Source organism: Manacus candei, unplaced genomic scaffold, assembly GCF_025592945.1.
Source record: "Manacus candei isolate 608988 ecotype Guabito, Panama unplaced genomic scaffold, ASM2559294v1 h1tg000123l, whole genome shotgun sequence".
Lineage (NCBI taxonomy): Eukaryota > Metazoa > Chordata > Aves > Passeriformes > Pipridae > Manacus > Manacus candei.
The window spans coordinates 1-512977 of NW_026138171.1; the positions used below are offsets into that span (position 1 = coordinate 1).

Sequence of the window (512977 nt, forward strand, 5' to 3'; positions counted from 1 at the left end):
ACGCTGGGATCTGATAATTCCTGTTGGTGCATTCCCAGCACTACCATGGACAATCCATTCCACTTCCCTCAGGGAAAACCCTGGGATCATTGTTCAGGTTGCTGGACAATGAAATGATTCACAGAGGGGGAGTGAGGGCGTTGCTTTGTCGCTCGCGGGGTCGAATTCCCGATTCTGCCTCGTTTCACGTGCCGGGTTTGTAAAGTTTTCAAGGCTGGTCAAAAGATTGGGGGATTTATCTTCTTTAGGACTGACTCCTTCATTCATACACAGAAAACATGCCCCTGACAGTTTCTTGGTGGGTCTTGGAGTCCCAGCTTTGAAATCCTCTGTTTCCATCCCACGTGTTCGTGGTAAAAACGTTGTATTTCTCTATATGTTGGTGGGACTTGTTGATCTCAGAGGTCTTTTCCCACCTCAGTGAGTCTGTGGCTGCTTCTTCGAGGAATCCAAACAATGTTTTACATTTTTTATCTCATTCTTTCTCCTCCCAGACCCATAAGAGGGGCTTTGGCAAAGCTGTCCCACCTCAGGAGCTTTGTCCGTCCTCACACCACGAGCCTTTGGTCTCCCCAAGATGTGTCTTGCTGGAACTCCCTGTGGCCTTTAGAGAGCTGGAGAGGGAATTTGGATGAGGGGCTGGAGGGAGAGGACAGGAGGGAGTGGCTTTAAACTGATGGAAGGCAGGTTTAGATAGGATATTGGGAAGAAATTCTTCCCTGTGAGGGTGGGAAGGCCCTCAGAGCCTGAGGTGGGAGACCTTGAGAGCCCCTTGCAGGGCCTAAAGCAGCTCCAGGAGCCCTTGGGACAAGGGATAGAGGGACAGGACACAGGGAATGGCTTCCCAGTGCCAGAGGGCAGGGTTTGATGGGATGTTGGGAAGGAATTGCTGGCTGGGAAGGTGGGGAGGGGCTGGAATGGATTTCCCAGAGAAGCTGTGGCTGCCCCTGGATCCCTGGAAGTGTCCAAGGCCAGGTTGGAGCAACCTGGGCTAGTGGAAGGTGTCCCTGCCCATGGCAGGGGGATGGAACAGGATGATCTTTCATGTCCCTTTAACCCAAACCATCCTCTGATTCCATGATTCTACCAATTCCTTTGTCCAAAATGGCCTTAAACTTTTAAGTACCAAAAAAGAAGGTGAAACACAGGAGGCTTTAGAGTTAAACAGCTCATAGGAGTATAAACCAACAAATGACACCATGTCAAGAAATATCTTACCTTATTTCCCTTGCTTTTTGTTTGCTCACTATGTTGTTTTTTTGTTGTTTTTTTTTTTCCTTCTGACATTAAAACCCAATAGAAAACATGTCAGGGATATAAAAAATTCAGGTAGGAGCCATTTGCTGCTGCAGGAGATAAGATAAAGAGAGAAGAAAACAGTTGAGAAGTGAATCCAGCCTGTGAGTAATCACAGTTCATTAGCTCCGGCTTGTTTCCTGGCTCTGGATAAGGACTCAAGCTTTGGAAGAGCTTCTATCTGTACGTGGTGGTTTTTAGGGAAACCACAAAATATGCAAGTTGACAAATCCATTAATCAAAGTTCCTGTTGCCCGGGGAGGAAAAAAAAACAACAAAACAACAGGGAAAAGAGGAGAAACATGCATTTTAAACAATTTTCTGTAGCTGCAAGGAGGCTTTTTTTTTTTTGCATGTGTGGCTGCCACAGTGATCAGATGATAAAGGAGGGTCGGGTCGAACCCCAACCCCTCGCGGGGGCTGCGAGAGCCGAGGCTCGCGACGGGTTTTTTTCGAGGCAGATGGAGTGTGAGCAACTAATAAATCAGGTTTCGAAACATTAAAGGGCAACTTATTTAAATGCAGATGGTGTTGGATCTCAGACAAGGCAGGAGAGGAGAGGAGGGAAGGATTGGGCACAACAGTCAGCGCGGGGCTCCGCGGCCGCATCCAAAATCGGCCCCGGGATGTGGCACGGGAAAGGGAGAGACAGTTGGAAAAGCTGTTTGGGCAGTGAGTGGGATTGTGGTCAGTCATTTTGGTACATTGGACTCGTGTTCTGGAAAGCTGAAGTCTAAATGTGATTTTCAAGAGGAGGGAATAAAAGGTTGGGTCGTTTTTTTTGTCCGCGGCGTTTCCCAAAGCGGCTTTGCCGGGAGGGAAAGTCGGAGCCTCGGGTTCAATTCCCCTTTTGGGAAACTGAAACTCAGGAACCTGAGCGAGGTCAGAGAGGCCACATCAGAGCCAGGGCTCGAGTCCGGATCTGCCTCTCCTGCTTTGGGAATTCAGTTTTCCTTCAACCTGGTTTGAAGCAAAGTGTGATCTGCAAACCTGAGCATGGGCCGAGCTCCCGCTCAGAATCATGGAATGGTTTGGGTGGGAAGGGACCTTAAAGATCATCCAGTCCCACCCCTGCCATGGGCAGGGACACCTTCCACTAGCCCAGGTTGCCCCAAGCCCTGTCCAACCTGGCCTTGGACACTTCCAGGAGCAGCCACAGCTTCTCTGGGAAATCTGTTCCAGCCCCTTCCCACCCTCCCAACCAGCAGTTCCTTCCCAATATCCCACCCATCCCTGTCCTCTGGCACTGGGAAGCCATTCCCTGTGTCCTGTCCCTCCATCCCTTGTCCCCAGTCCCTCTCCAGCTCTCCTGGAGCCCCTTTAGGCCCTGCAAGGGGCTCTCAGCTCTCCCTGGAGCCTTCTCTTCTCCAGGGGAACATTCCCAGCTCTCCCAGCCTGGCTCTAGAGCAGAGGGACTTCAGCCCTCAGAGCATCTTATCCCAATCCCTTTCCACTCCTCCTTTCCCAGTTTTATACCTGTAAGAGATTTGTGAAAGTCCAACCATCAGACTTGGCTTGACTTCATCCCTGCAAGTGTCCAAGGCCAGGTTGGATGGGGCTTGGAGCAACCTGGGATAGCGGAAGGTGTCCCTGCCCATGGCAGGGGGGTGGAATGAGGTGGATCTTTAAGGTCCCTTCCAACCCAAACCATCCTGTGATCCTGTGACCTCAGCTTGGATTTTTAGGTCATTGTGGTGACTGGCACAATCCCAAAGTCAAAGCCAACAGGGGTTGGGTTTATTTTGGAAGCTCTGGACTTCTCTGCCCTCTCCTAGCCCCTCACCACAACAACCCCACTGCTCCATCAGGCAAACTGGGAACCAGCCAGGAGCTCTGCCTTCATTTCTGTACAATATTTGTGGTTTTCCAGTGAAGATTGAAACCTTCTCTGCACCCCATGTTGGGATCCATCACCCCAAACGCTGCTTTTGGGAGAGTGGCTGAGCCTTTATGACTTAAAGAGACACTTTTGAAATTAAATGTGCTGAACTTTATAAACTCCAGGATGAAATTCCTTGGTTTTTTCCCCCCACTTCACATCCTTTTTGTCTTAATTCCCACCCTACTTCTCTGTTAAAGAAGAAAAGTCTTTCCAAACTGACCGAAGCGATCCAAGCCCAGAATCCCTGGGGATCTGGGGTGTTGTTGTCCTTGCCTGTGGCAGTGTTGGTGTCTCCCTTGCTGAGTTCAGTGCTGGTGACAGGTGATGGACACCCTGGGAGCTGGGAACAGACTGATGCCCTTGGAGACAGTTAATCATCTCCCAGCTCCTTTCCTGCCTGTGCAGAGCCCTCGCCCCGGGTCTGACAGCCAGTGTTTTACAAGTGTTTAACCACCTAATTCCCATCGATCTGGGGGCTTTTGCAGTTCCATCATCTCCCTGATCTCTGCTGATTTTGGGAAAAGGCGGGTGCCTGTGTGTTTTTCAACCATCACTCCCTTGCTCCTGCTGGTCTGATCTTATAAATTCCCAGTTGTGATGAATAAAAAGAGACCGGGGGGTGATTAAGAGAAGCAAACAAGAAACTCAGCCTTTCCTCTGTCAGAAACTTTTGCTGAACTGCTTCTCCCCTCCAGCAAGGAGGTAATCAAGTGTTGGCTGGAGCTTATTCTTGTCTGTCTTGATAACAGGTGGGTTTCTTTATCTGGTGCATCTCAGCTCCCTCATTCCTTTTGGAGAGGGAACAGGAGCCGGGTCAGAGGGCAGGTCAGTCACTGCCAGTTTGTGAGTGAAGAGCACAAGGAACATCCTTATTATGTGGGAATAGACAGAAGAATCTGCCTCAGATAATCCACTAGATGCCTCTAGAAGAAGAGCAGATCCTTCTCCAGGCCTTCCTCCTTCCCTGCTGAGTTCTGGCGGTGTAGGGCAGCAAGTGCCAGGACACCCGGATGGGGAGCCCTTAATTCCAGCATGGATTGCACCCCCTGTGGGCTCTGCTAAAGCAGCTACCCCAGGGCAGTTGGGAAAACAATGTCCCACCCCTGGATGTGTCCAAGGCCAGCTTGGATGGAGCTCTGAGCACCCTGGGCTAGTGGAAGGTGTCCCTGCCCATGGCAGGGGGTGGCACTGACTGAGCTTTAAGGTCCCTTCCAACCCAAGCCATTATGGGATTCTGTAAATGCAGTGAAGTTTGAGGGTTCAGGACACGCAACAGAGGAATTTTAGAGGTGAGAAATTGTGTTTGGTTTCTGAGGAAGAGAGTTTAGAAGTGTGTGCTGATGTGTTGAATCCCTGCTGGGGGTCAGTGCAGGGACAACAGGACTCGATGTTTGTGTCAGGGGTGGTTTATGGAGCCAGGCTGGGAGAGCTGGGAATGTTCACTTGGAGAAGGGAAGGCTCCAGGGAGAGCTGAGAGCCCCTTGCAGGGCCTAAAAGGGGCTCCAGGAGAGCTGGAGAGGGACTGGGGACAAGGCCTGGAGGGACAGGACACAGGGAATGGCTTCCCAGTGCCAGAGGGCAGGGCTAGATGGGATATTGAGAAGGAATTGCTGGCTGGGAGGGTGGGGAGGGGCTGGAATGGATTTCCCAGAGAAGCTGTGGCTGCCCCTGGATCCCTGGGAGTGTCCAAGGCCAAGATTGGAGCAACCTGGGATAGTGGGAGGTGTCCCTGCCCATGGCAGGGGGTGGAATTAGATGATTTTTCATGTCCCTTCCCACCCAAACCATTCCAGGCTTCTTTGACATTCTCTGCAAACGTGGCGTGTCCATATTGAGATTTTAACATCCCGAGCAAGATGGAAAACTCAGAGCAGTCCTAATGTTTGCTCAAACTTTAAATGCCTGCAGAAAATTCCAGCTTTGTTGCTCATCTAATTCCCTCCCATTTTGCAGCCTGACATTTCAGGCTCCATTTGGGAGACGTTGAGCTGTGTCACTAATGGCCCTGTCTCAGACACCCACGTGCAGTGGCATTCAGGTGGGCACAACCCATTGCTGGCACAGCATGAGGGCATCATTAGCTCTGTGACAAATATCCCTTTGTTGCCAAGTTATCCTTATTTTTCTTTGTTTTTTGTTTTTTTTTTCTTTTTGTTCCCCCCTCTCCCCCCCATAATTTATTGCTGAGCAGATTTAAATCAGCCAACTCTGCTCCTGAGAAAGAAACTGCTACAACAAAAAACACTCGCTGAGAGAGCTGTGAAAGTTTGGGTTATTTTTCTGGTGCTAATAAATGTGGAATTAGACTTTCTTGACTTATATAATTAAAAAAAAAACAAAACAACAACCAAATCCTTGAACCCAGTGAAGGATTTCTTGCATTGTGACATCACCAGAGTGACTGTCCAGATGGTGCCTGGAGTGTGGAATGTGCTGGGAAGTTGTGGATCAGTGAGCAGGGATGGTTGGTCCTGTACTCAGTGGTCAGTTCAATAATGTTGTGGGCACTTCCACACACTTGGAAATCCTCAGGGCTCTCTGGGAATGAGGATTTACAGCTCATTCTCTCTGATGGGGTGGAGAGTTTTCTTCTCTCCGAGTCTGCTCGTGTGGATTCGCAAGTTCAGCTCTTCTTGGAGAGGTTCTGCAAACTGCAGCTCTGGGAATCATAAGGAGGGGGGAAAAAAAAGGCATTATTTCCACTTTTTGTGGAATTATGGGAAGGTTTGGGTTGGAAAGGACATGAAAGATCATCTTGTTCCAACCCCAGCACCTTCCATAATCCCAGGTTGCTCCGACATGGCCTTGGACACTTCCAGGGATCCAGGGGCAGCCACAGCTTCTCTGGGAAATCCATTCCAGCTCCTCCCCATCCTCCCAGACAGGAATTCTTTCCCAATAGCCCATCTAACCCTACGCTCTGGCAGTGGGAAGCCATTCCCTGTGTCCTGTCCCTCCAGGCCTTGTCCCCAGTCCCTCTCCAGCTCTCCTGGAGCCCCTTTAGGCCTTGGAAGGGGCTCTCAGCTCTCCCTGGAGCCTTCTCTTCTCCAGGGGAACATTCCCAGCTCTCCCAGCCTGGCTCCAGAGCAGAAGGAATCCAGCCCTGGGAGCATCTCCATGTTTTTTTCTGGTCTCCCTCCAGCAGGTTCATGTCCTTCCTTCATTTGCAACCTGGGATAGTGGAAGGTGTCCCTGCCCACGGGAGAGGATGGAACAAGATGAGCTTCCCTTCCAACCCAAACCATTCCATGATTCTCTGCTCCCTGTTTCCTGCAGAGCTGCCTGGTCTTGGATTGTTTGGAGGAACGATCGTTCCCCTCCCCGTGGGAGATACCCTTGATAGACTCAAGAAAGGCAAAGGGATATTCCTGGTGTATTTTTATGGACATTCCTGGTGGTTCTCCAGCACAGGGAATTGCCTTTGGTGGATGAATCCAGTCCCATTGGCTACTCCATTTAAATACACATTTCAGACCTTGTGGGAGAGTCCCCAGGGGGGATTTGCTCCCAGATATACAGACAGAGGGATCGTGTCCTCTCTCCTGCTCCAGCTGAGGCTTTTCTCCGGTGTCAGCCACCACAAAGCTCCAGCATGGAGAGAGGAGAAGGTGAGAGGAGCAGTGGAGCCTGCTGGAATCCTCAGGATTGGTTGATGTGTAGGAGCCATCACCAGGAACAAGATTTACATCTCAACATGTTTTTCAAGGCGAAACCCTTCGATATTTTAAAAGACTGAAAAACAAAACTGCTTTTCCTCGTGCCTCCCACCTTCCCCCGGAGCTTCCGTGGCGATTAATTGAAAACCCAGAGCCAGGAAGGTGTAAAATCACCTTTTTTTCTCCCTGTTCCAGCATTCTGTTCTACTCCAGTCCCTCAGAGCGGGGCCGAGCGGATCAGGTGGATCGTTTCCTTCCTGGCTGTGGAGGAATAAAACACAGAGGGCCCAGTCAATAATATCGATTAGTGCAGGGTGACTTGGTGTAACAAGAATCACAGCCCTTCCTCAATTCCAGCCTGCATTTCCTCCTTTCATGCCTCAGCAGCTCGTGCTCGGATAAATCCTCCAATAAGTCTGTAAAGACACAGAGACCCCACTGGAAATTGCAGGATCTGACATTAACAGGGGAAATGAATAATTTTCTTTTCCTTGAACTCACACCTCTTTTTTTATTTATTTTCTTTTTTTTAAGCTGTCACATCGTGTGAGTTCGATTCAGGAAATTCACGGTGTTTTTTTTTTTTTTTTAAGAGCTTCCTCTTTCTAAATACAGGCAGTAAAGCTGAATTAACTCTGCCTTCAGCTGCTCTGTGCTTCCTGATTTCCTTGTGTTGGTGTAGGATTTACCAGGAGGCTTCCACATCCCAGCACCGCGTTGGAGGAGCTGACTCAGCTGTGGAAATGCTGTGACTGCAGATATCCCGAGTTTCCCTGGATTTCTTAAATCCACATCTTAAATCCACTGCTGGGATGGGAATTCTTGTAGAAAACACTGCTGGGATGGGAATTCCTGTAAGAAACACTCCTGACCTGGAGGGACCTTTTGGGATATGGAGGAGCTGGTGCTGTGACCTGCTCAGTCCTTGGGTTTTGCTGTGAGGTTGCTACAGGAGGGGCACATAAATCCAATAAATCCAGCCATCAAAGAGCTTATTTTTTTGCAGGTGATGTCCTAAGGCAGATAAACTTCCCTTTGGAAAGAAGGTTGGAGGCACTTTCTTCCCCTCACACCCTTTCCAGTTTGGAGACTTTCTTCTTGTTTCAAGGCAGACACACGTCAGGGTCAAAAACTTCCATAACCTGCTGGTGGAGCTTGGATTTTCAAGGACTTTGTCGTTTCCCTGCACCTCTAAAGCTGCCCCAGTAATGTGATGAGCTCCTGTATTTATTATTATCAATCCCTGAGGAAGAGTTCACATGAAAAACGGGAAGGGCTTCGTGATCTTTGGGATGTACAAACTTTGCCCGAGTTCGTTTTTTGGGGTTCTTTGAGTTTTTCTGCCAAAACCCCACAGTTGATGGGGTTGTTTGTGGGAGGGTGGCAGCACATGATGATGATCCCCCTGCAGAGCTGCCTCCAGCCCTGGGGAACAACAGCAGGAGGATGTGGAGCTGCTGGAGAGAGTCCAGAGGAGGCCCCAGAGCTGCTCCCAGGGCTGGATTCCCTCTGCTCTGGAGCCAGGCTGGGAGAGCTGGGAATGTTCCCCTGGAGAAGAGAAGGCTGCAGGGAGAGCTGAGAGCCCCTTGCAGGGCCTAAAGGGGCTCCAGGAGAGCTGGAGAGGGACTGGAGACAAGGGATGGAGGGACAGGACACAGGGAATGGCTTCAGACTGGGTTTGACTGGATATTGGGAAGGAATTGCTGGCTGGGAGGGTGGGGAGGGGCTGGAATGGATTTCCCAGAGAAGCTGTGGCTGCCCCTGGATCCCTGGAAGTGTCCAAGGTCAGGTTGGAGCAACCTGGGCTAGTGGAAGGTGTCCCTGCCCATGGCAGGGAGATGGAACTGGATGATCTTTCAGGTCCATTCCCACCCAAACCATTCCATGGTGCAGCATCTGGCCTGTCGTCCTAAAAATGTTTTCTTCTGCAGTCGTTTTACAAGTGGATTTTGTTGCTCTCAGGACATTCAAAAGTTTCAGGAAGTTGGTATTTCCCCCCACACACCCTCTTTTCTCTTTCAATATCCAAATTTAACATCCTTTGGGAGCTGCCTCTGGAAGTACCTTTGGTTTGGCTGCCGCAGAGGTTGATGTTTTCCTGCCACTCCAAATCCTGCTCTGTGGGGCTGTGGTGCACAAATAACATTGTCTTGAGTTGTGTTTCACTGCAAAGGAGCTGCCAAACTCACAAATGGGTTTTTTCTGTAGCTGGGACCCTGTTTGTACCCAGGTGGAACTCGGGGAATTGTGTCTCCTGCTCGGGAATCCCAAATTCAGCGCAGGAAATGAACCCCTGAGAGACCTGGAAATGTTAAATATAATTAATGAGTTAAAATTCCAGGTCACTGGCAATCAAAACCAAGCGTCTTCCAGGTGGAATTGTGGAATCCTCAGACGTGCAGGACCTGGAAGCAGCAAGATTCAGGGAAGGGCTTTCCAAGCCCTGTGGGCTTCAAAACACATCTGAGCCACGTGGACAAGACATTGGGGGTTTATTGCACAAGATGCAGGACCTGGACTTCGTGGTCCTCCTGCAATACTTCCACTAATTTTGGGGATTAGAAATAATGTTTAAAAACATCTCAGCCCCACCTGTATTGTCCCCACTGCTTCAGCAGCGCTTGCTGTGAGCAAGGAGGGGGTACAGGGGAGCGCGTCTTCACGTTAATTACTGATCTTTCATCAGGAAAGAAGCCTCTAATTCATGTTTAATTATCACTTGCTAAGCGTTTAATTATCACTTGCTATCTAAAAACCACGGGCTGCTGAGATCTGTTAGCCAACTTTGTTTGCTGTTATTTTCCAGGAGGACCGGATGATAACTTAATTGAAGGTGGCGGATCCAAGTTTGTCTGCAAACCGGGAGCCAGGAACATCACCGTCATCTTTCATCCCCTCCTCAGGTAAAATTCAGGTTTTCCACGTGCTCCTACAGGTGCAAACCATTAGAATGAAGTAGGATTAACCCTCTGGAATTAACCTTCTCCGCGGGGATGGTGCCGCTTCCGAGCCGCGTCCCGGAGCAGCGGCCTCGCTCTGAAGTTGTTGGTGTGCAGATGTTTAAAAAAAGTCATCATTAATTCAGCTTCTTGCCAATGTTTTTAAACCTTTTTTGAAGTGAACTCTGATGCCAGGTGGGATTCCCTGCCTGGCTGAGCCCGTTTCACTTCCCAGTGTCGTTTATTACCGATGAGGTAAAATTTATTTGCGACCTGCCACGAGTTGTTTGTCTCTTCCTGGCCTTTGTGCTTCTTCAAAAAACTCAGAGGATGCTCTGATGAACTGCAAGGCGAGTCCAGGCTTTGATAAAACAAGTGTGATCTGGCAAATCAATGCCTGATCCCAGGTGATTCCCAAAATCCTCACAGCTGGAACCTTAAACAGAGCAGGTCTTTAATGAGCTTTTTCTCACCGCGTCGTTCTCCTCTGGTTGCTTGAGTTTTGCTCTTTTTTTGGCTTTGCAGTCAAACAGTCCCTGGGGTTGGTTTTGTTGGAATTAAACACTGCAATGTTTGCCTCGGTTCGTGTCGATCTCCCACCTCTGCTTTTCCCTGCCAGGGTTTTCCTTCCTCATCAGGGATGTCCTTTCCCACTCAGCACCAGCAGCTTTAGAGCATTTCCCCCCTTGGCTCTGCTTTTATTGCTCGCTGTCACGAGCCACTGAACAACCAGGGGATTGTCTCCCATCATAAAACAGCAATAAAAAATAATTCAGTCTTATCCCCAAGGGGAAGGAATGTCCGACTGACCTCAGTTCTCAGCCCTCAAAAAGGTGGTTTTTAAAGTTCTTTGTGACTTCTCAGCACTTAAAAAATACAGATGGAGAATCCATAAACTCCTCCAGATCTAGATTTCTGGTTTCATGACACCAAATATTGGAATAATGTTGAGAAAACACTAAAATTTGGTATGGTCTTTAAGGGCTTTCCTTGGAAAAAGGGTTGTGTCCGTGGTACCCTCTGTTTATTGCTGGATGTCCATAAATGAAATGGAGAATTCCCCAAGCAGATTTCATTTCAACCTCTGTCTCTTCCCAACTAAAGAAACGCCCTAAAAATGAAATTTGCTGCAGTATAAATTTATAGTTTTCAGCCATTTTACTGTGGGAAAAGATGGGCAATGGTTGAGATGCTCTTCAACTGATATTTCTTCAATTTCTCATTTTTTTAAATGAATTTACAGGTGCCTTCCAAGCACAGAGGGGGGTGATGCTCTTAGTTTTATTGATGACATATTTCCCATTGATTTAGATTCTTTCCCTTTGCCTTCCCGCTTCATTTCCCCCCCTTTTCTTCTCCTCAAACCTGAGTGCTCTGCTTTAAAATAACACCTCTCACAAACACTTCACTCTTCATTACCAAGCCTGCAAGAGGGGCAGGAGGAATAATTTGCCTCCTAAAAAAAAAATAATTGCAGCATCCTCACTTCCCTGTGCCCAGTTTTCCATCGGCAGCCACAGGAGGAGAAGGAAAACAGGCCGTGACCCAGCCTGGCCTTTTCCCCCTGCAGGATGGGGGGGATTTGGGGTTGGGATGAGGGCTGTGGGAACTGTTTTAATGTGATTTTACCAGTTTTAATCACTGACACAGTGAGAGCTGAGTCCTTGTTGTCTTAGATTTGGTTTTGGCTCCTCAGCTTTGGCTCCTCAACTCTGGCTAAAATATTCCGATGGTGCAATATTTCCCAGCCCTTGGAATATTAGAATCCTCGTCCTACCTGTGCATCCCTCGTTGGTTAAATCTTTGCTTGGCCCTTTTCTGAACGTTCCTGTCTGAATTCCCAACTCTTCCTGGAGGGAATTCCTGCAAAGGTGTGAAGTTTTGCTGCCGGGGTCGTCTTTCATCCCTGTCCCTTGTACCTGCTTCAGATGAGTCTGCTTTGAATTCAAAATGATCAATATTTTATTCACAAGTGAGGGGTTTTTTTCCTTATTTTTACCAAGTTCCCATAAATCTGTTGCCAGGTGGACTGATTTTTCTTAGGAACCTCAGTGCTCTTGGAAGCACTGAGCAAACTGGATTTCTGGGAAACCAGACCCCCGGTGGGATGATTTAAAGCCTGGCTTTTAAAATAGAATTCAGCCCCAAAATGTGGAGAGTTGTAACCAGAACATTCATATCCATCAGTCTGAGTTCCCCTCTCTTGTCCTCCTGATATGAGAAGTGTCACTGTCCATCACATCAGAGGGGCACAAGCACAGGGGGTAAATTTGCTGCTTAAAAAGTCTTTTTTTGATCCTTTTTTTTTTATTTACAAGCTCAGCTCCAGATCCTTTTGAAAACACAGGTTCAAGAGGGTTTTGGGGGGGGGGGGGAGGGCCTGTAAATTAACCCCCTTACTCCCCCATGACCAACGTTTGTTCAGAGAAATTAGAATTTACAGCCACGGAGAGCGTAAAGGGAAATACTCACCAATGGTTTTCAAAGCTTCCCTTCCCTTGGAATTCATTTAGAGCAGCAAACCAGAGGTGGGAAGTGAGGTTTTGGGATGTGGGTCCCCTGACTTCCACCAGAACAACTGAGACCCACCAAGGCCCAGATTAATTACCAGGATTTAACGACGCTCCACACACATAAGAAACAGAAACGAGGAGTGAATTTCTGAAAGACAAGGGGGAGGTGATTCCTGGGAAATAGATTTTCCTAATGGAAAATTCCAAATTGGAGCAGGATACGTGTCTGATTTCCCTTAATTACTTTTCATGGGAGGTGTTGAAGTATAAAAGTTACCAAAATTGGAGTCCAGTTCATCCTTTGCTGTTAACCAGCATTTCCTTGGCTTGGGAAAGCACTGGTGTTGCTGGTCTGAGGAATAACATCTCCCACTGGAGGAAGGAATCGTGCAGGACCAAATCCTGGAATCTGGAGCAGCCTGAGCGATGTCTGGTGTGACATTTGTTTGGTGGGGATTTTTTTTTCCTTCCCTCTCTCTCTCTCTGTTTTATCGTTAATGTTTATTTGTTTCAGCTGGCATTTGAAAGGCACTTGGCTCCTGAGGGTAATAATCCTTTTACATATGCTTTATAGAGTGTGTTTATTACCAGACAATTGAAGAACAGATGTCTGCAGTCTTGGGGAGGGAGGGATGGAGGGGATGGAGGGCGATGGGAACTCAGCGGAACGTGGTTTGGATGCTGGATATCGAGGCCGCCAGGGCTTCCATTTATTACCATCAGCCACACCTCATTAAGATCAAACAGCAATTAAAAGGGCTTGGAGGATGATTTGGAAAAATCTGGGCGAGATTGTGACCTTGGGAAGGAGGATGGAGGAACTGAATTGGCTCGGCAGCCTCTCCCTCTCCGCGGGGCTGTTTTTGGGGGAATCTCCCTTTTGGCGATGTCCAAATCACCGCCCTGGATTTCAGAGCCTGGAGAGCAAGGGGAAAAACAAAGAGTTGGTGTGTTGGGGCAGGGGGAAAAAAGCAAAAAAAAAAGAAAAAAAAGAAGGAAAAGCCAAATCCCTGCTTTACCTCTGCTGGTGTTGTTTGGGATGCAAAATTTAACACTCCGGTTTGCTGCTGCTTGGATTTTGGATTGATGGCAGTGGAGGGAAAAGAGAAGGTAATAATTTGACATTTTAATTTCAAATGGAATGCTTTTGTCTGTTGCTACAAGTCTCCATCATTGAAAGCAGAAGGCTTTTCACTCTGGAATTAACCTGTTTCTTCCAGTTGTGTTAATTCCAAAAAAAAAAAAAAAAAAAAAGAGCGATTGCTCTTTTAATAAATAAAATAAATGATTTGGGGATTAATTGAAGAGGAAGGTGTTGGCTTTTGTTGCCTGTTGATATGTCACCAAGTGGTGGCAATCAGCTCTGAGCTGCTGAAGGTCCAGTTGCAGATTCCAGGGATTCCCTGTCCTTGGGAAGGAGGTGGCCAACGTGCAGAACACGTGCACACACCCAGGTGCACAAATATTGGCAGTTTTATGGGAATAATTCTATTTATTTCAGGTTGTGTCGAGATGAAAGGTGATGTGTGTAGAATCTAAACCCTCTGCTGCTTTTGGAAATCCTGGGGAGGGAACAGCAAAGTTGGGACATCAAAGTCTTGGAGCATCAGCTGCTGCTGCAGCTGAGCAGGTTCCAAAACCTCATGACTCTTAATTGATATAAAACTCTGTGTTTAACCTCACTGAAACCCCCTTTTATTAGTATATCTGTACAGCTAGAATAATAAACAGCTAATTTTATTTTAACTACAATGTCTTGTAGTTGCACACCACAGAATTAATATTTGACCATATGGGGAGTGTGTTACTTGAGAAGCAAAAGGAGTGGTAAAATTAGTTTGTGAGTTACATCTAGATGTATTAAATGGCACCAAATAGGTTAAGAAAAAGATGTGGTATTTTATCAGTCTAAGGGTTCCACATTATTATTGAAGGAGGTGGAAAATGTCAAAGCCTCCTACGGCACAAATAGTGCTAAATAATGAGAGCTGATGCCTTCAGCTTTTTGAATCAAACCCAAAATACTTGATTTTAGAGAAATCAATAAAACTGACTCAAGCTGGGAGAGGGAACTTGTAATATTGACTGCTGCAAGTTTGAGTTTGAGTTTGAGTAATGAGCAGAGGGTCAGGGGTTCAGGCAAAGAAAATATCTGACGTGCTGGTTTTGTGCACAGGAAACGTCGTTTGCAAACTTTTAAATGCAGTGTGACTCCTTAAAAATAGAAGCCTCCAGATTTCATGGAGTCTTACATTCAGACTTATCTTTAAAGAGGGGGAAAAATATCACAGTTAATCCAAATCTGGCTCCTACAAAGTAGGGTTGGTCCTCCCTTGGAGAGGAGGCTCCAGGACAGGGAGATGGTGCCTCTCTGCTGGTTCTGTGATGTGGTGGGACAGGTGAGGGCCAGATCAGGAGATTAGGAAATTGTTGAATCTTTTAGGTTGGAAGAGACCTCCAGGGTCTTTGAGCCCACCCTGTGCCCGATGCCCACCTTGTCCCCCAGCCCAGAGCACTGAGTGCCACGGCCAGGCCTTCCTTGGACACCTCCAGGGATGGACACTCCAAACCTCCCTGGGCAGCCCCTCCAAGGCCTGACCACCCTTTCCATGGAGAAATTCCTTCTGATGTCCAACCTGACCCTCCCCTGGCACAGCTTGAGGCCATTCCCTCTCCTCCTGTCCCTTGTTCCCTGGGAGCAGAGCCTGACCCCTCCCCAGCTCCCCCCCTCCTGGCAGGGACTTGCAGAGCCAGAAGGTCCCCCCTGAGCCTCCTTTGCTCCAGGCTGAGCCCCCCCAGCTCCCTCAGGAGTTCTCCAGCCCCTTCCCAGCTCCCTTCCCTTCCCTGCACATGCTCCAGCCCCTGCATGTCTTGTGATGAGCCCAGAACTGCCCCCAGGACTTGAGGTGAGGCCTCCCCAGGTCCCAGCACAGAGGGATCTCAAATCCCAATTCTCGTCACCTGATGCTTCCTGTTATTACAGAATCCCAGAATGGTTTGGGCTGGAAGGGACCTTAAAGACCATCCCTTTCCAACCCCCTGCCATGGGCAGGGACACCTTCCAGTAGCAGAACCTTCCTCTAGAAACTACCACCATTATTTTGGTTACTTCTCCTCCCTGAGCATGGCAACTGCTCCACTCAACTTTCCATCCTTTCCATCCACTCGCCGCCGTTTTCCCTTCAATTGCCCCAAACCCGGAATCTCAAGGGAGCAATTCCACTCCCACCTATGTAATTCTTTTTCCTCCCCATGGTTTAATGAGTGTTTTTAGGAGGCATTTGGTTGACAAGTGCCTCATGCTGTCACCGGCAGGGATGGATGTTCCTCGAGGGTGAATCCCGACCCTTTTCTCCCTGACAGGCCCCTCGTGGAGCCACTGCCACTGCTGAATTCTAAAGACACGTTTTCAGCAGAGCCTTGTTGTTGTGACACTGCCAAGGAAAAGGTTTTTCCTTGTGAGTGAGGCCACTGCAGAAGTAGGAGAAGGGATGGGGAAGCAGCTTCACGTTCCGTGCTTTTTTTTTTTAATTTCCCCCTCCCTCCCCACCCCGACGCTTTATGAGAGCTGACAGTCCTCCCGCGTGCGTCTGATTAGAGATGACAGTTTATAAAAACCTTAATGTGGGGCTGTTCATTTTCCATGACAGGAAATAAAGTGATCCCCTTCTCCCCCCCTCCAGTCACCGCCACCACCTCCCACACAAACAAAAACTCTTACATGCCAAAAAAAAACCCCCACCCCTCCTCCTCCTCCTCCTCCTCTTAATCTGTGATGCGTTGATTTTATATTGTCTGTCAGGGAACGCGCTTCAGCAGATCAGTCAAGTTGGGAGTTTTCAAACATGCTTCATCCGAAGGGGCAAATCAACAGCCTGTCAGAAATTTCACATGTCTGCAGCTCCTCCTTCCCTCTGGATGAAACACGAGCTGAAGGAACAGAGGAATTTTGACATTTGCAAGAGCTCGGGCTGAGTAGCTGGGAACGGTGTTAATGCGATTCCGTGAATTACTTCTAACCTGGATCGTGTTCGTCGAGCCAACAAAGCAGTGTGGGCTCGTTCCTTCTTGGAATTACAGAATCACTGAATGGTTTGGGTTGAAAGGGACCTTTCCATGGGCAGGGACACCTTCCACTAGCCCAGGTTGCTCCAAGCTGGCCTTGGACACTTCCAGGGATGAGGCAGCCACAGCTTCTCTGGGAAACCTGTTGCGCTGCTCAAGTTTAATTCCAGCGTTTTCCTCCTGTTCTCATGGATCAGGATCAAAGTTCCCCATATTGCTGAACACTGGTATTGTTCTTATTTTGCTTATTTGTCCTTATTAAGAAGGATTTATGATGCCACTGGAGTTTTCAGGGATTGATTTATCCCTTGAACGCTCCATCACACGGCCTGAGCCGTGTCTTGGGATAGTTCAGTCGGAAGGGACCTAAAACAATCCCATTGTCCCCCTGCCTGGCTAATTCAGGGCTGCCATGGGGCCAGAGGAGGGTTTGGCAAAGCTGGCAGGGAAGAATGGATTAATTTATTCCATTTAACCATCCTGAAGACAAAAGTCTGAGTCAGAAGCCCAAATTACACACGGAGATCCACATTTAATCCCAGAATCATTAAAGGTTGGAAAAGCCCCCTGAGATCATCGAGCCCAACCATTCCCCCAACACTGCCAAGGCCACCACAAACCATGTCCCCAAGTACCACAATGGGTTATCAGACACCATAAATCCCCTCAATCATGAGGTGAGATCCTGGAGCTGGTGCCTTTCCGGTGGGGAATGAACTTCCATGGCACCTAAAACTCGCTTTGATACCCCTCAGCTTTCCTTTCAAATATAGCAAATATTACTCTGCTGTTGCTAAAAAAAGAAAAAAGAAAAATCTGTAAAGAATTCACAGAGGAGAACCAGAAAAGCATCTTTCACTTTCATGGTGAAAAAAAAACAACCACTCAAACCCTGACAAATTCTAAATTTGTGATCTGTCTGTGGAACCCTCACAGAGCAGGACCAGAAAATAATCTTTCACTTTCATGGTGAAAAAAAAAACCACCCAAACCCTGACAAATTCTAAATTTGTGATCTGTCTGTGGAACCCTCACAGAAAATACTTTGCTGAGGGTTTTCCCTTGATAGGGGAAATCCAAGGATGAAACCACGGCGTGATTTAAATCCGTGCTATGGTGTCATGACCCTAAAAAGTTTCACCCAGTGCCTGTGGTTGCTTTTATCAAGCTTTGTGAGTTTTTGATTGAAGGCAGGAGAGAGAGCTGGTGCTCCATGAGAAAAAAAAGAGGTGATTCCTGGTTTTGGGATTTGCTGGTGAAAGCAAAGATCTAAAGCCCAAAACTGAGAGGCCTTTTTGGACCCCACACCTCCCCTCATCACAGGAGCATGAGGATGAAAGGAAAGAGTTTTAATTTTTTTTATCATTAGTGTATTTTACATCAATTCATGGTGTTTATCCAAAGGGTTTTCTGGGAACAGATTTTTCTGGAGTTCCCTTGGTGTTGGACCCCTCCTGTTGGATCTCCTGGCTTCATGTTTGAGCTGGATAATCCTCCCTGGGTTTTTGCAAAGCTGTTTAAAACCTTATGGACAGTTTAAAACGTTGGAATTGGGGGGAAACTGTGGCTTTTAGAGCGCAGAAGGGAATTCCTGTCTCCTCCAGAGAGACTGAAAGGGGAAGGAAAAAAAAAAAGGAGATTTTCAAAGTATTTAATTTTCATTTATGACAATCTGAAATATTTGTTTCAGCTTTTTAATTACCCTCTTTTCAGTTGCCTGAGCTGAGCTAAAAATAATGGGTTTAAAGCTGCATTTTTCCATCCTGCTGAATTCATGGATATTACAGTGCAAGACCCTCATGTATTCCTATTTTATAAACCAGATTATTTGGTTCAGCCACATAATCTGATGTGTCTCTACAACCATTTCCAGGAGGTTTTCTTTTTGCTGCCCTAAAGGCACGTGGCAAAATTAAAGTCCTGGCACCACCCTGGGAGATGTGAGCCCATGGAAAAAACCTGGTTTGGGGTCACACAAAAGAACTTTTTAGTGGGATATTCCTGGGGAATTTAATTTTAAATCCTGCTGACTTTTAGAGATTGGCAGAATGGCCACAAATAAACTTTGAAGGAAATAAAGTAGCCTTTAATTTGGTTATTTTGGGTGCCAGGCATCTCGAGTAACAGACAGATGAGCAGGAATTGTGGGATACCACCGAGAAGCATTTCCATAGCTCCTTTCCTCTGGTAACTTCCAAGCTTTTCCGAGTCAGAATTCCTGAACACCTAAGCATGGAATTGCTCTGGATGTGGAAATCCTGGGGATGGAGCTCTTCGGGGTGAAGTGTTGACTTCAACGGTCATAAATTCTGTGCAGACTTGGAATAGGTGGAAAAACTGAAGGTTATAAATTCCCACTGTTATTAACCAAGGCCCATATTTTCCATTTTATTGTGACTTTGTCTCTCAGGGTTGTGTTTTTACAAATGGATTTGCTGTGAGGGTGCAGCAGGTCTGGGGCAGCTCCAAGTCCTGCTGGAGCCTGAGGGCTCAACCTTTCCTTGAGTGACTTGATGTCCCAAAGGCTGGATCCCTCTGCTCTGGAGCCAGGATGGGAGAGCTGGGAATGTTCCCCTGGAGAAGGGAAGGCTCCAGGGAGAGCTGAGAGCCCCTTGCAGGGCCTAAAGGGGCTCCAGGAGAGCTGGAGAGGGTCTGGGGACAAGGGATGGAGGGACAGGACACAGGGAATGGCTTCCTAATGCCAGAGGGCAGGGATAGGTGGGATATTGGGAAGGAATTGCTGGCTGGGAGGGTGGGGAGGCCCTGGCACAGGTTGTCCCCTGGATCCCTGGAAGTGTCCAAGGCCAGGTTGGAGCAACCTGGGCTAGTGGAAGGTGTTGGGGTTGGAACTGGATGGCCTTTAAGTTCCCTTCCAACCCAAACCATTCTAGAGTTGTGTGAACAGCAGTAAACAGTTTTATTCCTGGAGAAAATCCAGCCAGTGACCCAGCAGCTAGAATTTAATGTTTGGAATGGACCTTTTAGATCAAGTTGCTACTCGTGGCAACTCGAGGTTTCCGGAGCCCAGCAGGACCAGGCAAAGCCATCGCCTCAGTTCCCTCTCTACCCTCAGATGGGTTGGTTTCCAGTTGTGGTTTTTTTGGCTGTAAAATGCTCAAACAGATGTGATAAAATAGCACAAGATCACAGCATCCCTTTCTTCCAGTCTTTGTTGTGAGTTAAGAACCAATCCTTGCAGTTAACACTTCCAAATGATGGAGTGCTGGTGCCCGGGATGCCAAGCAATGGGATGACACCTCAGAACACAAACCCACTTTGTTCATGGAGGTTTTATTTCAGGTTTTATTTCAGGTTTATAATCAGCCCTGGCTGATTTCTGGCAGGATAAAAAGGCCAGAGAGAAGGCAGTGGAAAATGGGATGATGAGCAGGTTCTTTGTGGCTTTAATAATTTCTGGTGGCTCTTGGCAAGCTCATTATCTCTGCAGTGACAGTCTGAGAGTGTTTTTCAAAGCTAAAAGAGAAATAATTAAAGCTTTAGACACTCCATAAGGTGAAATAATATTGCTAAATAAGCGCAGACCCCTCAAAAATTGTCTATTCCTTGGTTTTGGGGTCTCCAAGTTGATAATTTTTAGCCCTGAGCCAGGAATTCCTTCAGGGGACAGCAGATGTAATTGTTCCTCATGCAAAGAAAAATTGGAGACCTTTGAGAAACAACACTAAAGACAACAGGGAGGGAGAAAATATGGGGAAGTGTCAGATTTGGTTCTCCAAAACTCTCCAAACTGCAGTTTGTCCCTCTTTGAGAAAGCAAGTCATCCCTCTTGATGCACACAGTATAATTGATTTGAGTGGGAATGGGCCTTGAATTCACTCTGAAAATCAGGCTGGACCTGCATCACAGTCATTCACCTGAAATGAAAGCAAATGGTCATTAAAAATTCATAGAAGTGCATTAATTGCTTGGAATTTCTACTTTGCTAGTTCCTGTCTTAACTTTAACTTAAATACCAATCTAATGTTGGTATTTTGCTCCCTCTCCTTTGTCTGGCTCCTAAATTATTGTTTCATTCCCTTCCCAGGCAGAATTATTCCAAGTTCTTTATGGAACGAGGTATTTGGGAGTAAAACAGAATCATGGGATGGTTTGGGTTGGAAGGGAGCTTAAAGATCATCCAGTTCCAACCCCCTGACACTTTCCACTATCCTAGGTTGCTCCAAGCCCCTTCCTGGCCTTGGACACTTCCAGGCATGGGCCATCCACAATTTTTCCATGTTTTTTGCTTCCCATTCATCCAGGTCAGTCATTCCTCCATGTAAAAGGTGCAAAATTTTGCACTTGTATCATCTGCTGATAGAAAAGTTCACCCAAACTCTGCTCAGGTGCCTTTTCTCCCCGAGTCCCCGCCGCTGGCACGTGTCCCAGGTTTGGTTCACCCATTCCAGCCACCCAAAATCCCCCTTTTTCCAGTGTCTGACAGGTGGAGATCTGCCATCTGCATCCCTCAGGAGCCTCCTAGAGAAAATTTTGGCACCTCTTCCCTATTAAAACCAAACAGAAGTTGTCAGGGATGGAGAACCATTGTTGGAGCGAAGAGAACGGGTGCTTATTATGAGTTTTAGCTACGCCCAGGTCAGTAGTTAAGTGGGTTTTTTTCTGGTTAGTTGGATGAAAGGCAGTAATGGGTTTAATTGCTGGTTGTCATTTGTAACGGAGTCGATGAAGTATTAGAATTATTCAGATAATTTGTTGTAATTACCCACCGTCAGGCGCTTTGCGACATTAAAAACACAATCTCTGAGGTAACAGAGCCGGGTTCTTTGGACTGAAGGCAAGAGCTTGGAGGGGACAATATCACTTTGAAACATCAGGTGACTCAGAGAGGTAAACAACCCTGAGGTTGGAAAAGCCCTCCAGGGTCATCAAGTCCAACCAACCTTTGACCAACACCACCTTGTCCCCCAGCCCAGAGCACTGAGTGCCACAGCCACTCCTTCCTTGGGCACCTCCAGGAGTGGGGATTCCAAACCTCCCTGGGCAGCCCCTGCCAAGGCCTGACCACCCTTTCCAGAAGGAATTTCCCCAATATCCAACCTGACCTTCCCCTGGCACAGCCTGAGGCCGTTCCCTCTCCTCCTGGCCCTTGTTCCCTGGGAGCAGAGCCCAACCCCTCCTCTGACTCCCCCCTCCTGTCTGGGAGTTGCAGAGCCAGAAGGTCCCCCCTGATCTCTCTTTTCTCCAGGCTGAGCCCCCCCAACTCCCTCAGGAGTTCTCCAGATCCTTCCCAGCTCCCTTCCCTTCCCTACACACGCTCCAGCCCCTCCATATCTCTCTTGTCCTGAGTGTCCCAGAACTGGACACGTCATGGAAGACACAACATGTCCAGAGTCATCCAGAAATGCCAGAAATCCAGTCGAGTCAGATAGGTAAACAAAACGAAGGTGAGGGGGTTTTCTTCCTTAATTCCATAAATTCTTCCTTAAACCTTCCCAAAATCTTGGCGGAACGCGCGACGTTTCTGGAGGGCTGATAAATCCAAGCTGCTTCGGAGCTCCCTGGTTTGAAAAGTGCCTTGGGTGAAGTGTTACCCACCAAAACCTCCTTGTGTCAATCCCCAGGGAATTACTATTCTCTTTGGCTGTGCTGCAGCAGGAGAGAAAAAGCTCTTTTTTAGGCGGCGTTGCCCCTAATTCCGCGGGAGAGGCGGTGGTGAGAAACGGGAGACGGGAGGAGGAGACAGAGGCTTCGATTTGCATCGACCTCCTCTCCTCACCCAAACGAATCAACAGATGCAAACGAAGCAGAGGGGAGGCTGAACCACCAAATTTGTATTCTCGGGGCTCCGGTCCCGGCAAAAACAAAAAAGGGGGAGGGAGAGAGGTAAAAAAAAAAAAAGTCTAATGAATAGAAGTGTGGGCTCCCCCTGACCTTTACCTGCTGTTCTAAATTTGATGTAGAGCGACCGAATTCCTGGAGATGTTTAATCGGCAAAGCCAAATTTTGCTGAAACCGCGTGTCACGACCCGGTTGCTGCTGAGGGGATTCGTTGTGATTCGTGGCAATAGTCTTGATTCGTGAGGTTTAACAGCAGTGAACTGTCACCTCTCCACGTTCCTCCTGTCCTTGGTGTCCCAGAGCTTTCGTGGAAGGTGGGAGCAGCGTGTACTGCATCCCGGAAACCCCCCGTGCCCTGGGTTGATCCCACAGCGAGGGAAGGGGGAATTCTGCCCCTCTGCCCCCTCAGGGGAGATCCCACTGGGAATTCAGCTCAGGAGAACAATAGCAAGAGGACGTGGAGCTGCTGGAGAGAGTCCAGAGGAGGCCCTGGAACTGCTCCAAGGGCTGGAGCCCCTCTGCTCTGGAGCCAGGCTGGGAGAGCTGGGAATGTTCCCCTGGAGAAGAGAAGGCTCCAGGGAGAGCTGAGAGCCCCTTGCAGAGCCTAAAGGGGCTCCAGGAGAGCTGGAGAGGGACTGGGGACAAGGAATGGACGGACAGGACACAGGGAATGGCTTTCCAGTGCCAGAGGGCAGGGATGGGTGGGATATTGGGAAGGAATTCCTGCTGGGAGGGTGGGAAGGGGCTGGAATGGATTTTCCAGAGAAACTGTGGCTGCCCCTGGATCCCTGGAAGTGTCCAGGACCAGGCTGGATGGAACTTGGAGCAACCTGGGCTAGTGGAAGGTGTCCCCACCCGTGGCAGGGGTTGGAACTGGATAGTCTTTAAGGTCCCTTCCAACCAAACCATTCTATAATTCCATGATAATTATCCAGCACTGGGACATCAAACTCCACACCCATTTCAATAAGAAATTTATTTGGGTTACAAAGCACAGGATGAAAGAAGAATTAAAACATCATGTATATATTATATATTCTGTATTTTTAGCCCAGGTTTTTGGCCTAGATTTTGGATTAAGAGGTTTAAATTGCTTGCATTTTTTTTTGTCTGCAGGGAAGCACATGTACAAGTGTGTTCTCATTGTCATTGCAAACCCTCTAAAATCACAACCCAGAATTTCCTTTAATCCATTTAAGAAATTCTTGTTCCTCTAATCCAACGTATCTTCCCAAAAAATGAAGATGAAAATCTCACGGTGTGACAATAATGACGTTTTTCTTCCTCCAGAAAGAAGATGAAATAAAATCTTCCTCAGAATCCTTTCCAATTCTTCAAGCTCAGGTAGATCCTGTCAGAGACTTGTCTTACCTTCAGGTGTCCTGAATTTTAAAGGCAGTTTAAAATATGTTGGTTTCCTCTCCTTTTTCATACAAAATCCTGGGATAACAGGGACTGACAGGGTGTTTTTATGGAGTTTAACAGGCATGAATCTCTCTGTGGATGGAACCAGCCTCAGGCTCGGGGGGGGGTGATCGTGTCAGTCCCTCCCAGGCTCTTTCCAAGAGCTCCCTGGGTTTGGTGGCAAGTCCCAGCAGCTCCACACGAGGGGGAAAAACAAAAGGAGTCAAATTGTCAGAAGTCATTAGTGGTTGTCACTTCAGAGACCTTCACACTGGAGTTCCCCCTTTGGAATTTCAGTGGAATCATTTGCTTGCTTCTTCAAGTAAGTAGGACAGTCAGATGTTGGATAGAGGTGCTGGGGGTTTAACCCGTGCGTGGCTTTTTGGTTATGGCTGCAAGAAATCCAGGGAATGTCAGACTTTAAAGTTCAGTTCTGTGCTCTGCCCGAAGTTTTTCTGCTTTACTAAGTCCTTTTACACCCAAATCCCCCCAATTCTGCTCAAGGTCCTTGTGGGAGCGATGCCACAGTAACTCTCTAATTCCATCCCTCCAGGATTTTTGCCGCTCCAACGAAATCACTGAGCCACAAGTCTGAGAGGGAGGGGGGTGTTTAACTAAATTCCTTTTCCTTTGACTATAAAAAGTGGAAATTTTGGGAGCTTTATTTAGGCATCTTTTTTCCCAGATTTCTCAAAGTGGTGCTGCTGCTGCCCAAGGGTGTTGGAACTGTGGTTCGTGGGGAGTTATTTTCGCAGAGCAATTTTTTTGCACAAAGTCACCCAGAAATAGAAAGGTCCCTCTTGAGTTTATATGCCTCGAATTCCCAAATTTTAAAGCCTAATTATATTTAGCTGTTTTTAGGGGGGGGGGGGTTTGCCACTTCCTCGTGGCTTTTTACTGTGCTGCTTGTGACATTTCAAAACATATGTTTGACTTCTCCCATCTCCTGTGCCTTGTCATTTCGTTGCTCTTTTGAGGGACCGATGTGCAACTTTTGCCAAGCAGTTCTTGCACGATAAGAAATCCAGGAAGATGCAGAACATGTAGGTATTCCCTCAGGGAAGTGAAAGAGGGAACTGTGGTGCTTCAGGTGGGCTGAGAACAAGGAACCAACTGGTGTTGTGAGTGTAAATAAGGGTCTTTTATGTGGAGTTTTACCTCGGTGTGTGGAAAATCCCCTTTTAGGAGCAAAATATATTAAGGGGAGCAAAAAAAAAAAAAAAGCAAAACAACAGCATGGAAGTCACCTCAAACTTGGCCTGGAGGTGCTTTTTGCAGTACATCTTTTGACAGTTTTGAGATCCCTGTCAGCACAGAGCTGGGAGGGGGGGAAAACTCCCACCTCGTGTGACAAGCGGCCCCAGCGAGAGAATCGTGTCACAGGCCATTAATTGTTCATCATCCCGGGGCACAGAGTGGTTTCCCTTTGTTCAGCTCCACCAGTGGTGCCCAGAGGTGGCCAAAGAGGAGGGAGAAGAAGGGAAGTTTTCCAGCTCCGGGGTCGTGTCTCTGCCGTGGAGCAGCTGGAAAACTCTGCCGGCCCAGAAGGCCCGATCCGCGGTGCGTGACTCAGGCGACTCCGGTGTCACTTTGGGTTTGGAGAGAGGGTGGTTTATGGACAGGGATGAAGCCTGTGTGCTCCAGGGGGGGTCTTCCAGGTCAGGAATTAGGGCTGGCTCGTGCCAGAGCGGGGATGGACACGTGGATGTGGTGCCCTCAGGCCTTGGCGTTAGCAAAGCTCCGTGGAGGTGCCGACAGAGATGGGTGGCTGGAAAATCACTGCCTTTCCCTCCTTCCCGTACTTCAACTTCCATCCTTAGGGGTTTATTTTTTATTCCCTTTGTTCAGCTGTTTCCTGGGGAACAAACAGCACAGCAGCACACGGGCAACCCCTCTTTTCACGTGTTATTGTTCCTTTTTTTTGAGGGTGTTTGCGTAGAAAATCCTCTCGCTGGCACTGAGGGCATTGTTGGGTTTTTGAAGCGCGACACGAGGATTATCAGAGTCTTTCTATTGTCCCACGAGTCACGGCAGCAACTCGGCACTGATTAATTCTGGCCTATTTTTGTGAACTCCGGAGCGGGATGAATTAAAAAGATGAAGATCTGTGGGTTGCTGGGGGGGTGCTGAGGTTTGGTAGAGTGAGAGTAAAACCATCTTTTCCCTTTTGTAGAATCACAGGATGGTTTGGGTTGGGAGGGACCTTAAAACTCATCCAGTTCCATGGGCAGGGACACCTCCCACTATCCCAGATTGCTCCAACCTGGACTTGGACACTTCCAGGGATCCAGGGGCAGCCACAGCTTCTCTGGGAAATCCATTCCAGCCCCTCCCCACCCTCCCAGACAGCAATTCCTTCCCAATATCCCACCTATCCCTGTCCTCTGGCACTGGGAAGCCACTCCCTGTGTCCTATGATGTTACCTGTGTTCTCAATATTACAGGTTACAAGACACAGATCTTAAAATCTTGATCTGTAGCCTGTAAGACCTGATTGTGGATGCTTTGACAGTTTGTTTCCCCAGTCTCCATAATTTTTAGGGCCAGGGAGCCTTTCCTGTTAATTCCAGGGCACATCAGCAGGAAAAACCCCGTTGGCACACGTTGTTCCTTAAGAAGGTGGACAAAGTGCCAGGTCCTGAGCAAGGGCATCAATGTCCCCCAAATTAAATATTAAAAATTAAAAATTAAATATCCCCAAATGAAGTATCAAAAAAAAAAAAGCAAGCCTTTTTCTACCTAAGGACACAGGTGACTAAAAAAATTGAACTGCTGCTTTAATTGAGGGGTTTTTAGACAACTTCTTTCCCACTGAACTCCTTCACACCTCATTGTGTCTCCTCCTGTCTCGAAGATGAAAGTCCAGAGTGTGAAGTGAAGCCCAGGTAGGCAGGAGAGCAGGTCTGGGTAGGTCTGAGCCTTAGGAAGGACTCATCAGGCTCATCCTCATCTCGAGCTCAAGGGCAAAGCTCAGCTGATAACGAAACCTGCACATTTTCCTCGAGGATATTTATAACCACAGGGAGGAATTTGCTCTTGCTTTGCATGTCAAATAGGTGGGAATACGTATTCCCACAGTTAAATTCCAGCCTCAGAGTGAATAGACTTGTTCACCTCCTGAATTGCATTTAAGAGAGAGCACAGTCCCATCCTCTGCTCACCAAAATAAATGTCAGAGAGGACATGACCTAATTACCTCCCTTCCCCTTTTCCATCCACATCAACCCTTCCAGCTTTGGGGGTGTTGTTTAAAACCACTGATTTTTTGCCATTGATCCTGGAATTTCCACCTTTCCAGGCGATGAAGTGCGTTATGTGTGTTATAATTATGTGATGACATGCAAATGATGTCTCTTAGGTAAAGAATCCAAGATTTTTTAGATTGATAAACCCTAAAAAACACCCATTTGGTTAAACTCAGCCTGTGTCAGTCCCAGGGTAACGATTTTCCTTGCTTTACTTCCCAAGTGAAACATAAATAACTTGAATACCATCTACCTAAACTTCTTAATCTTGTTTTTCACTCCTTTGTTGCCTCAACGCTGAGTTGATCGTCGTGTAGCTCCAAGGGCAAAAATCAAAGGATTTTTTTGAGCCAGACTGCAAAGGGCTGGACTTTATAAACTGAAATGTTAACTGGATGCAAAAGAGCTTTGAGAAATGTGTAGGAACTTGGAGGAGGCTGGAAATTTAATGGATCTGAGAACGTTTTTGTTACCTTGAGGTTGCGAGTACCTGGTTGCTCCAAGCCCACTTGGCCTTGGACATTTCCAGGGATGGAGCAGCCACAGCTTCTGGGGTTTGCTGATTCACAGCTGTTCCTTGGACTTCTCTAGTTCCCAAGTGACCCTGTTTACTCAAATTATGGGGATAATTTGCTATGAGAATCATCATTATAATTAATTTTATTTATGTTTTAAGCCACTGTGAGGGTGGACAGTTTTTACTCCTCTTGGCCGCGTTTCACAACCGTTAATTAAAACAAGGGAGTGACTCTTCTGTTATTCTAAATCTGGATGATTTTCATCCTCATTTTGCTCTTTTCCCCTCTGTTTGAATCTTCCATGGAAAAGCTTCCAAAGGAAGATGGGGGTGGGGCAGAAGCAAAGGGTTTGAAGTTCGAGATCGAGGCTGGGAGGACGTTTGAGGAAACAGCCTCGAGTTGTGCAAAGGGAGGTTTAGATTGGATATTGGGGAAAATTTCTTCATGGAAAAGGGTTGTCAAGGCCTGGAATGGGCTGCCCAGGGCAGTGGTGGAGTCCCCATCCCTGCAAGGATTTAGAATTCCTGTGGATGTGGCATTTGGGGACGTGGTTTAGTGATGAACACGGGGATGGTGCCTCGTTGGACTTGGTGATCTTGGAGGGCTTTTCCAAACCTTGACAATTCCATGATTCCTTGATTTGCTTGGAAGAGATGAACCCGTTAAAATCAGCTGAAATGGCAACACCAACTCTGCTTCCCCCCCTCCCCTAATGAACTTTATAATAATTACTCCATTCCTTCACTGCCATCATCCATCAGCAGAAACCACTGGAATTTCACACCACTGCCATCTTTCCTTTCTTTTTTAAGGACTCTTCAGCTCTTCTGACAAATCAGCATCATTTCTCTAAATAGTAATAATATTTAATAATCCGCTTTTTTGTGATATTCTCTACTTTTTTGGTGGCCAAATTAAGATTAAAGGGAAACCTTCTGGAGGTTGTGGTTCGTTCTTGGTCTGTTTGGAGTTTCTGGATTGTTGTAGTCCTTGGGTTTTCCTGGACTGGCCAACTTCTGGTGGAGGGTTTAGGATGGTCCTGCCCATCTGCACCCAGGACAAGGCATCCCAGGAATGTCCTGGTTGTGTTTTGGCTCCAAGGTGGGATTCTCTTCCACAGGAGTACCACAGAATAATTTCACTTCTAAATTTCACTTCTTGCCACCTCTCCTGAATTTAATTAGGAAACCAAACCAAGTCTGAAGGGGAGGAGGTGGTTGCTCTCCATAAATATATCCCATGACTAAATGCAAATAAAAGGCAAATAAATATTTGGGCAGTGTTGGGTAAAGAATAAATGGATTTAACTTTTCTTTTAACACACAATTTGTTGCCTTATTCTTCTCCTCAGATATCTGCTGCTTACACTCTTGGCACCTGTGTAATAATTTTTTGGTTTCAAAATTGGCTTTAATATCACAAGTTGCAGGAGAAAAAGCATCAAGGTGCTGCCAGCACTGAAGGGCAGCTCCGAAATGCACCCGTGGGGTGGATGTTTGGAGGTCAACAATAAAATCAGGATGAAATGAAATGTCAGTTTTATGGCCTAAATATGGTATATTCCCTGGAGTGAATGGGGAAGGGGAGTGGAAGGTTCTCTTCCCATGGCAGGGGTTGGAATGAGATGATCTTTGGGGTCCCTTCCAACCCAAACCATTCTCCGATTCTCTGGTCCTCATCCTTAATTCTTAGAAGACCAACATTTGTGAATATTTGCTTTAAAGGAGAATAACTTGTGTGATGTCTTCATGCTTTAAACAGTCCACTTGAGGTACAAATTTGACCCTGGTGACTTGTGGAATTCGGGAGGGTCAAAGGAGACCTCAGTTCTGCTAATGCAGCAGAAGGACCAAGACGTTGCTCTCACTGCATTTATTGCTTTGGGTCAGTTTGGGGAAACTTTAAATAATTTTTCATTCATAATGAGAAATTTCAAAGGAGGTGCACACTGGATATCAGTCATAAAACCATGGAATGGTTTGGGTTGGAAGGGACATCAAAGATGATCCATTTCCAACCCACCTTCCACTCTCCCAGTTGCTCCAAGCCCCTGGTTTTCACCACGCTCACGTTCCCTCCCCGTGTAGGATTTTCCGAGCCCATCCCTCCAGCAACCAAGCACTCACTGCTTAATGTGCATCCTCTTATAATGACTGAACTTAATTTCTTAGCAATGACACTGTAATAATTAATACAGCCCTCTTGGGCTGCCTGGGATGAAATTGGGGATATTAAAGTGTCTCCGTCCCCCCCTCCACAGATGCGAAATGTCATCATCACTTGGTGCAATCTGGTTTTATTAGAGCCATATTAAAATGAATGTTTGGCACATCTTTGCTGCAGGCCTGTTAACAGCCTTTCCTTGATTTAAGAAATGGCTCCAGGATGCAAATACAGGCCATTTCCCCGAATAAATTCAGCACTTTTAACTCTATTTATTTACTCCACGCTGGAAAATGTAATAAGATAAATAATGGGTCCCACAGGGGGGTTGTGGGGTGAGTTGGTGATCAGTGTCTCAGCAGGTCTGTGAACATGGAAGAAATAATGATCAAAATTCATGGTGCTCCCTGGGAAGCCATTTATAGACCTGAGTCTAATAAAGGAAGAATTACAATGCTTTAACAACGTGCTTAGCAAGGGGATCTGACTGGGATGAGCCTGGAGTGAGGAATGTGCAGCTGGATTACCTAAATCTGTGTCCTGGGCTGTGGGAATACCTGGGATTTCTTCTTTACTGCCTGAAAAAATCCAGTCCAGGACAGGTTTTCTACTCTTGTCTCTAAAGTATTCTGCTGAAGGCAACTTGGAGGTTTGGATTTTGAAACCTCTGGGAGCGTGTTTGGATTTGCCATCCAAACAATGGGGCAGAGCTGTGGCAGCTGTGAGTGTGTGTGGAGGTTGTAGAGCTGGTCAAGAATTAAATAATAAAATGGCACAAGGCTGGCAGGTTATTTCTTTATGTGTTTTCAAGAAAATTGATTCTGTGCCTGTGATTATCCAGGTCTGAAGCATGGTGGGAATGACAAAAGATGGCTTAGTTAGAAAGTCTGGGCCTTGTTCTGGTGCAAGGCTGGGAGAGCTGGGAATGTTCCCCTGGAGAAGAGAAGGCTCCAGGGAGAGCTGAGAGCCCCTTGCAGGGCCTAAAGGGGCTCCAGGAGAGCTGGAGAGGGACTGGGGACAAGGCAGGGAGGGACAGGACACAGGGAATGGCTTCCCAGTGCCAGAGGGCAGGGATGGATGGGATATTGGGAAGGAATTGGTAGCTGGGAGGGTGGGGAGGCCCTGGCCCAGGTTTTCCAGAGAAGCTGTGGCTGCCCCTGGATCCCTGGAAATGTCCAAGGCCAGGCTGGATGGGGCTTGGAGCAACCTGGAATAGTGGAAGGTGTCCCTGCCCATGGAGCTGGATGATCTTTCAGGTCCCTTCCAACCCAAACCATTCCATAATTTAATGAACAAATTTGGGATATAGAGGATTGGGAAGGGTGTGTTGTCTCACTTTTCCAAAACACTCAAAAAACCAGAAGAAGGGGATAGAAGTAATAATGCAGAGGAAAATGCAGACCTGAACTTCAGGCAGGCCTCCTGTGCTGGGAAGAAATTGCAGTTTCTCTTCTGACCCAGTAGAGAATACTCTTGGTGGTTTTTTTATTTTATTTTTAATATTATTGATTTTTCCAGTAACAATGTTGCTCTTTAAGCTGGGAAATCCAGCTATTCCATCTCTGTGTTTCCATCCCTGGATGGGAGCCCTGTGTGACACCCAGAAACACAAACCAGCACATCTTTGGTGGCACCTCCCACGTGATGCTGAAGATCCCTCGACGCTGCTAATTAACCTTCTTCCTCATTTAAAACCCGAGTTTTGATGTCCAGGGTTGCCTTTGGCTACTGTTTGAATGGATTAATATTCCAACAGCGCCTCGTATTTACTCACTCACAGCAGAATGAACTCGGAGTCAGATCCTCATTTAGTTAAAATAAATGTACTTCCGTGGGTTTTAAACAAATTTAAACCAGGGGACGGTTTGCCCGGGGCGAGAGCGTTGGATCAGGGTCTGAGTTGCATTGTAATGAGGGAGAAACGTCGAGTTTTAGGAGAAAAAGGTTTATCCCAGGCTACCTTTGTACTTCATGCCTGGTTTTCCTAACACAGAACAAATTGGAGCAGCAAAAAAATGGATGCGCCGCCAAATCCGAGGCTCCAGGAGGAGAAACAACCAGGACAACCTTGGAATTCACATTCCTTCATTTTCAGAGGGGAAATGCAGCTTCCCCTTCATGTTGTTTTTTTTTTGCTGTTTGGGCCTTGTGAAGGAAACATTACAATGAAGGCAAATAGATCAAGGCATGTTTTCAAAGCCAAACCTTTCAATCTCCGGGCTCGTTTTCCGTGACCCTCTTGAACGTCGCGTCTCTCCCGGCTCTAAAGCCTTTCCTTCTCCCCTCCTTTCCCTTCTGGATCCTCTCTCTTCTGAGCTGGCCTTTCTTCCTTTGTGAGCCTTCCCTCCTTCTCCTCCTCCTCCTCCAGCTGACACATTTTCAGGGTGTTATCAGAAACGGTCCAAATTCTTCTGCGTCAACAGGTTTGTTCCTGATGATCCTTTGATTTCTCAGGACGAGGGATTGTTGATCCCTATCAAATCCGTGGCCAAGCCCAGGTTTCAATGAGTGTGGGTTTAACTGGCTGAGGTTTTCTGAGGGCAACGGTGATTTGGAGGGAAGGAGAGAGAAGAGTTGGTGGTTAGGTTTGTGACTCTTCCCCTCTCGGACTTTGCATCTCTTGGGTTTTTAATAGATGGTCTTTCTGGGAAAAACAGGGTGAAAAAAATCATTAGGATGGTCAAGGGAGATGCTTGGAATTTTGGCAGCGGAGCTCTGGGTCAAGCTTGGCTTGTGATTCTTTCTCACTCTTCCAGGTAGCTGCTCCCAGTCCATCAGAGGTCCAGCCCCACACCTGGGAGATGCCACTGGGTTGTTCCCACCTTGTCATTTTGAATAATTACTGCATTTCCCTCTTTAAACTCTCAGTGTGTCTTTACTGCATGAACATCCCTCAGCTTCACATGAAAGGCCAAGAACTTGCCTTTAGATCATGGAATCATGGAATGGTTTGGGTTGGAAAGGACCTGGAAGACCATCTCATTCCACCCTCAGCCATGGGCAGGGACACCTTCCACCATCCCAAGTTGATCCAATCCCCATCCACCCTGGCCTTGGACACTTTCAGGGATGGGGAGTCCACAACCTGATAACTAAATCGTAATTTTTTGTGTTAAACTTTTGGTTGAAAGTTGAAACCAGCTCTGCTGTTCATCCTCAGTGGAATAAACATCATCAAATGTCTGTGCCTAATATTTTAGTGCAAAACAGGCATTTCAGCTGGGTCTTGGCTGTTCAAAGCAAGATGATCTTGGCTGTTCAGAGCAAAATAATCTTTGCTGTGGGTATTTTATGGGTTAAATTCAAATTTCTGAAATCCACCTCATTAGAGAAACAAAGAATCCCATCTGTCTGTTTTCTCACTTGCACCTTAAAACCATAAGGTTGCAGGATATGGTTTATTTTTTGCCCTATTAACAAATGTTTGGGGGGTGGTAAAAACCATTCCCACTCCATTCACGTTTTCATGGCTTGGAATTCAGTCTGGAATCGACCCATGGGATGTGGCAACCGTGGAATTTAATACCAGCCCTCACCAAAGTGGGTTTGCTTTAGGTCTTCACCAGAGGGTTTGCAGAGAAATCAGCTGTTTATCTCCCTCAGTCCTTTGATGTTTTGGTGTCTTGGGTTTAATCATGTCCAGGGAACTCCTGGAGGAGGGAGATGGGTTTGAAAAGGGACAAAAGAAAGAACAGGCAGCAGCAAAAACAATCTCCCTGGGTATCTTCCTGGGAATCCCAGTGGATTAGGGACATAGTTTGCATCAGTGCAGAGCTGATCCCTCTTCCCCAGGGACTGGCAGGGGTAGGGATGGTTCCCATTAAGTTGCTATTTAGGATTCTCCCTATTAAACCTCCCAGGGAGCCAAAGGGCAGAGCTGAGCAGGGGTTTTAAGCTCCTGAAGTTGTCTGAGCAGGAGATGGGATGGTTAAAATGAAAGGATATTCCCAAGGTGCCTGAAAGTTCCTTTGTACTTCTGGAAATGTTTATTCTTTGTGTTGGCTTTTGTGTTGGCTTTGCTCAGTTCCGTGGAAGGTTGTTTATTTTTCCTCCTACTGAAATTTTATATAAATTGTGTTAAATGACATTTTCCTCCCCAGATGAGGTTCCTGGTTCTCTCCCACTGAAGTGCTGGAGAAAGGGACAGTTTGAGGATGGGCTTCTTTAGGAAAACTCATCCTCCTCTTTCCTTCTTCCCACCTTCTTCCCACCTCTTGAGAAACACTTCCTGGACACTCATCTTTCCTTTCCCCTCTTTGCATAGAAAGCAGGTTCCACGGTCTTAATTCCATCCCTCTCCCCCCATATCATTGTACAAATGTGTTGCTTGATGATCCTCTCTGTGGTTTATTAGTAATTTAATTGATCTGTTGATTTATTGTTGCGAAACTTTATAACTACAAAAAATAACATCTCACTGGCTTTTTTTTTTGTTTTTTTTTTTTGGTAAGTAGATTTTTGTTGAGTTAAATTGACACAAAATGACCAAATCATGACATGAACTGTCAAAACAAAATTGGTGAGCAATGAATTTTCACCTCTTGGTGGGAAATCTCTGAATTTTCAGGTAATCTGAGTTGATTTGTGAAATATTTACTGACAGAGGGGGGTCACTAAAATATGTTTTCTCATATATTTGTATCTACCTGGAAGTGTCGTAGTTCCCATGGTGGTGATGCTCATCATCCACCTCCCAGAAACCCCAAAAGGGCAGGTCTCCTTGTGCTGGTCACTGCTGGGTCACGTCGAGCTTGGCTTCAAAAATGTAGGAATTAAATTGCTGTGATTAAATAGGAGCTTAAACTCTGATAAAGTCAAAGCTCCAGAAACTCAGCTTGAGATATGAAACTGTGACATCTGCAGTTCGTGCTCAGGCTGATGAAAGAAAAAATAAAGAGAGAGAAAAAAAGGAGAGAGAGAGTTGGCACATCTTTAAGGTGTTCCCAGGTAATTTATGAACTGATTTAAAAATTAATTAATGTGTTTTCTCCCCGCTGTTAGATATTCCCCTGCCCTCTGAATGTTAAAGGCTCTCTGGTCCCTCTAAATGGGAAAGAAGTTTAAGTTCTGTGCTTCAAAATCCATGAATATTCACTCAAGAGTTAAGGAGGATTTAGGGCAGAGGAACTGTTGTTCTCTCTAGATCTTCCCAACCTCTTCAGAGGTGGAGAATCCATGGCCACATTCCCAATCCCATCAGAGGAGCCCAATGAAGGGGCAGGAGCTGATTGCTTTTCTGGGTCTTTTGAGGTCCGTGGCATCAACCAACCATCAAAAAGCTGTGAAGGAGCCTGGTGGAGCTCTGCCAGCTCCTCTTGCCCCAAATTTGGGGGATGAGCTGCCAACAGCTCGCAGGGACCTGCCGGGATATGGATAACGAGACGGAATTCTGAGTGTCCTGGGTGTGTGCTTGGGCTCGGCCCCCAAGTGTGTTCTCATGGTGAATTATGGTTTTTTTAAGACCTTCAGAAGTGTCAAATCTCAACAAGCACGAGGGGGGGGGGTCAGGTCGCAGGTCCCAGAGCAGGGTTTTGGTTTCACCAGGACAAAACGAGTCTTCCACCTCTAAAGGAAAAAAAAGCAACCCCCTCAGGCATTTGTAGATACCCAAACGATGCAGTTTGTCAGGGCTGTGATGTCTCAGCGATTATGAGAAATAAAAATACAATTTTTACATAAATAGGCGTATCATGAAGTTGTAAGATATCCAAGTTCCAAGACCTGAACTTGGGTATCAGAGTCTCTTTTGGGCGGGATAAGGGAAATGAGAAAATTCTTAAAAATTAAACCTTTTAGGGCCGTTTTGTGCACGAAGTTCCTTTTCTCTTTGGGCTAAGAACAAAAAAGAGCCATCACCTTTGACAGGGGATAGTTTGCAGCCAATTGGGAAAAAGGGAAAGCCCCTTTTCAGAGGTAAAATTTACCTTTTTAGGTAAAGATGAATGCATTAAAACTTATCTGAAAAGGGTGAAACTGTAAAATGTATGGAATTTAAACCAAAGGTGTCTTTTTCCCCCGGAAACTCGGTGAGAGAAAGACCCGACATGTTGAATAAATTCTTCCATGTTTCTTTGTTCCCTAAGTTTATTAAGTCTTTCTAAATTTAAAGAGAGGGGTATTTCCCACAGCGATGTCACCCTGGAAGGCAGCCTGGCTTCGTCTCCAAACTTCTGCAGAGTCGAGAATTTAATTGCTATTAAGACATAAAAAATGGGAAAAGCTTACAAATTGTCTCTCTCAAATGATATTCTGCAGCGTCCCGGCCCGGGAAAGTGAAATGGAATTTGAGTTTGTGTTTAGACAGTGACTGGGAGTTTTTTGCTTTCCGTCCTAACAAGTGCTTAAAGGGAATTATCGCCCCCTTAAATCTTGTTAACTCTCCAAATTTATCCCTCGCTCGCCGCAGGTAAGGGAATATCTCGTTGGGTTTAAAACATTTTTGGGATGTAGTTCATGCCAAGCTACATCACCGAGGAATAAAAGCACAGGGGGGTCAGGTCACAGATCCCAGAGCAGAGTTTTGGTTTCACCAGGATAAACCGAGTCTCCCGTCTCTAAAGGCAAAAAAACCCAACCCCCTCCTGCATTTTTAGAGACCCAAAGGATGCAGTTTGTCAGGGCTGATGTCCCGGTGATGTCACCCTGGAAGGCAGCCTGGCTTCGTCTCCAAACTTCTGCAGAGTCGAGAATTTAATTGCTATTAAGAGATAAAAAATGGGAAAAGCTTACAAATTCTCTCTCTCAAATGATATTCTGCAGCCTCCCGGCCCGGGAAAGTGAAATGGAATTTGAGTTTGTGTTTAGACAGTGACTGGGGGTTATGAATGAGCACTCGGGGTTTTTTTTCTGTCCTAACAGGTGCATAAAGGGAATTATCGCCCCCTTAAATCTTGTTAACTCTCCAAATTTATCCCTTGCTCGCCGCAGGTAAGGGAATATCTCGTTGGGTTTAAAACATTTTTGGGCTGTAGTTCATGCCAAGCTACATCACCGAGGAATAAAAACACTTGTGATCTGAGTCTTTTACACGGTGAAGAGCCTGTTGTGTTGTTAAATGCTCTCATCTTTATTCATGTCCTGGCTGGATTCAGCCAATTCCCTGTGAATTACTGGATCAGGAGCACTTGAAAACCCGGTAGTAGTTTAGGCTGGCATCTAAAATAAACAGGAGGGGTGTTTTTAAGGTCCATATAATATGATTTTGCTTGTTCTCTAGGCTCGAGCTGAGCATTGGGTCGTTATTGGCTGGGATAATAATTGGTAAACTTACTTTAGTGACTCCCCTCTGTCAGCAAATATTTCACAAATCAACTCAGATTACCTGAAAATTCAGAGATTTCCCACCAAGAGGCAAAAAATTCATTGCTCACCAATTTTGTTTTGGCAATTCATCTCATGTTTTGGGTCTCTCCAGTTGATGCTGTTCGATGAGAGATGCATTAATCGCTGCCATTAATATAAATTCCCTGCCTGGAATCCTTAAATCCTGGAGAAAAGCAGACCTGGGTGGGATTAGCAGCTCCCTAGGGCCGGTAACTCAACCTCTCCGAGCTGTGCTAACAGGAATTACTGCCCGGAGTTCCCTCTGTTTGTTGGTTCTCACTGTAAATTAGGAAGTGAAGATTTGGGACTTGTCTAAACAGGGAACTTGATGGACTTTGCAAATAGAGACGAGTCTTCAAAGAGTCATTCAGAGCAATTATTTGAGAGCAGTTCTTTGCTGATGGAGACAAAACAGCCTATTAGGAGTAAAAATAAAAAAATAAAAAAATAAAATAAGACCAGAGCAGCAGTTATTTCCTAATGTGCTCCAGTTTATGGCTTTTTAGTGTAGAATCACAGAAATCCCTTCTTGGAACTGTTTTTTTTTTCTGCATTAACGGGGATTTTGAATTGCTGCACCCTTTGCTCTGCTCCCAGGAAACCTTCCAGTGAAGGGACATGATATCCCACTATATTTAGATATTTTTCTGGCTGTAGTTGCCTCACTTGGGATCTTGTAATCCTCCCGAGTGTATTTTTATTCCTGGAAAGGCCTTTTTTTCAAGGAAAAGTGTGTTTCCACATGGCAAACGTGGGGTTGGGCTGCAGCTGCTCGGTGTGAGGGGCAGCTGCAGTGGGACAGATGGATCCTCCTGGCACTCTTGGATCACCAGTTGGAGTCTTGCTGCAGGTTGGGATGGGAAGGATTCAAACCCCAACACGTAGTAAGGCCAAAATTAATGTGATTCCCAGAAAAAATGGATCTCAGTGAATCTTTACAGAGAGACAACAACAATTTATTTTCATGTCAGCTGAGACAGAAATATAAATTCTGGTTTATTTGGTTCTCTTACTGGGGGGAGATTTTCCACTTGCCTTTAATTCAGTCGGGTGATATCCCCAAGATCAGCTCCTTTCAAACTCCCAAAACAATCCTGTGCTGCTCCAGGGGTAAGAAGTCATCACTCTTTGAGGTCTGCACAAATCCACAGTGGATTCCTGATCTTCCAACAATCCCTCTTTGCCCACAGCTCCAACATAAGTGGTGACTCCAACATAAGTGGTGACTTATTGCCCTCCCAGGGAGACATTAAATCCTATCTGCAGAGCTAGGAAGCTGCTGCCTTCCTTTTTTGAGGCGTTTTCTGTGTCCAGACACGGTGAAAACTCAAATTCTGGCTTAGCTTTTCTCATTCCCGGGCTGAATTAGTCTCAGTGTGCTTAAATTTCCCATTCTAACCTCCATTCCCTTTTCCAGCCCCTCCTTATTCTTGTTCATGCTCCACATTCATAGGATTGTCACAGAGGGATTTGGGTTGGAAGGACCTTCAGGATCATTCTTTTCCAAGCCCCTGCCAAAGGGCAGGACATGGACACTGATTTTACCCTAAAAACTGGTTGATTTTAGCTAAAATCCTGAATTTTAAAGCCTCTCAGAGCGTGTTTTCCCAGTGCAAACATCCCTAAGCTCAGCTTTCCATGCCATTCCTTGCTCAGGATTGGGAGCAGGGACACAGACACTGGTTTTCCTGTCTCCATGCCTTTTTTTCCTCAAGCACCACCTCATCCCTCCTCCTGCATTCCAACAGTCTGTCCCAATCCAGCAACTCCCTGGAATTTGGAAATAATGGAAAGTTCATCCAACAACCCCCACCTTCCAGAGGGGAGGACAAATCCCCCCCCCTGGGGTTAAACTCCTCTAAACTGGGCCAGGAATGCAGATTTTTCCTACCAAAAGCATTAAGACAAATGGCAAATATTTCTTTTTAAGGGAGTAACACTCCCAAAAAAATCACTTCAAGCCACACAGTGCAAACCCTTTCCCATTAATCCTCCCCGCCTAGACAATCCCAAAGGATAGATTTCATACTGGGGGAGGGGTGGGGGTTTTTTGTAGCAGTTATCCCAAAGGGAAAAAAAAAAACAACTTCTGGAAAGCAGCATTTGACCCTCTGGAAATGCTCCCAAATGGGTCCATCCCTTCCTCAGGCTGAGTCTCCCATAGATATCTGGGCTCTCCATCACCTCCTGACTCCGGATCAGGCAGGACACACATCCCTGGCTCTGGAATTCCCAGCCTAAAAGGGACTGGAGTTGCCAGGCAATGATTTGAACACCCCCCCCCCCCCCATTCCAAGAAAATGCCCTGGGAGAGGGATCTGGTTGTCTTGGAAGAGCTGGATCCATCTGCTCCAGGGAATAAGTCACGTGGTCTCAGACTCAAGGGGAGCCCTTGGGAAGCTGCAAAATAAATCAGTGTCAGATCCACCACATTAATTTCCCTCCCAAAGATTTACACACAACAGCTTTAATATTAAAAGCCAGTTTTCCTCCTCGTGTGTCTGTTGTTCCCCCTCTGTTAGAAACTCGGATTGATGTGGTTTTGGGGCCAAACCAGAAACGTGGGTTGATGTGTTTTTGGGGCCAAACCAGAAACGTGGGTTGATGTGTTTTCAGCATGGATGTGTGTCCACGTCCCTTCTGAGCTGAACAGCTGTTGCTGTCCAGGGTTATCCATGCCCCATCCAAAATTTAGCATCCCAAAGTCTTGGGAAGTGATGGAAGAAACCCTGGAGGGATGAAATCAGGAGGGAACTCAAAGTCTCAGGACTTTGCACTTGGCCTCGCTGAACTTGACATCGAGTTCATGTTGGACCAACTTCTCCAGCTGGATAAAAACCAAACCCTTCTTCAGTTCACCTGCTGTGACAGGAATTTGAGAGCTCAGGGATTTGGGAACTGCCCTCTTGCTCTGGCTGTGGTGCTTTTTACCCTTCCCGTGAGCGCTGCAAGGTGGTGTTTCTCTTTCCAAAACCCCCCAAAATTAACCCCACGTCTTGTCACAGGATGTTGTTGGTGACTCTTGAGGATGGAAGAGTCATCAGTGTGACAACCTGAGGTCAGAGAAGGGGATGAGAAGAAAACCAGGAGCTCTGTTGTTGCTGAAACAAAGGGAGATGGGGGAGCTGCCACGAGTGTATTGAGCGAGAATGAGCTCTGTTATTTCTCACTCCCTCCTTCTGTCAGTGATTGAGGCATTTTCAGAGCACAGCCAGGAAAATAATAGGTTGCTTTCACGAAGGGAGAAGTTGAACAAGTGCTAAATCATTCATCAGACAGTCAGGGAGAGCTTTAGGGTGGGCTGTTGGTGCCTGGCTCTGTTCTGATTCCGTCTCCCCTGCAGCGGAGGCCGGAACGTTCCGTTTGCTGCCTGGAGGGTTGTGTTGAAATGCTGGGGTTAAAATGAGAGTGGTGCTTTGGGGTGAGGCTTTGTGGAAGGTGTCCCCACACACAGACCCTCTGACAAGCCCTGAATTCACCAGCACACGGCTCCTGGAGGGACACAAAGCCAGAGGGTGGTGTTTGTGAGGGGAATATTCTCCCTGGGGCATTGATAAGAGCTTTGGAATTGTGTGGATGTCTAAATCCATGTTCACCTGGTGTTTCCTTTCAGCTGGAAAGTTTGATTTCGTGGCTTCTGTGCTCCCAGAACTTTTATTTTGAGGCTTGGAAGGTTTGAAATGAGAGTTGTTCATTCAGTGACTGTCACTTGTATTCACTTGGTTCATCCTAAAGGTAGAAATGCAGCGGGTCCTCTTATCACTGAGTAATAATCATGGAATCATGGAATGGTTTGGGTGGGAAGGGACCCTAAAGATCATCCAGGTCCAACCCCTGCCACAGTCAAGGACACCTTCCACTAGCCCAGGTTGCTCCAACCTGGCCTTGGACACTTCCAGGGATCCAGGGGCAGCCACAGCTTCTCTGGGAAATCCATTCCAGCCCCTCCCCACCCTCCCAGACAGCAATTCCTTCCCAATATCCCACCTAACCCTAACTCTCTGGCACTGGGAAGCCATTCCCTGTGTCCTGTCCTTCCATGCCTTGTTCCCAATCCCTCCCCAGCTCTCCTGGAGCCCCTTTAGGCCCTGCAAGGGGCTCTCAGCTCTCCCTGGAGCCTTCTCTTCTAATTCTGAGCATTTGCATCTCATCTGCTTGGTTTACTGGCACTTCAGTGTGGACAGCCAGTTTCTGAGTTGGCTTCTACCTGAAGATTATGAAACCCCTGGCAGGCTGTGTGTGTTTTTGGACTCATTGTCCCTGTTTTTACAGATGGAAAAGCAGAAGTGTGAGAGAAACAGCGAATAATCCGGCACAGCAAGAGGCAAAACTCTCATCCCTGGGTACCCTCTCCTCCACCTGCCCTCTGTGGACCTTCTCCATTGCTATGTCTCTGAAGGCTCCTCGAGCCTTTGGAAACAATCCCAGCAATCAGAGGAAGAATTGGTTGGTCCATAGGAGGGAACAGAGTCCATCACCTCGTTCTTTGCCCAAGAGGAGACCTTTATACCTAACTTGGAGTGTAAAGCCACCCCCAAAAACCTTCTGTGCCCTCTGGGCTTTGCCTCCTGGTTCCACGTGCACTTGTAGGAACCCAGAAAGGAGTTTTCTTCCAAAATGTGACTGTTTAACCCAGAGAATAGGACGAATTGGAGCTGTTTTGCCTGCTCTCCCTGGGATGATGTCCAGGGGCCCCGAGGCAGGACGTTGCTCCAAGGGCAGCAGGAACAGGCAAGAGGCGAAGAAATGGGATTTTTTTTCAGTTGCCTCTGCTCTGCCCATCAGGCACAAGCTCTGCCTGCCTTCAGAAAAGCAGAAATGTGTGTCAGTGGAGCAGAACCGGTGGTGACACAATTCCCCCAGGTATTCCAGGAATGCAGGGCCAGATTTTAGCCTAAAATGGGCTAAAAATAGCTCAGTGGCCATATCACAGCTCCTTTCAGCTGCTAATGCTTTCACTTCCCTTGGGTTTGGATCCAGTCCAGGGGCCTGGAGATTAAAGGCTTGGTCTGTTAAGAGCCCATTCATTATCCTTCCAGGCCTGAGTCTTAATCACCAGCAGCTAATTTGGCCCATTAGAAGCAGTAAATATCCGAGTTAACGTGTGCAGTCCTCTTCAGGCTTCGCTTCTGCTTCAAAATTTCATCCATTAGTTTAAAAAAAAAAAAAAAAAAAAAAAATCATTCTTGCTTGTATTTGTCTGGAAACTAAGAACAGATCATTCCCTCCTGGAACAGAAGTTCCTTCTGCCTTGATCTCTGTGGAGCCCTGAGGGGAATATATGAAATGGTTAGAAACGTTTTCTCCTTTCTTTCTGGGTGTGTTTTTTTTTTCTTCTTTTTTTTTTTTTATTTTTTTGGTTTTCTTTTTCTCCTCATTTATTTCATATTCCTGTGGTTCGCTGTACAAATCAATATAATGCCTCTTTGGTTCTGGTTTAACGTTCTCAGCTCTGAATGGAGCATTAAGTTATCTCAGAGAAGCTGTTTTGCTCTCAGTGCTTGTTAATATTTAGCAATTTGTGCAATTTGGGCATAGTTGCTTTATCCTCTTTCACTCACTGTCTCACCCTGTGTGTTTTTGCACCTCAATAATGTGGTTTTTGAGACTCTCTCCCAGGATTTTAACTCATCCAGGAGCCCCTGAGCCTTTCTTTGTGTAGAAACAGAACATCCTGGCTCTGAAGGGACCCACAAGGATCATCAGGTCCAACTCCTGGCTCTGCACAGGACACCCCAAGAGCTGTCTAGAGGTCTCAGAGGAATAATCCCATTAATTGGGGCCCAAATTTGGCAAACCTGAGCCAAAGCTGCTCCTTCCAGAGCCCTCTCAGCTGATTTAGGGAAGCAGAAAAAGACCGTGACAAAGCCAAGCTGAACAAGAGCAACAAAAACTGTGATAACCTTTTGTTTCCTGTCCCATCAAACACGGTGGAATGGAATAATCCTGCCAGCTGAAGGAGACAAATCGTGGAGTTTCCACTGATAAATGACCTGGAGATCTCCTGCCTCGTTTATTCTCAGTCAATATTTTGCCCACTTGCCGTGGAAGCCTCGCAGAACGCGGCCGCTCGATCCCGGAGCGGTTTCCATTGGCATTTCTTTAATAAACTCATAATTTATAGACTGTGTTTTACATCTCCTCCTCGTGCCCCCGGAGTTGGTTCCAGCCAGCTCTGGAGAAATGAGCTATTGAGTTGTTACTGCCCCTTGATTAAGTCAATAAAAAATCCATCTGTCTCGTTAAGCGAGCGGCTCCGTTCGGCGAGTGGCGCAATCCCAGATCCCGCATTTTTGGGGTGAAAAACGATAGCCAAGGCAGTGATAAATCACCCAAAAGTCAGAAGTGACCAGGCAGTGCCTGGGCTGGGCCTCTCCTGGGTTGTCCTGAGCCCGAGGCAGCTGCAGATTCAGGGGGATGGTCTGCAGTTATCAGATGGTGACAGGGATTGCCCTGAACACTCAAGAACATTTTCTTATTTTTAGATGACATAACTTGATGTTTTGGGTTGGGATTTTTTGTGAAATGGTTCATTAAGTGTCTTTCCTAAGAAGCAGATGGAGTTTTGCTTCTTCACCTCAACTGCTGACATGTCTCAGAGTCCCCCTCTTGTTCTGATGGGAAGGACTTGAATTTTAGTGGGTCAGAGCTTGGTTTGGAAGGGAAGGAGGTGACTGAGCTGTACTTAAAGGACTTGGGTGATCAAAAGAGGCGTCATGGCCTTGGAATGATCCATGAGGGAATCTGGAGATGCCCCATCCCAGAACCCCCCATGCCCTGGGCTAATCCCACAGAGGGGGCAGCAGGGGAGGAGGGGATTCTGCCCCTCTGTCCCTCAGGGGATACCCCCCTGCAGAGCTGCCTCCAGCCCTGGGAACAACATTCCTGAAGGATGTGGAGCTGCTGGAGAGAGTCCAGAGCAGGCCCCAGAGATGCTCCCAGGGCTGGAGCCCTTATGCTCTGGAGCCAGGCTGGGAGAGCTGGGAATGTTCCCCTGGAGAAGAGAAGGCTCCAGGGAGAGCTGAGAGCCCCTTGCAGGGCCTAAAGGGGCTCCAGGAGAGCTGGAGAGGGACTGGGGACAAGGGATGGAGAGACAGGACACAGGGAATGGCTTCCCAGTGCCAGAGGGCAGGGCTAGATGGGATATTGGGAAGGAATTGCTGTCTGGGAGGGTGGGGAGGGGCTGGAATGGATTTCCCAGAGAAGCTGTGGCTGCCTCTGGATCCCTGGAAGTGTCCAAGTCCAGGTTGGAGCAACCAGGGATAGTGGAAGGTGTCTGTGCCTGTTGGAAACTCCCTGGTGTGCAAAGGGAGCAGTGGGAAGGAGGATGTGGAGGGATTGGAATGATTTCTCTTTATTACTCTGTAGCAGCAGATTCCTGCCAGTCTCAGGAAGACCCCTTTGCTAAGGGAACAGTGCCATAAAAACTTTATTAAATAGTTTTTATCCAGCTTTGAGCACTACAGACATCACACAGGGCTGGCAGGAGCAGCAAAGATCTACCTCCTCTGGAGTTATTGTTTTTTTATCTCCTGTACCTGCTCTTGAGTGTCTATTCTGTGCTACAACCAGCACAGGGAGACCTGCTTTTAGTTGCATCCCACCAACAAAAAGCCCAGTTTTAACTGTTTCATGTGATAATTTGCCACAAGCCAGCACTGACACTTGGAAACAGGAAGAGACAAACGTCCTCAAAAAGAAAAAAAAAAACAAAACCAAAAAAACTTTTAACTTTAAAATGTCTCCTTCGGTGCTTTACAGCTGTAAACTCCCAGATCCCTGCTGGATTAGAGTCGCTTCCGAGCTGCCTGTGGTGTTTTGCTTGTTTTGCCAAGTGCTGATTCACAGAGCAATAAACCCCCAGGACTTCTTGATTGTAATCTCTGAAAACAAAGGGGCAGAGGAGGGATGGATTTCACTTTGCCAGGATGAGTTTTCCGAAGGCATTTAGAGTCAGGCCTCGTTGGTGGAGACGATTCATCTCCCTCTCCCTCGGAACTGCTGTGCTGAAATTCCACTGTGAGTCAATAAAAAGTGAATATTTTCATTTAAGTCGTGGGGGTTTTAGGTTTTGAGAGCTCTGTTGGAATATTTATCTCCTGGTTGCACCGTCACTGTGGTGTTGAGCCTGTTTGAGCAGTGGTGGGGGGCACAGCAGCAGCTGTTAAATGGGGCTAATTCAGTGTTTTCTGTGATTGGGGAACTGCAAAAGCCAGAGGTGAAGAAACCATTTTAGATTATCCAAGTGGTGCAGTACCTCTGGATTTTATGTGGGTTATGGTGATGAATTGGTCCTTCAGCCTCAGCTGAGGGAGCCAGTGGGGCACAGACAGGTTAAAAGAGGCTGTGATTGTATTAAAGTGGGCAAAGAAGGGATGAGAGAATAGAAGGATAATTATTCCCACTTTGCAGGTGGGGAATGAACACCTGGGAAAATTAAGGGATTGAACTGTCAAGGTTGGAAGAGACCTCCAGGATTTTTTAGTCAAACCATCGACCAGCCCCACTAAACCACGTCCTCCAGTGCCACATCCACACATTTCTTGAACACTTCCAGGCGTGGTGATTCCACCAGTTCCCTGGGCAGCCTTTTCCAATGCTTTTCCCAGCACCTGTTCCAGTCCTTGTGACCTGCTCCATCACGTCGAGCTCTGCCCTCTTCCAACCTTGAGCTGACAAACAGCTGGAGCAACCTCCGACCTTTAATTCCAGGAGCAGCCCTGGTGCTGAACCAAAGTTTCCCCAACTCCCTGTGGTGTGTTTTAAGCACCATCCCATCCACCAGCTCAAAGAATGGCTTTTCTCCCATTTCCCAGCTTTGCTGATGTGTTTGGAGGCAGCAGGTGAATGTATTTTGGGGGGGGAAAGAAGAGATGCTTGTTTTAAAAGGGAGAAAGCACCGTCGTTAAAAGGTGTATTTAAGTAGTTATCTGTTCTTTTTGCTGCTCTGCCTTTTAAGAAGCTTCTCTCCAATTTGGCTTTCGCTGATAATGAACCCGGAGTGATGAGCAGAGGAGGTGGTTGCTGGGCTATTCAACCCATTTCGGGATTCTGGAGTCAGAAAGAAAGGGGGGGATCTATGAACCATCAAAATGTTGTTGCCTTTTGATTTTCCAGATCGATGTAGGATCTCTGAGCACATCACAACAGCGAAATGGTGCATAATATCACAGCCCTAAATTGGCCCAAATTGGCACCTCTTTAAGGCAAAGGCAGCTTTGTTTAAATAATGGCTTTGCCATGGAGACTCGGGGCATTGATTGGATACATCGGGGTGGCAGAGCGATAGAAAGGAGTTTGTGTCAGGCTCAATTACAGGTTTCCTTGTGTTATTTAAGTGTTGCTCTTTCCCTCTCCCTCTGTCAATCATCGTTCCCTTGCAGATTGCTCTGCTTTTAATCCTTCTCAAAGTGGAAGGTTACTTTCTTCTCCAGCAGCAGCTTCAAGCCGAGCGTTATTTTAGTGATGACATTGATGGTAATTATTAATTAAGGTATTTATGAATGCGTGTGTTGCCATCCCCCCCCCTCTGCCCCACTCTGGTGAGGCCCCACCTCCAGAGCTGCATCCAGCCCTGGGAACAACATTCCTGAAGGATGTGGAGCTGCTGGAGAGAGTCCAGAGGAGGCCCCAGAGATGCTCCCAGGGCTGGATCCCTCTGCCCTGGAGCCAGGCTGGGAGAGCTGGGAATGTTCCCCTGGAGAAGAGAAGGCTCCAGGGAGAGCTGAGAGCCCCTTGCAGGGCCTAAAGGGGCTCCAGGAGAGCTGGAGAGGGACTGGGGACAAGGGATGGAGGGACAGGACACAGGGAATGGCTTCCCAGTGCCAGAGGGCAGGGCTAGATGGGATATTGGGAAGGAATTGCTGGCTGGGAGGGTGGGGAGGGGCTGGAAAGGATTTCCCAGAGAAGCTGTGGCTGCCCCTGGATCCCTGGAAGTGTCCAAGGCCAGTTTGGAGCAACCTGGGCTAGTGGAAGGTGTCCCTGCCCATGGCAGGGGGTGGGAACAACATGATCTTTATGTTCTCTTCCAACTCAAACCATTCCATGATTCATTCCACGAAAATTCCCTGTTTTAACTAACAGAACCCTTGAGCAGGAGCAGTGTGTGAGCAGTGCCCGAGTTCCACTGTCAGTACGTTCTTCCCTGTAGATTTGCTTTCCAGGAAGTTGTGTTTTCTCCCACAACACAATTTATGGTGTTTTGCAGTGAGTTGTGGCACAACCACAGCGCTCCATTTTACCACAAATTCTTTCTGTTGAGTTGGGTAGAAGTGCTGAGGATTTGGGGGTTTTTTTTGCCTGTCCACTTCCCCTCTCAGGTTTCACTTAAAAGGAAAGAAAGAAAAAAAGAGTTACATTTAATTTTAACTTGGTTTTATAACCAGAAGGAGCAGGTCAATATTTAGTGAAACAGAGGGGGGAAATTCTGCTTGGAAGAATTTTCTTTATCTTATAAATGAGTTTGGGTTTGAAGCTTTATTACTTAAAGTTGAATTTAGTGAAAAGTTCTAAGTGCTGGCAACCCATCCCATCCCATCCCATCCCATCCCATCCCATCCCATCCCATCCCATCCCATCCCATCCTATGCCCTGTGTTTAATAACTCTGACTGATCCTGTTGCAGACAGACATTTTTTAACAGACATTATTTAAAATATCTGTTATTATTTAATAGACAGCTTTTAACACAACCACATTGGCAATCTAGGAGATAAAACCCTCATCTCCACTGGACAAGGATGTTGCTCCCAAGCCCATCTGTGGCACACTCTGGAACACACTACCTGTATCTTTTTATTTCCTTCCAGGCTTTCCTTTTCCTTCTTCTCTTCCTTTTTTTTTTTGTTTTGTTTTGGGTTTTTGTTGTGTTTTTTTTTTACCCACAAGTGTTCAACAGGATATTGGGTCACTTAATTGCGTTTTGTTTTTCCTCTCTGCCTGCTGTTCTTATCTCTGCAGCAGCACCAGGCTGAGGGCTCAGTCAATACTTCGTGAATTCACGGGAGGCGATCGATAAAAAAAGCAAAATTACAAAGGACTCGCGGTAACGAGGCTGAAGCTGCCGCTTATGATTTTGGCAATAATTACTTCAGCTTCCCCCCTTTCCTCAAGAAAGTGATGGGTGATTGAAGGAGGGGGGTCTTGCTCAGCTGAGGACGTGTCAAAATCCAGCAAAGCTCAAATTAGAGCTTTTTGTTTCAGCACGTGAAGGGACTTCGCAGGGAGGCAGGGGAAGAATAGTGCTGATTTTTGGGTGGTGCCAAGCAGCAGCTGTGCCATTCTCCCTGCTACCTGTTTGTCCTGATTTCCGTGCCCTGCAACCTCCCATTCCCTGGCAGCGACCCAGGAGGTCTTGGGAGGTGTCTGGGGAGATGAACCAGGTGGAGGAAGGCGAAGTTTTGAGGGATGTGTTGCTCGTTCCTCCTCGGCTTTATCACAGCCATGAATTTCCTACAGTCACGTTCTGAGATCCTCAAGTGGAGGGGGAGTTTTTGGCTTGTCCACAGTGGGGTTTTTTGACATAAACCCACGTGTTTCAGTGCTGGATGAACCATCTCTCCATTCAAAATGTGTCTTGGTATTTTCCATCCCTGCTGGTCACTCCCTTCACTCAGCCAGACTGGAATCCACGGGATGGGCAAGGAATGGGGTCTTTCTCACTTGTCAGCAGAGGTTTTCTAATTACTTCAGCTTCCCCCCTTTCCTCAAGAAAGTGGTGGGTGATTGAAGGAGGGGGGATCTCGCTCGGCTGAGGACGTGTCAAAATCCAACAAAGCTCAAATTGGAGCTTTTTGTTTCAGCACGTGAAGGGGCTTCACAGGGAGGCAGGGGAAGAATAGTGCTGATTTTTTGGATGGTGCCAAGCAGCAGCTGTACCATTCTCCCTGCTACCTGTTTGTCCTGATTTCCGTGCCCTGCGACCTCCCATTCCCTGGCAGGGACCCAGGAGGTCTCAGGAGGTGTCTGGGGAGATGAACCAGGTGGAGGAAGGCGAAGTTTTGAGGGATGTGTTGCTCGTTCCTCCTCGGCCTTGTCACAGCCATGAATTTCCTACAGCCACATTCTGAGATCCACAAGTGGAGAGGAAGTTTTTGGCTTGTCCACAGTGGGGTTTTTTTATATAAACCCACGTGTTTCAGTGCTGGATGAACCATCTCTCCATTCAAAATGTGCCTTGGCATCTTCTGTCCCTGCTGGTCACTCCCTTCGCTCAGCCAGGCTGGAATCCACGGGATGGGCAAGGAATGGGATCTTCCTCACTTGTCAGCAGAGGTTTTTCTGAGGGAGTGGAGAGCAGGACTGGGATCAGACAAGAATTGGGGTGCCCTGTGATAGATGTCAAAACCTCAAGTGTAGCTGAGGGTTGGATGAGGCAGCCACAGCTTCTCTGGGCAACCTGGGCCAGGGCCTCCCCACCCTCCCAGCCAGGAATTCCTTCCCAATATCCCATCCATCCCTGCCCTCTGGCACTGGGACTCATGTCCTTGAATCTCATTTTCCAAACAAGCTATAAGAGTAACATCTGCTGGAGAGGAGCAGGCTGAGCTAATTCCAAAGAGATGCAGAGCCCCTTTTTTTGCTTTTCTCCATCATTCCAAAGCCATGGAAATGGAGCTTGTGTCTCTGTATTCTTCCTGCATCCAGAGGATCCGGAACGAGTCCCACACAACTCTGGTTTGGCCCATTCTACCCCCCAGAGATCTTCCCACAGCCACTAAAAAGGGAGAAGGGGTGGTTTGTTGTTTGGATTTTTGTTGGGTTTTTTTAAAATAGCTGAATCTGTCACACTTTCTTTTACCCCCATCTCCAAAATTTCTTCTTTTCACGTGGGAAGTGCTGGAATTCAGTCGGAAGCATTGCTGAGGAATCCTGGTAGACCCAGCTATGAAAGCACCAGGACCTGCAAACCCTCCCCTCCCTGAGAGCTGTCAGAGCTTGGCTCTGGGTGCTGATGGTGGGAAAATCTAAAATTTAACTTATTTTTTCCCTTTTTTTTCCAAGCTTTTTGTCGTTTCTCAAGATTGGAGGCTGCTTTTTAAAATCTCCCTTTTCCCACGTCCTGTTCCTGCTGTGCTGTCATATGGTGGTGACCTGGTGGCTCTGCTCACTGCCAGTCGAATCTGGAATCTGGAAACCTTAATAATCAGGTGTAGATGCTTTTTAATGAAGGGGAAAAGATGGTCCCTTCTCCCTCTCCTGATAAATTAATTATATATATATAATATATATATATATATATATATATATATATATATATATATATATTCTGGTGTAAAAGTTAAATACTTGGCTGTTGTTGGCCTCCAAAGAAATATTGGGTCAGTATTTTTTCAGCATTTTGGCCACTGATCTTGGGATCCCAAAAGTTTCTCCCACTTCCCTTCAGGATCATCTTTGACCATAAGGCCTGAGTTTAAAGGTTGTTCTCTCTAAAAGCCACTCGTGCCCCATTGTTGGCCCCAAGACTGGTTTTGAGAATTGAAGAAAAAGGCTTTTGTGCCAAGAAGGAGAAGTTTCTGGGAAATAAAGTTGCATTCTGAGCCATTGTTAAAGATCTTGGGACTGGAAGGGATGTTTAAGGTCATCTCATTCCAACCCCAGCACCTTCCACTATCCCAGGTTGCTCCAAGCCCCGTCCAGCCTGGCCTTGAACACTTCCAGGGGTGGATTAACTCTTCCAGGGATGGGAAACTCAGTCCCTGCTGTTTTCCTCAGCCACAAGAGTTTCTTGGGTGCAAATCTCAGTTGGATTTCTCCCAAAAGGAGCCTTTTTTGTGCCCACCCAGCCAGGTCCCTGAGCAGGACCCAGAGGGGGAAGGGGGGCAGTGGGGGATTCACTTCCAAACAGGGCAATGCTAATGGAGGTGCTTTGTCTTTATTAGAGCTTTCCAGCAGTTTCCCTCCCTCTGGAGTGGCTATTTGATGCAAATGAGGCTTCAAAGCCCCCTCAACGTCCTGCCATTTCCCTCTTCATTTAGTGGCCAGGCTGGAGCTCAGCTTTGTTGTGCTCTTTGCATTAGGGAGGACAGGGATGAAGCCCTTTCAAGCTCCTCTCCAGTGATTCCCCTTTGATGTGGAAAGGAGTTCCTGTTGTTCACTTGTCCTGTTTACCTTTAAATCAAGGCTATAAATTTCCATTAGAACAGTTTTGCAAATTTGCACAAAGCAAAGGCCTTTTCCTGGAGTTGGAAAACAGCAAAGCCTGGGATTTGAGAAGGTATTTACCAAGTGAACTTCTCCCCTCTGCACACCTTTGTCATGTTCACCCAGGGAGGCAAAGGAGTCATGGAATGCTTTGGGATGGAAGGGACCATCCTGTTCCACTCCCTGCCGCAGCCAGGGACACCTTCCACTATCCCAGGTTGCTCCAAGCCCTGTCCCCAAAATCACCCTAAAATACCCCAAAAATCATCCCAAAAGTACCACCAAAATACCTTGAAAATACTTTAAAAACACCCATCAAAATCACCCCAAAGATACCCCCCAAAACACCCCAAAAGTACCAAAAATCCTCCCCAAAAATACCCCAGAAATACCCAGAAATATTTGGGGTAAAATCTGTGCCCCTAAATTCTCCATCAGGGGTGGAGGGGGAATGCAGAGCAGAAATGTGGAAATTCAGCTTAAAAATCATGGAAATCATAAAATTCCAGAATGGTTTGGGTTGGGAGGGACCTTAAAAATCATCTCATTCCACCCCCTGCCATGGGCAGGGACACCTCCCACTGTCCCAGGTTACTCCAAGCCCCATCCAACCTGGCCTTGGACACTTCCAGGGATCCAGGGGCAGCCACAGCTTCTCTGGGCAACCTGGGTCAGGGCCTCCCCACCCTCCCAGGGAAAAATTTCTTCTTTATATCCAACCGAAATTCCCCCTCTTTCAGTTTGTATCCCTCGGTCCTCGTCCCATCCCTGCAGTTCCCAACAAAGGAGTGATTTACAAACCACTTTCCCTCCTGATGGAACAGCCCCCTCACCCCTCAGCGGGTTCCCCCTTGTCCTGCCTTGAGCCAGAGGCTCCCACACATCCCGTTTTTCACAGAATCCAAGGACAGGTCACTGTTGAAGGGCCCACAGCGGATCATCCGCTCCAGCTTCCCAAACTCCACATCTCCCGTGTCCTGAGGAGCCCAGACCTGGCCCCAACACTCCAGATGTGAGCAGAGGGGCAGGATCACCCCAGACCCTGGCAACGCTCTTCCTCATGGATCTCTTGGCCTCCTGGATCTCTTGGTCTCCAGCATCCCGTTGGCCTCTTGACCCCCAGGACACACTGCTGGTCACGGACACCTTGGTTTCCACCAGGCCCTGCTTCCCATAAAAAGGCCATAAAAAGGAGCTGTCTTCTGGCCCTGTATAAAATCCCATGTCCTTAGGAAATCCTGGGCAGACTTTGTTCAGCAAGACTATTGATAGTGAGGTACCACAAAGTTAAGGTATTTATATTTTTTATATATATATATTTTATATATATTTATAAATATAAATATATTTATTTATATATATAAATAAATATACATATTATATATAAATATACATTATATTTATTTTTATATATATAATAATATATTATATATATTATATATATAAAATAATATATTATATTTATTTTTATATATAAAAATAAATATACATTTTATATATATTTTTATATATATCTATATAGAAATATATTTATTTTTATATATATAAATAAATATACATATAATATATATATACATTATATTTATTTTTATATATAAAATAATATATTATATATTATATATAATATATTATATTTATATATATACATTATATATAAATATATATGTTATATATTTTTATATAAATATATATTATATATTTTTCTATAAAATATTTTTATATAAAAATATTATATATAAATATATGTAATATTTATATATTTATATTATATATATTTATATATTATGTTATATTTATATATAATATGTATAGTATGTATTTTAAATATAGAAATATATAACATAAATATATATAGTATATATAATATATTATATATTTTTATATATTTATACAATTATGCAATTAATTCACATATACTAATATATAATGTATATTACATATTATATAGTGTAATTGCTCATTATGTATTATTTATATTCTATATAAACAATAATATATAGTATATCTAATTTTTATATAGAATTAATTTATATTTTTTATATTTTTATATATAGATATATGTCTAATGCCACTGCAGCATTTACTCCTAATGTCTCTCCCTGCTGCCCTTCCAAACTCCTGTGCAAGATGAACAAAAAAACCAGTTTATAATTCCTCAAGGTTTTACCCAAATCCTATCTCACCGCATTTCCTCTTATCCCACATATCCCATCGCTCCAGAAACCCTTCTTTATCCGGAGAAAAAGCCTTTTATCCCTCTCTGTGATCATCAATTTGCTTACAACGTTCAAAACAGAAGGCTGGAAGCATTCCCAAAAATCCTTTGTGCATTAAATTTGCCTACCAGAGACTTTTCCTGGGATAAGCAAGAGGGAACATCCCTCCTTAGCTTGGTTTTCCTCCTGGTATATTGTGCCTTGCAGGGAAGGTGGTGGATCCTGCCTCTGGAATTAGATGATTTCCAAGGAAAATATTTTATTCCACTGGACATAATAACCTTTTTTTATTGCTCTTTTGAAGGGGCTCAGAATTCCCTGAGGTGGAATTCCTTTGAGGGCAGGAAAATGGGAGGGAAAGGGGATGTTGTGGCTGAGTGGAAACCACGGAGCGGGAGGAAGGCACGTGTGGGATGAGGTGCTGAGGGGCACAGCTGGGAATGGGATCTGGGAAGGGTTTTCATTAGGGAATTAATGAATTATTAATGACTGGACCCGTCTGGAACTTTCCCTGGGATAACTGTGGCTGATCCTGGTTGTTCATCTGCCGGAAAGGTGCGAAGGAGAAGCTGGTGGAAGGTGTAGGAACCTCTCCAGGTGCAGGAGCAGAGTTAAATAAAAAGATGGAGCGGCTTCTGTTGGGAAGAGGGAGGCTGGAACAGAGGGGGCTGGATCTGTGCAAGCTCCAAACTCCAGCCAGGAAGTGGAGAGGACAATTCCAGGTCAGGAACCAGATGGAGACACCCCTCTGCACACGGGTTGCCCTAAAAAATGTGCAGTTTTTCCCCCAGAGTTGGGGAATGTGTCCCTATTTTCCAAAGTCAGGAAAATTGAAATTAAGGCCCATCTGAAGCTGTGCCCGGGCCACAGTGTTTGATTTTGAGGAGTGATTTAGTTGGAATTCAACCTGTGGAATAATCTGAAGCTCCGCTTTGGCTTTTTTTACAGGGTAGGATTAAGGTGGTGGGGGGAAGGAAAACATCTTCCAAAGGTTTTCTTTCCATCAGGTTGGAATCCTGGCCTGGTGTTGATGCTCAGTAGCCCACTTGGGCTTTCTGGGATCATGTTTTGTGGAGATGAAAAGAGATAAAGGAGTTTTATATCCTGTTTCTCCTGCTGTTTAATTGGAGAAGATTCCTCATAAAACAGCTGCACCTGGGTTTGTGTGATCAAACCTATTCCTGCTACCAAGAGAGTCTCCAGGCATCATATAAATTCTCTATATTTTGTTTTATTTATTTATTTATATTTGTATTTTAGTATGGTTAATTTATTTATTTTATTTATTGCATTTTATATATCATTTCTTTAGGAGGTTTTATCTCATTTCTTTAAGACCAAGTTCCTTTGAGCTTCCCCTTCATCCTGTGGGTTTGGATGGGGCTCTGGGCAACCCGATCTGGTGGAAGATGTCCCTGCCTGTGGCAAAAGGGGTGGATTAAAAGGTCCTTTCCAACCTTTCCAATCTGTGATCCCAGGAATTAGAATCACGGAACATTAAAGCTGAAAAACACCTCCAAATATTCATCATTACTGGGTTCGAACACCTCAAGATAAAATTCTTTGGGATCGATGTGGTTTTCTGGTGATGAATTAAGACCCAGACAGAAATGAAATAAAAAAAATAAAAGGAGAGAGAAAAGCCCAGCACCAGATCAGTGTAATTCAAAAGCCTGCAGGCACTACAACAGTACAAATATCAAATTAAGGAATAACAAAGTGCAGAACAGTGGTGCTGAGCTTCAGGCTGAGAACAGGGTTGATAAGCAGGGAGTTTAACACCAAGGAAAAAAAAAACCCTCTGGGGCTTCAACTGGTTGTGGAGCACCAGGAAAGAAATCAGCATTTTTGTTGTTGTTGTTTACCTCAGAAATTTAGGAAGAGACAGGGAGAGAAGAAAAAGATGCTTCAAGGAGCCCTCCTGGAAAAAGACCAAGCGTTGCAAAGTTACACAGATTAACTGATTTAATTAGGCTGGATCATGACACTGCTCTGTGGCTTTAGGAACAGACTGTAAAATATATTAGGAACAGACTATAAAATATATAAACTATAAAATATATATAAAATATATATAGTGCAGTCTGGGTGTTGCATATTCTTGGTCAGAAAGAGCTTTGCAAAACATAGAGTTTCCTCATCTGCTTTTTCCTCTCTTTTTGACTGATTGAAAAATGTGTGTGTTGTGGTTGGAAATACTCAAGCAGAGACAAAAACGAGGCAAAAATCCTCATTTCTGTGAGGTATAAATTATTGAGGAGCCAGTAAATTATTAGGAGCAAAACAAGCTGTGAACCACCCAGTAAAAAAACTGATGGAGAAAATAGGATTTTACTATCCAAGGGATTTGTTCTGCCTCGTGGAGGGTCTGTGTTGATGTCCATCCACATATTAGTGAGTGTTTGGGGTGGAAAGTGTTTCCTTCCTTCTTGGTGACCTACCAGGGATGAATTCACTGGAATTCCAGCTTTTTTGGGGAGTGTGCTGATCAATTTTGGAAGCAAAGTTTCCTCATCTTCTTTTTCCTCTCTTTTTACTGATAATAAGTCTCTGTAATGTGGCTGGAAATACTCAAGCAGAGATAAAAACAAGGCAAAAATCCTCATTCCTATGGTTTATAAATTAGGAGCAAATCACAACAAGCTGTGAACCACCCAGTAAAAAAACTGAAGATGAAACTGTTGGAGAAAATGGGATTTTATTGCCCAAGGGGTTTGTTCTCCTTTGTGGAGGATCTGTGTTGATGTCCATCCAAATCTTAGTGAGTTTTTGGGGTGGGAGGTCTTTTTCCTTCAGGCTCTTGGTGACCTACCAGGGATTCTGAATTCCCTGGAGTTCATTCCACAGCGAAGACAACTTTTTTTTGGGAATTTGCTGATCTATTTTGAAGCATCATCTCCCTCTTCTCAAACACAGTGATGGTTGTGCTGAAAACCCTGGATTTGGGGAGAGCAGGTGAGCTGGAAGTTGGGCAGTTGTAGGTACTTCCAAGCCTTGGTCTAAAGACAAACCTCGTCTTGACTCCAGGGATTTGTGGAAGAATCATCCAGAGAAATCCAGGGGTTCATGGAAAAATAATCCAGAGGAATTAGAGGTGGGTTTTGAAAAGGGTTGGGTTTTTTTTCTGGAATAAACCACTTCCAGTTAATCACGGCTTGTCTTTGTGAGGAAACTGTTGAGGGATTTTGGGGTGGTTGGAGACCCTTTTTGGTGAAGCTCTAAGAGTACCTTGGAGGAAGGTTTGTAGAATCCTTTTTCAGGCTTGTTTGACTGGCAGAGGGAAAACACTGGGAAAATCTAAGTTCTCCATGCATGGACTTTGTGTGTGCAGGCCTGGAGGGATGAGGGATGGAAGAGCAGGACATTCCACTTCCACATAAGGAAGTTCCACCTGAACATGAGGAAGAACATCTTCCCTGTGCAGTGACCCAGCACTGGAACCAATTTCCCAGAGGGGGTTTGGAGTCTCCCTCCCTAGGGATATTCCAGAGCTATGTGGACACAATCCTGTGCCAAGTGCTCTGGGATGACCCCGAGGCTGGAGCAGTGACCCTCCCAACCTGACCCATCCTGGGATTCTGTGAACATAAGGAAACACTTCTTTCCTGTGAGGGTGTCAAACACCTGGAGCAGGTTGTCCAGAGAGGTTGTGGAGTCTCCATCCTTGAAGATTCCCAAAACCCAACTGGACATGATCTTAGGCAGCCTCCTGTGGCTGAACTGGATGAACCTCAGCCCTTCCTTGATATCGCTTGGCATCTCCCAGAATGAGATAAAAGGTTAGTGATGACAAATCTGGCTTTTATATTTCAATAATTTAGGGAAACAGGAACTTTCCTTTATAATCCTGAAAGCTGGGACTGTCAAAAAGTTTTTGTGTCTTGTTTTTCCCATGTGATAAAAAAACAGAGTGATGGAACGACTCAGGGAATTCCACAGCCAGTGAAATCATTCCTGGTGTGCTTTTTGGGGGTCTCTGTCTTTCACAGCCTGTTTTGCTGCTCCTGGACCCAAAATTGCTTCATATAATCACTGTGCAAAAAACATCCACAAAGCAAAGCCCACGTTGCCAAGACAGAGCAAAATGACTTTGTTCTGCGTTTTGTTATGTAGGCATATTTGTTTAATTAAATTCCTCGCTAATTAGAGCTGTATGTACTCGTGTTAATTATTATTTGCTTAACACAATCAGCAGTGTAATTCTTTGCTGAGGAGCCTGCCCACTTTCCAGTTAAACTAAATTACTGATTCTGGGGGCTCTTTCTGAAAGAATAGTCGCTCTGTTTTCGTCAAATGAGAGGTTACATTTTTCAGTGGGAATGAAATTCAATTTGGATGAACTAAAACTTACCCTGATGTATTGTATTTTTAATTGGTGGTTAAGCAAAGAAAGAAGGAACTGGTTTGAATTTGTGCCTCAGCACGAGGATGGATATTTTTTCTGACTGGATTACAAAACTGGATGGGTCTGTTATTTATCACCCAGCGAGACCTTTTTCTTTGACGAAGAAAAAGTCCATTTGTCTGCAGGTTTTGGAAGGAAGCCGCTTTCTCATGCCAGAAAAAAATGTAACCCAGTGGAACTTCTGACCTTTTACCAAGCTCTTAATTACTTTTTAAAAATGCAGAGTGCTGCAAACCTATTACACCACCAGAGACCTGTCGGGGGTTTAATTCTGTGCCCGTCAGCTCTGATTTTGGTGGGTGAATTGCTGTTTAATCCCTAAAATAGCAAAGGAAGTGATAACATAAATATCTTAAATCATGTTCCAGGAGGGAATTAATAACCCAAGTATTGTCCCTGAGAGGAACTGATGCTGCACAACACGAGGAGGGTTTGTGTGGGTACAAACACCCACGTCCATATGGATCATCCCCCTCTCTGTCTGGGGAATTCTCTGCTCTGCCTTTGCAGCTTTGACTTCTGCAGGTTGTCACTTATTTGAGCTGCTGATCCAAACTGCAAAATCTGGTATTTGGGGATGGAGGAACCACAGTGGGTGTGTTTGAGTTGGGAATCTCAGGAAAGCGGGAAGGAAGAGTCAGCAGCAGATGGAGGAGGCAATTCTCCTGAAGGGAAATATAAACATGAGCAGGATTATGGAGGGAGATGGAGAGGATTTGTCCTCATCCCAGGAAGGGGCAGGAAGGTTTCTTTGCATTTTGCAAGGGGAAAAGTGCCCTGGAATGAGAACTTTTATGGTGGGGGAGCAGAATATTCATGAGCAGGGAGATGTCTTTGTAATCCCTGCCATGAAATGGGAAATGCCATGAAATGCAAACACCCCTGGAGTTTGCACAGGAATATCCATCCTCCTTCAATCTCCACCATTTGTAGTTAGTTTTGACTTTGCCACAAAATCAACAGGAAGATTTTATTTAAGAAGACAAAAGTTGAGAACTTGGCTCACATCTAATCGTAGCATTTTAATCTTTTATTTGAATTCTCCTCTGTCACTGAGACACCTTGGGAACAGAGTGGTAAAACCTGCAAGAATTGCAAAGTGTTTCCATGCCATGTCCTTAAATGCTTTGCTGAGCAGTGATATAGTTTTTCTTCCAAAATGCCTCTTTCTTGTTAATAATGGACTGGGAAACAAGCTTTTTACAGCAGTGAGTGATTTACTCCTCCACAGAGAATGAAGGGCACAAGTCCACTGGTAGATATTGTAATTGAAAAATCACAGGGAAAAAAAAATACCAAAAAAACAAAAAGAAAATTGAAGAATCACAGGAGAAAATGTAGAGAAGTGGAAGAATAAATAATATTAATGAGAACTGCTGGAAATGCCTCTGAGTGGGAATTTCAGGAATCATTTCCAATCATAAGGCAGTTCCTTTGCCTTCCCACATGAGGAGCATCTCAGGGATATGAACTCAGTTCCCCAAGAGCAGCATCAGAGGTTGATGTGCTGGAAGGCAGGAGGGCTCTGCAGAGGGCCCTGGCCAGGCTGGATCCATGGGCTGATTGCAAGGGGCTGAGGTTCCCCAAGGCCAAGGGCCGGGTCCTGCCCTTGGGCCACAAGAAGCCCCTGCAGCTGCAGGCTGGGCCAGAGGGGCTGGAGAGCAGCCAGGCAGGAAGGGAGCTGGGAGCTGGGCTGGGCAGGGAGCTGAAGAGGAGCCCGAGGGTGGCCAGGGGGGCAAGAGGGCCAAGGGCTGCTGGGCTGGCTGAGGAAGAGTGTGGCAGCAGGAGCAGGGCAGGGCTTGTGCCCCTGGGCTGGGCGCTGGGGAGGCCACCCCTGGAGTGCTGTGTCCAGCTCTGGGCCCTGAGCTCAGGAAGGCCCTGGAGGGGCTGGAGCAGGGGCAGAGAAGAGCAGCCAGGCTGGGGAAGGGACTGGAGCACAAGTGCTGGGAGGAGAGGCTGAGGGAGCTGGGGGGGCTCAGCCTGGAGAGGAGGAGGCTCAGGGGAGACCTCCTCACTCTCTGCAACTCCCTGCCAGGAGGGGGGAGCCGGGGGGGTTGGGCTCTTTTCCCAGGCAGGGATCAGCAAGACAAGAGGGCTCAGTCTCAAGTTGTGCCAGGGGAGGTTTAGGTTGGACATCAGGAAGAATTTCTTTGCAGAGAGGGTGCTCAGCCCTTGGAATGGGCTGCCCAGGGAAGTGGGGGATTCTTCATCCCTGGAAGTGTTAAAGGACAGACTGGATGTGGCATCAGTGCCATGGGCTGGGAACCACGGCGGGGTTGGATCAAGGGTTGGACTGGATGATCTCAGAGGTCCCTTCCAACCCGGCTGATTCTGAGATTCTGTGATTTTATGTTTCTATGACTCTATGAATTCCAGGGCAGGTGGGAACCAGGTCAGAGCTTCTCACAGGGATCACAAGTGTCTACACCAGTAGAATGAACTGCTGAACACGACATCACAGAATCATGGAATGGTTTGGGTTGGAAAGGACCACAAAGATCATCCAATTCCACCCCCTGCTGGGGGCAGGGATACTTTCCACTATCCCAGGTTGCTCCAAGCCGCATCCAACCTGGCTTTTGACACTTCTAGGGATCCAGGGGCAGCCACAGCTTCTCTGGGCAACCTGTGCCAGGGCCTCCCCACCTTGTGAGTGAATAATTAACTGTGTCCCTTCCCTTTTACCCTCCTAAATTCACGCCAGTCTCCATGAGACTTATCTTATTTTGGGTGACTTTATCCAGCAAAGGGGTGGATGTCACCTGGAATTCCATGGAGAGCTTTCCCTCCAGCTCCTCCGCTGTGCTCCCCCACGCATGTAACGCTGGCAGAAACAGAGCTGGGTTAATTGGTGCTGGCTCTAATTAATACAAATAAGCGAGAAATAAGGTCTGACTGTGCAGGCTCTGCAGCAGGACTAAACTCCACACGAGTTGTCGTGGCTGGTTAGATATAATTGTTTCATCAGTCACCTCGTGGTTGTGCAGACAGCTCCTGCTTTCATGTCCTGTTTGGGCTCTAATCCTTCTCCTTGAGGCTGCCTGCAGCAAGGGGGAAGAAATGCTTGAATTCCATCGTTTATTCCAAATCCTGAGCGCCGAAGAGGAGGGTTTGGAAGTTGGAGGCGGAGTAAGGGATGTTTGGTAAGATAACAGAATTCATTCGTGGGGATTTTTAATATTCTGGAGCTAAATTAGACGGCAGATCCAGCGCAGGCCCGGGGCTCTGACACGTGTTTGCTAATGACAGTTAATTGGGGGCTGTCTGCAGCAATCATGGGCTGTCAGTCCTAATACACAGCCGGGAAAGGGAAGGACAGAGGAGCTCCCTCCCCCCTCCCGGCCCTAATTGAAATCGGAATTAGCTGGGAATGTCTGAGGTGGTGGTTTGGATTGGGGATACTGATGCCTTAAAGTGGGAGCAATAATTCCCTGGGCTGGTTTTGAGCGTTAAGAGGCAAAAAGCCTTTAAGAATATTTTGCACACTGAGTTGCCTGAGCTTGACAACTTTATCCTCTCATCTAATTACAATATTTAATTCTAACTGAGATATTTTGGCATCCCCTCATCTGCTCCACCCACTTCCAAAACCGTCCCTCCCACAGCACCACCCTGACACACCTCCCGAATTTGACTGGGAGCTCCCAAAAATACCCTCTCTTCATCTTCTCTTTCTCATCTCCTCTGACCCTTTATCACCCTCTCTGGATTTTCCATGAATTTCCAGGGGGTTGAATATCCAGGGTTCCTCCTGGACACTTTGTGTGAGGAGTCACTGTGAGAACTCAATGCCCCAAAGTGGGAGCAATAATTCCCTGGGCTGGTTTTGAGCGTTAAGAGGCAAAAAGCCTTTAAGAATATTTTGCACACTGAGTTGCCTGAGCTTGATAACTTTGTCCTCTCATCTAATTACAATATTGAATTCTAACTGAAATATTTTAGCATCACCTCATCTGCTCCAGCCACTTCCAAACCCATCCCTCCCGCAGCACCAAGTGCTGAGAAGTCGGTTTTAAGTTTTTCAGGAGAGAAGAATTATTCGTGTGACCACTTCTTGTTCAGAGGGTGGAACACTGGAAGGAAGCATCTTTATTTTTTCCTGAGGGTGCCTTTTCTTCCATGACTTCAACCATCCTTCTTTCTCATCAGCTCCATTTTGAGATCCTCACTTCTTTAAGGTGATGGGAAAAGGAGGTGAAAGGAGAGAGGAACAGGAGGGATAAAATATGAGGAACGTTATTATTATTTTTTAATTAACTTTTCTTGCTTTGTTCAGACACAAATTCAGTGCATATAGGGAGTGAGGAGGATATTTTTGGATTTGAGATCCAGTTGTCAGTCCATTTTTAATGCTGAGTTCATCTTCTGTTGATATAAATCCATTAGCTTTCCATATTCCATACTGGGATCCTAAGGTAGGGATGATTTAAGTGGTTAAAGAAACACAGAAGGTTTTCTTTTCTGTTGCTTTAATTAAAACCTCTGACCAAATCCAGGGTTTTTTTTTCCTTTAGGAAGCTGAGAAGTCCTCCAGGGGTCGGGAACTCACAGTTTAGGCTGATTTCCTTACCTGGATCTTAAATTTTTGCGGTTATTTTTTTCTTTATCAGCTCTGCGTGTCCTCAAATTTTATCTAGTTCTGCTAAATACTGTTAAGCACTTTTGGAATTTGCTTCTCCCAGCACTGTTCTCTTGCTTTATATATCCTGTATTTTGTATTTTATCTCCTCATTCCCCTTCTCAGGGGTCCAACATCACATTCCATGAATATCTCCACCGGTTTCTCTTTAATACTCTCCCTGAAAACTGCACTGCTTTTAAAGATAAGCTGATCTTTAGCTGCTTAGGCAGAGCCTATCTCAAATAATGTGCATTTGTGATGTGAAAAAAAAATATTTATAAATCAGTGGATTCCTAGAATTGGCAGAATCTTGGGTTTATTTAACGTTTTCCACAGGCCCATCTGCTGTTGCACTTTTGCTGCTCTTGCTATCAGTGCAATTATGATTTTATTGATAAGTGTCTGGGTGTGAAAATATATATATATATATAAAGAGAGAACTGAGAAGAGACTAATCTTAAGGTATTATTTCACTGGGGCTGGGTGCTGCATGCTGATGTTAAAGGGGAAAAATCCAAGGAGAACTGAGCTTGGATTCCTCTTCCCACTTGCCTTCTGTCTGAGCAACCCTAAATTCTCTAATTCAATGACATCACAGAGGCTTAAATTCATCCTCTGGAAAAGTCAGAAGGGAAAACATCCCATTAAAAGGAAGGGACCCTTAAAAATCGTCCAGTTCCACTCCAGCAGATCCTCCCAGGACACTCCGTGGTGGCTCAGCCGCAAAGCACAAAATTTCAGCCCCTTCCCAACTCCACTGCCAACATCTGGAGGACTTCTGGACTCTTTCCTGTGTCCTCTGAGCCTAAAGGAGTCTCCATCATCTGCCAACAGCCCTGGCTCACTGGGGAGGTCCCAGATGATTGGAAGTTGGGGAATGTCACACTGATCAACTAAAAGGGCCGGAAGGAGGACCTGGGAAACTCCAGGCCTGTCAGCCTGACCTCAGTGCCTGGCAAGGTTCTGGAGCAGATCATCCTGAGTGCAGTCCCACAGCACCTACAGGATGGACAAGGGATCAGACCCAGCTAGCATGGATTTAGGAAGGGCAGGTCCTGTCTGACCAACTGATCTCCTTTTATGACCAGCTGACCCATCTGGTGGGTGAGGGGAAGGTGTGGATGTATCTGCCTGGACTTCAGCAAAGCCTTGGACACCGTCTCCCATGGGACACTCCTGGAAAAGGCTTGGCCAGGGGCACTCTGGGCTGGGTGAGGAACTGGCTGAGGGCCGAGAGAGTGGTGGGGATGGAGCTGCATCCAGCTGGGATCCATCCCCAGGGGTGTCCCCAGGGATCAGTGCTGGGCCCAGTCCTGTTTAATGTCTTTATTGATGATTTAGATGAGGGGATGGAGGGAACCATCAGCACATTCCAGGTGACCCCAAGCTGGGGGAGTGTTGATGTGCTGGAAGGCAGGAGGGCTCTGCAGAGGGCCCTGGCCAGGCTGGATCCATGGGCTGATTGCAAGGGGCTGAGGTTCCCCAAGGCCAAGGTCCGGGTCCTGCCCTTGGGCCACAAGAAGCCCCTGCAGCTGCAGGCTGGGCCAGAGGGGCTGGAGAGCAGCCAGGCAGGAAGGGAGCTGGGAGTTGGGCTGGGCAGGGAGCTGAAGAGGAGCCCGAGTGTGGCCAGGGGGGCAAGAGGGCCAAGGGCTGCTGGGCTGGCTGAGGAAGAGTGTGGCAGCAGGAGCAGGGCAGGGCTTGTGCCCCTGGGCTGGGCGCTGGGGAGGCCACCCCTGGAGTGCTGTGTCCAGCTCTGGGCCCTGAGCTCAGGAAGGCCCTGGAGGGGCTGGAGCAGGGGCAGAGAAGAGCAGCCAGGCTGGGGAAGGGACTGGAGCCCAAGTGCTGGGAGGAGAGGCTGAGGGAGCTGGGGGGGCTCAGCCTGGAGAGGAGGAGGCTCAGGGGAGACCTCCTCACTCTCTGCAACTCCCTGACAGGAGGGGGGAGCCGGGGGGGGTTGGGATCTTTTCCCAGGCAACCATCAGCAAGACAAGAGGGCTCGGTCTTCAGCTGGGCCAGGGGAGGTTTAGGTTGGACATCAGGAAGAATTTCTTTGCAGAGAGGGTGCTCAGCCATTGGAATGGGCTGCCCAGGGAAGTGGGGGATTCTCCATCCCTGGTGGTGCTTAAGGACAGACTGGATGTGGCATCAGTGCCATGGGCTGGGAACCACGGCGGGGTTGGATCAAGGGTTGGACTGGATGATCTTGGGGGGCTTTTCCAATCTGGTTGATTCCATAATTCTGTGAAAATCACTGGAAGCCAAAGCCCGGCTCTATTTTCACTTATATTGCAGCCCAGGATTATTTCCCCTGACTGGACACACCCACTGACTCAAACTGGGCTGAAAGTCGCTGTGGGAAACTAACGGAGACACAAAAGTTATCTAAACTGGAATAATTTGGGACAGAACTGTTTACCCCCGGAGGGGAAGGAAAGCAGCTCTTCAGAAGGATTAATTTGTGAGACCCACGACTGCAAAAAAATACATTTGATTTTTCAAACGTGGCATGGGCTGGATCATTGATGGCAGAAAAAAAGGCACATAAAAATAGAAGTACAAATCACTCATTGTCCTTTTACCACTTTATTCTCTTATTCATGTTTGCACTTTTCAAATGCTTGAACAAGAAAACAGGAGAAGACTCTCCAGACTTTTATGCCCGAAGTCTGACTGGTCAGACCACACCAACAGTGTCTGAACTGGGATTTTAAAGAGTGATTTGCAAGGTCTTTTATAGCTGTATTTTTTTTCTTAAGGCTTCCTGAGTGTTCAACCAAAATAGAGTGTAAAATTCATAAATATGCCACTTTAATAGAAATCTATTCTGAAAAGCAAGTGGAGAACCAGCAGGTGATGAAGGGGCAGCTGGTATTCCGTGCCATTCATAAAATCATGGAATGCTTTGGGCTGGAAGGGACCTTAAAGATCATCTCATTCCAACAGCCTGCCATGGGCAGAGACACCTTCCACTAGCCCAGGTTGCTCCAAGCCCTATCCAGCCTCGAACACTAAAATCAATATATTCTAAAAATGTATTTCTTTACAAGAAAGAAAAAAAAAAAGGAGCATAATAACAAATCTGGCGTAGAAATAAATTATTCCCAGCATTCAAGCACTGTTAGTTAGAGGACAGAGATGAAAAGCTGAGGCCTGAAAAATGATGTCACGGAGTCTGGCTGAGTTAGGACAGGCATTTAGGAGCCTGATTCCTGGTGCAGGTTTTGCAATGCAGGACAATAAAAATTCATGGCAAAAATCCAAAATAAAACTGCTGCAGCATCCGTCATATCCATGAAGCTGCACTGTACACATATTTTTTCCTATTTTAGGTAATGAAAAGGAATTGGGAGTTGTAAGAAGAGAATGTGAGGAACCCGAGCACAATTTACAGTGCTGGTGGCCACAAAGGAAGGGGGTTTTATGTCAGAAAAAAAATACTCATGTTTTCTGAGATTGCTGCTGAATATCTTCGTGGTTCTCAGGATTTATTCCAGCTTTCCAAGCTCTGAGGTGTGTCATGCCCTGGAGGAACAGAAACACGAACACGAGGCTTTATTTGCAGGGAGAATCCAGGTTGGAAAAACACCCACATTTGTTGCTGTGAGAATCATCCTGGGAAGCCAAAAAATGTGGGGGGTTTGCCATCCCTCCAGAAAGGCTCTGCCCTTGTCTTTGTGGGATTGTGACTGGATTAGGAAGAACTCCTTGCCGGGGTTTGATGGACAGTTGTGAGTTAATCAGGCCAACAGGTTTCCTTGGGGTGTGTCCCTTTGGAAAACAGGAAGGTTTGGAGTGTGACAGCACAGCCCATCAGCGAACAGGGAGCTGGGAAGAGGAGCTGCCATCCCATTTCAGCAGGAGTGGTGCTGGCTGGCAGGGCAGGGTGGGATCACCAGGGATGAAAGCCTGTTAAATCAGCCCATCTGTCACAGAGCCTTAATTAGTGTGATTCCTGTGGAGTTCCCCCATCCTTGATGTAATTACAGACATGGTTTAGAGGAGGTTCCTCTTTCAATACATAACAACCACCTGAGAGCCCCTTGCAGGGCCTGAAGGGGCTCCAGGAGAGCTGGAGAGGGACTGGGGACAAGACCTGGAGGGACAGGACACAGGGAATGGCTTCCCAGTGCCAGAGGGCAGGGTTAGGTGGGATATTGGGAAGGAATTCCTGCTGGGAGGGTGGGGAGGGACTGGAATGGATTTCCCAGAGAAACTGTGCCTGCCCCTGGATCCCTGGAAGTGTCCAAGGCCAGGTTGGAGCAACCTGGGCTAGTGGAAGGTGTCCCTTCCTTCCCCCTTCCAGGGTGTGGAACTGGATGATTTTTAAGGTCTCTTCCCACTCAAACCATTCCATGATGACTCTGCAGTAGAATCCCAGGAGACCTCACAGGGAAGCACAGCCCCCATGACCACAGGCCGTGGAAAATGATGTAACCTGTTGTTTTCCAAGCACTGATTTGTGGCAAGGGGAGAACAAGGGGCAGAGTCACCATGAGCAGCACCAGGCACTTTGTGCCCAACTCTGTGGGATGGAAAGGCCCTACAACCTCAGGAATGTCTTCCTGACCTCTTCCAGCCTGGACTGTGAGCTTGTTAAGGAGTGTTTGTGGTCAGTGTGGCGCAGTCAGGGCTGTCCTGTGCCTGTGTGTGAAGATCATTTTCCCTCACGCTAAAACACGGTCCTTTGATGTGATGCTCTGTAATGAGGACTCAGAGTCTGGTCTTCCAGCCCCATTTTATACAATGTCTACCTTTGATACGATCTCATGTTTATAGGGCTGCTCCTAATGGACCCCAGATCATCTGTGCAATGCAATTATGGGATAATAAACCTGACACGCACGTGAACATCAAAATGACTTTTGCCAGGGGCGGGAAATGCAGCCCTTGGATGTTTGGGCTGTGTTTTACAGCAGTTCCACTCTCTTTATTTTAAACTAATGAATTCAGTGTGGTTTGGAAGGATCACTCTGTGGACAAAAAGCTTCAGCTGTCAGGAATTCCTCATTTCAGGCCTGAAGAGCAGGGGTTGGGAGAAAAAAAAAGAAAGTCAGACACAAATGGAACTACTCAGGGAACGAGTTAAATGAGTTTGGTTTGGAAGAATGTAACTCCTGGTGTGGGAAACTGTTGAAGCCTTCTAAGAAAATGTCCTCACTCTTTTGAGAAGAGGAATGAGATCCTTCATGGAGGCACAGCATCCAATTTGTCCAGATTTGCTGCCTCCAGGAGCACGGAGTTGTTGCAAATCCCTTTTCCTCATTAGCCTGGCCCAGCCCCTGGATGCCAAATGAGGTGGGTGATCCCAGGCAGCTCAGACAACCTACTTTTCATCCCTGTTGACTCTGGAGGCTCTTCCTGTTTCCCCCAAACACACTCTGCAAACATCCCTCCTTGTAAAACCGGCCGGCCCACTGAGCCTTCCCTCAAACCCTTCCCAGAAACAGTGGTGGCTCCTGAAATCCTGGGGGTATTTCCCTGCTGGAAATATCTCCAAGGGCAGGTGGGAAACTTCCCATTGTTTCTTTTTGTGAAGCTCTGGCTCTGTAGCCAAGGTGTGAGCTAATTAATGACCAGAGCCTGGTTCTTTGATCACTGTTTCTTGCCTTTCTAAATACCAATATTAGCGGGCCCAAATTAAACTCAGCTTTTCTGCCCACTTACTAATGAATGTGATTAGATTGGGACTAATAAGTGTAGCTTAAGGCCACCTGGCTTGATTTGTAATCAATAATTTGAGATCCCCCTGTGCTGGGAGTTGGGGAGGTTCCCTCTGGAATGCTGGGGGTGGTTCTGGGCCCCTCAGACAGGAGAGACTTGGAGGGGCTGGAGCGTGTGCAGGGAAGGGAAGGGAGCTGGGAAGGGGTTGGAGAATTCCTGAGGAAGCTGGGGGGGCTCATCCTGGAGCAAAGGAGGCTCAGGGGGGACCTTCTGGCTCTGCAAGTCCCTGACAGGAGGGGGGAGCTGGGGGGGGTCAGGCTCTGCTCCCAGGGAACAAGGGCCAGGAGGAGAGGACATGGCCTCCAGCTGTTCCAGGGGAGGGTCAGGTTGGATATTGGGAAAATTCCTTCCTGGAAAGGGCTGTCCAGCCCTGGCACAGCTGCCCAGGGCAGGGATGGAGTCGCCATCCCTGGAGGGATTTCAAATCCCTGTGGATGTGGCACTTGGGGACATGGGTCAGTGGTGGCCTTGGCAGGGCTGGGGGAACAATTGGACTTGATCTTTGAGGTGTTTTCCAGCCTCAGGGATTCTGTGATTGTCCCATCCAGGTTCTCAAGTCGGGCAATAAGGTGGATGAAAAGGATTTGGGATCCATGTTCTTCTACTCCATCCAGTGTTTCTCAGGGTCATATCTTCGACAGCTTTGGGTACAGGACCAAAACAGGGAAGGAAGGGTTACAGGATGGACCTGGTGTTGACTTGCATAGAGGGGCTTTAAGCTCTGCCACAGGTTCCTAAAGTGTCTGATTTCCTGCTGCTAAATGCAAGTGGTCTGGGCCTGTGGAGAGAGCAGGGCTGTCCATGGAACTCTGCTTCCCAAATCCTTCAGGGACACAGGTCTGTGGAATGTTGCCATCCTAAAAACAGTGGTTCAGCTGGTCCTCCTGCCCTTTTTGTCCACGTTGGGTGACAGAAAATCCAACTGCTGCAGAGAGGAACAGCCGGAATCACTTCAGTGCTGGTGCCACAGGCTCGAGGTGCCTGAGTTGGGTGTCCCCAGCAGGACACCTGAACGTGGTCCTGCGTGCTCCTGGAGGCAGTGGCTCCACCAATCCCTGGGATCCAGGCCATCCCCAGACAGATGGAGTTACATATTCTTAGTCTGGGGCTTTTTATTTGGGCTTTTTCTTTACCCCAGTGTGTTCCCCCTCTGCACTCCAGAGACTGGTGAATCTGTGGGATGATAATGAAGGATTGTGCTACCTGCCCACTTATTTCCTGGAGTGTCAGCACACAGCAAACGTAAATAACTGGACTGACAGACACAGAGACTGGGGTTAGGCTGTTTGCTGCCTGACTGGGAGGAGCACAGAGGTGCAGCCAAGCTAACCTGGGAGCACCTGTCATCAGCTCACACCCCAAATCCCGGGGCTTGGAAACCACTGGTTTCTCCAAGTTGTTCCTCCAAAGCCATCCTTGCCTTCCTATTACGAATCATTAGAATGCAGTCTAATAAAACCCCGTTTGCATAAAGCTGGGGCCCATTTGTAAAGCTGTCACTGCAGCCACTCTGTTAGCACAGAGCCATTTGAAAGATTTATTGTTGGCATATGTTGCTTTTTACGGGGGCCGGGCTGAGAGCTGGGGGGGTTGGAGCAGGAAGATTTAAAAAAAATCATATGAATAATAAGCCCATTTTTTTACGAAGCTGTTGTGCTCAGGAGCAAATGTGAAGTCGTGGGGGGTATCATTACATTGCAGTGCTGGTCAACAAACTGAGTGTAATAGGACATTAAAGGAAAATGGGATTTAATAATAGGACCAGCTGAAGTTGGTGAGCTTCCTATTTGTGTAACAGGATGAGTTTACATGATGGTTCTTTTAACATCGTTGTCGATGCCTGAGTGTTTTACAGGCATTTAATGGAACCCCCCCGAATTTTCCGTGCAATGGGCAGGGATTCACTTAGAATTTCAATGCTTTAAAAGTACATTGGTTAAAAGTTTTTAAATTATAATGCTTTTTGAGCGAGGCTGGGTGTGTTTTCTGCCTTCCACGGTACCTTGCAAAATAGGAGAGAAATGGTGTAGCACGGTGGGAAATGAAGCTTTTGCAGCAACCTGGGGGCAGAATAAGTGGTGGGATCCTACAAGTTTGGCTTCATCCCATGGGCAGAACGTGCCTTGAAGTGTTCCACGTGCCCTGGGTTCACATAAAATATCTCAGAACTTCTCCAGAGACAGGGATTGATTGGCTGTGGTCGGCGCTTTTATCTCCGGTAGGATTGGATTTAAATCGCGGATGGATCCACAGAGGGTAATTTAGGTCGCCGGTCATTTTGGGTTATTATCATCATCACGAAGCAATCTTGGCACTTTGAGGCAGCTGATAGGCTTGGCTTGACGTTGGTCTAATTTTGGGCTAGAAACTTAAAGGTTTTAGGGATGGGGAGAGGAGGGATTCGGTGGCGCGGCTTCGGAAGAGCAAAGAGGTGGCTGGAAGAGGAGCCGTGTTTGCTCAGTTCTGTGTAAATCAAGGCACATAAAATCATCAATGTGTTTTCTTTTCAGTGCCAGAGGATGAAGTGGTAGCTCAGCAAAACAGTGTTTGAGGCTGCAGGTGAAGCCTACTGGGCTGCACATCACAGCTCTGCTCTCCCCAGCCGCTGGAGGAGCAGCATTTTGCATTTTCCTCTTCCCTGGATGTTCACAGTTGGGGGTTTTTGGTGATGATCCCGTCCCCTTTTGCGGTTTTGAACATCTCTTGCCTCTGCAAACGTTCATTTCTCGTTGCAGCAGTGGGGGAACTCGGTCTCTGTGTTCCTGAACGACCCCAAAAAGGTCCTCAACGAATTGGGAAGAGACAAAACCGTTCGCCCACCGTTTTCCTGCTTCCAAGGTTCACGTTGTGAAGAACCTGTGACTGCTCTGAAGGATGAAAAGGAGGTTCAGGGCACATGGGGAATGAAGCTGCTTTATATTTGTTCTCAGAATGAACTCAGAGGCCTTGTAGTGTAGTTTGGAGTCTGTAGGGGGTGAGCAGAATGAAAGTGGAACTCGGCTCTCAAAAGCCTCCGCATAGATCGGGCTCACAGGAGGCTTTTCCACACTGGTGGATTTAATTCCATGGGCTCAGACGCACAGAGAGGGTTTTTTTGGGGTGAAAACCCGCAGTGGAGGGGCTTTAGGGTCTGAACAAAGCTCGAGTTTTATGGGGTTTGATCTAAAATACAGAGGTGTGGAGCCAATTGAATTGTAGGGGATGAGAGGCCAACCCCAATCCCAGGATGGTTTGGGTTGGAAGGGACCTTAAAATCATCCAGGGCCAATCCCAGGGACACCTTCCACTAGCCCAGGTTGCTCCAACCCGGCTTTGGACACTTCCAGGGATCCAGAGGCAGCCACAGCTTCTCTGGGCAACCTGTGCCAGGGCCTCCCCACCCTCCCAGCCAGCAATTCCTTCCCAATATCCCATCTAAATCTACCCTCTTTCAACCTAAACCCATTTCTGAAGTTAATTAGTCCCATTCCAGTGGCCTGTACAATATATTTTCCAGACTGTGATCCTGGTGCCCCTTTCACCCCCTTCATTTCACAGCAGCGACTCCCAAGTTCTGCCCTTCTGGTCCTTTCGAAACTCCTTTTCTCCAAGAGGGTCCCAAAATTCCAGGCTGCTCCTCGTTCAGACCTGCCACCTTTGGAAAAAATCACTCCTGGCTACGGGCTGAGGTTTGGCAGCGGATGGAAACGCTGCTGATTCCTGAAATTTGCTGTTGGGAAGAGCGAGAGAGGAGAGGAGGAAGACCATGAGATCCAACCACGCCAGAAGCTTCCTTGGGTGGTCTCGTGCTGATATTTGGGAATCACGTGGGAGGAATCTGATCTACAGGGCGTGAGATGCACTTTTATATATGTTAGGAACCCCCAGATTCCATTAATTCTGGCTTTACATCTCGTGGTCCAAATATGAGCCAATATTCCCCTCTGGAGACACCAGAAGAAACTGCACCTGAGACACTTCCTTTATGTCCCGTGGCCTTCAGGTGACAGGTGAGCATTAAAGGAGGGATGTTTTTAGCACCAGCTGATGGCTAAATTATAATTTAATTTTTTTTCAGAGGGTCTGTGGTGTTTGCAGCACCTCAGAGACAACAAAACACTGATTTTTACATCATTTCTTCCCTCAGTCTCATGGCTGAGCAGCTGCAACACAGGAATCGATGCCTTAAAAACCTTAATATTTGAGTGAAAAATGCCCCAAATTTGGGGTTTTCTGCTAACAGCAGTCATTTTCCTATAGATACTGCCTTCCTGCATGTTTTCTGGGCTATATAATATTTCAAAACAGCAGAAAACAAATGCTTTTTCTCTGAGATTTGCTGATTTTTTTTGGTCTGGTTTTGCTAAGATTTAAAAGTGAAATGTCCACTGAGTCTCCCAGACCCGTTTACACTGGGTTTTTTTGGTGATAATTATAATTTTAATCACATTTTGGGTCACTTAGAGAGATGATCTCAAACCTTTCTTCCTCCTTTTGGGCTGACTTTGTATAGCATCAGCTCTACTGACTTGCATTTGACCACAACATTTATCAGCATCAATCCTGGGGTACCAAAATAATTCTCTGTAGTCCAGTTTTTATGCAAAATAAGGTGGGTTTTGTTACTTTAGTACCTATTTGATGGTTCTTCAGTAACAAGCAAGTGATTTTTTTTTAATGTCTTTAATTGTGTTTTATTGTATTCAGCACATGGGTAATGGTCAGGATCTTTTTGGAGCATCTCTAGGTCTCACTTTGACAGAGGAGAGAGGAGTCCTAGGATGGACCAGGCTGTGGAATGGATGGAAATTAGGGTTTTATTCCAGTTAGATCATTATTTGAACTGAATATAACAAAATATACTCAGTTTGGTTGCACACTGTTGGTGGAGAAGCCTCTTTGCTTGCCCACATTCTCATGAGGGTGGGAAATTTGGAATCAGAGTTGTCCCTTTGGAGCAAATCCAGAGGAGGCCCCGGAGCTGCTCCAAGAGCTGGAGCTCCTGTGCTCTGGAGCCAGGCTGGGAGAGCTGGGAATGTTCCCCTGGAGAAGAGAAGGCTCCAGGGAGAGCTGAGAGCCCCTGGCAGGGCCTAAAGGGGCTCCAGGAGAGCTGGAGAGGGACTGGAGACAAGGCAGGGAGGGACAGGACACAGGGAATGGCTTCCCAGTGCCAGAGGGCAGGGATAGATGGGATATTGGGAAGGAATTTCTGTCTGGGAGGGTGGGGAGGGGCTGGAATGGATTTCCCAGAGAAGCTGTGGCTGCCCCTGGATCCCTGGAAGTGTCCAAGGCCGGGTTGGAGCAACCTGGGCTAGTGGAAAGTGTCAAGATTGGAACCAGATGATCTTTGTGTTCCCTCCCAACCCAAACCATTCCATGATTCTCTGATTCTGTTGAACCTCTCCCCAAATTCCCACTGTTGAGGTGGGAAAGCTTTCTAGATGGAAAATGGACAATGTGGGATCTTCCACGTGTCTCTCTCCCTTCCAGAACCTGTAGCCTCAGGTATTTTATCCCTGATTTCCTTGAGTCCCAACAACCAGTTTGGAATTTTTCCATTCTGGCAGTAACCAGGATCCATTTCAAAGGATTTCTGATGCTTCCTTAATATTTCTTTCCTCACCAAAAGGTCACTTGGTTGTTTTATGCCTAAGACAGAGGGAAGGGAACCCTTCAGGATCACACAAAACTGAAATGTAAATTTGGGCCGAACATCAGAAAAAAAAGTTCCCTTAATAAGGCTTTGGAATATTCTTTTTTATTTTATTTTCCTGTCATTCACTCGTTGGAAGAGGGAATTTCAGATAAAATTATCATCATCATTAAGGAGAGGGAGTGGTTGATGTCCTGCACCTTCAGCGACACGTCTTCAGTGCCTTTTAATGATGTTTTAGAAGGCATCTGATAACGAGGAGACAGAAGAAAGCAAGACTTGGAGGTTTCTAAATCAATCCATTCAGCTTTTCTTTTTTTTTTTTTTTTTAAGGTTTTATGCTTTTTATTCCCCACTTCCAGCCTAGGTAAGACAGTCCTCACAGCCAATTAAGTTGTGAGTTGGAATGAATTAAATTTTCTGCAATGATGGGCTTGTTTGGGGTTTTTTTTCCCCCCTTTTTTCATCCAAATGACTGTCATTTACCCAAAGACACTTCATTTTCCTGGAATTGTCTGAGGAGAATGCTTAATTGCAGCCACAAATCACCTCCAATGCTTTTCTAGGAGGAGAAAACAAGTTCAAAATGGTGCCTCCTTTTGGAAAATGCAGGTTCTGAATTCAGGATAAGATGCAGATTTCCATATTTTTATATTTTTTCCCCCCCTGGCTGCTCTTTTCAAGAATTCCTCCCTCATGTGACATCTCTGTGTCCTTCACAGTGGTGCCATTCCTGGAGGCTTTTTGAGGATTCCAGGTGATTCCCAGGGTTATCTCCAGCAACCATGATCCAAAATCTTCCTCTGCAAGGGATATTTGTGCATTTTTCGGGTGTGACAGATTTGGTGGTTCTGAAAACAGGCTGGGAGAGCTGGGAATGTTCCCCTGGAGAAGAGAAGGCTCCAGGGAGAGCTGAGAGCCCCTTGCATGGAGCTCAAGAAGTTTCCTGGAGGTTGAGGCACAGTTTTTAGGAGGGATCTGAAATGGGGATTAATGCCAGGTACAAACAAAAAGCCCCGATTACACCTTTTTTTAGCACTGACCTTTCCTATATCTTTGCACAGGCAATTTAGTCTGAGGTCCAGGAAACCCTTGGAAGCACCCTCAGGCTCTTGTGGGATGAGGAGCTGCTGCAGTTCAGCACTTCTGAGCTCTCAGAGTTGATGCCTGCTCATTCTCCCTCTGAAAGTTTTTTATTTTTGCGTGGTTTAGCCGTTTTTAAGCGTGTATTGGATTTTAAAAAGCGTTCAAAAGCTTTTCCTTCACTCCACTGAATGATTCTCCTTTCCAAATCCAACCCCTTGTGCCTCTCCTTCCCCAGCTTGAAATGGTAAAATTCACATTTTTTTCTGTGGGTTTTCTGTGTCACAAGCACTGTGTAAATAAACTCAGGAAGAAAGAGTGGCAAATTCATTGGCAGTCGTGGTAAATTAATTTATTGTGTCCATCAAGCTTGGCATTGTTCCCTGAAGGACATGAGTGGTTGTCACTCCACGTGGTGCCATCAGGTCTGTGATTTCAGGGATCCAGATTCCAGGATTCAGCTCTGCTCTCTTCCCAGGTGACTCCACTGCTTCCCTGTTTTATATTGAGGAACATATTTATATTTATACTTCATTTATATATGACAATTCCCATTCTCGATCTGTGAAATCCTGGGAATAAAGCTGCCAGAACTTTGTGTTCCCTTCTCTTTGGAGAAACCATCTTCCAGCTGAGCTGCAGGTGGATCCCCCCGTGGAATCAAATGTCATTCCAGACTGTTGGAGTCACCAGGGCAGAGGATTTAGGGAGCAAAGGGCTCGGATTTGAAGGAAATCATGCCATGAAAACTGGCAGGAGCTCCTCAGTCAGGGCTCTGAGGGGAAGCTGCCTCCTCTGGAGCATGGGAAGGGGAGGGAGAAAATCACGGACAATTAAGGAAATCTCCTTGAAATATCTGGGGAAATGGTCCCCAAGTGCCACATCCATGTGGTTTTTAGCACCTTCAGGGACTGTGACTCCACCACTTCACCTTCCACTGAAGGAATTTTTCCTGCTATCCAACCTAAACCTCCCCTGGCACAACTTTGGGCAGCGAGTCTCGATCCGTCCTGGCTCCCAACGCTCAATCCCTAATTATTTTGATGCATAAAACTTAAAAAGGAAGGTTATTTCTTTGCCTCAGATGCAGTTGAAGAAACTAAAGAGGTAATTTCTGGAAGTGTTAAGCAGATGGCACCGCAGAAATCGAGAGGTTTTTGCGGGAGATGGCAAACATTTGGTGTTAAAATATTCCTGGGATCGTCTGTGTGAGCGGGAATGGGATCCTTGGATGAAACAATGGAGGATGATAAAAATACACCATAATACAGACATGCATAATGCAGCTTGAGAACAGGATAATCCATATGCATTGCTTTTTTTTTCCCCCCATGTGATTTCCAGCTGGAATGTTCTGTTGTTCAGTTTAGAGATGAGGAACCCGCCTGTGGGAATGGAGTGACCAACCCCGGGAGGAAATTTGCCTTTTCCAAGGGATTCCTGGCATCCTAAATTGTTTCTTTGGGGGTTTTAATTTTAGAAAAACATCATTCCAGTAGGTGTCAAACAGAGCAGTCCATGGTTTTTGAAGAAATAATCACAAATGGTGCCTGGGGTGTGGATTTTCCCTTGTTTTATCTGTTCTCCTCCAGCAGTTGAGTCACGTTTTTTGAACAAATCATCGCAAATTGTGCTCGGGATGTTGATTTTCCCTCATTTTATCTGTTCTCCTCCAGCAGTTGAGTCTTTGTCTCACCTTGTGGGCTTTTTTTCCTCATGTTGGCACGGCCCACAGTCATTCCCTCCCAGCTGGTGCTTGGATTTGAGGTGCAGGAGTGGCGGAGGCCCCGCTGACACGTTTAAAGCCCCTCCGTGGTTTAGTCACCATTCACCGTTCCCCTTCTCTTTTCCAGGTTTATCCAGGAGATCGAGTTTGCCATGGAGCTTGGCCCAGCCAAGCAGTGCCCCCTCAGGGAGTTCCTCACCATGTACATCAAGAACATCTTCCTCAACCAGGTCCTGGCTGAGATCAACAAGGAGATCGAAGGCGTCACCAAGGCGTCGGACCCGCTCAAGATCTTGGCCAACGCGGACACCATGAAGGTCCTGGGGGTGCAGAGGCCTCTGCTGCAGGTAAGGGCTGAGGGACCTGTCAGCACATCCCTGACTGGCCATGTCTAGCCAGGACCTGGCTCTGTGTCCACTGAGGAGGACGTGGAGCTGCTGGAGAGAGTCCAGAGGAGACCACGGAGCTGCTCCAAGGGCTGGATTCCCTCTGCTCTGGAGCCAGGCTGGGAGAGCTGGGAATGTTCCCCTGGAGAAGAGAAGGCTCCAGGGAGAGCTGAGAGCCCCTTGCAGGGCCTGAAGGGGCTCCAGGAGAGCTGGAGAGGGACTGGAGACAAGGCCTGGAGGGACAGGACACAGGGAATGGCTTCCCAGTGCCAGAGGGCAGGGTTAGGTGGGATATTGGGAAGGAATTCCTGGCTGGGAGGGCAGGGAGAGGCTGGAATGGATTTCCCAGAGAAGCTGTGGCTACCCCTGGATCCCTGGAAGTGTCCAAGGGCAGGTTGGAGCAACCTGGGCTAGTGAAAGGTGCCCCTGCCCATGGCAGAGGTGGAACTGGAGGTTTTTAAGGTCCCTTCCCACTCAAGAAATCCTGGGATTCCATGATTCTGGAGCCAGGCTGGGAGAGCTGGGAGGGTTCACCTGGAGAAGAGAAGGCTGCAGGGAGACCTGAGAGCCCCTTGCAGGGCCTAAAGGGGCTCCAGGAGAGCTGGAGAGGGACTGGGGACAAGGGATGGAGGGATAGGTCAATGGGAAATCACTTCCCACTGCCCAGGACAGGTGGGATATTGGGGAGAAAGATTTCCATGTTCCTCCCTTAGAAGTTCTGGGGACTCCTGCCAGTCACAGAGCTGTGTAATGGGACTAAACACACATTCCCAGCTCCCAGGAGGGGCAGAGGTGGGATCTGCTGCCTCCTGAGTGCGGGGTGTTGGTGGCTGATGTGACACCGGGGCAGCTCCGGGGCTCCCTCCCATACGAGGAATGGGAGGGGTCTGGCTCTGAGGGTCAAGGATTTATACAAGAAGTGTCTTTTGAAACAGCTTTTTTGGGCTCTGGTGTGGAGCAGTGCTAACAGCAACAACCACAGTTCTCATCCCAGCTCCAGACATAACAGGACAGTGTGGAATCCCACCCCAGAATTCGGGATTTTACGTGTTGCCTGGAACTGAAACGAAAGAAGTGACTCTTGCTGTTGTTTGTTTCAAGCTCTTTTAACCCTTAATTATTATTATTTAGTAATATCAATATTAATTATTATTATTATAATCCTTAATTATTCCCTCTGATCTGTAAAGTCATCTCTTCAGGCATGGATAAAACCTGCAGAGTTCTAAGGAAGCAGCTCACAGCTCCCAAGGTTTATCTGATCACTTTTAAGGTTTATCCCAGTTTATAACTGTAAAAAACAGGTATCTTATAACTACATAGAATAATAGTAATAACTGTTCTTGCTGTTATTATTTTTGGGAGTTTCCAGGATTTTTCATGGATTAATAGTCACTAAATCTGTGACCTGTCTGGGCACAGCAGGTTTGGGATGGACCGTGGAAGTTGTAAACCTCAGAAATTTGTTCGGGATCCTTAATGCCATAATATGGATTCTGGCCTCATTTGTAGCCAGGAAAATGTATCCTATAATCTCAATATATATCCTTAAAGTTCATTAGGGGTTGAAGAGTGAGAATGGCTTGGAATTTTCTCCTCCAGTTCCTAGAATTTGTTCCTCGTGGTGGACGGAGATCGCTTTGAACTGGAATTATTTTTGGTCACAACAAGCAAGTTCTGCTTGTTCCCCACATTGCAGAAGGGTAATTTTGTGAAAGAGAAGAAAAAAATGCTGCCTCTTTGCACCAAATCATCCCAAATAGCTCCCTACACTAATTTTGTGGAGGCAAGAATTAAAAAGGCTGTTTCTGCAGTGACAGAAGGAGCCTGAAATCTTTGGCCTCGTCACCCCCTGGGTGGGATGGAAGTGTGGGGAGCAGGGAGTGAGGGAACCTGGCACTTCTCTCCCGGCTTTTCCCTGCCTTGTGTCATTCCTGGAGGGGTTTGTGGTTCAACCATCCCACTCTTTGCTATCCTGAGGATCTTTCTGAAGCTCCTCCAGCCCGGAGCCGCCGCTGTGATTTGAACACGACTCGAGAATTTATCAGCCCCCGCTGCACAGGCTGATAAAGCTGCTTGGGGATGACTATCAGCACATGTTTGGAACTGAATTAGTTTGGAGATAAGAGGTTTTGTAGCACCCTCTGCCATCATGTCCTCAGCCTGTTCCTGTAAAGATTATCCTTTAGAAAAATCACCCTCTGGAAATATTGCATTTTGCTGGGCTCATTTTCCATTCTGCCATCCTTGAATGTAAAATTGGGTAAACCTGTTTGCAGAGTGACTGAAAAACCATGAAACTAATTTGTCTTTGAATTATTCTGCATTCAATTCCAGGCTGTAAGTGTTTGACTCAATCCTAAATTAGGCTACAAGGACCCTCTTCCAGCCTATTCTTGTACGGTTCGTGTCGAGGTGATAAATCTTTCCAGTGGTCACTGCCAACGCTGGCCTTAAAACTCCACTGCCCTGTCTCCAAAATTATGCAAATTACTTCAGTCTTCCCCCTCTGAGTGGGATTTTCCCTCTCAAACATCCCTGTGATGTTGTTCCTTTTCTCAGTGTGGTGTAGATGACGCACGTGAGGGTTTTCTGGCCAAGCTCCAACGGCCTAAAATCCATCAAAAAACCTCCTTAGAAAGTCAGAGTTTTCAGAGTGACTGAAAAACCAGAAAACTAATTTGTCTCTGAATTATTCTGCATTCAATTCCAGGCTGTAATTGTTTGACTCAATCCTAAATTAAGCTACAAGGACCCTCTTCCAGCCTGTTCTTGTACGGTTCACATCGAGGTGATAAATCTTCCCACCTGAGTGGTCACTGGCAACACTGGCCTTAAAACTCCACTGCCCTGTCTCCAAAATTATGCAAATTGCTTCAGTCTTCCCCCTCTGAGTGGGATTTTCCCTCTCAAGCATCCCTGTCATGTTGTTCCTTATCTCAGTGTGGAGTAGATGACACACGTGAGGGTTTTCTGGCCAAACTCCAACCACTGAAAATCCATGAAAAAAACTCCTTCAAAAGTCAGAGTGTGCAGCTGTTTTGCAGGATAATGACTTGCTGGAGCTGATTTTCCCAGGTATCCCACACATAAAGTTGAAATCACTGGATTGTGACTTTCCAAGGAGTCATCCCTGGAAGCTTTGGTATGTTTTCTTCCTGTCAAATTAGCATTTATTAAGAAGAAGGATGGTCTCAGAATCTGAGTGTTTCCCCAGTGGTGATGGCTCCATGCTTTGATGGCCACTGGATGTTGTTATTAATTAGTGTAAACCAATTAGTTGTCATTCCAAGCTGGCTCCCAGCCCTCACAATCCATTAAGGAGTGAACAGGGCTGATCCAATTGGGTTTTTTCCCATTCAAGGAGAATTTTAAGGAACCACCCGTGGTTCTGATCCTCATATTTCAATTTTTTTTTTTGCTGTCTATAACCAAGGGCTTTGTAGATGTTTTTATCTCTTGTTTATGTTTCCATTGTACACCCAACATGTCGTTTTCAGTTATTTTTTGTCTCTTGGGAGGTGGAAAAGCAAAGTCAGGTTTCACAAACCATCCCACGGACGTGGCTCAGGTTTGACCTGAAGGAAACTCTCCCGTGTTTGAGGTCTCTGTGTCCTGTTCATCCCTGCAGTCAGTGGTGGTTCTTCTGGGGCCAGAGGGGCTGGAGAGCAGCCAGGCAGGAAGGGAGCTGGGAGTTGGGCTGGGCAGGGAGCTGAAGAGGAGCCCGAGGGTGGCCAGGGGGGCAAGAGGGCCAAGGGCTGCTGGGCTGGCTGAGGAAGAGTGTGGCAGCAGGAGCAGGGCAGGGCTTGTGCCCCTGGGCTGGGCGCTGGGGAGGCCACCCCTGGAGTGCTGTGTCCAGCTCTGGGCCCTGAGCTCAGGAAGGCCCTGGAGGGGCTGGAGCAGGGGCAGAGAAGAGCAGCAAGGCAGTAGGACAAGAGGGCAGGGCCTCAAGCTGGGCCAGGGCAGGGGCAGGTTGGACATCAGGAAGGAATGTTTTCCATGGAGAGTGCTCAGCCATTGGAATGGGCTGCCCAGGGATGGGGTGGAGTCCCCGTCCCTGGAGGTGTTTAAGGACAGACTGGATGTGGCATCAGTGCCATGGGCTGGGAACCACGGTGGGGTTGGATCAAGGGTTGGACTGGATGATCTCAGAGGGCTTTTCCAACTCGGCTGATTCCATGATTTTGTGATTCCTTGGGCGGGTGAATCTTGTGTTGGAGTTGCCCAAAATCTGTGTAACCCTCATTTGTTCAGCGCTGAATCATTGAATCATAAACCAGTTTGGGTTGGAAGGGACCTTAAAGGCCATTTAGTCCAACCCCCTGCAACGAGCAGGGACATCTTCCACTAGATCAGGTTGCTCAGAAACTGGCCTTGAACACTTCCAGTGAGAGTTGGGTGCAGAATGTCTTGGGTGATGGTCCTACCTGGGCCCACCAACTTTTATTTACCTCAACAGGTGTCTGTGAGGGTGGTGGAGCCCTGGCACAGGTTGCCCAGAGAAGCTGTGGCTGCCCCTGGATCCCTGGAAGTGTCCAAGGCCAGATTGGAGCAACCTGGGCTAGTGGAAAATGTTCCTGCCCACAGCAGGGGGTAGAACTAAATGATCTTTAAGGTCCCTTCCGACCCAAACTATCCTGTGATTCCATGAAGGGGCCTTTGCTGTCATGGTATTTCCTGTGTTCACCCTCACCCTGGGCTGTGCAGCTGCTTTCCAGTGACAGATCACTAAAATCACTAAAACTTCCCCATGGTTAATTTTATTTTTATCTTTTTCTTCTTGCTGTTGTTTTTTTTTCCCCAGAAACTGGGAGTAAACCACATGTGTGTGCCCCCAGCCTCAATCACAGGCCTTGACTGATTCTTTTAATCACCCAAACAGCCCAGACAGGCTCCCTCAGCAGTGACACTGGGCTCATTTTGCCTCACAGGGCTGGTGTCACACCCAGCCCCTCTTATCTCTCTGTCCACAGAAGCCACTTAGCCTGGTCACCTTCCTGTTTGTTTAAAGCTGGAGCTGCACATTCCTCATTTGCAACCTCTTAAACATCCCTGGCAGAAGAGCAGATCCTTGGGATGAGAGGACAGAGCAGCTTTTCCCAAAATTAAGTGTAGATCCAGCTACCACAGAAGTGTCACTTCCCCCAGGTTTCCTCTTTCCCTCCAGCTCCTTTTCTTTCCAAGGTGTTCCTGAAGTTTTAAACCAGCATTTAAAACAGGTTTAAAACCCTAATCCTAACCCTTCCCTGTTATTCCTGTGGTGGATGACCTGGGGTGTCCAGGAGCCCTGAACATCCACAGCCTGCAAAGGCAAAGCCCAATAAACTTCATTTAAAGGAGATTTGTATCAATCCCATCCCCAGCATTCCTTCAGGAATTTTTTTCATAAATCATGGGATGTTTTGGGTCAGAAGGGACCTTAAAGCCCATCCTGTCCCACCCCCTGGGACACCTCCCACTATCCCTGGTTGCTCCAACCTGGCCTTGGACACTTCCAGAGATCCAGGGGCAGCCAAAACTTCCAGCAATGACCCATCCACACCTTCTCTGGGAAACCCAGTTCTTCCATAGCTGTCTTTTCCCTAGGAAAGTCGAATTCCTTGCTTTTTCCCAACACAGCAGTGGTAGAGTTTGTGGTGTTGGTTGGGCTGGTTTGGACCCTCTGCACCTTTCACCTGCAGTTTTTGTCTCTCTATCACAACAGCTCAGATATTTTTCCCTTCCCTTGGCTTGTTTTGCTCCATGAATCCCAAATCCATCCCACAGTCTCACATCCCATGCCACAGATGGCTTCAAGAGCAGAAAACTTCCCTATGTTCTCACCAGGCTCCTTCCCATTCCCACTATTTCCCTTATTTTTATTATTTGAAGCCTGGGCCCGTTCGGTCGAGGGAGAAAAACTCTTTAATTCCTACTTTTCGAAACTAATTTTAGAAATTAGGAATTTTTCCTCATCACAAGTGCTGGATGAGAAGAGCCATCCCATTATAAATTAGTGATGGCCACGTTATCGAGTTGTCAGAGCTAATCCATCCTCTTTTTGAAGCTGTTCAAAGGACTAATCCTTATAAAACGTGCTCATTTTTCCACGCAAAGTTCATTTTTATAATTACTCCCTCCCCATACACACAAGCTGTGTGTGCTGAGGGGGAGGGATGAGGCACTTCCAGCTCGAAAATACCTTTTATTCCTCTTTTTCTTGCTGCTTTTTCTGCCTCCCTCCCCTCTCAGAGGTTTAATTACACCCGTTTTAAAAGTGCATTTTTAAAAGTCATGGCGAACAAAAGGGACATTAATCTATTGTTAAAAAGAAAGGTGTAAAGCTCTTTATTTTTTTTAATCTGTGTGTGTCAGGGGCTGCCCCTCCCTGCAGAGGAGTAGTGGAATTTTGGAGGCAGGGACTTGTCAACAGGAGAATTCAAACCTCACCAGCAGAGACGTTGCAATTGGAATATAGTGAGTTTTTCCCTGGAAGAGAAGTTTCTTCCCAAAGTGTATAAACTCTGCAGTTGGAAGGTTCATAGCACCTTAATTTACATCTGAAAGAACATCTGAAAGAGCAGGAAAGGCAAAGTTTCCCCTCTTGCTTCTAATCTGTAAATAGACCCTTTCCATTTGAAAAAATAAAATCCAATAAAATTACAGTTTTGCTCCTGCACACACAAAGCTGCCAGAAAAGTGATTTTTTTTGCAAATTACCTGCTTTTGTGGTGTGTTTTTTTGCTTTCTGGGAACTTCCCTGTGCAGGAGGGGAAAGTTTTTCCCTCACACTCTGAAGCTGTTGAGGAGTCCCAGATTCTGGCCATTGTGGGGCTGATCCAGGGAATTTCAACCACTGGGATGGGCTCTTTAATTAAACTATTCAAAGAAATTTGAAAAATAAAATCCAATAAAATTACAGTTTTGCTCCTGCACACACAAAGCTGCCAGAATACTGATTTTTTTTGCAAATTTCCTACTTTTATGCTTTATTTTTTTGCTTTCTGTGAACTTCCCTGTGCAGGAGGGGAAAGATTTCCCCTCATGTTGTGAAGCTTTGGGGGATTCCAGATTCTGGTCATCGTGGGGCTGATCCAGTGAATTTCAACCACTGGTATGGGCTCTTTAATTAAACTATTCAGGGAAATTTGATAAATAAAATCAAATAAAATTACAGTTTTGCTCCTGCACACACAAAGCTACCAGAAAAGTGATTTTTTTGCAAATTACCTGCTTTTTTGGTGTGATTTTTTGCTTTCTGGGAACTTCCCTGTGCAGGAGAAGAAAGTTTTTCCCTCACATGGTGAAGCTTTGAGGGGTCCCAGATTCTGGTCATGGTGGGGCTGATCCGGGGAATTTGAATCATTGGGATGGGCCCTTTAATTAAAATATTCAGGGAAATTTGAAAAAAAAAATCAAATAAAATTACAGTTTTGTTTCTGCACACACAAAGCTGCCAGAACAGTGATTTTTTTTGCCAATTACCTGCTTTTGTGGAGTGATTTTTTGAAAAAATTACCTGCTTTTGTGCTTTATTTTTTTGCTTTCTATGAACTTCCCTGTGTAGGAGGGGAAAGTTTTTCCCTCACACTCTGAAGCTTTGGAACAGGAAAGGATAATCTGGGCATTCATCTGCATCCCAGCCCTGGTGACATGAACAGCAGCAGCCTCAGCAGCAGCTCCCCTCGAGTTCCCTGGGCTGGGAAAAAAAACCACATGTTTTTTGACAGATTTGGGGCTTTTCTTCTGCTTTTCTTGTGTTATTAATATTATGTATTTATTTTATATTTTTATTATTTATATTACATAATATGTATTATAAATATATATTTTACATATTATATATATTATATATTATATATTATGTATATATTATAATATATACTATATATTATATACTATATATTTATATTATATATATTATATATATAATATATACATAACATATAATACATATATAATATATATAAAATATATAATATATATAATACATAGTATGTATATTATATATATTATATATAAAGTATATAATATATATTATATATATTATTTGTACATAATATATGTAATATATATCATATATTATATATAATATATATTATATATTATATATTTTTATATATTATATATAATATAATATATATTATATATATTATATATTTTATATATATATTGTATATTTTAAATATATAAAATATATTAAAATAACATTATTATTAAAATTATTAAAATTATATATTATATATTATATATAATTATATATTATATATTATAATGACATATATAAAAATTATGATTAAATTATAATTATATAGGAATTATAATTTTATGTAATATATACAATATTTTATATATATAATTATAATATATAATATATTTCAAAATTATATTATTAAAATATAATTAATATTGTTAAAACAGAGCATATATTATATTTTATATTATATTTTTATTATTTATCTATTTATTTTCTAATATTATATATTTATAATATATATTTATAACTGTAATTTAAGGTTATTTCTGGATTCTTCCTCACTTGCCTCCTTTAGTTGAGTCGTGGTAGCACGAGGCTTCAGGAGAGGTTTGGGTGAAGGTGGGAGTGACCTGGCTGGCCAGAGGAGGATTTTCCATCCATTAAAAATCATAAAAAAAACCCCAAAATAATGAGACTGGAGATCAACAAATGACACATTGAGGATTGGTGTTGATACACAAGGAGGACACAACCCAAAATCAGGCCAGGAGGGAGCAGAACATCAGTTCCCATCCCTACACTGATTTATTTTGCAGATTCAACTTCTTGAAGGGGTTCCTTAAAACTCACCTCCAGGTCCAGCTTGTGAGAGAACCCTTTCCCTTTTTGTCCTGGACTCCGGAGGGATGGATGGGAATTTGGGAAGCAGCCAGTTGGGAAGTTCATGGCAGCACAAAGGGTGGGTTTGTTGTGCAACTTGGGCCCGGATCAACCTCTCTGGACTTGGTTTTCTTTTCCATCTGAGCTTGCTCCCAAAAAAATTCCCTCATCCTACTTTGTGCTGTGGAGTGGGAGATGCATAAATATGGATTGACCCTGTGTTGCATCTCCCCTTTTAACCACTTAATGTTTAAAATTACTCTTTTCTTCTGTGCTGGTTTAAAAGTTAACCAGCAGGGGGAATGAACCCAACTCAAAGGAGAGATTATAAGTCAGAATAACAATTTATTAAAATAATACAGTAAGTACAATAATACAAACAAACAATTGGTCTCAACCCACAAAAACCCAAATGTATAACCCAGTACCCTGGGGCCTGAACAAAGTGGTGTTCCTTGGGCCCTGTTTGAGTCCAAAGTAAAGGGAGAGGGGAAGAACCTGCTGGTGGGAGAGCTGCTGCAGTCTGGCCAGAACTGGTGATCGCAATCCAGTGGTGGTCTAAGTCTGGTTGAGAGCGATGAGATGCAGCCGTCCTCTGGATCCCACGAGTGGGTTGAAAAATGTTCCAAAACTCCAAGATTATATATCCTCCAGTTCAGGCAGGAATGCTTGGTACTCCCCTCAGGGCGGGGAGTTCACAAAGGGTGTGAGGACAGAAACATCCTCCTATCTCACAGGCCTCTTAACACCTAGTTTATAGCCTGAGGAGTCAGGCTCTATGGGCAGAGGGTGCGAATAGTCTATTGACAACAATAGTCTAGTTTCTGGGAAATGACATGGAAGGCTATAGAATACAGTTTTGGGTTACACCCACCATGCTCTATGGGCAGAGGGTGCGAATAGTCTATTGACAACAATAGTCTAGTTTCTGGGAAATGACATGGAAGGCTATAGAATACAGTTTTGGGTTACACCCACCATGATGAATTGATCTCAGCTGTCCTAACTAGGACATTATCCACCCCTTATTCTATGCCATCCATGTCATGCCCAAATTAACCCCCTTTAAAAACTATATCCCTTTAAAACTATATACATCTATCTATCTATCTATCTATCTATATATATACAATGAAACATTACAGACCATTCTCACTCAAAATTAGGTCCCCTTGTGGTACACAACGTGTCTCCCCATCTTTTTGCATTACCCACCACGTGGAACCAGGTCCCTGAGCAAAAACAATCCCTCGGATGGGTTTGCCTTTGCTTGAGGTGGGACTAATCCAAACAGTCTTCCCTAACATTCCTCTCATATGTACCACGGGGACTTTATCTCCATCTACAGTATGCAAAAGTTCTGATTGGGCAGGGCCAGCTCGATTGATGGAACCTCGGGTGTTGACCAACCAGGTGGCCTTTGCTAAATGCAGCTCCCAGTGTTTGAGAGTCTCCCCACACAGTGCCTTCAGAGTGGTTTTCAGCAGTCCGTTGCACCGCTCAACTTTTCCAGCAGCTGGTGCATGGTAGGGGATATGATACACCCACTCAATGCCGTGCTCTTTGGCCCAGGTGTCTACAAGGCCATTCTTGAAATGGGTCCCATTATCAGACTCAATTCTCTCCGGGGTGCCGTGTCGCCACAGGACTTGTTTTTTCAAGGCCCAGGATGGTATTCCGGGCAGTGGCATGAGGCACGGGGTATGTCTCCAACCATCCAGTGCTTCCTTCTACCATGGTCAGTACGTAGTGCTTGCCTTGGCGGGTTTTGGGGAGCGTGATGTAGTCAACTTGCCAGGCTTCCCCATACCTGTACTTTGACCACCGTCCACCATACCATAGAGGCTTCACCCGCTTGGCCTGCTTGATGGCAGCACATGTCTCACAGTCATGGATGACCTGTGAGACAATGTCCTTGGTTAAGTCCACCCCTCGGTCACGAGCCCATCTGTATGTTGCATCTCTCCCCTGGTGACCGGAGGCGTCATGGGCCCATCGAGCCAGAAATAATTCTCCTTTGTGCTGCCAATCCAGATCTACCTGAGAGACTTTAATCCTGGCAGCTCGGTCCGCCTGCTCGTTGTTATGATGCTCCTCATTAGCCCGTTTCTTGCCTACATGAGCGTCCACGTGACGGACCTTCACACTCAGCTTCTCTACCCGGCCAGCGATGTCCTGCCACATCTCCGCCGCCCAGATGGGTTTCCCTTGGCGCTGCCAGTTGGCCTTTTTCCATCGCTCCAGCCATCCCCACAGAGCATTGGCCACCATCCATGAGTCAGTGTAGAGATAGAGTCTTGGCCACTTCTCTCGTTCAGCTATATCCAAAGCCAACTGAACGGCTTTAAGCTCTGCAAACTGACTTGACCCACCTTGTCCTTCGGTCGCTTCTGCAACTCGCCGTGTGGGACTCCATACAGCTGCCTTCCATTTTCGGTTTGTCCCTACAATGCGGCAGGAGCCATCCGTGAAGAGCACATATCGCCTTTCATCTGCTGGTAGCTTGTCATATGGTGGGGCCTCCTCAGCCCGTGTCACCTTCTCCTCCTCTTCTTCAGAGGATAGTCCGAAACTCTCACCTTCGGGCCAATTGGTGATAATTTCCAGAATCCCAGGGCGATTAGGATTCCCTATCCGGGTTCGCTGCGTGATCAGAGCGATCCACTTACTCCACGTGGCATCGGTGGCATGATGTGTGGAAGGAACTCTTCCCTTGAACATCCAGCCCAGCACTGGTAGTCGGGGTGCCAGGAGGAGCTGCGCTTCGGTGCCGATTACTTCTGAGGCAGCTCGAACTCCTTCATAGGCAGCCAGGATCTCTTTCTCAGTTGGTGTATAGCTGGCTTCAGATCCTTTGTATCCCCGACTCCAGAATCCCAGCGGTCGTCCTCGGGTCTCCCCAGGCACTTTCTGCCAGAGGCTCCAAGAAGGGCCATTCTCCCCGGCTGCGGTGTAGAGCATGTTCTTCACGTCCTGTCCTGTCCTTACTGGCCCAAGGGCTACCGCATGGGCAATCTCCTGTTTAATTTGTTCAAAGGCTTGTTGTTGTTCGGGGCCCCACTGGAAATCATTTTTCTTCCGTGTCACAAGGTAGAGAGGGCTTACAATCTGACTATACTCGGGGATATGCATCCTCCAAAAGCCCACAGCGCCTAGGAAAGCCTGTGTTTCCTTCTTGCTGGTTGGTGGGGACATGGCTGCTATTTTGTTAATCACCTCCATTGGAATTAGGCGGCGTCCATCTTGCCACTTCACTCCTAGGAACTGAATTTCCTGAGCAGGTCCCTTGACCTTACTCCGTTTAATGGCAAAACCGGCTCTTAGGAGAATCTGGATTATCTTCTCTCCTTTCTCGAAGACTTCGCCCGCTGTGTTCCCCCATACAATGATGTCATCAATGTACTGTAGGTGCTCTGGAGCCTCACCCTTTTCCAGTGCAGTCTGGATCAGTCCATGGCAAATGCTGGGACTGTGTTTCCACCCCTGAGGCAGTCGATTCCAGGTGTACTGCACACCTCTCCAAGTGAAAGCAAATTGTGGCCTGCACTCCGCTGCCAAAGGAATGGAGAAAAAAGCATTGGCTATGTCAATGGTGGCATACCACTTGGCTTCCTTGGACTCCAGCTCGTACTGGAGCTCCAACATGTCCGGCACAGCAGCACTCAGGGGTGGTGTGACTTCATTGAGTCCACGGTAATCCACCGTCAGCCTCCACTCTCCGCTGGACTTACGCACTGGCCATATAGGGCTATTAAAGGGTGAGCGAGTCTTGCTGACCACCCCCTGGGTCTCCAGTTCACGGATCATCTTTTGTATAGGGGTCACAGAGTCTCGGTCGGTGCGGTATTGCCGACGGTGCACTGTTGCTGTGGCTATCGGTACCAATTGTTCTTCAACCTTCAGCAGTCCCACAGCAGAGGGGTCCTCTGAGAGACCAGGCAAGGTGTTCAACTGTCTAATTTCCTCCGTCTCCACAGCAGCTATGCCAAAAGCCCAACGAAGTCCTTTTGGGTCTTTGAAATACCCACTCCTCAGGTAATCTATGCCAAGGATACACGGGGCCTCTGGACCAGTCACAATGGGGTGTCTGTGCCATTCCTTCCCAGTCAGGCTCACTTCAGCTTCCAGTACAGTCAGCTGTTGGGATCCCCCTGTCACCCCAGAAATGGAGATGGATTCTGCCCCTACGTATCTTGATGGCATTAATGTACATTGTGCACCAGTGTCCACTAAAGCCTTATATCTTTGTGGCTCTGATGTGCCAGGCCACCAAATCCACACAGTCCAATAGACTCGATTGTCCCTCTCCTCTACCTGGCTAGAGGCAGGGCACCCCTAGTCCTGGTCATGGTACTCACTGTGCTCTTCTTGTGGGTATGACCTGGAGGTCCCTTCAAGAGGATCATTCCTGTACCGTCTGGAGTCTTGCCCACGAGAGACTGGAGCAACGTTTACCCTTGAAGAGTTCTTTATGGTATTTGTTCCTTTTTTCAGTTCACGTACCCGGGCTGCTAAGGAAGAGGTGGGTTTCCCATCCCACTTCCTCATATCTTCTCCATGCTCACGGAGGTAAAACCATAGATCGCTACGTGGAGTGTACCTTCTCTCCTTAGCTTGGGGACGCTGGCTCCTGATAGCAGAGACTCTTGTTTGTCTTGGCGAGATATGGGAAATCCCTTCCTTAATTTCTTCTCTTAGCTTCTGGTGTCCCTCTTCAATTTTCTCTTCCAGGTTTCGGACGTGTTCAGCCAGTTTGGTTTCCACAGATGAGACGTGGGCTCGTAATGGGGCGGTGACAGTGTCTTCATAAATCCTGAGTTTGCTAACCAATGCTCCCACCTTGTCCTCTCCCTCCCTCCATTGCAGCGTTGCTAAGTAGCGGGAATACATTTCTGGCCCGAGTCGTGCAAACTTTAACCACATTTGGGAGGTGCACTGTACGGCATCTGGACTCTTAGGGAATCTTTCATCCTCTGAAAAGATTATCTCCAGTACAGCTAACTCCCTTAAGCACCGGATACCTTGTTCCATCGTGTTCCACTGTCCTTGCTGTACGTGGAGGTCCTCCTTGCAAAGGTATCTCTCCCTCACACTGGACAACAGTCGCCGCCAGAGGCTGAGAGTTTCCTGCCTCCTTCCAATCCCCTGATCAATGACTACATCTCGAGACAGGGATCCCAGCTGTCTGGCTTCACTCCCATCTAGGATCGTATCGTTAGCTGCGGCATCCCAGATTCGGAGCAGCCAGGTCAGAATGGACTCGTTCGCCTGTCGTGTGAACTCTCTCCGGAGCTCACGTAGCTCACCCAGGGATAGGGACCGAGTGATTATTTCTGGCTCTGTCTCCTCCGGTGGATGTGAAGGTCCCGCCTCTTCGTCATCATTTGCTATGCGAACTGATTTAGTCTTTGATTTCCTTTTCTGGACAGGGGCGACTGCTATTGGTTTTGCTTGTTCTTCTGGCTCCTCGATGGTTTGTGTGGACACGGTGCTGGTTGGTTCATTTCTTTCTCCCTCTGACTCAGCTGTGGTTTGGGTGGACGTGGTGTCTGCGGATTTGCTCCTTCTCTCCTCGCCCTGACAGTGCTGTATCATGTCAAGCAGTGCCCGGTAGGCAGTGGCCAGGGCCCAGCAGGTTGCTGTGAGCTGGCCATCTCTGGAGCTGCCAGAGCATTTTTCCTTCACCAGTCTTATCATGCTAACAGGATCCTGCAGTTGTTCAGGGGTGAATTTCCAGGTCATTGGAGGAGAAAACTTTTCCAAATACTGGCTGATGGCCTCCCACTTCCCGTGCCATTCAGCATTATCTGCTCCCAGGGCAGGTGTCCAACCAACCTCCCTAAAAGGCACTTTTCTGACCCTAAACATGGTGTACACAGTACAGAGCAGACAGAGCAACACTAACAATAACATTATGCTGTCCTTAACATCAAAAGGGAACTCAATATTTTCAAAAACTGTTGTAGCAGGTCTGAAGGGGAAGAAGGAGGTGGGAGGCTGGAAACCATCCACCCCTGTTCCCCCAAAAAGCTGGGTACGATTTTTAATGAGGCCCCAGAGGTAGCAACCCAAACCAGGACAGGCAAACAGGACTGAATACACATTTACAATGAAACTCATTGCTTCTGATGTTAGAATGACATAAACATAATATATTAATAAAACAATTTGGATCCCTCTCCCTGGTCTTAAAGAGAGCATCAAAACAGGCAAATAATACGCCATCTGTGGAAATATGAACAGGCTCAAATACAACATCCATGTGAGTGCATCAAACAACATGGTGATCAGGGAGTTTCTATATTCAAATAGACAAATGCTTCAAATGAAATTGTGATTCTGACTTCTCTCTCTCTGCCCGACGTTTGGGCGCCAAAATGTGCTGGTTTAAAAGTTAACCAGCAGGGGGAATGAACCCAACTCAAAGGAGAGATTATAAGTCAGAATAACAATTTATTAAAATAATACAGTAAGTACAATAATACAAACAAACAATTGGTCTCAACCCACAAAAACCCAAATGTATAACCCAGTACCCTGGGGCCTGAACAAAGTGGTGTTCCTTGGGCCCTGTTTGAGTCCAAAGTAAAGGGAGAGGGGAAGAACCTGCTGGTGGGAGAGCTGCTGCAGTCTGGCCAGAACTGGTGATCGCAATCCAGTGGTGGTCTAAGTCTGGTTGAGAGCGATGAGATGCAGCCGTCCTCTGGATCCCACGAGTGGGTTGAAAAATGTTCCAAAACTCCAAGATTATATATCCTCCAGTTCAGGCAGGAATGCTTGGTACTCCCCTCAGGGCGGGGAGTTCACAAAGGGTGTGAGGACAGAAACATCCTCCTATCTCACAGGCCTCTTAACACCTAGTTTATAGCCTGAGGAGTCAGGCTCTATGGGCAGAGGGTGCGAATAGTCTATTGACAACAATAGTCTAGTTTCTGGGAAATGACATGGAAGGCTATAGAATACAGTTTTGGGTTACACCCACCATGCTCTATGGGCAGAGGGTGCGAATAGTCTATTGACAACAATAGTCTAGTTTCTGGGAAATGACATGGAAGGCTATAGAATACAGTTTTGGGTTACACCCACCATGATGAATTGATCTCAGCTGTCCTAACTAGGACATCTTCCAAAAAAATTCCTTATTTTTTACTCAGTAGCCATCCCAAAATGTCCAGCTGCTTCCTGCCCTGTGCAAACCCCAGATGGGATGATGGTCCTGTTTCTTCACTGTTTGATGCCTGTTCCCCATCGTGCCTGGCCCTGCTTTTTCTGGATGAGAAGGGAAATGTTTCTCCTACCTAGGAATAAACCAAAAATCCAAGGAAGCATTAACTGAGTGAACAAATTCCTCCAGCTGGAGGTGTGTTGGGGAGGGAGGTGGCTCGTGGGTGAGTGGGACACGGAGTGAAAATGTCCTCCCTTTTTCAGACAGGGTGTTCTGTGCAACAGAGATCCTGCTCAGAGACAAGAGTTTGGCCAAAAAGAAATGAAATTTCTCAAGGGTGTTCTGTTGTCTCTTCACCTGGAGGGGAGTGGAGGAAATTCCTTTTGGAATGCAGCCACATCCTCAGCCTGCTTTGTGCTGCTGGAGTGGGAGATGCATAAATACACATTGACCCTGTGTTGCAGTAAAACATCTCCCCTTTTAACCACTTAATGTTTAAAATTCCTTTTTTCTCCCAAAAAAATTCCCCTATTTTTTACTCAGTAGCCATCCCAAAATGTCCAGCTGCTTCCTGCCCTGTGCAAACCCCAGATGGGATGATAGTCCTGTTTCTTCACTGTTTGATGCCTGTTCCCCATCGTGCCTGGCCCTGTTTTTTCTGTTTTTTCCCTGTTTGTCCTACGTAGGAATAAACCAAAAATCCAAGGAAGCATTAACTGAGTGGTAACCTGGTGGTAACTGAGCTACTTCTGTGAGGAACTGAGTGAAATTTGCTGCCATTAATTGCAGCATCTTGACGTTGGAGATTAATTTCTTCTCCGCTCTCTCTGGCGTTTCCAAGCGCTCTGCCAGAGGCAAGGGGACAACGGGAGGGATCTCGAGTGCCACCTGCCTTCCAAAAAAGCTTGGAATTCATCCCCATCACTGGCTGGCAGTGTCCCTCCTCCGAGCAGGGGGGATCTCACAGATATGACAACATCCAGGAGACAAATGATCTCCATTCGGAGCTAATTTCTGTTTCCCAGCAGGGCTTTGCCGTGACCCCGCTGGGTTTGGAAGTGCTGCTGTTTGGTTAATAGAGGAATGTTTTGTGGATGGCTCTATCCCTGCTCTGCTGGTGCCAAGTTTGGCTTCCTCTGCTCCCTAAATGGGTTTATTCACAGGACGACGACTCCGCTGTCGCTAGTGCAGGGAAATAACGGGTGGAACAACAGGCTCATTCCCGGCCATCCAGAACTGCCTGGGAGGCCTCTGGGAGATGGGCTGCAGGGAGCCATCTGCCTGGGAAGGGGAGATGGGGCTGTCAGGAAACCATGTCCCAGTTCCACACAGGAAGGGAAGATCTATGGATGCATTTGCGGAGCGGGAGCCGCTCGTTCCGGCGCTGCCCGGGGGTTGAGGGGTGGCTGTTACTGCTCATCCCTCAGCATGAGCTCACCCAGTGGGGGTTTCATTCCCTGATTTGTGCACAGACACCCTGAGCTGCCCTTAAATTGGTCAGTTTGAACCCTGCTCGTGCCACAAGAGTAACTGCAAAAAAAAGCAAACCATCAAAATTAATGAAATGAGAGATTTTTTTAACCCTCTGCTTCCTGTGGCAGGACAAGAGACCAAATTGGGAAGTTCTGCATAATGACAAGGGTTTCCTAAAAATTACAATTTTTGGGGGTTTTTTTTGCCTGCTAGAGTGGGATTTGGGGAGGAAAAGGCAACAACTGCCTGTGCTGTGTTTTGGAAAGGTGGTTTTGCCATCACTCAGGGCTTGGCTCTGCCACAAATCCCGAGTTCCCTCCAGGTGGTTGTTAAACTGCTGAGGGGCTCATGGAATTGCTTGTCCTCCTTGCCAGGAGCTCAGAGGAGTGGAAATGCTCATCCTGGGGAACTGGGAAGTGCAACGGACTCATCTGTTGCTTCTTTGAGTTTAATTTGGTTTTTTGGATGGATGTTCAGGTGTTTGGGAAAGCCCTGATGAAATCCCACGGCAGCAAAGTTGGGGTGGGAATGCAGGAAAGGTGCCCTTGACATGTGGAATTCAGGCTTTACCTTTGCACTGCAAGGGCCTGGAGGGACAGGGCAAGGGGTGGGGGTTTCATTTCCTAGTTTGTGCAGAAACATTAAATTGGTCAGTTTGAACCCTGCTCGTGCCACAAGAGTAACTGCAAAAAAAAGCAAACCATCAGAATTAATGAAATGAGAGATGTTTTTAACCCTCTGCTTCCTGTGGCAGGACAAGAGACAATTCTCTTTTCTTAATTTCTGGCTTGGGAAGTTCTGCATAATGCCAAGAGCTTCCTAAAATTAAAATTTTGGGGGTCTTTTTTGCCTCCTAGAATGGGATTTGGGGGGAAAAGGCAACAACTGCCTGTGCTGTGTTTTGGAAAGGTGGTTTTGCCGTCGCTCAGGGCTTGGCTCTGCCACAAATCCCGAGTTCCTTCCAGCTGGTTGTTAAACTGCTGAGGGGCTCATGGACAAACAACTGTTTGTCCTCCTTGCCAGGAGCTCAGAGGACTGGAAATGCTCATCCTGGGGAACTGGGAAGTGCAACGGGGTCACTTGTTTTGTGGTGATCTCTTAGATTTACCAGAGTTCCAGCTGAACTCAGCCCATCATGTGGTGAATTTAGACATCAGAGTCTTTGCCCTGATGTCCACAGCACAAATCCAGGGGCACAACATCATCATCATCTTCAGGGCCTCAGCCCCACCAAGCTTTTCTCCATCTATTTTTTTTTCCCAAATCCTTTTGGTTTTTCCTCACTCAGCTGCTCTTTTCGTGGTCCCTGTGCCTTCCCCTCCTGGGGCTGCCCCCTCTCTGGATGATCTCAGAGGTCCTTTCCAACCCAGCTGATTCTATGATTCTATGATGTTCCAGAGCCAGGACTACAAAGGATTGGGAAAACCTGCTGCTTGCCACACACAAAACAAATTATCACCTTGCCAGGAGCTTCCCTCTAGTCAGGAGAGCCCTGGAAAACCTGGAGAAGAGCCACTTGTAGGAATATTCTGGGCAGGAGAAGGGGGAGAAATGTCAAGGCCGAGCTCTCATGGTACAAACTATGCTGGCAACGAATGGCTGTGCCTCCTTTTCCTTGCACAAATGTCCATGGATTAATAAAGGGAGAGTGTTTGGCACTTTGAAGTGATAAACTGTTGTGGAGAGAGTGGATTAAAGGGGAAGAGCTAATGACTTTCCCTGTGTATGGAACACATTAAAAGCAGCAGGGAAGCTCCAGCTATTTTATCACCTCCCTAATGTCCCTGACAACATTCACTGGTGGGGGGGGAGTGAATCCATTTAGAGGAGTAAATTAAAATCCCTTAAAAAATGCCTTTAATAACAGCCCCAGAACTCAGCAGGATCAGAGATCCAGAAGAGCTGCTAAATTATCCAGTCCATCTCCCTGCCAAGGCGCTGATATTCCTTATTATGCTGTTACTGCTGCATCATTCCAGGAGAATTTAAATGTCTCAAGTGCCAGAGCCTGGGATGGGAGAGGAAGATAAGGGCTGGAAGGTGGGACTGGCACAAACTTTCCCCCCTGTGGGCAACCAGATTTTTCCTTCCCTGCTCATCTGCACTGCACTGGGAATAAATCCTTATCCAAGTGATAACTTGTCTATTCCCTGCTTTTTGAGCTTGTAACCGGGGTCAGCTTGGGATCAGGGATGTGTGTTTGGTGGTTTGAAGACTATGGAATGGTGTCTCCTCCAGCAGATACTTCCAGGCTGTGATTTCCAGCATGTTTTTGGAGGTGGGACCACCTTGGCAGAGGGATTCTTGGTGGTTTTAGGGTTGTGAAACGTCAGGAATGGGCTGCCCAGGGTAGTGGTGGAATCTCCATCCCTGGACGTGTTCAGAAACCACGTGGATGTGGCACCTGAGGACGTGGTTTAGCGGTGGGTTGATGGTTGCACTCAATGATCTGAGGGGTCCTTTCCAACCTTCACCTTAATTGAATCCATTGAATCCTTCCCATTGAATCCAACCCTTTTTGTCCTGCTGGGAATCTCCTGGGCATGCTGGCTGAGGGTTGGTGTGCTGGGAATTCCCATTTTGCTGTGGGGAATTCAGGAGCTTGGAATAGTTTGGGTGTGTTTTGAGTGGACATTTTCGCTTTGCTGGCTCTGGAGAATCAAAATTCCACTGCTTTGAGACATTCCTGGGCCAGAGCTCCAGGGGTGGGAAGGTGCTTTTTTGTTGGCTGGGGTTTTTTTTAAGCATAACTTGGGCATGAAGTTGTTTGGAGCTCAAAATCAGAATAAATACATGTGAGATGTGCAGCACAATCAGCCCTGGAAGTTCACCCAGTAATTTCTTCACCCAGCAATTCCTTCATCAAATCCCTGACTCCGGAATCTTTCAGGGAGGCACCTGTGCCTGATTTGGAGCCTCTCAGGGATGGAGGATCCAGCACCCCAAACTGTTAATGTGGGTAATTACACTGTTAAAAAACACAGAGCTCATTTATGCTCTGCTCTGACCCAGCTTCAGCTCCCATCTGCTTTGGAGCTCTGCCTTGGAAGGCTGGGATAAAGGAAATCAGGAGCTTGGAAAGTATTCCAAAGCCATAGGTATTCAGGAGGTCACAAAGAAATTATTTTTTTCCCTTTTTCTGGGCTGATTTCTGAAGAGAAGTGTCACAACCATCAAGTCCAGTTGCTCTGTAGGGCAGATCATGGAGTGGAGAATTTCTCCTTGGAAAAAGTTTTCCATGTGGAGTTACCTCCACATTATTCTGTCTTGATGGTGGCAAAATTAGTTTCTGCTGGGACAAATCAGCTGCTGTGAGTAAAAATCAGCCCCTGGTGGTCACTCAGGACAGGGAAGAAGAGCTGAGTTGCAGCCCAGAGTTAAATCCATGTCCTGCCCGGTGTGGGAAAACACAGAGGGAGAGGTTGGCTGGTTCTGACCTGAGAGGCTGGAAAAGGGGGCTCAGTTTAATTGGAAATTGGGGGAATGAGCCAGGCTGGGACAGCTGGGGGGATTCCTCTGGAGAAGAGAAGGCTCCAGGGAGAGCTGAGAGCCCCTTGCAGGGCCTAAAGGGGCTCCAGGAGAGCTGGAGAGGGACTGGGGACAAGGGATGGAGGGACAGGACACAGGGAATGGCTTCTCAGTACCAGAGGGCAGGGTTAGGTGGGATATTGGGAAGGAATTGCTGGCTGGGAGGGTGGGGGAGGGGCTGGAATGGATTTCCCAGAGAATCTGTGGCTGCCCTTGGATCCCTGGGAGTGTCCAAGGCCAGGTTGGACGGGGCTTGGAACAACCTGGGCTAGTGGAAGGTGTCCCTGCCCATGGCAGGGAGTGGAAAGAGATGATCTTTCAAGTCCCTTCCAACCCAAACCATTCCATGAAAACCTGGAAGTTTGTGTATCCTTGACCCATTGTTTTGAACTTCCACGTGTCGAGGATGGTTGGGAACGAACTTCCTTGTCCTGAAACTGCATTTTAAGGGATCTTTACAAACTCCCCTCCAGCTGGACTCTTTTGCCTGGAGTGCTCTCCTGCTGTAAATGAATTCTGTGGGTTTGTTGGGTTTTTTTAAAAGCCTCCATTGAAGTGTCTCACCACGAAATTATCCTTTGATCACATCCATTTGCTCTTAATGAACCCGGATGGGTCAGAGGCAACTGGGTTGTAACTCTGGGATAACACAAGAGCGCTGCCTTTCATTTCCCGGCGCCGGCTTTCAGAGGATTCCCCCGGCCCTGCTAACGAATCCAGCTGTCCTGGCAACACAGAGTGTCCCCAGAGGCTCGGGCAGATGTGTCAGGATTGCTTTGGAAGAGGCTAAGATGTCCCACAAAAAAAGCCCTTAACGTGTCTGGCAGTGCCTCCTTTCATATGGTAATTTCCCTTTTTCGCCCCTCCCGGTTTTTTTTTTTTTAATCATCCCCGGTGGCTTTGTGTTTCCCTGAAATCCAAAGGGTTTATTCCAAAATCCAAAGGTTTCATTGTGACATCCAGGCATTGGCAGGCTTCTCATGTTGCAGGGAGCAGAAATAAGTAGGAGAAACCACGTAGAAACCAGCAATGCCTTGTCTTTTAATGCGAAGTTGTAGATTTTTAAGTTGTTATGTGAAGTTGTGGATTTATAAGTTGTTTTTTTTTTTTTTTCAAATGTTGAGTTCCATAAAGAAACTGAGATGAGCTGGATCGAGACCAGGTTTGATTCCTCCTTGTGTGGTTGCACATCCAACCCAAGGGGTTTGTTGTCACCTGAGGGTCCTGGAAGATCCTTCTGGATCTTCCTGAGGATCCTGGAAGTCACCTGAGGATCCTGGAAGATCCTGGACAGATCCTTCTCCTGATAAGCTACAAGAGGTCAGTTGATATCACAGATCTGCTGGAAACCCCACCTGCCCCTGACCAGTGAAATCCCAGTGGAAAAGGAAAAATCTGATTGTTCACACAAAGAGGAGAGAAATTGCTTTTGTCTTCCATGTTTTACACGAGCTAGGAGGGATTTTTCTATTTTTCTTTTATTCCCTGTGTATAAATGTGAACTTTAACTCCTCGGGAATATTCCCCAGTAGGAGACTTGGATTGAGGCCACGCAGCAACTCCAGTATTTTCCATTTGAGCACTTGGAGGTGTTCTCCTGGCTCAGGTCAGCAGGTGAGAGAGTCACCTTTTCCTCTGCTGACAGAAACAGTGTCCATGGAGGCATCTTTGACCCATCTGGGTGCTGATTAAGGGTTGAAGGGGAGCAGCTCCTCCACCAGCCCAAATGCAGGGAAGGCCTGACTGTGTCCAGTGGATCTGATGGATCTGATGGATCTGATTCTCCCGAATTACTGTGTCATTTCCACACATTTATCAGCTCAACATTCATGGACTTTACTCTCCAGCCAGATCAGTCTCCTCCTGTGCCCCCTGAGGTGAGACCCCCCTGCAGAGCTGCCTCCAGCCCTGGGAACAACAGCAGGAGGACGTGGAGCTGCTGGACAGAGTCCAGAGGAGACCATGGAGCTGCTCCAAGGGCTGGAGCCCCTCTGCTCTGGAGCCAGGCTGGGAGAGCTGGGAATGTTCCCCTGGAGAAGAGAAGGCTCCAGGGAGAGCTGAGAGCCCCTTGCAGGGCCTAAAGGGGCTCCAGGAGAGCTGGAGAGGGACTGGGGACAAGGGATGGAGGGACAGGACACAGGGAATGGCTTCCCACTGCCAGAGGGCAGGGATAGATGGGATATTGGGAAGGAATTGGTGTCTGGGAGGGTGGGGAGGGGCTGGAATGGATTTCCCAGAGAAGCTGTGGCTGCCCCTGGATCCCTGGAAGTGTCCAAGGCCAGGATGGAGCAACCTGGGCTAGTGGAAGGTGTCCCTGCTCGGAACGAGATGATCTTTCAGGTCCCTTCCAACCCAAACCATTCCATGGTTCCACGATTTTAGTGGGATTTGGGTGGACTCTTAAAAACACTGCTTTTGCCCTCTCTGGGCACAGCAGGCAGGGACAGCAGTGAGCCTGGGAGACGTTGGAATCCTGGAGTTAATGATCCGTGCTCAGAGCCCCTGGGTGTGAAATCGGCCCCGTGGCTGCCACGGCCCCTCCACGCTGCCCTGGGCTCCATTTCCTGGGGACATCTCCAGGTGACAAGTCCTTTAGGGTTGGTTGTTCTGCCTCTGTGCACATCAAGCCCGGGGTGGGATTGAATATTTATTAAAAATTTATTGAATGTTTGTTTATTATTTAGTAACAGGAGAAGCTTCGTAAACAGGAGCATCCGAGCAGCAGCTGCTTCAGGCTGGGACAAATAATTTGGGACAGAATAATCCTAAATTATTGCTAATTACAGGATGAAAGATGGGTTAATTCCTGTGATTTGCTTAATAAGATAACAGGAGGAACCAAAGAGAAGTGAGGTTTTTCCTCCAAGTGCTGTTGTGAGCCAAGGACAGATCAGGAGCAGCTTAGGCGAGGCCTAAACCTTCCCTAAACCCCACTTTGCTGAGGAGTGGGGTGTGCCCTGACTGAGGAGGAGGGTCAGGAATAACCCTTCACTCTATCATAAAGACTATTAATAATTCAATTTATATCAACCTGGGACTTTGATAACCTTCCCCTTGTCTTGTTTGCGGCAACCAAATTAAACACAACCCGCGACATTATAAACACAAACTGGGACAGGTCACCTTGGGGTGCCTCAAAAATCCCAGAATTCCTATGGAGCTGTTGAAATCTTGGACATTATTGGATATATGGCACCTCCTTCTGTCCAGGGTCTTAGTGGCACTCAGTGCTCTGCTCTGGCTGACAAGGTGGTGATCAGAGCTTGGATTCCCTGATCTCATGGAGGTCTTTTCCAACCTCAGTGATTCTGGGATCTGTGGGATGTGGAGCAGCAATTCGGGCTCTGGGCACCTCATCCCTCTAAAAAATCGCAGTTTTTCACTTTGAGGTTCCCTCTGGTGAAGGAAAGGCCTGGTGAACTTTGCTGGGCCTCAGCAACCGGCTCAGAAATCCAAACCTTCAAACCTGACATTCAAACCCTTCTTCTGCGCCCTGAAATGCCCCTTCGGGAATTGGGTTTGGGGTCTTCAGGACTCTTCTTCTTCATCTTCATCTTCTCTGCAGCACATCCAGTCCTTGGAGTTCCTCCAAAGTTCTGTGCAGAGGTCAATAAATGAACATGATCCCAATGGAGGCAGAAAACTGGAATAGTTTATTTGGACTCACGAGTTCATATTTAAAGGGTTTAGAGTTTACTTATTTAACAGGGGGTTTACATATTCATGTTATTAAAATCGGGGAGTTTCAGAAGGGTGACATAAGGGGAAAGCCCAGGTGAACACATCTTGGGGTCTTAGGAATTACCTCACGGGCAAAACCCTACTTTATCTCGGGGATTTTACAGAGGGGAACAGGCGACACAAAGGGAGAGATAAAACACAAAAGGTTTTCTGCACAGGCTTGATGAGATCAGGGCATGGTTTCTCTGGGCTTGGGCAGGACATTCCAAACCCCAGACATCAATGGATCCTTGTCTGGACTCCAGATGGGGGTTTTCCCCCAGTCTCTGTCAGCCCAAGGCTTTGTTTAAACTCAGCAGTTTTCCTTTTTCTCATATCCAGTTTTTGGAATCCAACAGTTCTGGGCTTGAAGGTCACTGTGTCTGTGGGATATCTTCTAGTCCAGGCCTTAGGGTGTTTTTCTACAATTCTACCTTGACAAGAAGACTAAACATGCTGAGGGAATTCAGAGGGATTGATCTGGGGTGGGGTAACAGAGTTGGGGATGTGTAACTGCTGTGTTAAGGGTAAGGGATGTAATACAGCGACATTAAAATATACATTTGCTACACAACTACTTCTAAAATCTACAAAACAAAAAATAAAACCCAGAAAGCTCTGAGGCATCAATCCCTTGGCTTCTGTTCCCTCTCCCAGAGCACAGTGATCGTGGAGAAGACGGTGCAGGACCTGATGAACCTGATGCACGACCTGAGCGCGTACTCGGATCAGTTCCTCAACATGGTGTGCGTGAAGCTCCAGGAGTACAAGGACACCTGCACCCTGGCCTACAGGTACCAAGGCTTGCAGACCAGTTCACCTGCTCTTTGGGGGGGTTGGGATTTTGCCCTGGGAAGGCAGGAGTCGTTTCTGGAATCGCCTCGGTCGGGATGGTCACGGAGGTTTCTTTCCAGGCAGGGGAAAAAAGCTGAAATAAGGATCCTGTGGAGGGTCTTGGCTTTATCCACATCACACCGTGGTTTAGGCTCTTGGAGTGCAGATGACAGTGGTGGTAGAGCTTGGAAACTAGTCCAGCTCTTGCCTTAAGCAGCTTCCAGGGCCTAAAAGGGCTCCCGGAGAGCTGGAGAGAGACTTGGGACAAGGGATGGAGGGACAGGACACAGGGAATGGCTTCAAACTGACAGAGAGTAGTAAGATTAGAGATTGAGAAGAAATCCTTGACTGAGGGTGGGGAGGCCCTGGCACAGATTGCCCAGAGAAGCTGTGGCTGCCCCTGGATCCCTGGAAGTGTCCAAGGCCGGGTTGGAGCAACCTGGGATAGTGGGAGGTGTCGGGGTTGGAACTGGGTGGTCTTGAAGGTCCTTTCCAACCCAAACCACTCTGTGACTCTGTGATAAAAGGTCACCTCAGGTTGAAAACTGAGAGTATGAAGTCCCATCTTTAAACTAAACAGCTGTTTGTGGCTGTTGCTTTCTTGTGAAGCAAATCAGGTTCTTCACTGGAGCATTTGCAAGGGCTTCAGCTCAATTTGAATTAATTAAGTTGAGATCTGGGTACTCGGGTCTCATAGCACTGTAGGAATTTCAGTGTGGGAAGGAAATGGTTCTGAGTTACACCAGGGAAGGTTTATATTGGATAATCAGGGGAAATTTCTTCCCTGAAAGGGTGGTCAGGCATTGGAAGGGGCTGCCCAGGGCAGGAGTGGGGTCCCCATCCCTAGAGGGATTTAAAATCCATGTGGATGTGGCATTTGGGAATGTGGGTCATTGGTGGCCTTGGCAGTGCTGGGGGAGTGGGAGGACTCCATGATCTCAGAGGACTTTTCCAACTGTAACATTTCTAGGATTCTCTGATTCTGGGGATTAATAACCCTGTAAATCCACACACACTGGGTTTTGTGAGCCCCTCCCAACACAATTCTGTAAATTTACTCTTTCAGGGGGGCCATCAAATGCTCCCTCCTTGCTCATCAGCATTTTTGGGATGATCCATCTCTAACTTCTTCCCTGGCCACGGTGTGGGAGCCGAAGGCAGCGTGATCCCACTGGACATGGGGTTGTTCCCTTGAAGCCCTTTGGGTATTTGATTTATCACAGTTTTCCTGTGTCACTGTCAATAAATACCTTCTTCTCTGTCCATCCCAGTATTCCAGCTGTAAAATGGCCCTCTCCCTGGAGAGGAGCACCAGGATCATGCAGGGATAAATAGTGCCATTGAAAGCCACTAAATGTGGGCAGTAATTGCTGCTCTCCATAATCCCCTTAATGGCTAATTGGGGCTTGCTGGTGGCAGGGGGAAGCTGAAAAAGCCCCTTGTGTTTCCTGAGCAAGGAATTCTTTCCCATTGCCTGGTTTCATTGAGGAAAAGCTTCATCTGCTGAGCAGCTCGTTATTATTATTAATAATAAACTTCGCCTGAGCTCTCACAGGAATTGCTCCCTGCCCGTGGGCCATTGTCCAAAATGTTCCTTTTTTATAGGAAAACTTCACTGCCTGGAGCCAGACAATAGATGTGATTTGTTTGGCTTGAACTCCAAGGTCCTTCCTTCCTTCCTGGTGTGTTTTTTTTTTTTTGCTGGTGCCATTCCTGGCTTTGGCACCTGCTGAGGGAGTAATTAGGCCGGGCCTAATTTGGTGATCTCCTGATTACAAGCGGGAGGAGGAGGAGGAGGAGGAGGAGGAGAAACAGGAAATGTTCTCGTTTTTGCTGCTGGCAAATGAGCGAGTGAAAATAGAAATAGAAATCCATATCCATTTCAAATGATGTGGAGGAGCAGAGCAAGCTCCCAGGTTTTCCTGGGCGGTTCCATCCGCAGGGATGTTGTGCCCTCTGCAGGGATCTCGGATCCCTACGGCTCCAGGCAACCTCACCCTTTGCTCCAGGGTTTTTCCTTGGAGCTGAGCTGGGCAAATCTCGAAATTTAGTGGAGGGAGGGTTATTTTTAGCTGCTTAAAATCCGGATAAATTGATTTATCGGAGCTGGGAATTGATCTCCCGGAGCAAGGGAGCGTCTCTTCTTGGGATGTCAAGGCAGTGGGAATTTGGGAAGCCAGGGGATGTAGGATTTGCACATGGCATTGGTTCCTTCCCCCTGTGTTTCCTCAAGGGGAATATGGACAAAAATGAGTGAAACGTGCTCAAGGAGAGGCTCCTCCAAGGGAGATTTTCTTTGTGGAGAAGCTCAGGAAGGACTGGAAGGAACAACAGCAGGAAAGGCACAGCTGGGATTCTCTGTGTCCGAGTCCCATTTGGCTCTTATTCCTTAGGGATTATGAAAAGGGAAACCCAGCAGGGCTGGATATGAATGGCTTGGACATTTATCTAAGTAGCAACCCCGGGATTTCATGTTTTAATGGATGAGGAATTCCAGAAGTTTTATATTTAATGGAGGTGAGGTTTCCCCTGCAAGTTACACATCCATCCAAATTCCAATTTCAACGTGACACAAACAAATGTTTTCCAGCTAATCCATAAGAGGGGTTGGGGATGAAAATGTCAATTAAAATGGGAGATAGAGCCCCAGAACCTCCTGCTGTGCTTTCAGTGCTTTTCTTCAGCCTCGTCCAGCCCCCACCCTTCAGCAGATTCCTGTGGAAGTGGCTCTCCTTGTGGGATAAAACCAGTCTTATGAGGCTTTGGAAGGCACTAAAAGGCCATACAAGGTGTCACAGGGACAGGGAGAACCCTGACCAGTTCACAGTTGCTTCTTCACTTTTTCCAACACCCTTCTCAGACAACCTTGAGTGCTAAAACTAATCTTTTCCCGTGTCTTTCTGCAGGAATTGGCCAATATTTAGTTATTTCATGTGGCAAAATTCATTGTCAGCTTTAGGCTCCACCCTGTGTGTCCACCCTCATCTTCATCCTCTCTCCCTTGAGCAACCATCATCTTGCACATTTTTCAGCCTGTTTGAAGGCTCTGAGTAAAGGCATCACTCACCCAAACAAGCCTTTTTTTAGTCTCTGAAAAGAGGTGGATGCCCCCAAAAAGTGGTTCATCCTACTAAAAAGTGACTTAAACCCTCTGGAGGTGCTCAGCTCTCTCCATCAGCTTGTGGTGACCAAGCTGGACTCGGCCTAAATTTGTGCAGTGGGAAATAACTGGGCTTGGATCTCTCAAAAGAGGGAAATAATAAAAAACAAAACCTGACTGGAAATGTTACCAAATCTAAACCCCTCTTTTTTTTTTTAATTGATAAGGAAAGGAGGAGCAGATTAATTCATCCAAAAACGTGGGGTCTGTGGGCAGACAGGATTTCTTGATTCCCCCAGGGAATGATGCTTCTCATTGGCATCTTCCCCTTCTTGCTTTAAATTCTGGGGGGTTTAAGTTGTGGGTTTTTGGGCTCTTTTTGGGACAGGATTTGTGTCCCTCAGGCTGGAGGTACCTGGGATTTTAAATCTGGGATTTTTAACTGAGCAGAGCTCAGCGTGGAAACATCACCTTGACCATGGGAAGAGAAAGGAATCATTCCAAATTATGGCATTTTCCTTGGCCCAGAGAGCTGGGGATGAATGAGGTGACCATTACACTGGTTAAGCAGATGACCCTGCACTGGATCTGGCTGGGATGGAGTTAATTTTCTCCATGGATGGAGTTAATTTTTTCCATTTGGAGCTGGAAAAGTGCTGGTCACACACCAGTGTTTCGGCCACAAGCATCTCTCCAACATTCCCCCCTCACCAGCAGGCAGGATTTTGGGAAGGGGACACAGCTGGCCCAAGCTGATATTCCAAAATATATGTCTGTCCCACAATTAAAAGCTCGAGCCATGAGGGTTTTTTCCCATCTTATTTTCCCCCTCCTCTGTCCTGCTGAGTGATGGAGCCCCTGGATCCAGCCCAGGATAACCCAGCATTCCTCATTGGAACAGCAGGAATAATGACTGAGGAGTTTGGGAGGAGGAGGTGGGAGTTGGAAAGGAAGCATTTTGAGCTGTAGCAAAACCTCTCATCCTGCCTTGGGATGATTTACTCCAGGACCTGATTTAGGACTGACATGGATGGAAGTTCTGGAGGTCAAAAACTGGCTGGAAGATGCTGGAAGGAAAAGGTGTGGGAAAAGGAGGCTGGAATTGCTGGGGAAAACTGGGTGTCTGATGGAGGTTGGGGATGTCCCACCTTATTTAACATCTCCTTAATTAAAGGGGGGGGGTTGGAGGAAAACCAGCCTGCCAATAAAAACTAGGAGGTGTTGCAGCCATGGGAGAGAAGGGGGATATAATTCCCAGGGGATACACGTGGAGATATAATTCCCAGGGACATGTTAATTGTCCCAGCTTGGATTACTTTTTGAAGCTCCCTATTGATTTCAATGGAGAATTTGGCTGTGAGGGCTTCAGAGAGGATTCCCCATCCCTGGAAGTGTCCAAGGCCAGGTTGGATGGGGCTTGGAGTGACCTGGGATAGGGGAAGGTGTCCCTGCCCATGGCAGGGGGTGGGACTGGATGAGCTTTAATGTCCTTTCCACCACAAACCATTCCATGATTCTGTGGACCCATGAGAATCACATCACCAGAAGGTGAGAAAAGTGGGGAATCACATGGATTAGACCCTTGGAAAACTCTCTTGGAAAAGCAAGGAGTCCAAGCTGAGTTTGCAGCTTGTTGCAGCAGCCAAACATCCTCCCCTCTGCCCTCCCCCAGCACTGACTCCACAAAGCAACAGGAATTTAGAGGATGGGGGATAATGAGGATCCTAAAACACAGAGAGGGAGCTCTGTCCTCCCTATAAATCCATCAGGAGACTCCCCAAAATGTCTTGGAGTCACGGACAACCGAAGGGCTACAGGAAGGCTGTAAATAATTGAGGAGAGCAAACAGTGGGAGTGGTGAGAGCTGAGGCCATAAAGGGAAATCTCAGGGAGCAGTGGGATGGAACTGAGTCAAATAAAACACAATAAAGCACAGTATCAGGAGGGTTTTGTTGTGTTTTTTTTTAATCCAAGAGTTAGGTCTGTTCAACTGTGAAATAGCCTCCCAAGGGAAGGGAACTGTTCCTTCAGTCATTTAAATGTGGAGAGGACAAAGCACTGATACATCCAATGGAACAGTTGTCTTGCCTTGGCAGAGAAATGGCCAGATATCATCAAATTCAGATTTTTTTGCATCTCAGATGTCAGAGATGCTGGTAAGGAGCTTTTCTCCCCTTCCTCTGTTATCAAAAAAAAAAAAAAAGAGAGACCTTTATTTTTTTTCCCTAAGTGGAAAAATACCAAGTTCCTGAAAGGAGCAGAAGGCCAAGAGCAAATGTTGCCACCGAGGTCTTGTGTGGCTGGAAACAAAATTCCCTCTTTTGTCTGTGGCAGATTGAACGTGGAACTTGAAGAGAAGGAGAATTTATGTGTAAGTGCATGTGACAAATTCATTGTCACCAGCCCTGTGTGGTTCCTGAGCAGGGGTTGTTTTCTTGGGGAAGGGAGTGATGAGTGGGGAAAGAATTGATCTGCTCTGTTCCAGGTGGGTCAGTGTTGGCTCCTGTCTCAAAGCCTTTTTCCCCCACTGTTTTCCATTTCAAAAGTCCAAAGAAACTGTGGCTGCCCCATCCCTGGAAGTGTCCAAGGCCAGGTTGGGGCTTGGAGAAATTTGGGATTGTGGAAGGTGTCCCTGCCCGTGGCAGGGGGCTGGAAATAAGGTTCTTAAAGTCCATAATTGACTCCTCCAAACACAGCATCCCGTTTGTCTCCTCAGATTGCCAGTCAGGAATTCAGGTTAGTTCCACTGCCAAAAAGATTGAACAGGGAAAGTTTAATATTCCTAATTGGAATGTACTGTGATCTCTGATGGGGTTTCACGCATAGGATTTAGCTGAAATCTCTATTATCTGATGCTTTGGATGACTGGAAAGAAGATCCTGGATGCTTCATTCCCCTCCAGTGCTCCAGGCCTGGACCAGCTGGGGTGTGTGGATTCCACCCAGGAATTCCTGGGCAGGATTCCACGTTGGAGAGTCCCAACATGTCAGCAGTGGCTGGTGAGCTCAGCTGGGATTGCAGGGAGCAAACAGGCCTTGGGGACACCAAATGACCCCTCCTGCAGTTGTGTCAAACATCACAAGCTGCATGATTTCAAGGCTGGGGAGAACTTGGCCCTTTTTCCCTTCGAGGGCTCTCTCAAAGTGCACCGAGAGTTCCGAGTTGAAGAGAATTTCGTGTCCTGCCCACCTGTGTTGTCTCATCCTGGCAGAATTCCACCTCGGATCCCTTCCTTGCTGCCTAATTGACGTGTGACAGGGGGGTTTGATGAGTTGATCTGAAGCCCAGTGACGTGTTTGGGGCTGTTTTTCCCCCCCAGGACCATCGTGCAGTCGGATGAGAAGCTGGTGATCAGCGCGTCCTGGGCCAAGGACGACGACATCAGCAGGCTCCTAAAATCCCTGCCCAACTGGAGCAACATGGCCCAGCCCAAGCAGCTGAGACCCAAGAGGGAGGAGGAGGAAGACTTTATAAGGTAAAATAAATTTGGAAGCCAGGGAAGGGGTCTCGAGGTGAAACCTCTGGAAAGCGTTTCCCGCTGGAAATAAAGGATTGGTGGTGTTTTCGTAGCTGTGGTGTCCCCAGGTGTGAGTAAAATCATGGAATCATTTAGAAAATAGAAAAGGTTTTAAGATTTTCTAGTCCAAATATTTCCCCAGCACTGCTAGGGAAAAGGCCACCACTGACCCATGTCCCCAAGTGCCACGTCCACACGGCTGTTAAATCCCTCTGGGAATGGGGATTCCACCACTGCCAGGGCTGGACAGCCCTTTCTGGGAAGAATTTTTCCCTAATATCCAACCTAAACCCCTCCTGGTGTGATTTCTGCTCCACTCTGTTGTTCAGACAAGGCTATTTGAGGAGTCATGCCTGTGATCCCAGTCAGGGGAGTGGCTGGGATTGGGGAAGGAAAGAAAGGATTGGGTTTAATTCCCAGAGATCCTTGTCCTGCTTGATGGTTCTGCTCTGATCCCCCAGGAGATGAAGAGAGCAGCAAATGCAGCCTGAGGGAGGGGCCAACGGGTTGTACTGGGCAGGAATCCCCAAAACTGGTGGTACCAAAGTTGTCTTCCCATTGGAGCCATGACCTGGTGGGGTTTTCCCTCCGTCCCATCCCAACCCCAAATGAAAAATCCAATCAAATGAATCAAATGAAAAATGAAATGAATAAAATAAAAAATGAAATGGGTCAAAGGAGAAATTCTGGTGCCTCCAGAGGGAGTTCTTTCACAGGCAACTTGTCTCCAAACCAGATCCTGCCTTTTCCAGGCAAGTGAAAGCTTTGAGGAGGCAGATTGTACCTTTCCCTGCCCACTGGGAATGGCTCAGGCTCTGAATTCCTTGAAGGAACAGCTCCTCTGTGATTCCAGGGAGTCAGAAAAGCCTGGCTGCACATTCCCATTGCTTTTCATCACTTCCTTGATTGGCATTTGGCTGGGAAATGGGAGGAGGGAGTGAAGCTGTTGGAAATAACAGGTCTGATTTGCCCAGACTGGCATTTTCCCTGTTCCCTGAGTGGGAGCTCAGAATCTTGGGATGATGCAGCCTGGAGAGAGGAGGGAATCTGTCGAGTCACAGGAATGTTTGCTCACCCAGCAAGCAGGGATGAGCAGCTTTGCCAGGCTTTTCAAAGTGGAAGAAGGAGGATACAGAGCTGTCCCTGAGTTGGGATTCATCAATTTAATCCTCATCTCCACCTTTGCCTTTGAATTTATCCCAAAAGCACCCCAAAAAATAACCCCCAAACCATCCCAGAAATACCCCAAAAACACCTCACAAAGTTGCCCTAAAAACCCACCCCAAAAATACCCCATAAGTGCCCCTAAATCATCCCCAAAATACATCCAAAAGCATCCAAAAATACCCCAGAACACCCCAAAATATCCTAGAGATACTCCAAAAGTACCCCAAAACCACCCCCCAAAATAATGGAAAAAGCCTTACCCCAGAAATACCCGCAAAATAACTGAAAAACACCCCAAAATCACCCTAAAATACCCCCAAAATCACCCCAAAAGTACCTCCAAAATACCCTGAAAACACCTTAAAAACAACCCGCAAAATCACCCCAAAAGTACCTCAAAAATACCCTGAAAACACCTTAAAAACAACACCCAAAATCACCCCAAAAATACCCCCAAAACCCCCCAAAAGTACCCAAAAAACACTCAAAAAATACCCCATAAATATTTGGGGTAAAGTTTGTGCCCCTGAATTCTGTCTCAGGGATGGAGTGGGAGAAGGCAGAGCAGAAACGTGGAAATTCAGCTTAAGATCCTGGAAATCATAAAATTCCAGAATGGTTTGGGTTGGAAGGGACCTTAATTCCACCTCATTCCACCCCTGTCACGAGCAGGGACACCTCCCACTAGCCCAGGTTGCTCCAAGCCCTGTCCAATCTGGCCTTGGACACTTCCAGGGATAACATTTCCACACTTCCCAGGGATAACAACACTTCCAGCCTCTCCACAAGGATTTAACAGCAGCCACCTGCCTTGTTTAACAAGATTTAGGATGTTCCTAAATCACATCATTAGGGCCATTAGGGTGTGCCTGCAGAATTCCCAGAGAAGTGCTGGAATCACCATCCCATGTGGCACTTGGTGACATGGTTTAGTGGGAATGGTGGCACTCCTGATCCTGGAGTCTTTTCCAACCTCAATAATTCTTTGGGAAACCAGGACAGAGATCTCTCCCCCATCCCTGCTGGCACCGTGCCAAGAATGTGCCACGTATCCTTGGGATTATCCATGAAAACTGGGTGGATATAAAGTTGTGTTTGGGAATGTTAAAAAAATATGATGGAGAAATTAAGATGTTTTTTTAACAAAGGGAAACCAAACGAGGAGCTCGGTTAAGCCGGGGATTAAGTCTGACAAAGCAGGGATTTAAGTGCCCCCCTATTGCAGCACTGGCAAATCCCGTGGGAATGGGGACAAAACTGTGGGAATAAGGAACACTGAGCTCCACAGAGAAACAGCTGGACAGTGAGGAAAGGCCCTTTATTTATTTGGAATTTACTTTATTCGCAGGGCAGTTGATGTGCCCTGTTGAGCCAGGCCTTGAGCCTGGGTTTAAGCAGAGCTGAACTAATCACATTGATGTCTCCCCTCCCTGTCCCGTGGTCCCGTGTCCCTGAGGGTGGCTTTGCTTTGCATTTCAGGGCCGCTTTCGGCAAAGAATCCGAAGTTCTCATCGGCAACCTGGGCGACAAACTGATCCCTCAGCAGGAGATCCTGCGCGACGTCAGCGACCTCAAGGCCTTGGCCAACATGCACGAGAGCCTGGAGTGGCTGGCAGGGCGCACCAAGGCAGCTTTCTCCAGCCTCTCCACCTCCCAGAGTAAGTATCTCCCATGGCAGAGCCTTTGCCTTGGAGCTGGAGCGGCGGAAATGTGAAATTTGAGCAGTTTTGGGCGCTTTTTGTCGCCGGTTCCGAAGCGGGTTCATGTCAGAGGGAAGCGGGAAGAGAAGCAGCTTCGTGTCTTTCTTCCTCATGGGTGCTGGGGTGGGACCTCTGCACTGGAGGGTGACAGGAGCAGCACTTCCAGCTCTCAAAGGCCTTCCCACAGAGACCTCAAAAGTCTTTCCACTAAGATCTTTCCAGCTCTCAAAAGTCTTTCCACAAAGACCACCAAGGTCTTTCCAGCTCTCAAAGGTCTTTCTAGCTCTAAAAGGTCTTTCCACAAAGACCAGAAAGGTCTTCCCAGTTCTCAAAGGCCTTTCCACAAAGACCTCAAAGGTCTTTCCAGCTCTCAAAGGCCTTTCCACAAAGACCTCAAAGGTCTTTCCAGCTCTCAGAGGTCTTTCCAGCTCTCAAAGGTCTTTCCACAAAGACCACCAAGATCTTCCCAGCTCTCAAAGGTCTTTCTATCTCTAAAAGGACTTTCCACAAAGACCTCAAAGGTCTTTCCAGCTCTCAAAGGTCTTTCCACAAAGACCTCAAAGGTCTTTCCAACTCTCAGAGGTCTTCCCAGCTCTCAAAGGTCTTTCCACAAAGACCTCAAAGGTCTTTCCAGTTCTCAAAAGTCTTTCCACAAAGACCTCAAAGGTCTTCCCAGGTCTCAAAGGTCTTTCCAAAAAGACCTCAAAGTTCTTTCCAGCTCTCAAAGGTCTTTCCACAAAGACCTCAAAGGTCTTTCCAAAAAGACCACAAAGGTTTTTCCACAAAGACCACAAAGATCTTTCCAGCTCTCAAAGGTCTTTCCACAAAGACCACAAAGGTTTTTCCACAAAGACCACAAAGGTCTTTCCAGCTCTCAAAGACCTTTCCACAAAGACCACAAAAGTCTTTCCAGCTCTCAAAGGTCTTTCCACAAAGACCACAAAAGTCTTTCCAGCTCTCAAAGGTCTTTCCAGCTCTCAAAGGCCTTTCCACAAAGACCACAAAGGCCTTTCTACAAAGACCACCAAGGTCTTTCCAGCTCTCAAAGGTCTTTCCACACTTTCCAGTTCCTGGGAAGGTGCCCAGGGATGTGGGCACCCAAGGCTCCTGAGCTCTGATGGGAGTTGGGAATTGAAAATCAGCCTTTTATTCCTGGGAAATGATGAGGGAAATTTGCTGGCGCTGAATAAATCATGGTGGTGTTTGTCCATTAAAATCATTGTCCCCTGACAGCAAAACATCTCTGGTTGAGTGAAAATCCTTCCCATGGCTCCTAAATCTGCTCTAGGACAAGACATTTAACCTGTTTATTCCAGCTGTCCATGCTCAGCTCGTTGGGATCCGGAAGGATAATTAAAATTATACAATCAGTTAACAATTAAAGCCCCAAATTAATCCATGGAGCTTTAATATTCCAATATTCCAAACCCATATTTTGAGTTCTCAGTACCTGGGTGCCAAGACTCGCTCTGCTCTCACAGGCTGTGCTTTAAAAAGGGTATCAACAAATAAAATTTAGACGAAGCCCAGTGGGAAAAAAAAGACCAAACCAAAAAAAAAAAAAAAAACCCAAAGAAAAAAAAACCAAACTAAATCCAGCTCTCAAACTTCAGCAGCCAAATATTTATTCACAGATCTTTAGTTACTGAGAGGGTTCTTGGGGTGGAATATTTGTGTTTTAACAGTCAGAGCTGTTAAAATAAAACATCATTTATAACTTCAGCTCTGGGTGAAACCCTTGGTTTTCTTAAATAAATCAATATTTCCCCGACATTAAAGGGGACTTTGAGGCTTGGTGAGGGGCCCTTCCACGCAGCAGTGAATAAACATAAAAGCACAGAGTGGAATACTTCACTTGGCAGCCTCCTCCTGACGAGAAAAATCCATCTTCCTCTGGAATAACTTCCTAGTAAAAACATCTGTACAATTCCAGGAGTATCTGGAACGAGGGGAAGAAGGAGCAGTGCTGGATGGACTTTAAGGTTCCTTCCCACCCAAACCATCCTGGGACTCCATGATTCCATGAGATGATCCCTGTCTGGCCTTGGGGTTATAATCTAAGTCTGACCCAGGGAAAGGTTTCCAGCAGAGCTATTAACTCCAAAAGGAAAAACAGGAGGAATTTCTTCCTGGAAAGGGTGGTCAGGCATTGGAAGGTGGTGGAGTTCCCATCCCTGGAAGTGTCCAAGGCCAGGTTGGAGCAACCAGGGATAGTGGAAGGTGTCCCTGCCCATGGGGAGGAGTTTTCCAGTCCCTCCCAACCCAAACCATTCTGGGATTCTCCAATTCTAAATAAAGGGGATTTTTGTCACAGTAACTTTAATCCCAAATATTCCAGTTCAGTGCAACTGGGATTGGTTCCTCTTGCACAAACCAACGTGTCACCCATCCTGCTTTTTGGGCAGGTGGCACTTTTTTGTATTCCTTTGAGCAGCTCTGCCTTCTGCTTTCTGTTTCTTCTTGGCCCAGCTATTCCACTGAAGTGTTTGTGCTTGAACAAAAGCAGTAATTTCATTAATTGGGGGTTTATCTTCCCTGCAGGATGAGAACACCCATCCAGCTCTTTGATCCTTTTGTTTTTTCTGTCCCAGCAACTGGAAATTAAATCCTGGTCCCGCTCAGGGCGTCATCCAAGTGTTTAGTGAGGGATCAGAACCAGAATTTTTGGTGCAGTGCCACAAATCCTGTGATCTCCAACCAGTCCATGCCGTGGTTGTGGTGGCCCTGAGTCCCTTCCCTGCAAGAAATCATGATCTTTTTCCAGAAAAGGGCAATTTCTGGGCACAGCTATAAATATTCAGGCAGCTCCAGGTGGAGCTGGGCAGGTTTTGGGAAATCCTGAGCAGGTTTTGGGAAATCCTGAGCAAGGAAATCCTGGCTTTTTTTGGTGAGTCTGTCAAAAGGCCCCTTCCTAGAGATAAAAATCCAATAACCCCTGGCTGTGGAGGTGCCCCAATTATCACTCATTGAGCAGCAGACTTGCTAATGGAGTGTTTTGTCACTCACTGGGAGCAGCCTCTGCATTCTTCATTATTTAGTGTTTGCTCAGCTGATGGCTCTCCCACAGCTCTTCCCTTATCTGCACTCCCTCACAATTGGATTTTGTATTTCCCAAACCCATCAGATACTTCTTCTGAGGGAATACAAACTTCTTTTTCACAATAACCCTTTGAGGATTCAAGTTGCCAGGAGAGGGTGAATTTACTGAGGAAGGCAAGTCCATTTTAAATGGGTTTTATATGAAAATGGAAGTCGGGTTTTCCCTCTCCCTCTCCCGCTTCTCTTGCCTTGTCAGATGCAGATGGAACATCCCCTTTCATCCTTTTCCCTCGTGGAGCTCCTCAGATCCTCTGCATATTTGACAGAGAAGGGGTTATTATGCACTGGGAAGGATTTGGGAAGTTTTGAAGGTGGTCGGGTGGTGTCTGTAGGTAGGAAAAGGAAAGATGAGCCATTGGCTTGTGGAGTTGGAGCTGCCCTTGAAATTCAGCCCCTTTTGGGATCTCCTGACTTCAGATTGTCGTGGTCAGTGAACAACTGACTGGTTTAAACACCGAATTTCAGATTATTTTCTCACAGGAATCACGGGATGGTTTGGGTTGGAAGGGACTGCAGAGACCATCTTGCTCCAAACCATGGGCAGGGACACCTTCCACTCTCCCAGGTTGCTCCAACCTGGCCTTGGACACTTCCAGGGATCCAGGGGCAGCCACAGCTTCTCTGGGAAATCCATTCCAGCCCCTCCCCACCCTCCCAGCCAGCAATTCCTTCCCAATATCCCATCTATCCCTGCCCTCTGGCACTGGGAAGCCACTCCCAGGACTGTGTCCTGTCCCTCCATCCCTTGTCCCCAGTCCCTCTCCAGCTCTCCTGGAGCCCCTTTAGGCCCTGCAAGGGGCTCTCAGCTCTCCCTGGAGCCTTCCCTTCTCCAGGGGAACATTCATCTGGGTGACAGGACTTGCTCTACTCTCACAGGCTGTGCTTTAAAAAGGGTATAAACAAATAAAATTTAAACACATCCCAGTGGGAAAAAAAAGAGCAAACAAACAAAAAAAAAAAAACCAAGGCAACCTAAATCCAGATCTCAAACTTCAGCAACCAAAACTCCCAATCAGGAATTGCTTTCACTTCAACCCCTTTGGGGGGATAAATCTTGATTTGCTCAGTGTGTCACATTATCTTGTTATCATGTTCGTATCTTGTTGTCCTGAGTGAACAATCACCCAATTTTAGGTCATTAACAGTTTTAACCCAAAAACCAGGACTCTGGCAACAGTCTGAAGTTTGACACCTCCTCTCCTGCCATTGCCTTCTCCACAAAAAGAAAATCTCTTTAAAAACAGACCCTGAGGCCATTCAGCCTCTGGACTCCTTTATCCAGGCAGTGTCTAAAGCAGGTTATTTTCTCCTTTTCAGGGGTGATTTCACCCCAAAACCAAAGGCTTTGTGTAGGAAGTGCCTTCAGCTTTTCCTCTGCGGGTGGGCAGCACTTCACCCCCAGCTTTGCAGCAGTTCGAGTGAGCTACAAACTTCATTCAAAAGCAGAAAAAACAGGTCATGCTCCAGCTTTTCCCCAAATCCTGCATTTCCCTGCCACTGGTAATGCTAACACTGAGCATTTGCATCTCATTTTCCAGCCACAGATCTCTAAGTGCTCTCCAAACCTGAGTGAAGGCCATCAAAGCATCGAGGCCATCCTGCCCCTGGAGGGTCAACCTCTCCTTTTCCCTGGCTCCTGGAGCTTCCCAGCCCTGGAATGGGCTCTGATGGCTGAGGGGAATTATCCTGCCCCACTCCTGAAAGCGATGCTTTTAAAACTGATGGCAGAGCCCCTTCATCCCCCTCGGCCAGAGGGAAAGGAGCTGTAATTTCCAGTCACTCCAAGGCCCTTTTCCTGCTGCCAGAGCAGTTTGGGGAGGGGGGTTTTGGAGCACAGATGAATAATCCGGTGGTAAAATTGATGCCTTTCATTTCCCAGTCGGGCCACCCAGCAGTGCTGAACTCAGCCAGGGCTTTGTGTTTAACCCTGGTGTCTCTAATGAACCGAATTCAGCTCTTAAATGGGGCTGGATTTCTCTCAGGTTGGAGCTGATTTTTTTTTTTCCCCTCCCTGTCCCTGAACTCGTGACACATCTCCCTGTATTGATTGCTCAGGGGGATTTTTTTATTTTTTTATTTTTTTTTTAGAGATCTATTAATAGAGGACCTTATTTAAAAGCCACATTAGAGATGATCAACACGTGCCTGACCTCATGCAGGGCAAGGACTTGGTGAAAGCTGTTGCTTTGTTATTGCAACAAAAGTGAGTGTCTTTCTGAAGCACTAAAAGCTGCCCATTTCTTCCCCAATTCAGAACATCTGCCATTAAATTAACAAGGCACATCTCCAGTGCTTGTGTTATTTGATGGATATCTGTTGCTTCAGTGTAACTTCATTTAAATGACAGCTTTCCAATTGAGCTCCTCGAGCACCATTTCCCAGCATTTCTTCTTTTCCGCCCCCTGAACGGTTGGGGCTCTTCTTGCAAATGCACAAAAACCCTGTCCAGGTGCTCTGAACCTTCATAATAAGATCATTTCTAACCTCTTTTCCCATCTCAGGGCTGTGCCCACATTGCCTGCGTTCGTTTGCTGGTTCAAATCTTCGTTCAGGTCTTGTTGGTTCAGGGAAGAACCAGAGGAAGTCAAAAGGGAAAAGGTTTTCCTGGGCATCTTTCCTGCATGGCCATGGCTCGTCTAAACCCACCTGGCTTCCTCTTGTCCATCCCACCCTCAGCCTGTTGCTGTTCCACACCTCTGGAATGCTGCAGAGGTGCCCAATGTTCTCTCCTTGCTGCTAAAAATCCCAGCATCATCCCCCCAACGTGCTTGGGGCTGGTTGTTTAACCAAGAAATGAGGGACCTGCCTCCAGTCCTGGGTTCCCCCAGGTGGGAACACCCTTGGGCAGGGACAGGGGAGCTCTGCCATCCTCACCCACGGAGAAATGATCTGTCAAACCCACACCAAACCATCGGGGATCACCTGCTGATTAATCACCATTTGTGGTTTGAATAGAAGCTACAAATGGACTTAGGAAAGCTGCTAAAAACAGGTGGGAGACCTGAGAGCCCCTTGCAGGGCCTAAAGGGGCTCCAGGAGAGCTGGAGAGGGACTGGGGACAAGGCCTGGAGGGACAGGACACAGGGAATGGCTTCCCAGTGCCAGAGGGCAGGGTTAGGTGGGATATTGGGAAGGAATTGCTGGCTGGGAGGGTGGGGAGGGGCTGGGATGGATTTCCCAGAGAAGCTGTGGCTGCCCCTGGATCCTTGGAAGTGTCCAAGGCCAGGTTGCTCATAGTCCCAACCAACCTGGGCTAGTGGAAGGTGTCCCTTCCTGTGGCAAGAGGTGGAACAAGATGGTCTTTAAGGTCCAAATCAAAATATTCTGTGATTCTGTGACCAGTTCAGGCAGAGGACAAGAATCCAGCTGGTTCCTTGGAGGACAAAAACTACAGATAATTAATTTGGGATGGCAAAGTGCTCAGACCAACCTCCAAGACCTCCTGGCAACAAAATACCTGTTCTGGTTAAACTGAGGACGAGGAGGTTCCTCTGCTTTGTTTTATAACTTTGGCACTAAAATTTCCCAGCTTAAATACGGGTCAGCTTTGCTGGATCTCAGGGATAAAACCCCACAGTCCTCAGGCAACTAAAAGCTCTTTTAGTTTTCTTGCCCAAGCGATCTCCTGGTGCCTCTCAGTGCCTTGTTTGTTTGTTTGTTTGTTTTTTTCCCCTGGAATTCCGCAGCGGAGCTGCTCTCACGGGTCAGTGGTTGCAGCTTTACATCCGATATTTAAAGGTCAGGAAACGAGAGGTGGTTTTCCTGACCTGGCTCCTGCATTCATGGATCGGGGACACCACCGGGATGCTCTCCCGGTGCCTGCGGGCTCAGCACTTAACTCAGCCCCGTGATTACACTAATTACCCGCCCTCTTTCCTCCCACCTACCGGCCCTAAAGGCGGGGGATTGTCGTGTAAATAAGTGACCCTAATTAGCGAGGCTTTCGACGAGGAGCAATTCCAGCCAATCGAGGGGGTTGTGGAAAGAACTCCCAAGAACCCGCTCCTGGTGGTTCAGTTATTGGGATCTTTTTATCTCTCCTGAAGGAAAACCGGCTCGGTGGTGTCACCTTAACAGCAGAAGGTCCTCCTTGCTTGTCCTTGGTTTGGCAGAGGTGACACTTCCCTCTGCTCTGGAAGGGGCAAAATAATGGTCAAAAACTCAGTGATGTGACTCCAGAGCACAGTCAGTTGTTGATGTCACCACGTGGGATGACTCTGATCTAACCAGCTTTTAAATCCTATGGGATTTGGGGGGAAATGACTCTGAAATAAGCAGGAATTGGGGAGAAGTCAGACCGGGAGGCTGGTGCAGCTGATTCCAAACACAGCTGATGTTCCTGCTGCCACCAAAGTCATCTTGGTGCTTGCCTGTTCTCCTGGGTTTCCTGGTTTCCCACTCTTCACCCCACCTTTGAAAACCCTCTGTAATTCCCGTGGATATTCCTGTTCAGACCTTCCTCAATATCCTCCTGGACAAGACTCTTCCCTTCTTCTTTGTCTTCCAGCACAGACCTCCCTGCTGCTCCTCCTCTTGCTTTGCAAACTAATCTATTGATAAAAAAACAAACCAGCCCCCAAACCATTAATCTGTAATTTTCAACAGTCCAAAAAGAAGATCTTTCAGGTATTTTTATTTTCATTACATTTTCTTTCCCCCCCTTGGCCCTTCAGTTTTTGCTCTTTGGCATCAGGACACGGATCGAGCTCAGGAATTTTGCTCCTTTCTCTTCCAGTGAGTCCAGGCTGGGAGGCTGAAGGATCTTCTAGGAATACAACCCCTCCCGGGGCAAGTTTATACCCAGAAAAATGTTTTGAGGGCACTTATTGAGAAGGTGCAGCTCAGGATCGAGGAAAGAAAGGAAAAGGACGGGGAGGGAGCTTTTGGCTCTCTGTAGATTGATGGAAATGTCTCCAGGACTTCACTGGAGCTGGGATTTTGCTCTATTTTTAATGCAAATGAGGTGAAGCAGGTGGCTGGTTTGGGCTAAACAAGCCCAGAGGAAGGTGGGAAACTCCAAAAAGGCAAAGAAAACCACCAAAAATGTTTCCAGAACTGAGAAAAAAAAGGATTTTTACTGAGCTTTGGAAATCAAGTCACTTCTGAGCTCATGGAATTCAGCCCAAGAAATAATATTTCTGGGAAGGGTAAGAAAGGGAAGAGTTACATTATAAATCACTGCAAAGAGGAAAAAAAAATTAACACAGGGGCTATTTCATAGTTGAGGAGCCCTGGAACAGCAAATCCTGGACTTTTCAGGGAGATCCTTCCACCCTGAAGACAACTGTGATGGTTTTCCTGCCCTTCGCTCTCCCTGCCCAATTTTGCTTCCTCCAGTGAAAAAACAGTGACAAACACCTGGTTTTTTGGAGTTTTTTAAATGAACCAGGCAGTTTTGGGTGATTTTTGTGCCTTTTCCAGCCTCGACTGCAAAGTTCTTCGAGGAACGTGTTGAGCCACCAAAGCTTCCAGTGTGTTTTTGCGACGTAAAACTCAAACCTCCGCCAGATTTTTACTTTTTCCCCTTTCTTTGGCAGATATTTCCCCCACAGTAACCCCTCTCCCAAGGCTGCCTGTTTGCAGAAAAGGATGGAAAACCGACCCACCCCCTTTCTGAGGAGTTATTGCCTTTTTTCCCGGGGAAATGGATGCTGCGAGGAGCTCGGGCAGCGCTAACGAGACGATTCATTAACCGGGGGAGCATCTGCACGGCCACAGAAAAAACATTAATTCCCCAAATGAAAAACTAATAGAATGTTTAGCCTGTTCTTTATCACCTCTGACAGGCTGTGCTCTCCCTCATCAGCGGTGTTTGCTGAACTGATGGGCTCTGCAGCCCCGTCCTTCTTATCGTCCTTCTTATCTCCGCTCATCGCCCATCGAGGTTGGCAGGAGTTTTTCCAGCCCGTTGCCTTTGTCCCCTTTTTCCCTGCGCTTGAATTTTAACGTGGAGTGAAGCCCCCGCGGGAGGAAGTTTTCTCCGGGCCAGCTTTCAGTTTTTGGCTTCTTTTCCCCACGGGTTTTGGGTGCTGGTTGTTCCTTCTTCAAAACCCCGAGTCGATTTGCGAGGGAAAATCCCTCCCTTAAGTATCTTCCACTCGAAAATGGGATTTATTAGTTGGAATTTATTGTGAGTTATATTAATAGGAAGCTCTCCTTGAGCTTGTTTTCTCTTTACTTCTGCCTGTCCTTTAAGTGTTGGCAGAACTTTGCCCCTTCAGCACCAGCGAGTGCTTTCCCTGTTGATCCCAGTAAAAGCTGAGATTGATTTATTTATTTATATTTATTTATATTTATTTAAATTGCAGACCAGTGGAATTTAGACAATTCCATCCTCCCACCTCTTGTTTGAAGGGTCCTGACCTCTTGCAGCTGTCCCATTTGTTCTGTTTTCACAAGGATCCCAGCGTTTCCCTGTCAGTCCAATGGGATTTGCCCATAAATGTTGTGTCCATAAATGTTCCCCACATCCCAGAGCTTTGCAGGGATCGGGGTCAAGGAGGAGGATTTGGGCTGTTACAAGGGACACTCAGTGCTGTCATCACCTCTGCTCATCACCTCCCCCACTCCTGTTTCCAGAAGTGCCTCCAGAAAGAGGTGTTTGTAGAGACAAGCTTGTGGTGGAGTCAGGAGTTGACCTGATCCATCTTTGTGGAAGCAAAGGTCAGAGCATGGAATTGCAGAGCCACCATCCTTTGGAACTATCTTTCCCTTTGGATCCTGCAGGAAGAAGACAGCTGACACCCAGAATCCAACTGTCAGGTGCCAGAAATGTTGAAGGTTGGACCAGATGACCTTTCAAGGTCCCTTCCAACACGGTCTCTTCTCTGATCTTGGAAATCTGAGGAGATATCGTTGCTCTCAGTGTTTTATTTCTATTTAAACTCTCTGAAAAAAGGACAATTTAGGTAGAATTATGCAGCAATTAATCCATAAACATTTTAAGCAACCAGCCATATCTAGGAGGTCCCCTCTGAGAAGCACAGGGAAGATGTCAACCCCAAAATCCAGCTTTGCTTCCCCGAATCCCTGGAGCTCCGGGAGGAAGGGAGAGGGAACTTAGGGAGAGTCAAAACCCAGTTCCAGATTTTATGGCTCGTTCCAGACCTTTCCTATAAATCTGCAGCTCTGAGGTCTCCAAACTAGACCAGTTTAGGAGTAGGCAGTGAGTGAGCTGTGCCTTGGGGCTTCAAATAGTGCTCCAGCAGCCAAAAATTGGTCCAAGTGGCATCTGTGGGGCCCTTCCCACTCAGAATATTCTGGGAATTCTGGGATTTCTTTCCTCATCAGTGTCCCAGAGTGACAGATCGTGGCTTAACAGTAAGAGAGATGGGGTTTTTTTATAGTGATATATTTAAAAATATATTGTTTTCCTCCTGCTGTTTGGGTTCAGAAGGCAGAGGTCTCCTGGAATGTGTTTTCCTTTGGAAAACTTCCCAAAATAAGCCCTTGATGTTGAATTTGATGCACTCACTGTGCTTTAATCTCCTCTAAAAAAACCCCACATAATCACCTATCTGATTATTCCAACTTCACCCAAAGCTTTTTCCCTATAAATAACCAGATATTCTCCTTTTTTTTTTTTTGGTAGGTGTTTGAATAGTAATTTTGTCTCCCGGTGGCATCATCCCCTGGTGGTGCTAAAAACTGTAGGAAAAGGAGATGTGGAGACCTGAGTCAGCTTGAATGGGAGTGATGGATAAAAGCACTTTATCCAGGTTTTCCACACTGGGAACTAAAGCACAGAAAGTGCTTCGTGAGATCCCCGGAAAACTCTCCAGCAGGGAGAAGAGTTAATCCTGAGCTCTAAAGGCTTAGTCTGACACGTAACCCATAAAAAATTCCCTTTTCCATGGGTATATTTGCACTTATTTTGGAGTTTCCTCTTCTGGAGTGGAAGGGGGTCAGGCATTAAAATTTAGGAAGCTGCAAATTGGCCTTTAATGTTGCGATGGGGCACAGCAAGCGTTTCAAACAGCCTCTCTTTCCCAAAAAAGAGGGTTTTTCCCCTCTGTAAAGCTGTAAAACACCTCTGCGAGCCTGAAGCAACCGCAGGGAGCGCTGTGGGGGTTTATTCCCGAGGCTCAGAGCTCGTCTCCTTGGATTGATTTCCCTCCTCATGCCATTCCATTGCTCCGATCCATCCGCGGTGGGAAACGGCCCTTGAGTGGTTACAGGGGGTTGTTTATGGGCAACAAGGCAGGTTTTGTTTAATATTCCCGAGCTCTGGCGATTCCCAGCCATTGATTTCCAAGGCCCAGCCTGTCAGGAGAGCTCTGAGTCACCAAAGGATTGAAATCAGGGGTGGCAACGACGGCGTCGGGTTGGTTTTTTCTCCGCTTTGCCGGAATGAAACAGCAAAGTTTCATTCCCTGTTTCCTCAGGGAGAGGGAACCTGGCTGTGCTTGCAGCAAGGCTGGAGAAATTCCAAGCAAAGCCATGTTATCCAGCAGCATGGAAAGCTCAGTTTAGGCAAATTAATCCAGGCTCAAGGTGATAAAAACACCAACGGAGCGAAGCCACCGCTCGCTCCACCGGTGGGTGTCGTGTTGGCCAAGTTGGGATCATGTTCAGCTTGGATTAGGGATGGAGGGTGAGAAAAGGGATCAGGAAAGAGGAGAAGGGGAAGAAGAAGTGGATGGCTGCCGATCTGCTGGGGTTTTTTTTCTGGTATTTCAAGGTTTTTTTGCTTTTTTTGCCGTTTTTTTGCTTCTCTCCCGTTTTCTCGAAGGGGTGGTGGGTCAGACGGCCCCGGGCGGTGTCACCCTCTGCCCAAAGAACTGCCCAACTCCACAGCCAGCTCCAAATCACATTTTTTTTATTCCAGGCCCCTTAATAATTCAGGCTCTGATTATTTTGGTTTTTTGCTGCTCCAGCTCATTCTGTGCCCAGGATGATGGAGTAAAAACCGTCTCGAGCGAGACTTAAAGAAAAGGGGATTTTTTTTCTCGTGGGCTGTGAAATGATCCTTCCTGGGTGTCCAGAGGAAAATTGATGGGCTCTGAAAGGCTTCCTTGGAGCTCAAAAAGTGAAAATCCACTGGAGAAATTCATCTTCATCCCCCCCCAAGCCCCCACCTGACCCTCCACCCAGAAGGACTTCAGGCTTTAAATAAGGAGCAGCTCGTCCCCGTCTCCCTCCTCCTCTCGCCTCCACTGACAAATATAATTACAGCTTCACTTAAAGTGCTGTAAATGAGTTCTGGAGAGGAGAAAAATGATGTGTGTATCTGCCTGCTGCAGGAATTAGCTGACTCCTGCTTTTCAGATGATGGGTCCATCCATCTCCGGGCCTTCCGGGGCGGAATCTCTGGAGCGAGAACCCTGACACTGCTAAAGAGAGATGATTCTTGCAGCCAGTCCATCTCCAGGCTGATAAAAGCTACTCAAAATGTAGGATTTTTGGTTCAAAATAGGTGTTTTTTTCGTGCATAATAAAGGTGAGGTTTCCTGCTTTCTGCCGTGACCAGAAAAGCATCCCTTGATCTGATCCCTGAGCCAAAAGTCCTGCCCCCCTCCAGGGAAAACCAGTGTCACTTGGAGATGTCACAGCTCTTCCAAAGCAGCTTCCAAGAGTCATCTCTTAACACTCTGATCTGGAAATTAGAGGTTGTGCAAATAATCCCATCACCCCCTCGTTGATAATTCCATTTTCTCTGCGGGGTAGAGCTCGGTGAGGAGAGAGAAAAGCTGGGAGAAGTGTCAGGGTGTGCTGGGGAGGGGGAATCTCTGTCATTCCCACTCCCCCTGGGGGTTGTCACTCCCATTTCCCTCTTTATTTCTCTTCCACACTCCAGGCCAGTGAATTATTTCCAGCAGTTTTTGAATTGTCTCACCGTGTTCCCGCAGGAGCTGCTGAAGGAGGGGAATCCACAGAGTCATCCCAGAATGCTTTGGGTTGGAAAGACCTCCAAGATCATCTAATTCCAACTCTTTGCCATGGGCAGGGACACCTTCCACTAGCCCAGGTTGCTCCAGCCTGGCCTTGGACACTTCCAGGGATCCAGGGGCAGCCACAGCTTCTCCAGGCATCAAAGATCACCTGCTTCCAGCTCTCCATGTTTTCCATGGCTTCATCCTTGCACACTTTTCTCTGGTTTAATTCCCAGAACATTTAGAGGCACATTCAGGCACTTGGGTGAAATCTCTCCCCGGGTGAAATCTCTCCCTGGGTGAAATTTTTTCCTCTGGCTTTGCCACCCTCCTTCATCTGTACAACTCCCTCTTATATTTTTACCTCTGTTTCAATTTGTTTTACACAAAAAACATTTTTGAGTTTTTATCTCCTTTTTTTTTTTTTTCTCTTTCCAGGCTGAATGTGGTTTAACTTTAGGAGCAAAATTTAATTTTGTTATATTTTACTCCTAATTAAATTAGGAACAAATCCAAAGCTCATTGAAGGTTCCTCTCCCAAAGCAGGTTGTACAAACAAGCCCCGAGTGACATTTACCTAAATCAGCCTCCAAGGGACAAAACAGGAGGAAAGTTGTGCCAAGGGAGGTTCAGACTGGATATTTGGGAAAATTCCTTCGTGGAGAGGGTTGTCCTGCCCAGAGCAGGGGTGGAGTCCCCATTCTTGGAGGGATTTAAAATCCATATGGATGTGGCACTTGGGGATGTGGGTCAGTGATGGCTTTGGGGAATGGTTTGATTCCATGATCTTGGAGGGGCTTTTCCAGCCTTAATGATTCTCTGATTCTCCAGAGAGCCATGGAGAGCTCCATAGGGAAAACAGGAATGTTGGCATGTAAAGAACCGAACGTAAAACATCAATGAGCAAGTTTTAGGCTGGAAATTAGATCCCAAATTTTAACTTCCCAATTGGAGAAGCGATGTTTGGAAGGAGCCAGCAGGGGTAGGAACCTGACCAGCTTTAATATGGCCCAGGAGTTCATACTCCAGGCCCTGGGACACAGGGATTGTGAGGATGGGACTTGCTGATGCAGGAGATCCCTGGCAATCCCATTGTTTAATTCAAGTAAGAGGAACCAGCCCAATCCCAAACCTTGCTAATCATGTAGGCAGGATGTCAGTCCTAAAGTGCTGCTGGAGCAAAGCCTTGATCCAAGGAATTTGGGATGTGTTTCCTCTAATTAGGGCAGAATGTAAGGTAACAGAGTGTTATTCCTATTAGGGAATTCACTCCCTTACTCAAGGGGCAGCTTTTGGGTTGCAGGGGAGGAGGCTCAGGATTAAATGTGAGTGGATAAAATATAAGGGGTGAGGTTCCAGAGTTAGAGCTGCACTGAAACCCCTCAGAGACAGAACAATGTCCTTAGGGCTGGGAGAAATTCCAGGTGGTGTTTTGGAGGTCTCGGTGGGAAGGAAGCAGTTGCTCCATGGCCAGGTCACACCTTTGCCTCGCTGCCCAAGAGCTGTGTTTTATTAACAAAACCCCCCCAAAAAAGCTTCCCAGGTGCCTCTGAGGGAGTAAAGACTCACCTGAGGTCGGATGGGGGAGCCTGTGGTGACTAAAAAAAGGAGCCTGTCACCTGTTGGAGCTGTGCTTTGGCTCCCAGGCAGCTCTTTCCAGCAAGATGAATGATCCTGGATTCTGCAGCTGCAGCAATACCCATCACAGAGCAATATCTTCCCAAGCAAATGTATCCTGGGGGTTGATTAAACCCCCTCAGGCTCACTTTGGAGTTCAATCCACTGCAGAAGCACTTTGGTGCTTCACAGTAGATGTTAAATATCAAATTAGAGCCGTTATTGCTCAGCCAAAGGCGCGGAGAACGCACGTGTTTGGGATGGGAGCAGATGAGATGCTGTGGGTGGTAAAGCTGCTGAAGGATGTCACAAATCTCTTCTGTCTTCTCTTTTCCAGCCATGTCTCCAGGCCAGGACAGCCACTGCAGCATGGAACAACTCCCTGCATCCGAACAGATCCTGCAAACGCTGAGTGAGCTGGCCAGGTCTTTCCAGGAGATGGCCGATCGCTGCCTGCTGGTTCTGCACCTGGAAGTCAGGTGAACACCCCAAAATTTGGGATTCGTGGGCGAGCCTGGCAGGCTGTGGGTTAAGAATGTGACCAGAGTACATATTATGGCATCAGAGAAGGATAAAGTTGCCTGGTGCAGCATCGAAGGTCGGTCCAGAAGTGCCAGATCACATCACCAGGGATGGCCAAACGTGTGAGGGAGGCAGGAATTGCTCAGGGAGTTCTGTGTCTGAACCAGCAGTGAGATTTAGATTAGGGAGAAATTCCTGGCTGGGAGGGTGGGGAGACCCTGGAATGAATTTCCCAGAGAAGCTGTGGCTGCCCCTGGATCCCTGGAAGTGTCCAAGGCCAGACTGGAGCAACCTGATCTAGTGGAAGGTGTCCCTGCCCGTGGCAGGGGTGGAACTAAATGATCTTTAAGGTCCCTTCCAACCCAGACTGTTCTGTGATTCCATGATTATGTCAGAGATGAGGAAAAATGTGTTTCTGGGGGGCTTTGTCCTCACAAAAAGGCACAATGGTGTTTTAATCATAGATCACAGAATCCCAGAATCAGCCGGGTTGGAAAAGCCCTCTGAGATCATCCAGTTCAACCCTTGTTCCAACCCCACCGTGGTTCCCAGCCCATGGCACTGATGCCACATCCAGTCTGTCCTTAAACACCTCCAGGGACGGTGACTCCAGCCCCTCCCTGGGCAGCCCATTCCAATGGCTGAGCACTCTCCATGGAAAACATTCCTTCCTGATGTCCAACCTGCCCCTGCCCTGGCCCAGCTTGAGGCCGTGCCCTCCTGTCCTACTACTGGTTCCCTGGAGCAGAACCCGATCCCCCGCCCCGGCTCCCCCCTCCTGGCAGGGAGTTGCAGAGAGTGAGGAGGTCTCCCCTGAGCCTCCTCCTCTCCAGGCTGAGCCCCCCCAGCTCCCTCAGCCTCTCCTCCCAGCACTTGGGCTCCAGTCCCTTCCCCAGCCTGGCTGCTCTTCTCTGCCCCTACTCCAGCCCCTCCAGGGCCTTCCTGAGCTCAGGGCCCAGAGCTGGACACAGCACTCCAGGGGTGGCCTCCCCAGCGCCCAGCCCAGGGGCACAAGCCCTGCCCTGCTCCTGCTGCCACACTCTTCCTCAGCCAGCCCAGCAGCCCTTGGCCCTCTTGCCCCCCTGGCCACCCTCGGGCTCCTCTTCAGCTCCCTGCCCAGCCCAACTCCCAGCTCCCTTCCTGCCTGGCTGCTCTCCAGCCCCTCTGGCCCAGCCTGCAGCTGCAGGGGCTTCTTGTGGCCAAAGGGCAGGACCCGGCCCTTGGCCTTGGGGAACCTCAGCCCCTTGCAATCAGCCCATGGATCCAGCCTGGCCAGGGCCCTCTGCAGAGCCCTCCTGCCTTCCAGCACATCAACACTCCCCCAGCTTGGGGTCACCTGCAATGTGCTGATGGTTCCCTCCATCCCCTCCTCGAGATCCTCAGTGCAGACACTGAACAGGACTGGGCCCAGCACTGATCCCTGGGGACACCCCTGGGGACGGATCCCAGCTGGATGCAGCTCCATCCCCACCACTCTCTGGGCCCTCAGCCAGTTCCTCACCCAGCCCAGAGTGCCCCTGGCCAAGCCTTTTCCAGGAGCATCCCATGGGAGACGGTGCCAAAGTTTTTACCGGGTGTCTCCACATTCAGGAGCCGCCGCTCTTCGGATCACAAACAGCAGCTTTTCTTCCCACTTTTTCAAACAGCAGCAGGAACTGGGGAACCAGCTGGATTTTTTTTTAAAAGGGCTGAGGAGAATTCCATGAAGTCTCTGACTTCCCATGCAGAGATCAAAGGCAGCAAATGCCTTTCTTCAGGCTGCCAGCTGTCCACTGCGGGGCCGGGAAGACGCTTTTCCCTGATGCATTGTATGGACCAGGTGGATTTTCATTGCTTCCCTTTTCCTCTGAAGCATCAAATAGATGTGACAGAATTGATGGATCATCAGTTTGTTCTCCTGTGACACATCCTGAGCCGTGTTGTGTCCCTGGGGAAGTCAGGGTGGAGCTCTGCAAAAAAAAATCCACATCAGTTATTGTCAGCAGCCCTTCAACCTGCCATCCATCATCTGCTGGGCTCGGGATTGCAGGCACGGGTTGGAGGGAAAGACGGGGAAAAGGATGGAAATGGAGCAGTTCTCCAGCTGGGCTATAGTGGGAGATGAGGCCTGAGATAACCTGGATTCATGGAAAAGGCACCAGCCTGGATGGGGTTCTGGCCCCTGTGGCTTCTCACCACTCTTGGGTCAAGCACAGATCAGTGTGCAAATGGAATCCAGGAAAACAGGGATGGCAACAAGCAGGAAAACCCCCAGAGAGGTGGGACAATGACAAGAGGAGGGTGTGTTTAATTCAGATATAACCACCCAGTCCTTGAAGTTGGTTACCTTTAAATACATTTTTAAACAAAGCTTTTTAAATAAAGGTGTTATTTTTTTAACGCCGCCGGAAGGAAAACAAAAGAAGCAACGCTTTGAAAAATTTTTTGATAATTCTCTTTTCTTTGCAGGGTTCATTGCTTCCACTACCTGATCCCTCTGGCCAAGCAGGGGAACTATGCCATCGTGGCCAACGTGGAGAGCATGGACTACGACCCGCTGGTGGTGAGGCTCAACAAGGACATCAGCGCCATCGAGGAGGCCATGAGTGCCAGCCTCCAGCAGCACAAGTTCCAGTACATCTTCGAAGGTCAGGCACCTCCCACAACACTCTGGGTCTTCAAAAAAAGGGGTTTTTGTCCTCATCCCAAAGCTCCACGGCGTTCCTTGGTGGATTGAGGGGCTGTTGGCACCGATGGGATAAGTGAGATCCCTGTGGGAAACGGGGGTTTGATGGGGTGAGAGAGCTGAGCGGGGTTCAGCTGGAGAAGGGAAGGCTCCAGGGAGAGCTGAGAGCCCCTTGCAGGGCCTAAAGGGGCTCCAGGAGAGCTGGAGAGGGACTGGGGACAAGGCATGGAGGGACAGACACAGGGAATGGCTTCCCACTGCCAGAGGGCAGGGATAGGTGGAATATTGAGAAGGAATTGCTGTCTGGGAGGGTGGGGAGAGGCTGGAATGGATTTCCCAGAGAAGCTGTGACTGCCCCTGGATCCCTGGAAGTGTCCAAGGCCGGGTTGGACTGGGCTTGAAACCACCCGGGACAGTGGAAAGCGTCAGGGTTGGAACTGGATGCTCTCTAAGGTCCCTTCCAATCCAAACCCTTCTGTGATTTCATGATCCCAAGGCTTGTATTATTCCCTGCCATTCCCATGTAGCTGCAGAGAGAGAGTTTTTTATGGAGCTGTTTTCCGAGCTCTGTGAATCTGTGGCAAACACGTCACCATCAGGTTCTGGAGCCCCTCCAACAACTCAGGTGTCCCATGTCTGTGTGAGGAGAGGGAATTGACTTGAATGGATCCATCATTTTGGGGGTAGCTGTGACTGTCAGCACCCAACTGTGTCCTTGAGCAGCAGGGACATCCCTCAGACACGAGAAACTGTTCCAGCCTGATCAGAGAGAGGTTGTGCACCAAGTGCTTTGGGTGCAGCTCATTTCTGCTCCTGGAGACCGTGAGTTTTCCAGGGAAAACACCACCCTTGAAAACAGATTCAACCACTGTGATCTTCCAGGAGCTGCAGTGCTCCATTGCTCTGCCCAGACAGAGGGATGGAAAGGGACACTCTGCAAAGCCTGGAAGTGCCCTGGAGATATCAGAGGTTGTGCAATTCTGATTTTCGGGCAGTTTTGTATTTTTACTAAAGAAGGGAACCTTCAGGGAAGTCGTCCTAAAACACACAGGGGCTGTTTCCAGTTATCCCTTGTTCCAGTCCACTCAACAGTGCTCATTCCTGGGTTTTATGATAAATTATTGCCACTAAACACCTTCCTCCTCCCCCTGGCAGGGTTGGGCCACCTCATCTCCTGCATCCTCATCAACGGCGCCCACTACTTCAAGCGCATCAGCGAGTCCGGCATCAAGAAGATGTGTCGGAACATCTTCATCCTGCAGCAGAACCTGACCAACATCACCATGTCCCGGGAGGCCGACCTGGACTTTGCCAGGTGAGCACAGAGCCCCGTGGTGGGCTTGTTATTGTAGGGTTTGCTGCTGTTTTGGTGTCCACGTGAAGCAGAGGGAGCTCCTCCCGAAAGTCTCGCCGTGAGATGAGCACCGAGTTCAACACATCCAGGTGTTGATTGGAATATTTACTTTCTCCTGGTTGTTCAGAGAATCAGAGGATGGTTAAGGTTGGAAATGACCTCCAAGGTCATCAAGTCCAAACATGGAGCACTTGAGCTCAGCGTGAGGTTCCACCAAAGCATCTGCACTTGGGGCTCCTCCCAAGACCAAAACCCAGGCAAGGAAAAGCTTCTAAATATAAAGTTATCTAGAAGATATCTATCTTCTAGGTATAGGCTGTAGGTTGAACTCAAACTGGGTGAAATTTGGGCTTGGATTCCTGCCCAGATAAGTTATACTTTGGTTGGTTGAAGGCTGACACTTTTAGCAACTCCCAGGAACAGAGTCTGTGGACCTCAGGGTGGCCAGATGCAGGTGGGCTTGAAGGGATGTCTCCTTTCAACTTCTGTTGATCTTAAAGTAGTAGTAAGAGCAAAATAAACCCAGAACTGGATGTGACAGACCCCCTGGTGATTTATCCACAAAAGGAGGATTGAGGAGTAAGCAAATGGGTGAGAGCAAACACTCAGCAGTGGTTTGCTCCTGGACTGGAGGTGCTGACTCTGAGTCACTGCACTGGCTGATCTTCCTGGTCCTCTGTGGCAGCAGCTGGTTCAGGAATGAGCAGCTGAGCCCAAGAAACAGCGAAAGGAGGAGTCTGGGACTTGCAAATGAAGGGATGTAGATCAAACCAGGGAGTTTTTGCGTGTGGCACTTGGATGGGACCCCCCACGAACACTGGGAATAGTTGGTGTCATCATTTGGCTTTTGGAGACTGAATCAGGAGAGAAGCTGGACTCCCTCAGATGAGGAAGAGTGTGACTGAGAGCCTCATTTCCTGGGCTGTCATATGGGGAATGATCTCATTATTGAATTAGTTCCTCCACAATAACATTGACGCCAAGAAGTTATGGAGGCCTGGAGAAGGCGGAGAGAGAAAGATCCATGACAAACTCTCCAAGGAATACAATTCCCAAATTCAATCTCTCCTTTCTAAAATGATATTTTTTTTCCCCCCTCCCTGATCTGTTGAGATGCTTAATTAGCCCAGGCAGAACAGAGCTTGAGCATGTGCTGACAGCCCAGTGGCACCCAAATAATGACACACCCAAATAATGACACATTAACCAGGAGCTGCTGGAGAGGTGGAATATCCCTGGAGCTCTGACTCTGCACAATTTGATGTGTGGAGTTTGAAGGGAAGAGTGAGGAGGTAGCATGTTCCCAGCTCCTGATCTTGCTGGGTGGGTGAAGACCAGGAGTTTTCACAGCATCAACCGCTGACTGGTTACACAGCAACAGATTTTCTCCTACACGTTGGAGCTGCTGGGGACCATCAGCAAGAGCTGTGGAGCTCAGAGGAGGCACCTGAGCTGCACCATGGAACCATTTAGGTTGGAAAAGACCTCTGAGATCCAAGCCAACCATTCCCCAGCACTGCCAAGGCCACCACTGCCCCATGTCCCCAAGTGCCACATCCACAGGGCTTTGAAATCTCTCCAGGTCCGGTGCCTGACCACTGTTTCCATGAAGAAATTTTCCCTGATATCCAATCTAAACTCCCTTTGGCACAACTTGAGGCCATTTCCTCTTGTCCTGTCCCTTGTTCCTTGGGGGAAGAGCCCATTTCCCACCTGGCTACAGCATCTTTGTGGTCCCTGGGATGCAGAATTCTTCCCATCATCATATAAATTCATCAACACTTCTTTTTAGCTTTCGTGGCTGCATCTCTTTCCTCTTTCTTTTAGGGCATAATTCCATCATCTGGAGAGTGTGTTTTATTCTTTTGTCCTTCAGATAACTCCTGAATTCTTATTATCCAGGTTCTTTTCCATAAACAAGGCTCTGATGCATCCAAACCCTGCCCTGCTCACCTGAATTCACAATGACCTGAGCAAGTTCTCAGGGTACCCCGGGGACTGAGGTCTGTTCAAACCATTAAACAAACACAACAATTCACCCCCAGAAAGCAGAAAATAACATCAATGTGGGATAAAAGTGATTTGTCTCCCTGTGATACGGCTCATGCAGGAGTCTGTAAATGCTCTGTGCTGTTTGAACTCTCAGTTTTGCCGTTTTTAAAGATGACAAGGGAGAGCAAGTGGTGATTTTGTGGACAGGAGCAGTGGCAGAGCTGCTGGAGAAATCCCCACCCACCTGCTCATCCTTCCCCCTGCAGCTCCTGGTGACTGGGACGAATAAATTCCCTCCCTGCCTCACTTCTCCAGAGAATTGGGTGATCCTGACTGAACAGGAGAAAAGGTTTCCAACCCTGCCTTGATATTTCCGTGTCCAAGACGCTCAGGGTTCAAGAATCAATTAGCCCCAATTAACAATCAACACATCACTCTTCACACAGTCCTTTCAGCCGTTAAATCTGAATTCTGGGACAGGTCCTGTGTGGTCTTTCCTGCAAGTGAACACATTTGAAGTTCGATGTGTTCAAGTTTATAGGAAAGACAAACCATTTGAGAAAGGACCAGAAGACTTTTAGGACTTTCCTGGCTGTCCTGCCTTTGATTTTGCTTTTATTTTTCACTGTGGATATCATCTTCAAGTCTTTTTATGGGGCTCAAAAATCACTGGGCATCCCCTTTCTTCTCTGCTTAGGAGGTAGAAACCCCAACCAGGGAAGCAGCAGGGGGAAGAATTTTCTCCTCTGAAGCCAAAATCACGTAGAAGATTCACAACAAAACTTAACCCAGCTAACACTTGTTGGTTCTGGCGAGGCTTTTGCTGTTTAAACCCCGTTTTTCACCAGCTCTGTCACCTGCAGGTGACAACAGCAGCAGTTTGGAGCTTTGGGAATGGCCCCATGGCAAGGGGAAAATGTGTTTCAAATGAGTTTTGCTTTGAGCTTCTTGGTTCAAGGCAGGGAAAGTCTCAGCAGAGCGGGAGCACATTTCCATCGGGGAAAAAAAAATAAATTGCCAAGTTGTGTGAGCTCCAGGAAGGAGGTTTTTCCACCAGGAGAAAACAGGGTAAAACAGGCTGGCTCTGACTGCTGAGGTGTCACAAAGGATTTGTGGCATTTGCTAAATTTCCTGCAAATATTAATAGGTTTTTTAGCTTATGTGTGTGTGTTCGGTATCTGGGCCACAGAAATGTGGTTGGTCATTAGGGCATCCACTACTTTATTAAAGAAAAAGTAGGATTTTCTCCCTGTGTGTAATACCCAGGCTTGTGCTGCGAAGTCTGGGACTGGCCATGACTTCCAAATACCTCCAGATTTCGGAAGTTTCACAGCCAGAATTGGACTTACGGCATTAGTGAGATAAATTAAGCTTCAAATTTGAATTCCTATTCAAATCTTTTCCCTTGTGCCTTCTTTCCTACTCCCCCTTTATCCCTGCCCAAAATTACTCTCGCATCCTTATGCAAAGATCTCATCAGAGATAGTAAAAAATGGTGAGGTTTCTGCTTCAGACTTGTCTTTAAATAAAATATCATTCCATTCTCAGCTGTTCATTGAAAAAAAAATAACTTTCTAGGACATCCAGCAGTGCTAAAACCACCCTGGTTTTGGAGAGTTATTGAGGTGGTTTCAAAGGGAAGGGAGAGACACCCATGGAAGTGTGGACACCCAGTGGAAGGTGTCCCTGCCCATGGCAGGGGGTTGGAGTCAGATGATCCTTAAGGTCCCTTCCAACCCAAACCATTCCGTGACTCAGTGATTCTGTAAAAGTTTAGGATGGAGCTTGAGTTTCCTTTCAAACCAGTCTGTGGTGGGAAGGACCAGTGTGGGGTTGGGAAAAAGTGCCTCAGCTCTGCTCTGGTACCTCATCTGCACCCTAATTTTATTTTTAATATCTGAGTGAATCACAGCAGCAGAGAGAGACCCTCGGGTTTAGGGCCTGACCCCCAGATTTAGGGTCTGGCGCTCAGGTTTAGGGCCTGACCCCCAGGTTTAGGGCCTCACCCTCAGGTTTGGGGGTATGACCCTCAGGTTAAGGGCCTGACCCTCAGGTTTAGGAACTGACACTCAGGTTTAGGAACTGACCCCCAGGTTTGGGGCCTGACCCTCAGGTTTAGGATCTGACCCCCATGTTTAGGACCTGACCCTCAGGTTTAAGGCCTGACCCTCAGGTTTAGGGCCTGACTCTCATGTTTGGGGCCTGTGCCTCAGGTTTAAGGCCTCACCCCCAGATTTAGGATTAGTGCCAAGAGGCAGAGATGTCCTTGTGCTACAGTTCCCAGTGCCAGCTCAGACATCCATGGATGTGGCAGGGTTGTCCCACCCGGCTCTGATTCCTACATAGGGAAAATTGGAAAGCACCACCAGGACATGTCTGAACTCATGAAAAACACCCCTGGGAGCAGTGTCTGAGCTGCAGCAGCAGGATTTCGTGGGGTGCTTTATTTCTGGGCACAGCTGTGGTTGGGATGCTCAGCATTTCGGGCTCCTCTCCTGCTCTGACTGGCAGACAGAGGATTTTTAGGGATGGGAGCGATTTCTGATGCTGTTGCAGGCAGGAGGAATCTGCAATAACATGCTGCCATCTACTGGGAGCTGCTGAGGGAGAAGGGAAGCCCCTGGACATCCCAGTGCTCTGAAATATGACTTTTTCATTGCCAAATGTCACTTCTCTTCCCGATTTTATTCTTGATAAATGCAGAAACAGCAGGATGTGTTTGCTGTTTAGTGCCTGGGTTGCCCAGGGCTGTGGCTGGTGGAGGGAACCTTCCTCTGGTGCTGTTGATTTGTGTGTGGGGACCATCAGGTCCAGCAGATCCTCACCCAGATCCCCTGTGTTGGGATGTGTCTGCAGTGCTCCTGTGATGCTCCTTTGCTGCCTGTGGGTCAGAACTGGGTGTGAAAAGCATCTCAGACGTTCTCCCTTGGGGCTGCACTGGAGCCAGGACAGAATTTGGGGTCTTTCAGTTCAGTTAATTTGAATAAAACCGATATTAGCTGAGTAAAATAGGGCACTCTCATTCCCCCACTTTATCCCCCAACGAGGTAGAATTCCCCAAATCTTTGCAGTCTGGATCCCACAGGAAGCCCTTTCTCTACAGAGGAGCCAGAAGCAGTGCAGCTCCAGAAGAAAAGCTTCTCTTTGCTGACAGGGAAGAACGTGTTATCTCCATCCCAGCCCTGGACTCTCGTGTCTGGAGCCTGCCCTCATTTTGGGTTTGCTGCTTTTAATTAACAAAGCTGCTTTGGTTTTCAATTAAGGACTTGGTTGCAACAAAATCCCTGTTTTCTTTGCCTTTCTTTCCTCTCTTGTTTGCTCCCCCCTGTAGTTTCCACTGAGCTTTGATCTCAGTGCAGGTTTAATTAGCTGTAATTAGTGGTTTCACTGCATTAACCAAAAATCCCAACCACAGAGGATTAAAAACCACCCCTCAGCTTGATGCCCTCCCCCTCCCCTTCCTCCTTTTGCTTCCCCAGTATGATTTGGGGGATCAGGGGAGTCCCCATTTGGTCCTTCACCACACAGGTGCTGCTGGATCCCAAAGAATTGCCCTGTTATGGACTCAATAAAACTCCATGGAACAAACCACCCATCTGGGTATTTGAATTTCCAGTTAAATCCTCAGCTGCCATGAGTTTGAGTACAACACCAATTTATGCCCTGACAGCATTTCATGGAGCACTTTTGGGGTCTCTCCCTGCTTTCTGCAATCCGGTACATTTAGAATCACAGAATCATGGAATTATTTACTCTGGAAAAGCCCTCTAAGACCATCAAGTCCCAGCTCTGGCCACCACTGACCCATGTCCCCAAGTGCCACCTCCCACATGGCTTTTAAATCCCTGCAGGGATGGGGACTCCATCCTGTGCCAGGGCTGGACAACCCTTTTGGGGAAGGAATAGTCTGCACTCCTTCCACTGTCCGAGATTGCTCCAACCTGGCCTTGGACCCAGGGATCCAGGGGCAGCCACAGCTTCTCTGGGAAATCCATTCCAGCCAGATGAGCCATTGGCTTATGGAGTTGGAGCTGCCCTTGAAACCCAGCCCCTGTTGGGATCTCCTGACTTCAGATTGTCGTGGTCAGTGAACAACTGACTGGTTTAAACACCGAATTTCAGATTATTTTCTCACAGAATCACGGGATGGTTTGGGTTGGAAGGGACTGCAGAGACCATCTCGCCCCAATCCATGGGCAGGGACACCTCCCACTATCCCAGGTTGCTCCAACCTGGCCCTGGACACTTCCAGGGATCCAGGAGCAGCCACAGCTTCTCTGGAAAACCTGGGCCAGGGCCTCCCCATCCTCCTAGCCAACAATTCCTTCCCAATATCCCATCTATCCCTGCCCTCTGGCACTGGGAAGCCATTCCCTGTGTCCTGTCCCTCCAGGCCTTGTCCCCAGTCCCTCTCCAGCTCTCCTGGAGCCCCTTTAGGCCCTGCAAGGGGCTCTCAGCTCTCCCTGGAGCCTTCTCTTCTCCAGGAGAACATTCCCAGCTCTCCCAGCCTGGCTCCAGAGCAGAGGGGCTCCAGCCCTGGGAGCAGCTCCGTGATCTCCTCTGTACTCTCTCCAGAAGCTCCACATCCTTCAGGAATTTTGTTCCCAGGGCTGGAGGCAGCTCTGCAGGGGGGTCTCCCCTGAGGGGGCAGAGGGGCAGAATCCCCCCCTGCCCTGCTGCCCCCGCTGTGGGATCAGCCCAGGACACAGGGGGGTTTCTGGGATGGGGCATCTCCAGCTTTTTATTCCCCAAGTTCTCCTCAGGGCTGCTCCCAAATACTCCTCCTTCCCAGGACAACACTTGATGCTTTATCTGCTTCATCTGGCAAAGCCACCTCCAAAACACTCTGTGTTTCAGTTGCAACCCAAAAAGCATCACCAGTGCCCAACAAAAGCTCGGCAGCTCTTCCAGCACATCATCATAGGGGAGAAAAGCACCATCCAGCCCTGAAGGCTCAGAGTTTGGGAGTTTGCCTCAGCAAACACCTCCTTCCCTTTCTCTTCACAGCAGCTCCTGCTGTGACACAGTAAATTAGAGCAGGGAAACCATCCAGCTTTGGGGGGAAGGGCTGGTTTTTTGGGGGGTTCCATCAGCTTTTTTCCCTGGTTTTGGCAGGATCAGCTCCCTGGTCTGGTTCACAGCAGGCCTGGCACAGCTGGGGGAGAGGGAACGAACAGGGAGGTGAACTCTGGAATGATAATGGTCCTGAAAATGGAGCTTTATCTGAAATTGGGATGAAGCATCAGGGGTGAAGAAGGGAATGGCTCAAGGCAGAGCAGAGGGGAGGCAGGAGGAGCCAACACCTTGTGCAGAAGTCACTGCTCTTCCCACACCACCCTCAGGCCATTTGGCCTCGCTCCAGCCTAAGGAGGGATAACTTTTACGTCCTCAGCTTTGCTGAGCAGCAGATTTCTTATTCATTGCCTGTGTCTGGGAAATGCCTTCCCTGCTGCTGCTTCTCACATTAGGAAAAAGCTCCAAAACGGCCTGGGGGTGATAGACCAGATGTTGGGAAGCAAAGCACTTCACTCTTGGGGGATGACATTTCTGCTGGTTGTCCTTAACTGATTTTCATGTAACGGGAGCACTCGAGCACGTGGAGATGGAAAGAAAGTGGGTGAACCCCCCTGAGTGGTGACAGCACATCACTCCCCTCCCTTTGGGGTATTTAAATTCCTTAAGGAGGGAATTTGTTGGCTTTGTAATCGAAACACACACATGAACACAGAGCCCAAAGAACGTGCAGGTCCAGAAAGTGTTTAAGCCTGAGTTTAACTCTCAGATACAAACGTTGACTCATTGACCTGATGAATCACAGCATGATTTAGGTTGGAAGGGACTTCAAAGATCATCCAGTTCCACCCCCTGCCATGGTCAGGGACACCTTCCACTATCCCAGGTTGCTCCAAGCCCTGTCCAGCCTGGCCTTGGACACTTCCAGGGTTGGAATACTTGCTCTATAGCTAGAGATCCACCACAGTCACATCTCCATCAGAGCTGGTTGCCCTTTGTTCCCTTCACAGTGAGAAGTGAGGATGCTTTTAGGGTGTGATTCTTCTGAATTGGTTTAAATTTTCTTTGCAATGAGACGAAGGGGCCTCTGAGGAGTCACCTCCTGGGAGTGCCTGTGGCTTCCTCCCGAGGATCAGGGAGCAGAGGTGACCTCAGGTGGAATTATCCCTGGCACATCTATTGCTGGGCCCCTCCACGGCTGTGTGGGGTGAGCAGATGACTTTGCAGGTGGGCAGATCCATCCTTAAGCCCCCTCAGCAGGGCTTTACACCCCATCTTAACTGGACTAGGGGGCTGGATTAATTTGGTAGCTCCCACATCAGCGTGTTCTGGAAAGTGCTGGTCCTGCCCAGGCTTTCCAGTCTTGCCTCCGTGTTTTATTTTGCTCAGGCATTCCGGTTCTTCCCTGAGGCTCTTTTAATCTCCCGCTCCGTAACCTTTAAAAGGAGAGGTTTTAGCGGCCTCTGTAATGATTTTTTCGGGGCCTGAATGTGGATGTTCCGAGCTGCTCTGAGGAAAAGAGATTAATTCAATTTTCCTAAACTGGAAATGGACTGAAAAACCGAGAGGCTCCATTGACTTTTCTTCGCTCGGTTCTTGGTTGTGTTTAGCGAAACAATCAATGGAGTCGAACTTCTCAGCCTTCACATTTCCAGGCACACGAGCTGGGGAAGATGGGAATAAACATTTTTAAGTCTTTTTTTGTTTGGGGATTTTTTTTGTTTGTTTGTTTTCTTTTTTTTTTTTTTGACTGTTAGACTTGGCCACAGCACGTTCCTCCCGCACCTTAAAAAAAAAACACCATCAGAGTAGATTCTGCTGGAAATGAATTACAAACAAATCCCCTCATTTATCCCCGAGGTGACAGTCTTTTGCTGATACGTGCTCTTTCTGGTGACTAAGAAGTTTTTTGAATGTCGGTGGGGGGAAAGTTAAAAAAAAAAAAAAAAAAATCCACACATAAAAAAAAAAAATCAAAGTAATTACTTTGTGTTCCCAAGCTCCTTATTTGTGGAGGTGCATGTGTGTTTATCTCCCTCTGTCATGCTGCATTGCTAATGGTAATTAAAAGGGAAGGGATTTTTCTCGTTGGAAGTTTTTTTCTCCTGGTTTTCTGCCTTTCGGTGACTTTGGCCTCCGTGACCAGACTTTGCCACCGGCCACTTCCTTGTAGAACTGAGTTTAGGGAATTCTGCCTGTCCAGTTGGGATTGGATCATTTTGTTTCTCTGGGCCTGTGGGATGTGAGGTGGGTGTTGGTTTTTGTTGCAGAGCAGGTTTTGAAGGCACGTCCTGGGTGTCGGTCCCGCGGTGGCTCTGGGAAATCACAGTGTTTATCCATGTTGGATTTATTTAACTGCACAGGATTTGGGATAGGGGGAATGGCAGCAAAGATATGGAGCAAAACCAAGCGGTGCTTGGCCAGCACTGGGGTGAGTAAGCTCACAAGGGGCTCAGATTTCCAGGGAAACCCAGGTAGGACACGTTGGTTTCCAGCCTTGGGTGTCCATCCCACACAGGGGGGGCTTCAGTCTCTCCCTGAATTTCAGTCTCTCCCTGAATTTCAGTCTCTCCCCGAATTTCCTTTTTAACATGAAATATGTGGGCTGGGAAGAGGCCACAGGGCTTTCCCAGCAGCTGCAGAGTTTGGAGATCAGGTCTTGAATCTGATCAGGACATCAAACCCCAGCCCCACCACGGTGTGCAGACTCTGCCTGGGTTCACACAGGCTTTTCTATGCCAGAGAAATGTGAGGATGAGTGTGGAAGCTCATTTCCAGGTCCACATAAAGCATAAAACACATGGAATACACCACTGGCTCTGACCAGGGAGGGTCTGGGCAGGCTTTGTGTGCCCAGAGAGCAGCTTTATTCACCTACTGGCTTTAAAACTTCCAAAGGAACATTCCAGCATTTCTATTCTCTTCTCTCAGTCTGGTCCAAGGAGCTTCTCCTGGTCCCCTGCACTTCCATATCTTCAGGAATTCACATCAAGCCTCACACAAGGTGTTGGGCTGAAACCATGGCTGGAGACACTGAGCAACATGCAGGGATGGAAGTGTTGATCCCATGGAAGTCCAAGTGAGGAAGAAGAGGGATTTCCATTGGTTTTGCTCAGTTTAAGGGGTTTTTTTATGGTTTGGAGTAGCAAAGAGTGGCACCTGCAGCACATGGATGGGCTTCAGTGGATGGTCTGCATTTAGAATCATGGAATTTTTTAGGTTGGAAAAGCCCTCTGAGACCATCAAGTCCAAGTTCCCCCAGCACTGCCAAGGCCACCAGTGCCCTCTGTCCCCAAGTGCCACATCCACCCAGCTTTTAAATCCCTCCAGGGATGGGGACTCCACCACTGCCCTGGGCAGCTGTGCCAGGGCTGGACAGCATTTTTTGGGAAGAAATTTTCCCTAATATCCAACCTAAACATCCCCTGGCACAACTTGAGGCCGTTTCCTGTTGGAAACTTGAGGCCTCTTGTCCTCTTCACTTGGGAGAAGAGACCAACCCTCAGTATGATCCAGAATCATCCCATGGGAATAAATCCCCCTGTGAGTGAATGTGAATGTGAACTCCATGTCTGAGCTCTCCCACAACCTGCTTAAAGCTCCTATTTGGGATAGAAATTGCTTTCTACTTCCATGTTTCCTGGAAGCTTCTGATTAGATGCCCAACAAACAGCTTTTAGAGGGAAAACCAGACTTTTAAGAAGGGAACTTGGTGTGACACACACCAAAAAAATCCCAAAAAGAGGGTGAACCATCAACAGCCATCCCAGGCATTTGCCTGCAACTGAGGGAGAGGTAAATATTGGATTGAGTGCTGTGTCCAACTCTGGGCCCTGAGCTCAGGAAGGCCCTGGAGGGGCTGGAGCAGGGGCAGAGAAGAGCAGCCAGGCTGGGGAAGGGACTGGAGCCCAAGTGCTGGGAGGAGAGGCTGAGGGAGCTGGGGGGGCTCAGCCTGGAGAGGAGGAGGCTCAGGGGAGACCTCCTCACTCTCTGCAACTCCCTGCCAGGAGGGGGGAGCTGGGGGGGGGTCGGGCTCTGCTCCCAGGCAGGGATCAGTAAGACAAGAGGGCTCGGTCTTAAACTCTGCCAGGGCAGGGTCAGGTTGGATATCAGGAAGGAAAGTTTTCCATGGAGAGTGCTCAGCCACTGGAATGGGTTGCCCAGGAGGGAGGTGGATTTTCCATCTCTGGAGGTGTTTAAGGACAGACTGGATGTGGCATCAGTGCCATGGGCTGGGAACCACGGCGGGGTTGGATCAAGGGTTGGGCTGGATGATCTCAGAGGGCTTTTGCAACCCAACTGATTCCATGTTTCTGTGGTTCTGTGACTGTCAGCACCTCTGTTGCCTGGCTCCAACCTGCAAATGGAAGCAATTAGAAACATGTCCTGCCTTTTTCCCAGCAGGCTCAGCCTTTCCTGCACAGGCCCCACAGACAGAGAAGACACATTTGAGTCCCTCAGCAGCAGATTGGTTTACCCTGTCAGTCAGATCTCATTAGAAACTGCAAAGCTGCAGATGCTCCATAGCCCCTTCTCCGCTCCGGAATAACAGATCCCGGGGCTGTGAGACGTGTTGGAGTCACTGCTCATCACTTCTCTCTGCTCTGCACTCCCATATTTTCTCTATTTCTCTCTCTGTCTCCCTCTGTTTCTCTCTCTCTCTCTCTTAATGTGATTCTGTGATTCTCTGATAATTAGATTGAGCCCAGAGCAGAGCATTTCAATCTGCTGAAGCAACAGCATCCTGGATTCGGGAATGTTTCCTTTGGAGCAGGCTGGGAGCGAGTGAAATAGGGGTGTCCCCTCACTTGGGGACAGATGAGGACACAGCCACTCGTGGGAGAGGGGCTTCCAAGGGGAGAGCAATGGCCCAGGGCCAATTCCTGGTGGGAAAGGAAGAGGGAAAATGAGCAGAGGGCAGAAATAACATAAGTGAGAGGATCAACGGGGTCAATCCATGACAGAACTTCAGAGCAGAGCAGGGATTCAGGGATAGCCCAGGAACCACAGCAGGGAGAGGGATCCAGCTCCTTTAAGTCACTCAGGAGAGCTTTAGACTGGATATTAGGAATTTTTTTTGCTGGAAGGGGTTGTAACAGGCTGCCCAGGGCAGGGGTGGAGTCACCATCCCTGGAAGTATTCAAGGTGTGGATGTGGCACTTGGGGACATGGGTTGGTGGTGACCACAAGGGTGAAGTGGTTGCACTGGGCACTTGTGTTTAGGCAGTTTGAGACACGTTCCTTCATTTCCCTCTGCAGTTAATTACTCTTTAATCACCGAAATCCTTAATTCATTGACTTTTGGTCTGGTTTGGAGAGTTTTTTGGCCAACTCAAAGCTGGCAGTGAGTCCTTTGGCCAAGCCACGTGTCTTTAGCAGTGTCTTCAAGGTCATCCAGTTCCAACCCCAACACCTTCCACTCTCCCAGGTTGCTCCAACCTGGCCTTGGACACTTCCAGGGATCCAGAGGCAGCCACAGCTTCTCTGGGCAACCCGTGTCCACCCTCACAACATCTAAATTCCTCTGAACATCAGACCTAAATCTCCACTCTTTGAGTTCAAAACACTCTCCCTTGTCCTATCCCTGCCTCCCTGTGTATTCAGCCACCCCATTAGATGCAGTAACATCCTAGTTTGGGTATTTTGGGGATTCAGCCACCCCATTAGATGCAGTAACATCCTATTTTGGGGGATTCAACCACCCCAGTAGTTCCCCACAAGCTTTCTTTGGGTCCATCTGAAAGCTTTTGACCCTCCTGAGTTGGAATTCGGATACCAAAGTACGACTGTCATAATTATCCACTGACTTGCAGCCTGGAATGAGACGAGCTGTCCCTAAAGGACATTTTTGCAGCCAAAACCCAAATCCTCAAAGGGAGAGATGATGATTCCTCAGCTGCCAAAGGGGCACGAAAGCCGGCAATGCAGATGAGGCGTCGCCTGTCTGTCCAGGGCGGTGCCTGACATTAAAAATTCCGACTGGAGCGCAGGAAACGCGGAGGGAAGGAGGTGAATTATTGATGGAGAGTGATCCTTTCCATCTCTGACAGATGGAGGCTGTCTGGGAACGTTCTGCAGGGCGGCACCTGCGAGGGGCCCAGTTGACGTCCCCGAACTTTCGCGCGTCAGATGTCGGGGATCAACGCGCCGGCTCCCATGGAGCAATTAAATGTGTCCTGTGATGAACCTCAGCTTGGAGCCAAGAGAAATCCATGGCTCAGGTGAAGCCCAGACTCCTGGATTTTTAGGGAGATATTGAAATAATCACACCCTGAGCACGGCACGGAATGCACACATATGATGTCAATCCATCGGAATATTCAGGAGATGATTGGCAGTGTGTAAACTCCCCCTTGGATTTTCCTGAAGGCTGTAAAGCTCCCCATGTGTTTGATGATTTGTGTTGCAGATTTGAGATGAATGATGTGGGAAAGGCATAAAATCCAGGTGACATCTCACAAGCACATTAGCATGGAAAGCTGGAGTTTGCCTAAGTGCACACTGTAATTGTAGCTCAGATACGGATTCTGCGTTGTCATAGAATCACAGAATCCCAGAATCAGCCGGGTTGGAAAAGCCCTCCGAGATTATCCAGTCCAACCCTTGCTCCAACCCCGCTGTGGTTCCCAGCCCATGGCACTGATGCCACATCCAGTCTGTCCTTAAACACCTCCAGGGATGGAGAATCCCCCACTTCCCTGGGCAGCCCATTCCAATGGCTGATCCCTCTCCATGGAAAACATTCCCTCCTGATGTCCAACCTGCCCCTGCCCTGGCCCAGCTTGAGGCCGTGCCCTCCTGTCCTACTACTGGTTCCCTGGAGCAGAACCCGACCCCCCGCCCCGGCTCCCCCCTCCTGGCAGGGAGTTGCAGAGAGTGAGGAGGTCTCCCCTGAGCCTCCTCCTCTCCAGGCTGAGCCCCCCCAGCTCCCTCAGCCTCTCCTCCCAGCACTTGGGCTCCAGTCCCTTCCCCAGCCTGGCTGCTCTTCTCTGCCCCTGCTCCAGCCCCTCCAGGGCCTTCCTGAGCTCAGGGCCCAGAGCTGGACACAGCACTCCAGGGGTGGCCTCCCCAGCGCCCAGCCCAGGGGCACAAGCCCTGCCCTGCTCCTGCTGCCACACTCTTCCTCAGCCAGCAGTTTTCTCTGGCACATTGATTTGTTCGACTCAACCATCCTTACTCCAGGCAGACATGGATTACTGGACTCAACCATCCTTACTCCAGGCAGACATGGATTGCTGGACCCCCTGGAAGTCCCTCCACATCCCCGTGTCACAGCCTGTCCTTCCCCATCCTCAGCAGGTCCCATCCACGTGTCCTCCACCCACCGGCAGCTCCCAAACATTCCTGCTTTTATTAGAGCTCCACATTCTCTCCCCACTGAGCATCTCCCTGGTTTTACACCCAGTTCCGAGCCACTTGATCCTAAATAAAGCCGGGCTTTTGCCACAGGAACTGTTGGTCCCGGAGGGGAGCTAAAATTGTGGGATTTTTTTGCCGACTGGAGCAATTTGCAGCCCTTTCCATGGAACTGCTTCCAAGCTACATTCATTTCCACATTTCCTCTCATTTATGCACGAGGCAAAGGGAAAAACCCCTTAATATTCTTTATGAACTGGCAGATGGCATAGGGAATTTTTTGGTTTTTTCTTTTTTACCACGTGCAGTAAAATGCAAATGTGTGTGGCTTATTTGCAAATGCTGGCATTAATAACTGATATTTAAACAGGTCAGATTAGCACTTTTACTGATCTATTAAAGAGATTCCCCCCCCCTTCCCCCAATCATTTGCACACTCAAAATCAATTTTAATACAACATGTAAATTGAATTTAATTTTTTTTTTTACATATAAAATTGCATTTATCTGCTCGAGCCATTAAATTTACTGTTTAATATGTACTTTCCAGCTCACTTGGCTAGAATTTCATTGCTCTTTATCTGTATAAATTTAATTAGCCTCGATATCATCAGTATATTATAGAACTAATTAAAGATTTAGATAAGTGCTGAGGGTGCTTGTTTAATACCCTGTAAAGTTCCATTTGGAGAGGGAAGATTTCCATCTCTCATCCTAGATCAGCCAGTTTGGAGCTACAAGGAGTTGTCTCAGACATTGTTGGGTTTTTTTTTTGAAAAATTATTTAATGGGGTTTAATGGATTTATCCTCCCTTTGAAGAGCTGTGTAATTCCTGTGGATCACAGAGGGCTTGGAGCTGTTCAGGGGTGGGGTTTAAGTGCTCTGTGTGTGTGTGTTTTCCCCTCGTGGTGATGCTCAGAGATCCCCAGGCATCTGCATTCCGAGAGTTTTAGGATCATAATTCCATCATTATAAATTATGGATTATGAAATACAGATTATGAGTTATGAATAATTCCGTAGTTGTGAGTTATTATGAATTATGGAGGTTGGAAAAGACCTCCAAGATTGTCAAGTCCAACTTGTGACTGATCAGCACCGAGTGCCACGGACGGTCATTCCTTGGACACCTCCAGGGATGGGGACTCCACCACCTCCCTGGGCAGCCCCTGCCAATGTTTAACAACCCTTTCCATGAGGAAATTCCTCCTCATGTCCAACCTGACCCACCCCTGGCACAGCTTAAGGCCGTTCCCTCTCCTCCTGTCCCTTGTCCCCTTAGGAAGGTGGCAAACGGGATTCAGGAAAATCAAGCTGTGAAAATGTTGCAGGTTGGAAAATAAGTAGTTTAGGTCAAACCCTCAAAGTACAAAGACCACTTTTCACTCTCCCTGGTTCAGAGAATCCCAGAATCACTGAGGTTGGAAAAGACCTCAAAGATCCTCAAGTCCCCCCTGTGCCCGATGCCCACCTTGTCCCCCAGCCCAGAGCACTGAGTGCCACGGCCAGGCCTTCCTTGGACACCTCCAGGGCTGGGGACTCCAAACCTCCCTGGGCAGCCTCTTCCAAGACCTGACCACCCTTTCCATGAGAAAATTCCTCCTTATGTCCAATGTGACCCTCCCCTGGTACAGCTTGAGCTCATTTCCCAGCAGGGCCACGTTGTCCAAGACACGAGCGATGAACCGTGGGAGGAAGGGAAAAAGGGAATAAGAAGGAAATATTAAAGGTAGAGCTTGGAAATATCAGGATAAAAAGGAGCAGAGGGAAAAGGAGAGACCTTTGGGAAGAGTGGTGATGTTCTGCACCTACTCTACCTTTCTCTTTGTTAATTATCTCCACGTTTCAGAGGTGATTTATCATCTGTGTCTCACAAAAAGGGTTTGTAGCGAGAGAAGATCAAGTGTTCAGTCCTACAGAACTGCCATTGCACCCCAAAAATGTTGTCTGGGTCTTTTTACCCAAAATTGCTTAATTCATGTAGAAAGCACCACTGAGGTGAGCTGATTTATGTGTGGTGTTTCCTGCACTGTCTCTGTGGTTTCAACTTGAAAGGGGAAAGTAATTAGATTTTATAACGTGGCTGCCTTTAATTAGAAGGTTGGACTTATGGCTTTTGAATAAATACATTGATTTTTGTTGCCCATGCACTGCAGTGGGTACAGTGCTGATCAAGGTGTGAGGGCTTCCCATCTCTGATACCGTTTTCTGCCTCAAAAAAATAGTTTTTAATTATTTTTAATATTAATTTTTAATTCTTTTTGCAGTTTTAAAGGAAAAAAAAAAAGCCAATATTATCCTTCCACGCCAGCCTTGATTACCTGTTCAGGGCTGTGATTTGCAGCGTGAAGCACCATTATATTATAAATTCACTTTTATTTCTCCCCCTCGTGCTTTGTTTTCTTTCCCAACCCATTTCACATCTTGGATGTTTGAACCTTTTAGGCTTTGAAGTGTTTTTTGACATTCTGGACACGCTTTTCCTGCAGAGCCTTCTGGGCTCTCCTGCCCCCAAATTGTGGTGATGGCACATCTCCCTCTGGGTTCTTGAGGGGCTGTGAGTGAGGTGGGCTCTACTGCCCCTAGAGAAGGTGTTGATCAGAGTGGCATGAACATTTCTGGCCTAATTTTGGGTTCCTTCCACAGCCCACGGAGAAATGTGGGGGTTTCTCACCGCAGGCAGAGAGAAGTCTTGGCTTGGTGTCCAAGAGGAGCTGAGGTTGACTTAGAACAGCAAAACCACCTCTGGGAATTCCCCCTGGAGCACTTTGGGTTCTTCTGGAGGCAGAGAAGGATCGTTCCTGTTGTTGTCCCCAGAACTGCGCCAGGTTAATTAAAAATCAGGGAAGGAATCCTAAGAAATGTCGATCAGGATCCACGTTCCCCCATGGAATGGAGTCCTGAGGGTGATGGAATTCACTTATTTTAGGGTTGTAGCTGCAGCTACAGGATGAGCAGTGGTGGATGATCTTTAAGGTTCCTTCCACCCCAAACCATTCCATGATATGAATCCATTCCATGATGTGACGTAGCAGACCCCTCCCATCCCAATTTTCGAAGCTCTGAAGGTGGAACAACCAGTACCTGTCCTTGCAGGATTTTGCTTTAAAATGCTGCTTGACACGTGTGCAAACATCTCTGCAGCCCTCCTGAGATGTGGGAATTCCAGGAACTGCTGCTTTCCATGGATTTTTCCTTTGCTTGGTGTTTTCAGGACTCGCACTGCCAAACCCTGGGTGCTGGAGCTCATCCCTCCTGCCCCTGGAACCGTCATCTCCGTCCTCATCTCTCTCCCTTTCCCACCTCAGATGTCTCCACACAGGCAGAAATTGTCTCCTTGGGGAAGAGAATTCTTCAGGGATTCTCTCCTTGGTCAAGCCAGGCCTGAAAATACATTTTTTTCTGCATTACCCAACTGAAGATATTTGACTGAAATAATTTCTTGCTGCATTTGCCCTTTTTGCCCTCACTCACGTCCCCCCTCGTATTTAAATGTCCTGGTTCCACCAGGATCTGCAAATATCAGAGCTGAGTGATTTTATAACCACAGATTTGGGGTTATTTTCATCTTCATTTGCTTTCTTGTGCTGTCTGGTGGGTTTTCATGGGATCACAGCACGGTTTGGGTCGAAAGGGACCTTAAAGCCCATCCAGTTCCATCCCCAACACCTTCCACTATCCCAGCTTGCTCCAGCCTGGCCTTGGACACTGCCATGGATCCAGGGGCAGCCACAGCTTCTCTGGGCAACCCATGCCAGTCTTTCACCACCCTCATCATAAAACATTCCTTAAATCCTGTCTTAAAACCTCCCCTCATTTAGTTTTTATCCAGATTTTTAGTGTAAGTTCTTCCTGCTTAACCTTTTCGACTTTCCTATTAGAGCAGCACTTCTGGGGGCTGTCAAAGTGCCTCCCAAATCCCCCAAAAGAGAGGGAGATAAGGCACAAAATGTATATATACCCTTTTTTTTGTTCCCTCTGGGTAAATCACACCCAGCTCTGAGTTCTTGCCTTGTGCTTCTCTTTCTGTCTCCGCTGCTCAGAGCAGCCCCCAGCTCCCTAACAAAGGAATAATTAAAGTGAGATCCTTTATTCCTCTCATCTGAAGGTCCTTCTCTGAAGAAGAGATCAAGTCACTCCCAGGGAAAATCAGAATTTCATTTCGAATTCACCTGGCCACCTTTTGAAAAAGGTTTTTTTGAGTGCAGCAGGCCTTGGGTTACAGGTGAACATTAACATTTAAATGGAGGAGGGTATTAACAGCCCTCAGAGGAGCTGATTGCCTTTCCTGAGAGGTTTTTTTTTTCCCCTAAGTGAGAAAACTTCTTAATTTTTATTCTCTTTCTCCAAGTATAGAGTTCAAGAGACCATTTTTATTATATATACTTATATATATATATATATGTGCTCAAAATTTGTCCTTCCAAAATGTGTTCTTTGTTGGCAACTTGATATTTTCTTTTAAAAGGGCTGTTTAAAAACCAAACTGGTTTGTGGCTCAGTTGGCTTTTTTTCAGCTTTGCTGTGGGATGTTTTTTTTTCCTGCCCCTGGGAAGCATTTCCACCAGGGATATTCGCCTTTCCCTGTGTGCTCTTAGCACAGAGCTGTTCTTCGTGCCAGGGTGGATCTTCCTGGGCCAATTCCAGGAGAAAAAGTGCATTTTGAGCTTTGGGTTAAGTTAGGTTTGTCCTGAAAAAAATGCCCAAAAAATTCAAGGCACCTTTGAACCCAATCCCACCGTCAGTGGAACAGATCACAGATGTCAAGGTCGGGATGTGAAGGATGGATTTTATTATTAAAAAATAACAAATCTTGGTCATCCAAGCCATCAAAACTAGTTGGCCATCCTGTATGAGCAGCATATTTATGACTTTGGATATTTTAGGCAGCCTTTAACTCCCCCAAAATAGGGCCATCGACGCTAAAGCTGAGCTTAAGTGGAGAGTTTGACCAGGGATTTAAGATCCTGAAGAGCTAAAGGTTTTGGAGCCAGATTAATGCTTCCTTACCCTTGTGAAACAGCACTTTATTTCCATAGGAAATGAGGAGAGATGCTCCAGAAGGACCTGCCCCAGGTTTAGGGTATAAAACCTCTCCTGTCAGATCAACTCAACAAGTCCCATCGATGCTTTTCAGCAAAATATAAATAAAATTATAACCGAGTGAATAAACACACAAACAAAAAGATTTCCCTGGTGAGTTCCCAGGTCAGTTTGTTCCCATCAGCTGCATTTCTGACTTCTTAGAGTCCTTGAAATGGTTTAGGTTGGAAAAGACCTTAAAACCTATCCATTCCCAGCCCTGCTACGGGCAGGGAGACCTTCCACTATCCCAGCTTGCTCCAAGCCCTGTCCAACCTCAGACATTTCAAACTCAGGTGAATACATTTGTAAATTCAGCTTTAATCTCTTCTCTTCTCACCCCAAATATCCCATTTTTGAGCCCTGGAAGCTCTTACTGCCCAGGCTGGTGACCTGTGTGGGGTAAATCAGCTTCCACGCGCCCACGTTAAAGCCAAAAAGCTTGGGAAGCTAAATTTCCTCTTTGGTTAGGTGTGCTAATCCCATATTATTATTTATTAACCTGTTTGTCAGATGATGGAAGGAGCTCCTGATGAATATTAATTCTCTTCCCTGATTTTAAAAGCTCACCTTTAAAAAACAACACCAAAGGATTTCGCTGAGCAGATCCCCCTCACCCGGTGTCCATTTATTCCCCCCCCATCCCATCCTTGCTTCCCACAACCTCCCCTTGCTAATCAAAGGAGCCTAAATTAAAAAAAATCACAGAGCAAGAGGCTCATCCCACCCCCTTTCTTTCATATTTCATTATTTGATAACATCAAAAAATGAGTCCATCGGAGCTGCTTGGGCGAAGGCAAACAGGAGTGGGCCTGATCAATATTTATTAATACTTTCAAAGACAAGGGAGGCAAAGTCGAGCAGACTTGGTAATGGAGTGAATAATTACTCATGCAAATAGGGTTTGGCCCCAGGCAGTGCCAAGCCAAGGCAGCAGGTTTTTAATTGCACCCAATTAAAAATGCAGCACCTTTCGCTCTCGCACTGTCTTTCTCTCTCCCGCTGTCTCGGTTTTATTTTAGAGGAAGTTTTTAATTAAAAAATAATCTGATCTCGGGAAGAGTGGCAGGTGAATCCTGTGGTTGTTAGGGGCAGAATTGTTCTTCAGTTGGCTGAGATTTGGGAGAGGTGAGAAGGAAGGAAGGTGGAAGGATGTGGGGGAAAGACAGGCCTGTGTCGCTGAGTTCATCCAGTGATCCCTTTGTGCTTCAGACAGAGCAGGTTTAGTCCTTCCTCTTTATTTTAAGGTGCTCTGTGACCTTGGGAAGGTGAAGTTCTGTGCTTTGGAGCAAAAAAGACTTGCCATCCCCATTCCTGGAAATGTCCAAGGCCAGCTTAGAGCAACCTGGGATAGTGGAAGGTGTCGGGGTTGGAACTGGCTGAGCCGTGAGGTCCCTTCCAACCCAAACCTTCTGTGATGGTGTCAACTGTCCCGTGTGATGGGGTGGCACAGAATGTTTTGGGGTTCCCTGTCATGCACATGGGAACTGAGATCAGCAGCTGGCACAGGGTGACATTCCAAACCTGAGGAGTTTGTAGGGCTGCAGGACTCTCCTAAATCCCTTCTGCAAAGAGCAGCTGGCACAGGGATGTGCAGGGGCCCATCCTTACCTCCCCCCCTGCCTCTGGAGCTGCACAAACCCCCTCTTTTATCAGGCTAAACCAGGGGGATTGGGGGATCTCTGTTTCCCAGCTGTTCTCCAGTGGTTTGTCTGCTTTCCCTTTCTTTTTCCTAAAGGAAACACTCCCACTGAGACAGTTCTATACCATGATATGATATCTATATATCTGTACATATCTTTATCTATATTCTGGTTTCTCCATGGGGGATCCCAGTGGTATCTCAGCTGCTGGTACCTTCTGGAAGAGGGGAGCCCTCAGTTCCTCACAATTTGTGTTTTAGCTCAGGATGGAAGAGTGTGAGGAGCCAGCTTGGGAGGTTTGTCCCCCCTGTGCCTGTAGGTGCCCACTTGGCATCTCCTGATGTTCAGTTGGGAGAGCTGGGGGGGTTCCCCTGGAGAAGAGAAGGCTCCAGAGAGAACTGAGAGCCCCTTGCAGGGCCTAAAGGGGCTCCAGGAGAGCTGGAGAGGGACTGGGGACAAGGCAGGAAGGGACAGGACACAGGGAATGGCTTCCCAGTGCCAGAGGGTTAGATGGGATATTGGGAAGGAATTGCTGTCTGGGAGGGTGGGGAAGGGCTGGAATGGATTTCCCAGAGAAGCTGTGGCTGCCCCTGGATCCCTGGAAGTGTCCAAGGCCAGGTTGGAGCAACCTGGGAGAGTGGAAGGTGTTGGGGTTGGAACTGATTGATCTTTAAGGTCCCTTCCAACCCAAACCATTCTGGGATTCTATGATGGTGTTCCATAGGAAGATGTTTCCATCAGAAACCTGATGTTTCTCTGCTGAATAAAAGCAAGAGTTGATGCTATTTTTAGGAAGGAATGTTTTCCATGGAGAGTGCTCAGCCATTGGAATGGGCTGCCCAGGGAGTCACCATCCCTGGAGGTGTTTGGGATGAGACTGGATGTGGCATCAGTGCCACGGGCTGGGAACCACAGCGAGGTTGGAACAACACTTGGACTGGATGATCTCGGAGGGCTTTTCCCACCCGGCTGATTCCGCGCTCCTGCGATTCCGCAGGAATAAAGGTCTGGAGCATTTACCGAGGTGGTTTTCTCCTTCTCTTGCTTTGCAGGCAGTACTATGAGATGCTCTACAACACGGCAGACGAGCTGCTGAACCTGGTGGTGGATCAGGGGGTGAAGTACACGGAGCTGGAATACATCTACGCCCTCAACCTGCTGCACCGCAGCCAGACGGGCGTGGGCGACCAGACCACGCAGAACATGAGGCTGCAGCGGCTCAAGGAGATCATCTGTGAGCAGGCTGCCATCAAACAGGCCACCAAGGACAAGAAGATCACCACGGTGTGACCCGCCCTTCCCCTCACATCCATGGGAGAGCCGGGACTGGCAGGTGGCAGGTCCAGGCCTCTGTCTGTGTGCTGGTGGGGAGGGAAATGCCACCTGGGATTTGGGGTTGGGGTTGTTTTTTGGGGGGGGTTCTGATGTGTATTCATCATCATGCTTCTTCACGTGTTCTCCCACGGCAGGACCAGGAATCCTGGTGGAGTTTGGGGTGGGATAGTTGGCTTTGCTCTGCTCCTGCTGCTTTGCTTTGGGGAGTGTAAAACAAGCTGCTGTCTCTGGTGGGGTGGGCAAAGAGAAGATCTCACGCTGGGTCGGGTCAGGGAGTTCAGACCACGCTAAATAAACAGCACCATGACAGTCAAGCACAGTCCTGTGGGGGTCTTGGTGGTTTTGAGCCCTGTTTTGGGGCCTGCTCAGCTCTCCAGCGAGTTCTCCACGAGAGTTTTCTCCACATGAAAAGTGGAGAAGCTCCACATGAAGTTTTCTGCTGTTCCCACTGCAAAGAGACCTCGTTGTTTGCTCCTTCAGCTGACACATCCTTCAGCCAGTTCTCAGTGTGGGAGGGAACACGGGACCATTTGTTTCCCACTTGTACTTTTTCATTATCCTGGAGCCATCTGGCACCGGGCGACGGCGGCTGCAGGAGAGAATTGCCAACATAAGATAATAACAGAGCTTAATTCTCTTGTTCCCAGTGTATCTTTGGAGCCTGCCCAGCTCCAAAGGCGTTTTGTCGTTGTCATTTGATGTTCTGGAAGGACACAAGGGGTTATGTGGCTCAGCACTGGTGATCAGCAAGGGCAGGAGGGCAGATCCAAGCTCTGTGGGCTGAGGGACACTCAGGTCACCATTCCTGCCCTGTCTTGACCATAGTCTTCAAAAATAAGGTCACACTCCACTTGTATTTGGCAAATAAATTGTTGACCCAGCTGGGTTTCACTTGCTGAGAAAGGTTCTCCCTGAGCTGTGTAACTTGGGTGTCCTGAAACTGCAAAATTAAAGGATGTTTAAAGACTCTTCAAAGGTTCTTCTGTTCTGTCTGGGGTTTTTTTTTGTAACAACTGTGGGTTCGTGGTGATTAAAAGGTTCCTTTCCAGGTCCGAATTCACGGTGTTCTCCAAGGTTCCATCGGCGTGGAAATGATCCAAATCATTCAGTCCAGTCCTCAAGAAGCTTCTCAACATCCATGAATTCAGGCTGAGCTCCTGTGGCCTCATGTCAGATTTTTTATTCCTGAGTTCAGACTGAGCTCCTGTGGCCTAATTCAAACTGGGTTTTATTCCTCAATTCAGACTGAGCTGCTGTGGCCTAATGTTGGACTGGGTTTTACTCCTAAATTCAGACTGGGCTTTACTCCTGAATTCAGACTGGGTTTTATTCCTGAATTCAGACTGAGCTGCTGCTGTGGCCTCATGTCAGACTGGGTTTACTCCTGAATTCAGACTGGGTTTTACTCCTGAATACAGACTGAGCTGCTGTAGCCTAATTCAAACTGGGTTTTATTCCTGAATTCAGTCTGGGTTTTATTCCTGAATTCGGACTGAGCTTCTGTGGTCTCATGTCAGACTGGGTTTTATTCCTGAATTCAGACTGAGCTGCCGTGGCCTAATTCAGACTGGGTTTTATTCCTAAATTCAGACTGGGTTTTACTCCTGAATTCAGACTGAGCTGCTGTAGCCTAATTCAAACTGGGTTTTATTTATTTTATGAGGGGAAAATTCCCTCACAAAGGGTCTGGGCTGTGTGTCGGTGTTTGTTTCAAATCTAACAGGAGAGGGAGTGGGGGTGGGAGGGAACAGTTTGGGAACATTCCTGTTCCTGAAGCTGTTGCTGTGGGCAGAGCCAAGCTGTTCCTGTTCATAGTAAACAACTCCTCAGACACCCTGCTGCTGATCCGCTCCCAGTGTCCACACACCCCCCTAAACATCCATCTGGAGCCACTCTTGGGGGCCTTCTTGAAGAAGAAGGTGGTGCTGACACACCAGAGGTTCTGAGGAGGTGTTTGGAAAGTCCCCTGAGAGCACAGTGTGTCCCCCAGGTGCCTGTGTGATCCTGTTCTCTCCACACAGCAGCCACCACCCTTTTTGGGTCTCATGGATGTCCCTCATGTCCCTCATGGTCTTGGGCACATTTGGCAGGCTCTGGCAGTCCTGGATTTATCAGTTCTTATGGATGGAACAGAAGCACAAGTGTCCTGAGAGCACCAACCCTTGGGAAACTTTCTGCCACTGCCCTGCCAGCATTTGCTTTTTCTTTCCTCAGCACTTTGTTGCCTGGGAACTATTTCCCCATCCCAACCTGTGGAACTGGGTCACACAGATGGGGGATTTAGAACACATTCCCAGTGGAGGATGGTTTTCCAGAGGGAACAAACCACATGAAGTTGTTGCAAACTCTGCACTGACCCAAGAACCGCCTTTGTCTTGGATCTGAGCTGTGCAGAGCACGACACACCCCACTTCTGTCCTGAAGGGACCCAATCCTCAGTGTGGGACCTTCCTACAAAACCACAGAGAACATTTCTGGTTCTACCTCCAGCCCTGGGAACAACAGCAAGAGGATGTGGAGCTGCTGGAGAGAGTCCAGAGGAGGCCCTGGAGCTGCTCCCAGGGCTGGATCCCTCTGCTCTGGAGCCAGTCTGGGAGAGCTGGGAATATTCACCTGGAGAAGAGAAGGTTCCAGAGAGAGCTGAGAGCCCCTTGCAGGGCCTAAAGGGGCTCCAGGAGAGCTGGAGAGGGACTGGGGACAAGGCAGGGAGGGACAGGACACAGGGAATGGCTTCCCAGTGCCAGAGGGCAGGGATGGATGGGATATTGGGAGGGAATTGCTGTCTGGGAGGGTGGGGAGGGGATGGAATGGATTTCCCAGAGAAGCTGTGGCTGCTCCTGGATCCCTGGGAGTGTCCAAGGCCAGGTTGGATGGGGCTTGGAGCAACCTGGGATAGTGGAAGGTGTCCCTGCCCATGGCAGGGGAGTTGGAACCAGATGGTCTTGAAGGTCCCTTCCAACCCAAACCATTCCATGGTTCCACGATTCTGTTCCCTGCACGAGTTCTTGCCTAGGAGTTCTTTTGCTGTCCTGACATGACCCTGCAGGACACCCTGGAGATTTTGGGTTGTAAATCCACTTGAAACACTTGTCGCTGTGCCAAGGCTCAGAGAGCAGTCATGACATGGAAGTGCTCCTTTGGTGCTTCAAGAGACAAGGAAACACTTCCCCACCCCACAAACCGGAATATTTTCATGGGGGGCTGTAAAAGTTCATGAGGGTTTCACAATTTCCCCTTTACAGCCTCATAAGTTTTATGGGGTTTTATGCCGTGGTTTTGAAGCCTCCAGAAGTGGAAGGTGAAGCAAATTGCTGTGATTCCTTTCATGACTGAGTGTCAGTCACCAGCTCATCCTCTCCTGGGGGTCTCCTCCCTCCATATCCTCTGGATTAAGGATGATATAAACCTGCCTAACTGGCATGGATAGATAGAATGGATAGGGATGGATGGATGGATGGAGGGAGGGATGGATGGATGGAGAAGCCCTCCAGGGATATCATGGTGTGGATCCCCCCAGCCTCATCCTCTGCCCTCCATTCAGAGACAGCTCCACCTGGAACAGTTTCCTGAGCCTCTTTCTGCCTTTTGTTGGCTGTGTTTTGTTTTATTCACGTGAGTCATAATTGCAAATCCCATTTGGAATGTGGTGATGGCAGTAAAGGGGAGGGCACTCAGACAGGGAGAGCTGCCAAGAGGAAATTAGCATTGCAGGAATGTCAATTCTACAGCTCACAGACAAGCTGGGAGCTTTTTTGGGGGGAGGAAAAGGGTCATTTGATGGAGCTGAGACTTGGAGAAGTCACCCAAATGTCGATTATGTTGCTCATAGACAAGCAGGGAGATTTTGGGGGTGAAAAGAGAATCATTTTACTCAGCTGAGGTGTGGAAAAGTCACTCAAATGGGGGTTAATTCCTGTTGGGGCACACAAGCCCTGTCCATCCCTGCAGACCCTGCAGGCCACAAAGCTGCCCATGCTCAGATCTCAGGAATTTATTACCCAAGGATTCTTCCCACCACAGTTGAAATTCCCACAGGAATCTTATCCCAGTAGCAACTGGAGCTGTGTGTGGGCAGAGCAGGGGAGGTTCTGCCCTGAGGGGGTTTGTGCTCCAACATCCATGAGGGATGAGAAACTCCAAAGGAAGATGCAGGGAAGTAATTTTCCCTTCTTTCCTTTGCTGATTGGATCTAACAAGTGAGCCAGGAGCAGGGGGGGGGGGAAATAAAAAAATGAAGTGGCTGCAGCCAGCATGTAATCATTAAATTTGCTCTTGGAGGACCCATGTGAAAACCATCAGCAGCGATTTATTGGGAAGTTCGTTGCACCGCTGTTCATTATTTACTCTGTTAAGCTCGGGCACGGTGGGCAATCAGGGGAGAAAATTGGACTGTTAGGGCCTTGGACTTCGGTGTTTGTCATTTCCTCTGGTGAGCTGCAGCGTGAAATGTGTGTTTTTTGCACAGACAAATCCCCCCCTCGGGCTGCTGCGGCTCCTCTGAGGGCACCCGGGCACCATGGTAGAGGTGAAAACGGGGATAGGGGGAAGGAGGGAAAAACACGAAGCAGCCTGGATGCTGCCCCTGGTGTTGAGCGTGTTGTTTTTCATGCCTCTGTCCCCCAGCTGAGGCAGAGCTGCTGCTCTTGCTCCTGACTAAGTCCCCTCCATCGCTGGGCTCTGACAAGCGTGGCAAGGCCAGGCCTAAGTTGAGTAGTACAGGGACTAAAGGGGGAGACCTGGGCCTAAGAAGGTCTGGGTACAGGCCTGGGGCAGTGCCCGTCCCTGTGCTGGGCACTGGGGAGGCCTCCCCTGGAATCCTGGGGGCAATTCTGGGCCCCTCCAGAGGGGCTGGAGCGTGTGCAGGGAAGGGAAGGGAGCTGGGAAGGGGCTGGAGAATTCCTGAGGGAGCTGGGGGGGCTCAACCTGGAGAAAAGAGGGATCAGGGGGGACCTTCTGGCTCTGCAAGTCCCTGCCAGGAGGGGGGAGCTGGGGGGGGTCTGGCTTTGCTCCCAGGGAACAAGGGACAGGAGGAGAGGGAATGGCCTCAAGCTGTGCCAGGGGAGGGTCAGGCTGGACATCAGGAGGAGTTTCCTCATGGAAAGGGTGGTGAGGCCTTGGCAGGGGCTGCCCAGGGAGGTTTGGAGTCCCCACCCCTGGAGGTGCCCAAGGAAGGACTGGCCGTGGCACTCAGTGCTCTGGGTTGGGGGACAAGGTGAGCATTGGGCACAGGGTGAGATCCATGGGCTGGGAGGGCTTTTCCAACCTCAGTGATCCTGGGATTCTGGGATTCTATGATTCTGTGAACCAGGGAGAGTGGAAAGTGGTCTTTGTACTTCGAGGGTTTCACCTCAAACTGCTTATTTTCCAACCTGCAACATTTCCACAACTTGAGTTCCCTGAATCCCGTTTGCCACCTTCCTAAGGGGACAACAGGACAGGACAAGAGGGAACAGCCTCAAGCTGTGCCATGGGAGGGTCAGGCTGGCCATGAGGAGGAATTTCTCCATGGAAAGGGTGGTCAGGCACTGGAAGGGGCTGCCCAGGGTGGGTGGTGGAGTCCCCACCCTGGATGATTTTAAATCCCTGTGGATGTGGCACTTGGAGTGACCTCGGCAGCGCTGGCTTAACAGTTGGACTCCATGATCTTACAGGGCTTTTTCCAACCTAAACATCTCTGTGATGCCCCAAGCCCCTCTTGACCCCTCATCCAAGGTTTTTAAGCCCCTTGCTTTGCTCCTGCAGGTGCTGTGACACACACACTCCTCCCACACGGAAAAGCTCAGGGAGCTTCAGCAAGAAACACGAGAAGATTCGGGGGAAAGGAGCAAACCCAACCCATTGGCTGCAGGATTTAAGGAGCTTGGATGTGCTCCCAGCAGGTTGAACACCAGGAACACAGCCCTGGGAATAAGCTGAAGGGAAGGTGTCAAATAAACTCTCACCTCTGCCCCACCACCATGAAAATTAGACACGCAGAGCTGGGTTAAATGTGATTTAAGCTTGATTTACCCCTCATTTATCTTCCTCCTCAGGAGAACCAAGGCAGCATTTGGGGTTTCCCCTTCTTCCCCACAGCCAGCTGGGTCCTTTTATTGCTTCTTGGTGAGTCACCAAGTGAGTTTGTGTGGGAGTTTTACGGGAGCAGTGCCAGGGCTGCCCATAAATCTGCTTTGCACGAGGCACATATTCGGGAGCTGATTGTTTTTATAATTGAATAGTAAATCAATGTATTTAAGGCCAGTTTGCTGTTAACACTCCTCTGAGTATGAAATGCTCCCTCTGTCAATAGAAGGGAGGCTTTATTAGGATAATAAGTGCTTGATTTAGAGCCTCACTTCTGGATTTCAGGGTTATTTTTAATGGCCACTTTGGTGTTTGCTGTTCCAGAGCCAGGAGAATTTGGGGAACATTCCACGCCACAGCCAAGCACTGTTTGAAATGTGCCATGAGACCAAACATTTGGGTAAACTTTTCACCCTCTGTGCCACATCAGCCCCTTCACCAATGACAAGAACAACAGATTAATGAGTTCATTAGTTCATTAATGAATTCCTTAGCACAGCTGGAGTCGCTTCTCACCTGCCTGTGCTGCTCCATTCCCTTCTTTAAGCTTTTACTTTGAGAAAGTGAGAGCAGTGGGGGCTCTTTTAGACACATTTTTGGGGCTGAGTCCACCTCAAACCACTGAACTTCACTGATCCAAGCTGGCCATGGGGTGGGTTGCCCTTTCTCCCACCCTCCTGGATACCAGCCATCCTCCTCCTCCTGACTGAACATTGGCCTAGAAGGTTTATCCCTCCTTGGTGCATCCAGAAATCCTCCTTCTCCCAGGAAGAGCAGGAATGTGTCAGGTGAGGCTGGGAATAACTGAGCTGGTGCTCATGAATCACTCAGAAGAGCAGCCTGGGCTGCTCTGAAAGTCCCTCGTGTGCAGGATTAGCTCTTTCCAGCTCCTCCAACATTCCTGGCCAACCTTGTTTTCCAGGAGTGACCATAGGAACAAGAAATAAGAAAACCAAGGGGATATGGTGACATTTTGGGGGGTGTGAACCAAAATCTGCCGGGAAATGGTGCCCATTAAGACCATGGAGAAGCCAGGGCTAAAACTGGGAGCACAGGGGGTGGAAGACAAGGAGAGGGAGGTGCACAAATCACTTAGAAAGCTTAAAACCCAACGTGGCTCTTGGAGGGAGATGGACAGACAGATTTCAGCCCTTTGGGATGGCCTTACTTAGGAGTTTATGGAGGAAAAAAAGCTCAATTTCCCATCCTTTCTGCCAAGGAAGAGAACATATCCCGGGTAATCCCTGGCTGGATGTGCTGTGCTGGACCACTGGAAGGAGGAGGTTCGAGGTGAGGTTTCCCAACTATTTTCTGGGTCCCCCAAAATTCCCGTTGCCAGAGAGGCTTTTTTTGTTTCTACTTCTCTTTTTGACGGCCCCGTTCAGGAACAATCTGTCTCCGGCCCCAAATCCAGAAGGCTGATTTCCTTCCAGTTGCCATCCCTTGTTGGAGAGGGGTCTCCAAGGAGCCATTTCATCCCGGAGCGCGCCAGCCAAGCCAAACAGACGGGGTGGGGAGGGGAGGACAGGGAGGGAGGAAAAGTGCATTTCTGAGGTTTTAATAATCCCTTCTCCCGCCCGAATCCCAGTGGAAGGGCGGGCATTTTCCAGATGGTAGCAAATAAACTCCGGGAAGCTTCCACGCTGAGAACTCATTAGCCCGGCTGGCCCCGCTCCAAGCTCCGTGGCAGTCCATGTAAACCTCAGTTGGAGCTGCCCTTTCCCTGTCATCTGTTCCCAGGAAACCTCCAGCCCTGTCTCACAAGGACAAGCTGCCCGGGGAGATGTTAATTTGATTACGTGCGTGGCCTTTGCCTCTCGGAGGGATCGGGAGCTCGGGGAAGTGTCTTCCCAAAAAACCTGCTGCGTGTGAATCCAAAGCTTCTCAGCTGCCTTCCCAACACCATGTGGAGCTGGGGAGCTGGAAGGTGTTTGTCTGACTGCCCAGGTTGCAAAGGCACAGCACTGGACAGGAAAAAAATGTATGTATTATATATTATATATGTTATATGTCCATTTGTGGGATTTAAGCCCGGCCACAACCTGGGCTGTGCCAGGTTATATCTGCTCTTGGTGGCTGTCACTGCTACCTACCACAGATGACACGGCCTCCAGGGCAACCACGAGGGTCCAAGTCACCACCTTCTGCCCTGAGGCTCTGAGAACCACTCACTGGGTGACAGGAAAGCCACAGGAGCAACACCAGGTCCTGCCAGGGACCTCATCCCTGTGTGGCTGCAAGTCGTCAGGCTCAGCCAAAGCTGTGATGTTGGATAAAGAGGTTTTTTTTTCCTCTCTAAAACCTCACAGATTTTCCATCTCACCAAGTTTTCCAGGCTGGCAGAGTTCTCAATCCCCTCTGAAAAGCTCCAGCTAAAAGGCAGATGTTTCCACAACTCCCCTGGGTGAAAAGCGTCCCGTCTCCTGCGGGCTTGACCCAATCGCCCCGTGTTTTAAAATGTGGGAAGCAGAGTAAGGAAACCCCACCGTGGCACACTCAGGGGCGTGGTGGGGCCAGGCAGCACTTTTTGGGATGCCAGGATGGCACATGGTGACCAACAGCCACATCCTGTGGTCCCAGGGAGCCCCAGCACTGGAGGGAAGCAGGGGATGGAGGATAACCCTGCAGCGAGGGAGCGCAGGGTTCCCCTCAGAAAGTGGCTTTCTCTGTTTGCAGAAGGTGAAATCTGCTGATGGAGAGTACAAAACATGTGGATTTGGGAAGGAGAATATCCCAAATAACATGAAAGCTTGGAGCAGCCACAGCAGCACAGTGAGGAGCTGCCCTGGAGCAGCTCCCACTTGGCTTCGTAGCTCTGTTGAGTCAGGAATTGTTCTCCTGGGTCACAACAAATCCCAAAACATACTCCCAGATAGGATCCCTCCTTCCCTTTCAGGATCTTCTGTCCTTCCCTTTTGCTACCCATCCCTAAGTAGAATCCTGGACACGCAGCTGGAGAAGAGCCTTGTGTGCCCAGGCTGTGGGAGGAGGGACGGGGTGCTTAGTTAGGAATAAATCCCAGGAAGGGGATTTATTTATTTAGCATTTATGGCCAGTGAGATAATGAAGGAAGGTCATCTGGGGGAGCTCCATTGCAGTTCTCATAATGTTTCCCTGAAGCACAGAGATAAAAGTCAGTGGGTGATGTCCATTAGGGAGCTTTTATATCTTTTTTTGTTGGTTTTTTTTTCAGCAATAGCCACCTCCTTCGGAGATGGGCGTCACTTTGTGAGCACAGAGAAGGCAATTATGTGATGTTTAAACCCAGAATTACAGTACTCAGGGCTCACATGACTGTCACAACCCATACTGGAGATCCACTGTTCCCAACCTTAAATTGTTTTATCACATGGAGCAACGCTCTTCCTGGGTTTGTCTCTGCATTTGGAGACATCCTGACCCATCTTCTCCTCCTCCCCTCCTTTATTTTCTGCCTTTACCGTCTCATTTTACCCCATCCAGGTGTAGATGATAGACTCAAAAACTCAAATACCTTTAGCATCTTCAGTTCAGACTTCTATTAAGAGCAGATTGATGTCTGCAAGATATATGTGATAAATAAAACCGGGATAACAGGCAAAAAGATCTCAAAAAGCTGTCATTTTACTTCTCTCTCCTGCTGTGACAGTCTCATCTCTTATTATTTCCCAAATATTTCCGTCAAAATGATAATATAGATTTTTTTTTTCTCCCCCACCAGTTCTGAAATTGTACTTTTTTTCCTAAGGAAACACATTCCTTCCTCCTTTGAAAGCAGCCCAGGCCCTCACTCCTGCAGATGGCTGTGATTCCCAGTATAAATGATGGATGGAACCAGTCCTCCCAGCCAAAAAAAATATAGGAAAAGCAAGGTAATGGTGCCCTGGAAATTATTTGATTACCAAAGGAGTTAATAATTGTTGTTGTTAAGGATATAGAAATTTGGCAGAAAATAACCCCCTTTGATTTCCAGCTGATTCTCAGAGGTCAGAATTAATTTCTGATTGTAAAATTATGAAATTAATTCAGCACTAGAAGTCTGGTCAGGTCCAAGAAGAACTTGTGCAATCACAAATAGCACGATTTATAATCTTATAAGTGTTAAAAAAAGTGGGATGTGGCACTTGGGGACACAGTTTACTGATGGCCCTGATGGTTATTGATTATTAGTTGGACTCAGTGATTTTGGAGGTGTTTTCCAACCAAAATGATTCTATAATTTTATGACACTGTAGGTAGGTCTGGCCGAGTTCAATAAGAACTTCTGTGACCCGGAGTCACAAATAATACAATTTATTGGAGCAACAGGAAAGCGGGTTCAGGAGTGCCAGTGATAAATGATAAATTATAAATGCACTAATGACAGTGTACTGATAATATGTGTTTTGACAGAAAATATAGAAACAGAGATCTATTAGTGCTAAATATATAAATATATCTATAAACTTAATGTTCCTGGGGCTGCTCCAATGTGTTGGAGTCACAAAGATCCCTTCAAGGAAGGAGGAGAGACATGGTGGTCAACGGATTAAAAAAAAAAGAGGTGTTTTCCCCTTCAAATTTTTGCCTTTAAATCCCCCTTTTATCCCATTTTTGGCCCTTCCCATGGAATGGAACAATCACAGGTGGGATTTTGGTGACTGTGGTCATACATGGAGGGCGTCGTGTTCTCTCTTCATTTTAGTCCTTAGGGATTAAATTAAGATTTAAACCCCTCAAATATGACCCCTCGAAATATGAGGGTCTCAGTTACTTTATAGTTGACCAAAAATGTGGAATAAACACTTTGTTCCCCCTGCAGGTATCAAGGTGGCAGTAAAGGCTCTGTGGCCTTTGCCAGAGGGGCTTGGTGAGCATCTTTACCTCCTTAAAGTGACAAGGTCACTTTATATCTCTCTATATATTTATATATTTATATATAAACAAGGTTTGGTTTATATATAGATATATAAAATATATGATATTTTATGATATATGAAATTTTATGACATATGATATATGATATTTTACATATAATATAACTAGAATATCATCATCATCATCATCATCTAACTAGAATATAACTAGAATATAAATATATAATATAAATATATAATATTTTATATTATATAAATAACTATTTTATATTGTATAAAAGATTTTATATTTTATACAAATAGATAAATATATTTTACATTATGAAATATCTATTTTTATAGACTAAAAAAATCTCATATTTTATACAAACATTATATATATTAAAATATATTTTATATATATATATAATGTATATATATATATATATATATATATATATATATATATATATATATATAAAACCCCAAGGTTTGTTCTACACTGTGAAGGGGAGAGGGGAGTGAGGCCAATGGCCGCCTCAGGGAGGCGGACTACAACTCCCAAGATGCTCCGCGGCCCGGTGGACGCGGCGAGGGCGCGCCGCGCTCCGAACTACAACTCCCATGGTGCACCGCTGCACGCTCTGCGTTCCTATTGGCTGGTTGGCGGTCGGTGCGCATCCCCTGAGGGGGAGCGGCCCATCCCCGTCTCCATGGCAACGAGACAGTAAACAAGATGGCGGCGCCCAAGCCTGAGTAGGGACGGGACCGATAGCGCGGCCCCTCCGCCCCCTCTTTTCTTTATCACGGCTCATGGCGGGGGGCGAGGAGAACGGCCAAGAGGGCAGCTGCGAGGAGCGTCTTACCCCTTCTCGTGAGCCGCCGGAGCAGCTCGCTCAGGGGCGCCCCGAGGAGCAGCCCCAGCTCAGCCCGCCTGGCCAGGAGGACCACGAGGAGGAGGAGGGCGAAGGGGAAGAGGAGTCACAGCGCTCAGAGGTTCAGCTCAGGGCTGCCCAGCTGTCTGGGGAGGGGGGTGCTCGTGAGGGGACAGCCCTTTCCCTCCTCATCCCTCGATGGAGATTTGAGGGAAAGAAGGGGGAGTGTGTGGATTGTGTCCTCTCGCCTCTCATTTCTACCTTTTTTAGGGTCTCATGGTGTCCAAGGTACTCCTGGATTGCCCCCTCCCTTTCTTTCATAGAATCATTTAGACTGGAAAAGACTTCTAAAATAATCCAGTTCTAACCATTAACCCAGCATTGCCAAGTCCCCTTGGTATACAAAGATTAAGGATAAGCTGGCACATGTATGGCCAAATTAACACCCTTTTTCTGTTCAAATTCCCAGCCCTGAAATTCAGTCAGCCTCTGGACCCAAGTGAATTTTTAATCCCTCCTCTACTGGGCTCTAAATGCCCACAGCAACATCATATTTCACCTGTAAATATATGATAAATGCTTCTCTTCTTCCCACTGCTGTAACGTGGAGGTGCTGTAATTTAGATGATCACATTATTTATCTTGAATTTAGAGGATCACGTTATTTATCTTGGTCCCTGGATTAGCAATTGTTGTGTGGCTCCTCCAGGCTTTTTGGAATTTCAAAAGCCATTGGCTTATTTTCTCATTAAACCTGCACAGAGGCTCCTCAGTGCCAGCTGTCAAAATGCCTTTTTGGCAAACATTTCCCTCCCAGGAGCAGCACTGGCTGCTCATGCTGAACTCATTTATAGGGCTTCCATAATATGCATATTGGGGTGCAACACTGGGGTTGTGTTGGTGCTGATTTGGTGGGATGTTAATGGGAATTTCGTGGCTCAGCATCTCTAGGAATGGGGCCTGTGTAGAGCTCCATTTAAACCAGGAGGTAAAAAAGTAAAAATCCCCACAGAAAACCTGCTGAACTTTTTTAAGTGTATAGAACTGGCATATGCCATGTTTTTATTTAACTTTTCTTGGGCTGTATTGCTCATTTTTCCTGGTTTTAGTGCCTTAGGATGCTCAGCCTCTCTGGGAGTGGAGCTTTTGTAGAGCTCTTTATAAACCAGGAGGTAAAAAAATAACAGTCCCAACAGAAACGTGCTGAAACATTTTAAATGTATAGAACTGATAAATAGCATGTTTCTATTTCACTGGTTTTTGGCTGTATTCCTCATTTTTCCTGGTTTTTAGTGCCTTAGGATGGTCAGCATCTCTGGGAATGGGGCCTGTGTAGAGCTCTGTTTCCCCCATGAGCTAAAAAAGCAAAAATCCCCACAGAAAACCTGCTGGAACTTTTAAAATGTGTAGAGCTAGTATGGCATGTTTCTATTTCAGTGGTTTTGGTCTGTATTCCTCATTTTTCCTGGGTTTTAGTGCCTCAGGTTGGTCAATATCTCTGGGAGTGGGGCCTGTGTAGAGATGTGTGTTTAACCCATGAGGTAAAAAAGTAAAAATCCCTAGAGAAAACCTGCTGAAACTTTTAAAATGTATAGAGCTAGTATGGAATGTTTCTATTTAAGTGTTTTTGGGCTGTATGCCTCATTTTTCCTGGTTTTTAGTGCCTCGGGATACTCAGCAACTCTGGGAGTGGGGCCTGTGTAGAGATGTGTGTTTAATCCAGGAGGTAAAAAAGTAAAAATCCCCACAGAAAACCTGCTGGACCTTTTTAAATGTATAGAATTGATAAATAGCATGTTTTTATTTAAGTTTTTTTTGGGCTGTATTCCTCATTTTTCCTGGTTTTTAGTGCCTCAGGATGGTCAACATCTCTGGGAATGGGGCCTGTGTGGAGCTGTGTGTTTAAAGCAGGAGGTAAAAAAGTAAAAATTCCCACAGAAAACCTACTGGACCTTTTTAAATGTATAGAACTGATAAATAGCATGTTTCTATTTAAGTTTTTTTGGGCTGTATTTCTCATTTTTGCTGGTTTTTAGTGCGTTCGGATGCTCAGCATCTCTGTGAATGAGGCCTGTGTGGAGCTGTATGTTTAAAGCAGGGGTAAAAAATAAAAATCCCCACAGAAAACCTACTGGACCTTTTTAAATGTGTAAAACTGGTAGATGCCGTATTTTCATTTAACTTTTCTTGGGTTGTATTCCTCATTTTTCTGGTTTTTAGTGCCTCAGGATGGTCAACATGTCTGGGAATGGGGCCTGTGTAGAGCTCTTCATAAATCAGAAGGTAAAAAAGTAAAAATCCCCACAGAAAACCTGCTGAAACTTTTTAAATGTATAGAAGTGATAAAGAGCAGCTTTTTATTTAATTTTTTTGTAGTTGTATTCCTCATTTTTCCTGATTTTTAGTGCCTTAGGATGCTCAGCGTCTCTGGGAGTGGGGCCTGTGTGGAGCTGTGTGTTTAATCCATGAGGTAAAAAACTAAAAATCCCCACAGAAAACCTGCTGAAACTTTTAAAATGTATAGAACTGATAAATAGCTTGTTTTTATTTAATTTTTTGGGGTTGTATTCCTCATTTTTCCTCCTTTTTAGTGTCTCAGGAGGTCGATGAAGCGCTGAAAGCAGCGTTCGATTGAGGATTTTATTAAACCCTCTTGCATCCCAGCAGCCCCCAAACTCTTCCAAGTGTGGAATTTCGCTCCATGGATCTCCCCTTAATCCATTCCTGTCCCTGCCCCCCTTTCTGGTGTTTTTTAGGGTCGGTTTGAGGGAGTTTTGGATGAAGACACTGCAGCTGAGGGGCTCCACAGACTGGGCTGCTCAGCCCCTGGCCTTGAATATGTTTATCTCGATCTGTTCCTCTCAGTAAGTACAAGCAAAAAAAAAATCAGTTTTAAGTCCTTCTCTACTCACAAGTTTCCTCTTTCTACCAGCAAATAGTAAAAAAAGTATCCAAAAAAAATTAAAAATATCAAGATGCAGATTTTTGTCTCTCCCTGTCAGTGCTGTTTCATATTTGTGGTTTCAAACCCATTTTTTTTTCTCTGGCAGAAGGTGTTAATCCATCCAATTTCTACATTTCAAACATCACTTTCTACAAAATGGAGAAACATGGAAAAATGGTGCACTGGAAAAATGTGAAAAATGGTGCATTCAGAAAGTTGAAATCTTTAATTAAAAAATTACTTGCTTCTGTATCATTTTCCATGCAGCCTTTGTTTCCCTGTCATTTTACCTGGCTCCAGGTTTCTCTCTCCTGGTTGTTTTAAAGTTTCTTTTTTGACCTTTTCTCCATTCGTGGCTGGTGTAACATCACTTGGTGTAAATGTCATGTCTTCGCTGTCTCCTGCTCCTGTGTTTGCTCAGGTTGCACGACTGCATCTTAAAAATCTCTTTATTTTCCTTTTTTCCAGGGTCGTGAGTTAAGGGACGTCCAAATCCTCTGTGGATTTGTCCACCTGCAGAAACTGGACCTTTCCTACAATAAAATTAATGGTTTGTAGTAAATAACACCAGTAAATTCTTGGGTGGTGGAATCATCTCAGATGAGAAATTCGCTGTACTGGGGGGGATTTTAGTAGCACAATATATCCAGCAATGGCTGGATATATCCAGCAATATCCAAAATATCCAGCAATGGCTTGATCTTCTTCCAAAAAATATCCAGCAATGGCTTGATCTTCTTCCCAAAATATCCAGCAATGGCTTGGTCTTCTTCCCAAAATATCCATCTATGGATTGATCTTCCCAAAAAATCCAGCAATGGCTTGATCTTTTTCCCAAAAAATCCAGCAATGGCTTGATCTTTTTCCCAAAATATCCAGCAATGGCTTGATCTTCTTCCCAAATTATCCAGCAATGGCTTGATCTTCTTCCCAAATTATCCAGCAATGGCTTGATCTTCTTCCCAAATTATCCAGCAATGGCTTGATCTTCCCAAAATATCCAGCAATGGCTTCATCTTTTTCACTCGAGGTGCTGGAAATTCAATTTACACCTTGGATATTTGCTCTTTGTGGTTTCAAACCCATCATTTTCTCTGGCAGAGGGTGTTAATCCCTCCGATTTCTGCATTTTAAACCTCCCTTCCTCCCTGTGCAGCTCCAAATTGATTCCTAATTGAAGGTAATTATCAAATTTCTAATTATCACGTGACGGCCTCTGCACCCACCTGTGCTGAGATTTAATAAATAAATTAAAATAATAAATTTAATTAATTTTTTGTTAGAGATTTAATAAATAAATAAATTAATAAATAAAACCCTGTGCAGGTTTTAATATCTTTGTTTTATTTCTAGATCTTTCTTGTGTCAGTCACATGCCTTATTTGCTAGAACTGGATGCTTCCCACAATGAACTGACTGAGTGTTTTGGGTTCAAACCACCAAAAAACCTCAAGGTAAGGTGGCAAAAAAATGCCTTTTATGGGTTTAAATTCCAGATAAATTCCCTGTTATTTTTGGGCGGAGGCAAAAATCAAAAAACTAAATTCCTGGGTTTTTTTCACTTTAGGAAGCGGATTTTTCGTACAATCAAATCTCTAAAATGCAAGATTTGTCAGCATACCAGTGCCTTACGAAACTCTTCCTGGATTGTATCCTTTCTGGAATGAAAATGGGTTTTTAAGTTATTTTTTTATATGATTTTAAGGATTGTTAAGTGAGAGGCAAATTCCTGGAGTTTGAGGGAAGCACCCAAAGGTTCTGCTCCACACTCATCCTAGTTTGTGGAATTAGAAACACTCTTGGGACAGAAACTACATAAACACAAACCTGCAAATTGACTTTTTTTTATGGCTGCTTTTCCAAGAATTCCCAGAGTCTCTCTAAAGATTCTGCAGTGCTTTCCTGAACTCTCCTGGACTTTCACAGCCTTCCAATTTTTGTGTGATGGAGAAGTGAAAAGTGACTTGTCCCAGTGTCTGTGCAGAGGGAATAAATAATCCCAGGATTTTTAAATAGCAGGGATTAACAAGGAATGATCTTGGAACACTGAGCTGCCTGAAATAAACTGTTGTTTAATCTCAGAACTAATTAAGCAGGGACTGGGCAGCACAAGGCATTTAATGGAAATGAAAATGAGTTTTTAAGTGATTTTTAAAGATATTTTAAGGATTGTTAAGTGAGAGGCAAATTCCTGGAGTGTGAGGGAAACACCCAAAGGTTCTGCTCCACACTCATCCCAGTTTGTGGAATTAGAAACACTCCTGGGGCAGAAACCACATAAAGAGGAACCTGGAAATTAAGGGTTTTTTTCATGGCTGCTTTTCCAAGAATTCCCAGAGTCTCCCTAAAGATTCTGCGGTGCTTTCCTGAACTCTCCTGGTCTTTCACAGCCTCTCCTGAACTTTCCCTCTTTTTCTCAGGAATTGCATTTTCTGCTCTCTGAAAGGAACAACACTGGGACTGTTGCACTTTTTTTCCTGCCCATTCCAAAATTATCCTAATACAGTCCCTTTTTTGTGGAGGAGCAGATGAAACATTCCCAGGCTGCCCAGGTGACATTATTCCCACATTTATGAGGTGTTCAGGTGACCTGATTCTTGTCAGAGAACAGCACTAAGTCACTCTGCCTCTGCAATTCTAATTTTCCTCTGCAGAGGCAAAAACCCCACAGCAAAATGAGAAGGGGAAAAGAAAAAAAAGCTCAAAGTCTCATATTGTGGGTCTGAATCTGGTTTTTTTTTTTCAATTTTATTTCAATTCCTTCATCTGGCAATGAAGATGTTATTGAAATGGGGACAAAAATAGGTTTGTTTTTGTCCACAGCTGCACCAAAACCCCCTGAAATGGAGGGAAATGAGCCTGGAATTTAAAAAAATGCCAAATTCTGAATAGCAAAGTGACACTAACCCGTGTCAAACACTCCTCCCTGAGGACCTGGCAGACAAAACAAGCTGCTTTTTTTTATAATCCTAAATTAAAAACCACCTCCTGCAGCAGGGACACGTTTTGCAGGCATTTCTCCTTGACAGTAACTCAGCTTTTCTTCCCTTATTTAAGTCAAATTGTTAAATTAAATTATGATGCAGATGGTCAGGTCAGTATAACTTTTTTTCCTGACAAGGTTTTTGTGTTATTTCCCTTAAATAAACCTCAGTTAATAATATCAAGGAAATCAAAGGACTGGAGAAGTGTCACTGCCTGACCCACCTGAGTTTGTCCCACAACAGCCTCAGGGCCATCAGTGGCCTGGAGAACCTGCCCCTCAGGATCCTCAATTTGGTAAGAAATCAATAATCCTGCTAGTTTCCTGTCAATGGAATAAAATGCATTTTTTTTTTTAGAATAAAATCCTAATTAGAATAAAATGCACTTTTTTAGAATAAAATGCACTTTTTAAAGAATAAAATGCTAATTAGAATAAAATGCGCTTTTTTTTAGAATAAAATGCACATTTTTAGAATAAAATACTAATTAGAATAAAATGCATTTTTTTAGAATAAAATGCCCTTTCTTTTTAGAATAAAGTGCACTTTTTTAGAATAAAATGCCCTTTCTTTTTAGAATAAAGTGCACTTTTTTAGAATAAAATGCACTTTCTTTTTAGAATAAAGTGCACTTTTTTAGAATAAAATGCAGTTTCTTTTTAGAATAAAATGCACTTTCTTTTTAGAATAAAATGCACCTTTTTTAGAATAAAATGCACCTTTTTTTTAGAATAAAATGCACTTTTTTTAGAATAAAATGCTCTTTCTTTTTAGAATAAAATGCTAATTAGAATAAAATGCACTTTCTTTTTAGAATAAAATGCAATTTTTTTCAGAATAAAATCCTAATTAGAATAAAATGCACTTTTTTTAGAATAAAATGCTAATTAGAATAAAATGCACTTTCTTTTTAGAATAAAATGCACATTTTTAGAATAAAATGCTAATTAGAATAAAATGCACTTTTTTTAGAATAAAATGCACTTTTTTTAGAATAAAATGCTAATTAGCATAGAATGCACTTTTTTGTTTAGAATAAAATGCTAATTGGAATAAAATTCAGTTTTTTATATAATAAAATGCACTTTTTTAGAATAAGGTCCACTTTCTTTTTAGAATAAAATGCACTTTTTTTTCAGAATAAAATGCTAATTAGAATAAAATGCACTTTTTTAAGAATAAAATGCTAATTAGAATAAAATGCACTTTTTTTTTTTTTAATGGGAGCAATCACCCCCTTCTCTTCCCAGCAATTCCCTCCTTTCCCGTTTTCCCTGGAGCTTTTTAGGTTGAAAGAGTGGTAAGTTCTGAAGTTGGGAAGAAAGGCTGGACCCAAAAAAGCTCACATATGCAATAAAAAAAAAAAAAACAAGAAGTGCAGCTCTAATAAACTGAACTCTTAGGAAATTTCTGAGGATTTCTCCACAAATCCCTTTTGTTCCCGGAATTTTGCAACTGGAGCTCGGAACTGTATCCCATTAAAGAGAGAGGGAGCCTCCATGCTATTAATAACCTAATTAAACATTTAAAAGCCGGGAAAAATGTCAAGGACAGACAACTGGAATAACACGAGAGTCAACTGGCTTGTTTGTCTCCATAGTTCCTAAATATTTATTAACAGAAGATGAGGTTTCCGAGCTTCCAGCACAAGGTGAGGCTGCTGGAAAAACAAGAATTCCAAGGTTATGTGTGGAAAGAATCTCGTGGAGGAGCCATTTGGGCACCTGTGGGCACCGGGACAGGGATGAGCAGAGAGCTGAGTTCTGTGGTGGTTTGGCCCTCAAGTCCTCAGGACCACAGTGAAAAGGGCTTTTATAAAGGAAAGGGAAGGGAGAAGAAAAAAAAAACACCAAAAGAACCAAAATAACAGAACTAAAACAATATATATATGTATTTACACTTACATACGATTACAAAAATGATATACGCGTAAGAAAGAAACCCCCAACACCCAAAAAAACCCAGAAAAACAGATGTAACCAACTAAGAACTAACAAACCAAAACTTTAATGCTTTCCTTAAGAAAACGAAGGCCACTCCACCAAATCTCTCCTCTTGGGTGGGGAAAGGCCCTCACACAGGCCTCGCAGGCCTCACACAGGCCTTGCAGGCCTCACTCCCACACGAGCGAGAGCAGCCGCAGGGTTACAAAAACAATATACACATAAGAAAGAAACCCCCAACACCCAAAAAACCAGAAAAACAGCCATACTCAACTAATAAAGAACTAACAAACTAAAATTTTAATGCTTTCCTTAAGAAAACAAAGGCCACTCCACCAAATCTCTCCTCTTGGATCGGGAAAACAACAGGCCTCACAGGCCTCACACAGGCCTCGCAGGCCTCACTCCCACACGAGCGAGAGTGGCAGCAGGGTTACAAAAACGATATACACATAAGAAAGAAACCCCCAACACCCAAAAAACCAGAAAAACGGGTATACTCAACTAATAAAGAACTAACAAACCAAAATTTTAATGCTTTCCTTAAGAAAATGAAGGCCACTCCACCAAATCTCTCCTCTTGGATTGGGAAAACAACAGGCCTCGCAGGCCTCACACAGGCCTCACACAGGCCTCACAGGCCTCACTCCCACACGAGCGAGAGCAGCCGCAGGGACCCGCTGTCTCCAACTTCTCCAGAAAAAATCTGGCCAACCAACTTCCTCCAACTTCTATTTATGTTCCTACTTACGTAAAGAATAGTGTGGAATATTGGCATGTAGGTACTTCTCTAGTTTCGGCCTGGTTGCCAGGAAGAGGCCTAAAAACCAAACCGTTATGAGTTCAGAGCATGAGCGATTCCCTGATTTTTTGAGGCCCTTAGAAACGAAGCCATGTGGTGTGCAGGGATAAATGTGGGGTTTCAACGTCACCTGGTTTGGGAAAGGAATGTCAAGCAGCAACAGTTGGTTGTGAGTTCTCAAAACCAGGGGTCAGTTCTTGGGTTGGTCCAGATGAATTTACTGTAAAGTGGTTGTTTGTTGTTTGGGTTTTTTTAATTATTATATTTTAAACATTTCCGTGCCTGCTGTCACTGACAGGAAACCAAGTCTGCCTTCCTTAATGTGCATTCATAAAAACTGGTGTATCCCAGAGATATTTTTAGATCATCTCGTAGAATCATTGAGTCAGGAAAAGTTTGGGTGGGAAGGGACCTTCAAGGTCATCCAGTGCCACCCCCTGCCATGGGCAGGGACACCTTCCACTAGCCCAGGTTGCTCCAACCTGGCCTTGGACACTTCCAGGGATCCAGGAGCAGCAACAGCTTCTCTGGGAAATCCATTCCAGCCCCTCCCCACCCTCCCATCCTTCCCAATATCCCACCTAACCCTGCCCTCTGGCAGTGGGAAGCCATTCCCTGTGTCCTGTCCTTCCATGCCTTGTCCCCAGTCCCTCTCCAGCTCTCCTGGAGCTCCTTTAAGCCCTGGAAGAGGCTCTCAGGTCTCCCTGGAGCCTTCCCTTCTCCAGGAGAACACCCTCAACCCTCAGCCTGTCTCCTGTATCTTCTAAATTAATATTTTCATTATTTATTCTGCAATCAAAATGTAAATATAACCCCGATTACAGAGGGAAATTCAATGTATTTATGTATATATATTCTATCCTTTTATGTGCATATCAATATTCTAAATTTTTTTATAGTGACAAGAGCATTCTTAGGCCAGAATCAGCTTTAAAAGGATGTTAAAGCTCTTTTTATTGCTGTTGTCTCTCGCTGCTCTTCAAGGTGAGTTGAAGATGAGCTAATCAGGACATCCTTGAGCAGGATGGAAAAGCTGTGATGTGTCACCTCGAGATGAAGATGAGGCAATAACAGGATTCTCAACAAGAAAATGAACTCAGGAATGTTGTTTTCCACCCGTAGAACTTGATGAACAGTTTCTGTGCTTTCATTTCTCAGGGCTTCAACCAGATTGAGAAGGCGACTGGGCTGGAGAGCTTGAAAACTCTACAGAAGCTGGACCTGTCCAGCAATAAAATAACCAGTTTACGAGGCTTGCAGGGACATGATCTGCTGGAGACCATCAACCTGGAGGATAACCAGGTACCACACTTCATATCCACCTCAGCTTCTTCTAAGAATGCAAAATATATTTATTTTTTTAAAATTAAATTTCTTTGAGGGATCAAAAAATCTCACAACGCTGTAAGAAAATAATATTAGAATCATAGAATCATAGAATTATAGAATCAGAAGGGTAGGAAAGGACCTCTGAGGTCATCCAGTCCAACCCTTGATCCACGACCTCCACAGTTCCCAGCCCATGGCACTGATGCCACATCCAGTCTCACCCAAAACACCTCCAGGGATGGAGAATCCCCCACTTCCCTGGGCAGCCCATTCCAATGGCTGAGCACCCTCTCTGCAAAGAAATTCTTCCTGATATCCAACCTAAACCTCCCCTGGCACAGCTGAAGACCCAGCCCTCTTGTCTTGCTGATGGTTGCCTGGGAAAAGAGCCCAACCCCCCCCGGCTCCCCCCTCCTGGCAGGGAGTTGCAGAGAGTGAGGAGGTCTCCCCTGAGCCTCCTCCTCTCCAGGCTGAGCCCCCCCAGCTCCCTCAGCCTCTCCTCCCAGCACTTGGGCTCCAGTCCCTTCCCCAGCCTGGCTGCTCTTCTCTGCCCCTGCTCCAGCCCCTCCAGGGCCTTCCTGAGCTCAGGGCCCAGAGCTGGACACAGCACTCCAGGGGTGGCCTCCCCAGCGCCCAGCCCAGGGGCAGAATCACTTCCCTGGCCCTGTTGGCCACACTGTTCCTGAGCCAGGCCAGGATCCATTGGCCTTCTTGGCCACCTGGGCACACTCTGGCTTCTCTTCAGCTTCTTGTCAATCCCAACTCCCAGCTCCCTTCCTGCCTGGCTGCTCTCCAGCCCCTCTGGCCCAGCCTGCAGCTGCAGGGGCTTCTTGTGGCCAAAGGGCAGGACCCGGCCCTTGGCCTTGGGGAACCTCAGCCCCTTGCAATCAGCCCATGGATCCAGCCTGGCCAGGGCCCTCTGCAGAGCCCTCCTGCCTTCCAGCACATCAACACTCCCCCAGCTTGGGGTCACCTGCAATGTGCTGATGGTTCCCTCCATCCCCTCCTCCAGATCCTCAGTGCAGACACTGAACAGGACTGGGCCCAGCACTGATCCCTGGGGACACCCCTGGGGACGGATCCCAGCTGGAAGCAGCTCCATCCCCACCACTCTCTGGGCCCTCAGCCAGTTCCTCACCCAGCCCAGAGTGCCCCTGGCCAAGCCTTTTCCAGGAGTGTCCCATGGGAGACAGTGTCCAAGGCTTTGCTGAAGTCCAGGCAGACACATCCACATTTTCCCCTCACCCACCAGATGGGTCAGCTGGTCACAAAAGGAGCTCAGGTTGGTCAGACAGGACCTGCCCTTCCTAAACCTGTGCTGGCTGGGTCTGATCCCTTGTCCATCCTGTAGGTGCTGTTGGACTGCACTCAGGATGATCTGCTCCAGAACCTTGCTAGGCACTGAGGTCAGGCTGGCAGACCTGGAGTTTCCCAGGTCCTCCTTCCCGCCCTTTTTGTGGAAATAGGACACCTTTTCCTTTTCCTTTGTTGTTTCACTCCAAGGCTGCTTCACATTTGACAGCCACAGATCTTTCTGAGCTCTCAGCTGGAAGTTCCTGGCAGGCAGAACTGCAGGTTCTCTGCTCTAAACTGGCTTTTGTGACGCAGCAGAATTTTCCCTGGAATTACAATGGAAGTACAATCCAACTCACTGGTATTTTATATACAGACTACTCTTGATACTGCTCTTCTTTTTTAATTGAAAATAGCACCAATTCATGAATCACTTCAATATCAAAGACAGATCTCCATGTGAAAAGAAAACCTGTGAAAATCAGGAATAAAACCACCAACCAGCAATGGAACATTTTCTGTCATTTTTCCCCCCACTTGCAAGACACATTTATTTACAGGATTTAATTCGAAGCACTGGGGATTCTTTTTCTCTCACTGTGTTCAGGTTGACATTTCAAGGTGCATCAGTTGCATCAGGCAGGAAACTACCTAATAATAAGCTTGTTATTAGCATTAATAACACCACTTCCAGGGCCTCATGTAGTTTCCCCTGTTCTTTCCAGCACGTAAATGCTATTAATTTTACCTCATCCAAATTTGCCTCTTGGAAAGATGTTATTGAAACTGTTTAATGAGTCACCGTTTTTTTTGGACCTCACCTTCTGAAGAATAATTTAAAAGGGAATTTTAATCCATTGCCACAGGAAGGTGTGAGTTATTCCAGCTCAGTTCCACTCAGCACCATCTTCAGGGTTTGATTTTTCAATGCTGGACATGATGGGTTTCTCTCTTGTAAACATGTTCAGTGATTAGTGGTTGGAATTTTTATGATTTCTTTGGGAAATCTTCGGTCAAACTTGGTTTGTGGCTTGTCTCAAAATGAGCCTCGGGTAGGCTGTGGTTGAAGTTTATATTTTTAGGCACTTTACATAAGATGAGTAGAAATTAGGGATAGAATTGGAAGTCTTTTAGGGTCAGTTGGCCTTTTAGGACTAAAAGGGGGCTTCTAAAAAGAGGGAGAGAGACTTTTTACAAGGGCAGATGGTGATAGGGTGAGGGGAACAGCAAACTGGAAGAGGAAAGATTTACATGGGATGCTGGGAAGGAATTCCTGGCTGGAAGGCTGAGGAGGACCTGGCACAGGTTGCCCAGAGAAGCTGTGGCTGCCCCTGGATCCCTGGAAGTGTCCAAGGCCACGTTGGAGCAACCTGGGCTAGTGGAAGGTGTCCTGCCCATGGTAGGGGGTGGCACTGGATGATCTTGAAGATCCCTTCCAACCCAAAAAACCTTTCTGTAGTTCTGTAGAAATGTTCTCCTTGGTCTTCTGATGAAACCATAAATCCAAGGAATTTGAGGCTGTGAGGAATTGGAGCAAGGGAAATTTCTTGAAGAGCATTTGAATTCTGAGTGGAATCTTGTCAACTAATAATTTCTTGTAATGTTACTGGATATAACTTTTTTTTTGTAGAAGCAAAGATTACAGAGGAATTCTGCAATTCCCAAGCATTTAACAAGCTCTGTGTATGGAGAAGGGAGGAATTCCTGGCTGGGAGGGTGGGGAGGCCCTGGCCCAGATTGCCCAGAGAAGATGTGGCTGCCCCTGGATCCCTGGCCCTGGAAGTGTCCAAGGCCAGGTTGGAACAACCTGGGCTAGTGGAAGGTATCCCTGCCCGTGGAACTGGATGATCTTTCAGGTCCCTTCCCACCCAAACCGTTCTGGGATGATTCCATGATTCACTTTTTCAGCAGAGGAGGAAAAGCAGGTATTCCCACGAGGCAATTCATCCCACAAGTGGAGCCCACAAGTGGAATTCATCCCCCTCTGGACACAACCAGCCAAGGACAACGATGCTGCCGCCTTTCAGTCGAGTTCCTTGGGATGAACTTGAACTCCAGAGAAAAGAAACTCTTAAAAGGAATTTCTTTTGTTGTTTTTTTTTGGCTAGTCAGCCAGAGCACTGACTATAACTGCAGAATTGCCTCACTTAAGCACATCAGCCACATAAAAGCTAAATGTTTTAGGGCTTGACATTTGAAAAGAACTGGGGAAAGTGCAGGTGGTTGGAAATTGCTGTCTGGATGACACCGCCCTGCTCCAGCTCCCAGCCAACTCGTCTGCCTTTTTTTGTGACTGAAGTGCCCCATTGAATGCAGTTAACATGTAAACCCCCTCGGGGGGTATAATGATGGGGTTTTTTTTACATCCAGATTTTAAGAGCAGGGATGAAAATGCTTTTCTTTTCCCCTCACAGTTTTGGTAGGTGCCGTCGCTGCCGATTTAACAGCTCTGTTTCTGTCGTTCATTAGGTTGCTGAGCTGCCTGAGCTCAAGTGGATTGAAGATCTGCCCCTCCTCCGAGTTCTCAACCTTTTAAAAAACCCTCTGCAGGTAAGAAAGAGGCCAAAGAGGAACCCAAAAAATTAGGATCTAAACCCGGGTGGTTTGGATCACACCGGAATCTTTTGAGCCTCAGTTTCTGTCTTTGTTGGAAGTCATTTCAGGGAATGAGTGGAAGAAATGTTGATCCCTGGGTTGATTCCCAGCCTTTCTCTGGGAAATTTGTCTGAACCAAAGCTGCACATGAATCATCTTGTTGAATATCCACACATTAATTTTATTAATTTCATTTTTTAATCCATTTATACAGTTGTACCCCATGATTTCTGTGTGTTAAAAGATCCCCTTTTTGTTTGATTTGAAGGCCTATTGTTCCTATTAAGCTTGAAGAAGCTTAATAACACCCCTTTTAAAATAATGTCTGTGGAATCTGTATCCTCTTTTCTTCCTAGTTCTCATTGATGGCCCCCATAATATTCCTCAAGTGAGGAATCAAACATTCATTTTATCAACAACAACATCCTTTGCAAAATATCAGAAGCTCATTGACTTTGCATTTGCAATTTGTCCTGAGTGATCAAAGATGATTTTATCCTGAGCTGTGATTTCTAAATTTTGGGTGACTTTTACAGATTTCCAATGGCAGAAGGAGGAATAAATGTCAAAAGAGTTGAATTTTTTTCTGTAATTGCCAGTTTTTTATTGGCTTTTATGAGAATGATCTGTTGTGACACACAGTGAAATTAGCAGGAAAAAATACCTGAAATAGGCAGCTCCTGGTCCTCCATAAGAGTTTTTTTTTTTTTATTAGATGTCCTCCTAAGCAAAGTTTGATCATATGCTTTTTGAGCTTTTAATTCCCATCTTTTGCCCTTTGTAGTTTCAGCCTTTTGAACAACTCAGGTCTGGCAGAAACAGCTGAGCTTGTGGTAGGGGGGTCAATTTGTGCTTGGTACTGACACACCCAGAGTAAAAATCTGGGGATGTATTAAGGCCAATTTCATTTCAAATGATTGGAATTAAATATTAGATGGAGGAAATCGAGTATTTCATGTCAAATTAGAAACTTTGTCCCTCAGGAACAAGCAGATTATTGGCTCTCGGCGATTTTCGCAGTGCTCCAAGTCACGGAGCTGGACCTCAAGAAGGTTGCAGTGAAAGAAAAGGTATGCAAACATCATGTCATTCTGGGATTTTTCTAAATAAAGACCATGAAATCTGTAAAATCTCCTCCCCCCAAATAGTTGCTCACAGTAACTATTGGAATAAAAACCTTTCCCTGTCGTGGTGCCTGAGATGTAACTTGGTTGCTGCCCGTTGTATTTGGGCCCAAGCCAAGCTGGAACTTTTAGGATCATCAGCTGCCAGTTGGGGTTGTGTTTCAAGGAATTATCCTTTAAAAAACCATCCTTTCAGGAAATTCATCACTCCCAACTTCAGCTGCATAAATATTAAGGTTCTTGTTTAATGCCAGGTTTTTTCTGCCATGAACACACAGGAGGGATGACACCAGAGTGTCATTTACCCCACCTTTGAGATGCTGATCTTGCTCTTTATCTTAAGTACCAACCTGTTTCCCTCCTAATATAAATTTTAATATATTAACAACATTTTTCCTTCTCTGTGGACTGTCAAAATTAAGCCTGGGTGGCTGGTTTAGACTGGCCCTTTGGGGTGATGAAAGTTATTCCAGAAAATCCTCCCCTCTGGTTATTTTAGGATGTCTCAGCCTCATGAACTCTCTTGGATTTGGAGGCACCAGCTCTTCTGTCTCGCTGGCACAAAATGGACATTCAGAAATGTTTTAGTTTAGATCAAAAATGCAGCAGATCAGAAGTTTAGATCAGTAGTTGAGCTCAGAAGTTTGGAAGGGGAAACTCCTGGTTGCTCATGTTTGATTCTGCTCGTGGAATAATCTTGTATTACATGAACTAGAGCTCTTTTGGGATAACCTTGACCAGATGATGTGCACCAGGATGCACCTACTGTGCTCCCAGCCACTAATTCCAGCACCAAATTAAAGCTAAAATGGAATTGCCTCCCCTTCTCCCAGAGTAGCATGGACATTGGATTCCAAGATGGAATGTTTTCCACCACAACCCTTGCTAATATGGGTATAACTGCCATAGAATCATAGAATATCAGCTTGGAAGGGACCTCATGAATCATCTGGTCCAACCTTTTTTTGGGAAAAGAACCATAAAAGATGGCCCAGCACCTTTGTTCAGCCCAATCTTAAAAGTGCCCAACCCTGGGAATCCACCACTTCCCTGGGGAGGTTATCAGAAAATCCAGGATGGTTTGGGTTGGAAGGGACCTTAAAGATCATCTCATTCCAACCCCCTGCCATGGGCAAGGACACCTTCCACTAGCCCAGGTTGCTCCAAGCCCCATCCAACCTGGCCTTGAATATTCCAGTGATTTTTTTCACTGTGAAAATTTTATCTCTTGTATCCAATTAGAATCTCCTCAGGAGTTACTTGTAGCCATTGACCCTCATTTTATCCTGGGATTCCTGGTACAAAGGGAGTCTCCATCCTTGTAGCCACACTTTAAACATTGGAATATGATCATAAGGTCTCCCTGAGCCTTTTGTTCTCAGGGCTGAACAAACCCAGCCTTTCAGGCTTCCTGGTCCTTGAATCATCTTTGTGACCCTTCTCTGGACCCTCTCCAGCCTGTCCACATATTTTTTTTTATACCAGGAACCAAAACTGAGCCCAGTATTCCAGGTGTGGCCTGGCAAGTGCTGAGCAGAGCGGGATAACAACTCCTTGTGATACAACCTGCTCACTCCTACTGAGCTTGTTCTCCCCCAGGTCCCTTCCTGGAAGATCCAGGTAGATCCCAGCCTGTGTTGCATTCCTAGATTATGTGTTTTCCCAGGTGCAAAACCTTCCACTTGTCCTTGTGGAAGTCCTTACCTTATTTCTGAATGTGTAACATTTAACAACACCCAAAAATACACAGCTCCTTCCAACAGAAGGGATGGAGGGAATCCTTGGAATTTGAGTGCTTTTCCTCCCAGGAAAGACAGAAATGCATTGTCAGGAGAAAACTGGAGTTTGCTTGTTTTCTTTATTATTTCTGTTCCTTTTCTGAATGGCTCCAGTCCCTGAGGATTTGAGTTTGGCATCTTCCACCAGCACTGAGAGGATGCAAATTAATGGATAATTAAAACCTAAGCAAAATTACTTTGTGGCATCCTGTTTTCTTCCCCGGGAAAAGGTTGAATATATTAAAGATGGTGAGTTATATCTGGCTGCCTTCCATCTATCCATCAAACTCTGCCTAAATCTCCTGGAAAGATTTATGTGGCAAGCCCAGCACAAAGACTGACCCCCAGAAACACAAATCCATCATTATTCACAGGGACCTTTGAAGCAAAATTGCAGCTGGAAGCAATTATATCACTGCTTTTCTTTCTTTTTTGCCCCTCTAAACTGTGGGAACAGGTTGCTGCTGTGAATAAATATGATCCTCCTCCCGAAGTTGTTGCTGCAGATGATCACAGGTCTCTGGTGCTATACCACATGATGCAGCCCCAGAAAATCCTGCACAGGTGAGTTCACCTCATTTCCCAGCTGCTCCTCAGGGTGGCACTCAAGTAAAGCTCAATCCGTTGGCATTTTTAGAGGGACTTTTTTATGTCCTCTAAATTAATCAGGGGAAAGGGAGGGGAAGTTCTGTCCTATTCCAGTGGCAGCCTGGAAATGAGGCAAATCCGATTTGCTCCAAATTGCTCATGAAACCAAGTTCCTCCTTCACTTCCAAAATCTGAGACAGATTGGCCACAGCTCCACTTCTCTCAAACAATCTGTTGGAGCAGATGGCCCTTTGCACCACAAAGGAGAGCTGCAAAATTCCCACCGATGCCCAGAGGCACTTGGAAAAATCCCTGGAGGCACAGGAGCTGTGAAACATCCCCTTCCCGTCCTGCTGACACCTTCCCTTCCCACTCCTGGCATCCCATTGGGAACAAAATGCCTTTTGGGGTTTTTTTTGCATCTTTTATATTCGTGAGGTGAATTTTTTCTTAAGTTTGTACCAAAGGAAGTCCAGTTTCTTCTGCCTTTTTGGGAGGAGATAATGCGACTCAAAACACAGGAAAGGCTCTTTGAAATAGAAAATGCTACAAATACATATGGTTATATATATAAATATATCTGGTTTATTCTTATGTTGGCCCCAAAGGGCACTGAGACCAACCTCTGTGCCTCACCCCCCTGTTTTAGCACCATTTTGGATGCCTTAATTCATTCCTGAGTAACCTGATGGAAAATCCATGATTTAGCAACTCACAAATTGGTATTTTTAGGATATCTTTGTTGTGATTCTTATGTTTTCCAGGATTGTCCACGAAAGACAGGACCATAACTCTGAGAATTCTATTAAAAAAAACCAAACAAAGATTATATATTTCTTTGCAAGGATGGAGATTTCTTTAAAAAAAAACCAACCTATGATTGGTTTATTTTTCTTCTTAAAAAAAAACCAAAAAACCCAAACCCTAAAGGCATGGATTTCTTCCAGTGCAGACTGTGTTTAAATATTTGCTTCCTGGAGTTTGTAATTGCTGGAAAGAAAGGAATTGTGTCTCGTGCCAGAGGCTTTGTGCACACAAACATACAAACACCCAGCCCAGCATTTATGGGACTGACCCAAATTGTCAACGATGCCCAGCTGGAAAGCACAAACCAGTCATAGAATCAGAGAATCAGAGAATCAGCTGGGTTGGAAGGGACCTCCCAGATCACCAAGTCCAACCCTTGATCCAACCCCGCCGTGGTTCCCAGCCCATGGCACTGATGCCACATCCAGTCTGTCCTTAAACACCTCCAGGGATGGAGAATCCCCCACTTCCCTGGGCAGCCCATTCCAATGGCTGAGCACCCTCTCTGCAAAGAAATTCTTTCTAATGTCCAACCTAAACCTCCCCTGGTACAGCTGAAGACCGAGCCCTCTTGTCTTGCTGATGGTTGCCTGGGAAAAGAGACCAACCCCCCCCCGGCTCCCCCCTCCTGGCAGGGAGTTGCAGAGAGTGAGGAGGTCTCCCCTGAGCCTCCTCCTCTCCAGGCTGAGCCCCCCCAGCTCCCTCAGCCTCTCCTCCCAGCACTTGGGCTCCAGTCCCTTCCCCAGCCTGGCTGCTCTTCTCTGCCCCTGCTCCAGCCCCTCCAGGGCCTTCCTGAGCTCAGGGCCCAGAGCTGGACACAGCACTCCAGGGGTGGCCTCCCCAGCGCCCAGCCCAGGGGCACAAGCCCTGCCCTGCTCCTGCTGCCACACTCTTCCTCAGCCAGCCCAGCAGCCCTTGGCCCTCTTGCCCCCCTGGCCACCCTCGGGCTCCTCTTCAGCTCCCTGCCCAGCCCAACTCCCAGCTCCCTTCCTGCCTGGCTGCTCTCCAGCCCCTCTGGCCCAGCCTGCAGCTGCAGGGGCTTCTTGTGGCCAAAGGGCAGGACCCAGCCCTTGGCCTTGGGGAACCTCAGCCCCTTGCAATCAGCCCAACTCTCCAGCCTGTCCAGGTCCCAGTCGTTAATGAAATCTTCCTAATGAGGATACTTGACGGCCTTTTCACCTCTAAAATGCTTCTTGGAACCAGACTGGGGTGGTTCATTTGCACCTCTCTCTTTCTCTTGCTGATTAATCCCTAGTTAGGAACGTCTCTGGTACAAATAAAACCTGCAAAAACGGAGCAGAAAGTTCTGTCACCCCCAAAATATTCCCTTCTCTCTCTGTGCCTCGGGATTTTAGCTCTAATTACGTGGTAACACAGCACTGAACAACGTGGTTTTTTCCCTCCTGGAAGTGCAGGTGACATTGGAAAAGGGAGGTTGATCAGAATTCCAGCTGCTCTCCAGGAATTTCGTAGCGGAGGGTTCTTCACTCTGTTGGGCCAAGACACGATGGGATTGGTACCTGGCTTTAGAGGAGAAACAGAGCATGATTATTTTTGACAACCAAAGTAATTAACCACTGGAACAATGCACCAGGAGTCCTCCACAACTGGAACATTTTTAATTAAGTTGTGCTCTAATGAAACCCAGGTATCAGGCTGGAAACGAGCACCGACTCAGGGAAATCCTGCAGCCAGCGTGACGAGGGGAGGCTGATTTAGGTGATCCCAAAAATCCCTTCTGGCCTTAAAATCTCTTAATCTATGCCAGCAGTGAGTCACTGTATTCACAGAGACACAGAAAGTTGAACTATGAGCCTAAAATGAGCCTAAATGAGCCTAAAAATTTTTAGGAGATGCTTCTTACGAGCTGTAGGGATCCCAAAAGTTGGAGTTAAGCTTTGGAGAACCAGCAATTGATGATGGAATGAAAGATAACTTTGTGGATGGTATTATGGAAGTATTATGGAAGTTTTGTGGATGTCCCATCCCTGGAAGTGTCCAAGTCCAGGTTGGAGCAACCTGGGATAGTGGGAGGTGTCAGAGTTGCTATGTCTTGATCCATTTCGTTGTTTCCAAGCTTCTTTCCTGGAATTCCCATCTTTAAATGGCTCTTTTATAAAGGACTTTTAAAATATATTTTTTTTTCCTTCTCCAGCATTTGAAAGGTATTGTTATAATAAGCTTTTTGTGCTAATTATATCCATATATAATATATATTTTTGCTAATTATATCCCTATATATTATATCCATAGTATGGGTAGTATAATATCCATTATATCCACGTAGTCTGGTAGATAACAGAGCTGGTTTGCTGATCCTAAAATAGGAGTAAAGCCGTTATTTTGGAATCTTTTCCCTCCATGCTTGTGTTGGATGGTTCTCATTACTCTTAAACTATTTGTAAGAAGAATGGTAAAAGCAATAAACTCTGTTTTCAGGTAAATCATATTAAATGGGCACATCGGTAGTTTTCTGCCCCCTTAAAATTAATTCATTAATTATTTATTAATAAATGAATTTATTGATTAAAAACAAGTGGGTTTGGAGTGATTTCAACTCTATTTTTAGATAAATTGCTGGACACTCCAAAGGGCAGAAATACTCTTCATTCTCTTGTTTTTAGCTGGAAGTGGGGGAATTTAAGGATCTAAACCTCTGCTCAGCGTGGAGAAAACAAAGGGCTTTTCTTGGGTTCTTTTATTGGGGTGTTATTTGTGTTCAGGGGAGTTTGAAGGATCTTTAAGTGGCTGAATTGAAGAATTCTTTATAAATCACCACCTTCCCGGGGCAGAGTCACCAGGTTACATCCAGGAGAGGGGGAAAGGGCTGGAGGATTAAATCCAGATTAAATCCAGGTGCGTTATCCTGATCATTAAAATATTCCACACCTGCAACAAGCCGGGGGAAAAAAACTCTTCAACAAACCCCAGAACTGCAGAGGGAGCTTTAGAAAAAAAAGCTGGGAATGGGAAGAAATGATCCTAAATGAAGAAATGATCCTAAATGAAGAAATGATCCTAAATATGACATTATTCCTTTGGCAAAAGAGGGTTTTTAGTGCAGGGAGGGGAGTTTTTTGGTACTGTTTTTGCCTTTAGGGCACCTCAAAGAGCCCTGATTTTTTGTGATCATTAAAATATTCCACACCTGCAACAAGCCTGGGAAAAAAAAAAAACTCTTCAACAAACCCCAGAACTGCAGAGGGAGCTTTAGAAAAAAAAGCTGTAAATGGTAAGAAATGATCCTAAATACGACATTATTCCTTTGGCAAAAGACACCCGGGGGTTTTTAACACAGGGGGGTTTTTTTGGTGCTGTTTTTATGTTTAGGGCACCTCAAAGAGCCCTGATTTTTTTGTGATCATTAAAATATTCCACACCTGCAACAAGCCTGGGAAAAAAACTCTTCAACAAACCCCAGAACTGCAGAGGGAGCTTTAGAAAAAAAAAGCTGGGAATGGGAAGAAATGATCCTAAATATGACATTATTCCTTTGGCAAAAGACACCGGGGGGATCTTTAATCAAGGGAGGGGTTTTTTTGGTGCCTTTTTTATGTTTAGGGCATCTCAAAGAGCCCTGATTTTTTGTAATCATTAAAATATTCCACACCTGCAACAAGCCTGGGAAAAAAACTCTTCAACAAACCCCAGAACTGCAGAGGGAGCTTTAGGAAAAAAAAGCTGGGAATGGGAAGAAATGATCGTAAATGAAGAAATGATCCTAAATATGACATTATTCCTTTGGCAAAAGACACCCGGGGGTCTTTAATCAAGGGAGGGGTTTTTTGGTGCCTTTTTTATGTTTAGGGCACCTCAAAGAGCCCTGATTGGAGTTGTTTGCAGGTGATTAAATGGCTCTTTATTTTCCTTTCTCGGAGCACTTTGCCTGGCCTCGACTCTTCCTACCCCATGCTGGTGTTGGTGGGCCCCGTGTCCTGTGGGAAGAGGGAACTCACTCATAAGATCTGCAGGCAGTTCAACAATTTCTTCAGATTCGGGTAAGTTCGCTCCCAAAAATTCCAAAGAACACCAAAAGAATTCCAAAGAACTCCAGACTGGAAGTGCTGCTGGCTTGGGTTCTTTTTTTTTTCTATCTAAACAAGTTAAAACCAACAATAAATGTTTGTTGTGATGTGTTTTTAGCTCTTCCCGAGGCTCTGTTGCCTGAAGTCATCAAATGCTTCGTAGAAAATAAAAAGATAAATTATCCTGGTGTTTTCAAAGGTGAACACATAAAAATGTGGCTTTTAGTGCTCCTTTTATTGAGCTTTTCCCTCTGTGCTCGCTGGTGCCCCTCAGACTGAGCAGCTGGTTGGATCTGGGTGCATTTCTCTTAATTTTGGGGATGTGCCTGCATATAAAACATCAAAATGCAACCAAAATCCGGGAAAGGGAGGAAATGCAGTTGCTGGATGAGTTTATTGGCCTGTGAGTAGAGATTTTTTAAAGAAAATAGCACCTTCCAGACTCCCTCACCTCCTGGAAACACTAATTCACCCTGAATTCATAGAATCATAGAATCCCAGAATCAGCTGGGCTGGAAAGGACCTCTGAAATCATCAAGTCCAACCCTTGATCCAACCCCGCCGTGGTTCCCAGCCCATGGCACTGATGCCACATCCAGTCTGTCCTTAAACACCTCCAGGGATGGAGAATCCCCCACTTCCCTGGGCAGCCCATTCCAATGGCTGAGCACCCTCTCTGCAAAGAAATTCTTCCTGATATCCAACCTAAACCTCCCCTGGCACAGCTGAAGACCGAGCCCTCTTGTCTTGCTGATCCTTGTCTGGGAAAAGAGCCCAACCCCCCCCGGCTCCCCCCTCCTGGCAGGGAGTTGCAGAGAGTGAGGAGGTCTCCCCTGAGCCTCCTCCTCTCCAGGCTGAGCCCCCCCAGCTCCCTCAGCCTCTCCTCCCAGCACTTGGGCTCCAGTCCCTTCCCCAGCCTGGCTGCTCTTCTCTGCCCCTGCTCCAGCCCCTCCAGGGCCTTCCTGAGCTCAGGGCCCAGAGCTGGACACAGCACTCCAGGGGTGGCCTCCCCAGCGCCCAGCCCAGGGGCACAAGCCCTGCCCTGCTCCTGCTGCCACACTCTTCCTCAGCCAGCCCAGCAGCCCTTGGCCCTCTTGCCCCCCTGGCCACCCTCGGGCTCCTCTTCAGCTCCCTGCCCAGCCCAACTCCCAGCTCCCTTCCTGCCTGGCTGCTCTCCAGCCCCTCTGGCCCAGCCTGCAGCTGCAGGGGCTTCTTGTGGCCAAAGGGCAGGACCCGGCCCTTGGCCTTGGGGAACCTCATCCCGCTGGAATCAGCCCAACTCTCCAACCTATCCAGGTCCCTCTGCAGAGCCCTCCTTTCTTCCATCTGATCGACACTCCCTCCCAACTTGGTGTCATCTGCAAATTTGCTGATGATGGACTCAATCCCCTCATCCAGATCATCAATAAAGACATTAAACAGGACTGGGCCCAGCACTGATCCCTGGGGACACCCCTGGGGACGGATCCCAGCTGGATGCAGCTCCATCCCCACCACTCTCTGGGCCCTCAGCCAGTTCCTAACCCAGCCCAATTATGAGCCTTGGGCTCCCTGGAAACTTCTCCTTTTCCAAGAGAATTCCAGCCTGGATGCCTAAAACTGAAAAATTGATGATTTTGATAATTTGAGGCCTAAAATGAGGCAGTGCAAGATGTTCCTCTTGTCCATCCTTCCCAGTTCCTGACTTTTTCTAGGTCCTGTAGCACTCCCTGCTCTCTATTCCCGGGATATTGTCTCTCTTCTATATATTCCAAATTTCTTTTTATTGCCCTAATTTATCCATTCATTTTTAACCAGGCTTCTTAAGGAAAGAGGTTGTGTGACTGTAAAACTATCTTTTTTTTTTTCCTTTCTTTAAAGCAACTCCTGTGTTTTTTTCCTGCTGGAAATTACAAATGAATAAGATGCCATAATAAGATGTGGGTTTTTTTAAGAGCATTGGTTTTATACTTGTCTGTGTTTTATTTCCTAAAACTTTCATGCACGAGGGGGAAAATAAAAAAAATAAAATTAAAAAAAAAAAAAAGAGAGAGACAGAATCTTAACAGAGCAGAAAATTGCAACCATAAAGCAGAGTTGTATTTTAATTATTCAGGGGAGATTTAAAGCAATTTTATGGCTTGCACTTCTCCATTTCAAACATTCCTCTCATTAAAAATGTATTTCATGCAAGACACCCTGGCAGTTGGAATGTAAACATGGCCTTGCAATTAAAAAAAAAAAAAAAGGGGTTGTAATGTAGAAAAAAGTGTTTTAAAAAAAAGAAATTGGACCCTCCAACCATCTGACTGGTGCTCAGCAGTGACCTTTAAAGCTGGATGTGTTCACGTTATCTTAGGGGAAAATCAGGCCTTTGAAAAGGGGGAATTTTCCAGAGTCCTGTGTGGAACTCCCTGTTCTCATTTGCTGATTGAAAAAAAAAGAAAAAAAGGAAAAAGAAGTGGCACCTTCTAAGGTTATCACAGCAAAGATCTGTCAAGCTCTGCCTTGTACACTGAATTTCTTGATGGTTTCTTGAAGGAGTAAAATATCATTGCCAAAGAGAAGTGACCTAAAAGATCATTTCTGACCGAGACACTGAACACCTGAGTCTAAAATTGCTCCCTGCATTCACTTGGCTGATTCTGGGGGGTGTTTTTGGGTGGTTTTTTTTAGTGGTCCATCCTGGTAGGAAGCTCATGGAACTGAGCTTTATCCTGTGGGTAATTATTTCCCACTTAATCCCCCCTGATTTCAGGATTGTTCCTCCCCTTACTCTTGGGGGATCTACCTAAAAATTGGGCTTTATATTTGGGGTTTTAACCTCCCAGTTCAGCCCAAGTCTTGCTCTGCTTTTCCATATTTAGGATTTGTCTTTTATATCATCCCCAAACCCCCCAGAGCTGGGGAAAAAAATTGGATTCATCATTTCTCTGTTCCCAGGGTTCCTGTGACAGCTCCAGTTCAGGCCTTGCTGGGCTGGGGGGGGAGGAATTTATAACCCAAATATAATGTTATATTTAAACTCTTTCCTTTTTTTTTGTTTTTATTTTTGTATTTATGGGTTAATCCTTCAAACATGCAGCATTAGTGGGCTGATTTGCACCTCTGTTTCTCATATTTCTTGGCCTCATACAAATAAAATGAATTATGGGATCTTCCTTCCCCCACCCCTTTCCCATATTCCACAGCTGCTTCTGTGATGGAAAACAGGTTATTTCTTTATTATCCCATATATTTTCCAGTCCCTGTCACACCACCAGGAGACCTTATTTTGGGGAAGAAAACAGGCTGGATTATTATTTCATCTCTCAAGAAGCATTTAAGGAAATGGTGGAATCAGTAAGTACCTGCCTCATATCCTTGGAGCTCATTTTCCTCTCCCAGAGTTGCCCAGGGCTGATTTATTTTATTTTTAATCTGAAGTTTGGGTCTGTGTGTTCCATTCCAGATGCAAATACATGCTGTGTTTTTTATTCTTTTTTATTTTATTTTATTTTATTTTTTCCAACATTTCCCAGCCACCCTGCAGGGAATTCTTTGCAAGTTTAACAAACTCCCCCTAAAGGAATACTTTGTTTTGTTTTGTTTTCCTGCAGGTTTTGTGCCTCCAGCTACTCTTTTCTGATGCTTTTTTTTTTTTGCTATAAAACTTGGGCTTGAAAAGCCACAACAAGGGAGACAACAGAGCCTTAAACAACTGCTCTGATCCTTAATAACAATAATCAAGGAGTTTAATTTTAAAAGTAAATAATTATAGATCTTTCCAGACATCCAGACAACCAGAGTTGTGAGGTTTTTACCTTGGAAATGTCCTGGCCAATTCCAGTCCTTCCTTTTCTTTGGAATCTTCTGTTTCCTGTGGTTTGATGGAATATCAAAAAAAAGGAATATCAAAAAAAAGGAATATCAAAAAAAAAGGATCTTGCTTTCTTTGCAGCATCCATGAATATCCCATGAATCCTGGGATCCATCAGCAGGATCCTGGGGTTTTATTATCCATGGCCAAGGTGCAAACCCACATCCCTGCAAATTTTGGGCTCTCCTTGGCCTCGTTCTTGGTGATTTTAAACACCAAGAAACTTTGTAGGGCGACAAAGCAAAGCCCAGAGGGATTATTCTCATTTAAGGAAGTTGTTCCCCTTGAAATATTTCCCTTGGCTGTTTTGAATTCCAGGGGAGGTTTCTAGCAACCTATAAATACAGTGACCACCACTATGGATTGGGAAGAGACACTTTGGAATCCATTGCCAGGGAGGGGCTCGGGACCTGCGTTCACTTGGAAATCGAGGTAGGAATTGACCTCAGGTGTCACCATTTTTATGGGATCAGCGTCTTCTCCCAGGGAATGAGGTCCAGGACAAGAGGAAACAGCCTCAGGTCATGCCAGGGGAGGTTTAGGTTGGATATTAGGGAAAAATTTCCTCATGGAAAAGGTGGTCGAGCGTTAAATCCCCCTGGAGGGATTTAAAATCCACGTGGATGTGGCACTTGGGGATGTGGTTTAATGGTGGCCTTGGCAGGCTGGACTTCATGATCTTGGAGGTCTTTTCCAACCTTAATCATTCCATGGATTTTTCTGCTCTCCTTAAAATTTCTGGCCTGTTTTTTTTCCATCCTCAGCAGCCCCATCTCCCCCTCCCATCTCCTCCCATCCCCAGCCCTTCCCAGCACAGCATCCTCAGCTTTCCACCCGTTCCACACCTCATTCCAGAGCTGCACAGCTGCAAATCCCCCCTGAAAGAAAATCATCTTCCCTGCTGAAGCCTCAGAACTTCGGGCCTGAGGCAAAAATTTGGGCAGAACTGTCAAAAAACCTGATTTCTTGGAGGTTTTTCCCCTCCCTGAGGTTTGTCAGGTGCACGTGCACAGGTGGCAGCATCTCAGAAGTCCTGCTGGGGGGAAGAAACTGGGTCACAAAGTGTCAAAACCTCTCTCTTGGAGTCCCAAAAGCACGAGTTTTAAGCTAATTTTCTAATTAAGTACTTGTCATTATCTTAGATCAAACATTTACTAGCTGAGGTTTGAGGTGACACAAAAGGAAAGGCCATTTCCTTCTGAATTCTTTCCACAAATTAAGCTCCATCTCTTTGAGATCCCAAAAATGAGAGACTTGTTTGAGATTCCAGAAGGAGAGACTTATTCCTGAGGGCCTGGAATGTGAGACTGGAAAAAATAATAGAGATTTAAAAAAAAAAAGAGATGTAGGAGAGTGCAGTTCCAACACAGGATCCTAAGCTGAGCATCCCCAATTTGAGCAAAAAAAATGATATTAAATTTCATTAATTACAGAGTGATAATTTTGTTGGTGAAAGGGATGATGGAAAACTAGTTTTTAGTTCAATTTAGCCCCCTTTGGCCCAAATAAACTCGTGCACATCCACTACTGTGCATAGAAATGTAAAGTCCTTTCCACAAATTTAAGCTCCATCTCTTTGAGATCCCAAAAATGAGAGACTTCTTTGAGATTCCAGAAGGAGAGACTTATTCCTGAGGGCCTGGAATGTGAGACTGGAAAAATAATAGAGATTTAAAAAAGTAAAAGAGCTGTAGGAGACTGCAGTGCTGACACAGGAACCTAAGCTGAGCATCCCCAATTTGAGCAAAAAAAATGATATTAAATTTCATTAATTACAGAGTGATAATTTTGTTGGTGAAAGGGATGATGGAAAACTAGTTTTTAGTTCAATTTAGCCCCCTTTGGCCCAAATAAACTCGTGCACATCCACTACTGTGCATAGAAATGTAAAGTCCTTTCCACAAATTTAAGCTCCATCTCTTTGAGATCTCAAAAATGAGAGACTTGTTTGAGATTCCAGAAGGAGAGACTTATTCCTGAGGGCCTGGAATGTGAGACTGGAAAAAATAATAGAGATTTAAAAAAAAAAAGAGCTATAGGAGACTGCAGTGCTGACACAGGATCCTAAGCTGAGCATCCCCAACTAGGGGAAGACTTGAGCAAAAAAATGATATTAAATTTCATTAATTGCAGGGTCATAATTTTATTGGTGAAGGCAATGATTGAAAACTACTTTTTAATTCAATCCCTCAATGTTCAGGAGGAGTTTGAGCCTCCTTTGGCCCAAATAAACCCCTGCACATCCACTGCTTTGCATAGAAATGTAGTCTTTTCCACAAATTTAAGCTCCATGTCTTTGAGATCCCAAAAATGAGAGACTTGTTTGAGATTCCAGGAGAGTCTCATTCCTGAGGGCCTGGAATGTGCTACTGGAAAAATAATGAGATATTTAAAAAAAAAGATGTAGGAGACTGCAGTTCTAACACAGGATCCTAAGCTGAGCATACACAAATTGAGCTAAAAAATGATATTAAATTTCATTAATTGCAGGGTGATAGTTTTGTTGGAGAAAGGGATGATGGAAAACTGGTTTTTAGTTCAATTTTAGCCCCCTTTGACCCAAATTGACCCGTGCACATCCACTGCTTTGCATAGAAATGTGAAGTCCTTTCCACTAATTTAAGCTCCATCTCTTTGAGATCCCAGAAATGGGAGACTTGTCTGAGATTCCAGAAGGAGAGACTCCTTCCTGAGGAAATGTACTACTGGAAAAAGTAATAGAGATTTTTAAAAAAAGATATAGGAGACTGCAGTGCTAACACAGGATCCTAAGCTGAGCATCCCCAACTAGGGGGAGACTTGAGCAAAAAAATGATATTAAATTTCATTAATTGCAGGGTGATAATTTTGTTGGTGAAAGGGATGATGGAAAACTAGTTTTTAGTTCAATTTTAGCCCCCTTTGACCCAAATCAACCCCTGCACATCCACTGCTTTGCATATAAATGTACCAACACCAGAACAGCAGCCTTGTCAGGGCTGAAAAAATAAAACAAATAAGTAGCTCCTTGCTCAAATGATCAACAGTTTAATGCTGGCTCAAAGTGCCTGTTACTTGGCTGATATTAAACAGCAAATAAATAACTTCATCCCTGTGTGTTTCCATTTCCCTTTCCCCCCCCTCAGTTTTTGACAGGACTGTGAATCACTTTGAATTCACTGCCTGAGACAGGCAGGGAGGGTGTTTTGTTGTCTTGCCAGACAGAGCCTAAACGTCCAAGGGAAAGAAAAATAGGAGATTAAATATGATGGAATGGGGTGCCTTTTAAAGCTGATGACTTGCTAACACGGAGGAGATGTGTTATCAAGTAATTTAGGAGGGAGGGTTTAATGGAATGTCGTGTTTATTCATGAGGGGGGCTCGCCCAGTGACCATAACTTTGGGTATTGCCAAAGCTACTCCCTCTAAAATTCCTTTGTCCTGGAAGTTTCTAGATCACACAAGGAATTATGCAGAGTCTTGCATCACCCTGGGCTCTGCTACACAGCTGAGAAACAATAACAGTGAGTTATGGGTGTGAGGAGAAGCTGCTGAGTCCATTATCTCGGAACCAAAGTGATTGAGCGCCGCCGAAAGAAATTTTAATTACGGTCCGTGGGCCGAGACTGAAAATTTAGAGCTGCTCATTCCCCTTAATCTCGAGTTTATCTCTGGCTGGTAAAGGAGAGTGACACAAATTTGCCAAGTTAAATCTTGCTGAGGCTGCACTTGCAGTCAGTGAAGGGTTTGGGGGGGGTGGGGAACGTGTTTGCTGCGCTTTCCCTTCACTCCTGGAGCCACCAAAACCTATCCAGCCAGGAATTTGGGATAAATACAGAGCTGTCCCAAACTCAGCTCCCACTTCAACAGTTTCAGGACCAAACCACTGTGTTTCCCTGCTTAATTTCCAAGGGTGTGAGGAGCTTGAAGTGCACCTACTTTAAACCCAGGTATGTCCTGGTGGTGCCCACGGACAAGGAGAAATACGAGACACATCTGAGGAGGACAGGATTGTTCAGCAGGCCAGAGATTGCAGAGGCAGTTTCCAGAGTGGACATGTACCTCCAAATCAGCCAGGATTCCCCAGGGTACTTTGATGCAGTCATCAACACGGGTAAGTTAATCCCTGGAGGTGATTTTTGTGACGGAGAAGGATCCTTTTCCAGTTCGTTCTGCGCCTGCCCTTTTGGGGAGGTGATTTTTGGGATCCCCCCCACTGCTGGTAAAATACATGACTGTGCTACAAAATATGATATTTGTACTTGTTGTCAAGGGCACACAGAGCTTACAATTTAAAGATGGCATTAAAAAAAAACAAAACAAACCACTAATTGCAGAAGGAAAATATTTAGGTGAGTGCAGAACCTGAGATGAATTTGAGGTTGTTTTCTTGAATGTGCTGTTTATGGAGATGAAGGGGTTTTTTTCTCTCCCAAAGCTGGATAAATTCAGAATGTGTTTCTGTGTCAAACTTCTGTGATTTGTATCTTTGTCCTGATGAAAGGTTGGGTTATATTTTGCATCCTTTCCCTTTCTGCAGACGACCTGAATGAGGCATTCACGGAGCTGAGTCTCCTCATGAAGATGTTCCTGAACTTGGAGCTCCCTGCAGCCTTTGATGACATCCAGGACACCAGAAGCAGAGCAGGTATTGTGTCTGGGAAACATGTTCCTCCTGGTTTTATCAGCAGAATGTTCCTACTTGTTGTTAAAAGCATTGAAATCTGTGAATGAAGTGACCTGTGAGACTTGAAACCTCCTGGTGCTCCTCTGCCATGGGTTGATCCCTCCCTGGGATCTGAATCCTTGATGGATTTACCTCCCTGAGGCAAGAAGATGCAGCAAGTGAGCTGCCTGACTCTTCTGAGGCTGGTTTTGGGCTGAGGAGCTCCCAAATTCATCCCAAATGAGATCCATGTCCATGGTGGAGAGTTTTGTGTCCATCCAGCTGCTGAACAACAGGAAAATGGGCTGGCACTGGGACCTTCCCTTACCCTCTTCCCCAGGATAGCAAAAATCCCAAAGAGCATGAAAACCAGGATGGTAAGATGAGTGAAGACAACTTATAAATTCACTCCAAGTGGTTTTGGGGCTGCAGGACAAACCCAAATGATCTGCAGGGGGTTTAAAAGAAGCCTCGTGATCCCCTCCAGCTCATCCAAGTGCTTGCTCTCATCCCTGTGATTGTGCAATCTGGATCAGGGAATGATTCCATCCAAAAATTCACAGAATATCCTCAGCTGGAAGAGACCACAAGGATCCAGTCCAACTCCTGGCCTTGCACAGACACCCCAACAATCCCACCCTGTCCCACAGAGCATTGTCCAAACCCTCCCTGGAGCTCTGGCAGCCTTGGGGCCATGCCCACTGCCCTGGGGAACCTGTTCAGTCCCTCACAACACTTTGGATGAAGAACCCTTCCCTAAAACCCAGCCTAACCCTCCCCTGACACAGCTCCAGCCACTCCTTGGGTCCTGTCACAGGGATCAGGGATTGGAGCTGCCCCTCCTGAGGGAGCTGCAGACCCTGAGGAGTCTCCCCTCAGTCTCCTCTTCTCCAGCTGAACAATCCAAGTGCCCTCAGATACTCCTCATTAGTATATTAACATTCCTCATTCCTATATTAATATAGGGAAAACAAACAAACAGACAAATCCCCCAAAACTCCCAGCAACAACTTCCAGAGAGACCAATTCCTTGACCAAACTCCCCCTGCAGCAGCAGAAGGAGGGCTCAAGGGGGGAAAGGTGAGGGAGAAGAGTGGAGGAAGGAAGAAAGGAAGACTTCTCTTGTCACAGCTGGAATTTCTCTCACACAATTTCTCCCAAAGCTGGGATAAAAGCAGAATATGAGCTCTAAAACACCACAGGAAAAAGAAATTAGGAGCAGAGATTTTGGCAGGAAGATGATGTGCAACATGGACTGAAAAGAAGCTGATTTTTGGGGCCTCTTTCCTCTCATTCCAAGGGTCTCCATGGTTTTTGGCTGCCTTGGTCAGACCCATTGCAACAGAGCAGTGACTCAGGTTCCTTTGGGAACACAGAGCCAACATCCAGGACCTTGGTGTGGCTCAGGAAGCTGCAAATCCAAGCAGCTGAAAGAAAGGAGGGAAATATCACTGAAGGGGAGTGTAAAATTCATCAGCTCCTAATTTTGAGTCCTTTTTTTGTGTCCTGAAAGGATTCATAAATCCTGATTTCCCCGGGGACACGGAAAAAAAGCTGCTGCACGTTCTGGTGGCATCTCAGAGCTCCAGCACTGAGGACCTTTCTGAGGAGTCTTATTTAACCTTAAACTAAGTAGATTTTATTTTCATTTCCAGAATTTCCACGTTGGTTTAAAATGAGAATGATTCCCTTGCTTTATTTGCTATAATATTGTGCTTTCTTGCCTTAAAAAGTCTGTTTTGGCCCAAAGGCAACAAAACCCTAAATGGATCATCAAGAAAGAAGGGGGAGGATTAAAGAGAAAATATTTTTAAATAACCCTGGTGGTTTTTAATATATGTGTATTTATCTGAAGTGCTTTTAAAGGACTTTGTCTTCCTCAGCAGCTCTGACTTGTCACCAGTTACAGAAACCCCATTAACACCCCGAGATCTGGGTAATTCTGCTGCCCATAAAGTAACTTTTAAATTTACTACACGCCATTAAATTCACTTGGAGCTTCATTTAGAGGTGTTTAAATAAGTTTAACTATCCTATTCCTAGACATCCCCTGCTCTTATGGACTGTGGGAAATAATTTATGCCAAAAAACTTGCCCCCAGGTTGTCTTTAATGTGGACATTTTCAGTCAGATGGTGGCAGGGGGAAGATTGGTTGGGGGGAGATTATGATGGGTTGTTAATTCTTTTTTGTAATGAACTGCTGTGCAAGAGCTTCTGTAAAAATACTGGGAGGAAATAGATAAGTTCTTCTTTTTAAAAAAAAAACAAACAACTTTTAATAGCAGAAGTAGAATTCCTTTCAGAGCTGATAATGCATTAACAGCTTTCATCCGTGGAATTCGGTGCTTTGGTAAAATCATGGAGTGGTTTGGGATGGAAGGGACCTTAAAGCCCATCCAGTGCCACCCCCTTTGCCATGGGGCAACAAGCTTTGCCCCTTGGGTGCTGCCCAGCACAGAGAGAAGGGGCCAGAGGTTGCTTAAAATCCCTCTTGGGATCTCCAGATGTCCAAGCCCAGGAGATCTTGAAAGGCTTCTCTGAAGCCTTTTGGGTCTCAAAATGACTAAAACCATGTTTATGGTCTTGACATGTCCCCCAGCACTGCTCAGGCACTGAGAGAAATATAAATCCATGGAATCTCTGCTCCTGGCAGGGAAGGAACTCCTGCACTGGGCAGAGCCAGGGATCAAATCCTCTCCGAACAAACAGGAGAAGAAACAGGCCCCAGTTCCTCTGGATTTGTCACCAGAGGGAAAAAAGTTTGAGAGTGAATTCTTAGAGCTGAGGAACAAACACCCCTGAGCTGGGAGAGATGGGAGATCATGGAATGGTTTAGGATGGAAGGGGCCTTAAAGATCATCCAGTTCCAACCTCAACACCTTCCACTATCCCAGGTTGCTCCAACCTGGCTTTGGACATTTCCAGGGATCCAGGGGCAGCCACAGTTTCTCTGGGCAACCTGGGCCAGGGCCTCCCCACCCTCCCAGCCAGGAATTCCTTCCTGATAGAAGGAATTCCTGCATACTGCCATGTCCCAATATTTATAAGACCATTCCTATGGCTTAATTTAATATTTAGATAACCATTTTATAGACAGGATACATCCCAGCTTAAAGATTTATTTTTTTTTTCCAATTTGAAGTAGTTTTGGTTTTAAAAAAGGAGTTGGTTGTGCCTTGTTGGTGTTTCATGCCAGTGGTGCAAGTCCTTGGATCTCTGTTCCCAGAAATTCAGGGAAATAACATGTGAGAAGGTGCCCTGTTCCAACTTCCCATGGCATTTTGAGAGCTCTTAGAAAGTGAAAACCTCTAATTAGTTAGGCTGTGATTAGCTCAGAAGACATGACTGACATTCAGGGACCTTAAATCCCGTCTCATTCCAACCCCTGCCATGGGCAGGGACACCTCCCATTATCCCAGATTGCTCCAAGCCTCATCCAACCTGGCCTTGGACACTTCCAGGGGTGGAAATTCACGATATTTTGGTGTCTTTTTTGTGTGAATCTTTGTGTCTTTTCCACCCCAGGCTCAAGAACTCAGCTCTTGTCCCCAGGTGGAGTGATTCGTTCTCCATCTGTCAGTGACCTCTTGGACTCTCCTACCAAAAAATATCCCAGAGCCTTCTTGGACCTGGAGGCTGCACCTCCAGGCTCTGTGGTAAGGAATATTTCTTGGAACCTTCGACAGAAATGATCATTGTAGTCAAACCTCTCAGTCTTTCCAGAGAAAAATGGCTCCTGTTCTCCGTCGGCCTTTCATTCCGACAATATTTCCCGGTTCCCGGAGTTAAAGGCAGATTGATGGGAATCACAGAGTCATGGAATGGTTTGGGTTGGAAAGGACCTTAAAGCCCACCCAGTGCCACCCCCTGCCATGGGCAGGGACACCTTCCACTAGCCCAGGGTGCTCCAACCCAGCCTTGGACACTTCCAGGGATCCAGGGGCAGCCACAGCTTCTCTGGGAAACCTGTGCCAAGGCCTCCTCATCTTCCCAGCCAGGAATTCCTTCCCAGTATCCCATCTATCCCTGCCTTGTGGCAGTGGGAAGCCATTCCCTGTGTCCTGTCCTTCCAGCCCCTTGGGAATGAGGCAGGTGAATCAGACAAGAGCACAAGTGTAGCTTCTGCTCCATTTTACACCAGAATAAACCTGTTGATCCCAGTTCACTTCATCCACTCATTTACTGGTCTAACGGAGCTGAATTTCATCTCTCACTTCTACAAGATATGGAATGATCCTATTCCATGGAAATAGATGCATTCAGTAGGACAATGAGGGTTAATGATTCTATGATTCTATGATTCTATGATTTCTATGATTCTAATATTCATTTCTTGCAGTGTTGTGAGATTTTTTGGTCTCTCAAAGGAATTCAATTAAAAAAATTAAATATATTCTGCATTCTTAGAAGAAGCTGAGGTGGATATGAAGTGTGGTACCTGGTTATCCTCCAGGTTGATGGTCTCCAGCAGATCACGTCCCTGCAAGCCTCATAAACTGGTTATTTTGTTGCTGGACAGGTCCAGCTTCTGTAGAGTTTTCAAGCTCTCCAGCCAGGACAAGAGGGCACAGCCTTAAGCTGTGCCAGGGCAGGGGCAGGTTGGACATCAGGAGGGAATGTTTTCCATGGAGAGGGATCAGCCATTGGAATGGGCTGCCCAGGGAAGTGGGGGATTCTCCATCCCTGGAGGTGTTTAAGGACAGACTGGATGTGGCATCAGTGCCATGGACTGGGAACCACGGCGGGGTTGGATCGAGAGTTGGACTGGATGATCTCAGAGGGCTTTTCCAACCTGTCTGATTCCATAACTCTGTGATTCTATGATCAGTCTCACCGAAGTGCTTGGGTTTCAAATCACCTCTTTCAACTCCAGCTTCATCTCTCTCTCTCTCTTTTCCTCACTTTCCCCAAAGGAATTCCTTCTCCTTGCAGGCAGAGGTGGGGGTTGGGGCTCTGGAGCAGATGTGTCTAATGCTCCTTTTTTTAGATGACAACAACAAAGGAAAGAGGAAAAGAAAAATGAAAGCTCTGAAGCTGATTCCCTTCCAGGGCTCTGCTTGTCACTCTGCTTGGCAGCAATGACTTGTTGTACAGTTTATAACCACCTCTGATGGGCAGGATTAATGCTGGAGGTGGAGTAACAGCCCCTCCTTCTACCCCCCCCCATTTTCCCAGGCTTTAAAAAAGCCATGGAGAAAGGTCTGCCTGGGACATGGGTGGCAGAAATGGGGAAACTCCCATCTTTTGGTTTTCTGAGCTGAAAAGTCTCTTTTCACGCCATGAACAACTCAAAACCTGTCACAAATGTTGTCCATTGTCCCCTTTCCTCCATCCAAAGCTCTGTTGGTTGAAGCTGAGGGAGAAGCCACACTATCCCTTCCCTTGGTGGCCCCAGAACTCGTTGATTTTTATTTTATTTCAAAATCTGACATTTTGCCAAGTGGTTTAAGATGGAGGAGGCCATAATTTACCTCAGGTTTAACTTAACTTAGTGGCCACGAGGCTCTTTTTATTCTGCTATTCTCCCCTTTCAGTGCTGGCAATTCCTTTGTGTTGTTTACTGCACGAATTTTTTATTACATTTTTTTACAGGAAGCAAAAGCTTTTCAGAGTCAACCCGATAAAATGTTCAAGGTGAACCACAGGTGCCTCTTAGACCATATTTAATGAGAAGAATATAAATACATCTGTAGCCTTTAAAGCAAAATTTTGGCTAAACTCTTACATTTGAGGCTGGTTTTGGCACCCAAATAATGTCCTGTCACTGCAGTGCCCACATTCACGTCCTGAACAACTGGGAAATAAAAAATTTGAAGAAATTAATGTGAGTTAATCACGTGAGTTATCCAAGAGCAAAATAAGAAGCAGGATCTGCTGCTCAGGGATCTGATTCCTTGCAGTTCATCCCTTGTGAGCAGGCCAACCCTGCCCTAATTTTGGCTGGCTGTAATTAACTGTGCAAGGTGTGAACAGGAAGGTTCTTACCTTAATCCACCCAGCAAAAAAAAAAAAAAAAAAAAGGTCAGAATTATATATTTAACAACAAAAAAAAAGTTAAATTAAAAACAAGCTCAGTAAGGGAGACTTACTTAGGATAAATAGTGAAGGAATTCACAATAATCACAATGTGAGCATTCACCTCTGTTACAAACATGATTAATTAATTCAATTGATGAAATTAATTGACTTGATTTATTAATTGACTCGATTTATTGATTGATAACTATCAGTGGCTCTCAGCTGATAACGAGGCAGGATTTAATAACTCTGCCCTGTAATTTAAATTTTTTTTTAAGCACCTGTGGTGCTGGGAAGTTGGGAGGCATCAAAAGTGGTTTTCTGCAGGTTTTTCTTCCTACCACGTTCTCGTGGAATCACAGAATTGCTGAGGTTGGAAAAGATCTCCAAGGTCGTGTCCACCACTAAACCACCTCCTCAAGTGCCACATCCACGTGTTTTTTGAACACTTCCAGGGATGGGGACTCCACCCCTGCCCTGGGCAGCCCCTTCCAAGACCTCACAACCCTTTCTATGAAGAAATTATTCCTAATATCCAATTGAAACCTCCCCTGGCACAGCTTGAGGCCGTTCCCTCTCCTCCTGTCCCTTGTTCCTTGGGAGCAGAGCCCGACCCCCCCGGCTCCCCCCTCCTCTCAGGGAGTTGCAGAGACTTTTTGACTCCTTTGTAGAGACTATTTTGACTGCTGTGAAGACACTGAAGCTTCACTGGAGGTCAAGATCTTCGTTATTCAAAGGCAGCAAGACTTCAGACCAAAATTTGATCCACGAATCACATCCAGCACCTTTTTAATTCTAATATTCCTCTGCCATTTCCCCAAAAATCTCTCAATACACGTGCTCTGGAATTTTAGCACGTGAAAGGGCTGTCATAGCCACTTAAATCTCCACATTTACAGTTAAATTGCTGTGTAAAGTTGGGCTCCTTTCTCTTCCAGGAAGAAGCTTCTCTCCGAAGACGTTTTTCCATGGCAGGTCAGGCCCTGTCCTGGAAAGCACCTCCTGCCCCTCTCCAGCTGCTTCCCAGGTAACCCAGAGGGATCTCAGCCAAATTCCTTGGAATTACAGTGAAAAAGAGCCTGTCTAAGGTTTCTTCTTCGCTGAATGATTAGAAACTGTCAGGGATTGCAGCTCTATTCCCTGCCACTTTTAAATCCCAAATAAATCACGGACCAACTTGGCTTTTGACTTGGGAGCACACTGGGAACGGATGAGGCAGAGCCAGCCACGAGTAACTTGTCTAAAACCATGGAATTATTTGATGTGTCCTCTCTGAGAGAGAAGAAAAGGACCATTTTTTCTGGCAGCTCAGTCTCTGACGTGGTGTTTTTTTCAGCAGTAATTAGTGGTGATGATGATGATGATGAATTAGTGGTAGAAAGTCCCAGTTCGTATTTGCTGCAGTGAATCTTCTCTGTTTAAACAGAATTTCTGAAAGCTGAGGCCACTTCCTTGTTTTATTTTTTAATTTTTAATTTTTAAATTTTTTTTTTAAATTTTAGAAAATATTTTTTCATTATTTTTTCATTTTTTTTATTTTTTTTTAATTTTTGAAGTCCCACCCTGCCTGCCTCGCTTCCTTTTCTTCCTCGTAGTCACAGCCCTGCAAAAACAGGTTAAAACTCTCTGAATCTCAATAATTTTGAGCCCTTCTGCCTTCCCCTGGTGTAAACCTCCCTAACCTGAATTCTTCCTTCCTTGTTTTTCCTACATGCCACGAAAAAGGCTCCCAGGGGGGACATTTAAAGCATCACAGAGGCCTCTAAATCAGCAAAATCCAAAGGAATAGAAAATTTCCCACCTCTCAGGGCTGCCCAGTTGCCAGATGTGTTGATGAGAATCACTCCAATGCCAGAGGCTGGAAATTAATTCTAAAAAAAAAAAAAAAAGAAAGAAAGAAAGAAAAAACCTGCTGGATTAAACTATGTCTAGAAAACCAATGGCTGAAGTTTACAGGCAGAAATGCATCATAATAATGCATTTTTCAAATCTTTACTCATTTTAAATAGTGTTGAAGTGAGAAGAAAGAAATGGAAATGGGTGTTTTCTTTGGCTGGAGGTGTTTTGGGGTTGATTTAGTGCTGCAACACGAACTGTTCCTCTGAGTCTGCTTTAGTTTTGGGGGTTTTTTTTGCTGCCTTCATTCCACAATCCTCATTCCTTTGGAAGCTGATTTTGGGAGTTAAGCTGGGGCAGGTGAGAGAAAAATCCTGTCACCCCCAATCAGCATTTCCAGTGCCTGGCCTGGAGGGATGGATGCAGAGGAGACAACGCCCCATTCCAAGCAGGAATTTAAGTCAAAAAGATGCCATAAATATGAATGTTATCAAATAGCTGAAATTCTGAGAGAAAAGCCTGGAATGCAGGAATTAGCAAGAGAACCTGGAAGGTCAGGTAGCCCAGTCCAGGAGCTTTTGGAGTGTCTTTGTTTTTACAGAATTAAATGGAGTTTTGAATTCCTGTCAGAGAGGGGTTTCACCTCGGAAAACTCACATGGGATTTGATGGATCTTTCTTTTAATATGGAATTATGGGCCTGGGTCAGGAGCAGCTCCAAAGGTCACTGCATGTCCTCCCTCTCAGCTGTGGTGGCCACCTTTGTGCACACTCTGAGTCCTTGGTGATGTGGTTTCCTTTGGCTCTGCTCAAGATCCCAGCCAGGAATTTGTGCATGGATTGGGTGGCTCAGCTGGTAAATTCATGATTTCATTGTCTGTAGCAATATTAGCAGCAGCATCCAGCTAATTTGGAGGGAGGTAGAGTGTTATCTTGTCTTATCCCTTTCCACGGTTCTTAATTATATATTTAATATATTTTACATTTCTCTGTATCTCTGCTTCGTAAATTCAGTGGTGTTACTACAAATCATCTCAAATTAGTAAATTAACTCTCAAAATTGACCACTTCAGAGTATTTCTAGTTATGGAAGACCCAGTTGTGGCTGCCCCATCCCTGGAAGTGTCCAAGGCCAGGTTGGACAGGACTTGGAGCAACCTGGGCTAGTGGAAGGTGTCCCTGCCCATGGCAGGGGCTGGCACTGGATCATCTTTAAGGTCCCTTCCCACCCAAACCATTGTGATTCCCACCCAAACAAAAAATCATAATGGTTTGGGTGAGAAAGGACCTAAAAATTCTCCCCCTGAGAAGTGACATTTTGGACCAAAGTGGGACAAATGGAGAGAAGAAAGTTCATTAAAGTGGATTAATTTCAGATTTTACTGGGAAATACAAGACAAAGATCAGTCCTTGCCGTGTTTGATGGAGGTGGAACAGAGTGAAACTTTATTCCTTGCAGGAAATCTGAAGCAAAACAAGACAAGAACTCTAAAAAGTAGGTTATCATTAAAAAGAACAAGTTCATGAATTATACAAGTAAAAGAATATGTACATTTTTAGCACATAGAAATGCCAATATGATCAGCTACAAGCTTCTGCAAAGTCTTGCTTGAATTGGAGATTTTTTTTTTAGCTGTTGGACTGGATTTTAATTGCAGGAACTGTATGAGCAGCATTAGAGTGGTTTTATTGAGGAATTTTATCCTGATTTCTGTGATTGAAAAGCACTATCAGTGCAAAGTAGATTTTTTCGTGTGTGTCCAGGCAATTTTTTCATGTAATTAGGAAGATTTTTGTGACTTCAGTATTTCTTCAGTGACACTTTTGGCTCATCCACACTCCCTCCTTCCTTTTCTTCCACTGCCCACTCCACCAGAAATCACAGAGGCCAGAGAACCCTATTTCAGTTAAGAGGGAATCAAAATTCTATTTAATATAGAAAAACTGATGCCAAAAATAATAGATGCAAAAAAAGTTCCTAAACTACTCCAAGTTTTGACTTTCTTGTGTATCTATAAATATTAAGATTAATCTCCTCATGACATATTTGAATCCCAAACCGAAAAATACTCATTTTTTCCTGAGCCAGCGTTAGAAATTTTGAAGCGGTGTCACGCAAGAATCCAACTTATTTTATGTATTGCTACCCTGCAGGGTTATCTCCATAAATTTACCTTCCTAAATCCAAATGACTTGAAAAGCTGGCCTCTTTTATTTCCTGCCTCTGGCTGTGTGCAGGTGTAATTAAAGTGATTTTGATGTCTCTTTGCCTCATGGAACGTCAGGGTTTGTTCTGAGGAATCTCAGGAGCTGTCTGTGCATCTGAGGGTAATAAATAAGGCCTTGGGTTGAAGTTACAGTCACATCAGGCCTTTAGCTCATGATTAATTTCTTGATTTCTTCTAAATGTTGCTGAAAGAGCTTGTAATTAAAGTGATTTTGGTGTCTCTTTGCCTCATGGAACATGAGGGTTTGCTCTGAGGGCTCTCAGGAGCTGTCTGAGGGTAATAAATAAGGCCTTGGGTTGAAGTTACAGTCACATCAGGCCTTTAGTTCATGATTAATTTCTTGATTTCATCTAAATGTTGCTGAAAGAGTTTGTAATTAAAGTGATTTTGGTGTCTCTGCCTCATGGAACATCAGGGTTTGTTCTGAGGGCTCTCAGGAGCTGTCTGAGTATCTGAGGGTAATAAATAAGGCCTTGGGTTGAAGTTACAGTCACATCAGGCCTTTAGTTCATGATTAATTTCTTCATTTCTTCTAAATGTTGCTGAAAGAGCTTGTAATTAAAGTGATTTTGGTGTCTCTTTGCCTCACGGAATGTGAGGGTTTGTTCTGAGGGATCTCAGGAGCTGTCTGAGTATCTGAGGGTAATAAATAAGGCCTTGGGTTGAAGTTACAGTCACATCAGGCCTTTAGTTAATTTCTTCTAAATGTTGCTGAAAGAGTTTGTAATTAAAGTGATTTTGGTGTCTCTGCCTCATGGAACGTCGGGATTTGTTCTGAAGAATCTCAGGAGCTGTTTGGGCATCTGAGGGTAATAAATAAGGCCTTGGGTTGAAGTTACAGTCACATCAGGCTTTTAGTTCATGATGAATTTCTTCATTTCTTCTAAATGTTGCTGAAAGAGCTTGTAATTAAAGTGATTTTGGTGTCTCTTTGCCTCACGGAATGTGAGGGTTTGTTCTGAGGAATCTCAGGAGCTGTCTGTGCATCTGAGGGTAATAAATAAGTCCTTGGGTTGAAGTTACAGTCACATCAGGCCTTTAGTTCATGATTAATTTCTTGATTTCTTCTAAATGTTGCTGAAAGAGCTTATAATTAAAGCAATTTTTAAGTCTTTTTGCCTCATGGAATGTGAGGGTTTGTTCTGAGGGCTCTCAGGAGCTGTCTGAGTGTCTGAGGGTAATAAATAAGGCCTTAGGTTGAAGTTACAGTCACATCAGGCCTTTATTTCATGATTAATCTCTTGATTTCTTCTAAATGTTGCTGAAAGAGCTGGAGAGAGCAAGAGCAGCAGCACTGAGAGGAGGATTTATAGGGTCAAGTCTTGCTTTTCTGAGCCAGAGGAAATTCCGACCCTTTCCAGTTTCCCTGGAGCTCCTGGTCCATGGAGTTGAGACTCCTCAGGTTGGGTTTGCTTGCTGTGAGCAGAAGATTTGCATGGGTTTGTCTTGAAGGTCCTTTTGTCTTGTCACCCTCTTGACTTCAATGTGATTTTGCTTTTCAGTTTTGGAATTCTGGTGGACTCACAGAATCCTTAAGGTTGGAAAAGACCTCGGAGATCACGGAGTCCAACCTTTAACCGGCGCTGTCGCCCTCACACCTAAGCCATGTCCCCAAGTGCCACATCCACAGGGATTTTAAACCCCTCTAGGGATGGGGACTCCACCCCTGCCCTGGGCAGCCTGTGACAACCCTTTCCATGAAGAAATTTTCCCTAATATCCAATCTAAAATTCGTCCCGGCACAACTTGAGGCCACTCCCTCTCATCCTGTCGTGGCTTGTCTGGGAAATATTTACTGAGTTCACTGAACACAAAGAGACAACTTCTAAACATCTCCAGCCAGACATGGACCAGTCACCAAGAGCAGCAAATTCCCCTCAGATATTAGGATCATGGAATCATTAAGGTTGGAAAAGGCCTCTGAGGTCATCGAGACTGAGCGTTAACCCGGCCCTGCAAAGCCCAAACCCCTGTCCCCAAGTGCCACATCCACACCTTGTCTGAACACTTCCAGGGATGGTGATTCCACCACAGCCTGGGCAGCCCCTTCCAATGCCTGACCAGCCTTTCCAGGAGGAAATTTTCCCTAATATCCAACCTGACCCTCCCCTGGCCCAGCCTGAGGCTGTTCCCTCTCCTCCTGTCCCTTGTTCCCTGGGAGCAGAGCCCGAACCCCCCCCGGCTCCCCCCTCCTGTCAGGGACTTGCAGAGCCAGAAGGTCCCCCCTGATCCCTCTTTTCTCCAGGCTGAGCCCCCCCAGCTCCCTCAGGAATTCTCCAGCCCCTTCCCAGCTCCGTTCCCTTCCCTGCACACGCTCCAGCCCCTCCGTGTCCTGACTTGAGGGACCCCAAACTGGACACCACATTCCAGGTGTGACTTCCCCAGTGCCCTCTGCCCTGTGCCCACACTGGGGCTGCCACACAAATCCATGTTTTCCTTACCTATCAGGCAGGACTTCTTTGCAGAGATATCTCCTTTTTTCACCCTTTTTAATATATTATTTTTGTTTCTAAGATGCGAATTTCCAACTGAACGAGCACCAGTTTGTTGCTTGACAGTGAAACAATAACAGCTTGAGGCCTTGCAGCGGGGGAGCTTTATTTATTAGGTGTTATTAATGAGAAGGAACTAAAGAAAGGAAAAATTTAAGATATAGAGTAGAAAAACCTTGCCTGCAACAAGCAGTGTGTTGGGACAGGGCCTGATTTCTTAGTTCATGAGGTATTTGTTACCTTAAAGGCCTTTGGGCCTTTAATCTAATTGGGTTTAGGTTGGAAAGACCTTCAAGATCATCCATTTCCACCCCCTGCCAGGGCTGGAATGGATTTCCCAGAGAAGCTGTGGCTGCTTCTGGATTCCTGGAAGTGTCCAAGGCCAGGTTGGAGCAAGCTGGGATGGTGGAAGGTGTCCCTGCCCATGGGTACCTCTCCTGCTGTATTTAAACACATCTTTAATGTGTCATAAATACATCTCTCAATGCACATTTATGCATTTAAATCCCACACCCTGTCTTTTCACCTGGATGTTCTCACACCTCGTAAAAATCACTGTTAAACAACCTCCTAAAATAACCTAAATAACCTGCTTTTCACATTAAATCAGAGCAATGAGAAATGCTGAGGGTCTTTATAAGCTGCCACCCCAGGCTTTTTTTCTGTTAAGGAGAATTCTTAGCTAACCTTGCTGTCCTAAAATTCCTTCTTTAAAAGCACCAAACCCACCCTGTGAAAAAACCCACACTTTCTCATCACTTATTAAGACCTTCTAAATTTAGGCAATGCTCTAAATCCATCCTTTTTTGTGATGTGAGAGCTAACAGCTCTTTGATTATTTCTAAAAAAAAAAAAAAAATAACTATGCTTTCTTCACCTATATTTATAACCTCTGAGCTTAGATTCTCCTGGTGTCTTTATCTGGGAATTGAAGGGGAGCGATAAAATTAAGATTAAAAGGTGCCTTTTCTAAGTTTGGCAAGAAAAGAAATCGCTTGAGACGCTCCCAAAATATCCCTTTGGCTGGTTTTAGTAATTCAAATTTCCAAAAAAAAAGGTGTTTCTTTAAATTTTACCATGGATGGAAGTATTTAAATTTCACAGAAATCCCAGGATATGGAGAAGGTTGGAATGTGCTGAAGGGGAACAGAGGGAGCTCCTGAGAGGAAATAAATTTGCAGGGAGGCAAAACCCAGAAGTCAAACAAGTGGGAAGTTGTAAAGGTCCTACCCTTGGCATATGGGAACAAATCTGCCTTTTCCAGATTTATCCTGGAAATAAAACACCCCACTGGGGGGTTTTCACTTCAGCAGTGTTTTCATTTGACACGGTGGAAAAACAACTGTGAGGAGATGGAAAAAAACCTGCTAATCTGGTTTTTTGGAGGTTTTTTTTTGGTGCATTTGCAAAATTCCTTAATCCTTTTGCAAGGCAAATAGGAGAGAAAATTTGGAAGAAATCAGCTTAATGCTATTGAGTAGAAGCCTCTGAAATATTGGTGAGAAACTCCCTCACGTTTCTGAAATGTTCTAGGACAGCCTATAGTGATATTTTAATTTTTTTTTTTAGCATTGAGGCGGTTTCTTATTTTTTTTGTGGTTTCTCTCTAATTTTATGCTTTCAACACCTGGAATGGGAGAAAGAGTAAACTAAAAAAACAAAAAAAAAGACATCAAGGGGTAAGAACATGAATGGATTGTCCCTCCAGGCAACACACTGAAGGAATTGTGAGTTTCCAAGACTAGGGACTGTGAAATAATCTGATTAAAGATGAAAAAAACCTCCAAGATGACCAAATCCAACCCCTAATTTCTGGCATTATTTCCCCAATCTGGCAGCTTTTATTGAAGCTCGTGGTGGGAACAGCACCATTTCTTCCTCAGCTCCTTAATCCTTCTTTTCCCTGCTCTTCTCCTTAAAATTAACCCACCATAACCTGGTTTTTTCCCATACCCAGTTCCCAGGGGATTTTTTGAGGCTGAACTCATAAAATTAGGGATTCTTCTTTTGTCTTAATTTCTCACTGTTTAACCTTAATTTCTCACTGTCCTGCAGGGCAACATGTCTTAATTAATATATCTTAAATCTGTGTTTGAAAGCACTACAGGCACTGATCAACCCTTTAGGTCCCTTCTGCTGGATTTCATCGCTCACTTTTCCCAGGAAAAGTGTTTGTAAGGATATGGAAACTTATTCCAGCAAGGAGCAAAAACTCCAGCGGGCTGGGGAGTAAAAACATCATAATCTGTCACTGAACCTTCATTATTTGGGGGTGGAGTAAGAGCCTCATCTCCCACTGCCCAGGGCATTGGACAAGCAGCTGGCTCCAAGATTTAATTCCAATCACAATCACTAGGAAAAATATCCCTCAACTGGAATATCATGGCATGATGTGCAGTGATATATGTATTTTATGATATATTCCATGTTAAATTTACTGCCCAGTGCAAGCCCAATTTAAACAGGATCTGTAGCAGCCCAATTTTTACTCAGCTCATTCTACTTATTTTCTGTTTAGTGCTCCCAGAATCCTTTTATCTCATTCTTTCTTTTTTTCTTTTCTTCTTTTTTTTTTTTTTTTTTTGAAATTTTAAGCTTCCTATTTTTCCATTTCTTTTCCATTTTAAACTGACTGGGGAAATTGGACTAAAGGGAAAAAATGTCAGGTCAGGATGAAACGGCTGCTTCACCTGGAATAGTCCTCTGGTTATTTTTTAATTAATTTAATTAATTAATTTTAATTAATTTATTTTTTTTAAACTTAGTCCTCCCTGGCTTTCAGGGAAGGACTAAAGACACATTATCCAAATTAATTTAAAGGATGAAGGAGAGGTGGGTTCACCTCACGAGCTCCACTTATCCCACTTATTTTTGACATTATTCTCACTGAGTGCTTTGACAAAAACCCTTAATTAAATTAAAATTCCCTATGACACTCGGACTAGAAAATCCTGGGTACCTGCAGTCCCTTTGCACTTGTCAAGTGGAATGTTCTCCCACAGTTTTCCTGGTTTTCTGCTCTTTCAGGAATGATAATTACCTGTTTTCGTGGAAGTGCCACCTTGTTTTATCCCATTATTCCTGGGATAAATAATGGGAATATCCCATTATTCTTCCTATCATATGGATTTATTAAACAACCAGTGAGCCACTGACTTTCTTCACCTCTTGAATCGTGGGATTATCACAAAAACACCTGGAAAAAAACGACAGGATGAAATTCCTTTGGGAAAGGGCAGGGCGGATAATCCTTGGAACTCCTTCCCGGATCCATAAATCTCCAACCTGCTTTCCCTCACCCAGACCAGAAACATCATGGAATGTCTTCAGCATTGCCAGAGAAATCCACTATTAAGGGCCTTTTCCTTAATTTTTGTGGAATAAACTGGAATAGTCTGTGGATGGGAACAGGAAGCCTTTATGGGAACAAGGTTGTTCTCACCAGCAGGGCCTCAGATCATCCAAATTTTTGGCTTAGAGGAGCTTTTTTGGCAGGAACCACAACAGGTGCTTTGGGTGCTACTCAAGGGTTGTCTTGAGTGACAACCCTCGGAATTTTTCCGAGGAAATTCCTATTTTTTCCTCACTGAGAGGGGAATTATTTCCCCGCAGTGCCGAGCCCCGGAGTTAGAAACGAGGAGCTGGAATTCTGATCTGGGAGCTGGAGCTGGAGATCCACCTCTGCATCCAGCCTGGGTGATGGATTAATTCAATCAGGAGATGAAAATTGAGGAATGTGCTCGTGGTGGTGACTGGAAACTGGGAGAGGGTTGTGGGAATGTTTTCTGTGGAGCGAAGGGCTGGGATGAATTTCTCCTTCTTGGCCCAGTTGTGTGGCTGCTGCCACATCACTGATGCTGCAGCTGCTTTTTTCTTGCCCTTTTAAGCCAGGAATCCTTTCCTGGTTTAAGCCAGGAATGATTTCCTGGTTTAAACCAGGCATCCTTTCCCCTTCTCGGCTCCAGGGAAGCTGCTCCTGCTGCTGACGGTCGGCGGGGTCCCAACACCCACCACCCTGAGGGACCCAAAACTGAGCACCAGGATCCAAGAGGAGCTGGGAATTCCAGGGGCAGGTTGAAAGGTTTGAGCCTTTTTCATGGAATAATGGGAGCAGAGGGTGGGCTGGGTTGGAAGGGACCTTAAAGACCATCCAGTTCCAACCCCAACACCTCCCACTCTCCCAGGTTGCTCCAGCCCAGCCTTGGACACTCCGAGGGATCCAGGGGCAGCCACAGCTTCTCTGGGAAATCCATTCCAGCCCCTCCCCACCCTCCCAGCCACCAATTCCTTCCCAATATCCCATCCATCCCTGCCCTCTGGCACTGGGAAGCCATTCCCTGTGTCCTGTCCCTCTGTCCCTTGTCCCCAGTCCCTCTCCAGCTCTCCTGGAGCCCCTTTAGGCCCTGCCAGGGGCTCTCAGCTCTCCCTGGAGCCTTCCCTTCTCCAGGGGAACATTCCCAGCTCTCCCAGCCTGGCTCCAGGGCAGAGGGGCTCCAGAATCATGGAATCTCAGGATTGTTTGGGTGGGAAGGGACCTTAAAGACCTCCACTACCACCCCTGCCATGGGCAGGGACACCTCCCACTATCCCAGGTTGCTCCAGCCTGGCCTTGGACACTTCCAGCGATCCAGGGGCAGCCACAGCTTCTCTGGGAAATCCATTCCAGCCCCTCCCAGCCAGCAATTCCTTCCCAATATCCCACCTAACCCTGCCTCTGGCACTGGGAAGCCATTCCCTGTGTCCTGTCCCTCCAGGCCTTGTCCCCAGTCCCTCTCCAGCTCTCCTGGAGCCCCTTTAGGCCCTGCCAGGGGCTCTCAGCTCTCCCTGGAGCCTTCTCTTCTCCAGGGGAACATTCCCAGCTCTCCCAGCCTTGGACACTTCCAGCATTCCAAAATCACACTCAAACCAGTGCCTGCTTATCCATAAAGTCCCTCCCCCTCTGGATGAGGTGGAGCAGTCACTGGACAACCTGGAGATTTCCCCCCCAAACCCGCTGGCTTTTCAACCGGAAATTCGGGATAAATTCTGACTTTTCCTTGGAATAAACTCCCTTTTGGTGACTCTTCCCTTCTTTTTTTCCATTTCTGCAGGGGCTGGTGAATCCCTCCAGAGAAAATCCAGCAAGCCCAGGTCAGGTTCTCACATCCCTGAGCTCCTCACCCAGCCAGGCTCCAATTCCAGAGCCGTCCTGCCTCCAATCCCACCCGGCAGGAAAAGCAGCAACCCCTGATGGCCCCACTCCCCCCTCCCCAAAAAATCTTGGCCACTCCCACTCTTTATTTTAACAAAACCAGCGATTTTCATCCAAGATTATTGCAAAATCCATTTCTTATTAGCCCTCAAAAAAAAAAAAGTTATTTATTTGGAATTTTATTAAATAAAGTCATTTTTCTCTCTTTCCCAAAGCTAAAAATTATTTCCCTGGGAAAAATTATTCCCAGCTGGGAGATATTTTTTCCCCCAACAGCCACAGAACTGTATTTTCCATTAATTTCTCTCTTTCCTCCCCCCCCTTTCTCTATTATGGAATTAATTGTGGTGTGAAAATATTGTCTGTGTTGGAGGAGCAGTGAATTATTTTGAAGAGGGATTTTGGGAGATGTTCAGAGGTGAGTTGAAAGAAAAAAAAATTCAAAATCCTTTTTTTTTTTAGAAAAAAAAAGGGGTGTAGTCATAATCTGATCTGCAAATGCATTTTACTAAAAAATAAAGATTAAAAATGCTAAAAAAATAAATACTTAAAAATACTAGAAAATAAAGACTAGGAAATAAATACTAAAAATAAAATGCTAAAAAAATAAAATACTAAAAAATACTTTAAAATGCTAAAAAGAAATACTAAAAATCCCCAAAATACTAAAAATACTAAAAATAATTACTGAAAAATACAAAAATAAATACTAATAGAACACTAAAAATACTTTTTAAAATTACCAATAAATACTAAAAATAAATACTAGAAAATAAATACTAAAAAATAAATACTAAAAAATAAATACTAGAAAATACTAAAAAACCAAAATACCAAAAATTACTAAAATAAAATACTAAAAAATGCTAAAAATATATACTCAAAAGAAAGACTATAAATATTTAAAAATGCTAAAAATAAACTCTAAAAACTAGGCTACTAAAAATACTTTAAAAATTACTAATAAATACTAAAAAATAAATACTGAAAAATACAAAAAATAAATACTAATAGAATACTAAAAATACTTTTAAAAATTACCAATACTAAAAATAAATACTAGAAAATAAATACTAAAAAAATACTTTAAAATGGTAAAAAGAAATACTAAAAAAACCCTAAAAAACAAAATACTAAAAATGCTAAAAATAATTACTGAAAAAACCTAAAAAATAAATACAACCCCTCAAAAATGAATACTAAAAAATAAATACCAGAAAATACTAAAAAACCAAAATGCTAAAAAATACTAAAATAACATACTAAAAAATGCTAAAAATATATATTCAAAAGAAATCCTATAAAATAAATATTTAAAAATGGTAGAAATAAATACTAAAAAATAAAATACTTAAAAAATACTTTAAAAATTACTAATAAATACTAAAAAATAAATATTGAAAAATACAAAAAATAAATACTTATAGAACACTAAAAATACTTTAAAAAATTACCAATACTAAAAATAAATACTAGAAAACAAATACTTAAAAAAATACTAAAAAATACTTTACAATGCTAAAAAGAAATACTTAAAAATACTTTAAAAATACTAAAAATTCTAAAAATAATTACTGAAAAATATTAAAAAATAAATACAACCCTGCCAAAATAAATACTAAAAATAAATACTAGAAAACACTAAAAACCAAAAATGCTAAAAGTATATACTCAAAAGAAATCCTATAAAATCAATATTTAAAAATGCTAAAAATAAATACTAAAAAATAAAATACTTAAAAAATACTTTAAAAATTACTAGTAAGTCCTAAAAAATAAATACTAAAAAATACTAAAAAAAAAAAATTACTAAAAATAAATCCTAAAAAATAAATCCTGAAAATTCCAAGCAAACCTTGGAGAAGGAAAGATTCCTTCCAGCCAAGAATTGGGCACAGCTGCCCAGGGCAGGGGTGGAATCCCCCATTCCTGGAGGGATTTAAAATCCCTGTGGATTTGTGGTGGCCTCGGCACTGCTGGGGAATGGTTGGATTCCATCCCAGAGGGCTTTTCCAGCCTAAACAATTCCATGGCTGTAGATTCCAGGATTCCCTGTCAGTTTTCTCTGATTGCCAAGAGCAAAGTGTGAAAGGAGAAATAAAACCAACACTTTGGAGAGGATACAGGTTTATTCTGCTTTAAAAAAAAAACAGCCAACAAAAACACACCCTAAACCCAACAAAATACCCCCAAAACCCAACAAAAATATTCCCAAAAATACCCCCGAAACTCAAAATTATCCCCCCAAAATACCCCCTAAACTCAACAAAAATACTCCTAAAGCTGAGAAAAATACCCCTAGCCCCCCCAAAATTACCCCCTAAACACCAAAAAAAATCCCCCAAATTACCCCCTAAACCCAACAAAAATACCCCCAAAAATATCTCCCCACACCCAATAAAAACACCTCCTAAAGCCAAGAAAATTACACCTTAAACTCAACAAAAATACCCCCCTACACCCAAAAAAAATATCCCCTAAAGCCAATAAAAATACAGCCTAAATCCAATAAAAACACCTCCTAAACCCAACAAAAATATCCCCCAAAATATACACCCTAAACCCCAATATCCCCTACACCCAATAAAAATACATCCTAAAACCAACTAAAATACCCCCTAAACAAAAAAACTAAATCCCCCAAAAATACAGCCCTAAACTTAATAAAAATACCCCCTAAACTCAATAAAATTACACCCCAAACCCAATAAAATTACACCACAAACCCAATCAAATTACACCCTAAACCCAACAAAAATACCCTTAAACCCAACAAAAAATATCTTCCCAAAGCCCAAAAAATACCCTCTAAACCCAACAAAAATACCCCCTAAACCTAATCAAATTACACCCTAAACCCAACAAAAAATATCTTCCCAAAGCCCAAAAAATACCCTCTAAACTCAACAAAAATACCCCCTAAACCCAATAAAATTACACCCTAAACCCAACAAAAATACCCCTTAAACCCAACAAAAAATATATTCCCAAAGCCCAAAAAATACCCCCTAAACCCAATAAAAATACCCCCTAAACCCAATAAAATTACACCCTAAACCCAACAAAAATGCCCTTAAACCCAACAAAAAATATCTTCCCAAAGCCCAAAAAATACCCCCTAAACCCAACAAAAATATCCCCCAAAATATACACCCTAAGCCCCCAAAAATATCCCCCTAAACCCCACAAAAATACTCCCTAAACCCAACAAACACACCCCCTAAACCCAATTAAAACACCTCCTAAACCCCACAAAATTACCCCCTAAACCCAACAAAAATACCCCTTAAACCAAACAAAAATAACCCCTAAACCCAAAAAAAATACCTCCAAACCCCAACAAAAATACCACCCTAAATCCATAAAAATACCCTCTAAACCCACAAAAATACCCCCTAAACAGAACAAAAATACCCCTTAAACCAAACAAAAATAACCCCCAAACCCAATAAAATTACACCCTAAACCCAACTAAAATACCCCTTAAACCCAACAAAAATACCCTCCTAAACCCCCAAAATACCCCCTAAACCCAACAAAAATACCCTAAAGACCCAAAAATACCCCCTAAACCCCACAAAAATACCCCCTAAATCCAACAAAAACAAGCCCTAAATCCATAAAAATACCCCCTAAACCCCACAAAAATACCCCCCAATCCCAACAAACCCCCCTCCCTAAACCCAACCATCCCAAAAGATGCTTTGACTCCCTTTTCCAGCCTCTCCTAAAAAAGCCCCACAAACCTTAAATCCCAATAAATCAGCAGCCCCATTTTGAAGGGGGAAAACCCCCGGATTGAAATGCTAATTTCAGGGAATTTCTGCCGCTTCCATGATTCCCAAGGGTGACAAATATTCAGGAACACACCAGGAAGCTCAAAAAAATCCCCCCCAGCAGCAACAAATAACTGTTGGATGTGTTGGGAGCGAAGAGCACGTGGATAAATAAAAGAGAAACCAAGAATCCCATAAAATTCCAAGCGGGAATTGGGGACAACGTGCAAATTCCTCGATGGAAGGAGAGACTCAGGGAGTTTATGTCCAGTGAGTTCCACCTGGGAGTAGCACAGCGTGGGACACTCCCTCAATCCCTTGGCCCAGGATTTGGGATTATGGGATTTGAAGCCCTGAGGAAACTCCCTGTCCCTGGAATTCCTCGTCCCAAATTTGTGGGGCTTTTCCCACCTCTTTGTAAGTAGATTTGAGGAGGAAAACGAGGGATAAAGGTTTTCCCTCTCCCCGGGTCCTTGTGGAGCCACCAAAGAGCTGGAAGTGAGAGCCGAGGTCAAAATCCTGGGAAACATCCCATGGTTGATGCTTAAAAGGTTTTCCAGGCTCAGGAAAAATTGAACTGGAAGAGAAAATCCTTCAGGATCTCAGGATGGAGCTGCAGGTCCCCTCAGCCCCACTCCAGCTCCAGCTGAGATGGAGGGGACTTCTCCCACAGGGGATTTTTGGGATTGAGGCCAAACTGGCACTGGGAACACAGCAAAGCTGATCCCAAGGGATGGGAAAAGAGGAAAACCCTTCAGGATCTCGAGATGGAGCTGCAGGTCCCCTCAGCCCCACTCCAGCTCCAGCTGAGATGGAGGGGACTTCTCCCACAGGGGATTTTTGGGATTGAGGCCAAACCGGCGCCGGGAACACAGCAAAGCTGATCCCAAGGGATGGGAAAAGAGGAAAACCCTTCAGGATCTCGGGATGGAGCTGCAGGTCCCCTCAGCCCTACACCGGCTCCGACTGGGATGGAGGGGACTTTTCCCACAGGGGATTTTGGGATTGAGGCCAAACCAGTGCCTGGAGGACAGCAAGGAGCCTTTCCCTTTATTCCCACTCTGCTTCCCAGGAATGATTAGGCCACGGGTGGGCAAGGAGCTGGGAAGGGGAATATCCAAGAGAGTTGATGAAAACCAGCACTAAAAACAGAGGGAAGAAATTTGGGAAAAGTGTCATTGCTCAGGGATTTGTTGGGTGGGAGAAGGTGAGTGACTCCTGGGACTTTTTTTCCATCCTCTTTCCTTTGTTGTTTTAAACCACCTTTCCCTCTCCTTGGCTTTGGGACAAGGGAATTCCAAGCTGGATGGGGCTGAGGTGGAAATCCTGGATGCCTGAAGTGTCCCAGCCCAGCAGGGAAAGCTCCACCCCGGTGGGAACACGGAGCTCCAGGAAAACTGTGACACTGAGGGACAGGGGATGCGCTGCCACGGACAGGGCTGATCCCAAGGGATGGGAAAAGGGAAGAACTGTGGGAAGGGACAGTCCAAGCAGCCCCCTCGGCAGCAGGATTAAGCTCAGCTCAAGTGGCCCTGGAGTTCCTCGGCATTGATTGAACCCTGAGGTTGGGAAGGATCCGTGGGGATCACCAGGAGCTCAGCACGGTCCTGCTGGGAACAAAGCTCACTGAACACACTTGGAATGAGGGGGAAAGTGGGAAGAGAAGGAAAAGCCAGCTGGAGTGAGGAGCTGGAGGAACCCTCTGGCTGGGCAAGTGTCGGGGCAACACCTCGACTGCTCCGGAGCTCCCTGAGAGAAGGTGACAGAGACACTTGTTGTCCCCTTGGCATCCCCCCTTCCTGCTCTCCTCAGGCTCCCAACGACATCCTGATGGGATCCTGCGGCTTGGGAATCACCCCCCGAGCCATTTTCCAGGGCAGGATCCACTGGGCAAACTGGAAGGCTCTGAGAGCATCCAACACCCTCCTGGCACAGGTGGTGGGATCAGGGAACAAGGACTCAGGGGAACAGGGAACAAAGGACTCAGGGGAACAGCCAGGCTTGGAATTTCCACTGGAAAACCTCCACTGGAACAACCAACCAGCAGTTCTGGGGCTCAGCCAGCGGGATGTCAAAGGATGGCACCCAACAGGTCCAGCTGATCCGAGCTGGGAAGAGCCAACAACAGCGATCATCCAGGTCAGCTTTTACTTCCAAAGGCTCATTCCAATGGGAAAAAAAAAACCAAACAAAATAAACCAACCAAAAAACCAGGAGGAAAAGCTGGAAGAATTAAAAAAAAAAAAAAAGCCTACTCTCCAAAACAACCTTGTCATCTGTCCATGATCCGTCCCAGTTCCCAGCGTTTGGGTTCCGATGATTCCCAGGAGCTTGGCCCAGCCAACCCCTCCTATAAAAACACCCCCCTCAGGGGGGAATTCCCCAGGAAAAAACCACTCCTCGGGCCTGTCACTCCTCCTTGGGCCTCCTCCCCCTCCTCCTCCTCCTGCAGCGGGCCAGGAGGGAGCCCAGGCTGTGCCAGACCTCGGCGTAGAGGAGGGTGCCCAGGAAGACGAGGGCGGTGCCCAGCCAGTGCCAGGCCGTGAAGGGGTTGCGGAAGTAGAGGATGGAGAAGATGAGGCTCACGAACTTCCTCAGCGTCACCACCAAGGTCACCGTCAGCGACGGGCACTCCGTGGTCAGGATGAACACCCCCCGGATGCACACGTACCTGGGGAGGGCGGCTCAGGGAAAAAAAAAACCGGGATGGAGGGAAGGGAGGGAGAGGCGGGAATGGGAGGGGAAGGGGGATGGGGAGCACGGGGAGGGAGGGAGGGAGGGAGGGAAGTTCCCGCCTGGGGTGGGCTGGGATGGAATGTGATGAATGGGTGGATGCACAAATCCAGGGGGAAACAGGAGGATGCCCCACAAACCAGGAGGATGCCCCACAAACCCAGGGACACCCCACAAACCAGGGAAAAGCATAAGGATGCCCCACAAACCCAGGGACACCCCACAAACCAGGGAAAAGCATAAGGATACCCCACAAACCCAAGGACACCCCACAAACCAGGGAAAAGCATAAGGATACCCCACAAACCCAGGGACACCCCACGAATCCAGGGGAAAACACAAGGATACCCCACAAACCAGGGACACCCAATAAGTCAGGGAAACACATAAGGACACCCCACAAAGCCAGGGACAAACCCAAGGACACCTCACAAAGCCAGGGAAAAGCATAAGGATACCCCACAAACCCAGGGACAAACCCAAGGGCACCTCACAAAGCCAGAGACACCCCAAAAACTCAGGGACACCCCATGAATCCAGGGGAAACCCCAAGGAAACCTCACAAACTCAGGGACACCCCACAAATCCAGAGATACCTGGGAATGGGAGGGAAAGGGGGATGGGGAGCACGGGGAGGGAGGGAGGGAGGGAGGGAAGTTCCCGCCTGGGGTGGGCTGGGATGGAATGTGATAAATGGGTGGATGCACAAATCCAGGGGGAAACAGGAGGATGCCCCACAAACCCAAGGACACCCCAAGAACCCAGGGACACTCTGCGAATCCAGGGGAAAACACAAGCATGCCCCACAAACCCAGGGACACCCCACAAACACCGGGACAAACCCAAGGACACCTCACAAACCCAGGGACAAACCCAGGGACACCCCAGAGACATCCCACAAACCCAGGGACACCCCAAATCTCCCAGACTCCCCCCAGCCCTGCGCTGGGACAGCAAAACAGAATCACGGAACCAACGAGGTTGGAAAAGCCTGCTGAGATCAACCTGTGACCCAACCCCAGCCTGTCACCCAGCCCATGGCACTGATGCCACATCCAGTCTGTCCTTAAACACCTCCAGGGACGGAGAATCCCCCACTTCCCTGGGCAGCCCATTCCAATGGCTGAGCACTCTCCATGGAAAACATTCCTTCCTGATGTCCAACCTGACCCTGCCCTGGCACAGCTTGAGGCCGTGCCCTCTTGTCCTACTGCTGGTTCCCTGGAGCAGAGCCCGACCCCCCCGGCTCCCCCCTCCTGGCAGGGAGTTGCAGAGAGTGAGGAGGTCTCCCCTGAGCCTCCTCCTCTCCAGGCTGAGCCCCCCCAGCTCCCTCAGCCTCTCCTCCCAGCACTTGTGCTCCAGTCCCTTCCCCAGCCTGGCTGCTCTTCTCTGCCCCTGCTCCAGCCCCTCCAGGGCCTTCCTGAGCTCAGGGCCCAGAGCTGGACACAGCACTCCAGGGGTGGCCTCCCCAGCGCCCAGCCCAGGGGCACAAGCCCTGCCCTGCTCCTGCTGCCACACTCTTCCTCAGCCAGCCCAGCAGCCCTTGGCCCTCTTGCCCCCCTGGCCACCCTCGGGCTCCTCTTCAGCTCCCTGCCCAGCCCAACTCCCAGCTCCCTTCCTGCCTGGCTGCTCTCCAGCCCCTCTGGCCCAGCCTGCAGCTGCAGGGGCTTCTTGTGGCCAAAGGGCAGGACCCGGCCCTTGGCCTTGGGGAACCTCAGCCCCTTGGAAAAAGTGCCCCACTGGAGCAGTTGGAGCTGATGTGCTGGGAATGGGGTGACAGTCCCTGCCTCGGAGCCAAGGGAAGCTCAACCCAGATCCTCCACTGATATCCCAAGCCCCCTTTCCCGGAATTCCGTGCTCAGCCATTGGAATGGGCTGCCCAGGGAAGTGGGGGATTCTCCATCCCTGGAGGTGTTTAAGGACAGACTGGATGTGGCATCAGTGCCATGGGCTAGGTGACAGGCTGGGGCTGGGTCAGGGGTGGGACCTGGTGATCTCCGAGGGCTTTTCCAACCTGTGCCTCTGTAAATCCCATTTCCCAGAGGGCTGGAGAACCGATCCCAGGGCAACAACTCCCACCTTAAATCGAGAAACTTCTTCCCCGAGCTGCACAAACATCAGCTCCCGAGTGCAGGGGAGACTCCAGGGATTCCACACCCCCATCCCACCCCTCCTGTGCCCCCCTGGAGCTGGCAGGGCTGCCAAAGGATACTGAGTGACCACGTTCATGAGGAGGTAGAACCACATGATGGGCAGGGTCAGCCCCAGCACCGGCACCCGGAACGGCTCTGCGGGGACAAGGGATGGAGAAGGTCACTGGGACACCATCCCAGGGATCCTTCCTGGGAATGACCACGATCCAGGACTCACTGCAGCCTCAGGAGGCCGTTCCTGCCTCGGGCACAGTGAGCTCTGGGCATGGCTTGGGTTTTTGGGCAGTTAATTTGTTCATGGTTTGATTTTTGGGGAGTTGTCTCAGTCCTGGTTTGATTTTTGGGCAGTTCTCCTGTTTTTCATGGTTTGATTTTTGGGCAGTTCTCTTGGTCATGGTTTGATTTTTGGGGAGTTTCTTGTTTTTCATGTTTGATTTTTGGGCAGTTCTGTTCCTGGTTTGATTTTTTGGGGAGTTTCCTGTTCTTCATGGTTTGATTTTTGGGCAGTTCTCCTGTTTTTCATGGTTTGATTTTTGGGGAGTTAAATTGTTCATGGTTTGATTTTTTTGGGCAGTTCTCCTGTTTTTTATGGTTTGATTTTTGGAGAGTTAAATTGTTCATGGTTTGATTTTTGGGCCGTTCTCTTGGGTTTCAGGGTTTGATTTTTGGGCAGTTCTCTTGGTCATGGTTTGATTTTTGGGGACTTTCCTGTTTTTCATGTTTGATTTTTGGGTTGTTCTCTTCTTCATGGTTTGATTTTTGGCAGTTCTCTTGTTCATGGTTTGATTTTTGGGCAGTTGTCCTGTTTTTCATGGTTTGATTTTTGGGGAGTTAAATTGTTCATGGTTTGATTTTTTTGGGCAGTTCTCCTGTTTTTTATGGTTTGATTTTTGGGCAGTTCTTCATGGTTTGATTTTTGGGCAGTTCTCTTGGGTTTCAGGGTTTGATTTTTGGGCAGTTCTCTTGGTCATGGTTTGATTTTTGGGGACTTTCCTGTTTTTCATGTTTGATTTTTGGGTTGTTCTCTTCATGGTTTGATTTTTGGCAGTTCTCTTGGTCATGGTTTGATTTTTTGGGCAGTTCTCTTGTTCTTCATGTGATAAATGAGAAATACAAGAGATTTTGCAGATGTTTCTGCTTGGAAATGAGGAACAGAAGATGGAAAAAGGAACAGGCTAAAAGGAAAGAGGTTTTAAAAGGGAAAAGCTCCGTCCTTGTGGTGTCCAACCCGGATGAATCCAGTGTGTGACTCTGACAGTGCTCAGGTGGCAAAGCCTGAGTGGCACCAGCAAACCCAAACCCAGCAGGTCCAGGAGGATTTGCTCCTGTTATTCCCATTTTTGACCTCCCAGGTTCCTTTTCCCAAGGGTTACCCCATGGATGAGTGATCTGGTTTGGTCTGTGTGTGGGGATTAGTGAGAAACTTGGGATTTCATCCTGGAATCCCAATGGTTTGGGTTGGAAGGACCTTAAAAGGTCATCCAGATGGGCAGGGACACCTTCCACTATCCCAGGTTGCTCCAGGATCCATCCCAGCCTTGGACACTCCCAGGGATCCAGGGGCAGCCACAGCTTCTCTGGGAAATCCATTCCAGCCCCTCCCCACCCTCCCAGCCAGGAATTCCTTCCTGAAAATTCAAAGGGCTTGCACATCCCAAGGTGATTGCCCATTCCAAGGCTGGAAGGCACAACTGCCGGCCTGAAAGATTCCCGGAGCGTTTTCCAGAGGATGGGAAGGTCCAGGCCAAGGATTCCCGTGCCCAACTCACCGGACTGGCTGAAGAGCACGGCGTGCTGGTAGATGTTGGGGGCCAGGAGCAGGAACCCAGGGAGTGGCAGGGCATGCTGGGGAGAGAGAACAGAGCCATGGTGATGGGAATCCACCCCAGGTGATGGGAATCCACCCCAATTCCCAGCCTGGAAAACCACCCTCATGAAGCTGGATGGGAGAGCGCAGCCCTCCTCCGGATCCGCACCAAGCCTGGAGCCAAAGGGGCTCTTGGAGCAGCTCCAGCTGCCCAGCAGGACTCACATTGTAGAAGAGGGCCTCTTTGGAATGCTTCCCAAACCTCTGGTACAGAGTCTCCTGGAAAATCCCCATCCTGGCGGACATGAGGAGGGCGAAGGTGAGGGCGGCGATGCCTGCAAGGGAAGCACAGCTCCAACAGGGACACTCCCACAATTTGGCTTTCCCGGGATAAAAAAAGCCAAGCCAGAATACTGGGAACAGCCCTGGGACACAAGAGTTTTATTCCCAAGGCTGGGATGCCAAGAGACACAAGGGTTTCATTCCAAACGTGCCAAGGGACCTCTTCAAAATAACAGGCTCGGCCCTAAATTGGTGGGTACCAGGGGTAGTTTTGGCCTCTCCTGACAAAACATCAATCCCAGATTTTCCCAAAGGTATAAAACTGGACTCCAGGGGCAGATTTTAAAGCCTCTTCCCTGGAATTCTGTGCTGAAGGAACGCCTGAAGTAGCCCTACAGAGGAATCGAAGCCATCAAAAGCTGTCTTGCCAATATTCCAGGAGTTATCCTGGCACTCACCCAGCAGCCACCACAGGAAAACCTGGACTCCATCCTCCTCGTTTAGGCTGGAGTCAGATGCCTGGAGGGAGATACAAGAGTCACCACCATGTCCCACCCGGACCTCGCTTCATGTCTCGCGTTCCAAGCAAATCCCAAGGTCTCCCATTCCCCAGAGCTGCTTCCCTGGCACCATTTGCTTCCCACCCTGCACCAGATCCTGGCAAAAAAAAAGTCTCAGTGTCCCATCAAAAAGCAGCTTCTCTGAAAGAAACGCCCCGGCTTGGGAAAAGGCGGGATTCTCCCACCACAAAAACAATTTAGTGTCACCTGAAAGGCTCCCAAAACCAGCCCTTCCACGGGTTCCTCTGGGCCCATCCCAGGGAGGAGTGTGCAGGGAGGAACAAGAGCTTTGGGCAAGCCTAAAACCAGGCCTAAAACTCCCTTAGAAAGCTCCCAAACCAGCCCTTTCACAGGATCCTCTGGGCCCATCCCAGGGATGAGTGTGCAGGGAGGAACAAGGACTTTGGCCAAGTCCCAGTCAGGTGCTAAAACCCCAGTCAGGTGCTAAAACCAGGCCTAAAACCTGGTTTGTGGTCAATTCCTTAAGGAAAGCAGGCTAAAGGTGCTGTCAGAAGAGGATAAAACTCCCTCAGAAAGCTCCAAAACCAGCCCTTTCACAGGTTCCTCTGGGCCCATCCCACAGATGAGTGTGTAGGAAGGAACAAGGGCTTTGGCCAAGCCTAAACCCAGGTCTAAAACCTGGTTTGTGGTTAATACATCAAGGAAAGCAGGCTAAAGGTGCTGTCAGAGCAGGGTAAAACTCCAGACTTGCCTCCCCTCTTTCCCTGTAATTCAGGGAAAATTAACTCACTCCCCTTTGCCCCAGCTCTATCCCAAATCCTGGATTAACACCCAGCCCTTCCCCAGATGTTCTCAGAGCCTTAAAAGCCCTTAAATGCCAGGGAATTTGGAGGTTTGACAGCCCAGTTTTTCATTCCCAACCTCCCAGAGCTGGATTAAGTGCAGCCAATTTTCCCTGGAGCAGCATTTTGGGCCACATTTGTGCCATCCCTTGCCAGGATGAGGCCGAGGGTGCTGAGCCAGGGAAGCTCCAAGGGCTTGGATTCCTGGATTTCCTCCCTCCCTCCCGTTCTCCAAACACAGGCTGGATAACCAAAGGTCTGGAAAAATCCCTGCCTGAAAGCCAACCATCTTTTTTGGGATGAAAAGAGTGAAGATGGCCGAGTTTTGTTTAGGGTTCACCCGCTCCTGAGTAAGGGGAAAAAAACCCCAGCTTTTATCTGTTATCTCTGTGGCAAAACAAACCAAAAAGAAGGTTTCTTCTGAGCAAAAAGCAGGCTAAAAAGGCATTTATAATTAATTTCAATCCCACATTTCTGTGTGCATTCCTTCCCTCCAAAGCACAGGGAAATAAAACCAGGAATGGGGGAGCGGGTTTAGAGGGAGGAGACGCTTCGTGTCTCCCTCAGGCAAAGGGAATTATGAGGAAGGGGCTGGAATAACGAGGGTCAGAGCCAGGATTGGGGTTCTTTCCCAGTCCTTACCACTTGCTTTGCAGACATGAAAGTGCAGGTGAAGATCCCAAGGGATACCAGGGCTATGGAAGTGTATTTGGACACGCTGTACCTGCCCAGGGAAGAGAGAGGAGACACCTCAGCGACCCAGCTCAGCTCCTGCTCTCCAGCAAACCCTGGAAATCTGGGATAACGGGCTGTAGTGGGGTTCTGGGGCTGGGGTTTGGTAGCAGGGGGGGCTCCAGGGGTGGTTTCTCTTGGAAGCTGCTGGAAGCTTCCCCCTGTCCTGTGGAGCCAATTCCAGCTGCTCCAGGATGGGATTCCAAGGCCGAGCCCGTCAGGAGTGACGGGAACACCTCTGGGATAACAGATTTAGGAACAGAAGGTTGTGGGGCAGAAGGAATTCCAGCCAGGGAAGAGCAGAGTGGGAACGTGGGACCAACAATGCAGAGCCCGAGGGTAAGGCAGGAGGAGGGGCAGGAGGAGCAAAGGGATGCAGGAAGGAGGCCCAGGAAGGAGCAGGAAGGAGCAGGAAGGAGGCCCAGGATGGATAAGGGGGATGCAGGAAGGAGGCCCAGGATAGAGCAGGATGGAGCAGGAAGGAGGCCCAGGATGGAGCAGGAAGGAGGCCCAGGAAGGAGCAGGGGGATGCAGGAAGGAGACCCAGGATGGAGCAGGAAGGAGGCAGGAAGGAGGCCCAGGATGGAGCAGGAAGGAGGCCCAGGATGGAGCAGGATGGAGCAGGAAGGAGGCCCAGGATGGAGCAGGAAGGAGTAGGAAGGAGGCCCAGGATGGATAAGGGGGATGCAGGAAGGAGGCCCAGGATGGAGCAGGAAGGAGCAGGAAGGAGGCCCAGGATGGAGCAGGAAGGAGTAGGAAGGAGGCCCAGGATGGAGCAGGAAGGAGCAGGAAGGAGGCCCAGGATGGAGCAGGAAGGAGTAGGAAGGAGGCCCAGGATGGAGCAGGTGGATGCAGGAAGGAGGCCCAGGATGGAGCAGGGGGACGCAGGAAGGAGGCCCAGGATGGATAAGGGGGATGCAGGAAGGAGGCCCAGGATGGAGCAGGAAGGAGCAGGAAGGAGGCCCAGGATGGAGCAGGAAGGAGGCCCAGGATGGAGCAGGAAGGAGGCCCAGGATGGAGCAGGAAGGAGGTCCAGGATGGAGCAGGATGGAGGAGGAAGGAGGTCCAGGATGGAGCAGGAAGGAGGCCCAGGATGGAGCAGGAAGGAGGCCCAGGATGGAGCAGGAAGGAGGCCCAGGATGGAGCAGGAAGGAGGCCCAGGATGGAGCAGGAAGGAGGCCCAGGATGGAGCAGGGGGATGCAGGAAGGAGGCCATGACCCTGTGGCAGGCCCAGGATGGAGCAGGTCCTGGCAGGGACCTGCAGCCCGTGGACAGGGAAGCCCACACGGAGCAGGTTTTTCCCAGACAGGACTCGTGGCCCCTGTGGGGACCCACCTGGGGCAGCTCATCTGGGAGGGACTGACCCCATGGAGGAGGCACCACGGGACAGCAGGGGGGAAGAGCTGCTGCCCCAGGGATGGGATCACCTGGAGATCACCCCCAGGGATGGGATCACCTCCATCCAGGACTGGCTCACCCTGGAGAGCTCCATCCAGGACTGTCTCACCCTGGAGAGCTCCATCCTGGACTGTTCCCATGGGATGGGATCACCTGGAGAGCTCCATCCAGGACTGTCTCCCATGGGATGGGATCACCTGGAGAGCTCCAGCCAGGACTGTCTCACCTGGAGAGCTCCATCCAGGACTGTCTCCCATGGGATGGGCTCACCCTGGAGAGCTCCAGCTAGGACTGTCTCCCATGGGATGGGCTCACCCTGGAGAGCTCCATCCAGGACTGTCTCACCCTGGAGAGCTCCATCCAGGACTGCTCCCATGGGATGGGTTCACCTGGAGAGCTCCAGCCAGGACTGTTCCCATGGGATGGGCTCACCTGGAGAGCTCCATCCAGGACCAGGAGGTGGACATACAGAGGGAAGAGCTATTCCAGCCTCTAGTCCAGGAACACCTCTGTATCCCGGTTTTCCCACCACTGAATAAGAATATCTAACAGGAAAAGGGAAGGCCTGGAGCCCCCATCAGGATTAAGTCAATGGCAGGACATTCCCTGAGGATTCAAGAGACAGGTTTGGGATTTACCAGAGCAGTCCTTGATGATACGAGGGAAGTTTGGGATTTACCTTTTCTTCAGGATGATGATTCCCAGAGCCATGCTGGCTATGAGGGAACCCTGGGAAAGGAAGGGGGAAAACAAAACAAAGGGTCAGCAGGACAGAATTCCCCAGACTGGGATGCCCAGCCCATGGAAATACTGAAAACCCAATCCAATGGTGCCACAACTCCAAGAGAAATCCAAGGTCAGGAAGAATGACAGGGTGGGAATGAGAGGAAACAGCTTCTCCTTATGCCAGGGGGTGTTTAGATTGGATATTAGGGATAATTTCTTCATGGAAAGGGTTGTCCAGCCCTGGCACAGCTGCCAAGGGTAGGGGTGGAATCACCATCCCAAATCCCTGCTCTCTGGAATGGGATGTCCAAGACACCACTAAGCTAAGTCCCAAATCCCTGCTCTCTGGAATGGGATGGTCAGAACACCACCAGGCCAAATCCCAAATCCAGGCTCTCTGGAATGGGATGGTCAGGATACCACTGGGCCAAATCCCAAATCCAGGCTCTCTGGAATGGGATGGTCAGGACACCACTGGGCCAAATCCCAAATCCAGGCTCTCTGGAATAGGATGGGATGGTCAGGACACCACCAGGCCAAATCCCAAATCCCAAATCCCGGCTCTCAGGAACGGGATATTCCACCAAGAATCCCACAGCAGGACATGGGGTTTCCACGTGGGTGGTGCCAGGGAAAGCTGGGATCCCTCTGGCCAAAATCCAGGGCTGTTTTGGTGGCCTTGGGGAAGGAAGGGCTGGCAGAACACACGGAGCAGGGAGAGGATGTGGGAAGAAGAATTCCAGAGGAGGAAAAGTGGGAAAAGGGCGGCACTCACCGAGCGGAAGATCATGTGCAGGGGCATGGAGATGTTGAGGTTGAGGGCGTAGTTATTCACCACGCTGACGGTGAAGAACATGGCCACCATGATCAAATAGTACCTGGAAAGGCAAAAATTCCCACCCTGGAATGCTGGGAGACACCTCAGGGACCATCCTGGGCTGCAGGGAAAGGCCTGGAGCAAGAGCAGGAGCTCCCAGGGAATAACGAGGAGATGATCTGTTAAATTTCCAGGAAAACTCTCTTTAAAATAAAAAAAAAAAGCTCTTTAACCACAGCAAAGTCTTCCCTGTGGAAAATATTCCCCTGTGCCTCTGACAGGGAAGGATCTGAGGGCAGTTTCCTGTCAAGAATTCCTGAGAAACGAGTCCGTGTTTTTATCAGGCCTCACAGGTTGTCAGGGTGGCTGGAGGATGGATGGGATTGAGGCAGGAGAAGTGGATGAGCCACTTTATTAAGGGCTTTTGGAGATCTGGGATAGGCAGGGATAATCCCTGCCCAGCAAAAGTTTGGGATGCACTGTACCTGATTGGGATGGCCGGGCTCTTCCTCCCAAAATTGGCCTCGAAGATAAAACCTTCCACGGCGATGAAGAGGAACTGGGAGAAGGTCACGATGTTCCCACATCCTGGAAACTCCCTGAGGGCATGGAAAAGGAAGAGGAGTGTGAAACAATGCCATGGAGAACACGGGGTTCCAGGAAAAGCAGGAAAACAGCTCCTTATCCCACAGGGAGAATCGGCCTGGAGAGGCTTTGTGGCTTTACCTGGCCAGAATTTCCTGGATAAACACTTCCCTGAGGGGGTTTATCCCACAGAACTTGGGGATAATGCCCCAAACATTCCCAGAGAGGGAGGGAGTGGTGAATCCCTCGGGAAGTGAAAAGAGAAAACTGGTCTGTGTAACATCCCACCAGGACACAGGGCATGGATGAGCAGCACCCACTGAACTGGATCTCCCTCTTTCCCACAGGGAAGTGGCTCTGGAAGGACTCTCTCCCTGCCTATAAGACCAGGAGGAACATGAGTCCAGTCCTGGATTTCTGGTATTCCTTCTTCCCACTGCATTTGGGAAGTGCCAAGGCCAGGTCCATGTCCCTGTTCTGCCCGTGCCCCATCCCAAAACACCTTGGACCTGCTCTTCATTCCCTTGGGAAGTTTGAGCTCCCTGCTCTCCTGTATTCTGCATGCCAAAAAAAGGGGTTGTAGGATCAAGGAGGAACAAGGGATCCATGTGCAGGGATCCCTTCCTCAAACATTCCCAAAGAGGGAGGGAGGGGTGAATCCCTTGGGAAGTGAAAGAGAAAACTGGTCTGTGTAATGTGAAATCCAGGAGGAAGGCCATGGAGAACATGGGGTTCCAGGAAAAGCAGGAAAACAGCTCCTTATCCCACAGGGACAATCGGCCTGGAGAGGCTTTGTGGCTTTACCTGGCCAGGATTTCCTGGATAAACACCTCCCTGTGGGGGTTTATCCCACAGAACTTGGGGATAATGCCCCAAACATTCCCAAAGAGGGAGGGAGGGGTGAATCCCTCGGGAAGTGAAAAGAGAAAACTGGTCTGTGTAACATCCCACCAGGACACAAGGCATGGATGAGCAGCACCCACTGAACTGGATCTCCCTCTTTCCACAGGGAAGTGGCTCTGGAAAGACTCTCTCCCTGCTTACAAGACCACGAGGAATACGAGTCCAGTCCTAGATTTCTGGTATTCCTTCTTCCCACTGCATTTGGGAAGTGCCAAGGCCAGGTCCATGTCCCTGTTCTGCCCGTGCCCCATCCCAGAACACCTTGGACCTGCTCTCCATTCCCTTGGGAAGTTTGAGCTCCCTGCTCTCCTCTGTTTTCTGCATGCCAAAAAAAAGGGGTTGTAGGATCAAGGAGGAACCTAAACCAGCTCATCCCAGGAGCCCCAAAGGGTTGTGCCACCAACGCCCCTGGCATTGTGTTTATTCCGTGGGAAGAGGAAAGTTTGGAGCAGCCTGACCCCAAACCAACCCTCCCTGCACACAGCTGCAGACTCTGCCTCCTTCCTAAGGAGCTTCCAGGGAGCAGGGAAATCAGGCAGGGCTCAGGGGAGGCTGTGACACTGTCAGGTAATCAGGGAGCTCGTGGGACACAGAAGGATTTGAGGAACTGCTTCCCCTTTCTGCCAAGGATTTCCCGGAGAAGCCGCAGGACTCGGAGCCCTGATCCCCACCCTGCAGCACCAGGACACAGCTTCCTCATGGAACAACCTGCCATACGTTAAGGCTCTGGCTCTGGACACGGTTTTGCAGGATCCAAGCACTGGAGAACAGGAATATCCAAGCTGTCTCCTCCAAATTTTCCTCCGGAAAACCTTGAAAAGGCACCTCCTCCCGGCATTTTTCCTGCCAATCCCCACATTCCTCAGGGCTTAACTGTCCAGGAGACTTCCAGGAGAGGTTGAGGACGAAGAGGCACCCGAGTCAGAGGCTCCAGGATTGCAGACAGGGAGCACCAAGCAGGTGGAAACTTGGAATGATCCGAGTTTCTGGGTTCCATAACATCCGTTTCCACGCATTAGACTTTGCTTCCTCCCAATTCCCAGATCCCTGCACGTGACCTCCCTTTATCAGGGAAGTTGTTGGCACACAGGGTTATGTGGGAAGTGATAAGAAAGAGATAAAAAAGCCCTTTATCTGCCCATTCTTTGCCTGACAACCCTCAGGCACAGAAAGAGGTGCCAAAAAACCTGGATTTGTCACCCCCAGATCTGCTTTGGCCGCAGCCAACTGATAAGATGCTCCCAACAAGGACTTTCCCTGCTCTCCCTCTGTTCCAAACCCACACTGAGAGGGAGAAAACCTGATTTTTTGGCCTGTTTTAAACCCCTTTCCCAAAAATTCAAGCCCTTGATTTCTTGTTCTGCCTCCCCAGCCCAGCAGAGAAACTTCTCTCCTTTTTTCTGCAGCCACTTTTCCCAGTTTTAAAGCCTTTTGTCTCTTCTCAGGTAGCTCCAGACTAAACAGTTCTCATTCCTTAACTCTATCCTCGTAAATCCCAGGTCAAATTCTTCCAAACACCTCTGTTTTTCCACACCAGACTCCCAGTCTGGTCACTGCCTTCTCCTGTGATCCTGTTCCAGGGCTTTGCTTTTCATGGGAATGTTCATCTGCAGGAGGGACTTTTCCTTCCAGATGCACCAAAAACCCAAAGCAATAATCGGTGTTACCCCAACTGAGGTGACCAGGGCAAGGAAAAGGGCACAGGAATTGAGCTGGAAGGATGAGAGGAATTTCCAAAGTGGATGAGAGGTGAAAACCTGAGTGTGAAAAGCAGCTTTTCCTTGATGTCTGCAACTGGACTCCTGGAATTTGCCAGGGTTTAGACACCTAATTCAGGTTCTGAGCAGGGCCAAATGTTTTAAAGGTCTGGCTGGAGCCAGATCCAAAGCTTTCTTCACTTCCAAAGGGTTCATTCCTCCTCTGTCACTGGTGCTGCAACACAAGCCGGGCAGGAAAAGGTTGGAGCAATCCCTGAAAGACAAACTCCAGGAATTGCTTCTTGGTTTATCCAGTGACTGTGCAACTTTGTGTGAAGGTACCCGTGTCCTGGGCTCCCCCCTGCTGGCTTTTGCACTCCCTTTTTCCCTTAAAAATCCGGGATACTGATGGAAGAAAGGGCTATTTTTGAAAGCCTGAAGGGAACAGAGCACTGAATGTTCAGGGGATGATTTCAGAACCGGTTCAATCATTACTTTTTTCCAGTCAGGTCTAGGCCTTTCCACCTTCCCTTCACCATTCCCAAGCCCTGCCATCCCTCCCATCGGGGTGGGGAAGGTGAAAATCCCAAAAAACCAGCCCCCGACCTGGCAGGTTCCCGTCCCCTCCCGGCGCCCCGGGGACGCGCTGCCCTCGGCGCGGTGGCTTCGCCACTGCCAAAGATCACATTCCCAGCTGGAAAACATTCCCGGCTTGTCCCCAGGGACCTCCCAGGCAGCTCCTGCACGTCTCCTCCTTGGCATTCCGGCTGTGGCTCGGCCAGGATCGGGGATGGTGGGGATGCTTTGGGGACCAGACCGTGAGACCCCCCCCGTGCCAGGGCAGGTCAATGACACGGCCCAAACCGAGGGGGACAACCCCAAAATCCCCCCACAACCCATCAGAGCGGGCGATGATCCACGACCAGGCTCTGCTGGCACACGGATGAGGAGCCCCAGGACTGGGAATGCCCTCCCCGAGCTGGGAGGGGGATGGTCCAAGACCCCTAAGGATCAGCCCCAGGTACCGCCCCCATCCCAAATCCCCCCCTAATGTCCTGGATCCGCCCTGGCACCGCTGCTGCTTCCTCCCCTGACAAACCCTGAGCCCGGTGCTGTCCCCATCCCAGGGTCGCTCCTCCCGATCCCATTCCAGCCCCATATCCCCCTTCTCGCCCCCCAACCCCTCCCCGCGGCCCCGCACCTGGCCAGCAGCTCCAGGAACACCACGTTGCTGCAGCAGCCGCCGAACACCAGCCCCACCGCCAGGGCCGGGTGCATGGTGTCGCTCCGGGCAGCGAGGCCGCGTCCCGGGCCGCCCCCGCATCCCGATCCCGGGGATCCTGCCCCGCTCCCGGCCCCGGCCCCGCCGCCCCCGCTTCCTCCGCCCGCCGGTAGTTCGCTCCCCGTCGGCCGCCGGGACTACAACTCCCGGCAGCCTTCGCGCCGCGCCACCGCGGCTCCCTGCGGGCGCCCCGCCGCGGGGCATGATGGGAGTTGTAGTTCTGGTGGTGACGCAGTGATGGCGGCGCGGAGGTGGCGGCCGGAGGAGGCGGGAGGTGGGGGGGGGAGATTCCCTGTGGGAAAGAACTGCCGGGAATTGACTTTTTGGGGTTATTTGGTGCCAATTAAAAGCAGCTCCTGATGAGTCTGCGCCAAATAATTATTGGTTAATAATTATACGTCCAAATATTATGTTCAGAATAATGATTGTTGTTGAAAGGCTGGGAGAGCTGGGGGGGGTTCACCTGGAGAAGGAAAGGATCCAGGAAAATCTTGGAGCCCCTTCCGGGGCCTAAAGGGGCTCCAAGAGAGCTGGAGAGGGACTGGGGACAAGGCCTGGAGGGACAGGACACAGGGAATGGCTTCCCAGTGCCAGAGGGCAGGGATGGATGGGATATTGGGAAGGAATTGCTGGCTGGGAGGGTGGGGAGGGGCTGGAATGGATTTCCCAGAGAAGCTGTGGCTGCCCCTGGATCCCTGGGAGTGTCCAAGGCTGGGTTGGAGCAACCTGGGATAGTGGGAGGTGTCCCTGCCCATGGCAGGGGTGGCACTGGAGGTTTTTAAGGTCCCTTCCCACCCAGACAATCCTGGGATTCCATGATTCTGGATCCCTCTGCTCTGGAGCCAGGCTGGGAGAGCTGGGAATGTTCCCCTGGAGAAGAGAAGGCTCCAGGGAGAGCTGAGAGCCCCTTGCAGGGCCTAAAGGGCTCCAGGAGAGCTGGAGAGGGACTGGGGACAAGGTCTGGAGGGACAGGACACAGGGAATGGCTTCCCAGTGCCAGAGGGCAGGGATAGGTGGGATATTGGGAAGGAATTGCTGGCTGGGAGGGTGGGGAGGGGCTGGGCTGGAATTCCCAGAGAAGCTGAGGCTGCCCCTGGATCCCTGGAAGTGTCCAAGGCCGGGTTGGAGCAACCTGGGATGGCGGGAGGTGTTGGGGTTGGAAGTGGATGATCTTTAAGGCCCCTTCCAACCCAAACCACTCCACAATCCCACGATCCCAGTCCGGGGTGAAAATCCCATTGTGGAGCTGCCCTGTCAAACCCTCCGCGATCCACAGAACCCAAAAAGAGGGATTTTCATCCTACAGACACTTCATTTCCGATCAGATTCCCGGGCGGATCAGGCCCAAATCCTCCTTTAATCTTCAAACACCACAAGTGCCGAATCCCAGGAGCAAATGGGTCAGTCCAAGAGCAAAGTGGGATTTTTATGATTCCCGGTTCCTCGGGATCGGGAGAGCCTTGGCAGCTCCTCTAATTTTTTGTCTTATTTTTTGTTTTATTTTTTCCTTTTATTTTTTCCTTTTATTTTTTCGTTTTATTTTTTCATTTTATTTTTTCATTTTATTTTTTCGTTTAATTTTTCCTTTTATTTCCAGGCATTTTGGCTTGGATTTTCTGGCAGAAAACAACGCTTTGGGGTTAAAGCATCTGGGAGACCCTCTGGAAACTACACTGTTTTTTGCCGACCTCTTGTTTCTCTTTACCTGAACTTCACTTTTCCCCCCATCTCACAAAATATTTCGGTGTTTTCTGACCTCCCTTATGTTTTTATTTTTATTTTTTTAGGGTTTTTTTGTTGTTATTTTTTTGTTTTATTTTTGTTTTATTTTTTATGTTTTTATTTTTATTTTTGTTTTATTTTTTGTTTTATTTTTTATTTTTATGTTTTTGTTATTACTTTTTATTTTTATTTTTTGTTTTATTTTTGTCTTATTTTTTGTTTTATTTTTTGTTTTATTTTATGTTTTATTTTTTATGTTTTTATTTTTATTTTTTGGTTTATTTTTTGTTTTACTTTTTTTATTTTTGTTTTATTTTTTGGTTTATTTTTGGTTTATTTTTGTTTTATTTTTGTTTTATTTTTTCATTTTTTATGTATTTATTTTTACTTTTTATTTTTATTTTTTGTTTTATTTTTGTCTTATTTTTTGTTTTATTTTTGTCTTATTTTTTGTTTTATTTTTTATGGTATTTTTCGTTTTATTTTTCGTTTTATTTTTTCCTTTTATTTTTTCCTTTTATTTTTTCCTTTTATTTCCAGGCATTTTGGCTTGGATTTTCTGCCAGAAAACAACACTTTGGGGTTCAAGCATCTGGGAGACCCTCTGGAAACTACACTGTTTTTTGCCGACCTCTTGTTTCTCTTTACCTGAACTTCACTTTTCCCCCATCTCACAAAATATTTCCGTGTTTTCTGACCTCCCTTATGTTTTTATTTTTATTTTTTAGTTGTTTTTATTTGGTTTTTTTGTTTTATTTTTGTTTTATTTTTTATGTTTTTATTGTTATTTTTTGTTTTATTTTTGTTTTATTTTTTGTTTTATTTTTGTTTTATTTTTTCCTTTTATTTCTTGTTTTATTTTTGTTTTATTTTTTTATGTTTTTATTTTTACTTTTATTTTTATTTTTGTTTTATTTTTTGTTTTATTTTTGTTTTAATTTTTTTTATTTTTGTTTTATTTTTTGTCTTATTTTTGTTTAATTTTTTTGTATTCTTTGTTTTATTTTTTTATGTTTTTATTTTTACTTTTTATTTTTTGTCTTATTTTTTTGTTTTATTTTTGTTTTATTTTTTGTTTTATTTTTGTTTTATTTTTTGTTTTATTTTTTGTTTTATTTTTGTTTTATTTTTGTTTTATTTTTTGTTTTATTTTTTGTTTTATTTTTGTTTTATTTTTGTTTTATTTTTGTTTTATTTTTTTATGTTTTTAATTTTACTTTTTATTTTTATTTTTGTCTTATTTTTGTTTTATTTTTTGTTTTATTTTTGTTTTATTTTTTTATTCTTTGTTTTATTTTTGTTTTATTTTTTATGTTTTTATTTTTACTTTTTATTTTTATTTTTGTCTTATTTTTTATGTTTTTATTTTTACTTTTTATTTTTATTTTTGTCTTATTTTTTGTTTTATTTTTGTTTTATTTTTTGTAATTATAGTAATATCATTTAATAATATACAAATAATTAATAACACTTAAATGTGACTCGACAATGAAATATTAACTTAAATCATAAATTAAATTAAATCATAAATTAAATTAAATAAGAAATTAAATTAAATAAGCTCCAGGATGGGAGTTTTTCCTTCTTACCTGTGGCTCTGTAAGGTTTTGTTGTTTTTTTTTTCCCCAACAATAATAAAAGATATTATTTCTACCCAGATATTCCTTCTCCTTACAAACAGTGGGGCCACTGAATCTTCCTAATTTTTTTTTTCCTGAGCTGAAATCTCCTTTATTTGTGTGCTGGGAGTTGTAGGAATGGCTGGGAATTCCGAGGAGAGCAGGCAGGGAAGGGATTCCCAGGAAAGAGGGAAGGGAAGGGGGAAATCCTTTAATTTTTATTTTTATTTTTTGTTTTATTTTTGTTTTATTTTTTGTTTTATTTTATGTTTTTTGTTTTATTATTTTGTTTTATTTTTTGTCTTATTTTTTGTCTTATTTTTTGTCTTATTTTTTGTCTTATTTTTTGTCTTATTTTTTGTCTTATTTTTTGTCTTATTTTTTGTCTTATTTTTGTCTTATTCTTTGTTTTATTTTTTATGGTATTTTTCGTTTTATTTTTTCATTTTATTTTTTCATGTTATTTTTTCGTTTTATTTTTTCCTTTTATTTTTTCCTTTTATTTTTTTGTTTTATTTTTTCCTTTTATTTCCAGGCATTTTGGCTTGGATTTTCTGCCAGAAAACAACACTTTGGGGTTCAAGCATCTGGGAGACCCTCTGGAAACTACACTGTTTTTTGCCAACCTCTTGTTTCTGTTTACCTGAACTTCACTTTTCCCCCATCTCAGAAAATATTTCCGTGTTTTCTGACCTCCCTTATGTTTTTATTTTTATTTTTTAGTGGTTTTTTTGTTTATTTTTTGTTTTATTTTTTATGTTTTTATTTTTATTTTTTTTGTTTTATTTTTGTTTTAATTTTTTGTTTTATTTTTGTTTTATTTTTTGTTTTATTTTTTTATTTTTGTCTTATTTTTTGTTTTATTTTTTTTTTATTTTTTATTTTATGTTTTTGTTTTATTTTTTATGTTTTTATTTTTATTTTTTGTTTTATTTTTTGTTTTATTTTTGTTTTATTTTTTCTTTCATTTTTGTTTTATTTTTGTTTTATTTTTTGTTTTATTTTTGTTTCATTTTTGTTTTATTTTTGGTTTATTTTTTGTTTGTTTTTTGTTTTATTTTTTGTTTTATTTTTTGTTTTATTTTTGTTTTATTTTTTGTTTTATTTTTGTTTTATTTTTTGTTTTATTTTTGTTGTATTTTTGTTGTATTCTTTGTTTTATTTTTTTATGTTTTTATTTTTACTTTTTATTTTTATTTTTGTCTTATTTTTTTGTTTTATTTTTGTTTTATTTTTGTTTCATTTTTGGTTTATTTTTGGTTTATTTTTTGTTTGTTTTTTGTTTTATTTTTTGTTTTATTTTTTGTTTTATTTTTGTTTTATTTTTTGTTTTATTTTTGTCTTATTTTTTGTTTTATTTTTGTTTTATTTTTTGTTTTATTTTTATGTTTTTATTTTTACTTTTTATCTTTATTTTTGTCTTATTTTTTGTTTTATTTTTGTTTTATGTTTTTGTTTTATTTTTTGTTTTATTTTTGTTTTATTTTTTGTTTTATTTTTGTTTTATTTTTGTTTTATTTTTGTTTTATTCTTTGTTTTACTTTTTGTTTTATTTTTGTTTTATTTTTTGTTTGTTTTATTTTTGTTTTGGTTTTTGTTTTATTTTTGTTTTATTTTTGGTTTTATTTTTTGTTTTATTTTTGTTTTATTTTTTGTTTTATTTTTGTTTTATTCTTTGTTTTATTTTTTATGTTTTTATTTTTACTTTTTATTTTTATTTTTGTCTTATTTTTTGTTTTATTTTTGTTTTATTTTTTTTAATTATAGTAATATCATTTAATAATATACAAATAATTAATAACACTTAAATGTGACTCGACAATGAAATATTAACTTAAATCATAAATTAAATTAAATCATAAATTAAATTAAATAAGAAATTAAATTAAATAAGCTCCAGGACGGGAGTTTTTCCTTCTTACCTGTGGCTCTGCAAGGTTTTGTTGGTTTTTTTTCCCAACAATAATAAAAGATATTATTTCTACCCAGATATTCCTTCTCCTTACAAACAGTGGGGCCACTGAATCTTCCTAATTTTTTTTTTTTTCTGAGCTAAAATCTCCTTTATTTGTGTGCTGGGAGTTGTAGGAATGGCTGGGAATTCCGAGGAGAGCAGGCAGGGAAGGGATTCCCAGGAAAGAGGGAAGGGAAGGGGGAAATCCTGTAGGAAAATGGCCCCAAGGGGGTGTGGATACCCAACATTCCAAGGGAATGGTTGGAATTATAGTCTTGGAGGGGTTTTCCTGCCTTAATGATTCTGGGATTCTGTGTCGAGCCAGAGTTTAGGAATTTAGGAGATCCCACTTTTCCTTTCCTGGTCAAGTGGCCAAAACTTCTCTTTAGGGAAAAGGATCTTCCAGGAAATGGGAAATCCTGTAGGGAAATGGGAAATCCTCTAGGAAAATGGCCCTGAAATGGATTCCCAAATTCAGGGAATGGCCTGGAATGGGTGGATGTGGCCATTCCCAGGTCCCAGCAGGAATCCCATCCCTGGAGGGATTTTAAATCCCTGTGGATGTGGCATTTAGGGAGTGTTGGCCTTGGAGTGCTGGGAATGGTTGGAATGATGATCTCGGAGGGTTTTTTTCCTGCCTTAATGATTCTGGGATTCTGTGTCGAGCCAGAGTTTAGGAATTTAGGAGATCCCACTTTCCTGGTCAAGTGGCCAAAACTTCTCTTTAGGGAAAGGGATCTTCCAGGAAATGGGAAATCCTGTAGGGAAGTGGCCAATCCTCTAGGAAAATGGCCCCAAGGGGGGTGTGGATACCCACCATTCCAAGTTGGAATGATGATGTTGGAGGGTGTTTCCTGCCCTCATGGTTCTGGGATTCTGGGTTGAGCCGGTGTTTAAAACCACAACTCCTCGTTTTAATTCCTTTAAATTCCTTTAAATTCCTTTAAATTCCTCTAAATTCCTTTAAATTCCTTTGGGAATTGCTTTGGAGCTGCACCAACACCTCCCGATTGCGGATCCAATGGGAATTCATCCCATTCAGCCCCTTAACGAGGCATTTAGGAGTTGGATGGGGCTCAATTAGACTCGGCTGTTAAACCTGAGCTTAAGGATGTTTCCCATCCCCTCCACCTGCTCACACCTGGAATCTTTATCCCCCCTGGAAACATTTTCTCTCCCCCTCTTCCCTCCCTCCCTCCTTTCCCCCGAGCCGGCCTCTTCCTTCCCAAACATCCCAATTATTTTATCATCACTTTGTGCCCACGAGGGAAAAAAATCTTCAGGTGTTTTCCCTCCTCCCTTTCTCTCCCCCCCTCTTCCTTCCCACATTCCTAAAGCCCCATTCCCTCCTCTCTCCCAGCTGGAGAAGGGCTTGGAGGGGAGCGGCCCCTCCTCCCGCTTCCCATCTCCTGCTTCCCGGCGGAGTTTCCCTGGACGCTCATTCCCGGTTTTTGGGATAGGAGGGAGGCTCCGACAAGAGGCAGCTCTTCCCAGGTAAGATTCCCGACCTCCCGCATCCCGCTTATCCCTCTGTCTTGTCCGTCCAGGGATCGGCTTTTCCCGGTTTTTTTTTTCCTCCCCCTCTTCCCATTCTCGGGTTGGATTTCAGGGAAGCGTGGAGTGAAAGGAAAAAGGGATGAGGAGGGAGCAGCCCCCGGGATGCAAATGGGATTCCCATTCCCCCCATTCCCTGGGGGCTGTCTCTGAAGTGCCTGTAATGTCCCAAAAACTCCTGAAAGTGGGAATTTTTTGGGGGGGAATTCGCTCTTCCCGGGACTGGAGGTGGCTCAGGGAGAGGTGGTGAAGGAGAGTTTTCTGGGATCATGGAATATCCCGAGTTTGGGGAATGGTTGGAATGATGATCTTGGAGGGGTTTTCCTGTTTTAAGGATTCTGGGATTCTGGGTTGAGCCAGAGTTTAGGAATTTTGGAGATCCCGCTTTTCCTTTTCTGGTCATGTGGCCAAAATATGACTGCAGGAAAAGGGATCTCCCAGGAAATGGGAAATGCTGGAGGGAAAGGGGGGAATCTTGGAGGGAAATGGGGGAATCTTGGAGGGAAATGGGGGAATCTTGGAGGGAAATGGGAATGTCCTTGAGGGAAATGGGGAATCCTGGAGAAAAATGGGAATGTCCTGGAGGGAAATGCTGGAGAAAAACGGGAATGCTCTGGAGGGAAATGGGGAATGCTGGAGAAAAACGGGAATGTCCTGGAGGCAAATGGGAAATGCTGGAGAAAAATGGGAATGTCCTGGAGGCAAATGGGAAATGCTGGAGAAAAATGGGAATGTCCTGGAGGCAAATGCTGGAGAAAAATGGGAATGTCCTGGAGGGAAATGCTGGAGAAAAATGGGAATGTCCTGGAGGGAAATGGGAAATGCTGGAGAAAAATGGGAATGTCCTGGAGGGAAATGGGAAATGCTGGAGAAAAATGGGAATGTCCTGGAGGGAAATGGGAAATGCTGGAGGAAAATGGGAATGTGCTGGAGGAAAATGGGAATGTCCTGGAGGGAAATGGGAAATGCTGGAGAAAAATGGGAATGTCCTGGAGGGAAATGGGAAATGCTGGAGAAAAATGGGAATGTCCTGGAGGGAAATGGGAAATGCTGGAGAAAAATGGGAATGTCCTGGAGGCAAATGGGAAATGCTGGAGAAAAATGGGAATGTCCCGGAGGGAAATGGGGAAACTGAATTCCTGGAGCATCAATCCCTTCATATTTATTCACCAAACCAGCTTAAAATCCATATTTAAGGGATTCAGAGTGAATTCCATCTCCATGAAAATCGATTCAATCCATGAAAAAGAGGCTGTGAACTTTTCCCCCTTTTTTTTTTTTGAGGATTATTCCCCTCCAAGGAGGAACAACTCCTGTTTAATCCCATTTTTCCTGCCATTTTCCAGGTTTGGAAATGCCTTTATTGGGTTATTTTTGTCTTTTAAAAACGTTTTCCACGGAGGAAATTCCAGCTGAGCAGCAGGAATGGCCCCAAGCAGGTTTTTCCCCGGGAATATTTCGAAGCCAAAGGAGAAAAACGGGAATTTTCCCGCTGGCAAAGGATGTAAAAAATAACAGATGGAGCCTCAAACTGGCACCAATTATTGGAATTTCCTCCTGGCTCCTGAGTTTTCCTTAATTTGGGAATAACAGGCTGCTTTTGGGACCTCGTTGGAGCTGACAGTGCTTGTGAGCTCTTGGGATTTATTCCATCCTTGGGATTTATAACATCCTTAGGATTATTTATTCCATCCTTTCCCTCTTTGTGCCTTGAGCCCTTGGTTTGATTTGATGTTGGTTTGTTTTTTGTTTTATTTTTTGTTTTATTTTTGTTTGATTTTTTGTTTGATTTTTTGTTTGATTTTTTGTTTGAATTTTTGTTTGAATTTTTGTTTGAATTTTTGTTTGAATTTTTGTTTGAATTTTTGTTTGATTTTTTGTTTGATTTTTTGTTTGATTTTTTGGGGGGTTTTGTTTTATTTTTTGTTTTATTTTTTGTTTTATTTTTTGTTTTATTTTTTGTTTTATTTTTGTTTTACTTTTTTGTTTTACTTTTTTGTTTTACTTTTTTGTTTTACTTTTTTGTTTTACTTTTTTGTTTTACTTTTTTGTTTTACTTTTTTGTTTTACTTTTTTGTTTTACTTTTTTGTTTTACTTTTTTGTTTTACTTTTTTGTTTTACTTTTTTGTTTTACTTTTTTGTTTTACTTTTTTGTTTTACTTTTTTGTTTTACTTTTTTGTTTTACTTTTTTGTTTTACTTTTTTGTTTTACTTTTTTGTTTTACTTTTTTGTTTTACTTTTTTGTTTTACTTTTTTGTTTTACTTTTTTGTTTTACTTTTTTGTTTTACTTTTTTGTTTTACTTTTTTGTTTTACTTTTTTGTTTTACTTTTTTGTTTTACTTTTTTGTTTTACTTTTTTGTTTTACTTTTTTGTTTTACTTTTTTGTTTTACTTTTTTGTTTTACTTTTTTGTTTTACTTTTTTGTTTTACTTTTTTGTTTTACTTTTTTGTTGTTTTTTGTTGTTTTTTGTTTTACTTTTTTGTTTTATTTTTGTTGTTTTTTGTTTTATTTTTTGGTTTTTTTTTTGTTTTATGTTTTGTTTTATTTTTTGGGTTTTTTTATGGGGGTTTTGGTGGGGTTTTGTGGGGGTTTTGTTTTATTTTTTTTGTCTTATTTTTGTTTTATTTTTGGGGTTTTTTTTGTTTGTTTGTTTTAGTTTTATTTTTGTTTTATTTTTGTTTTATTTTTGTTTTATTTTTGTTTTATTTTTGTTTTATTTTTGTTTTATTTTTGTTTTATTTTTGTTTTATTTTTGTTTTATTTTTTGTTTTATTTTTTGTTTTATTTTTGTTTTATTTTTTGCTATATTTTTTGTTTTTGTTTTATTTTTTATGTTTGTGGTTTATTTTTGCTTTATTTTTGTTTTATTTTTTGTTTTATTTTTGTGGGGGTTTTGTGGGGGTTTTGTTTTATTTTTTATTTTTTGTCTTATTTTTGTTTCATTTTGGGGGGTTTTTTGTTTTATTTTTTATTTTTTCATTTTATTTTTTGTTTTATTTTTTGGTTTATTTTTTTGGTTTATTTTTAGGTTTTTTGTTTTATTTTTGTTTTATTTTTTGTTTTATTTTTGTTTTATTTTTGTTTTATTTTTTGTTTTATTTTTTGTTTTATTTTTTGTTTTATTTTTTGTTTTATTTTTTATGTTTGTGGTTTATTTTTGTATTATTTTTGTTTTATTTTTGTTTTATTTTTTTGTTTTATTTTTGTTTTATTTTTGTTTTATTTTTGTTTTATTTTTGTTTTATTTTTGTTTTATTTTTGTTTTATTTTTGTTTTATTTTTGTTTTATTTTTGTTTTATTTTTTGTTTTATTTTTGTGGGTTTTTTGTTTTATTTTTTGTTTTTGTCTAATTTTTGTCTTATTTTTTTATTTTTGGTTTTATTTTTGGTTTTATTTTTGGTTTTATTTTTGGTTTTATTTTTGGTTTTATTTTTGGTTTTATTTTTGGTTTTATTTTTGGTTTTGGTTTGTTTTGGGTTTTTTTGTTTTGTGTTTTTTGTTTTGTGTTTTTTGTTTTTGTTTTGGTTTTTGTTTTGGTTTTTGTTTTGGTGGGGTTTGTGTAGTTTTTTTGAGGGTTTTTTTTTGAGAGTTTTTTTGTGGTTTTTTGAAGTTTTTGGGGGGGTTGTTTTTTGTTTGTTTGCTTCTCTTTTTGGCCGGGTTTGGGGGCTTTTGGCGGTTTTTTTGTTTTTCTTTGTGATTTTTTGGGGAGTTTATTTTTGGGTTTTGGGGTATTTTGGGGGGGGATTGGGTTTTTTGTTTGTTTTTGGGGGGTTGGGATTTTTTATTTTGTTTTGGGGGGTTTTTTGGCTTTTTTGGTTTGGTTTTTTTGGGGGTTTTTTGTTTGTTTTTTTTTTGTCTTGGGGTGCTTGCTTTTGGGGGGTTTTGGGGGGGTTTGGGGTTTTTTTGGGGGTTTTTTGGGGGTTTTTGGGGGTTTTTTGGGTTTTTTGGGGGTTGTTTTTTTTTGGTTTTTTGTTTTTTTTTTTAACTTTTTTTGGGTTTTTTTGTTTTTTGGGGTTTTTTTGGGGAGTTTTGGGTTTTTTTGGGATTTTTTGGGGTTTTTTGGGGTTTTTTGGGGTTTTTTGGGGTTTTTTGGGGTTTTTTGGGGTTTTTTCGGGTTTTTTCGGGTTTTTTCGGGTTTTTTGGTTTTTTTGGTGGGTTTTGGGGTTTTTGGGGGTTTTGGGGTTTTTTTTGTTTTTAGGTTTTTTTAGGGTTTTTTTTTGGGGGGTTGGGTTTTTTTGGATTCTTTTGGGGTTTTTTGGGGGGGTTGTTTTGGGGGTTTTTTTGGTTTTTGAAGGGTTTTTTTGTGGTTTTTTTTGGTTTTTTGGGTTCTTTTGGGGTTTTTTTTGGTTTTTTGGGGGGTTTTTAGAGTTTTTTGGATTTTTTGTGGGGTTTTTTTGGGTTTTTCTTGGTTTTTGGTGTTTTTTTTGTTTTTTGGGAGGTTTGGGTTTTCTGGTTTTTTGGGAAACACTTGGGGATTTTTTTGGTTTCTTTTTTTGGGGGGTTCTGTTGTTTTTTGGCAGGTTTTGGGGGCTTTGGGGGTTTTTTTGTGGGTCCTTTTGGGGGGGTTGGAGGGTTTTGTTGTTGTTTTGGGGGCTTTTTTGTTGGTTTTTTTTTGGATTTCTGTTTTTTTTTGTTTTGGGGGGTTTTTTTGGTTGTTGTTTTTGGGGAGGTTTTTTTGGTTGTTTTTTGAGGGTTTTTTTGGTTGCAGTTTTTTGGGTGGTTTGGGGGGTTTTTTGGGGTGTTTAGGGTTTTTTGTTTTTTTGTTTGTTTGGGGTGTTTTTTGGAGGTTTTTTATGGCGTTTATTTTTTTGGAGAGGGGTTTTTTTGGTGGTTTTTTTGGGGGTTTTTTGGGTGTTTTTGGGTTTTTTTGTTCTTTGGGGTTTTTGGGGGGTTTTTTGGTTTTTCTTTCTTTTTTTTTGGTTTTTTTTGGGTTTTTTGGGCTTTTTTTGTTTTTGGGGTTTTTTTGGGGTTTTTTGGGGTTTTTTGGGGGTTTTTTTGGGTTTTTTTGGGTTTTTTGGGAATTTTTGGGAATTTTGGGGGGGTTTTGGGGGGTTTGGGGAGTTTTGGGGGGTTTTGGGGGTTTTGGGGGGGGTTTTGGGGGTTTTTTGGGTTTTTTTGGGGGGGTTTTTGGTTTTTTTGGGTTTTTTAGGGTTTTTTTAGGGTTTTTTTTTGGGGGGGTTGGGTTTTTTTGGGTTCTTTTGGGTTTTTGGGGTTTTTTTGGGGGGTTCTTTTGGGTTTTTTTTGGTTTTTTGGGGGGGTTTTAGAGTTTTTTGGATTTTTTGTGAGTTTTTTTGGTTTTTTTTTGGTTTTGGGGCGTTTTTTATTTGTTTTTTGGGAGGTTTGGGTTTTCTGTTTTTTGGGAGATATTTGTGGATTTTTTTGGTTTCTCTTTTTGGGGGTTTTTGTTGTTTATTGGGAGGTTTTGGGGGCTTTGGGGGTTTTTTTTGTGGTTTGTTTGGGAGGGTTAGAGGTTTTTGTTGTTGTTTTGGGGGGGGTTGTTGTTGTTGTTTGGGGTTCTGGTTTTTTTTTGTTTTGGAGGTTTTTTTTGATTGTTTTTTGAGGGGTTTTTTGGGGTGTTTAGGGTTTTTTGGTTTTCTGTTTGTTTGGGGTGGTTTTTTATGGTATTTTATGGTGTTTATTTTTTTGGAGAGGGGTTTTTTTGGTGGGTTTTTGGGGGTTTTTTTGGTGGGGTTTTGTGGGTTTTTGGTGGGTTTTTTGGTGGGTTTTTTTGGTGGTTTACTTTATTTTTACTTGATTTTTACTTGACTTTTTTTTACTTGATTTTTTTTACTTGATTTTTTTTTACTTGATTTTTTTTACTTGTTTTTTTTACTTGATTTTGTTTTACTTGATTCTGTTTTACTGGATTTTTGTTTACTGGATTTTTGTTTACTGGATTTTTGTTTACTGGATTTTTGTTTACTGGATTTTTGTTTACTGGATTTTTTTTTCCTGGATTTTTTTCCTTGATTTTTTTCCTTGATTTTTTTCCTTGATTTTTTTCCTTGATTTTTTTCCTTGATTTTTTCCTTGATTTTTTTCCTTGATTTTTTTCCTTGATTTTTTTTCCTTGATTTTTTTCCTTGATTTTTTTCCTTGATTTTTTTCCTTGATTTTTTTCCTTGATTTTTTTCCTTGATTTTTTTCCTTGATTTTTTTCCTTGATTTTTTTCCTTGATTTTTTTCCTTGATTTTTTTCCTTGATTTTTTCCTTGATTTTTTTCCTTGATTTTTTTCCTTGATTTTTTTCCTTGATTTTTTCCTTGATTTTTTTCCTTGATTTTTTTCCTTGATTTTTTTCCTTGATTTTTTCCTTGATTTTTTTCCTTGATTTTTTTCCTTGATTTTTTTCCTTGATTTTTTTCCTTGATTTTTTTCCTTGATTTTTTTCCTTGATTTTTTTCCTTGATTTTTTTCCTTGATTTTTTTCCTTGATTTTTTTCCTTGATTTTTTCCTTGATTTTTTTCCTTGATTTTTTCCTTGATTTTTTTTCCTTGATTTTTTTTTACTTCATTTTTTTTACTTCATTTTTTTACTTCATTTTTTTTACTTCAGTTTTTCCTTGATTTTTTTTTCCTTGATTTTTTTCCTTGATTTTTTTTACTTCATTTTTTTACTTCATTTTTTTACTTCATTTTTTACTTCATTTTTTCCTTGATTTTTTTACTTCATTTTTTTTACTTCATTTTTTTTACTTCATTTTTTTTACTTCATTTTTTTTACTTCATTTTTTACTTCATTTTTTTCCTTCAATTTTTTCCCTTCATTTTTTTTTCCTTCTTTTTTTTCCTTCATTTTTTTTCCTTCATTTTTTTTTTGCTTCCTCATCTTTTATCACCAATATTCCCATTTAGGCTTTAATTTCCTCACGTTGTTGCCCAGAAAAGGGAAAAATTCTGAGGGAGCAAAGCTGAGCATTCCCCAGGATGGGCAAAGAGGAAGGAATTCCGGGATTTATGGACTTCAATGCCAATATTTTTAAACCAAGATGAGCTGGGGAAAAACTCCTCTTCCCACCCCAAACCTGCAGCTATAAATCCTCTTTTTTCCCTGCAGATGAACAACTTCCCAGGCTCTGGGCTGATCCCAGGAATCCAGAGGGAGCTTCTTCCCAAGGGAAATGTTGCTGTGTGCCCAGATCCTGGTGCTGGCCCTGGCTGGGGTGTCCTACAGAGCTGGGACTGCCCATGAAGGTGTGGAAAAGTGGGATACTGGGAATGCAGCACCTTGGGGGGGTGATGGGACACATCAGGGAGGAAAAGGCCTTTTCCAAGGAGCTTGTGCCATGGATACACCCATGGATGATCCCAGGGTGGAGCTGAGTGGTGCTGCCTTTGATTTCTCCATAGGATCCTTTAAATTGGGATTATGTGGATAACAGAGCACCTGAGCTGGTCTCAAAAGGCAGGGATTAGGATTTCTGGGAAATCAGGGCTCTGCTCCTTTTCCTGCCTCTGATCCTGCTCCTGGCATGGATGCACCCATGGATACACCCATGGATATTCTCAGGATGGAGCTGCAGTGCTGCTGCCTTTGACTTTTCCACAGGATCCTTTTAATTGGGATTATGTGGATAACGGAGCACCTGGGCTGGTCTCAAAAATCAGGGATTAGGATTTCTGGGAATTCAGGGCTCTGCTCCTTTTCCTGCCTCTGATCCAGCTCCTGGCATGGATATACCCATGGATACACCCATGGATGATCCCAGGATGGAGCTGAGTGGTGCTGCCTTTGACTTTTCCATAGGATCCTTTTAATTGGGATTATGTGGATAACAGAGCACCTGAGCTGGTTCTAAAAGGCAGGGATTAGGATTTCTGGGAAATCAGGGCTCTGCTCACTTTCCTGCCTCTCATCCTGCTCCTGGCATGGATACACCCATGGATACACCCATGGATGATCCCAGGGTGGAGCTGAGTGGTGCTGCCTTTGACTTTTCCATAGGATCCTTTAAATTGGGATTATGTGGATAACGGAGCACCTGGGCTGGTCCCAAAAATCAGGGATTAGGATTTCTAGGAAATCAGGGCTCTGCTCCTTTTCATGCCTCTGATCCTGCTCCTGGCATGGATGCATGAAAACGAGGAATTAGGGGGAATTAAGGACAACAAATTCTGTTGCTCTGGGAAGCCCCTGATTACCCACAAGCCCCATCCAACCTGGCCTGGGATAATTCCAGGGATCCAGGGGCATCTCAGAGGGGAAAATTTTCCTGGGTGAGAACATGAAAATGAGGAATTAGGAGGAAATGAATCCTGTTGCTGTGGGAAGCTCCTGATTATCCACTTTATCCCACCTCTGCCTCTCTTCCCTCGCTGTGGAATCCCGGGGGCTCGCGGGTCTCCGGGGGGAGTTTTCCTGCTCCCTGGCTCATTCCAAGGGGTGGGATGAGCCTCCCTGCCCCTCTCCTCCCTCTCAGCCTGCAGGACAGCAGAGCTGGCCGACGTTCTGTTCCTCGTGGGACAATCCCAGGGCGCGGGCAGGGAGAGCTCCCGGCTGCTCCGGGACTTGGTCGGCAGCACGGCGCGTTCCTTGGAGAACCCGGGAACGGGGAAAGGAGGGATCCGGCTGGGAGTGGCTCTCTACGGGGAGGAACCGAGGTGGGTCAGTCCTTCCTCCCCTTCCAGCAGCTCCTGTGGGGTTCCTACAGCCCTGGAACCCTCTGTGGCCAACCATGACCCCATGGTTGAGTTCCTGAGCAAGGGTTCAACCTCTTGAGCTGAGGGTTCAACACTTAGACCACCAGCACCTCGAGATGCTTGGCCACAGAGGAACCAAGGTGGGTCAGTCCTTCCTTCACCATCACCAGCTCCTGTGGGGTTCCTACAGCCCTACAACCTCATGTGGGCAACCATGTCCCCGTGGTTCAAGAGTTGAACCCTCACCAATGTCACCAGCACCTCGAGGTGCTTGGCCATGGGGAGGAACCAAGGTGGGTCCATCCTTCCTCCCCCTCCAGCAGCTCCTGTGGGGTTCCTACAGCCCTGGAACCCTCTGGGGGCAACCATGGCTTGAGTTCTGGAGCAAGGGTTGAGTTTATGAGTGGGGTTCAACCACCAGCACCTCGAGGTGCTTGGTCACAGGAAGGAACCGAGGTGGGTCCATCCTTCCTTCCTTTCCAGCAGCTCCTGCGGGGTTCCTACAGCTCCATAACTCAAAATGGGCAAAAATGTCCCCATGGTTCAAGAGTTCAACCCTCAGATCCTACAGGTGCTTGGCCACAGGGAGGAACCAAGGTGGGTCTGTCCTTCCTCCCCCTCCAGCAGCTCCTGTGGGGTTCCTGCAGCCCTGTAACCTCATGTGAGCAACCATGTCCCCATGGGTCTAGAGTTCAACCCTCTGACCCTACAGGTTTTGGCCACGGGGAGGAACCAAGGAGGGCCAGTCCTTTCTCCACCATCACCAGCTCCTGTAGGTTTCCTACAGCCCCATAACTCAAAATGGGCAAAAATGTCCCCATGCCTCAAGAGTTCAACCCTCAAAACCACCAGCACCTTGAGGTGCTTGGCCATGGGGATAAACCAAGGTGGGTCCATCCTTCCTCCACCTCCAGCAGCTCCTGTGGGGTTCCTACAGCCCCATAACTCAAGATGGGCAACAGTGTCCCCATGGTTGAGTTCTTGAGTAAGGGTTCAACCACCAGCACCTCGAGGTGCTTGGTCATGTGGAGGAACCAAGGCGGGTCAGTCCTGTCTCCCCTTCCAGTTCCTGTAGGGTTCCTGCAGCCCTATAACTCAAGATGGGCAACAATGTCCCCATGGTTGAGTTCTTGAGTAAGGGTTTAACCCTCACCAATGTCACCAGCACCTCGAGGTGCTTGGCCATGGGGAGGAACCAAGGTGGGTCAGTCCTTTCTTCAGCTCAGCTCCTGTGGGGTTTCTACAGCCCTGGAACCCTCTGTGGCCAACCATGACCCCATGATTGGGGTTCCTGAGCAAGGGTTCAACCTCTTGAGCTGAGGGTTCAACCCTCAGCACCACCAGCACCTCGAGGTGCTTGGCCACAGAGAGGAACCAAGGTGGGTCAGTCCTGTCTCCACCTCCAGCAGCTCCTGTGGGATTCCTACAGTCCGATAAGTCCAGATGGCCAACCAGTTCAAGAGTTGAACCCTCACCAATGTCACCAGCACCTCGAGGTGCTTGGCCACAGAGAGGAAGCTAGGTGGGTCCATCCTTCCTTCCCTTCCAGCAGCTCCTGTAGGGTTCCTACAGCCCCATAACTCAAGATGGGCAACAATGTCCCCATGGTTGAGTTCTTGAGTAAGGGTTCAACCACCAGCACCTTGAGGTGCTTGGTCATGTGGAGGAACCAAGGTGGGTCACTCCTGTCTCCCCTTCCAGTTCCTGTAGGGTTCCTGCAGGGTTCCTGCAGCCCTATAACTCCAGATGAGCAACAATGTCCCCATGGTTGAGTTCTTGAGTAAGGGTTCAACCCTCACCAATGTCACCAGCACCTCGAGGTGCTTGGCCATGGGGAGGAACCAAGGTGGGTCAGTCCTTTCTTCAGCTCAGCTCCTGTGGGGTTCCTACAGCCCCATAACTCAAGATGGGCAACCATGTCCCCATGGTTGAGTTCCTGAGCAAGGGTTCAACCTCTTGAGCTGAGGGTTCAACCCTCAGCACCACCAGCACCTCGAGGTGCTTGGCCACAGAGAGGAACCAAGGTGGGTCAGTCCTGTCTCCACCTCCAGCAGCTCCTGTGGGGTTCCTACAGCCCTGTAAGTCCACATGTCCAACCATGTCTCCATGGCTCCAGAGCTGACCCATCCCCATCCTCTCGAGGTGCTCGCCCTGCCCCGGAAGCTCTGGAGGCCAGGAAGGATGGAGTCCATCCCGACTCCAAGAAGTTCCCCAGTCCCCAAATTTGGGATTCCTGGTTTTGGTCGTATTGGGGTTTTAGGATCACGGGGCTCTGGGGCTCATTCCCTGCGCTCCCTGGGGTGGAGAGGGGAATGGAATCCTGGAATCACGGCAGGGTTGGGGTTGGAAGGGATGTTAAAGCTCATCCAGTTCCAACCCCAACACCTCCCACTATCCCAGGTTGCTCCAACCCGGCATTGGACACTTCCAGGGATCCAGAGGCAGCCACAGCTTCTCTGGGAAATCCATTCCAGCCCCTCCCCACCCTCCCAGCCAGCAATTCCTTCCCAATATCCCATCCAGCCCTACTCTCTGGCACTGGGAAGCCATTCCCTGTGTCCTGTCCCTCCATCCCTTGTCCCAGATCCCTCTCCAGCTCTCCTGGAGCCCCTTTAGGCCCTGCAAGGGGCTCCAAGGACTCTGTGGCCCCATTTGGAACTGGAATTTGGGGGTGGGCTGTGCCAGGAGCATCCAGAGCTTTGTTTTTCCTCCTGGATGCAGCATTTCCCTTGGCTGGGAATGGTTAAGCTGGAGAGAGACCTGGAAGCACCGAGGGTGGATCCTAAACCCCCTCATTTCTGAAAATCCTGGAATGGTTTGAGTTGGAAGGGAATTTAAAGCCCATCCACTTCCAACCCCAGGGACACCTCCCACTATCCCAGGTTGCTCCAACCCGGCCTTGGACACTTCCAGGGATCCAGGGGCAGCCACACCTTCTCTGGGAAAACGCCAACTAAAGATCCACGTTATCGCTGCTCGTTCCCTTATTCCTTATCCTCGCTGCGTTTCCTCGCTCCTTATCCCGCCATTCCTCATTCCCAGGATGAGCATCGAGCTCACAGACCCCACGGCCGTCAGGGAAAAGCTGGCTGGAATTCCGGATCCATCCCTGGGAGGCGGCAGCCTGAGGACGGGAACAGCCCTGGCCTTTGCCACCCGGATCCTGTCCCGGCCGGACACGCGGAGAGAGGAGGCGGCAAAGGTGGGATATCCCTGGGAATTCCAGAGGGTGGAGGGGGCAGGCATCTCACCTCCAGCTCCGTTATCCCAAGGTGTGGAATCTACCTTCTCCTTCCCTCCGAGACCCACACGGAGTCAGTGTGGCCTGTTTGGAGTCCCAGAGCTGGAAGTTGTTTAAAGTCTGGGAATGCTGTGCTGGAAGTAGTGGAAGGTCTGGGAATGCTGATTGGGAAGAAGTGGAAGGTCTGGGATTGCTGAGCTGGAAGCAGTGGAAGGTCTGGAAATGCTGATGGGGAAGTAGTGGAAGGTCTGGGAATGCTGAGCTGGAAGTAGTGGAAGGTCTGGGAATGCTGAGCTGGAAGTAGTGGAAGCTCTGGGAACGCTGAGCTGGAAGTAGTGGAAGGTCTGGGAATGCTGAGCTGGAAGGAGTGGAAGGTCTGGGAATGCTGATTGGGAAGCGGTGGAAGGTCTGGGAATGCTGATTGGGAAGCGGTGGAAGGTCTGGGAATGCTGATTGGGAAGCGGTGGAAGCTCTGGGAATGCTGATTGGGAAGCGGTGGAAGCTCTGGGAATGCTGATTGGGAAGCGGTGGAAGCTCTGGGAATGCTGATTGGGAAGCGGTGGAAGCTCTGGGAATGCTGATTGGGAAGCGGTGGAAGGTCTGGGAATGCTGAGCTGGAAGTAGTGGAAGGTCTGGGAATGCTGAGCTGGAAGTAGTGGAAGGTCTGGGAATGCTGAGCTGGAAGTAGTGGAAGCTCTGGGAATGCTGAGCTGGAAGTAGTGGAAGCTCTGGGAATGCTGAGCTGGAAGTAGTGGAAGGTCTGGGAATGCTGAGCTGGAAGTAGTGGAAGCTCTGGGAATGCTGAGCTGGAAGTAGTGGAAGGTCTGGGAATGCTGAGCTGGAAGTAGTGGAAGCTCTGGGAATGCTGAGCTGGAAGTAGTGGAAGCTCTGGGAATGCTGAGCTGGAAGTAGTGGAAGCTCTGGGAATGCTGAGCTGGAAGTAGTGGAAGCTCTGGGAATGCTGAGCTGGAAGTAGTGGAAGCTCTGGGAATGCTGAGCTGGAAGTAGTGGAAGCTCTGGGAATGCTGAGCTGGAAGTAGTGGAAGCTCTGGGAATGCTGAGCTGGAAGTAGTGGAAGCTCTGGGAATGCTGAGCTGGAAGTAGTGGAAGCTCTGGGAATATTCCTCTGGAATTAGTGGAAGGTCTGGGAATGATGACTGGGAAGTAGGGGAAGGTCTGAGATCACTGAGTTGGATTCCTGAGTTGGACATAGTTTCAGCTGGATCCTGAACTGTGTCCTCTGGATCCCATGGGAAGGGTGAGGCTGGATCCTGCAATGCCTGGAATGCAGTGCTGGGACACAGGCAGAGCTCCTGGAAGCCGATTCCCTGGGAATTATCCTGGAGGTGTTGGGTCCTCACGGGATTTAATCTCAGGACAGGAATTCCATCCAAAGCCTGGCTCCCAGTGGGAAATCCTCAGGAATTCCTCATGTTCCCCTTTTCTTCCCTGGTTTGTCCTCCCCCAATTCCTGCAGGTGGTTGTTTTGATCACGGATGGGAAATCCAGCGATTCCGTGGAAGCCGAAGCCCAGGCCCTGCAGGATCTGGGGGTGACGGTGTTTGCTGTGGGTATGTATGGATCCATGGAATACTGATCCATGGAAAACTGTGTGTGCACCAGCACTCCACTCCCTGCGGAATATTCCTCAGGCACAAACCCCCCTTCCTGCGAAAAATTGCTGGATCCTGAAATGTCTCTGGATCCAATGGGAAGGGTGAGGCTGGATCCTGGAATGTCTCCTCTATATCCAATGGGAAGGATGAGTTTGGATCCTAAACTGTCTCCTCTGGATCCAGTGGGAAGGGTGAGGCTGGATCCAATGGGAAGGGTGAGGATGGATCCTGGAATGTCTCCTCTATATCCAATGGGAAGGGTGAGGCTGGATCCTGAACTGTCTCCTCTGGATCCAATGGGAAGGGCGAGGCTGGATCCTGAAATGTCTCCTCTGGATCCAAAGGGAAGGATGAGGCTGGATCCTGGAATGTCTCCTCTATATCCAATGGGAAGGATGAGTTTGGATCCTAAACTATCTCCTCTGGATCCAATGGGAAGGGTGAGGCTGGATCCTAAAATGTCTCTGGATTCAATGGGGAGGGTGAGGATGGATCCTGAAATGTCTCCTGTGGATCCAATGGGAAGGGTGAGGCTGGATCCTGAAATGTCTCCTCTGGATCCAATGGGAAGGATGAGGCTGGATCCTGGAATGTCTCCTCTATATCCAATGGGAAGGATGAGTTTGGATCCTAAACTATCTCCTCTGGATCCAATGGGAAGGGTGAGGATGGATCCTAAACTCTCTCCTCTGGATCCAATGGGAAGGGTGAGGATGGATCCTGAACTGTCTCCTCTGGATCCAATGGGAAGGGTGAGGCTGGATCCTGGAATGTCTCCTCTGTATCCAAAGGGAAGGATGAAGCTGGATCCTAAAATGTCTCTGGATTCAATGGGAAGGGTGAGGCTGGATCCTGAAATGGCTCCTGTGGATCCAATGGGAAGGGTGAGGCTGGATCCTAAAATGTCTCCTCTATATCCAATGGGAAGAGTGAGGCTGGATCCTGAACTGTCTCCTCTGGATCCAACAGGAAGGATGAGTTTGGATCCTGCCCTGCTCCTTTTCACTCCCCACCCCAAGAGACCTTTACACCTCTCATTCCATCAGCACCCACATTCCCGTGGAATCTCTTCTACCCCTCTGGAGAACACCTTTCCCTCTTTTCCTATATGGAAGAGGCTTCCTCTTCCTCCCCCATCCAGCCAGAGCCCCCATTCCTTGCCCCATTCCTCCTCCACAAGCACCACAACTCCAAAATCCACGTCCAGCTCCACGTCCACCATGTTCTTCCTCCTTCCCGCTTCCCGACCTGCTCCATGGGCGCTGTTTGACAGCCTCCTTCCCCCCTTTTTTCCTCCCCTTAGGAATCAAGGATGCTGACAGGAAGGAGCTGAGCGGGATCGCCTCGGAGCCGGCGGCGGAGCACGTGCTCCACGTGGAGGATTTCCAACTGCTCCCTTCCGTGGGCCCCAAACTCTCCCGGAGGCTTTGCTTCGTCGCCTCGGAGCCACCACGGCCTGTCAAGACCACGCAAGGTGTGTCCAGGTTTTCCCTTCATCCCGCTTTCCGTGTGCCCCTTCCCGGCCCCTGGAAGTGCCTCCAAAGAGATGGAGTTCCCGCATCCCTTCCGTTCGTTGCGACGGAGCTTTAGGGGTTGGATGATCCCAGAGGAGCAGATTCCAGATCCAATCCCTGCTTTGGGATTGTGGTTCTCCGGGTCTTGTGGCTGCTTCTCCATGGTTTGTTTAGTGATTCCGGATCCTGGGAATGGGCTGGATCAAACCAAAGGAGCGGCCACGGGCTGGGCCAGCAGTGGGGGGTTTTGTCACGGGATTATTCCGTGAACTCTGGGTCAAGAGGTCTCCAAAGAGGTCTCCAAAGAGGTCTCCAAAGAGATTTCCAGGAGATGAGGTCTCCAAAGAGATTTCCAGGAGATGAGGCCTCCCGAGAGACCTCCGAAGGGAAGAGGCCTCCCGAGAGACCTCCAGAGGGAAGAGGCCTCCCGAGAGACCTCCAGAGGGAAGAGGCCTCCCGAGAGACCTCCAGAGGGAAGAGGCCTCCAGAGAGATCTCCAAAGGGAAGAGGCCTCCAGAGAGATCTCCAAAGGGAAGAGGCCTCCAGAGAGATCTCCAAAGGGAAGAGGCCTCCAGAGAGATCTCCAAAGGGAAGAGGCCTCCAGAGAGATCTCCAAAGGGAAGAGGTCTCCAGAGAGATCTCCAAAGGGATGAGGTCTCCAAAGAGATCTCCGGGAGATGAGATCTCCAAAGGGAAGAGATCTCCGGGAGATGAGATCTCCAAAGGGATGGGATCTTGACTTCATCCATGAACTTCCCATGGTCCAAACCAAAGCCCTTCCCTTTCTTCTCTGGCAGCTGAGAAGATCCTGGGCCCTCGGGACCTGCGGGTGAGCGAACACGGTCACAGCTCCCTGCGGCTCACCTGGATTCCAGCCACCGGGAAGGTGATGGGATATCGTGTCCGTGTCCATCCCCTGCTGCCCTTGGGGCAGCCGGATCCAGAGGAGCAGCGGGAGGTGGGCGAAGTTCCCGTCAGGCAGAGCAACAGTTGGAGTTCCCGGGGTTGGGTGGGAGTTCCCGGGGTTGGGTAGGAATTCCCAGGGTTGAGTTCCCAATGATTAGGTGGAGTTCCCAGGGTCGGGGTGGGAGTTCCCAGGGTCGGGGTGGGAGTTCCCAGGGTCGGGGTGGGAGTTCCCAGGGTCGGGGTGGGAGATCCCAGGGTCGGGGTGGGAGATCCCAGGGTCGGGGTGGGAGATCCCAGGGTCGGGGTGGGAGATCCCAGGGTCGGGGTGGGAGATCCCAGGGTCGGGGTGGGAGATCCCAGGGTCGGGGTGGGAGTTCCCAGGGTCAGGGTGGGAGATCCCAGGGTCGGGGTGGGAGATCCCAGGGTCGGGGTGGGAGATCCCAGGGTCGGGGTGGGAGATCCCAGGGTCGGGGTGGGAGTTCCCAGTGCTGAGTTCCCAATGATTAGGTGGAGTTCCCAGTGTGGGGTTGGAGTTCCCAGTGTGGGGTTGGAGTTCCCAGTGTTGGGTCGGAGTTCCCAGTGTTGAGTTCTCAATTACTAGGTTGAGTTCCCAGTGTTGGTTTTCTGTTCCCAATGTGGGGTCAGTGTTCCCAGTGTCCCTTCCCAAACCTTCTCAAACCTTCCCCGTTTCCCTCTCCCTTGCCCCTTTCCCTCTCCCTTGCCCCTTTCCCTCTCCCTTGCCCCTTTCCCTCTCCCTTGCCCCTTTCCCTCTCCCTTGCCCCTTTCCCTCTCCCTTGCCCCTTTCCCTCTCCCTTGCCCCTTTCCCTCTCCCTTGCCCCTTTCCCTCTCCCTTGCCCCTTTCCATCTCCCTTGCCCCTTTCCATCTCCCTTGCCCCTCCCAAATCTTCCCTTCCCCTTCCCAAATCTTCCCTTCCCCTTCCCAAATCTTCCCTTCCCCTTCCCAAATCTTCCCTTCCCCTTCCCAAATCTTCCCTTGCCCCTTTCCATCTCCCTTGCCCCTTTCCATCTCCCTTGCCCCTTTCCATCTCCCTTGCCCCTTTCCATCTCCCTTGCCCCTTTCCATCTCCCTTCTCCTTCCCAAATCTTCCCTCCCCTTCCCAAACCTTCCCTTCCCCTGCATCCGTGCATCCCCTTCCCCTTTTCCCATGTCAGCATGACCCCGGATCCCACTCCTGGATCCCAATGTCCGTGTGTTTTAACAAGCGACCTCCCAAGGTGTTATCCCGAGCTCTTCCCAGCCCGGCACCTTCTCCCGCCCCGGCGGTGGGATGACATCCCTTGTCCCCCGTGTGACAGCTGGAGGTGGGAGGTGACACCAACACCCTGCTGGTGACAGGCCTGAGGCCCAGCACCAAGTATGTCCTCACCGTGGGGGCCACCTACGGAGACGCCCTCGGAGAACCCGCGGCTGCCAAGGGGAAAACGAGTGAGTGGCTCCTCCTCATCCTCCCGGGGTGGGAACAGGGAAAATCCCACCCTGAATCCAGGGGAAGGGAAAAATGAAGGTTTGGGAAGGGAAGGTTTGGGAAGGGAAAAGGGAAGGGAAAAGGGAAGGGAAGGGAAGGTTTGGGAAGGGAAGGGAAAAGGAAAGGGCAAAGGGAAGGTTTGGGAAGGGCAAAGGGAAGGTTTGGGGAGGGAAGAGGGAAGGTTTGGGGAGGGAAGAGGGAAGGTTTGGGGAGGGAAGAGGGAAGGTTTGGGGAGGGAAGGAGGAAGGTTTGGGGAGGGAAGGGGGAAGGTTTGGGGAGGGAAGGGAAGAGGGAAGGTTTGGGGAGGGAAGGGAAGAGGGAAGGTTTGGGGAGGGAAGGGAAGAGGGAAGGTTTGGGGAGGGAAGGGAAGAGGGAAGGTTTGGGGAGGGAAGGGAAGAGGGAAGGTTTGGGGAGGGAAGGGAAGAGGGAAGGTTTGGGGAGGGAAGGGAAGAGGGAAGGTTTGGGGAGGGAAGGGAAGAGGGAAGGTTTGGGGAGGGAAGGGAAGAGGGAAGGTTTGGGGAGGGAAGGGAAGAGGGAAGGTTGGGGAAGGGGAGGGAAGCGGAAAGGGGAGGGCAAAGGGAAGGTTTGGAAAGGGGAGGGCAAAGGGAAGGAGAAGGGAAAGAGAACAGGGAAGGGAAAGGAAAGGCGGAAGAGAAAGGAAGGGAAGGGGAGGTTTGGGAACAGAAAGGAAATAAGGAAATTCCAAGAAAGGAAAGGAAATGAGGAAATTTCAGGAAAGGAACCTTAAAAATCATTCTTGACAATGCCTGGAAGGTCGGAGGGGGATCCCCCTGTTCCAAGGAAACAGCTGAGGGGGAGCTGCTGCCGCTCCCTCTTTTTACCCCTCTATCCCTGAAGATTTCCCAAGGCTCTTTCCCCTGGCACTCCCTCATGGCATGACATGTCCCCTCCCTTCCCGTGTCCCGAAGCTCCCGTTCCCCCCGTCACCAACTTCCGGGTGGTGGAAGAAGGACCTTTCAGCCTGAAGGTGGCCTGGACCCCTCCCCCTGGGAAACTGGAGGGCTACAAGATCTACATCCCCAGGGGTGAGTCCTTTTGGTGACATTCCATGGCCTTCCCTTTGGAATGAGCGGCGAGCCAAGGGCGGGAAAGGTGCTGTTGGCTCCTGACACGACTCTGGAAGGAGTCCAGGTTGTCCAGACAATGTGGTTCTTCCAGGAGAGAGGAGAAAAGTCCTCTGAAGGACTTTCTTTTGGAGATGTTTCGTCTGGAGCAGGTGGGGGTGATGCTGTGGCCGCCTTGTCATATCCAGAGGGTTTTCCCACTTCCTCCCAGCTTTGGTGGGGATGTGGGGTGAGTCCAAGCCTTTAGGATGTCCTACACTCACCTCTGGGATGTGGGGATGTTTCTGTGGGACCTGAAGGGCTGGGACACCACGGATTTGTGGAGTTTGAGCCACGGACGCAACTCTCAGAAACATCAATGGGTTTGGGAAACTCCAACCATCTCCATGTGGTGGAGCCATCACTGTGGGATTCAGGAAGGCTCCACCCCCTTCTCCTTGATCTTGGAGCAGTGAGCCAAGGGCAGGAAAGGTGCTGTTGGCTCCTGGCACGACTCTGGAAGGAGACCAGGTTGTCCAGACAATGTGGTTCCTCCAGGAGAGAGGAGAAGAGTCCTTTGAAGGACTTTGTTTGGAAGAATAAGGAGATGTTTCCTTTGGAGTTTGTAGAAGGTGGGGGTGATGCTGTGGCTTTTTCCCACTTCTTTTCTTTTTTTTCCTCTTTCCTTTTTCCCTGTTATTTTTTTTTTTTATTTTTCCCGTTTTTCTTTTTTTTCTCCTACTTTCTTTTTATTTTTCCTGTTTTCGTTTTTCTATCCTTTTCTTTTTTCTCTTTCTTCTCGTCACCATTTTTTTCCTTTTTTCCTTTTTTCCTTTTTTCCTTTTTTCCTTTTTTCCTTTTTTCCTTTTTTCCTTTTTTCCTTTTTTCCTTTTTTCCTTTTTTCCTTTTTTCCTTTTTTCCTTTTTCCTTTTTTTCTTTTTCCTTTTTTTCTTTTTCCTTTTTTTCTTTTTCCTTTTTTTCTTTTTCCTTTTTTTCTTTTTTTCTTCTTTTTCTTTTTCCTCCCTATCACAGAGTCATCCCTGCAGGATTCAGGCTAAGCCTCCCCCCTCCCCCTTTTCCTTTCCTTTGCAGCCAACAGGCCAGGCCTGACCTACGAGCAGGTCCTTCGGGGCGACATCTCCTCCCACATTCTGGACAACCTGCAGGAGGACAGGGAATACAAGGTCATCCTCTACGCCGTGCACCCCCAGGGGCCCAGCCAGCCCGTGGCTGCCCTGGGCAGGACAGGTAAAGGCATGGAAAAGCCAGGCCTTGGTGCAGCTAAACCCGGGTTTAACCCAGGACTGTGTTAAATCCAAGGAATCGCTGGGTTTAAGTTTAAGGAGTGATGGAATTCCTTTTATCCCGTGGGTTTTAATGATGGCAAAATGAGGATATTTATGTAAATTAAGAGTTTATTTTATGTGAATGATCAGACAAAAGAGCTTATTTAATTAATTTATTTATTATGTTATTTATTTATTACACAATATAAATGCTAAAAATCTACTTTTTAGAGGATAATAGAGGGTAAAAGAGGAACAAAGCACGGCCTTGAGCTGTGCCAGGGCAGGGGCAGGTTGGACATTGGGAAGGAATATTTTCCATGGAGAGTACTCAGCCATTGGAATGGGCTGCCCAGGGAGGGAGTGGAATCTCCGTCCCTGGAGGTGTTTAAGGACAGACTGGATGTGGCATCAGTGCCATGGGCTGGGAACCACGGCGGGGTTGGATCAAGGGTTGGGCTGGATGATCTCAGAGGGCTTTTCCAACCCGGCTGATTCCGTGATTCCATGATTCTGTGAGTCTCCACACATCCACCCCAAGAAGGGTGATGTCAGAAAAACCTGACTGGACTTTTCTGGTATGAATTGACCACCTCCAGGCCAGCTCCCAGCTTATCTGTCCCATCAGACTTCCAAAAGCGGGGCGTATGCCTCCAAAAGTCGATGAACCAGGGTGGTTTTGGCATAATTAACGAGGAGACAGTTAACCAGGCTCCAACAGTTGATCCTGCACGATGGCTTGGTCGGATTTGAGGTCTTGGCAGGATGGATCTATCCTGCCACAGCTCGGGAGGGGGGTCTGGGATCTACCAGGGCCTTGGTTTGCCCTCACATTTTGCCCCCGCGGGTGAGGTTGGTGCCTGGAGACCTCGGGCCTGGAGTGGTCACAGGTTGGGTTTCCACCTCTCAGGCAGGGCAGGACACCCTGGAAATCCCTCCCATGGAATCACTGAGGTTGGAATAGCCCTCTGAGATCATGGAATCCAACCGTTCCTCCACCACTGCCCCGTGTCCCTGAGTGCCACATCCACAGGGATTTGAAATCCCACCAGGGATGGGGATTCCACCCCATCCAATGCCTGACCACCCTTTCCATGAGGAAATCACCCCAAATATCCAATCTAAATCTCCCCTGGCACAGCTTGAGGCCGTTTCCCCTCGCCCTGTCCCTCGTTCCCTGGGAGAGGAGCCCGAATCCCACCCGGCTCCTCTTTCCCAGGGATTTCCCTCAGATAACCCAGACTGGTTCTGGTTCTCCCCACCAGAGCCAGCAAAGCCCTCCCTCTGACAAGTGGTTTTTCTTCCCTGTCCTCCTTCCAGTGAAACTCCTGCCTGTGGAAAACCTCTGGCTGCAGAACGAAACCACGGACACGCTCCAGGCGAGGTGGAGCCCGGTCCGGGGAGCGACGGGATACAGGCTCACCTGGACATCAGCAGGTGGGATACAGGGATGGGGATGGATGCAGGGGGTGGAGAAAAGGGAGCTGGGAGGCCTCCAAGGCATTGGAAGCACCAGCACATTCGTTGTCCAGCCATGGAAAGAGAAAATCAGGATTTGGGGTGCGGAGTTCTCCGCACGCGGGGATCAACCGGCAGCTTCCAACGGAGAGTTCTGCCGTGGAATTTGGTGGGAAACGGTCCTGGATGCAACACTTCCTGCTCATAAAGCAGGCTGATGGATCCACAGCCTTGTTCCATGGGATTAGTGTGGGATTTCCCGGAGCTGGGTAGCCTTGGGAAGGGGTTAAAGCTGGGAAAACGCTCCCTCGGGAGCTGCACGTCACACGGTGAGCTTTGGGATCACCCCGAGCTTTGGGGTCACCCCTCTTTTTGGAGGACAGACTGGAAGTGCTGGTGGTTATTTCTGTTCTCTCCGTGGCACTAAACTTCCCTTCATCCCCACAATCCTCATTTTTTTAGGGGGATCTGGGTGTTTGGAGCCGGATGTGAGTTTGCAGCTGGAGCTTCTTCTCCCCCTGCCCTGAACCCAAACGGGTTTTCGGGGTTGTTGTAGAGTCAGAAATTCAGGTTTGATGGCATTTTTTTGGCCTTGGGAGGTGGAGGTTTCCCTGGCTCAGGGCTGAGATGGGATGTCAGGACACCAGGCTTGGAATAACCAGCACATTCCCTCCTGGCTGGGATACAAGGAGACGTCTCCCACAAGGAGAGCTGGGGATAGTTTGGTTGGAGAACAGCTCCAAAAAGGTCACCAGGAGGGGAAAAATCTTTATGGGGAAGATATAAAACTGCTTTTATTGCTTTGCAATCCACTTCCCTCTGGAAAAAAAAGTCATGGCACGCCCCAAAATCCAGCTGGTTTCCCAGTCCAAGTTTAATATCTCAGCTGGGAACGGAGCACGTGTGCCCAGCCAGGAATATTTTTAGGATAGGGACACTCTCAGATGAAGCAGGAAGGGCACATCCCTTCCAGTCTGGATTTTCTCATTCACCTGGTACCAGTTAATCCCAGTTCCAGGCGTGCTAAAATCCCAAGGGGCAGCCCGCTCTGGCCTCTGGATCTTCTTCCCATCCCGGGGCCGTGCATTAGGGATGCAGGGATGTCGGGATCCGGGCACCTTCTGCCCATCCCAAAGCCCTGGAGGGGGTTTAATTTTATATTTCTTTGATTATTAAGACGGTGATTAAATAAATATGAACGGTCTGAGCTGTGGGAGCGGCTCCAGAGGGAGGTGGGAGAAGGGGGATGGGGCTCAGGGAGCAGAAGACGGGAATGTGGCACCCTCCAGTGTCCGAACTGGAAAAGGCACCTTCCTCATCCCAAAAATCCCCACATCCCGCTGCCGGCCCCTGGGAAATAGGGATTAGACTTTAGCTCCTCTCCTGCCGTGCTGGGAGGTTTAACTGAGCCGGGTTTAGGCCCCAACAAGGACTAAATGAAAGGAGAAAACAGGTTCGAGGCATCGTTTGGCTCCAGGGGGGGAAAGGCAAGATGATCCCAGCACGGAGTCACCCGGAGCGTGGACCCTCTTTTGGGATGGCTCACACCCCCAGATGTGCTCATTGGTGGGTTTTATGGGATTTATTCCCTCTATCCTGCCTTTGGAAAGAACCTTCTCCTGTTTCCTCTTCCCAAGAATCCTTTGGCAAAGAACCTTCTGCTATTTCCTCTTCCCAAGAATTCTTTGGCAAAGAACCTTCTCCTCTTTCCTCTTCCCAAGAATTCTTTGGCAAAGAACCTTCTCCCATTTCCTCTTCCCAAGAATTCTTTGGCAAAGAACCTTCTCCTGTTTCCTCTTCCCAAGAATCCTTTGGCAAAGAACCTTCTCCTGTTTCCTCTTCCCAAGAATCCTTTGGCAAAGAACCTTCTCCTGTTTCCTCTTCCCAAGAATCCTTTGGCAAAGAACCTTCTCCCATTTCCTCTTCCCTTCCCAAGGGAGGTCACCCCAGGATGATTGTCCTCCATCATCCATCCCAAGGGAACCCAACCCCCTTTCCCTTCCCAGAGGGCAGCATCCAGGACGTGAACCTCAGCAGCACCTACAGCCACTACATGATCCAGGGGCTGCATCCCGGCGTGGAATACACGGTCACCATCAACCCCATCTTCGGGAACGCTGAGGGGCCGGTGCGGAGCGGGAACGCGACGACGGGTGAGTGTCCTGCAGGAGGAGTTGGATTGGGATTGGGATCAGGATTGGGATCAGGATTGGGATCCAGCTCTCACAGGGTGGGGGTCAGGCTGTGCTGGAATTGGCCGCCACCACCCTGCCTGTCTTTTCTTATCCATCCCAGAACTTGGGGTGAGCTTTGTTTGCCACATTGGGGATCTTTTGGGATGCGTTTCCCCAGGATGTGACGACCGGATCTCACCAGGCTTGGAGCCAGGCCCATCCTGGTGCTCCATCCTGTCCTCATCCCATGGCAAAGCCCTTCTGTGGCCTGGGCGGGATTTGGGATCTACAGTTGCTCTCTTGAAGTCCTTCCAGGAGTTTTGGGAGACCATCCCACCCTCTCCTATTTTCTCTTCCCAAGAATTCTTTGGCAAGAACCTTTTCCTGTTTTCTCTTCCCAAGAATTCTTTGGCAAAGACCATCCAGTTTCCTCTTCCCAAGAATTCTTTGGCAAAGACCATCCAGTTTCCTCTTCCCAAGAATTCTTTGGCAAAGACCATCCAGTTTCCTCTTCCCAAGAATTCTTTGGCAAAGACCATCCAATTTCCTCTTCCCAAGAATTCTTTGGCAAAGACCATCCAATTTCCTCTTCCCAAGAATTCTTTGGCAAAGACCATCCAATTTCCTCTTCCCAAGAGTTCTGTGGCAAAGACCACCCCACCCTGTCCTATTTTTTTGGAAGCTGTTGGGTCCTGGATCCAAGTGGATGACTCTTCTCTCCCGCAGTGGCCTCGAGCACCGTCCGGATGCTGAACGTGACTGAGATTTCCACCAACAGCCTCCTGCTCTCCTGGGATTCCGTCACCGGAGCCACCGGCTACAGAGTGGCTTGGGGTCCTACCCCAGGTAAGATCCATCTCCCCTCCAGCCTGAACCACCTCCAGCTCCTCCTGGAGCACGGGAGAACCTCAGGGATGGTGGAGCAGGGGCAGGTCCAGCTCCTTCACCGCTCTGAGCAGCCTCTCCCACAACTTCAGGGCATGAAGTGAAGCCCCAGGTGGGGCTTCCAGGGACTTTGGCAACTTGACCTGTTAAAATTCCCAAATAAACATGCACAGGAAAACTCTCCTCCCTCGCCCCAGCGCACACAGGGCTGTCATGGAATCACCGAGCTTGGAAAAGACTTCCAAGACTCTTCCCAGACTCTTCAGTCTTTATTCTCTCCTATTTTATTTCGTCTTCCCAAGGGTTCTTTGCCAAAGACCATCCCACCCTACCCTATTTCCTCTTCCCAAGAGTTCTTTGGCAAAGAACCTTCTCCTGTTTCCTCTTCCCAAGAATTCTTTGGCAAAGAACCTTCTCATGTTTCCTCTTCCCAAGAATTCTTTGGCAAAGAACCTTCTCCTGTTCCTCTTCCCAAGGGTTCTTTGGCAAAGAACCTTCTCCTGTTTCCTCTTCCCAAGAGTTCTTTGGAAAGAACCTTCTCCTGTTTGTCTTCCCAACAATTCTTCGGCAAAGACCATCCCACCCTCTCCTATTTCCTCTTCCCAAGAATTCCTTGGCAAAGACCATCCTGTTTCCTCTTCCCAAGAATTCTTTGGAAAGAACCTTCTCCTATTTCCTCTTCCCAAGAGTTCTTTGGAAAGACCACCCCACCCTGTCCTATTTGCTCTTCCCAACAATTCTTTGGCAAAGACCATCCCACCTTCTCCTATTTCCTCTTCCCAAGAATTCTTTGGCAAAGACCATCCCACCTTCTCCTATTTCCTCTTCCCAAGAATTCTTTGGCAAAGACCATCCCACCTTCTCCTATTTCCTCTTCCCAAGAATTCTTTGGCAAAGACCATCCCACCTTCTCCTATTTCCTCTTCCCAGAATTCCTTGGCAAGGACCGTCCCCGCCACGTGGCCCTGGGCCGGTTGGTGACATCCCAGCAGCTCCGTGCCCTGGCTCCCGACACCGAGTATGTCATCTCCGTGTCCGTGCTCTTCGGATCCGCCGAGGGCCCCGGGATCAGCACCTCGGCCAGGACAGGTGAGTCCAACAGGACATTCCCGGAATTTCTGGGAATTTCAGGAGACACCGAGGAGAACAAAGGACCCCCCCCCCGGCTTCCCAAATTCCTTCTCCAAGAGGAGCCTGAGAGCAGCTGGATCCAATCCCAGCCCCGGGATTTCTCCCTGGTTTATGTCCCAAGGATTCTATTGGTGGAATTAGAGCCTTTGCATGACTTTATCCCTTTGTACAACTTAAGGGTGGCAAATATTGAGATTTATTTATGTATCTGTTTAAAGAGATCTATAAATATAGATAAATTTATTGATAAATATATTATATATTATATAAATTAAAAATAATATCTTATATACATTATTTGATATATGTAATATATATTCTATATTTAATATCTGTAATATATTTAATTTAATTATATTTATTATATTTAATATTTTAAGTAACAATTTAATAAATTATATTTATTATATTTTATTTAATATATTTTTATATATTAGATATATTAATATATATTAGATATTTATATACATCATGTATATAAGATGTATTGCGTGTATAATATATATTTATATTATATATATTTTATATCTATTATATAATATATAATATATAATATATAATATATGTTACCTAATATATATTTTTATATATTTAATATATATTAGGTATATTAATATATATTAGATATTAATATATATAAATGTACATTATATATATTGCATATATAGTATATTATACATATTATATATATTATATATTAGATATATTTTATATATATTATATAATATATGATGTATTTTGCATAATATATCTTTTTATATATTTAATATATATTAGATATATTAACATATATCATATATATATATAATGTGCATTATATATATAGTTTATATAATATATGTAATATATTATAGAATAAATATTTAATATATATTTAATATATATTAGATATTATTATATAATGTATATAAAATATAATATGTATTATAGAGATAATACCCTCTCCAAGTGAGGATGAGGAGACACCAAGGATAAGCAAATTGAACCTTTTGGGATAATTTTGGCCTTATCCCGATGCCGACGAGGAGCCCTGTTGGACGGGAATTTGGGAACTAACCTTGTCCTCCCCTTGCAGCTCCCCTGGGCTCCGTCCCCAACTTCAGGGTGATGTCCCTCACCAGCACCAGCCTGTCCTTGGCCTGGGGGGCCACAGCAACTGCCACCAAATTCCGAGTCACCTGGAACGCCGTGGGAGCGGGAAAAGGTGAGCAGGGAAAGGGGGATCCCACGATGGAGAAACTCGGTCCTGTTGGTGGCAACTCCTTCTTTCCTCGGATTCCTTTATTTATGAAATAATCCCCAAAGCTCCGGAATGAAAGTGCAGGGACGTTCCTTGATTTGGGAGTTCCTCGATTTGTGGCTCTACCCCTCCGAAATTGGGGTCTTGAGGTTTTGGGAATTCATTAAATTGGGATTTTGCCCCTCCTAACTTGGGGTCTTGAGGTCTTGGGAATTCCTTAAATTGAGAGCTCCTTGATTTGTGGTTCTGTCCCTCCCAATTTGGGGTCTTGAGGTTTTGGAAATTCCTTTATTTGTAGCTCTGCCCCTTCCAGACTTGGGGTCTTGAGGTTTTGGGTTTCTTGATTTGGGAATTCCTTGATTTGTGGCTCTGTCTGTTCCAAGCTTGGGGTCTTGAGGTTTTGGAAATTCCTTGATTTGGGAGTTCCTTATGGGTCTGTCCCTTCCAACTTGGGGTCTTGAGGTTTTGAGAATTCCTTGATTTGGGAATTCCTTGATTTGTGACTCTGCCCCTTCCAAACTCGGGGTCTTGAGATTTTGGGAATTCATTAAATTGGGATTTTGCCCCTCCCAAATTGGGGTCTTGAAGTTTTGGGAATTCCTTGATTTGTGGTTCTGTCCCTTCCAACTTTGGGTCTTGAGATTTTGGGAATTCCTTGATTTGGGAGTTCCTTGATTTGTGGCTCTGCCCCTTCCAAACTTGGGGTCTTGAGATTTTGGGAATTCCTTGATTTGTGGCTCTGCCCCTTCCAAACTCACGGTCTTGAGATTTTGGGAATTTCTTGATTTGTGGCTCTGCCCCTTCCAAACTTGGGGTCTTGAGATTTTGGGAATTCATTTAATTGGGATTTTACCTCTCCCAGATTCGGGTCTTAAAGTTTTGGGAATTTGTTGATTTCTGGTTCTGTCCCTTCCAACTTTGGGTCTTGAGGTTTCGGGAATTCCTTAATTTGGGAATTCCTTGATTTGTGGCTCTGCCCCTTCCAAACTTGGGGTCTTGAGGTTTGGGAATTCCTTAAACTGCGATTCTACCCCTCCCAACTTGCGGTGTTCAGATTTGGGGGGAATTCCTCGATTTGTGGCTCTGCCTCTTCCAAAGGCTATTTCCTTTGGAGGGGATGCCACCAGGGAGAGCTCCAGGCTCTGAAATATCCCTCTTTTTTTTTCCCAGGAAAGCAGGTCGCCAAGACCCAGCTCCTGGGCAGCAGAGTGTTGGCTCATCGGATCGACCACTTGGAGCCGGACACCCCGTACAGGGTCGGAATTCGGGCTGTTTTTGGCCGGACTGAGGGGCCAGAGGTGACCCTGACCCACCACACAGGTGTGTCCTGGTGGGAAAACCCTCCTTGGGTTGGGATTGGAGGGTTGGATTCCTGGTCGGAGCAGCCCCGGTGGTTGGTGCCAATAATCCACGAGTAGGAGCGGACACGTCCTTCTGGAATGTTGAGCAATCCCGGATGGATTAACACAGTTCCCAGGGTTATTTATCCACAGGCATCCCAGGAATGGAGGAGCCTCTCTGCAGGCACCACTCGGGGTCTTGAGGTTTTGGGAATTCCTTGATCTGTGGCTCTGGGATCTTGAGGATTTGGGAATTCCTTGGTTTGTGGCTCTCTGTCCCTTCCAAGTTGAGGTTTTGGGAATTCCTTGATTTGTGGCTCTGCCTCTTCCAACTTGGAGTCTTGAGGTTTTGGGAAATTCCTTGATTTGGGAATTCCTTGTGGCTTCATCCCATCCAACTTGGGATCTTGGGGTTTTGGGAGTTCCTTGATTTTTGGGAATTCCTTGATATATGGCTCTGCTTTCAACTTGTCATCTTGAGGTTTTGGGAATTCCTTTATTTGTGGTTCTGTCCCTTCCAACTTGGGGTCTTGAGGTTTTAGGAATTCCTTGATTTGGGAATTCCTTTATTTGTGGCTCTGCTCCTTCCAACCTGGGATCTTCAGGTTTTGAGAATTCCTTGACTTGTGGCTCTGCCTCTTCCAACTCAGGGTCTTGAGGTTTTGGGAATTCCTTGATTTGGGAGTTAATTGTGGCTCTGCCCCTCTCAATTTGGGGTCTTCAGATTTTGGGAATTCCTTGATTTGTGGCTCTGCACTTTCGAACTTGGGGTCTTGACGTTTTGAGAATTCCTTGATTTGGGAACGCCTGGATTTGTGACTCTCCCCTTCCAAACTTGAGGTCCTGAGGTTTTGAGAATTCCTTGATTTGGGAATTCCTTGATTTGTGGCTCTGCCCCCTTCCACCTTGGGGTTGTTCCCTCAGCCATCTCCCCCTGGTTCCTTTCTCCAGCCCCTCCTGCAGAATCCCAGCCCATCCAGGACCTGAGGGTCACCGACACCGCCGGGAGCAGCTTGAAGCTCTCCTGGAAGAGGCTTCCTGGGATAACTCACTATAAGATATCCTGGGGGCCAGCCAACGGTGAGTATCCCCGTCCTCAGTATCCCGATCCCTCAAGTATCCCCCTCCCTCGGTATCCCCCTCCCTCGGTATCCCCATCCCTCAGTATCCTGATTCCTCAGTATCCCCATCCCTCAGTATCCCCATCCCTCAGTATCCCCATCCCTCGGTATCCCCATCCCTCAGTATCCCCATCCCTCGGTATCCCCATCCCTCAGTATCCCGACCCCTCAGTATCCCAATCCCCTGGGCAGGTGTGGGATGAGCACAGAGCACCAGGAACCCCCAAAACCAGCAGTTCAGCTCAGTTAAGCCTTTCCCCAAGCTCTAGGCAGGGTCTAAGTCTACAGGGATCAGCTGAAGCCCCAGAGCTGAGCCCTGAGCCGAGTTTTAGTCTCCAACAAAGGGATCCACTGGCTCTGAGCCCGGCTGGGATTTGGGAAATCCAAGCAGTTCCCTTCCAGCAGCACAGGGGACACCTTGGGGACCAGCTCTGCCCTCCCTGCCCAGGTCCCCCAGGATCCAGGGGAGGGAGCTGCTGGAACAAGGATTATGGATCGTTCCCTTGGGGAAACCTCTGCCCCCAGGAGGGGGAGAAATTCCCTCTGGGAACGTTTGGCTGCTCCAGGAACGTTGGGAGATCCCAACCTGCCTTCCCACAACTCCCCCCTGCTGTTCCTTGGGCTCCCTGCCCTCAACTCCCCCCGGGGCCGATGGATTCAGAGAACATCTGATGTGGGACGTGACCTTTTCTCCCGGCGGTCCAGGAAGTCCAGGAACTCCATGGAGCCCCACAGGGCCTGGCAACCCAGGTTTTCCCTAAAAAAGGAAGATCCAGCCTCAAATCTTTCCCTTCCAGCCCGAAAAGGTTCCTTTTGAAGTGCAAAAAACCCGAGCAGAGAAACATCTCCCCCGATATTCCCACCCTAAACTGAGGGGTTAGAGGGTATTCCCAAATTCCCTTTTCCTGCATAAATTAGTTAGGAATCACTGGCTTTGCTGAGGAAGGGAAAACAACACAGTGGGGGGTTATTTTTTGATAATTCCAAAATGACACTGTGGGTTGTTTTGGGGTTTTTTTGGATGATTCCAAAACGACACCGGGGAGTTTTTTTTTGATAATTCCAAAACGACCCTGTGGGGAATTTTTTTGGGGATGTCTCCTCTTAGGTGGCTTGGAATCCTCCCAGCTAGTTGGGGCAGAGGCAGCTTCCTTCACCATCCCCGAGCTGAAGGAGGGCACCTCCTACACCATCCACGTGTCCGGAATGATCCGAGGGCGGGAGGGAACCCCCGTGGTCCTCACGGCCAAAACCTGTGAGTATGGAACTGTCGGATCCAAGAGAGTGGGATCCAAGAGATCCATGTTGGTGCCATTTCCATCCTCACCTCCTGACTCTTTTCCAGGTTTCCAAGAGGTTTAAACCCCACTTTTTGTGTTTCCTCTCCAGTGGGAATTCCCGGAGAGTCGCCGAGCGCTCCGGCAGCTCCGATGACACCGGATCCAAGGAGAACCCCATCCATGGCTCCCGGTAGCGTGGGGGACACTCTGCTCCAAGTGGCCACCTCTCCTATCCCAGTGGCCACCACCACAAGGTCTTCAATGAGCCCAGAGACCCCCCAGGCCACCACCGGCGTGTCCCCACCGCCGACAACTCCCCCCGGGCCCGGTGAGTTGTGTCCATGTGGGATTTGGACGTGTGGGCAATGTCAGGGAAGAGCCAAACTCCAGAAATCCCATAAATTCCCAAAACTGCTCTGAATTTCTTGTCAGGGAAGACAAGGAAGAGCCAAATCCCATAAATCCCCAAAAATGCTCTTGATTCCTTTAGTAGGGAGAGTGGGCAATGTCAGGGAAGAGCCAAATCCTATAAATCCCATAAATCCCCAAACCTGCTCTGAATTCCTTGAATAGGGAAAGTGGGTGATATTGGTGAAGAGCCAAACCCCAGAAATCCCATAAATCCCCAAAACTGCTCTGAATTTCTTCAGTAGGGAGAGTGGGGAATGTCAGGGAAGAGCCAAACCCCATAAATCCGATAAATCCCCCAAACTGCTCTGAATTCCTCAAGTAGAGAAGACAAGGAAGAGCCAAACCTCATAAATCCCCAAAAATGCTCTGACTTCCTTGAGCAGAGAGAGTGGGAAATGTTGGGGAAGAGCCAAACCCTATAAATCCCATAAATCCCTAAAAATGCTCTCAATTCTATGAGTACAGAGAGTGGGCAATGTCAGGGAAAACCCACACTCCATAAATCCCATAAATCCCCCAAAACTGCTCTGAATTCCTAGAGTAGGGAGAGTGGGCAATGTCGGGGAAGAACCAAACCCCGTAAATCCCCAATACTGCTCTTGATTCCTTGAGCAGGGAGAATGGAAAACATTGGGAAGACCCAAACCCCAGAAATCCCATAAATCCCCAAACTGCTCTTAATTCCTTGAGTAGGGAAGACAAGGAAGAGCCAAACCCCATAAATCCCATAAACCCCCATAACTGCTCTGAATTCCTTGAGTAGGGAGAGTGGGCAATGTCAGGAAGAACCAAACCCCCTAAATCCTCTAAATCCCCCAAACTGCTCTGAATTCCTTGAGTAGGGAGAGTGGGCAATGTCAGGGAAGAGCCAAACCCCATAAATCCCCAAAACTGCCCTTACTTCCTTGCTTAGGGAGAGTGGGCAATGTCAGGGAAGAACCAACCCCCATAAACCCCATAAATCCCCCAAACTGCTCTGAATTCCTTGAGTAGGGAAGACAAGGAAGGGCCAAACCCCATAAATCCCATAAATCCCCAAAACTGCTCTGAATTCCTTGAGTAGGGAGAGTGGGCAATGTCGGGGCAGAGCCAAACCCCATAAATTCCCAAAACTGCTCTTGATTACTTGAGCAGGGAGAATGGAAAACGTTGGGGAAGAGCCAAAACCCCTAAATCCCATAAATCCCCAAAACTGCTCTGAATTCCTTGTCGGGGAAGACAAGGAAGAGCCAAACCCCATAAATCCCATAAACCCCCATAACTGCTCTGAATTCCTTGAGTAGGGAGAGTGGGCAATGTTGGGGAAGAGCCAAACCCCATAAATCCCATAAATCCCCAAAACTGCTCTTAATTCCTTGAGTAGGGAAGACAAGGAAGAGCCAAACCCCATAAATCCCCAAAACTGCTCTGAATTCCTTGAGCAGGGAAGACAAGGAAGAACCAAACCCCACAAATCCCAGGGGTGAAGGCGCCGCCCGTTCAACTGCCAACACTCAGCGTCACAAGAACTTTTGGGGTTTCTTGAGTTGCTCTGAACCCCCCAAAAAAAACCCCAAATCCTGCTCGGGGCCCCCCTTTGTCACGGGAATTCCCTCTCCCCCCGCAGTCTGCGGGAAGCTCCGGGCGGACGTCGCGTTCCTGGTGGACGAGTCCTCGAGCATCGGGCGGAGCAACTTCCACAAAGTGAAGGATTTCCTCTTCCGGGTCGTTTCCTACTTCCCCAAGATCGGCCCCGAGGGGACACAGGCAAGGACTTGGTTCTTCCCTTTTCCTGAGGGTGTTTTCCTGCTGGATATTCTGAATATTCCCCCTTTTTTGCTCATCCCCGTGCTCACAGGTTGTGGACCACGAAGTCCAAGTGCTCCAAAGACACTAAAAAAGACAGGAATTAAAATCCCTGTTTCCCTGCAGGTGTTTTCCTGCTGAATATTCTGAATATTCCCCCTTTTTGCTCACCCCTGTGAGTCCAAGTGCTCCAAAGACACCAAAAAAAGACAGGAATTAAAATCCCTGTTTTCCTGGAGATGTTTTCCTTCTGAATATTCTGAATATTCCCCTTTTTACTCACCCCTGTGAGTCCAAGTGCTCCAAAGACACCAAAAAAGACAGGAATTATAATCCCTGTTTTCCTGGAGGTGTTTTCCTGCTGAATATTCTGAATATTCCCCCTTTTTTGCTCACCCCTGTGCTCACAGGTTGTGGACCACGAAGTCCAAGTGCTCCAAAGACACCAAAAAAAGACAGGAATTAAAATCCTTGTTTTCCTGGAGGTGTTTTCCTTCTGAATATTCTGAATATTCCCCCTTTTTTTGTTCATCCCCGTGCTCACAGGTTGTGGACCACGAAGTCCAAGTGCTCCAAAACCACCAAAAAAAGACAGGAATTAAAATCCCTGTTTCCCTGGAGGTGTTTTCCTGCTGAATATTCTGAATATCCTCCCTTTTTTTTGGCAGGTGGCCCTTGCCCAGTTCAGCGAGGAGCCCAGGGTGGCCTTTCACTTCCAGCGGCACCGCGACCGAAACGGGGCCCTGGGAGCCATCAAGGGGCTCAACTACACGGGGGGCAACACCAGAACAGGTGTGCTATTTCTTCTTAACTTTAGAAACATTTCGTCATTAGTACGTAAATATTTCTTCAGTATTTTAAATATTTCTTCATTATTGGATACATATTTCTTCATTATTGTATAAATGTTTCTTCATAATTTTATAAATATTTTTCATAATTTTATATATAGTTCTTCATTATTTTAAATATTTCTTCACTGTTATATAAATATTTCTTCATTATTTTATAAATATTTCTTCATTATTTTATAAATATTTCTTCATGATTATATAAATATTCCTTCATTATTTTATAACTATTTCTTCACTGTTATATAAATATTCCTTCATTATTTTACAAATATTTCTTCATCATTTTATATATATTTCTTCATTAGTTTATAAATATTTCTTATTTCTTTTATAAATATTTCTTCAATATTTTATAAATATTTCTTCATAATTTTATAAATATTTCTTCACTGTTATATAAATATTTCTTCATAATTTTATAAATATTTCTTCATTATTTTTTAACTATTTCTTCATTATTACATAAATATTTCTTCACTCTTATATAAATATTTCTTCATTATTACAAAAATATTTCTTCATTATTGCATAAATATTTCTTCATTAGTTTATAAATATTTCTTCATTATTTTATAAATATTTCTTCATTATTATATAAATATTTCCTCACTGTTATATAAATGGTTCTTCATTATTTTATAAATATTTCTTCATTTTTACATAAATATTTCTTCATTTTTACATAAATATTTCTTCATTTTTACATAAATATTTCTTCATTATTTTATAAATATTTCTTCATTATTATATAAATATTTCTTCATTATTATATAAATAATTCTTCATTCTTTTATAAATATTTCTTTATTATTTTATATATATATTTCTTCATTATTTTATATATACATTTCTTCATTATTTTATATATATATTTCTTCATTATTTTAAATATTTCTTCATTATTGTATAAATATTTCTTCATAATTTTATAAATATTTCTTCCAAATTTTATATATATTTCTTCATTATTTTAAATATTTCTTCACTCTTATATAAATATTTCTTCATTATTTTATAAATATTTCTTCATTATTATATAAATATTTCTTCATTATTATATAAATATTTCTTTATAATTTTATAAATAATTTCTTCATAATTTTATAAATATTTCTTCATAATTTTATATATAGTTCTTCATTATTTTAAACATTTCTTCATTATTATATAAATATTCCTTCACTCTTATATAAATATTTCTTCATAATTTTATAAATATTTCTTATTTCTTTTATAAATATTCACTGTCATATAAATATTTCTTCATAATTTTATAAATATTTCTTATTTCTTTTATAAATATTTCTTATTTCTTTTATAAATATTTCTTCACTGTCATCTAAATATTTCTTCATAATTTTATATATAGTTCTTCATTATTTTAAATATTTCTTCACTGTTATATAACTATTTCTTCATTATTACATGTATATTTCTTCATTATATAAATATTTCTTCATTATTTTATAAATATTTCTTATTTCTTTTATAAATATTTCTTCATTCTTTTATAAATATTTCTTCATTCTTTTATAAATATTTCTTTATTATTTTATAAATATTTCTTCATTATTATATAAATATTTCATTATTTAACTCTACTTGAGGGGGTTTTTTTATACAATTCTTGCCTTGTTCCCTCAGCCCCAAAATGGGCCCTGTCCTGTTTCTGTGGGGTCCTTTGTCCAATTTGTTGTCCAAAATCCAAACTCCTCAATAATCCAGGAAATTCTGAAACTTTTTGCCTTTAAAAAGTTGTTTTTTAAGAAAAAAAAACCAGCTCGTTGTTAAAAAACTTCCTTAAAAAGAAGAGGGGCAGCACTTCCCAGGAGGACACTTCATTCCCTGAATGAAATTAAAATTAAAATTAAAATTAATTTAAAAAATTAATTTAAATTAAATTTAAATGAAATTAAAATTAAATTAATTTAAATTAAATTAAAATTAAAATTAATTTAAATTAAATTAAAATTAATTTAAATTAAATTTAAATGAAATTAAAATTAAATTAACTTAAATTAAATTAAAATTAAAATTAATTTAAATTAAATGAAATTAAAATCAAATTAATTCAAATTAAATTAAATTTAAATTAAATTAATTTAAATTAAATTCAATTAAAATTAAATTAGTTTAAATTAAATTAAATTAAAATTATAAGAAAAACACTTCAAATCTGAATAATTTTTTCCCGAAAATTATAAGAAAAATACTTTAAATCTGAATATTTTTTCCCCCAAAATTATAATAAAAATGTTTTAAATCTGAATAATTTTTCCCAAAAATTATAATAAAAATGCTTTAAATCTGAATAATTTTTCCCAAAAAATTATAAGAAAAACGCTTCAAATCTGAATAATTTTCCCCCCAAATTATAAGAAAAATACTTCGAATCTGAATAAATTTTTTTTCCAAAATTATAAGAAAAACGCTTCAAATCTGAATAATTTTTTTCCCAAAATTATAAGAAAAACGCTTCAAATCTGAATAATTTTTCCCCAAAAATTATAAGAAAAATGCTTCAAATCTGAATAATTTTTTCCCCAAAATTATAAGAAAAATCCTTAAAATCTGAATAATTTTTTCCCCAAAATTATAAGAAAAACGCTTCAAATCTGAATAATTTTTTCCCAAAAAATTATAAAAAAAAAGCTTTAAATCTGAATAATTTTTCCCCCAAAATTATAAGAAAAACTCTTCAAATCTGAATAATTTTCCCCCCAAAATTATAAGAAAAACGCTTCAAATCTGAATAATTTTTCCCCAAAAATTATAATAAAAATGCTTCGAATCTGAATAATTTTTTCCCCAAAAATTACGAGAAGAACGCTTCAAATCTGAATAATTTTTCCCTAGAAATTATAAGAAAAATTCTTCAAATCTGAATAATTTTTTTCCAAAATTATAAGAAAAATACTTTAAATCTGAATAATTTTTCCCCCAAAATTATAAGAAAAACGCTTCAAATCTGAATAATTTTTTTTCCCAAAAATTATAAGAAAAACACTTTGAATCTGAATAATTTTTTCCCCAAATAATTATAAGAAAAACACTTCGAATCTGAATAAATTTTCCTTCAAAATTATAAGAAAAATGCTTCAAATCTGAATAATTTTTCCCAAAAAAATAGAAGAAAAATGCTTTAAATCTGAATAATTTTTCCCAAAAAAATAGAAGAAAAATGCTTTAAATCTGAATAATTTTCCCCCCAAAAATTATAATAAAAACGCTTCAAATCTGAATAATTTTTCCCCAAAAAATTATAAGAAAAATTCTTCAAATCTGAATAATTTTTCCCAAAATTATCAGAAAAACACTTCGAATCTCCCCAATAATCTTTCCCAGGCCGCGCCATCTCCTTCGCGCTCCGGGAGCTCTTCCAGCCCTCCCGCGGGATGAGGCCGGAATTCCCTCAGGTCCTGCTGCTGGTGACGGATGGACCTTCCCAGGACGACGTGGGGCCTCCAGCCCGGGCAGCCCAGGCTTTGGGTGAGCGATTCCCTCATTCCCAAACTTCTCCTGGAATTTTCCAGGGGGTGGAATATCCGGTGAGGGGTCACTGGGAGAACTCGGTGCCCTAAAATGGGAGCAACAATTCCCTGGGCTGGTTTGGAGCCTTAAAAGGCAAAACTGCTCTTCTTTATTTCACAAAATAGTCTTTATTTTGGGCTTTTATCCTCTTTTTATCCTCTTTGTCCTCTCCTTTAATTGAAATATTCAATTTTAATTGTGATATTTTGGCATCATCTCACCTGCTCCACCCACTCCCAAACCCATCCCTCCCACAACCCTGCCCTGACACACCTCCCAAATTATCCTTTATCCTTTTTTTTTCCTTTATCCTTTATCCTTTTTCCTCTCCTTTATCCTTTTTTTCCTCTCCTTTTTTCCTCTCCTTTATCCTTTTTCCCTCTCTTTAATCCTTTTTTTCCCCTCTCCTTTATCCTTTTTCCCTCTCCTTTATCCTTTTTTTCCTCTCCTTTATCCTCTTTTTCCTCTCCTTTATCCTTTTTTCCTTTTTCCTTTTCCCTTTTTCCCTTTTTTCCCTTTTTTCCTTTTTTTCCTCTTTTTCCATTTTCCTTTTTTTCCTTTTTTTCCTTTTTTTCCTTTTTTTCCTTTTTTTCCTTTTTTTCCTTTTTTTCCTTTTTTTCCTTTTTTCCCTTTTTTCCCCTTTTTTCCTTTTTTCCTTCCTCCCTTTATCCTTTTTCCCTCTCCTTTATCCTTTCATTCCTCTCCTTTCTCCTTTTTCCCTCTCCTTTATCCTTTTCCCCTCTCCTTTATCTTTTTTCCCTCTCCTTTTTTCCTTTTTTCCTTTCCTTTATCCTTTTTGTCCTTTTTTTCCTCTCCTTCATCCTCTTTTTCCTCTCTCCTTTTTTCCTCTCCTTTCTCCTTTTTTCCTCTCCTTTATCCATTTTCCTCTCCTTTATCATTTTTCCCCTCTTTTTTATCCTTTTTTCCCTCTCCTTTATCCTTTTTCCCTCTCCTTTATCCTTTTTTCCTCTCCTTTATTTTTTTGCCTCTCCTTTATCCTTTTTTTCCTCTCCTTAATCCTTTTTTCCTTTTTTCTCTCCTTTTTTCCTTTTTCCCCTCTCCTTTATCCTTTTTTCCTCTCCTTTTTCCTTTTTTCCTTTTTTCCTTTTTTCCTTTTTTTCCTTTTTTCCTTTTTTTCCTTTTTTCCTTTTTTCCTTTTTTCCCTTTTTTCCTTTTTTTTTTTTTTTCCTTTTTTCCTTTTTTCCTTTTTTCCTTTTTTCCTTTTTTCCTTTTTTCCTTTTTTCCTTTTTTCCTTTTTTCCTTTTTTCCTTTTTTCCTTTTTTCCTTTTTTTCCTTTTTTCCTTTTCTTCCTTTTTTTCCTTTTTTTCCTTTTTTTCCTTTTTTTCCTTTTTTCCTTTTTTCCTTTTTTTCCTTTTTCCCTCTCCTTTATCCTTTTTCCCTCTCCTTTATCCTTTTTTCCTCTCCTTTATCCTTTTTTCCTTTTTTTCCTCTCCTTTCTCCTTTTTTCCTCTCCTTTATCCTTCTTTCCCTCTCCTTTATCCTTTCTCCCTCTCCTTTATCCTTTTTTCCTCTCTTTTTTTCCTTTTTCCTCCCCTTTATCCATTTTTCCTCTCCTTTATACTATTTTTCCTCTCCTTTATCCTATTTTTCCTCTCCTTTATCCTTTTTTTCCTTTTTTTTCCTTTTCCCCTCTCCTTTATCCTTTTTTCCCCTTTCCTTTATCATTTTTTCCCTTTTTTTCCCCTCCCCTTTATCCTTTTTTTCCTTTTCCCCCTCTCCTTCATCCTTTTCCCCCTCTCCTTTATCCTTTTCCCCCTCTCCTTTATCCTTTTCCCCCTTTTCCTTTATCCTTTTTTCCTCTCCTTTTTTCCTTTTTCCCTCTCCTTTATCCTTTTTTTCCCTCTCCTTTATCCTTTTTTCCTCTCCTTTTTTCTTTTTTCCCTCTTTTTTATCCTTTTTCCCCTCTCCTTTCTCCTTTTTTCCCTCTCCTTTTTCCTTTTTTCCTTTCCTTTATCCTTTTTTTCCTCTCCTTTATCCTTTTTTTCCTCTCCTTTATCCTTTTTTCCTATTTTTCCCCTCCTTTATCCTTTTTTCCTCTCCTTTATTCTTTTTTTCCTCTCCTTTATCCTTTTTTTCCTCTCCTTTATCCTTTTATTCCTTTTTTCCCCCCTCTCCTTTATCCTTTTTTTCCCTCTCCTTTATCCTTTTTTTCCTTTTTTTTCCTCTTCTTTATCCTTTTTTCCTCTCCTTTATCCTTTTTTTCCTATTTTCCCTCTCCTTTATCCTTTTTTCCTCTCCTTTATCCTTTTTTCCTCTCCTTTTTTCTTTTTTCCCCTCTTTTTATCCTTTTTCCCCTCTCCTTTCTCCTTTTTTCCCTCTCCTTTATCCTTTTTTCCTTTCCTTTATCCTTTTTTTCCTCTCCTTTATCCTTTTTTTCCTCTCCTTTATCCTTTTTTCCTATTTTTCCCCTCCTTTATCCTTTTTCCCCTCTCCTTTATCTTTTTTCCTCTCCTTTTTTCCTTTTTTTCCCTCTCCTTCATCCTTTTTTACCTCTCTTTTTTTTCCTTTTTTTCCTTTTTTTCCTTTTTTCCTTTTTTCCTTTTTTCCTTTTTTCCTTTTTTCCTTTTTTCCCTCTCCTTTATTTTTTTTTCCTCTCCTTTTTTCCTTTTTCCTCTCCTTTATCCTTTTTCCCTCTCCTTTCTCCTTTTATTCCTCTCCTTTCTCCTTTTATTCCTCTCCTTTATCCTTTCTTTCTCTCCTTTTTTCCTTTTTCCCCTCTCCTTTATCCTTTTTTCCTTTTTTCCTTTTTTCCTTTTTTCCTTTTTTTCCTTTTTTCCCTTTTTCCCTTTTTTCCTTTTTTTCCTTTTTTTCCTTTTTTTCCTTTTTTTCCTTTTTTTCCTTTTTTTCCTTTTTTTCCTTTTTCCCTTTTTTCCCTTTTTTCCTTTTTTTCCTTTTTTTCCTTTTTTTCCTTTTTTTCCTTTTTTTCCTTTTTTTCCTTTTTTTCCTTTTTTCCTTTTTTTCCTTTTTTCCTTTTTTCCTTTTTTCCTTTTTTCCTTTTTTTCCTTTTTTCCTCTCCTTTATCCTTTTTCCCCTCTCCTTTATCTTTTTTCCTCTCCTTTTTTCCTTTTTTCCTCTCCTTTATCCATTTTTCCTCTCCTTTATCCTTTTTTTCCCCTCTCCTTTATCCTTTTCCCCCTCTCCTTTATCCTTTTTTTTCCTCTCCTTTATCCTTTTCCCCCTCTCCTTTATCCTTTTTCCCCTCTCCTTTATCTTTTTTCCACTCCTTTATCCTTTTTTTCCTTTTTTTCCCTCTCCTTCATCCTTTTTTACCTCTCTTTTTTTTCCTTTTTTTCCTTTTTTTCCTCTCCTTTATCCTTTTTCCCTCTCCTTTCTCCTTTTATTCCTCTCCTTTCTCCTTTTATTCCTCTCCTTTCTCCTTTTATTCCTCTCCTTTCTCCTTTTTTTCCTCTCCTTCATCCTTTTTTACCTCTCTTTTTTTTCCTTTTTTTCCTTTTTTCCTCTCCTTTATCCTTTTTTCCCCCTCTCCTTTATCCTTTTTTTTCTCTCTCCTTTATCCTTTTTTTTTCCAGGAATATCGCGACGAGAGCCCCGAAAAATTCCGATTTTAAACCTTTTTTTGCTGTTTCTGAGCCAGATTTCTGTTCCAGGCATCCACATCCTGGCCGTTGGAATCTCGGGAGCCGATCCCGTGGAACTCAGCCGGATCCTGCCGCGGGAAAACCCCCGGAATATTGGGAATATTTTCTACGCCGGCACCTTCGAGGACCTTCCCCAGGTCCTGCGGGAGCTCATCGAGGCTCTTTGTTCCCACCCTCTGCTCCCGGCTGGAAAGGTGAGATCCCAAAAGGATTCCCGGGAATATCAACCAGCCCTGATTGGGTGTGGAATGTTGCCCAAGGATGATCTTCCCCGGGGCAAAATGGGGATTTAGGACAACCAACGGGTCCCAACACAGATTTAAACAGATTAAACACAGACAAAACACAGATTAAACACAGATTTAGACTTAAACACAGATGTAAACACAGACATAACCACTGATTAAACACAGGTTTAAACACAGATTAAACACAGGTTTAAACACAGGATTAAACACAGGTATAAACACAGACAAAACCCAGATTAAACACAGATTTAGACTTAAAAACGGGCTAAACCACAGGATAAACCACAGACTTAAACACCGACTAAACCACCGACTAAACCACCGACTAAGACTAAACCACCGACTAAGACTAAACCACCGACTAAACCACCGCCCAAGACTAAACCACCGACTAAACCACCGACTAAGACTAAACCACCGACCAAGACTAAACCACCGACTAAACCACTGACCAAGACTAAACCACCGACTAAACCACCGACTAAACCACTGACCAAGACTAAACCACCGACTAAACCACCGACTAAACCACCGCCCAAGACTAAACCACCGCCCAAGACTAAACCACCGACTAAACCACCGACTAAACCACCGCCCAAGACTAAACCACCGCCCAAGACTAAACCACCGCCCAAGACTAAACCACCGACTAAACCACCGACTAAACCACCGACTAAGACTAAACCACCGACTAAACCACCAACCAAGACTAAACCACCGACTAAACCACCGCCCAAGACTAAACCACTGACTAAACCACCAACCAAGACTAAACCACCGACCAAGACTAAACCACCGACTAAACCACCGACTAAGACTAAACCACCGACTAAACCACCGCCCAAGACTAAACCACTGACTAAACCACCAACCAAGACTAAACCACCGACCAAGACTAAACCACCGGCTAAACCACCGACTAAACCACCGACTAAACCACCGACTAAACCACCGCCCAAGACTAAACCACCGACCAAGACTAAACCACCGACTAAACCACCGACCAAGACTAAACCACCGCCCAAGACTAAACCACCGACTAAACCACCGACTAAACCACTGACCAAGACTAAACCACCGACTAAACCACCGACTAAACCACCGACTAAGACTAAACCACCGACTAAACCACCGCCCAAGACTAAACCACCGACTAAACCACCGACTAAACCACCGACTAAGACTAAACCACCGACCAAGACTAAACCACCGACTAAACCACCGCCCAAGACTAAACCACCGACTAAACCACCGCCCAAGACTAAACCACCGACTAAACCACCGACCAAGACTAAACCACTGACTAAACCACCGACCAAGACTAAACCACTGACTAAACCACCGACCAAGACTAAACCACCGACCAAGACTAAACCACCGACTAAACCACCAACCAAGACTAAACCACCGACTAAACCACCGACTAAACCACCGACCAAGACTAAACCACCGACTAAACCACCAACCAAGACTAAACCACCGACTAAACCACCGACTAAACCACCGACCAAGACTAAACCACCGGCTAAACCACCGACTAAGACTAAACCACCGACTAAGACTAAACCACCGACCAAGACTAAACCACCGACCAAGACTAAACCACCGACTAAACCACCGACCAAGACTAAACCACCGACTAAACCACCGCCCAAGACTAAACCACCGCCCAAGACTGAACCACCGACTAAACCACCGACTAAACCACCGACCAAGACTAAACCACTGACCAAGACTAAACCACCGACCAAGACTAAACCACCGACTAAACCACCGACCAAGACTAAACCACCGACTAAACCACCGCCCAAGACTAAACCACTGACTAAACCACCAACCAAGACTAAACCACCGCCCAAGACTAAACCACCGACTAAACCACCGACTAAACCACCGACCAAGACTAAACCACCGCCCAAGACTAAACCACCGCCCAAGACTAAACCACCGACTAAACTACCGACTAAACCACCGACTAAGACTAAACCACCGACTAAACCACTGACCAAGACTAAACCACCGACTAAACCACCGACTAAGACTAAACCACCGACTAAACCACTGACCAAGACTAAACCACCGACTAAACCACCGACTAAACCACCGCCCAAGACTAAACCACCGACTAAACCACCGCCCAAGACTAAACCACCGACTAAACCACCGACTAAACCACCGACTAAGACTAAACCACCGACTAAACCACCGACCAAGACTAAACCACCGACTAAACCACCGACTAAACCACCGACTAAGACTAAACCACCGACCAAGACTAAACCACCGACTAAGACTAAACCACCGACTAAACTACCGACTAAACCACTGACTAAACCACCGACTTAGACACAACCTTAGACTAAACCACCGACTAAACCACAGACTCGCCTCCCAAATTTGAGTGGTAGCTCCCAAAACTCCCATCCCTTCATCTTCTCTTCCTCTTCCTCATCTCCTCCGCCCCTTTATCCCCCCTTCTGGAATTCCCAGGAATTCCCAGGGGGTTGAAGAACCCCTGCCTTTGTGTCTGTTGGACTCGAGGGAGGGCGAGTGGGGATATTAAAGGATGTTAAAGCTCCTGAGACCTGTTGGAAGTCAGTTTTTGATCCCTAATCCGAGCCCAACTCTGTGCCCAGGTTGCCAAAAACGAGGCCACGGAGCCCTTTGGTGACTCGGAGACCAAGGCCCAGGATCCTGATCCATCACCAGCCCAACCACACATCCCAAAAGAGCAGGAGCCTTGTGGACCTTGGTGTTCCCAGGTGAGAATCTGGATTTCAGGGGGGGATATTTCAAATAAAAATAGGCTTTAAAGGATTAGTCTTTAAATAGACTTGAAATAAAGAGTCTTTAAATAGACTTGAAATAAATAAAAATAGTCTGAGGAGATGAAAAGATCTCCTGGGTGGGCAACTCGGCCTCTTCCTTTCGTTGCACGAGCCAAGGAGTGTTTTAGTCTGTGTTTAATCTGTGTTTAATCTGTGTTTAAGTCTGAGTTTTAGCCTGTGTTTAAGTCTGTGTTTAATCTGAGTTTTAGTCCGTGTTTAATCTGTGTTTAAATCTGTGTTTAATCTGTGTTTAAATCTGTGTTTAATCTGTTTAATCTGTGTTTAAGTCTGTGTTTAATCTGTGTTTAAGTCTGTGTTTAATCTGTGTTTAAGTCTGTGTTTAAGTCCGTGGTTTAGTCTGTGTTTTGGTCGGTGGTTTAGCCTGTGGTTTAGTCTGTGTTTAGTGTCTGGTCTGGTCTGAGTTTATTTGGCATCTTCTGGTGGATTTAATTTCCTGATCATTATTTTTCTGTCTGTTTTCCTTTTCCTTGGAAGAGCTCCAGGGCTCCGGCAGCTCCCAGAGGGTCCGACCCCAACGGCTCCACCACGAAGGGGGAGAAAGGGGAGAGGGTGAGTCCAGCACTTATCCAACCACTTGGATAAGGAATATCATGGAATGCTTTGGCTGGGAAGGGACCTCAGGGATCAGCCAGTTCCAACCCCGACACCTCCCACTAGCCCAGGTTGCTCCAACCCGGCCTTGGACACTTCCAGGGATCCAGGGGCAGCCACAGCTCCTCTGGGAAATCCATTCCAGCCCCTCCCCACCCTCCCAGCAGCAATTCCTTCCCAATATCCCATCTAACCCTCTGGCACTGGGAAGCCATTCCCTGTGTCCTGTCCCTCCCTGCCTTGTCCCAAATCCCTCTCCAGCTCTCCTGGAGCCCCTTTAGGTCATGGGAGAGGCTCCAAGGACTCTGTGACCCCATTTGGAACTGGAATTTGGGGCTGGGCTCTGCCAGGAGCATCCAGAGCTTTGTTTTTCCTCCTGGATCCAGCATTTCCCTTGGCTGGGAATGGTTAAGCTGGAGAGAGACCTGGAAGCACCGAGGGTGGATCCTAAACCCCCTCATTTCTGAAAATCCTGGAATGGTTTGGGTTGGAAGGGACCTTAAAGTCCACCCAGTTCCAACTCCAGGGACACCTCCCACTATCCCAGGTTGCTCCAACCCGGCCTTGGACACTTCCAGGGATCCAGGGGCAGCCACAGCTTCTCTGGGAAATCCATTCCATCCCTTCCCCACCCTCCCAGCCAGGAATTCCTTCCCAATATCCCACCTATCCCTGCTCTCTGCCACTACACCCAACTAAATTACTGGAATTAAGGAAGAGCTCCAGCAAAGAACCCTCTTGGGATCTTCCGGGTTGGATTTTGAAAATCAGGCCAAAGGGAACAAACAGGTTTTATGTGCATGCTCTGGAATTTTTGGGGATGCTCCCAAGCATTCCAGAAAGAGTTTGAAGATCCAAGGCAGTGACTTTTCCGTGCTGTTTCTTTCCCTACCTTTAGGGACTCCCTGGGAAGGATGGAATTCCTGGGCTGCCGGGCAGGCCGGGCCGGGCGGGTCCTCCCGGTCCCCCCGGAGTCACGGTGGGTGTTTGTTTGGGCTGACTTTGTCACAGTGTCCCTTAGGAGGGAGGGTGGCCCTCAAATACCTCCCTCTCCCTGTTTTCCAGGGTATTCCCGGCGTCCAAGGCGATGTTGTGAGTATTTGGAATCCTGGAATGGTTTGGCTGGGAAGGGACCTTAAAGATCATCCAGTTCCAACCCCAACACCTCCCACTATCCCAGGTTGCTCCAACCCGGCCTTGGACACTTCCAGGGATCCAGGGGCAGTCACAGCTTCTCTGGGAATTCTATTCCAGTCCCTCCCTGCCCTCTCAGCCAGGAATTCCTTCCCAATATCCTCTGGCACTGGGAAGCCATTCCCTGTGTCCTGTCCCTCCATCCCTTGTCCCCAGTCCCTCTCCAGCTCTCCTGGAGCCCCTTTAGGCCCAGCAAGGGGCTCCAAGGACTCCGTGGCCCCATTTGGAACTGGAATTTGGGGCTGGGCTGTGCCAGGAGCATCCAGAGCTTTGTTTTCCCTCCTGTATCCAGCATTTCCCTTGTCTGGGAATGATTAAGCTGGAGAGAGACCTGGAAGGACCGAGGGTGGATCCGAAACCCCTTCATTTCTGAAAATCCTGGAATGGTTTGGGTGGGAAGGACCTTAAATTCCACCCACTTCCAACCCCAGGAACACTTTCCACTATCCCAGGTTGCTCCAACCTGCCCTTGGACACTTCCAGGGATGGAGCATCCATGGTCTTGTGGGTGATTTCCTGTTTAAGCTTCAGAATCTACTTCTAATTCCAGGGATCTCCCGGCTATCCGGGACCGGCGGGGCCGAAAGGAGACAGAGTGAGTTTCATTCCCGGGTTTTATTGGGGAAAAAAAAGCTATTTTGGAGCTCTGATCCCTGTTTTCCAAGCGTTTTCCCAGTGATCTTGGGTGAACTTGAACTTCTAAGCCGGGTCTAACATCTAATCTTCGCCTGGGGGAGTTGTCCTTCAGTTTTCCAAGGAGGAATTTTCTGTCTTTGTGGAGAAATCCCAGGACTTGGCACATTTAATTGGCTGTTCCCAGAAGGAGGTGGGACTTGGATGGGTCCTTCTTCCCACCCTAGTTTCCACTGGGAACAAACCTGTTGTTCCTGCATTTGGGGCATCAAAATGTTTGGATATCCCGGGAGCTTCTTATCCTTCCCTTTTCTCCCAGTGCAATTCCAGTCACTTCTTATCCTTCCCTTTTCTCCCAGTGCAATTCCAGTCACTGCTTATCCTTCTCCTTTCTCCCACTGCAATCCCAGGAGCTTCTTATCCTTCCCTTTTCTCCCACTGCAATCCCAGGAACTTCTTATCCTTCCCTTTTCTCCCAGTGCAATCCCAGGAGCTTCTTGTCCTTCCCTTTTCTCCCAGTCCAATCCCAGGAGCTTTTTATCCTCCCCTTTCTCCCACTGCAATCTCAGGAGCTTCTCATCCTTCCCCTGTTTCCCAGTGCAATCCCAGGAGCTTCTCATCCTTCCCTTTTCTCCCAGTGCAATCCCAGGAGCTTCTTATCCTTCTCTTTTCTCCCAGTGCAATCCCAGGAGCTTCTTATCCTTCCCTTGCCTCCCAGTGCAATCCCAGGAGCTTCTTATCCTTCCCTTGCCTCCCAGTGCAATCCCAGGAGCTTCTTTTCCTTCCCCTTTCTCCCAGTGCAATCCCAGGAGCTTCTTGTCCTTCCCTTGTCTCCCAGTGCAATCCCAAGAGCTTCTTATCCTTCCCTTTTCTCCCACTGAAATCTCAGGAGCTTCTTGTCCTTCCCTTGTCTCCCAGTAAAATCCTAGACAATCCCAGGAGCTTCTTATCCTTCCCTTTTCTCCCAGTGCAGTCCCAGGAGCTTTTTATCCTTCCCTTTTCTCCCACTGCAATCCCAGGAGCTTCTTATCCTTCCCTTTTCTCCCAGTGCAATCCCAGGAGCTTTTTATCCTTCCCTTTTCTCCCAGTGCAATCCCAGGAGCTTTTTATCCTTCCCTTTTCTCCCACTGCAATCCCAGGAGCTTCTTATCCTTCCTTTTTCTCCCAGTGCAATCCCAGGCAATCCCAGGAGCTTCTTATCCTTCCATTTTCTCCCACTGCAATCCCAGGAGCTTCTCATACTTCCCCTTTCTCCCAGAGCAATCCCAGGAGCTTCTTATCCTTCCCTTTTCTCCCAGTGCAATTCCAGGAGCTTCTTATCCTTCCCTTTTCTCCCAGTGCAATCCCAGGAGCTTTTTATCCTTCCCCTTTCTCCCAGTACAATCCTAAACAATCCCAGGAGCTTCTTATCCTTCCCTTGTCTCCCAGTTGAATCCCAGGAGCTTCTCATCCTTCCCCTTTCTCCCACTGCACATTCCTGCTCCTTCCCTGCATCCCCCTGATCTGTCAGTGTGAACTGAAAATCGGGAATGCATCCTGCTGAAATCCAACCTCCTTTTTTTCCCCCCCTCTGGAATTAATTTTCTTCCAAGCCAACGAACAAATCCCGTGTCTTTTCCACGTGGTTTTGCTGCCAAAGGAGATGGTTTGAGTTTAACTTTACTTTCCCTGCTGATGGAATCGCCCCTAAATCATCAAATTCCCGGATTTCCCAACATTTCCTCCCGCCTTTGTCCGCAGGGCGAGCCGGGATACGTCCTGGGAGGAGTGGAGGTGATTCCCGGCCGGAATGGGCAGCCGGGCCCCCCTGTGAGTATCAAGCCTGGAGGAGAAGCAAAAGGAGAGGTGGGAGAGATCCCAAATCCCTTCCCTCTCCTGGTTTTCCCTCGTTTCAGGGACCCAAAGGGCAGCCAGGCGTTCCTGGGGCGGCAGGACCGCCGGGATCACCGGGAATGCCGGGACCACCGGGAATGCTGGGGCCTCCAGGGATCTCCATCAAGGTGAGAGAGGGGGGTCGTCGGCCTTGATGTGCCCCAAGAAGAGGGGACCTGACCCCAAATCCTGCAGGCTGAGGTGTCTGGACCCCTCTGCCTTCCCTTGGGAGTGGGAATTTTGGGGTTTTGGGCTCATCAGGCCCCAGGAGCTTTTTTTTTTTATGGGATGAAGTTGGGAGAGGAACCTCTTGAGGTTCCACATCCCAGGTTGATTGTCCTTGTCCTTCGTGTTTCAGGGCCAACCAGGAGATTCAGGAGCCAGGGTAAGTCCTGAGGTTCGCCTTGGTGATGATGAAAAGCCCCTTTTTCCTCATTATTTCCGCCAAACTTCCCGAAAATCCATGGAAATCCACGGAGTGAGAGTGTGCTGTGCTCCATGCAGGGCCCTCGGGGGAGGAGCGGCCTCAAGGGGGACAGAGGAGGCCCAGGAGAGCCGGTGAGTGGTCCAGGGATGGCTCCAGGAGCTTGGGAAGAGCTGCCCAGCCACGGTGGGAAGGGGTTGATGGCCTTGGAATGTCCTCTGGAACGAGGGGTGGGTGTTAGAGGGACAATTTCTGCTGCCGGATCTCCTGCTCTTCCTCCTGGAATGTGACCCTTCTCCTTCCCAAATCCCACCTCCCCTGAGCTCAGCAACCCTTGTCCTTCCCAAATTCCACCTCCCCTGGGGTCAAGAGGTCAAGGAAATCCTGGGATAGGTCCAGAAGAGCAAGAGGGTGGGACAGCAAACCAGGCAGCAGATTTCACAGAATCCCAGGATATTCTGAGTTGGATCCACAGGGATCATCACCCAGAGCAAGAGAGGTGGTTCTTCCCAGAAGAAATTCCCCAGGGATGTTTGGGAAGGGGTTGGTGGCCTTGGAATGTCCTCTGGAACGAGGGGTGGGTGTAAAGGGACAATTTCTGCTGCCAGATCTCCTGCTCTTCCTCCTGGAATGGAGCTGAGTGTGACCCTTCTCCTTCCCAAATCCCACCTCCCCTGGGGTCAAGAGGTCAGGGAAATCCTGGGATAGGTCCAGAAGAGCAAGAGGGTGGGACAGCAAACCAGGCAGCAGATTTCACAAAATCCCAGGATATTCTGAGTTGGATCCACAGGGATCATCACCCAGAGCAAGAGAGGTGGTTCTTCCCAGAAGAAATTCCCACAGGGATGGTTGGGAAGGGGTTGGTGGCCTCGGAATATCCTCTGGTGGGTGTAGAGGAACAATTCCCGCTTCCAGATTTCCTCCTCTTTCTCCTGGAATGTGACCCTTCTCCTTCCCAAATCCCACCTCCCCTGGGATCAGGAGATCAGGGAAATCCTGGGATAGATCCAGAGGAAGGAGAGAAGGTGGAACAGCAAATCAGGCAGCAGATTTCACAAAATCCCGGGATATTCTGAGTTGGATCCACAGGGATCATCACCCAGAGCAAGAGAGGTGGTTCTTCCCAGCAGAAGTTCCACAGGGATGTTTGGAATGTGGGAGGTTGGAGCTGAAGGGGAGAAAAGAGAATTTAAAAGGTTCAGGGAGGACTAGATAAGAAATAAAAGGTAATCAATAAAAGATAAGAAATAAAAGATAATAAATAAAAGGTAATCAATAAAAGATAAGAAATAAAAGATAATAAATAAAAGGTAATCAATAAAAGATAAGAAATAAAAGATAATAAATTAAAGGTAATCAATAAAAGATAAGAAATAAAAGAATCAATAAAAAATAATAAATAAAAGGTAATAAATAACAGGTAATAAATAAAAGGGAATCAATAAAAGGTCATCAATAAAAGATAATAAATAAAAGATAATCAATAAAAGGTCATCAATAAAAGATAATAAATAAAAGATAATAAATAAAAGGTCATCAATAAAAGGTCATCAATAAAAGATAATAAATAAAAGATAATCAATAAAAGGTAATCAATAAAAGATAATCAATAAAAGGTAATCAATAAAAGGTAATCAATAAAAGGTAATCAATAAAAGGTGATCAATAAAAGATAATAATAATAATGTATTTAGATAATAATAAAAGAAAAGAAAATTTGGGCAATCCCTGGATTACAAAAGGCTCGAACCTGAGGGATTCCTGAGGGATCATGTCCATGACCTGTTCCTGCTCCTTCCCAAGTTTCCTGTTCCTGTCCCTCACGATCCACGGGGCCTTTTTTCCTTCCCATTTCCATGTTGTGGAGCTGTATCCCCTGGATCAGCCCTTTCCACGGATTCTCTTCCCATCCAAGCCAACACCTCTTTATTTCCCCTTCCTCAGCAAAGCCAGTGATCCGTAACTCATTTCTGCAGGAAAAGGGAATTTGGGAATACCCTCTAAACCCTCACTTTAGGGGGGGAATATCAGGGGAGATGTTTCCCTGCTCGTGTTTTTTGCACTTCAAATTGAACCTTTTCGGGCTGGAAGGGAAAGATTTGAGGCTGGATCTTCCTTTTTTAGGGAAAACCTGGTTTGCCAGGCCCTGTGGGGCTCCATGGAGTTCCTGGACTTCCTGGACCGCCGGGAGAAAAGGTCACGTCCCACATCAGATGTTCCCTGAATCCATCGGCCCCGGGGGGAGCTGAGGGCAGGGAGCCCAAGGAACAGCAGGGGGGAGTTGTGGGAAGGCAGGTTGGGATCTCCCAGCGTTCCTGGAGCAGCCAAACATTCCCAAAGGGAATTTCTCCCCCTCCTGGGGGTGGGTTTCCCCGAGGGAATGATCAATAATCCTTGTTCCAGCAGCTCCCTCCCCCGGATCCTGGGGGACCAGGGCAGGGAGGGCAGAGCTGGTCCCCAAGGTGTCCCCTGTGCTGCTGGAAGGGAACTGCTTGGATTTTCCAAATCCCAGCCGGGCTCAGAGCCAGTGGATCCCTTTGTTGGAGACTAAAACTCGGCTCAGGGCTCAGCTCTGGGGCTTCAGCTGATCCCTGTAGACTTAGACCCCGCCTAGAGCTTGGGGAAAGGCTTAACTGAGCTGAACTGCTGGTTTGGGGGTTCCTGGTGCTCTGTGCTCATCCCACACCCGACCGGGGGATCGGGATGCTGAGGGATGGGGATACTGAGGGATGGGGATACCGAGGGATGGGGATACTGAGGGATGGGGATACTGAGGGAGGGGGATACTCACCGTTGGCTGGCCCCCAGGATATCTTATAGTGAGTTATCCCAGGAAGCCTCTTCCAGGAGAGTTTCAAGCTGCTCCTGGCGGTGTCGGTGACCCTCAGGTCCTGGATGGGCTGGATGGGTTGGGATTCTGCAGGAGGGGCTGGAGAAAGGAACCAGGGGGAGATGGCTGAGGGAACAACCCCAAGGTGGAAGGGGGCAGAGTCACAAATCAAGGAATTCCCAAATCAAGGAATTCTGAAAAACTCAAGACCCCAAGTTGGAAGAGGCAGAACCACAATTAACTCCCAAATCAAGGAATTCCCAAAAACTCAGGATTCCAGGTTGGAAAGGGCAGAGTCACAAATCAAGGAATTCCCAAATCAAGGAATTCTCAAAAACTCAAGACCTCAAGTTGGAAGAGGCAGAGCCACAAATCAAGGAATTCCCAAAACCTGAAGACACCAAGTCGGAAGGGGCAGAGCCACAAATCAAGGAATTCCCAAATCAAGGAACTCCCCAAACTCCAAGACCCCGAGTTTGGGAGGGGCAGAACCACAAATCAAGGCACTCCCAAATCAAGGAATTCCCAAACCTCAAGATTACAAGTTTGGAAGGGGCAGAGCCACGATTAACTCCCAAATCAAGGAATTCCCAAAACCTCAAGACCCCAAGTTTAGAAGGCAGCAGAGCCACAAATCAAGGAATTCCCAAAACCTCAAGACCCCAAGTTTGGAAGGGGGCAGAGCCACAAATCAAGGCATTCCCAAATCAAGGAATTCCCAAACCCTCAAAGCTCAAGGCTCAGGGCTCAGCTCTGAGGCTTCAGCTGATCCCTGTAGACTTAGACCCCGCCTAGAGCTCGGGGAAAGGCTTAACTGAGCTGAACTGCTGGGTTTGGGGGTTCCTGGTGCTCTGTGCTCATCCCACACCTGACCAGGGGATCGGGATACCGAGGGATCGGGATACTCACCCCGGGATATCCCGTGGCAAACATTTCCAGGGGGAATTTCTCCCCTCCCGCTTCGTGGGGAGAGCTCTGAAGCAGATTTTGGGGAGGGGACAAAACGCTCTGGGACAACTTTGGGAAGCGGCTTTTCCTGAGAATTTTGCGCTTGCCTCGCAGGGAACGGCGGGAACAGGAATTCCTGGTGCTCCAGGCTCCAAGGGGGAAGAAGGAGAGCAGGTGGGTCGGGAATTTCGCGGCAAAATTTGAATTTAAAGTCCCCCTGGAGGCTCCAGCGTCTCCAAATTCTCCTCCAACACCAGGATTTTTCCTGGAGGGTGAATCCTGTGGTGAATCTCCTGTGGGAACGTGGAGAAGAAGGGAAAATATTGGGATTTAAACTCAGAGCTTTCCCTGTTTCTCCTGTCGTTTCCAGGGGCCGACGGGACCTCCGGGAGCACCAGGACCGAAGGTAGGCACTGAAATCCCGAATTCCTGCCCCTGGTTTCGGGTGCCAAGGGAATTTTTTTATCCCTAACCATCGTCAGGGGCTGTGGGAATCAGGGAATCGTGGAATAGCTCGGTTTGGAAGTGACTTTCCAAGGTCAAGGAGATCTTCAACTGGTCCTTTCCAACCCAATCTCGACCCTTTTTTTCCTCAAAAAAGCAAAGAAAGGGGATAATTTTACACATCAGCAATTCCCTGGGCTGTGGAATTCCAGCTGCAGAGACCTGGGATGGGGTGGGAAGATGGGATATTTTCATAAAATAAAATATATTTTAATAAAATAATAAATGCCACTTTTGTGAGACCCCCCCAGAACTGCAGAATTTCACCCCAAACGTGGTTTAGGAGGCGAATTGTCTCCCACCGAAATTTGGGAACGCCTCCCTCCGAACATTCCAGGCCCGGATTCCGCTTTCCAGCGGGGAAATTCCAGCCCTGTGAGAGGTGATCCCTCATCCTGGATGGATTTTTCCCTGGGATGGGACCGCCCCCGCGCTCCTGGTAGTTGGAAATCAAAGCTTTCCCGGGCTTGGGAATTCCCAATTTTCAGCCAAGAGCCCCGTCTGGAAAAAAATATCTTAGAATTAGTGGGAAAACTGGAGGCTGAAGAGCTTAATCCTCCTCCTCTCCCTCTTCTTGGGAAGGTCTCCCAAAAGCGGGAGCGAAAGCGCGGAATCTCTCTTGAATCCGGCGGGATTTTTGGTGTCTTCCAGGGAATTCCAGGAACTCCAGGGCAGAAGGGAGAGCAAGTGAGTGAGACAGGAAGAGGGAGCAGCTCAGCTGGGGGTATCCCGACTTTTTCCCAGCTGGATCCCAGCTCTTGGAAGCTCAGCTTGGCTGGTGAAACCACCGGGAACGTCCTCGAGCTCGGCGTCTCCTCCGATCCGCCTCGCGCTTCCCGGATGAGTTGGGAGCGGTTTTAAGGGAAGGACGGGGGCTGGAAAAACCAGGAATGGGAAGTTTTCGCCGCCCCACATTCCCCTGATGTCCTTTTTCCTTGCAGGGAAACCCGGGAATTCCAGGTGCTCCGGCTGTGGGGGTAACTATGAGCGGGATCCCGGACCTCGAGTCACCCCCCTGGAGCGGGAGGGATGCATCCCAGAATTTCAGGAATAACCCCCAGGCCTTTCCCATGACCTTCCAGCCAACTCCCTCGCTCCGCTCCTCGTATTCCCAACCCTTTTTTTTTTTCTTGGTGTTCCCAGCTCCTCCTCAAAGGAGCTTCCTGGAAAACCCTTCCCTGGAAAATCCTCCAGGGTGACACGAGAGTGCAAAAATTCCACCTTTTTTTGGGTTGTTGGGAAAGTAATCCAGTTATTAATCAGGAAAAACAAACCACTGGGAAACTTTAAATTCCCATTTTCTCCTGTGGATCCTGGGAGCAGGACGAGGAGACGATGGAATCGCTTTTCCAAGCTCCGAGTTCTCCCCAGATCTCTTTCCAGGGAATATTTATTACCCCAGTGGGGGGGTTTTTTTCCAGGTTTTCCAGCCCTGAGGCAAAAAAAGGGGGAGAAATTCCCACACAAGGGAAAGAAAAGACCGGATTTGGATGATGAAGTTGTTGGAGATCATTCCATGTTGGTCTTTTTTTTTTCCAAGTAACAAAAAATGGGAGAAGGGAATGTTGTTTTCCAGGCCTGTCCCTCTGATCCAGCTGCTCCTGGAGCTGCTCTGGATCCTGCTGGAGAACCCTCAGGGGTGTCCCATCCAATTCCAACGGGACTTCCATCCGGGAATGGGACCACCCTCAGGGAGTGGGAGCAGCTCCAGCGTCCTGGAGGATGTTTGGAGGAGCAGGAATTCCCTGTGGGGAGGTCTGGGTGTGTCACCCAGAGCAAGAGAGGTGGTTCTTCCCAGAAGAAATTCCCACAGGGATGTTTGGGAAGGGGTTGGTGGCCTTGGAATGTCCTCTGGTGGGTGTAGAGGGACAATTCCTGCTGCCAGATTTCCTGCTCTTCCTCCTGGAATGTGATCCTTCTCCTTCCCAAATCCCACATCCCTTGGAGTCAATGACCCTTCTCCTTCCCAAATCCCACCCTTCTGCTTCCCAAATCCCACCTCCCCTGGGCTCAGTGACCCTTCTCCTTCCCAAATCCCACCTCCCCTGGGATCAGGAGCTCAGGGAAATCCTGGGACAAATCCAGAGGAAGGAGAGAAGGTGGAAAAGCAAACCAGGCAGCAGATTTCACAAAATCCCAGGATATTCTGAGTTGGATCCACAGGGATCATCACCCAGAGCAAGAGAGGTGGTTCTTCCCAGAAGAAATTCCCACAGGAATGTTTGGGAAGGAGTTGGTGGCCTTGGATTTCCTGCTTTTCCTCCTGGAATGGAGCAGAGTGTGACCCTTCTCCTTCCCAAATCCCACCCTTCTCCTTCCCAAATCCCACCCTTCTCCTTCCCAAATCCCACCTCCCCCCCCGGGAAGGAAGAGCAGGAGGACGTTTGGGACGAGCAGGAATTCCCAATGGGAATTCTGGGAGCGTCACCAAAAGCTCTTCCCTGGGAGGGGTCGTCGTTTCTCTGGATTTGGGATTTACCTCCTAAAAAATCCCAAATTTTGGGAATTTTGGGGGTTTGTGGAGCTTTTTTTGGGTTTTCTATCCCATGATAAAGCTGAGATTCCTTTGCCTGGGAAAACAAGGAACACATGGAAGGGAGATCCTTTTTTTTCTTTATCCCAAAGAAAATCTGGGAATTCTCTTCCTCCGCAGGTTTTGGGACCTCCAGGCAAGAAAGGGGCCAAGGTGAGTTCGTTATCCAGGAATTGGAAGTGCCCGAAATGTTGGGATCTGCGCCTGGAAAAGGGAATGTTGTGCCATGGGGGGTTTTTTAATCCTATTTTTCTTGGGATTGCTGGAAAAGAGAGGTTGGAAAAGCAGGAATAATTTGATCCTGGGGGGGGGGTTTCTGGCTTTTAATCACATTTTGGGCCTGGGGTTGTTTTTCCGGGCTTGATTTGTGGGGAAATTTGGGATTTCCACGTGCTCTTTTCCCAGGAAAAAAATTAAAACTATAATTAAAATTATAAAATTATTATATACAAAATTATAAAATTATAATGTGCAAAATATATTATTATATAAATATATAAATAATATAATAATATATTAATTTACATTAATAATATATAATTTATATAATATGCAATAAAATTACATTAATAAAATTAATAGATTTAATGAATTAATTATTAATATTAATAAATTAATAATAAAATTAATAAAATTACATAATAAAATTATATAATCATATAATTATAGATTATATTATATTATATATATACAATAATTATATATAATGATATAGTATATATTATATTAATAATACAATGTATAATGTATAATCTACATTATAGATTATTATAGATTATTCTAGATTATTATAGTAATTAATGTTATAATTATAGCATTTTAACAATGTAGTATAACTATAAAATATAATAATAGTATATAAGTATATAATATAAATATTAATATATTATGAATATGAATATAAATAATAGAATATCATAATATAAGTAATATGATATAAATATAATATATTATAAAGAATATAAGATAAAACAATAATATAATTATATAATTGTATTATTGTTATTAATATTATGTTGAGAATTAATATATAATTACATATAATTGTATATTAATAATTTATATTATATAATATATATTGATATAATTATATATAACTCTAAAATAAATATATAAGTAGGTATTAATAATCTGTATTGCATAATATATAAATATGTATTTATATCTAATTCTAAAATAAATATATAATTATATATTAATAATCTTTATTGTATAATATATAATGATATAATTGTATCTAATTCTAAAATAAATGTATAAATATATATTTATAATCTATATTATATAATATATAATGGTATAATTGTGTCTAATTCTAAAATAAATATGTAATTAAATATTATTAATCTATATTATATAACATATAAGGATATAATTATATCTAATTATAAAATAAATATATCATTATATATTATATAGATAAACATATCATTATCTGTTATATAACCTATATAGTTATTAATAATTTTTATAATTATCATTATTACTTTTTTACTTTACATTATAATTATTACTTTTTATTTTACATTATCGTGATTTCATTAATTTATTCCATTTTAATATTGAATTTCTTCTCCAGCCCTCATTTCTGATGGAATATTTTTATTCCCAGGGAGATCCTGGAGCACGAGGAGAGCCAGGAATCCCGGGAGACAAAGGGGAGAAGGTGAAAAACTGGAATTTTCCAGCCCAGCCTTCATGGGTTGAAGCTCCAAAAATGACAAATCCCTGGGATTTCTTTTTTTTTCCCAGGGAAGTCCAGGATTTGGGATTCCCGGTCAGCCCGGGCTGAAGGGAGACACGGGAGACAGGGTGAGTGGGAAAAAATGTGGGAAAGGGAGGGATAAAGGGGAAAATTGGGAGGTTTGGGGACAAAATCAGGAGATTTGGGGACAAAATGTCTCTTGGCAACTCCAGGCAGGGGAAAAAATGTGGGAAAGGGAGGGATTAGGGGGGAAACTGGGAGGTTTGGTGGGAAAATCAGGAGGTCTGGGGACAAAATCAGGAGATTTAGACACAAAATGTCAACTCCAGGCAGGGGGAAAATTGGGAAAAAGGGAGGGATAAAGGGGAAAATCAGGAGTTTTGGGGACAAAATGTCTCTGTCAACTCCATGTAGGGGAAAAAATGGGAAAAAGGGAGGGATAAATGGGGGGAAATCAGGAGGTTTGGGGACAAAATGTCTCTTGTCAACTCCAGGCAGGGGAAAAAATGTGGGAAGGGGAGGATTTAGGGGGAAAATCAGGATGTTGGGGGACAAAATCAGGAGGTTTGGAGACAAAATGTCTCTGTCAGCTCCAGGCAGGTGGAAAAATGTGGGAAAGGGAGGGATAAAGGGGAAAATCAGGAGGCTAAGAGACAAAATCAGGAGATTTAGACACAAAATGTCTCTTGTCAACTCAATGCAGGGGAAAAAATTAGGAAAAGGGAGGATTAAGGGGAAAAATCAGGAGCTAAAGAGAGAAAATCAGGACGTTTAGAGACAAAATGTCAGCTCCAGGCAGGGGGAAAAATGGGAAAAAGGGAAGGATAAAGGGGAAAATCAGGAGGTTGGGGGACAAAATCAGGAGGTTTAGAGACAAAATGTCTCTTGTTGACTCCAGGCAGGGGAAAAAATGTGGGAAAGGGAGGGATTAGGCTGGAAATTGGGAGGTTTGGGGACAAAATCAGGAGGTTTGGGGACAAAATGTCTCTTGGCAACTCCAGGCAGGTGGAAAAAATGTGGGAAGGGGAGGGTTTAGGGGAAAATCAGGAGGTAAAGAGAGAAAATCAGGAGGTTTGGGGACAAAATATCTCTTGTCAACTCCAGGCAGGTGAAAAAAATGTGGAAAGAGAAGGGATAAAGGGGTAAATCAGGAAGTAAAGAGAGAAAATCAGGAGGTTTGGAGACAAAATGTCTCTTGTCAGCTCCAGGCAGGGAAAAAACGTGGGAATGGGGAGGGTTTAGGAGGAAAATCAGAAGGTTTGGATACAAAATAAGGAGATTTAGAGACAAAATGTCTCTTGTCAACTCCAGGCAGGTGAAAAAATGTGGGAAGGGGAGGTTTTGGGGGGAAAATCAGGAGGTAAAGAGAGAAAATCAGGAGGTCTGGGGACAAAATGTCTCTTGTGAACTCCAGGCAGGTGAAAAAATGTGGGAAGGGGAGGGATAAAGAGGAAAATCAGGAGGTTTAGGGACAAAATCTCTGTGTCAGCTCCAGGAAGGGGAAAATATGTGGAAAAGGGAAGGATAAATGGGAAAATCAGGAGGTTTGGGGACAAAATCAGGAGGTTTGGAGAAAAATGTTTCTGTCAGCTCCAGGCAGGTGAAAAAATGTGGGAAAGGGAGGGATTAGAGGGAAATTTGGGAGGTTTGGTGGGAAAATCAGGAGGTTTGGGGACAAAATCAGGAGATTTAGACACAAAATGTCAACTCCAGGCAGGGGGGAAAATGTGGGAAAGGGAGGGTTTAGGGGAAAAATCAGGAGGTTTGAAGGCAAAATCAGGAGGTTTAGAGACAAAATGTCTCTTGTTGACTCCAGGCAGGGGAAAAAAATGTGGGAAAGGTAGGGATAAAGGGGAAAATCAGGAGATTTGGGGACAAAATGTCTCTGTCAACTCCAGGCAGGTGGAAAAAATGTGGGAAGGGGAGAGTTTAGGGGGAAAATCAGGAGGTAAAGAGAGAAAATCAGGGGGTTTAGAGACAAAATGTCTCTGTCAGCTCCAAGCAGGTGAAAAAATGTGGGAAAGGGAGGGTTTAGGGGGAAAATCAGGAGATTTGGGGACAAAATGTCTCTTGGCAACTCCAGGCAGGGGAAAAAATGTGGGAAAGGGAGGGTTTAGGGGAAAATTGGGAGGTTAAGAGAGAAAATCAGGAGGTTTGGAGACAAAATGTCTCTTGTCGACTGCAGGCAGGGGAAAAAATGTGGGAAAGGGAGGATTTAGGGGGAAAATCAGGAGCTAAAGAGAGAAAATCAGGAGGTTGGAGACAAAATGTCTCTTGTCAACTCCAGGAAGGTGAAAAAATGTGGGAAAGGGAGGGATAAAGAGGAAAATCAGGAGGTTTAGGGACAAAATCTGTGTCAGCTCCAGGAAGGGGAAAATATGTGGAAAAGGGAAGGATAAATGGGAAAATCAGGAGGTTTGGGGACAAAATCAGGAGGTTTGGAGACAAAATGTCTCTGTCAGCTCCAGGCAGGTGAAAAAATGTGGGAAAGGGAGGGATTAGGGGGGAAATTGGGAGGTTTGGGGACAAAATCAGGAGGTTTGGGGACAAAATGTCTCTGTCAACTCCAGGCAGGTGGAAAAAATGTGGGAAGGGGAGGGTTTAGGGGGAAAATCAGAAGGTAAAGAGAGAAAATCAGGAGATTTGGAGACAAAATGTCTCTTGTCAACTCCAGGCAGAGGAAAAAAATGTGGGAAAGGGAGGATTTAGGGGCAAAATCAGGAGATTTAGAGACAAAATGTCTCTTGTTAGCTCCAGGCAGGTGAAAAAATGTGGGAAGGGGAGGGATAAAGGGGAAAATCAGGAGGTTTAGGGACCAAAATCAGAGGGTTTGGGGACAAAATGTCTCTTGTCAACTCCAGGCAGGGGAAAAAATGTGGGAAAAGAGGAAGGTTTAGGGGAAAAATCAGGAGGTTTAAGACCTCGGGACACCCCATTTCTCCCCTCTCTGGTTTTCCTGCTGCTGCTATTCCAGTTATTCCCCCTGTGTCCTTTTTGCCCTGGCACTGATGGTCTGTATTCCTGCAGGGAAATGTGGGTTTGTCTGGAAAACCGGGTCAGAAGGTGAGTCCTGGGGGGGATGAAACACTTTGTTCCCTGAGAGGGTGGGGAGGGGCTGGTTTCTTAAACTCTTCTTATCCCCAACTTGGCCAACTTGGCTTTGGAAAATCACTCCAAGTACAGCCAGAGAAGAGCTCTCTCCAATTCCAAGGGCTGGGTTATCCCTGGATATCAAATGGAAAAGGATCCCTCTTAATAATCTTAAGATCAAAGGAGGTGTCCCCTCACAAAACATCAGGATTTGCTTCTGGAAAACTGGTTTCTTAAACCCTTCTTATCCCCACCTTGGCCAACTTGGTTTTTGGAAAACCTCTCCTAAACCACAGCCAGTGAAAACCTTTCTCCAGTTCCAAGGGCTGGGTTATCCCTATAATAGGAGTACCAAGGAAGTCACGGAAAAAAAACCAGGCCGCGGCCTAGTCGGCGATTTCCCGCCAAAAGCTCTCGGTCTGAGGAGAAAATTCGGAATAAAAATCTCTTTCGTGGCTGGAAATGTAATCCCAGAGTCCCCAACTTCCCGGGAAGACCCGGGAATGATGGAAAAGCGGGATGTGCTGTGCCAGAGGGGGTTCAAATTCCAGGAATTTAACCCCCTCAGCCCCCCCGGGCAAAGAATTCCACGTTTATTAATTAATCAGCAGCTGGAAAATCCAACCCCTTGATTCATTCTGAAGAATTTATCTCATTTATTTTGAAGAATTTATCTCGTTTATTTTGAAGAATTTATCTCGTTTATTTTGAAGAATTTATCTCATTTATTTTGAAGAATTTATCTCATTTATTTTGAAGAATTTATCTCGTTTATTTTGAAGAATTTATCTCATTTATTTTGAATAACTTATTTATTTTGAAGAATTTATCTCATTTATTTTGAAGAATTTATCTCATTTATTTTGAATAGCTTATTTATTTTGAAGAATTTATCTCATTTATTTTGAATAACTTATTTATTTTGAAGAATTTATCTCATTTATTTTGAATAACTTACTTATTTTGAAGAATTTATCTCATTTATTTTGAATAACTTATCTCAATTATTTTGAAGAATTTATCTCATTTATTTTGAAGAATTTATCTCATTTATTTTGAAGAATTTATCTCGTTTATTTTGAAGAATTTATCTCATTTATTTTGAATAACTTATTTATTTTGAAGAATTTATCTCATTTATTTTGAAGAATTTATCTCATTTATTTTGAATAGCTTATTTATTTTGAAGAATTTATCTCATTTATTTTGAATAACTTATTTATTTTGAAGAATTTATCTCATTTATTTTGAATAACTTACTTATTTTGAAGAATTTATCTCATTTATTTTGAATAACTTATCTCAATTATTTTGAAGAATTTATCTCATTTATTTTGAAGAATTTATCTCATTAATTTGGCCTTAGATGAGGCTCTGGAAAATCCCCTTCCCGGCTTTGCTTCCTTATTTTCCCTCTCTTTTCCTCCTCTGGACCTAAAAGCTGGAAGGGAAAGGCCAAAAAAAACAACTAAATTGCTTTTTTTAGCTCTGGGAGATGGTTCTTTATGTTCTGGACAAACAAAAACGTGGAATATTCCGAGTTGGAAAATCCTGCCCTGTCCCTGAGAACGTCATCCCAACATTCCTGAAATTCCTAATGGTGGGATTTGGTGGAAATAACCCCTTAAATATGAACATTTTATTATCGTTTTAAATATATTTATTTGTAATTTATAATATAATTTATTATTTATTTCTTTATCTTCATTTATTTCTTCATTAAGACATCTCAGATGACAAAAAAAATCACCTTTGTTTTGATTTTTCCAAGGATTAAGAGGAAATTAAATCCCTTGGGAATGGTGGGTGGGTTTGGTTCTCTCCCTGAACCTGCTCTAAGTGCATTAAAATCAGGGATAAAATCAGGGATAAAACCAGGATCACCAAGGAATGTTGAACTTGGATGGAGGAATATTTTAAAACTGCTTTTTCCTCTCTTTTTCAGGGAGAAGCTGGAGAACCAGGAGTGAGAGGAATCAGGGTAATAATTATTGTAATTGTTATAAAAATTATTATGATTGTTATAAAAATTATTATTATAGAATTATTATATTATTATAGAATTATTATAGAAATTATTAGAAAATTAAGAATTATTTTAAAATTGCAATTATGCTAAAAATATAATTATTATACGAATTATTAAAACTATTATAAAACTATTATAATTGTTATAAAATTATTAACATTATTATTAAAATTATGATAAAATATAATTATTATGGAATTATTATAACAATAATAAAATTTTCATAGAATATTAATATAAAATTATAAAATGATTAAAATACTAAAAAATTATTATAAACAATTCTTGTAATTCTTATAAAATTATTATTAAAATAATAATTGTTATAAAATTGCAATTAGAAAAATTACTATGAAATTATTATAATTAAAATTATTATAATTGTTATAAAATTATTACTATATAATAATTATTATGAAATTATCACTACTATGAAATTATTGTAATTATTATAAAATCATTAATTATTATAAAATTATGATTATGGTAAAATATGATTTCCATGAGAATTATAATTATAATAACAATTATTATAATTTTTATAAAAATATTAAAATTATAAAATAATAATTGTTATAAAATTATAGTTCTACTAAAACATAATTATTAAGAAATTATTATAATTGTTATAAAAATTATTATGTTTGTTCTCAAATTATTATAACTATTATTAAAATTATTATTAAAATAATAATTGTTAAAAATTATAATTCTGCTAAAAATATAATTATTATAAAAATATAATTATTATAAAATATTTTTATTTAAAATTATAATTATTATAAAATATTATTTCCTTAAAATTATTATAATTATAATACAATTATTATAATTATTTTTAAATTATTATTAAAATTATTATAAAATAATAATTGTTATAAAATTATAATTCTACTAAAAATATAATTATTATGAAATTATTAGAATTGTTATAAAAATTATTACAATTGTTCTAAAATTATTATAATTATTATTAAAATTATTCTAAAAATAATTGCTATAAAATTATAATTCTGCTAAAAATATAATTATTATGAAAATATTATAATTATTATAAAATATTTTATTAAGCAATTATAATTATGATAAAATATGATGTCATTGGACTTATTATAATTATAATAACAATTATTATAATTTTTATAAAATTATTATTAAAATTATTAAAAATAATTATTTTTATAAAATTCTAATTCTACTAAAAATATAATTATTATGAAATTATTATAATTGTTATAAAAATTATTATGATTGATCTAAAATTATTATAATTATTATTAAAATTATTATAAAAATAATTGCTCTATAATTATAATTCTACTAAAAATATAATTATTGTGACATTATAACTATTATAAAAATTATTATTATTATAAACTTATAATTATTATAAAAATTATACATATTGTAAAAATTAAAAATTATAATAATTATTATTTAAAAACTGAGCCCAGGAGAGGATTTTCCTTCTCCATCCCACTGGGAATCCCAGTTTTTCTGCCCAGGTTTTATTCCTGATTTTTTTTTCTCTCTGGATCTGCCCTTGCAGGGCCCTCCTGGAATCCCGGGCCGACCCGGAGAACGAGGAATGAAAGGAGACACGGGACAACCTGGAAAGGATGTAAGGAATTCCCCGGGGGAATTTCCACAGGATGGGCTTGGGAATGGGGCAATTCCAAAAAAAAATTGGATTTATTTCCTGCTTTAAAGTTTGCAGGGTGTGAAAAAAACCCACTCTCCTCTCCTGGGGAGCAGGATCTCCTCTTCCAAGGGAATATTGGGATTTTCCACCTTTTTGTTTAATAATTAGGACACAAATTAATATAATTAGAACATAATTAATATAATTGGCACATAATTAATATAATTAGGACATAAATTAAACAAAAAGCTGCTGAGATCCCTTCCCACGGCTCCTCCTCCTGCTACCTCTTTCTCCCATTCCCAAGGAATCCCTGGAAGATTCTCCCAAGGGAGGATCTGATCCCAAGCTCGAAAACCTTTGGAAAACACCGGCCCAGACCGGATCCATTGTCGGGGTCTCCAAGGCTTGGTGTTCCTAAATATTTTGTGGAACTGAGGAGAGGAAATTCCCTAAAGAGCCCAATCCCTGAGGAGCAGAAAAATGAGGATAACGAGCTCATTCCTAATTAAATCTCAGAGAATTCCCATGCAGGGGAAATCCAGGGAAATCCAGATTTTCCGAGCTCATTGTTCATCCATCAGATCCTGAGATCCCTTCCCACAGCTCCTTCTTATCCTGCTTCTCCCTCCCATTCCCAGGGAATTCCAGGAGACAAGGAAGAATCCATAGGTTTGCACCTTCCCATTAAGATTTTTGCTTGAGGGAGAGTTAATTTAAGGAATAAAATGTTGAATTTCTCCTCTCCCTGTTTTTTTTTGGGGGGATGTTGTGTCTCCACAGGGGGAACCTGGACTGCCTGGAATTCCTGGAAGTGTGGTGAGTTCCACCCATTTCTGCTGATTTTTGGATCTCAGCCCCATTTTTGGGGATTTTTTTGTCTATTTGATCTCTTGTCTCTTGTTTATCCCATTCCACCTGAGCTCTGGAATATTTGGGAGCGGGACACAGGGAATCTAAGCAACTCCTGTTCCCTGAAAAACTGGGAAGAGCTTTTTGTTCCAGGGGTTTTTGGTCTATTTGGTCTCTTGTCTCTTGTTTATCCCACACCATTTGAGCTCTGGAATGTTTGGGAATGGGACATGAAGAATCCAAGGACCTCCTGTTCCCTGAAAAACTGGGAAGACCTTTTTGTTCCAGGGGTTTTTTTATCTATTTGGTCTCTTGCTTATTGTTTATCCCGCACTCCTTGAGCTCTGGAATGTTTGGGAATGGGATATGGATAATCCAAGCAACTCCTGTTCCCTGAAAAACTGGGAAGAACTTTTTGTTCCAGAGTTTTTTTGCCTATTTGGTCTCTTGTTCTCTTGTTTATCCCTCTCTACTTGAGCTCTGGAATATTTGGGAGTGGGACATGAGGAATCAAAGCACCTCCTGTTCCTTGAAAAACTGGGAAAAGCTTTTTGTTCCAGGGGTTTTTTGTCTATTTGGTCTCTTGTTCTCTTGTTTATCCCACACCATTTGAGCTCTGGAATATTTGGGAGTGGAACATGAGGAATCCATGGAAAAGCTTCTGGTGGTGACTCTCTTCCTGTATTCCAGGTCTTTTCTCCCAAACCTCCCACCCTGCTGTTGGAAACCAATGGAATTTTTTATCTCAGCCCCATTTTTGGGATTTTTTTTTTTGTTTATTTTGTTTATTTGTCTTTTGTTTATCCCACACTTCTTGAGCTCTGGAATGTTTGGGAATGGGACATGGGGAATCCAAGGACCTCCTGTTCCCTGAAAAACTGGGAAGACCTTTTTGTTCCAGGGTTTTTTTTATCTATTTGGTCTCTTGCTTATTGTTTATCCCGCACTCCCTGAGCTCTGGAATGTTTGGGAATGGGATATGGATAATCCACGCACCTCCTGTTCCCTGAAAAACTGGGAAGAGCTTTTTGTTCCAGGGTTTTTTTGTCTATTTGGTCTCTTGCTTATTGTTTATCCCGCAGTCCTTGAGCTCTGGAATGTTTGGGAATGGGACATGAGGAATCCAAGCACCTCCTGTTCCCTGAAAAACAGATTTTTCCCTGTTTTTTTTCCCAGATAACTTCTCTGGAGAACATCCTGAAAGGAGACAAGGTAAGACCTTGAGCTCTTCCGAGGGTTGGAAGCTCCATGTGGGATTATTTTTCACATCTGTATTTTCACCCCTTTTATGAATCAAAAATCCCCAAAACAGCCTAAAACTCCTGATTTCCCAAAGAAAATTCCTGCTTCCAACCACAAAAAATCCTCCCAGTGCATCATTTTTGGATGATTGGTGGGACAAGGTGAAGTTTTCCTTCCAAACTTCACATTCCCACAGGGAAAAACCAGAGGGATTTTCAGCCCAGGAACCAGAGGGATCCATCCCACGCCCCATTTCCCTGATTGCTTTGGGAAAACAGGGAATAAGATGACTTGGAATGCTGGGATAACTCCAGTTTGTGGAAGACAAAGAGCTTCCAGGGAATGCGGGTCTGGAATCTTCCCAAACCCCACTTAAAGCTCCCAGGCCCGGCTTTTCCAAGGAAACGATGTTGTTCCATCAGCCAGGCTGGGATTACAAGGAAGTGGAGGCAGAGTTGGGTTGGGAATTCCATTATTAGCCCAAGGAGGGGAAAGGAAAAGCAGGAAAAGCGGGGAAATTCTCGGGAATATGAGCTGTAGGTCGAGTGAAGAGTTAACGGAAAAACGGGAATGAGCGAGATCCATGGAAAAGCTCCTGGTCCACCTGGAAAAGGTGGTGTTAATTTGGGGCCAGCACAGTCAAGGAATGCTGGAATGGATGAGGAATGGATTCCTCATCCAATGGGAATCCATTCCAGCATCATCACCACCGGGAATTTTGGAAGGGACAAAGAACTAACACACATTCCTGCTCCTTCCAGGGGGATCCCGGGAAGGACGGATTGAGAGGGGAAAGAGGCCCCCCAGGCCCAAAGGTACGTCCAGAGGGGTAAAAACCCCCATTCCAAGTTCTTCTGACCCCCCCCCAAGGGGGTTGGGTTTTCTGGGATGGGTTCCCAAACCCATAGGAGGGAAAATGTTGTCCCAGGAGCGGAATGGGATCGAATTCCAAAGTGTTGGGAGCTTTTTTTCCTTCTCTCCTTTCTTCCTGTGAGCTCAGGAAGGGCTGGAAGGAGAAAGGGCTTCAGGCACCACACACATCCTGGGATCTTTAGAGGGGAGGACCAACCCCTTCCCAAAAAAAAGGAGGGAAATGCTCCCAGAAGAGGGTACAGGTGGATCTTCTGATGGGCAGGAGATCCAGGGCTCTGGAGAGCAGGACTTGGCCAGGTGACATGAACAGGCTGTGCCTCAGACATTCCCAGTCCAGCCAGTCCATCCCTCCATGGTGGCTCAGACATTCCCAGTCCAGCCAGTCCATCCCAGTTCAGCCAGTCCATCCCAGTCCAACCATTCCATCCCAGTTCAGCCAGTCCATCCCTCCATGGTGGCTCAGACATTCCCAGTCCAACCATTCCATCCCAGTTCAGCCAGTCCATCCCAGTTCAGCCATTCCACCCCAGTTCAACCAGTCCATCCCAGTCCAGCCAGTCCATCCCAGTCCAGCCATTCCATCCCAGTTCATCGATTCCATCCCAGTTCAGCCAGTCCATCCCAGTTCAGCCAGTCCATCCCAGTCCAACCATTCCATCCCAGTTCATCCATTCTATCCCAGTCCAGCCATTCCATCCCTCGATGATGGCTCAGACATTCCCAATCCAGCCAGTCCATCCCAGTTCAGCCAGTCCATCCCAGTTCAGCCAGTCCATCCCAGTTCAACCATTCCATCCCAATCCAGCCATTCCATCCCAGTCCAACCAGTCCATCCCAGTTCAGCCATTTCATCCCAGTTCAGCCAGTCCATCCCAGTCCTGCCATTCCATCCCAGTTCTGCCATTCCATCCCAGTTCATCCATTCCATCCCAATCCAGCCATTCCACCCCAGTCCAGCCAGTTCATCCCAATCCAGCCATTCCATCCCAGTTCTGCCAGTCCATCCCAGTTCAGCCAGTCCATCCCAGTTCTGCCATTCCATCCCAGTTCAGCCAGTCCATCCCAATCCAGCCATTCCATCCCAGTCCAGCCAGTTCATCCCAATCCAGCCATTCCATCCCAGTTCAGCCATTCCATCCCAGTTCAGCCAGTCCATCCCAGTTCAGCCATTCCACCCCAGTTCAACCAGTCCATCCCAGTCCAGCCAATCCATCCCAGTCCAGCCAATCCATCCCAGTTCAACCAGTCCATCCCAGTCCAGCCAGTCCATCCCAGTTCAGCCAGTCCATCCCAGTCCAACCATTCCATCCCAGTTCAGCCAGTCCATCCCTCCATGGTGGCTCAGACATTCCCAGTCCAACCATTCCATCCCAGTTCAGCCAGTCCATCCCAATCCAGCCATTCCATCCCAGTCCAACCAGTCCATACCAGTCCAGCCAGTCCATCCCACTTCAGCCAGTCCATCCCTCCATGGTGACTCAGTCATTCCCACTTCAGCCAGTCCATCCCAGTCCAGCCAGTCCATCCCAGTCCAACCATTCCATCCCAATCCAGCCAGTCCATCCCAGTCCAGCCAGTCCATCCCAGTCCAACCATTCCATCCCAATCCAGCCAGTCCATCCCAGTCCAACCATTCCATCCCAGTTCAGCCAGTCCATCCCAGTCCAGCCAGTCCATCCCAGTCCAGCCCAGTCCATCCCTCCATGGTGGCCAAGATGTGGAGAAGGGGGTGGTGCAAAACCTTGGCCCAAATTTCGCGGCCGGTTCTGCTCCAGGCTTGGAAAATCCCGGGAAACAACCGTGTCCGATGGAGTGAAGGACCAACAGGGTGGGATTCCAACCCCCCCTCTGAGCTGCCAGGGATTTTTCCAGGATTAATATCCCAGATATGGGATTATCCCCCTTCCTCAGAGCTTTCCTTCTTGCTCCTCGTGGAACTAACGACTTAATTAACGAGCTGATCTTGTTTAATTGAAGGGAGAACCTGGTCCACCGGGCCGAGCCGTGGAAATGGAGGTAAATCCAACCAAAATTATGGAAAAACTTCCCTGTCTGGGGTTGGGGTGGCAGAGGGGACCCGGTGCCCCCATAGGATCCCCTTCCTGGGCTGGAGGAGAGAGGGGGGAGAAGTTCTGACCCTTCTTTCCTCTTCCAGGACCTGGAGAAGCTCTTGGAATCCCACGGGATCAAGGTGGGTGATGCTTTGACCTTCCTGCCGAGGGGGTTGGAATTGAGCTTTTCCAGCTGTTCCCTGGATTTGAGGCCCGGAGAGACTTGGAGCTTGGACTCATCCAATTCCAACCCCGCACCTCCCACTATCCCAGGTTGCTCCAGCCTGGCCTTGGACACTCCCAGGGATCCAGGGGCAGCCACAGCTTCTCTGGGAAATCCATCCCAGCCCCTCCCCACTCTCCCAGACAGCAATTCCTTCCCAATATCCCATCTAATCCTGCCCTCTGGCAGTGGGAAGCCATTCCCTGTGTCCTGTCCCTCCAGGCCTTGTCCCAAATCCCTCTCCAGCTCTCCTGGGGCCCCTTTAGGCCCTGGAAGGGGCTCCAAGGACTCTGTGGCCCCCTGAAGGACACGAGGGCTGGGACATGGAGGGACTGGGATGGACATTGAGCCCAACAATCCCTGGAGGACACCAAGGCTGGGACAAGAAAGGAACTGGGATGGACATTGGGCCCAACAATCCCTGGAGAACACCACGGCTCAGAGATTTAGGGATTGGGATGGACATTGAGTCCTGGGGCTGCTTCCAACAATCCCTGGAGGACACCAGGGCTGGGACATGGAGAGACTGGGATGGACACTGAGCCCAACAATCCCTGGAGGACACCAGGACTCACAGATTTAGGGACTGGGATGGACACTGAGTCCTGGGGGAGCTTCCAACAGATCCCTGGAGAACACCAGGGCTGGGACAGGGACGGACTGGGATGGACATGGAACCCAACAATCCCTGGAGGACACCAGGGCTTGGACATTTAGGGACTGGGATGGACATGGAACCCAACAATCCCTGGAGGACACTAGGGCTGGGACATGGAGGGACTGGGATGGACATTGAGGGACTAGGATGGACACTGAGTCCTGAGGGAACTTCCAACTATCCCTGGAGGACACCAGGAATGGGACGTGAAAGGAACTGGGATGGACATTGAGTCCTGGGGGAGCTTCCAACACATCCCTGGAGGACACCAGGGCTTGGACATGGAGGGACTGGGATGGACACTGGGCTGGCTGCCCTCACAGGGCAATGTGGGAGGAGCAGGGGGGTGGCACTGGGCCTGACTGGTGTGCCCTGGGCATTACTGGTGTGCCCTGGGCCTTACTGGTGTGCACTGGTCCCAGCTGTCCCTGCTGAAGGAACTCTCGGACGCGCTCCTGCGAGACGGGCCGGATGGGCTCCGGTGGCACTTGGGGACATCCAGGATGAGCCAGAGCTCCGGGAAGGGCCAGGCAGGCCTGGCTGGCACCAGCCATGGTGTGAGTACCATCATCTGCCTCCCCTGAGGGTGGACAGACCCCCCCAGGAACGGGAGAGGGACGGAAATGAGGCGTCGGAGGCTTCGGGGTCACCTCTGTCACCGTGAGGCCCAGGGGACACGGGCACTTGGAGCTGGGATTCATCCAATTACAGCCCCAGGGACACCTCCCACTAGCCCAGGTTGCTCCAACCTGCCCTTGGACGCTTCCAGGGATCCAGGGGCAGCCACAGATTCTCTGGGAATTCGATTCCAGCCCCTCCCCACCCTCCCAGACAGCGATTCCTTCCCAGTATCCCATCTAACCCTGCCCTCTGGCACTGGGAAGCCATTCCCTGTGTCCTGTCCCTCCATCCCTTGTCCCCAGTCCCTCTCCAGCTCTTCTGGAGCCCCTTTAGGCCATGGAATGGACTCCAAGGACTCTGTGGCCCCATTTGAAACTGGAATTTGGGGGCAGGCTGTGCCAGGAGTATCCAGAACTTTGTCCACCTGCATCCAGCATTTCCCTTGGCTGGGAATGGTTAAACTGGAGAGAGACCTGGAAGCACCGAGGATGGAGCTTAAACCTCCTAATTTCTTAGAATTATGGAATGGTTTGGGTTGGAAGGACCTTAAAGCCCATCCACTTCCAGCCCCAGGGACACCTCCCACTCTCCCAGGTTGCTCCAACCTGGCCTTGGACACTTCCAGGGATCCAGGGGCAGCCACAGCTTCTCTGGGAAATCCATTCCAGCCCCTCCCCACCCTCCCAGCCAGCAATTCCTTCCCAATATCCCATCTGCCCTCTGGCACTGGGAAGCCATTCCCTGTGTCCTGTCCCTCCATCCCTTGTCCCAAATCCCTCTCCAGCTCTCCTGGAGCCCCTTTAGGCACTGGAAGGGACTCCAAGGACTCTGTGGCTCCATTTGGAACTGGAATTTGGGGGCTGGGCTCTGCCAGGAGCATCCAGAGCTTTGTTTGTCCACCTGTATCCAGCATTTCCCTTGTCTGGGAATGGTTAAGCTGGAGAGAGACCTGGAAGCACAGAGCATGGAACCTGGGAAATCCATTCCACCTCTTCCCCGCCCTCCCAGCCAAAAACTTCTTCCCAAGATCCCACCTAAACCTCTCCCCTTTCAGTTTTAACCCCCTGGAGAAAGCTGGGCTGGAAGAGACTCCCGGCTGGCCCGAGGATCCGGGATCTTCGGAAGAGCCGGAGGGATCCTGGGGGTGGGTTGGATTTGCCTGGAAGGAAGGGTTTGGATGTGGCCAGTGAGGAATTGTTGACTTCTCAGTCCATCCTGGTTGAGAAAAGGTCACCAGGTTGGACAGAACACGCTGGAGAGGGGTGGGAAATCCATTGGGAATAATCCATCGGGATCCAGATCATCAAATGTGGGAATCCTGCCAGCTCAGGTTGGTCCTGGCCACAGCAACCCCCTTCTTTTGGTGTCTCAGGATCCTCTGGGGTTGGATCCTTTTCCCAGTGTCCTGGGAAGCCCTGAGGGGCCAGGAGAAGCCCAGAGCCTGGAGCTGGAACCTCTGGAATTGCCGGTGTCCGGAGGAGTCTCCAAGGTGAGGATAAGCAGCGGGACCCACGGAGAGATGAAGGGTTGGGGTTTTTGGATGTGTCCCTCAATTCAGGAAGGGAAGGGGGCTGGGAAGGGTCTGGAAAAATCCTGAGGGAGCTGGGGGGGCTTATCCTGGAGAAAAGGAGGCTCAGGGGGGACCTTCTGGCTACCTAAAATTCTGTGGAAGGAGGTTGGAGCCAGGGGGAGTCGAGCTCTGCTGCCAGGGAACAAGGGACAGGGGGAGAGGGAACGGCCTCGAGCTGTGCCAGGGGAGGGTCAGGCTGGATATTAGGGAAAATTTCCTCATGGAAAGGGTGGTCAGGCATTGGAAGGAGCTGCCCAGGGAGGTTTGGAGTGCCCATCCCTGGAGGTGTCCCAGGAAGGCCTGGCCATGGCACTCAGTGCTCTGGGCTGACAAGGTGGGGATGGGGCACAGGGTGGATCCATGGGCTGGGAGGGCTTTTCCAACTTAAATAATTCTGGGAATTGTCTCTGCTGCCCTGGCAGGGAAGGATCTGATCCTGCTGTGGGGATGGATTGAGATTGTCCAACAGAGGAGTCCATGCTGGGGCTGCCAGAGCTCCAGGAGTGTTTGGACAACGCCCTCAGGGACAGGGTGGGATTGTTGGGGTGCCTGTGCAGGACGATCCTTGGGGGTCTCTTCCAACTCAGGATATCCCAGGATTCCAGAGCTTGAGTAACCAGACCAATTCCCAGAGATAATCAACTCACCTGCAACTGCAATTAAGATAATCAAGTCCTCTGCCATTGCAATTAACACCTCATTTTTATGGGAATTAGGAATTTATTAAATTAAGGCTTCATCTCCACGCTGGGCCCAAATTCCAGGCACAGCTCCAGGAGTGCCATCAGAGGGCTGTATCCAGGTCACCTCCCAGAGCTGCAGGAGGATCTTCATGCATCTTAATCCAGAAGGATCTTCGTGAATTTTAATCCAGAAGGATCTTCATGGATTTTAATCCAGGAGGATCTTCATGGATTTTAACCCAGAAGGATCTTCAAGGATTTTAATCCAGGAGGATCTTCATGGATTTTAATACAGAAGGATCTTCATGGATCTTAATCCAGGAGGATCTTCATGGATTTTAATCCAGAAGGATCTTTGTGGATTTTAATCCAGGAGGATCTTCATGGATTTTAATCCAGAAGGATCTTCATGGATCTTAATCCAGGAGGATCTTCATGGATCTTAATCCAGAAGGATCTTCATGGATTTTAATCAAGGTGGATCTTCATGGATCTTAATCCAGAAGGATCTTCATGGATTTTAATCAAGGTGGATCTTCATGGATCTTAATCCAGAAGGATCTTCATGGATTTTAACCCAGAAGGATCTTCAAGGATTTTAATCCAGGAGGATCTTCATGGATTTTAATACAGAAGGATCTTCATGGATCTTAATCCAGGAGGATCTTCATGGATTTTAATCAAGGTGGATCTTCATGGATCTTAATCCAGAAGGATCTTCATGGATCTTAATCCAGAAGGATCTTCATGGATTTTAATCAAGGTGGATCTTCATGGATCTTAATCCAGAAGGATCTTCATGGATCTTAATCCAGGAGGATCTTCATGAATTTTAATCCAGAAGGATCTTCATGGATTTTAATCTGTCCCTTCTGGACAGACCTAACAAGAGATATCCCAGGAAACAGCCCCTGGAGCTTTTCTCATCCTCTTTTTAGGGCATCCAAGAAGTGTCTCCACTCTCCAAAAACCCTTCCTGGCAGGAAATGTTGTCTCTCCAACTGGAGGCCCGAGAGCTTGTGGGATATTTGGGATATTTGGAACCACAGGGATGTTTGGAAGCGTCTCCTGACAGGTTTATCTCCCTCCTTCCGCTATCCCAAGTCGTTCCAAACCCCATCCAACCCGGCCTTGGACACTTCCAGGGAGGTGTAGACACAAGAACAGACCTTTTTAACCTTTCCACGACCCAACAGATGGGTTAGAAACCCAGGAAAAAAAATTCCCTCCTTTTAATTACGGATTCAGGGATTAATTAAGGAGATGCCGACACGTAGAATCTGGAAATCTTATTTTAAAAGGGATTTTGGAAAGGAAAAAAGGGGCTGGGAGTTGACCAGAAAGGTGGGATGTGCCTATGGATAGATGATTTGATCCTCACGGGCTGAGCTTTGAGTGACCTGCCCTCTCCACCTGCGTTGTATCCATTCGTTTTTCCAGCCTTTTAAGGCGGAATCTGGGATAATGCCAGGCTTGGGCACCCTGGCACACACTCCAGAATTACTGATTTTCAGCGTTTTTCATCCAGAGTTTTGACCCAAAAAAAAAAGCAGGAATTTCACTCGTTGGTCTCCACAGGGTCCACCTGCTGGTGATTCTCAGCCTGGGCACCAGTTCCTGGGAAACCCTCCCGAATCCTTGGAGAAAACACCCGAGGAAAGGCAGGAGGAGAGAGACTCGAGAGGGACAAACTCTTCTCTCCTCGGGGTAAGGAAATTCCCGGGCAGGGACTTGAAATTCCTTTTCCATTTGAGCTGATTCCGATTTTCTTGGAATTTCGTTGCGATCCGGAGTTTTGCCCCCGTTTTCCTGCTCGAGTTGGAGGAGGGATAAGGATCAGTGGCAGAGCTTGGGAAAGGGCCTTGCTGTCCCTCCTCTGCTCTGGGAATTCATGGAATTGTGCTGTCACTTGTCACCCTCTGCAGGGCTTGGCTGTGCCCCCAAAACTCCCAGGGGATGATCTGCAGGGAAATCAGTCCCTGGAGCTTCCCGAGCCCTTGGAAAAGACGGAGGAAGCACAACCACAGCTGGAGGCCAGCCAGGTCTGTGTGTCCCGGGATTCCTGGGCAGTGTGGGGATGAGGGAGGGACTGGGATGGACTGGGATGGATGTTGAGTCCTGGGGGAGCTTCCAACACATCCCTGGAGGACACCAGGGCTGGGACATGGAGGGACTGGGATGGACACTGAGCCCAACAATCCCTGGAGGACACCAGGGCTCAGAGATTTAGGGACTGGGATGGACATTGGGCCCAACAATCCCTGGAGGACACCAGGGCTCACAGATTTAGGGACTGGGATGGACATTGATTCCTGGGGGAGCTTCCAACACATCCCTAGAGGACACCAGGGCTGGGACATTTAGGGATTGGGATGGACATGGAATCCTGGGGCTGCTTCCAACAATCCCTGGAGGACACCAGGACTCACAGATTTAGGGACTGGGATGGACACTGAGCCCAACAATCCCTGGAGGACACCAGGACTCAGAGATTTAGGGACTGGGATGGACATTGAGCCCAACAATCCCTGGAGGACACCAGGGTTGGGACATGGAGAGACTGGGATGGACATTGGGCCCAACAATCCCTGGAGGACACCAGGGCTCACAGATTTAGAGACTGGGATGGACATTGAGTCCTGGGGGAGCTTCCAACACATCCCTGGAGGACACCAGGGCTGGGACATTTAGGGATTGGGATGGACATGGAATCCTGGGGCTGCTTCCAACAATCCCTGGAGAACACCAGGACTCACAGATTTAGGGACTGGGATGGACACTGAGCCCAACAATCCCTGGAGGACACCAGGGCTGGGACATGGAGAGACTGGGATGGACATTGGGCCCAACAATCCCTGGAGGACACCAGAACTTAGAGATTTAGGGACTGGGATGGACATTGAGCCCAACAATCCCTGGAGGACACCAGGGCTGGGACATGGAGGGACTGGGATGGACACTGAGCCCAACAATCCCTGGAGGACACCAGGGTTGGGACATGGAGAGACTGGGATGGACATTGGGCCCAACAATCCCTGGAGAACACCACAGCTCAGAGATTTAGGGATTGGGATGGACACTGAGTCCTGGAGCAGCTTCCAACACATCCCTGGAGGACACCAGGACTGGGACATGGAGGGACTGGGATGGACACTGAGCCCAACAATCCCTGGAGAACCCCTGGCTTAGCCCGTGAGCTGGGCAGGAGGCCGAGGGCCAAATTGGACCTTTCAGGAGTTCCCAGAATATCCTGAGGTGGGAGGGACCCCCAAGGACCCCCCAAATCCAACTCTGGAGTGAATGATCCACGCAGGGATGGAACCTGAACCCCCAGAGCCTTTGGCCAGTGTTTGGTTGGTTAATTCCCCACTTTTTTGGGGGGGATAAACCAGAATAATCCCTTTCTGATCCGATCCCACCTGGCCACCCCTTCCACTATTATTTGGGCTTGGTTGGCTCAGTAGTTGTTGATTCCCAACAGTGGTTTAAAAGTGAGTTTTTATCCTCCAGGGACAGAGCAGAGCCAGGACAGGGAGTTTAAAACATCCCCCCTGACAAGGGAAATCCTTTTCCTTCTTGTTTTCCATGGATAGTCCCCAGACCCTCAGGTTTCCCTGCACAGAGTTAGTCCTTTACACCCTGGGAGAAAATCCATATTATAAAATTTCCAGCCAAGCTGGAGGGTGTATCCAGGCTGGAAATGAAAATTATCCCAGCTCAGCTGATGGACAATAATTTGTGGTTGTTTTCTGAGCCCTGATATCCCATTTCCCTCTTTTTTCCTGCCCTCTGAGGGCCCAAATCCTGCTCCAAACCCAGCACCCTCCAGTCTGACCCTCTCCTGGGGGATGGAGGGAATGCTTTCCTTGGAAAACCCAGAGCCAGCCCTAAAAAGTGACCAGGAAAAAAAATCCCTGGAATGTTTCCCGGCAGCTGCTGGCACATTAACAAGGATTTTTTTTTAGGAATAGCAACTCCAAGCGTGGCGAGTGAATCTCGCTCTGATTCAGGGAATCCGGGAAACACTCGGTCCCGTTCCCATCCCTTCGTCCTTTTCCTGCCTCTGCCAATTCCGCTCGGAATTCCCGGAGCTGGAATGAGGGAATGTTCCTTCCAGCAGCCACGAGAGGGCTCCCGGCACAAACACAAACACACCAGAAGCATCCAGAGCTTTGTTTTCCCTCCTGGATCCAGCGTTTCCCTTGGCTGGGGATGGTTGAGCTGGAGAGAGACCTGGAAGCACCGAGGATGGAGCTTAAACTTCCCGATTTCTTGGAATCATGGAATGGTTTGGGTTGGAAGGGGCCTTAAAGATCATCCACTTCCAAGCCCAGGGACACCTCCCACTATCCCAGGTTGCTCCAGCCTGGCCTTGGACATTTCCAGGGATCCAGGGGCAGCCACAGCTTCTCTGGGAATTCGATTCCAGCCCCTCCCCACCCTCCCAGCCAGCAATTCCTTCCCAATATCCCACCTATCCCTGCCCTCTGGCACTGGGAAGCCATTCCCTGTGTCCTGTCCCTCCATCCCTTGTCCCCAGTCCCTCTCCAGCTCTTCTGGAGCCCCTTCAGGCCCTGGAAGGAGCTCCAAGGTTTCCCTGGAGCCTTCTCTTCTCCAGGGGAACATTCCCAGCTCTCCCAGAGAGCTCCAGAGCCAGAGGGAATCCAGCCCTCAGAACATCTCTGGAGCCTCCTCTTGACTCTTTCCAGCAGCTCCACCAGCAAATCCAAGGATCCCCATTTCCTCAGGAACTTTGTAACACTGAAACACCCCCCCCCTTTAATTCCCATTTTTCACTTTATTCCCACCCTAATTTTCCCTTCTTCCTTTTCTCCCTTCTCTCTTTTCCTTCTTTTTTTTTCCTCACCTTTCTTTTTTTTTTTCTCTCCACTCCTTTCCTTTTTTGTTATTATTTTTTTCTCCCCTGCCTGCAACAAATCATTCCTTTAGAAAAACAGCTTTTCTTTGGCTGGAAAAGGCAGGATGAGCCCGGGAACGAATCCTTGGATATTCCAGGATCACCCCCCCAACAATTCCAGCCTCCCCCATCTCCTCATTCCCAGACTTAATTCCTATAAATTCCCCTTCATTTCCCTCCCTTTCTCTTGCTCTTTTTCCTCTTTCTTCTTTCTTTTCATAAACATTTTTCATTTTACTCCCCCTTTAATTCCCATTTTTCGCTTTATTCCCGCCCTAATTTTCCCTTGTTCCTTTTCTCCCTTCTCCTTTTTTTCCCCTCTTTTTTTCCCTCACTTTTCCTTCTTTTTTTTTTCTCCCTTTTCTCTTTTCCTTCTTTTTTTTTCTCTCTTTTCCTTCTTTTTTTTTCTCTCCACTCCTTTCCTTTTTTCCTTCTTATTTTTTTTCTCCCCTGCCTGCAGCAAACCATTCCTTTAGAAAAACAGCTTTTCTTTGGCTGGAAAGGGCGGGATGAGCCCAGGAATGAATCCTTGGATATTCCAGGATCACCCCCCAACAATTCCAGGCTCCCCCATCTCCTCATTCTCAGACTTAATTCCTATAAATTCCTCCAATTTCCCTCCCTTTCTCTTGCTCTTTTTCCTTTTTCCTCTTTCTTTTCATAAACATTTTTCATTTTACTCCCCCTTTAATTCCCATTTTTCGCTTTATTCCCGCCCTAATTTTCCTTTGTTCTTTTTCTCCCTTTTCTCTTTTCCTTCTTTTTTTTCCCCTCTCTCTACTCCTTTTTTCCTTTTCTCTTTTTATTTTTTTCTCCCCTGCCTGCAGCAAATCACTCCTTTAGAAAAACAGCTTTTCTTTTGAGCACAAAACTGCTCGAAATTGCCGAAGGAATTTGCGGAATGGAGTCATTACCCCCCGGCAATTTTCCGGGCGACCCCCAGGAAATTGGGATTTCACCGACACGGGGCCCAGCCCGACCCTCAATGAGGTCTTGGCGACCCTTTGGAGCTGTTCCCACATCCGAGGAGCTGAGCTGAGGAGAGAAAAAGAGCATTTTCCAGCCGTCCCCAGGCAGAGAAACCCGAGCCAGGGCCTTCCAGCCAGGAATTCCTTCCCAATATCCTACCTATCCCTGCCCTCTGGCACTGGGAAGCCATTCCCTGTGTCCTGTCCCTCCATCCCTTGTCCCCAGTCCCTCTCCAGCTCTCCTGGAGCCCCTTCAGGCCCTGCAAGGGGCTCTCAGCTCTCCCTGGAGCCTTCTCTTCTCCAGGGGAACATTCCCAGCTCTCCCAGCCTGGCTCCAGAGCAGAGGGATCCAGAACTATGGAATCCCAGGATGGTTTGGGTGGGAAGGACCTTAAAAACCTCCATTCCCACCCCCTGCCATGGGCAGGGACACCTCCCACTATCCCAGGTCACTCCATCCTGGCCTTGGACACTTCCAGGGATCCAGGGGCAGCCACAGCTTCTCTGGGAATTCCATTCCAGCCCCTCCCCACCCTCCCAGCCAGCAATTCCTTCCCAATATCCCATCCATCCCTGCCCTCTGGCACTGGGAAGCCATTCCCTGTGTCCTGTCCCTCCCTGCCTTGTCCCCAGTCCCTCTCCAGCTCTCCTGGAGCCCCTTTAGGCCCTGCAAGGGGCTTCAAGGACTCTGTGGCCCCATTTGGAACTGGAATTTGGGACTGGGCTGTGCCAGGAGCATCCAGAGCTTTGTTTTACCTCCTGGATCCAGCATTTCCCTTGGCTGGGAATGGTTAAACTGGAGAGAGCCCTGGAAGCACAGAGGATGGAACCTAAACCTAAACCTAAACCTCTTGGAATCGTGGAATGGTTTGAGTGGGAAGGGTACTTAAAGATCATCCACTTCCAAGCCCAGGTTGGAAGCTTCTGCTATCCCAGGTTGCTCCAAACTGCCCTTGGACACTTCCAGGAGCAGCCACAGCTTCTCTGGGAATTCCATTCCAGCCCCTCCCCATCCTTCCAGACAGGAATTCCTTCCCAATATCCCACCCATCCCTGCCCTCTGGCACTGGGAAGCCATTCCCTGTGTCCTGCCCCTCCATCCCTTGTCCCCAAATCCCTCTCCAGCTCTCCTGGAGCCCCTTTAGGCCCTGCAAGGGGCTCCAAGGACTCTGTGGCCCCATTTGGAACTGGAATTTGGGGCTGGGCTCTGCCAGGAGCATCCAGAGCTTTGTTTTCCCTCCTGGATCCAGCGTTTCCCTTGGCTGGGAATGGTTAAACTGGAGAGAGACCTGGAAGCACAGGAGATGGAACCTAAACCTCCTAATTTCTTGGAATCGTGGAATGGTTTGAGTGGGAAGGGAACTTAAAGATCATCCACTTCCAACCCCAGGGACACCTCCCACTATCCCAGGTTGCTCCAACCTGGCTTTGGACACTCCCAGGGATCCAGGGGCAGCCACAGCTTCTCTGGGAAATCCATTCCAGCCCCTCCCCATCCTTCCAGCAGGAATTCCTTCCCAATATCCCATCCATCCCTGCCCTCTGGCACTGGGAAGCCATTCCCTGTGTCCTGTCCCTCCAGGCCTTGTCCCAAATCCCTCTCCAGCTCTCCTGGAGCCCCTTTAGGCCCTGGAAGGAACTCCAAGTTTTCCCTGGAGCCTTCTCTTCTCCGGGTGAACATTCCCAGCCTGATCCAGCTCCGGATGGATGGGAACATAAATATAATATGATAATAAATTAATTAATAATTTTTATATCAGTTGGCGTTAATTAATATTTTTATATTATTTTAATATTAATTAATACTTTCCTCTTCCCGCAGGAAAACCGGGATTCAGGGAACAACTCCACATTCCCGAGGCGCATCCGGACCAGGAGATCTCCCGAGGAACACACGGAAAAAATCCCCTTTCCCAACCCTTTGGAAGATCCCGGAGGATCCAACACCCCTTTCCCGGCGGCTCCGTCCCCGATCCATCCTCCGGGAGCTCCGGGAGCTCGGAAATTCCCGCCGGGATCCACGGTGAGCGTCGGGATGAGCGGGAAAGGCGGGAGTGGGAAAATTAGGGATAAATATTCCCAAATAAAACCCTGTAAATCCATTTTTTTTTTACGGCAGATCCCTCGGGATCTTCTCCTTGGAAAAGCAAAGTTAATCCAGGAGGGAATAAAAAAAGTTGGGATAATTGGGAGGGTGTTTTGTGCCCTGATTTGGGGTCAGATCCAGGAAATTTGGGAGATGAGAAACTTTTCCTAAACATTCCCTGGATGTCCCATCAGACTTTAACGCGACATTCCAGGATGGAAAAAGGGCAAGGAGTTGGTTTTTATGGAATTGAAGAGGAAAACACTTATTTATATGGATATAAGTATGGATACGGGTGTTGGTATTTAAGGGAAGATGAGGAAGGGTTAAGGAGGGAAAATCGGGAATGATTTTCCCTGGAATGAGTCTCTGGGAGTGATCCTCAGCCTACATTCCCAGCAGGAATGGCAGCACTGAGCTGGGATATCTGGGAGCACGGAGGCCGCTCCATATCCAGCCAGGAGCACTTCCATGGGATTCTGGTGATCTCTGGGAACCCTTTCCATGGGATTCTGTGATCCTTGGGAACCCTTTCCATGGGATTCTGGTGATCTCTGGGAACCCTTTCCATGGGATTCTGTGATCCTTGGGAACCCTTTCCATGGGATTCAGGTGATCCCTGGGAACCCTTTCCATGGGATTCAGGTGATTCCTGGGAACCCTTTCCATGGGGTTCTGCTGATCCCTGGGATTCCTTCCCATGGGGTCCTTCTGATCCTTGGGAACCCTTTCCATGGAGTTCTGGTGATCCCTGGGAACTCCTTCCATGGGATTCTGGTGATCCTTGGGAACCTCTCAGTGGGGTTCTGGTAATCCTTGGCAACACTTTCCATGGGGTTCTAGTGATCCCTGGGAACCTTTTCCATGGGATTCAGGTGATCCCTGGTGTGGTGATCCTTGGGAACCCTTTCCATGGGGTCCTGCTGATCTCTGGGAACCCTTTCCATGGGATTCAAGTGATCCCTGGGAACCCTTTCCATGGGGTTCTGCTGATCCCTGGGAACACTTTCCATGGGGTTCTGCTGATCCCTGGTCTGGTGATTCCTGGGAACTCCTCATAGGGGTTCAGCTGATCCCTGGGAACTCCTTTAATGGGATTCAAGTGATTCCTGGAAACCCTTTCCGTGGCATCCTTCTGATCCCTGGGAACTCCTTCAAGGGGATTCAGGTGATCCCTGGGAATCCTTTCCATGGGATTCAGGTGATCCTTGGGAACCCTTTCCATGGGGTCCTGCTGATCTCTGGGAACCCTTTCCATGGGATTCAGGTAATCCTTGGGAACCCTTTCCATGGAGTTCTGCTGATCCACAGGAACCCTTTCCAGGGGATTCTGGTGATCCTTGGGAACCTCTCAGTGGGGTTCTGGTAATCCTTGGGAATGCTTTCCATGGGGTCCTGCTGATCCCTGGGAACCCTTTCCAGGGGATTCTGGTGATCCTTGGGAACCTTTTCCCTGGGGTTCTGGTGATCCCTGGTCTGGTGATCCCTGGGAAACCCTTCAGTGGGATTCAAGTGATCCTTGGGAACCCTTTCCATGGGATTCAGGTGATCCTTAGGAACCCTTTCCATGGGATTCAGGTGATCCTTGGGAACCCTTTCCATGGGATTCTGGTGATCCTTGGGAACCTTTTCCATGGGGTTCTGCTGATCTCTGGGAACCCTTTCCATGGAGTTCTGGTGATCTCTGGGAACCCTTTCCAGAGGGTGAGGTGAGGGATTGAGGTGATCCTTGGGAACACTTTCCATGGGGTTCTAGTGATCCCTGGGAACCCTTTCCATGGGATTCAGGTGATCCTTGGGAACCCTTTCCATGGGATTCTGCTGATCCCTGGTCTGGTGATTCCTGGGAACCCCTCATAGGGATTCAGCTGCTCCCTGGGAACTCCTTCCATGGGATTCAAGTGATTCCTGGAAACCCTTTCCATGGGGTCCTTTTGATCCCTGGGAACTCCTTCAAGGAGATTCAGGTGATTCTTGGGAACTCTTTCCATGGGATTCTGCTGATCTCTGGGAACCCTTTCCATGGGATTCAGGTAATCCTTGGGAACCCTTTCCATGGGGTCCTGCTGATCTCTGGGAACTCCTTCCATGGGATTCAGGTGATCCTTGGGAACCCTTTCCATGGAGTTTTAGTGATGCCTGGGAACCCTTTCCATGGGGTTCTGCTGATCCCTGGGAACTCCGTCAGAGGGATCCAGGTGATCCTTGGGAACCCTTTCCATGGAGTTCTGCTGATCCACAGGAACCCTTTCCAGGGGATTCTGGTGATCCTTGGGAACCTCTCAGTGGGGTTCTGGTAATCCTTGGGAACCCTTTCCATGGGGTCCTGCTGATCCCTGGGAACCCTTTCCATGGGGTTCTGGTGATCCCTGGAAAACCCTTCGGTGGGATTCAACTGATCCTTGGGAACCCTTTCCATGGAATTCTGATGATCCCTGGTCTGGTGATCCCTGGGAATTCCTTCAGTGGGGTTCTGGTGATCCCTGGGAACCATTTCCTGGGAGTTCTGAAGATCCACGGGAACCCTTTCCATGGGATTCTGCTGATCCCTGGGAACCCTTTCCATGGGATTCTGTGATCCTTGGGAACCTTTTCCATGGGGTTCTGCTGATCCCTGGGAACCCTTTCCATGGGGTCCTGCTGATCCCTGGGAACTCCTTCCATGGGATTCAGGTGATCCTTGGGAACCCTTTCCATGGGGTTCTGCTGATCCCTGGTCTGATGATCTCTGGGAACCCTTTCCATGGGGTTCTGATAATCCCTAGGAACCCTTTTCATGGGATTCAGGTGCTTCTTGGGAATCCTTTCCATGGGATTCAGGTGATCCCTAGGAACCCTTTCCATGGGATTCAGGTGATCCCTGGGAACCTTTTCCATAGTGTCCTGCCAATCCCAGGGCACACTCCCCTTCCCTGGATATTCCTGCAGCCTCCCCACTTGCTTCCCAACCCCTCCCTCCTCCGAGGAGTCTTTCCCACCTTTCCCTCTCCTCTTTCCCACCTTTCCCTCTCCTCTTTCCCACCTTTCCCTCTCCTCTTTCCCACCTTTCCCTCTCCTCTTTCCCACCTTTCCCTCTCCTCTTTCCCACCTTTCTCTCTCCTCTTTCCCACCTTTCCCTCTCCTCTTTCCCATTCCAGGCGTCTCCAGGCCCTCCCCATCCCAGGAAAATGAAGGTCCAGCTCCCAATCCATGCTCCTCTTCCCCGGGAGGAGGCGGCTGATCCCGAATCCCGGCACATCCCGGTTTTTTTTTTCCTTGCAGGAGGAGGGAACGATCCCGGCAGATCCCCCTTCCCGGGGCCAAAAGGTCGGTGCTTTAATGACAATTTTAATGGAAAATAGGGATGGATGGGAATGGGAATATGGGAGAAATGGGAATAGAGGATACGGAGAAATGCTGGATAAATAGGAATTTGTAGGGATATAGGAGAAATAGAAATTTATATGAATAATTGGTAAATATAAATATGATATAAATAATATAATATATGTATTATATGATATAAATAATATAATATAAATATAACATGACATTATATAAATATAATATAAATATAGTATAAATAATAATTATAATATGACTAATATTATATAAATATAATATGGTAACAATAATATAATATAATATAAATATAATATATATTTAATCTAAATATAATGTAAATAATATTATATAAATATAATATAAATATAATATGACGTTATATAAATATTATATAAATATAATATAAATAAATAATAAATATAACACAATATATATAATAATAAATATAAATATATAATATAAATATATAATATATAGCAGAATAGGATAAATATGAATTTCTAGAAATATACAGTAAATATAAATGTGTAAAATAAATATATAATAAATATTAGTATAGGATACATAGCAATTTGTACAAATATATAATAAATATAAATAGAGAATAAATATAATTAGAGAATAAATATAAATTTATGCAAATATATAATGAATATAAATATATAATAAATAGAATATAGGATAAATAGAAATTTATATGAATATAGGATAAATAGAAATTTATATAAATATACAGTAAATAACTGATAAATATAAATATAATATAAAGATAATATAAAGATAATATAAAGATATAATAAATATTAATATAGGATAAATAGAAATTTATACAAATATAGGAAAAATATAAATATATAATAAATATAATTATAGGATAAATAGAAATCTATAGAAATATAGGAGAAATAGAAATATATAATAAATAGAAATATAGGATAAGTAGAAATTTATATAAATATATGGTAAATAGAAATATATAATAAATAGGAATATAGGATAAATAGAAATTTATATAAATATAGGGTAAATATAAATATATGATAAATAGAAATATAGGCTAAAGAGAAATTTATACAAATATAGGAAAAATATAAATATTTAATAAATATATTATAGGATAAATAGAAATTTATATACATATAGGATAAATATAAATATATAATAAATATATATATTGGGTAAATAGAAATTTATACAAATACATGATAGAGAGAAATATATAATAAATAGAAATATATAATAAAAATATTAGATAAATATGAATTTCTACAAATATCGAAAAATATAAATATATAATTAAATACAATTATAGGATAAATAGAAATTTATATAAATATAGGATACATAGAAATTATAATAAAAAATATTGGTCAAATAGAAACTTCTACAAATATATGATAGATAAAAATATATAATCCATAGAAATATAGGAGAAATAGATATTTATATCGATATAAATTTTAAATAAATAAATATAAATATCAATATAAATTTATAAATCCCTGTTTTTTCCAGGGAGAAACGGGAGCTCCCGGAATGCGCGGGGACAAAGGAGAAAAGGTAGAGGTGGGGGTTTTCCCAAAATTCCCTGTGCTCAGAAAGTCTGGAAAGGGAGAGGCAGCTGGAACATCCCGATGGAAACTGGGATTGCCACATTCCCACCTTTATTCCCGAACCTCTGCCCTCCTTCCGGCAGCGCCGCCACACTCGGGAATAATCCATGATCTTGGAGGTGAATTCCAACCTAAATGATGGAATTATCCTCTTCCACCACTCTAAAAATCCAAGGAGAGGCTTTCCTGATTTTCTGCTGGATTGAGAAAGACAGGGAAATGCAGGGATGGAAAAAAGGCCTCAAAAAGCCCAATTTCGGGAATGTTTTCAGCAGGAAAGGTGGAGAGGGATCCATAATTTTGGAGGTGAAGTCCAACCTAAACGCTGGAATGGTCCTCTTCCACCACTCTAAAAATCCAGGAGGGGCTTTCCTGATTTTCTACTGGATCAGGAAAGATGAGGAAACACAGGGATGAAAAAAAGGCCTCAAAAAGCCCAATTTTGGGAATGTTTTCAGCAGGAAAAGGTGGAGAGGGATCCATAATCTTGGAGGTGAATTCCAACCTAAGCACTGGAATGATCCTCTTCCATGAGTCTAAAAATCCAAGGAGGGGCTTTTCCTGGTTTTCTGTTGGATCGGGAAAGATGAGGAAACTCAGGGATGGAAAAAAGGCCTCACAAAGCCCAATTTCGGGAATGTTTTTGGCAGAAAAATTTGAAAGGGAGCCATAATCTTGGAGGTGAATTCCAACCTGAATGCTGGAATGATCCTCTTCCACCACTCTAAACATCCAGGGAGGCCTTTCCTGATTTTCTGCTGGATTGGGAAAGACAAGGAAACGCAGGGATGGAAAAAAGGCCTCACAAAGCCAAATTTTGGGAATGTTTTTGGCAGGAAAATGTTGAGAGGGATCCATAATCTTAGAGGTGAATTCCAACCTAAACACTGGAATGATCCTCTTCCATGAGTCTAAAAATCCAGGAGGGGCTTTCCTGATTTTCTGCTGGATCAGGAAAGACAAGGAAACACAGGGATGGAAAAAAGGCCTCACAAAGCCCAATTTTGGGAATGTTTTTGGCAGGAAAAGGTCGAGAGGGACCAAACAGCAGCTCTAGGGTGGTGGGACACGGATTTTTGGGAGGAAGGAAGACCAGGAAGAGGGAAGAAGGAAGGGAAGGAGGGAGGGAGAAGAAGTTCTGGAATGTGACTGGATTTGCCTTGCAGGGGCAGCCCGGAGAGGCAGGAAAACCCGGAGAAAAGGTGAGGTCTGGAATTCCCACAGACTGCAGGACAACATTTCTATTTATCCTAGTTTTCTATCTGTCATATATTTGTATAAATTTATATTTATCCAATATTTGTATTTATTAAATAGTTCTATTTATCACGCATTTCTATTTATTATCTATTTCTATTTACCCTATATTAATATAAATTTCTATTTATCCTATATTTCTATTTATTATCTATTTCTATAAAATTTATCCTCTATTTTTATTTATTATCTATTTCTATTTCTCCTATATTTCTATAAATTTCTATTTATTCCATAATTATATTTATTATATATTTATGTTTTCCTGTATTTATATAAATGTCTATTTCATATACATTTCTTTTTATCCTATATTTCTATCATATATTTTTATAAATTTATATTTATCCAATATTTTTATTTATTAAATATTTCTATTTATCACATATTTCTATTTATCATATATTTACCCTATATTTATATAAATTTCTATTTCTCCTATAATTATATTTATTATATATTTTTATTTATCCTGTATTTCTACAAATTTCTATTTCTCCTATATTTATATAAATTTTTATTTATCCTATCATTATATTTATTATATATTTATATTTTTCCTGTATTTGTATAAATTTCTATTTAATATACATTTCTATTTACTCTGTATTTCTATCTATCACATATTTGTATAAATTTATATTTATCCAATATTTGTATTTATTAAATATTTCTATTTATCACAGATTTCTATTTATCATATATTTATATATGCCCTATATTTCTATAAATTTCTATTTATCCTATATTTCTATTGATTATATATTTCTGTCTGTCATATATTTGTATAAATTTGTATTTATCCAATATTTTATTTATCACATCTTTCTATTTATCATAGATTTGTATTTACCCTACATTTACATACGTTTCTATTTCTCCTACATTTCTATCTATCATATATTTGTATAAATTTATATTTATCCAATATTTTTTATTTATTACTTATTTCTATTTATCACGTATTTCTATTTATCATATATTTATATTTACCCTATATTTATATAAATTTCTATTTATCCTATATTTCTATTTATTATCTATTTCTATTTCTCCTATATTTCTATAAATTTCTATTTATTCCATAATTATATTTATCATATATTTATATTTTTCTTGTATTTATATAAATTTCTATTTCATATACATTTCTGTTTCTCCTATATTTCTATCTATCATATATTTTTATAAATTTATATTTATCCAATATTTTTATTTATTAAATATTTCTATTTATCACATATTTCTATTTATCATATATTTACCCTATATTTATATAAATTTCTATTTCTCCTATAATTATATTTATTATATATTTTTATTTATCCTGTATTTCTACAAATTTCTATTTCTCCTATATTTATATAAATTTTTATTTATCCTATCATTATATTTATTATATATTTATATTTTTCCTGTATTTGTATAAATTTCTATTTAATATACATTTCTATTTACTCTGTATTTCTATCTATCACATATTTGTATAAATTTATATTTATCCAATATTTGTATTTATTAAATATTTCTATTTATCACAGATTTCTATTTATCATATATTTATATATGCCCTATATTTCTATAAATTTCTATTTATCCTATATTTCTATTGATTATATATTTCTGTCTGTCATATATTTGTATAAATTTGTATTTATCCAATATTTTTATTTATCACATCTTTCTATTTATCATAGATTTGTATTTACCCTACATTTACATACGTTTCTATTTCTCCTACATTTCTATCTATCATATATTTGTATAAATTTATATTTATCCAACATTTTTTATTTATTACTTATTTCTATTTATCACGTATTTCTATTTATCATATATTTATATTTACCCTATATTTATATAAATTTCTATTTATCCTATATTTCTATTTATTATCTATTTCTATTTCTCCTATATTTCTATAAATTTCTATTTATTCCATAATTATATTTATCATATATTTATATTTTTCTTGTATTTATATAAATTTCTATTTCATATACATTTCTGTTTCTCCTATATTTCTATCTATCATATATTTTTATAAATTTATATTTATCCAATATTTTTATTTATTACTTATTTCTATTTACCACGTATTTCTATTTATCATATATTTATGTTTACCCTATATTTCTATAAATTTCTATTTCTCCAATATTTCTATCCATCATATATTTGTATAAATTTATATCTATCCAATATTTGTATTTATTATATATTTCTATTTATCATAGATTTGTATTTAACCTATATTTCTATAAATTTCTATTTATCCTATATTTCTATTTGCCCTATATTTCTATTTATCCTATATTCTATAAATTTCTATTTATCCTGTAAGTATATTTATTATATATTTATATTTTTCCTGTATTTGTCTAAATTTCTATTTATCCTATATTTCTATTTATTATCTATTTCTATTTATCCTATATTTCTATTTATTACCTATTTCTATTTCTCCTATATTTCTATACATTTTTATTTATCCCATAATTATATTAATTATATATTGATATTTTTCCTGGTGATTCCCTGTTTTTTTTCCCAGGGCTCCAAAGGGGACACGGGAGAAGAAGGTCAGAAGGTAAAGAACGGAGTTGGATGTCTCTTCTCCCACCGGGAATTTCCCTCCTGCTCTCCTTTTCCCGTATCCCTTTTCCTCCTCATCCCGTGGAAAGGTGTCCGGGTGACCTCCGGAGCTGAGGAATCAGGGAGGGCACTGGAGAATCCAGTGGGATCAGCTCCCTGGAATGTCCCGGGAGCACCACCTGGTTGTGGGATCCCTTGGGATCGGCTCCAAATGACCTGGTTTTCCAGGGAGCACCATCTGATTGTGGGATCCCTTGGGATCGGCTCAGAAGGCCCTGGGTATCCCAGGAGCACCATTTGGTTGTGGGATCCCTTGGGATCGGCTCGGAAGGACTTGGATGTCCAGGGAGCACCATCTGGTTCTGGGATTCCTTGGGATCATCTGGGAAGGCCCTGGGTGTGCCGGGAGCCCCATCTGGTTGCGGGATCCCTTGGGATCAGCTCCAAATGACCTGGGTGTCCAGGGAGCACCATGTGGTTGTGGGATCCTTTGGGATCAGCTCAGAAGGTCCTGGGTGTCCCAGGAGCACCATCTGGCTGTGGGATCCCTTGGGATCAGCTCAGAAGGTCCTGGGTGTCCAGGGAGCAGCATCTGGCTGTAGGATCCCTTGGGATCATCTGGGAAGGACCTGGTTGTCCAGGGAGCAGCATCTGGCTGTGGGATTCCTTGGGATCAGCTCTGAAGGATTTGGATGTTCAGGGAGCACCATCTGGTTGTGGGATCCCTTGGGATCATCTGGGAAAGACCCGGGTGTCCCAGGAGCACTATCTGCTTGTGGGATCCCTTGGGATCAACTCAGAAGGATCTGGGTGTCCAGGGAGCACTATCCGGTTGTGGGATCCCTTGGGATCATCTGGGAAGGACCTGGGTGTCCCAGGAGCACCATCTGGCTGTGGGATCCCTTGGGATCAGCTCCAAAGCATCTGGGTGTCCAGGGAGCACCATCTGGTTGTGGGATTTGGGATCATCTGGGAAGGACCTGGTTGTCCAGGGAGCAGCATCTGCTTTTGGAATCCCTTGGGATCAGCTCCAAATGACCTGGGTGTCCAGGGAGCACCATGTGGCTCTGGGATCCCTTGGGATCAGCTCCAAATGACCTGGGTGTCCCAGGAGCACCATCTGGCTGTGGGATCCCTTGGGATCAGCTCCAAAGCATCTGGGTGTCCCGGGAGCAGCATCTGGTTATGGGATCTCTTGGGATAGCTCCGAAGGCCCTGGGTGTCCAGGGAGCACCATCTGGCTGTGGGATCCCTTGGGATCATCTGGGAAGGCCCTGGGTGTCCCGGGAGCAGCATCTGGTTGTGAGATCCCTTGGGATCAGCTCCAAATGACCTGGGTGTCCAGGGAGCACCATGTGGTTGTGGGATCCTTTGGGATCAGCTCAGAAGGTCCTGGGTGTCCAGGGAGCAGCATCTGGCTGTGGGATCCCTTGGGATCATCTGGGAAGGACCTGGTTGTCCAGGGAGCAGCATCTGGCTGTGGGATTCCTTGGGATCAGCTCTGAAGGATTTGGATGTTCAGGGAGCACCATCTGGTTGTGGGATCCCTTGGGATCGGCTCAGAAGGCCCTGGGTATCCCGGGAGCACCATTTGGTTGTGGGATCCCTTGGGATCAGCTCGGAAGGACTTGGATGTCCAGGGAGCACCATCTGGTTGTGGGATTCCTTGGGATCATCAGGGAAGGCCCTGGGTGTGCCGGGAGCCCCATCTGGTTGCAGGATCCCTTGGGATCAGCTCCAAATGACCTGGGTGTCCAGGGAGCACCATGTGGTTGTGGGATCCTTTGGGATCAGCTCAGAAGGTCCTGGGTGTCCCAGGAGCACCATCTGGCTGTGGGATCCCTTGGGATCAGCTCAGAAGGTCCTGGGTGTCCAGGGAGCAGCATCTGGCTGTGGGATCCCTTGGGATCATCTGGGAAGGACCTGGTTGTCCAGGGAGCAGCATCTGGCTGTGGGATTCCTTGGGATCAGCTCTGAAGGATTTGGATGTTCAGGGAGCACCATCTGGTTGTGGGATCCCTTGGGATCATCTGGGAAAGACCCGGGTGTCCCAGGAGCACTATCTACTTGTGGGATCCCTTGGGATCAACTCAGAAGGATCTGGGTGTCCAGGGAGCACTATCCGGTTGTGGGATCCCTTGGGATCATCTGGGAAGGACCTGGATGTCCTGGGAGCACCATCTGCTTGTGGGATCCCTTGGGATCACCTCCAAATGACCTGGGTGTCCAGGGAGCACCATCTGGTTGTGGGATCCCTTGGGATCATCTGGGAAGGCCCTGGCTGTCCAGGGAGCAGCATCTGGTTGTGGGATCCCTTGGGATCATCTCTGATGGAGCTGGGTGTCCAGGGAGCACCATCTGGTTGTGGGATATTTTGGGATCAGCTCAGAAGGTCCTGGGTGTCCCAGGAGCAGCATCTGGTTGTGAGATCCTTTGGTATCATCTCTGAAAGATCTGGGTGTCCTGGGAGCACCATCTGGTTGTGGGATCCCTTGGGATCATCTGGGAAGGCCCTGGGTGTCCTGGGAGCACCATCTGGTTGTGGGATCCCTTGGGATGAGCTCCGAAGGCCCTGGGTGTCCTGGGAGCACCATCTGCTTGTGGGATCCCTTGGGATCATCTGGGAAGGCCCTGGGTGTCCTGGGAGCACCATGTGGTTGTGGGATCCCTTGGGATGAGCTCCGAAGGCCCTGGGTGTCCTGGGAGCACCATCTGGTTGTGGGATCCCTTGGGATCATCTGGGAAGAACCTGGTTGTCCCGGGAGCAGCATCTGGCTGTGGGATTCCTTGGGATCAGCTCTGAAGGACTTGGATGTCCAGGGAGCACCATCTGGTTGTGGGATCCCTTGGGATCATCTGGGAAGGACCTGGGTGTCCAGGGAGCACCATCTGGTTGTGAGATCCCTTGGGATCAGCTCCAAATGACCTGGGTGTCTGCCGGGAGCAGCATCTGGTTGTGGGATCCCTTGGGATCATCTGGGAAGGCCCTGGGTGTCCAGGGAGCACCATCTGGTTGTGGGATCCTTTGGGATCAGCTCAGAAGGTCCTGGGTGTCCAGGGAGCACCATCTGGTTGTGGGATCCCTTGGGATCAGCTCAGAAGGTCCTGGGTGTCCGGGGAGCACCATCTGGCCGTAGGATCCCTTGGGATCAGCTCCAAAGGTCCTGGGTGTCTGCCGGGAGCACAATCTGGCTTTGGGATCCCTTGGGATCATCTGGGAAGGCCCTGGGTGTCCTGGGAGCAGCATCCACTTGTGAGATCCCTTGGGATCTGCTCCAAAGGTGCTGGGTTGGGTGTCTGCTGGGAGCAGCATTTGGTTGTGGGATCCCTTGGGATCAGCTCTGAAGGACTTGGATGTCCAGGGAGCACCATCTGGTTGTGGGATCCCTTGGGATCATCAGGGAAGGACCTGGGTGTGCCAGGAGCAGCATCTGCTTGTGGAATCCCTTGGGATCAGCTCCAAATGACCTGGGTGTCCCAGGAGCAGCATCTGGTTGTGGGATCCTTTGGGATGAGCTCTGAAGGTCCTGGGTGTCCAGAGAACACCTTCTGGTTGTGGGATATTTTGGGATCAGCTCAGAAGGTCCTGGGCGTCCTGGGAGCACCATCTGGTTGTGGGATATTTTGGGATCAGCTCAGAAGGACCTGGTTGTCCAGGGAGCACCATGTGTCTCTGGGATCCCTTGGGATCAGCTCAGAAGGACCTGGTTGTCCCGGGAGCGCCATCTGGCTGTGGGATCCCTTGGGATCAGCTCTGAAGGATCTGGTTGTCCAGGGAGCACCATTTGGCTGTGATGGCTCCACAGGACTAGTCCTGGAGTAATCCTGATTTTTTTCCTCACCTTCTCTCCACAGGGAGAACCAGGAATTGGGTTCAGAGGTCCCGTTGGTCAGGCTGGGCCACCTGGATTTAAGGTGGGACATTCTTCTCTTCCAGTTAGGATCTCACTTGGGGAGGTTTTTTTGGGATTTATCTCTCTTTATCCTTTGTTTTCCACCCCTGGGTGTTGGAAAACAAAGGCTTTGGAGCTGCAGCTGCAGGGATAAAGGCAGGAAGGGAAGCCTGGGAAGGCAGGAAAGGCAGGAACACCATTCCATGGGATTGGAACAGAGGGAATGTCCTGTGTCCTCTAAAGGGCCTTTTCAAAGCCTTAAGGTCCAGAGGGTAAATATCATGGAATCACAGAATGGTTTGGGCTGGAAGGGACATTTCAGGGTCATCGGTGAGCAGGGACAGCCTCAGCTGGATCAGGCTGGGGAAAAATATCCAAGGAATTGTGGGCTCAGCTCAGTTTCAGTGATTCCTTGGGATGTTCTGGGTCAGGAGAGTTTGGATTCCCCTCTGAAGGTCTGCAGGGTTTGGATTCTCCTGAAGGTCTGTAGGGTTTGGATTCTCCTGAAGGTCTGCAGGGTTTGGGTTCTCCTGAAATTCAAGAGGGTTTGGATTCTCCTGAAGGTCTGCAGGGTTTGGATTCTCCTGAAGTTCAGGAGGGTTTGGATTCTCCTGAAATTCAGGAGGGTTTGGATTCTCCTGAAGGTCTGCAGGGTTTGGATTCACCTCAACTATATCAGGCTGTGAAATAGGGCTGTGGAAAAATATCCAGGGAATTGTGGGCTCATCTCAGTTTCGGTGATCCCTTGGGATGTTGAAGGGTTTGGAATCCCCTCTGAAGGTCTGCAGGGTTTGGATTCTCCTGAAGTTCAGGAGGGTTTGGATTCACCTCAGCTGGATCAGGCTGTGAAATAGGGCTGGGAAAAAAAATCCAGGGAATTGTGGTCTCATCTCAATTTCAGTGATCCCTTGGGATGTTCCAGGTCTGCAGGGTTTGGATTCTCCTGAAGTTCAGGAGGGTTTGGATTGTCCTGAAGGTCTGCAGGGTTTGGATTGTCCTGAAGGTCTGCAGGGTTTGGATTCTCCTGAAGGTCTGCAGGTTTTGGGTTCTCCTGAAGTTCAGGAGGGTTTGGATTCTCCTGAAGGTCTGCAGGGTTTGGGTTCTCCTGAAGGTCTGCAGGGTTTGGGTTCTCCTGAAGTTCAGGAGGGTCTGGATTCTCCTGAAGGTCTGCAGGATTTGGGTCCTCCCTTATGGGCCAGGACTGGAAGGGGTGTCCCAAACTGGGGTCGTGTGAACTCAAGGAGACACCCCAGGCTTCCTCCTGGACTTTTAGAGGGACACTTAAAATCCCACCTAATCCCCAAAATTCCTTGTGATTCGCTCCACAGGGCGAGCCGGGAGCCCCGGGACCTCCAGGAGCTCGGGGCATCCAGGGCATCCACGGCAACGCCGGAATTCCCGGATCCCAGGGGGACAGAGGGGCTCCAGGTCTGCCTGGGATGCCGGGACAGAAGGTGAGGGGACACCATGGGTTGTGTTTGTCACCTCAGGGTGGGAATCCAGGTCTCCAGATCCCGATTCCACACGGGGTGAGGAAAAACAGGAAGAAATCCTTGCAAAAGGAGAGGGAAGAGCGTTGATGGGATCAGAGAAAGGAAATGAAGACCAAAATAAAGGCCCCAAAATGTGGGGCAGGGGGACGTCCCTCGAGGTGAAAGAACCCCAAAGCAGTGGAGCTCCAACCAAATCCTTGGGTTTCACCTTTTAAATTTAATCCTGTTAATCAGAATCTCTGGGATCCAGATCCATGGAGAATTGTGGATCTTTGAGTCTCCTGGATCCAGATTCATGGAGAGTTCTGGATCTTTGAGGTTCTTGGATCCAGATCCATGGAGAATTCTGGATCTTTGAATCTCCTAGATCCAGATCCATGGAGAACTGAGGAACTTTGAGATTCTTGGATCCAGATCCATCAAGAATTGTGGATCTTTGAGTCTCTTGGATCCAGATCCATGGAGAATTGTGGATCTTTGAGTCTCTTCGATCCAGATCCATGGAGAATTGAGGATCTTTGAGGCTCTTGGATCCAGATCCATTGAGAATTGTGGATCTTTGAATCTCCTGGATCCAGATCCACAGAGAATTGAGGATCTTTGAGGCTCTTGGATCCAGATCCATGGAGAATTGAGGATCTTTGAGGCTCTTGGATCCATATCTGTGGAGAATTCTGGATCTTTGAGGCTCTTGGATTCAGATCCATGGAGAATTCCTCAATTCTCTTTGAGGCTCCTGGATCCAGATCCATGGAGAATTAAGGATCTTTGAGGCTCTTGGATCCAGATCCATGGAGAATTCTGGATCTTTGAGATTCTTGGATCCAGATCCATGGAGAATTGAGGATCTTTGAGTCTCTAGGATCCAAATCCATGGAGAATTCTGGATCTTTGAGGCTCTTGGATCCAAATCCATGGAGAATTGAGGATCTTTGAGGCTCCTGGATCCAGATCCTTGGAGAATTGTGGATTTTTGAGGCTCTTGGATCCAGATCCATGGAGATTTCTGGATGTGTGAGATTCTTGGATCCAGATCCATGGAGAATTGTGGATCTTTGAGGAGGTGACTGGGAAGAACAGGGGTGTTGAGCACCGGGGGGGTTGGGATCAGGAACCCTCAGGAACAGAGGAATCAATGGATAAGTCTCTTTTTAGGGATGGGGGCATCAACATTCCTCAGCTGAAGGTCCCGGCGTAGCTGGAATTCCCTCTCCTTGAGGCTCTTCCTCCTCCTTGGGGAACGCCCAGAGCACCAGCTCCTGCCTTTTATCCAAATGAGGGAAAGCAGGACCTTTCCCATCAGCGTGTTCTCCTCTCCAAGGATTTTGTTTTCCAGGGGGAACGCGGGAGGAGAGGCCGGAATGGAATCCCTGGGCCCGCGGGAGCGTTGGGATCGCCAGGAAAAGAGGTGAGTTTGGGACATTGTGCCAGTGCCTGGGGGAGAGGTTGAGGTCCTGTGGACATCCAGCATCCTGCTTTGGGTGTCCTTTTGGGTGTCCTTTCACCCCTTTGGAGCGCTGGGATAGGAAGGAATTGAGGGAGGTCACTGGTGGTGTCCCCAGGGATCAGTGCTGGGCCCAGTCCTGTTTAATGTCTTTATTGATGATTTAGATGAGGGGATGGAGGGAACCATCAGCACATTGCAGGTGAGCCCAAGCTGGGGGAGTGTTGATGTGCTGGAAGGCAGGAGGGCTCTGCAGAGGGCCCTGGCCAGGCTGGATCCATGGGCTGATTGCAAGGGGCTGAGGTTCCCCAAGGCCAAGGGCCGGGTCCTGCCCTTGGGCCACAAGAAGCCCCTGCAGCTGCAGGCTGGGCCAGAGGGGCTGGAGAGCAGCCAGGCAGGAAGGGAGCTGGGAGTTGGGCTGGGCAGGAATCCCAGAATCCCAGAATCAGCTGGGTTGGAAGGGACCTCTGAGATCCTCCAGCCCAACCCTTGATCCAACCCCGCCGTGGTTCCCAGCCCATGGCACTGATGCCACATCCAGTCTGTCCTTAAACACCTCCAGGGATGGAGAATCCCCCACTTCCCTGGGCAGCCCATTCCAATGGCTGAGCACCCTCTCTGCAAAGAATTCCTTCCTTTCCAACCCAACCAATTCTGGGATTCCATGACTCGGAAAGCGAAGTCCTCCTGTTTTGTTTTCCTTGTCCTCCAGGGGATTCCCGGGACACCCGGACCCAAAGGCAACAAGGTCAGTACCAACCTCCTGGGGTGGGAATGGGACATCCCACTGCCCTTCCCGGCTCCTTATCCCTGTCCCTCTCCCGCCATTCCAGCCCCAGTTCACCTTCATTCCCTCCTTCCCTGTGGTTGCCGGAGGATCCTCCGGAGCGAGCAGGAATCCCATGGAATTGAGGCTCCGGACTCTTCCTGTGACCAAACTCATCGGGAATTCTGGGATGGGGTGTCTCTGCTCCCGGTGTGACCTGGGAAGGGGTTCTCTGCTCCACAGGGAGAATCCGGCGTCAGAGTCTCCGGCCCCAGAGGTCCCCGTGGAATTCCTGGCCCTCGGGTAGGTCCCTCTGGAAAAATTCCTGGCTTGGCTTCCTGAATCCAAGCCCTTCCTTGTTCCATCACCTCCCGCTCCCACATCCAGGCCCGGGAATGTTCGTTTTCCTCCTGCCCCTGGAGAAGTTCTGGTCTCCTTCTGGCCAAGACCCTCTGGAGTCACATCCTCTGGAATTCCAGGAGTTCCCAGCGGGATGGTTTGAGGAGCTGGGAACTGAGGGGGTGTGGTGGCCCTCAGTTGGCCTCTCCATCCTGGAGAATTCTGGATCTTTGAGGCTCCTGGATCCAGATCCATGGAGAATTGAGGATCTTTGAGGCACTTGGATCCAGATCCATGGAGAATTGAGGATCTTTGAAACTCCTGGATCCAGATCCATGGAGATTTCTGCATCTTTGAGACTCTTGGATCCAGATCCATGGAAAATTGAGGATCCATGGAGAATTAAGGGTCTTTGAGGCTCTTGGATCCAGATCCATGGAGAATTGAGGATCTTTGAGATTCTTGGATCCAGATTGATGGAGAATTCCTCAATTCTCTTTGAGGCTCTTGGATCCAGCTCCATGGAGAATTATGGACCTTTGAGATTCTTGGATCCAGATCCATGGAGAATTGAGGATCCATGGAGAATTGAGGATCTTTGAGATTCTTGGATCCAGATCCATGGAGACTTCTGGATCTTTGGATCTCCTGGATCCAGATCCATGGAGAATTGTGGATCTTTGAGGCTCCTGGATCCAGATCCATGGGGATTTCTGCATCTTTGAGATTCTTGGATCCAGCTCCATGGAGAATTCCTCAATTCTCTGTGAGGTTCTTGGATCCAGATCCATGGAGAATTCTGGATCTTTGAGGCTCCTGGATCCAGATCCATGGAGACTTCTGGATCTTTGGATGTCCTGGATCCAGATCCATGGAGAATTATGGAACTTTGGGACTCTTGGATCAAGATCCATGGAGAATTCTGGATCTTTGAGTCTCTTGGATCCAGATCCATGGAGAATTCTGGATCTTTGAGACTCCTGGATCCAGATCCATGGAGAATTGAGGATCTTTGGAATTCTTGGATCCAGATCCATGGAGAATTGAGGATCTTTGAGGCTCCTGGATCCAGATCCATGGGGATTTCTGCATCTTTGAGACTCTGGGATCCAGGTCCATGGAGAATTGTGGATCTTTGAGGCTCTTGGATCCAGATCCATGGAGAATTGAGGATCTTTGGAATTCTTGGATCCAGATCCATGGAGAATTCTGGATCTTTGATACTCCTGGATCCAGATCCATGGAGAATTCCTCAATTCTCTGTGAGACTCTTGGATCCAGATCCATGGAGAATTCTGGATCTTTGAGACTCTTGGATCAAGATCCATGGAGAATTGAGGATCCATGGAGAACTGAGGATCTTTGAGACTCCTGGATCCAGATCCATGGAGAATTGTGGATCTTTGAGGCTCTTGGATCCAGATCCATGGAGAATTGTGGATCCATGGAGAATTGAGGATCTTTGAGATTCTTGGATCCAGATCCATGGAGAATTCCTCAATTCTCTTTGAGGCTCTGGGATCCAGATCCATGGAGAATTCTGGATATTTGAGGCTCTTGGATCCAGATCCATGGAGAATTGTGGATCTTTGAATCTTCTGGATCCAGATCCATGGAGAATTGTGGATCTTTGAGATTCTTGGATCCAGATCCATGGAGAACTGTGGAATTTTGGGACTCTTGGATCCGGATCCATAGAGAATTGAGGATCTTTGAGGCTCTTGGATCGAGATCCATGGAGAATTGTGGATCTTTGAATCTTCTGGATCCAGATCCATGGAGAATTCTGGATCTTTGGATCTCCTGGATCCAGATCCATGGAGAACTGAGGATCTTTGGTGCTCTTGGATCCAGATCCATGGAGAATTCCTCAATTCTCTGTGAGACTCTTGGATCCAGATCCATGGAGATTTCTGGATCTTTGAGACTCTTGGATCCAGATACCTGGAGATTTCTGGATCTTTGAGGTTCTTGGATCCAGATCCATGGAGAATTGTGGATCCATGGAGAATTGAGGATCTTTGAGATTCTTGGATCCAGATCCATCAAGAATTGTGGATCTTTGGATCTCCTGGATCCAGATCCATGGAGAATTGTGGATCTTTGAGGTTCTTGGATCCAGATCCATGGAGAATTGTGTATGGAATTCCGCTCCATCCCCCCAGGGTGACAAGGGCATCGTGGGACTCCGGGGTCCCATGGGAATGATGGTGAGTGTTGATTAAATATATATATAAAATATAAATAAATCATATTTATTTTATATTTAGATTAATTATATCTAATATAAATAAAGAATATTTTGATTATATTTATATTAATTATATATAATCTAAATAAATAATATTTAGATTATGTTTATATTAATTATATATAATTAAAATAATATTTCTATTGTATTTATATTAATTATATATAATCTAAATAAATAAAATTTATATTATGTTATATTAATAATATATAATTAAAATAATATTTCTTTGGTATTTATATTAATTATATGTAATCTAAATAAATAATATTTATATTATTAATATAAATTATAAATAAAAAGAAATCAAAGATAAAAGTGAAATAGAAATGAAATTAAAGATAACAGTAGAAATAAAATGAAAAGTAAAATCGAGGGACTTAGTTAAAAAATAAAATGTGAAAAAAGTGAAAAAGAATTGGAAAAAAGGAAATAGAAAAAATAAAAAAAAGGAAAAAAAGGAAAATTAAATGAAAAAAATGAAGGGGGAAAAAGGAAATAGAAAAAGTAAAAAAAATAGAAAATAAAATAAAAATAAAACGAAAATAAAATAAAAAAGAAAAAATTTAAAAATTAAATAAAATAAATGAAAGATAAAAATAAATAAAATAAATAAAAATTACATAAAATGAAAATAAAAAATAAAAATAAAAGAAAAAGAAATAAAAAGAAAAAGAAAATAAATAAAAAGAAAATAAAAAAAGAAAATAAGAAGGAAAAATAAAATAAATATAAAAATAAGGGAGAGAATTAAAAATGAAATAAAAATGAAATAAAAATAACAATAAAAAGAAAAATAAAAATAGATAAAAATTAAAAATAAATAAATAAAAAGAAAATTAAAAAGGAAAAAGGAAAAATAAAATAAAGTGGAAAAGAAATGAACGAATTAAAAATGAAATAAAAACAAAATAAAAATAACATTAAAAAATAAAAAGAAAAATAAATAAAAATAAAAAATAAAATAAATAAAAAGAAAATAAAAAAGAAAATAGAAAAGGAAAAATAAAATGATAAAAGTAAATGAAAGAAATAAAAATAACACTAAAAATAAAATGAAAATAAAATAAAATAAAAAAGAAGACAAATAAAAATAAATAAAAGATAAAAATAAAGAAAAGAAATTAAAATTAAAATAAAAATTTAAATGAAAATAAACAAAAAGGAAAATAAATAAGAAGAAAATTAAAAAGAAAATAAAGATAAAAATAAAAAATAAAAATCAATAAAATAAATTAAAATTAAATAAAATGAAAACGAAAATAAAAATAAAAGAAAGATAAAAAGAAATAAAAAAGAAAATAAATAAAAAGAAAATAGAAAAGAAAATAAAAAGAAAAATTAGAATAAAGATAAAAATAAGTGAAAGAATTAAAAATGAAATATAAATAATATAAAAATAACACTAAAAGGAAAAAATAAATGCAGTAAAACTAAAATAAATAAAAAGAAAATAAAAAGGAAAAATAAAGATAAAACTTAGTGAAAGAATTAAAAATGAAATAAAATAAAATAAAAATGACATTAAAAAAGAAAAAGAAAACCAAATAAAAATAAAAAATAAATAAATAAAAAGAAATTTAAAAAGAAAATAAAAAGGAAAAATAGAATACAGATAAAAATAAATGAAAGAATTAAAAATGAAATAATATTGACATTAAAGAAGAAAAATAAAAATTATTAGAAGTAAAAATAAAATAAATAAAAAGGAAATAAAAAGGAAAAATAAAATAAAGATAAAAATGAATGAAATCATTAAAAATTAAATAAAAATAAAATAAAAATAACCCTAAAAAAAGAAAAAGAAAATAAATCAAAAAATAAAATAAAAATAAAAATCAATAAAATAAATAAAAATTAAATAAAATGAAAATTAAAAAAAATAAAAATAGAGAATAAAATAAATAAAAAGAGAATAAAAAGGAAAAATAAAAGTAAAAATAAATGAAATAATTAAAAATGAAATAAAAATTAAGTAAAAATGACACTAAAAAAAGAAAAAGAGAAATAAATAAAAGTAAAAATAAAATAAATAAAAAGAAAATAAAAAGGAAAAATAGAAGAAAAATAAAAATAAATGAAATCATTAAAAATTAAATTAAAACACTAAAAAATAAATAGAAAAATAAATGAAAATAAAAAATAAATAAAAAGAAAATTAAAAAGAAAATAAAAAGGGAAAATAAAATAAAGAGGAAAATAAATGAATGAATTAAAAAGGAAATGAAAATAAAAGAAAAATAAAAGAAAAAAGAAAAAATAAATGAAAAAAAAATTAAAAAGAAAATAAAAGAAAAAAGGAAAAATAAAATAAAGAGAAAAATAAATTACGGAATTAAAAATGAAATGAAAATAAAATAAAAATAACACTGAAAATAAAATGAAAAATAAAATTGAAAAAATAAAATGTAATTTATGAAAAAAGTCGAAAAGAAAAGAATTAAAAAAGAAAATAAAATAGAAATAAAATAGAAATAAATAAAATTACAGTAAAAATAAAACCAATGAAAATTAAATAAACAAAAATTAAATTAAAGGAAATAAAAAAGAAAATAAAAGAAAATGTAAAATAAGATAAAAATAAAAGGAGTTAAAATGAAATCAAAATAAAATAAAAAGGAAAATAAAAAAGAAAAAGAATAACATAAATAAATTAAAGAAATAAAAATGAAAGTAAAAGAAAATAAAAATGAAAAATACAATAAAATAAATAAAATATAAATATAATTATAAATATAAATAAATAAAATAAATTAAAATTAAATAAAAAGACAAGAAAAAGGAAAGAAAAAAGAAAAAACAAAATAAAAGTAAAAGAATAAAAATTAAATGGAAATAAAATAAAAAAGAAAATAAAGGAAAAGAAAATATAAATAAAAATTTAAATAATAAAAGAAAAGAAAAAAATGAAATAAGAAGAAAATAAGAAAGAAAATAAAGCATAAAAGTATAAATAAAAATAAATAAAATCAGTAAAAATGAAATAAAAATAAAGAATAAAATAAAAATAAAGAAAAATTAAATAAAAATATAAATAAATTAAATTAAATTAAAAAATTAAATAAAAAGAAAATAAAGAAGAAAAAAGAAGAAAAATATAAATGGAAATAAAAATAAATAAAGTAAAAATGTAATAAAAAGGAAAAAAGAACAATAAAATAAATATAAAGAAAAATTAAATAAAAATATAAATAAATAAAATAAAATAAATAAAAATGAAATTAAAAGAAAATGAAAAAGAAAATAAAGAATAAAAATATCAATATAAATAAAAATAAATAAAATAAGTAAAAATGAAATAAAAAAGAAAATAAAAATAAAATAATAATAAAGAAAATTTAAATAAAAATATAAATAAATAAATAAAAATGAAATTACAAGAAAATTTAAAAAGAAGAAAAATATCAATATAAATAAAATAAATAAAATAAGTAAAAATGAAACAAAAAAGAAAAATAAAATAAATATAAAGAAAAATTAAATAAAAATATAAATAAATAAATAAATTAAATAGAAATGAAATTACAAGAAATTAAAAAAGAAAATATAGAAGAAAAATATATATGAAAATAAAAATTAAAAATAAATAAAAATTAAATAAAAATAAATAAAAATTAAATAAAAATATAACTTAAATAAAAATAAAAATAAATAAAACTTAAATAAAAATATAAAATCACATAAAATAAATAAAAATGAAATTAAATGAAAATAAAAAAGAAAATAAAGTATAAAAAATATCTACGAAAATAAAAATAAAAAAGCAGAGGAGAAGCTACCCCAGCAATTCCTCCCCGGTGGAGCCTGGAATTCCATCCTTGGAAACCTTGGGATGGAATCTCCTCTTCCCTCCGTCTTCCCCCTTCCAGGATTCACCTTCTCACGCATTTTCCGGTTCTTTTCCAGGGTCTCAAAGGATTCCCGGGAGCCAAAGGGGAAAGAGTAAGATCCGTCATCTCACCCACCCCGCTGATATTCCCGTTAAAACAGCGGGAATAATCCCGGAATCTCCTGAGGTGGGGCTGGGAGGGCACCTTGGGCAGCTCCCTGTGCTGGCTGAGGGGACATCCCGAGGTTTTTTGGGAAGGAAAAGTGGGATTCTGGGCAGAAAGGGACCTCTGGAATTCTCTGGGCCATCCCAAGACATGGAATCCTTGGGAAGAGCTGAGAACCACACCCCAAATGTGAGGAATAGGCCGCTGGCAGAGAGATCCAGGCAGCTTTCCCACCCGGAATTCCTGGTTTTAAGGCCTGTCTCCACATTCCTGGTCCTCACAGGTTTCCCCCCTGGGGGAGGAGGGGTTGGGATTTGTCCTGCAGGCCGAATTCCCACCAGGAAACTGGAATCATCCTCCCCTGGGCCTCCTTCTCCCACATCCCACCGGGAATCCTTGGGAAGAGCCAGGAACTGTGAGGGATAGGCCTCTGGGAGAGAGATCCAGGCAGCTTTCCCACCTGGAATTCCATGTTTTAAAACCTGTCTCCACATTCCTGGTCCCTTCAGGCTTCCACTTCTCCCACTCTTCCCACCATCATCTCACCCACCCCGCTGATATTCCCGTTAAAACAGCGGGAATATTCCTGAGGGGGGGCTGGGAGGGCACCTTGGGCAGCTCCCTGTGCTGGCTGAGGGGACATCCCGAGGTTTTTTGGGAAGGAAAAGTGGGATTCTGGGCAGAAAGGGACCTCTGGAATTCTCTGGGCCATCCTAAGACGTGGAATCCTTGGGAAGAGCTGAGAACAACACCCCAAATGTGAGGAATCCTTGGGAAGAGCTGAGAACCACACCCCAAATGTGAGGAATCCTTGGGAAGAGCTGAGAACCACACCCCAAATGTGAGGAATAGGCCGCTGGCAGAGAGATCCAGGCAGCTTTCCCACCCGGAATTCCAAGTTTTTAGGCCTGTCTCCACATTCCTGGTCCTCACAGGTTTCCTCCCTGGGGGAGGAGGGTTTGGGATTTGTCCCTCAGGCCGAATTCCCACCAGGAAACTGGAATCATCCTCCCCTGGGCCTCCTTCTCCCACATCCCACCGGGAATCCTTGGGAAGAGCAGGGAACTGTGAGGGATAGACCGCTGGCAGAGAGATCCAGGCAGCTTTCCCACCTGGAATTCCAGGTTTTAAAGCCTGTCTCCACATTCCTGGTCCTCACAGGCTTCCCCCTTCTCCTGCTCTTCCCACACCACCCAGAGCACTTATTCCCACCAGGAATGACTTCCCCCCTCATCCTCACGTTCCACGATATTCCAAGCGAATCTCCTGGGAACAGCTGATGCCAGATTTGAGTGGAAATCTGGGAAAACCTTTCTGATCCAGGGATTCCATCCCATCCCAGATGTGGGATGGGCACATCCCTCCATCCTGGAGATGCCGCATCCCGCGGGAAGGCCGAATTCCAGCGGCGGATCCACATCCTGGAATCGCTGAGCTCAAAACCCCTCAGGCCTCCGGGTCTTCTTCCAAGAAATTTTGGCTCCACACGAAGCTTTTTTTCGGGAATTAATAATTTTCCAGAGGGCCCAGAGGAGCCGAATTCCAGCTGGGATAGATTTTAGTGGGAATCAGTGGCCTGCGAAAAACTCACTGCCTTTTTTTTTCCCCCCCTTTCTCGTTTTTAGGGCGATCGGGGACTTCCGGGAGCCAAAGGAGAAAGAGTAAGGACATTCCAGAGGGGGAATTTTTGGGATGGGGTTGGAGGGGGGAAAAAGTTTCCAGGGTTTTCCAGGGAATTGTTTAAATGAGTCAGAGATCCTACAAGGCAGGGGCATAAATGGGGAAAAACCTGGACAATGTTTTCGGGCACAGGGTGGGAATTCTTGGGATCGGGGATTTGGACTTGATTGTCATTCCAGCTCGGGGCATTCCATGATTCCACGATTCTGTGGGATTTTTAGACGTGTTTTCCAATGTCTGGAGCTTCAGGAATTTTGTGGGATTATATTGGGGGAGTTTAGCTCTAAACAGGGTTCCCAGGATGCAAATCCTTTCCCTAGGAGAGGAATTTAAATCCTGCTTTCCATCCATGGTGTTGTGCCTGGATTAAGATCCCACTGCCAACGGAATCTTTGGGATTTGAGGTCCAGGACTTCCTGTGTGTCCCTCTTGTCCTTTAAATCCTGCTTTCCATCCATGGTGTTGTTTGCTATCCCTGTGCCTGGATTAAGATCCCACTGCCAATGGAATCTTTGGGATTTGAGGTCCAGGATTTCCTGTGTGTCCCTCTTGTCCTTGCTCAGGCATTTGGGAGATGTTTTTCCTTCTATCCCATTGGAGCTTCCCTTGGAACAGCTTCTTTCACTCCAACAAAAACCTGGATCCATGTTGTGTGTGAAATGAGGAGAAGACAACCCACAGATCCCAAACTCATTTTTTGGGATCTTCACCACTCCAAACCCCCTTTGTTGATCCCATCCCTGCACTGGACAAGATTCCAGGTGATGGGATGCAAATCCCTTCCTTAGGAGAGGACTTTAAATCCTGCTTTCCATCCATGATGTTGTGCCTGGATTAAGATCCCACTGCCAATGGAATCTTTGGGATTTGAGGTCCAGGACTTCCTGTGTGTCCCTCTTGTCCTTTAAATCCTGCTTTCCATCCATGGTGTTGTTTGCTATCCCTGTGCCTGGATTAAGATCCCACTGCCAATGGAATCTTTGGGATTTGAGGTCCAGGATTTCCTGTGTGTCCCTCTTGTCCTTGCTCAGGCATTTGGGAGATGTTTTTCCTTCTGTCCCATTGGAGTTTCCCTTGGAACAACTTCTTTCACTCCAACAAAAACCTGGATCCATGTTGTGTGTGAAATGAGGAGAAGACAACCCACAGATCCCAAAATCCTTCTTGGGAATCTCCACCACTCCAAACCCACTTTAGTGATCCCATCCCTGCACTGGACAAGATTCCAGGTGATGGGATGCAAATCCCTTCCTTAGGAGAGGACTTGAAATCCTGCTTTCCATCCATGGTGTTGTGCCTGGATTAAAATCCCACTGCCAATGGAATCTTTGGGATTTGAGGTCCAGGATTTCCTGTGTGTCCCTCTTGTCTTGCTCAGGCATTTGGGAGATGTTTTTCCTTCTATCCCATTGGAGTTTCCCTTGGAACAACTTCTTTCACTCCCAGAAAAACCTGGATCCATGTTGTGTCTGAAATGAGAAGACAACCCACAGATCCCAAAATCCTTCCTGGGAATCTCCACCCTTTTAAACCCCCTTTATTAATCCCATCCCTGCCCAGGACACCCCTCTCCAGGGCTGGAATTGTGCCTGGCTCCTAAATTTTAACAGGATCCTCCAAAACCCCAAGGAAAAGTCATTTTTGGGGAAAACTATTTGTCCGGGGGGGGGGGGAGAGGCACAAAAAAAAAATCCCTCCTGCCAATTAAGACCAGAAGAAAAATTTCCCTCCCTGATTTCGGGGGATGACCCCAAATTTTGCCCAATTTTTCCAGAAGCCCCGAGCGGGTCATAACGAAAAATAACAGCCGGAAAAATTCGCTGCTGGAAAAAAAAAAAAAGGCTGTGCCTGGTGGGTTTTTTGTTAGAAAATGAGATTTTAGAGGGAAAAAAACCCAACAAAACTCAAATGACGACTCTGCCTTTTGAGTCATGAGATGATGAGATGATGAAAGGCCTCGATTTTTTTATTCTTTTATTTTTTTTATTTTTTTTGCTCTCCGAGGAAGCTGCTTTTTTTAAAAAAAAAAAAAAAAAAAAAGAAAGAAAAAAGAGGAATTCGCTCTCTCTCCCGGAGACCAATCAATCCTTAATTTTCCTCTCCCGGAGGCAAATCGACCCTTAATTTGCCTCTTTGAAAAGGGCCGAAGGAATGTGTGATGCGTTTTTCCTTTAACAAAAGATGAGGTGGAATCCGAGATAAAAACGGGAGCCGGGAGGAGGAGGAGGGATAATTGGGATAATTGGGATAATTGGCGCGGGGTTTGTTCCTTTCTCGGCTCTGCTTCTTCTCCTGCCTTGATCCAACAGGGAATGTGAATCCCGGGGGTTGTGGCGTAAACGGAGGGATTTTTATCCTGCCTTTTGTTCCCCAAAATTCCTCCTGGGTTTAAAAGAGACCCTCTGGAGCTGGGAAGCGGGAGGGGATATTAAACCCTGGGGTATTAAACCGGGATATTGAATCGGGATATTAAACCCTGGGATATTAAATCGGGATATTAAACCAGGATATTAAACCGGGATATTAAACCCTGAGATATTAAACTGTGGGATATTAAACCGGGATATTAAACCCTGGGATATTAAACCCTGGGATATTAAACCCTGGGATATTAATCCAGGATATTAATCCAGGATATTAAACCAGGATATTAAACCCTGGGATATTAAACGGGGATGTTAAACCAGGATATTAAGCCCTGGGATATTAATCTGGGATATTAATCCAGGATATTAAACCGGGATATTAAACCAGGATATTAAACCAGGATATTAAACCCTGGAATATTAAGCTGGGATATTAAACCCTGGGGTATTAAATTGGGATATTAAACTCTGGGATATTAATCCAGGATATTAAACCGGGATATTAAACCCTGGGATATTAAATCAGGATATTAAACCCTGGGATATTAAATCAGGATATTAAACCCTGGGATATTAAATCGGGATATTAAACCCGGGTATTAAATCGGGATATTAAACCCAGGTATTAAATCGGGATATTAAACCAGGATATTAAACCCTGGGATATTAAACCCTGGGATGTTGAACTGGGATATTAAATCAGGATATTAAACCAGGATATTAAAGTGGGATATTAAATTGGGATATTAAACTGGGATATTAACTTGGGATATTACATTGGGATATTAAACCCTGGGATATTAAACTGGGATATTAAACTGGGATATTAAACCCTGGGATATTGAACTGCGATATTAAATCGGGATATTAAATTGGGATATTAAACCCTAGGATATTAAATCAGGATATTAATCTGGGATATTAAACCCTGGGATATTGAACTGGGATATTAAACCGGGATATTAAACACTGCAATATTAATCCAGGATATTAATCCGAGATATTAATCCAGGATATTAATCTGGGATATTAAACCCTGGGATATTGAACCAGGATATTAAACCCTGGGATATAAAATCAGGATGTTAAACCGGGATATTAAACCCTGGGATATTGAACTGGGATATTAAACTGGGATATTAAACCCTGGGATATTAATCCAGGATGTTAAACCGGGATATTAAACTAGGATATTAAATTGGGATATTAAATTGGGATAGTAAATTGGGATATTAAACCCCGGGATATTAAACCAGGATATTAAATCAGGAAATTAAACCAGGATATTAAACCCTGGGATATTAAACCGGGATATTAAACCCTGGGATATTAATCCAGGATATTAATCCCGGATATTAAAGCAGGGCCGGGGCTCCTGCTGGTATGAGTTGGATAAACTGCCAGAAAAAGCAATCGGATTTTTGGGAATGTGGGTGGATGAGAGTCCAGCGGTGAGAGAGAACCGCCCTGAGCAGGGATTTGAGTTTGTAACCCTGCAGGGCGGGAAGGGAATCCTTTCCAAACCCTTTCCAGGTGGGATTCCCTGGGTGGAATTTTGGGGGGTCTGTCCCTCCAAAAGCCACCTCTGAGGGTGCCCTCGGTGCCACTCCATGGCCAGAAATCCCAATTCCAAGGGCAGATCCCTTCCCCATCCTGCCCCTTCCCAGCTCCAACCCCCGGGAAGAGACGGAAACCCCTCACCCCGAGCGCCAAATCCATGGATCCATCCCACCTCTGACAGCCCCAAATCCATGGATCCCTCCCACCTCTGGCAGCCCCAAATCCATGGATCCCTCCCACCTCTGGCAGCCCCAAATCCATGGATCTCTCCCACCTCTGACAGCCCCAAATCCACGGATCTCTCCCACCTCTGACAGCCCCAAATCCACGGATCTGTCCCACCTCTGACAGCCCCGAATCCATGGATCCATCCCACCTCTGACAGCCCCAAATCCATGGATCTCTCCCACCTCTGGCAGCCCCAAATCCATGGATCCATCCCACCTCTGACAGCCCCAAATCCATGGATCCATCCCACCTCTGACAGCCCCAAATCCATGGATCTGTCCCACCTCTGACAGCCCCAAATCCACGGATCCATCCCACCTCTGACAACCCCAAATCCATGGATCCATCCCACCTCTGACAGCCCCAAATCCATGGATCTGTCCCACCTCTGACAGCCCCAAATCCACGGATCTCTCCCACCTCTGACAGCCCCAAATCGGGAGCTGGCTCCGTGCTCAGCTCCATTTCCACCCCTGACAACCAGGCTGGGGCCATCCCAGCGGATCCCAAACATTTTTCGGGATAACAGACCCCAGGACTCGCAGTTTTCCATGCACATTCCTCATCCATCTTTCAGTTCAGGATGATTAATCCCCACAATTAATATTTTGGGGCACTCATACCTTGCCTGGCACCTGGATGAGTCTGGGAAACACTTTTATTTATGTGGGAATTCCCACTTATTCCCTTCTTTTCACCCATCATTCCAAGGGCATTCCCACCCCTGTGTCCATCTCTCTCTGTGTCTCCTTTTTCCAGGGGGACACCACGACTCTTTTTGGACCTCAGGGCTACAAAGGCAGCAAAGGAGATCCCGTAAGTTTGTCCCTGGTGGATTTTGGAAGTTGTTCCTCCCCTGCCATTGGTGGATCCGACGGGATCCTCCCCGGATCGATGCGCCCATCCCAGAATTCCCGTCTTGCCTTCCAGGGTGAGCAGGGACTGCCGGGATTTGATGGAGACAAAGGAGAGAAGGGAGAGGATGGACCTGTGGGAGACAAGGTAGGAACATCCTGGGGCTGTGGGGACACTCCCTGGATCCCTGGAAGTGTCCCTGGAAGTGTCCCTGGATCCCTTGGAGCAACCTGGGATAGTGGGAGATGTCCCTGCCCGTGGTAGAGGGTGAGGCTGGATGATCCTTAAGGTCCTTCCCACCCCAAACCATCCTGTGATCCCATAATTTGCCCACTGGAAAACCCAGTGTGAGGACAAACTCCCCCAGTTCCAGCCTGGAAAGGGAGAGGAGGGAGCCAGGCTGGGATTTGGGAATGTGATCCACATCCCCTTTCCCAAATCTGATCCCACAAACAGTCTCTTTGGGGCCCATTCCTGCAGGGCAGGATCCCTCTGGGATAAGGGATCATCCAAGTCCTGCCTTCCCCTCTCCCTCCAGGAGCTGCTCCTTCAATCCCTGCAGATAAAAGCCCATCTATGACATCTGTTATTTAAATAAAAAAAAAAAAAACACAGAATAAAAAATAATACAGAATAAAAAATAACACATAAAATAACACATAAAAAACTCCTAAAGCAGGAAAACTTGGCCAAATATCTGACTTTTAGCTGTGGAGGAAACTCTGGGAGATGCTCCCATGGGGTGGGTTTTAAGTCAGATAAAAACCCATTTATGATTTCTGTCAGTTAAATAAAAAATAATACAGAATAAAAAATAATATATATTAAAAAATAACACATAAAATAACACATAAAAAACTCCTAAAGCAGGAAGACTCTTGGCCAAATATCTGACTTTTAGCTGTGGAGGAAACCCTTGGAGTGGCTCCCATGGAGTGGGTTTAAGTCAGATAAAAGGCCATCTATGACATCTGTTATTTAAATGAAAATTAATTCATAATAAAAAATAATATATAATAAAAATGGCACATAAAATAACACATAAAAAGCTTTTAAATTAAGAAGACTCTTGGCCAAATATCTGACTTTTAGCTGTGAAGGAAACCCTTGGAGATGCTCCCGTGGGTGGATTTTAAGTCAGAGAAAAACCCACCTGTGATATCTCTTATTTAAATAAAAAATAATACAGAATAAAAAATAACATATATGTAAAAATAATATATAAAATAACACATAAAAAGCTCCTAAAGCAGGAAGACTCTTGATCAAATATCTGACTTTTAGCTGTGGAGGAAACCCTTGGAGATGCTCCCATGGGGGGTTTTAAGTCAGATAAAAACCCATAAATGACATCTGTCAGTTGAATAAAAAATAATACAAAATAAAAAGTAATACATAATAAAAAAATAACACATAAAATGACACATAAAAAGCTTTTAAATTAAGAAAACTCTTGGCCAAATATCTGACTTTTAACTGTGAAGGAAACCCTTGGAGATGTTCCCATGGGGTGGGTTTTAAGTCAGATAAAAACCCACCTGTGATATCTCTTATTTAAATAAAAAAGGATACATAATAAAAAATAATATATATTTAAAAATAACACATAAAATAACACATAAAAAGCTTTTAAATTAAGAAGACTCTTGGCCAAATATCTGACTTTTAGCTGTGGAGGAAACCCTTGGAGAGGCTCCCATGGGGTGGAATTTAAGTCAGATAAAAACCCATTTATGATTTCTGTTATTTAAATACAAAATAATACAAAATAAAAATAATACAGAATAAAAAATAATATATAAAATAACACATAAAAAGCTCCCAAAGCAGGAAAACTCTTGGCCAAATATCTGACTTTTAGCTGTGGAGGAAACTCTGGGAGATGCTCCCATGGGGTGGATTTTAAGTCAGATAAAAACCCACCTGTGATATCTCTTATTGAAATAAAAAACAATACAGAATAAAAAATAATACAGAATAAAAAATTATATATAAAATAACACATAAAAAACTCCTAAAGCAGGAAGACTCTTGGCCAAATATCTGACTTTTAACTGTGAAGGAAACCCTTGGAGATGCTCCCATGGGGGGGTTTTAAATCACATAAAAGCCCATGTGTGACCTCTGTCAGTTAAATAAAAAATAATACAAAATAAAAAGTAATACAGAATAAAAAATTCACATAAAATGACACATAAAAAGCTTTTAAATTAAGAAGACTCTTGGCCAAATATCTGACTTTTAGCTGTGGCAGAAACCCTTGGAGATGCTCCCATGGGGTGGGTTTTAAGTCAGAAAAAAACCCACCTGTGATATCTCTTATTTAAATAAAAAATAATACATAATAAAAAATAATATATATTAAAAAATGGCACATAAAATAACACATAAAAAGCTTTTAAATTAAGAAGACTCTTGGCCAAATATCTGACTTTTAGCTGTGGAGGAAACCCTTGGAGATGCTCCCATGGGGTGGATTTTAAGTCAGATAAAAACCCACCTGTGATATCTCTTATTTAAATAAAAAATAATACATAATAAAAAATAATACAGAATAAAAAATAATATATAAAATAACACATAAAAAGCTTTTAAATTAAGAAGACTCTTGGCCAAATATCTGACTTTTAGCTGTGGAGGAAACCCTTAGTGATTTCTGTCTGTTAAATTAAAAATAATACAGAATAAAAAATAATATATATTAAAAAATGGCACATAAATAACACCTAAAGATCTCAAGGGGGTTTAAGAGGTGGTTTCCAATTTCAGGGGGTCAAAGGAGAAGCTGGAGCCAAGGGGGTGATGGGGATTTTCGGAGCCAGGGGCCCCGTGGGACAGAAGGTGAGTGAAGAGAATGGGAATATCCAGGGATGGGCTGGCAGAACTGAGGGGGAAAAGCACAGAAAATGGGAAAATCACCTGAAATTGGGGTGGGAAATCACTCAGGAACTGGTGGGTAAAATCACAAAAAAATTGGTGTGTAAGTCACAGAAAATTGGTGTGTAAATCACAAAAAATGGTGTGTAAATCACACAAAATTGGTGTGTAAATCATGAAAAATTGGGGTGTAAATCACGAAAAAATGGTGTGTAAATCACAAAAAATTGAAGTGTAAAATCACAAAAAATTGATGTGTGAATCACACAAAATTGGTGCGCAAATCAAACATAATTCGTGTGTAAATCACAAAAAAATGGTGTGTAAATTGCACAGAATTGGTGTGTAAATCACAGAAAATTGGTGTGTAAATCACAAAAAACTGGTGTGTAAATCACAAAAAATTGATGTGTAAATTGCAGAGAATTGGTGTGTAAATCCCCCAAAATTGGTGTGTAAATCACACAAAATTGGTGTGTAAAATCACAGAAAATTGATGTGTAAAATCACAAAAAATGATGTGTAAATCACACAAAATTGGTGTGAAATCACACAAAATTGGTGTGTAAATCACAAAAAAATAGTGTGTAAATCACAAAAAATTGGTGCGCAAATCAAACATAATTCGTGTGTAAATCACAAAAAAATGGTGTGTAAATTGCACAGAATTGGTGTGTAAATCACAGAAAATTGGTGTGTAAATCACAAAAAACTGGTGTGTAAATCACAAAAAATTGATGTGTAAATTGCAGAGAATTGGTGTGTAAATCCCCCAAAATTGGTGTGTAAATCACACAAAATTGGTGTGTAAAATCACAGAAAATTGATGTGTAAAATCACAAAAAATGATGTGTAAATCACACAAAATTGGTGTGAAATCACACAAAATTGGTGTGTAAATCACAAAAAAATAGTGTGTAAATCACACAAAATTGGTGTGTAAATCACACAAAATTGGTGTGTAAATCACAAAAAATTGGTGTGTAAATCACCCAAAATTGGTGTGTAAATCACACAAAATTGGAGTGCAAATCAAACATAATTGGTGTGTAAATCACCCAAAATTGGTGTGTAAATCAAACAAAATTGATGTGTAAATCGCACAAGATTGATGTGTAAAATCACACAAAATTGGTGTGTAAAATCACAAAAAATTGGTGTGTAAATCACAAAAAATTGGTGTGTAAATCACAAAAAATTGGTGTGTAAGTCACACAAAAGTGAGGTGTAAAATCAGACAAAACCAGTGTGTAAATCACTCAAGATTTGTGTGTTAAATCACCCAAAACTGATTGTAAATCACTCAAGAACTGATGTGTAAAATCACACAAAATTGATGTGTACAATCACACAAAATTGGTGTGTAAATCACACAAAAATGAGTTGTAAAATCACAAAAATCAGACAAAGCTGGGGTGTAAATCACCCAAAATTCATGTGTAAATCACCCAAAATTGGTGTGTAAATCACAAAAAATGGTGTGTAAATCACAAAAAAATGGTGTGTAAATTGCACAGAACTGGTGTGTAAAATCACACAAAATTGGTGTGTAAATCACAAAAAAATTGATGTGTAAAATCACACAAAATTGGTGTGTAAATCACACAAAATTGGTGTGTAAATCACAAAAAATTGGTGTGTAAATCACACAAAATAGGGGTGTGAATCACAAAAAAATGGTGTGTAAATCACAAAAAATTGGTGTGTAAATCACAAAAAATTGATGTGTAAAATCACTCAAAATTTGTGTGTAAAATCACCCAAAACTGATTGTAAATCACTCAAGAACTGATGTGTAAAATCACACAAAATTGATGTGTAAAATCTCAAAAAACTGGTGTGTAAATCACACAAAAGTGAGGTGTAAAATCAGACAAAGCTGGTGTGTAAATCACACAAAATTCATGAGTAAATCTCACAAAATTGATGTGTAAAATCACAGAAAATTGGTGTGCAAATCACACAAAAATGGTGTGTAAATCACAAAAAAATGGTGTGTAAATTGCACAAAATTGGTGTGTAAAATCACAGAAAATTGATGTGTAAAATCACAAAAACTGGAGTGTAAATCGCACAAAATTGGTGTGTAAATCACAAAAAAATGGTGTGTAAATTGCACAGAATTTAAATTGTCTCCTCTCCAAATATTCCCTAATTTTTGATTATCTTATCTCCAAATATTCCCGAATTTTCAATCCCCTCATCTCGAAATATTCCCTGGTTTTTGATTGTTTAATCTCCAAATATTCCCTGATTTTAGGTCCCCTCATCCCAAAATATTCCCCGATTTTAGATCTCATCATCTCCAAATATTCCCGGATTTTAGATTGCTTCGTCTCCAAATATTCCCTGATTTTAGATCCCCTCATCCCAAAATATTCCCTGATTTTAGATCCCCTCATCTCAAATATTCCCTGATTTTAGATCCCCTCATCCCCAAATATTCCATGATTTTAGGTAACATACTCTCCAAATATTCCCTACTTTTAGATTCTATCATCCCAAAATATTCCCTGGTTTTAAATCATCTCATCTCCAAATATTCCCTGATTTTAGATCACCTCATCTCAAATATTCCCTGATTTTAGATCCCTTCATCCCCAAATATTCCCTGATTTTAGATTTCATCATCTTCAAATATTCCCTGATTTTAGATTGTCCCGTCTCCAAATATTCCCTGCTTTCCAATCACCTCCTCTCCAAATATTCCCTGATTTTGGATTATTTAATATCAAAATATTCCCTGATTTTAGATTTTATCATTCCAAAATATTCCCTGATTTTAGATCCCCTCATCTCCAAATATTCCCTGATTTTAGATCCCCTCATCTCTAAAAATTCCCTGATTTTAGATCACCTCTTCCCAAAATATTCCCTGATTTCAGATTGTCTCCTCTCCAAATATTCCCTGATTTTAGGTCACATACTCTCCAAATATTCCATGATTTTAGATTTATTAGATTTAATTATCTCCAAATATTCCCTAATTTTATATATCTCATCCAAAAATATTCCCTGATTTTAGATCTCATCATCTCCAAATATTCCCGGATTTTAGATCCCCTCATCTCCAAATATTCCCTGATTTGAGATCATCCCATATCAAAATATTCCCTGATTTTAGATCCCCTCATCCCAAAATATTCCCTGATTTTGGATTTCATCATCTCCAAATATTCCCTGATTTTAGATTGTCCCACCTCCAAATATTCCCTGACTTCCAATCACCTCCTCTCCAAATATTCCCTGATTTTGAATTTCATCATCTCCAAATATTCCCTGATTTTAGATCCCCTCATCCCAAAATATTCCCTGATTTTAGATCCCCTCATCCCAAAATATTCCCTGATTTTAGATTATCTCATCCCAAAATATTCCCGGATTTTAGATTGCTTCATCTCCAAATATTCCCTGATTTGAGATCATCCCATCTCCAAATATTCCCTGATTTTAGATTCTATCATCCCAAAATATTCCCTGATTTCCAATCACCTCCTCTCCAAATATTCCCTGATTTTGGATTATTTAATATCCAAATATTCCCTGATTTTAGATTTTATCATTCCAAAATATTCCCCGATTTTAGATCCCCTCATCTCCAAATATTCCCTGATTTTAGATTTCATCATATCCAAATATTCCCTAATTTTATATTATTTCATCCCAAAATATTCCCTGATTTTAGATCCCCTCCTCTCCAAATATTCCCTGATTTTAGATTTAATTATCTCTAAATATTCCCTGATTTTATATTATCTCATTCCCAAATACTCCCTGATTTCAGACCCCCTCCTCTCCAAATACATCCCAAAAAGATCCCCCAAAATCTCCTCCCCATTCCCGGCGGGATCTCAGCCCTTTTCCCGGATAACCCCTTCCCGTTTTCCTGGCAGGGGGAGCCGGGAGAGCCGAGTCTGCCGGGCCCTGCCGTGAGTTGGAATGATTCCCTTGGGAATTCTCGGGGGAGGAGATGGGATCGGACCTCTGGAAAAATCTATAGATCCTTAAAAATCGAAATATGGGATTTTTATTCCATGAAAAAATTTATATATCCTTAAAAATTGGAATATGGGTCGTTTATCCCAGGAAAAATCTATATATCCCTAAAAAACTGGACTATGGGTTGTTTATTCCATGAAAAAATTTATATATCCTTAAAAATCGGAATATGGGTCATTTATCCCATGAAAAATTTATATATCCTTAAAAATTGGAATATGGGTCGTTTATCCCGGGAAAAATCTATATATCCTTAAGAAATTGGACTATGGGATTTTTATTCCATGAAAAAATTTATATATCCTTAAAAATCGGAATATGGGTCATTTATCCCATGAAAAATCTATATATCCTTAAAAATCGGAATATGGGTCATTTATCCCATGAAAAATCTATATATCCTTAAAAATTGGAATATGGGTCGTTTATCCCAGGAAAAATTTATATATCCTTAAGAAATTGGACTGTGGGTTATCCCAGGAAAAATTTATATATCCTTAAGAAATTGAACTATGGGATTTTTATCCCAGGAAAAATTCATACATCCTTAAGAAATTGAACTACGGGATTTTTATCCCAGAAAAAAATTATATATCCTTAAAAATTGGAATATGGGTCGTTTATCCCAGGAAAAATTTTATATATCCTTAAGAAACTGAACTACGGGATTTTTATCCCATGAAAATTTTATATATCCTTAAGAAATTGAACTGTGGGATTTTTATCCTGGGAAAAATTTATGTATCCTTAAGAAATTAGACTGAGGGTTGTTTATCCCAGGAGAAATTTTATATATCCCTAAAAAACTGAAATATGGGTTGTTTATTCCATGAAAAAATTATATATCCTTAAAAATTGGACTATGGGTCATTTATCCCATGAAAAATTTATATATCCTTAAAAATTGGAATATGGGTCGTTTATCCCGGGAAAAATCTATATATCCTTAAGAAATTGGAATATGGGATTTTTATTCCATGAAAAAATTTATATATCCTTAAAAATTGGAATATGGGTCATTTATCCCATGAAAAATCTATATATCCTTAAGAAATTGGAATATGGGTCGTTTATCCCGGGAAAAATCTATATATCCTTAAGAAATTGGAATATGGGATTTTTATTCCATGAAAAAATTTATATATCCTTAAAAATCGGAATATGGGTCATTTATCCCATGAAAAATCTATATATCCTTAAGAAATTGGAATATGGGTTGTTTATCCCATGAAAAAATTATATATCCTTAAGAAATTGGACTGTAGGTTATCCCAGGAAAAATCTATATATCCTTAAGAAATTGGACTGTGGGATTTTTATCCCAGGAAAAATTTGATATATCCCTTAGAAATTGGACTATGGGTTATCCTGGGAAAAATTTATATATCCTTAAGAAATTGGCTTGAGGGTTGTTTATCCCAGGAGAAATTTTATATATCCCTAAAACACTGGACTATGGGTTGTTTATTCCATGAAAAAATTATATATCCTTAAAAATTGGAATATGGGTCGTTTATCCCATGAAAAATCTATATATCCTTAGAAATTGGACTGTGGGTCGTTTATCCAGGAAAAAATTTTATATCCTTAAAAATTGGAATATGGGTCGTTTATCCCATGAAAAATTTATATATCCTTAAAAATTGAACTGTGGGATTTTTATCCCAGGAAAAAATTATATATCCTTAAAAATTGGAATATGGGTCGTTTATTCCATGAAAAAAAATTATATATCCTTAAAAAATTGGAATATGGGCTGTTTATCCCATGAAAAAATTATATATCCTTAAGAAATTGGACTGTGGGATTTTTATCCCAGGAAAAAATTATATATCCTTAAGAAATTGGAATATGGGTCGTTTATCCCAGGAAAAATTTCTATATCCTTAAGAAATTGGACTGTGGGTTGTTTATCCCAGAAAAAATTTTATATATCCCTAAAAAACTGGAATATGGGTTGTTTATTCCATGAAAAATCTATATATCCTTAAGAAATTGGACTATGGGATTTTTATCCCAGGAAAAATTTATATATCCTTAAAAATTGGAATATGGGCTGTTTATCCCAGGAAAAATTTATATATCCTTAAGAAATTAGACTGAGGGTTGTTTATGCCAGGAGAAATTTTATATATCACTAAAAGACTGGAATATGGGTTGTTTATTCCATGAAAAATCTATATATCCTTAAGAAATTGGACTGTGGGTTATCCCAGGAAAAATCTATATATCCTTAAAAATTGAACTACGGGATTTTTATCCCAGAAAAAAAATTATATATCCTTAAAAATTGGAATATGGGTCATTTATCCCAGGAAAAATTTATATATCCTTAAGAAACTGAACTATGGGATTTTTATCCCAGGAAAATTTTATATATCCTTAAGAAATTGAACTACGGGATTTTTATCCCAGAAAAAATTTATATAACCTTAAAAATTGGAATATGGGCTGTTTATCCCAGAAAAAAATTATATATCCTTAAAAATTGGAATATGGGTCGTTTATCCCATGAAAAATCTATATATCCTTAAGAAATTGGACTGTGGGATTTTTTTATCCCAGGAAAATTTTATATATCCTTAAGAAATTGGAAGGGATAAAAACCCAGGAAAGGGATAAAAACCCAGCTAAAATTCCAAGGTGGACATTCCCAGCTCCTCCCTTTGCATTATCCCATCAAACATGGAGCATGGAAGTCTGGGAGGTGGGAAAACTTCTGGAAAAGGGGTTGGGAATTCCTACACCTTCCATTCCCAGCACGGAAATTCCCTGGAAACTGCTTTTTTCCCAGTTTTTATTGGTCTGGAAGGAGCCCCAATGGAAATGGGAGAGGAGAAAGTTCCATTGCCTTCAGCTCCTGCCCCTCTGCAAAGGGCTCCACATCTGCCCTCTGCCTTCTCTCTGTTTTTCTTAATTATTCTTTATATTTTTAATTATTTTTTATTTATTATTATTATTATTATTATTATTATTTAATTATAATTTTTACTTTTTTATTATTTTTATTATATTTACTTTTTAATTAATATTTTTATTTTTTAATTATTTTTATTTTTAATTATTATTTTTAATTTTTTAGTTATTACTTTTACATTTTAATTATAATTTTTACTTTTTAAATATTGTTTTTATTTTTAATTATGATTTTATTTTTAATTATAATTTTTACTTTCTAATTATTATTTTTAATTTTTTAATTATTATTTTTATTTTTAATTATTATTTTTAATTTTTTAGTTATTACTTTTACATTTTAATTATAATTTTTACTTTTTAAATATTGTTTTTATTTTTAATTATGATTTTATTTTTAATTATTGTTTTTACTTTCTAATTATTATTTTTAATTTTTTAATTATTATTTTTACTTTTAATTATGATTTTTATTTTTTAATTATTATTTTTACTTTTTAATTATTATTTTTATTTTTTAATTATTATAATTACTTTTTAAATATCATTTTTATTTTTAATTATTATTTTTACTTTGTAATTATTGTTTTATTTTTAATTATCATTTTTACTTTCTAATTATTATTTTTATTTGTAATTATTATTTTTAATTTTTATTATTATTATTATTAATTATTATTTTTATTTTTAATTATTATTTTTACTGTTTTATTATTATTATTATTTTTCATTGTTATTTTTATTTTTAATTATCATTTTAACTTTATTATTATTATTATTATTAATTATTTTTTAATTTTAATTATCATTTCCATTTTTAATTATAATTTTCATTTTTTAATTATTATTTTTATTTTTAATTATTCTTTTTACTTTTTAATTATAATTTTCATTTTTAATTACTATTTTTAAATATTATTTTTATTTTGTCATTATTACTTTTATTTTTAATTACTATATTTATTTTTAAATTATTATTATTAATTTCTATTATTTTATTTTTAATTTTTCTCCTCCTTTCCCTCTTTTCCCTGCCCTCAGAAATCCTCCCCTCCTTGTCCTGCTTCCCTCCCCCGAGCAGGGCCAGTCCCTGTGCTGGGCTGGGGACACCAAGGGCCATTCCCAGCACTGACATTCCCTGGAAACGGCTTTTTATCCACCTTTTCTTGGCCTGGCAGGAGCTGAATGGAAATGGGAGAGGGGAAAGTTCCATTGCCTTCAGCTCCTGCCCCTCTGCAAAGGGCTCCACATCTGCCCTCTGCCTTCTCTCTCTCTTTTTCTTAATTATTCTTTTATTTATTATTATTATTATTATTATTATTATTATTATTATTATTATTATTATTATTAATTATAATATTTACATTTAATTATTATTTTTAATTTTTAGTTATTATTTTTACTTTTCATTATTATTTTCATTTTTCATTATTATTTTTATTTTTAATTAATTTTTTCATTATTATTTTTAATTTTTCATTATAGTTTTTATTTTTCATTATTATTTTTACTTTTTAATTATTATTTTTATTTTTAATTACCATTTTTATTTTTCATTATTATTTTTATTTTTCATTATTATTTTTACTTTTTCATTATTATTTTTACTTTTTCATTATAATTTTTATTTTTAATTATCATTTTTATTTTTAATTATCATTATTTTTTAAATATAATTTTTAATTATAATTTTTACTTTTTAATTATTATTATTTTTCTTATTATTTTTATTTTTTATTATTATTTTCCATTTTAATTATTATTTTTAATTATTATTATTTTACTGTTATTTTTTATTTTTAATTATTATTTTTATTTTTAATTATTATTTTTATTTTTTATTATTATTTTTATTTTTAATTATTATTTTTATTTTTTATTATTATTTTTATTTTTCATTATTATTTTTATTTTTTAGTTATTATTTTTACATTTTTCATTATTATTTTTATTTTTAAATTATTATTTTTACTTTTTAATCATTATTTTTATTTTCAATTATTATTTTTATTTTTAATTATTATTTTATTTTTAATTATTATTTTTACTTTTTAAATTATTCTTTTAATTTTTAGTTTTTATTTTTACTTTTTAATTATTATTATTTTTAGTTATTATTTTTATTTTCAATTATTATTTTTTTAATTAATATTTTTTATTTTTATTTTTTCTATTTTAATTATTATTTTCATTTTTTTATTATTATTTTTATTTTTTAATTATTACTTTCATTTTTAAATATTATGTTTACTTTTTAATTCTTATTTTCATTTTTAATTATTTTTTTAATTATTTTTATTTTTTAATTATTATCATTAAATTCTTTTTTTTTTTTAAATTTTTTCTCCTTTCCCATCTTTTTCTTGCCCTTGGAAAACATCCCAACTTTCGGCCTCCCAGCCCAGCACAAACTCTTCCTAAAACCACCTGGAATTTTTTCCAGGATGAGGCAAACCAGGAATCACCTCGGGATGGAAAAGGAGGGGAAAAAAATAATAAAAATAAGAGAGAAAAAAAAAAGAAAAAATTTATGAAATAATAAAAATAATAATTAAAAATAAAAATAATATTAAAAATAAAAATTATAATTAACAATAAAAATAATAATTAATAATGAAAAATAAAAATTAAAATAATAATGAAAAATAAAAATAATAATTAAAAGGTAAAGATAATAATTTAAAAGTACAAATAATATTAAAAATAAAAATAATAATTAAAAAATAATAATTAAAAAGTGAAAATAATAATTTAAAAATGAAAATAAAATTAAAAATAAAAATAGTATTTAAAAAGTAAAGATAATAATTAAAAATAAAAATAATATTAAAAAGTGAAAATAATAATTAAAAAGTGAAAATAATAATTAACAATAAAAATAGTAATTAAAATGCAATGATAATAATTAAAAAATAAAAATAATAATTAAAAATAAAGATAATTATTAAAAAATAAAAATAGTTATTAAAAAGTAAATATAATAATTAAAAAGTGAAAATAATAATTAAAAATAATAATAATTAATAATAATAATAATGGAAAAGTAAAAATAATTATTAAAAAGTAAAAATTATAATTAAAAATAATAATAATTATTAAAAATAAAAGTAATAATTAAACAGTAAAGGTAATAATTAAAAAGTAAAAATAATAATGAAAATAAAAATAATAATTAAAAATAATAATAATTATTAAAAATAAAAGTAATAATTAAACAGTAAAGGTAATAATTAAAATTAAAAATAATAATGAAAATAAAAATAATAATTAAAAATAATAATAATAATTTAAAAGTGAAAATAATAATTAAAAATATAAATAATAATTAATAATAACAATGAAAAAGTGAAAATAATAATTAAAAAGTAAAAGTTATAATTAAAAATAATAATAATTATTAAAAATAAAAGTAATAATTAAAAAGTAAAGGTAATAATTAAAAAGTAAAAATTATATTAAAAATAAAAATAATTAAAAATAATAATAATAATTAAAAAGTGAAAATAATAATTAAAATTAAAAATTAAAATAATAATGAAAAATAAAAATAATAATTAAAAAGTAAAGGTAATAATTAAAAATACTACCAATAATTGAAAAGTGACAATAATAATTAAAAATGAAAATAATAATTAAAAATAAAAATAGTAATTAAAAAGTAAAGTTAATAATTAAAAAGTAAAGATGATAACTAAAAAGTAAAAATAATAATTAAAAATAATAATAATAATAATTAATAATAATAATGAAAAAGTAAAAATAATAACTAAAAAGTAAAAATTATAATTGAAAATAATAATAATTATTTTCAATTAAAATAATAATTAAAAATAAAAGTAACAATTAAAAATAAAAATAATAATGAAAAAGTAAAAATAATAATTAATAATTATTAAAAATAAAAATAATAATTAAAAATAAAAACGATAATTAATAATAATAATAATGAAAAAGTAAAAATAATAATTAAAAAGTAAAAATTATAATTAAAAATAATAATTATTATTAAAAATAAAAGTAATAATTAAAAAGTAAAGATAATAATTTAATAGTAAAAATAATGCTTAAGAAATAAAAATAACAACAAAAATATAAATAATAATTAAAAATGAAAATAATAACTAAAAATAGTAACAATAATTAAAAAGTAAAAATAATAATTAAAATATAATAATAATATAAATAAAAATAATAATTAAAAATATAAATAATAATTAAAAATAAAAATAATAATAAAAAAAGAGAGAGAAGGGAGAGGAAAATGTGGAGCCCTTTGCAAAGTGGAAGGGGCTGAATGGAAATGGAACTTCCCCCTCTCACATTTCCATTCAGCTCCTGCCAGGTAAAAAAAACTGGGAAAAAAAGCAGTTTCCAGGGAATTTCAAGGAAAACTCGGCCCAGAAAACCTTAAAAACCTGGAATTAATGTCAGGATCTTTCAGGATGAACCTCCAGAGGAGCCTTTATTTGGGTTTTTTTTAACCCATCCCTTCGGGAAAATCCCTTGGCCAGATGGTCCCTGCCGGGATATCTCGGAAAATTCCGGCCCCTCGTGAGATTCCAAGGAAACCCCGGGGCTGGTTGGCTTTTAACCACCCCACCAACTGCTTTATTACCCTCCAAGAGGAGAATATTCCCATTATCCCTGAATTTTATGGCCCCTTTTACGGCAACCAGAGAATATTCCCATTATCCCTGAATTTTATGGCCCTTTTTTACGGCCCCAGCTGGAACTTCCCTGTCAACAGAACAGGGAATAATTCCCAGGAGACAACATTTGTTGCCCGAGGATGCAGGTGGATTTTTTTCCCCTGATCCTGCAGAGCCAGAAAAGCTCCCAAAATCTGCTTTTTTCCAGGGAAAAAACATAAAATTTATTCATTAAAAAAAACAAAATAAATAAAAAAAATAAAATTTTTTCCATCTGGCATTGAAAATTCAGTCTGTGAGGGACCCTGGGCTGGTTTTTTTGTCCCCAGGAACGGTTTGAACTGTTGGCAGGGAGAGTTTAAATATATTTTCCTGTGATAAATGTGTTTCCTTCCCACATCCTACAGCAAATTAATGCCAGGGAGAGGATGTCACTCCTCGTCCCTCTGATCTGCTTTAAGCAGTCAAATTCGTTTTCCCTGGGCACTCAGTGTCTCCAGTGAGGATAAAATCCCATTTTCTCACATCCAGGGGCTGAAAAATGCCAGGAAAATTGGCCAGGATGTGGGAAAAAAACCCCTATATATTGAATTTCTTGTAGTTTTAATTTGAACCCCAATTAAAGGCAAAGAGATCCCGGGGCAGGACGTGGCTCTGGGTCCCCTCTGAGCTCCAAAAGCTCCAAAATGGGGCGAAAAAAAAAGGTTTGAAGCTGCAAATGCAGAGCCCAGGATTGGGTTTGACCCCCTTAAATCGCTCCCAGTGTCTCCAGAATCTCCTTGTTCCCTTTTCCAAGGACAACCACACTTGTCCCTCTGATCTGTTTATGGGGCCAATTCCTTCTCCGTGGTTTTTTCCCACTTTTTTTGGCAGGGGGCAGCTGGTCTGGATGGGAAGGACGGGAACAAGGGAGCCAAAGGTGACAGAGGATTCCAGGGGCAGAAGGGGAAGCCGGTGAGTGGCGGGAAAAGTCATGGATCGTTCTGTGGGAAGAGATTCCATGCCCATATTCCTTCCTCTTCCCACACCCTATTCCTCATTCCCACACCTCATCCCTCATTCCCACACCTCATTCCCGGAATCAGGTGAGTCTTTCCCAAAGAGAAATCACTCCTTGATCTCCTGGAAAAGCCTCCAATTCCCTTCTTGGTCTGATTTTTGGGAGGATCCTAAAAGGGGGAAGGAGCAGGATGGGAAGCCGGTGAGTGGTGGGAAAGGCCACGGATCGTTCTGTGGGAAGAGATTCCATGCCCATATTCCTTTCTCTTCCCACACCCCATTCCTCATTCCCACACCTCATCCCTCATTCCCACACCTCATTCCTGGAATCAAGTGAGTCTTTCCCAAAGAGAAATCACTCCTTAATCTCCTGGAGGAGTCTCCAATGCCCTTCTTGGCCTGATTTTTGGGAGGATCCCAAAAGAGGGAAGGGGCAGGGAAAGGCCACGGATCGTTCTGTGGGAAGAGATTCCATGCCCATATTCCTTTCTCTTCCCACACCTCATCCCTCATTCCCACACCTCATTCCCGGAATCAAATGAGTCTTTCCCAAAGAGAAATCACTCCTTAATCTCCTGGAAAAGCCTCCAATTCCCTTCTTGGCCTGATTTTTGGGAGGATCCCAAAAGGGGGAAGGGGCAGGGAAAGGCCACGGATTGTTCTGTGGGAAGAGATTCCATGCCCATATTCCTTTCTCTTCCCACACCCTATCCCACATTCCCACACCTCATTCCTGGAATCAAGTGAGTCTTTCCCAAAGAGAAATCACTCCTTAACCTCCTGGAGGAGTCTCCAATGCCCTTCTTGGCCTGATTTTTAGGAGAATCCCAAAAGGGGGAAGGGGCGGGATGGGAAACCGGTGAGTGGCGGGAAAGGCCACGGATCGTTCTGTGGGAAGAGATTCCATGCCCATATCCCTTTCTCTTCCCACACCTCATCCCTCATTCCCACACCTCATTCCTGGAATCAAATGAGTCTTTCCCAAAGAGAAATCACTCCTTAATCTCCTGGAGTAGTCTCCAATTCCCTTCTTGGCCTGATTTTTAGGAGGATCCCAAAAGGGGGAAGGGGCAGGGAAAGGCTGTGGATCACTCTGTGGGAAGAGATTCCATGCCCATATCCCTTTCTCTTCCCACACCCTATTCCTCATTCCCACAACTCATTCCTGGAATCAAGTGAGTCTTTCCCAAAGAGAAATCACTCCTTAACCTCCTGGAGAAGCCTCCAATGCCCTTCTTTTCCAGATTTTTAGGAGGATCCCAAAAGGGGGAAGGAGCAGGGAAAGGCCACGGATTGTTCTGTGGGAAGAGATTCCATGCCCATATTCCTTTATCTTCCCACGCCCTATCCCTCATTCCCACACCTCATCCCTCATTCCCACAACTCATTCCTGGAATCAAGTGAGTCTTTCCCAAAGAGAAATCACTCCTTGATCTCCTGGAAAAGCCTCCAATTCCCTTCTTGGCCTGATTTTTGGGAGGATCCCAAAAGAGGGAAGGGGCAGGGAAAGGCCACGAATTTTTCTGTGGGAAGAGATTCCATACCCATATTCCTTTCTCTTCCCACACCCTATTCCTCATTCCCACACCTCATCCCTCATTCCCACAACTCATTCCTGGAATCAAGTGAGTCTTTCCCAAAGAGAAATCACTCCTTGATCTCCTGGAAAAGCCTCCAATTCCCTTCTTGGCCTGATTTTTGGGAGGATCCCAAAAGAGGGAAGGGGCAGGGAAAGGCCGTGGATCACTCTGTGGGAAGAGATTCCATGCCCATATTCCTTTCTCTTCCCACTCCCTATTCCTCATTCCCACACCATATTCCTCATTCCCACACCCCATTCCTGGAATTGAGTCTTTCCCAAAGAGAAATCACTCCTTAACCTCCTGGAAAAACCTCCAATTCCCTTCTTGGCCTGATTTTTAGGAGGATCCCAAAAGAGGGAAGGGGCAGGGAAAGGCCTTGGATCGTTCTGTGGGAAGAGACTCCATGCCCATATTCCTTTCTCTTCCCACACCCTATTCCTCATTCCCACACCTCATTCCCGGAATCAAATGAGTCTTTCCCAAAGAGAAATCACTCCTTAATCTCCTGGAAAAGCCTCCAATTCCTTTCTTGACCAGATTTTTAGGAGGATCCTTCTCCAGCTCCAGATTTCCGAGTTATCCCATTTTTCCAGCCTGAGTTTTCCTTGCTTTCTTGCCAAGGCCCAAATTTCTAATTCCTTCCCTGTTCAATGTTGAGCTGCCTGGTGGGGAGAGCAGGGAAGGAAGGAATCATTCCCTAAAAAAGCCCTCATGGATCTCGTTTTCCCGGGAATGAGCCGGTTGTTTCTCACTCCAGGACACCTCCCTCGATCCCAAAGAATTTCCTGCTCATGGATGGGAGATTTTGACCCATAATTACTAAAAAAAAAACCCAAACTAAGACAAACAAACAAAAAAAACCCAGAACAACAAAAAAATCCCCCCCAAAAAAACCAAAACAAAAACAAAAAAAGAAAAAAAAAGCTGAAAAAATCACAAAAAAACAACAAAAAAATTAAAAAAAAAAAACAAACAAAAAAGAAAACAAACAAAAATAATAATAAAAAAAAAGAAAACCACAAAAAAACCCAAAACAAAACAACCAAAAAAAAAACCCCTCGGTCCCAAAGAATTTCCTGCTTGTGGATGGGAGATTTTGACCCATGATTACTAAAAAAAAAACCCAAACCAAGACAAACAAAAAAAAAAAACCAAAAAAACCAAAACAAAAACAAAACAAAGAAAAAAAAAAAGCTCAAAAAATCACCAAAAAACCCCCCCCAAAAAAAAAAACCAAAAAAAAAAATCCAAAAAACAAACAAAACAAAACAACAAAAAAAAAATAATGTCCTGCTCGTGGGTGGGAGACTTTGACCCATAATTACTAAAAAAAAAACCCCAAACCAAGACAAACAAAAAAATCCCCTCCAAAAAAACCAAACAAAGCAAAACAAAAAAGAGAACAAAAAAACCAAACAAACAAAAAAACTGAAAACAACAAAAAAAAAAAAAAAAAGAAAAAAAAAAAGGGAAAAAAAAAACCTCAAACAAACAAAAAAAACCCCAAAGAATTTCCTGCTCGTGGATGGGAGACTTTGGCCCATAATTACCAAAAAAAACACCCCAAACCAAGACAAACAAAAAAACCCCAAACCAAAACAACAAAAAAATCCCCCACAAAAAACCAAAACAAAAACAAAAAAAGAAAAAAAAAGCTGAAAAAATCACAAAAAACCAAAAAAAAACCCAAACAAAAAAGAAAACAAACAAAAATAATAATAAAAAAAAAGAAAACCACAAAAAAACCCAAAACAAAACAACAAAAAAAAACCTCTCGATCCCAAAGAATTTCCTGCTTGTGGATGGGAGATTTTGACCCATAATTACTAAAAAAAAACCCCAAACAAACAAAAAAAAAAACCAGAACAACAAAAAAAATCCCCCCCAAAAAAAAACAAAACAAAAAAAAAGAAAAAAACCAAAAACAAAAATCACAAAAAAAACCCCCAAAAAAAACCCAAAAAAAATCAAAAAAAAGGAAGCCCAAAAAATCACAAAAAAACCAAAAACAAACAAACAAACAAAAAACCAAACCAAAACAACCAAAAAAACCCCAAAATAATTTCCTGCTTGTAGATTGGAGACTTTGACCCGTAATTACTAAAAAAAAATCCCCAAACCAAGACAAACAAAAAAATCCCCTCAAAAAAAAACAAAAAACAAACAAAAACAACAACAACAAAACAAAACAACCAAAAAAAAACCCCAAATAATTTCCTGCTCATGGATGGGAGATTTTGACCCATAATTACTAAAAAAAAATCCCCAAACCGAGACAAACAAAAAAATCCCCTCCAAAAAAACCAAAACAAAAAAAAAGAAAACAAAAAACCAAAACCCCCCTTAAAAAACAAAGAAAAAAACCCAAAACAACCAAAAAATCAAAAAAAAACAAAACAAAAAAAATTTAAAAAAAAACAAGAACAAACAAAAAATAATAATAAAAAAAAAGAAAACCACAAAAAAACCACAAAACAACCAAAAAAAAACCCCAAATAATTTCCTGCTCGTGGATGGGAGACTTTGACCCATAATTACTAAAAAAAAATCCCCAAACCAAGATAAACAAAAGAATCCCTTCCAGAAAAACCAAAACAAAAAAAAAGAAAATAAAAAAACAAAACCCCCCTGAAAAAAACAAACAAAAAACCCCAAAACAACCATAAAAATAAAAAAAAAAACAAAAAAAACCCAAAACAAAAAAAATTTAAAAAAAAAAAGAACAAACAAAAAATAATAATAAAAAAAAAGAAAACCACAAAAAAACACAAAACAAAACAACCAAAAAAAAAACCCAAAGAATTTCCTGCTCGTGGATGGGAGACTTTGACCCATAATTACTAAAAAAAAAACCCCAAACCAAGACAAACAAAAAAATCCCCTCCAGAAAAACCAAAACAAAAAAAAAAACCAACCCCCCCCCAAAAAAAACCAAACAAAAAAACCCGAAAACAACCAAAAAACAAAACAAAACAAAAAAATTTAAAAAAACAAAAACAAACAAAAAATACTAATAAAAAAAAAGAAAACCACAAAAAAACCCAAACCAAAACAACCAAAAAAAACCCCAAAAAAATAAATAAAAATAAAAATAATAATACTAAAAAAAATATGCATCTTCAGGGTGACGTTTCCTGGGAAATTTCTGGAGATAAACCAAATTCCTGAGGTTTTCCCGTTTGGTTTTTCCAAACTTTTCCCATCCTGTCCCACTTCCCTACAACCCCAACCTTCTCCCAGGTCATTCCCAATCCCGTTCCAGCAACAAATCGACCACGAGCTCCCAATTTTCCAGGAGCTTCTGGCCTTGGAAAACGCAACAAAAAACCGCAAAATTCCTCCCGAGTTATCCCCGGGGTCAGACCCTTCCCCATGGAATGTTTATCCTGGTTTTTTTTTTCCCATTAGGGATGGAAAGGCGATCCCGGGACCGCCGGTGACGCCGGGCAGAAAGGAGCAAAGGTAGGAATTGGGAAGGACATCCTATGGAATCTCCACCCTTGGAGAGATTCCGAAGCTTTCCGGGCTTGGTTCCCGTCGAACATCTCAGAATTCCTTGATTTTACACCAACCCCTGGAATCTCCCTTTCTCCTCAGGGATTCCCAGGACTTCCAGGCCTCGCCGGCGCTCCCGGAGCCAAAGGCACCAAGGTGGGATAATCCCAAATTCCCATTTCCCAGAGCCAAAGGCACCAAGGTGGGATAAAATCCCAAATTCCCATTTCCTGGAGCCAAAGGCACCAAGGTGGGATAAAATCCCGAATTCCCATTTCCCGGAGCCAAAGGCACCAAGGTGGGATAATCCCAAATTCCCATTTCTCGGAGTAAAAGGCACCAAGGTGGGAGAATCCCAAATTCCCATTTCCCAGAGCCAAAGGCACCAAGGTGGGATAATCCCGAATTCCCATTTCCCGGAGCCAAAGGCACCAAGGTGGGAGAATCCCAAATTCCCATTTCCCAGAGCCAAAGGCACCAAGGTGGGAGAATCCCAAATTCCCATTTCCCGGAGTCAAAGGCACCAAGGTGGGATAAAATCCCGAATTCCCATTTCCCAGAGCCAAAGGCACCAAGGTGGGACAATCCCAAATTCCCATTTCCTGGTGCCAAAGGCACCAAGGTGGGACAATCCCAAATTCCCATTTCCCAGAGCCAAAGGCACCAAGGTGGGACAATCCCAAATTCCCATTTCCCAGAACCACAGGCACCAAGGTGGGAGAATCCCAAATTCCCAGTTCCCAGAGCCAAAGGCACCAAGGTGGGATAAAATCCCGAATTCCCATTTCCCAGAGCCAAAGGCACCAAGGTGGGATAAAATCCCGAATTCCCCTTTCCCAGAGCCAAAGGCACCAAGGTGGGAGAATCCCGAATTCCCATTTCCCGGAGCCAAAGGCACCAAGGTGGGATAAAATCCCGAATTCCCATTTCCCAGAGCCAAAGGCACCAAGGTGGGAGAATCCCGAATTCCCATTTCCCGGAGCCAAAGGCACCAAGGGGGGATAAAATCCCGAATTCCGATTTCCGGAGCCAAAGGCACCAAGGTGGGATAAAATCCCGAATTCCCATTTCCCAGAGCCAAAGGCACCAAGGTGGGATAAAATCCCGAATTCCCCTTTCCCAGAGCCAAAGGCACCAAGGTGGGAGAATCCCGAATTCCCATTTCCCGGAGCCAAAGGCACCAAGGGGGGATAAAATCCCGAATTCCGATTTCCGGAGCCAAAGGCACCAAGGTGGGAGAATCCCAAATTCCCAGTTCCCAGAGCCAATGGCACCAAGGTGGGACAATCCCAAATTCCCATTTCCCATAGCCAAAGGCACCAAGGTGGGACAATCCCAAATTCCCATTTCCTGGAGCCAAAGGCACCAAGGTGGGACAATCCCAAATTCCCATTTCCCAGACCCAAAGGCACCAAGGTGGGATAATCCCAAATTCCCATTTCCCAGAACCACAGGCACCAAGGTGGGATAATCCCGAATTCCCATTTCCCAGAACCACAGGCACCAAGGTGGGATAATCCCAAATTCCCATTTCCTGGAACCAAAGGCTCCAAGGTGGGATAAAATCCCGAATTCCCATTTCCCAAAGCCAAAGGCACCAAGGTGGGATAATCCCGAATTCCCATTTCCCAGAGCCAAAGGCACTAAGGTGGGATAATCCCGAATTCCCATTTCCCAGAGCCAAAGGCACCAAGGTGGGATAATCCCAAATTCCCATTTCCCAGAATCCACCCAGCCCCGGTGGGACAAATCCCTCTGGGAAGCCCACGAGGAACAGGGAGAAGAAATTTTAGGATTCCAGGGAACTTCTGGATAATCTGGGACAAAAACTACCCCAGGCCTGGCTTAAATCCCCTCCTGATCCGTGGCTTAGCAACGGCCTGGGCTCAGTTCTAGTTCCTCATTAGTCCTTGCTCCGTAAACAACCAGATAATGACCCCTTAATGAGCTTTTTATGGAAGGTTTTAAAATCTTGGATGAGAAATCAGGGAGCTGTTGGGGGCTGAGCCCGCGGGGTGTGGCTTTATTGGCGTTATAATTGTAATTATTATCGGTGTTGCTGTTAATGTTTGGAAAAAACCCAACCCCCAACCTTTCCAGCAAAGGTGGAAAACGGGGATCTGTGGGAAAGAGGAGGACGGGAGAGACCTTGGGAATGATATTTTCCCCCAAAAAAATCAGTCAAAGCAACGGCGACCCCTTTGAGATCCCAAATCCCCCGGGAGGCAGGAAGGGCATTAAAATTAAGAGGGCATTAAAATTAATATCTTAATATTTTATTCATATTTTTTAACGGCAGAACCGGAGGCAGGAAGGGCGTTAAAATTAAAAGGGCATAAAAATGAACATATTAATACTTTATTCCTCTTTTTAATTAGTATTTCCCACTTTTTTTTTTCTCATTAATATTATTTTATTGATATTTCCCTCGGAATTTTCCCCACCTACTTTCCCGGAGCTGAGAGATGACCTAAAATCCGTGGTGATTTAAAATGAGCCGAGTTAAATTAGCCTCAATTAATTCCAGGAGTCTAATTAGTGAAAATTAAACCTTAGTTAAATTTAGATCTAAAAAATTCGCGGCCTTAATTAAGACTTTACCTGCGCTTTGATTTTCCCCCTTTGATTATCCTTCTCCTTGCTTTTTCCAGAGCCACTTTTCCCAGTTTTTTCGGGGCTTCTGTTTGTCCTCACGGCCCATCCCCTTCTTTTCCACCCACAGGGAGAAAGGGGAAGTCCTGGAAAACCGGGAACGCCGGGATCGGATGGACGGCACGGAGCGAAGGCGAGCGTCTGGAATTATGGGATCACAGAGGGTGGATTTGGGTGGGAAGGGACCTTAAAACTCCCCCAGTTCCATAAATAAGAGGTTTTCCCCAAAGCTTTGCTGCAAATCCACCTCTGCCAAGCGTTTATTCCTGTAAAAATGAGATTATTGGGAATCCGTTCCCGTAAATCGACGTGGATCCGGGTGGAGACGTTTGGACGCTGGGATGGGGGATTTTCCTCCTCTCCACGAGTCAGGTCTCCCATTCCCATCCCCCCAGAAAACTGGGATTCAACCAGGGAACGCTTCTCAACCGGCTTCATCCACCCCCCCGGCCCTGTTGGAATTGTCAAGGAACGGGAATTTTTCATGGAATTTTTCCCCTCTCCTCAGCGAATAACTCCGTGACCCGAAGACAAGGAAATTCCTTGTCCATCCAGGAAATTCCAGCCTTGCCAGGGCCACATCAGCCCCCATTTTTTCCTCTTGGCTCCTTCCAGGGGGAACAGGGAGCGGCGGGAAACGCCGGAGCCTCGGGAATTCCGGGGGAGAAAGGAGAAAAGGTTGGTACTCCCCGGCCTTTCTTCAGGGAAAAGCAATTCCCACATCCCTCAGGTCGGGTCAACAAGATTCCCTATTTTTTCCATCACATTCCCAGAGGGCAGAGGGCAACTGTCTGGAGTAGCAAAGGTTGGGAATGCAGCTGGAAAAAGCAGGAGAGGGAAATCTCCTTAAATCCCGATGTACAGAACTCCAGGGGGGTCCTGGTTTTTTTAGGAAAAGCCACCCCAAGGCCCCGATTTTGGGATTGGCAGAGTTTATCTCATCAGCATTCCCGGGGTTAAAGGGTTCCTGGGATGCTCTGGGGTGGAAAAAAATGTGGAAGTGGAAAAAGTTTCCGAGCTTTCCCGAGGGAATTCCCACCTGGATCCCTGCCCCGTCGATCTCCCTTCTCTGGATTTGAAATTTAAAATTCTTGAATTTAAAATTCTTTAAATTGGAAAAAAATTGGGCTTTTCCACAGAAGGAGAAAGGGGGAAAAAAATGGGATTTCAGTTAAAACAGCAACTCCTTGGAAAAAAGAAAAAAAAGGAGAAAGGAAAACATCCAACAATCTCAGCAGGTCCCATCCAGTGGTTTTTTTTGGCATTTTCCAGCCCCTCGGGCCCTTCCTGCATCCCAGTGGGATTTGGGATCTCATTCCCTGTCTCTCCTGTCCTCCTCCTTCCCGCAGATCCCTGTTTTCCACCCTCGCTGGAGGTTGGGAGTTGGGATTTTATGGATCAGTGCTCCCCGTTTTTCCCAAAGTTATGGATTAAAGGACTCTGGGAGAGCTGGGAATTAGGAATTGTTGGGAATCATCCCAGAGAAGGACAAGGAGAGGTGGAGAGCGAAGCCAAAGCGGCCTCTTCCTCCTCCACCAAAGTGGGATGGGAATGGTATCCCGCTATTCCCAAATCCATGGGAGCAGTTGGATGATGTTTGACTGGAACATCTCTAAATCCACCTCTGTTGGTGATTCCCAGGGAGCCAAAGGAGTTCCTGGACTGGGAGGCTTCAAGGGCCAGATGGGATGGCCCGGGAAGGCTGGAAGTGCTGGAGCAGACGGACCTCAAGGACCACAGGGAGAGCCAGGACCACAGGTGAGATGGGCTGGGACCAAACCCTCCTGGATGTGTCCCCAGGTGTGTCCCCACATCCACATCTCCCTCCTCTTCCAAATCCACATCTCCCTCCTCTTCCAAATCCACATCTCCCTCCTCTTCCAAGTTCCCATATCCACATTTCTCTGCTCTTCCAAGCTCCTACATCCACATCTCCCTCCTACATCCACATCTCCCTCCTACATCCACATCTCCCTCCTCTTCCAAGGTCCCACATCCACATCTCCCTCCTCTTCCAAACTCTCACATCCACATCTCCCTCCCACATCCACATCTCCCTCCTCTTCCAAGCTCCCACCTCTCCCTCCTCTTCCACATCCACCTCTCCCTCCTCTTCCAAGCTCCCACATCCACATTTCCCTCCCACATCCACATCTCCCTCCTCTTCCAAGCTCCCACATCCCCTCTTCCCATGGAATTTCCCTTCATCCCTCTCTCCCATCCCCTCTTCCCACAGGATTTCACTTCATCCCTCTCTTCCTTTCCCCCTTGGAGATTTTCCTCCTCCTTCCCTCCCTCTTTTCCCCGTTTTCAGGGGCGAGACTCGACCTTTCCAGGGATAATTTCCAATTATCCGGCCCTCGAGCGCCCCCCTAATTATCCTAATTACCCCTAATGATCAGAGTGCTCGTGTTTAAGGAGCCTCTCAGCATTCAGGACACGCCGGGAACCTTTGGAAAGGGAATAAAAAGCCTTGGAAATGAGGATTTAATGGAGTTTCCGAGCGGGGTCGGTTGTGTGATAATGAGGAGGTGCCAAAACAAGGGAGGGATTAATTCAAGATGTGAAGGAATGAAGGGGTTTTTTTCAAGGGAGAGAGGGCTGGGAGTTAAAGTTTTTGAGGGTTGAAGTTGTTTTGAATTAAAAAAATAAAGGAAAAAAAAATAAATAAAAAAAACCAAAACAAAACAAAAAACAACCACAAAAAAAATAAAATTAAAAAACCCCAAACCAAACAAAGAAAAAAATAAAAATAAAAAATAAAATTTAAAAAAAAGCCACAAAAAATAAAATTTAAAAAAACAAACCAACCAAACAAAAAAACCCAAAGCAAATAAATAAAAACATCCAAAACAAAGCAAACAAACAAACAAAAAACCAAAAAAACAACCAAACAAAAAAACCTATAAAATAACAAAAAAAACCAAACGAAGACAAACAAAAAACAAATAAAAAACCCACAAAAAACCAGACCAAACAAACAAAAACCCCCAAAAATAAAACAAACAAAAAACCCCAAAACAAAAGGAAAAAAAAATACCAAAAACAAAAAGAAACCAAACCAAACAAAGGAAAAAACACAAAAATCAAAGCAAACAAACACCCCCAAAAAAAACAAACCAAAAATCTCCAAAACTAAAAAAACACCAAAGCAAAACAAACAAAAAACCCAAAAAATTAAAACAAACAAAAACCCAAAAAACCAGAAACAGAGAAAACCCCCCCAAAAACCAAGCCAAAACAAAAAAAACCAAAGAAAACAAGACAAACAAAAAAACCCATAAAAAAATAAAATAAATCTAAACTAAAACATACAAAAAACCACAACCCCCCCCCCCAAAAACCCAAAACAAAACAAACAAAAAAACCAGCGTAAACCCCCCAAAAAAACCCACGAAAAAACAACAAACCAAAACAAACAACAAAACCCCAAAATAAGACAACCAAAAAACAAAAAAAAAAACCCCCAAAAAAAAAATCAAAAAAAAACAAAAAACCAAACCAAAAAAAACCAAAACAAACAAAAAAAACCCCAAATAATAATAATAAAAAAATAAAAATAAAAATAAAAATAAAATAAAAATAAAAGTTAAAAAATAATAAAAAAAAAATAAAATTCTCAGGCTGGGAAGTCCAGCAGAGGGATTGGGAAGGGATTGTCTCCCTCTGCTGAGGCTCTGGGGCTGAAATTAGGGAAAAGGGCCTTCTTTTCCCACAGGATCCATCCTTCCTGCCCAGGGAAAACCTCCCATCCCATCCCATCTGTCCATGAATCCCTTGGGATCCAGAGGGCTCTGAGGATCTTCCCAGGGAATCTCTTCATGGAATCTTCCGACCCCGACGCCTTCCGCCATCCCAGGGCACGGATTCCAAGAATTCCAAGAATTCCAACCCGGCCTTGGACACTCCCAGGGATCCAGGGGCAGCCACAGCTTCTCTGGGAATTCCATTCCAGCCCCTCCCCACCCTCCCAGCCGGGAATTCCTTCCCAATATCCCACCTAACCCCGCCCTCTGGAAGTTTGAAGCCTCTTCCCCCCTTGGCCTGTCATTCCCAAGCTCTTCTAAATTAAATATTCCCTTTCCATCTTTTTTTTTTGGCTCCTGGAAGGCCCCAAAAAAACGTGTTTCCTTTCCAGGCTGAACATTCCGTGGGATTGAAGGGGAAAATCCCACTGGGAGCTGTGGGATAAAGGTCTGGGAGGGGTTGACTGAGCTCTCCTCTCCCTCTCCAGGGGCCTCCAGGGAAAAGAGGGAAAAGCCGGATCGGCCTCAGGGGACCCCCGGGAATGGACGGACCCAAAGGAGCCAGGGTGAGTTTGGGATGATCCCAAAGGAGCCAGGGTGAGTTTGGGATGATCCCAAAGGAGCCAGGGTGAGTTTGGGATGATCCCAAAGGAGCCAGGGTGAGTTTGGGATCATCCCAAAGAAGGCAGGGTGAGTTTGGGATCATCCCAAAGGAGCCAGGGAGAGTTTGGGATGATCCATCTGTATGGATGATCCCAAAGGAGCCAGGGATAATAAGGGATGATCCCAAAGGAGCCAGGGTTGGGATGGGATGATCCCAAAGAGTCAGGACCAGGATGGGATGATCTCAAAGGAGCCAGGGTGAGTGCGGGATGATCCCAAAAGGAGGCAGGGTCGGTGTGGGATGATCCCAAATGGAGGCAGGGTCAGGATGGGATGATCCCAAAGGAGCCAGGGTCAGGATGGGATGATCTCAAAAGGAGGCAGGGTCGGTGTGGGATGATCCCAAATGGAGGCAGGGTCAGGATGGGATGATCCCAAAGGAGCCAGGACCAGGATGGGATGATCCAAAGGAGCCAGGGTGAGTGTGGGATGATCCCAAAAGGAGCCAGGGTGAGTGTGGGATGATCCCAAAGGAGCCAGGGAGAGTGTGGGATGATCCCAAACGAGGCAAGAGTCAGGATGGGATGATCTCAAAGGAGCCAGGGTGAGTGTGGGATGATCCCAAAGGAGACAGGGTCGGGATGGAATGATCCCAAAGGAGCCAGGGTGAGTGTGGGATGATCCCAAAGGAGGCAGGGTCGGTGTGGGATGATCCCAAAGGAGCCAGGGTGAGTGTGGGATGATCCCAAAAGGAGCCAGGGTTAAAATGAGATGATCCCAAAGGAGCCAGGATGAGTGTGGGATGATCCATCTGTATGGATGATCCCAAAGGAGCCAGGGTGAGTCTGGGGTGATCCCAAAGGAGCCAGGGTGAGTTTGGGATGATCCCAAAGGAGCCAGGGTGAGTTTGGGATGATCCCAAAGGAGCCAGGGTGAGTGTGGGATGATCCCAAAGGAGCCAGGGTGAGTTTGGGATCATCCCAGAGGAGCCAGGGTTACAATGAGATGATCCCAAAGGAGCCAGGGTGAGTGTGGGATGATCCCAAAGGAGGCAGGTTCGGGATGGGATGATCCCAAAGGAGGCAGGGTTGGGATGGGATGATCCCAAAGAGTCAGGGCCAGGATGGGATGATCCCAAAGGAGCCAGGGTGAGTGTGGGATGATCCCAAAGGAGCCAGGGTGAGTGTGGGATGATCCCAAAGGAGACAGGGTCAGGATGGAATGATCCCAAAGGAGCCAGGGTGAGTCTGGGATGATCCCAAAGGAGCCAGGGATAATAAGGGATGATCCCAAAGGAGCCAGGGTTGGGATGGGATGATCCCAAAGAGTCAGGACCAGGATGGAATGATCCCAAAGGAGCCAGGGTGAGTGTGGGATGATCCCAAAGGAGCCAGGGTGAGTGTGGGATGATCCCAAAACGAGGCAGGGTCAGTTTGGGATGATCCCAAATACCAGACATTGGATATGGGAATGCTCCACTTCTCCAGCTGGGACAATCCTGGGATTCCTGGGGGCTTCCAGTTGTTTTTAAATCCGATTTCTTTGGGAAAACCCCATATTTTGGGGCAGCAAATCCTTGCTGTCTTTCCCACAGAAAACCAGGAAAAAAACCCCAATATTCCACCTTTTCCTGCCCATCAGGGAACACAAACAAGAGCCTCACCCCACAATCCCAAATCCCAGCTCCTGCCAACCATTCCCCGGGATTTTTAGGATCAGGAAGCGGCTCTGCTTTGCCTCCATGTGCTGCTGGAACTTAATGTGATTTTTTCCCCTCATGTTCCAGCCCTTGGATTGAGAAAAATGACCCTCCCTGCCCCTAATTCGGGTCATTCTTCTTGTTCTCCGCGTCCTTTAATATTTTTAAGCGGGTTTTTTTCCACCCACAAATCCGGTTTTCGGGGACGTTTTTCAAGGAATTTAATCCCTTGCTGACAAACTCCCCCCCCCGGGGGGGTCTCTGGTTGCTCCCGGTTTTCCACACCCTCTCCCCGCCCCCACTTTTAACCCCTGAAAAACCCGAAAATAAATAAATAAAACCCCACTGTTAAAAATCTTTATTTTTTGGGGAGTCGAGCAGAGCAAAAAAATCTCCCCCCCCCCAAAAAAACCCCAAAATCCAGGAACTGTGATCCACGCTTTTATTCTTATTTTCTTGCACGGATATCCCTAAAATTCGTAGGAAAATAAGAGTGTTTTTCAGCTCATCTCCAGGGAATGAGGTGAATTTTATTCTCGAGAGCATTTAAGGCTCGATCTGCCTTTTGTAATGACTTTAAGTGGTTTTTTAACAGGGTGAAAATGGCCCGGCGGGACCCAAAGGAGAAAAGGGAGACCCCGGGCTGACTGTGAGTGATTTAATAGTGTTGTGAAGAGGGGAAAATAGAACGAACTAGAATAGAAAATCCCTGTTGCAGATCCCTTAAAATTTAGGTCTCCATCCTGTTGAAAATTGGGGGTTTTTGCCATTGAATTGATGCTTTAATTTTTCCAGATCAGGGGAAAATCCCTGTTGCAGGTCCCTCAAAATTTAGGTCTCCATCCTGTCACAAATTGGATTTTGTGCCACATGAGTTATCCTTTAATTTTCCCAGAGACCTTAGGATTAATTTGAGCAACTCCTGCTTGATCCAACACTAAGGAAGAGCAGGAGACAGGAATGTGCCCCATTTTCCAAGGCCTCTGGGAGCAATCCTGAAGGAAAAGGAGTGGTTGATCCACATGGATCAGGGGAAAATCCCTGTTGCAGATCCCTGAAAATTTAGGTCTCCATCCTGTCACAAATTGGATTTTGTGCCACTTAATTTATCCTTTAATTTTTCCAGATCAGGGGAAAATCCCTGTTGCAGGTCCCTGAAAATTCAGGTCTCCATCCTGTTGCAAATTGGGTTTTCTGCCATTTAATTTATCCTTTAATTTTTCCAGAGGGTTTAGGATTAATTTGAGCAGCTCCTGCTTGGCCCCAGGGCTGATCCAACATTTGGGAAGAGCAGGAGACAGGAATGTGCCCCATTTTCCAAGGCATCTGGGAGCAATCCTGAAGGAAAAGGAGTGGTTGATCCACATGGATCAGGGGAAAATCCCTGTTGCAGATCCCTGAAAATTTGGGACTCCATCCTGTCACAAATTGGGGTTTGTGCCACTTAATTTATACTTCAATTTTTCCAGATCAGGGGAAAATCCCTGGTGCAGATCCCTCAAAATTTAAGTCTCCATCCTGTCACAAATTGGATTTTGTGCCATTTAATTTATCCTTTAATTTTTCCAGAGGGTTTAGGATTAATTTGAGCAGCTCCTGCTTGATCCAACACCAAGGAAAAGCAGGAGACAGGAAAAGCTGCTTTTCCAGGCTTATAAATCCTGAAGGAAAAGGAGTGGTTGATCCACTTAAGTATAAAGAATAAATCAAATGCCACAAAATCCAATTTTTAACAGGATGGAGACCTAAATTTTAAAGGAGATCCAGCAGGGATTTTTCCCCTGATCCACGTGGATTTTTTTCCTTCAGGATTTATAGGACCAGAGCAGCAGCTTTTCCCTGCTGGCACATTCCTGTCTCCTGATTTTCCTTAGTGTTGGATCAAGCAGGAGCTGCTCAAATTAATCCTAAACCCTCTGGAAAAATTAAAGGATAAATCAAGTGGCACAAAACCCCATTTTCCACAGGATAAAGACCCAAATTTTAAGGATCAGTGGAAAACCCCCGTTGCAGATCCCTCAAAATTTCGGTCTTTATCCCGTTGCAAATCCCGGTTTTGTGCCATTTAATTGATAATTTAAATTTTCCAGAGTGAATCCAGTGGAAAAATCCCGTTTTTAATCCTTTTTTTTCCCCTCCTTGGCACAGGAGGAAGAGGTGAAGGAGGTGGTGAGGAGCGAGCTGAGGTGCTCCGGGGGTGAGTTGGCAGCTGCCAGCGGCTAAATTGGAGCAATTTGGGAGCTGGCACAAGGCTCAGCCATGGAAATGTCACCCCATTAACAGCCCGGGGGAGTTTTGTCACCTCTCCCCGCTCAGAAATGAGGCCAAAATGTCTTTTCATCCCACTGAAACTCGGATTTTTTTCCCCCTTAAAACCCCTTTCTTCTCTTTTCTTTCCCTGCTTCAATCCCTGTTTTCTCCCTGCTCAGAAATCAGGGTGGAATTCTGAGCCACAACATCTTTTCATCCCACTGAAACTCTGATTTTTTTCCCCCTTAAATCCCCTCTCTTCCCATTTCTTTCCCTGTTTTTTGTGGTCATTCTATTCATCCCTCATTCCATTCATCCCTGATTACTCAAAGTTTGGAGCTGCATTTTCCCTCCTAACACCCTTTAATTCCTGATTTAATCCCTTTTTTCTCTCTGCTCAGAAATCAGTGTGGAATTCTGGGCCACAACATCTTTTCATCCCACTGAAACTCTGATTTTTCCCCCCTTAAATGCCCTTTCTTCCCATTTCTTTCCCTGTTTTTTGTGGCAAATCCTTCCTTCCTGCTCATTCCATTCATCCCTCATTCCATTCCTCCCTCATCCCATTAACCCCTCATCCCATTAATCCCTCATTCCATTCATTCCTCATTCCATCCATCCCTCATTCCATTTATCCCTGATTAGGGAAAGTTTGGACCTGCATTTTCCCTCCTAACACCCTTTAATTCCCATTTTAATCCCTGTTTTCCCTCTGCTCAGAAATCAGTGTGGAATTCTGGGCCACAACATCTTTTCATCCCACTGAAACTCTGATTTTTCCCCCCCTAAATCCCCTCTCTTCCCATTTCTTTCCCTGTTTTTTGTGGCAAATCCTTCCTTCCTGCTCATTCCATTCATTCCTCATTCCATTCATCCCTCAATCCATTAATCCCTCATCCCATTCCTCCCTCATTCCATTCATCCCTCATTCCATTCCTCCCTCATTCCCTTTATCCCTGATTAGGGAAAGTTTGGAGCTGCATTTTCCCTCCTAACACCCTTTAATTCCTGATTTAATCCCTGTTTTCTCCCTGCTCAGAAATCAGTGTGGAATTCTGAGCCACAGCATCTTTTCATCCCACTGAAATTCTGATTTTTCCCCCCTTAAATCCCCTCTCTTCCCATTTCTTTCCCTGTTTTTTGTGGCAAATCCTTTCTCCTTGATCATTCCATTCCTCCCTCATTCCATTCCTCCCTCATTCCACTGATCCCTCATTCCCTTCATCCCTGATTAGGGAAAAATTGGAGCTGCATTTTCCCTCCTAACACCCTTTAATTCCTGATTTAACCCCTGTTTTCCCTCTGCTCAAAAATGAGGGTGGAACTCTGAGCCAAAATGTCTTTTCATCCCACTGAAACTCTGATTTTTTCCCCTTAAATCCCCTCTTTTCCCATTTCTTTCCCTGTTTTTTGTGGTCATTCCATTCATCCCTCATTCCATTCATCCCTGATTACTCAAAGTTTGGACCTGCATTTTCCCTCCTAACACCCTTTAATTCCCATTTTAATCCCTGTTTTCCCTCTGCTCAGAAATCAGTGTGGAATTCTGAGCCACAACATCTTTTCATCCCACTGAAACTCTGATTTTTCCCCCCTTAAATGCCCTTTCTTCCCATTTCTTTCCCTGTTTTTTGTGGCAAATCCTTCCTTCCTGCTCATTCCATTCATCCCTCATTCCATTCCTCCCTCATCCCATTAACCCCTCATCCCATTAATCCCTCATTCCATTCATTCCTCATTCCATCCATCCCTCATTCCATTTATCCCTGATTAGGGAAAGTTTGGACCTGCATTTTCCCTCCTAACACCCTTTAATTCCCATTTTAATCCCTGTTTTCCCTCTGCTCAGAAATCAGTGTGGAATTCTGGGCCACAACATCTTTTCATCCCACTGAAACTCTGATTTTTCCCCCCCTAAATCCCCTCTCTTCCCATTTCTTTCCCTGTTTTTTGTGGCAAATCCTTCCTTCCTGCTCATTCCATTCATTCCTCATTCCATTCATCCCTCAATCCATTAATCCCTCATCCCATTCCTCCCTCATCCCATTCATCCCTCATTCCATTCCTCCCTCATTCCCTTTATCCCTGATTAATGAAAGATTGGAGCTGCATTTTCCCTCCTAACACCTTTTAATTCCTGCTTTAATCCCTGTTTTCCCTCTGCTCAGAAATCAGTGTGGAATTCTGAGCCACAACATCTTTTCATCCCACTGAAACTCTGATTTTTCCCCCCATAAATCCCCTCTCTTCCCATTTTTTCCCCTGTTTTTTGTGGTCATTCCATTCCTCCCTCATTCCATTCATCCCTCATTCCATTCATCCCTGATTAGGGAAAGTTTGGAGCTGCATTTTCCCTCCTAACCCCCTTTAATTCCTGCTTTAATCCCTGTTTTCCCTCTGCTCAGAAATGAGGGTGGAATTCTGGACCACCATGTCTGGAATCCCACTCCTGGAGATGTCAGGAAGCATTTGGATGCTTGGAAGGGGGGGAATAAAGGCTGGAAAACAGGCCCTGAAAGCATTTGCTGCCTGGAAAAATCAGGATTTTGTTGGAAAATCTTATTTATACCTGGAAAAAACGGAGCAAACTCGACCCTGCCTTTGGTGTCTTTGCAGATCGTGGAGGGGAGTCGGGAATGGTGCTCCTGGAAAAGGGTAAGGCTGCTGAAATCCAGGGAATGCACAGGGATTCACCCAATGGGATCTTGGGTCACCCAATGGGATCTTGGATCACCCAGTGGGATCTTGGATCACCCAAATGGGATCTTGGATTACCAAATGGGATCTTGGATCACCCAGTGGGATCCTGGGTCACCCAATGGGATCTTGGGTCACCCAGTGGGATCTTGGGTCACCCAATGGGATCTTGGATCACCCAAGTGGGATCTTGGAACACCCAAGTGGGATCCTGGATTACCAAATGGGATTCTGGATTACCAAATGGGACTCTGGATTACCAAATGGGATCTTGGATTACCCAATGGGATCTTGGATTACCAAAAGGGATTCTGGATCACCCACTGGGATCCTGGATCACCCAATGGGATCTTGGATCACCCAATGGGATCTTGGATTACCAAAAGGGATTCTGGATCACCCACTGGGATCTTGGATCACCCAATGGGATCCTGGAACACCCAGTGGGATCTTGGATCACCAACTGTGCCCCTGGATCACCCAGTGGGATCTTGGATCACCCAATGGGATCCTGGATCACCAAATAGGATTCTGGATCAGCAAATGTGACCCTGGATCACCCAATGGGATCCAGGATCATCCGATGGGATCCTGGATCACTCAGTGGGATCCTGGATCACCCAATGGGATCCTGGGTCACCCAATGGGATCTTGGATCATCCGATGGGATCCTGGATCACTCAGTGGGATCCTGGGTCACCCAATGGGATCTTGGATCACCCAATGGGATCTTGGATTACCAAAAGGGATTCTGGATCACCCACTGGGATCTTGGATCACCCAATGGGATCCTGGATCACCAAATGGGACCTTGGATCACCCAGTGGATCCTGGAACACCAAATGGACCCTGGATCACCAAATGGGATCTTGGATCACCAAATGTGACCCTGGATCACCCAATGGGATCCTGGATCACCCAATGGGATCCTGGATCACCCAATGGGATTCTGGATCAAATTCCAGCCTCAAGCCCTGCAGGGTTTTGGAGCTGAGGAGTGGAAATCCAGAGGGATGCAAAGATTTGGACACAGCCCAGAGGGTCCCATCCTCCATGGGACAACATTCCAGCCCTTGGGAAGGGTTGCAGCAGCTCCAGTGGCCAAACAGGGGGTTCTTAAAAGTCTCCTGCCCAGTTTGGGAACGCTGAGCTCGGATTTCCCTGGTTTGGGGTGGAAGGATTCCCCTCATCCCACAATATCCCACCTTCTGCTCCCTGTGACAATTCCCAGGGCAAGGAACGGCCTCTCCTGAGGTCGGTGTTGGACATCCAAGGTTTGAATTCCCTTCCTGCCAGGGCAGGATTTGGGATGTGGGGGCCGTTCCCACCCCATTAAATCCCGCCCCATAAATCCTCGTGGCTCCCTTATCGCCGCCGGGTTACGATCGCTCCCGGGTTTTCCAAAGGCTCCCGAGTTTTCCAAAGGCTCCCGGGTTTTCCAAAGGCTCCGGAGCTTTCCAAAGCTCCAGCCCTGACATTTCTCTCCCCCCAAACAGCCCCTCCCATTTTTCCCCGGAGCTGTTTAACCCCATTAAAGGGGTTTTATTGTTCCCGTTAAGAGGGACTCGTTATCCCGGGAGTTAATTAGTTTGTGAGCCCTCATTAAGAGTCATTTCCATTTGCTCCCTCCCGCAGAGGCGACTCCGGAGGAGGCAACAAATCCCCGGGAGCAGGAGCAGAGCCAAGGAATCCGCGGAGAATTCCCGGGTGAGGCAAAGTGACATTTAGGGAATCCAATTCCCGCCTGGGAAGGGGTTTTTTTGGGATGGAGGGACGTGGGGCTGAGCCAGCCGAGCTTAAAGCTGGGTTTAGGACTCGGCTTAAAGCAGGAAGGATTCCCCTCATCCCACAATATCCCACCTTCTCCTCCACTTGGCCGTTTTCCCTGGGCAGGAGAAGAGGATCCATCCCAAAATGGGAAAAAAAACAGGATTCAAAATTCAAGGATTGGTTCAAAATTCCGCTCCCGGGCCCTCGAGGCTTTTGGAGGTGTGGAGTGGAAATCCAGAGGGATCCAAAGGTTTGGTTTTCATCCCATCTGGATCCCACCAGGAAAATCCGCAGGGAGAGTCTTCTGGGCACTTCCCCAAATCCAAGCATTCCTCCTCCTCCCAGGATTCCGGGATTCATCCCCTCCTTGCAAAGGTCACAGGCACCACAGGGGTGGGTTATTCCCACCGAGAATGTGCTGCTGGATGCCCTCCTTGGTCCTAGTTTCCCCTTTTTCCTCTGCCAACCCCGTTTCTTTGGGATCAGGTGGGTTCCTAAAACAACCCCACACGTTTTTTTGGGAAAACAGGGCTGGCAGAGTGTGGTCTTTTCCCAATTCCACACATTTTCCTGGGAAAATGAGTCTGGCAGAGTGTGGCCTTTTCCCAGAACCAACTCCACATGTTTTCCTGGGAAAACAGGGTTGGCAGAGCGTGGCCTTTTCCCAACTCCACACATTTTCCTGGGAAAAAGAGACTGGCAGAGCGTGGCCTTTTCCCAACTCCACACATTTTCCCAGGAAAACAGGGCTGGCAGAGCGTGGCCTTTTCCCAATTCCACACATTTTCCTGGGAAAATGAGTCTGGCAGAGTGTGGCCTTTTCCCAGAACCAACTCCACAGGTTTTCCTGGGAAAACAGGGCTGGCAGAGTGTGGCCTTTTCCCAATTCCACACATTTTCCTGGGAAAACAAGGCTGGCAGAGCTTGGCCTTTTCCCAACTCCACACATTTTCCCAGGAAAACGGGGTTGGCAGAGAGCGTGGCCTTTTCCCAACTCCACAAATTTTCCCGGGAAAACGGGGCTGGCAGAGCCTTTTCCCACCTGGATCCAACACCTGAGTGGGATTTGGGGATGTCCTCCCACAGCCTCCTGCCTGCAGCCCATGGATGAGGGATCCTGCCAGGATTATTCCCTGCTCTGGTACTTCCACCCCGAGGCCAAGGCCTGCAGGCCCTTCCTTTTCGGGGGCTGCCGAGGGAACGGGAACCGCTTCCCATCCCGGCGGGAATGCGAGCGGCGCTGCGGAGCCTCGGCAAGTAAGGCAGCCCCTGGAGTCCTCCAGATCCAGCCAGGAGGGAGGGAAAAGCAGGAAAACCTGGATCACCGGCTGTGACCCTGGATCACCCAATGGATCTTGGATCACCCAATGGGATCCTGGATCACCCCGTGGGATCCTGGATCACCCAGTGGGATCCTGGATCACCCAATGGATCTTGGATCACCCAATGGGATCCTGGATCACCCCGTGGGATCCTGGATCACCCAGTGGGATCCTGGATCACCAAATGGATCTTGGAAAACCCCTCCATGGCCATCCCAACCATCCCACCTCTATTGCCTTGCCCTCACCGGGATTGGGAGAAGGCTCGGAATGCTGTCCCTGGTTTCCAAGGGTTTGTTCCCCTCCCATTCCCAGCTGGCTTTGACCCCCTTCCAGGAGCTCCTGGATGTCCCCTCCCTTGGGCTACTTCCAGAAAAGCAGGAAAACCCCTCCATGGCCATCCCAACTATCCCACTCCCATTGCCTTGCCCTCACCGGGATCCGGAGAAAGCTTGGAATGCTGTCCCTAATTTCCAAGGGTTTGTTCTGCTCCCATTCCCAGCTGGCTTTGATCCCTTTCCAGGAGCTCCTGGATGTCCCCTCCCTTGGGCCACTTCCAGAAAAGCAGGAAAACCCTCCATGGCCATCCCAACCATCCCACCTCTACTGCCTTCCCCTCACCGGGATCGGGAGAAGGCTCGGAGCGACGTCCCTAATTTCCAAGGGTTTGTTCCCTTCCCATTCCCAGCTGGCTTTGACCCCTTTCCAGGAGCTCCTGGACGTCCCCTCCCTTGGGCCACTTCTAGAAAAGCAGGAAAACCCCTCCATGGCCATCCCAACCATCCCACCCTCGGGATCGTTGCCCTAATTTCCAAGGGTTTGTTCCCTTCCCATTCCCAGTTGGCTTTGATCCCCTTCCAGGAGCTCCTGGATGTCCCCTCCCTTGGGCCACTTCCAGAAAAGCAGGAAAACCCTCCATGGCCATCCCAACCATCCCACCCTCAGGTGGTTGCCCTCACCGGGATCGGGAGAAGGCTCGGAGCAACATCCCTAATTTCCAAGGGTTTGTTCCCTTCCCATTCCCAGCTGGCTTTGACCCCCTTCCAGGAGCTCCTGGACGTCCTCTCCGTCAGGCCACTTCCAGAAAAGCTGGAAAACCCCTCCATGGCCATCCCAAACCATCCCACTCCCATTACCTTGGGGATCAGAAGAAGGCTCGGAGCGGCGTCCCTGATTTCCAAGGGTTTGTTCCCTTCCCATTCCCAGCTGGCTTTGACCCCTTTCCAGGAGCTCCTGGATGTCCCCTCCCTTGGGCCACTTCCACTGGTGGCCCTGTGGGTGACGAGGAGGGTCCAGCTGGGATGGGTTGTGCTTTCCGAGGGCAGGAATTCCAGGAATTCCTCTGGAATGCTCCATCCAACCACCTCCTTGGCATCTCCAGCCACCAAGGGCTCCAAACCTACTCCAGACCAGCTTGTGAGCAGCTCCAGCCTTGGGCTCCCACCTAATCCAAGTTTTCCATGGCAAAAACTTCCCTCCCGGAAGCGCGGCTGGGCTTCCGTTGCCGGATATCCGGGATTTGCGTGGATTTTCCTGGTCTCCAGGGGAAAAGGGCCCTGGCAGGGAGTCAGACTCTCCCCTGCCAAGCTTTGCTGGTTGAAACCAGCATTCCTAGAAAGATTTTCCTCCTGGGCCTGGAGACAATTCCTCTGGGAATCAGAATCCGGAAAAAAAACCCACATTTGTTTTCCGGAATACATTCCAAAAAAAATCCCCAGGGAGGTTCATCTGCTCTGGGTTTGGAGGCCAATTCAAAAAGAGGAATAAATCAGAGATGGAGATCTACAATTCCAGGAATTCCCGAATTTCTACGATTCCAGAAATTCCCGAAATTCCATTTCGCAGCTTTCCGGGAGCTCTTCGAGTAGGTTTTTAGGGCGGGCGCCTCTTAATCCTAAAAATCAACATCCCGGGAATGTTCTCATCCCCCTGGAATCTTCCCAAGGTGCAAAAAGGGGCTCTGGGCGGCCAAACATTCCCAATCTGGAAGGAATAAAGGCAGGGAAAATATTCCAGGAGCTCAGGAGCTCTCTGGGAAGGGCTGTGCTGGTCGGGAATTAGGGATTTGCTGTCCCGGAGGCTTGGGATCCATCCAGCCCAAGGCTTGGGATCATTCCATGGAAACCATTCCCAGTGCTTTCAATCCGGCACCGGGTAAGGAATGAACCTCTTCCTGGGGTTTTATCCCAGGGAATGACCCACTGTGGGATCGGGAAGCAGCTGGAGGTGCCTCCAGCACTGGGGATGGAGTGGGATTCATCCAATCCCACACGGACTGGGATTGATCCAATCCCAACAATCCGCGGGGTCGTTTCTCCAAGTGGTGCCGGGATCGGGATCCTCTCATCCATGTTTTCCTTCTGGCTGTTGGATGTGCTGGGACACGACCTGGCACAGGCGATCCCGGGGTGTCCTGAGCCAGCTTGGGAATTCCAAGAGGGATTCTGACATTCCCTTCTCCCTCTCTTCCCAAAACCAGGCAGAGGGAGCTGAGCAGCTGGAATTCCCTGGTTCAAATCCCAGGGAAACGGAGCCGGGAGAAGTTTCTCCAAAGGACAAACCTTTGGAGGGGAACAGGCAAGAGGTGTTGGGAAAACGGGAATTCTGAAGAGGGAATCCAGCGGGATGAGGGGAGGGAAACACCCCCCTGGTGGCTGAGGGAAGGGGGGGATGTCCAAAGGCTCCCGACTTCATCCCACGGGATTGGAAGGTGGGAAAAAAAAAACCACCCTGGAGTGTATTTTTGGAAAATAAAAGTGTGTTAACGCCGCGGAATTCCCGTTGGTTCGCCTGGGAAAAGGAAATCTTGGGAAAGACCCCAAGGAAAGGTGGGAATATCTGATTTCAGCCTGATCCTGACTTTGGGAAGTCCCTCCTCCTCCTCCTCCTCCTCCTCTTTCCCTCGATGGTTTTCCCTGGGCAGGAGAAGAGGATCCATCCCAAAAAAATGTGTGATGAGGGAAAAAAAAATCAGGATTCAAAAATTCGAGGATTGGTTCAAAATTCCAACCTCGAGTCCTGGAAGTTTTTTGGAGATGGGGGGTGGAAATCCAGTCAGAGGGATAAAAAGTGTTGGTGGCCACGTGGCCACAGCTCAGGGGGACACACCGGTCCCAGATGGGACAATATTCCATTGGGAATGTTGGGAAGGGACACAGCAGCTCCAGTGGCAAAGGGGTTACTGAATATTTAATTATATATATTATATATATAATAATATTATATGCTATTATATGTAATATATATTAAAATATATAATAATATTATATATATTATATAAAATATTGCATATTATTATATATGATAAAATCATATATAATAATATTATATAATATAAAAATATTTTACTTTATATATTATTATATATATTATTTTATGTATTATATTTCAGTATATATATTTATTATATATATTATACATAACATTATATATATTATATATGTTATATATTATTATATATTATATAATATATATTATATATATTTTATTATAAATAAGTATTATATTTTATATATTATATATTATATATATAATTATATACAATACATAAAATATATTGTTATATATAATAATATATAATATTACATAATTTATAATATTATTATATATAATATATTATATATTACAATACACATTATATAGCATAGTATATAATGGCATATATAATAATATTATATACTATCATATATTATATATATTATATATTAAAATATATAATATATATGTTGTATATAATTTATATATTTATATATTTATATATTATTTATATATTTTTAAATATTTTTATATTTATATATTTATGTATTATTTATATATTTGTTATATATAATATATAATGTACTATATATTATATATAACATTATATATATTATGTATATTATAATATATATGTTATTATATATTATAATATATATTATATATAACAGTATATAATATAATAAATATAATAGTATATAATATTATTATATATTATAATACATTGTTATATAATATACTATATATTATACATACTAGTAATAATTTATTATTATATATAATAAATAGTAATATACAATATACAATATGTATTATTATATTTAATATATAATACATATTATATATATTATGCATATATAATATATAATATATAATATATAATAAATAATATATAATATATAATATATAATATATAATATATAATATATAATATATAATATATAATAGTAACAAGGGCTTATTAAAACTTTTCCACACCGAGCTCAGATTTCCCTGCTTTTGGGGTCATCCCATTTCTCTGGTAGAATTCCCTTTATCCACAATATCCCAGGAGGATATTGGAGGAGGGAGATTTGGGGACTTTTATTCCCCTGGCAGGAAAAGCTTTTTTTTCCTTAAAAAAAAACCACCAAAACCAACCCAAAATCTGATTTTTCCTTGGTGAGGGAACTTTCCCGGGAATTCCGAGGGGTTGGGATGCCTGCAGAGCCCCCAGCCAGGCTGGGAACCTTCCAGAATTCCCATCTGGGCTGGTGGTGCAGCCCAGGAATCAACGGAGGGATTGGAATTCCAGAGACCATCCGGGGGGGCTGAAGAGTTTGGAACCATCCGGAAAAAACACATCATTCCTAAATTATACGGGAAAAATAACCAGTGTGGGTAGGAAAACAGGGAATGGCGGAGCCACAGCTGGAAAAGGGAATCGTGGCACGGCAAAGCAGCAGCTCCCAAGGGAATAAAGGGAATTAATTCCCATTTTTTTCCTTTCTGGAAAGACTTTAGGGATGAGAACAGGTTTGTGGGATGGAGCAAGGAATTGTCCACCTGGATGGAGCTGCTCCCAAGGGAACAAAGGGACTTAATTCCCATTTTTTTCCTTCTGGAAAGACTTTAGGAATGAGAGCAGGTTTTTGGGATGGAGCTGCTCCCAAGGGAACAAAGTGACTTAATTCCCATATTTTTCCTTTCTGGAAAGACTTCAGGAGTCAGAGCAGGTTTTTGGGATGGAGCTGCTCCCAAGGGAACAAAGGGACTTAATTCCCATTTCTTTCCTTGTGGAAAGACTTTAGGAATGAGAGCAGGTTTGGGGGATGGAGCAAGGAATTGTCCACCTGGATGGAGCTGCTCCCAAGGGAACAGTGATGACTTAATTCCCATTTCTTTCTTTTGGGAAAGACTTTAGGAGCGAGAGCAGGTTTGGGAATTAAGTCCCTTTGTTCCCTTGGGAGGAACTCCATCCCACAAACCTGCTCTCGATCCTAAAGTCTTTCCAGAAAGAAAAAATTGGGAATTAAGTCACTTTGTTCCCTTGGGAGCAGCTCCATCCAGGTGGACAATTCCTTGCTCCATCCCACAAACCTGTTCTCATTCCCAAAGTCTTTCCAGAAAGAAAAAAAAATGGGAATTAAGTCCCTTTGTTCCCTTGGAAGCAGCTCCATCCCAAAAACCCGTTCTCACTCCCAAAGCCTTTCCAGAAAGAAAAAAAAATGGGAATTAAGTCCCTTTGTTCCCTTGGGAGCAGCTCCATCCAGGTGCACAATTCCTTGCTCCATCCCAAAAACCCGTGCTCTTTCCTAAAGTCTTTCCAAAAGGAAAAAAAATGGGATTTAAGTCACTTTGTTTTCTTGGGAGTAGCTCCATCCCAAAAACCTGCTCTCACTCCCAAAGTCTTTCCAGAAATGAAAACAATGGGAATTGAGTCACTTTGTTCCCTTGGGAGCAGCTCCATCCCACAAACCTGCTCGCACTCCCAAAGTCTTTCCAGAAAGAAAAAATTGGGAATTAAGTCACTTTATTCCCCAAGGAGCAGCTCCATCCCAAAAACCCGTTCTCATTCCTAAAGTCTTTCCAAAAGGAAAAAAAATGGGATTTAAGTCACTTTGTTTTCTTGGAAGCAGCTCCATCCCAAAAACCCGTTCTCATTCCTAAAGTCTTTCCAGAAATGAATAAATGGGAATTAAGTACCTTTGTTCCCTTGGGAGCAGCTCCATCCAGGTGGACAATTCCTTGCTCCATCCCCCAAACCTGCTCCCACTCCCAAAGTCTTTCCAGAAAGAAAGAAAAAAATGGGAATTAAGTCCCTTTGTTCCCTTGGGAGCAGCTCCATCCCACAAACCTGCTCTCATTCCTAAAGTCTTTCCAGAAGGAAAAAAAATGGGATTTAAGTCACTTTGTTCCCTTGGGAGCAGCTCCATCCCATAAACCTGCTCCCGCTCCTAAAGTCTTTCCAAAAGGAAAAAAAGGGAATTAAGTCACTTTGTTCCCTTGGGAGCAGCTCCATCCAGGTGGACAATTCCTTGCTCCATCCCCCAAACCTGCTCGCACTCCCAAAGTCTTTCCAGAAAGAAAGAAAAAAAATGGGATTTAAGTCCCTTTGTTCCCTTGGGAGCAGCTGCATCCCACAAACCTGCTCTCATTCCTAAAGTCTTTCCAGAAATGAAAAAAAATGGGAATTAAGTCACTTTGTTCCCTTGGGAGCAGCTCCATCCCAAAAACCTGTTCTCACTCCCAAAGTCTTTCCAGAAGGAAAAAAATGGGATTTAATTCCCTTTATTCCCTTGGGAGCAGCTCCATCCAGGTGCACAATCCCTTGCTCCATCCCCCAAACCCGCTCTCGGAATTTCCCGCCCGCGCTCCGGGAGCTCTGCCGGGAATTCCAGAACTGGATTATTTTGAATCCCTCGGAGCCCTCGAACGTTCCCGGGGGATTTTTCCCTCCCCAATAATTCCGGGAAGGGCCCCTCGGGAACGGTTTCCTTGGAAATGGCCCATCCGGCTAATCGGGTTTCCCGCCGGGATTGGATTTGTGGGCTCGGGGGAGGGACGATTATCCCGCTTTTCCAGGCTCCGGGAGTCAGGGAATTCCGGGATAGGGCAGGGGTTGGAAGCTTGGGAAGCAGGGAAAGGAGGGATGGGGGAAAAGTGGGGGGTTATCTGGGAAAATTCAGGGTTTATCTGGGAAAATTGGGGTTTAAAATATGAAAATTGGGGGTTATTTGTGAAAATTGAGGTTTTATCTGGGAAAATTGGGGTTTAAAATAAGAAATTTGGGGTTTATTTGTGAAAATTGGGGGTTTAAATGTGAAAATTATGGTTTTAAATATGAAAATTGGGGTTTTATTGGGGAAAATTTGGGGTTTATTTGGGAAAATTGGGGGTTTCGGTGTGAAAATTGGGGGGGTTATGGGAAAATTGGGGTTTATTTGAGAAAATTGGGGGTTTAGGTGTGAAAATTGGGGGTTTATTTGTGAAAATTGGGGGTTATTTGTGAAAATTGGGGGTTTATTTGGGAAAATTTGGATTTATTTGTGAAAATTGAGGTTTTAGGTGTGAAAATTGGGATTTATTTGTGAAAATTGGGGTTTATCTGTGAAAATTTGGGGGTTTATCAGTGAAAATTGGGGGTTTAAATATGAAAATTTGGGTTTTATTAGTGAAAATTGGGGGTTTATCTCTGAAAATTTGGGGGTTATTTGTGAAAATTGGGGGTTTAGGTGTGAAAATTGGGATTTATTTGTGAAATTTGGGGGTTTACCCAGGAAAATTGGGGGTTTATTTGGGAAAATTTGGGATTTATCTGCAAAAATTGGGGGTTTAGGTATGAAAATTGGGGTTTGTCTGTGAAAATTGGGGGCTTAGGTGTGAAAATTGGGGTTTTAAATATGAAAATTTGGGTTTTATTAGTGAAAATTGGGGGTTTATCTCTGAAAATTTGGGGGTTATTTGTGAAAATTGGGGGGTTAGGTGTGAAAATTGGGGTTTTCTTTGTGAAAATTGTAGTTTTATTTGTGAAAATTTGGGGTTTATTTGTGAAAATGGGTGTTTAAAATATGAAAATTGGGGTTTATTTGTGAAAATTGGGGGGTTATCTGTGAAAATTGGGGTTTTAAATATGAAAATTTGGGGTTTAAATGTGAAAATTGAGGTTTTAAATACGAAAATTGGGGTTTATCTGTAAAAAATTGGGGGTTTACTTGTGACAACTGGGGTTTCATCTGTGAAAATATGGTATTTTAAATATGAAAATTGGGGATTATTTGTGAAAATTGGGGGTTTATTTGGGAAACTTTGGGATTTAGGTGTGAAAATTGGGGTTTTCTTGGGGAAAATTTGGGTTTATTTGTGAAAATTGAGGTTTTAGGTGTGAAAATTGGGGTTTTCTTTGTGAAAATTGGGGTTTATTTGTGAAAATGGGTGTTTAAAATATGAAAATTGGGGTTTATTTGTGAAAATTGGGGGGTTATCTGTGAAAATTGGGGTTTTAAATATGAAAATTTGGGGTTTAAATGTGAAAATTGGGGGTTATTTGGGAAAATTGGGGGTTTATTTGTGAAAATTGGGGGGTTAGGTGTGAAAATTGGGGTTTATTTGTGAAAATTGGGGATTTATCTGTGAAAATTTGGGGTTTATTTGTGAAAATTAGGGGGTTAGGTGTGAAAATTGTTTTTTTTCTGTGAAAATTGGGGTTTATTTGAGAAAATTGGCTTTATTTGTGAAAATTGGGGGTTTATTTGTGAAAATTGGGGGTTTATTTGTGAAAATTGGGGTTTTAAATATGAAAATTGGGGTTTATCTTTAAAAAATTGGAGGTTTATTTGTGAAAATTTGGGAGTTAGTTGTGAAAATTCAGGGTTTAAATATGAAAATTGGGGTTCATTTGTGAAAATTGGGGTTTAAAATATGAAAATTTGGGGGTTATCTGTGAAAACTGGGGGTTTATTTGTGAAAATTTTGGGATTTATTTGTGACAATTGGGGTTTCATCTGTGAAAACGGTATTTTAAATATGAAAATTGGGGATTATTTGTGAAAATTGGGGGTTTATCTGTGAAAATTGGGGTTTATCTGTGAAAATTTGGGGTTTTTTTGTGAAAATTGTAGTTTTATTTGTGAAAATTTGGGATTTTTCCTGTGAAAATTTGGGGGTTAGGTGTGAAAATTGGGGTTTAAATATGAAAATTGGGGTTTATCTGTAAAAAACTGGGGGTTTACTTGCGAAAATTGGGGTTTTATTTGGGAAAATTTGGGTTTTATTTGTGAAAATTGGGGATTTAGGTTTGAAAATTGGGGTTTATTGATGAAAATTGGGGTTTATTGGTGAAAATTGGGGATTTAGGTGTTAAAATTGGGGGGTTTTTGTGAAAATTGGGGTTTATTTGTGAAAATTGGGGGTTATCTGTGAAAATTTAGGGTTTTAACTGGGAAAATTGGGGTTTTACCAAATCTGGGGGTTTCCCATCAAAGCAGCTCTGCAAATCCTCCTGGAGTTTGGTGAGCAAAAGGAGATTTGGGAACTCAAGCCCATTTCCTGTATTCCATATAGTAATATACGGATATGTAATATATATAAAATATAGATAATAAATATAATACATTCAATACAAAATTTTATACTTATAATTATATATATTATCTAAATAATTATATATATTATCTATATAATTATATATATTTTTATATTTTTATATATTTATATATAAATATATATGATTATATATAAATATATAAATTTATATAAATATATATCATTATATATAGATATAAAATATATAGAAATATGTATTTAATATATTTATACATATTAAATATATTTATAATATAAAGAATACATATATAGTATATAATACATTAATATATTATTATATTCCGCATATTAATATATTTATATATAAAAATATCTAGAATATATAGACATAAATTCATATATACACACACATATGAAGATATAGAATATATTTACACATATATATAAATATATACACAAACATAAATGAATATATTGAATATATTTAGACACAAACATGGATATATTTTCTGGGACCCCAAACTGGGACCCCAAAGTGGAACTGGGACCCCAAACTGGGAGGATTCTGGGACCCCAAAATGGGACCCCAAAGTGGAACTGGGACCCCAAACTGGGAGGATTCTGGGACCCCAAAATGGGACCCCAAACTGGTACTGGGACCCCAAACTGGGAGGTTCCTGGGACCAGAGTTCTACTGGGACCCCAAACTGGGACCCCAGAGTGTTACTGGGATCACAAACTGGTACTGGGACCCTAAACTGGGAGATTTCTGGGACCCCAAAGTGGGAGGTTTCTGGAACCAGAGTTCTACTGGGAACCCAAACTGGGACCCCAAATTGGGACCCCAGAGTGTTACTGGGACCCCAAACTGGGAGGTTTCTGGGATCAGACTGGTACTGGGACCCCAAACTGGGACCCCAAACTGGGACCCCAAACTGGTACTGGGACCCCAAACTGGGAGGCTTCTGGAACGCCAAACTGGTACTGGGACCCCAAACTGGGAGGTTTTTGGGACCCCAGAGTGTTACTGGGACCCCAAACTGGTACTGGGACCCTAAACTGGGAGATTTCTAGGACCCCAAACTGGGAGGTTTCTGGGACCAGAGTTCTGCTGAGACACCAAACTGGGAGGTTTTTGGGACCCCAGAGTGTTACTGGGACCCCAAACTGGGAGGTTTCTGGGACCCCAAACTGGGAGGTTTTGGGATCAAACTGGTACTGGGACCCCAAACTGGGGGGATTCTGCAACCCCAGAGTGTTACTGGGACCCCAAGCTGGGACACCAAACTGGGACACCAAACTGGGACCCCAGAGTGTTACTGGGACCCCAAACTGGGAGGTTTCTGGGACCCCACACTGGGAGGTTTCTGGGACCAGAGTTCTACTGGGACCCCAAACTGGGAGGTTCCTGGGACTACAAACTGGGAGGTTTCTGGAACCCCAAACTGGTACTGGGATCCCAAACTGGGAGGTTTCTAGGACTCCAAAATGAGACCCCAAAGTGGGACTGGGACCCCAAACTGGGAGGTCTCTGGGACTCCAAACTGGGAGGTTCCTGGGAGCCCAAACTGGGAGGTTTTGGGATGAAACTGGTACTGGGACCCCAAACTGGGAGGATTCTGGGACCAGAGTTCTACTGGGATCCCAAACTGGGACCCCAAAGTGGTACTGGGACGCCAAACTGGGAGGTTTCTGGGACCCCAAACTGGGAGGTTTCTGGGACCAGAGTTCTACTGGGATCCCAAACTGGGACCCCAAACTGGGACCCCAGAGTGTTACTGGGACCCCAAACTGGGAGGCTTCTGGGACCCCACACTGGGAGGTTCCTGGGACCAGAGTTCTACTGGGATCCCAAACTGGTACTGGGAACCCAAACTGGAAGGTTCCTGGGACTCTAAACTGGGAGGTTTCTGCGACCCCAAACTGGGACGTTCCTTGACCCCAAACTGGTCCTGGGACCCCAAACTGGAAGGTTCCTGGGACTCCAAACTGGAAGGTTTCTGCAACCCCAAACTGGTCCTGGGACCCCAAACTGGGAGGTTTCTGGGACCAGAGTTCTACTGGGATCCCAAACTGGGACCCCAGAGTGTTACTGGGACACCAAACTGGGAGGTTTCTGGGACCAGAGTTCTACTGGGATCCCAAACTGGGACCCCAGAGTGTTACTGGGACACCAAACTGGGAGGTTTCTGGGACCCCAGACTGGGAGGTTTCTGGGACCAGAGTTCTACTGGGATCTCAAACTGGGACCCCCAAACTGGGACCCCAAACTGGGAGGTTTCTGGGACCAGAGTTCTACTGGGATCCCAAACTGGGACCCCAAACTGGGACACCAAACTTGGACCCCAGAGTGTTACTGGGACCCCAAACTGGGACCCCAAACTGGGAGCAGACAGACGGACAGGTCAGAGCAGGGCCCCTCTGTGGGGTTTGAGCCACCACCTGGTGCCAAACCCCTTGGACTAAACCCCCGGAAAAGCGGGACCAACGCGGCGAGCGGAGGCCGAGCCCCCTCCCCCCTTCTCCTCGGCGTCCTAATTCGATTTAATAATTCAATTTAAACCCATTTCGAGCTTTTAAAACCGAACCCTCCCCGCCCCGAGCGCGGCCGTGCGTGATCCTGCTGACGACAACCCCCCGATTTGGGGGGCTCAGACGTCTTTTCCCCCCTCCCTTTCCCCTGTTTTTCCCCTATTTTTTTTTCCCCCCCTGGATGCGGGAGAGGCTCCGTGACGTCCCTCCTGCCCCCCGTGATGTCACCCCGACGAAAAAACTCAGGAATTACGACTCCCAACCCCGTGATCCCAGGTTTTTTTTATATTTATTTATATATATATGGACGCAGGGAAAGGGGGGAAAGCGTTTCCAAGGAGAGGGAAAACTATCCCAGCCCTCGGAAAGGGGATCATAAAACCCGAATCCCAGGGAACAGGAGTCGAGGGGAAAAAAAAAAGGAGGGGGGAAAAAGCACCTGATGCCTCTTTCCCGGGAGTGAGACGGCGGCGAGTCCTTCCCATCCCGACAGGAAAAGCAGGTGAGTTCCTGGGATTTCATTCCTTAAACTGCTCCGGATTTACTGGGAATGTTTCGGGGCTTCCCTTTGGGAGAGAAGCTTCCAGGTTTCCCTGGGAAAAAAAAGTAGGGAAAGGAAAGGCAGGATGTTAAAATGATATTAAAATATTCCCCCTTGGAGATATTAAAATATTCCCCTCAAGTCCTTCCCATCCCTTGGATTTCATTCCTTAACCTGCTCCGGATTTATTGGGATGTTTCGGGGCTTCCCTTTGGGAGAGAAGCTTCCAGGTTTCCCTGGGGAAAAAAGCAGGGAAGGGAAGTTCAGGACATTAAAATGATGTTAAAATGATATTAAAATATTCCCCTCAAGTCCTCCCCATCCCTTGGATTTCATTCCTTAACCTGTTCTGGATTTATTGGGATGTTTTGGGGCTTCCCTTTGGGAGAGAAGCTTCCAGGTTTCCCAGAAAAGCTGGGAAGGGAAAGGAAGTTTGGGATGTTAAAATGATATTAAAATATTCCCCTCAAGTCCTTCCCATCCCTTGGATTTCATTCCTTAAACTGCTCTGGATTTATTGGGAATGTTTTGGTGCTTCTGTCTGGGAGAGAAGCTTCCAGGTTTCCCTGGGAAAAAAAAGAGCATCAGGGAAGGGAAGGGGAAAAATAAAGAAGCAGGGAAGGGAAGTTTGGGATGTTAAAAGGATATTAAAATATTCCCTTCAGGTTCTTCCCATCCCAATAGGACAAGCAGGTGAGTTCCTGGGATTTCATTCCTTAAACTGCTCCGGATTTATTGGGAATGTTTCGGGGCTTCCCTTTGGGAGAGAAGCTTCCAGGTTTCCCTGGGGAAAAAAAAGCAGGGAAGGGAAGTTCAGGATGTTAAAATGATATTAAAATATTCCCCTCAAGTCCTTCCCATCCCTTGGATTTCATTCCTTAACCTGCTCTGGATTTCTTGGGAATATTTCGGGGCTTCCCTTTGGGAGAGAAGCTTCCAGGTTTCCCTGGGAAGAAAAAAAAGCAGCAGGGAAGGGAAGGGGAAAAATAAAGAAGAAGGGAAGGGAAGTTTGGGATGTTAAAAGGATATTAAAATATTCCCTTCAGGTTCTTCCCATCCCAATAGGACAACCCAGGTGAGTTCCTGGGATTTCATTCCTTAAACTGCTCCGGATTTATTGGGATGTTTTGGGGCTTCCCTTTGGGAGAGAAGCTTCCAGGTTTCCCTGGCAAAAAGAAAAGCTGGGAAGGGAAAGGAAGTGTTAAAAGGATATTAAAATATTCCCCCTTGGAGATACTAAAATATTCCCTTCAAGTCCTCCCCATCCCTTGGATTTCATTCCTTAACCTGCTCCGGATTTATTGGGAATGTTTTGGGGCTTCCCTTTGGGAGAGAAGCTTCCAGGTTTCCCTGGGAAGAAAAAAAAGCAGCAGGGAAGGGAAGGGGAAAAATAAAGAAGGAAGGGAAGGTTTGGGAAGGTTTGGGAAGGGAAAAGGGAAAAGGGAAGGGAAAAAGGGAAGGGAAAAAGGGAAGGGAAAAAGGGAAGGGAAAAAGGGAAGGGAAAAAGGGAAGGGAAAAAGGGAAGGGAAAAAGGGAAGGGAAAAAGGGAAGGGAAAAAGGGAAGGGAAAAAGGGAAGGGAAAAAGGGAAGGGAAAAAGGGAAGGGAAGTTCAGGACGATAAAAAGATTTATTAAAAGATTCCCCCTTGGATATTTCCTGGCATCAAGATGTTAAAATATCCCGAGCAAAGGAATGGGGAATTTTTATTTTTAAATTATTCCAGGGATTTTTTTCGGAGGCCCGAGAAACGTGGGAAGGGTTTGGAAAAGCCCCGAGGGGGAAAAGAGGGAGAAGAAAAATCATTTTTGTCGCTAAAGGGGTGGGGGGGGGAGAGATTCCAGCTGGAATTTTTAGGGAGAGACTCGTCAGGGAAGAGAGACTTTCAAAAGTCCACGGGAATGATTTTTTTTATTCCAGACTTACTTTTTCCCCGGGAAAAAAAAAACCAGCTCCATCCAGCGGCTCCAACCGGTAAATCCCTCCCGCTTCGCCGGGAACAGGTTGGATTTCTCTCCTTTCAAGCCCAGATGCCATTCCCGTAAAATTCCCGCCGCTGTCCCAGCAAATTCCCACCGGCAGGAGCGGGAAAAGCTCCCCCCGGGTCGCGGCGGGATTAAAATCCACCGCGGGGAGGGAGGAATATTCTTAATTTTCTTCTTTCCCAGCTTTTTTGGGGTTTTTTTTTGGAGCAGGGAGGAAATCCCGACTCCAGCTTTTTTCCCCCCACTCCATAAAAACTTGGGGGGGGGGCAAAAATAACCCCCCGAAATCCAAAATATCGGCGGCCAAACGCTGCTTTTCCCTTATTTTTTTTTTTTTTTAATTTATTTTGCCCCTTTTTTTTGCCGGGATTTCCGGGAAAGCAGGAGCTGGGTGTGGATGGGTTTGTAGTTTTTTTCCCTGCTCAGCCGAGATTCCCAACGATTGGAAAAGCCCCAGGAAGCGCAGGGACGAGCCACAGGTTTCAGCCGGGGGAGAGGAGAGGGAGGAGAAGCTCAGAAGCTCTTCCAGAAGCTGTTCCAGCTTCCCGGCATTCCCATTCCCGGCATTCCCAGGACAGCGGGGCTGCGGGGGTGGGGGGGGGAGGTGGAAAAATCGGCAATTCCTAAATTTCCCCTGGGAAAAAGGAGCAATCCCTAAAATTCCCTGCCCCGAGGAATTTGCCAGACTTACTTTTTTTTCCTGATTTATTTTTCTTTTTTCCTGATTTATTTTTCTTTTTTTTCCTGATTTATTTTTCTTTTTTCCTGATTTATTTTTCTTTTTTCCTGATTTATTTTTCTTTTTTTCCTGATTTATTTTTCTTTTTTCCCTGATTTATTTTTCTTTTTTTCCTGATTTATTTTTCTTTTTTTCCTGACGGGAAATCCCATCCCGAGCTCGAGGAGGAGGAGGAGGAGGAGGAGGGAGACGCTTCCCTTGGGAATGAAAATAAAAACAAAACAAACCAGCCGGGAATGGGGCAGGTTTTGGGGTGGGGAAAAAAGGATTTTTGGCGGGGAAAACCAATTCCCGGGATGTTCTGATTGTCTCCAAAATCCCAAAAATCTGATTTGGGGTTCAAGGGAGGAGGGTTTGAGGTCCTGGGAAGGGTTTTCCTGCCCCATCCCGAATTTTCCAGCTCTGTTGGTGCTTCCCGGGTGGATCCAGGCGGGTTTTCCGGGATGCAGGGAAGGGTTGGAGGGGTTGGATGTTGCCCGAGGAGCTCTGGGGTTTTTTTTGGGGGGAGGAAGGAAAGTGGGAATGGAGTAAATCCCTCAAATCCTGCCGGTTTGAGCCGCCCCAAATCGCTGCCCTCGAGGGGGGAGAGAGGGCAGAATTCAGGGAATAAACCTGCCCAAAATTCCCCCTTTCCATGGACAGTAGAGGGCAGAATTCAGGGAATAAATCTGCCCAGAATTCCCACTCTGAGGGACAGGAAAGGGCAGAATTCAGGGAATAAACCTGCCCAAAATTCCCAATCTGAGGGACAGCAAGGGGCAGAATTCAGGGAATAAACCTGCCCTGATCCTACTGCCCAAGACATGGCAAAGGGTGGAATTAAGGGGATAAACCTGCCCAAATTTCCCCCTCCATGGACAGCAGAGGGCAGAGTTTTAAGGGGATAAACCTGCCCTGATCCTACTCCTTCAAGACATGGAAAAGGGTGGAGTTAAGGGAATAAAACTGCCCCAAATTCCCACTCGGAGGGAAAACAATGGACAGAATTAAGGGGATAAACCTGCCCTGATTCCACCCTCCAAGACATGGCAAAGGGTGGAATTAAGGGGATTAAACTGCCCAAAATTCCTCCCTTTCATGGACAGCAGAGAGCAGAGTTAAGGAGATAAATCTGTCCTGATCCTACTCCTTCAAGACATGGAAAAGGGTGGAGTTAAGGGGATAAACCTGCCCAAAATTCCCAATCTGAGGGACAACAAAGGGCAGAGTTAAGGGGATAAACCTGCCCTGATCCTACTGCCCAAGACATGGCAAAGGGTGGAATTAAGGGGATAAACCCCAAACCCCCCCTAGGACTCCTAATCCCCCCCCTCAAGGGACGCCCTAAGACCCCCCGGGACACCCCTAGGACTGCCCAAGACCCCCCAGGATCCCCTGGGACCCCCCAATGTCCCCCTCCCATCCCGAGACCCCCCCCCGGGACCCTCCAACCCTCCCAACTCTCCTGGGACCCCCGGGACCTCCCTGGGACCCCCCCCAGTATTCCCCCCCCATCCCAGGACCCCCCAAAACCCCCCAGTGTCCCCCACACACACACCGAGACCCTCCCAGGACCCTCAACCCCCCAAACTCTCCTGGGACCCCCCCGGGACCCCCCAGTATTCCCCCCCCCCATCCTGGGACCCCCCCGGGATCCCCCAATGTCCCCCCCCAATCCCGGGACCTCCCCGGGACCCCCTAATGTCTCCCCCATCCCGGAACCCCCCCGGGACCCCCCAGTATTCCCCCCATCCCGGGGCCCCCCCGAGACCCCCCCAATGTCCCCTCCTATCCCGGGACCCCCCAACGTCCCCCGTCCATCCCGCTACCCCCCCGGGACCCCCCAATGTCCCCCCTCCCATCCCGGGACCCCCCCAGGACCCCCCAATGTCCCCCCCCATCCTGGCACCCCCCCGGGACCCCCCAATGTCCCCCTCCTATCCCGGGACCCCCCAATGTCCTCCCTCCATCCCGGGACGCCCCCGGGACCCCCCAATGCCCCCCCCCATCCCGGGACCCCCCCGGGACCCCCCAATGTCCCCCCCCCCCATCCTGAAACCCCCCAATGTCCCCCCTCCATCCCGGGACCCCCCCGGGACCCCCCCAATGTCCCCCGTCCATCCCGGGACCCCCCCGGGACCCCCCAATGTCCCCCCCCCATCCCGGGACCCCCCGAGACCCCCCCAGTGTGTCCCCCCCCCCATCCTGGGACTCATCCGGGACCCCCCCAATGTCCCTCCTCATCCCGGGATCCCCCCGGGACCCCCCAATGTCCCCCCCCATCCCGGGACCCCCCCGAGACCCCCCCATGTCCCTCCTCCATCCCGGGGCCCCCCGGGACCTCCCCCCAGTATCCCCCCTCCATCCCAGGACCGCCTCGGGACCCCCAGATGTCCCCCCCCATCCCGGGACCCCCCAAAAGGCCCCCCTAAGCCCCCCCCGGGACCCCCCAAATCCCGGGAATTGCCGCGCCGCGTCTTTGCCGCAAGATGGGGCCCGAAGATCGGGGAATGGCAGCCAGGATCGGGAATTCCAGGGCCAGTTTTCCCATCCCGGACCCCCAGCAGGAGATGACTCGTGGGATTCCAGGGATTTCTGAGCCTCAGACACCCCTTAAAGCAGACCCCAAAGCAGCTCAGACCCCAAAGCAGCTCCTTGGAGGAGGAGGAGACCCCAAGGCAGCTCATTCCCACCTCTCCTAACCTTGGGATGGGACCTGGGAGATGAAACTTGGGATGGGAGCTCAGGGAATGGGGGAGGACGAGCAGAGGGTGGATCCCTGCCCCAAATCCCGTGGGAAGCTCCCGTCCCTGGGTGGAGACCTGGGAGGTGAATCCTGGGATGGGAGTTCAGGGCATGGGAGAGGACAAGCCTCTAGAGGATGGATCCTTATCTCAGATCCCATAGGAAGCTCCTGTCCCTGGGTGGAGACCTGGGAGTTGAATCCTGGGATGCAAGTTCAGGGAATGGGAGAGGACGAGCCTCTAGAGGATGGATCCTTGTCTCAGATCCCATGGGAAGCTCCTGTCCCTGGGTGGAGACCTCGGAGTTTAAGGGAGTTTAGGGAATGAGGGAGGACGAGCAGAGGGTGGATCTCAGCCCCAAATCCCGTGGGAAGCTCCTGTCCCTGGGTGGAGACCTGGGAGGTGAATCCTGGGATGGGAGTTTAGGGAACGAGGGAGGACAAGCAGAGAGTGGATCCTTGTCTCAGATCCCGTGGGAAGCTCCCGTCCCTGGGAGCTGAACCCTGGGATGGGAGTTTAGGGAATGAGGGATGGTTCTGTGCCCCATATCCCGCGGGAATCTCACATTCCCGGGTGTCTCCCCCGCTCCAGGATGTCCCAGCCCAGGCTGCTGCTGCTCCTGACCCTGCTCTGTGCCCGGCCCAGCCGCGCCCTCGGCCCCTACGACGCCGCCTCCTCCCTCCTCAGCTGCCTCCACTCCGCCCTGGCCCAAATCCAGGAGGACACCCCCCAGGAAAACTCCGTCCTGGACAAGCGCGGCAGCGGCTTCGACCTCCTCCCGCCGGCCCGGGAGGCGTCGGAGGAGCGGGAACGGGAACGGGAACGGGAACGTGGCGGAGACGCGGAGGAGGAGCTCGGGAAAAGGACATTCCCGGGGGAAGGGCGCTACAAAGCGGCGGCCCGGGGGCAGGCCAAGGGCAAGGCGGCCCCCAAGAACCGGGCCAAGGTCACGCTGTCCCTGGACGTGCCCACCAACATCATGAACATCCTCTTCGACATCGCCAAGGCCAAGAACTTGCGGGCCAAGGCGGCCGCCAACGCCCACCTGATGGCCCAGATCGGCCGCAGGAAGTGACCCCGGGGGGGGTCGGGGGGGGTCTGTGGGGTCCCCACGGGGGACTGGTGGCCACGGGGTGGGTGGTTCTGACCACCCCGGTTTCATATCTCCTCCTCCTCCTCCTCCTCCTCGTCCTCCTCGTCCCGCCCTCCCCGATCTCCGGCGATCCCGGACATTTCCACGCGCTCCAGGGAAGAGGCTCCGGCCCACGAGGGACGTGTCACCCCCCTCCCCTCCCCGGGAAGGGTCCTGATTAAAGCTGCGGTCTCTTGGCTTTCCAGGGGGTTCTCCCACCAGTTTGTTCTCCCACTGATTTGTTCTCCCATCAATTTGTTCTCCCATCAATTTGTTCTCCCATCTCCTGCTCCTGGTGCTTCGTCGGGTCCGTGTGGGCCTGTAGGGTTTCCAAAGCCTCGTGGCCTCATCCCCACCACGGTCCAGACCCTTCTCCTTCCTAATTCCACAAATCCCCACCATGGTCCAGACCCTTCTCCCTCCCAAATCCACAAATCCCCACCACCATCCAGACCCTTCTGCCTCCAAGTTCCCCAAATCCCTATACATGAAAATTGTGTCCCTGCACACAATTCCCTGGGAAAGGAAAGAGAGATTTCCTAATTTCTCCTCCTGGGAATTCCCCGTGGTTTAAGGTTGTTTTTCATCCACTCCAGGGCCTGGAAGGTTTCCAAAGCCTCATGGTCTCATCCCCACCACAGTCCAGACCCTTCTCCCTCCTAATTCCACAAATCCCGAACACCATCCAGACCCTTCTCCCTCCTAATTCCACAAATCCCCACACATGAGTTGTCCCTGCACACAATTCCCTGGGAAGGGAAAAGCAGGACTGGCCAGAAAACCTCAGGAGGGATTTCCCAGTTTTTCATCACAGAGATTCCCTGTGGTTTAAGGTTGTTTTGCATCCACTCCAGGGCCTGGAGGGTTTCCAAAACCTCATGGTCTCATCCCCACCACAGTCCAGACCCTTCTCCCTCCTAATTCCACAGATCCCAAACACTATCCAGACCCTTCTCCCTCCTAATTCCACAAATCCCCACACATGAGTTGTCCCTGCACACAATTCCCTGGGAAGGGAAAAGCAGGACTGGTCAGGAAACCTCAGGAGGGATTTCCCAGTTTTTCATCACAGAGATTCCCTGGGGTTTAAGGTTGTTTTGCATCCACTCCAGGGCCTGGAGGGTTTCCAAAGCCTCATGGTCTCATCCCCACCACGGTCCAGACCCTTCTCCCTCCTAATTCCACAAATCCCTTTAACCAAAAATTGTGTCCCTGCACACAATTCCCCGGGAAAGGAAAGAGACATTTCCCAATTTCTCCTCCTGGGAATTCCCTGTGGTTTAAGGTTGTTTTTCATCCACTCCAGGGCCTGGAGGGTTTCCAAAGCCTCATGGTCTTGTCCCCACCACAGTCCAGACCCTTCTCCCTTCCAAATCCTCAAATCCCCAACACCATCCAGACCCTTCTGCCTCCTAATTCCACAAATCCACACACACAATTCCTTGGGAAGGGAAAAGCAGGACTGGCCAGAAAACCTCAGGAGGGATTTCCCAGTTTTTCATCACAGAGATTCCCTGGGGTTTGAGGTTGTTTTGCATCCACTCCAGGGCCTGGAGGGTTTCCAAAGCCTCGTGGCCTCGTCCCCACCACAGTCCAGACCCTTCTCCCTCCTAATTCCACAAATCCCCACCACAGTCCAGACCCTTCTCCCTCCCAAATCCACAAATCCCCAACACCATCCAAACCCTTCTCCCTCCCAAATCCTCAAATCCCCACCACCATCCAGACCCTTCTCCCTCCTAATTCCACAAATCCCTTTAACCAAAAATTGTGTCTCTGCACACAATTCCCCAGGAAAGGAAAGAGACATTTCCCAATTCCCTCCTGGGAATTCCCTGGGGTTTAAGATTGTTTTTCATCCACTCCAGGGCCTGGAGGGTTTCCAAACCCTCATGGTCTCATCCCCACCACGGTCCAGACCCTTCTCCCTCCTAATTCCACAAATCCCCAACACCATCCAAACCCTTCTCCCTCCCAAATCCACAAATCCCCATACACAAAAATCGTGGGAGGTTTATCAGTTAAGCCCGACCTTGGACTCGGCTTTATGGGAGGCTGAGGCTGCCAAAGCCCGTGAATTCCCATCCCAGCTCCAGTTAAACTTCCAGGCAGGCCCAGCCCTGGCAGCCAGGAGGGCCAGCTGTGTCCTGCTGATCGAGGAATCACCGGAAAATCATCGGAAAAACCGGATTTAGCCCAAAAGCCGAAGCGTGACGAAGCTCCCCGGGGAGGTTCAAACTCACCAGGAGGTCAAAGCACGGAGAAAAAGCAGATTAAAAACTGAGTTTGGTTAATCTGAGACTAAAACCAGCCCCGAATTTGCCGTGTGGAGGCTGGGGATGGAAAAGGGGGAGGGCGGGGAAGGGGGAGGAGAAAATAAGGGAGGATTTCCCAAGGGTCAGAGCAGAGCCCTAGACTCGACCACCAGCTTAGGACTAAAGGTTTGAGCAGCACTTAAACTCACCAGCACTTAATCCACAGCCTAATTTAGACCATTGAACAAAACCCCATCAAATTTACCATCAGCACAACAGGAACTGACTCCTAGGCCTGGCTTAACTACAGCACTTAAACTCACCAGTACTTAATCCACAGCCTAATTTAGGCCATTGAGCAAAATCCCACAGAATTTACCATCAGCACAACAGGAACTCACTCCTAGGCCTGGCTTAGGCCCATGGCTCACCCTGGCCTTAGGCCCATGGGTCTAATGGACTAAAGATTTGAGCAGCACTTAAATTTACCAACATTTAAACCACAGCCTAATTTAGACCATTGAACAAAACCCCATCAAATTTACCATCAGCACAACAGGAACTCACTCCTAGGCCTGGTTTGACTACAGTACTTAAACTCATCAGCACTTAATCCACAGCCTAATTTAGATCATTGAGCAAAACCCCACAGAATTTACCATCAGCACAACAGGAACTCAATCCTAGGCCTGGCTTAACCACGGGTCTAATGGACTAAAGGTTTGAACTGCACTTAAACTCACCCACACTTAATCCACAGCCTAATTTAGACCATTGAGCAAAACCCCACAGAATTTACCATCAGCAGAACAGGAACTCACTCCTAGGCCTGGTTTAACCAGGGGAAAATAAACACAAAAAGGGAAGAACAAACTTGGTTATTCCAAGGAAAATAAACACAAAAAGGGAAGCACAAACTTGGTTATTCCAGGGGAAAATAAACACAAAAAGTGAAGCACAAACTTGGTTATTCCAGGAGAAAATAAACACAAAAAATGAAGCCCAAATTTGGCTATTCCAGGAGAAAATAAACATAAAAAAAATGAAGCCCAAATTTGGCTATTCCAGGGAAAAATAAAGACAAAAAAATGAAGCCCAAATTTGGTTATTCCAGGGGAAAATAAACACAAAAAAATGAAGCACAAACTTTGCTATTCCAGGGAAAAATAAACACAAAAAGGGAAGCACAAATTTGGCTATTCCAGGGAAAAATAAACACAAAAAATGAAGCACAAACTTGGTTATTCCAAGGAAAATAAACACAAAAAATGAAGCACAAACTTGGTTATTCCGGAGAAAATAAACACAAAAAGGGAAGCACAAATTTGGTTATTCCAGGGAAAAATAAACACAAAAAGGGAAGCCCAAACTTGGCTATTCCGGAGAAAATAAACACAAAAAGGGAAGCACAAATTTGGTTATTCCAGGGAAAAATAAACACAAAAAATGAAGCACAAACTTGGTTATTCCAAGGAAAATAAACACAAAAAGTGAAGCACAAACTTGGTTATTCCAAGGAAAATAAACACAAAAAATGAAGCACAAACTTGGTTATTCCAGGAGAAAATAAACACAAAAAATGAAGCACAAATTTGGCTATTCCAGGGGAAAATAAACACAAAAAATGAAGCACAAACTTGGTTATTCCAGGGAAAATAAACACAAAAAATGAAGCACAAACTTGGTTATTCCAGGGGAAAATAAACACAAAAAATGAAGCACAAACTTGGCTATTCCAGGGGAAATAAACACAAAAAGGGAAGCACAAACTTTGCTATTCCAGGGGAAAATAAACACAAGGTCCTTTTTGTGAGGGTTGATTTTCCCTCCTAAAATAATGTCCAGATTCTTTTTAGAGGGTGGATTTTTCCCTCCTAAATTAATGTCCAGATCCTTTTTGGGAGGGTTAATTTTCCCTCCTAAAATAATATCCAGGTACTATTTAGAGGGTTGATTTTCCCTCCTAAAACACTCTCCAGGTCTTTTTTGTGAACATTGATTTTCCCTCCTAAAATTCTCTCCAGATCCTTTCTGAGAGTGGTAATTCTACCTCCCAAAATATTGTCCAGGTCCTTTCTGAGGATGTTGATTTTCCCTCCTAAAATAATATCAAGGTCCTTCTTGACAGGGTTGATTTTCCCTCCTAAAATAATGTCCAGATTCTTTCTAGAGGGTGGATTTTTCCCTCCTAAAATACTGCCCAGATCCTTTTTAGAGGGTTGATTTTCCCTCCTAAAATAATATCCAGGTCCTTTTTGAGAACATTGATTTTCCCTCCTAAAATTCTTTCCAGGTCCTTTCTGAGAGTGGTAATTTTGCCTCCTGAAACATTGTCCAGATCCTTTATGAGGGTGTTGATTTTCCCTCCTAAAACACTCTCCAGGTCCTTTATGATGGGTTGATTTATGGATTTAATATCTAATCCCAAGGGTTTAGGGGAGATTTTTTTTTTCAACCAGTTGCTCCTTTGCATCCACAAAAAAAAAAAAAAAGAAAAATAAAAAAGGTGCCACTTGTGCTACTCTTTAAATAAAGTTTCCAGCTGGATCAGCCAGAATTTTTCAGGTTGGTTTTGGGTTTTTGGGGTGTTTTTTTTTATTCACACCAGGGATTCCCCGCCTGCTCCCAGACCTGCTTCCTCTTGGAGCTGGGAAGAGTGTCCAGCTCCGGCTAGGCAGCATTCCCAGAGGATAATTAGGTAATTAGGGTTGATGATGATGAGTCTCCCAGCTCAGCATCTGCTCTTCTCCTCAGGACAAAACCCCCGAGGTCGGGAGGGACCTCCCCACACAATCCAAGGAATCCTCTGAGCCAAAAAGGCAAAAAAAGGTCTTTATTCACATACAAAAAAAAGGCGGTTGCATAGAAGGACAGGCGCGTTCCTAACCCAAAAAAAAAAGTGCTTTTACACTCAAAAGCCAGAGCCAGAGTTTTGCCATTCCAGCCAAAGCAGCTCGTAGCATTTTTTTCCCCCCCCGGAGCAAGGAGGAGACCGGGATCATCCTGCCTAGGCGGGACACTAAGCCAGGCCTTAACTCAGCGCTAAAACAGCAGCGTGGCAAAGCTCAGGACACCCAGGACTACGCGAAGCAGGGGAAGGTTTGACATGCCAAGGGATGGTCCCGGTGCCTCCAGGCCCTGGGCACGGAAGGTCTCTGAGGTTTGGCTCCGCCGCGTCCCCTCAGTACTCGTCCTCCTCGGCCTCCTCCTCCTCCTCCTCCTCCCCGTCGGCAGAGTCCCTGCCCACCTCCTCATAATCCTTCTCCAGCGCCGCCAGGTCCTCCCTGGCCTCGGAGAACTCGCCCTCCTCCATGCCCTCGCCCACGTACCAGTGCACGAAGGCCCTCTTGGCGTACATGAGGTCGAACTTGTGGTCGAGGCGGGCCCAGGCCTCGGCGATGGCCGTGGTGTTGCTCAGCATGCACACGGCCCTTTGCACCTTGGCCAGGTCGCCGCCGGGCACCACGGTGGGCGGCTGGTAGTTGATGCCCACCTTGAAGCCCGTGGGGCACCAGTCGACGAACTGGATGGAGCGGCGCGTCTTGATGGCGGCGATGGCGGCGTTGACATCCTTGGGCACCACGTCGCCGCGGTAGAGGAGGCAGCAGGCCATGTACTTGCCGCGCCGCGGGTCGCACTTCACCATCTGGTTGGAGAACTCGAAGCAGGCGTTGGTGATCTCCGGCACGGAGAGCTGCTCGTGGTAGGCCTTCTCCGCCGACACGATGGGCGCGTAGGTGGTCAGCGGGAAGTGGATGCGCGGGTAGGGCACCAGGTTGGTCTGGAACTCGATGAGGTCGACGTTGAGGGCGCCGTTGAAGCGCAGCGAGGCCGTGACCGAGGAGACGATCTGGCCTATCAGCCTGTTGAGGTTGGTGTAGGTGGGGCGCTCGATGTCCAGGTTGCGGTGGCAGATGTCGTAGATGGCCTCGTTGTCCACCATGAAGGAGCAGTCCGAGTGCTCCAGCGTGGTGTGCGTGGTGAGGATGGAGTTGTAGGGCTCCACCACGGCCGTGGACACCTGCGGGGCCGGGTACACCGAGAACTCCAGCTTGGATTTCTTGCTGTACTCCACGGAGAGCCGCTCCATGAGCAGGGAGGTGAAGCCGGAGCCGGTGCCTCCCCCGAAGCTGTGGAAGACCAGGAAGCCTTGGAGGCCGCTGCACTGGTCAGCCTGCGGCAGAACGAGGCCTGTTTATCTCTTAGTTATCCCAGCCCTTAATCCCAAAGAAAATTCCAAAGAAAACCAGGGATGAATCCCGCTCGGAGCCCTTTCCCGAGGGGATTCACTCCGCGTATCCCCAGGCCGAGCACCTCCATTAAAGCTTTGCTGAGCCCCCAAAACAAATCCCAGCAGCAGCAGCCCTTGGAAATCACACAAATATGGTGTTTTTTTTTTGGTTCTGGGGTTTTTTATTTTTTTTATTTTAAGACTTTTCCCCCAAACCCAAAGTTCAACCGCGTCGTCCACTAACGAGTTATTTATGTAGAGGTGTTATTTTAAACGTGTCAACTTAAAATTCATCAGGACCTGCAGTGATAGGATAAAGAATAAGGGGTACAAATTGAAAAAAGGGGGGATTTAGGTCGGATAATGGGAATTCTTGGTGCTGAGGTCCCTGGAAGAGGCTGCCTCATCCTTGGAAGCATCCAAGGCCAGGTTGGAGCAACCCGGGATAGCAGACCCGCTACAGGGAGAGTTGGGATATTAAACTCCCCTTAATATCCCGTGATTCCTTAATATTCCTTAATATTCCACTGCTCTAGCCCCCCTGATATCCCAGGATTCCACGGCAATCCCAACATCCCTCTCACCATCTTGCGGATCCTGCTGAGCACGGTGTCGATGATCTCCTTGCCGATGGTGTAGTGGCCGCGGGCGTAGTTGTTGGCGGCATCTTCCTTGCCGCTGATGAGCTGCTCCGGGTGGAAGAGCCCGTGGTAGGGGCCGGTCCTGATCTCATCTGGAAAAGGGGGAGAGGAGCAGAGCACAGTTACGGGGCCAGGACGTCGCCGGGACAGAGCGAAACGCATGGGGATTGAGTCCATCAGCAGTAAATTGGCAGGTGAGCCCAAGCTGGGGGAGTGTTGATGTGCTGGAAGGCAGGAGGGCTCTGCAGAGGGCCCTGGCCAGGCTGGATCCATGGGCTGGTTCCAAGGGGCTGAGGTTCCCCAAGGCCAAGGGCCGGGTCCTGCCCTTGGGCCACAAGAAGCCCCTGCAGCTGCAGGCTGGGCCAGAGGGGCTGGAGAGCAGCCAGGCAGGAAGGGAGCTGGGAGTTGGGCTGGGCAGGGAGCTGAAGAGGAGCCCGAGGGTGGCCAGGGGGGCAAGAGGGCCAAGGGCTGCTGGGCTGGCTGAGGAAGAGTGTGGCAGCAGGAGCAGGGCAGGGCTTGTGCCCCTGGGCTGGGCGCTGGGGAGGCCACCCCTGGAGTGCTGTGTCCAGCTCTGGGCCCTGAGCTCAGGAAGGCCCTGGAGGGGCTGGAGCAGGGGCAGAGAAGAGCAGCCAGGCTGGGGAAGGGACTGGAGCCCAAGTGCTGGGAGGAGAGGCTGAGGGAGCTGGGGGGGCTCAGCCTGGAGAGGAGGAGGCTCAGGGGAGACCTCCTCACTCTCTGCAACTCCCTGCCAGGAGGGGGGAGCCGGGGGGGGTTGGGCTCTTTTCCCAGGCAACCATCAGCAAGACAAGAGGGCTGGGTCTTCAGCTGTGCCAGGGGAGGTTTAGGTTGGATATCAGGAAGAATTTCTTTGCAGAGAGGGTGCTCAGCCATTGGAATGGGCTGCCCAGGGAAGTGGGGGATTCTCCATCCCTGGAGGTGTTTAAGGACAGACTGGATGTGGCATCAGTGCCATGGGCTGGGAACCACGGCGGGGTTGGATCAAGGGTTGGGCTGGAGGATCTCGGAGGTCCCTTCCAACCCAGCTGATTCTGGGATTCTATGAATGGCCACCAAAAACGGGCAGTTCCAACCGGGAATGACGGAAGGGGCAGGAATGACTGATTTGTCAAAGGTCCTGCTGCCTCTCCTCCATCTCCCACCTCAAGATCCCAAATTAGCCTGGCTTAAGGAGTTAGGACCCTGCCTGTGCTCCCAGTTTTTGTGGGATTGGTCAACACAAGAAGCTGGTTTTCCGGCTCGTTCCCAAAGCATCTGGAAGAGTCTGGAAGCTCCTCAACACGAGGCAAAGGGCTTCCAGTGTTGATCCAGCTTCCAAGACAGGCATCAGGAGCAGTTTTCCCTCAGGTCCAGGCAGTCGCTGAGGTTGGAGGCAGCTCCAGAGGGTTTTTGGATCCGCTCAGTCCCAACACTGGATACACTTCATATCCTACAGATTCAATCCCTGCACTCCCAATTGAATCAAGATTAAAAATTAAGCTGAACCCAAACAGAAGTCTGCACTCCTTTCCTTGGATGATGATCCAGTGACTCCCACATCCCACAGGGGGAGAGAGGAGGAGAATCCCAGGAGGCAGAAGCAGGGAGAGGGATGCAGGAGCCTGGGTTGGGAATGATTTCCACCAATTCCTTGAGCAAAAAAAAAAGGAATTCGCTCTCCAGGGAGGTGCCACGACTGAGTCAAACACCCAGGGATCACCAAGGAAACCGGGAATGGAAGGGGAATTGGAAGTCTTGCAGGAGCAAGAATCCCACGAGGAATTAGGTTGGGAAAAGACCTCCAAGATGGAGTCTGACCTTTGACCGAACGGGACACCCCGTTCCCAAAAAACCACGGAGTGGTGGCACCAAAGGTGCTCCAGGGGGGGAATTAAAACCAGGTGCCACACCTGGATGGTGCAATTCCATCCAGGAGCACTGAGGCTGATAAATCCAGGATAAATCCAGGATAAGTCACTTCCCACCCTCAAAAGGAGGGATCAACCAAAGCTGGGCACGGTGACAGCATTTGTCACCCCCAGATCCACTTGGAAAGGCGAATTCCAACGGCTGGGAATGTTTTATCGGAGCGGAGGAGCGGGATCTGCCAGGAAACACGTGTGGCAACACTTCATATCCTACAGACTCGATCACTGCACTCCTAAATGAATCAAGATTAAAAATTAAGCTGAGCCCAAACAGAAGTCTGCACTCCTTTCCTTGGATGATGATCCAGTGACTCCCACATCCCACAGGGGGAGAGAGGAGGAGAATCCCAGGAGGCAGAAGCAGGGAGAGGGATGCAGGAGCCTGGGTTGGGAATGATTTCCACCAATTCCTTGAGCAAAAAAAAAAGGAATTCGCTCTCCAGGGAGGTGCCACGACTGAGTCAAACACCCAGGGATCACCAAGGAAACCGGGAATGGAAGGGGAATTGGAAGTCTTGCAGGAGCAAGAATCCCACGAGGAATTAGGTTGGGAAAAGACCTCCAAGTCTGAGTCCGACCTTTGACCGAACGGGACACCCCGTTCCCAAAAAACTACGGAGTGGTGGCACCAAAGGTGCTCCAGGGGGGGCATTAGAACCAGGTGCCACACCTGGATGGTGCAATTCCATCCAGGAGCACCGAGGCTGATAAATCCAGGATAAAACCAGGATAAGTCACTTCCCACCCTCAAAAGGAGGGATCAACCAAAGCCGGGCGCGGTGACAGCATTTGTCACCCCCAGATCCACTTGGAAAGGTGAATTCCAAAGGCTGGGAATGTTTTATCGGAGCGGAGGAGCGGGATCTGCCGGGAAACACGGGCGGCAACCCGATTCCCAAGGAAGAAGGGCGGGGACTCCCCAAAAAAACCCTCTTACCGATGACCGTGGGCTCCAGGTCGATGAACACGGCCCTGGGCACGTGTTTCCCGGAGGCCGTCTCGCAGAAGAAGGTCTCGAAGGAAGAATCGGCCTGCTCCGAGCCGGGATCCGGGGATTTGCCCGGCTTGGGTGCCGGGATGGTGCCGTCGGCCCGGATGCCGTGCTCCAGGCAGTACAGCTCCCAGCAGGCATTGCCCATCTGCACCCCGGCCTGCCCGATGTGGATGGAGATGCACTCCCTCTGGAACGGGAGACTGGATCGTGAGGGAGAGGGTTTGGACATCCTGCGGCTCGGGAGCAGGAATTCCAGCCCTGGTTGGAGTGGTTTGTTATGGCGGATAAGGAGGAAAACAGGTGGAAAGCAGGCGGAAAACAGGTGGAAAGCAGGCGGAAAACAGGTGGAAAGCAGGCGGAAAACAGGTGGAAAGCAGGCGGCTTCCACCCGCTGCGGGGAGCTGGAGATGGGATCAAACCAGGGCAGCTGGACACGGCATCCATAGGAAGGGGACACACATCCCGAGGAAGGGGACACAGAATCCATAGGAAGGGGACACACATCCTGAGGAAAGGGACAGGGTATTCCTAGGAAGGGGACACAGAATCCATAGGAAGGGGACACAGAATCCATAGGAAGGGGACACAGAATCCCAAAGAAGGGGACACACATCCCTAGGAAGGGGACACAGAATCCATAGGAAGGTGACACACATCCATAGGAAGGGGACACACATCCCTAGGAAGGGGACACAGAATCCCAAAGAAGGGGACACAGAATCCCAAAGAAGGGGACACACGTTCCTAGGAAGGGGACACACATCCATAGGAAGGGGACGCGGCATCCATAGGAAGGGAACATGGCATTCCTAGGAAGGGGACACAGAATCCATAGGAAGGGGTCACAGAATCCCAAAGAAGGGGACACACATCCCTAGGAAAGGGACACAGAATCCATAGGAAGGGGACACACATCCCTAGGAATGGGACACAGAGTCCATAGGAAGGGGACACACATCCCTGGGAAGAGGACACACATCCCTAGGAAGGGGACACATCATCCATAGGAAGGGGACACCACTCCTAGGAAGGGGACACAGAATCCATAGGAAGGGGTCACAGAATCCCAAAGAAGGGGACACACATCCATAGGAAGGGGACACAGAATCCATAGGAAGGGGACACAGAATCCATAGAAGGGGACACAGCGTCCATAGGAAGGGGACACACATCCGTAGGAAGGGGACACAGCATTCCTAGGAAGGGGACACGGCATTCCTAGGAAGGGGAGAGCATTCCTAGGAAGGGGACACACATCCATAGGAAGGAGACACACATCCATAGGAAGGGGACACTCATCCCTAGGAAGGGGACAGCATTCCTAGGAAGGGGACACGGTATTCCTAGGAAGGGGACACAATCCGTAGGAAGGTGACACAGAATCCCAAAGAAGGGGACACACATCCCTAGGAAGGGGACACGGCATCCATAGGAAGGGGACATGGCATTCCTAGGAAGGGGACACAGAATCCCTAGGAAGGGGACACACATCCCTAGGAAGGGGACACAGAATCCATAGGAAGGGGACACACATCCATAGGAAGGGGACACAGAATCCCAAAGAAGGGGACACAGAATCCCAAAGAAGGGGACACAGAATCCCAAAGAAGGGGACACACATCCCAAGGAAAGGGACACACATCCCTAGGAAGGACACACACATCCCTAGGAAGGGGACACACATTCCCAGGAAGGGGACACACATCCAGAGGAAGGGGACACACATTCCCAGGAAGGGGACACAGCATTCCTAGGAAGGGGACACAGCATCCCTAACTCCTTGGGTCTGACCCAATCCCTAGGAAGGAGGAAGGAAGGAGGTGGGAAGGCGGGAAGCAGCCGAGCGGCGCCGGCTCCTCGCTCGGCCGGAGCTTCCCTGGAGATCCCGGAGAAAGGGGACACCAGGGACAACAGCTCCAGGCTCCTGACCCGAAAAACAGGGAGAAGCCAAGCTTGGGAAAGCCACATGGAGCTTGGGATCCCGGCAGGAAAGGCCGGAGGAAAGCAGCAGTGCCTGGGGCCACGACAAGGCCCCGGGAGCGGCTCCGAGTCCGGGTTTATCCGGGTTTATCCGGGTTTATCCGGGTTTATCCGGGTTTATCCGGGTTTATCCAGGTCACTCCAGGAGCTTCTGACTCCAGGGAATCCTGAAGGCACCGGAGACTCACCCAGGGGACTTTTTGATGGCTGAGCATTCCCGGGATAATTGGCACCTGCTGCTGGGATCAAAGGGATGGCGGGGCCTCCCATCCCATCCCATCCCATCCTGGCTGGGAGAATCCCAACTCCCGCCGCCCCGGGAAGCCGGGAATCACGTGATTTTTTTTCTGACTTTTTATGAATTTTTTTTGGCAGATTTTACTCATTTTTGATGAATTTTTTTGGGCGCGTTCTGCCGATTTTTTAATGATGTTTTTGCAGATTTTTGCTGATTTTTTATGAATTTTTTTGCAGATTTTCCTCACTTTTTATTACTTTTTTTGGCAGATTTTCCTGGTTTTTTATTATTTCTTTTTGAGATTTTCCTCATTTTTTATGAATTTTTTTGCGGATTTTCCTCATTTTCTATGATTTTATTTTGCAGATTTTCATTTTTTATGATTTTTATTTTGTAGATTTTACTCATTTTTTATGATTTTTTTTTTTGCAGATTTTCCTCATTTTTTATTACTTTTTTTGCAGAGTTTCCTCATTTTTTATGAAATTTTTTTGTAGATTTTCCTCATTTTTTATTACTTTTTTTGCAGATTTTCCTCATTTTTTTATTACTTCTTTTGGCAGATTTTCCTCATTTTTTATGATTTTTTTGGCAGATTTTCCTCATTTTTTATATTTTTTTTTTGCAGATTTTCCTCATTTTTTATGAATTTTTTTGCAGATTTTCCTCATTTTTGATGAATTTTTTTTGCAGATTTTCCTCATTTTTCATTACTTTTTTTGCAGAGTTTCCTCATTTTTCATTACTTTTCTTGCAGATTTTCCTCATTTTTGATGAATTTTTTTTGGCAGATTTTGCTGATTTTTTTTTATGATGTTTTTGCAGGTCATACAGATTTTTCCGTATATTTTTACTGATTTTCCTAATATTCCATGAGTTTTTGGGGCAGATTATACTGAGTTTTGACTAATTTTTTTTGAAAATTTTGGACAAATTTTTTGCAAATTTTTGCTGATTTTTTAATGATCTTTTCACAGATTTTTGCTGATTTTTTAACGATATTTTTGCGGATTTTGCTGATTTTTGATGATTTTTTTTTTTTGCTGATTTTCCTCATTTTTGATGAATTTTTTGGGGGCAGATTTTGCTGATTTTTTAATGATGTTTTTGCAGATGACGCAGATTTTTCCACATATTTTTAGATTTTTAATATTTGATGAGTTTTTGGGCAGATTACACTGAATTCTGACTAAACTTTTTTTGAAAATCTTTGACGAATTTTTTTGCAGATTTTTGCTGAATTTTTATGACCTTTTCATGGATTTTGCTGATTTTTGAAGAATTTTTTTCCGCATATTTTCCTCACTTTTTATTACTTTTTTTGGCAGATTTTCCTGATTTTTGATGAATTTTTTTTTTGGCAGATTTTCCTCACTTTTTACTACTTTTTTTTTCAGATTTTCCTGGTTTTTGATGAATTTTTTTGGCCGATTTTTCCATATATTTTTTTATGACTTTTTGTAGATCACACAGATTTTTCCACATATTTTTAGATTTTTAATATTTGACGAGTTTTTGGGCAGATTATACTGAATTCTGACTAAATTATTTTGGAAAATTTTTAACGAATTTTTTTGCAAATTTTTGCTGATTTTTTAATGATCTTTTCGCAGATTTTGCTGATTTTTGACGAATTTTTTTCGGCAGATTTTCCTCACTTTTTATTACTTTTTTTGGCAGATTTTCCTGATTTTTGATGAATTTTTTTTTGGCAGATTTTCCTCACTTTTTATTACTTTTTTTGGTAGATTTTCCTGGTTTTTTACTACTTTTTTTTTCAGATTTTCCTGGTTTTTGATGAATTTTTTTGGCCGATTTTTCCATATATGTTTTTATGACTTTTTGTAGATCACACAGATTTTTCCACATATTTTTAGATTTTTAATATTTGACGAGTTTTTGGGCAGATTATACTGAATTCTGACTAAATTATTTTGGAAAATTTTTAACGAATTTTTTTGCAAATTTTTGCTGATTTTTTAATGATCTTTTCGCAGATTTTGCTGATTTTTGCTGAATTTTTTTTGGCACATTTTCCTCACTTTTTATTACTTTTTTTTTTCAGATTTCCCTATTTTTTGATGAATTTTTTTTGCTGATTTTCTGGTTTTTGACGAATTTTTTTTGGGCAGATTTTGCTGATTTTTTAATGATGTTTTTGCAGATCACGCAGATTTTTCCACATATTTTTGGATTTTCGATATTTGACGAGTTTTTGGGCAGATTACACTGAATTCTGACTAAACTTTTTTGGAAACATTTTGACGAATTTTTTTGCAGGTTTTTGCTGATTTTTTAACGATCTTTTCGCGGATTTTGCTGATTTTTGATTAATTTTTTTTCCAGTAGATTTTCCTCACTTTTTATTACTTTTTTTGGTAGATTTTCCTGATTTTTGATGAATTTTTTTTGGGCAGATTTTCCTCACTTTTTATTACTTTTTTTTTCAGATTTTCCTGGGTTTTGACGAATTTTTTTTGGCAGATTTTCCTGTTTTTTGATGAATTTTTTGGGGCAGATTTTGCTGATTTTTTTATGACATTTTTGCAGATTACACAGATTTTTACACATATTTTTAGATTTTTGATATTTGACGAGTTTTTGGGCAGATTACACTGAGTTCTCACTAAATTTTTTTGGAAAATTTTTGACAAATTTTTTTGCAGATTTTTGCTGAATTTTTATGACCTTTTCACAGATTTTCCTGATTTTTGATGAATTTTTTTTTTGGCAGATTTTCCTCACTTTTTACTACTTTTTTTTTTCAGATTTTCCTGGTTTTTGATGAATTTTTTTTGCCGATTTTCCTCATTTTTGATGAATTTTTTTGGGGCAGATTTTGCTGATTTTTTTATGACTTTTTGCAGATTATGCAGATTTTTCCACATATTATTGGATTTTTGATATTTGATGAGTTTTTGGGCAGATTATACTGAGTTCTGAGTAATCATTTTTTGGAAAATTTTTAACGAATTTTTTTGCAAATTTTTGCTGATTTTTTAATGATCTTTTCACAGATTTTTGCTGATTTTTGAAGAATTTTTTTCCGCATATTTTCCTCACTTTTTATTACTTTTTTGGTAGATTTTCCTGATTTTTGATGATTTTTTTGGCAGATTTTCCTCACTTTTTATTACTTTTTTTAGCAGATTTTCCTGTTTCTTGACGAATTTTTTTTGCAGATTTTCCTGTTTTTTAATGACATTTTTGCAGATTACACACATTTTCCCACATATTTTTAGATTTTTGACATTTGACGACTTTTTGGGCAGATTAAACCGAGCTCTGACTAAATTTTTTCAAAGCTTTCCGCTGAGTTTTTTAATGATCTTTTCGCAGATTTTCCCGATTTTTACAACATTTTCACGTATTTTCGCTGACTTTCGATGACTTTTGCACATTCCACTCATTTTCCATTGCTTATTTTCGCACATTTTACTGATCTCTGATCAAACCACGCCCCGCAGCTGGTTAAACCCCGCCTAAACTTAGTCCAGGCCGGTTTTGGGGTGGGGGCTGATCCCGATCCCGCCTCTCTCCCACTGATATTCCCTATTTTCCAGCTGATATTCCCCTTTTCCCAGCTGATATTCCCACTATGTGGGAAATGCCGCCCCCCCCTCCCAGCGGGATGGTTGCAATAGTTCCCAGCCCCCGGTTTTTTGGGATCAGCTGTTCCCATCTCCCCCCTCCCAGATCCCACATTCCCAGATTCCCACATTCCCAGCACCTGCTGGCCCCCGGGGGAACGCGCCGGTATTTCCAGAACCCGGGAACGGGAACAAAGGAAAGGAAAAAAAAAACAGAAAAAAAAGAAAATTAAAACCATAAGGAACCCAAAAAAAATAAAAAAATCAAGACCTGCTCTAAAGGAACAAAATTGCAGCTTTTTGGGGCAATTTTTTCAGGGTTTTTTTTTCCCCTCCCACTTTAAATATCCCAGAAAGTTTTGGGGTTGTTGGTTCGGGGTTTTTTTTGTGAGATCCCAGCTCTCCAGACAAACTTGCCTCTGGTTGTTGTTGTCCAGCTGATTTTTCCCATTGGGAAAAAAAAAAAACAAAACCAAAAAAATGTAAATATTTAACTGTTTTATAGCCGAGACAGCCCAGATTAAAGGGAAAAAAGTTCAAAAAGCTCCGTGGCTTTGAAGTTTTCTCTCCCCCCCTCCCAGTTTTTCCAACATGCAAAGGGACACCGGGAGGTTTTTTTTTTTTTCCAACCAGTCACTCCTTTGCATCCACAAAAAAAAAAAGTAATAAAAAAAAAAAAAAGTGCCACTCGTGCTACTCTTTAAATTAAAGTTTCCAGCTGGATCAGCCAGAATTTTTTCAGGGGTTACAGGTTGGTTTTGAGGTGTTTTTTTTTTTAATAATCCACTTGAATTTCCACAGCTGCGAAAATTCCATTAAAAAAAAAAAAAAACACCGGGAAAAAGGGGAGGGAAGGGGGGGGGGGAATTTATGGATTTAATATCTAATCCCAAGGGATTTTTAAGAGCAGACAAAGGCAACATGGCAGCTCCTTCTTAAGGAGAAAAAAAAAGGAAAAAGAAACTTAAAAGTTGGGGTTTTAGTTCTCGGTTTAAAACATTTGAGGTGTTAAATTTGGGGGTGGGGGGGAAGAAGTAGAGAAGTTTAAATTTAGAGTTGAGCTCAGGATGGAGATAGTGATGTTTCAGCCCAAAAAATGAGGAAATTAAACTCAATTTGTCACAAAGAGACGGAAACTTTGCAACTCGGAGGCCGCCCCGAGCCACATCCCTCGACTTTTCCCCTTATAAGGAGCAAACCCCCAATCAATGAAGGCAGAAGTTAATGAGCAATTAGAGCGAAAAAAACCCGCTGGGAATGAACAAACCCCGGCAGGAAGGAAGGAGAGAAAGAGAGAGAGGAAAAAAAAAAAAAAAAAAAAAGAGGAAAAACTTGGAAAAAAAAAAAGTCTTATATTTTTTTTAAGTCGAGCTCGATCCCAACACGCTCTTACCATGGTGAGGCTTGGGGAGATCCAAGGAAAACAGCTGCTGGTCCTGCCTCTCTCTCTCTCTCTCTCTCTCCCCCCGCGATTTTATAGCCCGGGAAAGGGCTTTGACTCCACCTGGATGGCAAAGGAGTTTCGCGGGGCTTAAAGGAGCAGAGCTCCTTTTCCTTCCCGTCCCCGGGAAAAGGGGATAAAATCGCCCCCGGGGTTAAACCCGGGAGAGTTTGGGTTTGTTTTTGTCTTAAAGAGGGTCGGCTCGAGGGGGAAAAAAAATGTAGAGGTCGAAATGTGGAAGTTTGGGGTCGGCTGAAAAAGCAGGGAAGTTTTTGTGCCCCCCAAATAATTCGCTTTATCCCGGGAAAACGGCCTCGCCCTCATCGTTATCCAGAGCATTTGTCTGGTTTTAGGCACAATCCCACAATTTTGGGGCTTTGTTCTGGGATTCCATGGGAATCTCCTGGGTGTTGCATTCAGGTTTAGGCCCTTTTCCTTATTTTCTGAGCTTTGGGATTCGTTTTTTTTGTCCTCCTGCCAAAGGATCGAGAGCCGGTTTTGGCCCCGTCCTGCGAGACTTCCTTGGATTCTTGAGGATTCTTGGATTCTTGGATTCTTCAGGATTCTTGAGGATTCTTGGATTCTTCAGGATTCTTGAGGATTCTTGGATTCTTGAATATTCTTGGAATCTTGAGGAGTCTTGGATTCTTGAGGATTCTTGGATTCTTGGATTCTTCAGGATTCTTGAGGATTCTTGGATTCTTGAGGATTCTTGAGGATTCTTGGATTCTTGAGGATTCCTCGGATCTGATCTGTCCCTAAATCCCGGTGGACAAGAGGCTTTAGTGGGAATTTATTCCACTAAATTCCCTAATTTACCTCTTGATTTTCCCACTAAAAATTCCCCCAAAACCGCCTTTGGTTCATCCAGGTCGGAAGGTCCGTCACAAACGACGTCAAAACGAGCAAAGGAAAGAAGTTTTTCCCTGTTTTTAGATTTTGGGAGATCCCAAAGACCGGGAGACGTTGGATTTTGGAATGTGGGATGTGGGAGGGCAGGGTGAGCGTGGAGTTGGATGATCCTCAAGAAGGGAGAGTTTTAAATTCTCCCCTAAATTCAACCTTTAAATTCTCCCTTAAAGGGAGGCCTTGAAATTCTGGGGAGATGCTGGAGCAGGGACACAAAAAATGTGGGAATTTTCGTCTCCTTGGATGGGCCCAAAACTCCCCGAGTGACCTGTTCTGAAGGTGACCTCGGGGTGGTTTAGGAGGGAAAAGCAACCCTCCCAAAAAGGACCTGGAGAGGGTTTTAGGAGGGAAAATCAACCCCCTTAAAAGGGACCTGGACAGTGTTTTAGGAGGCAAAACCCCCCCCCAAGCTCCCCAAACACGTGCCCCAAACCTGTTGGTCTGGCCAGATCTTCTCCTCTTCCCAAGAGGAATCTGCTCCTCAGAGGGAAAGGAGAAAACGAGGAACTCGTTTATTTACTAAATAAATTTATTTACTAAATAATTTATTTATAATAATATATAAATATTTTATTTGAATATATTTAAATATATATAAATATATTTAAATATATTATATAATACATAAATATATATAATATATTATATATTGTATATAATATATTATATATTATATATTATAATTATAATTTATAGTATATAATATATAAGATACAATATATAATATAATATATAATATATGATATATATTTATATATATTTATATATATATTTATATATATTATATATAATATATTATATATTATATTATATATTGTATCTTATATATTATATATTATAATATATAAGTATATATGTAAAATATATACTATATATAATATATATTATATATATTATATATATTATATATATTATATTTTATATATTATATTATCTATATTATATTGTATTATATTGTATATTATACAATATATAATATACAATAATATATTATTATATATTATATATTATGTATTATATATTATATATTATATATTATAAATATAATTATAATAATTTATTTATTTACTAATAAGTTATTTCTTCACTAAATAAATTTATTTACTTAAAGAAACAAATATTATTATTAAATAATTATTAAATTAAAATAATTACCATTAATAATTATTAAATATTATAACTTATAAATTTATTTACTAAATAAATTTATAAACTCCTGGTCAACCCCGAGTTAAAACTGTCGGGTGTGAATTCCACCTTTTCCAGGGGGGAAAAATGGGAAGGAAAGCAGGGAATGGCCGGTGGGAGAGAGGCCCCGCTGGCTCCCAGCTCCAGGACATATTTGGAATTAGCAGCAGGGCCAGAGCCCACCCCACCCCGACCACCCCACCCCGGGGCACCTTTTTATAGCCAGCCCTGCAGCTGCTGCCTCCTTCCCGCTCCCACATCCCAAATATTCCCTCCTGGCTCTTCCCGGGGCTTCCCAGCGCTGTGCCCGGGCAGCAGCTGCTCTGTGGGGACAGAGAGAGGATGGGGAAGGTCCCAAAAAACCACAGGGATGAGAGGCTGGGGAGGAGCCGGGGGAAATGTTTGACCCCAAACTGCAGGGACCCTCCTGTGACCACGGGGGACATCGGGGGGAGAGACCCCCCTGTGCCCGGGGAGGGTTCCCTGCTGGGGCAGGGGGAGGCAGGAAGGAGGCCCAGGATGGAGCAGGAAGGAGCAGGAAGGAGGCCCAGGATGGAGCAGGAAGGAGCAGGAAGGAGGCTCAGGAAGGAGCAGGAAGGAGGCTCAGGAAGGAGCAGGAAGGAGGCTCAGGAAGGAGCAGGAAGGAGCAGGAAGGAGGCCCAGGATGGAGCAGGGGGAGGCAGGAAGGAGGGCCAGGATGGAGCAGGAAGGAGGCCCAGGATGGAGCAGAGGGATGCAGGAAGGAGGCCCAGGATGGAGCAGGAAGGAGGCCCAGGATGGAGCAGGAAGGAGCAGGAAGGAGGCTCAGGAAGGAGCAGGAAGGAGGCTCAGGAAGGAGCAGGAAGGAGCAGGAAGGAGGCCCAGGATGGAGCAGGAAGGAGCAGGAAGGAGGCTCAGGAAGGAGCAGGAAGGAGGCTCAGGAAGGAGCAGGAAGGAGCAGGAAGGAGGCCCAGGATGGAGCAGGGGGAGGCAGGAAGGAGGGCCAGGATGGAGCAGGAAGGAGGCCCAGGATGGAGCAGAGGGATGCAGGAAGGAGGCCCAGGATGGAGCAGGAAGGAGGCCCAGGATGGAGCAGGAAGGAGCAGGAAGGAGGCCCAGGATGGAGCAGGAAGGAGCAGGAAGGAGGCCCAGGATGGATCAGAGGGATGCAGGAAGGAGGCCTGGGATGGAGCAGGAAGGAGGCCCAGGATGGATCATGTGGATGCAGGAAGGAGGCTCAAGATGGAGCAGGAAGGAGGCCCAGGAAGGAGCAGGAAGGAGGCCCAGGAAGGAGCAGGAAGGAGGCCCAGGATGGAGCAGGAAGGAGGCCCAGGATGGATCATGTGGATGCAGGAAGGAGGCCCAAGATGGAGCAGGAAGGAGCAGGAAGGAGGCCCAGGATGGAGCAGGAAAGAGCAGGAAGGAGGCCCAGGATGGAGCAGGAAGGAGCAGGAAGGAGGCCCAGGATGGAGCAGGAAAGAGCAGGAAGGAGGCCCAGGATGGAGCAGGAAGGAGGCCCAGGAAGGAGCAGGAAGAGGTCCCAGGATGGAGCAGGAAGGAGCAGGAAGGAGGCCCAGGATGGAGCAGGATGGAGGTCCAGGATGGAGCAAGAAGGAGCAGGAAGGAGGCCCAGGATGGAGCAGGATGGAGGTCCAGGATGGAGCAAGAAGGAGCAGGAAGGAGGCCCAGGATGGATAAGGGGGATGCAGGAAGGAGGCCCAGGATGGAGCAGGAAGGAGGCCCAGGATGGAGCAGGGGGATAAAACATCAGAGGTTGTTTTATAAATATAAAACATATAAATAAATATATAAAAAATAGATAATATATAGATAATATATATATAATATATAAAAATTTTAATGTCTTATATATATCTAAACATAAAACATAAAAATCAGAGGTGAGAAATCATCAGGGGATGTTTTAGAAATATAAACCATATAAATATATATATTATATATATAAATATAATATACAATATATATAAATACAAAACATAAAAGAGATGATAAAACACTGGGGATGTTTTATAAATATAAAATTTACAAATAAACATATAAATATACATATAAATGTAATGTAATGTTATATATATTTATATATAAATGTAGTATATAACATATATACAAATATAAAACTTGAAAATCAGAGATGATAAAATGTGGGGGGAAATTTTTATAAATATAAAACATATAAATAAATAAATGTAAATATATGTGGAATATGTACTTATATATATAAATATGATATATAAAATATAAATAAATATAAACATAAAAATCACAGATGAGGAATGTTTTATAAATATAGAACATATACATAAACATATAAAAATATATAAATATAATATATTTATATATAAAATATAATACATTATTTATATAAATATAAAACATAAAAATCAGAGATGATAAAATATCAGGGGATGTTTTGTAAATATAAAACATATAAATAAATAAAAATATATAAATATATTATATAATATGTATTTTTATATACATTTATTTTATATATAAATATGTTTCTATATATATAAAACATATAAATAGATAAAAATATATAAATATATTATATAATATATATTTATATATAAACATGTTTTATATATAACTATAAAACTTATAAATATATAAAGTTATATAAATACATTATATATATAAACATAAAACATAAAATCAGATATAATAAAAAGTAATAAAAAATGCAGAAAATCCACAAAAATATTCATCAAAAATCAGCAAAATCTGCAAAAAATCATCAAAGATCAGTAAAATCTGCAAAAAATCATCAAAGATCAGTAAAATCTGGAAGAAAATCGTCAAAAAATGAGTAAAATCTGCAAAAAAATTCATAAAAGTCAGAAAAATTTGCAAAAAAAAAAATTATCGAAAATCATTAAAATCTGCAAAAAATCAAAGATCGGTAAAATCTGCAAAAAGTTACCAGAGATCAGTAAAATCTGCAAAAAAGCAACAAAAAAGGAGGAAAATCTGCAAAAGTCAGAAAAATCAACAAAATCCGCAAAAAATCGGCAAAAATCAGCAAAATCTGCAAAAAATCAGCAAAAAATGAGTAAAATCTGCAAAAAAATTCATAAGAAGTCAGAAAAATGTGGAAAAAATTCATGAAAAATCAGTAAAATCTGCAAAGAAAATCATCAAAAATCAGTAAAGTCTGAAAAGAAACAGCAAAAATCAGCAAAATCTGCGAAAAAGTAATCAAAAAATGAGTAAATCAAAAAAACAGAGTTTTAGAAGAATTAGTTTTCAGCACAGAGGCTCAATGTGAATTAATTGATGGATTCGATTGTCCAGGCTGTCCTTGGGTTCATGGGATCTTATTCCTGCCCGTTTTCCCGCTCCCCTCGTGGGAAAAGGAATGTTTTGGGAGCTGCTGAAAGGGAAATTCAGGGCAGTGGCAAAAGGGCATCGAGGTTGTACTTAAAGAGCTGTTAAAGAGCTGTTAAAGAGCTGAGCAAAGGGGAATTTGGGATCCCACTGCCACGGACAAAGCCAGGAGCTGCCTGACAATTCCAATTACTCACAGCTCAGGGAGCTTTTCTGCTGCTCCTCAGTCCCTGACAGGGAGAAAATGTGTCACTCAGCCCAGGAAAATGATTGTTTGGGAGATGGAAAAGCAAAACATGTTTTCCTTCAGCTTCTGAAAGCTGAAATAAAATACCCCTGGGGCTGTGGCAGCATCAAAAGTGGCTTTTTTTGATGTTGGTACAACAGAACTCCAGAGAGGTCCAGCTGTGACAAGGTGGAAGGTGCAAGGGGTGGGGTCAGAGGAGCAGAGGGACCTGCACTGGCCCAACTCAGCTGCTGCATTTTTTAATCTATCAAAAGAATCCATTTTTCTCAATATCCAACAGTTGGGAATCACATCCCTGGAGCAGCTCAGGTGCCTCTGGGCCTCCTGGAATTGCTGTGAACCCTTCCAGGAGTTGATTGTGTCCCTTGGCAGGGTTCCTGTCCTGGCTGTGAACCACCTTATTATCCCCCCAAACACTCACTGGCTCCCTGGAATCCATCCCAAATTCCTTTCAGTTTTATTGCACTTATTTTCTTGTTGTTTGGGCTTTTTTTTTTTTTCCAGATGAAGACACGTGGCAGGCTGGTTTTGTTTGTTTGTTTTTTTTTTAATGGCTCTAAACACTGCTGGTGTCACACCCTCTAATCTAATCTAATTTATGGCCTTGGGGTTTTATGGCCCTTTAAACGTCTTGGAGCTGCCTGGAATCCTCCAAAATCCCACTCTCCAAATAATGCAGGTGCTTTAAATGAGCAACTGTGGCCAAGTGTGGAAAATCCCACGTGAAAACTTGACCTTTTGAGTCCTTAAAGAGATCAGTGTCACTGAGCTGGGCTTTAATCTTGGCCTAATTAAGTCTGTTTGTTGGAGAGCCACAGGTCCTTAATGTGTGTTACTAATCCCCTGCTTAATCCAAACAGTCTTTCCAGCAGGGAATAGGGATATTTAAATCCATGGAGTCTCTCCTGCTCCTTGCTGGGAGAGGGGAGGAGAAAACCCAGAGGGCAAAAGGCAAAATCTTTCCTCTGAGGATGGAGCAAAGCTGGGGATGCCCTTGGATGTCTCCAGTGGGATGAGGGAGGAAATGGGGGAGAGGAAGATCCAAGCTCAGGAAGGATTTCCCTGGGCAGCCTCTGGCTCCTGTGGTGAAAGGAAATCCTGGCTTCCTGCAGGGAAAAGGAAACTGGGAGAAGGTTTGAGATCCTCTGAGCACAAAGACCTCTGAGATCAAGTCCAACCATCAACCCACACCGTTAAATCACGTCCCCAGGTGCCACATCCACGTGGTTTTTTGGACTCTTCCAGGGATGGTGAGATTCCACCACCTCCTCCCAGGGATTTACAATCCCTTCCATGACAATTCTTTTCCCTAATTTCCAATCCAAACCCCCAAGTTAAGGCAGTTCCCCCTCATCCTGTCATTTCTTGTCCTCTCACCTGTCGCCTCGTTCCTCTCACGGTGTCTTGGTTTGTCTCTCCCCTGGCTCCTGCTCAGGAATTCCTGCTTTTCCATCCCTGCCAGGCACAGGGATGAGCAGATGGATAAACAGGATAAACCCTGCCTCAAACACAGGCTTCAGCTACAGGGTCCTGTTCCCCAAACCAACCCAAATCCTTCCAGGACCTGCAGGGAGACGACAGGAAAGGTGGAGAGGGACTGGAGAAGGGCCTGGAGGGACAGGACAGGACACAGGGAATGGGTTCAAATGGAAAGAGAGCAGGGTTAGGTGGGATATTGGGAAGGAATTGCTGGCTAGGAGGGTGGGGAGGGACTGGAATGGAATTCCCAGAGAAGCTGTGGCTGCCCCTGGATCCCTGGAAGTGTCCAAGGTCGGGTTGGAGCAACCTGGGGTAGCAGAAGATGTCCCTGCCCATGGCAGGGGGTGGGAATGGATGGGCTTTAAGGTCCCTTCCAACCCAAAGCACTCTGGGATCCTGTGATTCCATGGAGTTGGAGGCAGGGATGGCTCCAGACAATTCCTAGGGGATGCTGCTCCCAGGGATTAAAGCAAAAAGCTAAACTCCAGGGAGAGCTGAGAGCCCCTGGCAGGGCCTAAAGGGGCTCCAGGAGAGCTGGAGAGGGATCTGGGACAAGGGATGGAGGGACAGGACACAGGGAATGGCTTCCCAGTGCCAGAGGGTAGGGATAGGTGGGATATTGGGAAGGAATTGCTGTCTGGGAGGGTGGGGAGGGGCTGGAATGGATTTCCCAGAGGAGCTGTGGCTGCCCCTGGATCCCTGGAAGTGTCCAAGGCCAGGCTGGAGCAACCTGGGACAGTGGGAGGTGTTGGGGTTGGAACTGGATGGGCTTTAAGTTCCCTTCCAACCCAAACCATTCCAGGATTCCCTGATTCCCTGATTGCACCAGCTGCTGGAGGGGGGGGTGTTCCTTTCCCTGGGTTTAACCCTTTCCCTGGGATTCCTTTCCCTCTCTTTAAGCAGAGCCTTCAGTGCCAACTTCCCCAGCAGAAACCCCCCTGCTGATCCCATCCTTGGCCCTGCTTTGCCCTCCTGGACCTGCAAAAAGATGATTTCAGCAGACAAGGCCTGTCCCAAAAACCTCTGGGACCACTGAAGTCTCTGCTCAGCTCTCCAACCAGCTGGAAAAGCCATTCCATAAATCCATGGCTCACTTGGAGTGTGTGAGGGGGGAGGATACAGAGCTCAGGGGAGCAGCTGAATGGGAAGAACAGGAGGGTTTGGAACTCAAACCCTCAAAAACCAGGAGGTTTTTGTTTCAGACTCCTCAAAACCAGGAGGACAAACCAGCCCAGAGAGCAGGGAAGGAGGGAGGAGGCAGCTGTGGGGAGAAGGACTGGGAAGAAATCCAGGGATTTGGCAGGTGGGGATGAAGCGTGGGGATGTCCATCATCCAATATAAATGAAATTCCAAAGGCTAAAACTGTTTGGGTTTGGAAGCAAAACCAGAAACCTCAGGGGTTTGTCCTGTTGAGTCTGCCCTGGGATAAAATAAGCAGAATTAAATCCCCTCAGTTTTGGCTGAGCCTGACTCCTGGAGCCTGGCGTGTCAGGAATGCTCCTCCCCTTCCTCCCGTCCCAAAAGAGAAGCCCCAAATTCTTGGCTTAAAACCTTCAAATCCTGGGCTCACATCTGGTTTTGTGAAACCTTCTGGCAGCCCAAAGGAGGGGTTTCCACTCAGGATCGAGCTGCAGGTCCCACTTCAGCAGCTGAACCTGCAGGTTTGGTGCCTCTGGAGGATCCATTCCTCGTTCCTCGCTGAAACCCAGCCAAGAGAGGGAAATTCCAGGGGGGTTTTTAAGGAGTTTCCAGGAATTCCATCCCAGAAAATCCACCTGTGGCTCAGATGAACACGACCAAGTGTAAAAGGCTGTTCCAGCCTCGCTGTCTGGGCTGCAAATGTTGTTAAAGGCAGAGATTTTCTGCCAAAGCACTCGGGTCTGAAGGCAGATTTGCACTTTGGAGGAGATATGTTATATATATGTTATATTATATGTAACATAAAGATCAGTATGTCAGAGTATGACATTCTATATATATATTATATAGAGGTCAATATACCAGAATATATATGTGTTATAACATATTATATATAATATAAATATCAATATATCAGAGTATTACATTCTATATATATATTATATGGAGGTCAATATATCAGAATATATGTATGTCATAACATATATAACATAAAGATCAATATATGAGAGTATTACATTCTACATATATATTATATAGAGGTCAATATATCAGAACATATATATGTTATAATGTATTATATATAACATAAAGATCAATATATCAGAGTATTACATTATATATATTATATAGAGGTCAATATCTCAATATATATATGTCTTATATTATATATAACATAAAGATCAATATATCAGAGTATTACATTCTATATATATATTAAATAGAGGTCAACATATCAGAATATATATGTTACAACAGATTATATATAACATAAAGATCAATATATCAGAGTATTACATTCTCTCTATATATTATATAGAGGTCAATATATCAGAATATATATATGTTATATTATATGTAACATAAAGATCAATATATGAGAGTATTACAATCTATATATATTATATAGAGGTCAATATCTCACAAATATATAAATATAAAGATCAATATATCAGAGCATTACATTCTATATATATATTATAGAGAGGTCAATATATCACTATATATATATAACAGATTATATATAACATAAAGATCAATATATCAGAGTATTACATTCTGTATATATATTACATAGAGGTAAATATCTCAGAATATATGTATGTTATAACATATATATAACATAAAGATCAATATATCAGAGCATTACATTCTATATATATTATATAGAAGTCAATATATCAGAATATATGTATGTTATAACATTATATATAACATAAAGATCAATATATGAGAGTATTACATTCTATATATATATTATATAGAGGTCAATATATCAGAATATATATATGTTATAACAGATTATATATAACATAAAGACCAATAGATGAGAGTATTACATTCTATATATTATATAGAGGTCAATATCTCAGAATATATATATACTATATGTTATGATACAATATATCATATATAATATATAATGATATATCATATATAATATATAATGATACATATAGAACATAGAATATATTCCCTACTATCCAGCCTAAACCTCCCCTGACACAGCTCCAGCCATTCCCTCAGGTAATGATCATGGATAGGGGTGGGAATGGATGGATTTGAGGTGCAACCAAGTGCCAGGTCCTGCACTTTGGCCACAACAACCTCCTGCAGCTCCAGGCTGGAAAGCTGGAAAAGTCCCCGGGGGGGCCAGGTGTGCCCAGGTGGATTGTATCCCAAATAGTGTGTCCAGCAGGACCAGGGGAGGGATTGTCCCCCTGTGCTGGGATGGGGGGAGGTCCCCCTGGAATCCCGGGGGCAGTTCTGGGCCCCTGAGACAGGAGAGACACGGAGGGGCTGGAGCGTGTGCAGGGAAGGGAAGGGAGCTGGGAAGGGGCTGGAGAATTCCTGAGGGAGCTGGGGGGGCTCAGCCTGGAGCAAAGGAGGCTCAGGGGGGACCTTCTGGCTCTGCAAGTCCCTGCCAGGAGGGGGGAGCTGGGGGGGGGTCGGGCTCTGCTGCCAGGGAACAAGGGACAGGCCAAGGGGAAACGGCCTCAGGCTGGGCCAGGGGAGGGTCAGGTTGGATATGAGGGGGAATTTCTCCATGGAAAAGGTGGTGAGGCCTTGGCAGGGGCTGCCCAGGGAGGTTTGGAGTGCCCAGCCCTGGAGGTGTCCCAGGAAGGCCTGGCCGTGGCACTCAGTGCTCTGGGCTGGGGGACAAGGTGGGCATCGGGCACAGGGTGGATCCATGGGCTGGGAGGGCTTTGCCAACTCAAATAATTCTGGGAATAGTCTCTGCTGCCCTGGCAGGGAAGGATCCGATCCTGCTGTGGGGATGGATTGAGATTGTCCAACAGAGCAGTCCATGCTGGGGCTGCCAGAGCTCCAGGAGTGTCTGGACAACGCCCTCAGGGACAGGGTGGGATTGTTGGGGTGCCTGTGCAGGACGATCCTTGGGGGTCCCTTCCAACTCAGGATATTCCATGATTCCACGATTCCAGAGCTTGAGTAACCAGACCAATTCCCAGAGACAATCAACTCACCTGCATCCTTTGCAATCGCAATTAACACCTCGCGTTTACGGGAATTAGGAATTTATTGGCGTTGTTCATCTCCGTGCCGGGCCCAAATTCCAGCGCGGTTCCAGCACAGCCCCAGGGTTGCCATCAGAGGGCTGTATCCAGGTCGCCTCCCGGAGCGGCAGGAGGAGTCACGGAGGTGGCACTCACTGCTGTGGGCTGGGTGTGGGTCACCGGTCGGGCTGGGTGATCTCAGAGGTCTCGTCCAACCCAATTATCCTATAATTCCATGGAATGTCGGGCGCTGCCCCCCGCTCCGTGCCTCGCTTTCCCCTCAGCGGGGGGGCGCCCGCGCCGCCAGGGGGCGCTGCTCCCCCCCGCCCTCCCTCAGAGCCCGCGCCTCGCTCTGGCCACGCCCCCGCCGCTCCTGATTGGCCGCCGCGGCCGCCGCCGCCATTTTCAAACCGCCGCCGGCGCCGCCGCCGCCATTTGTGACCGGGCTGAGGCGACTCCGCTCCCGCTCCTGCTCCCAGCCCCGCTCCCAGCCCCGCTCCCAGCCCCATGGAGGCAGAGCCCCTAGGCCAGAAACCCCCTCGGCGGAGACGCAGCAGGGCCAGCAGCCCTCCCCGCCCGGCGGACGGCACCCCCGGCGCGGCCGCCTCCTGCAGCCGGTAGGAGTCGCGATCCCCCCGCGCGTCCCCCGCCGTGAGGGGCTGAGGGTGACCCGCGGGCCGGGGGTGCCCTCAGGGGACACCCCGCTCTGCTCCCCTCGTTCTCCCCTCAGCTCCCCTCCCGCCTTCCCCGGCTGGCTGTGGGGGAGCCCTCCCGCTCCTGTTTTCCCAGGGAAATCCCCTCCTTCCCGCTGTGCGGCACCTGCGCTGGTGTCATGAAGGGAATTCCTCTCCTCCAGGCTCTGGGAGGGTCTCCTATCCCGGGTTGTTCCAGCCTGGCCTTGGACACTTCCAGGGATCCAGGGGCAGTTCTCTGGGCAACCTGGGCCGGGGCCTTCCCACCCTCCCAGCCAGCCATTCCTAATTCCCAATATCCCACCGAAATTCCCACCCCTGTGTGCCAAACCTTCATGGAAAAACCTCCCCTGTGCGTGCCATCTGTTACTGTTATTCTGATATATCGACCTCTATGCAATAGATACGTATATAAAATATATATTGATATATTGACCTTATATCATAACACGTAGTATATATATATTCTGATATATTGACCTCTATAATATATATATAGAATGTAATACTCTATATTGACCTTTATGTTATATATAATGTATTATAACATGTATATATATTCTGATATATTGATCTCTATATAATATATATAGAGAATGTAATACTCTGATATATTGACCTTTATGTTATATATAATATATTATAACATATATCTATATTTTCTGAGATATTGACCTTTATATAATAGATATAAAAATATATATTCTGGTATATTGCCCTATATATAATATAGGTATAAAATATACCTTCTGATACATTGACCTTTGTATTGTATATAATATATATAATATATATTCTGATACATTTACCTTTATGTAACATGTATAATAATATATATAACCTGAGATACTGACCTATAATATGTATAAAATATATCTTCTGATATATTGACCTCTATATGACATATAATACATAATATATACAATAACATATACTACATAATCTAATATATGGACCTTTATGTTATATATAATATATATAACATTTATTCTAATATATTGACCTGTATCTTATATATAATAGATACAATATTATAACATATAATATATATAAAAATATGTTCTGAGATATTGATCTGTGGATAATGTGTATAATATATGCATTCTGAGGTATTGACCTATAATAGGTATAAAATATATCTTCTGATATATTTTATATATAATATATATACTATATATTATAAATAGTATATAAAATGTATAATATATATTTTATATATATAATATAGTATATATTATATATAAAGTATATCAAAAGATATATTGACGTGTATATTATATATATTATATAATACATACTATATTATAACATATAATAAATAATCTGAAATATGACCTATATATAATATATTTATATAAAATATATCTTCTAATACCTTGACCTGTATCTTATATATATTATATAACATATACAATAGTATAACATATAATAGATAATCTGATATATTATCTATATATAATATAGATATAAAATATATCTTCTGATATATTGACCTGTATATAATGTATATATGTACTCTGAGATCTTGACATATATATGATATATATAATGTATAATAGATATATAATAATATATATATACATTCTGATCCATTGACCTGATATATTCCCACGACCACCCACTAAAAGAAACTTGAGAGGAGTTAACCTGAAATTCAGTTTATCTGGGTGTGTTTAGACCTTTATCAGCAGTGACCCCTGAGTGACCCATCCCCTGGTGCCTCAGGTCTGACCAAACGCTGCCTGATCAGCAGAGTTTCGTGGCTTTTGTTGCTCTCAGGGCTATGAAATGATGTTAAAACCCACATTTCTATGTGACAACTGTGGCTTTAGACCCCCCCAGCCCAGTTTCAACTTCCAGGGGCAAAGATTCCCTCCTGGATCGGGATCTGACTCCACTCGCCGGGGTGTTGTTGCTGCCCTTTGCACCCCAGGTGGGATCCGAGGGGTGGGGGATGTTCCTGCTCTTCCTCCAGCCTGGGAATGAGGCAGGGGAAGGGGAGATCTCCTTTTGTGACCAGCTGACCCGCCTGGTGGGTGAGGGGAAGGTGTGGATGTGTCTGCCTGGACTTCAGCAAAGCCTTGGACACCGTCTCCCATGGGACACTCCTGGAAAAGGCTTGGCCAGGGGCACTCTGGGCTGGGTGAGGAACTGGCTGAGGGCCCAGAGAGTGGTGGGGATGGAGCTGCATCCAGCTGGGATCCGTCCCCAGGGGTGTCCCCAGGGATCAGTGCTGGGCCCAGTCCTGTTTAATGTCTTTCTTGATGATTTAGATGAGGGGATGGAGGGAACCATCAGCACATTGCAGGTGAGCCCAAGCTGGGGGAGTGTTGATGTGCTGGAAGGCAGGAGGGCTCTGCAGAGGGCCCTGGCCAGGCTGGATCCATGGGCTGGTTCCAAGGGGCTGAGGTTCCCCAAGGCCAAGGGCCGGGTCCTGCCCTTGGGCCACAAGAAGCCCCTGCAGCTGCAGGCTGGGCCAGAGGGGCTGGAGAGCAGCCAGGCAGGAAGGGAGCTGGGAGTTGGGCTGGGCAGGGAGCTGAAGAGGAGCCCGAGGGTGGCCAGGGGGGCAAGAGGGCCAAGGGCTGCTGGGCTGGCTGAGGAAGAGTGTGGCAGCAGGAGCAGGGCAGGGCTTGTGCCCCTGGGCTGGGCGCTGGGGAGGCCACCCCTGGAGTGCTGTGTCCAGCTCTGGGCCCTGAGCTCAGGAAGGCCCTGGAGGGGCTGGAGCAGGGGCAGAGAAGAGCAGCCAGGCTGGGGAAGGGACTGGAGCCCAAGTGCTGGGAGGAGAGGCTGAGGGAGCTGGGGGGGCTCAGCCTGGAGAGGAGGAGGCTCAGGGGAGACCTCCTCACTCTCTGCAACTCCCTGCCAGGAGGGGGGAGCCGGGGGGGGTTGGTCTCTTTTCCCAGGCAACCATCAGCAAGACAAGAGGGCTGGGTCTTCAGCTGTGCCAGGGGAGGTTTAGGTTGGATATCAGGGAGAATTTCTTTGCAGAGAGGGTGCTCAGCCATTGGAATGGGCTGCCCAGGGAAGTGGGGGATTCTCCATCCCTGGAGGTGTTTAAGGACAGACTGGATGTGGCATCAGTGCCACGGGCTGGGAACCACGGCGGGGTTGGATCAAGGGTTGGGCTGGAGGATCTCAGAGGTCCCTTCCAACCCAACTGATTCTGGGATTCTATGTTTGCATGGAATCAGGATCAAATTACAGCTCCCTAATTCCCACCCTTGCAAAAGCAGAGCCCAGTGGAAGGCTCTGGTGATTCCCCGAGGTGATGAAACACTGGGATGGTCAGGAATTCATTCCTTGGCTTGTCTATGTGGAGACTGCAGGGAAGTCGGGATAAAACTCCCAGAGGAACTGATGCAGGGAAGAATGACATGGATTAAACAGAAACAATCTGTATTTTTATATATTATAATCTATTTATATATATATATATATCAATATAAGCATCTTTTTTGCTGGCTGTGCTCCAGTTGCTGTTGTTTCCTGGGCTGGGAAGGCCCAGAGCTGGTCCCAGTATCCAGATGGGATCTCCCAAATCCCAACTGGCACCGCTTGGCCTTGCTCTGCTTCCCCACTGCAAGGCAGGAATAACAGAATTTTATATGGTTTAATCCCTGCAGCTGTTGGGCAAGTGGCAAAAAGTAGGACAGAGGGGCAGGGTTGGGGTTTAAAATTGAAAAATAACAATAAATTAGAAATGAGAATAAGTTTAATTAAAGTAGATTAAAAATAATAGTAAAATTAATAATAAATTTAATGATAATAGATTTAAAATAGTAGTAAAATTAATAATAAATTTAATGATAATAGATTAAAAATAATAGTAAAATTAAGAATAGATTTAATGATAATAGGTTAAAATAATAGTGAATTTAATAATAAATGTAATAATTATAGATAAAAATAATAGTAAATATAATAATAAGTTTAATGATAATAGATTAAAAATAATAGTAAAATTAATAATAAATTTAATAATAATAGGTTAAAAATAATAGTAAATTTAATAATAAATTTAAAATGATAAATTAAAAATAAATTAAAAATAATAAATTTAATAATAAATTAATAATAATAAATTTAATGATAAATTTAAAAATTTAATAATAAATTTAAAACAATAAATTAAACAATAAATAATTATAAATTTAATAATAAATTAAATTAATACATTTAATAATAAATCAATAATAATACATTTAATAATAAATTTAATATAATAATAAATTTAATAATATTTTTTTAAAAAATAACAATACACTTTAAAATCAAAACCTGGAAGCAGTTGAGGTCTTTTTAAATGACTTTTAGCCAAATGTACAAAATCTGTGCCTTAAATTTGAGTGTCTGACTTGGGTTTGGAGCAAAGGCCTCCATTCTTTAAACAAGTGCTTTTTGCACTAAGATAGAAATATATTTCACATATGCACAATTAATAACAATAATAATAATAATAATACACTTTAAAATCAAAACTTGGAAGGACTTGGGGGGGTTTAAATGACTTTTAGCCAAATGTACAAAATCTGTGCCTTAAATTTGAGTGTCTGACTGGGGCTTTAAGCAAAGGCCTCCACTCTCTAAACAAGTGCTTTTTGCACTAAGACATAAATATATTTAACATATGCACAACTAAAAAGAAGAATAATAATAATAAATAAAATAATAATAAATTTTAAAATCCAAACCTGGAAGCACTTGGGTCTGAAGTTCCAGGGTCTGACTTGGGTTTGGAGCAAAGGCCTCCACTCTCTAAACAAGTGCTTTTTGCACTAAGATATAAATATATTTCACATATGCACAACTAAAAAGAATAATAATAATAAAGTTTAAAATCCAAACCTGGAAGCACTTTTAGCCAAATGTACAAAATCTGTGTCTGAAGTTCCAGGGTCTGACTGGGGCTTTAAGCAAAGGCCTCCACTCCCTAAGCAAGTGCTTTTTGCACTAAGACATAAATATATTTAACATGTGCACAATTAATAATAATAGTAGTAATAATACACTTTAAAATCCAAACCTGGAAGCACTTGGGAGGTTTTTAAATGACTTTTAGCCAAATGTGCAAAATCTGTTCGAGGGCCTGACTTGGGCCTTAAGCAAAGGCCTCCACTGTGTTTTGCACTGAGATACAAATATACTGAATTAGACATAAATATACTGAATTAGACATAAATATATTGAATTAGACATAAATATACTGAATTAATATTAGTTTTAAATAGGTTTAACTAATATTCTCTGCCCAGCAAATGCCCTCAGTGCCCTGGCAGCTAAAAAGGGAGGAGGAGACACTGTTTGGGTGCGCTGGAACAGCGTCTAATTTTCTATTTAGCCCCTTTCCCCTCTGGCAAAAGCACCTGCAGCTCCTGCACAGCAACAGGAGTCGGGTTTCGGGGAGAAACCTGGGAGGGAATGGCTCTGGGAAGGAGGGGGAGCCACAGGGAAGGGCAGTCCTGGAGGAAAAGTGAGGAATGGGGGAAAAAAACCCTCTACATGAATCAAAATTAAATATATAATAATAAATATATACTAACAAACATATGCTGGTAAATATTAATTGGATCTTAATTAAATATTAATTATCTACATGAATAAAAATTAAATCTATAATAGTAAATATATAGTAATAAATATGAATTAGATATTGATTAGATATTCATTATCTACACGAATCAAAATTAAATATATAATAATAAATATATACTAACAAACATATAGTAGTAAATGTTAATTGGATATTAATTAAATATTAATTATCTACATGAATCAAAATTAAATATATAATAATAAATATATACTAACAAACATATAGTAGTAAATGTTAATTGGATATTAATTAAATATTAATTATCTACATGAATAAAAATTATATATATAATAGTAAATATATAGTAATAAATATGAATTAGATATTGATTAAATATTAATTATCTACATGAATAAAAATTAAATATATAATAATAAAGATACACTAACAAACATATAGTAATTGGATATTAATTAAATTTAATTATCTACCTGAATAAAAATTAAATATATAATAATAAATATACACTAACAAACATATAGTAGTAAATCTTATTTGGATATTAATTAAATATTAATTATCTACGTGAATCAAAATTAAATATATAATAATAAATATATACTAACAAACATATAGTAGTAAATGTTAATTGGATATTAATTAAATATTAATTATCTACAGGAATAAAAATTAAATATATACTTATAAATATACACTAATAAATATGAATTAGATATTGATTAGATATTAATTATCTACATGAATCAAAATTAAATATATAATAATAAATATATACTAACAAACATATGCTAGTAAATATTAATTGGATATTAATTAGATATTAATTATCTACATGAATCAAAATTAAATATATAATAATAAATATATACTAACAAACATATGCTAGTAAATATTAATTGGATGTTAATAAATATTAAATATCTACATGAATCAAAATTAAATATATAATAATAAATATATACCGATAAATATGAATTAGATATTGATTAGATATTAATTATCTACATGAATCAAAATTAAATATATAATAATAAAGATACACTAACAAACATATAGTAATTGGATATTAATTAAATTTAATTATCTACATGAATCAAAATTAAATATCTAATAATAAATATACACTAACAAACAGAAACAGCAGCAAATAATCTCATTTTTTCACTCAAAGGGGTGTTTTTGATGGTGATGCTTCCCTTCCCTTTTTTCTCCCTAACTGTGGCTTTTCTGGCAGGCCGAGCTGTTGGTTTGCCCCTGATGTCTCTGGATCAAAGCCCTCCCTTTCCACCAGCCTTCCCTGGGCTGGGAAGACAATCCCAACACATATTTTTAATTCCCTTCCCATTAGCACATCAAAGTTCACCCCAAAAGGGAATTTTTTCCCTCTTCTGGAGAAGGTGGCAATTCAAAATGCAGCCCTTGGACACGGCTGGGAGCTCCAGGGAATGTCGGAAGGCTCCAGTTCCCGAGGGATTTTATTCCCAAGGCAAGGTCTGAGTGTCTGGATGGGAGGTTTAGACCCAGCTCCCAGGAAACAAATCCCAAATTTCCAGTCCATATTTCAGCCTGAAGTTTCTCTGAGAGACTGTGGAGACTTCAGGAATCATTAATTTAAAAAATCACATGTAAATTTGGAGTTTTACTGGGGGGGGGGGTTATTCCCAAAGCAAGTTTTGAGTGTCTGGATTGGAAGTTTAGACCCAGTTCCCAGGAAACAAATCCCAAATTTCCAGTCCATATTTCTCTGAGAGACTGTGGAGACTTTGGGAATCATTAATTTAAAAAATCAAATGTATATTTGGAGTTGTACCAGGAGGGTTTTATTCCCAAAGCGGGTTCTGAGTGTCTAGAAGGGAAGTTTAGACACAACCCCTTCAGACAATCCCCCTTCCCCAGGCCTCAAACTCAGCTCCCAGGAAAGAAATCCCAAATTTCCAGCCCATATTTCAGCCTGAAGTTTCTCTAAGAGTCTGTTGAGACTTTAGGAGTTGTTAATTTAAAAAATCAAATGTATATTTGGAGTTTTACCAGGAGGGTTTTATTCCCAAAGCAAGGTCTGAGTGTCTGGATGGGAGGTTTAGACCTGGATCCCAGGAAACAAATCCCAAATTTCCAGTCCATATTTCAGCCTGAAGTTTCTCTGAGAGACTGTGGAGACTTTGGGAATCATTAATTTAAAAAATCAAATGTGTGTTTGGAGTTTGGAGTTAAACCCCCTCTTTTAATTATCTCCAGGAATAAATATTAATTAAATATATAATAATAAATATATACTGACAAACATATGCTAGTAAATATTAATTGGATCTTAATTAAATATTGATTATCTAGAGGAATAAATGTTAAATATATAATAATAAATATAGACTAACAAACATATACTAGTAAATATTAATTGGATATTAAATATTAATTATCTACAGGAATAAATATTAATTAAATATATGATAATAAATATATAATAATAAATATTAATTAGATATTGATTAGATATTAACTATCTACAGGAATAAATATTAATTAAATATATACTAATAAATATTGATTAGATATTGATTAGATATTAATCCTCTACAGGAATAAATATTAATTAAATATATAATAAATATATACTGATAAATATTAATTAGCTATTGATTAGATATTAATCATCTACAGGAATAAATATTAATTAAATATATATGATAAATATCTACTAACAAACATATACTAGTAAATATTAGTTGGATATTAATTAAATATTAATTATCTCCAGGACTAAGTATTAATTGAATATAGAATAATACCATTTTCTCCTGCTGTAGAAAACATGCCCAGTGAAACAATTAATGCCATTTTAAGGTCACCTTTGTCTTTTCCCCTTCACTTTTGGGTGGCAGAGGCTTTATTAAAAATCCAGTTTATCGAAATCCCCTGACCTGGAACCTTCCTGGGCCTTTATTGGGAATTGTTGGTGTGAGGGAACTGCCCTGGACATGGAATTAAAGATGGGAACGTTCCTGCCTAGGATTTCCCTGGGAACAGCTCCTGGATTTGTGGAAAATCATCCCAAACTGGGCCTTTTTTCACCCCTGCAGCTGCTGCTCCCCCACCTTCCATCACAAGTGACCTCCAAACCCTGTCAGCATTTCCACACCCCTCTGAGTGCTCATTTACAGTCATTAACCCAGGCTTTTAATTACTCTATGCTGATGATGGGGCTGCTCCTCATTGCCCTGGAAAGCAGAAGTCGAGCTCCACTTCCCAAATCATCACCTTCCCTCACAAATCATTCCCCTCAGCATCCAACTTCAGGCCACTAATTACTGCTTTAATTAATAGTTTTCAGGGCAAGCTCGTCCCAGCTGCTCTGCAGATCAAAACTCACCCTGTTTCTGGGCTGCTAATTAAATTAATTGGGGGGTGAGTCCAAGGATGAGAGAATCTGTCCTGTTCAAATGGTCCCTCCCTGTTTTCCTTGTGAGGAGCTGCAGAAATTCTAAATGAAAACCCAAAGCACTTTGGGAGTGGTGGGGATGGAGCTGCTTCCAGCTGGGATCCGTCCCCAGGGGTGTCCCCAGGGATCAGAGCTGGGCCCAGTCCTGTTTAATGTCTTTCTTGATGAAAAAGCCAAGGAAAAGCACCTCAAAATCCTCAAAATCCCGCTGCTCTGGCCGGGGGAGAACTGGCTGATCCCAAATATAAAGTGTGTTTGTGCTGCCAACCCATCCCTGCCCCCCTTTATTCCTGGTTTTTAGACACAACCCTTTCAGACAATGGCCTCAAACCCAACTCCCAGGAAAGAAATCCCAAATTTCCAGTCCATATTTTGGCCTGAAGTTTCTCTGAGAGACTGTGGAGACTTCGGGAATCATTAATTTAAAAAATCAAATGCATATTTGGAGTTTTACCAGGAGGGTTTTATTCCAGGAGGAGCCAAAGCAAAACCAGACTCAACAAACAAAGGGAGAAATAAAAAAAAAAAAGAGGGGCAAAAAGCCAAAAGTATCCTTAGAATTGCAAATCCAGGTGGGCCCCACCTGGTGTGGAGGAGGAGGAAGAGCTTCAGCCAAGGTTTCCTGCGTGTTCCAGCAGGCAATTCCAGGGGCAGACAAACCCAGGCTGCTTTTCCCGGGATTCTCTGATGTTGTCGGGACTCCCCAGAGGCTGAGTTCCCTCATCCCATCCTTTGGAGTCCCCTATTCCATCCTCTGGAGTCCCTCATTCCATCCCCTTGAATTCCCTTATTCCATCCTTTGGAGCTCCCTCATTCCGTCCTCTGGAGTCCCTCATTCTATCCCCTAAATTCCCTCATTCCATCCCCTTGAATTCCCTCATTCCATCCTCTGGTGTCCCTCATTCCATGCCCTTGAATTCCCCTGTTCCATCCCCTTGAATGCTTTTATTCCATCCCCTTGAATTCCCCTATTCCATCCCCTTGAATTCCCCTATTCCATCCCTTGAATTCCCCTATTCCATCCCCTTGAATTCCCTCATTCCATCCCCTTGAATTCCCTCATTCCATCCCCTTGAATTCCCCTATTCCATCCCCTTGAATTCCCTCATTCCATGCCCTTGAATTTTTATTCCATCCCCTTGAATTCCCTTATTCCATCCCCTTGAATTCCCTCATTCCATCCCCTTGAATTCCCCTATTCCATCCCCTTGAATTCCCTTATTCCATCCCCTTGAATTCCCTCATTCCATGCCCTGGAATCCCTCATTCCACCCCAATGGCTGAGGTGGAACTGCTCCTTCCCAACCTACAAAGCTGGGAGGGGAAAGCTTAAAAAACCCCAAAAAGGAACATGGACATCGAGCCCTGGAGTCTGGGAATGCAGGGAAAGGAGTCTGGATTCCCAAAGGAGTCTGGGAATGCAGGGAAAGGAGTCTGGATTCCTAAAGGAGTCTGGGAATGTTGGGAAAGGAGTCTGGATTCCTAAAGGAGTCTGGGAATGTTGGGAAAGGAGTCTGGAGTCCTAAAGGAGTCTGGGAATGTTGGGAAAGGAGTCAGGTGTCCTAAAGGAATCTGGGAATGCAGGGAAAGGAGTCTGGACTCCCAAAGGAATCTGGGAATGCAGGGAAAGGAGTCTGGACTCCCAAAGGAATCTGGGAATGCAGGGAAAGGAGTCTGGACTCCCAAAGGAGTCTGGGAATGTTGGGAAAGGAGTCTGGACTCCCAAGGGAGTCTGGGAATGTTGGGAAAGGAGTCTGGAGTCCTAAAGGAGTCTGGGAACGCAGGGAAAGGAGTCTGGGAGTCCTTAAGGAGTCTGGATTCCCAAAGGAGTCTGGGAATGCAGGGAAAGGAGTCTGGGAATGTTGGGAAAGGCGTAACCAGCTCACCTGGTGATCCAGAGGTGCCCAGCGTGGTTTGCATCCCACTGCTCTTCCCAAACTGGGAGGGGTGGTGGGAACAGGAGCTCTTGGGAAGGCAGAGACCTTCCAGCACCCTCTGGAAGAGGGTCAGGCTTCTCCCTGGTCTCCTCTGGCTTTTCCAGGGGTTTTCCTGGAGTGCTGTTACACACAGGGAGCTCCAGAGGATGGAATGAGGGGATTCAAGGGTATGGAATGAGTGAATTCAAGGGGATGGAATAGGGGAATTCAAGGGGATGGAATGGGGGAATTCAAGGGATGGAATGGGGGAATTCAAGGGATGGAATGAGGGACTCCAGAGGATGGAATAAGGGAATTCAAGGGGATGGAATGAGGGAATTGAAGGGGATGGAATAAGGGAATGTAAGGGGATGGAATGAGGGAGCTCCAAAGGATGGGATGAGGGAATTCAAGGGGATGGAATGAGGGAATTCAAGGGGATGGAATGAGGGAATTCAAGGGGATGGAATGAGGGAATTCAAGGGATGGAATAGGGGAATTCAAGGGGATGGAATGAGGGAATTCAAGGGGATGGAACGAGGGAATTCAAGGGGATGGAATAAAAATTCAAGGGGATGGAATGAGGGAATTCAAGAGGATGGAATAAGGGAATTCAAGGGGATGGAATGAGGGAATTCAAGAGGATGGAATAAGGGAATTCAAGGGGATGGAATGAGGGAACTTAAGGGGATGGAATGAGGGAATTCAAGGGGATGGAATGAGGGAATTCAAGGGATGGAATGAGGGAATTCAAGGGATGGAATGAGGGAATTCAAGGGGATGGAATAAAAATTCAAGGGGATGGAATGAGGGAATTCAGGGGGATGAAATAGGGGAATTCAAGGGGATGGAATAAGGGAATTCAAGGGATGGAATGAGGGAATTCAAGGGATGGAATAAAAATTCAAGGGGATGGAATGAGGGACTCCAGAGGATGGAATGAGGGAATTCAAGGGGATGGAATGAGGGACTCCAGAGGATGGAATGAGGGAATTCAAGGGGATTGAATAAGGGCCTCCAGAGAATGGAATAAGAGAATTTAGGGGATGGAATGAGGGAGCTCCAAAGGATGGAATAAGGGACTTCATAGGATGGAATAAGGGAACTCAAGGGGATGGAATGAGGGACTCCAGAGCCACTACTGGCTCAGGCAGAGCCGTGCAATTCCTTTTTCATTCCCGTCGGGAGCCGCCAGGCCCGCAGTGAAATCCTTTCCCTGCAGGTGTCGCCGCTGGATTGGGAATCGGAGCTTTTCCTTTCATTTTCGGCTCCGGCCCCAGCCGAGGGTTCCCCTTTCACTCCTGCTCGGAGCTCGATATTTGGGATCAACTGAGCCACCGGGATGAGTTTTGCTTGACTGCTTCAGTGCTTGGAAAAATGGAATGGAAAGGCAATAATTCCTTGGATCCCACCCTGAATTAATGTCATGGAATCACGGGATGGTTTGGGTTGGGAATGACCTTAAAGCTCATCCAGTCTCTGCCGTGGGCAGGGACACCTCCCACCATCCCAGGTTTTTCCAAGCCCCATCCAGCCTGGAATTGAATATTCTTCCATGGCACATCCTGTGCCTTTCCTAAACCACCCTGTGCTTTTCCTAAAGGATTTAAGCTCCGTTTAAAGCTGCTTTTTCCAGGGAATCCGAGCAGGTGAACGTGCCCCGTGGGTGGGCTGGGGGAGGAGCAGCAGCTGGGCTGGGGCTGCACTTCAAAGCTGCTCTGCAAAGCTCCCTGGGTGGTTCTAAAAACCTCCCTGCACCTTAATCTTCTCCAGCAGAGAGACCACAAAGAGTTTATTGCGTGAAGGGCCAATTATTAACTCGATTTTCCTCCCTCCCACCCCCCCCCCACACACACAAAGGTTTGAAGGCTTTGTAGGCTCGGGGAGAAGCAGCAGTTCTAGGGCTTGGCTTGGTTTAAACCTCTGGGGGAGGTTTTTCCAAGTGATTTAATTCCTGGGAGGGATTTTTTTGAATGTCATTTGTGTTGTCATGAGTCCCTTAAACTCTTCTTCCCTTTGCCCACAGAAGCTGTGGCTGCCCCTGGATCCCTGGAAGTGTCCCAGGCCAGGATGGAGCAGCCTGGGAGAGTGGGAGGTGTTGGGGTTGGAACTGGATGGTCTTTAAGGTCCCTTCCATCCCAAACCATTCCATGATCTTCCAGCTCAGGAGTGTTTGTTCCTCAGCTCTAAGAATTGACTCTCAAACTGTTTTTTCCCTCTGGTGACAAATCCAGAGGAACTGGGGCCTGTTTGTTCTCCTGTTTGCACAGAGAGGATTTGATCCCTGGCTCTCCTCCCCTGCCAGGAGCAGAGGTTCCATGGATTTATATTTCTCTCAGTGCCTGAACAGTGCTGGGGGACATGTCAAGACCATAAACATGGTTTTAGTCATTTTGAGACCCAAAAGGCTTCAGAGAAGCCTTTCAAGATCTCCTGGGCTTGGACATCTGGAGATCCCAAGAGGGATTTCAGGCAACCTCTGGCCCCTTCTCTCTGTGCTGGGCAGCACCCAAGGGGCAAAGCTTGTTGCCCAGAGAAGCTGTGGCTGCCCCTGGATCCCTGGAAGTGTCCAAGGCCAGGATGGAGCAACCTGGGAGAGTGGAATGTGTCCCTTTGAAGTGTTGTCAGGAGTTCTTATCTCTCTTATCAAGCCACGTTTCCTCCCCTGGCTTTACAGATGTAACATTTTACGTTGCTGTTTGTTGTTTCCACCTTAATATCGATCTTAATTCTGATTTGTTAGGGATTATTTGCATCAAACCTGCCGTGCTTTTGCACCAGAACTCAGCCACATCAGGGGGCAGCTCTGAGGTGCTCCTGCCACCTAAATAAACCCCTTCCCTTTGTGCCAACAATTGCTTCGGGATAATCTTTGAGCAGAGACAGCCTAAGCTCTGTGTTAACTCCCCAAGAACGTTCTCCCGAGCCGAGTGAGGTTTAATAACAGGTTTCCTGTGTCAGACTTTCCCTCCCCTAAATCCAAGTGTGCTCTCTGCAGGAGAGCTGCTTTCTCTCCCCCCTCGGAGCTTTGTTTTGTGTGGGGGCGGTTGGTTGCTGGGTTTGTTTGTTGTTAACGACTGGAAATTACTCTTGAGGCCTTTATTAAAGCGTCGTGATTCCCCTCCCCGATTAAAACCTGCAAACAAACTTCAGGTGTGTTTATCCCTCGAGATGAGAGGCTCGTGGCTGAACTCTCCTCCCTTTTCTCTTCACGTCTCCCTTGGCCCCTGAGCTGCTTTTCCCTGCCAGGCTCCATAAAATTATCCCTGGAGGCAGCAGTTCCTTGTCTGCTGCAGCAACTGCCGTTTTCCTGGACTTCTTAATCCTTCAGCTGGGTTGTTTTGTCTGAGTTTCCAGCTCTTTTTCTCTCCTTGCAGGCCTTTCTTTTCTCTGTCCTTTTATTGATGATTTAGATGAGGGGATGGAGGGAACCATCAGCACATTGCAGGTGACCCCAAGCTGGGGGAGTGTTGATGTGCTGGAAGGCAGGAGGGCTCTGCAGAGGGCCCTGGCCAGGCTGGATCCATGGGCTGATTGCAAGGGGCTGAGGTTCCCCAAGGCCAAGGGCCGGGTCCTGCCCTTTGGCCACAAGAAGCCCCTGCAGCTGCAGGCTGGGCCAGAGGGGCTGGAGAGCAGCCAGGCAGGAAGGGAGCTGGGAGTTGGGCTGGGCAGGGAGCTGAAGAGGAGCCCGAGGGTGGCCAGGGGGGCAAGAGGGCCAAGGGCTGCTGGGCTGGCTGAGGAAGAGTGTGGCAGCAGGAGCAGGGCAGGGCTTGTGCCCCTGGGCTGGGCGCTGGGGAGGCCACCCCTGGAGTGCTGTGTCCAGCTCTGGGCCCTGAGCTCAGGAAGGCCCTGGAGGGGCTGGAGCAGGGGCAGAGAAGAGCAGCCAGGCTGGGGAAGGGACTGGAGCCCAAGTGCTGGGAGGAGAGGCTGAGGGAGCTGGGGGGGCTCAGCCTGGAGAGGAGGAGGCTCAGGGGAGACCTCCTCACTCTCTGCAACTCCCTGCCAGGAGGGGGGAGCCGGGGGGGTTGGGCTCTTTTCCCAGGCAACCATCAGCAAGACAAGAGGGCTCGGTCTTCAGCTGTGCCAGGGGAGGTTTAGGTTGGATATCAGGAAGAATTTCTTTGCAGAGAGGGTGCTCAGCCATTGGAATGGGCTGCCCAGGGAAGTGGGGGATTCTCCATCCCTGGAGGTGTTTAAGGACAGACTGGATGTGGCATCAGTGCCATGGGCTGGGAACCACGGCGGGGTTGGATCAAGGGTTGGGCTGGAGGATCTCAGAGGTCCCTTCCAACCCAGCTGATTCTGGGATTCTGGGATCCGCCTCTGAAACCTCCCCCGTGGCCACACAACCAAACAACTCCAACACTCTCATCCCCACAAGGAGAATTAATTTGGATTCCATGTGCGAACTGAGCCAGATCAGGAGAATTGGGGAGGGATCTCAAACTGGAAAATGTCATCTGGGAATTAAAAGAAATCATTTCAGAGCTGATATTTATCCCTCCTCCAGCAAGGAGTGGAGGAACATCAGCAGGAAGGACCGTGAGGGATCCAAACACACCCAGATGGGCAGGGAAGGCTGAGAAACCCTCCCGTGGTTTGATGTTGGGGGAAGAAAAGCAGTGAAAGGAACAGTTATCTCGCCTCGAAGTGCCTTAAATGACTTTAATCAGACCGTGCAAACCCTGTCGGAGAAAAGGAGCTCTCCTGGGGTGGTTCCCGGGGCTCGTTCCTGGCTCCAGGATATCAGCGCTACTTACACGTGTTTACTTTTTTTTTTTCTTGCGTTTGGCAAAGAAAGTAAAAGCATTAAACGATCCCTTTTGTAAGAGCAAAGTACACCTCGGAGAGCCCTCGGAACGTGTAAATATTTAGACTGTGAAGTCACTCGGTGCTGCTTTTTACCACCCACCTCCTCGGGGCTTTTCCTCTTCCCATCTTGCCCTCGGTTGTTTTAGAGACGTTAAATCCACAGCTCCTCCCTGCACCGTTTCCTGCCCAGCTCTTGGGCCTCCTCACTCTTTTCTCTCAGTAGGATCATTGGAAAATAATCCCAAAGTCTCCTTTCCTCGTGTTTTCCTCCCTCATTCCCCTCCTGCCCGAGTCTGACCCTGCCCCGTGGGTTAAGTGTTAAATCCCCTTCGGCTTTTTATAGCCCTGCTGAAGGCAAGGAGGCGAAATTCCCGAAGAATAAAGGTCCCTGTGCTGTTCCCAAAAATATTTGGGTGTTAAGTAGAACGAGACTGACGTTTGTGAGGCTCCTTTTTCCTGCCTGCACCAGTTTTGGAGCTACCTATTTGTACCCCCCCCCGGTAAATCTCTTCCAAAGCTTTGTCTAGTCCCGTCCTGATCCCGCATGGACTTTTCCCCTCCAGCTTTTGGCAGGATTCCCGCAGCTCTCGGGGGTGTGCCGAGGCCGGGAAAGCCTCTCCTCCCCCAAAAAAGGGCAGGAAGAAGGGCCGTGACCTCCCCCACGCCCGGCACTTTGTGGCTGCTGCAGAACCGCCTGGAGCGGGAGGGGAAAAGGCCGGCCGGGATTCTCCCGGGTTTGTTTGGGGTGTGAATCACCAGCAATTACAAGCACATTGTTGATGTTCTGGTGAGCTGCGAACCCGCACGTGGCAGCTCCTCCAGCCCCGTCACCTCCTCCCCTTGGAGAGCCCGGAGCTGCAGTGCGGTCAGATTTATTATTTTAGAATCAAAAGAAAAAGCTTTGCTCTCCAAGCTGGTTTTTGAGAGCTTTTTCCAGCCACATAGAATCCCAGAATCAGCTGGGTTGGAAGGGACCTCCGAGATCGTCCAGCCCAACCCTTGATCCAACCCCGCCGTGGTTCCCAGCCCATGGCACTGATGCCACATCCAGTCTGTCCTTAAACACCTCCAGGGATGGAGAATCCCCCACTTCCCTGGGCAGCCCATTCCAATGGCTGAGCACCCTCTCTGCAAAGAAATTCTTCCTGATATCCAACCTAAACCTCCCCTGGCACAGCTTGAGACCGAGCCCTCTTGTCTTGCTGATGGTTGCCTGGGAGCAGAGCCCAACCCCCCCCGGCTCCCCCCTCCTGGCAGGGAGTTGCAGAGAGTGAGGAGGTCTCCCCTGAGCCTCCTCCTCTCCAGGCTGAGCCCCCCCAGCTCCCTCAGCCTCTCCTCCCAGCACTTGGGCTCCAGTCCCTTCCCCAGCCTGGCTGCTCTTCTCTGCCCCTGCTCCAGCCCCTCCAGGGCCTTCCTGAGCTCAGGGCCCAGAGCTGGACACAGCACTCCAGGGGTGGCCTCCCCAGCGCCCAGCCCAGGGGCACAAGCCCTGCCCTGCTCCTGCTGCCACACTCTTCCTCAGCCAGCCCAGCAGCCCTTGGCCCTCTTGCCCCCCTGGCCACCCTCGGGCTCCTCTTCAGCTCCCTGCCCAGCCCAACTCCCAGCTCCCTTCCTGCCTGGCTGCTCTCCAGTCCCTCTGGCCCAGCCTGCAGCTGCAGGGGCTTCTTGTGGCCCAAGGGCAGGACCCGGCCCTTGGCCTTGGGGAACCTCAGCCCCTTGCAATCAGCCCATGGATCCAGCCTGGCCAGGGCCCTCTGCAGAGCCCTCCTGCCTTCCAGCACATCAACACTCCCCCAGCTTGGGGTCACCTGCAATGTGCTGATGGTTCCCTCCATCCCCTCACCTAAATCATCAATAAAGACATTAAACAGGACTGGGCCCAGCTCTGATCCCTGGGGGGATCATGTTCCATCTCAGCACATGAAGCTGGTGTTTCCTTCACCCAAGCCTGACTAAACTCTTGTTGGGCTCATGTTTGCAAAGATATCTGAGAACTCAGTGGCATCTTTTCCATCACATTAAGTTGCTGTTTTGAGCCCAAAAACTGGCACAACTTTCATCCAAATCAGGAGCTGCGGGGGCAGTTTGGATACAAAAAGCCAGAGCAGGCAGCTGAAAAAAAAAAAAAAGAGGAAAGTTTGTGTCTGTCAGCGCTAAAATGTGTCTTTTGCTGAGCCTTCTCTTGTGATAACTCTCAATATTTATTGCCCTGAGCTGGGTTCCCACGAGGACTCAAAATAGTCGTCTGGGTTTGAAGCCCAGCGGCCCTGGGCTGGCACAGCTCTCTCTCCCATGGATTGTGGGCACTTGGAATTCCTCTGGCCAGACCACTCTCCCCTGGGAATGTTCAAAATAGGTACCCTGGGGGTGACCCCGAGTGGGAACTGGGTTAAAAACAACCCAGTGCAGCTCCACGTGGGGCCTTTGGCCTGGAAATGTGGGAAAAGGGAGGAGTTCACTCAGAGCCCTGAGTTTTTGGGAATTCAAACCAGCAGGTCGAGTTAACCTGGAGGGGTCTGGGGGTCATTAAAGCACCCAAAGGCCTTCACTTTGGGCCAGGAAAACACTGTATGAAGGTGCCTTGTCTGCAGTCCAGCCTCTGTGAGTCAGTGCTTTCCTGCAGGAATGGCTGTTGCTTCCTTTCCCTCTCCTGCTGGATCCAACCCAGAGTCCAAAATGTTTCTTTGTGGCATTTTCTGGGCTCGTGCAGATCCCCTGCTCACATCAAATGTAACAGCTCTGCTTGGAGAAGTCTTTTTCTTGTACTGGTTGTGGTTTTTCTGGGACACATTTCTGACCTTGGGACCAAAATCTTTCTCATTTTTCCTTGGATCAAATCCAGATTCCTAAACATGGCATTTTCTGTGCTCGTGCATATCACCTGGTCACATTAAACTTAACATTTCTGCATTGAAAAGTCTGGGGTTTGTGCTGCTGGTGGTTTTTTGGGACTCATTTCTGACCTTGATCTTTCCCTCTCCTCCTTGGATCCAGCCCAGAGTCCAAAATGTTTCTTTGTGGCATTTTCTGTGCTCGTGCAGATCCCCTGCTCACATCAAATGTAACAGCTCTGCTTGGAGAAATCTGGTTTTTTGTGCTGCTGGTGGTTTTTCTGGGATTCTTTTCTGACCTTGGGACCAAAATCTTTCCCTCTCCTCCTTGGATCCAATCCAGATTCCTAAATCTTTATTTGTGGCATTTTCTGGGCTTGTCCATGTCCACCTGCTCACATGAAATGTAACATCTCTGCTTTGAGAAATCTGGTTTTTTTTGTGCTGGTTGTGGTTTTTCTGTGATTTATTTCTGACCTTGATCTTTCCCTCTCCTCCCTGGATCCAATCCAGATCCCAAAATGGTTTTTTGTGGCATTTTCTGGGCTTGTCCACCTGCTCACATGGAGTGTAACATTTCTGTATTGAGAAGTCTTTTTTTTTTGTGCTAATTGTGGTTTTTCTGGGACTCATTTCTGACCTTGGGACCAAAATCTTTCCCTCTCCTCCTTGGATCCAATCCAGATTCCAAAATATTTATTTGTGGCATTTTCTGTGCTGTGCAGATCCCCTGCTCACACAAAATGTAACATCTCTGCTTGGAGAAATCTGGGTTTTTTTGTGCTGGTGCTTTCTGGGCCACATTTCTGCCCTCAGGACAAAAACCCCTGCAGTGCTTGTGAACTATTTAAAGCAAATTTAGTCAGATTTTATCCCGAAGTACCTGCTCTCCCAGGGCCCAGCTCGCATGACATGATCCAATGAGCCAAAAATGTCTATGAACTTCATGTCTGAGCTCTGGGGAGGAATTCCAGGAGCTGGCAGATTAATTCCACCCCACTTTGGGCACTTAAAAGCCCCATTCCTTAAAGTGGAGCCGTTCCTTTTTAGCCCCTGGAGAAGCAGAGGCGCCTCCAGGGCAGAGCCAAGCTTAAAATTCCTGGCTGGAGGTGTCAGGAGTGACAGGGATGGCTGGACAAGTGACACATGAGCTGGGAGATGAGCCCAGCCTGGCAGGAAAAGGGCTTTTATTCCTGCTGCTGGTTTTTAAGGATCAGGATTATCCCCCTAGCTCATCAATCCCACTGATTGACAAGGGCCTGCTGCTCCAAGGGCCTGCTGCTCCAAATTTGGGAGCTGGGAGGATCCTTGGATCTGCCCTGGGAGCAAAGTCCTCTGCCAGGGATGATCCCATCCCACAGCAGCCAAATCTTTTCTCAGCTGCTTCCTGCAGCTCTGCTCCTGGGTGTTTGCATCCCATCCCTGGAAAAGGGAGCAGCTCCTGGGATGGGAAGAGCCAGCCCTCAATCATGGATCAGGTCCAGGGATGGCTGGACAAGTGACACCTGAGCCAGGAGATGAGCCCAGCCTGGCAGGAAAAGGGGAACCAACCTTTGGCACGTGGCTTTTATTCCTGCTGCTGGTTTTTAGGGATCAGGATTGTCCCCCCAGCTCATCAATCCCACTGACTGACAAGGGCCTGGTGCTCCAAATTTGGGAGCTGGGAGGATCCTTGGATCTGCCCCGGGAGCTGAGTCCTCTGCCAGGGATGATCCCATCTTTTCTCAGCTGCTTCCTCCAGCTCTGCTCCTGGGTGTTTGCATCCCATCCCTGGAAAAGGGAACAGCTCCTGGAGTGGGAAGAGCCAGCCCTCAATCATGGATCAGGTCCTTCTGTCAGCAGCTTTCACTTTTCTCTTCCTAAAGAAGCGAGTTTTGCTCTTTCTAGGGATGGATTATCCCCCCCCAGTCCTACCTTCCAGGAATTCCTGCCTGGAGAAGGCGATTCCCTCGGGACAGCCCTACCCTGGCACGTGTGGGGAGCAGAGGCTGCTCCTGGATTCCATGGATTCCAGGGATGGAGGACTGGGAAGAACTGGGGAGATGCTCTGGGGCATCACTGGCAGGAAGAGCTGCAGTGACAGGACAAGGGGTACAAACTGAAAGAGGGGAAAGTCAGGTTGGATATTTATTGGGAAGAAGGATGGTGAGGCCCTGGAATAGTTTCCCCAGGGAGGCTGTGGATGCCACATCCCTGGAAGCGTCCAAGGCCAGCTTGGAGCAACCTGGGCTAGTGGGAGGGACTGGGAGTGGAACTGGATGATCTCTAAGGTCCCTTCCAACCCCTAATTCCATGATTTCGTGCTGCTGAGGCCGAGCTCCCTCCCACGCCTTGTACTCCTGGAACACCACAGCTCCCGTCCAGGGGTGCTTGGCCACGGCCTGGAACTGCTCCAAACATCCCAGATTTCTGTGCTTCCTCCTCCAGGTTCTCTGGGCTGGTTCTGCTCCAAGAGTTATCCCAGCGGGGCAGCTCCAAAGCTTTCCCTCCCCAGGCTGGTGTTTGCTCCCTTCCCAAGGACACGGCGATTCCCTCGGGACAGCCCTGCCCTGGCACGTGTGGGGAGCAGAGGCTGCTCCTGGATTCCATGGATTCCAGGGATGGAGGACTGGGAAGAGCTGGGGAGATGCTCTGGGGCATCACTGGCAGGAAGAGCTGCAGTGACAGGACAAGGGGTACAAACTGAAAGAGGGGAAAGTCAGGTTGGATATTTATTGGGAAGAAGGATGGTGAGGCCCTGGAATAGTTTCCCCAGGGAGGCTGTGGATGCCACATCCCTGGAAGCGTCCAAGGCCAGCTTGGAGCAACCTGGGCTAGTGGGAGGGACTGGGAGTGGAACTGGATGATCTCTAAGGTCCCTTCCAACCCCTAATTCCATGATTTCGTGCTGCTGAGGCCAAGAGACACCAGCTTCATCCCACACCTTGTACTCCTGGAACACCACAGCTCCCGTCCAGGGGTGCTTGGCCACGGCCTGGAACTGCTCCAAACATCCCAGATTTCTGTGCTTCCTCCTCCAGGTTCTCTGGGCTGGTTCTGCTCCAAGAGTTATCCCAGCAGAGCAGCTCCAAAGCTTTCCCTCCCCAGGCTGGTGTTTGCTCCCTCCGAGCTCGGCCGGCTCCGGTGTTTGCGGAGTTATGTCATGGATTAACTCCCTGGAACAGCAAATAACCCTCCCCGGGGACTCCTGGCACCTGTCCCGGGGCAGAGCTGCAGCCCTGCACTGGGAACACCAACATGGAACTCTGGGAAAGGGATTGGGCTGGGAAGAGAGGAGCCTGCACCGTGTCCTGCTGGAATGATCTCGTCCCATTGAAGGGATCTTATCCTACTGGAAGGATCTTGTCCTGCTGAAGGGATCTTGTCCCATTGAAGGGATCTCGTCCTACTGAAGGGGTTTTGTCCTGCTGGGATGATCTTGTCCTGCTGGAATTATCTTGTCCCACTGGAAAGATCTTGTCCCACTGAAAAGATCTTATCCCGCTGAAGGGATCTTCTCCCACTGGAGGGATCTTGTCCCACTAAAAGGATCTTGTCCTACCAAAAGGATCTTGTCCCACTGAAGAGGTTTTGTCCTGCTGGGATGATCTTGTTCTACTGAAAGGATCTTGTCCCACTGAAGGGATCTTCTCCTACTGAAAGGATCTTGTCCCACTAAAAGGATCTTGTCCCACTGAAAGGATCTTGTCCCACTGAAGGGGTTTTGTCCTGCTGGGATGATCTTGTCCTACTGAAAGGATCTTGTCCCCCTGAAAGGATCTTGTCCCACTGAAAGGATCTTGAAGGGATCTTGTCCCACTGAAGGGCTCTTGTCCCACTGAAGGGCTCTTGTCCCACTAAAAGGCTCTTCCCTTTCTCCTGCAGAAAGCCCTGCCAGCCTCAGCCAGTGTCAGGGAGCTTGGGATTGCCCCCCTTTTCCTTGGAGCTGGGCAGGGAAGCGTGGAGACAACTGGAAGGGAGATGTTTGACTCCTGAGGGAAGTGTGTGGTGGGAAGATATCCCTGCAGTGCTCCCCCAGAGCTGGATTGGCTGTGTTGGTGTGCAGAGGCTGCTCTGGGGCAGCTCCCTGGGGGATTATCCCAGGATATTCCAGGATATCAGGGCATGTTTCATCTCCTCAGGGCTTATCTGCCCCTATCCAGAGCCTCTGAGTGCAGCTCCACACTAAAGGCCTCTGAGATTCCAGGGCCCCTGTGAGGAGCAAACCCTTCAGGAATGGAAAAGCCACTTCTAAAAACACTTCTAAACCCACTTCCAAAACGTTCCTGCTCCCACTCCAACCTTTCCAGGTGCTTCCTTTGCTCGTTCCAAGAGCAGAGACCAAACTAACAGCAATTCCAGAGCATCTGGAAAAGCACGAGGAGCTCCCACCTCATTCCAGGAGTTTTCCTGCCTCCTGGAGAGCTGGCACCTCTGGAATTCCTGGTTGCTGCCCTGGAAACTTTACTGCAGCTTTTCCACCATTCCTTTGCTCCTTGGATCACTGGAACCACGAGGATCCCAATTCCTTTGGGTTCAAGCAGCCCCTTTTTCCTCCCCAGCCTGAATTTTTATTTCCTTCTTTGAGCCTTTCCAAATGTCCATCAAATTTATTTTTTGTTGTTGTTGTTCCTTCCAAAAAGGCTTTTTTTTTCCCCTCTGGAATAAAAAGTTTCCCTGGAGAAGAAACTTTTCAAGATAAACCCAGCCCTGAGTGCCCTCAGGCCAAGGTTTGTTTGCACAAACCCCTGGATATTGTTGGAGTTGGGAATATTAACTGGAAAAATCCAGTTTGGTGTTTGTTTTGTTTTTTTTTTCCCTGCAGAAAAGCTTTAAATCCAAATTCCAAAAAGCTCTTTGTGGCAGCTTTCCCACTCTTTGTCATTCCAAAAAGGAACTCACCTGTTTGGGGGGGGAAAAAAACCCTCCTTTTTAATCCATTCCTGTTCAATTCATTTTGGTGTTTAACTGCTGCAAGTGGTTTATATTTTATATTTAAGAACAACTTGCTCTGCAAACACACACCAAAAATCATTAAAAAAAGGAGAGGTTGGAAGTCAGAAGGGAAGGAAACCTGGAATGGCTGCCCAGCCTGAAAAATGTACTTTGGAGCTTTTAAAAAAAAAATAATTAAGGGAGCTGCCAGATCAAAACATTTCTTGCACTTTCCTGGAGAATTCATCCAAAACAAGGCCAAAAAAATTCAAATAAAAAAAATAAAAATAATGTTCAGGCTGTGAGTGGTGCTGATTAGGTGGATTTACAGGAAAAAGGGAATAAAAACAGTTCCAAGCACATCCATGGGAATTTGCTGCTGGGGAGTGAAGCTCTTCTGGTTTCCACACCCCTTTTTTTGGGGGTGTCTTTGTTGACCCCAAAAATCTTATTTATGGCTTTTTTTTTTCCCCTCTTTCCTTAAAAAAAACAACAAAAAAACCCACAAAAAATAAAAAAGTATCCAGTGAAGACAAGCCACAAAAAGATACTTAAAAAATATTTGAAGGAAACGTTTGCTTTTGGAGTTGCTTTAAAATTTAAAAATTGCTTTAAAATTAAAAAAAAATTAAAAAAAATAAAAAAAAATTTTAAAATTGCTTTAAAATTTAAAAATTTAAAAATTTAAAAATGGCTTTAAAATTAAAAAAAATTAAAAATTTAAAAATTGCTTTAAAATTAAAAAAATTAAAAATTGCTTTAAAATTTAAAAATTTAAAAATGGCTTTAAAATTAAAAAAATTTAAAAATTTAAAAATGGCTTTAAAATTAAAAAAATTTAAAAATTTAAAAATTGCTTTAAAATTAAAAAAAATTTAAAAATTTAAAAATTACTTTAAAACTTAAAAAAAAATTTAAAAATTTAAAAATTGCTTTAAAACTTAAAAAAAAATTTAAAATTTAAAAATTGCTTTAAAATTAAAAAGATTTAAAAATTTAAAAATTGCTTTAAAATTAAAAAAAGTTTAAAAATTTAAAAATTGCTTTAAAATTAAAAAGATTTAAAAATTTAAAAATTGCTTTAAAACTTAAAAAAAAAGCAGGTTTTTTTTCCCCTGCTCTTTATCCTTCCCCTCCTCAACTTCCCAACTCCGTAGGATCCCGGGCTGTTTATCCAAGGAAAGGTGGGGAACAATGAGAGTTTCCTCAGCTCCACTTCGACCTGAAACAATTCCCTGCCTGCCTTTATCGATCCTTTATCTCCTAAATCACCCAAACTTCCTCCATTATTCAGATTATCGAGGCCACATCCCCTCCCTTGCTATGTGGCCCGACAGGTTTTGTGCCCAGCACTTCCCCCCTCTCTCTCTCTCTCCACACTTCCAAACTTTTCCAGCTGATCCCACCCCCATTCCCTCTTTTAACCTTGACAAATCTCTGTTTATAAACAGGCTCTGGAAAAGCTGGGGATGAGCCTGGAACAATTCATTCCTTGGAGCAAAAAAAACCCCAAAAAACCAGGAATGTTTGTTCTTCCCGAGCTCGGGATTTGGAGGGATTTTGGAGGGATTTTTTTGTTTTGCTTGGCTGCAGCTTTTTTTTTGTTTTTAACCACCCCCAGGGGATTATTTTTGGGGCCTTCACATAACCCTTAATCACCTGGAAATATGAATCAGCCTCATTAATTAACAGTTGGGGCTCGAGGAGATAAGGAGAGAGAGGCTGGAGCTGCTCATCCTGTCTCCAAGCAGATTATCCCGGAGCCAGGGCTGCCAGGAAAGCTCTTTTTTCCAGGAAGTGACCCAACTCCAGCCCCTTTGTTGGGGATATCTCTGCATGGAATATCTTGGAGCAGCTCTGCAGTAAACAGGGCAATTAAGATATTAATCCAGCCCAGGGTAATTAATACACCAGCAGGCCGCTTCCTTTGGCTCTCTGCAGGTCCTGGGATGTTATTCCCAAGCTCCTTTCCATCCATCATCTTGTGTTTTGAGCCATGATCAGCCCTGCAGGGCCTCAACAGGCAGGGGAAATCTTCCAGGGTTGCTCATCCCTGCCCTTTCCCTGCCCTGTGCCCATCCCTGTGCCAGGAATGCCCAGCCCTGAGCTCCTGAGGCAGCCCCGAGCCTGGGACAGCACGGGGGAGGCTTCTCCAAGCAGAGATGTGACACTCCACGTGAGCAGAGCCCAGGAAATGCCACAAAGAAACATTTCGGAATCTGGGTTGGATCCAAGGAGGAGAGGGAAAGATCAAGGGCAGAAATAAATCACAGAAAAACCACAACCAGCACAAAAAACCCGATTTCTCCAAGCAGAGCTGTTACATTTGATGTGAGCAGGGGACCTGCACGAGCACAGAAAATTCCATGTTCAGGAATCTGGATTTGATCCAAGGAAAAATGAGAAAGATTTTGGTCCCAAGGTCAGAAATGTGTCCAAAAAAACCACCAGCAGCACAAAAAGAAAGACTTCTCCAAGCAGAGCTGTTACATTTGATGTGAGCAGGGGATCTGCACGAGCCCAGAAAATGCCACAAAGAAACATTTTGGAATCTGGGTTGGATCCAAGGAGGAGAGGGAAAGATCAAGGGCAGAAATGAGTCCCAACAAACCACCAGCAGCACCAAAAAAACAGATTTCTCAAAGCAGAGGTGTTACATTTGATGTGAGCAGGTGGACATGGACAAGCCCAGAAAATGCCACAAATAAAGATTTAGGAATCTGGGTTGGATCCAAGGAGGAGAGGGAAGGATTTTCATCCCAAGGTCGGAAATGTGTCCCAAAAAACCACAATTAGCACAAAAAAACAGATTACCATAGGAGAGCTGTTACATTTGATGTGAGCAGGGGATCTGCACGAGCACAGAAAATGCCACAAAGAAACATTTCGGGATCTGGGTTGGATCCAAGCAGGAGAGGGAAAGATCAAGGTCAGAAATGAGTCCCAGAAAAACACCACTAGCACAAAAAACAGACTTTTCAAAGCAGAAATGTTAAGTTTAATGTGAGCAGGTGGACGTGGACAAGCCCAGAAAATTCCACAAATAAATATTTAGGAATCTGGGTTGGATCCAAGGAGTAGAGAGAAAGATTTTGGTCCCAAGGTCAGAAATGAATCCCAGAAAAACCACAATTAGCACAAAAAAAACAGATTTCCATAGGAGAACTGTTACATTTGATGTGAGCAGGGGATCTGCACGAGCACAGAAAATGCCACAAAGAAACATTTTGGACTCTGTTCTGGATTTTCCAAGGAGGAGAGGGAATGATTTTGGTCCCAAGGTCAGAAATGTGTCCCAAAAATCCACAATTAGCAAAGAGCTCTTGGATGAGCTTCGCAGGCCCCGCCAGAGGAAAAACCATCCGGGAATTGTGCAGGAAGTGTCACTTATTGGGAGCCTCGTGGAGGGGACCCTGGGATGAGATGGGACAGAGCTTTGGGGTGGCAGAGGCTGCTTTTCCCTAAAGGGCTTTTCCCCACTTTGCACAGGGATCTGTTGCCCTCCATATCCGTTTATTCCCGTTCCCGGTGTTCCGGGCAGATCCCAGCTCCACGTGTTTGGCCTTGGAAAGGGAGGAGGATCACTCTGGGTGCTGTGGGGTGTGGGAAGGAGCAGTTTGTGGTTTCTGCTGTGCCCTCTTCTCTTGTTTGACTCCTTTACTGGACCCTTGAAGGGGAAATCATGGAATTATGGAATCATGGAATTATGGAACAGAAGGGACCTTAAAGCCCATCCAGTGCCACCCCTGCCATGGGCAGGGACACCTCCCACTATCCCAGGTTGCTCCAACCTGGCCTTGGACACTTCCAGGGATCCAGGGGCAGCCACAGCTTCTCTGGGAAATCCAGAGATCAAGAGATCCAACCTCCAGCCAGGAATTCCTTCCCAATATCCCATCTGCCCTCTGGCACTGGGAAGCCATTCCCTGTGTCCTGTCCCTCCATCCCTTGTCCCCAGTCCCTCTCCAGCTCTCCTGGAGCCCCTTTAGGCCCTGCCAGGGGCTCTCAGCTCTCCCTGGAGCCTTCTCTTCTCCAGGGGAACATTCCCAGCTCTCCCAGCCTGGCTCCAGAGCAGAGGGATCCAGAATCATGGAATCCCAGGATTGTCTGGGTGGGAAGGGACCTTAAATCCCATCCAGTCCCACCCCCTGCCATGGGCAGGGACACCTCCCACTATCCCAGGTTGCTCCAGCCTGGCCTTGGACACTCCCAGGGATCCAGGGGCAGCCACAGCTTCTCTGGGAATTCCATTCCAGCCCCTCCCAGCCAGCAATTCCTTCCCAATATCCCACCCATCCCTGCCCTCTGGCACTGGGAAACCATTCCCAACTCAAGCCCCCAAGTTTCCACGGTGGACTCTGAGCTGGAGAAATCCCTCTCCACCCTCATGGAGAGCTGGAAAACCGGGAGCTGCCTGATTTTGGAATGTGAATCCCATCCCCCTCCCCATCCCTACGACTCCTTTCCCAGGGAATTCCTCTCCTCCCCCATCCTTTCTCCTTTCCATGCTGGATAACCTGGATGTGGATTCCTGGGAGTTTTCCTGGATGCTTTTCCAGCCTCGTGGCGACTTCCAGGCCTCCCTTTTGGCTGCTGTTGGTGTCGGGAATTCCAAAATTCCTGGAATCCAGCAGTGCTCCTGCTTCCCAAACCATGAAACCCGGGATTCGGAGGCTCCGTTTGCGGCTCTGCTCGTTCCCTCTTTTATAATTTATTTTTATTATTTTTATTAATTAATTTATTATCATCATTATAGTTATAATTACTTCTTATGGTTTTTATTATTTTATATTATTTTGTATTTTACAGTAAATTTATAATTTATATAAATTATATAATTTATATAATTTATATATTTTTATTATTAATTTATATCATTTTTATTGCTATGTTATTTTATAGTATTTAGTTTATTGTTTTGTATTTTATAATTTATTTTTATTAATTTTATTAATTAATTTATTATCATAATTATAGTTATTATTACTTCTTATAGCTTTTATTATTTTATATTATTTTATATTATTTTGTATTTTACAGTAAATTTATAATTTATATTTTTATTTTATTATTAATTTATATCATTTTTATTGCTATGATATTTTATAGCATTTAGTTTATTGGTTTGTATTTTATAATTTATTATTTTTATTAATTAATTATCATAATTATAGTTATAATTACTCCTTATAGTTTTTATTATTTTATATTACTTTATATTATTTTATTGTTTTCCATTTGGTAATTTATTTTTATTATTTTTATTAATTTATTTATTATAATTATAGTTATTATTACTTCTTATAGTTTTTATTATTTTATATTATTTTATACTCTATATTATTTTATATTTTATAGATTATTTTCCATTTTTATTAATTTCTATTATTTTATTTATCTTCTTATTATATTATGTTTATTCCTTTAAACTATTTTATAGTCCATATTATTTTATATTTTATATATTATTTTCCATTTTTATTAATTTCTATTATTTTATTTAATTTCTTATTATATTATTTTTATTCTTTTAAATTGTTTTATAGTCTATATTATTTTATATTTTATAGATTATTTCCCATTTTTATTAATTTCCATTATTTAACTTCTTATTATATTATTTTTATTAATAATTTTATTACTTTAATTAATTTATTGTTTTAGATACGAACGTTATTTTTATTACTACATTTTATTTTTATTACTTAATTATTATTTTATATTCTTTTTATCAGAGTTATATTTTTATTGTTATTATTTTATTTTTATTATATATTTATGTAACTTATATAAGTTTATATAATTATAAGTTTATATATAATATATATAATATAATAATATATATAATATATTATATTATAATATATATTAAAATATGTTATATATTATATATTATATATAAAAATATTATGTATATTACAATATATAATATATGATGTTTAATATATTTATATTTAATATATTATATGTATTATATATTATATATTATATATAACATTATATAATATTAATATTAATATATAATATTAATATAATATATTTATTTAATATATTAATATATAGTATTAATATAGTATATTATATTAATATGTTAATATTAAATTTATTAATATTCAATATATTAATATTCAATATATTATATAATATATAATATATGTTATATATAATATATATTATAATATATAATATATATATTATATAATATATATAATATATAAGTTTATATATAAGTTATATCATTATATAACTTGGGAGGTTTTTCCACAGATCCCTTTACTGTAGAAAACCAGGATTTTCAATCCTGGGAATCCTTTCCAGCCTTTTGCTTCCCCCTTCCCAAAATCTTTGCTCCAACGTTCCCTGGGCTCTCCCAGGAAGGACCTGCTGGGCTTTGGGACCATCAAAACTTGGCTTGATCCACCTCAATCCTTTATTTCCCACAGGTACCCCCTGAGGAGAGGCAGCTCCTTCACATTCCTGACTCCAGGACCACACTGGGATTTCACCCTGGTGAGTGGAAATCCCGGAAAAAAAGCGGGAATGCAGAGGGAAAATTTGGAGAAGAAGGAAAATCCACCCATTCCTTCCCTCCTGAGCCTTCCCAGCTTTCCCAAGGTGCTTTTTGCCCCCAGGGATTGAGGGCAGGCTGGATATCCCGGGGTTTTCCTTCCTAAATCCTTATTTTCTGAGGGAATGCCATGGGCAGGATGGAAAACACAGCATAGGAATAAAGTGGGGTTTTTTATTCCTAAAAATCCCAAATTCTGGGTTTTATTTCATGTAGAGAAGCTCCCTGGTGCTCGTCACATTCCTGACTCCAGGACCACACTGGGATTCCACCCTGGTGAGGAAAACAGCTGGAAAAAATCAGGAATGCAGAGGGAAAATTTGGAGAAGAAGGAAAATCCACCCATTCCTTCCCCACCTGAGCCTTCCCAGCTTTCCCAAAGGTGCTTTTTGCCCCCAGGGATTGAGGGCAGGATGGATATCCCAGGATTTTCCTTCCTAAATCCTTATTTTCTGAGGGAATGCCATGGGCAGGATGGAAAACACAGCATAGGAATAAAGTGGGGTTTTTTATTCCTAAAAATCCCAAATTCTGGGTTTTATTTGGTGTAGAGAAGCTCCCTGGTGCTCTCCTCTCTCCATCCTTTACCATCCAGCCTCTGGAGCTGGACCACTGGAATTCTGTTCAGAATTCCTGCTTCTGGGAGTCTGATCATCCAGGAGGTTTTATTGGTTTCAAAGGATTCCACTGGTTTGAAGATTCCATTGGTTTGAAGGACTCCATTGGTTTTGAGGATTCCATTGATTTTAAAGATTCCATTGCTTTTGAAGATTCCATTGGATTTGAAGAATTCCATAGGTTTGAAGATTCCATTGGTTTCAAAGGATTGAACTGGTTTTGAAGGATTCCATTGATTTTGAAGGATTCCATTGGTTTTAAAGGATTCCATTGGTTTGAAGAATTCCATTGGTTTTCAGGATTCCATTGGGTTTAGAGGATTTCATTGGATGAGAAGGATTCCACTGGTTTTATGGATTTCATTGATTTTAAGGATTCCATTGGTTTTAGGGATTCCATTGGTTTGAAGATTCCATTGGTTTGAAGGATTCCATTGGTTTGAAGAATTCCATTGGGTTTGAAGAATTCCATTGGTTTTCAGGTTCTATTGGTTTTCAGGATTCCATTGATTTTAAGGATTTCTTTGGATTTGAAGGATTCCATTGGTTTTGAAGGATTCCACTGGTTTTGAAGGATTCCATTGATTTTAAAGGATTCCATTGGTTTTGAGGATTCCATTGATTTTAAAGGATTCCATTGGTTTTGAGGATTCCATTGGTTTTAAGAATTCCTTTGATTTGAAGCATTCCATTGGTTTTGAAGGATTCCATTGGTTTTGAAGGATTCCACTGGTTTTGAAGGATTCCATTGATTTTAAAGGATTCCATTGGTTTTGAGGATTCCATTGGTTTTGAGGATTCCATTGGTTTTGAGGATTCCATTGATTTTAAGGACTCCATTGGTTTTAAGAATTCCATTGGTTTGAAGGAATCCATTGGTTTGAAGAATTCCATTGGTTTTTAAGGATTCCATTGGTTTCAAGGATTCCATTAGTTTTAAGGATTTCATGGGATTTGAAGGATTCCATTGGTTTTGAGGATTCCATTGGTTTGAAGGATTCCATTGGGTTCTGAGGATTCCACTGGATGAGAAGGATTCCATTGATTTTAAGGATTCCATTGGTTTGAAAGATTCCATTGCTTTTGAGGATTCCATTGGATTTGAAGGATTCCATTGGTTTGAAGAATTCCATTGGGTTTGAAGAATTCCATTGGTTTTCAGGTTCCATTGGTTTGAAGGATTCCATTGATTTTAAGGATTTCTTTAGATTTGAAGGATTCCATTGGTTTGAAGGATTCCATTGGTTTTAAGTATTTCATGGGATTTGAAGGATTCCATTGGTTTGAAGGATTCCACTGGTTTGAGGATTCCACTGTTTTTTAAGGATTCCATTGGGTTCTGAGGATTCCACTGGATGAGAAGGATTCCATTGGTTTTTAAGGATTCCATTGGTTTTTAAGGATTCCATTGGTTTTTAAGGATTCCATTGGTTTTTAAGGATTCCATTGGTTTTGAGGATTCCATTGGGTTTAGAGGATTTCATTGGATGAGAAGGATTCCATTGGTTTTGAGGATTCCATTGGGTTTGAAGGATTCCATTGGTTTTTAAGGATTCCATTGGTTTGAAGAATTCCATTGGTTTTGAGGATTCCATTGGTTTTCAGAATTCCATTGATTTTAAGTATTTCTTTGGATTTGAAGGATTCCTTTGATTTGAAGGATTCCATTGGTTTTGAGGATTCCATTGGTTTCAAGGATTCCATTGGTTTCAAGGATTCCATTGGTTTTGAAAGATTCCATTGGTTTGAAGGATTCCACTGGTTTGAAGGATTCCATTGGTTTTGAGGATTCCATTGGTTTTAAGGATTTGATTGATTTTGAAGGATTCCATTGGTTTGAAGGATTTCACTGGATTTGAAGGATTCCATTGGTTTTTAAGGATTCCATTGGTTTTAAGAATTCCTTTGGTTTGAAGGATTCCATTGGATTTGAAGGATTCCATTGGTTTGAAGGATTCCATTGGTTTGAGGATTCCACTGTTTTTTAAGGATTCCATTGGGTTCTGAGGATTCCACTGGATGAGAAGGATTCCATTGATTTTATGGATTCCATTGATTTTAAGGATTCCATTGGTTTTTAAGGATTCCATTGGTTTTGAGGATTCCATTGGTTTAAAGGATTCCATTGGTTTGAAGGATTCCATTGGTTTTGAAGGATTGAACTGGTTTTTAAGGATTCCATTGGTTTTGAGGATTCCATTGTTTTCAAAGGATTCCATTGATTTTGAAGGATTCCATTGGTTTTAAGGATTCCATTGGATTTGAAGGATTCCATTGATTTTGAAGAATTCGATTGGTTTTGAAGGATTCCACTAGTTTGAAGGATTCCACAGGGATGATCCCTAAAAACCAGAATATCCAGGCTTGGGGCAAAAAACCTTTAGTAGGAGAGAGGAAAACTGGATGATTGGAATTGTTTTCCAATGGAAAACCAGTATTTAGGAAAACTGGATGATTGGAATTGTTTTCCAATTAAAAAAACAGTATTTTCTTTAGGAAAACTGAATGATTGGAATTGTTTTCCCATTGAACATTGGTATTTTCTTTAGGAGAGGGGGAGACTGGATCATTGGGATTGTTTTCCAGTTGAACCACCAGTATTTTCTTTAGGAAAACTGAATTATTGGAATTATTTTCCAATGGAAAACCAGTATTTCCTTTAGGAAAACTGGATGATTGGAATTGGTTTCCAATGGAATACCAGTACTTTCTTTAGGAAAACTGAATTATTGGAATTGTTTTCCAATGGAAAACCAGTATTCTTTTTAGGAAAACTGAATTATTGGAACTGGTTTCCAATGGAAAACCAGTATTTCCTTTATGAAAACTGGATTATTGGAATTGTTTTCCAGTGGAAAACCAGTATTTCCAATGGAAACCCAGTAGTTTCCTTAAAAAAATTCCTTTCCTGGCTCTTTGATCCCAACCCTTGAAACGCTCCCAGAGTTGTTTGGGCGTTCCCAAAAATAAATCCCCCAATATTTACATTTCCCCTCCCCATTTTAACATCACTTTTTTTTAGGGCTTCTCCCTCCCCCAAACCTAAACCCGCTCTCGGTGTTTTCCCCCTTTGACAGCTTCCCGAAAAATCCCTTTTTTTTTGGGATTCTGGGAGAAGGGGAAAGGATCAAACCCCCGATGGGGAAACGGCGCCGGGGCTTCCAAACCCCGGCTGGAGAAAACCTTTTTTTCTTGGAATGTGCTGCTGGCACGGCCTGGGAATGACACAGCTGGGAGACATCCAAGGTTTTTTCTGGAACAAAATTCCATTGGGCAAAGGGAAAAATAAAAAAAGGGATCCCAGGCCAAAGCTGGGATTTTATTGCACGAAGTCTCGCCGGTTTGAAAACAAAGCTCTGGCTTTGCTCTCGTGCCTTTGGCTTTGGGTGGACAGGGAAGATGTTCCAGAGGGGAAATCTGGGAAATGTCCCGCTCCAGGAGGAGCCAGGAAAGCCAAAAAAAAAAGGCCTGCTGCTGTCTGGGTTTTTACTGCCAGTTTTCTTCTCTTAAATAAATTTAAATGTTGTTGAAGGTTGGGAAGGACCTCCAAGATCATCAAATCCAACCCCGCCGTGGTTCCCAGCCCATGGCACTGATGCCACATCCAGTCTGTCCTTAAACACCTCCAGGGGGTTCATTTATTACTATCTATTTAATGTTTATTATATGGAATTAATATTTAATTAATTAGTAGTGCTTGTCCCCTGTCTACAGAAAAATTCACAGCAACACTAAAATCATCTAAATCATCTCTCCCTGGTTGCAATAAATGTGAATTTAGGCAACTGTTCATTGTATTCCCAACTCCTACATCAGGCAAAGACTGGAGAAATCCGACTTTTCAGGCAATCAGATGTTTCTTACAGCTTATCCCGAATATTGTGGAGAAATATATCGTTCAAACAACCCCCCTGATGCCTCTGTAATTATAATTTCCTCGTCTTCAGGAAAAAAAAAAAAAAAAAAGACTTTTTATTCCTCTCTGCACCTGCAACCCCTTTTGGAGGCTCCCTGGATAATTGGGATGATTCCAGTGCAATGATTCCCCTCATTTGGGATCAGCCAGTTCTCCCCCGGCCAGAGCAGCAGGATTTTGAGGATGAGGTGCTTTTCCCTGGAAAAGCAGCAAGGCCCATTCCATAAAGCCGTGATTTTTCCCTCTTCTCCTTCCCCAGCAGATTCCAGGAGATCCAGGGACTGGAACAAACTCGCCCAGGGGATCTGGGAATGTGTTTAGTCCGCAGGGAGCGGCACAAAGAAACCTTTTGCAGGCTCTGGTTGGCAGGGAACACCTCTGAGCTCCATGATTGTACCTTCAAAGAATTTGGGCTTTTGGAAAGAAGATTTTATTAATCTAATCTGCCTCCTGGATCCCAGCAGAGCAACCCCAACCTCTGCTCCGAGTGCAGGGAAGTGAATCCCAGAATCAGCTGGGTTGGAAAAGCCCTGAGAGATCCTCCAGCCCAACCCTTGATCCAACCCCGCCGTGGTTCCCAGCCCATGGCACTGATCTAATTAGGAATTAGATCACTAGGAATTAGATTATTAGGAAAAAATACTGTGAAGGTAAAGCTTGCCCAGAGAAGCTGTGGCTGCCCCTGGATCCCTGGAAGTGTCCCAGGCCAGGCTGGAACAACCTGGGATAGTGGGAGGTGTTGGACATGGAACTGGATGGGCTTTGAGGTCCCTTCCCACCCCAACCATTCCAGGATTCCATGATTTTATGTCCCTAAATAAACTCTAACCACTTCCCACTGGCATCTGCTGCATTCTGTGCTGCTCCTGACTTTTCCTGCTCTTGATCCCCCCACAACCCCAATTCCAGGAGCACAGAGGAAGGAACCAACTTCCAATGTGGAGGAACGGGGCGACGAACCTCCCGAAGCAGCACAAACCCCCTTTGCCTTTGGGTTTAACTTTGATTTTTTGGAGTTATTCCAGCCAGTTTCAGGTGTAAATGAAAGAAACCTCTCTGAACTGCTGGATTACAGATCAGAATCATGTCCCATTAAAGATCAGAATCGTGTCTCCCAACCCAACCCTGGTTTCTCTCTTGCAGAAGAGGAAGCGCCGCGAGAAGGACGATGACGTGGTGAGCCTGAACAGCCTGGACTTCAAGGTAACCCAGCTGCTGTCAAATGTTTAAAATGTCAACTCAACAGCTCTGCCAGCTCCTCTGCTGGGTGAGGAACATCCTCCTGTCCCTGTTTGCTTTGCCCCAGCCCCATTTTAGGGCCCGGCCCAGCTGTGTTTGCTCTGGAGAACCAGCTCAGGGTGGGCCCAGTCCTGCTGGGGCGTCTCCCCAGCGCTGCTTTAACCAGATAAACTGCTTTTTTTCCACCTTAAAACTCCTTAATTTACCATGAAATAAATGTTTGGGACCCCCTGCTCGGCAAGAACAGGGACTTCTTTGAGTGCCAGGGAGCAAAACCCTGCAAAGCCTCTGCAAATATCACTTTTGTTTGAAAACAAGCTGGACTGGCTGGGGGGTAAACTGGGTTTAAAGCTGGGATTAAAGGGATTGACAGGCCTACTGAAAATGGAAAACCAGTGTTTTCTTTGGGAAAACTGGATGATTGGGATTGTTTTCCAATGGAAAAGCAGTATTTAGGAAAACTGGATGATTGGAATTGTTTTCCAATGGAAAACCAGTATTTTCTTTAGGAAAACTGAATGACTGGAATTGTTTTCCAATGGAACACCAGTATTTTCTCTAGGAAAACTGGATGATTGGAATTGTTTTCCAGTGGAAAACTGGTATTTCCTTTATGAAAACTGAATTATTGGAATTGTTTTCCAATGGAAAACCACTATATTCTTTATGAAAACTGGATGATTGAGATTGTTTTCCAGTGGAAAATCAGTATTTCCTTTATAAAAACTGAATTATTGGAATCGTTTTCCAATTGAAAACCAGTATTTTCTCTAGGAAAACTGGATGATTGGAATTGTTTTCCAATGGAAAACCAGTGTTTTCTTTAGGAAAACTGGATGCTTGAGATTGTTTTCCAATGGAAAACCAGTATTTTCCTAGGAAAACTGAATTATTGGAATCGTTTTCCAATGGAAAACCAGTATTTAGAAAAACTGGATGACTGGAATTGTTTTCCAATGGAACACCAGTATTCTCTCTAGGAAAATTGAATGATTGGAATTGTTTTCCAATGGAAAACCAGTATTTTCCTAGGAAAACTGAATGATTGGAACTGGTTTCCAATGGAAAACCAGTATTTAGAAAAACTGGATGATTGGAATCGTTTTCCAGTGGAAAATTGGTATTTCCTTTATGAAAACTGAATTATTGGAATTGTTTTCCAATTGAACACCAGTATTTTCTCTAGGAAAACTGGATGATTGGAATTGTTTTCTAATTGAACACCAGTATTTTCTTCATGAAAACTGAATTATTGGAATTGTTTTCCAGTGGAAAATCAGTATTTCCTTTATGAAAACTGAATTATTGGAATTGTGTTCCCATTGAACACCAGTATTTCCTTTATGAAAACTGAATTATTGGAATTGTTTTCCAATGGAAAACCAGTATCTTCTCTAGGAAAATTGAATTATTGGAATTGTTTTCCAATGGAACACCAGTATTTAGGAAAACTGGATGACTGGAATTGTTTTCCTGCTTCCCAATGTCCCTCTGTCCCTCTGGAGAAGGGAAGGGAGCCCAGGAGAGTTTAACTAAGCAGGGTTTAAGGTTAATTAGGCTGAGATTAAAAGCCATTTGCTGGTGGGGCATTTCCTGTGTGAGCTGAAGGTGCCTCATCCCCTCATTTGCATATCTGAATAATTCATGAGCCTCCCCTTCATTGGCCCACGACAGCTCCCAGCAGATTCTGGGCTTTGACCTCTCCTGGTCCGGGTAAAACCACCCCCAAATCCCCCAAAATAATATCAAATAACATCAAATAAATGAATGAAATACATTAATTAAATGCATTAATAAAATACATTAATAAAATACATTAATAAAATAAATGAATGCAATAAATTAATATAATATATTATAAAATATTATAATAAAATAAATTAATAAAATACATCAATAAAATAAGTTAATAAAATATGTTAATAAAAAAATTAATAAAATATATTAATAAAATACATTATTAAAATAAATGAATGAAATACGTTAAACCAAAAATAAATTAATAAAGTATATTAAACAAAAAATAAATTAATAAAATACACTTTTAAAAGTAAACTAATAAAATATGTTAAACCAAAAATAAATGAATAAAATACATTAAACCAAAAATAAATTAATAAAATCCAATAAACCAAAAATAAATTATTAAAATGCATTAAACCAGAAATAAGTTAATAAAATACATTAAAAGAAAAATAAATTAATAAAATATATTAAAACAAAATAAATTAATAAAATACATTAAAACAAAAATAAATTAATAAAATATATTAAAACAAAAATAAATTAATAAAATACATTAAAGCAAAAATAAATTTTAACTCTTTGTTTTATTGATTATTATCATTTTTACCAATTTTAATTATTTGTTTTATTATAATCATTTTACCAATTTTAATTATTTGTTTCATTAATTATTATCATTTTGCCAATTTGAATTCTTTATTTCATTAATTATTATCATTTCACCAATTTTCATTCTTTTTTGCTGTATTAATTATCACCATTTGACCAATCTGAATTCTTTGCTTTATTGATTATTATCATTTTTACCAATTTGAATTCTTTTATTTCCTATTTATTATCATTTTCTCACTGCTGCCCCTGCAGCTCCCAAATCCCTTGGGAGCCAACGGGTGCCTTTCCATGGGCAAGATCATCCCAAATCCCTTGGGAACCAATGGGTGCCTTTCCATGGATCATCCCAAATCCTTTGGGAATCAACAGGTGCCTTTCCATGGATCATCCCAAATCCCTTGGGAACCAATGGGTGCTTTCCATGGATCATCCCAAATCCCTTGGGAGCCAATGGGTGCTTTCCATGGATCATCCCAAATCCCTTGGGAGCCAATGGGGGCCTTTCCATGGATCATCCCAAATCCTTTGGGAATCAATGGGTACCTTTCCATGGATCATCCCAAATCCCTTGGGAACCAATGGGTGCCTTTCCATGGATCATCCCAAATCCCTTGGGAGCCAATGGGTGCCTTTCCATGGGCAGGATCATCCCTAAATAATCCCGGGAAACAGCTCCTTCCATCCCAATAACAACCACCCCACTCCTTCCCATCCCTTTCCCTCTTCCCAAGGCCTTGGATGGGAATTTTCCTGGCCTGGCTGCTTCCTGCAGGAACAGAAATTCCAAATTGATGTTGGAAAACACCCTTTGATCCCGACAAAACCCAACCTCTGGCACCTGGAGCTTCTTGCTCCGTTAATCCCTGTGTCCAACAGCATCCCTGGATTTGCCAGGCCGTGTTTTCCAGCCTTTCTCTCGTATTCCTCAGGTGGAAGTGGCTTCTCCACGAGGATTTGACACCGTCTCCCATGGCACACTCCTGGAAAAGCTGGCAGCCCAGGGCTTGGCCAGGGACACTGTGCTGGGTCAGGAACTGGCTGAGGGCCCAGAGAGTGGTGGGGATGGAGCTGCATCCAGCTGGGATCCGTCCCCAGTGGTGTCCCCAGGGATCAGTGCTGGGCCCAGTCCTGTTTAATGTCTTTATTGATGATTTAGGTGAGGGGATTGAGTCCATCAGCAGCAGATTTGCAGATGACACCAAGTTGGGAGGGAGTGTCGATCAACTGGAAGGCAGGAGGGCTCTGCAGAGGGATCTGGCCAGGCTGGAGAGATGGGCTGACTCCAATGGAATGAAGTTCAACAAGGCCAAGGGCCGGGTCCTGCCCTTTGGCCACAAGAAGCCCCTGCAGCTGCAGGCTGGGCCAGAGGGGCTGGAGAGCAGCCAGGCAGGAAGGGAGCTGGGAGTGGGGATGGACAGGGAGCTGAACATGAGCCAGAGTGTGCCCAGGTGGCCAAGAAGGCCAATGGATCCTGGCCTGGATCAGGAACAGGGTGGCCAACAGGAGCAGGGAAGTGATCCTTCCCCTGTTCTCTGCATTGGTGAGGCCACACCTTGAGTATTGTGTCCAGCTCTGGGCCCTGAGCTCAGGAAGGCCCTGGAGGGGCTGGAGCAGGGCCAGAGAAGAGCAACCAGGCTGGGGAAGGGACTGGAGCCCAAGTGCTGGGAGGAGAGGCTGAGGGAGCTGGGGGGGCTCAGCCTGGAGAGGAGGAGGCTCAGGGGAGACCTCCTCACTCTCTGCAACTCCCTGAAGGGAGGTTATAGCCAGGCGGGGTTGGTCTCTTCTCCCAGGCAACCAGCAATAGGACAAGGGGACATGGGCTCAAGCTCTACCAGGGGAGGTTTAGGTTGGATGTTAGGAAGAAATTCTTTACAGAGAGGGTTGTCAGGCATTGGAACGGCCTACCCAGAGAGGTGGTGGATTCTCCATCCCTGGAGGTTTTTAAAAAGAACTTGGACGTGGCCCTTAGTGCCATGATATGGTAATTGGAGTTTGGATCAGGGGTTGGACTTGATGATCTTGGAGGTCTTTTCCAACTCAATCTATTCTATGATTCTATGATTCTACGATTGTGGAGGTGCCAGAGGTTGGATCTCCCTCCAAATCCACCCGAGCACCGGTTTTTTGGGAGCATTTTTGGTCTCCCGGGAGCTGATTATAAGTCACCATCCCGAAAAAACTGCTGCCTTCCAGGGAAATGCTGCCTTCCAGGGAAATGCTGCCATTCCAGGCCGGCTCCCAAAGCTTTCAGATGACCCAACGAGTCTCCCGGTGGGTGGTTTTTCCAGAATCCCTGCTCCGGATTTGGCTCTGGGTTATAAATATCCGGGAGCTGGAATGTCAAACCCAACTGGGAGAAGGGGAGAGGGGAAAAGCTGCTTGTCTGGAGCACAGACCTGATTTATTCCTTATTTATCCCAGTCCTGTTTTACTCCTTATTTATCCCAGACCTGATTAATTCTTTATTTATCCCAGACCTGATTTATTCCTTATTTATCCCAGTCCTGATTTATTCCTTATTTATCCCAGACTTGATTTATTCCTTATTTATCCCAGTCCTGATTTGCTCCTTATTTATCCCAGACCTGATTTACTCCTTTTTTATCCCAGTCATGATTTGCTCCTTATTTATCCCAGACTTGATTTACTCCTTATTTATCCCAGACTTGATTTACTCCTTATTTATCCCAGACCTGATTTATTCCTTATTTATCCCAGTCCTGGAGCGTGTTCCTGTGCGTTGCACTATAAATAGCACATTAAAAATAGCTGGAAAAAGGGAGGGATGAGGTGGATTTCGGCTCCCAGGAAACGGGATTTCAGACCCTACGGCGAGGAACGGGAATATGGGCAAGATTCCTTCTTGGAATCTTGTCAGCAGCAGGGTTGGGAATAACATGGAGCAATCCCGAAGTGGGTTTGGTTAGGGATGAAATCAAGGAATTCTGGGTGATTTTTGGGACTGGAAATGTGGCCAGACCTGAACCGTGAGGACACTGAAGGTGCTGCAATGACCATTTTCCACTCTTTTGAGCTGAAAATCCCAATCCAGGCCTGGTTTAGGCTGAAAATCCCAATCCAGGCCTGGCTTAGGCTGAAAATCCCAATCCAGGCCTAGGGTTTTGTGTCACCTGGGCCTTCCTGCTGCTCCAACACGTCATTCCCGGGAGTTTTGCCGAGAGAAAAGGCAGGATCAGGCCGTGTGCGTGTCGGAATTCCGGGGCAGAATTCCTGCATCCCACCCTTGGCACCCCTTGGCTGCCCAGTGTCCCTTCAACAACTGGGAAAAAAAACTTCCCTCAGTCTGGAATTGCACACTGAGATTTGGATGCCTGTTTCCTATGGAATTCATTTATTAACCTTAAATATATTCCATGAAGCTTTTGGGGGGGGGGCTGAAATAACTCCGTGGCACGTCAACAACCCGGAGGGAATTCCTGGTTTTTTTCGTGGCAACCCTTCCCAGAATAACTTGGAGCAGCCAGGAATGTCACAGGTATGAGGCCTCCTCCCCCCCGGGCTCAAACAACAACAACAACAAGGGCTGGGGTGGCTCCTCTGTCATCCCAACTCTTCCCAGCTCCCTAATTTAATTTGATTGTAGGAATCAAGCAGGAATTTTGCTCCTGGCAGTGAAAAATCTCCAGGTGGGGCTGGGGGAGGGATGTTTTTAATCCCTCCCTGGCAGGAGAGCAGGAAGAACTGGTCTGTTGGAGGGGCAGGAGAGGGCAAAATCCAGGTTTTGCTCCGGGTCAGGGAGCACAGAGGGAGATGGTCTGGGGTGGAAGGGAAAGTCCTGAGTTACAGGGAAACTGGGACTGTGGGAATCCCAAAGCCTGGTTGGTCTGTTCTGCTGCACAGGGAACGGTTCTCCTTCCTTATTCCGTCGGGTTTGGTGTTCCAGAGTCCCTCACCGGGACCCTCTCCAAGGTCAGGGCAGCAAGAACCCGTCACATGGGGCTCATCTCACCCCTTGGAATGGATCCCTGGGGTTCCTGGGGCTCACCTCCATCCCTCAGGATGGATCCCTGGTGCTCATCTCCATCTCTTGGGATGGATTTATGGGGCTCATCTCATCCCTCAGGATGGATCTATGGAGCTCATCCCACCCCTCAGGATGGATCCCTGGGATTCCTGGGGCTCATCTCACCCCTCAGGATGGATCCCTGGGGTTCCTGGGGCTCACCTCCATCCCTCAGGATGGATCCCTGGTGTTCATCTCCATCCCTCAGGATGGATTCCCGGTGCTCATCTCATCCCTCAGGATGGATCTATGGAGCTCATCCCATCCCTCAGGATGGATTCCTGCTGCTCATCTCATCCCTCAGGATGGATTCCTGGAGTTCATCTCCATCCCTCAGGATGGATCTATGGAGCTCATCTCCATCCCTCAGGATGGATTCCTGGAGCTCATCTCCATCTCTTGGGATGGATTTATGGAGCTCATCCCATCCCTCAGGATGGATCTATGGAGCTCATCCCATCCCTCAGGATGGATTCCTGGAGCTCATCCCATCCCTCAGGATGGATCTATGGAGCTCATCTCATCCCTCAGGATGGATTCCTGGTATTCCTGGTGCTCCCTCAGGATGGATTGATGGAGTTCATCTCCATCCTCAGGATGGATCTATGGAGCTCATCTTATCCCTCAGGATGGATCCCTGGTGCTCACCTCCATCTCTTGGGATGGATTTATGGGGCTTATCTCATCCCTCAGGATGGATCTATGGAGCTCATCCCATCCCTCAGGATGGATCTATGGAGCTCATCCCATCCCTCAGGATGGATTCCTGGTGCTCATCCCATCCCTGGGGATGGATTTTGCCTCCAGCCGGTGCCGGCTGATCCATCGGGACGCAGCTGCCACACAAACCCCCTCCCATTCCAACCTGGAGCCGCTTCTTTTAGGGCTCCTTATTCCTTTAAGGCCTTTCCCACCCCTTTCCCTGAACACAGGGCGCTTTTCCAAGGGTACAAATCCCTCTTCCCGTGCCAGAGGCAGCCCTGTTGCATCATCCCACGGGGCCCCTCGTGTTCCCAGCCCGTGACCTCAGCGGGGCCTGGCGTCACCGGGAATGACTCACTCCCAAAGTGTCACCTCAGAGTCAGGGATCTCCTGGGAGGTGAATCAGGGGGGGACAATTAAACACTTCACGGGCCAGCTGAGGTGTTCTGGGACACGGGACACCTCCAGGACATCCCCAGGGAAAACATTGCCAGGGAAAAACATCCCCAGGACTTCTCGGTCTGGTGTCACCTCTGGGAGTGTGACTCTGGTTCACCCCTTCCCTTCACAGCTCCTGGCTCTTCACCCCTGCTTTTATTTTCAGTTGGCTCTGCTGCATCTCCCTGGGAGAAAAAAAAAAGGGTCCAGAACTACTCCTGAAGCTTTAGGCCGAGTTTAACAAAGCCTCGAGCTGAGACTGGAGGAGAAGTGGGTTTGATGCTCCAGCAGTGCCCAGCTCAGTCTTCTCTGATGTTTTCTCCTTGGATCTTGTCAGCAGCAGGGCTGGGAATAACATGGAGCAATCCCCAGGTGTCCTGGGTGTAAAATCAGGGAATTCTGAGGCGTCCTGTGTGATTTTTGGGGACTGGAAGTGTGGCCAGACCTGAACCGTGAGGACACCGAAGGGGCTGCAATGACCATTTTCTGCTGTTTTTTAGGCTGAAAATCCCAATCCAAGCCTGGTTTAGGCTGAAAATCCCAATCCAGGCCTAGGGTTTTGTGTTACCTGGGCCTTCCTGCTGCTCCAACACGTCATTCCCGGGAGTTTTGCCGAGAGAAAAGGCAGGATCGGGCCGTGTGCGTGTCGGAATTCCGGGGCAGAATTCCTGCATCCCACCCTTGGCACCCCTTGGCTGCCCAGTGTCCCTTCAACAACTGGAGCATTTTAACTGGGAAAAATGTTCTGGAATTGCACACTGGGATTTGGATGCCTGTTTTCTATGGAATTAATTAGTTTATTAATCTTAAATTCCTGCATCCCACGCTTGGCAACCCCTGGACTACCCAGAAATGGGTTTGATGCTTCCCAAAAAAAAAATGGATCCAACCCACTGCAGGGTTTTCCTGCTCCTCCCCAGAGTCTGCATCTCTTTGGTGTTAAAAATGCTTTTTTTCCGTGATTTTTAGTCATCCAAAAAAAGGGGGTTTTGTGTCTGGAAGAGCCACAGTCTGTCCTCGGTGTATCCCAAATTTCTGATGATCCCACAGTGGAGAATTCTGGCAGAGGTGAAGTGGGTGCAGATTTGCTGAGAGAAGCAAACAGAGCCCTCCTAAAAAAATAGCCAGGGGAGGGGACAGCAGGACTTTCCTCCTCTTCTTCCTCCTCCTCCTCCTCATTCCTCATTCCTCAAAAACGCTGGGAACACGCCCCAAAATTCCACTCCACAGGTGGGAACCACCAAAACCCAGTCCAGTTTTATTTTTACCCAGCACCTTTTTATTCCCAGAGGTTTTGCAGGAATAAAAACGTCGAGTTGGGACAAACAAAGAGTAAAAAAAAACACGAAATCCTTGGCAAGTCCCAGCCAGGGGCCTGCTGGGACAGGATCCCCTGGGAGACAAGGGGAGAGGCTGGGCCCAGCCCTTTGCCTGACAAAGCTCAGAGCAGACTTCAAAGTGCAGGTCTAGACAGGAATTCTGGGTCGTTGGGGTTGGGTTGTTGGGGGTTTTTTTTAAGCAAGGTAAAGAAAAACAACTCCCAGCAGCAGCGAAGGTTTGATATTCCAGAGGGGTGGGAGAGTCCCAGCCCGGGAGGAGCTGGTCCCACCAGCTGCTCCTGGGAGGAGGTGGTAGGGGAAAAAAACCCTGAAAAATGGGGGAAAACCCCCCCAAAAAAAAAGTTTGGTTTTGTGTCTTTTCGGCACAAGGGTTTGGAATTGTGGGATTGTGGAATGTTAAGGGGTCAGAATGGAACTTAAATCCCATCCAGTGCCATTCTCTGCCCGCACCTTCCACCATCCCAGGTTGTTCCATCCTGGCCTTGGACACTCCCGGGGATCCAGGGGCAGCCTCAGCTTCTCTGGGAAATCCGTTCCAGTCCCGCCCCATCCTCCCAGCCAGGAATTCCTTCCCAATATCCCACCTAAATTTCCCCCCTCTGGATTTGTATCCCTCTCTCCGTGTCCCATCCCTGCATGGATTTCAAACCCCTTTCCCCGGTGGGGTGTGATGGAACAGCCCCCTCAGCCCTCCGTGGGGGCTCCCCCTTGTCCTGCCTTGAGGCAGAACCTCCCAGAGATCCCATTTTTCAGCGAATCCCGGGATGGGTCAGGTTGGAAGGGCCTGCAGTGGGTCACTGCTCCAGCCCCAGGAGCCCATGGCACAGGATTGTGTCCAGAGGGTTCTGGAATATTAACAGTGAGGGAGACTCCCTGTTCAGTGCTCAGGGATGAAGTTTTTCCTCATGTCCAGGTGGAACTTTCTGGGCATCAATTCCCACCCGTTCCTCTTGTCCTGTCCCTGGGCTCCCTCTCCATCCTCCGATCCCTCCCTGCAGACCCTCAGAGTGATAAAACCCCTCTCAGCCTTTTCTCCAGGCTAAACAGCTCCCTCAGCTCCTCCTCTTAAGGGAGATGCTCCAATCCTTTCATCATCTCCACATTCCTGCCCTGGACCCGCTCCGGGATCTCCCGGAGTCACGGGATGGGTCAGCTTGGAAGGGACCACAGTGGTCACCTGCTCCAACCTCCCCCTCTCTCTTGTCCTGAGGAGCCCAGCCCCGCCCGCAGCACCCCAGCTGTGCCTCCGCAGGGCTGAGCCGAGGGGCAGGAATTTTTGGGGAGATTTCGGAACAAATTGGGGCTCCCGGAGTGTCCAGTCCCCAGTGGGCGTGGCTTGGGGGGCGTGGCTTGTACCGGCGGGGGCGTGGCCTCCCCGCTGGCTCCGCCCCCCTGGGTGAGGTCGGGGCGCGGCGCGCGGAGCCCTCAGAGCGCGATGAGCGCGGGCTGAGGGAGGGTCGGGGGTGGGGTGGGGGAAGGAAATCGCCGCCATGGTGGCTCACGACGAGCTCGGGGGGCTGCTGCCCATCAAAAGGACTATCCGCGTCATCGACGCGCAGAACCAGCACTTCAGGGAGCAGGAGGTGAGCGGCGAAGGGGAAAACGGGGGGGTTATTTGAGGGGAAAGGGTTTGCGTGAGGGGGGAGCTCCCTCAGCGTCTCGCTGGCCGCGCCTGAGGGGAGAGGGCGAGGCGGGTGCGCTGCCCGCTGCGAGCCGGGCGGAGCGAGGGGCACCCGGCCCTTTAAATAACTCTCTCTGTACACTTTAGTCATTATATACGCGCGGGTGTATGTATATATATCGTCTATATACATATTTAAGTTCATAGCCCCTGAGGAGTGGGGGACCAGTGCGCCAAAACCCACCTGGGCGCCTCACCTGACCCCGCTCCTCCCAGGGGAATTTTCACGTAAAAATCGCCGGGTTTCGTTTAAAAAAATCGCCGGTTTTCATTTAAAAAAATCGCCGGTTCTCATTTAAAAACCACCCCGTGCCTCTCTGCGCTCTTTCCACTGTCGGGGAGGGTTTTTTTTTCCCTAATTAGGTGCTAAAAAAACCCTCGTGGGGGGTTGCGCGGGCTTTTGAGGGCTCTGGTTTGTTGTTATTTTTTTATCGCGTGTTGTTATGTAGATGGCAATAATTGCGGCTCCTCGGTAGGTGTGTTCTGGTGTCTCCTGCTGCCACAGGAGAGCAAAAGTTCAGCAGCCAGGTAGGGACCGGCTGCCTTGGGCTGGGTTTATTGCCCAGATTAGCGCCGAGATTAAGTGGAAAAGTTTCTTAAAAAAAAAAAAAAAAAGGCATTTCCAGACGTTCTCTTGAGGGCTCAGCCTCCGAAAATCCTGGCGCTGGAACAGCCCAAACTTGGGCAATCTCATTGTGCGAAAGGGAAACCAGATGTTGGGGGGAGAGAGAGAGAAAAAAAAAAGAACATAAAGCAGAGCTCTGGAAGGGAGGGTAAAATCGCCCTCTTAAATTCTTAATCGGCCGAGCCAGCGCTCCTCGAGTGCTGGGGGAGCCGCTGAACCTAATTGGGGTTTTGTCCCTGGGTTGGGAACAGGGAATTCGGGAAAGGAGGGATGTTCCCTTCGAGTTCGGAGCGTTTCGGAACAGCCTGAACTCTTAAACCGGCACGTGGACCTTTAGACAGTCTGGTCATGTGCCGATGATTTCTGGCACGAGTTGTTCCAGCTGCTGACTAAAAAAATCCCTTTTTTTTTTTTTTTTTTTTTTTGCTGAATTGGCTGAATTCAGAGAATTCAGGAGAAGTTTTGCCATGCGTGGTTTCTCCACGGGTCACCCTGTTTTTGTCCCGGGACAGGCACGTAGGACATTGCACTCTAGTAAAGGGAGCCTCGTAAAAACCACTTAATTATTACCCAGCACGGGGGGAAAGGTTGTGGGTGTGATGCCGGTTGCGGGAAAACCTTCCTTGCTCAAAAGTAGAGCCTGGATTTCTTTCTTTTGGTGCTGCAACCTTTTAATGGCTTAAACCCGCACTTAGAAGCGCTGGGAGGAATTCCATCGGTGTGAAATCTCGCCTGGCACAAATTTAGCTTTAGTGTCTGTGCTCGTGATGTGTAATTCGCTTTTAATAAAGTGAAAAAAAAAAAAACCAGTTCGTGGAACTGTTGACCCCGCCGGGGTTTTTAATTATCTGTGGGGGTGCTGTAACACCACGGGCTCGGTACAGAAACTTCCCCCAGCCCTCCTTCTAATCTGGGTTCCTGCGAGGAACACGGAGACAGGAGGCTCATTGTTTGCAAGCCCGGGACTAAAAAAAAACCCCTCCTGAGCCCCAGTTATCCGCAGTATGAAGTGCAGGGAGTCTCGGCTTACAGCAGGCTGAGCCGGGCTTTAGGGGGAGTGCGTGACCCTGAGCTGGAACCCGGAGCCCAGACAAGGTGAAGCTGCCAAGGAGAAGGAGGGGGGGTTTATTTTTCCTCCTCCGGCCTCGGATCAAACGCTGGAAGGAGAAGAAGGAGCAGATGCTTTTTTTTGGCAGTCGGGCCGTGTCTGAGGAGCTCTCACAGGACTGAAAGCGGGATTTTTTATTTATTTATTTTTTTATTTTTTTCCTTTTAAGACAGGGAAAACGGCCTTTGGCTAAGTTGGATTTGTAGGTACAGGAGTTCCTCTCTCGGGCACAAACTGTGGGATTCCTCCCTCCCTCTCGTCCCTCCTCGCTTGTCGTGTGTCAACTGTTCCCCAAATCCATTTCTAATCCCCGGGAGCCCCGCGGAGAGGCAGGAATTCCTCGGGCACGTGCCTCATCCCGGCACAGATGTGCTGGGAAAGGCATTCCCACATGTCCCCTGGCACCGGGAGCCTGTCACTGGAGCTGACCCTTGCACGGTGACCTGCAAAATGCTGCTCGAGCCTCCCCGCAGCTTTCTTGCTATTCCTTTTCGGTGTCACATTTTATTTTTTTTCTTCTTCTCCGGGCTATTTTTATCCCTCCCTGGCCCTGCCAGAGCCGTGTGTGGCTTTGTGTCTGTGTTTTCCCTGCCTGCAGCCCGAGCTTCTCTTGGCTCTTCTCTTGGCTCGTGTCTCTTTTATCCCGATCTCTGATTTTTTTTTCGAGGAGTAAATAAATAAATACCTCTCCTTTCCTTCCACTCCGAAACATCTGCACCTAATTAATGCTCTTTTCGAGCCCGGCCTTCTGCATAATCCTTTCCCAAACTACCCCTGCCTCGAGCCCGGTGGCGAAAGGAAAAGAAACAACTGCAGCAAAATTCCCAGTTGGTTTTTTTTTCCTTACCCAAACCCAGGGTCGAGAACACTCTTTTCCCTTGAGATCACCCAGACGTTTCGAGCTTCAGTGCTGTGCCAAGAGCTCTTTGTGTCCTTCAATTGTTTCTTTTCATGTTTTCTCCCCCCCACCCCTGCAGCTCCCGAGGCTGAATTAGGGTGAGCTCACCCTTGAGCTCACCTCCTCCTCCTCCTCCCGTGTGGGATGAGCCACTCCTGGGCTCGTGTTGCTGAAATCAGAGCTGACACATACGTGGAGCTCTGCTGCTTCCTCAATCCCATGACTGGAATCCAGCCCTGGCTGTTCCCCTTCCCCCTATTTTTAATTTTTATTTTTATTTTCTTTTTCATTTTGAGAATTTGTGGCTTCTCTCACCGCCCAGAGCAAAGATTCGGGCACCAAACTGAGCTGGAAATAAAGACCGGGCCTGAGCAGCCTCCTCAGGCTTTTGCCCTTTCGAAACACAAGAGGAGAATTTCACCACTAATTAACCAATTTTCACTGAGGCGACCCCAAAAAGCGGCTGAGCTTCACGTTGAGAAACATCCTCGTGCTCAATGAGTCACGGGAGCACCAGGACACCCCTCCGAGCTTTAAATCCATCCCTTCCCCCCTGCGCACACCTTTCCTGTCGGGGTCAAACGCGTCGATTGGCAGCAGATCTGAAGCAGCGGGAGGTTTGCTCGGGGCGTTCCCTCTTCCCCCGGCAGCGCTCGGGGCCGGGCCGGGCTCGGGCTCCCGGCGGGGATTAAAGTGGTGGAGAAAAGCAGAAGCTCCGGCTTTCAGATCCAAACGAAGGCGGAAGGAAAATTACGGCGGGTTGGGGGGGTGGGGGAGAGAGCCCAGGAGGAGGAGGAGAACTTGTAAAGTGAAGCTTTTCAGCTTTTCTCCATCAGAAATGTTCAGCCTGTGGTGGTTTGTTAGGAGAGCCCAGGAGGAGGAGGAGACCTTGCGAAGTAAAGCTTTTCAGCTTTTTCTCCATGAAGAATGTTCAGCCTGTGGTGGTTTGATGTTTGTTAGGAGAGCCCAGAAGGAGGAGATGTTGCAAAGTGAAGTTTTTAAGCTTTTCTCCACCAGGAATGTTCGGCCTGTGGTGGTTTGTTAGGAGAGCCCAGGAGGAGGAGGAGACTTAAGCTTTTCTCCATGAGGAACGTTCATCCTGTGGTGGTTTGATGTTTGTTAGGAGAGCCCAGGAGGAGGAGGAGCCCTTGCAAAGTAAAGCTTTTCAGCTTTTTCTCCATGAAGAATGTTCAGCCTGTGGTGGTTTGTTAGGAGAGCCCAGAAGGAGGAGGAGACTTAAGCTTTTCTCCATGAGGAACGTTCATCCTGTGGTGGTTTGATGTTTGTTGGGAGAGCTCAGGAGGAGGAGATGTTGCAAAGTGAAGCTTTTCAGCTTTTCTCCTCTCAGTGGGTGAGGAATGTTCATCCTCTGGTGGTTTGATGTTTGTTGGGAGAGCCCAGGAGGAGGAGGAGATGTTGCAAAGTGAAGCTTTTTTAAGCCTTTCTCCCTGAGGAATGTTCAGCCTCTGGTGGTTTGATGTCTGTTGGGAGAGCCCAGGAGGAGGAGGAGACCTTGCAAAGTGAAGCTTTTAAGCTTTTCTCTTCTCAGTTAGTGAGGAATGTTCATCCTGTGGTAGTTTGATGTCTGTTGGGAGAGCCCAGGAGGAGGAGGAGACCTTGCAAAGTGAAGCTTTTAAGCTTTTCTTTTCTCCATTTCAGCCTGTGGTGGTTTGATGTTTGTTAGGAGAGCCTGAGCTGCTTTTCCCTCCAAACTAAAACGGGCAAACAGGTTTTTGCTCCCAAGGAAAAGCTGCTAAAAGGCAGCAGCACATCCCAGCTCCACCTTTAGGTGACAACCACTCGCCTCTATTTCTGTTCAAAGCACACCAGCCCGGTTTTAATCCTGCCTGGTGTTCTCCTCCCACTTTCTCACCTCTGATGTTCTCTCCCCTCTTTCCCACCTCTGATGTTCTCACCTCTGATGTTCTCTCCCCTCTTTCACACCTCTTCGTGGTCTAATTGCAGCCAGGGGAAGTTCAGGCAAATATTTACAGCCTCTGCTTTCCTTTTCCCTGCTTCCAAAGGCTCTCCTTGCCGGGTTTCCTGCTCCTGGAGCAGGTTGGTGTTGGTTTAAACCTGCCTGGGCAGCTGGAGAAGCCTCAATCTGGAGTTCAGCAAAGCCTTTGACACCGTCTCCCCCAGCACACTCCTGGAAAAGCTGCAGCCCAGGGCTTGGCCAGGGGCACTCTGGGCTGGGTGAGGAACTGGCTGAGGGCCCAGAGAGTGGTGGGGATGGAGCTGCATCCAGCTGGGATCCGTCCCCAGGGGTGTCCCCAGGGATCAGTGCTGGGCCCAGTCCTGTTCAGTGTCTTTATTGATGATTTAGAGGAGGGGATGGAGGGAACCATCAGCACATTGCAGGTGAGCCCAAGCTGGGGGAGTGTTGATGTGCAGGAGGGCTCTGCAGAGGGCCCTGGCCAGGCTGGATCCATGGGCTGATTGCAAGGGGCTGAGGTTCCCCAAGGCCAAGGGCCGGGTCCTGCCCTTGGGCCACAACAACCCCCTGCAGCTGCAGGCTGGGCCAGAGGGGCTGGAGAGCAGCCAGGCAGGAAGGGAGCTGGGAGTTGGGCTGGGCAGGGAGCTGAACATGAGCCAGAGTGTGGCCAGGGGGGCAAGAGGGCCAATGGATCCTGGCCTGGCTCAGGAACAGGGTGGCCAACAGGTCCAGGGAAGTGATTCTGCCCCTGGACTCAGCGCTGGGGAGGCCACCCCTGGAGTGCTGTGTCCAGCTCTGGGCCCTGAGCTCAGGAAGGCCCTGGAGGGGCTGGAGCAGGGGCAGAGAAGAGCAGCCAGGCTGGGGAAGGGACTGGAGCCCAAGTGCTGGGAGGAGAGGCTGAGGGAGCTGGGGGGGCTCAGCCTGGAGAGGAGGAGGCTCAGGGGAGACCTCCTCACTCTCTGCAACTCCCTGCCAGGAGGGGGGAGCCGGGGGGGGTTGGGCTCTTTTCCCAGGCAACCATCAGCAAGACAAGAGGGCTCGGTCTTCAGCTGTGCCAGGGGAGGTTTAGGTTGGAGATCAGGAAGAATTTCTTTGCAGAGAGGGTGCTCAGCCATTGGAATGGGCTGCCCAGGGCAGTGGGGGATTCTCCATCCCTGGAGGTGTTTAAGGACAGACTGGATGTGGCATCAGTGCCATGGGCTGGGAACCACGGCGGGGTTGGATCAAGGGTTGGGCTGGAGGATCTCGGAGGTCCCTTCCAACCCAGCTGATTCTGGGATCCCGTGATTCCAGCCCAGCTGATCTGGGATTCTGGGCCTCAGTGGTTTGTCCTGTGTTTGTTCCAGGAGCCCAGCACCAAGCGGGTCCGGCCCCTGGCTCGGGTCACGTCCTTGGCAAACCTGATCTCTCCGGTCAGAAATGGGGCCGTTCGGCGCTTCGGGCAGACCATCCAGGTAAAAAAAAACAGGAATTCCGGTCCTAATTCCACAGGTTTGGGGAAAGGACCAACTGGGAATTGGGTAAAAAGGGGGATTTTGGGAGGCTTCTCTTGAAAATCAGCAACGTAAGGATGGGAGAGTCACTTGGAGCAGAAGGGGGAGAGATGAGTTATTGAGGGTTTAAAGAATAGAGAAATGAAGTTTAGTTGTTTATATATTTATTTATGTGATTTATATATTTATAAATCTATTTTTATATTTATTTTTAAATAAAAATAACGAGATATAGGTCACTTGGAGCACAGGGGGGGAAACAAGTTATTGAGAGTTTAAAGAATAAAGAAGTGAAGTTTAGTTGTTTATATATTTATTTATGTAATTTATGTATTTATAAATCTATCTTTATATTTATTTTTTAATAAAAATAGATAGAACTAGAGGTAGGTCACTTGGAGCACAGGGGTAGAAACAAGTTATTGAGGGTGTAAGTAATAAAAAAATGAAGTTCAGTCGTTGATATATTTATTTATATAGTTTATATATTTATAAATGTATTTATATATTTATTTTTTTAATGAAAATAGCCAGATAGAGAGAGATTTCTTTTAATTTTTTAGAATTTTTTTATGGTTTTTAGTGGAGTTTTTTGGGGGGAAAGTTAATTTCTTTTAATTTTTTAAAGAATTTTTTTAAAATTTTTTTTTTAATGGGGGTTTTAAATGGGAGGTTTTTTAATGTTTTTTTTAAATTTTTTTGTAATTTCTTTTTAATATATTTTTAAATTTTATGGCAATGTTTGTTTTTTGATTCCCTGCAGTCGTTCACCCTCCGCAGCGACAGCAAATCCCCCGGCTGTTCCCAGAAATCCTGGAGCAGATCCGCAGCTCCCACTCCCCCAAAAAGAAGGAACAGCGTCCTGTGGTCGGAAATGTTGGATGTCAACACCAAGGAGTCCCTGAGCTCCAAGGAAATCAAGCGCCAGGAGGTAGGGGGGGATTGGGAAAAGCAGCCAATTCCAGCTAATTTGTCCTTCCTGAGGGAAAAGAGTCTCTGAGATCCAAGGAAATCAAGTGCCAGGAGGGTAGGGTGGGATTGGGAATGGGAATTCCTGCCTTTGTCCTTCCCAAGGGAAAAGAGTCCCTGAGCAACAAGGAAATCAATACCAGGAGGTAGGATGGGATTGGGAAAGGGAATTCCAGCCAATTTGTCCTTCCCGAGGGAAAAGAGTCCCTGAGCAACAAGGAAATCAGGCACCAGGAGGTAGGGTGGGATTGGGAAAGGGAATTCCTGCCTTTGTCCTTCCCAAGGGAAAAGAGTCCCTGAGCAACAAGGAAATCAGGGACCAGGAGGTAGGATGGGATTGGGAAAAGGAATTCCAGCCAATTTGTCCTTCCCAACACCAGAGAGTCCCTGAGCTCCAAGGAAACCAAGTGCCAGGAGGTAGGATGGGATTGGGAAAGGGAATTCCTGCCTTTGTCCTTCCCGAGGGGAAAGAGTCCCTGAGCAACAAGGAAGTCAAGCACCAGGAGGTAGGATGGGCTTGGGAAAAGCAGCCAATTCCAGCCAATTTGTCCTTCCTGAGGGAAAAGAGTCTCTGAGCTCCAAGGAAATCGAGCTCCAGGAGGTAGGGTGGGATTAGGAAAGGGAATTCCTGCCTTTGTCCTTCCCAAGGGAAAAGATTCCCTGAGCAACAAGGAAGTCGAGCACCAGGAGGTAGGATGGGATTGGGAAAAGGAATTCCTGCCTTTGTCCTTCCCAAGGGAAAAGAGTCCCTGAGCAACAAGGAAGTCGAACACCAGGAGGTAGGGTGGGATTGGGAAAAGGAATTCCTGCCTTTGTCCTTTAGGGAAAAGAGTCCCAACCATCCACAGGAGGCCAGATCTTCCCGTGCACTTCCACCCCCAACCCCCAAATTTCCACCTGGGTTAGGAGTGGGAAAAGGTGGATTCCTGTCTCCCAAGCCACTGTGGAATTCATCTTGGGAGATGCCAAACTCTTCCCAACATTCTGGAATCCCTGCAGTAATTCCATGGTCAGATTCCTGGTAAAACTGAGGAACTTCCTCCTAAAACTCCTGGCACTTGGCAACGAACCCAGCCCAAAAAAAGGGTGATGGCAACAACCCTGTCCTGCCCAGCTGGTTGGGGAATCCCTCTGCCAGATGTTCTCCCACTTTTAGGCAGGAAAATCCTAATCCTAAACCTTGGCTTGCCTTTTTCCTTGGACAAATCCTCTGGAGACACCACCTGGAGCAGCCCCCTGGGATGTGCCAGAGCAGGGATTTCAAAGGCCCTAAAAATATTCCCTTTGACTCAGGAGGGGCAGGGCTGGGAAAGCTTTGGAATTCCCAGCTGAGGACAGGATGGACATCCTGGGAACCAGAAAGGCTCTTTCCCAGAAATCCTGGCATTAAAAATGACCCTGAGTGCTTTGTCCCCTTCCTCCCAGGCCATATATGAGATGTCCAGGGGAGAGCAGGACCTGATTGAAGACCTCAAACTCGCCAGGAAGGTGAGTTTGGGGCTTTTTTGGGGGGACTTTTTTTTTGCAGCCAGAAATCCTGTCCCAGATAACAGGGGCAAACGTTGGGGGGGAGCTTTATCCGACCCCGAATCCCACAGCTTGGAAGCTGGACTGGAAAATGGATGTGATGGCAACAAACCCAACCAAAAAAAAAAAGGGTGATGGCAACAAACCCAGCCAAAAAAAAAAAGGGTGATGGCAACAAAAAAAAAAAGGTGATGGGAACAAACCCAACCAAAAAAAAGGGTGATGGCAACAAACCCAACCAAAAAAAAGGGTGATGGCAACAAACCCAACCAAAAAAAAAAGGGTGATGGCAACAAACCCAACCAAAAAAAAGGGTGATGGGAACAAACCCAACAAAAAAAAGGGTGATGGCAACAAACCCAGCCAAAAAAAAAGGGTGATGGGAACAAACCCAACAAAAAAAAGGGTGATGGCAACAAACCCAGCCAAAAAAAAAGGGTGATGGGAACAAACCCAACCAAAAAAAAGGGTGATGGGAACAAACCCAACCAAAAAAAAGGGTGATGGCAACAAACCCAACCAAAAAAAAGGGTGATGGCAACAAACCCAACCAAAAAAAAAGGGTGATGGCAACAAACCCAACCAAAAAAAAGGGTGATGGGAACAAACCCAACCCAAAAAAAAGGGTGATGGCAACAAACCCAACCAAAAAAAAGGGTGATGGGAACAAACCCAGCCAAAAAAAAGGGTGATGGGAACAAACCCAACCAAAAAAAAGGGTGATGGCAACAAACCCAGCCAAAAAAAAGGGTGATGGCAACAAACCCAACCAAAAAAAAGGGTGATGGCAACAAACCCAACCAAAAAAAAGGGTGATGGCAACAAACCCAGCCAAAAAAAAGGGTGATGGCAACAAACCCAACCAAAAAAAAGGGTGATGGCAACAAACCCAGCCAAAAAAAAAGGGTGATGGCAACAAAACCAGACAAAAAAAAAAGGGTGATGGCAACAAAACCAGACAAAAAAAAAAGGGTGATGGCAACAAAACCAACCAAAAAAAAGAGAGGGTGATGGCAACAAACCCAACCAAAAAAAAGGGTGATGGGAACAAACCCAGCCAAAAAAAAGGGTGATGGGAACAAACCCAGCCAAAAAAAAGGGTGATGGCAACAAACCCAACCAAAAAAAAGGGTGATGGCAACAAACCCAACCAAAAAAAAGGGTGATGGCAACAAACCCAACCAAAAAAAGGGTGATGGCAACAAACCTTGCAGTCCTGCCCAGCTGGTTGGGGAGTCCCTCTGCCAGATGTTCTCCCACTTCAGGCAGTGAAGTCCTCAACACCTTCCCACAGACCCTTTTAACCTCCAGGTCTCTGGATTTCACTCCACCTTGTGCTCCTCTCTGGTTTAAATTGGCAGGTTTGGGGAATGTTCAGGCTGGGATATGTTGTAACAGTGGCATTCTTTGACAGGCCTACCACGATCCCATGCTCAAACTGTCCATCATGTCCGAGGAGGAGCTCACCCACATCTTTGGGGACTTGGATTCCTACATCCCCCTGCACGAGGGTAAGAGCAGTTTGGGGTCATTTGCTGACCAGGAGTTCCCCCCTGGGAATTGTCACAATTCCTGATGTGTTTGTGTTTCAATTCCAGACTTATTGGCAAGTTTAGGAGAGGCAACAAAACCGGACGGGACGGTGGAGCAGATTGGGCCCATTCTTGTGAAGTGGGTGAGTTCCCAACCTGGGGACAACGGGCTAAAACTGAGCTTAGGGAGTGTTTAAAGCCAACAACTGGGGGGTTTTGTGGCCTCAGGCACAAATTGGAAGGGAAATCCTGGTTGTCTGGAGAACAGTGGGACTCCCTCAGCTGTGATGGGCCCTGATTTCACCCTGGAGACAGACCCTGGTGTGCCTGCAGTTGTTTGGGATTGGTGTTTGGGTGTCTGTGTCTGCTGGGCTCTTTGTCACCGGTGTCACTCGGTGTCTTGTCACCGGTAATCCAAACTACCAGAGCTTCCAAGGCTCCACATGTAGGGTGTCCCTGCTCCCACAGCACCCCAGGTACTGACAGGATACTCCTTAGGTTTCCTTATTGGGAAAAGTAGCACAGTAAGTAATCACAGAATGATAGAATCAGAGAATCAGCTGGGTTGGAAAAGCCCTCCGAGATCCTCCAGTCCAACCCTTGATCCAACCCCGCTGTGGTTCCCAGCCCATGGCACTGATGCCACATCCAGTCTGTCCTTAAACACCTCCAGGGATGGAGAATCCCCCACTTCCCTGGGCAGCCCATTCCAATGGCTGAGCACCCTCTCTGCAAAGAAATTCTTCCTGATATCCAACCTAACCCTCCCCTGGCACAGCTGAAGACCGAGCCCTCTTGTCTTGCTGATGGTTGCCTGGGAAAAGAGCCCAACCCCCCCCGGCTCCCCCCTCCTGGCAGGGAGTTGCAGAGAGTGAGGAGGTCTCCCCTGAGCCTCCTCCTCTCCAGGCTGAGCCCCCCCAGCTCCCTCAGCCTCTCCTCCCAGCACTTGGGCTCCAGTCCCTTCCCCAGCCTGGCTGCTCTTCTCTGCCCCTGCTCCAGCCCCTCCAGGGCCTTCCTGAGCTCAGGGCCCAGAGCTGGACACAGCACTCCAGGGGTGGCCTCCCCAGTGCTGAGTCCAGGGGCAGAATCACTTCCCTGGACCTGTTGGCCACCCTGTTCCTGAGCCAGGCCAGGATCCATTGGCCCTCTTGCCCCCCTGGCCACACTCTGGCTCATGTTCAGCTCCCTGCCCAGCCCAACTCCCAGCTCCCTTCCTGCCTGGCTGCTCTCCAGCCCCTCTGGCCCAGCCTGCAGCTACAGGGGCTTCTTGTGGCCAAAGGGCAGGACCCGGCCCTTGCCCAAATGCGACACCTTAACGTGATTTGCTTTTCCCGCCTGGAATTGACTCCTGGATGTCCCGTTCCCTGCAGCTCCCACGGCTCCACGCCTACAAAGGCTACTGCAGCAACCAGCTGGCAGCCAAGGCCCTGCTGGACCAGAAGAAGCAGGACAGGAGAGTCCAGGACTTCCTGCAGCGCTGCCTGGAGTCTCCCTTCAGCCGCAAGCTGGACCTCTGGAGCTTCCTGGACATCCCCCGGAGCCGGCTGGTGAAGTACCCGCTGCTCCTCAAGGAGATCCTGCGGCACACGCCCAAGGACCATCCCGACATCCACATCCTGGAGGAGGCCGTAAGTGAGGGCGGCTCCGACGGGAACACGTTCCTTTGGAGCTGCGGGAAACTCCCTTAAACCCTGGGGCATCTCACCTGGTGTTAACTCGGGGTTGAACCGGATTTCCCTGAGGGTTTGAGGTTCCCAGTGCCTGGGTGGGTTTATGGCAGACACAAACCCGTGAGTCACCCTCTCCGAGAGGAAGTGAGGGATCAATCCCCAGGAATTCCATTGCCTGGAGCTCTGAAGCGGCACCTACCAGGAAGAAGCCCGTGCACGGGTCACTGTTAATCATCCCTTTGCTGATTAACAAATTCATGTGCTGTTGCAGATATCCATAATCCAAGGGGTCCTCTCCGACATCAACCTGAAGAAGGGCGAGTCCGAGTGCCAGTACTACATCGACAAGCTGGAATACCTGGATGAGAAGCAGAAGGATCCCAGGATTGAAAGCAGCAAAGCCCTGCTGTGCCACGGGGAGCTGAAGAATAAAAATGGACATGTGAGTCCCTCCTGCTCCTGGGAATTCATTCTCAAGGGGGAATTCATTCTCAAGTTCAGACTGGGAGCCTTCACTCCTTTGGGATGGTTTAGACTCGGGGCTAAGTTTAAAAAAGCAGAGGAGAAAGCCCTTGGTGGCAGCCCGGATTTTGGGGTGGGAGGGAAAGTTTCCTTGCTGGCAGCTCCACAGTTGGCCTTGGGAAGCTGGAGAACAATGAGCACAAAAGGGAGCACAGCAAGTGCTCTCCATCCCCAGGGATTTCCTGCCCCTGTTTGCTTTCAGGTGCTCGGACACGGCCCTTCAGGAGCTCTGCTCCAAACAAAAGGCTTCCTGCAAAGGCCTCTTTGGCTTGGAACTGAGCTCAACCAGGAGTTTTATCTCCCCCTGGACTCCAGGGATTGCTGCCTTTTGTGCTGCCCTGGTTTAAAACATCAAATCTTTCCATGTTCTCTTTTTTTTTTTTTTTTTTTTTGTTGTTAATTGGAGGATTGTTTGGGTTTTTTGTATTTTTATTTAATTTGGCTGTTGCATTTCTGCACACGGGGCGGTTTTGTGTTGCCAGAACAGATAATTGCTCCTAATCACCCTCTCCTTGGCATCTGTAAATCAGAATCCCAGGGCTGAGGATCAATAAAACAATAAAAAGCCGTTGAGGTAATTCCTTTCTGTGCCAGAACTCTGAGAGACTCACAAACTTATCGTGGGTGAAACCACAGATAAGGCAGCCCTGGGTCCCAGAGGGGGGAGGATGTTTGACCTCAGGGAACACGAGGCTTTGCTGACACCCCAACGTGCTTTTCCTCCCCCTTTTTCCAGAAGCTCTACGTGTTCCTCTTCCAAGACATCCTGGTGCTGACCCGGCCGGTGACGCGCAACGAGCGCCAGGCCTTCCAGGTGTACCGGCAGCCCATCCCCGTGCAGGACCTGCTCCTGGAGGACCTCCAGGACGGGGATGTGAAGATGGGGGGATCCTTCCGAGGGGCCTTCGGCAACTCCGACAAAGGTACCGACCAAACCGGGTGGGAAGGCGCCTGTTCCGATCGGATCCAGGGGGTGTTTGGGGGGGATTCTGAATCCAAAAAATTGGGAATAAAGAAAACTGCCCAGAGACTCTTGATCTTTGAGCAGCAAAGGTGTTTATTGGCAGCGCTGAGAGCAAACTGGACAAGCTTGCTCGACTTGAAAGTGCAAACCCAAGCCATTTTATCCACTTTGGGTACATGGTTACATCATTTATTAGATATATTAATAAGCAGGCTGGTCTCTGGGTGGAGTCTTTCCAGACATGCCCAGTCTTCTGCTCTGGGGTCTTCTCCTCAAGCCTTCACCCCTCTGGTGGTTTCCATGGACATCTCCCTCAATTTGACCTCTTCAATGAGGTGCCCTGAATTCTTCAAGCTTGCAAAATCCTGGCTCTGGGCCTTCTAGATCTTATTCAAACCTCTAGTTTACCTAATTTATTACTGTGTGTGTACTACTCTGTTCTTTCTATAATAAGGCCTTTGGTCCAGTGAGCAGAACAGAACATGAGATTATCCAGTGCTCCTAAAATGTTCTTCCAGCAGAACAGGTGTTGGGGTTTCTTAGCAGGCCAAGACATCTCAGTTAACTCTTTTAGGCCTGGCTCCTGTTTCAGTTTCAGGCACTTTTCCCAAAGCAGAGGCACCCATGGAATCTCTAAATCCCAAGCTGGGAGCTGACATGTTTTCCTCCAGCCAAGAACATCTTCCAGGTGCAATTCCAGGATTCCATGCTGGGCCATTCCCACACGGTGCAGGCCAATGTTCTTATGTTGTCATCTCCTGCAGACCTCTCATTTTTGTTTGCAGTAATTTTAAAATGGGGGTGATCTATATAAATGAGAGCTTTTTTTAAAAAAACCCAAACAACAGCAACCAAGAAGGTCGGGTGTGACAGGTTCTGTCCCAGTTGTTTTGTAGCTTTTACTGAGTCCCCTGACCCATGAAAAAGTTCCTGTTAGGGGAAAAATCTCAATTTCCAGTCTTGGCATTCTCCTGATCCCTACATTTTTCACAGGCTGTGAATTTGGGATGCAGATTGAAATGAACTGGTGTGGTCATATTTTAGCTTTGTCTGTCCTGGGACAGTGCTGCTGGCAGGGCTGGATTCATAACAGCAGCTCTCCAAGGCTTGACAGTGAAGCCTCCCTGGTAGCTGCTGCCATCCTAATCCAAGGTAAAACTGATGCCCTGACGTGGAACAGGAGAACTGACTGCCCCATAGAAGACAAAAATTTCCTTTTAACAGCAGAAGATTCCCTTAGCAGGCCAAGACATCTCAGTTCACTCTTTCAGGCCTGGCTCCTGTTTCAGTTTCAGGCACTTTCCCCCAAAGCAGAGGCACCCATGGAATCTCTGACGTGTTTTCCCCCCCATTTTCCCCAGCCAAGAACATCTTCCAGGTGTGATTCCAGGATTCCATGCTGGGCCATTCCCACACGCTGCAGGCCAATGTTCTTATGTTGTCATCTCCTGCAGACCTCTCATTTTTGTTTGCAGTAATTTTAAAATGGGGGTAATCTATGTAAATGAGAGCTTTTTTTTAAAAAAAAACCAAACAACAGAAGCCAAGAAGGTCGGGTGTGACAGGTGGTTTTGTAGCTTTTACTGAGTACCCTGACCCACAAAAAAGTTCCTTTTAGGGAAAAATCTCAATTTCCAGTCTTGGCACTCTCCTGATCCCTACATTTTCCATAGGCTGTGAATTTGGGATGCAGATTGAAATGAACTGGTGTGGTCATATTTTAGCAGTTTTAGCTTTGTCTGTCCAGGGACAGTGCTGCTGGCAGGGCTGGATTCATAATAGCAGCTCTCCAAGGCTTGACAGTGAAGCCTCCCTGGTAGCTGCTGCCATCCTAATCCAAGGTAAAACTGATGCCCTGACGTGGAACAGGAGAACTGACTGCCCCACAGAAGACAAAAATTTCCTTTTAACAGCAGAAGATTCCCTTAGCAGGCCAAGACATCTCAGTTCACTCTTTCAGGCCTGGCTCCTGTCTCAGTTTAAGGCACTTTCCCCCAAAGCAGAGGCACCCATGGAATCTCTGACGTGTTTTCCCCCCCGTTCTCTCCAGCCAAGAACATCTTCCGGGTGCGATTCCAGGACTCGGGGCCGGGCCATTCCCACACGCTGCAGGCCAACGACGTGTTCCACAAGCAGCAGTGGGTGAACTGCATCCGCGGCGCCATCGCCCCCTTCCAGAGCTCCACGGCCCCCTTCCAGAGCTCCACGGCCCCCTCCGAGCTCCAGGAGCTGCCGGAGCTGCGCGAGGAATCCGAGGAGAACAACCCCTCGGTGCCCAACGTCCCGGCCCGCCGGCGCCGCTCCGGAACGTCCCACATGGAGCTGGACGAGGGCGCCTCCGGCCTGGACTCGGGGGAATCCAGAGCAGGGGGGAAAGCCCCCAGAGCCTCGGCCGGGCTGAGGAGATCCAGGGAGAAGCGGAAAGAAACGCTGGTGTAGGGAGAAGAGGAGCCCTGGAGGGGGTTCCTTCCCTCCTTCCCGGAGGGAAAACTGTTTATTTATAAATAACGCCGTGGACATTTGTGGGGTCGGGGCAGATCCCGGGGTTCTGTTGGAATGGCAGCTACTTGGTGTTCAACTCGGGGGGCTGGTTTTTACACAGGGAAAAACCCTCAGGCAAATCCCAAAGCTGGGCTCTCCTCCTGAAGGGGGGAGAGCCTTTCAAAGTGGAGTCACTTTGTGTGTTGTGGCAACCCACGCAGATTTCCATGGAAAAACCAAAAAAACAAAAACCCCAAACCCAGCCCCCAGGTCCAACAGGTTCTCCATTTACCTACTGGAATCTTTTCACCTTCCCTTTGTACATTCCTCGTTTTCGCTCTTGGATCCTGCCAACTATTTAATTATTTTTGTTTTCAGTAGTTTTTTTTTTGTTGTTGTTGTTGTTGTGTCAAGTTTGGGATTTGGGATTTTTTTTCGGTTGTTTTTGTTTTCTTTGGGGGTTTTTTCCCCCCCCTTTTTTTTTTTTTTAACTTTTTGTATTTTGTTTGTCCAGACTTGGCATTATTTTTTTTTCCTTCCCAGTTACTCGATCCTTCGTGCTCCGGAAGGGAGGGATGTGTGTGTGTGTGTGCATCCACAGCATTCCCCATGGAACGAGCAATCCAGAGGCTGAGGGAGGAGGAGGGAGTTCCTCCAGGGTGTAGGAAGGTTGTAGGGACGTTGTAGAGGGTTTTGGGAGGGAGAGAGGAGCAGTAGAGGGGAGTAGCAGCGAGCGGAGGTAGATTTTGTGTTACCGTTGCCTTTTGGGAATGAAACCCCTTCCCGTGGGAATGAAACCCCTTCCCGTGGGAAGGCAGGACTGGAGGGGCAACCCAGGGGATTCCTGCATGTGGTAGAAAGGTAGAGAAGAGGAAGAGTTTGAGGTGTAGGGAGAGGAATGTTGTAAATACTCCGACTGCCAGAGAGCCAGGCGGGGGATCCGGCCCGGAAATCCCACCCGGACATCCCACCATCCCAGCGCCTGGAATTGCGTGGCCTGTGCCGTGTGTGGCCATTGGGAGAGGGGAGGAGGGTGCACATGGACAGCTCTGTAAATGTCTTGTACAGTTCCAGTGCCAAGAACATTAAATTCCTGATGCCTCTCTCCCTCTCTCCTGCCTCCTCCTGTCGCTGCTGGGAGGGATCCGGGATGGGGTGGGATAACACGGAGCTCCTCTGGGATCCTGGGTCCTCCTGCCGTGCTTCCAGTGCCCAGGAGGGCAGGAGTTCAGTGTTTAGGGAGGAAAAATGGAGCAGTGGGATTCTCCTCACTTCCCTGACACCCTTTGCTTATGGAAAAGTTTAGCAAATATCTAGGAATCCCGTTCTCCAGGAATCTTGGGAAGGGGGATCCCACTGGGGACATCTGGTTATATCACCAGGATAAATCCCTCCAGTCTCCACAGCCCTTCCCAAAAACCCGTGGCCTGACCATGTGTTGGGAATATCTGGGCACAGCTGCAACTCCCGGGAAGAGCTGCCCTGGGATCCGCAGGGAAGGAGCAGCTGGAATTTTAGGGACGGGTTTTACAGCTGAGCTTTGTCCTGTTTCGATTTAGAGGGGACTCAGCCCTTCCCAAGCAGGGAAGGGGCTGCTGGGTGTGAAATTTGGGATTTGGGATAGGCAGAGCTGGGGGGTGATCCCACAGGGGCTGCTGGGTGTGAAATTTGGGATTTGGGAGAGGCTGAGCTGGGGGGTGATCCCACAGCGGCTGCAGGGGCATCCAGGGGCTGCTGGGGGGGAAATTTGGGATTTGGGATAGGCAGAGCTGGGAGGTGATCCCACAGTGGCTGCAGGGGCATCCAGGGGCTGCTGGGGGGGAAATTTGGGATTTGGGAGAGGCTGAGCTGGGGGGTGATCCCACAGCAGCTGCAGGGACATCTGGGGGCTGCTGGGGGGGAAATTTGGGATTCGGGGGCTTGCTTCAGCCACTGTTTCCAGTGAGGTTCCCAAAGCCAAGGCAGAGCTGTGGAGTCTCTGGTTTTCCAGAAGGTGGTTTTCCAGCTTCTCCTGTGAAAATAAAAGGCAGTAGTTATGCTGGGACTCAGGGCTTGATCCCAAGGGAGAGGAAATCCTGGATCCTGCCGGGCCTCCGGGCTCAGCCTTCGTCTCATCCCTCAGCCAACGGCAAATTAGCCAAGAACTTCCCTTCCTTTGGAAGTGAGGCCCCGATTCCTGGTGGTTCCCATCCCTAAGGAATGTGCAGACACCGCAGCCGGCCCTGGCTGGGCCAGACTAAACAAGCTTTCCAGGCTTTCCTGGTTTCCTCCCAGCCCGAATTCCAGGGGGTCCCGGCCTGGCCTCTCCCTGTCTGTGCTGCTGGACCTTCATCCCGTGGATGGGGACACCCTGGGACACAGCGGGGCGGGATTCCCGAGGGCAGGGCGGGATTCCCGGGGGCAGGGGGGGATTCCCGAGGGCAGGGCGGGATTCCCGGGGGCAGGGCGGGATTCCCGGGGGCAGGGGGGGATTCCCGGGGGCAGGGGGGGAGCTGGACCAGCCCCAATCCCGAGGAGCCCCTCCAGCCTGGCCCCATGGAACGGGAAGGTGTCCATGGCCAGGGATGTGTGTGGGCAGCTCCACCCCGGAGCAGCTCCCTCTGGATCCACCCGGCTCCGGAGCCACGTGTGGAGTGGAGCCGAGGCCTCCAAGGATAACAGGTGAGACCTTCCCGGAGTCGGGATCAGGGGCACAGTGGGGCTCATCCCTCTATCCCAACAACTCCCCAGCACCCCAATCCCAAACTCCTCTTCCACGGGGACATCTCTGCCAGGCCCAAAGGTGGGATCAGCGTTCCTTGGCTTGGGCTGGAAAAGCCTGGATTTAGGATCTGCCCTGGAGGCTCCACAGCTCCCCCTTGGCTTTGGGAACCCCGCTGGAAACAGTGGCTAAAGCCCCTGAATCCCAAATTTCCCACCCAGCAGCCCCTGGATGCCCCTGCAGCCACTGTGGGATCACCCTTTGGCTCAGCCTCTCCCAAATCCCAAATTTCCCACTCAGCAGCCCCTGGCTGCCCCTGCAGCTGCTGTGGGATCACACCCCGGCTCAGCCTCTCCCGAATCCCAAATTTCCCACCCAGCAGCCACTGTGGGATCACCCTCTGGCTCAGCCTCTCCCAAATCCCACTTCCCACATTAAACCTCCGTGGAGTTCACGCCGGGTTTTGTGGAGGTTCCTCCCCATCCCCACTCGGGCTCCTGTGGGGCCCCTTGGAGGTTTCCCCGTCGGAGCCTTTCCCTCTCCTCCTCCAACTTTCCCTTTTTCCATGAATCCATCATCCTCCCCACGCCCCCTCCCGCTGCTCCGTCTGCAGACCCAGACCCAGACGTCTCCGCACATCTGGATTATCCAGCTGGGAGCTTTCAACCCTCTGGATCGGGGGGGGGAGTTTTTCCACCGTTCCCTGGATCAGACCCCTCGAATCCAGACGCCGGGGGCGGGACGAGCGGCGTCACCCGGAAAACTCCGTGTGAGGTTTTGAACGGCGGCCACTTCCAGCCTCCCTCCTTCCCTCCGGCTCCAGCTGGAGAAATCCCAGGAAAAGCAGCTGCCAGAACCCCCGGCAGCCGGAGGCTCCCGCTCCTGCCTCCCACCAGGGTGGTCTCTGCCCCCCCGTTCCACCCCACAGGATAAATAGGACTGGGCTGAGCACTGGGGGGTTTGTGGGCTGGAGGGGAGTTTATTGGGATAACGATCCTGCCGGGATAACGAGGGGCAGCGGAGCACAAAGTCAAGGGCTGGCTTGGAACTGCTTCCAGGGATTGGTGGGAATGTGGGAGGGGATGGGGGCTGGGCATGGCATGGGATGGGGTGGGGTGGGATGGGTGCTGGGGATGGGGATGGGATGGGATGGCATGGGATGGGATGGGATGGCATGGGATGGGTGCTGGGAATGGGGATGGGATGGGATGGCATGGGATGGGTGCTGGAAATGGGATGGGATGGGATGGGATGGGATGGGATGGGATGGGATGGGATGGGATGGGATGGGATGGGATGGGATGGGATGGTTTGGGATGGGATGGGATGGCATGGGATGGGATGGGATGGGGTGGGATGGGATGGGTGCTGGGAATGGGATGGGATGAGTGCTAGTTATGGGGAATAGGATGGGGTGGGTGCTGGTGATGGGAATGGGATGAGGTGGATGGGATGGGATGAGTGCTGGGAATGGGATAGGGTGGGAGTAGTGCTGCTCATGGAATGGGATGGGTGCTGGTGATGGGATGGGGTGGATGGGATGGGATGGGGTGGATGGGATGGGATGGGATGGGATGGGATGGGATGGGATGGGATGGGATGGGATGAGTGCTGGTTATGGGGAATGGGGTGGGTGCTGGGGATGGGATGGGTGCTGGGGATGAGATGGGATGGTGCTGGTGATGGGAATGGGATGAGGTTTATGGGATGGGATGAGCACTGGGAATGGGATAGGGTGGGATGATGCTGCTCATGGAATGGGATGGGTGATGGGGATGGGATGGGATGAGTGCTGGGAATGGGATAGGGTGGGATGAGTGCTGCTCATGGGATGGGTGATGGGGATGGGATGGGATGGGATGGAATGGAACGGAATGGGATGGGATGAGAGGCGATGGGTGCTGGCAGTGGGTGCTGGTCATGGGATGGGATGGGACGGATTGGGATAAGAAGCAGTGGGTGCTGGTCATGGAAGTGATGGAGAGGTGATGGGTGCTGGTCACGGGGATGGGATGGAATGGAATGGGATGGGAAGGGATGGGATGGGATGGGATGGGATGGGATGGGATGGGATGGGATGGGATGGGATGGGATGGGATGGGATGGGATGGGATGAAATGGAACAGAACGGGATGGAATGGAATGGGATGGGAAGGGATGGGATGGGATGAAATGGAACAGAACGGGATGGAATGCGATGGAATGGAATGGGATAGGACGGAATGAGAGGCAATGGGTGCTGACAGTAGGTGCTGGTCATGGGATGGGATGGGATGGGATGGGATGGGATGGGATGGGATGGGATGGGATGGGATGGGATGGGATGGGATGGGAGGAAATGGAGGAGCTGCTCATGGGGAGATGATGGGAAGGAAGCAGCACTTCCAGTTCCACTCAGCACCGAGGGACCCCCCCGGGCAGAGCGACCCCTCCACCCTCAGCGAAGAGACCCCGGGACCCCCCACCCACCCACAACCCCCCAGGGCTTGAACCAACACCTGAACCCTCCACGGCCTCTCCTGATCCCGGAGATCCGTCGGTGTTCGCTTCTCCCAGACGGATTGGGATCAGCTCCCCCTCCCCTTGGATCCTGGCTCGGCTGCCCAGGGCCCTATCCCGGCATTTGGGGTTGGAGATGGTTAAACCTGGCTCAGCAGGGCAGTTGGGATTGGTTAAACCTGGCTCAGCAGGGCAGTTGGGATTGGTTAAACCTGGCTCAGCAGGGCAGCTGGGATTGGAGATGGTTAAACCTGGCTCAGAAGGGCGGTTGGGATTGGTTAAACCTGGCTCAGCAGGGCAGCTGGGATTGGAGATGGTTAAACCTGGCTCAGAAGGGCAGTTGGGATTGGTTAAACCTGGCTCAGCAGGGCAGTTGGGATTGGAGATGGTTAAACCTGGCTGAGCAGGGCAGTTGGGATTGGTTAAACCTGGCTCAGCAGGGCAGTTGGGATTGGTTAAACCTGGCTCAGCAGGACAATTGGAATTGGTTAAACCTGGCTCAGCAGGGCAGTTGGGATTGGTTAAACCTGGCTCAGCAGGGCAGTTGGGATTGGATCTGGTTAAACCTGGCTCAGCAGGGCAGTTGGGATTGGTTAAACCTGGCTCAGCGAGGCCGCTGTGGGCAATCCCACGGACAATCAGGGAGCAGCTCCTGGCACAGGAGGAGCTCCAGGGCCTCCCCTCCCCAGGCTCTGCCTCTCACCAGACCGGTTCCCAGCACGGATCACACAATTCCCTCTGGGAATCTCGGTGTTCCACATGCCCACGGTTTTATCCAGAGGAGCTTTTCCCACAGGAGGTGATCCCCCTCCCGGGTTTATCCCACCTGGAGCCCTCCCGTGTTCCTCAGCTGCCCCTTGGGTTGGATTCTCGAGGCCTTCCCTGCAAATCCCACAGCTCCGATTCCACGCTGGGTTAAACTGGGATAAACTGGTGCTGTTTCCCCGTTGCTGGGAAAGTCAAATTATCCCGGACTGCGGAACTTGGTCGGCTGGTCCTGCAACTCCGGGGCCGGGCTGGGCGAGGGCACGAGGGCTGTGGGAGCAGAGGAGAGAGGAAGGGAGGGAGGGAAGGAGGGAGGGAGGGAGGGCAAACGGATGTACGGATGGATGGGCAGATGGAGGGATGGGTGGATGGGTGGATGGATGGATGGAGGGATGATTGGGCAACTGGATGTATGGATGAATGGGCAGATGGTTGGAGGGATGGGTGGATGGATGGATGGATAAATGGATGGATAGATGGATGGATAAATGGATGGATAGATGGGTGGATGAATGGATGGATGGATGGGCAGATGGATGGATGGATGGAGGGATGACTGGGCATATGGATGGATGGAAGGATGGGTGGATGGATGGATGGATGGATGTTTGGGCAACTGGATGTACGGATGAATGGGCAGATGGTTGGAGGGATGGATGGATGGATGGATGGATGGGCAGATGGATGAATGGAGGGATAGATGGGCATATGGATGGATGGAGGGATGGGCAGATGGATGAATGGATGGATGGATGAATGGATGGATGAATGGATGGATACTTGAGTGTCACGGGCACATAGGGAAGGGGAAGGGAGAGAGAAACAGGTAAAGGGATGAGAATGTAAAATCATGGATGGATGGACAGATATTGGATGGGTGGGTGGATGACTGGGCAACAGGATGTATGGATGAATGGGCAGATGGTTGGAGGGATGGACAGATGGATGGGTGGATGATGGATGGATGGATGGATGGATGGATGAATGGATGGATACTTGAGTGTCACGGGCACATAGGGAAGGGGAAGGGAGGGAGAAACAGGTAAAGGGATGAGAATGTAAAATCATGGATGGATGGACAGATGTTGGATGGATGGGTGGGTGGATGGACGAACGGGCAATGGGATGGATGGATGGACGGATGGATGGACGGATGGATGGATGAGCAGATGGATGGCCACAGAAACAGCCCATCCTTTGTCCCCGACCCCTCCCGTCCATCAGAGTTGAGTCAAGCCACCGTCAGGACGTTCCAAGGTGGTGAATTCACCCTCAGGTGCCCCCTGAGTAACCCGGGCAGGCCTGGACACCCTCCCCTGGCACAGCCCCACGTCACCATCCCCGGGAGCCCCAGCCAGGCCCCACCATGACTCAGGGCTCCGTCAGCTCCGGGTGGGATCTGCCTGGACCTGCACGGGGAACCCTCCCTGGGCAGCTCCCACCCGCTGCCAACACCCCCGGGGTGGCCCCGGGGCTGGGGGGACCCTCTGACTCCCTGCAGACCCTTCCCACAGCTCCAAACCTCTCCAAAACTGCCTTAAAATTGGCAAAACCGGCACATTTCACCCCCACCCCTCTCAGCCCCTCCCCGAAACTGCCGCCAAATCCCTTAATTAGGGGGTTTGTCGGGATCCAGCTCCACGAGGTGCCACCAGCGGAGCAGTGGGGGTGTCCCCAAGGGGGTTGGGTGTCCCCAGGGGGTCAGGTGATCCTTCTCCTCCGGGCCAGCTCCCCCAGGACCCGCCCTGATCCGCAGGGAAGGAGCAGCTCGGATTTTAGGGACAGGTTTGACAGCTGAGCTTCGACCTGTGAAGCTGAGTTTTGATCCAGAGGGGACTCAGCCCTTCCCGAGCAGGGAGAAGCTGGAGATGCCACCAGCGGAGCAGCGGGGGTTGTCCCCAGGGAGTTGGGTGATCCTCCTCCTCCAACACCCCAAAATTCCCCTGCCTGCTGTGCCAGGATCCACCTGATCCATTCCTGAGGCTCAGCCTCTCCCAGTTCCTGCCTCCTCCTCCAACACCCCAAAACTCCAATGCTTGCTATGCCAGGATCCACCTGATCCATTCCTGAGGCTCAACCCCTCCCAGTTCCTCCTCCTCCAGCATCCCAAAACTTCCCTGCCTGCTGTAGATCCAACTGCTCCATTTCTGAGGCTCAGCTTCTCCCAGCTCCTGCCTCCTGCTCCTCCTCCAGCACCCCAAAATTCCCTGTTTGCTGCTGATCCAGCTGCTCCATTCCTGCCAGCTCAGCCTCTCTCAGCTCCTGCCTTCTCCTCCTCCTCCTCCAACACCCCAAAACTCCCCTGCCTGCTCTGTCAGGATCCAGCTGCTCCATTTCTGAGGCTCAGCCTCTCCCAGTTCCTCCCTCCTCCTCCAACACCCCAAAACTCCTGTTTGCTGCGGATCCAACTACTCTATCCCCGTGGCTCAGCCTCTCCCAACTCCTTCCTCTTCCTCCTCCTCCTCCAACACCCCAGAACTCCCCTCTTTGCTGTAGATCCAGCTACTCCATTCCCGAGGCTCTCCCAGTTCCTTCCTCCTCCTCCTCCAACACCCCAAAACTCCCCTGCCTGCTCTGCCAGGATCCAACTGCTCCATTCCTGAGGCTCAACCTCTCCCAACTCCTGCCTCCTTCTCCTCCAACACCCCAAAACTCCCCTGTTTACTGTGCATCCGTCTGCTCCATTCCTGAAGCTCTCCCAGTTCCTTCCTCCTCCTCCAACACCCCAAAACTCCCCTGCCTGCTGTGCCAGGATCCAGCTGCTCCATTCCCGCCAGCTCAACCTCTCCCAGTTCCTACCTCCTCCTCCAACACCCCAAAACTCCTGTTTGCTGAGCCAGGGTCCGGCTCATCCATCCCCGTGGCTCAGCCTCTCCCAGCTCCTCTTCCTCCTTCTCCAACACCCCAAAACTCCCCTCTTTGCTGTGCATCCAACTACTCCATTCCCGAGGCTCTCCCAGTTCCTTCCTCCTCCTCCTCCAACACCCCAAAACTCCCCTGCCTGCTGTGCCAGGATCCAACTGCTCCATTCCTGAGGCTCAGCCTCTCCCAGTTCCTTCCCCCTCCTCCTCCTCCTCCTCCTCCTTCTCCTCCTCCTGCTGCCGCCGCCTTAGGCAGAGGCAGCGCGGGACGTGCCGGGGCAGAGCGGGGAGCGCCATGGCCGAGCGGCTGTCGGAGGAGAAGATCGCCGAGTTCAAGGAGGCCTTTTCCCTCTTCGACCGGGACGGCGACGGCTCCATCACCACGCGGGAGCTCGGCACCGTCATGCGCTCACTGGGCCAGAACCCCACCGAGGCCGAGCTGCGGGACATGGTGGGCGAGGTGGACGCCGACGGCAGCGGCACCGTCGACTTCCCGGAGTTCCTGTCGCTGATGGCCAGGAGGATGCGGGACACGGACGGCGAGGAGGAGATCCGGGAGGCCTTCCGGGTCTTCGACAAGGACGGCAACGGCTACATCAGTGCGGCCGAGCTGCGGCACGTCATGACCAACCTGGGCGAGAAGCTGACGGACGAGGAGGTGGACGAGATGATCCGCGAGGCCGACTGCAACAACGACGGGCAGGTCAACTACGAGGAGTTCGTCAGGATGATGACGGAGAAGTGACTCCCAGCCCGGCTCCAGCCCCGCAGGTGGGTTTGGCTCGTGGGACGGGGTCGTCCCGCGCCCACTGGATGTTCCCTGACATCCCTGAGAACAATAATGGAATGTCCCTCCCCCCGTGTCCTGGCACTGCCGGTGCTTCCTTCGGCTTCTCCTTGGGATCCTGGATGGAAACAACCCCCCCCCAAATTATCCCGGGGCTGGATCAGCCCCCAGCCCCCGCCCCACCCCGATGGTCGCCCCAGGAATTGCATCTCCCCAATCCCATGGGTGGAAAAGTGGGGATTGGCGACCCCCATCCCACTCATGCCAGGGGGTGGGAAAATCCACATCTATGACCCCATCCTGCTCGTGCCAGGGGGTGGGAAAATCCATGTTCGTGACTCCATACCACTCATTCCAGGCGTTGGAAAAATCTGTCTATGGTCCCATCCCACTCATTCCAAGGGTTGGGAAAATTCATGCTTGTGGCCCCACCCTGCTCGTACCAGGGAGTGGGAAAATCCATGTTTGTGACCCCGTCCCACTCATTCCAGGGCTTGGAAAAATCCGTGTTTGTGGCCCCATCCCGCTAGTGCCAGGGGTTGAAAAAATCTGTGTCCGTGATCCCATGCTGCTCATGCCAGAGGCTGGGAAAATACATGTTTGTGGCCCCATCCTGCTCATGCCAGAAGTTGGAAAAATCTGCATTCATGGCCACATCCCACTCGTGCCAGGGGGTGGGAAAATCTGTGTCCATGGCCCCATCCCGCTCATTCCAGGGGTTGGAAAAATCTGTGTCCATGATCCCAACCACCTTGTGCTGGAGGTTGGGAAAATCCACATTCATGGCCCCATCCTGCTGATGCCACAGGCTGGAAAAATCCGTGTCCGTGGCCCCATCCCACTCATTCCAGGGGTTGGAAAAATCTGTGTCCATGACCCCATCCCGCCCTCCTCATACCAGAGGTTGGGAAAATCCATGTTCGTGGTGCTTTTATTTATTTATTTATTTATTTATTTATTTATTTATTTATTTATTTATTTATTTATTTTAATTTTTAATTCTTTTTTTTTTATTATTGTCCCTTCTTTTTTTTTTCCGTAGGGAGCGGAGGTTTCCCCGAGCCCCTCCGACCCCTCCCGCCTTCTCCACGCCATTCCAGGCTGGAAAAATCTCCCCCCACACCATTCCAGGCTGGAAAAATCCTCCTTGGTCCCGGTTGGAATGTTGGCAAGCAGGGTCTCCGTTGGATACGGGCGGGAGGGGGACTGGGATGCAGCTGGACACGGGATCCCCCAGGAGACATCTCATGTCCGTAGAGATTCCAGCGGCTACTGGATGTTCCCTGACACCCCTGAGTCCAATAAAGGAATGTCCCCCCATGTCCTGGTGCTACCGGTGCTTCCTTCGGCTTCTCCTTGGGATCCTGGATGGAAACAACCCCCCCCAGATTATTCCAGGGCTGGATCAACCCCGAGGTCGTCTCCATCCTCTTTCTCCTCTGGCCTTTTTCCCTGGAAAGATGCCCCTGGTGGGTGCTGGAGACCCTCCAGCTGCAGCCCCACGGATCGTGTCCGTCCCCATCCCAAATCCCCATCCCAAATCCCGTCGCTTTTGGGCTCTGCTGCCTCCACCCCCCGGATCCCAGGGAGAGCCTTTTCCCTCCTCCAAGGCGAGCTGGCCGCTGGATTTATCCCTGATAACAAATCCCAACCCATCCCAGATTTATCCCTGACAGTTAATCCCTGAGGGTCAATCCCAAAAATCAGCAGGATTCGCCTTTCCCGGTGGATCCACCCCGTGACTCTGTTTCCCCACAAACTCCCTTCCCATCCCGGTCTGGGATAATTCCCTGTAGGAACGTGGATTTCCATGGATCAAACCGTTGATTCCCGGTTTCCAACCGGGCCGGGCTGTTCCAGGGGGATTATACTGGCACCGGGAGCTCGGAGCCAGCGCGACGCCTCCATCCCCCATTCCCGGCCCTTCCCTGGGGCAGCTCTGGCAATCCCGGTTGTTTTCCCGGTGCTGGGAATGCCGGGCGGGTGCCGGCACGCTGAGCACACCCACACCCACCCCGGCCCTGGTACGGCCTCCCCGAGTGGGGGAGAGGGGGGAAAAACACAAATTTGGCAAAAAAATCCACAAATTCGGCAAAAAAATCCACAGATACAGCAAAAAAACACGAATTCCAGCCAAAAAATACAGCAAAAAAACAATAATTACAGCAACAAAACAATAATTACAGAAAAAAAAAACAACTAAAAAAAAGGCAAAAAAATCCCCAAATCTGGCAAAAAAATCCACAAATCCAGAAAAAAAAAAACCAAATCCAGCAAAAAGCCCCAAATTCTGGCAAAAAAATCCAGCAAACCCCCAATAATTACAGCAAAAAAATCAGCAACAAAAATCCCCAAATCCAGCAAAAAAACCCCTGAATCCCAGCAAAAAATTCCAGTAAAAACTCTGAAATTAAAAGGAAAAAAAAAATAAAATCCAGCAAAAAATATCCCCAAATCCAGCAAAAAAAAAAAAAAAATCCAGCAAAAAAATCCAGCAAAAAAACAATAATTACAACAAAAAAATCTAAAAAAGGGGGAAAAAAATCCCCAAATCCAGCAAAAAACCCAAATCCAGCAAAACAAAACTCCAAAACCAACAAAAAAACCCTGAATCCCAGCAAAAAACTGCAGAAAAAAAAACTGAAAGCACAGGGAAAAAAAAAAAAAACAAAACCAAAATCCAGGGGAAAAAAAAAAATCCAGAAGAAAAAAAGTCCAGAAAAAAACCCTCCAATATTCAGGCAAAAATACAGACATAAAAATTTCCAGCAAAAAAACCAATATCCAGCAAAACGCCCCTCCAAAATCCAGAGAAAAATCTCAAAATCCAACAAAAAAATCTGAAATCTAGCAAAATAACTCATAATCCAGCAAAAATCCTTGAAATCCAGCAAAAAAATCGAAGATCCAGCAAAAAGAGCCCAAACTCCAGAAAAAAAAATCTAAATCAAGTAAAAAACACCAAAAAACGAGGGAAAAAAAACCAAAATCCAGCAACTCCCCCCAAATTCCAACAAAAAAACTTAAAATCCAGCAAAAAATCCCAAATCCAGTATAATAACTGGAAATCCAACAAAAAACCCACATCCAGGAAAAAAAAGCTAAAATCCCCCAAAAAACTCTCCAAAATTCAGCCAAAAATCTCAAAATCCAGCAAAAATCTCCGAAATTCCAAAATGATGGAATGATGGATGACGGATGGATGACGGATGATAGATGGATGATGGATGGATGATGGATGATGGATGATGGATGATGGATGATGGATGATGGATGATGGATGATGGATGATGGATGGATGATGGATGGATGATGGATGATGGATGATGGATGATGGATGATGGATGATGGATGATGGATGGATGATGGATGGATGATGGATGGATGATGGATGGATGGATGATGGATGGATGATGGATGGATGATGGATGGAGATGGATGATGGATGATGGATGATGGATGATGGATGATGGATGGATGATGGATGGATGGATGATGGATGGATGATGGATGGATGGATGATGGATGATGGATGATGGATGGATGATGGATGATGGATGATGGATGATGGATGATGGATGGATGGATGATGGATGATGGATGATGGATGGATGATGGATGGATGGATGATGGATGATGGATGGATGATGGATGGATGATGGATGATGGATGGATGATGGATGGATGGATGATGGATGGATGATGGATGGATGATGGATGATGGATGATGGATGATGGATGGATGATGGATGATGGATGATGGATGATGGATGGATGATGGATGATGGATGGATGATGGATGATGGATGATGGATGATGGATGATGGATGATGGATGATGGATGGATGATGGATGATGGATGATGGATGATGGATGGATGATGGATGGATGATGGATGGATGGATGATGGGTGGATGATGGATGGATGATGGATGATGGATGGATGGATGATGGATGATGGATGGATGATGGATGGATGGATGATGGATGGATGATGGATGGATGATGGATGGATGATGGATGATGGATGATGGATGGATGGATGATGGGTGGATGATGGATGGATGATGGATGATGGATGATGGATGATGGATGGATGATGGATGGATGATGGATGATGGATGATGGATGGATGATGGATGATGGATGATGGATGGATGATGGATGATGGATGATGGATGGATGGATGATGGATGGATGATGGATGGATGATGGATGGATGATGGATGATGGATGATGGATGATGGATGGATGATGGATGATGGATGATGGATGGATGATGGATGGATGATGGATGGATGATGGATGATGGATGATGGATGATGGATGGATGATGGATGATGGATGATGGATGGATGATGGATGATGGATGATGGACGGATGGATGATGGATGATGGATGGATGATGGATGGATGATGGATGATGGATGGATGATGGATGATGGATGATGGATGATGGATGATGGATGATGGATGATGGATGGATGGATGATGGATGGATGGATGATGGATGGATGATGGATGGATGGATGATGGATGGATGATGGATGATGGATGATGGATGATGGATGATGGATGATGGATGATGGATGATGGATGGATGATGGATGGATGATGGATGGATGATGGATGGATGGATGATGGATGATGGATGGATGACGGATGGATGATGGATGGATGATGGATGATGGATGGATGATGGATGATGGATGATGGATGGAGGATGGATGATGGATGATGGATGATGGATGATGGACGGATGGATGATGGATGATGGATGATGGATGATGGATGGATGGATGATGGATGGATGATGGATGGATGGATGATGGATGGATGATGGATGATGGATGATGGATGATGGATGATGGATGGATGGATGATGGATGGATGATGGATGGATGATGGATGGATGATGGATGATGGATGATGGATGATGGATGATGGATGATGGATGATGGATGGATGATGGATGGATTATGGATGGATGATGGATGGATGATGGATGATGGATGATGGATGGATGATGGATGATGGATGATGGATGGATGATGGATGGATGATGGATGATGGATGATGGATGGAT

The 512977-nt window shown here is 45.6% G+C and overlaps 8 protein-coding genes and 2 long non-coding RNA genes across 14 annotated transcripts; 6 read left to right on the forward strand and 4 right to left on the reverse strand.

Moving 5' to 3' along the window:
- The first annotated feature begins 5572 nt into the window (after positions 1 to 5572).
- Positions 5573 to 154311, forward strand: LOC127462241 (exocyst complex component 4). Its single transcript, XM_051770695.1, has 10 exons — positions 5573 to 5642; positions 9641 to 9737; positions 76480 to 76699; positions 102118 to 102254; positions 108714 to 108869; positions 111558 to 111736; positions 126704 to 126845; positions 129337 to 129515; positions 130709 to 130868; positions 153046 to 154311. Exons 1-10 carry the CDS (start codon positions 5588 to 5590, stop codon positions 153281 to 153283), a joined length of 1563 nt encoding a protein of 520 aa, XP_051626655.1. The 5' UTR covers positions 5573 to 5587; the 3' UTR covers positions 153284 to 154311.
- Positions 154312 to 164874: 10563 nt separating this feature from the next.
- Positions 164875 to 214132, forward strand: LOC127462240 (leucine-rich repeat and guanylate kinase domain-containing protein-like). The gene is made up of 19 exons (XM_051770694.1): positions 164875 to 165201; positions 167837 to 167944; positions 168493 to 168574; positions 169378 to 169478; positions 169592 to 169673; positions 171179 to 171303; positions 174912 to 175055; positions 178845 to 178925; positions 179954 to 180040; positions 182330 to 182436; positions 187146 to 187265; positions 190517 to 190613; positions 191449 to 191562; positions 195022 to 195223; positions 195650 to 195757; positions 199302 to 199432; positions 202733 to 202821; positions 212315 to 212430; positions 213440 to 214132. Exons 1-19 carry the CDS (start codon positions 165019 to 165021, stop codon positions 213577 to 213579), a joined length of 2217 nt encoding a protein of 738 aa, XP_051626654.1. The 5' UTR covers positions 164875 to 165018; the 3' UTR covers positions 213580 to 214132.
- Positions 214133 to 219445: 5313 nt separating this feature from the next.
- SLC35B4 (solute carrier family 35 member B4) lies at positions 219446 to 233892 on the reverse strand. The gene is made up of 10 exons (XM_051770696.1): positions 233715 to 233892; positions 229814 to 229927; positions 229287 to 229389; positions 228465 to 228514; positions 226297 to 226378; positions 224750 to 224810; positions 224235 to 224344; positions 223972 to 224047; positions 222262 to 222337; positions 219446 to 219987 (listed from the first exon to the last, which is right to left on the reverse strand). Exons 1-10 carry the CDS (start codon positions 233789 to 233791, stop codon positions 219726 to 219728), a joined length of 1011 nt encoding a protein of 336 aa, XP_051626656.1. The 5' UTR covers positions 233792 to 233892; the 3' UTR covers positions 219446 to 219725.
- LOC127462245 (uncharacterized) lies at positions 227560 to 228238 on the reverse strand. Its single transcript, XR_007900369.1, has 3 exons — positions 228175 to 228238; positions 227895 to 227938; positions 227560 to 227814 (listed from the first exon to the last, which is right to left on the reverse strand). It is a non-coding gene; the product is annotated as an uncharacterized LOC127462245 (long non-coding RNA).
- Positions 233893 to 247771: 13879 nt separating the features above from the next.
- On the forward strand, positions 247772 to 390537 carry LOC127462239 (collagen alpha-1(VII) chain-like). The gene is made up of 84 exons (XM_051770693.1): positions 247772 to 247844; positions 249071 to 249251; positions 252333 to 252492; positions 254009 to 254102; positions 255451 to 255621; positions 256459 to 256619; positions 257885 to 258014; positions 258984 to 259100; positions 260211 to 260366; positions 261725 to 261841; positions 263869 to 264015; positions 264763 to 264882; positions 265852 to 266010; positions 267128 to 267256; positions 268463 to 268612; positions 269584 to 269712; positions 270862 to 271008; positions 271143 to 271361; positions 273051 to 273190; positions 273898 to 274021; positions 277429 to 277572; positions 281244 to 281428; positions 281813 to 283617; positions 283973 to 283985; positions 284119 to 284244; positions 284806 to 284880; positions 285821 to 285901; positions 285988 to 286014; positions 286667 to 286711; positions 288490 to 288558; positions 288645 to 288749; positions 288980 to 289006; positions 289126 to 289179; positions 291170 to 291241; positions 292938 to 292997; positions 293194 to 293229; positions 293979 to 294014; positions 294269 to 294304; positions 295981 to 296013; positions 297473 to 297526; positions 297613 to 297672; positions 300593 to 300628; positions 302601 to 302636; positions 304234 to 304305; positions 305110 to 305145; positions 306355 to 306390; positions 307182 to 307235; positions 309271 to 309309; positions 309449 to 309484; positions 310648 to 310782; positions 312219 to 312335; positions 314678 to 314806; positions 315025 to 315141; positions 320808 to 321008; positions 324209 to 324244; positions 324333 to 324377; positions 325911 to 325955; positions 327175 to 327210; positions 329820 to 329855; positions 333716 to 333775; positions 335082 to 335207; positions 336583 to 336654; positions 337403 to 337438; positions 337700 to 337759; positions 339961 to 340005; positions 343953 to 343988; positions 345667 to 345702; positions 350635 to 350691; positions 350806 to 350877; positions 353500 to 353571; positions 357501 to 357536; positions 366045 to 366125; positions 371162 to 371215; positions 371351 to 371404; positions 373971 to 374033; positions 374516 to 374578; positions 375542 to 375658; positions 378135 to 378212; positions 380544 to 380597; positions 382097 to 382145; positions 384815 to 384853; positions 386531 to 386602; positions 387752 to 387922; positions 390467 to 390537. The coding sequence occupies exons 1-84, from the start codon at positions 247772 to 247774 to the stop codon at positions 390478 to 390480; spliced, it is 8826 nt and encodes a 2941-aa protein (XP_051626653.1). The 3' UTR covers positions 390481 to 390537.
- On the reverse strand, positions 349882 to 350260 carry LOC127462244 (uncharacterized). Its single transcript, XR_007900368.1, has 3 exons — positions 350194 to 350260; positions 350024 to 350159; positions 349882 to 349921 (listed from the first exon to the last, which is right to left on the reverse strand). It is a non-coding gene; the product is annotated as an uncharacterized LOC127462244 (long non-coding RNA).
- A 9542-nt stretch (positions 390538 to 400079) lies between the features above and the next one.
- Positions 400080 to 407404, forward strand: UCN3 (urocortin 3). Of its 4 annotated transcripts, XM_051770689.1 has the most exons (3): positions 400080 to 400300; positions 401005 to 401032; positions 406375 to 407404. In XM_051770689.1, the coding sequence occupies exons 1-3, from the start codon at positions 400102 to 400104 to the stop codon at positions 406856 to 406858; spliced, it is 711 nt and encodes a 236-aa protein (XP_051626649.1). In that variant the 5' UTR covers positions 400080 to 400101; the 3' UTR covers positions 406859 to 407404. The 4 variants fall into 4 exon arrangements, with proteins under 4 accessions (XP_051626649.1, XP_051626652.1, XP_051626650.1 ...); XM_051770692.1 differs by lacking the exon at positions 401005 to 401032; XM_051770690.1 differs by lacking the exons at positions 400080 to 400300; positions 401005 to 401032 and adding an exon at positions 405735 to 405868 and having other exon boundaries at positions 406089 to 407404.
- Positions 407405 to 411988: 4584 nt separating this feature from the next.
- LOC127462235 (tubulin alpha-3 chain) lies at positions 411989 to 424170 on the reverse strand. The gene is made up of 4 exons (XM_051770684.1): positions 424163 to 424170; positions 416905 to 417148; positions 413986 to 414134; positions 411989 to 413344 (listed from the first exon to the last, which is right to left on the reverse strand). The coding sequence occupies exons 1-4, from the start codon at positions 424163 to 424165 to the stop codon at positions 412352 to 412354; spliced, it is 1389 nt and encodes a 462-aa protein (XP_051626644.1). The 5' UTR covers positions 424166 to 424170; the 3' UTR covers positions 411989 to 412351.
- Positions 424171 to 435916: 11746 nt separating this feature from the next.
- On the forward strand, positions 435917 to 499383 carry NET1 (neuroepithelial cell transforming 1). Of its 2 annotated transcripts, XM_051770686.1 has the most exons (12): positions 435917 to 436132; positions 466114 to 466180; positions 471915 to 471974; positions 488467 to 488574; positions 489377 to 489544; positions 491008 to 491070; positions 492524 to 492620; positions 492708 to 492784; positions 494012 to 494269; positions 494583 to 494753; positions 495570 to 495756; positions 497848 to 499383. In XM_051770686.1, exons 1-12 carry the CDS (start codon positions 436023 to 436025, stop codon positions 498234 to 498236), a joined length of 1755 nt encoding a protein of 584 aa, XP_051626646.1. In that variant the 5' UTR covers positions 435917 to 436022; the 3' UTR covers positions 498237 to 499383. The 2 variants fall into 2 exon arrangements, with proteins under 2 accessions (XP_051626646.1, XP_051626647.1); XM_051770687.1 differs by lacking the exons at positions 435917 to 436132; positions 466114 to 466180; positions 471915 to 471974 and adding an exon at positions 482312 to 482455.
- A 7015-nt stretch (positions 499384 to 506398) lies between these two features.
- LOC127462236 (calmodulin, striated muscle) lies at positions 506399 to 509264 on the forward strand. Its single transcript, XM_051770685.1, has 2 exons — positions 506399 to 507875; positions 508934 to 509264. The coding sequence occupies exon 1, from the start codon at positions 507400 to 507402 to the stop codon at positions 507847 to 507849; it is 450 nt and encodes a 149-aa protein (XP_051626645.1). The 5' UTR covers positions 506399 to 507399; the 3' UTR covers positions 507850 to 507875; positions 508934 to 509264.
- Positions 509265 to 512977: the final 3713 nt, after the last annotated feature.

Coding starts and splice junctions, on each gene's coding strand:
- LOC127462241 (XM_051770695.1), top strand. CDS start 5,588: ATGGTGCCTGGAGTGTGGAATGTGCTGGGAAGTTGTGGATCAGTGAGC. Junction 108,870..111,557: donor GAGGAGGAAGACTTTATAAG/GTAAAATAAATT, acceptor TTTGCATTTCAG/GGCCGCTTTCGGCAAAGAAT. Junction 130,869..153,045: donor GCCGACCTGGACTTTGCCAG/GTGAGCACAGAG, acceptor CTTGCTTTGCAG/GCAGTACTATGAGATGCTCT.
- LOC127462240 (XM_051770694.1), top strand. CDS start 165,019: ATGGCGGGGGGCGAGGAGAACGGCCAAGAGGGCAGCTGCGAGGAGCGT. Junction 171,304..174,911: donor CCCTCAGGATCCTCAATTTG/GTAAGAAATCAA, acceptor TTCATTTCTCAG/GGCTTCAACCAGATTGAGAA. Junction 195,224..195,649: donor TGATGCAGTCATCAACACGG/GTAAGTTAATCC, acceptor CCCTTTCTGCAG/ACGACCTGAATGAGGCATTC.
- SLC35B4 (XM_051770696.1), bottom strand. CDS start 233,791: ATGCACCCGGCCCTGGCGGTGGGGCTGGTGTTCGGCGGCTGCTGCAGC. Junction 224,811..226,296: donor TCATGTCTGCAAAGCAAGTG/GTAAGGACTGGG, acceptor ATCTCCCTCCAG/GCATCTGACTCCAGCCTAAA. Junction 222,338..223,971: donor CGTGCTCTTCAGCCAGTCCG/GTGAGTTGGGCA, acceptor TTGTCCCCGCAG/AGCCGTTCCGGGTGCCGGTG.
- LOC127462239 (XM_051770693.1), top strand. CDS start 247,772: ATGTTGCTGTGTGCCCAGATCCTGGTGCTGGCCCTGGCTGGGGTGTCC. Junction 256,620..257,884: donor ATCCAGAGGAGCAGCGGGAG/GTGGGCGAAGTT, acceptor CCCGTGTGACAG/CTGGAGGTGGGAGGTGACAC. Junction 350,692..350,805: donor AAGGCAGCAAAGGAGATCCC/GTAAGTTTGTCC, acceptor CTTGCCTTCCAG/GGTGAGCAGGGACTGCCGGG.
- UCN3 (XM_051770689.1), top strand. CDS start 400,102: ATGGACGCAGGGAAAGGGGGGAAAGCGTTTCCAAGGAGAGGGAAAACT. Junction 400,301..401,004: donor CATCCCGACAGGAAAAGCAG/GTGAGTTCCTGG, acceptor TATTCCCTTCAG/GTTCTTCCCATCCCAATAGG. Junction 401,033..406,374: donor CATCCCAATAGGACAAGCAG/GTGAGTTCCTGG, acceptor CCCCCGCTCCAG/GATGTCCCAGCCCAGGCTGC.
- LOC127462235 (XM_051770684.1), bottom strand. Junction 414,135..416,904: donor CCTGGAGCCCACGGTCATCG/GTAAGAGGGTTT, acceptor CCCCTTTTCCAG/ATGAGATCAGGACCGGCCCC. Junction 413,345..413,985: donor TCAGCAGGATCCGCAAGATG/GTGAGAGGGATG, acceptor GTTCTGCCGCAG/GCTGACCAGTGCAGCGGCCT.
- NET1 (XM_051770686.1), top strand. CDS start 436,023: ATGGAGGCAGAGCCCCTAGGCCAGAAACCCCCTCGGCGGAGACGCAGC. Junction 471,975..488,466: donor TGAACAGCCTGGACTTCAAG/GTAACCCAGCTG, acceptor TGTTTGTTCCAG/GAGCCCAGCACCAAGCGGGT. Junction 488,575..489,376: donor GCTTCGGGCAGACCATCCAG/GTAAAAAAAAAC, acceptor GATTCCCTGCAG/TCGTTCACCCTCCGCAGCGA.
- LOC127462236 (XM_051770685.1), top strand. CDS start 507,400: ATGGCCGAGCGGCTGTCGGAGGAGAAGATCGCCGAGTTCAAGGAGGCC.